Genomic DNA, 576,716 nt, shown 5'->3' on the forward strand with positions numbered 1-576,716 from the left:
ATCTAAGTGATTTTTTTGAAAGCTCAGATTTCATCATGTATTAGCTTCTAATATATGCATACTTCTACTACACTGAGAAAGGCTTTTCCTGCTTTAGTCCCTGCTTGCCCCTCAGCCTCATCCCATGCCACTCCCCTCCCCTTGTTCTCAGCAGAGCACCCTTCACTGTACCTTTCCTCACATTTCTCCTTTATTTAAAGAGTTGCATGCCTCAAACTTACATCATTAATTTCACAATGCACATTGTCTTTCAATAACTATTCTTAATCATTAGTTATTTTGGACTAATGTTTGTAATAATCCCTAAACTTAACTTAAAATGTTAGAATTTATCACCATCGCTTTAATCCAATGTCTTATTCATTCCTAACTTCAGCTTTTTAGAACGTATCTTCATGCCTTCTTCTAAATGAAGCATATACTATATTTTCCAGGTATCTACACATATAAACATGTCTTCCTACTGCCTTATACGTTAGTCCAGTGTTTAAATTTTTGGCCACAACATTTATTTTCCCTTTTCCCTTCCTGGTATTTCGTACTACAAAGAGGTCTGAGACCACAATGGGTTTTTTGTTTTTGTTTTTGTTTTTTGTAGATAACATTTTTTTTCCCATTTCTCGGGGTTCTTTTAAAAAATTATTCAATGTCATCATATGTAATTAAAAAATGTTTTTGTAATATATGTCTAGGTTGTATGTCCTATCTTGCACTTATCATATGCTAGGACTACACTAAGCAGTTAAAATATGAATCAGGGGCGCCTGGGTGGCTCAGTTGGTTAAGCGACTGCCTTCAGCTCAGGTCATGATCCTGGAGTCCCGGGATCGAGTCCCACATCGGGCTCCCTGCTCGGCGGGGAGTCTGCTTCTCCCTCTGACCCTCCCCTCTCTCATGCTCTCTGTCATTCTCTCTCTCTCTCTCTCAAAAGTAAATGAAATTAAAAAAAAAACTTAAAATATGAATCAATGACTCCTCTTAATTACCCTAAGAGGTATAGAGGATGATGGTAGTATCCATATTGTGCAAACAAGGAAACAGGAAAGAGGAGTCACCTGACCAAGTTTCCACAGCTAAAGACAGGCAATACTGCAAATATAGTCAGTGTGCCTTCATATTTAAAGCTCACAAAGGGACACACCTGGGTGGCTCAGTCAGTTGGGCATCTCCCTTCAGCTCATGTCATGATCCCAGGGTCCTGGGTTCGAGTCCTGCATCGGACTCCTTGCTCAGCAGGAAGCCTGCTTCTCCCTCTCCCTCTGCCTGCCGCTCCCCCTGCTTGTGCTCTGTCAAATAAAGAAATAAAATCTTAAAAAAATATATAGCTCACAAAGGCTACACTTGTGTTTTAGTAGGTCACCTTAAAATATTTTGGGAGTAAGCTAAGATACAAACACATTATCAATTAAATAAATAGATTTAAAAATGGGAAACATTTTTAGAAACTAGAAAATAGCTACATTGAGAATCTACAGCCATCAACAAAGGGAAAAGGCAACCTACCAAATGGGAGGAAATACTTGCAAATCATACATCTGATAAGGGGTAACATCTAAAATATATGAAGAATTCATACAATTCAATAGCGAAAACAAACACAGTCCAATTAAAACATAGGCAAAGGATCTGAATAGGCATTTTTCCAAAGAAGACAAACAGATGGCCAATGGACACATGAAAAAGTGCTCAACATCACCAATCATTAGGGAAATCCAAATCAACCATCACTTAAGGGCTACTCTCAAAAAGACAAGAAATGTAACAAGTACTGGTGAGGTTGCAGAGAAAAGGAAACGTGTGCATTGTTGGTGGCAATGTAAATTGGCGCAGCCCTAAAGGATAACAGTATGGAGGTTCCTCAAAAGATTACAATAGAACTATCATATGAGCCAGCAATTCTATTTCTGGGTATTCACCTGAAGAAAACAAAAACACTTAACAAAAAGATATATGCATCCCCCAGGTTCACTGCAGCGTTATTTACAATAGCCAAGATGCAGAAACAACCTAAGTGTTCATCAGCAGATGAATGGATAAAGATGTGTGTGTGCATACACACACACCCCCACACACAGAGGAATATTATTCAGTTGTAAAAAAGAAGGAAATCTTGCCATTTGCGACAACATGAATAGACCTTGAGGGCATAAGTGAAATAAGTCAGAAAAAGACAAATACCATATGATCTCACTTATATGTGGAATCCAAACAAACAAAAAACTAAGCTCAAAGATATAAAGAACAGATTGGTGGCTGAGGGAAGATGGATGTAAGGGGACAAAAGGTACAAAATTCCAGTTATAAAATAAATAAGTCTTGGGGGTGTGATGCACAATATGGTAACTGTAGTTAATAATAATGCATTAAATGTTTGAAAGTTGCTAGGAGAGTCAATCTTAAAAGTTCTCATCAGAAGAAAAAATTATAACTATGTATGGTGACAGATGTTAACTAGACTTATTGTAGCAGTCACTTCACTATATACAAATACCGAATCATTATGTTGTACACCTGACACCAATATTATCTTATATGTCAACTATATCTCAATTTAAAAAATGGATTTGTCTCACATACCTGGAAAGTCCATGTGATGGATCCAAAGCTGTAACTGGATCCAGGTGTCTGAATCTGCCTCTTGGGTTTGCTTTTTTCTCTATAGGTTCCATTCTCAGGCAGCGTCCCCCACCCTTAGAGTGGCAATGATAATCCATGGAAACTCCAGGCTTCCTTGACCCTTAGTGCTCACCATCTCAGCAAACTGGAGCAGCCTTCCAGGTACTGCACGGGGAGGTGAGAAAAGCCCTAGGAAATGCTCTCATTGGTCAATGTGGGGTCACGTGCTACCCCTGAACCAATCATTATAGACTCTTATTGGCTGAGCCAGGGTCTAAGACCCAGCCTTAGATTTTAGTCCCACTGAACCACAAAGACGTGAAATGGATATGGGATGGGTTTCAAGAAATAAAAACAATATCGGGATGTTAAAACCACAGATGTACCTAATTAACACCCCACACATAACTAGCTTATTCCCCTAACATTTCTGAAAATAATAATAATAAAATAAAAGTAAAAAAGAAAATACGAATGTCATTAATTAATCCAATAACCTATATGGTCATATATATTTTCTGCTAAGATTTATTTACCCTTTTTCTATTGTACAAGCAGAAGAGAGGAATATATCCAATTCTTAAAAACTTAACCTGATGGTAATTGAAACCTCAGCTTCCCCCCCCCTCTTTAAATAGAGTGGCTTAAACTACTTCTTTTTGAACTGTATTTGCACACAAATCACCTGGGTTATCCTCTTAAAGTGCAGATTTTAATCCAATAGGTCTGTGTTTTGCAGCCTGAGATTCTGCATCTCTAACAAGCTCTCAAGTGTTACTGATGCTGGTTTATAGCCTCAGGGGAGTAACAAGACTTTAAACAAGTAAACGAGGCTCTGGATAAAATTGTAGCACTATTTAAATTGATTACACTAGTATAATATCTGAAAGAATTAATGAAAATTTCAAAGGTTCTTAATTTATAGCCCAAGAATACTTTAGGGAACAGAAGAATGTAGCTGTTAAGGCACATTGATAACCACATTAAGAAGTAAGGGAAGAGTTACATTCTTGTGTGGTGTAGGAAGAAATATTTCCTGAAATGAAGCACATATTGATTATTGAGTTAGTACCACTTTTGCTTCTTATTTGTGTTAATTCATTGTGCACTTAGATTTCGTTGATTTCCAACAATCAATTGTTTTAATCAAAGATACGCCTTGCTTGCAAACTATGGATCTCAGAATCCATGAACCCCTTCCCTGGGTAATCTTGGAAGCTTGCATGAAGGATCTCATCAGCATATGTGTTCAATTCAATTGTCTAAAATGGGATTGGAGCTAATTTTTATTTATTTCCATCTTTATTTTTTAGTGACAAAGGCAAGGCACGGACCCTGAACACAGACAACCTGAATTCAAATCTTACCTACACTGCTTAGTAGCTGTGATGCTTAGAACAAACCACTACATAGCCACAATTTCCTTAGCTGTAAATTGGGAATAATATTAGTATCTACCTCGAATGTATTTAGTGAAGAGCAATGAGCTAATATATGTAAAAGTGCTTAGGACAGTATGGCACTTTATCAGCACTACATGTGTTAATTATTATTTGCCTCCTTGCAATTAAAAAATAGTTTCAAAATGTTTGATACTAGCTGGTAATTGATCATTGAATGGTATAGGCTCAATTTAAGCACACATAGTTACATTGACTGAATCAAGAGGATTAGCTCTTATCTTTTGGCAATTATAAATTATAGCTGAGGTTACTGCTTAAACACTAGACACTAACTAGTATTCACAGCAGGGGAGAATAGTTAGCAAAATCTCCAATTAGGGTTTTGTTTATACTTCCACTGGGAGGGATGATTTGTTAGTTTGAAAGAGACTGTTTGTGTTGATTACAGGTGTCAGCACATCCAAGTTTTGGCTGTGCTTGAATACCTGCTGTGAGAGGCAAGACACAAGAAAATCAAGCCTAATTGTTTTAATTCAAACATATTTTCACTTACAACTGTGTTGATTGCCCTAACCCAGGCTGAGTAACTAATGTGAAACAAAACTTTAAAATCAATGTTTTTTAATGATATGAACAATTTGACCCTAAATCAATGAATTTCCTTGTTGCTTATTAAAAAAAAACACTGATGTTTAGTAATTAAACACCAACAGATGTATTGCATTCATCTCATATAAATAGGGTATGAGTTTAATTTTATCTTTGGAAGGGATTAGCATGTACATGTGCTTATCAGCATGATCAGAATATTTTTGAAGTCAAAGAATTCAGGAATAAATAAATCAGACTCAGGTGGAAGTACATTAAAAATATTGCTAAAAATGGACTAAGATAGAAAAGGATGCCATCTTGGTTCCCCCCACATGTAGTTTTTATTTTGGATGAGAATGTGGGGATGGCTTCAAGGGGAGATGGATGACTACCCTCATGAAAAAGGAAACTAGACTGTGATACTTTCAGATGTCCTGATTTCTATGAAATCCCCAAAAAGTGATTATAGAGGAATGAATATCCTTAAAGTGATTTTACAAATATACACACGACTTTGTTCCTTTTATAATCTCATAATATGCTTAAGATATTTGATATATTAGGGGCTTTTTTATAACTGGCTCCTTAGGATTGATTTAACTCCAAATAACAAAAGCAGCCAAGTATTTTCAATCTTAACCAGAGTAATACAAGCTATTAGTTATTGCTACTATGTTACTGAATAACTAGAAACAGAAAACATGAGATAAGCAGGAAAAAAAAAACTGAATAAAAGTAACATGAATGCCAAGCTAATATTTTTCTTTTTTTAACTTTCAAAAAAAAAAATGTCTGTTTTATCAACTTTAACTTTTAGGACTCTCAGCTCAGGCTATAATAAAACAAACAACCTAGGATTGTCTTCTCTGTTGAAGTTAATTTGAATCAGAACAGAGTATTTACCTTTTCTTGGAGTTTGTGTGATTCAAGGTTAGTCTATTTTGGAAAGACTGAGTGAGGCAAACCTAATCCTGTTCTGAAGCTCATTAATTGGAAGCAGGACCACATTGCAATCGCCTTTTCTAAACTGAAGGGACAAATTCAGAATTTAAATGAGGTGAAAACTCTAAAACAAGGTTCTCCTGGTGTCTTCTTTTGTTTATACAGTTACACTCTAAATATAAAGCTGACACCATTCGTGTTAAACTTCAGTAGTTAACTGATAAGCTAGAGCAGAGAGTACATTAGCACCCTGGGTAGTCTTGTCAGTCACTCTAAGAGACCTCATAAATAATGTATGAGGATTTCCACTTTAATCGCAAAAACCTTTTTAAATTAGTGGATGAATGGATAGATGGATAGTCAAATAGATAAATACATGAATTAATTATTTCATTTAATTGTGCCTCAGTATTACCAACAGATCTTGAAGATTTTAGATACTATTTAAGTTTCTCCAAATGAATGAATATACAGACATTTTGCTACAAAGATCTAGAATGTGTAACATTCTTTATAATTGCACAATTGATCACAATGGCACAATCTTGCACCATTTCAGCCATCTGCACAACGAAAACCAAACTGCAGATTAAAGTAAATTGGAAAATGGAATGAAATTCTTGCACTAGTATTTTGATCCTTGCCTAGATTTTTAAGCTCTCACTTAACCACCAAATATTTTTCATCAGCTATCGCTAACCAGTGAATTTCTCAAACTAACCATGAGTTAGTTACAAAATGATTTTTCAGCATGTTTCAGCAATACAAAAGAATAATTCCAGTGCAAAACATTGTCCATCATCTATATTCAATTTACATTTTGTTGGAGAAAAACACCAATAACTTATATACAGAAGCACCTCAAGAACAGCTGGGAAGCACAGGAGGACGACCCCATTCTTCTAAGGAGGCAGCATGGTCTGGTAAAAGGAGCAGGGGCCTTGACTCACGACATGTGAAATCTAATCTCTGCTCTGAGGCTAGCCAGTTGGAGGTACACAAGCATGCCACTGGGCCCCTGCTGTTTCATGTGCAAAGTGAGGGTGATAGATGATCTCTTTTGTCCTTTCTATCTTGACTCAATGGGAACATAGTGCTTCAATAATTTAGGCATGAACAGAGAAGTCAGAATCATAAACTTCAGATTGGGAAGGCCACCCCTTTACATTTGTTCTCAAAATTCCCAAACACTAGTCTGCACAAACTATCTTCAATCCCACCCTCTTCTACTATCTTCTGTCCCTTTCAGCTAGAGCATAATATTGAGTCTACAAATTGCATGCGATATTAAGCAAGATAGTGGTACATGCTTACATGTGCTTTGGGGAATGAGGGCCAAAGAGTTTTGCTCGATTTTCAAAGGATTCCATGACCTGAAAAAGATTAAGAATCCTTCCTCCAGTGTCTGTCTATCCCTGGTCCATCTATATGGTCTAGTGTCTATCCCTGGTCCATCTATATGGTCTAGCCATTGTATAATCCCATCTCCTTCTACAGTTTCAAATGTTCTCTTTGAAGATTTTCAAGTCAACATTAAGATTTAAATCCCCATAAAACAACTAAAGTTTTGGAGTCAGAAAGAATTGGATTCAAATTCCAGTCCTGTAATTTATCAGATATGAAACTTAGAAACTTCATTTAGGCCACATGGTCCTCATTTTCAATATACAGACTACTCTTTGAAATATTGAGTATCCATGCAAGTATTTTTGAACACCTACTGTGTGTCAGTGATAGGATTGAGAGGCTTGTTTTTTGTCTTTTTTTTAATTTCTTTTATATAAGATGGTTAAGTAAAGATTCTTTGATCAGGTGATATTTGAGCAGCGACCTAGAGATAGAGAAGGGGTGAAATCTGGAAATGTAAGGGAGAAGAGCATTCCAGGTCAAAGAAACAGCCAAGTGTAAATGCCCCGAGGGTTAAGCCTGCTCAGTGAGTTCCAGAAATAGCAAGAAATGTATCCCCAGTTAGAACAAGGGATGGAAAAGTTAGATGGGGTTAGAGAGATTATTAGGCATTTTGTGAAAGAATTTTTTTTTTATTCTGAGGGTTATTAGCAGAGGAACAGCATGGTCTGACATATGTTTTAAAGGAACAACTCTGTTATATGGATTATAGCTGCAACGGGGCAAAAGTGAAAGAAGACTATTTGAGGAACAATGTATTAATCCAAGTGAGCCACAATGTTGCTTTTTACCGGAATAGTTGCAGTAAAGGTGGTGAGAAATGGATGAATTCTGGATATATTTTGAAGGTAGAGCTTATTTTTTTTTAAGATTTTATTTATTTGAGAGAGAGATAGTGAGAGAGAGCATGAGAGGGGAGAGGGTCAGAGGGAGAAGCAGACTCCCCACTGAGCGGGGAGCTGATGTGGGACTCAATCCTGGGACTCCAGGATTATGACCCAAGCCGAAGGCAGCCGCTTAACCAACTGAGCCACCCAGGCGCCCGAAGGTAGAGCTTACTGCATTTACTTATGGATTGAATAGGCAGTGTGAGAGAGGAAAATAAGTATAGAATAGCTTCTGTTTTGTTTTGTTTTGTTTTGTTTTGTTTTGTTTTGTTTTGCCTCAGTAACTGAATGGATGGAGTTACCATTTTCTGAGATATGCAAGAGTAGAAGGAAATGTGGGTGAGGAAAGTAAAATCAAGATTTGCCTTTGACTATGTTAAGTTCAAGGTATCCACTAGACATGCAAAGTTCTCGGAAAGTCCAGCCCACTCCTTTTATGTTGGTGTCTTCAACATAAAGGCTGTGCTTCAAGGCAAGATCGGATGCAAGATCACTTAGGGAATGAGTATAGTCAGAAGAGAAAAGAGGGTCAAAGACTGAGCCTTGGCTCACTCCCACCTTTCAAGGTCAGTGATGTGAGTTAAAACCAATCAAGGAGACTGAAAATCTACCTCAGTGGAATATTATGAGAATTTACTTGAGCTGGTAGGTATATAAAATTATTGGGCATTTTTTTAACAATTGTATATCGTAAACCATCAATAAATAGCATATTTTTTTTATTCATAGTAAACCTCTCTAGCTTTGGACTTAGACTAAAATTCTTAGTATCAAATACATACATATATACATACAATTCTTAGTAGCAATTGCCCAATGATCTTTTGTATTTAATCATTCCATAGTACCTCAAAATCAATATGTGTACACTGGGTTTAATCACCTTTCCTATAAACCAGATGGTCCAATTGTGTGCTTTACCTTGGTCTTGAGGATCAGTGTTCTCCAGACTAGGTAGAGTAAAAGATTTTTCATGTTTACTCTGTGACTTTGCTTAAGTGCAGAGCATCATGAACTTGCTTTCTGAAACATGATTCTATTAACACAAATCTAAACCTCTTAATGATGGCATTCAAGGCCCTTGGTGATTTGCACCTTTTCCAGATCACCCCTATTCCTACTTGCTTTTTAGAATAGCCTGCTCCAGTCAACATTAGGAAGTCCCTGGGAGCTGTTTTCAAATATGCAACCTTGAGAGAGTAACGTATTATTGAGATTACCTGGGCCATGTACATGACTAAACTCAGTTAGGGCCTCCAAATAAACTTTCAAGATTCTAGCAGGTGGGTGTGGAGATCTACTCATCTTGCAGCTACTGGAGATCAGCCTCATGTATTAGTTCCCCTGCTTATTAAACCTGCTGCCCACCAACCTTCAGTGGTCTGCCTTGTTCTATAGTCTTTCCTTGCCCTTCAAGTACAATGGCCAGTTTCAGATTTCACCCAGGAAGCCCCCAAGGTTGTGAGCCAACATTGCACTACAAAAGCCTTTCCCCACCCTCCTGCTGGAACAGCATGCCCCCACCTATCTTGGGTTTGGTGCTGCCTGATTCAAATCGATGTTTGATCAAATAAACTTAAAAATCTCAATGTCCTTCAGTTTATCTTTTAAAACTTCCACCACTAATATCTTTCCCAAAGTGCTTTTGTAAAAAATTACCTCAGTATTTGTTGAACTGTCTTCACTCCACACCAACAACCTTATTTTACAAAATGAAGAGCTAATGCCCAACAAGTTTAAATTATCTACTCATGGGCTACATAGTGACCATGGTAGAAATATAAGACTTATGCTTAGTTTGGGCGCCTGGGTGGCTCAGATGGTTAAGCGTCTGCCTTCAGCTCAGGTCATGATCCCAGACTCCTGGGATCGGGTCCCGCATCGGGCTCCCTGCTCCTTGGGAGCCTCCTTCTCCCTCTGCCTCTCTCTCTCTCTCTGTCATGAATAAATAAATAAAATCTTAAAAAAAAAAGACTTATGCTTAGTTTAATTTTTCTACCCATTACAGCACACATTAAATATAGATATTAAATAATCATATGTTGATTATTTAATGGAGCAGTGTTTGACTTTATAATATCCGAAATTGATAATTCTGTGAGTTCTTGAAAAAGGAGAGTGTATAGTCAAATTATGTCAACAAATATAAATACTTACCCAGTTCCACCCTAAGAAATGTAGTAGCTTCTACTTTGTAAATTACTTGCAAAATGCCTTTTCATCATGATTTCACCTTCTAATTTTATTTCTTTAAAAAAAAACTTTATTGAGGTACAACTAACTCAGAACAAACTGCACCTACTTAAAATATGCCATTTGGTGAGTTTTTACATATATTTATTCACATGAAATCATCACCAAAGTTCAGATCATGAATATATCTAGGACCCTGAGACTCCCCTCAAATCTCCTTTATAATCCTTTTCTCTGTCCCTTTCCTCAATCCTGCAGTGCTCAACTCAGCCCGGCCGAGCGACCACACATGAGACTACTTTCTGTCATGATAGAAGTTTGCATCTTAAGAGTTTTAAGTGTATCTTAATAGCAAGTTAAAATTGATCCATACAACATGTACTAGGTTTTGTCTGGCTTCTTTTACTTAACATAATTATTTTGAGATTAATTTACATCATTGCATTTCTCCATAGTTCATTCTTTTGTATTACTGTAAGTAAATATTCCATTGTGTTGGGTACACCACAGTTTGTTTATCCATTCATCTGTTGATGGACATTAAAGCTGGTATGAACACTCATGTAGAAGTTTTTGTATGGATATATGCTTGAGTAAGTATCCAGGAGGGGAATGGCAGTTATTTATAAGCATATGCTTAACTGTTTAAGAAATTACTAAACTTTCTTCCAAAGGCTTTGTACGATTTTCCTTTTCCATCAGCAGTGTATGGGAGTTCTAGTTCTTCCACATCCTTGCCTGGAAGGAATTGGTTTGGTTAGTCTTTTTAATTCTAACATTTCTTATCGGTGGCTCACCTTTGAATTTTAAAACACTTACGTACCAGGCAATAGCAGTAGGAATACAAAGTTTAATAACATATGCCCTTTCTTTCACAGATGCAGCAGTTGATGAGAAAATATATACTCAAACACATAATTTTAGTAGAGTGTGGTAAATTGTTTAATATAGGTGTGTAGAAATTCTCTCTCTCTCTCTCTCTTTTTTTTTTAAGATTTTACTTACCTATCTGAGAGAGTGGAAGAGAGCAGGGGGAGGGGCAAGGGAAGAGGGTGAGGAAGAAGCAGACTCCTCCCTGAGCAGAGAGCCAATGCAGGACTCAATCCCACGACCCTGAGATCATGACCTGAGCTGACACCAAGAGTCAGACACTCAACCAACTGAGCCACCCAGGCGCCCCTAGAAATTCTTTTAACAATATAGGGAAATGAAGTCAAAGAAAGATTAGAGATGATTTTTATAGATTTGCCATTTGAAAGACCTTCACATTACCCAACTAGAAAGGCAGGAAAGAAAAGCATAAAAGATCATGACATTTATAGACATAGGGAGATACGTGTGGATAGTGCGTGAGTGGTGGGAACGTAATTGGCAAAAAAGGGTAGGGAGCAGATTTTAAAAGAATGTTTCTGCCATGCTAAGGGGGTCAAATATTTTCAGGCTAGGGACAGGCATCTTCAGATCTGTGCTTTTGAAAACAAAACAAACAAACGAACAACAAAGCTCCGAAGAATGGTCTAGAGAAGAGACTGTGAGTAGAAGGACACTTAGGAGGCTAATCAAAGAAAATGGTGAGGATCTAAATTTATGTTTTAGTTTCCAAATAAACAAAACTTTGACATGATATATTTTTGAGAAATATAATAAAAATCTCCCTCTTCCTCTCTCTCTCTGTGTTTCTCTCCCCCTTCCTGTTCATGAAGACACTGATTTCCCAAAGGAACAAACTCTTTATTATACACTTATGATAGAATCCCCTGAGAAGGAAAGTTTTTGAGTCTTTAGCATCCATTTATTCTCTTAGAGATTTCAACTGCTATTTAGTCTTTTAATAAGAGAAAACCCACAAAACTCAAAACTCTTAACACAAGCCTTTAGAGGATTTACAGAGGGTTTTCATTAGATTACATATGTCTTACCAGCCAGCACCACATTCTCTTCGGTAACTCCATTAAGTAGGAATAATTATTCTTGCAGTATATTTGAGAGTTCCATAGAGCAAAAGCCACAGCATATGGTTTTGACTCCGATCACTCTCCTTAATAAAAAAAAAGTTTAAGTAAAAGTGGTATATGGTATAAATTTATAAGTAATATTAGTGCCTGGGGTATATGAAAATTCTGTCATTTATGGCTAAAAATTGCAAAAAGGGCCTTTCCACAAATTTTACTTTTCCATAAGAATGAGCAGTAATTTTACAGTATAATAAAATGGCTACGTGTATGTATTTCCAAATCCATCTTAATATGTCCCTTATTCTAGAGCAAGCTGAAATGTATTTCAGCTCTTCACTTACATGCATTCTGAAGTGTGTCATGAACATAATTCTAAAAATGCTTCCCATACATTGACTAGGCTAGGTTGCCCTACAGCAATGATTGCTAACTTATTTGGGTATAGAAAAGAATAATTACTTGTGTCTTTTTATATACAAAAGCTGAACAAATCTTCAGGGAACAATTGAGTTTCTACCATGTACAAGACAAGTTGTTAACCAGAGCCCGGTCCTAACCTCTTAATCCTTACATTATTTTTGGCTCATCTTTATTGCATTCTCTAGCATTAAGTTTCTTTAATACCTCTCTGCTTCAGTGTTTCTCAAACTTGGCCCTATTGACAACTACCAAAGATGTCTCCAGACGTTACCAAATGTCCCTGTGGGGACAAACCAACCCTTCAAACACGAAGATAGAGTTGTGCTTTTCACTTTAAATATTGGTGTTTCAAAAAATAGTTAGGGAATAAAAGGCCCAGCATAAGGAATGCAAAATAAAAAAAAAAGATGTTTAACTAAATTTAAATACAATACTATTTCTAAATGATAACCAAAATCTAAGTAAAGAGTAAAATAAAAATTCCATCATGTTGATACTTCGTAACATTTCATTGTTCCTTAATATCTTAGTATCAAATGTTATAGAGTCTAAACAATTAGATGACTGAGTATTCCATTTTTCATATGGCAATGCAGTTGTAGAAGGTTCTGATGTAGTAGGTTCTCTTTTGAAATATAATCTTTCACATTATTGTTTAAAAAATATGCAGCATTTATTTAATGTATCTTCTAAAATTCTAGAGTAGCTCAATAATGGTAAAGCAAAGCATTAAATGAATATGAGCTGTTATATTATGCAAAGTGGCTATGATCAACATTAAAATTATTATATTAAATATAATCAAATTAGGACAAACTGTGAATAATCGCATATAATAAAGATTTGTCAAATCTGATAGAATAACCAACTCAACTTTTTTCAACTGGATTCAACATCCAGTTTTATACTGGTGAAAAAAACATAGCTTTGGGGTTTTACATAACATGTTTCAAAATACTCATAAGGTTTTCATACATCAGATAAGTGTTTCTGAAAACTGACTATAAGTTATTTAGATGAATACAAATTATGCAACTTTTTAGTAGCAAAAGTGAGAAACCCATAGAAAAGGAACATTAAGGAAATATAAAAACATTCTGCAATTCAAAGTAGAGGTTACTTTTTCCCATCCTTTTAAATTACAGCATAGATCCACTTTTGTTACATAGATGAAATAGAATATTTTTAATTTCATCTTAAACTGTCTAGAGTGGTTATATTCTTCAACCAGTCTCTGAAGTGAAATCTATTTTGAAATTGGGCATTGTTTGAATTAATTCTTCCATTATGTGCTAATACAAAATCCAAGTTAGTAGGCAATTCGATTTTACAAAGGGACTGATTGATAAACATTCCCTCTAGCCTTCCTATGAAAATCAATCTCCAGTTATTAATGACTCAGAAGCAATCTCTGTTTACCTAAATGGGCTAAGATTATAATCAAAATCCAACAGCCAAGAAGAAAATTAGGTACCATAATTTACTCCCTTTGGCCTGAAAGAGGTTCCTCCTGGCACAGTGCAATAAGAGAAATCCACCACTGTGGATTCAAGAACTCTTCAGGAAGCGTGTGCAAATCAGTCTTCATAGAAAATGTACATGCATGATTCTTATACCCCTGCTATCTTATGTGGCCATGGAGGGCTGGGATGATGAAAGGGAGAAACTGACAGTTTGTTCTCTGGTCTGTTTTGCTTTGGCAATTTTGTAATTCTATGGCTATCGTTTCCTCTAAAATAAGGAGATAGTGATGTCCAAGGCAGTTTTATATACTGTATTCGCAAACCGTATTCACAAACTGAATAGACTTTTGTTGTTTGAAAAGGCACTAACACTACATCTTATTAATCATTACTCTGTGTTCCTTTCTTTGCTGGTCCCTTGAAAGAAGGTTCTGATATTTCATACTCATAGTCTATTGCATATTTTGTAAGAGTGAGCATGTTAGCCCCGGTTAAAACAATAACTTCTACCTACTGATACCCAACACTTGCAAGCATTCTTTTCTTTGATGTCAATGTCTGCCAAGAGTCCTGTTAATTAGCAAAAAAGAATACATTCTTGATTAAAAGGGCAGCTTAGCGTAATGAAACAAACAGAAGCTTTTCTGTTGGAAAACCCATGGTTCAGACCCTGGCTCCCCTAGCTGGCAGGTGGTCAATATATTGACTCTTTTGAGTCTTTATTATTTGTAAATGAGAACACTATCTTATGCTTCAGTTGTTGGGATAGGTGGAATCAGCCCCAATTATTATATTATTATTACAGCAATTATTAGTAGTACATACTATTATAAGTAATTATTTGTTATTAAATATGTGTTTATGGAAATAAAAAATTATAATGATCAAAAAAGATTTCGTAAAGGAGATGCAGCTTGTAGATATAACGGATTGGGAAGTAGAGGGAAAACAGCAGCCAGAGGCAAGGCAATGTTCACGGCACACATGAAAGATAGATAAAAAAATCAGGATTTTGTCGGCATTCCTTTACACACATGAACCCCTGTCCTCTTGCGGGTTGTCTTGCATTGTCTACCCTACAGCAATAAGAGAGCAATGAAGAATCTGCCTCAAATACTGTTCCCTTATCATCTGTTCTCTACAGAGCAGATAGAAGGAGCTTTTTAAAACATAAATTGTATTATCCTCTTCTTAAACTCTTTCAATGGTATTCCAACACAGCAAAAGAAAAGCCAACCTCCTTGCCCCAACCTATGAGGTGTGGTATGTGATTTGGCCCCACTTCCCTCTCTGATCTCTTCTCCTCCCACTTCGGCCCCATGACACTGGACTCTCTAGCCATGGGCACCTTCATTTCAGTTCCTCAGACACACATATAAATATTCCTAAATAATATTTTATTATTTTCAAGGTGCTTATTTATGATCCATTCTACAAACTAAATATTCTGCTTCATGAGAACGGGCTCAGGTCCACCTTCTTTACTGCTACATTCTCAGGACCTAGCATAATGCTTCGTCAGTGCTAGCCTAAGTGCTCAATAAATATTCGTTGTAAGAAGAAATGAACAAACAAAAGCCATGAGTGCCTAAGGAACTTTTTTTTAAACTGAATTCCTTGGTGGTGAGGAAGGGTACAAAGTATGTTGCTGATTCACTTTAGGTGTCTAGGAGGATTTTTAAAACACAGCAAGGTATTTTACATTTCTATTATTTGTTTCTAGCTTGTTTGGTCCTCCAAATATAAAGAGGGAACATTAACAACAATCTTTCTGAGCCAGTTATTTGTATTTTCTAGTTCTTGGAGCTTAACCAACACTTTTAGATATCCACACCCAGGACATTTGGATCTATTTACAATGTACAGTATTTTTTAAATGATTGGTCAAATACTGAAGGGATAGATACAAAGATCGATCAAACAGTTAAAATAAACAACAACCCCAAAAAATCCATAAATGGAGGACATTTTACTGGTGGAAAGCAACACCATAACTCATATTACTTAAAGAGAAATGTGTCTTATTAAAAAACCTATAACTCACTTCCTTTGTAACATTAACTGCAAAGAGCTTTATTTCAGCACATGTGTACAACACCCTCTAATTCACAAATCCTGTTCAGTTTAATAGAAAAGACTGTTTTGAACTGCATGGTTATGAATGGGTGTTCTTTCTTCAGATATCTCTTGTTTGATTATCTTAAGTTGGGGTTACTGTAACAACTGAAAACGTGACATGATAGAATCTTTGTTCTTACAGCACAGGACTGTTTAATTTAACTGTATAGCTTTGACACATCATTTCACTGCTTTGAAGCAAGGAGTAAGTGGAGCCCTTAAAAAAAAAATAGAAGTTAACTTGTAGTAATAAAGTGAGGAAGAAATTTTTTGAATTATTCTTTCCTTTCGGCCTGTCTATCCTCACGTCATCACATTCTCAGGAAGAAGAATTGGCTGAAAGCTGGCTCCAACTAAATCCTTTCTGGTACTGTTTCACTGAAGGACTGGAAAGTGACAATCCCAATCAAGCAGCTGGTTTTTTCTTCCCTTGCCAGACTCTGGGGCAATCATATTAAACTGAGAAAAACCACAACTCAATCGTTGGTCTTCCACTTAATTTTTCATACAAATTTAAGGTCAGACTGTGGCCTAGCAACTAGTGAGGTACTTAGAACACAGAAGTTACACACTATGTAGCTACTCTGAATATCATAGGCATACTACCCGACAATGAAGAAAGTATTTTCAAGATGCTAGCAGAGATGGAATTAGTGCAATGCTGTACTTTGAGGACTATATCAATGCTTATAAGAAGTTAGTTTGTATTTCTTACGGATTGTAAAGTGTTGCTAGTAAGCAGAGTTGAAGAGTTTGAATAAATTTTTGTAAAAGCATATATTCCTTTTAAAAACATCAATAATTGCAATCAAATAAACTAGTATAAATAATTATAGGCAAATTATAGATATTCTTCCATAAATAAGAAGATAACAGAGGGAGAACTACGTGTATTCTTGAATCCGAAGTGTCCATTAAAAGCAAACTATCATGTTGTTCTTATTTTTTTTAATTGCTGGAGCACATGATTATTATTTTTAAGTAATTGAATAAAAGTGGTCATTATGTTATACAACATTTTTTGGTTTTTGCAGGAAACATCCAGTACTTTCTTATATTTTCAATAGAAACTTGAATACTTTGATTTTTCTTAAACCTGATAACTCTCATTCCAGTTACTCATCTGGAGGGAAATGCAAATATTAAACTGCATTTGTTATGAGTCAGCTCTTAACTCGCTCTAAAGTCTTTTGGTTAACATCTTCTATGAATTGACCATGTGATGCCTGATAGTGTCCTGAACTCTATGTTTTTCTGATGACTAGATTGACCCTTCAGTAACATTTGCTCATCATCAGTATTCTATGAATGAGGTGACGTTTCATTGGAAGGAACAGATTGAAAACTTGTGTCTCCCATTTTGTCACATCTGGGTGAAACTTCCAATGCAATGTTTTTACTTTCTTTTAATCTCACAAAGACATGTTAAAATTGAAGGACTGACCCTATGTTCAAAGTTATTGTCAGAAATAGTGAAGTCATAGGCTCCTGTTTTTAATAATCCCTCACAAAACACAGAGCATCATTAATCATAAATGACTGCAGATTTCCTAGATCCTGACATGGCTATGGGGCCTGAGCATTTTTAAGTGTCTTATAAATTCGAGCAGACAACAGCCTCATGACATTGCATAAAAATTTGTCCGTGATGTAAAGATGAAACAACAGTGAAAAGTATTAAAGTACTCAGAAACTGAAGATAGTTTTATTGCATTTCAATAAATTATAAGTCTAATTTTCAATTACTTTCAGTTTTTATGTTTCATTAACATATCAATCAATCAACAACTATTGATTGAGTGACTACAATGTGTTCAGCACCATTAAACACTGTAGGGAATACAGAGACTTATGAGAAATTTATTCATTCGTGAAACCATACTCAGCATCTGAGTGCAAGGCTCTATCCTGAGTGCTTTGGAAATACTCCGTGCTTTGTGAAGATGAGGAAGATATCATTCCTTTCTTCGAGAAACCTACAACCAGTTAGGGAGGGGTTTTTTTTTACACATAAATTTTTACATATAAGGAAGAATACTGATTAAATGAAACATCCTGAAGTTTAGACAAAGAAACCCTCCCTTGACTCTTATTTTCAGGGAATATTTCCCACTTGAGAAGGGAACCAACTTTGGTTTTCAGGTTGGGATTCAGATAAGAAGAGAAAAATAGATGAACGAAATAGAAAAATAGATGAAGAGAAAAATGGTCTGAATGTTTGTGTGTCCCCCCCAACAAAATTCAAATGAAATCCTAGCATTCGAGGTGATAGAATTAGGAGGTGAGACCTGTGGAAACTGGTTAGGTCATGAGGACTGCACACTCAGGAATAAGATTAGTGCTCTTATCAAAGGTACCCTGGAGAGCTTGCTGGCCCCTTCCACCATACGAAGACAAGGTGAGAAGGTATCAGCAATGACCAGAAGGAGGGTCTTCACCAGAACACAACCATGCTGGTGATTTGATCTTGGATTTTCCTGCCTCCAGAACTCTGAGAAATAAATTTCTGTTTTTTATAAGCTACCCAGTCGGTATTTTCGCAGCCCGAACAGATTAAAACAATGAGCCTATGTGTTAGAGAAATAATACAGGCAAGGGTCATACATGTAAAAAATGTGTTTTAGGACAAAGTGAATAGATTGGATTTACTAATGGGAGTTATATGAAAGAAGTAAGGCTGACAAAAATATCCCAGCAATTTTACTTGTACAGTGCCTCTTCAACTCAGTTCGACAACATACGTTAAACACTATGCATAAGACAGAAAACTGGATTCCATAAAGAGAGGAAAATGGAAGAGATAGAGCATACCTTCTCATGGAACGTTTTTTTAATAAAGATTTTATTTATTTATTTGGGAGAGAGAGATCACGAGTAGGAGGGAAAGGTAGAGGGAGAGGCAGACTCCCCACTAAGCAGGGAGCCCAATGCGGGGCTCGATCCCAGGACCCTGGGATCATGACCTGAGCCAAAGGTAGACGCTTAACCAACTGAGCCACTCAGGCACCCCTCTCATGGAACTTTTAATCAAGCATTTGGGAGATACACAAAGAACTCTAACAAATGTTGGAAAGAAATATTAAAACAGTGCTCTAAGTATGTAAGGCAGAAACAAGTCATATGGGACCTGAGAGGTACCAGAACTCTTAATAAAGATGGCATGTGAGCAAAGTCTTGGAGAGCATGTAGAGTACTGATGAGCAGAATTAGATCCTGACGTCATTCCATGAGAAAAGAGCAACCTGGGCATAAGGAGTAGGGAAAAATGACAGGTGCACCATGAAAGAGTACATAATCACTTTAATTTGAAAGTATGTAGGTGAAGGAGAGGAGCTAAAAATAGAGTTATATACAGTCTGCTGGCAAATGTTTAATGACCAGCTCCCTAAAAAAATGCATGCATGTAAATATTAATACATATATTGAGAGGTTTTATTTATTGATTTGTTTATTTAAGAGAGAGAGTGCAAGAAGGGGGAGGGGCACTGGAGAGGGGGAGAAAGAATCTCAAGCAGACTCGGTGCTGAGCACGGAGCACCAACAGAGCTTGATCTCACCTCCCCGAGATCATGAAATGAGCCGAAATCAAGAGTCAGGTGCTTAACCAACTGAGCCACCCATGTGCCCCATACATATATATTAATATACCTGAATTTCTAATAAATTTTACTGATGCAAAGGATATGTAACTCACAATTTTATAAATAATAATAAAATATAAGAGTGCTTTCATCATTTTTTGCTGCACTCTTGTATCCAAAGGCAAACTATAGATGCAGGTGACAATCCAGTGTAACTCTATTTAGAATACTGGTTAATATTTTTGCTTACATTACTTAGTAAGATGAAAGTAAAACAATAAAGATGTATGCTAACTTCCATTCATTCATCAATGACATGAGCAACTTTTTTGTTGAATCAGATAATAGCTTTTGAATACTGAAATAATATTTTCTCAGTTTGTTATGATATTCACAACTTGAGGGCTACAGACATGACACATGTTTAAGTTTGAAGTGCATTATTATCATTTTTTTTCTGTGGCTTCCTTAAGTCATAGACCAGTCTTAGACCAAGGGTCATTAGAGTACAGTCCATGGGCCAAATCTGGTCTACCGTGTGTTTTTGTAAATAACATTTTATAGGCATACAACCCTTTCCATATGTTTCCCTGTTATCTTTAGCTCCTTTTCTGCTACAATGGCAACCCCTGGTCCACAAATGTTTCCTTAAAGGGCCAGAGAGTAAATATTGGGAGCCAACTATCTCTGTGAAAACTAGTCTCTGTATCAAGTATACATCAATAAATAAATAGTCTAGATGATAAAACAAACAAATAAACAAACAAAAAACTACTCTACTCTCCACTGCAGTGCAAAAGCACTCAGGCAATCATAAAGGAGAGAGCCTGGCTGAATTCCAATACAAAAACAGACAGCTGGTCCATAGGCTATAGTATACTGACCCTGGCTCCAAATATGCAATGAAATAATACATTTTAATAACTGATTTGCAATGTTTTCCAATTTCCATGGCGTAAATATTCCCACAATGATGATTTCAATCTTCCAAGGTCACATTCTAAATGTGATTAATAAGAGACACAAAGTAGCATACCATTATCGAGTGTTTCCACCATCAGATACAATATATGTAAATAACCTCAAACGCATAATTGTAAAATACTTTAAATGATTAAAAAGTGATGAGTCTTGAGTATTTATTGCCTTTTTTTCATTGCCTTTGTTTTTAATACAATTTTTAGTTATAGGTTTAATATAATGTAATTTTTTATAATGGCTGTGTTTGACAATTTGCTCACAAAATTTCTGAAAATTTAACATTCATTCTTGGGAGCTGGTAAAACTATCTCTATTGGCTAGAAAATAGGTAGGATACTTTATGGAGGGTCTTGAATGTCAAACTCAAGAGACAGAAATGTAATTCATCAGGAAAGATAGTCTAAGAAGAGCTTTAAAATTGTGACTCACATGATTATGCCCCTGCCTTAATGAAGTTTATCTGGAAGCTGTGTGAAAGATAAATTAAACTGGTGACAAACTGAAGAGTAAGAAACAAGTTGGGAAGTTCTTAGAGTGGTTTCAAGGATATAATGAGAACGTAACCTGTAGTGGAGAGAGTAGGAATAAAAAGTAGCAGATTAAGGTGTAAAAGGACAAGGAAATAGAACTTTTACACCTTAAGTATTGCTTGGATCTGGAGGAGAAGGCAGTTAAAGATGTTAAAGATGACTTCAATTCCAAGATGTTTTATCATGTAAAAATTCTTTTTATAAAAATTATATAAATTCCTTTTATATAAAGGAAAAACAGATTACTTTCTAGTATGTTTGATGATCAAAAATTTTGATTAATGGTGCCCCATCATGAAGTAACTAACTGAGATAAATTTGAGCAAATTACTTAATCTTTCTAGGTTATAGTTTTCTCAAATTGTAAATAAAGATTGTAGTAGTATAATATGAACAATAGGCTATGAATTTTAAATGTGACTATTCAAATTAAACACCTAGAACAGTGCTTGGCAGAAAATAAGTCATCAATAAAATGTTATAAATAGTACCTTTATTAATAGAAATAAATTTAAATTCAAATGGAATATTCAAGAACTATGCCTTCTCCCGCTTACATCGACAGAGAGATCATTTGAACAGAAAATCAACAAGGAAAAAGTGACTCCAAAAGACACACTGGACCAGATGGATTTAACAGACATATTCAGAACATTCCATCCTAAAACAGCAGAATACACATTCTTTTCAAGTGCACAAGGAACATTCTCCAGAATAGATCATGTATCAGGCCACAAAGCAAGTCTCAACAAATTCAGAGAAATCGAAGTCATACCATGCATCTTTTCTGGCCACAATGCTATGAAACTAGAAATCAACCACAAGAAAAAATCTGGAAAGAGCACAAATACATGGAGGTTGATTAACATGCTACTAGGGGCGCCTGGGTGGCTCAGTCATTAAGTGTCTGCCTTCAACTCAGGTCATGATCCCAGGGTCTTGGGATGGAGCCCAGCATCAGGCTCCCCACTTCATGGGAAGCCTGCTTCTCCCTCTCTCGCTCCCCCTGCTTGTGTTGCCTCTCTCGCTGTATCTCTCTCTGTCAAATAAATAAATAAAATCTTAAAAAATATATAACATGCTACTAAACATGAATGGGTCAGCCAAGAAGTCAAAGAAGAAATAAAAATTTCATGGAAACAAATGAAAATGGGAACACAATGGTCCAAAATCTTTGGGATGCAGTAAAAGTTCTAAGTGGAAAGTTTATAGCAATACAGGCATACCTCAAGAAGCAAGAAAAATCTCAAATTAACAGCCTAACTTTACACCAAGAGGACCTAGAAAAAAGATGAACAAACAAAACCCAAACCCAGCAAAAGAAAGAAAATAATAAAGGGTACCACAGAAATAAATAATATAGAAACAAACAAACAAAAAAACAATAGAACAGATCAAAGAAACCAGGAGCTGGTTTATTGAAAAGACCAACAGAATTGATAAACCTCTAGCCAGACTCATAAAAGAGAGAGAGACAGACAGAAAGAGAGAGAGAGAGAGGATCCAAATAAAATCAGTAATGAAAGAGAATAAATAACAAATACCACCACAGAAATATAAACAATTGTAACAAAATATTATGAAAACCTTTATGCCAACAAATTAGACAACATGGAAGAAAGAGATAAATTCCTGGAAACATGTAACTTACAAAAACTAAAACAGAAAGAAATAGAAAATTTGTACAGGCCAATTACCAGCAAAGAAATTGAATCAATAATCAAAAAACTCCCCCAAAACAAAAGTCCAGGACCAGTTGGCTTCACAGACAAATTCTACAATGCATTTAAAGAAGAGTTAATACCCATTCTTCTCAAACTATTCAAAAAAATACAAGGGACAGGAAAACTTCCAAATTCATTCTATGTGGCCGGTGTCACCCCGATACCAAAACCAGATAAAGACACCACAAAAAAAGATAACCACAGGCCAATATCTCTCATGAATATGGATGCAAAAATCCTCAACACAATATTAGCAAACTGAATCCAACAATACATTAAAAAAAATCATACACTGAGATCAAGTGGGATTTATTCCTCAGATACAGAGATGGTTCAATATTCACAAGACAATAATGTGATAAGTCACATCAGTAAGAGAAAGGATAAAAACCATGATCACTTCAATAGAAGCAAAAAAACATTTGATAAAGTACGACATTTATTCATGAAAAAAAATCTGCAAAGTAGGTCTAAAGGGAATATACTTTAACATAATAGAACCTAATACAAAAAACACACAGCCAACATCATACTCAACAGTGAAAAACTGAGAGCCTTTCCCCTAAGGTCAGGAACAAGACAAGGATGTCTACTCTATTGAATTATTGAACATAGCACTGGAGGTCCTAGCCACCACAATTAGACAACATAAAGAAATAAAGGCATCCAAATTGGTAAGAAGTAACATTCTCACTATTTGCAAATGACATGATACTATATATAGAAAACATGAAAGACTCCACTAAAAAAAAAAAAAACTACTAGAGTTGATAAATGAATTCAGTAAAGTCACAGGATACAAAACCAATGTACAGAAATCTGTTGCATTCCTATACACTAATAATGAAATAGCAGAAAGTGAAATTAAGAAAACAATCCCATTGACAATTGCATGAAAAACAATAAAATATCTAGGAATAAACTTAATGAAAGAAGTGTGAAAGCCCTGTACTCTGAAAAGTATAAAACACTGATGAAAGAAATTCAAGATGAAGCAAAACAAATGGGAGACATTCCATGCTTATGCTTTGGAAGAACAAGTATTGTTAAAATATCTATAATACCCAAAGTAATCTACACATTTAGTGCAATCCCTTTCAAAATACCAACAGCATTTTCCACAGAACTAGAAGAAACAATCCTAAAATGTGTATGGAACCACAAAAGACCTTGAATGACCAAAGCAGTCTTGAAATAGAAAAACAAAATTGAAGGTATCACAATTCCAGACTTAAAGTTACATTACAAAGGGGTAGTAATTAAAACAGTATGGTACTGGCATGAAAATAGACACATAGATCAATAGAATAGAATAGAAAAGCCAGAAATAAACCCACAATTGTGGGTCAATGGTCAGTCTTCAACAAAGAAGAAAAGAATATACAATGGGAAAAGAGTGTCGGGAAAACTGGACAGCCACATGGAAAAGAATGAAACTGGCCCACTTTCTTTCACCATACACAAAAATAAACTCAAAATGGATTAAAGACTTAAAGATGAGAACTTGAAACCATAAAAATCCTTGAAGAGATCACAGGCAGTAATTTCTCTGACATCAACCATAGCAACATTTTTTCTAGATATGTCTCCTGAGGCAAGGGAAACAAAAGCAAATATAAACTACTGGGACTACATCAAAATAAAAATTTTTCTGCACAGCGAAGGAAACAATCAACAAAACTCAAAGGTGACCAACAGAATTGGAGAAGATATTTGCAAATGACATATCTGATAAAGAGTATCCAAAATATTTAAAGAACCAATACAGCTCAATTCCAAAGAAACAAAAAATCCAAATAAAAATGGGTGAAGACATGAACCAACTTTTCTCAAAAGAAGACATACAGATGGCCAACAGACACATGAAAGATGCTCAACATCGCTCATCATCAGAGAAATGCAAATCAAAACTATAATGACAGATCATCTCACACCTATCAGAATGGCTAAAGTCAAAAACACAAGAAACGAAAGTGTTGGCAAAGAGGTAGTGAAAAAGGAAACTTCTTGCATTGTTGGTGGGAATGCAAACTGATGCAGCCATTGTGGAAAACAGTATGGAGTTTCCTCAAAAAGTTAAAAATAGAAGTAGCCTAGATCCAGGAATTCCACTGCTGGGTATTTACAAAAAAAAAAAAAAAAAAAACACGAATTCAAAGGGATACACCTTTGAATGCACCCCTATGTTTATTGCAGCATTATTTACAATAGCCAAACTATAGCAGCAGCCCACAGGTCAATCCATAGATGAATGGATAAAGAAGAGGTGGTATATAGGCAATGGAATATTATTCAGCCATGAAAAAAGAATGAAGTCTTGCCATTTGCAACAACATGGACAGACAGAGAGCATAATGCTAAGCGAAATAAGTGAGTCAAGAAAGACACATACCATATGATCTCACTCATATGTGGATTTAAGAAACAAAACAAATGAGCAAAGGAAAAAAAGAGAGAGAGAGAGAAAGAGAGACAAACCAAGAAACAGACTCTTAACTATAGAAAACAAACTGATGGTTACCAGAGGGGAGGGCGTAAGGAGGATGGGTGAAGTAAGTGAAGGGGATTAAAGAGTACACTTATCGTGATGAGTACTGAGCGATGTATGGAATTGCTGAGTCACTATATTGTACACCTGAAACTAATATAACACTGTATATTAACTATACTAGAATTAAAATTTAGAATTAATTTTAAAAATACCAAAAAAAGGGGGGGAGGAAGAGCAAGATGGCGGAGGAGTAGGAGATCTAAATTTCGTCTGGTCTCAGGAATTCAGCTGGATAGGGATCAAACCATTCTGAACACCTACGAACTCAACAGGAGATTGAAGAAAAGAATAGCAGCAACTCTCTGAACAGAAAAGCGACCACTTTCTGGAAGGTAGGAAGTGCGGAGAAGTGAATCTGAGGCCATATTCCGGAAGAAGATGGCGGGGGAGGGGGCCTCTGTCGGGCACTTCTGGCAAGTGATAGAGCCATGGAGCACAAAATCAGAACTTTTAGAAGCCAGTTCCGCTGAGGGATGTCGCTCCAGTGGCTAAGCGGGGGGTGGAACCCTCGCTGGGACAGTGTGTTCTCAGGACCCTTGTGGTCACAGAAAGACTGGGGGTGCCTGTGTACAGCAGAGCTCCCAGGTATCAGAGCAGGGAAGCCTGCTGCAGAGACAGAGCAAGGAGTGGTCTCTCAGATCGGGGTTGCCATAAACTATGATCCGCAGCACAGTTGGGCCACTGCTCTTCCAGCCAGGACCCAACAAGCGGCAGATCCAGGGAGACTCCCCTTCCTCCCCCGGGGAGGAGCGGCGCGGGAGCGCACCGCAGGAATCTGCTGGGTTTGGAGGCTCCACATGGGGTTGTGTGCCAGAGATAGAAATGCTGGGTCACAGGCCAGGTGAGCATGGAGTGCAGCCAGAGACCAGGGAGATGGGAGTGATTGACTGCTTTTCTCTGGGGGGGGGGGTGCACTGAGGAGTGGGGCGCTGAGGTCTCGGCTCCTCCGGGGCGGAGATTGGGAAGCTGCCATTTTCACTCTTGTCCTCCAAACCTGTATGGAAAGCTTGCAGGGACCAAAAGCTCCCGAAAACCAACCTGAGCAGATTGCTTAGCCCCGACCCAGCAAGGGCGGGGCGATTCTGCTTCTGGCAAATACATTTGAGAATCACTGCCACAGGCCCCTCCCCCAGAAGATCTGCAAGAACAGCCAGCTAAGACAAAGTTTACTGATCAATGAGAATGGCAGAATGCCAGCACTAGAGGAATACTGCACATAGAATTCATGGCTTTTTTCCCATGAATCTTTAGTCTTTCAAAGTTATTTTTTTTTAATTTTCTCTGTTTTCTTTTTCTATTTTGTTTTAATTTTTCTTTTTCCCTTTTTCAACCAACATCTTATCAATCCCCTTTTTAAAAATCTTTTTTATTTTTCGTTTTTAGAGTCATATTCTATCACTTCATTGTAGTTAACCTTATTTTTTTTTGTATATATATGTAAGTTGTACTCTCTTTAAAATTTTGGGATACAGTTGTTTCTAACAGACCAAAATATACCTTAAATCTCTAGTGTATGGCTTTGTTCTAGTCTCCTGCCTGATCACATTCTCTCCCTTTTTTTTTTTTAATTTCTCTTCTTTCTTTTTTCAACCAACTCTTATCAATTCCTCATAAAATTTTTTATAATTTTCATCTTTACAGGTATATTCCATCCTTTCATCGTATTTACCCTTATTTTTGTACATATATAAGTTTTTCTTTCTTTAAAATTTTGAGAGGCAGTTTCTTCTAACAGACCAAAATATGCCCAAAATTTAGTGTTTGGCACTGATCTATTCACCAACCTGATCATATTTGATCATATTCTTTTTTTTTTCTTTCCTTCCCTTTCTTTTTCTCCAGTTTTGGGTCTCTTCTGATTTGTTTCGTGTATATTCTTCTGGGGTTGTTGTTACCCTGTTAGCATTTTGTTCTCTCATTCATCTATTCTCCTCTGGACAAAATGACAAGATGGAAAAATTCATCTCAAAAAAAAAAAAAAAGAACAAGAGGCAGTATCAACTGCCAGGGACCTAATCAATACGGACATTAGTAAGATGTCAGAACTAGAGTTCAGAATGATGATTATAAAGATACTAGCTGGGCTTGAAAAAAGCATGGAAGATACTAGAGAAACCCTTTCTGAAAAAATAAAAGAACTAAAATCTAACCAAGTCAAAATAAAAAAGGCTATTAATGAAGTGTAAGCAAAAATGCAGGTTCTAACTGCTAGGATAAATGAGGCAGAAGAAAGAATTAGTGATATAGAAGACCAAATGATGGAGAATAAAGAAGCTGAGAAAAAGAGAGGTAAACAAGTGCTGGATCATGAGGGCAGAATTCGAGAGATAAGTGAAACCATAAGACAAAACAGTATTAGAATAATTGGGATCCCAGAAGAAGAAAGAGAGGGGCAGAAAGTATATTGGAGCAAATTATAGCAGAGAACTTCCCTAATTTGGGGAAGGAAACAGGCATCAAAATCCAGGAGACACAGAGAAACCCCTCAAAATCAATAAAAATAGGTCAACACCTTAACATCTAATAGTAAAACTTATGAGTCTCAGAGACAAAGAGAAAATCCTGAAAGCAAGTCGGGACAAGAGGTCTGTAACCTACAATGGTAGAAACATTAGATTGGCAACAGACCTATCCACAGAGACCTGGCAGGCCAGAAAGGACTGGCATGATATATTCAGAGCACTAAACGAGAAAAATATGCAGCCAAGAATACTATATCCAGCTAGGCTGTCATTGAAAATAGAAGGAGAGAGAAAAAGCTTCCAGGACAAACAAAAACTAAAAGAATTTGCAAACACAAAACCAGCCCTACAAAAAATATTGAAAGGGATCCTCTAAGCAAAGAGAGAGCCTAAAAGTAACATAGACCAGAAAGGAACAGAGACAATATACAGTAACAGTCACCTTACAGGCAATACAATGGCACTAAATTCATATCTTTCAATAGTTACCCTGAATGTAAATGGGCTAAATGCCCCAATCAAAAGACACAGGGTATCAGATTGGATTAAAAAAAAAAAAAAGACCCATCAATATGCTGCCTGCAAGAGAGTCATTTTAGACCCAAAGACACCTCCAGATTGAAAGTGAAGGGGTGAAAAACCCTTTACTATGCTAATGGACATCAAAAGAAAGCTGGGACGGCAATCCCTATACCAGACAAATTAGATTTTAAACGAAAGACTATAATAAGAGATGAGGAAGTACACTATATCCTACTTAAAGGGTCTATCAAACAAGAAGTTCTAACAATTGTAAATACCTATGCCCCTAACATGGGAGCAGCCAATTATATAAGCCAAGCAATAACAAAATCAAAGAAACACATCAACAACAATACAATAATAGTAGGGGACTTTAACACCCCCCTCACTGAAATGGACAGATCATCTAAGCAAAAGATCAACAAGGAAACAAAGGCTTTAAATGACACACTGGACCAAATGGACTTCACAGACATATTCAGAACATTCCATCCCAAAGCAACGGAATACACATTCTTCTCTAGTGCCCATGGAACATTCTCCAGAATACATCACATCCTAGGTCACAAATCAGGTCTCAACTGATACCAAAAGATTGAGATCATTCCCTGCATATTTTTGGACCACAGTGCTTTGAAACTAGAACTCAAACACAAGAGGAAAGTCAGAAAGAATGCAAATACATGGAGGCTGAAGAGCAAGCATCCTACTAAAGAATGAATGTGTCAACCAGGAAATTAAAGAGGAATTAGAAAAATTCATGGAAACAAATAAAAACAGTACTGTTCAAAATCTTTGGGATGCAGCAAAGGCGGTCCTAAGAGGAAAGTATATAGCAAAGCAAGCCTTTCTCAAGAAACAAGAAAGGTCTCAAATTCACAACCTAAAGCTACACCTAAAAGAGCTGGAGAAAGAACAGCAAATAAATCCTAAACCCAGCAAGAGAAGAGAAAGAATAAAGATCAGAGCAGAAATCAATGAAATAGAAACCAAAAGAACAGTAGAACAGATCAACAAAACTAGGAGTTGGTTTTTTGAAAGAATTAATAAGATTGATAAATCTCTGGCCAGACTTACCAAAAAGAAAAGAGAAAGGACCCAAAGAAACAAAATCATGAATGAAAGAGGAGAGATCACAAACATCAAAGAAACACAAACAATTATAAGAGCATATTATGAGCAACTATATGCCAGCAAATTAGACAATCTGGAAGAAATGGATGCATTCTTAGAGACGTATAAACAACCAAAACTGAACCAGGAAGAAATATAATACCTGAACAGACCCATAACCAGTGAGGAAATTGAAGCAGTAATCAAAAATCTCCCAACAAACAAGATCCCAGGGCCAGATGGCTTCCCAGGGGAATTCTACCAAACATTTAAAGAAGAATTAATACCTATTCTTCTGAAACTGTTCCAAAAAATAGAAATGGAAGGAAGACTTCGAAACTCATTATATGAGGCCAGCATTACCTTGATCCCAAAACCAAAGACCCCATCAAAAAGAATTACAGACGGATATCCCTGATGAACATGGATACAAAAATTCTCACCAAAATACCAGTCAATAAGATCCAACAGTACATTAAAAGGATTATTCACCACGACCAAGTGGGTTTTATTCCTGGGCTGTAAGATTGGTTCAACATCCGCAAATCAATCAATGTGATACAATACATTAATAAAAGAAAGACCAAGAACCATATGATTCTCTCAATAGATGCAGAAAAAGCATTTGACAAAGTACAGCATCCTTTCTTGATTAAAACTCTTCACAGGGCACATACCTCAATATCCTAAAAGCCATCTATGAAAAACCCACAGCAAATATCATTCTCAATGGGGAAAAACTGAGATCTTTCCCCCTAAGGTCAGGAATGCAGCAGGGATGTCCACTATCACCACTGCTATTCAACATAGTACTAGAAGTCCTAGCCACAGCAATCAGAAAACAAAAAGAAATAAAAGGCATCCAAATTGGCAAAGAAAAAGTCAAACTCTCACTCTTTGCAGATGATATGATAATTAATGTGGAATATCCAAAAGACTCCACCCCAAAACTGCTAGAACTCATACAGGAATTCAGTAAAGTGGCAGGATATAAAATCAATGCACAGAAATCTGTTGCATTTCTATACACCAACAACAAGACAGAAGAAAGAGAAATTAAGGAGTTGATCCCATTTATAATTGTACCCAAAACCATAAGATACCTAGGTATAAATCTAACCAAAGAGGCAAAGAATCTGTACTCGGTAAACTATAGAATACTCATGAAAGAAATTGAGGAAGACAGAAAGAAATGGAAAAATGTTCCATGCTCATGGATTGGAAGAACACATATTGTGAAGTGGTCAATGCTACCTAGAGCAATCTACACATTTAATGCAACCCCTATCAAAATACCATCCACTTTTTTCAAAGAAATGGAACAAATAATCCTAAAATTTATATGGAACCAGAAAAGACCCTGAATAGCCAGAGGAATGTTGAAAAAGAAATTCAAGCTGGTGGCATCACCATCCCAGACTTCAAGCTCTATTACAAAGCTGTAATCATCAAGACAGTACGGTACTGGCACAAAAACAGGCACATAGATCAATGGAACAGAATCGAGAGCCCAGAAATGGACCCTCAACTCTATGGTCAACTAATCTTTCACAAAGCAGGAAAGAATGTCTAATGGAAAAAAGATAGTCTGTTCAACAAATGGTACTGGGAAAATTGGACAGCCACATGTAGAAGAATGAAACTGGACTATTTTCTTACACCACACACAAAAATAGACTCAAAATGGATGAAAGACCTAAATGTGAGACAGGAGTCCATCAAAATCCTAGAGGAGAACACAGGCAGCAACCTCTTCGACCTCAGCCACAGCAACTTCTTCCTAGAAACATTGCCAAAGGGAAGGGATGCAAGGGCAAATATGAACTATTGGAACTTCATCAAGATAAAAAGCTTTTGCACAGCAAAGGAAACAGTCAACAAAATCAAAAGATAACTGACAGAATGGGAGAAGATATTTGCAAATGACATATCAGATAAAGGGCTAGTATCCAAAATCCATCAAGAACTTATCAAACTCAACACCCAAAGAACAAATAATCCAATCAAGGAATGGGCAGAAGACATGAACAGACATTTTTCCAAAGAAGACATCCAAATAGCCAACAGACACATGAAAAAGTGCTCAACATCGCTCAGCATCAGGGAAATCCAAATCAAAACCTCAATGAGATACCACCTCACACCAGTCAGAATGGCTAAAATTAACAAGTCAGGAAATGATAGATGTTGGTTGGGATGCGGAGAAAGGGGAACCCTGCTACACTGTCGGTGGGAATGCAAGGTGGTGCAGCCACTCTGGAAAACAGTGTGGAGGTTGCTCAAAAATTTGAAAATAGAGCTACCTTATGACCCAGCAATTGCACTACTGGGTATTTACCCCAAATATACAAATGTAGTGAAGTACCCGAAGGGGTACTTGCACCCAAATGTTTATAGCAGCAATGTCCACAATAGCCAAACTATGGAAAAAGCCAAGATGTCCATCAACAGATGAATTGATAAAGAAGATGTGGTATATATATACAATGGAATATTATGCAGCCATCAAAAGAAAAACCCGAAATCTTGCCATTTTCAATGGCGTGGATGGAACTAGAGGGTATTATGCTAAGCGAAATAAGTCAATCAGAGAAAGACAAGTATCATATGATCTCACTCATATGAGGAATTCTTAATCTCAGGAAACAAACTGAGGGTTGCTGGAGTGGTAGGGGGTGGGAGGGATGGGGTGGCTGGGTGATAGACATTGGGGATGCTATGTGCTATGGTGAGCGCTGTGAATTGTGTAAGACTGATGAATCACAGACCTGTACCTCTGAAACAAATAATACATTATATGTTAAAAAAAAAAAAAGAAGATAGTAGGAAGGGAAAAATAAAGGAGGGGGAAATCGGATGGGGAGACAAACCATGAGAGACTATGGACTCTGAGAAACAAATTGAGGGTGTTGGAGGGGACAGGTGTTGGGGATGGGTTAGCCCAGTGATTGGTATTAAGGAGGGCACGTACTGCATGGAGCACCTGGTGTTATACCCAAACAGTGAATCATGGAACACTACATCAAAAACTAATGATGTAATATATGGTGAGTTACATAACACAGTAAAATAAAATTAAAAAAAAAAAAAAAACGAAAAAAGAAAAGAAAAAAATCAAGGGAATAGAATTCCAAAGGGAATACCACGTGTGAACATCCTGAGTGGGAATGTAAATAATAAAAATTACAGCTTTGAATTAAAAAAAAAAAGAATAGGACATGAATAGCACTTGTGAGACTGAGTGGTTTAAGAAATAAATGTTGAATGGCATGACCGTCTTGCACATGCAATTCAACATATCAACAGTGCAATAGAACGAGAAAAGATATTAAAGATTAAAGGATTTGGGGGCTGGGTAGAGAGTTCGTAAGAGATATATAAAGGCTGCTGAGAAAAATGTTTGAAAGGGAAGTCAAAGTAGAAATACAAGTTTGTTCCTTAACAAGGTTAATAAGTTTTAGTAGCAAAATCGAAGTGATGGAAAAGGTGAAGGAAAAACACTTCAAAAACATAAAGAATAGAGAGGCAGGGAGGAAAGCTACATATTATCTTATGTGACTTCAGAGTGAGTCAAACCACGCACATGACTGGCTCCTCAATCTTCATCTCTCACCTCCCGTTTCCCTCCTCAGAGAATTCCTTGTTACCCAGTCAATTGGGGGTCTCTCTGTTACTTCCTATCTCAGTATCCAACATATTTCCGAATAGCACATATCACAACTTTTACCTCTTTATTTGAGTACTTTTTTTAAGGCTATCATTTCTAGGTGGCTGAACCTCCATGAGGGAAGAGGCACTATCTTTCTCACTGACCATGATATCTTGGGTGTCTTGGACTGACCAAGCACAAAGAGGAGGAAACATGTGTCACAAGAACACAGGAGACCTTTGTAATAACGTACTGTGTAGTTTCAGTTCTATGCAGTAAGAATATGAAAACGGACTATTTATTAGACTTGGAAGCTAAAATCTTTTAAATCTTACAGGTCACCATTTCCTATTGATAACTATTAATGTATAACTTGTGACTGGCACTATAATAGGAATGGAGATTAATAATAATCATAAAAGAATTATACATTGTTAATAACTTACAGTATGTTGGGTCAAATAATAGTCTTATAGGAAAATAGTACAAACTGAAAATAGTAAAGACAGATAAAAATCACATGGGCAAATGAATTCATTTACTCAACAGTTGTTGAAGTGAACTTAAGTGCCAGACCTTAAGAGCTGTGGGTCATCATTTCTATTCAGTGAATAAATTGAAAGGTGAGGAACGGCAAGTTCCCAGATGGCTTTAGTTTGGTTTGGCTCTGAAACACTAATACTGTACTCTTAAAGGGAAAATGATATTTCAGCATTTTGTTCCATTGGGGGGGGAAAAAAAACCCTGAAGAATTGTAAATCTTTGAAGAGGAAGTTCATTTTCACCAAACTTTTAGCCTCAGTTCCAGAAGGCAAAAAAAAAAAAAAAAAAATCCATTTATGTTTGGATAAACACTATGACTATTTCAATTCCCAATAAATGACAAATTTTAAGTTTTTTTTAAGTTTTGCCCCTTAAAAAATTATTTACCTGAAATAGCTGTTTCATAAGCAAGTTACTGACATACAGCAGCCAAAGCACACATATATTGGCTTTCTCTCTGTTTTGAGCTGCCAGTTCAATTACATAAATTGCCTAAGTTTTCTAAAGTGTACACTGGAATATACTTCCTAAAATATTCTGAAGCATATATAGATTTTTATTAAAGTTTATCAATAAATGTCTTGCTTTTTAATGTATCAAGATGACAGAAGTCTCCATGAAGAAGTACACAGGTACATAAAATAATTTCATATAATTATATATGTGAACTATAATGAACTTAATTAGATACATAGAAATCTACTTTTGTTTTGTTTTGCTTTGTTTTTTAGAGAGGAAGGGAGGAGAGGCAGAGGGAGAGAGAGAAAATCTTAAGCAGGCTCCATGCCCAGTCCAGAACCCAACATGGGGCTTGATCTCACAACCTTGAGATGATGACCTGAGCCGAAATCAAGAGTCAGATGCTTAACCAACTGGACCACCTAGGCACCCCAGAAATCTACTTTTGAATAAAGGATAAATAATAACTTTTCCACTGCAGCATACATGTTAGTTTACTTTTGCATATATTTTGAAATTTTAATTAGTTTTAATTAATTTATATCTTGTTTATTTTTTTGTTTTAACGAAGCCATTCTAACATCAAATATTAAGAAATACCTTCTTTTATTTATTAAATGTCTACAAATAAGGGTCACATTTGAATGATTAATTATTTCATACATCAGTCAAAAACTTTTCATCTTTAATCTTATGAAAACCGTTCTAATATTTTCCACTGGACTTTCATAGAAAAATGCAACAGATGATCAATACATACGCCTTAAAAGAGCACTCAAAGTCAAAGAACTTTCAGTATTTAAAGCCAGGGATCTCATTAATGCTATCTGTGATGAGGATTGATATTTTTAAGATGATAGTCATTCATCCCTCTTCCAGCATCTATAAATTTCCATTCACTAAGATGATTAACAAGTATCAAAGAGCTTCCCTATGGAGCAGGCCAGAGTTGGTATCTGCTTTCTGTCTAAAACAATGAGGTTGATGCCAAAAAAGGACAGAATTATTGAGGCAAGGTTTTGGCTACTCATACTTCAACATTTATTTGCTTTCTGTGTTTAAATGTATGCTACAGTAGAAGCCAACCATTTTCTAACTTTTATAGCACAGTCAAATCAGGTCAGAGAAAAGCTAGAACAAAAATTTCCATATACTGCATGCTCATTATATAACCAGAACTGTGCTCAACTTTTTCTTCACAGTAAACCAGTGAAATAAGCACAATTATGCAAAGACTGGAGAATTTAAGTAACTTAGAGAATCCTACATGTCTAGAGGGACAAGGAGTCAGGATGGTAAGTTTGGAAGCTATCCTAACCTTATCTTTGCCCTCCTGCCCGCTACGCCCCCTGCACATACACACACAGAAATCATCTGCTAATAGTTTATCCAAATAAATCCATCCCTCTTAAACATAAATATTTTATTGAATTTTTTAAAAAAATTCATACATTGAAATAAAAAATAGTTACAAAACTGCCCTAAATATGAGAAAAAATATGAAACCAAGCAGAAAGTTCAATATATGACTAAAGAAATGGTTCAGAAATGGAAGAACCATATTGCTTCCATACATTGAAAGACCTTGTGTGCCAAGGAAACCTTATCAGAGCAATGAGACATCTCTTTGTAAAGTTATTGGACTTCTAAATTTAAAAGCCAGGCAAAAATGATCATGTCACATACATGAGAAAAAAGATAAAGCTGGCATTAGACTTCCACACAACATTCCCTCAAACTCTCCCTCAGGTATAAAGACTAAAAGCAAATGGTTTTGAGCCTGACATTCCAAAAAGAGTGGTTCATCTGGGAGCTATATCTTTTGAGGACCTACCCTTGCGAGTCACATAATATCACTTTTGCCATATTCTACTGATTGAAGCAGTCAAAAGACCCATCAAGATTTAAAGGCAGGAAACAGATTCCACTTCTCTGGCCAGGAGTGTCAAAGTCACTGTCATGGACTAAACCGTGTTCCACCAAAATTCACTAATCACCAGGACCTCAGAATATTTGGAGAAAGGGCCTTTAAAGAGATAATTAGGAATAAATGAGGTCATTAGGAGAGGCCCTAAAACAATATAAATGGTCTCCTTATTAAAAAGGGGAAATTAGGACAAAGACCATGTGAAGGCAGAGAAAGCCATCTTCAAGCCAAGGAGAGAAGCCTTCCAAGAAATCAACCCTGCGGCGCCTGGGTGGCCCAGGCAGTTTAGCAGCTGACTGGATTTTGGTTCTGGTCACGATCCCAGAGTTGTGGGATCCAGCCCCACCTCACAGGCCAACACCTCCATCTAGTACTTCCGGCCTCCAGAATTGTGAGCCAATACATTTCTGTTGTTTAATCCTCCCAGCCTGTGGTACTTTGTCTGGCAGTCATAGCAAACTAATTCAGTCACTTTGTAATGAAGAGTATGTGGGATAGAAGATCATGTACTCATTTGGAAAATATAATTTTCCAGAACCAAAATTTAGAAACAAACAACCACCAAAAAAAAAAAAAAAATTAAACATTTCTGAGTACACAAATACCAAGATTTCTTTTTTTTAAGACATTGGGGAGGGTATATGCTATGGTGAGCACTGTGAATTGTGTAAGACTGTTGAATCACAGACCTGTACCTCTGAAACATATAATACATTATATGTTAAAAAAAAAAAAGAAGACGAAGAAAAAGATAGCAGGAGGGGAAGAATGAAGGGGGGAATCAGAGGGGGAGATGAACCATGAGAGACGATGGACTCTGAGAAACAAACTGCGGGTTCTAGAGGGGAGGGGGTGGGGGGATGGGTTAGCCTGGTGATGGGTATTAAAGAGGGCACGTTCTGCATGGAGCACTGGGTGTTATATGCAAACAATGAATCATGGAACACTACGTCAAAAACTAATGATGTACTGTATGGTGATTAACATAACATAATAATTTTAAAAAATATTTTATTTATGTATTTATTTATTTATTTGACAGAGAGAGAGAGCACAAGCAGGGGGAGCAGCAGAGGGAGAGCGAGAAGCAGACTCCTCGATGAGCAAGGAGCCCGATGTGGGACTCGATCCCAGGACCCTGGGATCATGACTTGAGCCAAAGGCAGGCAGACGCTTAACCGACTGAGCCACCCAGGCGCCCCTATTGTGTTATGTTTTGTATAAGGGGATAAATAAAATATATATGTATTTTAATTTCCTTGTCTTTGAAGAAAGACACCGGAAGCATACACAAGAATCTAAGAAAGTGGCTAATCAGAGTAGGGGACAAGGGCAGAGATGGAAGAAAAAAATCTAAATGTAAGGCTTTTGCATTTTTCTGATTTTTGAACCAAATGAATTATTTATTAATTTCTAAGTTATTTTATTATTTAATATTAAATTTACTTAATATTATTTAAATTATTTAATAAATTTATTAAACTAAATTCTATGAAGATTGAGAGAGAACACCATAAGAATTTTCTACTCTAATTGCTAGGAAATTTAAGAATTTTATGGGGCGCCTGTGTGGTTCAGTTGGTTAAGCTTCTGCCTTAGGCTCAGGTCATAATCTCAGGGTCCTGGGATGGAGTCCTGTATCAGGCTCCCTGCTCAGTGCGGAGCCTGCTTCTCCCTCTCCTACTTGCTCATGCTCTCTCTCTCTCTCTCTCTGTCTCTCTCTCAAATAAATAAATAAAATCTTAAAAAAAGAATTTTGTAAGAAAAATGTGTTTTGTATACAAATAAGTATGGAAAAGACTAGCTTAAACAAATGTAGGGCTTCTTTACATCTAGGTTTTTTGGAGAATTTTGTATGATAGTTATCATTGTTAGTAGCCAATAGGTAATTAATATTTGACGGTATTTGCCAACTGTATTCAAATTTACTTACTTTTTTCCTTTCTTTCTAAAAATATCTATTAATATCTTAAGGAACAAAGCTTGAGAAATTCTATTCTATATATTAAAATGTTATGTTTTAATAAAATGTCCAACCTGGCAGCAACCTTGGAATGATACATTTTTGTGGTTATTTACTTAAATTGAAGGTTAAATATTGTGGTATTCCTTCAACATGTCCTTGGTGGAACGTTATAATCTGTCCAATAAAAATAATGGGTCACTTTTAAAGCCCCTGGTCTAGGAATAAGTTGCTTTCTACATTATGTTCGGATTTTTCCCCTGTTATTACTTCCTAGAAATAAGGCATCATGCTAAACCTCCTACAGAAGTTCTGTTCTTTTTAAAGAATAGGTAAGGAGGAATCACAGAGGTAGAGAGGAGGTGGGGTCCACTTTTGGTTAAAGTGATCAGGAAGATTATCAGAGGGAATGAGAATCAGCCCTTGAACTGGTATAAATGAGTGAAGGTGTTGAAAATGTCATTCCCAGCAAAACTCTGAGAAGTCTGAGAAACACAATTCTGATTTAGCTAAGGTGACACCGTACACAGTCACAGAAAGGGCCTCTTTCTGGGATCTCTATTAAAAATTCTGCTTGTCTAGGGCACCTGGTGGCTCAGTCAGTTAAACATCTGCCTTCGGCTCACATCATGATCCTGAGGTCCTGGGATCCAGCCCCCTGGTCGGGCTCCCTGCTCAGTGGGGAGTCTGCTTCTCCCTCTGCCCTTCCCCTCCCCAGCACTCTCTCTCTCTCTCTCTCAAATAAATACATTAAATCTTTAAAAAAGAAAAAAAAGAATTCTGCTTGTCATTTTTTTCCTTCCCTGAGCCGGTGCCACACTGTCTCATTTACTCCAGCTTCATACTAAGTTCCAACGTTGGCTATGGCAAGACCTCATTTCCTAGTTTTCCTTAGAAGTCTCCTAGCTGATCTTGGGCATTTACTCTACCACAAAAATGTTATCAAACGCCGTGAAATGTTGTTCAATTATTCAGCTGAGTAACTTTTAGCCAAAGATTTTTCTGGGACTTATATACTATTGTTTAAGTGCTGCCTTTAGTCACAATCAATACCTGATATAGGATGGCATTGTGGAAAGAGTCATAGGTCATCCCCTCCCCTTCATTTTCTACCAAGGTGGAATTGGGTGAAGTGTTCTTTTAAACTCTCTGAACCACTGGTTTTCAATGTATAAAATATTCGTTAATAGTACTTATCCTATAAGGTTGCTTTGAGGATTAAAGGTATAAATGGAAGTTTGGGGGGGGTGGTATATGTCCAATATGTTAAAAGCACTGTGGAAAGATAATACAAAGACATACGGGAGGCAGTTTCTCAATTCAGAAGCATATAATTTAGTAAAGAACCAAAGCATAAACAAGAGCAAACTTAAAGTCTAATATAGGAACTGAAGGAGAACAGAAATAGAAATGATTTCAGAAGACATGATAATTTCTCATACAGGATTATTCCCATACAGAATGAGTATTATAATCTCAAATTAGTATTTATAATTAAGGTAGTTATACGTAAATCCTTATTCATTTAGAAGTAAATGTCCTTGGTATTCATTTAGATGTAAATGTCCTTGGCATCTAAATCCATGGAAAATTGACTTTTCAATCTCAGGCAGTAACTGACCACCAAAGAAAAATATACAATGCTGCTTGCAGAAAGGCCTAATTAATTGTCAAGCCCAATCAAACCCATCATTTAGTCAATTTTCAGGATTGTTGCTCTGAGTATAATTTTATAGTCATGTCCAAATTTTAAGTGAAGTAAATTATTATTGAGTACACTGACAATTTTCTCAAGAATGATTTGGATTTGATGCTTGCACTGATTGCATTAATGACTCCCATGGCACAGCCAGACTATCTCCAAAGTCAGAAGAAATTATTATTCTTGAATCCCAGTCTTTTCAAAATAGCTAGTTGTAGCTGCAAAGGTTCCACCATTTTTGTTTTCTTGAAAGATTAGCAATCAGAGACTGACGAACCCGAATAAAGCATGGATTGGAGGCTCTACCTTGTACCTTATCTAATGAGAGAGCCTGCTGTGTTGTCCTCGGTTCGCCAGCAAGGAGGGAGGTGTCAAATATTTGTCTGTGGCCTAATTCTGGGCTCGACAGTCACTAAAGTCCTTCTTGGATTCCCTAGTAGGCTTAGTTAGAGAGGGCCTATCATGGATCCTTAAGTCTCTAGGAAAACATTAAAAAGTAGCTTCTAATTAGCCTCATGGGATGGTAAAAGATTAACCAGAGGGGGTGTATTTTGACAGAAAAGTGTTAAATTAAACTTAGAAACTTCCTGCAATAACCTGTGTAAGATTCTTCTAAATAGACTATGGAGTTTAAAATTAACAGATTATTTTAGATATTACAGCTCACCGAAAGTTTTACTAATTATATGTTTTAAATACACACAGAGTAATAGCACCATCTACTTTTGTGTGTGTGTGTGTGTGTGTGTGTGTGTGTGTGTCTGTTCAGGACTCTATTTAGTAAACATAATTTGATTACCATGAAATTTTAAACCTGGCATGACATCATAGCTCTAAATAAACTAACAGTCACTCATCATTTTGTTTAACAAAGATTTAGCTCTGTGCCAAGCACAGGAAGTATAAAAATGGATAAGGTATTATTGTGCCCCTTACAAATATCAGTCAAGTAGAGAAAAATATAAGTAGAATTTAAAAAATGTGTAGGATCACTCAAGTGGCAAAGCAAAGCAGACATTGCCACAGGGCGTGGCCTCCGGCAAGAGAACACTGAGGTGGTGAGAGCCCCACAGTCCAGGTGGAGGTGATGAAGTCCTAAAGGCACTAATGGTAAGCCAGGTGATACCTCCTGAAAGTAATGATGCTAGGGCTCATACTTAGCACTCACTCTGCCAGATCACATTCTAAGGACTTTACACATAACCCATTTAATGTTTAGAGCAACCCCCAGACATTCATTCAATGATTACCCCCATTTTACGGATGAAGAAACTAAGGCACTGAGCTGTCACATGACTCCCCCAAGGTCACACCAATAATAAAGAGAGCTGGAATTCAAACTCAGACAAGGACTCCAGAGTCTGCTTTTATAACTAGGAAACCATGGGGAATAAAGAGTAATATGGGTACCATATTTCTTTCTTAGATGACTGCATGGATGTCATGCTAGTATTAAAAATAAACACCAGAGGAGAATGAGCATTTGTTGGGGGGGGGGCATGGGCAATTTTTACTTGTGTTTATGTTGAATTTGAGGGTCTTGTAGATCTAAATGGAGCAAACTGCTGTTAGAAATAGGGATCTGGAACTGGGTTGAAAATTAGAGATGGGTGGGGAGCGCCTGGGTGGTTCAGTTGGTTAAGGACCTGCCTTCAGCTCAGGTCATGATCCCAGGATCCTGGGATTGAGCCCCGCATCAGGCTTCAGGCTCAGTGCGGTGTCTGCTTCCCCCTCTCCCTCTGACCCTCCCCCCTGCTCTTGCTCTGGCTTGCTCGCTCTCTCTCTCAAATGAATAAATGAAAAATCTTTGAAAAAAAAAAAAAGAAAATCAGAGATAGGTATGGGGGGTGCGGTGCAGAGCATTGTACTGAAGTCATAAAATCACCTATGAGTGAGTCAGTTCCGAGGATACCCCAGAATACGGCTGTGGAGTAAATCAATATTGAATATGCAGGCAAGAGAAGGTGAGCCAGGAAAGAATTCTGAATCAAACGAACCAGAGAAGAGAGAAAAGAGATTTTAAATGTCTGGGGGAGGAGGGATTTCCAGGAAGTGTAAATATCAAGCACAGGTCAAGTAAAATAAGGAATGAAAAGTAATGATTCAATATGGTATTTAAGAAGTTGCAAGAGCAGGGTGCCTGGGTGGCTCAGTTGGTTAAGCATCTGCCTTTGGCTCAGGCCCTGATCCCAGGGTCCTGGGATTGAGTCCCGCATCAGGCTCCTTGCTCTGTGGCAATTCTGCCTCTCCTCTGTCTCTGTCTCTCATGAATAAATAAACTTGCACTGGAAAACCCTCGTATACCTGAATGAATCAATTACATTAAGTATTTATACACAGATTGAGAAATAAATTGAAGTTTGATTGTGTGTGTACGACTGAACATATTACGAAATAGGTTACAACTCTTTCATTATTATTCTTGTATCTAGTAGGTAAAGCATCTGTTAACTAACGGAAAGATTAACTTTCAAAGAGAATGTCTATTTCCAAGGAGTGTGCAAAAAGATAAATCATCCCAGTATCAGTTATCATTAGTTTCTTGACATTTTGGCATAGTGATTATCCTCCACAAAGAGCTAAGGAAAAGCTGCCAAAGAATAATGCTCAGAAGGATGGGAATTCTCTTTCTTCTTGCCAATGTAAATATGCCGATGTGTAAATGTTGCAATCCTTCATAATGTGTTCTCTGAATACTTTTAAGTTCTCTTTAAAAAGGGGAAGGCATGACTTGAATTTAGGGAAACTGTGGTATTTTATTCTAACCTTTGCTTTCTAGGAAAGGAAATCAGGGGATTAAATCCAAAATTTTAAACATTTAGGTTTTTGACAAAGTGATATTGCCTTACAAGTATAATGCAGCCTGGGACTATATATGACTATGCTAATTAGTCCAGAGAACTTAGCAGATATTTTTGTTCTGTACATTTATCTGTATATATATTCTACTTCACTTAAAAACTTCCTTTTTAAAACAGGAATGAGCAGAAACTATAATTGCTATGACCAAAGTCTGTATTTTAAGTTTCATGATTGTAATAAATCATGAATTAAAATTGGAACGTTTTTCATTCCTTAAATGTAAGAGAAATTTTTGAAGTTAAAAAAAAAACCCATGGACAAACAAACTAGCAGTATTTTATATAGGAAAAGAAAATGGAGGGGCCCCTGGGTGGCTCAGATGGTTGAGCATCTGTCTGCCTTCAGCTCAGGTCATGATCCCAGGGTCCTGGGATTGAGTCCTGCATTGGGCTCCTTGCTTAGCGGGGAGCCTGTTTCTCCCTCTGCCTGCCACTCCCCCTGCTTGTACTCTCCCTCTCTCTCTCTCTCTCTCTCTCTGGCAAATAAATTTTGAAAAATCTTAAAAAAAAAAAAATTTAGATTTACCATCATTTAAAAAAAAAGAAAATGGAACTTTTTTTGCTGAGAATATATTCTGTGCTGCTCATTAAAATCTCTTAGATTGACAGTTAGCATAGAGTTATAGACACAAATCACTTTGGAGGATTAGATTTAGCAGTTAGTAAAATTGTCAGAAATGACTGGGGAGGGATCTCAAAAATAAGAAATTCCAAATTAAGATCAGTTATAAAAATGACCAAGTAGGTAATATTTTCGAAGGTCACAGCTCAGGCTTATCACAAATAAGAATCTATAATGGAATTTGGGAGTTAGAATCTCTCAGTGATTCCCATAATTTTAAAATGTCAAATTGGAAATTTTTACTAGAAAATAAGCTCCTCTAGAGAAGGGACTATGAAATATAATACTTTTTTATTACTATTTTTTTATTACTACTTTCACCTATTTCCATATAGCAAGCACTCAATAAATGTCTGTTGAATAAGTAAATGATTAGTGAACTCTCCTTGGCACAAACTGTTGCCCTAGAAATGTTTTGTTTCTTCCTTTAGAAATTCTAATAAGCTTGTTTCTCTAAGGCATTGGTATTCCTGATATGCTCACTTAAATAATGTTGAGGATGGCAATTTATTGGAGAAATGCAGGCCTACTTCATGCTGACATCTTACCCAACTGAGTTTAGGGGAGATTTTCCAGGATGTCTCTTTTTGTCAACATGTTTTCAAAATAAAAGGAATGGGGACAGATTAAAAGAAATGAAAAATATCAATGTGTAGAAGGTACATATCTGTGATATATGTAAACAACCAAACAAGCCCCGTGAGAATTAGAGACCTTGGTACTAACCTAACAAGCGTGTTCCTTAAAATAAGGTCCTAGACTTATCCAGATATTTCTCGAGTCCTCGGAGTTATTTTCGTTATTTTTGTTGTTTGTTTGTTTGTTTCTCTCATGATTTTCTTTTGTTTTTTTTTCAAACCCCTACTTCCCCATTTTGAGTGACCTAAGATACCATAATTCCTATCCACTTCTTCTCCCCCCTTTCCCCACCCCTGGAAAATAGCTGGTATCTTCCACTGGGAACTTGTAGTTAGTATCACCTTTTTATTAGAAAAAAAAATGTTTAATTACCAAATATACTGTAAATATATCTCCATGTGAAGCAAACCATATCAAATGAATTATCAGCTAAGAATTCTTCTCTGAGGTAATTTGAAACCAAATTCAGATCTGGCTGAAGTGCAGAGATCTAGTTTTCTTCAACCTAAAAATGTGTAGTAGTTGAATTCCACAGAAGGATTTGGCAATGCAGTAATATGTTTCTAACCAGGGCCTAATTTCTTGCTATTACCAGCGGTTTATGGTCAAAGCATTCTAGTCAGCACATTGTAAAAGACATTTGGGAGAGCGGCTCACTTAGTGCCAAACTGGAATTGAAATTTCATTCCTGGTAGCCTATCTGCACACATCTCTAAAGGCATCCTAGTTCTGGTACTGGGATAAACACAACGGGGGAATGAGAGTAGAAGAGCAATCTGATTCGTGGTTTGTTTTCAAACAGGTTTTCTCCTCTGCTTGAAGTGAACTAACCAACATACAATCAGAATGAGGGCTGCCCAGAGAAGAAAGTGAAATTTAAGATCTCTTACAGCACAGGAAACTCAAAAATGTAATATTCACAAACCATTTTTAAAGCCTATAATTTGTGCTAGAATGATTCAGAGTGATGGGCCTTTCTTTCATGCAGCTGAGCCTGGATATTACCCCAGGATTCAACCTTTTCTTTCAGTTTCTCAAGGCCTCCAACAGCTAGCCGACTGTACTGTGGCTTGAGGTATCTGTTCATTCATTTCTTTTGAAAGCACTTATGAAGTGGGAGCCTATTAGGAGCCCGGCACTGTGCTAGACTCTAGGGGTGGGCTGTACTGGACTCTAGGAGATTCCTGACACCCAGCCACTTATTACCAATTTAGGAGGGAATTAACAGTAAGCCCTTCAAGTGTAGTAAGTGCTGTGATACAAGAAAATCAGGGTGTGACGAGACATGAGGAAGAAAAGGATATAAAACCTAACCCATGACATCAGAGGTTTCCTGGACAGAATAGGCCTGAGTCTTAAAGAATCAGGCAGAATCTCACACAGTAAATATTCTATAACTAGCACCTACTATTTTTATTATTACTATTACTGTTATTCACACATACAAAAGATAATCATTCATTTCTAATTCCAACCAATAGTTCATTACACCAGCGTGATGAGTATTTTAGTGGGTACACATTTTTTTTTTAGAAATTAGCGAATGGAAAGTGCAGAGCAACAGGTCAGCTAAACTCTACTGTGAATATTGGTGGTCTTCCAAAGCTGCTAGTATTACAGTAAAGCACTCTCTTTCTCTATGTGATCTATACCTACTATCCTAAAAAGTCTAGTTGAATTTTTCAACTAGAATTGCAGAGATGTCTTTGGCTGGTTCATTCTAGACTTACCTTATCCCTAGCATGTGGACCTCATACTTCCTAAACTGGGATCCCCTTATTTAAAAATGTGTCAATCATGGAAAAGAAAGGAAGCTAGAATCGTAACTCAGAGTATTGGACCAGTGGTTAGCAAACTATGACCCATGGGCAAAATTCAACCCATTGTCTGATTTTGTAAATAGTTTTATTGGAACAGACACACCCAGTAGTTTAATGGCTGCTTTCATACTACAGAGGCAGAGTTGAATATTTGGGACAAACACCTTATGGCCCTCAAAGCCATCTGACTCTTCTTTTTTTTTTTAAGACTTATTTATTTATTTCAGAGAGAGAGAAAGAGAGAGCACACATAAGTGGGGGGAGGGGTGAAGGGAGGCAGACTCTGGGCTGATTGTGGAGCCTGACTCAGGGCTCGATCTCCCCACCTGGAGATCATGACCTGAGCCAAAACCAAGAGTTGGAGGCTCAACCGACTGAGCCACCCAGGCGCTCCTACTACATGACTCTTTAAAAACAATGTTATCTGAACTCTGTATTAGACTATTAAAGTAATTCATAGCAGGTTACACACTTCAATCACTTGTTTCCCACACCCAAGAAAGGAAACCAACCCTAAGGCTTTCGTCTCTAAGTATCCACGTGTAAGGGGCCCCTGTGAAATAATTATTCCTTTGAGTCATTTCATATTTGTACTGTATTGAGTTGTTTAAATATTATAATTCTTTTCCTGTTCTGATTAGTTTGCTTATCAATTTATTATTCATAAAGTGTCCAGAAAGTATAGGCCTCTTCTTGTTCTTAAAGTTTGTAACCTCTCTTTTGTCCTATTAAATTCAATTTTACCTTAAATATGACCTTCACTGATACATGTGGGCAAAGTACTAGGTGGAATACTTATAACGAATTCTAGCTAATATGAATCCGGACCAATTAAGTGTATATGAAAAAAAGAGTTAACAGATTTGTTATTTACAGTCCTGGTTTAGAGTTTTCATAGTATTTACAGATCTAAACTGATGAATAACTGCTTAAGTACCTTCACTGTACATCATTCTAGTGGGAGGTAGTACAGAATGTTTATAGGATTTAAAGATTCTTTCGATGGTGGGACACCATTGACGTGACACTGGGACAGATGGAAGGCTGAACTCTGCTACTTACACACCCTAAGTGTTTGTGGGTCACATGGGTTGCCCTTGGGGACAAGGGGATGCAATTTGGAGCTGTAAGGAGGCAGCTTACATAAGGCAAGTAGGTGGGCTTAGGCTTCCCAGGCTCCCGGGGGATTGGCTAATTTGAATAATTGCACCCACTCCACCAAAAGGCGCTGGTCCCAGTTGTCCAGTACTTGGCTCTAGGGTGATTAGGGCTGGTGCACTGAGGTGCTGTGTATGCAAGCCCGAAAAGGAATGTGGTTGATACGTGGGCTTAATCAGCTGATTAAGAAGGTAACTAACCAGCCTCTAATAGGGGCTTTGAAACTGGGGTCAGGACAACAATTTAAGAACAACTGTACTACACCCTGGAGTCAGACTGCTTAGATTCAAATCTGGCTACAATACTTGCTAATGATTTGACATTAAGCAGGTTATTCAAACACTTTGGGCCTCAGTTTGCAGACCTTTAAAATAGAGAGAGGGCGCCTTGGTGACTCAGTTGGTTAAGCGACTGCCTTTGGCTCAGGTCATGATCCTGGAGTCCTGGGATCGAGTCCTGCATCGGGCTCCCTGCTCGGCAGGGAGTCTGCTTCTCCCTCTGACCTTCTTCCCTCTCCTGCTCTCTATCTCTCGTTTTTTCTCTCTCAAATAAATAAATAAAATCTTTAAAAAAATCATTTAAAATAGAAAAAGAATGCCTACTTTTCAGGGCCTGTTGCATGATGAAACGAGAGATCCATATCAGGTGTTTGGCACAGCACCTGGCCCACAGGGAGTCCTCAGTGTGTGTTATGCATTATTATTGGGCCACCTCTACATTTGATACACAGTATTATAGTCTTTTACACCAGAAAATACTATTACACAAAACGAGCTTCAGTACAGGTTTTTTTTTTTATCATTATTTTTACTTCTGGCTCTTTAAATATAGGAAACCAAATATACTTAGGCTGTCTGTGATGTCTAAACTCATTTTTCTTATAACAGCTTGTTCTGTTAAAACTCTTCTAATGATCATATGCTGTTCATCATTGAATTGGTTATACAGTGAATCCAAATGAGTAGGCTATAATTTTGAAAATCACAGCTCAAATAAAATGACTTTTTATTGATTTTTTAAAAAGAAAACAGCATCATATAACTTTAATTTTCTGCAATAGTCATAGTAAACTTGAGTTTAACAATGGCCTGCAGCATCTTTTTAAACTTAAACTTAACTTCTATTGATTTGTTCACTTGCTCTTTTACTGTAGAAAATAAAAACTCTAACTGTAAGTGAATTTCATCTGAAGATTCTGAAGACAAGACTTTTAGCTGAACATATGCAGATATTATCAATTCTTTCTATATCTTCTAACTGTATGATGTTAAATGACCAGACCTACTTTAGCCATATTAAAAAATAATTTATAACAGAACATTAAATATTTTTTGGAGAAAGCAAACCTAGAGTTATAAGTGCAATAGGAAATTTGAAAAATTTATGGAATTATATGGAATCTTTTCTAAATGGAAGAGTAACATCTTTGATTCTAGTATTCTAACTGCATTGCTCCCAAACGCAGCCACTTTTTTTTTTTTTTTTTTAGTTTTTTCAATAAAGAAACAGAGTAGTCCAGCATGAGATTATGCAGTAGGGCCCAACATGTATAACTTGGTTTAGAAATCTTCATTTGCTCCAGTGGGCTGAGTCTGAGCTCATGGGTTTTATGTAATGCATCCAAACAAGTTTTAAATGAAAATGACCTGTTTTTACATATTTACCATTGTGGCATCCAATCAAGTATGTTGGTAACATGAATCCACAACGTTTGTGATGATGTAGACTGTTTCCTGAACATAACTTTTTATGTAGCAATATTTATAAAACATTTTGTCAACTTTATTTAATTTTTTATTAAATATTATTCCTTTGTGAGCATAAATGACAACAATTATTAAAGAATTAAGGGATTTTTCTATGTTGATCTATAATTTTTAATCTAAGATGATTAATTTGTAATTTAATATCCATATTAGAATATTAAAAATATGCAGTATGAACTCCATACATAAAACATGTAAATAAGCCATACAATGCAAAAGCAAAGAGCATAGGAATCATCCAAAACTGAACACAGCAATAGATATTACTGTTTATAAATCTATAGCACTCAAAGTCAGCATACAGTTAGAGACTTGAAGTACTCTATTATTCAGAGAGGTGTGAACTGTCATTGATTCTATAGGATCAGGGAACCATAAATCTGTCCTTAGTAATGATTTACCTAAAAAGCTGGGGTCTAGATAACCATCCCATTTCCTTATCTCTTTTAGACTGGCTCCTGGTTTTTTTGTAGAAATGTATCTGATTAAGTGCTTGCTTAGGAAAATTTGTGAAATTTTAAAAAGATTTCTCTTACTATTTCATCAGAGAATAAGCACTTGTAGGAAGGAGATTTGCAGAAGAAAATTTTATTTTAAGCATTCTGCTGGCAGAAAGAAAAACTAGATTCAGCCCCACCCTGAATATTTGGACAAACATTCTTAGAGACTGGCCAAAATTAACATTGTGTTCCTGGATTGCTGAATTTGTTTCGTGACCCATCAATTGGCTCTGCATTGCGATTGGCTGCTAATCCAGTTCATTACTCATTCTCAGAAAAGAATGAACTTTTGATTTTGACATGACCTTTATTTTAATTTGGAAAATATGAAAAAGGGAGTGTGATGAAATTAGACTTCTTTGCAACAGTTACTTTCATTACGCAAAACATATTTTTAGTTCATTGGATAAATGACATTGCACTGAAGCAATAATTGCAATAAATACAAAGAATATTATTTCCCATAAGCAACAAGTGATCATCAGAGAAAGTCATCTTGTGTTTACCATGAGAGGCAAATAGTTTTCATCCTCAAGCTGCCATTTCTATTTTCCCAGGTCAATTTTTGTATTGTTGCAATTTTGTTCATTGTTTATCATTTCACAACAGTACCCTATCACCTTTGCATTGTTCTGGGCAAGCTATGCCTTAACATGCTAAAATAAAAGGCCTAAATTAGAAAATGGGATTTTTTAGTTTTTAGATATATCTTCAATTTTTTACCGCCTTGATTCTTTTGTCTCTGCTCTGATACATTTCAGTCTATGTTGACATAACTCCAAAAGAACATTTGAAAAAAATTTAGTGTAACAACAACAAAAAAATGGTGGTTTGCATGGTTATCCAAAAGTTTAGTTGAGCAAACTTTCTTTTTATTTTTTTTATTATGTTCAGTTAGCCAGTATATAGTACATCGTTAGTTTTTTTTAACATTTTGAACATGTTTTTTAATTTCATTTTTTATTATGTTCAATTAGCCAACAAATAGCAAACTTTCTTTTTAATTGATTGAATTTCCAAACGAATGTATCTACAGACCACATGATCTGTTTCCAACATTTATCATTTTTGTAAAACTGTGATGAAAAAATTATATCACTATCAAGTGAAAACACAATGCTAAAGTTTCAACAAAAGCTTCTGTTTTCATATAACTTATAACACTATCACAGGAGACAGTCTCTAGTGGCTTGATTACTTTTTTCACAGAAAAGCAGAGTCATTGTTAAGACAGAATAACATGTTTTTTTCCTGGTTAAACCAACATCAAGTTATATAAGCTATGTTTATTAGTCTGACTGTGAAAATGGAGACAAAGAGAAATCAACTTCTCATTCTTTGATGCAGATTAGCTTTGCATAATGTATCAGGTAAGGTGCTTTCAGCTCCAGGTAGGTCAAAACTGACAGAGGCCTAAAGCCTTGCTACTGAAAGTATAGACCCTAGACCTACCCGGTATCAACCTCATCAGGGAGGATATAGACTTACCAAATTATAATCTTAAATTTAACAAGATTCCCAAGGGATTCAGATGCACATTACAGTTGGAAAATCACTAGCCTAATCCAGAGAATATTTCATTTCACAGAAATGGAAGGTAGTTTCCAGCGATGCAGGCAGTATCTCTGTGTTTTTCTTAGCTTTACACTCATGTTCCAGAAAAGGCTTCCACAGCTCTGGACGTCATGTCTTCACATAACTTTGTTCAGAGACAGGAAGGGCAGTTTCTCTTTTGGTGTCTTTTTTTTGGCTAAGGAGGGAAATCTTTCACAAAAGCCTCTAACAAACCTCTTTCCGTGTCATTGGCCCCTGTCTGGTGATTCCATTAGGAGAGAGGATGAAATTGTCAAGATTGCCTAAGACTGACCAGGATTCACTCTGAGGCTAAAAGAGGGTGGGCTTTCCTGGCCACACAGTCACACAGGGGCTCTGCTAATGAGAAAGGGGCGGGAAGAGCTGGGTACCAGACGGGCATCAACAGTGACTGCTGAAACTATTCCCGTTTTCTGGTTCTTTACCCAGACGTGTCTTCAAAGACATGTCATGAAACTTTCAAATGATACCACAGGAATCCATTTCTGTGATAATGACTGTAATTTGAATGTCAAATAAAAGTCTTCTTAAGACTAGAATAATGCATTGTCTCTTTTTATGACCTTTTTGTAAACAAAATATGGTACACAGTGTGAATGTGTAGAAAATAGGGTTTTTTTTTTCCACTGTTATGCACTGTTATTTGTAGATTGAACAAATAAGAGTAAATAGTCTCTCAAATTTAGCTTGAAGACAGGACACAATGAGAGAGATAAGAGAATGTTTGTGTTAAGTTCCATTCTCAGTGTCTTAAAACACATGAAACAGTTTGACATAGCTCAGTTTTTAAAGCACTTGAGTTATAGGGAAATGAGTTAACAGAATTAATTTAGTCAAGGGGGCGCCTGGGTGGCTCAGTCGTTAAGCGTCTGCCTTCGGCTCAGGTCATGGTCCCAGGGTCCTGGGATTGAGCCCCGCATCAGGCTCCCTGCTCAGCTGGAAGCCTGCTTCTCCCTCTCCCACTCCCCCTGCTTGTGTTCTCTCTCTCGCTGTGTCTCTCTCTGTCAAATAAATAAAATCTTTAAAAAAAAAAAAAAAAGAATTAATTTAGTCAACAAATACTGAGCACTTACCGTGTAACCAGGCATTATTTTAATTGTGGATGCACAGAGACTAACGGAAGAGACAAGATCAGGGAACGTGTAACTAAATGAAAAGACAGAATAAATAAACCAAAAAAAATCAGAAAATAATTACCAAGAGAAAAGAAAAGAAGAGGTGATATAAATTAAAATAACAGTGCTGAAATAAGGAATAGACTTAATCAAATACAAAAGTTAAGGGAAGTCTTTACAAAATGACTAAGCTAAACGTGAAGCCAAGGGGCTTGCAAGCCACACCACCTGTATTTGTGCCCTTGAGCTAAGAATGTTTTTTAACATTAAAAATTGTTTTTAAAGGAAAAAGAACTGCATATGAAAATTATATGAAATTCAAAGTTTAGTGTCCATAGATAAAATTTTATTGGAACACAATCACGCTCATTCATTTAGAGCTTTCAATCTCCAATGGCTGAGTTGAATAGTTGTGATAGAGACTGCATGACCCAAAAGACTAAATACATTTACCACCTGGTCTTTCACAGAACTTTGTCCATCCTTGACCTAGAGATAAGCAGAATTCAGCCTTAGGAAGAATCAGGGGAAAATCTTTCCAAGCGGAGGGAGAAACATGCACAGAAGTTCTAAAATTAAACAAAGCCAAGAGGCAGAATCATAGTGACAAATGGGAACATGGAATAAAGTCAAGTAGGAGAGATAGGGGCCAGTTCATATAAGATCTTCTTGTCAACTAAGTGTGTCTACCATGAAATGCAAAGGGCAACCATGATGGATTTCAAGCAAGGAATTAATCAATTGCTTACATTTCTGAAAAGATCACCCGGGCTTCCACATGGAAACTTTAGTAGAAGAGAGAAATCCAAATGGAAAGCTACTTACTGTCACAAGCCAGGCAAGAAGGCACCATGGTTTGGTTAATGAACTGCTTGTTACAAACCCTCGACCAGAGAAGTTCAGAAGTTAAGGGTAAGCATGTAGACACTTTCTATAGCATTTGTTATTCCCAAGACATTCAAGCATTTGATCTGGAGATTTGCCTCCTTGAATAAACAGGCCGGCTCAGGTTCTGTGGAGCTCACATTGTGAGTTGCTGGTGTTAGGAGTTAGAAATCAGGCCTATGTTACACACTGTGTGATATGTTAGGGCAGGTAGTCAACTGTTACCCAAATGGGAATAAAAAATGGAGAAAGTGTATGCAGTTATTTATTGATATCATATGCTCTGAACTTTACAAAACTGTGACAGGTTGCATCTGAGATTAAGCATTTCTTGCATTAAGAAAAAAAGAAACAGAGAGAGAAAAAGGGAAAGAGGGAGGGTAGGAGGTAAGGGAGGAAGGCAAACTTCAAGTATGCCCTCTTTGGAACTCCAGCCAACTTCTCTGCCGTGTGCCTGATTTTAGTTACGCTTCAAACAGCTTTCGATGGCCTTTTGTTCAGTGAAATAAATGGATTATTTTTATTATACCCCACAGGAAAAAAACAAAACCAAAAAAATGAAGCTTAATAAATCATTTGCAAAGTGCTGTGTCAATTGCATCTCTCGCTCATTTTCCCGTCGTGTACTTGTGAGAATTTCACTCTGAGTATGCACTTGTTTCATGCACAGAATGCTGGAATTCTTGCCCCATTCCTGTTGGAAGGAGACTAGTTAAAAACTACTTGATTGGACGGTATGTTAACTAGCTGGGAATCTAAATAAGACCTTGAGGGGAAAAAAGCCAGTTGAAATGATCAGAGCCGTTCTTGCTGTGGAGTTGCTCGTAACAGCTTGTCTATCAGCCAAACTTGCCACTGTACAATAGATAAGGGCCAACTCCCGATGGCCCCTTTTAGGAATACTTAAGAAAACTGAATTGATACTAACAGTACATTCAGCACATCATACAGCTGTTTGTTTTTATTTTTGTTAGTACACTGGGCACACAGTCCAAGTTAATGGCCAATCATTTGAAGTTTAGAACTTTCAGCAGAATGTAAAAGAGGTTAATTGATTTATAGTAAGACAGATAAAGGGGCTTTTGTGCAGCTGAGAATTGGCTAAAGCAAGTTTGTCTAAGCATGATTCTAACCAAGAAAGACATTAAACATGAAATGTCAGGATAAGATTCTGAATGTGAGTTGAGAAAAATTTTTCATATTTCAACATAATAAAAAGGACTGGATTAAGAGTCAGGAATCTAGAATTCCACACTATAAATAATCATGTGACCTGGACAAGGTCATTTTGAATACTTTTAGCCTTAGTTTCTTCAATAGGATAGGAAAAGGGGGTAATTTTGTTTAATCTGCTTAATTTATAATTATCTAATGTAGCTAAATGAGATAATGATTGAGAACATACTTTGAAAACTGCCCATATAATTTCTTTTTTTAAATGAATTCTTTAAGCGAGCCCTAGAGTCAATATAGTTACTAATCTATAGCAAGCAAAAAAAAAAAAAAAAAAAGTCAAACTATTCTGGGCATAAATAAGGTACAAAAGTCACTGAAATATTTCCATGGGTGTCTGAGGAAGGTAAGAGAAGTCAGCGGTATATAAATCATCTCCTACCTACACCATCACTGTTTCTTCTCATGTTGACTTCAGAATTGGAAAGGTTGTCTCATCTCTGAGTGAAGCTTAGCTCCCAGACATAAGACAGATGAAGCAGGTTATCAGCAACGAGATTGGGGAGGCCAGCTTATAACTTTTCAGTTTACAATAGGATCATTTCAAAATTCCACTATACATCTGGACACATGAATTCTGTAGAACTTTTTTTCATATAACTTCTATTTTCAAACATATCTATGGAAGGGGGAAGTGGAGATAAAAATATCATTTTGTAATGGATTGTGGCCCCTTGTACCTCACCAGGAGCAAAAGACAGAACAGATGCTGAAACCAGACCGGTATAAAAAAGCAGGGGTTTTAGCCAGAAGCTAAAACACTCTCTTACAAATAGTAATCACAAATCTTTTCTAGGGTGACTGGGGTTATAAAGAAAATGGAAACCCGTCCTCTTAAAAGACCCTAAGAAATAAAGTGTTATCTTTCCAGCTGAGGTTAGAGTTGTTTGTGACCTTAGAGCCGGCAGCAATGGAAAAATCATGTCGAGCTTTAATATGTTCCTCACATGGTAGTCTTTCCAAAGGAATAAATGCATATGTGATTCTGATGACCTCATGTGAGATAGAGAGGTGTAACATAGAGTGGGAGCCCAGCAAGCCTTCACTGGAAATCTTTTTCATGCAGACTGCTGAAGATACTGCCCACACCATATAAATTTTATCGAGTTTTTCAAACTTATAGCTGCCTGCTTCTCACTAAAGCTAAAGCCAGCATGGCTATAGGATTTTTGCTGTTTTGACCTCCAATAACAACAAAAACAAGGCATGAATGTTGATTGACTTTAAGGGGAAGGGAACAGGAAGGGTTTCTTTAGTGAGATGATCTTCAAGGGGTAACAAATAGTGAAGAAGCAGCACATACATACTTAAGCTGTATCTATAAGTAAAATGTTCCTCTGGGACAAAACAAGTAGATGATTAAGTATTTGAAAAACATAAAGCAGACACTTCTAACAGGGTCATTAAATGAAAAGAAAATTAGGCAGACTGGAATAATAATAAGCCGAGATAGGCTTGTCTAGCCCAGATACAAACAGTAGCGAAAGTCTGGAAGCATTTATCCTTCCTTTGATTAATTTTTACCTACCAGCACATTTTTTAAAGGACCCTCTAAAGCCATTTCTTGAAGCAAAAGGTAGACTCCGGAAACACAAATTCTAACTTCAGAAAAATTAGCTTTCCCAAAAAGTTTAACCATTTAAAACAATTAACAATAGTTTTAAAAGATGATACAAGTATTTTATATATATTTGATATAAATGCATATATGAAATATATATATATTATATATATATCCAGAATGTTATGTACATATACACACACACACATATATACACATACACACGTACGAATTTTGCAAAAAAAATTTTAAAGCCATCATACACACTTCTTCATGAGCAGTTGATTAATAGATACAGTCATTGAAACGGACTCAAATAGCTGTTCACAGACACATGTCAAATGTTTGAATTTTCCCAACTTGGTCCTTGTGTTGGTAATGCTCAATGTGATGGTCAAATATAGTTCCCTTGACTATTGTAATAAAAGCAATAGTGTAAGAAAAAGAATATGGTCAAATATAGTTCCCTTGACTATTGTAATAAAAGCAATAGTGTAAGAAAAAGAATATCCAACCCTATATGTATCCTTTTGAAGAATATACCTCTGTTACTTTAAAAACGCAGTTGAGCCATCTTAATGCTTGTGGAAAATGGTGACTAGCATAATTTCAAGAGCTGTTTTTCAAGGGATAACTCCAAGAGAGAAGCTTTCAAATATGTACACTGTGCTTATGGACTTAATTCATGCTTGTTCCCCCTGTTAACTTGAGTTAGTCCATAGGAAAACCTATAAAACATATACCTTCTTACTATTTGAAACATTATTTGTTTTAAATTATAAAGGAATAATGAATTTACTTTTACTCTGCACTGCTATTGTGTTTGTTTGTTTGTTCATTTTACCAGTTTTAACCAGTGAAAAGAAACACCAAGAGTGTAACTGGAAGATTCTTCTTATTCTCTGCTTTGCACTCTAGCCTTTAGATCTCTGTTTACTTGATGTCTGGGAGCTTCAGTTTCTTCCCTCTCCATTTATGATTTTAAACTCATATTCTCCTGCCTCCTTTGGGAACTTGTACCATTAATCATGCAGTTTCTCACTTTTATCATCAGAATCTTTCCTTTGACTCGTTTCCTCCCATGTGCTCTCATAAATATGCTTATGTTTCCATTGCTGACAACATACAAACCACACACACACACACACACACACACACACACACACAAACTTTTCCTTGATCTTATTGCCTCATAACCTACCATCCTGTCTCTATTTCAACAATCTCAAATTCTTTCAGTTCTTCAAAAACTCTATTGTCCCCAAAACATTTTGGTATTATGTGATAATGCTAAGCATGTTCATGTCCAATGACCCAGAATTCTACTCCTAGGTAAATGCCCCAGGAAATTTTCACACTTGGGCAACAGGTGATACACAAGAATTTATAGAGCTGTATTGTTGGTGAAGCAAAATTCTGAAAACAACAAGAAAAAACTCCTCATAGATGGACACATAAATTTTGATATCTTTTACACTGGACAATTATACTGCAATGAAAATGAATTTACCTCAGCTACAAGAATAAGCATGGATGGCTCTCAAAACATCGTGTTGAATGAAAAAAAGAAAATCATAAAATAATATATGTAATAAGATTCCGTTTATATAAAATTCAGAAACTAACAAAATTTAATGATGTATGAATTAATTAGACATATACGCATTTGTTAATAATTTAAAGCAAAACAAGTAACATACACTAAATTCATGACAGTAACTATATATTGACTGTGTAATATATATATTCCTACTTCTACATATTGAAAAAGAGGGAAGGATCCACCAGAATAGGAACACAAAGTGCTTTAATAGAATTAGTACTGTTCTGTTTCTTACATGAGGTGTTAAATACGTGAAAGTAAAATCTAAATCAAGTTTAGATTATTTAAATAGTTTAGATAGTTTAAATCATATCATGAAAGTCATATCATAAAGTATGATTTATCTTATAATTTAAAAACTCTTATCATCTCTTTTTTTCTATCCTTTTACATATTTCTCAGCCAGTAATATTCTGTCCCTTTTTTTATGCCCACGCCCCAACCCCCAGAGTTTGCTGGTTACCTCCCACTCATATTCCCTTTCTCACCTTAGTTGTGTCTTTCCCAGGGAGGTCTTCCTTGATCTAAAGTAGGTCAGCTCCTTTGTTATATTAGCCCCTGGCATCTTTTGCTTACATTTTCTTAACGCTCAGCTTACTCGTTAAACCCCTGTTTTCTCCACCAGGCACTAAACTTCACTGGGGAACATTACTATGTAAGCACAGAACCTGATGCAAAATATTAATCAATAAGTATTTCTTGAATTGAATTATGCTCTTTTTGGTGAAACTTGTAAGAGCAGTTTATCCTCACCATGAAAGCTTCCTCAGGTCGAATTTACTATTCATTATTCTAAACTATGACTTACGTGCCCACAAATCTGCTGTATTTGCTTTCAGAGAGGTCACCAGTGACCTTGTAAGGGTCTTTAGTTAGTGTAAATCCTTAAACAATTTGACCTTTCTGGATATTTGATACTCCTAAAGAGAACATTCTATAATTTGCTTAACCATTACTGAATGTTTTGTATGTGTCATAAAATGTGAAAATGCCTCCCTTAGATCAACACACGTCTCTCACATACTTCCTCTACTTCTCCTACTTGTCTCCTTTTCTTCCTTGAGTTCCATGTGCTCTCTTGTTTTCACGAAGGATTGCTCCTCGTCCTTGACTCTTCCTATTGGATACATTATGACTGTCCCTTAGCTAAACTGATCATCATCTTTTTTTTTTTAAAGATTTTATGTATTTATTTGAGAGAGGGAAAGAGAGCATGAGAGAGCAACACGAGCAGGGGGGAGGGGCAGAAGGAGGGGGAGAAGCAGGCTCCCCGCTGAGCAGGGAGCCCAACGTGCGGCTTGAGATCATGACCTGAGTGGAAGGCAAATGTTTAACAGACAGCCACCCAGGTATCCTCTGATCATCATCTTTTAAATTATTACAATATCCTTCTTACTGCTCCCTGCCTCTAGTTACACCTGCACGGGTACATTTTCCACACTCATCTTTCTTAAAGAAAAAGAAAGAGGGGTGCCTGGGTGGCTCAGTTAGTTAAGTGTCAGCCTTCGGCTCAGGTTGTGATCCCGGGGTCCTGGGATCCAGTCCCACATCGGGCTCCCTGCTCGGCTTGTAGCCTGCTTCTCCCTCTGCCCCTCTCCCCCGCTTATGCGTGCTCTCTCTCTCTCTCTCTCTCTCTCTCTGACAAATAAATGGATAAAATCTTTAAGAAAAAAGAAAGAAATCCACTGTTATTCCCTTCTTTGAAATTTGTAATTTCCTCTGATGAATCACAGGATACAGCTTAAAATCATGAGTCCAAACCATAAGGCTTCTCACAACATCTGACAAGTGCCTCTCAGCCTCCTGTTCAGGTATGATCCATTGTGCCGTCTGCTTCAATCACTCCAAATGAGGTGACTTTTCTTTAAACACATCCTATACTTATACTTACACACGGGGCTCTACTCACATTACACCTTATAGTAAAGCTTTCTTTTACTCTGCTGCCTTATTCAGAAAATTCTAACATCAAAGATTCTAAATTGGGGGAAAGAGGATGTCAGAAAATCATATGAAAATCGGATTAAAAAAGATATTGAACGCTTTGTTGGATAAATTTATACCTGTATACACAATTTTATGTGGAATTTCATGGAATCGGTTCTGTCTTATTCATTTTTAATGAATGAAAATGAGTTAAAGGAGTTGAATGGGAAAATACTGTGTGAATATGAGGTACTCTTCCTCCTTCCTCTGAGACAGGAAAATCTTGCTCTCCACTTTATTGCCTATATATAGAACCCAGATGAAATGATTTTCAATGAATTTTGAACAAATAGGCAATGTTATCAGGTTGGTCACACTTTAAAAACAGTTGCTATAATAGTCTCTATCTAGGCCCACATTATATCAGACAGTTGGGGATTCCATGAAATGATATGCACATTCCCTAATGTCAAATTAGAGCATCCTAGGAGTAGTAAGGGTCAGAAGCTAATTACCTGAGCAAAACAGTCATGTCAGAGATTATGGAAAGTTAGCAGGTTAAGACCACACAGTTCTTATAAGTCATCATCTCTAAACAATCTCTAGTTTCCTGTTCAATAATGAAACCTACCACAAACATGTCTTATGCGTGTTAGGCATTATATTAGACACTAACATACACCTAATTGTAAAAATGGTCTCTGATGTTGAGGTTTCATTATCTGGAGAATTATGGCATCTGTATGTCTAGTTCCCCATGAGATACTTAAGTGAATGATTTATTCCTAACATCCAGACATACATGCTAATGCTGAGTTTCAAGGAGACAGGCCGGCGCTACATACTGTCTGAGCTTGAACATCAGTAGCATCAACTCTGATTACCTAGATGAGTTTGGAAAAGCAAAAAAGGACATCACAGAAATGCTAGCCACATAATAAAACCTAATGGTAAACAACAAATACATTTTATTTTTTCAGTAAAAGCATGGCATGAAATAATCAACCTGAGTCATATATACGAGCTACTCATTATGATTTTGCTGCATGGAAGGTAATGAGGTCTGAAAAAACCAATTAACTGGGCAAAAGGAAACATTGGCTGGTTTCAAGTGAAGGTAACTCTGTTAAGTCTGAGCCATCAGGCAGTTCTGCGGTATTTTATAGCAGCATTTTAAAAGACATATCCTCACCCCTAAAATGCTGAGCATATTTTGAAAGAAATGGACTCACCACTGAGCAATCGAACCACAGAACTTTTTACTACATCTAAGAGGAAATGCGTATTCACTGAACCTGAAGTTTGAAATATACAGTTTGTATGCTAGACTTCACATTTTTAATTGATATTTTGCATAACAAAACAAAGCAATCAGATGTGCCTAAACATTTTAAAAGTGAGGTTAGAAAAGGATTAAAAAGATTTTATTTATTTATTTATTTGAGAGAGAGAATGAGATAGAGAGAGCATGAGAGGGAAGAGGGTCAGAGGGAGAAGCAGACTCCCTGCTGAGCAGGGAGCCCAATGCAGGACTCGATCCTGGGACTCCAGGATCATGACCTGAGCTGAAGGCAGTCACTTAAAAAAAAAAAGAAAGAAAGAAGGAAAAGGAATAAAAAACTACAAAACAGTAGCTAAGAAACATGGGCATTCTTGGTAAGCGGTTTTTAGATGGCCATTGGCTTTGTATTAAATGCAACTCAAAATTTCTGAAAGTCTCATTTTGTTTATCATTTCCTAAAAGTTACAAGCAATACAAAGCCTCTTATAGCATATTGAATATGCTCAGAAGAGGAAAAAATCCATGTTTCTCATCATTATTTTCAGTCCCATCTACCGCCATAAAAGAAACACTGCACGAGTGTGTAGCCATAAAATCCAAAAAACTAACCTCTCAGATTATTTTTTTTCAAAATCATAGAAAATATCTTTTAGATAGTATTATATCTAAGCTCTAAAAAAACACCTTAAATATAATCTAGTTTTGGTTGTATTACATACATCAGCAATAAATAAGTAGATTAAAGGAAGAAAAAGTAAAACAAGCTTAATATTTTAAATGATTAGGAGGCCTTCAAATTTACAAAATATGTGCAGTTATATTCACTCATTTAACTATTACAATCTTGTGAATTATGGAACTTTAATCTCAATTTTAACAATGAGAGAAGTAGGCTAACCTTGAAGCAATTGAACAAGTAGTTCAAGACCAGAGATCTTCTAAGTGTCAGAGTTTGGGTCTTCCTGTGTAAAGTCTCAGACTCTTAACCCATCTAGCAGAGTGTCTGAGAATCTCATCAAGAATGGGAAAAATATCAATCTTTAGGGGAAAAAAAAAGTCAAAATGAACAACCTGTGAGGTGAGAACAAATCACCTAGAGTAATTTGCAAGAACCAAGAACATGATATACTATGTTATCCTGTAAGCCTTATGTAGGCATGATATTGCCCTCATTCAATCTCAGTAAATACAAATCATTAAAGGAAGAATAGATCTTTCTAGTTCACATTTTCTTTAAAATGTAAATTAAGAACAGGGAAGCAAAAAACTAAACTTAGCAAGATTTTGCCATTCTCTTGACTAACATTAAACTGAAGATAACTCTGAATTTGGCCAACAAGTAGTTGTCTTACCTGAGACACCTGGTGTAAATCAGTAGTTAATGCACATGCCAGAGGAGAGATCCAGGAGACTCCTCAACTTACCATGTTACCTACAGCTGCTGCAGCTCCTCCCGAGTCCAGAGTCCGAGTCCCTTACTGCGGAGCCCTGACTTCCCCCTACAGGCGAGAGGTTAGCATACCTCAAAATCTTTTGAAAGAAACCAGCAGTTCACCCATCAATGATGTTTGAGCAGATATCCTGTCTCCTTCTTTTCCTTCAGCCATCTTCAGATCATCAAAACAAGCAAACCTAATTGTGGACATTCAGCCCTAATTCTGATAGTTCATTAGGGTCATACTTGAGCGAGTTTTCTGATCATCTTGGAGAGAACAAATATTTTTAAAAGATGCATAGACACTAGGTTTGCTGATCAAAAAAAATATTATTATTAGGTAGAAAATCAGGAACTTGGTGTGTTTTTTTGTTTGGGAGGCAGATCATTCCACCTGTACACAAGGAATGCTACAAAACACCAAAGATTAATACGATTAAATATGGGATTATTAACCATGATTTCTTAAAACACATTGTAGACTTATACAGAGTCAGTTTAGAGGCTAAACCATGAATTTACCACAGAGAGAAAAAAGTTTTAAAGACATTTAGCAAAACAGAATTCAGCATTTTACAGAGTGATTGTCACACAGTGGATGTCAGATAGTATTTGTTATATGACCTGGGGAAAACTATTTTCCTGTAGTTTAAACAATTAGAAGAACAATGCTGAGGAATTATTTGAATTTTATCCATCACACATTTATTGGTGCCAGCTAGGTATAAATCAATCCACATAGATTATACCTGGTGAAAATTCAAAGTTAGAATAAAAATGGTGAATTTTCCAAGGAAATTGCATTCTGATGGTTTCATTTTTCTATTATGGGATGGATTTCAGTCACAACTGCAAGAAAATCGTAGCAGGTAGCACGAATAAATCTCTAATAGTCTGAGACTTAGAGGAAGAGGTTGCTAGAGAAATTAAGGTATCTGTATTTTAAAAACATATGTATATTATTCATTATATATTATATAAAATATTATGATGTAGTATGTATGATTATTTAAAATTATCATATTTAATTTTTGAAAGTTATTTTTGCAAAATCTTTTTGCTGTTAGATGGACAATGGGATTTTAAGCAAAATTATAACAGAGCAGTTATTTAAAAAAATACACAGTTTAGATTAAATAGCATGTTAGAAAAATACAAGTCAACAAATGTGTATTATTGATTTCTTGTGATAATTTTTACAGAAAATGACCATTTTATATTTCTGATTACAACTATTATTCTCCGTGAGCCCTTGCTGAAATGTTTTTACATGTGAGACGTGTTAAAACTGTATTAAAGAAGTTAGTCAATTATAGATAATCCATGTGCTAAATGAGGTTTCTATCAACAGACTGAAGTGGTAGCTACTTGAAATAGGGCTGCAGATTGAATCTATTCATGAAAATGTGTTCCCTGTTGACTGGTGCTTAGGGAACTTGATGATTTAGTTTTAATTTAGAAACGATAGTTAGTGTCCCAAACTCCACTTGAAATTTCTTTTACTAGTCTTTCTCACAAGGGAGCCAAACTGTTACTTCCTCATAACTGCCCTGCAATTTTCAGGGATTACTCTAAGTGTGAATTGTCAAGTATTCCCTCCAGCTGCCTCCTGTCAGGCTATAATCCCATACTAAGCCTTGTCAGAGGTCACTGAGCTCTTGACTGATGCACTTCATTAGGGAAGGAAAGCAGAATGTCTCCAGGACACAAATGGCAGGAGACATACAGCAGAACTGGGCATTACTTAGAAATAAAGTTATACTAAACTTTAAATCCATGAAATTTTAAAAGTCCTTTTCACTAAATTTCCAGTAATTCAGAACAAAAGTTACTATGTCAAAGGTTTAAAATCATTTGGCATTAGTTTTTATTATCTGATAAATTTTGGAATTGAAACTTTCAAGCTATTAATAATGATGCATCAACTGTTGTTAAGAAAAAGACTTATACCAGTGAACCTGTTCCTTTTTCACAATGGCCACTTTAAATCAATTTAGGTGATATTTAAATTTTCCCTCTTTCCTGATATTTAATATAGCGTTATATTTATTTAAGCTTTTGAAATCCTTTATATTAAAATCTACTTTTAGTGAAGGCGGAAATCTGCAAATGTAGGAAGAGGTAAAATTTTAAATTTCAAAAAATGTATCTTGTGGAATCCTTTGATACATGAACATCTGGTTGTCTATTTATAAGACATAATTAGGTAAAACGTTTGCCCACCATTTTGTAATAGACTGATTTAAGAATCACTCTTTAAGCAAACCACTAAATATTGTTCTCTATTTGGTCTTGATGCTAAAGTTTCTTTATTATTGTTATGGCTTAGCCTTATAGGAACAATCTTGAAAAACTATTCTTTAGTTAGAAAGATAGTAATGTTTGCCAAGAAACATGCTAAGAAATACTTTCTTGTTATTTCCATTGTCAAATTTAAATAATCTTAACAGAAGGTAAGGAAAAATATGCATCTATGAAAACATTTTATGTAGAATAAGCTAAAAAAATCCTTTATTCCTACATAGGATCAATTATTTTTTTAAAGTATTAAAACTTTTAATCATACCTGTCAAAACTACAAAATTAAGATCTCTTGTTGAGAAATATAAAATGAAATAACCAGTATCTGGCTGCTATGACAAATAGGTTATTACTTTGAGAAAGGTTTCTTTCCTTTATTAAATGATTTACTTTGTCATTTAAAAAGAAAAAAATAAAAATGCATCAAAACATGTTGCAAAATTTTAAGAAGCTATATATTTAAAAGTTAACATTATGCTTGCCCACTTGAAATGCTTCGAGTTTGCATTTTTTTTTCCTGAAAGAATGAACTAATTGATTCCATATCTGTCATAAGGAGTTACCTGTGTAGGGAATTAAAGTAATGCCTGTTCCCTTCCCCCTTTTATTCAGAATGAATATGCAAAAATGAATCATTTAAAGTAGCACTACTGTTGGTATGTTTTTATCACTTTTATTTTCTATCTTCTTTGCTTTTTATTCATTTACCCCCCCAAAAATGCTATCTTATTCTCCTTCCATTTCCTCTGAAATGAACATCATGATTAAATTTACTATGGTAAAATAGGTAAAAAATTGTGGCATAGTCTCACTAATATGCATTACATTCTGGTCAAAGAAATCCGGAAGTGCACAATTATTTCTCAATCAAAGTTTTAAAAAGTAATTTATCAAATCAGAGCTTAATTTTATCTGATTTGATAAAAGTAATTTATCAAATCAGAACTTACTTGAAGTTCTTTCTGGTTTAGAGAAGGTCATAAGCTGATATCATGAAGTTCTCCAAGAGGCATTCTCTTTTCAGCATTTTAGACACCCAGTTAGGTATCCTTACGCAGAGAGAATTATTTCATGACATTTTTTTCTTTCTCACCATAGTTTCCAGTCAGCTGCTGGACCTCCATGCCAGTGGAACTGAATAAAGTTTTTTCTAAAATGCCAAGGCTTCAGAGTAGGGATCAGGAGTAAGCTCTTCTCAACAGAGGGCTCGTGAGTCTGGAATTTAATTAAAGTTCTTCTAGTGGTGTGAAACAGTCTCAGTTTTTCTTCTTTAATCTACTTCCAGAAATTAATTTAAAATTTAAAATTTCTTTCAAGGAAATTCTTCAATAGCACTTTTGAAAATTAATTACATTTATACTAAAGGTACGAAACTGTTGGAAATATAGAGTTTGAAAAATGCAATGCATTATTAAAATACTAAAAAAAAAAAAAGACCATGTTGCAACATCTCTGTATAGAGATACCAGAGTGTAACTTTCCAGTGCATTCTTAGTTGCAGCCCAAGAAATTTCTGAATTTATAGCAAGGTGGATCGGGAAATCTCACTGAGATTAATTCTCATTGAAATAAAGCAGAGAGAGGGCTTCTTAGACAACCCAAATATAAAATAACAATTTCGTATTATTAGATTTAAATAGAAAGATTGTAGTCCTGGAGGTATTTTCTATCTTCTTAGTAGATTAATATACTTTCATAGTGGAAGAAACTGAAGGATCAGGAAAACATGTATGGTGAAAAATGAGGAAACTGGAGATATTTCACCAGGATCAAGGAAGACCTGAAGGCCAGGAAGGCTGGCACAAAAGCTTTCTTCTGTATTTGAACGATCATTAGGTAGAAAATGTTGTATGTCCTTTCTGTCTTGCACAATATGTGGAACTAGTATTAATGGGTAGAAGTCAGAAAAATAGGCCTTTTGATTCAATTTGAAAGATTAGAATTATCTAATATAGAGAAAGGTAGTCTCAAAGTAGTGACGTGGTCTCTATAATGGTTCAAGAACCTGGGTGGCAGCCAATTAAGAAATTACAAAGAGATTTCTGCAACGGGAGAGGGCTGGGATTGTACAGCCCCTAGGATCTTGTTCAACCCTAAAATTCTTTGCTTCTTACGTTTAGATACACAGTGAAATAATACAAGCAAACTAGCAACTGTGAGTTAAAAAAAAAAAAAAAAAACTTTGCGAACTGGTTCTGTGCCTATTATTTTCTAGAAGCTTGAATTGAAACTCTGAACTATATACACAAATAAATAAAAAAAGTTTCTTAAGAAATTTTAAAATAAGCATGTATATTGTGACTTGTAAAAATATCACTTGCTGATCCATTTTTTTCTTTTCTTTTTTTTAATCCAGACTGGGACTGGAAAAATTAAAAACGAGGTTGGAATATTTTCATGTATCAGGAAGCAGGAGGAGCTTCATAAATGACTGAGGACATGTCAAAAGAATACAGAAGCCAGCTTGCATGGGGTTACCATTTGGCCAGATCAGTGAAAATATGAGCATCAAAATGGTTGATAAAAACAGATTATACCACATTAAAAAATATAAGAAACTGTGAAACCATATTGTCATAAATAAAAAGATGAGTTAATTGAAAGTTTGTTGAGGAATAGTATGTACAAAATAATTTAAGTATAAAAGGCAAAAGATTAACTTTGCAGTGGAGAAGTCTACCTTAATCAAGTGATCAAAATGAGTATCATCACCATGGAACTAGTTGAAATCATATACTATATAACAGGATGTAATAATAAGAACGTGGCGATATCAGTGATGTATAACCTGACTCTAATCACTGGGAAATATTAGATAAACCCAATTTGAGAGTCACTTCAATGAAATAAATGACTTGTAATCTTCCAAAGTGTCATGAGTTGAGGAACTGTCCCATATTGAAAAAGACTGAAGTGAAATGGCAACCAAAATAACACATGATTCTGAACTGGATTCTTGTGCTAATGAACATTGTTGAGACAACCAGTGAAATTTGAATGGGGTCTGAGGATTAAATGGTAATAATGTGTCAGTGTCAATTTCCTAATTGTGATGCTCCCTATTGTGGTTATACAGCATAGCACTGGTAATGGATACATAGTAAAATATTTGAGGATGTTGGAGCATCATCTTGACTCTATGCACTTAAATAGTTCAGAAAAAAAAATTCTACATGCTGTGTACTTTCAATTCTTTTGTAGGTTTGTGATCATTCAGATTATACACCTAATATTTAATCAACATATTAATATAATTTATCTTTGGGCTTAAAATATGTAAGGGCTGCTATTGATTAAGGTTATCTAATAGCATAGATTTATTTGTTATTAGTGAACTTAACATGTTTGGAAGTTTTTCAGTCAAAGAGCAGTGACTATCTTTCATCATCATAATTATTTTAAAAGAAACTTATGTATTAATAAGAGATTTTTGGATAAAGAAGGGAACAGGAGGGCCTTAGATCATTCCTGTAGTATAATACAAACATTACAACTAACTAGATAGTTAGTCTCAAGCATACCAATTAGCTTCTGTGCATAACTTTTTCCATATTTTAAATGGAGCCAATAATGCCAATCTAGCCCAGGTTCTTTTATGGATTAAGTAAGTCATTCATCCAATCAAGACCCCTAGTGTAATGCCTAACACATAGTTGATATTCACCCATCCTTTCCATCCATTCATCAAATATTTATTGAGTAGTGTTTGGGATCCTGCATAAATTATGCACTAGGACTACACAGATAAATAAGACACATCTGTATCCTCAAGAATTTCATAATCTAGTGGGTAAAATGCACACACAAATTATGATACATAGAGATAAATGAAATGAGAGGTATGTAACAGAATATCATGGAAGAATAGAGATACTGAACAAATCCATTTCCCTTTGGAAGAGAGATCAGAATAAATAAAACCATTGCTCAATTCCAATTCTAATATTAAATATCAATTTTTTATTAGACAATAGTAGGAAAATATGTTTGAGAGAAGACTACATATGAGAATGTTGTTGTATCATAATATAGAGTCTTCATTTAACAACATAATTTGGGGGTCAGTATATCTGAATAAGGCTCTCTCGACCTATAGTGTTTAAAGTAAAACAACTACATTTACTATTCATTGAAGACTTACTATGTACCAGACAATGCCATCAGCCTTTTACATGTATAACTTATTTAATCCTCACAATGATCCATTGAGGCAGGTCCCATCATTTGTGTACACTTTATAGGTCTTAAATTTTTCTATCTACACATATTCACATACTAATGTTATCTACTGTTATTCCTTTACATACTATCCATATGCTGAACTGACTTCCTTATTTGTATCTCCAGTTCACATCTTTCAATCTGAATTTAACACTCATAAATCTTTCTGCCTAGGATGTATAATGGGCTTTTCAAACTTAGCAAAATGAATAAGCTTCTATCTTTATTCAACAAAATATGCTCCACAGCCTTCCCCTATTAGTAAATATTGACCACCCTTCTGCTTAATCAGGCCAAAAATTGTTGAGTTATCCATGACTATCTACTCTCATTGCCCTCACCCTGCAATCCACTCACAAAACCTACTAACTCTATTTTCAAAAATATATTTCTGGACTGACCTCTTACTATATCATCCTTGCTACCATATGGTCAAAGCCTCTTCTTAAGCTCTTGGCTAAGTTTTTGCAATATCCTCCTGATTGGTCTCATGCTTCTGACCTCACCCCATTTCAATCTATTCTTAATACAGCAACCAGAGTGATCCTATGAAAACATGAGGTCACAATTCTGCTCAAAACATTTTCATTGTTTCCCAACCCAATCAAATAAAACCAAGGTCCCAGAAATGACACAGCGGGCCCTACGGGGCCTGTAACTTCTCCTCCTTCCTCTCCTCTTATGTTGCTAGGAATTTTTGCACTTGCTATTTTCTTCTTAGAAAGCTCTTTCACCTGTATTTGTGGAATCTTCTTCCTCTCCTTTTAAGGAGGTTTTCTCAAAAGCTATATCCTCAGTGAGGTCTTTCCTGGTGTCCTTGTTAAAAATTCATACCGATTTACCCCTACACTCCTTATCTGTCTTCCTTATTTCCTTCTCATTTTTCCTCAGAAAATTTTACTAACACTCTATATGTTTTGGTTATTGTTGTCTATTGTCTGCCTTCTCCCACTAGAATGTAAGCTCTATGGCAAGAAGAACTTCTGTCTGTTGTTCGTTACTCTTTCCTGAGCACCTAAGACGGTGCAGGCACATATTAGGGACTTAATAAATACTTCTCAAATGCTCTAGTAAACTTGAACAAACTTGCCTCCTAAAGCAAGGCACGGTACCAGGGCTGAAACCCAGCAGTCTGATTCCAGACTGTGCTCTTCCTCCTTGTACTGTAATTCAGAGATTACCTTTAGCTCATCTCCGCCTCAATCCTGAATACCCATTCTTTCCACCACTCGCAACTCTGACAACTTGTGCAACTTGAACTGATAAATGCAGATTATTGTTGCTGTAGAAGGCTCGGTTTAAGAGAGGATATATTCCTGGAGGAATTTAGAAGATATAAAATAGGGAGATCCTTGACTATATAAGCTCAAGCCCTGACAAAACTTCATATGGTTCTAGAGTCAGAACCTGATGTTCTGATATTAAATCCAGTAAATGGTTTCCAAGCACTAGAAAGTTTTATGTTTTAGATTATCTGTAACACACACACACACACACACACACACACACACACACACACACACACACACCTCACCACTCCTCTCCCCCCCCAAAATTGGCACTGATATTCCATAATATTCTACTCCCTAAAATAGACACACCTGTATAGGTTAGTATGAAAGCCAAGTTGAAAGCATGTTTTATGCATTGGCTTATTTCTTGGCCAAAGATTTGTTTTCTGTCATGAAGACCAGGCTTTGGAGCTGTTTTTAATGCAACATAATAGAATACATACAGAGAGATCTCAGCCAACTTAAAAAGTGTATATTGAACACCTCCTCTGTCCAAGGTGCAATGAGGCTAGAAAGAAGGATAAAACATAGCTCTTTCGAGAAGTGGTTTACAGTTTAGATAAGGAGAGAAAATTAATACACATGTAAAAGAATTATCAAAAAACTAAGGGACAAATTCTATCCTGACTGGACAGAATTAAGATAAAAAGATGAAACTATGCAACAAAGTCGTTAAGGAAGGCTCTGTGAAAGAATGAAAAGGAACACTTAGTAAGCACCTGCTATGTGCCAGGTGCTTTGCATAGATTGCCTCACTTAATCATCATAGTAACCATATGGGGTCTGAATTATTATGTTATTTTTATAGGTGAGGAAATTGCATTGAGGTCAGTCCAGCAAGAATTTATTGCAACCTTATTGCAATCATTTTGTATCTTCAGCCAGGAGCACAATGCCAAGCTTGGCTGAAGATACAAAATGATTGCTTTCTACCCTTTATGAAATTTCGATCTTGGTTGAGGAGGTTGGTAACAAGATAGGTGAACAGAGTTTCAATTAAATGTTGAACCATACTAATAGGACTAAGCTTACATTCTGTAGGAAGAAGCTTCTACCCAAAAACATGGGTTCCCAAGGAGGTTTTTCTGGAAGTGGTAATGCCCGTGCGGAATCCTGAGTAATGACAATGGTGAAACTGATTTTCTGGACAGAGGGGATTGCAAGCACAAAGTCCCAGAGTTTTGATTCTGTACGGCATGTGTGTTAGTCAAAGTTCTGCTGTTACAACAAGAAACCCAGAAATGTATATTGATCCAAACCTAATAGAAGGTAAGTTTTCTCATCCTTGTACTATCAAAGCAAGTGCTCCTAATGTCAAAGAGATTCCTCATAAAGTGATGATTCGGGGGCCCGGGATCCTTCCATATTAAACCACCACCATCAATGGGTGGCAAGGTCTTCAAGGTTTCAAGCAAGTTGAAAGAAAGAGAAGAGAGCCTAAGGGCAGTTTTCATGCACCAGTCCTGGAAGTAATTGACGCCACTTCCATTTACCTATAACACTGTGGCATGGCCACTCCTATCTGAAAGGGTGGCTGGGAAGTATATTCCATCTTTTTACACAGAAAGGAAAGAAATCGTTTTCCTGAATACATGGTGTGTCTGCCATCATGTATGAATTCGGTTATTGCTGCAGAATAAGTTTCAATGAGAGAGAAAGAAACAGTCCCATCACAGAGAACCTTTTATTTCAAGACAAAGGACTTACTCATTTTCTGGGAATAAATATGTAGGTAGGTGATAGTTAAAACCAGCCTGCTAGAGAAATGCCCTGGCAACAGGGACTTATTTGGCCGGTGGGGGTGGGGGAGGTGGGATGGGACACTCAACACTTTTTTCCATTTCAGAAACTCAGATGTCCAAAAAAATATATAATGCATTAAGAGGTTTATTTGGGTAAATGGCCCGTAGTGGATTTTCCCCCCACGGGGAAGGAACGAGCGGGTAGACCTTTCTCTTTGGACAGAAGCTAGAAGGCAGGAAACTTTGTGCGGTGTCACCGTGAGCACCTCCAGCTGTATTAGTGCCATTGGAATAATAAATTTGATATGGTGGTGAAAAAAAAAAAAAAAGAAAGTGTGAAGAAAATGTAGAGGATAGCATCCTTGGAATTACAAAGATTTAAGAAACAATCACAGGAAAAGTACTTAGGAGGATTGACCAGGAATAGATGAGCACGGCAGTATCAGGAAACTATAGCATCAAGGTAGAACTCAAGGTTATAAACAAAATCAGAATGGAAATAAGTTATCAGTAGATTCAAATGCAGGATGAAGGTTTTCATAATTTAATGAACATATAAACTGTTTGAATGGAAAAGTAAGAGGTATTAGGCCAGAAAAGAAATTAGAAATGGAAGAGAGCATATCATCTTGGGGTATATATATTTCAAAACACTAATGATGTTATGGGTCTCATCTGATGTGAAGTTTTGATCCTAAATTGTGTTCTGGACCCAATTCCACTGAGTGGAACCAGATTGGGGTGATGTGATTGCCTGCACTATCAAGCAATGTTATGGACACCAGTTGAGTGTCCTAAAATTCAACTCAATTCTGACATTATCTACCGAGATAACATGAGATTCCACAGGTTAGCGGTTCAATCCCACAAGACTGCTACCTGCCCCCAACTTCAGATGCCTGCTATAAATTAGAGGTTCCCAAGATCCCCTCCTCAGGTTCCATTAATTTGCTCTAGCAGCTCACAGAACTCAGAGAAACTTTTTTCTTACTAGATTACCAGTGTATTATAAAAAGTTATAACTCAGAAACAGCCAGATGGAAGAGATGCATAGGGCAAGGTACAGTGAAAGGGCACAGAGCTTTCATGCCCAATCCAGGCATACCACTCTTCTGGCATTTCCATGGGCTCACCAAGAGGAAGCTCTCTGAATACTGTCCTTTTGGGGTTTTGTAGAAGCTTCATTACTTAGTTGTGATTGATTAAATTAAACTGATTGGCCACTGGCAATTGATTTCAACCTCTAGTCCCTTTCCCCTCCATGGAGGTGCGAGATGGGATGGAGGGATGGTGTCAAAAGTTCCAACCCCTTAATCATAAGTTTGGTTCCTCTGGCAACCAGTCCCCATCCTTGGGGCACCTGAGGGCTTTCAAAAGTCACCGCATTAACACAACAAAAGACACCCTTACCGCTCTTATCACAGGAAATTCCAAGAATTTTAGGAGTTTCAGGAACTGGGTTGAAAACCTAACATATATTTCTTATTAATAAATCACAATGCCACAGATAATATCAAATTCATTCTGATTTTTAGTACTCCTATCCTGACCCATCTCCATGGCATTCTGTTGTTTTTTATTGATATACCCAACTTTCTCTTTGTGGTACAACTTACTCCATGCATACAGCAATTGATTCTTCTTATTCTTTTTTTAGGTTTTTTTTTGTTGTTGTTAAGATTTTATTTATTTATTTGACAGAGAGAGACACAGCGAGAGAGGGAACACAAGCAGGGGGAGTGGGAGAGGGAGAAGCAGGCTTCCCGCTGAGCAGGGAGCCCGATACGGGGCTTGATCCCAGGATCCTGGGATCATGACCTGAGCCGAAGGTGGACGGTTTAATGACTGAGCCACCCAGGCGCCCCTGATTCTTCTTATTAAAAGAATGCAATATGACTCCTCTCTTTGGAATATTTTTCTTCTGAACATCTTGGGAAATAACAGTTTGTTCCATTTAAAGGATGACAAACATCAAGATGGGGTTTCTGTGGGAGGAGGTGACAGGCCATTAACTGTGCAGTCAGAACCATATGATAGTTGTCTTCATCCATCAATGAGTCTTACTCACTGAATTGACTTCATTGAAATCATCGCATGATTTCTTTCACATGCAGAACTCTTTATGTTATGTTAAAAAAAAGAGAGAGAGAGAGACAACAGACCCAAAAGGAAGTCAGGTGGACTAACTCCACATTACCTAAATTAACTGTAGTTTCAACTTCTCCCAGGAAGGTAATCTTAAACCAGAAAATCTGGTCAGTACTAGTGAGGTAATCTACCTGATAGGCCCCCACCCTCCTCTGAAGAAAGATGAGGTAATCCATTTTTTCCCTGTCCCTGCTCACTTCTATGAAAGTTCCCCCCTTTTCTTGAAGATTTTATTTATATATTTTAGAGAGACAGAGAGTGAGAGCACCATGCATGCACGTGCACATGCGTGTCCATGTGTGTGCGTGCAAGCAGGGGGAGGGGCAGAGAGAGAAAGAGAGAGAATCTCAAGCAGACTCTGCCGTGAACACAGAGCCTGACATAAGGCTTGATCCCAGGACCCCGAGGTCATGACCTGGGCTGAAATCAAGAGGCGGAACCCTAACCGACTGAGCCATCCAGGCACCCAAAATTCTTCCATTTTTGTTCAACGCTTCCGAGCTCCTTTTTATCTGTTAGATGGGATACTATTCAATTTATGAATCACTAAATAAAGCCAATAAGATCTTTAAAGTTTATTCAGTTGAATTTTGTTTTTTAGCATATTGATGTCACAGTCTTCAATTTACATGTGAGAATTGAACCACCTTGCTGAGGACCATAGCTAATAAATGACAAACTGGATTTCAATCCATAACCATTTCAATAAAAATTCCAGTTCATTCCACTGTTCCCTGGTATGTTGGTCTATAGGATGAAGTAAATAAGAAGGAAATTATATTTCACAAGCAATTATTAATCAGTCTCTTGTAAAGTGATATTTTTTCAATAAAAAGGTCTTCCATAATTTTTTCTATAATGAAAATTCGTATCATAGTATTTTTAATATGGGCTAGTTTTGTTTAATTGGTTCAGTACAGTATGCTTCTCAAGTGCTGTCTGCTTGATGAAGATATGACATAGTTTTCACTTTTACTACCTCAGTAAGTTTAGCATTTAGTAACTGAACTTAATATGTGGAAAAACATTTTAAACTTTATGTACTATTAAAAAAATATGCTGGAACATACTTCAAAATACTCCCCATAAGTTAGTAGCATATGATCCTACTGACTATACATTTTGTAAATTCTATAATTTTATAAAATGTGCAAAATATAATGATGAATCTCTGACTTCAATATTTCTCAAATATACCATATCTCTTTCTAAGTGAAGTGTTTCCTCTATAAATATAAACTGCTCCATTTTTTCATGTTTTCCTCATTTTCAGAGATTTTCCTGCAATTTCACTTCAAGGACTGATGCAAGTGCAGCTGTGGTTTTTAAGAGGTGTTTACACCACTTCTTGTACAGAGTTCATCCATCATTTTCTACACATATATTTCAAGAATTAAAATATAGAATGTCAGTGGCAAATGCATTTGACACCAGACAGGACTCCAGAAATGCAACACACATAAGGACAAATCTAAAGATAAACATGAGGAATATCTCCACATGCCATTTTGCTCAAATGAGTATAAAGATGTTTAAGATTTTAGTTTGCATGTTTAATATTGAATATAAGCTCTATGTTGAAAAGACAATATTAAAAAGGACTGAAAAACAAAAACAAAAGATGTACTTCTCTTTTCATAAATCACAGTTTCCAATGAGTTGACATTCCTACATCCCATCCTTTCATTCAAGAGGATCTTTTCAGAGAATAGAACATCTCCTGCCCCAAGTTTTTCAAAAAACTTGGTTGAGTGCCTTTGCTACCCACAGAATAATACTAAAACTGCATTACTACAGCATCTCTTCATGACTGGGCATGAATTTCTATTTCAGACTTGTCTCTTATCCTTTCCCCATGGTGGAACCACCTTCATATTTAATATGCACCAAATATTGTGTGCATGATCAAATTATGCACATATAAATTATGTATGTATAAGCAAAGCATAAACCCTGGCACCAACAGCAAAAACATTTTTATTAAAATCTATCAGAGATGCTTATCATCCCCTTCAATGCTTATCTACCTATTGGCCATGCTTCAAACCCCAGCTTAAACACAACCTCTATCTGAAGCCATCCTATTTAGGTGCGGGCCTACCTACCCACTCCTCTCCTACTGTAATCACACTCATCAAATCTCTAACGTAATGCATTATGTGTTGCATTGGAAGTTTGTGGCTTTGATGTCTCTCATTGGACTATGAGTCCTATGTAAATGGAGATTACGTCTTATTCTTCTGATCCCTAGAGATCAACACAGTACTAACTCTTAATTCCATATCTGAATTTTTTTCTTGGTGGAATCTAAAAATCTTCTAGATTTTAGAAAAAGAATAGGGTCTTTACAATGTGTAATCTATTAAGACCACAATCAGGTACTGGGGAACTGCACCCCTGTAATCACCTGTAATCACCATAATAATATTTCTGCAGTAAAACATAATGTGGCAATCATTAGTGCTATTTACCAACAATATTTCTAATTCTCTTCCCTACCAGAGGTAGAGTAGCAGTATACTTTCTGTGGTTGGGAGGAGCCATGTGGCTAGTTCACTTTGTGAGTGGAAGTGGTATGTGTTATTTCTAAGGCCAAGTATTAATTATTAATGGGAGATCCTCTCCAGCTCTCCTATCCTCCTGACAGGATAGCTAGCAGTATTTGGGATGGCAGGTGCTCTCTCAGTCCAGGCTCTTGAGTGACTAGAGTCAAACCATAGTGGACATGTTGTTTTAAGCCACTATATCTGGAGGTTGTTTATGCTGCAGCATACCCTAATTCTTCCTGACAGATACCCACATAAGTATTCACACTTAGTGGACAAAAAAAATGAGTAGAGATATATTCTTTCAGGTCATGTTTTGTAATCAAATGATTTATTTGGTTATATTGGGTTTGTGCACCAAATAAGTCACAAACACTTTCAATTTTCAAGGTTCATAATTTTAGAATTATGAAAAAGGATCTGTAAGCCAGGATCTATCAAATTGATAGCAGGCAGTATAGCAGAAAACATTAAAAGGAAGGGAAAAAAATAAAAACACAAGGGTATAAACTTTTTGATATTTTATATGATTCTCTTATAAAAATTATACATGAAAATGCTAAGAAAAATAAAATAGGGTAGGTCCGCTAATACTAATTTTTCGTTTTATATCTATGCTTATCTTCACTAGAAAATAATATAAAGAAAAAACATTAGATTCATATGTAACAAAGGAATGTCATTCACATGAGGAAAACTTCCCACATTTTTCTGACTTTTGTATATATAAGTAAGATGAAAATAGAAATCATTCTTCTCTTTATATAATTTTATTAGATAAGTTTCTTAAGTACGTCCTATGCATAGGTACAAGTTTATCTAAGTATAGTTGACACACAATGTTACATTAGTTTCAGGGGTACAACATAGTGGTTAGACATATCTATACAAGTGTATAGTGTAGCTCCCATCTGTCACCATACTATGCTGTTCTAATACCATTGACTATGTTCCCTATGCTATACCTTTTGTCCCTGTGACTTATTCATTCCATAGCTAAGAACCTGTATCTCCTACTCCCAATAGGAAGTACTATTTTTAAAACTTTACATGTATTAACATATGGAAGCATAAAAATTAGTTTGTGGAGTATTATTATTAGGCCAATTTTATAATACTAGGCAAGGAAATGGAAGCAAAAAGGAAACCAACTTGTCTAAGATCACAAAATTGGTAAGTAGATCATATCCAGGCGGTCTGACCTCAGAACCTCTGCTCTTAACAACTGCGCTATGGAAACGATACAACTCTCAACTGAAGGAAACAACAAATACCCACAAATATTTATTTTGCTCCATTTATCCCTGGTCTTGTTTTTTCACTACTTTAATCATATGTAATCACGGAAATTCTATTCAAGTTCTTTGATCCTGAGTGGTTGAATGCAAAATCTTTAATAGGATTAGTATCAGAGGAAAATTACTTTATGCTACAATATTATATTAGTATTGTCTTAAAAATACCATTTCTATGTTACTGATCTGCGTCTTGTTTGCCAGCCATTAAATACAAAGCATATATTTTCAGAAAACATATCATAGATGCCCATCTTTCTATTTCAAAGTGTCTGTCAAGATCCAGTAATTACCACTGAACGCATAATAATAAAAGTACTGGCTACCATTTATTGAACATATAATATTTGCCAGATGTCATAGTAGTCATTTTGTATTCATTACATCACTTAGTCCGTACAACAATCTTTCAAGTTTTACATTCCTAACTTTATTTTACAGACGAGGAAACTGATACTCAGCATAGAGTTAGTAATTTACTCAGAGGTACAACAGGAATTCCAAATGAGATCAGCCTACCTTCAAAGCCTGTGCTCTGTACTCTGTAAGACATCAGATATGTGCATGGCCACTTCACAAATAAATAAACTAAAAATAATTCCACATGGATTTGGAGGGGTTTGGCTTTTATTTATTTATTTATCTTTGTATACCAAGACAAATGCCATAACAACTGATGTAAAAAGAAAATGCATTCCATTTTAGTATGTACTTCAAAAACGAACAAATTAATGAATATTCTTCTCATGGAAAGATCTCACAAGTTCAGTCCATTTATGTGCTATGGTGACACATAAACCCTGAAACTGTAGTTTGGTCTCTTTAGAAGTTTATTTTATATAATTTAAATGTACAATGGGCTATCTCAAAGAGGTATAATCATTTCTTCAGTTAAAACCAGGAACTTTTCATTTCAAAGTGTAGCTCATATCGATATTCCTTGTACAAAGAAATACAATCTCCTTAACTCTTTTTAGGGAGGGTATATTTCAATATGTGTTCTCTGTAATCGATCAGCATCAGCCAGCCCCAGGGCACGTGGCACTTTAAAGAGCCTTGATGAACTTCAGTTAAAAGGTGCATATATTTTTTAACCATACATTTCACAATTCAGATGCAAAGACAGTTTGTAGGGAATATGCTTACACCTATACCGAGAAATCTATTTCTAATAAATTATGGTAGTTATTTATTACCAGATACTGCCTAGTTTTCCTTAAAAATAACTCCTCTTAAGCAATCAACTTCAGAAACACTCATGTCTAGGAGAACACCAGAAGCAGCATAAATCCGCTAAAAGAGCAATAAAATACCTTTCCAAGGAAACCAAATCCAGATTCCATACCATAATTCAGGCAGCACGGCCCATCATAAACAAAAATTCATTATGCCTGCTGTGTGGAAAAATGTTAAGCAAGAAGAAATAAACAGAGAATGTTTTAACAAATCATATTAGCCAAATGAAAAAAAAAAAAAAAAAGAGAGAGAGAGAGAGAGGCTAAAGCCACAGTTCTGAATGAGTCTGCCAAAGAAGCTTAAACCTGAGCCAAAATTTGGAAGAAATCTAAACATAGCCAGACCAAGTCTGAGTCTTCCTAAGATATTATATTCTGGTTTTTTCCTTTCAACTATTTCCTTTAGGTTTAAGGGAAAGCCTTGACCAGATCTAGAGATGTGATATTAAATGCACACAGACTGCATCCAAACCTAAATTGAGGATGCAATCGAGTAAAATTTACAGACATGAAACAGAACATCATTCCCATAAAGGAATTATAAAATACATCGGGAGAGGATGAAATGTTTCTGGTTTTAGATTTGCTTTTTTTAAAAAAATCTAAAAATGGTTGTTTGTAATCCAGTCTTCCATTAATGTGCAAAGCCATAAATACACGCAGTATGTATATTCCTCAGAAGAGCAGCATCATATTGCACTTTGTTATGACCATGTAATAAATGTCCCAGTCTGTGTAGCCAGATACAATCAGAATCCTTTCTGTCTGACATAACACACACAAGGGCAACTAGCTGCCTGAGAAAAATCCAAGGAAAAATGAAAATGCTTATCCTTAAATAAAATCTGTCATTTATAAAACAAGGCAACTGTTTGGTTCTTTTCCATCCCAGTACTTTAGACAAGTACTCTCTGCCTCATGAAATCGGGCAGATAAAAATTGACTTCACCTACGGATAAGAAGTTCATGTGCTGATTGATGTCCCACAACTATGATTTGGGGAGAAAGAGAAGGAATAAAGATGATGTGAGGAGAGAGGAAAAGGGAAAAATAAAAGGAAAATACCTTACAGAAGCCAGTAAAACCTGACGCCTCACCTCTCTGGGGGACATTGTAAAGTTAGACACATCTTTTCTTCTTGGGGAATGTTTCTTATATGTGTTCAGGAGTAATCTGGGCTTCAGTGTCAGGCTAAATGTGTCTTTGTGAATTATCCTGAGATCTTAGCCATCCTTTTTAACATTGTTTACTGTTGCAGAAAATGAAAGGTCTGTTAAGATCCAATCAACCAAATTAGGAAGGCATTTTTAGGATACAATGCCTTTGGAAGCTGTAGTTTACTTATATAAAGTCGGAAGCCTTGAACCAAGTATTATCACTGTACCTGCCACAGCAGTTGAAACGGAATGTAGTATATTCGCAATTGAGACATTTAAAATTTGGAACAAAATAGATTAATCATTTGAAAATGATAATTGGTTAGATGATTATATAAAATCAGTGTCACATTCTTTTTTTTTTTTTAAGAATTCACAGCTTTATTTCCAATAAGCAGAAAGACCAGTGTCACATTCTTAAGTGTAGATTTCTTTCTTCAAGAATCCTTTAGATACTGAATTCTCTTTTCATGGATAAATTTCTGAATTAGATGTCTGCTTTGAAACAATCTGTGTTTCTTCCTATACTTCATATCTACATATAGTCGAGTGATCTTCAAGAAAGGAAGAGATCAGAGGAAATGAAAGAAAAACGTGTAGCATATCTTGCCTTGCACACACCCTTATCATTATCTTAAGGCCACTTCCTCTCCTGCTGTCCCTTCTTTTTCTCACTTTTGCCTTTTATATTTCTGCACTTCCCTCATGTTATCTAAATCATCATTTTCCACTCTCCTTTCCTAAAGGAGAAGGAAGAGGGTGATGGTAGATGGAGAGGACAGAAGGGAGAAATTCCATGAGCACCACAAGGCAGGGAGAAAAGGATCTGAGGGTCAGAGTGAGGAAGCACAGGAATGACTCACAGGTGTCATCCAGGCAGAGAAAAACTGTGTATCTCTGTGTGTTCATTATGGCCTTAATCCTCAATTGGGAAGGGGTGTTATCTGGTCAATTTTTAAAGAAGATAATTTTTAAAAAATCTCCCAAGTCCTATGTTTAATGAATGCAGAGTTTCTTTCTTTTCTTCGGTGCCCAGAAGAAAAACTAAAAAGTTGAAATAAAGGTTTGAGTTTCCCCTCGCTCTTTTGCCCTTTTAATAAATGAGTGTTTGTGTGTGTTTATGTATGTAAATCGTGAAGAAGAAACAATGAGTCTACAGTGAACAACTAGACTGAAAAAATTAGACTCACTAAACCTAATATATGGTTAATCCATAAATATTATAAGACACGGCTTGTGAACATTTTTTTATAATTAAATCCAGCCCTATTCCAACACACAAGTTTTGAAGATTATTAAAAAAAAAGATCATTAAAAAAAATGGTTAGTAACCTTGTTTGTTGCCTGATTATCGAAGACATTTATTTGCCTACACTTTTAAAAAATTAGTTTCTGTTTTGAGAAATGCTGAGAGAAATACATTCATTACTATGACACTATAACTAATTAAGATTTTCTTTTCGGGTCTTAAAATAAAATCCCAGAAAACAAATAGACCATTATTTATTTTCATGACATCTACTATTTCACATCCTTTAAATGCTATCAGAATAAAAATTATAGCAATGAATCTGTTTCAGACTCATGGTTAAGTATTCTAGTTTAAATAGATATTCTTTCTTCTACATGCTTTTCAATAAAAGCTTTCCTTATACCATATTCAGGGCTGACAACTTCTAGTTAATTTACTGAAACTGAAATGCCCATATTTATATTATCAATAAATCATTTATGTTTCCCCGGGCACTGAAACAAATATTTTGCTGTTTGATTATATATATTTAGGATTCACAACTTTTCAGGTTAGCCAGATTACACTAGAGATTTAAGTGATGTTCCTTGTAATTATATACAACATGGAACTACTGATAAAAGGAAAGACTTATTTAGAATGAAGAATTAAAAAGAAAAATGGAGACTGCTTCTTGAATATGCTATTTTACTAAATAATCTATGGTATTTTTAACTTTAAGTTATCCTGTTTGGGGAAAAATGTTTAGTTTTTATGCTTTGCAAATCATATCTTGTTGTCACCTTGAACTGTAATGTAAAATCAGATTATTGAAAAAATAATAATTACAGCGAACAAATGTTTTGTGTAACAAAAATTTAAAAGTATCTGGCTCTTTATTCACTTTAAGTTATACAGGCATATTGCACAATCTCTCCTAAGAATAAAAACCTGGCTTGATCAAATGAATTACATAATTATTCCAATCATTCCAATTTGATATCTTACTCTGCTTAAGAAAGCAAAAGCATTATAATTTTTAAAATTCACTAGCAGTGGCAAAAGTTGTATTTACATTTTAGTTAAACAGCCACATTTGAAAAATTAAGATTTCAGCTTTGCATTATCTACATAATTGGTAGCATGACTATTGTTCTAATTTTTAATAGTTATTATTTGTGGTAACATAAAATAGGCTCATTTACAAAATTAGAGCATATGCATAAACAAAAGTATATTTTTTAAGTTTTATTTATTTGAGAGAGAGTGAGAGAGAGTGGGGAGGGGGCACGGGGAGGGTCAGAGAGATCCCCAAGCAAAGAGATATTTTAAATTACCAGATGATACATGGAGAATGAGATGCAAAGGTGTAGATGTAGTTGTACAGCTATCCCAGTGTTCCTGGATCCCCTGCCAGAGGCACAAACGTAAACATGCTACCCCACAATTGCGTTCATCTACATACACATTTCTTTCCTCTTTTCTTCATTTTTCTTTTTGTTCTATTCTTTCTTCTGCTTGCAAAGGTCCTTTTGTGATATAGAGAGACAAAGGCATAAAGACATTTTTAAATGGTTTTTATTTGCCCAAGTACGATAGTACTTGGATGGATTTAGTAAATTGTAGAAGTGGCAGAGGGGAAACATATAAACAGATAAAGAGGATTTGTATCGTTTTTTATATCTATACCCATAGGTATACTGTGTACACATTTATATACATAGACATGCACAGAGCACATGTTACCAATTAAGAGTTACATAAACTTAAATCTAAGTAAAAGCTTCAAAGCATGTTGGCCTATGAAAACGTACATTGCCTTTAATTCAATGAAAAAAATAAAAAAATTCTCACTATAAATAAGCCCAAGAATTCCTCTACATCCAATTTTTTTCCTACAGATCTATATAATCAGGGAGAGGAATAGGAAAAATGAACTATTCCCAGTTTTTGCTACGTATGATCTTATATAAGACCTAACAGTTACATAGTGACTATTTTTCTTTGAAATCAGGTATCATATTTCCTGCTGCCATTTGTTTAGAGTCTTTTTCTATTTGGGCTAGTGTTAACTCAAAATTTTAATTCTGAAAATTGGAATGCCAGCATTCACCCAGTCATAGAATATACACATAAGCACCTATGAAATAAAAAGTACTCTGAAATACTAAAGTTACTGTTTAGAATTACTCTCTGAAGAATGTATAATCCAGCAGAGGAAACATTTGCATGTTCAGCTAACTATACACATGAACTAATGGAGGACTGATCAAAGTACAGCGGAAGTATTGGGGAGAGAGTGATGATTTCCAACTGGGCAGTTGAAAGCTGGACACTTCACAGATATCTTTCTTAAGAAATAGTAGCAGCAGATTTCAAAGAAAATGTCATAACCTGAAATTTACAAAAATGTCAGGGAACCATGGCATGTCATAACAAACAAGACACAGAGTGATGCTGTCTAGTCATATAAACCAGTTTGATGTTTTGACTGACTTAATCAGTCAGGTCAGGAGAAAAGAAAAAGGAAGGGTGTACTCTGATTGATGTGACCGGTACAGAAAAAACAATCACACTTGTTTGTGTCTGGAAAGAACCAGTGTACATACGCGTACATGCCGCGCAAGCAAAAAAAGACACGTAGGTGATCAAAGTGAATGTGCTAAATGGATTTTATGATCAGGCGGTCCTCTTTACCCTGCAATGACTGGAGAAAAAAAGGAAAGCAAATGGAGAAATAGAATTATTAGTGCTAAGGAAATACAGGGAGGAATTATATGGAGTCAGCGGTAGAGAGCTAGCAGGTCAGAAGCTGAAAGGAAAGTAAGATTTGACAAAATGGAAGAAAGGAAGGAAAGAAGGAAGAAGAGAGAGGGAAAAGCATGTGTATGGATCACTTTCCAACAAACATGAAGATGAAACATCTGTAGGTCCTGTTTATGGGAAGGGTGAGAGGACAGTTGAGTTTAGGCATCTGGACAACATGACTCACACTACAATGTTTTCTTTGAATGTGTGTATCCAGGAAAATTTGAGTTTATTCACGTCTGGGTAAGAAGCCTCTGGGGACCCAGGTTCTATTTTAACCATCTTAAAATTCTTGTTGCAATTGTCCACTGAAGAAGTGCACATGGATCTTGAATAAAAATGAAACAAAGATATTTATTAAAGTAATTTGAAGGAAGCTCTTTTACCCTAAGTTTGTTTTCCTTTGGCTTATGATGATAAACAATGAAAAATAACTGTCATTTTAATGAGCTGGTGAATAGTATTTATCAAGCCAATTTCAGGCCCCAGGGAACTTCTTTATTATTGCTACTTGCTCAGCATGGTATCCTCAAGCATTCTACCTATGTCCATAACTGAACCTCAGAAACTTTTGGTGTTTTAGTTTATTATTTTGATGTAAAAATACATTTGACATAATAGTCACTAAATTATAACACATGTTATTGTCTCCAAGGACTGCTTTTTATTTTATGAGCTATTCTACTACATAATCAGGTAAAATATCAAGCTTTACAACTTTTGAAGCATTCTTCAAAGAACAATATTTATGTCATTTTGGCTGGTATTTAGAAGACACACTAACCACAAGGAGTACAGGTCTTCTTGCTTGGAGTCAGATTCAGGTTGGCACACAGAGCTCCCATCTCAAGAGTAGAGATGTGGAATAGTAACCACTTTTTCACAATTTAGTTCTCTTTAAAATATGCAAAACCCATTTCCCTTAAAAAGTAGAAATGGAGGGGCGCCTGGGTGGCTCAGTCGTTAAGCTTCTGCCTTCAGCTCAGGTCATGATCCCAGGGTCCTGGGATTGAGCCCCACATCGGGCTCCCTGCTCAGTCAGGAGCCTGCTTCTCCCTCTCCCACTCCCCCTGCTTGTGTTCCCTCTCTAGCCGTCTCTCTCTCTCTCTCTGTCAGATAGATAAATAAATCTTTAAATAAAAAAAGTAGAAATGGAATTATTGTGAAAAGATACATAGAGTTTAAATATACATAGTTAAACAGATATATCACATATATACAACATATATATATGTATCATATATGTAGTTCAACCACTTTATGGAAGAATTTCAAATAATACAAACAGAAGAAATGAGGGAAATAGAAAATTAACATTAGAACACCACAATGATAATTACTGCAGGCAAGATCCACTAGAGAATACTATAATGAGTAGGTAAAACTAAGGAAAAATGGGATATTTGCATAGCCTCAAAGTATTTCCCCCGAAGACCCACTAATTTTGTGGCAGTTTTGACGTATTCCATAAATTATTTGATACTCTCTCCTCTAGGAAGTGGAGCTGAATTCCCCTTCAAAATAAAGTATGGAATGGGAAGAAATAGTAACTTTACAGTGGAGAAAATAGGTAGCATCTTACGTGAGTGGTCAAGGCTAACATCACCAGTGGTGAACCATGTTGATATGATGTAACCCCTGACATGATACAATGAGAATAGAATTGCAGGTATTATTTCCCGAAATCCATAACTCCACCCTCATCATAAGAAAAAAAACAAAAAACAAACAAAAAAAACAAAAAAACAGATGAACTCAAATTGAGGATTATTCCACAAAGTACTTGACTAGTACTCCTCACAAATTCCAAGAATGTAAAAACCACAGGAAGACAAAGAAATTGTCACAGATAAGAGAAAACTAAGGAGAGAGAGACAAACCATGAGAGACTCTTGACTCTGAGAAACTGAGGGTTGCTGAAAGGGAGGTGGGTGGGGGGATGGGGCAACTGGGTGATGGGCAATAAGGGGAGCACGTGATGTGACGAGCACTGGGTGTTATATGCAACTGATGAATCATTGAACATTACATCAAAAACTAATGATGTACCATATGTTGGCTAATTGAATTTAAATTAAAAAAATGGAGTGTTTATACTATGAAAACAAAAAAGAGAGAAGACTAAGGCGACATGAGGAAGTGCAATACAGCATCCTGGATGGGAAACCAGAGCAGAAAAAGTGGGCATCGGTGGGGAATCTGATGAAATCTGAATAGTTTAGTTAACAATATTGTACCAATGTTAATATACTCATTTGGTAAATGTACTCTGGTTATGACAGATGTTAAGGTTAGAGGAAGGTATGTCAAGGGTATGAGAGAATCCCATGTACTGTCTTTGCAACTCTTCTACCAATCTAACATTATTTCCAAATAATAAGTAAACAAAATGTCAAAATTCTTACCAGAATTGGAAGTACCTTAGTGATCTGGTCCCAGGTTGTGTCTGATCTCATGTCTCATGACATTCTTCACACAATGGGGACGATCAGGGCCTGACAGTTACCTGCTGTGTGGCAGTGCCCTGCCTCCCAATATCCCCTTGACCTCTCCTGTGACTCCAAATAATCCTCTCCATGAAGTTTTTTTTTTTTTTTTTTTAAGATTTTGTTTTTTAAGTCATCTCTATACCCAACGTGGAGCTCGAACTTACAACCCTGAGATCAAGAGTTGCATGCTCCACTGACTGAGCCAGTCAGGTGCCCCTCCACGAGGATTTTTTTCAACATCTCGGTTATAACTATTTTCCACCCCAGCAACTTTCTATCTCCCTTTTCCTCTTTGCTTTTTAATGTAGCACTCATCATTTCTAACCTCCTTATTCCTTTACAATAGAATCTCCATGAGGGCAGAGAATTTTGTCCATTTCATTCACTGTATACCAAGCACCTAGAACACTGCTTAGTACCAATGAACACATATTTGTTGGATGAATGAATTCCATAAATATTGTATTTCTACTATGTTCCAGATACTGTAAACAAAATGGACATTATTCCCATGTTCATGGAAAGTTACAGTGTAGTGAGGAGGTAGATACTTATAGGAACAGCTTTAGCAACGTTGGACAATTGCTCTAACCAGGAAAGTAGAAGATGCTAGGGAGACTCTGAGCAGAATCATGTAAGGCAGTGTCAGCAAAGGGTCAGCAAAAACCTCCTGACAGGTGACTTTTAAGTCTGAACTCAGAGGGTGGGAAGATCATTAGACACAGAGGGGAGAAAGAAAACATTTTTTTCCAGGCTAAGGTAGTGTATGGGAAAACCTAAAGATCAAAAAGAGTTTATGTGCATCCAAGGATTGCACAAGAATCAGCCATGGGCTGGAACATCAAGTGAGAAAGGCTAGAGATGTTAGCAGATACCAGATCCCAGAAGGCCTTGTCAACCACATTACGGGATTGTGGCTTTAATCGGAGGCTCTTGAAGACACTGATGAGTTTCAAGCAGAGAAGTGATCGACCACTCTATTGCGGTACAGAGAGGAACTGTGGGTCTTGATAAGACTAGACCACAGAGATGCAGTGATCCACATAGACATGAATAGATTAAATGTTTATTCCAATGTGGAGAAATTTCCTTTTTTATATTGCTTACTTTGAATAGTTAAGAACAGCTTTTTCTTCAAACTACACTTAGTCATTAACTCAGGAAAGATATGTTCATTAAGGCCATTAGAACATCTTTCTCTTTTATTCTCCTTCTCGCCCATGTTCTTAACTCGTGCACATACAACCTCACACATATACACATTCACACACACATCCACACATGTGTCACACTGAGATCTACCTATAAATTGGTGCTGTTATAGTAAAGGGATTGGGGTCTTTATATGAGAGAATTCTACCGACACACATGTATTTACCTAATAATGAAACTTTAGTTTCTTTGTAGGCACATGAGTTTTTTAAAAAGCTAAAGTTTGTCTATCTCTACCAACTAAAAAGTCTGACTTAAACACTTTTAAAGTGGCATGATTTTCTCATTCACTCAAGATCAATTTAATGCACTTGACATTACATAAAACTTTCTTTTAAACTTGTGTTATGATCATAGTTAAACTGTAAGACCCTTGAGGCCAGAATCTATGTCTAAGAAAGTATTCCTGTATATCCTCCATGAGACTTAGCATACTGCTTGACAGAAAGTATATGTTCAGATTTGATGACTAGCTATATTGCCCATGCATGACATTTAATTTAAATTAATTCAACAATTTTTATTGAGCACTTCCTATGCACCATGGTGTATTCATGGCATTCATGGTGTAATATATTGTTGCCCATTAGAAACTCACAGAAAAGCAAAGGAGTACACATTTTTATACGCTGTTTGTAAATCCTCTCACTATATTTAATTCACGTAATGATACTGATTATTTCATTAGAAATTAGTATCTAGATGCCAGTACACAGTAGGTAATTTTTGGTGGCACATAGATTGGAAGCTAATACCATTAATATCACAAATGAAAACATTCCTTTCTCTCTCTCTTTCTTTCTCTTTTTTCCTTTTCTTTCTTTCTACACTCCTGCTTTCCTGAAGTTCTTCTTCATCATCTCCCTGGCCTCCAGGGCTCCCCGGCCACGAAAGCTCTGTAATGAGGTGTCTGAGCAAGCGATAATCCCCGGAGGTTCTCAGTGTTCTCTCCTTTTCCCCTCCACAATGAAAACTTGAGACCAGTATTTTGGAAAAGCATTTCTGGGAGGCTGCCAGCCCCAGCCCTGGACCTTAGTGAGACTTGATTTTCATTCCATTCCTGTGACCTCCCTTCTCCTTAAAAAAAATAAAATAAAATAGTGGTAAGTTTTTCAGAGGTGGGATCATTGGTGGCAAAAACAATAGAAAAAAAAGAATTAAAGTTATTTAACAGGAGCCAAAAGAGAAAGCAAGAGAATCCAAAGTGTTTAACGCTCGCTAGTCTCTTCTGTTGAGGGCCATGTTATGTATGCTTATGATTAATTGCACATTTGCACTTTTATATTACTCTGCAGTGAAAGAGCAAGAAAATGAACCCTTGATACTTTGCTTTCATTTTTGCCATATCAGTTTCCTATCACATTAACTATACATTTCTTTTTATTTTCATCTCTCATTCTTTATGGCATTGAAGGACAGAAATATCAGCATACAATAGCTTGATTCACACTGAAACGACCTGGAGAATGCCCCAGAACCAAGTGGGCCTACCTGTGGCCATGCCACAAAGAGGAATTCAAGATATCCAATAGATTCCATGATACAATCACCACTTCACCACGCGAGCACAGTTGAGTGCACGTTACTTATTTTGTATCCTGAATAATAAGACCTCATAGTTAAGTTGCTGAATGAGGGATGACTTAACACATCTTGTGAGAAGTTTCTGTAGTCAGTGCCACTTAGCCAGTCTCCTGTGAGTCCTAAGAGTATCTTAAATGCTTATATTCAAAGTTCAAAAAAGTGATTAAAGACATGGAGGTAGTAAGTTTCTCTGAAACTTGTACCCAAACAGCCATGGAAATCAACATGGCTGGCACTTCAAAACATATGTTAAAAGTGAAAGGTTAGTTAAAGGTCAAGGGGGCGTGTGTGACAATTTACCTTATGTCCTCTCAAAATGGTTCACAATCAAATGTACCTTGTTTTCAAGGTTACCTAATTTTCTCCCTCTATCAATGAAATCAAAAGTAATAATCCAGAGGAGATCTCTTCCTCCTCAAGGCAGGAAGCTTCCACACCATGCCACTCATGTATTCCTTGCAATTGATTAAGATCGTCTTAGATGTGGGGAAGCTGTTTCTGATCCCCTTATCACAGTGTAAAGTAAAACATGCTTGACTGGTTAATAAAAATGGAAGATGAAGTTACAAAGAGGAAAAGTTCACTTGAAAATCCAAAGACTAAAGTCCTTTGGTCACACCCAAGAAAGCAGACAAGCACATTTTAGAAATCGGGGGTTAACGTCTCTCTGGCAAAATTTTTCTAATTTACCATTAGTTATGAATATAACTGAGAAAAGGGGCACTCCATATTAGCTGTCTGAATTCAAATACATAAAACAAAACCAAAAAAAGTAAATGTTTTCCAGGTTTAAGTTCCACCATCTAGGTATGCAGTTGCCAAAGGCATCTGTAAAAGCAATTTTTTCATATGTACAGGGAACATTAAATGAGTTCACTGTACTTCATACGTTATTAATATGTATGATTTTAACTTCCCCTTTCATAAATCACCATTCATTCTCTATATTTTTTCCATTTATAATATAATCCATTTTGGACATTGCACAAGGAGTCATTTCTCTAAGGTTTTGTTAAAACAATTAGAGAGAATCATAGAACATTAGATTTTCAATGGATCTTAGGGGTCAGCTAGATTATCCCCTCGTTTTATAGCTGAGGAATCCAAGACACAGAAATTAAGGTCAGAGTCATGTCAGAACTGGTTTCCCAACGATGTTCTTTCCATGGGAGACTATATAGACCATAACTATTACATGTGTTGGTTTGTGGAGTCAGGTTGCCAGAGTTTGAATCCTGCCTCTACCACTGACTAGCTGTGTTTCTTTGGATAAATTACTTAATCCCTTTAAACCTCAGTTTCTTCATCTATAAACTGGGTATAATAATGATAACTGCCTTATGGGAGTGATTTTTGAAAGTTGGTGATGAAGTGCTTAGCAGAATAATAATTTGCTATATCAGCCTTTGTGATATATCAACTGTTATTAATAATCTCTCGTGCATTTAGGCTGTAGGAGCTGAAATCATCATTTTCCCCAAGGGAAGTTTGCTTGAAAGGGGGATTGTTTGAAATCAAGCAACAGCCATGACAAATTTTTAGTTTCTATTTTCCAAAGCCTCTTAGCTGAATGTCTGAGATCATTAAAAGTCCATTTTTATTAATATCCGTCTATATTACCCAGGCATTCAATAGGACATTGAATAAAAGAAATCGTGAGATCTTTAATGATATAGTACATATATGAAAAAATAATGGAAGAAATTAAAAACCAATTACAGAAAGTAAAGAACATTAAACATATAATATTTCATTATTATGGCTTTCAGAAACTTACTGTCTGAAGATGGAACTATTTGTATTTTCAACAGGAAGAATATCTTTTATTGATACTTGTTTTTAAGTAAGGAGACTCACCAACTTATATCCAGCACTTGCTATAACACTTTGGATATATTTTCTTAAAGCACACTCCTCTCTGTGGTTAAAATGTTCACAAGAGGCCCCTTTGGTTTTTCAAGCCTCATGTAAATGGAGCCATTTCAGGACGTTGCTAAGCACTTAGAAAGAGTTTGCAATGTGGTTCATTTTAGTGCTGGGAAATTCTTCTTGGTGTTACCCTGACCTCAAGTGGTCTATTTCCTAATGCTTTTAGCAGAAAAAAAAAAATCGTATTACATCAAACCTATTTTACTATTTATACAGTTTGTAAATTAGATAGAGAGTATCATCAAGTTTAAATTGCTGGAGATTTTCCTTAAAATCTGAAACAGAATAGTTAGGAAGAACATTTTGCCCTTTGAGATTCATCTATTGTTGTTCTACTTCTGCTCACCTCTCCACACAGCCAAAAACTATATGTTCTTATTGCCCTAGACCTTACCTTTGGTGCTTCTGCTTACTTTTGTAGTTTCGCATAATTTTTTTAAATTTTATTTTATTATGTTATGTTAATCACCATACATTACATCATTAGCTTTTGATGTAGTGTTCCATGATTCATTGTTTGCGTTTAACACCCAGGGCTCCATTCAGTATGTGTCCTCTTTAATAGCCATCACCAGGCTAACCCATCCCCCAACCCCTCCCCTCTACAACCCTCAGTTTGTTTCACATAATTTTTACCTTTATTTTCCCACTACCTCAAGGTCCTGGGCAAAGTATATACCTTTCCTCAGCCTCAGTTTCTTCCACAAGAAAAAGGTATTAAGAATACCTACATTATGTTCTGAGATCGATCCAAACTGGGGCATTAAAATAGCATAGTCCTGCTTAAGAATGCAGACAGGCAGGACAGATAGAGATCATTTCTTTTCTTTCTTTCTTTCTTTCTTTCTTTTTCTTTCTTTCTTTCTTTCTTTCTTTCTTTCTTTCTTTCTTTCTTTCTTTCTTTCTTTCTTTTTTTTTTTAAGAAAGAGAGAGAGATGGGAGAGAGGCACAGGGAGAGGGAGAGAGAATCCCAAATAGGCTCCACACCCAGCATGGAGTCCCACGAGGGGCTTGACAGCGGGGCCCCCTGTGGGGCTTGATCCCATGACCCTGAGATCATGACCTGAGCTGAAAGCAAATGGCTGCCTAACCCACGGAGCCGCCCAGGTGTCCAGAGAGTGACCATTTGAAAGCCCATCTCAGAGCTACGTACCATACCTTTTGAGTAAGCCACTTGAATTTTCATCATCCATAAAACAGATATAGATAGTGAGATCGACTCCAAAGAGTTATTGAAGCACTTAAAGGAAATAACGCAAACAGCAAATTCAGCGTTGTGCAAAGCACACTGAGTGCTCAAAAGTATTAGTTGCTGTACTATCATCACATAAAGCAACTGGCATAGTACTTGGCATATGCAATTAACATATGGAAAATGGAAATTATTATTAAGTATTAGTGTTATGGTATTAAGTATTAGTGTTATGGTATTTAACAATAATAGGAACAAACTCATACTTCTGGGTTAATAGGTGATGTGCCACCTTTCAGATGCAACACGATATATATTAACCCTCTGGTAACACTCAACCTCATTCAGGTGATGGAGGTAAGTGTGATGTGGAAGGTAGGGCCCTCAAACTGCAGCTCCCAGGTGGCCGAGTACTCTGATCCCACACCGGCTTTGCCCTGACTATTGCCTATGGGGATGGAGGAGCTTTAGCCGTATCACATGTGCTTTTCGTTAGTGAGAAGTGTATCTTACCTTTGAAGTTCTTGTTTTAAAATCCAATAATACTAAATATTCAGCAATCTGAATTATATATAACTGCTCTAGGATTTTCCATAGCTCCTTATGGTATGGGCTTACCAAATTCTGTGTCAAATACAAACTTTATTTTATATATCCTAAATCCTGAAGACATTTATTTTGGAAACTTTTTGGAGCTCTAGCTCAAAACAGATGAATGTGACCTACTAAAGCTGGGTCTATTAGATAAATTATATAATCACATCTCTGAGTCAGGCATTCCAAAGAGCCTGTTTTTAACAATAAAATCTGGTCGATATACTCATTTACCCTAAGGATTGCGTCAAAATCTACATTAGTATTTCCAAATTAGGTGATAACTAACGAAAAGCCTCTGTGATTAGTTAGACTAGCAAAATCCCCTGTATTATATATCACCTCCTGAAGATTCACTATTGACATGTTAAAAGTTCCGAAAATTCCCAGAGGACAGAAATCTATTCAAAATTGTGCTACCCCGCTGAAAAACAAGCTTAACCATATGTCTGCCTTTGAAGAACACCTACTATCGACATGGGGAATTAGTATTCCTTGAAACACTGTGGAGAACAAATATCAATGTAGATGACTAATTTGAAAATAATGATTTTTTTCCCCTTCGATGAGGTAAATGAGCAACATTTGGCATCTCAGCTGTCACTTCCAGCTTCTGAAAAGGAGAGGAGCCCACCAGCTTGCTGCTGTCTAGATGGCAGCCCACCATTGCACTATGCATACTTTTGTCTCTATGGTTGGGAGACCTGAGGCTGGCCAGGAATTACTTGAAGGTAATTTATATAATTTCACAAAATTCTAAACCAAGAACTCCAAAGCTAAAGACAAAAAAGCAATTTCAACTAGATATATCAAAATTAGGTGTGAAATATATCTTTTTTTTTAATTATTTATTTATTTGACAGAGAGAGAGCACAAGTAGGCAGAGCGGCAGGCAGAGGGAGAGGGAGAAGCAGGCTTCTCACTGAGCAGAGAGCCCGATGTGGGGCTTGATCCCAGGACCCTGGAATCATGACCTGAGCTAAAGGCAGACGCTTAATGACTGAGCCACCCAGGCGCCCCAAATATATCTTAATAGTACATACAGCTAATAGCAACTGCAATGACAAAGGGCTAGAATTAAATGTGTTGAATCCATTTATTTAAAAACACTTAATAAACATTTGTTGAGCACCAAGCATTGGATGTTTAGAAGCTGGGAACATGCTGCTGGAAAAGATACAATTTCTGTCCTTAAGGGTGGTGGCAGAGATGGATGTATTACATGAATAATAGACAGGAAGTGAGTACTGTGATGGGGTACACATCGGAGGCTATGGGAGCAGATCAGAGGAGCAATGAACCCAATCTTAGGTGATGGGGTTACAGACAAGGCTTCCCCAAGACATAGGGTTGCCAGATAAAATAGAGGATGCACAGTTACATTTGAATTTTTGATAAACAATGAATAATTCCTTAGTATAAGTATGATCATGCAATACTTTAAGTAGGTGTCCTGTATTTTTATTTGCTAAATCTGGCATCTCTACTAAGACATGATGTTTAAGTTACAATCTGAAGGAAAAGAGCCAGGTAAAGAAACAAAAAAGACCATCAGCAGCAAATGGACCCACATGCAGAAAGGTGCAGATTTAAGCATAGACAGTGCCGTGGAAAAGCACAAACAGATCATTATGGCAGAATTTGAGATTTGGATGGAGTGGGGAGTTGTAAACATATTTTGGAATGTCTGCTTTCTTTAGCGGTGATGGGGAGCCATGAGATGGTTTTATGTTTAGTGTTATCAGACTTGTGCTTAAGAAATAACAATCTGGAATAGAGCCAGACTGGATGCAAGAAATCCATTAAGAGAGTATTGTTAGTAAATTTTCTGAAAAGTGATGGTGCTTGAATTAATATGATGGCCATAAGGATGAAGAGACATTATGATTTCAAAACACATGTAGAAATTATGTAATGGTTGAGGGTTCATATCCAGAAGTCCAGTTGGCCTGCTGCTTGTGAGCTGTGGGTGGTAATATATCATGGGGGTTAAGAATAAAGATGTTTCAGTCTATTTTTATAAGTAGAGTTGTCTCTGAACTAAGGTTCTCACTATGAATATGGTCCTAATAGTAGAACAGGATTACTGTAGTGTTACATTAAATAATACATGTGAAGTGCTTAGCACAGGATTATGAGAGAGAAGAGAATAAAGAATGAACCTCAGGCTTCTTGTGGGGAAGTTAGAATAATAGAAGATGAAAATCAGAAGTATCCCAGAAAAAGACACACAAATGTAGTCAACTGACATTTGACAAAGGAGCAAAGGTGATTCAAGGGAAAAAGGATAGTCTTTTCAACAAATGGTGCTGGGACAAGTAGACATCAATGTGCAAAAAGTGAATGCAGACATAGACCTTACACTTTTTCTAAAAATTAACCAAAGACCCAAAGGTAAACAACAAAACTCTTAAATTCCTTGGAGATAATACAGGAGAAAATCTAAGTGGTCTTAGGTTTGGCAATGATGTTTTATATACACCAAAAGCATGATTCAAGAAAGAAAAAACTGACAAATTAGATTTCATTGAACTTAAAATTTTCTGTCTGTGAAAGACACTGTCAAGAGAATGAAAAGACAAGCCATAGAATAGGAGAAAAAAATCTTTAAAAAACACTTGTATGATAAAGGATTTATATCTAAAATATACAAAGAACTCCTAAAATTTGAAAACTAAAAAAAAAAAAAAAAATTAAAAATGGGGAAAAGATCTGAACAGACATCTCACCAAAGAAGATGTACAGGTGGCAAATAAGCATATGAAAAGATGCTCAACATCAAATGTCATTAGTGAATCGCAAATGAAAACAATGAGATACCACTACATACTATGAGAATGGCCAAAATCCAGAACATTGGCAATACAAATGCTGTGAGAATGTGGAGCAATGGGAACTCTTGCTCATTGCTGGTGGGAATGGGAAGTAACACAGTCATTTTGGAAGACAGTTTGGCAATTTCTTACAAAACTAAAATACTCTTACCATACAATCCAGCAATCATGGTCCTTGGTATTTACTCAAAGGATTTGAATACTTATGTCCAAATAAAAATCTTCACATGAATGCTTACAGCAGCTTTATTCATAATTCCCAAAACTTAGAAGCAATCAAGGTGTTCTTTACTAGGTGAATGGATAAACAGTGTGTCATCCATTCAATATTATTTAACAAAAAGAAATGAGCCGTCAAGACAAAAAAAAAAAACCTGGAGGAAACTCAGATGCACATTGTTAAATGAAAGAAACCAATCTGAGAAGGCTACATACTGTATAATTATTTATATGACATTCTAGAAAAGGCAAAACTACAGAGACATTAAAAAGGTCAGTGATGGTCAGTGGTTAAGATGGAGGGAGGGATGAATAGGTAGAGGGATTTTAAGGCAACTGAACTACACTGTACTCTACTGTAATGGTAGATGTATTTGTGAAAACTCACAGAATGTACAACACAAATCACTTCACTTATGTTAAGTGAAACTTAACATAAACTATGGACTTTAGTTAATAATAATAATATATCAAAATTGACATCAATTGTGACCCATGTACCACATTAATGCAAGGTGATGTGAATAATAGGAAGGAATACATAGGAACACTGTACTTTCCTCTCAATTTTTCTGTGAACCTAAAAGTGCTTTAAAAAATAAATTATATTCAGATGCCTGGGTGGCTCAGTCAGTTAAGCATCTTACTTTGGCTCAGGTCATGATCTCAGAGTCCTGGCATCGAGCCCAGTGTCTGGCTCCACTCAGTGGGGAGTCAGCTTCTCTCCCTCTCTCTCTGCCCCTCCCCCCGTGCTCTCTCTCTCTCTCTCTCTCTCTCTCTCAAATAAATGAATAAATAAATAAATAAATCTTTAAGAAATAAATTATAGGGGCGCCTGGATAGCTCAGTCAGTTAAGCATCTGCCTTCGGCTCAGGTCATGATCCCAGGGTCCTGGGATCAAGTCCCGCATTGGGCTCCTTGGTCAGCGAGGAGTCTGCTTCTCCCTCTGCCTCTGTCCCTGGCTTGTGCTCTCTCTCTCACTCACTCTCTCTCTCTCAAAATAAATAAAATTTAAAAAAAATAAAAAGTTAAAAATAAATTATATTAATTACATATATGCTTACATATATTAATTATATTATGCATATTTATCTATTACATATATATATATATATATATATATATATATAAAAGCAGAACTGGGTTAAGATTTTATGTTCAATTTGAGCTTCCCTCTGTCTCTTGAGCCTGGAGCATGCCAGTAGGTGATCAGACACATAGCTCTGCTTTGTCTCACATTTAATGTGATCAAAGCTATGGTTATTGCAGTAAAAACATCTGCCGAGAATATTGACAGTGAGAAGAGGCCCAAGCCGAGCACGCAGAATCACATTTAGGCATAGAGGACGAGCAGGCTAGGAGCAAAAAGGAAGTGGGGCGAGGATGACTGGGGGAGTGTGGTGCCCTCGAAACCGACATGGAAGGCTCCCCTGAGCAGGAAGGAGTAGTCAGAACCAGAAGTGCCAAATGAAGCCAAGAATCTGTGTTAGTTTCTGTGAGTTGCCGGAACAAAGCGCCACACGCTGGTAGGTTCATAACAGCTGGAACGTACTGAGTCTGAAATCAAAGTGTTGATGGGCATGGCGTGTCTGGAGGCTCTGAGGGAGAATCTGCTGCACACCTCTCTCCTAGTTGTGGTGGTTGTGGGCAGTTCTTGGTGTTTCTGAGCTTGTAGTCACACCACTCCAAACTTTGCCCTTATTATCACATGGCATCCTCTCCCTATCTGTCTATATCCAAATTTCTCCCTCAAGAATAGCAGTCCTTGTTTTAAGATCGATCCTAACTCAGGATGAACTTATCTTAACTTGATTAAGTCTGTAAAGACCTTATTTCCAAAGAAGACCACATTCATCGGCACTGAGGGTTGGGAATTTTAGGAGGACACAATTCAACCAAAACCAGAATTGATCAAAAGAATTGAAAAGCAACCATTGGACTTAGGTTGGTGATCTTGAAAAAAGTAATTTTCATGGATTGGTAGAACTCCAAACCCTATTGCAGAGATGTGAGTATTCAGTGAGGGGCAAATGAAAAAGTAAAGATACTGAGTGCAGATATACCTTCATAGAACGTTTTAGGGCAAATTTGGAAGCAGTGAAGAGGCATGAAGATGTTTTGCTAACTTTTATTATTACTAATTTTTAACAAATGAGATTGGTTGGAAATGGCTGAAAGGAGAAGTTTAAATAGACAGGAGATGGCAGAAAATCCATGACAAGATTGGAAGGGATATAATACAGAATGAGGATTAGAATTAGAAAGGGTATATCTCTTCCCCTAAAATAAATCAGAAGAAAACAACACTTATTGATACAGATATAGTTGTAGCTCTGGTGGAAAGAAATTGACAGTTCCCTTAGGATGGCGTTTTTCCCCGTTTTGGTGCAGTGAGGTGGGAGAGCATTGATTTAAAGATTTGAAGAGTAGACAAGCTTCGAAATGTGTCTGATGGAAAATCGGAAGCAGGAATGACTGTACTCAGCCATGCAAATCTCCCTTGAGGCCCGAAGACACACATTTTTAGTAGAGATAATATACATTCTTTTAATGGAGCTAATCGGCACACATTCCTTTTTAGCACGTTCATTAACCCAGGTGGAGGCAGGTGTGGTAAAAGGAAAACAGTAGTCCTTTGAAGGTATTGGCCAAAGAGTAGTTGAAAGGATGGGCTGTGAGGTGTACAAGGGATAAGAAAGGAAGTAGATATGGAAGAGTGTCAGAGAAAACAGGCTAAGATCGAGCGACGGAGGAGTTGATGAGGTTAATTAATAGGCACATTGAAGAAACTAAGTTAAATTGTTTGACTGGTGTAGGGGCCTGCCAGGGAATGAGAAGCTGGGCTTCCAGATGTCCATGATGGCTCAATTCTGGGTAAGCTTAAGCTCTGAGCTGTCACTAGGGACGTAGATGCCCGAAGGAAGGGGGAGGTAAGAGTTACTGCAGTTAATGCTGCAAGACACTGAACAAGTTATAATCTACTTATTAAAGTTTTAAAAGTACTGAGAGTATTTTCTACATTAGCCAGAAATAAAATATAGTTGGACCATGTTAAGAATATATTTGTTTTAAAAATACGCCGCATCCTGCCGCTAAGCAAAGTTGTGAACTGGTGAATTTTATGTATGGTATCCTCTCCTCTTCTTTGTTGGTGGTTCTTCTTAATAGACCAACACATGCCCTCCCTCCCGAGGACCTCTTTGCTTTCCTCAACAGTACCCCCCAACCCCCCAAGAGTCTGTAGTTTTCTGATTGGAATCTATCCATTTCTATACCTTGGATTTTCAAGTCTGTTCCCTTAAAAATGTTAAATAGGTGAATAAGTAATTCCTGTTAGTAAACTGAGAGAGGGCAAAGCAGAGAGCACAACTAGATCAAACAGCGGAACCAGTCCTTGTCCTTCCATAACTAGCTGTGTGACATTAGGGAATCTTCATCTCTCTCTGCTTCAGTTTTCTAATCTGAGAAAGGAAATAAAGAACCTACTCATCTGTACATAGTAAGCCCTGTTTAAGTGTTTGATAAATAAAATGAGTGTTAATGAACTTATGTTCTGCCCTCACATACACCTCTTGGGACTCCTGGATATAATACTCTCACTACGAAAGAGAACTCTAGGAGAGGGCATTTCACACCAGTGAGCATGATTGATGATCCTCTCTTCCCCCAAATCACATTGGTGTAGACATCTTTGACACCTGTGCAGTGCCATCTACTGGTAAATAATAACAATAATGAAAAAATTATAACAATAATATTAATAATGTGAATTTAATTTCTCTCCATAATAAATTTTCTAAAGTTTCTGAATTTTTTAAAAATGCATTGAGATCTCAGATCTTTTTGCTAGTCTGATATCTCTCCCCATTACCTATATTTTGTTTGTTTTTCCAAAGGTAGATTTCACCAAATAAAACATAAAATGAGCAAAATACATACACAAAATTTTTAGAAGGAATGACTTTCAAAATACCATTTTCTGGGTGAAACAATAATTTTTAATCTGTATCTAAGTGTCTAAATTGCTGAATGGTTTACAAACTCGGTCAGAAAGACAAATGAAACAGCCAGACCAAAGTTGTTGCAGATCCACGGTGGATGAGCAGCCTTTCTGTGGCTTATCAACTGGGTTTACTCAAGATTATGTCAATCACTTTAATAGCATTGGCTGAATGTGCACTGCAGGGAAAGCAAGGAAGTCCCTTTTCACTATTGCTTTTATCCCAGCGATTGGTAGCAGCTCTTTCCCTGAATATCACCTAAGGCTTAGACTTGAAGAATGGGTTTGAGCTAGATATGGGCTCTGGGAAAGAGGAAAATAGATAAAAGAAGCAAAAGAGAAAGGTAAGGAGTGGGGGAAAGAAACTATAGAAAAGAAATCATGAATTAGGAAATGAATAGATTAGTGAGTTGAGAGAGATGCAAAGCACAGTCTTTTCCTTAGATATTATAAATTGTCCTCAAATGAAGTTTTCCTTCATTTTATTTAGGTTCTAATGCTTATCTCTAGTTTTTGTTTATACATTGCCATCAAATTGGTTTTATGGATCTCTCTTTTTTTTTAAAGATTTTATTTATTTGAGAGAGTGAGAATGAGAGAGAGAGAGAGCACATGAGGGGGGAGGGTCAGAGGGAGAAGCAGACTCCCCCTGAGCAGGGAGCCCGATGCGGGACGCCATCCCGGGACTCCAGGATCACGACCTGAGCTGAAGGCAGTTGCTGAACCAACTGAGCCACCCAGGCGCCCGGTTTTATGGATCTCTTTAATGATTTCTGATCAATACGACCTATTGATAACTGGTAATTGACGTATGATGGCTGAGGTTAAATCCATATGATTTAAGTGTCCATAAAATTCTCTGCGTGCAAAGGCTTAAATTAGAGATGATTTCTTATCCCACAGTTTGGCTTTTTTTCAGGTGATCAGATTCCCCCGTCTTTGCAACATAGCTATGAGGGCATTAAAAAAAAAAAAAAAAAAAGTTTCTGTTGGAGGACTAGGATAAAGGCAATCTGCCCCAAAGGGGTTTGTTTGTTAATTGCTTTGGTCTACTTTACAAGGTCAAATCCATTCTCCTAATGACGAATCTCATCTGTTCTGGCAGAGAAAGAAATGTTTTCTTTCACTTCTACGTGTGGCAAGAGCTCATTCATCTCAGTAAGTTCTGAAGAGAAATCTAGCTACATCAGAGAGAGGAGTATTCAAAGGGCAACTGATGGCCAGGAAGATATATGGAATTCACTTTCCTGAGACAGACATTCAAATGGTAACAAGTGATAGAAAACAGCTCTATATTTCAGCATGATGTGTGTTCACTCCTGATGGTTAAACCCCCTGTGAGCCATCTGCATTTAATGGGTTAGAACTACTTTGTAGCTGCAGCTTTTCCTTCCACTGCTCTCTTATTTATTTGAGAGGAGACCGAACTCCACTCTTTAAAAGTTAAGCATGTAAGAAACCCTGCCAAGAGAATCAGAAAGAAAAGGCAAATTTATAGCCTAGTGTTGTTTTAAGCATTTAGTAGTATAAATAAGAAGTGTAGATAAATGTGTACAAGGAGACGCATAAGTGACCCTCTGTTTATCTCAGTTACATTATTTGCCTAAATTCCAGAGCAGAATTAACCCAATTAGTTTATATAATGGCTAATGCTGTCCTTCAGCTGAGCTATTAGGGATGTGCATGACTGATGCTAGGTGGGGGATGGTGTTATTTTACTTTATAAGTCAAGCCATGGGGACTGTGATTTGTATCCAGTATGCAGATAAAAATCAAAATCCAGTGTGGAAATTACTGTACCTCAAAGCAATGTACACTGTTGGTGTTTTTAGTGCAATTAAATCAAACTTCTGGTTAAAATGCCGATGATAATGGCTTTCTATAAGTACTGCTGTCTTACTCGAGACTTGTCACATTTTACTCACATCTCATTATTTTTCTCTGACTTACAAAAGTCAGCAGCCATAAGCACTCAATAAATATTTGCTGAATTGAATTGAACTCTGAGAACTGAGAGGTGAGGTGGCACTGATCATCAGTGACACATCTGGGACCAGAATCTTGATTTTCTTCTGCTAAATTGTTAGTGATCTCAGCCAAAGCCAGTCGAAATACAACACAATTTGAAATCTAAGAAAGTTGTGCATAGTTACAAAAAAGTTAATCTGAGTCACATAACTACAAAAGTCTGGCAAATTCTCTCTTGCCACGTATTTTCACTCGTAATACTTAAACTAATTTAAGAGTTCACCTTCTGACTAACATCTAGCTATATAGCTCTCTTCCTAGGTCATTAAAATTTTCTTCTAAGGCATTTCTCAGAATAATTTTTTCCTGCCTTTTTTCCCCTTTGAACCAGAAAACGTATCTACAAGGGGAGCCGTCTTAGGGCTTTAAAAACATCGATCAATTTCACAGCTGGGAAAAGAGGGATCAAGATAAGAGAGCAATTCCTCCATTAAACCTCTGTTTATAGAATTTAGGCAAGAGTTTTGTATAAAATGAGACAAACTTTGACCATACTGAGGCAGACAAAGAGTTAAATTAAAGACACAAAAGCAACACCCAGCTGCTGCTGCTTTTCCTTTTCCCTTTCATGGAGTGGGGAGTATTTTTCCTGCTGTGACCTCAGAATCTTCTGTCTTTTTCTTGGTCAGAGATCAAGGGGTATACCAGGGTGAAACCTTCCTCTTACTGAACTTTTCTATCAACTTCTTGCAAACGTGTATTTTGAAGGTGTACTTAAAGTTATTTTTCCCATTTTTTCTGTTATATATTTATAGAGAAAGCTTATTAAAATTTGTATGCTATATTTTCATGAGAGGCAAATTTCAGCAAATGTCATCCATCCAACTAAACTGAATATCCCCTGAACACGAGGGCCATGGCTTGCATTTATTCACAACCTCCATTTAGTAATATCAAGAGTTCGGCACCCATTCATTGTATTACTTGAGAATAGAGACTTGTAAAGCCTTATTGAATAAAACAAATTATTTCTCTGGTGAATCTGAGAACTTTGGTTCAATTAACGAAATAATACTAATAAAATAAGGAAAATAAATATTTAAAATTTGAGAAGAAATTGTGGTATGATGTGAACAAAAAAATTGCAAATATTTTAACTAGTGTGAAGATAGCTTTTTAAAACTGATTTGGGTTTTCTTTCAGAGAAAAAGAAGTAAAATGATATATTATTGTAAATTCCTATTCACTTTTTTAAGATTTCATTTTTTTATTTTTTAAAAAAGATTTTATTGATTTATTTGAGAGAGAGAGAGAGCACAGAGGGAGAGGGAGAGGGAGAAGCAGACTCCCCGCTGAGCAGAGAGCCCAATGCAGGGCTGGATCCCAGGACTCTGGGGTCATGATCTGAGCCAAAGACAGATGCTTAACTGACTGAGCGACCCAGACACCCCTAAGATTTTATTTTTTCAGTAATTCCTACACCCAATGGGGGACTCAAACTCACAACCCGAGATCAAGAGTTCCATGCTCTACTGACCGAGCCAGCCAGGCGCCCCGCCCCATTCATCTTTCAGTGTCTGACTGAAAACACCTCTTCTCTGCAGCTTTCCATGACTTATAAAGTGTTGAATTAATTGCTCACTTACTTGTTTTCCAATAGTATTTTGCAGAAGCCATGTCCCTATCGTATTACAGCTCTGTATGGTACCCGTTCACCTCCCCCACCAGCATGTTAGTTTCTCTAAGGTCTTGGCACAAAGGGAGTTCTCAATAATTTTGTTTGTTAATTGAATAAAACTGAATTTAAAGATTAAAAAAATGAGGGAAGAAAAAAATAATATTGACTCAATAGGAGGAAAGATTGGAGTCTGTAAAAAAAAGTATATCATTTAAGTACCTCACAGTCTACAATAAATTATTTTTAAATGCATATTTTAATTCTTTTTTCTTCATAGCTTTAAGGAAAGTCTGTAGGATAAGAAGGCAGAAGGAGAGGCTTTGGATTTAGAAATTTCTTATATTCTCTCACTATAAATTACCTCAGCCGTGAAATGCAGATGATAATAAGGTCCACTGTCACAAAATTGTGAAAGTCAAAGGAGAAAATAAATGTGGAAGCGCCTTGTTAACTTAAAGCTTTATATAAGTTTTTCACTTATCAATGAGAAAACTAAGGCTCAGAGGAATTGAATGACCGGCCTAAAGCTTTAAAGTTAAAAAGTGGTAGAACTAGGAATCCTAAGGCCATACTTCTTCCGTAATACTACCCAAACACTTCTCTATTTCTTCAGAAGCCCAGTTCCAACCTGTCTGGGTGGCTCAGTTGGTTAAGCGACTGACTCTTGATTTCAGCTCAGGGTATGATCTCAGGGTCCTGGGATCTAGCCCCACCTTGGGCTTTGCACTCAGTGGGGAGTCAGATAAAGACTCTCTCCCTCTGCTCGCTCCCCCTGCTCATGTGCTGTCTTCTCTGTCTCTCTCTCTCTCTAAAAAAATAAATCTTAAAAAAAAAAAAGCCTCATTCCTATCTAGTGCATCCTGGCTTCTCAGCGATCCTCATTAAAATTCTTCATCCATTCATTCAACAATGAATTCTATAGGGCTGCCTGCCTTAAAAAGCCCCATTCTCTGGGGTACCTGGGTGGCTCAGTCGTTAAGCGAATGCCTTCAGCTCAGGCCATGATCCCAGAGTCCTGGGATAGGTCCCGCATCGGCCCCGCATCGGCCCCGCATCGGCCCCGCATCGGGCTCCCTGCTCGGTGGGAAGCCTGCTTCTCCCTCTCCCACTCCCCCTGCTTGTGTTCCTTCTCTCTCTGTGTCTCTCTCTGTCAAATAAATAAATAAAATCTTAAAAATAAATGAATAAATAAATAAAAAGCCCCATTCCCTTTCAGTCCTACCCTCTGCTAATAAGAGATAATATGGTAAATTATTATGTACTCGATTCTACTCCTTCCATAATCTATGACCATCCTCTGGGGTGAAAAAATTATTGGATATGGGGAAGTGATGCACATAAAGAGGGTTTTTTAGTCCCTTTTGCTCCTTGGACCCCTCTGGCAGTTTAGTGGTCTTGTGAACCCCTTCTTAGATAAGGTATTTTAGTAAATAAAATGTATAGGCTTAAGAAGGAAACCAATTAAATCGAAACACAGGTGTCCAAATATTTACAGAATTAATTTGTAATATTTGTGCATCTTTACTGATAAATTAAATAACAAGGCCCGGCAACAGAGCTAAAAGTTACCTTAAAGAAAACTGTCATCAAGTGATAAACTCGAATTATAATTATTTCAATATATCTATATTAACTCTAATGTAATATGCAAATATCTGTTCTTTTTATTGGTGACAAAATCACAGTGCTGCCAATGCTACTGAGATTTGCTGTCCATAGTCATAAATAAAAGAAAATGCCAAGTTTCTTTTAGGGGTTAGTGAAACTAAGGGTCTAACTACTTTCCCATCTCAGTATATGTGGACCCTCTCTGCCTTCTAAACAGAGATACATCCTCCTCTGCCTGCCCTCCCACCTAAGTTATGAATCTGCTGTAGTGATTTGGGGAGATTTTAAGCATTTGATTCTTTTTATGTCCGCCAATTGGACGGCATAAATAGCCTGTAGGGGGCTCCTTTTGCCTTCTACTTAAAACTTGTGTTTAAAAAAGAAAAAAAGAAAAAACTTATCATGCTTTGACAATGCTGGTGATTATTCTGAATTATTCTCTTAAGTCTTTAGAGTATATGTTAAGGTAAATAAGTAAGAGAAAATATTACAGGGGTACATCATGTGAAGATGCATGAAAAACTTCAGTAAGTACTGCCTCTAAAGTCAGACATGCTATAAAATAATGTCATGTACATGAAATACTCATGTGAAGTCATTTATTTGCTCCTGGAACTTAAAGAATGCATAGTGGTATACAATTCTAAGGCTAGGAAGGAAAGAAAAGGCTTCTGTCAATTCTCTCCTATTTTATGCAGTAAAACTGAAGAATTGGCTAGCCCTCGTCTTGAAGACTTGTGATTAAATAGTGATTTACTGTGAATAGTGATTCACAATTTTTGCAATATATTTCTAGGATAAACAATGGCAATATGTTCATTTACAAAGGAGAGTTATTTAAAACAAACAAAAAGTCCTGTTTGAGCATTTTCTATACCCTGGAAAACCAATATCACATTTAATCTGTTTTTGAGGATTCCTGCCATAAATGAGGACTCTACTGCTAGGCATTTCACTTCTGATTTTGTTTTCATTTGGATCATTAGTGACATTGCTGCCTGGCTTGTATAAAATATATTTATATATATATAATGAGACTTAGACACTAAGAACAAAAATACTATTTAATATAGTGTTTCATTAAATATAGTCCCTTACAAAAAGCCATATTTTCTTCAATGCAAAATATGAATAGCTATAAGGAAATAATGTCTGCTGAAACTTTAGATGCCTAATTTTTTAAAGTAGAGATGGCTGAAAGTTAGCATTTATGTTTTAAATAATAAGCATACATCTTTACATTTCAATAAGAGAAAAAAGAAGTGAGCCCAACTAGGATTTTAAAAATAAGATCATTTCTAGATTTCTCCTAAAATATTTGACAGCAAATAAAAAATGACTAAATTAATAATTAAAAATTATATCTAATAATTACTCATCATTTATAATTCTCTTTGAATTAAATATTGAAAAACAAAGGCCAGGGTTACTGGTAAGTTTAGAAAATCATTTAAATGTTTCAAAGAGCTTAGGCAAACACTGTAGTCGATCCTTCCACTTCTTTTTTAGCTAAGACATCATTTAGCTGCTGATAGACTAAAACTACAGCATTATATAGAAAACAGCCTTATATAAAATATAGGGAAGTGATAAAAGAATTGCAGATGGAGGTCAAAAAAGCAGCTAGTATTTGAGACAAAAAAGCAAAGATACTGAAAGGAAACAGTAACGTATCATCTTTGTAAGAACTCTGTTAAGTGCATCAGTATGTCCCTTCCTTGGAGGTGAAAAAAAAAATCAACAGCCTATTGAAACAATGAAGCTAATACACTACAGTAATTTATATACTCAATTTCATGAATTTCCTCAAGATTATATAGGTTAAGTAACTCTGTTATTCTTTGGAGATACGTTATCAAGACTGAGGGCAAAGATTAGAGTGGCTTTCTTTTTCTGATTTCATGAGAAGTTATTTAAGAAGAAAATATCACTATTTAATATTCTCAAGGAAATTATATCTTTTCAAAAATCCACAAATCATTTTCTGAAATTTCCTTTTATGTTTATGAATGAAACTGCAAACCTTACCTAATTCTCCAGTACATTTATTTCCTATCATGAGGACCAAATCTTAACCAAATTGCTCAGGAGAAAAGAGTACAAGAATCATCCCTTAAACCATCTGTGCAAGAAAAACATGTGGAAGGAGCAAATAGGGGATGAGAATGGCCTGGAAACAATTGTCCAAGTGACTCAACCACTTCAGGGCCCCAAACTCCTAGGAATCAATACCGTTAATAACTTGAGCCCAAATAAAAGGAAATTAAAACACTCCTTAGTTTTTCATCTCTTAAGTGTACAAGTTCACCCTTTTAATTTTTATTTTAAAGATTTTATTTATTTATTATTTATCTGAGAGAGAAAGAAAGAGCAGGGGGAGGAGCAGAGGGAGAGGGATAATCAGACTCCATACTGAGAGCAGAGCCCAACTCAGGGGCGGGGGGCTCCATCCCACAACCCTGAGACCATGACCTGAGCTGAAATCAAGAGTGGGACGCTTAACCGACTGAGCCACCCCAGGCGCAGCTAAGTTCAACATTTTTGTGAGGGATCTGAATTCTGGTATATGAAACTGAGTTTAACATAAGTTTAGAAATTGCAAGAGAAAATTCAGGAAGTGAATTCTACACACTCTTCGTATTAGCTTTATCTTTCCTATTGCACCAAAAGTTCATGTTATTATATCTTAATAATTTAAATATGTAATAACATCCATCCAGTGAAAAAGAAAGGTCAGAATGTTCACACACACACAAAAAACTGCATTCAATTCTTATGGCCATCATAAAATGCGAAGCATGGCTGTGGATGTAAACTTTATGGATGCATCTGTCCATGAAGACTGTGAACCCATCGAGGACAAAACCATGGTTCTATTATTTCTTTTATTATCCCCAAAAGTGCTTCACACATTGTAGGTGTTAAGAAAAAATATGTGCCGATTGAATTAATTTATAAAAAACATTGCAGATGTAGGACCTCAATTAAAAAGATGTTAAAATTAAAAAAAATGAGTTACAGTCTCCAACTAATTATTAGAAAATAATGAGAAATAAAGGAAAAAAAGAATATAATGAGAAAAAATGTTATAGTAGGAAAACTAAGGGATGATGTGAAATGCACACTTGATTCAAAAATGAGTTTTGTCCCTCATTTTAAAAATATAATGTATTAGCCAAAGGACATTAAAATTTCAATTAAGAAAGCAGGAGAAAATGAACATGAACACTACTAACTTGAGAACTTTTAAAAGGAAAGTCTTATATTTTCTTTCTAAGTTTTAGTTTGCAACTTCTTATGGACCAGACACAGGAATATATTAAAAGAAGTCATTCTCTTTTAAAACATGAAGGATATTTAACAGCTGCCTAAACAATCCTTTAACGAGAGCTCCTGCATGTATGCATAATTCTCAGGGCCAAAGTTGAACAAGTTTGTCCTGGGAAGAAAACTAAAAGGAGAGAACTCAAAAGTAATAAAGAACAGAGTTATTATGAAGTCAAGGGATGATTGTTTAGGACATCACTCATCTCCATCATCTGCTTGATTTTAAGGTTTTATTACAAGAGATGTCTAACTGCTGTAAATATTTTTCCTATGAGGAAGAGACACTGATTTAAGTATTTTTTCTGAAATTTAATTTTTAAAATTCATTTATTCCTGTCCTTTAGCCTATAGGGCTTCTAAGCATATCCCTAAAAGCTGTAGGAACCACAAGGAAGATTCTAAGGGAGTACAAAGAGCAGACCTTGCTCTGATCCAAACCATGGGAGCCATCTTCATTTCAATTAATTTACTTTGCCTTTATGAATTAAGAGTCTTTTAAGGAGGTTGACATTTCACTCATCTGAAAAAGCTTGGAATGTGACAGGGGAAAGGGAGGAGAAGTAAATCAAAGGGGTTAGCAATTTTCCAGATGCAATGTATTTTTCTTTTCTTTTCCACCAGAAATTTTAGAGAGCCTTCTGACATTTTAATTCCCTATGCAAAACCACAGTAGCAAAAAAATGCTTACGGCTTATATATCAAAAAACAAACACGCACACATGTGCACTTGCATAAGCCCACGAAATAAATATAAAGTCAGATTTGCTACTCTTTTAACTGAAAATGTTTCATAATATAATAAAGCATAATGTGACATGTCAAAAAAGTTTTCTTTTAGTGTATTTATTAGATGTTTGTGTGTACAGTTGAATTGACACAATTTTAGCTTAAAAGCAGTAGGTTTTGTAACTTACTCTTTTTCTAGTGTGTGACACTAAGTCGGTGTGGTGAGTTGGTGTTGGCTTTTTCACTGAGTTGGTGCTGACTTTTTCATTTAAAAGGTAGCATTTATAGAAACTATTCTCATGACTATATTTTAAATCACACCGGAATATTTCAGTTATCACCTTTATCCACATGGTTTTGGGAAACTATGCCCAAATATTTCATGCAAATGCTGGCCATTTTAGAAGAGTTCTATTTCATGGGGTGGAAATTCATGAAAACAGCCAGGGGTAAAAAAAATCTTTGAGGCCTGAAGATAAATTCTCAGCAACAGGAGATATGACCGTTGTGTCTTGGAGCCAGAGAGGGAGAAATAACAGTCAACTCCCCGAAACACCCTGCTTCAATATTTACCTGACAGCTTTGGTATCTTGACATTTTCCCCAGTGCATTTCCTCCTTTATCAGATATTATTTTACAAGGGATTTCTTGTTATACAAAATTGACATAAATCAATCTATAACAGAGGAATTTGTTTAATACATTTATTCTTTTAAGAAGTTGCATGATCATATTTCATCGACTCGTACAATAGAAAAAAATTTACTACTAAAACAGAGTTTGTGGAGACTGATGGATGGTAAATCTATTTAGTCTTTTCAGAGGTTCATTCTTAGATTTTAATGTTAAATAATAACAACTATTCATTTAAGCTGGTCTCACTGTATACCTTGACCTTTAGCAATTCCACACACAGCAGCTTATTGTGGTATCCTTTAAATATGAGAAATAGAATGTTTTACTTTGCCATTAAAAGAAAAATAAAAGAGTACTGTATGTTACATGGCCCATGAAATATTGGCAGTGTGCTCCTTGGCTTTCATTCGAAGAACTGCGATACTGGAAGACCTCCTTTCAAATTCTGGCTTTGTTTCAAATGCATGTCCATTGGTAGCCCCAGTAAGAAGAGAGTCAGTGAAAAAATTGTTGAGGGGCACGTGGCTGAACTGGTTCTGGTGGTTTGAAAACCCTGTGTAACTGGAATCTGTCCGAGGCGAGTGAGAATAAGGTGTCATGCAGGAGGAAGTGTCACGTGGTAACATGCATGAAGTAACCACAGAACCACCACTCGCATTTCCTGCCCACAAATTGTTCTGAATCTGGAATATATAAAACAACAAATATTACATTTACGCATTCTCACTTTTGTTCCCTTACATTTGTTAAACAGTGTTGACTCAATTTTGTCAACTATTCATTGTTTGCTCCCATTGGGTGGTCTGTGATGACATTCTGAGTACAGTAAGTGATTACTAAAAGATAATTATTTGAAAGATTCTTCCAATCTGTTATACTGTAATAGATCACCACAACCCACATACTTGACCACATAAAATACTCTCAAAACATGTCAATCTCTTGAGTATTCTTTTTACAGTTGTGATTTTTAAAATGAAATCTAGATTTAGTCATGATTCATGACAAATTCATGTGTTTAGAAATGCAGTTTAAAATATGGTTTTATAAGTCAATCAGAGAAAGACATGTATCATATGACCTCACTGATACGAGGAATTCTTAATCTCAGGAAACAAACTGAGTGTTGCTGGAGTGGTGGGGGGTGGGAGGGATGGGGTGGCTGGGTGGTAGACATTGGGTAGGGTATGTGCTATGGTGAGCGCTGTGAATTGTGCAAGACTGTTGAGTCACAGATCTGTACTTCTGAAACAAATAATGCAACATATGTTAAGAAAAAAGAAAAAGAACAAGATAGCAGGAGAGGAAGAATGAAGGGGAGTAAGTCGGAGGGGGAGACAAACCATGAGAGACAATGGACTCTGAAAAACAAACTGAGGGTTCTAGAGGGAAGGAGGGTGAGGGGATGGGTTAGCCTGGTGATGGGTATTAAAGAGGGCACGTTCTACGTGGAGCACTGGGTGTTATGCACAAACAATGAATCATGGAACACTACATCAAGAACTAATGATGTAATGTATGGTGATTAACATAACAATAAAAAATTAAAAATAATAAAAATAAAAAATACAGTTTTAAGTTTAAATATAGTTTCCATCTTTCTAAACTCAATGACACAATTGCATTTGTTAAAGTTCTATAGTTGAACTCAGTGTGGCAGCTTTTGTTGGAAACCATTCCTGATATTTACTTGGTAGATATTTTTAATCAAGCTCATTATTGGAAATGTTTAGCCTTTCATTGCCTTTTCTTTCCTAGAGACTTAAATACATAGCTCTGTGAATATGAGCAATATATACATGTTTTAAACATTTTTTCTAGGCCTTATATATGATATAGTGAGGTTGCAACAGAATTATGACATGTAAAATAATTTAAAATTCTAAAACATGACCATTACCAAATAATGAAAGCACAACTGAGAAAAATATGCTAGTACTAGCAAATATATCATATGAGTACAATTAAAGTACTGTAGAACATCTTATATAAGACAAAACTAGATTGTCACTTGTGCCCAGAAAATTCACATTTCTTAGTATTAAGAAACAACAAACACAAATTTCTCTAAATTTACTAGCATGTAAAGGAGACACTAGGTAGAATTTGTATAATATGAGTTTTAAATAGGCAGTATCTTAGACCAGCTCTTTAAACAAGGACAAGAAAAAAAAAAAAAACAGTGATCATATGCATTACTGAGAAACGAAGAGAAAAATCATGCAAACAGCAGGAGCTGGGGGAAATGAGAGAGAGTTTGAGCCTTAGAAAACAAAATTTAAAAATTCCAACATTATTACACTATTGCAATATTATTACAAAAATTTCAACTACCACAGAGCAGTAATACCTATGTTTATCACATCTGGCTTCCTTTTTAAAAATCATCATAATTAGAATCATATCATCAATTGTTTTTAACACATAAGTAATGTTTGCTTATATTTATTTTTACATAAAGATTTCAGTCTACTGTGTATGACTTCTGGTGTAGTCTCACAATACCCACGCTTAAAGCCTCTTTTTTAAGTGACTTATTTTCAATTAATAGCATAAAATGTTAATGAATCTTCTACATTGCACTGTTAGATGTTACTCTGTCACTCAAGAAAAGATTGCTTAATCAGTTTCAAACATAAGAGAAAATTTGAACAACTAATTTCATCTGTTATTTGGGGGCTTCAAAGATTGGCATGATGCTCACTTCAGTGTTATTTCAGAAATATTTATATAAATACATTTATAAGCTGCTTTAAATATATTAAACCTGTGAGACATATCTATAGATATATATAATGATTTGCACATTCTATTAATCTTTAAGTCATCATTGGCTATGTTGTTTCAGTTTTTGCTTATTCTACTAAATGTATCCCACTTTACCCAAAATATAATGATTGATGCCACTGATTGCTGAGTTATGTATCTCAAACCAACAAGAGGGACTGTTAATGTCATTACTCTGTCAACCCACTCTTCTAACTTGATCTGGGTGATTTTCCTCTGACATTCAATCAAACATTGTGCTACACTGCAAAACCCACAGTCACATGTCTGACAAAAGGGCTTTCAGGAAATGAAAGTGAACTTGCTTGCTTATATTTGAAAGAATAAATGAAAGGCAAAATAGCGGTAGAGAAAGATTTACATTTTAAGTTTGTTAAAGGATTCCTCAATTTATACAAAGTATTGCTGAAATTTGTTATTAAAACCATCTACTCATATTCCAAATGCATAGAAATATATTTAATAATGAGGTAAAAAAAAAAGAAAATGAGGATGGTAAAGGCAAGGAGAGTAATCTATGAATGTAAATTAAGAAAGTTTTTTTTCTCCCTAAAATAATTCACATTAATCTACCTATAAGTTGAAAATAAATTCTCCAGTTTCCCTGGCATGGACAAATATTTTTATTTTGATCAAAACTTCTTATCTGGACATGAGCAAACAAGTTAAATGTGTTACTTTTGGTGAAAGAATTTCTAGCATATAGAAAGAAATGTTTTCTGAACAGAACAGACTGGCAAAGCAAGTTACTACAGCAATATTTTAGTTGGATTTGAGAAGATACCCATATAGTCCCATGGGTAGTGATAACGTTGCACATTTTTACTGGTATGTCCTATTTCCTGATCTCTATCTCCTCCAACCCATATCTTTCTTTCATTTAAGAATTTCTGGCATGTTTTCATCTGACTTTAGGGTTTTAGTTGGTTTTGATGTCGAAAGTTAGATATAAATCATAAAAAAGACAATATCCCCAGTGAATTGAGGTTTTGCTTCCTCTGAAGCATTCCCTCGGGATGATTAAACCTCTGATGACAACAATCAAAATCATGCTCATGATAGCTAATGGTTGTCAATTAATTACCACGTGCATGGTATTAGATATACTGTGGGGACTTCTAGTCATTTCTATACACTAAAAGATGCTTCTTTGTTTTTAGTATCCCCATTTTGTAAAAGGTAGAACTATGGAACAGAGAGTTTAAGAACCTTCCCAGGATGTGTGACTCCAATGGTAGAGGTCAAATCTGAACCCAGGAAATCTTAAGAAATGCAACAATGATATAAAAAAGTCTTACAAGCTGAAATTGTTTATTTGCTTATTCATAATCTTAACTTTGTGGGTGTTCATAGGCTTTATTCTCTGAAAGCAAAATCCCTGATGTTTGCTCATAACTTTTTCTTGTATCCTTCAGCCTAACACAATACATGATAAGCCCTTAATACAACTTTATTAAATGACTGAAAAATCTCGAAGAATATGAAATTTGAACTGATCCATCTTGCAGGTGTAACCAAAATTTTATGGACAATTTATGCTAATATATCTAAATTTTGTTTCATAATTTGAGCTCTATAATCACTACTCTGTATAATCTTGACAATTATGAAAATTTCATCCCCAGACACTGTTGACTTTATCTCCCTAGGTAATTTTATTTTCCTATCAAGTACTTATTCTTCATCACAGATACATCTTCTTGGAGATTCTGACTCATTAAGCATGGGGTGCAGCTTATGGGATCTGAATTAAAATAATGGCAATGACAATATTACAGGAATTCTGAGAATCACCCGGGATTAGGTGACACTATTGAAGTCCAACTTCCTTCCAAATGCAAAAACCCCTTGTACACTTTCACTTATATTTAGTTCTTGTGATAAGAAGCTTACCTCTTTAAAAATTTTTCATTCCCTTTGGAGAACTCTGTAAAAAAGTGAGCTTTTATCTTCCTCTATCACTTCTATTTCTGTTCTTTAAAATGACACAGAATAGGTAGCATCCTTCTTACATGTGAAAATCTTCAAATATCTTAGGCAGTTATTACACAAGTCTCTTTTTCTTAAGCATTCCTCAAAGGCAGTATTTGATCAAACTAAGCTGTTAGAGCTTGTGGTTGAATAAATCTACTGCTGTCAATGTAGGTTCAGTCTATGGCCCCTCCATCCCTCCACCAATTCTATTCTTATACAAGTGGTCATTTTAAAACTATGTGCTTGAACTTAACATGTCATATTGTCTGAAACTGTATATATATATTTGTTAACAGAGAAGCCACACAAAAACTTGCTGATTCATTAAAAGAAATATTATATTTGCTGTTAGATTTTGGAATGAAAGAATACATTTTTTTTTCCCTAAATAGGATCACTACTTTTCTTTTTTGGACTATTTCAGAGATACCTACAATGGTGGAGTTCAGCACCAAACAAATTTTAGGGTTTTTCTGTGGCCCTCTAACTGTATAATATTAAAGAGTTTTACAACCAGGAACACCATCATTAAATAATACCCATGTCCTTCTTTCCTCTGTGCCAAAAAAAAAAAAAAAAGACTGCCTTTACAATTTTTTCTTCTTTATTGTGTTTAAAAGAAGTAGAAAATCTAAAAACATTCCATATTTTAATGTGCTTTGCAACGTTTTAAAAAGTTCTAGGGGTACGTTCAAAGCATTGTCCAGGGAACTTAGCCAACTGCATCCCATTAGCACAAATGGAGGTTCAGCTGACTTACTACACTCTACTTTGAACATTTGCCCCTTAATGTCTTTCTAATCAAATGAAAAGTTAACAGTTAATTATTCCATGACTTTGAATTTAGGAGGAAAGTTGTTTTTTTTTTTTTGGTCTGATTCTTTCCAAAAAGAAATAAAATTCATTTAACACTCATTTTTCTTCCAAGGAATTAAAAGTAATACATAGGATAGAAAGTGTCAATATATATGTGTATTTTACACACACACAACACACACACACACACACACACACCCCACACACAAATACACGAAGAGCTCTTCACTGTGGATATATATTCATGAGTTGAAGTAATATGGTAAATAATGAATGAGAAATTATGAATCTCATTTACCTTCACCTTAGACACTTGATATATTCTTTTATAATCAAAACTACCAAGAAATTTTTAGTATACTAAACCTAGTGTATATTTCTAATGCATTTGCTGATTTTATTATAGTAAGCAACTTTTGGTACTTTAAAAAAAAAACTTTTAAAAGAAATGCAAGTTTGTTAGTCTTTGCATTACCTATAAAGTACCATGATGTATAAAAAACATCAAATAGTTTCATGACAGCATTACATATTCTATTTCCTAATGTTAGTGCTATTTAGAAGACGCTACCTTATGGAATTTAATCTGGATCTAAGAGACACAATAATGTGATATCAATGAGTAACAATCATTCCTTAATTTTAAAGCAACTCTAAAACTAAATATTTTTCTACTAAAACAAGTTTATTTAACCTCACTCCTCTTCTATATATAGATTGCTCTTACCTGCCACCAATGTACATATATACACACACACACAAACAGCCCACACACACATCATGCTACACTCAGACTACCTTCACACCATATGCCTACACAAGTCCCTGTGGGAGTTAAAGGTTGCTTTAAAAAGTCACAGATCAGGGATTCACAAAGAGGTATCTGTAATAATGTTTTAGCAATAGCGTCTTTGCATTAAAACCCCAAAGTTGATTTTTGTTTTTCCTCTTTGACAGAATGTTTACATTTATTGATCACTTTGTATACAATTCAATACTTACTATATAAATTTATTACCACATTATCACGTCTATAATTTACCAGATTTTTCATATGGTCTCTTTAAAAAAATGCAAACATGACTTTCTGCAAAAACAATTTAATTTTTTTAAGAGGTCATTATATTCTTTACTAGCATAACCCTTCCTTTAAAATTTAGTGTGATAAAATGTTAATAAGAATCATACACTTAGTAACTTGCAGATATTTTTAGCTGTTGACTAATATTAGGGTCACATTAACTTTTCTAGTAACTACATCAAGAAGTGTTTTTCTAAATTGTGAATTTGTTACCAGTGAGTAAGTCTCACTTGCTACCAGAGAATAAGTGACTAAATCTCAAACACTGATACTTTGTCCATCTGGGAAAAAAAAAATCCCAATTAAATTAATTACGTAGTGAAAAGATTAATCTGAGCATGTTTAGGTACTACCTAAGAGAGAAATGAGGGTACATTTTCATCAGTGCCTACTTATTAGCTGTAATTTTCACATAAAAAATTCAGATAACATATTATTAAGATTTTTTGGAATCGATTTACATTTCAAAAATTTCAAAAGTATACCTTTTCAACATATAGTATCATTAACCTAAAGTGATTAGGAATTATTTATCAGGAAAAGGTCATATGTTAAATATTGCTTGCTACTTTGATTTTTTAAATAAAATTCCATCTTAGAAATGTATACAGAGATTTGGAACAAGGAAGAGTGAATTTTCCATTAAAAAATCACTTTAAGATAGAACAATCATATGAGACTAAAAATTTGAGAAGGAAACTGCTTTACAGAAAAATAAGTGTATATATCTTTTTAGTGCAAAAATTAAAAGCACTAACCCTCCTAAGAAATGTTAATGTCTAGAAATTTTCAGAATGACATCACATAAATGTGTTTAAATTTTGCATTATTTAAATACTATTTGAAATATGTGCTCCAAATCAAAAGTATAAGAAACATTAAGGACATTTTTTTTTTCTCTTCTTTTAGTGTTGGATGTGTTCTTAACCTGTATGGTAATTATGATCATTATGAAGACTTACAGTAAATCTTACTCTATATACCTTAAAATGACACTTTTCAAATCAACTCACTTAAGGACAGAATAAAATAATAGCACTTAGGATTTGCTATTTTACTTATTATTCAGCAACGCTGATCAACATAGGGTATTTTCCAATTAATTGTCACATTATTTTTCATACTTTAATACATGCATGATAATCATTGTTGACAGTGCTTGATTCATTTTTAATGACACAATTCCCCAATTAAAACAAAATCCACAATTATAAGCGACAAAGATTAAAATATAAATTAAGTTTTCCTTGTAAATTAATAACTTAAAATATAAATCCAATATGCAAATATTTTAATCTACAAGAATATTTTTAAATTTAAAGATTACATGAGGCTTAATAAATATGGCAAGTGAAAACTCTGAATTAAAATATGTCATAAGTTCACACTAACAATAACAGTGTGTGCTGCAGGTTTCAACCCACAGGTCTGTTGTCACAGACTTCTCAGGCTTAATTTCCCCCTGGTTCTTCTCCATCCCCCGTAAAGGAGTTTTTATTTGTATAAGCAACGACAGCACTCTTCAATAATTTATTCTTACATTTTTCTTATTACTTATTTTGGTAATCTACTCAATTTATTAATTCATTCTTTCCTTTTAAAATATAAAATACTCATGACCAATTCAGTTAAATTCAATGCTTTAACAGCAATCACCCATTAAAAGCAAAAAAAAAAAAAGGAAAATCAGCTAAGTTATTATTACTGTGTAAAGTCATTAAGTCACATTAAACTTGAATATCACATTTTTCAAAAAATATGTCTAAATTCATAATCTAAGATATGAATGCACTTTGCTTCTTTTGCAGGGTATTTTTTTTATCTCTGTAAAGTGTTTGTATTTTCAACAAAATAAAAATTATTCCCTCTTTGTGTCTAGCTGCATCATCACTTAACTGATGCTGACAATACCTGCCTCATGCTACATGTAACTTATTTTTAATATGTACTTATATATGAAATATTCTTCATACAAGTTGTATATATTTTTATACATTTAATTAAATTAGCAATTTTATATCGATATGACTTGTTGACCCAGTGATGTTAATATTTTTGTCCCTCCTTCCTCCTAAGAGAAGTTTCACTGTATCACTATGTGACCATTTCATTGGTTGTTTCATAGATATGAGAATATTTATTATACAATGCATCAAGTATAGCTACATTACTAACATTTTAAGAAGATTTTTGGTTATTTATTTGCTGTTTTATATGCTTTAAATTGCTAAACCACAGTGGTTGAAGGAGATAAGTTCCATATTCTTTATTTAGCTTAATTAAAGGTAAACTTTAAGATTAGTACAGAAACTGATGCTACTCTTAAGAACGGCAGAGTGAACAATATTTTCACAATCACTATTTTATAGAAATGTTAACATTTCCTTTAAAAAACTGTATAATTATGTTTGAAACAGAATTTGTTAAACTAGAAATGTTGTACAGCTTTCATCTGTGTTTTAAATCACTCCAATGACGACAAATTATTTATAACTTGAATCCAACCTTTGGTATGTTCAAACTCCAAGTGGCATATATTTATTAAGTCATCAATTAAACAACAGAAAGCAAGACACTGCATGGGTCCCCTTGTATATTACGTAAACACAGATTTAGTTATGATTCTCACTATACACTAAGTAAAACCCCATGGAAAATTTTGGTGGGAAACAACTTCAAACCTTTTAAAATTTTTTGATGAAAATATTTTCTTCATGAGAAAATAATTTTGGTGGATTAAGAATATACCCAAATGTTCCTTAAATTACCATATTTGGTTGTCCTAATTTAAAGAGGAAAGTACATTTAACTAAATTTGATCTTTCCCTAGACCCTTAAATAGTGAATTTACTTAAAAATTGGATTAGTTTAAATGCTACAATAACAGAACATTCACACCACCTAGCTACGTCTGTACTGTAGAATCAATAATGACTAATGGCTATTACAGAATTGTTACTATTTATTGAGCACTCATTATATACGTGTTTACATTATATATATATAATATAATATAATATATATATTATATATAATAGTATGTATTATTATATACTTTCTGCAAGTACCTTGCAGAAACTATTGTTTCTGATTTTCATCAACATCATATTAATTTTTATACCCATTTTATAAATGAGGAGAAACATGCCTAGAGGTTAATTCATTTGCCAAAGGTCTAAAATCTATTAAGTAGCAGAGTCAGGATCTGAACCCACAACTCCCTGGTTGTGAAGCCCATAGTCAACATTAACACCTAGCCCTCCTCAAGTCCAATGACTTAGCTCCACAGACTGTTTGGAAATCAATTTAATCCTCTCAATAACAGAAAAGTATTAAGAAGGTGATCATTAACATCAGCCACACCACCAACTCTAGCACCAATAATACCACCATTTTACAAAGAAAGAATCTGAAGATCAAGGAAGTCAGGAGACTTACCCCAAGTTACCCAGCAAGTAAATGATAAAGTCGATGCACATGCGATCTGAGCCAAACCTAAGGGCATGAAACTAGAGTTTCTTGTAAGAACGGAGGCTGGCTATAATCCTCCAGAAAATGTTTATACCTTGAAAAATATTTTATTCAACAGAACAATTATTTAAAGAAATGATTTGGTGTTCACAAATTAGAAATAAATTAGAATCTACTCTTGATAGATGCTTGCTTTTTCAACTCAAAGACAAAATTACATAGTTCTTTTTGGTCTGCTGGGTGTAGGTTGCATCACGACGTGTCTGCAGAATTTGGTACGAATCTCACCTAGTTTGTAATCTGCCCAAACAGCAAGAGATTTTTGTCTGGATCATTTACAGAACCCCTGTGCCTCACACAGTACCAACATGTATTTGTTGACTAAAATGCAAATAACTCTGGAAGAAAAAAAATTTAACTCAAAAATGTTCTGCAAAATCTTCATAAACTATTCTTTTCAACAGAGGAAGAAATTGAGACTCAGAGAGGGAAAGTGAATTGTTGAGGACCCCAGAGATGGTTAATAACAGAGATCTAGGAATCATCTGTTTTAACTGAAAATTGATTAATTTGGGGTTCATAACATATTCCAGAATGTTGAAGCGAAGCGACTTTCTTTCACATCTATTCAGTGTATACGTAATTTGCTTAATACAATACAAAGTTACGATCTGAATCATCCTTTTTAAAACATAAATATATTGTAAATGGGGTGGCAGATACTGTATACACCCCACCACTATGTCAGTGCTAAAGTCATGTGCTGATTGAAGGAGAATTGATGGAAGGTTTCCTGGAGGAAACAGATCAGGTGAAGAGGAGGGAATTCAAGAGAGGAGGAAGAGCTTCGGCACAACACAAGGAATAGATGCAGCACATGAGTGTTGTTTAAAATGTCAGGTCGTGGAGAACATCGGGTGCTCAGGTATTTTCATTTAGCAAAATCATAGTGTTGCCAAATGACAACTGATATCATGAGCCAAAATAAAGGGTTTTTAGAAGACAGATACCATTTCTCAGTACATCCAAATATACTACCTTACAGTACTACTGACGTCACTCCTCTCACTGTTTGCTATCAAATATGAGCAAGCTTAAAAAAAAGAATACCTGAAAACAGTCTCAGAAGTGTCTACATTTTGTAAATGCTTTATATCATTATTTTATACCTTTAAAGAAATGAAAGCATCTTTGCTTTCCAAAGTGATTTGGTGTTTTAAGGTCAAAACTGAAATATTTCCTTGCTCAGTGATGCTGCGTTAAAGAGCCCTGAACTCCTGTACTCAGAAAACCTGGACTTAAATTCAATGAGTTAATGGCTGTAAGAAAGAAGCCTGGCTTAAAATAAGCCCTCAACTGGCAGGTATTAATTTTACCAGTAGGGCTGTTGTTACTAGTTTGTAATGAGAGCACTGGAAACAAAGTATTTAGAACACTTTAGAAAATATTAATTACTATTCATAAATAAACCTATTATATAGAGGCTATATAGAGATACTTTTATAGTTGGTAAGATTATTATCCACATTGAGCAGGCCTGAGGAGATCATTTTCTCAACCATTTCTGTTTTCATGTATTTCTGTGTATGTTTTTGCTTTCCCACCGAATTGTTAATTCTTTGTTTCTGTCCTGTTTCTAGTTTTCTAGTTTCTAACTTTTTGGTAATTAATATTTTTTTCTGTAATTAGTAACAGTAACCAAGCTCAGTGTCTGACTGCACTGAGTTGTTGGATTCTGGTTTGGTTCCTATTTTCTGATTATAATTTCTATTTTCAAGACACATGCTTTAAAAAAAAAGTTTCCTTTAGGCTGAAGCTTGAGAGACATGATCTTGGCATAATTATTTCTCCAAAATAAAAAAAAAAGTCAACCACATATTTTTAAGTTAAAACGGAGTTTTCCTGACCTTATCCAATACCCACAGTGGAGAGTGAGAGGTATTTTGATTTCAGTATTTTTGGCAACCAAGAGTCTAATGACTTACCCATATAAAAAATTACAATGGATTTTACAGTATTGATTTTTATTATTGTTGATGAATTATACTGTCAAAATAACTTCAAAAACAATAACTTCAACATGTGATGCCTGTGTTGCCGTACTTAAATTAAGAATTGGAATAACCAATGTACATAAATTATGGAGAAACCACAGGGAGAATTAGTGCAAAATTCCCATGATTTGTGAGGGGAAATTTTTAAATTAATCCTTTGTTGAGTGAAAAAGACTATAAACATATAATTTGATTGTACCATCTTCCTTCCTGCTTGAGCTACTTAGTAGGTTACCTCAGTGTGCTGACAGTCTCTAAAGCTATGAGGCACAATAACACAATGGCAAGATAACCCTAGGAAAAAAGCATGACTAAGAGTATATTAAGTTACATTAAGCCCTTATAAAGAGCTTAGTTTGTGCCAGGCACTATTCTAAATGTTTTATGTTGCACTGAAGAAGAAAGGGTAGTTAGAGAGAAGGCAACCCCTAGCAAGGCACAAGGAAGTGGGACACACACACACACACACACACACACACACACACACACACAGAGAAATGGGGTTTCCAAGGAAAGAAATGAAGACTGAAATAAGAAGGTCCCAAAAAAGTATGTTGTAGTCAAGTGTGGTGGAGCACTTGACTAGCAAGACTATATATAAAGTCCATTTGAAAAGAGTTCATTAATTTGTAACTTTACTATTTCTAAATTCATCACAGTGAAGTCGTTCAAAATATAGAGAGTACATGCCAATATATGCCATCTCTGTCGTTTTCATTGTTATTTCCCTGGCTCTGAGTATAGTTTCTGCTCCCCTAAACTAAATTGCAGACTTGAATAATGCAACTTAAGCCTTACGCTCCTTTGGTATTCATTTATTAATTATTCAATCTTTTCAACATTCAGTTCTTGGGAGAGACAGTCTATTGGACAGGTTAAGATCTTGCATGTGGGAGCCAGACTGCCTGTGATGAGATCCTGGCTTCGTCACAAGTGAAGTAAGTATCTCCCCTCTGTGTCTCAGTTTCCTCATATGGAAGATGAGGATAATTCATTAATAGCACCTATTGCATAAGATCGTGGTAAGGATGAAACGAGTTACTCCATGTAACCTGCTCAGAATATAGTAAGGCCTGATATAGTAAGGGCTATGGCTGGGCTAACAACCACGAAACCCCTGCAGTACCTGCCCTCGTGGAGCCAGGAGCCTAGAGCCTACCAGGGAGACTTCCTCACAGCACTGTGTTCAGAAGTCATCTAGGACACTCAACACTATTTGGTCAATCAAAGCTCATTGGCCCTATGATGATAAGTAACAGAATATATATATATATATGCTTTTAAACTGGAGAAAAAAATATCTCCTCTAAGATAAATTTTGAAGAGTAAGAAAAACAAGGTTCTTCTGATGGCAGGTATGGACACTTATTCAAAAGGCACTGTCGTCCTGTAGTAGACTGCAATGGTGAGGCCTGGCGCAAGCAGCCCTGCCCAGGCTCTCCTATAAGAAAGCACTCCTGTGGTCACAGGCCAACTCCTTAACTCCCACGGGTCTCGTTTCCTAATGTTTAAAAGGACTGAACTAGGTGATCTCTAAGGCTTTTACTCACATATGACATTACATTAATAAATTCGGTGAATTTGTCTGGAAGGGTGAAGGTCTCAAAATAGGTTGTTAAGAATCATAAAAAGCATCAGAATGCAAGGATGCACAAAACTAAAGGGCTGAATTCATGCTCACAAGGTATGTACTCAGAGTTGAAGAAAATGAATACCCTCAAGTTTGGGCTTGCAAAGATTTGGTTACTGGACTATCAAGGTATTCCCCAGCATATATGTTACATATTTGTTTTCAAAATGGTCTGTAACAGTGCATATCCTTAAACAACTAAGGAATGAAATAACAAATGTCTTGTTCCTTATAATACAAGTGTTCCTCATCATGTATCAAATATAGTTCCGGATACTCTAACTCAGTAATAGGAAAAATTAATGTCCAATTAAAAAGATAAAATGTATTTTATTAACATGCATTACAAAGTGTGGGGGGAAAAAGGCCTCTAAATTGAAAGGAAATATAGAGAAGAAAAGGAAATTCTAAATGCTCTCTAAAATGAGATGAGAGCTCCCATTATAAAGGGGTGGATGTGTTTTTTAATGTGATAAATTTTTTAAATGATCTCCAGTACTAGTCCTATGTATGTTTTAAGTAACCAAGGGCTAAATGTTTCCTTGAAACAATGAGCAACTTCAAAGCTGGAAAGACAACATAGGAAAAGAGATTTTTAAGTGGAACTGAAGGTTTCATAGACCACACCAGACACTAGGTTAGGGGATGGTTCATCAAACATTAGCCACAGAGACAGCACGCCAAGCAATGCTTTATTTATTTTTGAAACGTTAACAAAGGAAATGAGTCTGAATAGTTAAAATGTAGACTGATTAAAAGGCTTATACTATGAATGATGCTACTTCAGTTGTTGCAATGTGTAACAAGGAAGAGACCCTAAAATATTTTGAACAAACAGCTCTAAAAGAAAATAATAACAAAATAAATATTTTAGTAAAATAAGCATCTAACAAACATGCAAAAAGTCTTCTGGAGGTTAAAATTTTCATTCTCGACTACCGTATTAGATATAATAAAGCCAATAATAATATATCCTTTTTAAGAATATACACACCACATCTATTTTTCTCGATCAGTATTCTGTGAAGTTTACCATACCTGTGGATAGCTGTCAGTCCTTGGCAAAACTGATATATCATAGGTGGCAGCAAAATGGCTTTTAGCTTGTTGTATTTGGCCATAACGTTCTCTTTTTCTCCACTTGGCCCTTCGATTTTGAAACCAAACCTAATTTTTTTAAAAAGTAGAATTTTAGCTGAGGAACATTTGAAAATGCAATGGCGATGTTAAAAGACACAGATCAGAAAGAACAAACCAGGTCAACAAAATCACTAAGAAAGAAATTTATGTCACAAAAGTATCCACAAATTTTACTTTCTATTTCACCCTGCTAAGTGGTATGTCCATAGGCAATATAAATTAATAGAAAGGGAGGAAATACTTAAAAAGATTATTTAATTTGTCTCAGCCTCTTTTTTTTTCATTTTGGAAAATAAAAAGGAGTTAGATTATATGATTTTGAAGACTCCTTATGTCTCCAAATTGTCATAGATAATCCTCCTCTCAGAGAATGCTGCAAATCTGGAAGACATTCATGACTTTTTAGTTTGGGGTTATGCACATAACATTAGCCCAGCCAAACTATAACCAAATTAATATCTGGGTCTGTCAAAACAATTATCTTTAGAACATGTCACAAAGTGAAGACTGTGCTGGGTTGTACCCATACTTAGATAATCTTAGAAAAATTTAAACACAAAGATTACATCCAAAACACATGGCACTGGCAGAAATATCACGATTATTTAGAAACAGAAAATATTAAGATTACATATTATATTGAGCACGATAAAGACTATGGGTAAAATGGAACCATCTGAAATTGAACTCTGGTTTTAAACTATACAAATGCGCTTATTATATAAATCACACCACTTATAATTCTTATCTTCCCTTATAGAAAATGTTCAGAAATCTCCAAATCATTTCTCCAATATAAGAGACTTATAGGTAATATAAATAATAATATGAATGGGAAGATAGAACCAAGTTCAAGAAAGCCTATGAGTTACTACAGCCTCTACAAAATCACAAAGCTCTCCTCCAAATTTCTCTATTTCTATATTAATAATATTTGTCATAACAACCATCTTCCTCAGAGGGTTAAATAATCACTAATTCACACTTAGAGCTCTCCGGAATCTTCACTTTAGCATTTTAATGAGTTAAAGGGAGACACAAAAAGTTATATTCGGTATGTGTCATTTGATATTTTTGAGTAGACATTTCACAAGCAGCTGTCAGGAAGCTCTTCAGTCTTTACAGAACTATGTTCAGAATACAAAATGCTTACAAAAGAAGCTGGAAATCACATATCAAATGCAGATTGTTAAAACTGTTAAAATTTACTTGAAATTTTACTCTTTTTCATAATTAGCTGTAATCTTCTTTATCTTTACCATCACATTGATGGATACATATTAAGCCTCAGTTCAATGTGCAAGCATGTACTGCAAATTTAAGGTGGCACTTTAAAGAGTTTCCAGCAATTAAAATAAGGCAATGAGAGCTACCTATTCAGTATGGTTTCTTAGAACACTGTTGGTAAAGGTGTATCATGCACAATGCCCAGGGCCCAAAATAACATCAACAACAGAACAAAACATTTTTTCTTCCTGTCTTCACAGGCACTAGGAGCATAGTAAGGAAATTTAGTAATGAGGTTTTTTTTTTTTTTCATTGGGAAAAAAAAGGTCTTTACAATCTCCTTAAAATAATTATGAATTACCACTCTGATATGAAAAGCCGGAAAGAGAAAATGTGAGCAAATTAGGTTTGGGTTGGCTCTCTGTGCATGTTTTTAGACAAAAATTAATCAGGAGTTGATGAAATGTGAAGGGGAAAACAACCATTGTGCACAGCTGATCACTCTATATGTAAACATATTTTTCAATGGTTACAAGTATAATTAATTCTAATATATGAACACAAGGCAAAAAAATAAAACAGCACAATCATGTGGGACTGATATTAACACTTGACAATTCTAAAATTCTTCATTAGCATCAACTTTCTGTACATTTACTTCCTGAACTAAAATAAATAACTATTCACCTCCACAAGCTGAAGAAAAATCCTGCTGCTTGGTACTCCCGCACGACCAAATGTTGCCTTTAATGATGAAACGGCCTTACAATGGCTTAATCTTCAGAAGAAATATTATTACTCTCAGGACAAAATTCTTCACTATCTTATTTATTTCTCTATTCTTATACTGTATGGGAATTGCAAACTTCAATATTATCCCAAAGCGTGGTAAAATGCACAAAGAAACATGCTATTCCCTGAAATTGTTACTTGAGAACTAATAAAAAGTAGTTTAAGAATACCAACTCTAGTAAAAATAAAATATGCCTAAGAGATAGAATTTTACCTAATATAATTTTTTTCAAATGATTCTAAAAGTTTAGTATATTGTGCAATCCAATTTGATAATTTGAATACAACTTATAAATATAATTGAGTATATATTTTAAAATTACTTCAAGATCATTCTTTTTATTGCCTCTGCAAAAAAGATATAAGCTATCTACATTTAAAAGTTAAAATGAGATGGCAAGGCAACTATTAAAGCTGGGAAAATTATAGGGGAGCTATACGATCTTTCTTTATGCATAGTAAAAATAAGTTATGGTATTTATAACAATTGCGAATTTGTCAAATTGTTTCATTTTTTTCTTTGTTTATTATAACCCCAACCTCAATAAAATTACAGACCTATGGGCCATTACACATATAACTTACCAATACCTGGTATATAACCTAAAAAGAACCTTAACGTCTGATAAAATAGGACAAAACAAAACAAAATAAATGCATTAGTAAATAGATAGCTATGATTCTGTGTTTTTGCCCTTTAAAAATTAGAGATATTTATGACATTCTGTTGTTTTAAATAATCGTTAATTTGTATGCCTATGTAATAAGTCAAGTGTTCTTTTATGTTTTTGTGTGAGTGATTAAATTCTTTGCAAGGAAAAAGAAATTTTAGTAGACCTACATGCATATCATACATTGTTCTATATCTTTAGCTGGAGAATCAGTTTCTTCTTTTGTGGCAAAATGCAACCATTGAATTATTCTAACAGTATCTGCCCCTCCCAACACACACCCAAGGGCTTCATTTGGCTCCTACCTGCACCCTGGCCTCCGTGAGCTCTGTCCTCAGAGCAAGTTGCTCTCTGACGTATACGTCCGGGTAATGGGTTTTCTGAAAGACCTTCTCCAACTCTTCCAACTGCAGGCTGGTGAAGGTGGTTCGGTGCCTCCGCTTCTTACTGCTGGATACGTTGCTGTCACATTTATCCCCAAGTTCATCCAGTTCTCCCTTTTCTGGCATCCCTTTCACGGGAGACATCCGGAGACTATTACAGTTGTCCATAGCTCTATTTAGTTCTGTGTGAAGAGGCTGTCCTTCTACTTTAGTGATCCCATAGTTCACTGTATCCAGAGAGGGGAAAACAACAGTTCTCAGGATTGTGAAACATTTCAACGAAGAAATGAAGTTGAAGTAATTTACAGCCTCAGGAAAGCAGTCTGTTAATGATTTACTGTGCCAGTATGAATTCAAGCATCACATTGTGTACTACTATTAATCCACTTTGGGCAGGTTTAGGGCCATTTAAAAATGTGTTACATGGAACTCATATAATTTGCCAGATTTTACAGTTCTATTTTACAGGGCTAATGTAATGCTTATGCACATAATTTATAGTCAAATAAGGTGATCAAATTAAAAGATGCTCTAGATTTTTAAAAAATTGAGCATAATGTTTGAAAAGTGAACCAAATTTAATGTAAGTGATATATGTATTTATTCACAGCAGACAAAATCGAGCTACTTACATGACTCAAGAAAGACATTTCAATTTTAAAAACTGAAAAATTTCAATTTTAAAAATAATACCTGTAAACCCATATCCAAACTCTTCCCTAAAGTAATCTTCCTGCTCCACTCAAAACGTATGGACTACAGATTTAGATATGGTTTTGTTTCTACTATATTTTGAACATTTTGACTGTATATTCATGTCTGCTTTTTAAATTTTTTTTCAAAAAGCGACCTACTAAATTAATGACTTTCGTATCAGTTTCTGGAAGTGGTTCTTATAGAACAGAATAAGATTTAAGACTTCTTTAGTGTAATAACTCACTTGCAGTTCTTTCTAAATAGGTCGTATTTACGTTTAACTCATGAAATACGTTTTAAGACAGAAAGTTTTATTTTTCCCTAAAGCAGAGACATTAAAACATCTATTAAAAGATTACAAAAGATGCCATCTTCCATTCTGTTTAGGGGTGTTTAACTTTCAGTGATTTCCTCCAGATTTGATTGCATGCTTGCAATATGATATAAAACAAAAATCTATCCTGTGGCCACACACACACACACACACACACACACACACACGCACGCACGCGCGCGCGCCCGCGCGCGCAATGGATGCACATAATGAAACTGGAAAGAGTTTTTGAAAAAGTGAACCCAGCCAGAACAGTAATTTCCAATGAACTGCCATACTTTATTCGTTTGTATCTTTTTGAAAATTCTCTCATAACGTATTTTAGCAACTGTTCTAATCATTATACCAATGTTTTGAACTTTAAGACCTAAAATAACTTAAATGTTGAATATCCTTTATGCAAAAGATGGGATGTAAAACTAGATATAACGAAGAGCCATGACTGATTAACAATAAGGTTTTGTGTTCGGCAGAGTTAAATGGGGAACTTCGGTAATTAGGGAGGGGGGAGGGGAAGCAGCCGTGAGGGTAAGGGCATCTCAGGAGAAAGACAGGAGCTTTCCTAAATTTAGCGAACTGCTGCCTACATTCATCTTACTTAATACTTTCCTATTAAAATTCATCCTAAAAGTGTGATTAAAAAAGTTAAGGTATCAAAAATCACCTATTTCTCTTCTTATTTTGGATTCCCGACAATTTAAAATAGGATGTAGTCCTATCCAGCAGTTAACACAGGACATCAGAGAATCGTTTTTTTTTAAATCCTGTCCATTCGAATAACTTTACGTATACATATAAGAATTCCAAAAATAAAGATACTGCAGTCTGAAATACAAACAGAAGGCCAAAAATTTAACATATTAAAAAAATTAATTGCGTCTGTCTTTCTAAATAAATGACTGAAACGATTTAACTGATTTTCTCTGTCGTTCCCACCTACTATTTTGGTTCAACCTTGCAAGTCACAAGGAATCTGCAACGTTGAATAAGTAAAATACACGAGATTTTTTTTTAAACTTACTGTGTACAAAGTATTTAGAAAATGAGCTCCTATGAGCCAATACCTTGCCAGATTTTGACCCTCCATTAAAACAGGGGGCGGGAGGCTTGTTGTAAATATTTCACACTTAATTCGTTTGTTATTTTAAAGCAACCCGCTCCTTACAGCTTAACTGTGGAATATATACAATGATAAGGAAAAGTCCTCTTGCAATTGTAAACTTGCTTTAGCTGTCGCGATCTAAAAAAAATACGTTTGTATTGGGTTACAAGATAGAAAAGATAGATGGTTTGTTTTGATAACATTTTGACTTGGAGATACTTGGCCGTTCAAAGTTGAAGATTTTACCCAGAAGCATTCCGAGAGAGGGTTCTTAGGTGACTTTTAATGTAGAGTCAGAAAAAGACACAATACAGAGTTCGGGAGTGAGTGCTTATATTGGGGATTCTTTACTCGAAGCTATTGAAAGTGATTTGGTGTTAGGAAAAATTTATGTGTGCTCTATTGCAAACCCAAAGAATCCGCATCACAACTTCACACAAGCTAATCTAGCAATTTTCCAGCTTCACAAAGAAAAATACCGCTACGTCTTGGAAAACTTGTTTTGAAACGGTTTTTCACCTAAAGGAACTCAAAGTTTTCTGATTCGTGACGACAGTGACGTCCTCTAACGAGCTATGATCGATTTCAGCTCCTTCTGCGGGGGCAGCGCGTCGGGCTCACAGAGGAAGCGCGCTGTCTTGACTCAATTACACTCTATTTACCGTCCTATCAGTTTACGCCTGGGTCCTAGATACAGGGAGTCCGGGACCCATAAGGGACAGCACTCGACAGCTAAAAGAGAGCCGCGCGGAGGCAATCCGGTGCCTAATCCTTCCCCTGCCCCTCAAAGTCGGCTGCAGCCAACACCGCTCCTTAAAACGCTCACTCTTCCATTGCCTTCCTCCGCCCTCCGGGCTCTCTCGCTCCCCCTTTCCTTCCTTCCATCCTCCCTGCCTGCCTGTCCGGACACGTCCCCGCACTTAGGGTTTGCGGAAGGGTGGCGGAGGCTCGGGCAGGCGACTCACCGCTGCTCTCCTGACAGGGCGAGGTTCTCTCCAGGCGCACGTGATGCTCGGCGCGGGGCAGGGGCCCGAAGGCCTGCACGCATTTGCCCGCCGACGCTTTGCTGTAAAAGGACTCATTGTCCAGCGTCTCCATAACGTGCTCCAATGCGCCTCCTGCGCCCATGTAGAAGTCACTGTTTTTACTCGGCGGGCTCTTGAGGGCAAACTTCTCGCTCAGAAACTCCATAATCCTGGAAGGCTGTCGCGGAGCTCCTGGGGCGCGGAGGCTGGAGAGCGCTGGGGGAGGGAGCAAGTGGGCGGGAGAAGGGAGGGCCGAGGAGGGAAGGGGAAGCTGCCCGGCTCCGAGCCCTTTAATACGTCCCGGCTGGAAAGGGGGCACCCGAAGTTGCTTTTATATCTTGAAACTCAGCTGGGCTCTTCGGGCAACCTCCCAGTTCTAATGAATATGAAAATAGGCAGGCGACTAACTCCACCCCGGGTCCCCCTCCGCCCCCACCCCACCCCACCCCCACCTTCCCCCACTTACCCGCGCAGGGCGCGTCCAGGCCTAGGTTAGACAGCTCCATTTCAGACAAATGCCAGGAGGGACGAGGCCCCGACACCCAGAAACATTGTCGCCGCGACAGTGGATTGGCATTTCGGAAGAGCTTGGTGAGATCGCAAAGCAGTTAACCCTCCACTCCCTGCTCTCTGCGCCCTTCCGGGCCGCCCGCCCGACACCCGGTCCCCACCCCGCCCCCACGCCGGCCACTCACTACCCGAAAGATTTAGAGGCGTCTTAAGAACTTGAAAGGAAGTATTTCTCTTAAAGGGCTTTTATTTCATCCGTAAATCGTTTATGTGGAAGATCCACATTAACGCGAATCCCAAGAAGCCAGATACATTGGCAGCTCTTTACTGGGTCGGCCGCGGTGGATGGGCGGCTTCGGCTTCTAACCCGGAGGAGCTCGGCGTCCCGGCGCTCTCGGCGCTTACGAGCCCATGGCCTTTCCTTTCTTTCTGGAAGGCCGCGGCGTGTGGACGTGTTTGCGATGGGTGGGAGAGGGAAGCTGAGCAAGAGGCATTGAAAGCATTATGCCAATACCAATCTATTTCCTCACTCTCCTCCCAACGCTCCTTTTGGTCCCCGATTTTATCATTCGATCCAGATTATTTTAGGAAAACCTGTTAGGAAAAGTGCCTCCTTCAAAGGGACCTTAGTATAGGCCAGAGGGACGCTCGTTACACAAAAGGCTTATGAAAGAAGAAGGCCTTCCGCGTGGTTTTTAAAACAATTATTTTTAAAGAGTGGCGGTGGAGTTACTGTGAACAGCGCGTGCCGGGAGCGAGGGGCGCGCGCGGAGCTGGGCGCACTAGCGAGGCGGCGTTTCGGGAGCCGGCGCGGCCTGGGCCTGGGTTTGGGCCCGGGGAAAGGCGGGAGACTGGGGGGTGTGCTAGGGTGGGCGGGGAGCTAGCCGCTCCCTGAGGGCAGGACAGCACTGAGGGGTTGACATCCCCTATGAGTGGCTTTGGGATTGACTCTGGCTTCCGAGAAGCCCGCAGCGTCTAAGGGAAATATGTTCAGTGCCTTGGGCACGAAGAGGCAGCCATTTGCAACAGGCTCTTGAGCTGGCAAACTTGGTGAAAAGCTCCCCCAAGTTGGGGACTACGGACGGCACCTTCCCAGGGAGGACTCCGTTCGAGGGTCCTGACAGCCTTTCCGGCACAGGCCTTCGCAGCGCCCGTCGCGCTTCCCTAAGCCAGCCTGGCAACGACGCCACGGCCTTGGGCACGAGAGCGGTGACGCCAGGCCCAACTCTGGCAGGCATCCTGATGGGCTTGGGAATTTCCAGCGTCTTGCGGCCTTGGCTGGCCCAAGACTCCCTGGTAGACCTTCTTCGAGGCCAGGCCAGGCCCACAGCCTCGGAGGAACCACCGTGGAGGTCTGCGCACCTCTGCGGGGCTCCTTAGTTAGCACTGCCCTAGAAGCGCGCCGGCCCGGAACGCCCAGATCCCGGCGAACTGAGCCCGAGCGGGCGGCCGCCCGTGCGCCCGGGACCTTTCTCCCGAGAGAGGGCGGGGGGGCACAAGCTCATTTCACGTGGCGCCGCGCTCAGCGTGGCCTTGAGTGCGCAGTCGGGTTCCTGAAAGTTGACACTGTTTCTGGAATTACGTAGCTCTTGCTGTCTTCTTACTCCTATCTCCCGAGACCCGCAGCCTGCACCAGCAGCGAACTGTTAAATCTCAAGGAGTCAAAAGGAAAACTTTCCCGGGACTGCGCTCCAGGAGATAGCCGGACTGTATCGAGACGCGGGAACAACGCTGGCATAGGTTGGAGGGAAAAAAACAAAAAACAGAACAAAACGAAAAACAAGGAAACGCTGGCGGGAGGGTACCCTAGGCGTCCGGACCACGCTTAAGGCAGAGTAGCAGCCATGTGCTTCCTGGGCACTTTATAGCTAGTTCCTTCGCTGCCCCTGCGGAAGAGTTGGGTGTCCAGTTAGCCACTCATTTCTGCGTGGGGTGATTTTTTTTTATTCTCCCCTAGCCCCTCTGTACCTAACCTTCAGACATATTATGCAAGTCTGACCTTCTGTAATAAACATGGAGAAGATAAAAGAAATGGTCATTTAATAGGTTTTTTAAATTTTCACAGCAGCAAGAATAACGCCTTGCTGACTTGAGGAAATACACAAACAACTCCTAGCTATAAACTTAGTTACGTCGTAGAGCTCTGTCAGCTTGTTTATAAATATGCGTCTTAAGAACCCTAAATTTCCTGAAAAACATTCGATGTATTTTAAATGAAAGACATATGATGCAAGCTCTGGGGTACTTGTATATCAATAAAGATCCAGCTCATAGAGGAAAAACTACAGGGGAGCCAAGGAAGATAGCTGCTTAGTAAACTGTTCCTATCTCACACCTCAAACCCGTTTTTGATGGTAGTGGTTGGAGGGATGGGTGCAAGGTGTCACCCACCACACTTAATATCCCTGGAGCCTCCTGCAAACGCAAATCTATTACATGGAATCCTGTGTGTTTGGGGACATGTAACCACTTGTGCCCATAACAGAAGGAACAGCTAATGGCAAACTCCCATAACGAATGCTTAATCTGCAGTTTTTGGCAAGAAGTTGGGTCTCTGGTTGCCAAAAGCTGCATTAAATAGATTTTGAGAAGTTGAGATGGAGTTTATGGTAATGACACAGTTTTAGCCATTGGAGCATTAATAATACACTTAAAATAATACTAATTAAAATAATAATTAAATGCTTTCTGTGGAAGTCTCAAGAAGAGAGACAAAATCAGATTGGAGGCTATCTCTCCTTCTGTGAGATCTACCTGGGCTTTTTCTGCCTGATGCTTTGAGGATAACCTTCTTGGAAATTGACCGTAGCACTCTGATAAATACTTTCTACCCAAACCCGGCATAACTCTTCCCTTCTCAGTAGGCTTTTAAAACCACCCCTAATCTTCATTCCTTATCCTTACCCTCTCCAATTCCAACCAGTCAGCTAGGTGAGGGCCCCAGGGGTTAGTGTTCCAAGGAGCCATCAGCTGGCAAAGAAGACCCAGTTTATTAAGTCAGGTTCTAATTGGGATTTTATCTCAGCGGGCGCAGTCCATCACCCCCAGGCTACCATTCCTTTCTTTGCTCCACCTTTCTATTTTGTCTTTGAAGGTATTGTTGATTTCTTACTACACTCTGAGCCTGAGTTCTAAACTCAGGATTCTTCTCCCCATCTTTCACGTAGGGGGGTAGGGAAGGGACTGAGATGGGGAACCATCAGCTTCTTTTAAAGCCTAACAAAATTTAGGACATCTTAGGATCCCACCACCTTCAGGTCTCTGGGTGCTGTGAAGACACTGATGTTTCTTCACATTGCTTTGATGGGGGTGGGATAAGGCTTGTTGGGGGGGGCATCAGTAAGTAATGTACCCTAGTCCAGAAAGCAAAAGGATGAGGGTTAACAGACCTACTGTAGATTCAAGTCTCAACCTCTTTGAAAACAGGGGTTTCTCCTCATTCCTCTGGCACCGGCTATTTTGTGAAGTGACGCCAATGCTCCAATTTGAAGTTACATCTAATGTTCCTGCAATCAGTTTGTGGTTGTTGTTGTTGTTGTTGTTGTTGTTGTTGTTAGGTGCCAATTCCCCAAACACAGCAATTTGGAGTGGGCTTTTTTTTTAATTTTCTTTATTTAGCTCCCAATAGAGCCTAGAATTAAAGTAATTGAGTACACTGAAACTAGCTGAGAAGCCCACTGAAATGACTATTTGACTCCTCCAGACAGGGACACACACATGTAAATTCAGATAAGTTCAGATAAGAGATTGGTTGTCAGCTTGACTTATTTTATATTAAAAATAAATTCTCACGGTCTAAAAGCTGCATTTAATGTTCCCCTCCCCCATGAGAATATATTCCGGGAAATGAAAAATATTTTGAGTACATACATCAAAGCAGCCGTTGAAACGATGTGTAGACTGCTCTAGTTCCTTTCCTTCTCAGCTTATTGAAAGAAACATCACACTTATCGAGCAATAGTGGGAATGTCAAGATAGCATGGCAAGAACTTTAGTCTTAGCACTTTCTTTTTGTGGTGAGAGTTTGAGACATATTACTAAGTACAGCGAGGAAAAATGCATGCTGAATCAGATGAACTCTGCCAAATGTAGAAAAGCAAGGGTCTGGAGAGGGGAGGGAAAGCTGGGTGGAGGGAAAACTCTCAAGAAAAAGTACTCAAATAATTGAATGTCATGTATGATGGCAAGAAGCCAGGTGGCCTCGTGTTTGTGTGTGCTCTGCTGCTGTTTCCCTCCCTGGGCTTCATCTTCAGCCTCCCCACAGCTCTAAAGACATAACAGATACAGAAATACATTTTGCATCGAAGCAGTTCAAGAGGTGTCCCTCAAAATACAAATATATACACATGCGAAGAACTATTTAAGCTTTTCTTTTAAATACATGTCCCAATCCATCATCATCTGCTCCAGAAAACACACCTACAGACTAATTTATAACTGTCATGTTTTTGAAGCTTCTGTATTTCAATTAAAAAAAAAAACAATTACTTGAATTTTAGTCAATCCTGTCAGTCTGTCAACTGTCCTATTATAAAGCTCTCAACTATAATAGATTAAATTTACCTGCAATTTCAATAGTAATATTAAGTATTTTGGTATTTCAGAAACTCACATGATTTTTCAAAGAGCTATGCTTGTTTTTGAACTTCAACTTGTTTCAATTATAGTTTTTCACATAGTTGTCCTTTTTTCTTAAATAGAGAAATGGATTTGACTTCTGTTCTCCTAAAGGATCTAAATTAAATCTAAAAATCTGGGTATTTTCCCACATGAGGAAATATTTTGACTTATCTAACATATGTGATGGTTTACATTTACTAGGACATTGTTTACATTTGCTATAGAAATGCATTTTACAAATATAAAAACATCATAATTCAACCGCGATAATCTAGGCACCTTTGTTCCTCGCTATGGCTGTCATCATTGCTCCAGGAAATTCTGAATACGGTAAAATAAAGGATCATTAAAGTAAGATCTCTTCTATGACACATATACCTTTAAATAGTTTATAGTTATGCTAAACTGTAGTCAATTCATAAACTCAGATTTTACTAGCAATTAATCATTTACCTCTAACACATCTTCCACTATTATATTTGAGATAGTTGTTTAAAGTTCTATCCATTGCATTTTAGATACTTTTTTTTCCCTGATTATGTAGATAAGTCTTAAAGTCAGAGCCGCTTCTCTTCAAGATGTTGTGTATACACATCCACGCATTAAGTATTCACGTTTCAGGTAAAGACTTCAAGAACATCTCAATACAGACAGAGGCAAAATAACATGATGAATGCTTCTCCTTTGGACTGGAATTACACAATGTAAGTGTAAAAGTCCATGGTCATTAAGCAAACCCCACCAGGGTACGATTAATAGACGTAATCAAGGAAAGCAGCAGACTCTCCGTGGGCTAGACTCCCACCTACTGTGCCTCTCCTGCGCCCACGAATACCCTTTACCTCGGGACAGGGTTAGAGGACATGGTTTGCACAAAGCCAAAGCGGTGCGCTTAGAAAGCACCTCATTGTAAGCTGCCGAAAATCATTCGCAATCTAGTTCAACCTCTTTGCCGTGGTGCTTTATTAAATTCGACAGAAAGACGAAAAACACTGACATGTTCATTACACCCTGGATTATTTAGAGAGAGGGGGAGAGAGCGCCAACTCCTTTATTCGAAAAAAATCATTAAAGAACTATAGAGAAAGGTAATGACAAATACTCACTCACTTCTCCCTTCCAACCTGTCCTGCCCGCCCCCAGCAACGTGGATTCCCAATGTGAATTTTGATAAGTGAGTTTTAATTTGCAAAGTGTCCTAAGCAGATTTTGGGAACAAAATGCTCTCTGTGGCTCGCAGCAGGAAAGCCGAGCTCGCGGGCCGTCCCCGCCTTGGGATGCAGGCACCGCTAGGGGCCTGGAGCGACGCCCCTTCGGCGCAGACCCGCAACCCAGCTCCGGTGCCCTCGCCCAGTGGCTGCGGCAGCCCGACCTCACGCCGAAGCTTTCCGGTGGGGAACTTGTGCCTAGGCTGTGAGCGGAGCAAACTCCCGGAGGCAAATCCAGGCGTCCCCGTGCACCGGTGGGCCGCCACCTGGTGCGCACCTCGGCGTAGGATCACCGTCTGGGCTGCTGGCCGGGGCGGGGGCAGCCGCAAGGGACCGCCCTGGCAGGCCTCTGAGGGTGAAGGCTGAGTCTCCAAACGCCGCCTGATTTGACCTCAAGGCTGGACGCGAAGTCACCTACGACCGGGGAGGACGCTGTGGTTAAGAGTGCAAGAACTTTAGTCTTAGCACTTTCTCTATGTGGGAGTCTCTATTCTGAGCATAGAGAATGAAGTTTCGCTTCTCCTGTAAACTTAAAAGAGCCTCTTCGACTACTGAAAGAAGTTAGTGGTTAACCGATTTGCTGCTAATATTTCACCAGTGGTGCTTTCCCTCCTTTAAAGTCTAACTCTTGGAAAAACAACATATTTTAAGCTTTCCATCCAAATATTGATATTGGCAAATAGATCATCCAGCCGTCCCCTGGTAAGGACAGTGCCCTTTTTGTTTTACAAGCTGGAGATCAGAATTAATCCATATCACAAATTGCTGCAGATTTAGGGGATAAAGCAGAAGACCTGTAACTAACTCTTTTGACAGTGTGTGTGCGTGTGAGTGTGTAAAGTAACGCACACATCACTCCTGTCTACCTGTCTTCCACAGCGAACGAGCCACTCTCCTGGTTGGGGAAAGCCAGGGCTCAGCCTGACTGCAAGAGGTTCCTAGTGAATACGTCAAGTAACAGGCCAGTCTAGTCTCTTTTAAGATCTTGTTTTACAGTAAACATTTCTTAACCTTCACTGGATTTTTGATACCCTTTTTGTTAAACAAAGCTGAATCACTACCTCTAGAGCAGGGTGTCGCCCAATGCATGGGAAGGCGGCTGCTAAAAAAAGGAATCCCAGGAGCTCAGCGGATTACGTCATTTTTCAGTTCCCAACATCACATGGACCTTACAAAGTCAGTGCAATTAAACATATTCTTACCTTCACAGTTTGCTGTCTGAAATCACAAAACTTAATGAACGCACAATTTATTAATAAAGTTCAAGTATAACAAGCAATTAAAATGTACTGCTATTCTTTCAAATACTTAAAGGAGCTTTTTTTTCAAGTTTCCAAAAAGAGAAAAAGTGGCTTTAAACAGTTCATTTAAATTAGATTTTTTGTAAGATTTCAACCACTTGTGCAATATATATACACATAATATACACATGTTATATATATATGTATATATATATATAATAAGCTCAGTTCTTAAGGAGGATTTTAATTTTAAAAGGAACTGATTTGGGAGTAATCTCTTTAATGTAGTTACTTTCAGGGAATCCATATATTTCCAATAAAGTTCATTTCTGATTAACATTAATGAAATTATTTCTTATATGCTGTCATTGATTTACATGGGCTACTTTTGGGGAGAGGGGTTTACAGTCACTATTTTGCTACATTAAGAATTGCTCAATACTTGAATTAAACAAAATCTAAGTAATTGATTATTCTGTTTTAAGAATGTCCTTTAATTCTGCATTCTCTCTAATGATAATACAACCTTGACTACTGTCTTAGAGTTTAAAAAATAATATGTCTTGACAAAATGAATAAAATAAACTTTATCAATGTACTTTTATTTTTCATGAAATAAAATAGATCTATGAGCAATGTCTCATTTGAGCTACATAAGCTTCTTTGGGTATCTCTCACTGCTGGATCAAAGTTGAGGCAAACGGTATAGGATGGCAGCTCTTCTCATGCAACTTTTTAGTTCCAGCAGTGACCACTAGAATCCTATTAATCATTTTTAAAAATTTCCTTCAAATATTATTTATTAAAGGTGGACCTTATTTCTATTCAGTATTTTCTCCAAAAGCTCAAATACAGAGGTTGCACTTACAAAGTTTTATATAGTAGGTATTCTTAGGAGGGATAAAGATTTAGAATACAAGAAAAATTGGGAAGCAAATATTTTTGGAGAAGGTGGAATGATGGAATTAAACCAATGGAGACAAATATAAAGTTTCAAATTAAGGTTAAAAAAATAAATATAGAAGAGGGAAAGCAAAAATTATAAGGGTCCATACAATAAAGATCTGAGGATGTTTTGAGTCCACAGCATGATTTAGTTGCTAAGGTAGTTTAAATAAACTTCACTTACATTACATTAGCAGAAGTGAAGCATCACACATCAAGAAAGATTAATCCTCACTATACACCGTGTTATGCAGAAATCTAGAGAACTGAGAAGTGCTCTGGAAACTACTTTTACTAAGAGAAATTGATAATATTGAGCTTTTCTAGTGGTGAGTCAAAGAGGATTTGGAAAAGCTGTCATGCAAAGAACGGTTAAAGGAGTTAGTGATTTTTAGCTAAGAGAAGATATGCAAAAGACTGATTACATTTATTCAGTGTGGTCCCAGCGGTAGAACTAGATGGATTGACTTCAGTTAGAAAACAGGTTTTTTAATGTAAAAAGCAAGCGTTTCAACAATGAAAGTTCTCTGTGACTAAAGTGAGCTGATTCTCAAAGCGGCATGCTCTGGGCAAGAGACTTGACAGAGGTAAGTCTGTGTTGTACAAGTCTCTTGCAAATCAAAGCTTCCAGATGGCATCCTTCACGCTTACCGTAACATTACCTTTCTGAAGTTTCCCTCACCAAAAATTTACTTTACTATTAATTTCCAAATTAGGATTAATTTTCTCTAAGGAAAAAATAATTTTTTCCATATTTTCCTTTAATTATGAGCTGAAATTAAAGACTATATTTGGAAAGCAGATGTTTTATGTCAGATTACCACAGTATCATTCTGGCCTGCCTATATATATATATTTTTAATTTTACTTATTAATTTGAGAGAGAGAGAAAGAAAAATAGCAACAGAAAGCAGGAGCTGGGAGAGAGGGAGAAGCAGGCTCCCCGCTGAGCAGGGAGCACACTCTGGGATCATGACTTGAGCAGAAGGCAGACGCTTAACAGACTGAGCCACCCAGGCCCCCCTGGCCTGCCTATATTTTTATTATTTAGATAACTTTTTCAATTACCTATGGATGGCACCTTTGGCTAGCTGGCTACACAGTGTCTATGATAATGTATGTATGCATATTTATTTTGTGTAGGAAAATACAGACTAGATTCAGACTCACATGGCTTGGGTCCACCTCTACCACCTGCTGGTTGTGTGATGCTGAGAAGATATGTAACCATTTATGATCCAGTATCATCTTCAGTAAAAGGGGCTAGAACCAGTACCTATCTCAACAGTTGGGAGTAAATATAAAAAGAATTAATGTATCTAGAACATTTAGGGACAGTGCCTGGCCATATTATAAGCACTATGTGTTTACTGTCTTGACTTTTAAAATTCAGAATGGGAAAGCACTTAATAAAGATTATGGACATAGTGAAAATAAACAAGTGGTGTTATGGAATGAAAAGTGACTTTAAAAAAAGAAAATTCAACTATATAAATTGGGAAAATGAAATATATAATTATGATTAATTAAGAAAGAGAAGGAGAGAGGATCACACATGAGAAACAAATCTCCACAAGGATTCTGTCCTGACATGTGTGTACTAGTTTGAGGTAAGTGTGCTTGCTGCAAACTATAATTACATCAGGTTGTAAACATAGGTATTACCTCTAACAAATTTTCCAAGATTTTTGTGACTCGGGAGACTGGGTACCTATTCCCAGCTCTATTACTAACCATCAATCTGTGTAACTTCAAACAAATACAGTTACCTATTAAAGTCTTAGCTTCTCTTGTTAAAATATTCCCATTGTAAGCCATGTATTGAAAAAAGACTATATAATTCTTATTAAGTAAACTACCTGGTTTCTAGAAGGCTGCTATGGACTGAATGTTTGTGTTCCCTCAAAATTCATATGTTGAAACCTTAATCCCCATTGTGATAGTATTTAGAAGTGAGGCTTTTGGGAGGTGGTTAGGGTTATATTTTTGGTCATGAGACTGGAGCCCTCATGATGAGATTAATGCTCCTAAAAAGGGATGAAGAGATGGGAGGTCTCACTCCCTGCCATGAGAGAATATGGCAAGAAGATGGCCACCTGTAAACCAGGAAGAGGCGCCTTGACCATGTTGGCACCTGGCCTCAGAATTGAAGATTCCAGAACTGTGAGAAATAAATGTTTGTTGTGTAAGCCACCCACTCTATGGTATTCTGTTATAGCAACCCAAGCCAACTAGGACAGAGGCCTTAACAATTCTTTGATTCTAATATATTCAGAGTAAATAGTAGAAATTCTAGCTTTTTCTAGCCATTATTAGACTTAGAAGACTCAGCATTGTGTTCCTGAAGACTTCATGGAACACTTTCCCTGGAGTAGAGCAGCTTGCTCAGGATATCACTCTCTGTATCCATATTCCTGTGAGGGGAGAATTTACAGAGAGCGCAGCCCATGTCTATACTTGGAAGCAGCCTCACTTAGATTTAAGTATATCAGCATATGTAAAACCAACTCCCAACAGGCTTTGGAGGGAGTAACTTGGTTGTTATCATGTCATATTTGAATCAAATTAAATTTTCCCCTGATCATGTCTATTTTTATTTTGAGATTATCCCAGTAATTATTGGTAATAATAACATTGCCCTCCTATTTTTGAAAATCTTCACATAGCAGTTTTCCACCTAAAATTTATAGGCAGGACAGATCTCACAGCACTTTATCCAATCCTACTTCCCAATGACATTTCCCACTAATTCCCTGTTTCTCTCACCAGGCTCTCTCTGTTCTGTCCAATAATCCAGTCTCTGGATTCTTCTTTCCATTCCCTGGACATGTCACTGTTAGCTGTCTCCAGGTATTTATTCAGGTTGTATCCTTTGCCTAAAATGCTTTCCTCAATATCAAATAATCTTTTGAGGTCAATTAAATAGAATGTGAAAACACCCTTTCCCTGTCCATTCTCACTTTAAACTAATACTTCCCATTACCCAAAACATTTTTTGTCCCTTTGGGTTGCTAAAATAGAAGTTCCTTTTACTGTTGTTTATTGGATCTAGGCTAACACTCATCTTTTAAAGTTAGTTTATATTTATGAAGATTAAAAAAACCAAGTTTCTTGTTAATCAAAAAATGAATAAAGATTAAGAAAGAAAGAAAATCAAGGGATGGTTATGCTTTTCTTTGTCTCCGTAGAGAGACAATGAGCCAATATTTTCCTATGAAGGGGAGGGGATGAGAAGTGGAGAAATGTGAGAGAATGGAGCATGTGCACCAGTCTAGCCAATTACCTGGAATCCCCTTTGGGACCTGATATTGGAAACATTTTATGGGTCCATTTTGGAGTATAGAGCACTGCCTACAGAGGTCTGGTGCTGACATTTTAACCTATTTTCTAGAAATACATGTTTCATTTGTCCATGTGAAAAAATAAACTATGTGCTATTAGAAATGTATGCCTTTTACATTTCCAAAGTATTCTGTATACTTTCAAGGGACAATGTTCAATACATACATGGTTTTTTTCAATATGTATGTATTTGAAAAGTTGAATTCTACTGCCATGTTGAGGCAAATTTAGAGAAGCCAGTTTTAAAGATCTTTTTAAAATATTTTCCATCACTTCATAAAATACTTGCTAAATAAGGTATGCAAAATCGATCCAATTTTTGGCTTAATTTTGGAAGATGGGTCTGGAAAGATTTTCTTTGCCAAGTCATCATTTATTGAGTACTTATAATACCCAATGTACTGAGCCAGGGGCTTCTCATATACTTTGTCACCTGACCTCATAGCACCCTAGGAGTTATAAGCCTAATTTAATGGTAAGCAAGGAGACTCATAGACCTTGCTACTTGTCTAAGATGACATATCAAAGTGAGGATTAGAACATAGGACAGATTTGGCTCAGGTCATGATCCCAGGGTCCTGGGATCCAGTCCCACATGGGGCTCTCTGCTCAGCGGTGAATCTGCCCCTCCCTCTCCCTTTACCCCTCCCCAGGCTTATGCTCTCTCTGGTTCATTCTCTATCTCAAATAAATTAATAAAATCTTAAAAAAAAGAACATAGGACAGATTACAAAAAATATGTTCTCTTCACTTTCTTCTGTATGCCTCATTCCAAAACATGTACTGAGCAGAACAAAATTGCTGTGCTGATTTCTTACTTACTTCTATGTATTATATTGAGTTATTCTAAGCATTGGAATCATTTCAAAGTTAGTAGAAAGTCCATGGCTAGACAAAATCTGAATTCAGAGAGAGATGAGAAACAGATCTACCCTTACTATGTCTATGGTACATATCAGTTAGAAATCATCTTATTTTTATACCATTTTATTTTTTCCCAAACATGTAATTTTAGGGGCTAGGAGAGCTGAAGTTTTTTTTTCTCTGTAAGATAATGCCCATATAATCCCCTTTGATAAAAGAAATATATTGGAGACATTGGGTTAAATAAAATACATTAATTTTATCAATTTCTTTTTACATTTGTAACGTGGCTGTCAGCAAATTTAAAATTATGTATGTGGCTAACATTGTATTTGTACTGTACAATGCTGATCTAGAACAATTCTATGAGGATCATAAAACGAGTTTGAAGTTTTTATTACAGCTTTTGCTAGAGAAAATTATTTTTAGGAAATTCCGATGACATTTAAAAAAAAAGTTTTACACTTACTCACCTGGTTACCCCTGGTAGACACATTCAGGCTTCCATAAAGAAAGCATAGACTTGAAGTCATTTCTCACCTTTGCTTTTGCACTGGAAAAGTGGCTATAACACCACCTAAAATGTAAGGATGCTATGGAGATAACACTCAGTCAAGGTAAAAATAAACCTTGAAATAAAAAGGAAAACTTTACCAGTTGTAATATAATTGAATTAGTTCACTTTTCTCAAAATCTCCCTAGAAAGGATTTCCTGTAGCACCTTGGCCAGCTACTGTCTGAAGTCAAAGACGACAGACAAGCACCAGAGAAGCCCTTACTCTAAGCTCCCCTTGTAGAGCAGACCTTCCCAGTCGAGGCACTCTTTTCCTGCTGCTCCATGCATTCTTCTCTACTGAGCTCTAGAGTCCCCATGATCCCTCTGCAGGTGGCCCTTCCAGATCTACTAGAGAGGGCTTTTGCTCTAAAGTGCTGGTAGAGATATGTCATAAATGAAAAGCCACATGAAATGTTTCACTTCAATTTTGACTTGGGTAAAATTCTGGCTCCTAGGAATAGTAGATGAATGACATAATATTTGGAGGGGAAGGAAAAATGGTGGTCAGGTGGTACCACATAAAGCACATGTTGATTATATGCTTTTTAGAAGTTAGAAACACTCTATGTGCTGTTTTCAAATGTATCATATTCATTTATGCAAATGTTAGTGGTTTTTCATGTTTTATGTATTAGATTAACACTCAATTTATAATACAGTAAGATGCCAAATATAATATTGTTCCCATTAAAAGACCCTACTTATGTCACAGCTCAAATCATGCCCTTTGAAAATTAACAGCTTATACATATGTAAAGCCTGAGATAACACAGACTGCAAAGTGAGTGCTAATTCTGTTTCTTGCCACCAGTAACACAAAAGACTTTGACTTGACTTTATAAGATGGTCTCTTATTAAAAATAAATAAAAACAAAATGAACTATATATAATATATATGTTAATTTTAATGGAATTAAAATTCAATTTTACTATCTTAAAGTCTAGAACCACAAGTGAGGTTATTTTTCCTTTTACTTCATGATATTCACTATGTTTAGCAGAATCAAAGTTTACCTCTCTTACAAACTAGAATTTTTGTGCCTGTTTTCTGGAGTCTTTTTTCTTTTTCTTTTTATCTTTTCTTTAATCTACTATGTCACCAATTATTTTCTGCATCAATAACACCCTACCTAAGTTATCTCAGAGAATAGCCTCCAGATCAGTTCTATCCAATAGAAATACAATGTTCAATATATATGTAATTTCAAATTTTTCTAGTACTTACATCTTTTTTTAATTTTATTTTGTTATGTTAGTCACCATACATTACATCATTAGTTTTTGATGTAGTGTTCCATGATTCATTGTTTGCATATAACACCCAGTGCTCCATTCAATACGTGCCCTCTAAATAAAAAAAAAATCAATAATATATTTTATTTAAGCCAAAATACTGTTATTTTAACACAATCAATATAAAATTATTGGGCAATTTTGCATTCTCTTTTCATACAAAATGCTTGAAATCTACTGTGCATTTTATACTTACATCATCTCTCAATTCAGACTAACTGTATTAAAAGTACCAGGTAGCTACATGTGGCTAGTGGCTATGTTCTAGACACCATAGGTCTAGAATACAGTTCTTTAGCTTCCGGAAAGAGGTTTTCTCTGAATCTCACAACCATCAATGAGAAAAACAGCTGCATCTAGATAAGCAAAGATATCATGGTAGATAATGGATTTCATTCTGTATGGAAAAAGACAGAATTACCTCTCCTTTTAGTGATGAGTTAGAAATTAGCCCTGACAACCATTCTTCCAAAGAGTGAGTAGGGGTCATCTTCCCCTAAGTTAAAGAATATTCACTGGATAACTCACTTTCTCCCAGTAGAGTCCTGAAAACCATAAATTCAGACGGTGAATTATTTTCTGAGCCTTAAAGATTGTAGAGGCTGCATTTGGTAGAAAATATGATAATAAAGGAAATAATAAGGGGAGACCTTACCAACTTATTTTTCTTTTCAAAAGAATAAGCAAAAATGTTTCTCTTTTCTAAGAAACTTTTATTATAGTTACTTCAATTATAGCCTACTACCAGTAAAATATTGTCAAAATATACCCTACCTTTTATTAGTCTGAACTTTGGCTCAATGTTACCTAGATTTTGAGAAAAATAAGAGAATATGAGTAAATTACAAGCAACCAGGAGAAAATCATGGCAATGGCCAATTCAATAACAGCATAATCAAAACATGGAACATCCAAAGCTTCTTATGCTGATGTGAGGATTTAAAATTAGACAGAGATCTCTTAAAACACTGCTATTTAATTTATTGTTCATTTGCAATTTTAATGTAAAAACCTTTTAATCCCTGTCTGTGCCTTCCAACTTATTCTTTCTGGCTAAAGTGCATTATCACTTGTTTTCTCCAAAAAAGAAAAACTCAAAGCTAATTTCCAGGAATCTTGGTGTATTCTCCCTTTTGCCTTTAAGGCAGAGCATTGTCTTTAACAGTGCTTTGGCTTTTTTATACTATTCTGACTTCTTTTGTTTTTTAATGTGGTGGTTGTACCTTTAATTAATTTATGAGCACAGTAAGAAATTAGGCTTTGGAATGTTTCTCAAAATACCCAATGAGCTCTCTTATAATGCAGTATGTGCACAGAGATGTTGTTGGTAGACTGGACCTTGGGAAGATGATACCCCCAGAAGCCAATATAGTTAACTCTCATAGCAAGACATTCTGGAATCTCCAAACACTGCCCAACACTTCCACCAGCCTTTTTGTGATCAGGATTCACTTTGCCATTCTCACTGGAAATGCCTGGTGGTTGTGATAGCACTGGGGTGAGAGAGGGACAGGTGGAAAGGTGAGAATTGATTTGGGAAGGGTTCAGGAAAGACAAAATGTCATTTGGGGTTGTGCATTTGAATAGTAACATTGGCTAGGTCCATCACTATTAATCCAAAATTCAGTCAACTCAGTGACAACATAGGCTCATATTTTTGCCTTCCCAAATCTTAAAGACAAATATTTGCCTTAATGTCTCCTCTCAAGGCAGCAGGAGAAAGAATATCTCTTGGTTTGATTTCTTCCAGGTTTTATTCAACTTTAAAATTAAAAAAATGTAAATTATTTTTAAAATTTATTCAATTTTATAATTTACCTCTTCCATTTTCATAAATGCAAATAAAGTAATGTTAAAATGATGTTTGAACTCTGATTTTGTAAATGAACATTTTAAGGCCAGACACAATAAACAACACTACAAAGAACTTTTAGTTGAACACTCTAATTAGGAAACTATTTTATTGACATATTCATCAATCATCACCTACAAATTTAAGAAGCATCAGCACCCATCATCCTCCTCAGAATTAATTATGAAACAATTACACAAATCACAGAATAAGGAAACTATAGACTAAATTATTTTTAGGCACTAAAACAGTTTAATCATAAACATCTCGCTTCTCATACTAACCTTTCCATTTCATTGATTTGAGCATATGAACCATAAAACCCCATCAGTTTCAGCTCTGATATGGTTTTCTCTTGCAGGTTCACAATAAGTTGAGATAAAATATTTTCCATCATTACATTATGTTGGTCTGCGGATGCTCTTACTAAAAGGGTGACATAACAGCATGTTCATAAAGCAACTACACATGGAGCTTACGTTCCAAAGCTCAATTTCCAGGCCACAACATATGAATCTCTGTTTTCTTTGACTGACAGCTCAAGGTTCATTAACATTTCTATCTCAATCAAGTTAAAAGAGATTTATAGGTTTGAAATGCAATAGACCTCTAAAAGTCGATAGGGGGCACGAACTAAATAAATGCATCTTTAAATTTTCTTAGTCATTTTTAGATGAAATTCTTCAATAGAGAGTAGAAAACAAAGGGAAAAAAATAACTAAAGTTCAGTGGATCCTATTACACAGCAACACATTGGGAAGTCACTGGTGAAGAAAGCTCCAGACTCAGGAAAGTAAAAGATCTTAAGGAACAGGAGAGGTACAGTATTTTGCACATTGTATTTATTAAGACATCACAGAATATTAACCACAAAATAGTAAACATTTAATAAAACTGGTCTGTAACTTTAGAAAATAGATTAATATTACAAAGTTTTAAGATGGAGTTTTGAAAAGATTTTTTAAATAAATTTTGAGGCACCTTAACTAAAATTAAAATGATAGAATATATAACAGTATAAATATTTAAACTGATATTTCATTTTAGTTTAAACAAAGTATATTTTCTTAACTCTATTTAAGATGACTTAAAGTAAAAAAAAATGAAGGCCATTTTCATTGTCTACTCTAAATATTTTATATATCAATTTATCTTTGAAATATCCAAATAAAATTTTTCAATGTATTAATTATTCATTAATACTATGAACAGTGTCAATAAATTATAGTTATATTCTCTTACAATATGTGTATGGTATTAAAACTTATTACTGGTAACAAAAACCATCTTTAATACATATGTCATAAAATCTTTAAACAAAAGAAGAAACTGGACATGCAAATTCCATTCATATATTTTAAGAATTAATTCTGGAGGCCATTCCTCATAAACAAAGGAACAATAGCAAAATTGTATTTTATAGATGGGAAATCAGATAACTCCATCAGCAAACAAAATTGTGGAATATGTATAATAATACAAATTAAATACAGTACTCTAAAACCTTGTATTCAATTGGTAACATGACCAGATATCCATAGAACTCTTGAGAAAACCATGTGCCATATATTTTGAATGCTGAAGCTTGAAGAATTAGTTTGAAGTGTTCACCTTCTTTTTGCCACTTCCCCATCCACCACTGAGTTGTACAGGATAGTCACGGAATGATATACGTTCTTTCTTAGAAGGTTCCGTATTTGTTATCATTGGTGCAAATATTCCCTTAATTGAAAAACCTAGACAGTGATATTAAATGGACACGTTCACTTAACTTGATCCAAGTAGAATTATATTTTAAAGTAAGAAATATATTTGTCAACAACACGCATTTTAGAACTATATGATCTTTGAATTTTTTTAAAAAGGCATATTGAGTTTTCTTTTTGTTTGCAAAATAATCAAAGTTTGGTATAAAGTACATTTTGTTCAAATAAAATGATTGAAAAAATTAAATAGATAAATTTTCTTCTATCTACAAATCAAAACTGGTATCTCAAGACTGAGATTATATATCTTCCTAGTTTTTAGATATCTAAATTCGTTTATATTTTCGTAGTTTAAATTTTTATCACTATGTTTTCATAAATGAGTATGTTATGATTAGTTTTAGAAATAGTTCTTGACTTAAGGACTTCTTCAGAAAAAAGAATTCTTGGTAAAACAGAAAACATATTAGATATAGAATCTAAAGATATTCATGGGTTCTAGTCTGGCTGCATAAAACCCAGCTTTGTGACTCCAGGCGGGTTACCACTTTTCTAAGACTTAGTTTTATAAATGAGGGAAACAATCTGTGCATTGCAGGGTACTGCCTTTCTGATTATATTGCAATGGTGGTAAGACCTATGAGAGTGCTTTGTAAACAGGTGCTATAAAATGGAAGAAATTATTATGGTCAACAATTTAGAACTTATCCAGAAAAAAAGTATCAAAAATTGTTAGAGGTTAAAAATAAATAGTAGTGGAAAGAATGGGATGGTGGATTAGGAATGTTTTACTCAGCAAGATCCCAAGATGCCATATCAAAAATACTATTAAAGAATTATGATCATCTGCTTTAAATCTCCTGAGCATTAAGCAAGCACAGGGCTGGATCTGTGGGGAAAGGGTTTGAAAAGCAGCAGAGTGAGGAATTCCAGAGCTCCCATAGTACTGACTTGAGGCAAAGGTTCAAACCACATGACTCTCCATTGTGATGCTATTGTGCTTTAAATAAGTTTAGGAGGGGAAATATCTAATTTTTTTTAAAAAAATTAATGCTTTCCCAACTAAAACTTAAAATATTTAAAAAGTATGTCTAAATAGGAAGGTTAGGAAACACTAGATCATTTGTGGAAATTTGCCTTAATTTCAAATTTGGTGCAGCATGATGGCAAATATTGATTATAAACCCATTTTATATAAAAGCTCTTTTAAAACAATACTGCTTTTTGGATTTTTATACTAAAACTGTGATTAGGAAAACAAATTCAAAGTAGATAATGAACTTCTATAAAGGTAGCATATTTTACTTTTAGTGTACAAAAAGAAGTGGTGGAAGGCAGGGGAAAAAAGCTATTGATTTAAGAGGGGGTATGCTAGACAGAGAGAGTAATAGCTGTGGATACAAACTCAAGTCTGTAATGGAGTTAGACACAGAACATAGCTCAGGAGTTTAGAGACCTTCACAGCTGGCACTCAAAGGCAGTCAAAGACAAAGGACGAAAACTATGCCAGGTAAGGTTGGCTTCCAAGTTGTGGCCAGAGTTAGCCTGCATGGAGCTACTCCCTGTAAATCAGTCAGTAGTCCTTCACAAAACTGCATGAACTTTTTCAAGCAACAGGAATATTACTAATGCAGAAAAGCAAGAATTTCCATTTTTTTAAAAGAATTTCCTAATGATAAAATAGTGGCCTAAAAAATGTAAGAAAGTATCCTAAAAACTTATCATCTTCTTACGTGCTAGTTACATATGGAAAATATATTTTTTTCCCAAATAACAGAATGGAAAGTCTTCTCGGTCTATTTTGGAAAACAACAACAGTAACAGCAAACCCTCACCTTGCCCCAGCAGTAAAAATTCTTTAATTAATAAACTCTTTCCTGGGATAGCAAGTATGTATTTAGGAGAACACATAATTTGGGGAGAAAGCTGGGGTTGAAGGCGTGCGGGAGCAGGGAGTTCTGAGAACTGAAGAGCTACTGGGACACATTTAGAATTCAGATATATTTATTTAAGACAAAAAACAGAGATTAGTAAAAAAAAAAAAGTAAGCAGGTTTCCACAAATGGCTGACACAAATGTTTTCTTCCAACAGGAAAGCTAAATCAAGTTCCTTGCAAGCATTAATCAAGGTAATATGTACAAGTAAGTATGTATTTTAAAATATAATCCAATAATATAGTTCATTATTGGTTAATATTTTCTATGAAAGTATCTTAATAGTATAAAGATGTATTATTTAATGCCTTTACTCTTAATATAAGCTTTTTATCAAAGATGACAAATAATATGTAAGGAGGGAGACACTTTCTGTACAAAGTATTGGCATATTTATAATTTCATACACTTCTAAAATAATTATTTCAAAATGAAATAAATTGAATTGCATTAAAACATGGCTTTTCTTTAGACCAAATCCTCATTCTTAACAGTGTTTCTGCATTCTAAAGGATTTTTCTATTGACTACAAACTGTATGGTACAATTCTTCTCCCTTTTATTGTTCGGATGTCTTTGTTATTTTGAAGCTGTTGATGAATCTTCAAGTCTTTTTGTACTTACCCACAATGGAACCCTATATTTAAAGGGCAGTCTAAATTTTTCATTATGTAGTGTACTCCCTTCAGCAAATAACTTATCACACACATATTTAAAACACCTTTATAGTAATTTTGTAGTATATTTTCAGTGGAATGAAAATGCTGTAGGAAATTAGTCTTTAAAATTACATAAATACGTATACATATAGTTTTTAAAAATACACTTTTGATGTGATTAAAAGCTTGCATTTTATTGTTTGCTACTTGAAAATATATAATTTGGGCAGTAGTCAATATAGCTTATTCTCTCATTGCATTTAGTGAGAGTCTTTGTGTTGTCATATAAATTCTTGAACCACCAGATACATGGAATATAAATCAAGGAGTAAAACAACACATCTATAAAGGAACCACATACTGGCATTTATTGTAAAACTATTACTTTGTCCTGTAACTACTCGAGAAATGGAAAAAAGAAAAGAAGCAATTTAATAGTCGATGTATAATCATTCTAAAATTACTTCCCCCATGAAAATACAATAGTGAGGGCATCTTGCCTCAAAAAATTGACATTAGAGCAGGCCTACTGATGGGCTCCTGGAATAAAAAAAAATTATGACTAAAGGACCTTTAACAGTTTTTGTCACTTTCCTGCAACATTATTGTTATAGATTTAATGTTTCTTTAACAACAGTCTGCTGCATATTTTAAGGTGATCATACAAATTAACCACTCTGTTTCTTACATATATGCTTAAAGTATGTCTTGGTAAGTATGCTCTATCTTCCAATAAGTCACTTCTTTGCCACATAATCTGTGTTCTGCTAAAGATTTGTTCTGGTCCTTTAAAAAAATTTTTTGGTTAAATCCTTGGTTCTTTAACAAATGTCAAGGTCTATATATGCTGTGTTTTGATAAGTAATTTAATATGTAAAATGCTTTGAATGACTCTCCTGGTATGTATAAAAAAAACTTCGTTAAACCGGTCAAAATAGAAATTTCATGATATATAGGAATACGTCACTGGATTTTCATCAATACACCCAACACTATGTGTCTGGATATAGAAATCCTTTCAAAGTCCTTCCCATATTGTATTGCTTAACAGCAGATACAGCACAAGTAAAGCATGGAGAAAAAAAATTCAACATTTTAATGAAAGTGACCAGAACAAATTTTTAGCAGCAAAGCGTTTACATCAATTTAAGTGCTGTGAATGAGTTACACTGGGTAAGTTTGAGGTTGAGGTAGTCATTACAGTGTTCAAATAACAGTTGCTTTTTAAGGTCATTGCTATGTCCAACCTTGAATTATAGTGATCATTTACAGTGAACTTCAGTTAGATAAAGTCTAACACTGAGAATGAAAACAAAACAAATAACAGGTTGTCTTTATTATATTCAGATTTCCTCAATAAATCATTTGCTTGTTTCCCAAATTGTTTTCAAGCTTGTTCAGTGACTAAAATTTTTTTCTATAACTTATAAAAATATTAATAAAATTTGTTTCTCAATATTTCAATTGGACAATGACATTTACAGTTATTTGTCTTACCCAATAGTTAAGAGACATATGACTAAGAAAATCAGTTAGGTTTTGTACATTTGATAGAAAACATCCACAGTATTTGTTATTGTTGGTAAAAATCACAATGCCTATTATTTCTAAACCAGACACATATAATTTGCCTTGGCTATGTATATTTATTTGAAAACAATTTCTAATGAGCATAAAAGCTAATACATATCAAATAGAGTGAGGAATCTTATTTTGATAGATATTATAAAGATTTTTACTTTTGTATTTTGCCTATTTATCTTTTATAATAGCTACCCTTCATATTTGATCAGAATTTTTAAGGCCTCCTTATTGTACACAGTATTTGCCAGGTTTTACTATTTGTAACACCATGTTGTGTTGATTTCTTCTTGAGGATACCTTGTAGCTGTCTCTACACACACAAAGATGGTTAGAATGTGGTGCTAAAAATATTGTATTTCGATAAATTCTGTGGTTCTTATACTAATATTGTTCAATATTATTTTTATTTTTTTTTCCTAGAGGAATGTTTCTGAGTGATTTACTTTTGTTGTAAAATACAAATAGGTTTTGTGATTTTTTTTTCAGAACTAGGTTTGCTTTCTGTCACGTGGCCCTTAAATTAACTAAAACTCTTCTTTCCATTGTTAACTATTCTATATAACTTTGATAAATGCAATTTTCTGGCCTCCCACTACACTAGTCGATACTTACTGAGTGTTTAAATTTCGAAATTGACTAGGAAATAAAAATTGTAACTCATTGAGGAGTTAACAATCTAAAAACTACCCAGCTATCCATTTTCTGCTGTACACTGTTGCTTCTAAAAATCAGATCATATGTCCCTTTACTCTTGTCAATTCAGGTAAGGTCTATTTCCAACTCCTTTAGTAATTTTTTTTATTGTTTTCTTTAGGACTTTATTCAATTTTATTATATTTACAACCAAGTGTCCATAATTTTTTGTAATTAAAGACCAGTGGTATAAAAGATGCTAATAACTGAGAGTATTTTCTACCCTTAATTGATATGTCTATTCTTTTGAAATAATCCAGTTCTTATATAACACTCTATTTTAATTTCTAATAATCTTGTCTTACCCCTCACTTTCCATGTTAATTAATTTAGCTAAAGCAAACTTTTAGCAAAAATATGCATTTTAAGTAAATCTTCAAATGTTTATCATTAAGCAGTTATCCTTTGGAATTTAAACATTTAAAACCCAAAATAGATTTTCGAGATCACTTGAGGTCTTAGAAAGCTTTAATTTAAAATTTTCCTTTTAGAGGTGTCTGAGTGGCTCAGAGAGTTAAGCATCCGGCTCTTGATTTTGGCTCAGGTCGTGATCTCAGGGTCATGAGATCGAGGCCCACACAGGGCTTAGCACTCAGCAGGGAGCCCGCTTGGATTCTCTCCCTCTACCTCTTCCCTTCCACCCTGTTCCCCCCACAGAGCTCTCTCTCTTTCTCTCTCTCTCTCAAATAAATTAAATCTTAAAGTTGTCCTTTTATTTACACAGTCATTCAACATGTATTTATTTAGTGCCTATTTTATGGCAGGCATGGTTCTATTCTGCCTTACAGTGGATCTTCCCTGTCAATTTTCTTCCATGTGTCAAATAATATTAGTAATGATCACACTGTAGTTGCTTTCCATTTTACTCTATTCTAATAATTCCATCTTTACAGTCCTCATATGGAACTTGTATAGAACAAATACTTATTCCCACATTCCCAGATAGTGAAGACTTGTGGATAGATTTCCCAAAAACTTTTCATGGAAACTTTTATTATCCCTTTTCATGCTTATTATTTCTTAGCAGGGAGACATTTGGCAACAATAAACATGACTAGCCTGAGGATTTATTATATTATTGCACTTCAGTTTCATTCATTTGACAAATGCATTTCACATTTGACCATACCCATTTATTTACTCACCACATTAGCTAGTGTAAGAAATTGGTTTGAAAGCAACAACAATAACAACCTCACCCCCAAAATTCAGAGTATAGCAGTTTATTTTAAAAAAGGAAATGAACATGAAGGGAAGGCATAAGAACTAGAATACTACAGTCAGAAGCATGATGCTTTAATCTAATATCAGAAGAGCATACGTGGATCCTGTCCTCAAAAATATTAAAAATGTGTGATTTTTTGTTTTTTTTTTTTTACAAAGAATAAATGTAGTTGACATATGTACAATTAGTTTCCTCACACAAACACAGTTGAAATTTCTCATTCTCTGGATAATATCAGCTTCTGGTGAAACTATGTTTTAGATCTGTAAACACTGCTCTGTGAGTACTAATAACTGTTACATATAACTATGTCTGGAACCATTGTTGACTGTTTCATTAAATTGTCTTAGATCTTGGAAATAGGCAGTATCAAGTTGTTAACGGACATTAAATCAACAGCTATTTATTATGTGCCTACTTTGTACTAGACTTTTAATACATATGTATTAGATGATTCCACCAACCATGTAAACATGCTCTTGGTATAATTAATTTTGATTATCTAGTTCTGGTTGTGGGAATATTTTAGGGGTTAAAGTGTTAATGTTAATGTGTTTGTTTGATTAATTGTCAAAGTTCAGGAACAGAATAAAAGACTGATCTAATTTGTATTTGTAAAGCTTCTGCCAAAAAATTTGAGACCAAGAAAAGTCAGAGTTAATGGTTTAAGCAATAATAAAAAGAGCCTTAAAGTTTACAACTTTATATTGTTAGAGACCAACTCTTGCTGAACAAATTTTTTAAAAAATTCTATGTGATGTAGCTCTAGCTTTTTTATTGACATGTTACTTTATTTTTTAAAAAAAGATTTTATTTATTTATTTGACAGAGAGAGAGACACAGCGAGAGAGGGAACACAAGCAGGGGGAGCAGCAAAGGGAGAAGCAGGCCTCCTGCGGAGCAGGGAGCCCGATGCGGGGCTCAATCCCAGGACCCTGAGATCATGACCTGAGCTGAAGGCAGACGCTTAATGACTGAGCCACCCAGGCGCCCCGTTGACATGTTACTTTAAATCAAATACTTCAGATAAAAAAAAAAGATGATAAGCAAAGCCAGATTTTGTATATAGAACAAAAAAAGTTTAACTTGGTCGTAATTGTTTATAAAGTCTTATATTTACCTTCTTTTTACCTGGACAAAAATATAACATCTATAGTGGGATACTAGTTTGAATCATTTAAATGGGAAATACAATGGTCAATTTTTAGTTCTTGTACAATGAATTTTTACAACAATCAGCATAGACAGTGGTATTATGGAATTATTTTATTAGGAGATTTTGTAGATAGAACACCATCACTTATGCCATTTAGTATGGCAGTTAATTAAAAGTGCACATATTTAAAAGCTCTTCATTATGCATTTAGCATCAAAAAAATTTTCTGCTTGAGCACAATTATATTACTTTTTACTCTCAAAACTATTATGAGTATTACATGTTAGTGATCATATTTTCTCATCGCCCCACGTGCTCTTCAAATCTCTGTCATTGTCAATTCACTCATAACTTGCCTGAAAATGTGACGTTGCAGGGATTTAAGAGTTCACTACGTCCCAGCCCCTTGCTTGGCACTTTATTTCCACCAACTCTTTTCAATCCTCATTATAACTCCACAAGATACACATCACCCTCATTTTAAAAATGGGGAAACTGAGGTAATGCTTTTAAACTATTTGGCCAAAAGTAAGTGATAGTAACACAGTTGAAACTCAGCTTCAAATGACTAAGATTTATTGTAAAGAAGACAGTATCATGTATAACAGAAGTAAAGTATGCCTCTGATGTAACAGTACCATAAAGAAAATCATTAGGTTAGCCAATGTGAGATGCATATCTGTTTTTGCATGGCTTGGACTGGAAAGAACTGCCCATTACCTGGAAATAAGGCCTATGAAACTAAAAAATGAATAAAAGGTATCAATGAAAAACAATACAATGTTCAATTTCTGTAAGTGAGGAAATACCAGAGAAAGATATTTCTATACATCTATCCATATCTATGCACACCTATATTTTTATATGATTTCATAAACCCTAACATGATTTTTTAAATTTAAGAATTACCAAAAGTTTTTTTTCAGACTTTCTTATCCTTTATTTATGTCACTGTCTCTCTGTTTACTCCTCAAGGTCTTTGCAGATGAGTTGTTATTGGAATTTTTGAAGGTGTTCAAAGAATACTCCCATATTTGAGTTGATTTTGGCTGTATTATACGAACACATGCGTTAATAAAGTAATATTAATGAGAGTGTCTCCTTTGAACTTTGCAAAATTTGATACAGAATACTGGAGACTACATGTTTTTCCAAGATAGTATATGAAGAAAATAGAGTGATGTAACTACCTAGATTTTTTTTTAAAGGCCAGGTATAAGTAAAACCAATATGCTAATTAGTGGGCAATTGAACCAAAACTCAATTTATTCTTTTTATGTATTCTTTCAGTTTGTGCTGAAAAACATGCAAATAGGTACATGATTAAATGTAACTTTTACTCACCTTTGACCACTCTATGAGATAAAAAATAAATTACATGTAAAACATTTCTAGACATCCAGTGAGAAAACCCACTGATTTGTAAATTTAAGTTACACAGTGTAAGGGATCAGTAGCAAGGAGCAGAGCTGTCAAAGAGGTTAAAATGCTAATTACAGAAGATGTGGTATATACATACAATGGAATATTAGTCATAAAAAAGAATGAAATCTTGCCATTTGCTATGGAGCTAGAGAGTATTACGCTAAGTGAAATAAGTCAGTAGGAGAAAGACAAATACCATATGATGTTATTCATATGTGGAATTTAAGCTCTACTTTTTAACACATTTGCTATATTAAGTATAATTATAAGGTAGAGAGGCTGACCTGCATTTTTAAAAAGTTTAGAATTTTGATATTTAGTTGAATCTGAACTGAATTGAATTTGAAATGATCCCTATAACATATAATCATACCTAATATATATTAAGTGTTCAATAAATACTCATTGAATAAGACCGCCACAAATAACTTCCAAGGTACAATTCATTCAATGTGAATATAAAATATTACTAATATTAACCGCATCTTCAAAAAGAGAACCCTTAAAAAAAGAGAGACTGCCTCTCTTTCTTTCTAGTTTTGGCCCATAAATATACTAGAGTTCTCTTCAAAACATACTTCAGAAGGGACTATAGCTCTGGTTCTCTGATATTCTGCCTGAGAATAATCAGATTTAAAAGCAAGACCACCTTGGGCACCTGGGTGGCTCAGTTGGTTAAGCGACTGCCTTCGGCTCAGGCCATGATCCTGGAGTCCCGGGATGGAGTCCCACATCAGGCTCCCTGCTCAGCAGGGAGTCTGCTTCTCCCTCTGACCCTCTTCCCTCTCGTGCTCTCTATCTCTCATTCTCTCTCTCTCAAATAAATAAATAAAATCTTAAAAAAAAGTCGTTCCTTCAAAGCAAGACCACCTTTCACAAAGCCTTATTAATTGAAAAGCTGAAATTTGTCTTATAGAGTACAGCTGCCTAACATGTTATTCCTTTGTTTTTCCCATCATAACAATTTACATTTGTACAAAACATCATAGATTTTACTAATTACTTTCAGGATAACCTATTCATTAAATTACCTTGTAGCTGTATGTTTATACATAGTTTCCTCTTTAGTGTCTTCAATATTAAATTTACAAACAACTTCTTTCTACAAAGTAAACATCTAGCTAAGGGATTAAGATAAAGATCATTTCCAACTACACCGTATGAATTGTTGACTGGGTTCTTATTAGGAAATTTTGTTTGTTTGTCTCTTCTCACATTAAAAAAAAAAAAAAATGTATGGGCGCCTGGGTGGCTCAGTTGGTTGAGCGACTGCCTTCGGCTCAGGTCATGATCCTGGAGTCCCAAGATCGAGTCCCGCATCGGGCTCCCTGCTCAGCAGGGAGTCTGCTTCTCCCTCTGACCCTCTTCCCTCTCATGTGCTCTCTCTCTCTCTCATTCTCTCTCTTTCTCGAATAAATAAATAAAATCTTTAAAAAAAGAAAAAAAAATGTATTAGGACATCAAGATACCCACCACTAAGTATTTATAGTAGAATATCCTTAAGCCAAATTTTTACAATAGGCATGTTGAGTTTCAGAATCACCTCTAGCTTTTTAATATTCAACTTGATTTTATGAAATAGCTGTCATTTCTAGTAGACGATGGAAGTTTTCTGATCTTTACTTGGAAAACATTCAAAGGAAAGGTTTATTTTTTCCCCATCTCAGTTGACTATACTTAGCTAGAGTAATTAGAGACAATTTGAAACACTTGAAATCAGAAGTATTATGGTATGGAGAAAATTTTCAGTTACAAACATGATTTTCATACTATAAAATATCAGAAATAATAGCTTCCGTTGCTTTTTAATTGGGAAATTGTCACATACAAAGTTTTATCATTCTGTTTGCAGAATTATGGAATTCTAAAGCTATCAGGACTCTTGGGTCTCCTTTATGTTTGTTTTTTCTTTTTCCATCTTTTTTTCACGTGAGGGCAAAAATACATATATATTTATCTAATTTTCCATGACATTTTCTTTTTTTTAAAGATTTTATTTATTTATTTGAGAGAGAGAATGAGAGAGAGAGAGAGCATGAGAGGGGGGAGGGTCAGAGGGAGAAGCAGACTCCCTGCTGAGCAGGGAGCCCGATGTGGGACTCGATCCCGGGACTCCAGGATCATGACCTGAGCCGAAGGCAGTCGCTTAACTAACTGAGCCACCCAGGCACCCTTTCCATGACATTTTCTAAATGGACAAACCAAACCTGAAATATCTCACCCAAGCTCACAAAAACACAAGTGTGAGAACTGGGGTTCAGATTCAGAGCTGGCCTACTCCGAATTCGTTTCCTTTATTCCAGGCTGCCTGTTACCTACTAGATTTACAAAGGATTTGTAAAGGACTTAACTAAGCTCATAAACTGGTGAGGAGCCATGCCAGGATTAGAAATCTGTTTCCCAGACTCTTAACACATACTCTTACCAATGTCTCTCACTGTGTTTAAAAGTGCAACTGGCATATTAATCATTTCTTATCTCTGGACTTCATAATTCCAGTTTAGTGAGGGCTGTACTACACTTTATTAAGTCATTCCTGGGGTGCCTGGATGGCTCCATTAGTTAAGTGTCAGACTCTTGGTTTCTACTCAGGTCGTGATCTCATGGGTGATGAGATTGAGCCCCACTTCAGGCTCTGCACTCAGCAGGGAGTCTGCTTGAAGATTCTCTCCCTCTGTCCCTCCCCCCATGGTCTCTCTCTCTCTCTCTCTCAAATAAATAAATCTTTAAAAAAAATAAAGTCATTTCTTAGTTAATTAATTTCCCTAGGTAATGACATAGTTTCTAAAACTTAGAAGAAAGAGAAAAAGAATGATGGAATGACATTCTCTTAACAATTTGAGGTCTTCTTATGCTTTTCCTCAATTCTTCTCAATTGTGAAAATTTTTTCACAGTTTTTCTCACCCAAGCATATTTCCTAGCCTAAGATGCCATAAGTAAAATAATACTAGGCCTTTGGTCCAAGCTGTGACTCTTAAAGAACAGTGAGTCCAACTTACCTTTGTAAAGATGTTATATATATATATATAAAATTCAAAAATTATATATTTATACATATATTTATACATATGTATATATAAATATATAATTATATATACATCATATAATTCATAAAATATATATAGTTCATACATATATATGTTGTTATATTCAGAAAGTAGTAATTTAGTGCATGCATATATGTCAGTTATCAATGTATAAGCAATGAATACCCTTCATTGTTTTGTGATAAAATAATTTCTTTAAGCATTTCTCCTTTAAAGTGAGAAAAATGTTAAGCTTTCTCAATAGTGGGTGCTGAAGGGACACTGCTGGAAGAAGGGGTTTTGTGATTTTTGGCATAGGAGTGGATGGAGGTGGCATTGTGGGTTCAGGACCTCTGATGCAGCCTGCCTGAGCCACAGTCCCAGAACATGATTTCTCTGCAATCCCACAGCTTCAGCCCAGCGATAACCTGTGTGCTATCCCCTCCACAGGGAAACCAAAGCGAAATCACCTTCTGCCTTATCAGTATCCATTCTCACAGCATGCCTATACTACCGATTGCTCATTACCTGCTCCCCCTCCTGCACTCCAGAGAACTGCCTATTGTTTGCCCAGTAACTCCAGACCAGCTTTGGTCTGGCCAAACCAGGGAGCTCATCTGATATCTGGTGGCGGAACTATCCCTTCTCCAATGAAATCTGACCCCCTTCCAAGTTTGTTCTTCCTTGAGTGCTCTCCCTCAGTCCTAGGGTACCATATAGAGTTTCTTCATATTTCATAGCTGATATGGATAATACTTTAGTATATATAATAATACTTAAACTTTCCCTGTTTAACCTACTGTACGATAGCTATCTTCTGATTGGACCCAGACTGTTACAACATATATTTGTATAAATTATAAACTCCATGAAAGCCAGAGATATACTGGTGTTGCTCAGCACTGTCTCACTTGTGTGAGGCAGAGCCTTCAAGAACACCCCATATTTTTGATTGAACAAATGACAGGATTTGCTTCAAGTAGGTTGGATCCATGGGAATCTGAATCTCTTGATTGGTTGTTTGAAAGACTTACCTGGAAGAAAACTCTTACTGTTTGGATAGATTGTACATACCAGGATTCTGGACAGATCAGGTACTCTTAGGAGCTTTAGCAGATACTGTTGAAGGTCTACCAAACAGTTCATCTTTTACCCTCCTTCTTTGTCAGAACAGCCTGCCTCCCACTATGGAGCAGTAAAATGTCAAATACTCTTTCTAGCTCTTATCTGACATTTCCTGCTTCATTTCAGCCAGCTAGTCAGTCAGTCAGTCAGTCATCCATTCATTCATTCATTACATATACATTACAGGGCCTGCATGCCAGGGAGCTGTTCTAGGTACCTATGATTCTACATTAAATTCCCTGCCCTCCTGGAACATACATGCTAGCAGGGGAGAAGGAGAATAAACAATAAACATAAAAAAAATCAGTATGACACTGTTGTGGCCAACAAAATCTGAAAGGAAGTCTGATTAGTATGACTGAGAGAGATTTTCCTCCCTACTAGAGACTAAGCCTTTCAAAATTCAACTTTGCTTTCGAACTTACCTGAAACTAGGCTTCATCTTTAATTCAATCTTATTTTGCATTACTTCAGTATGTGCAAGCTCTGGTCCAGACATACAGCTCAATGTTAAACAAACATATATTCATATTTTATCCTTTGCTTTTGTTAAGATGGCTTCTTCCACTTCTTTCCTTACTTACATCCCAAATGTCATTCCAGGTACAAATCAAATATTTTGTCTCTGAGAAGCCTTTTCCACGCACTTTACCTACATTAGCTGCTTCACTTGTAAAATAAATGTGTTTTTCCATATTCATAAAATTCAGTACCATATTAAAAGGGCTTGTATTTCAAGAGAATTTAGATATACTTAAAGAAGAAATTGACTTTGGGCTGATTATGCACTATTACAGGGGGAATGTGGATTCTCAATCCCTAGCTAACTCTGAAAATGGAGTATGTCCTAGAACATGCAGAAATTATTAGGACGAGGCAATTGGGAACCTAAACTAGGTATATAGTGAGCAGTGATCATTCAGTAAATGCATAAGAACTACATTAATTATGTTCTATTGTTACATTTAAGCTATTATAAGTTAGTGCATGGAAGCAAGATAGCACTGGGTTTGGAACAAGAAAAGATGGGTTCAAGTTGTGGCTTTTCCTTGCTAAATTTTTCGGGTAAAGGCAAAGTAAATAGACTCCAAGTCTTATTTATATTAGCTGTCAAAGAAAAATAATTAGTATAAATAAGAAAAGATAATTAAAATAAATGTGTAAGGCTATAAATTGTTATAGCAATAAAATTATTATTAATGCATCCTTTATTTTCAGTATTAAATGGAAAAATTAATTGAGAAAACCAAAATCATTTAAGGAAATCAAATATTTTGTCTAAATATTGTCTAAATGAGGAATTTATTTGCATACTCATTTTGCAAGCGGCATTTTAAGCATAAGAATGTGACGTCTTTCATCTTTTAGATTAGAAGGCCATGTAGCAGAAGACTGTCTTGGCCTTTTATAAGAAAGCAGAACAACCTAAAAGGAAAGGGAAGAGAACTTCGGAAATTCTCTAAGACAATTTTGCTTGAGATGACTGGCATGATGCTGAATACCACTGTTCTGGTACTATTTGACACACAGAGAAGAAAGACAATTCTACTTTGAAGTCATTTAAAATTATGCAACAGCAACATAAAACAAAAATAATATAAACCAGTACTTACTATATTCTAGGCAATGTATCACATGCTTTACCTATATTTTTACTCATTTCTTCCTCACCAAAACTCTATGAGATAGACATTATTATTCCCATTTTCCAGAGAGCTAACTTGTTCTTAGAGTTAAGGTCACACAACTTAATGTGTGATAGCGGAACTGGGATTTTAAACCTGATTTTATCTGAGTCTACAGAATACATGATACAAATATTATAGCAATAGAGAAAGAGAAATACCTAGAAAAGTTCAAAGGCTGAAAGAGTTTTATAGCTGCAGCCCATAAACTACTCTTTAGATTTGGCTTGCAAAGCTAAAAGAAATACTTTAGTTTTAATAAGGTGACAAGTTTTTTAAGAGAGAGAAAAAGCTGGAGGAAAAAGAGCTTTCAAAATACCAAAGCTGTATGTGGTTGGCCCAGGGCCATGGAGTCCTAGGACCCAAGGATGTTGATGGTTAAAGTGTTCTGTGCATACCAGGCTACCCCAAGATTTTTAGTTAAGTAACTATTTAAGAGTAGGTTTCTTAAAAGCTGAGCCAGTTAGCCCATGTGCCTAGACACTAGCGACTCTAATATCTTACTTCAAATGATTCTTTACAGCTATGTGGAGGTGGCAATTATAAAGACTATTTATTACGTACCTGTTTTGTACCAGACATTGTCTTAAATGCTCTACATTTTATCCTAACAACAACTCCTCAAGGTAGTTATAGTACTTGTCTTAGCATTCCCATTTTAAGGATGAGGAAATTGTCATGGGTCAAATTCAGGCAAACTGATGCTAGAGCTCACATTTTACCATTATATTATACAGATGTTGTAGTAAACTAGTAACTACAATAATTCAGTAAGTGGTATTTTATTCATAATCATTCTGTTATTGGATAAAAACTCTTTCTAAAATGGTTTGTCTTAAATTGTCACTTAGTGAACAGATTTAGTGATTAGTAGTGTTTGTTATAATGTCATTTACTGACAACCAGTTGGAATCAGTGAGGATAGCCATATTACAATTCCTTAGAGAATGTGTTGTTGAATCACTATATTGTATGTTTGAAACTAATATAAAACTGTATGGCAACTATACTGGAATTAAAATTTAAAAAGAAAATAAGACTATTTAAAAAATTAACTCTAGATAATGAACTTGTATTCTCTAAAATCTATGATTTGATGTCATGTAAGTGAAAGATAAAGTGAAAGGTAAAGTACATTTTAGGAGAGTTGTTGATTTATTGAGATATTTATGTTTTAATAGTCAGATGATACATTATAAATAGAAAGTTTGATATTCTGTAATGTGACAAGGCAATTTGTTTGTTTTGTACACTGCTCCAAAGTGATATATTATGAGTTCATAATATGCAATGCTTAAAATGAATAGCATTATTATTATGTGTAACACAGCTTGATTACTTCTGAATGTAATATATATTTTGAAAGTTGATGTAATTAACAAATTATGTTAATAATGCAAAAGTTTTATACTAGATCTTAATTTTACTTAGTGAATAAACCTAAATTATAAAGTGTTTCTTTCTTAACTATATTGACTAGAGCAAATTTTGTGATCAGATTCTATTATCAAGTAAAGAAAATTCAAACATTCTAAGAACTTTGAAGTCTGGAAATATTTTTAAATTAGATATATTAAAATCATTATTTCAAGACCAGATTAAAATTTTTCAAAGTGAACTTGCATTTATTAATGGATTTAAATGACTAGACTCTAATAATGCCACATGCCTGGATAAAAAGTGAATCATTTTTAAATTTTCATTTATCTGTAGAGCACCAATTTGGATAATTTGAATTTTTCACATTGAATCAAGTATTGACTTTGTGGGGCACCTGGGTGGCTCAATTGGTTAAGTGGCTGACTTTGGCTTGGGTCATGATCCCAGGGTCCTGGGATCAAGCTCCATGTCAGGCTTCCTGCTCAGCGGGGAAACTGCTTCTCCCTCTCCCTCTCCCTGCCAGTTCCCTGCTTGTGCTTTGTGTCTCTCTCTCTCTCTGTGAAATAAATAAATAAAATCTTATAAAAAAGTGTTGACTTTGTAGGTATAAAACTATAATATAAATGAGTAATAAAACGTTTTCAAAAAAACAATACTTATAATAAAGTATGAGTTAATATGTGGACTTTTGAGGTTCACTATACTTTGGGGAAATTAACAAAATATATCAAATAAAACATCTTTTATACTAATATACCAAAAACATTTTAGAAGATATTTCAAAACCTTTAGGGTATATGAAGAGTTTGAAAAAATTAGACTCTATTACCACAAGATACAAATATTTTTAAATGTTTATTTTTTTCAGTTAACCGCAATACAATTCTTGTTGAAATCATATTAAAGATAATAGATGTGTGTGACAAGTTTGCCAGTGTAAAAAGTCATTATTAACAAATATAAGTTGTCATCTACTCAGCAGAAATAGTTCTTAAAGCAGGGTTTTGACGGTACAGTATTACTATCTAAAATCTGCTATTTTAAAAAGTTTCCTTTAAAAGTTAAGGTTACCTACAACATTAATTAAATCAATGACAAAAGGCCAAATTACATTAGTTTGATATATAAATCCAACTTTTTAAAATTAGCCAAAAAATTTCCTTTATAATTAAATGATCATATATTCAATATAATTCATGGCTGGTGAGGGAGTAGAACACTGAGACACAGAATATAATTAAAATAAAAATTGATGCTGCTAGTTTTATAAATAATTTAATTTGCTTTATATCAAAAGAAGGCATTGAAAGAAAGAAACAATTCAAATACACACTCTCAGGCAGTTCTGGTTGCTGGCATCCTACCCCTTATCTATAAAAGAATGCTTGCTGGCATTATGTTCCATCAATTCGTTTGTGATTTCTAAATTAATTCTGAAGGAAACCACAACTTACTTGAAGATCCCGCTGAGTGTCTGTGTGCCTGATTTTTTTTTTCTCTCTTTACAGACAGAGCACTTCCACTGGTCACGGAAAAAAGGTCTAAATCCGTGTCTTCTCTGCTTACAAGTCTTGCCTGGGAGCAATGGGACAAAATGTATACAATCAGGAAACAAAATATGGCATTTTCTGAATGCAGCTCACATTACCCCAAATAAACAAACAGGCTCTGTCAAACAACCTTCTTCAGAATGATACCACAATCCTTCACTGCTGCCCGGGCAGAACAAATGCACTATGTCAAAGCATCTTTTTGCAAATAAGAGCCGATTTTAAAATTGAGGTTTGCTATTTGAGTCTATACAACAAAAGAAAACATTTTAGTACAGTAATTTTGATGAAAATCAATCTTAAAGGCAACTGATGAAACTTTAAACAGCTTAACATCACTTATTTACCAAGTATATTATTTAATTCTTAATCGAATGTTAGAAATGTCATATTGGATTATTTTCTGCAGTATTTATATTTTACCAGTTATAAGTATTAGTCTTAACAGTATTCCTCAAAGTGCCTTTCATCCCATATTTGTATACTACAAAGTCATAAAAGATCTCTACCTTCTCATTAAAACCATTTTTAACATAAAAACAGTATACATTAAGTCAAATTTAAGGGTGATGTAAATATATAGAAATTTCAAGATATATTATTTTAAGAACATAGGATTAAATAATTTATCACAGCTAAAATTACCATCTGAACTTTTATTACTACCTGGGACTGAACTTAACAGTTGAAAGAATCACTTCTTGCTTATAAAATATTATTTTACATAATGTTAATATCATCAAGTACCGATTTATCAGGATTCAACCCTGAAGTAAAGGAAAATGCCATGATGGAAAATAAAGCAGCCTCAAAAGAACTGGGATTTAACCCAAACCACAGGATGCTTGAAATCCTGTGAGAAAGCACTGTCCTAATGTTCTATGTAAGAAAAATTTAAGTAGAGCAAAATAAAGCCATAAAACTATCACTGTGCTTAAAAAGCTATCCCCACATGATGGGCTACAAAATCTCATGAAAACAGAATCTAAAGATCATTCTCTTTCAAATTGAGATCTTTGCCCTTCTCCTTTACATTCCCCTTCCCAAATTCTTCCCACTGTCACAAGCATGAACTTCTCATTGTAAGTAAGCAAGTCTGCTATTGCTGAATTCAGAATAGAAACCATTCTATGTCAGTCACTTTTTGATGTCCCTGGCTAAGTGATACAACTGGTATTGTCAAAAGACCTCAGTAAAAAAAACCGTTTAAAAATGAAATAACAAATGGCTTTCAATTTATACTTGTGATTGGTATGAAAAATGTTATACATTCTTTCTGAACTTTATTTCAATTAGTGTACAAAAGCACATATTTATTATTTCCATTAGAATAGCTCCCTCAATACTAAAACTTAAAATGATCCAGTCAAGAATAAGGGGGAAATACCAAAGCGATACGACAGTTTTGGTGAGATCAGTTACAAAACAAGGAAAAACATGGTAAAAACATAGGGACCCTCCTGCTAGCTAAAGAGGCTTTAACTACAAGTCTCAAGATTTTAAAATCATATTTGATTTGCTTCAATTTGAGGATATAATTTCACTACATCTATTTAAAAGTAGAAATCCCAGCCTCTTCCAAATATGATGATACCTACATGTCAAGAAAATATTTGTGAAGTATGCCTTCCAAAAATCTCGTTACCATCTAACCATTGACACCCAAAAGACTGTTTCTTCCAAAGTAGAAAGTAATTAATATCAGTTACTAAGTAGGCCAGACTATAAGAGGGAATCAAATTTAGAAGTGAAACTTAACATGAATAAACAATTTCACAATGGTGCCACCTGGCCGCTTAAATGCAAATCTAGACATTTTATAAGGGGGTTAGTTAAAGGTCAGTTAGGGCATCTGACACAGCCACATATGCATTAGTATTCCAATTCTATTGCTGAAAACATTGGCTTTCAAAATGAACATTATTCTTCCTTTAACTGTTAAGATGAATTTTCTTTATGATTTTTCTTTGTTTTTTATATATCATGCAAAATGGATATACTTAAAAATTGAATATGACCAACCATGCTTTTAACACTTATTCTACAAAAAAAAAATATATGTTTAGGGGCGCCTGGGTGGCTCAGTGGGTTAAGCATCTGCCTTTGGCTCAGGTCATGATCCCAGAGTCCTGGGATCCAGCCCCATGGCAAGCTCTCTGCTCAGCGGGGAGCCTACTTCTCCATCTCCCTCTGCCTGCCCCTCCACCTGCTTGTGCTCTCTCTCTGTGTCAAATACATAAATAAAATCTTTAAAAAAATGTATGTTTAATTCTAAAACATTGTGATATTAAACATTTTGTATGGTTATACCATAATGAACAGTTTTGACTCAATGTTAGGCAGGAATATTCTTACGTACAATTTAATACCAAATATTTATTAAATAGTAATTTTGCAAAATTCTCATATATCTTTGTTTTCTGAACTGGTCACATTTGTGGCTCCCACCTGTAAGGTTTATAATACTTCCCCCCCATATTTTCTTTTTTTATTATGTTCAATTAGCCAATACATAGTACATCATTAGTTTTTGATATAGTGTTTAATGATTCCCCCATATTTTCATAGTGAAATGAGGTGCATGAATTTTTGAACATGAATTCTAAGCATCTGGATCCTGATTCACCTCCAACCCATGCAAATTAATTAAAAATACAGAATCTCTGTCATTTAATAAAAAACAGGGAATTCCTCTTCTGCTTTTTTCATAAATAAGATTTTATTAAACACTTATTTATAAAATTTTACAAGTTAAGATATCCTAAGCAGCACACATAAAAATAAATACCTATTTCCTTATTATTTAGATTTTTTAAAAAAGAGAAATAAAATTTATAAATCAAAGTTAATTTATAAGCTATCTTATAAAAGTATTCAAAAAATGTGAAAATATTATTTTCAAAATTAATGTGAATGGTATCTCTTTTCTGCAACTTGCTTATTTTCACTGTGCATTGTATTTGTGAGATCTAGATTTAATTCACTCATTTTACCCCTCCATTCATAATATATTATCATCACTGCACAAACCCCTTTTCTCATATAAGGCAGAGGCCTCATTATGTAACATATGTGAGCACGGAAGGTACTTTAAATGTTTTATAGAGCTATAATTTACATGCAATGAAATGCATAGACCTTAAACATGAAATTCAATCACTTTCAAAATTTTTATTTTGAAGTTACTTAAAATTTCTAAGGAAGTTGCAAAAATTGGTACTGAGAGTTCCCTGTATAACTTCCAGCCCGCTTGCCCAATAATTGAAGTGTGATTCATAAAACCAGTAAATTTACATTGGTGCAAAACCATTACCAAACCGCAGCCCTGATTAAGACTTCACCAGTTTTCACATGCACTATTTTTTTGGTTTGTTTATACTTTTATGACATTTTATCATACATATAAATTCATGTAATATCACCACAACCAGGATATAGAACTATTCCATTTTCCCAAATAAACTCCCCTGCTCTCCTTTTAGTCATATCCCTCTTCCTAACCTAATCACTGACAACCACTCATGTTCTCCATCACTATAATTATATTTTATGAATGTTATGTAAATGAAATCATACAGTATGTAACCTTTTCAGATTGTCTTTTTTTACTCAGCATAATGTTCTTGAGATCCATCAAAATCTTTATACATATCAGAGGTTTGTTCCAGCTTGTTGCTTTTTATTCCTTTTTATTATAGGTCCATTCATATGTGCCACCATTTGTTTATCCTTTCAATCACTGAAGAAGATCTGACTTGTTTCTAACTTTTGGTTATTACAAATAAAACTACTGTGAACATTTATGTACGGGTTTGTGAATGAACATAAGTTTATTTCTCTAAGAAAAATGCCCAGGAGCAGAATTGTTGAGTCATGTAAGTGTATATTTAACTTTATAAAAGATCGACAACCTTTTTTCAAGTGGCTGTACCTTTCTCAGCAAATGTATGAGAAATTCAGTTGCTCCACATATTTGTCAGCACTTAGTACTGTCAGTATTTTACTTTAATCACTCTAACAGGTGTATAGTGACATTATATATTGGCTTTAACAATTTTCCTAGTGATTAATAATGTTTAACATCTTTTCATGTGCTTATTTCTATCTGGATAGTCTCTTAGGTGAAGTATCTACTCAAGCCTTTTGTTCATTTTCTAATTACACTGTCTAATTTAGTTATTTCTTGCAGATGACTACCGTGATGGTTAATTTTATGTGTTGATTTGACTGGGCCACAGGGTACTGAGATGTTTGGTTAAACATTATTTCTGGGTGTGTCTTTGAGGGTGTTTTTGATGAGATTAGCATGTGAATCGGTAGACTAAGTATACCAGCTTGCCCTCTCAGGTATCATCTAATCCATTGAGGGCCTAAATAGAACAAAAAGATGGAGGAAGGGAGAATTCACTCTCTCTGCTAGACAGATGAAGCTGGAACATAGGTTTTTTCCTGTCTTAAGACTGGAACTTAAACAATCAGCACTTCCAGTTCTCAGGCCTTCAGACTTGGACTGGATCTTACACCATCAGCTGTCTTGGTTATCAGGCAGTTAGACTTAGACTAGAACCTATAGGTTCTCCTGGTTCTCAGGCCTTCAGAGTCAGACTGGAACTACACCACCAGGGTCTCCAGGGTTTCCTGGGTCTCCAGCTTGCAGATCACAGGATTTCTTAGCCTCCATAATCAAATGAGCCAATTCCTTATAATAAATAATACATAATTTCTTATAATAAATAAACAAATCTATCTATAAGCTCTCTTTATATATGTACATACATCTCTCTCTCTCTCTCTCGATTCTACAGATAGATAGACCAGAGGGCCAATGGTGCAAATTTCAGGCCAAGTCTGAAAGTCTTGAAATCAGGTAGTATGACTCTTCTTACTGTTGTTTTTCAAGATTGTACTGGCTATTCTAGATTCTATGTATATATATATATATATATATATATATATATATAAAGAGATTTTATATAAGATCTTATATATTAGATACAGATATATTAGATACAGATAATAGTTATAGATATCCTACTGATTCTGTTTCGCTAGTGACCCCTGACTAATATAACTAGCAAATGGCTCCTTTCTACCTCTTTCCAGTAATTTATCCTCAGAAGCAACAACTGTTCTGATTTCTTTTACCATGGAGAGGTTAGTTTTCTCTGCTTTTGAACTTAATATAAATACAATCATACAGAATTTTCACTAACTCTATTGATTTTGGTATTCACTTCCGTTGCTGTATGTATCAGGAGCTCATTTCATTTCTGAGTAGATAGGCCATTGTAAGACTATACCACAGTTTATCCATTCTGCTGTTGATAAACATTTATGTTGTTTGCATTTTGGGGGGGGTTTTATCAATAGAACTGCTATGTAATTTTCATACAGGTTTTTATGAAGACACGTGTTTTCATTTCCTTTCAGTAAACATCTAGGAGTAGAATTAATGGGTCATTGAGTAGGAGTACCTATAACTTTATGAAGTGCCTATTTTCCTAAATGGTTTTATCATTTTTCACTATACCAGTAATGCATGAGAGTTCTAGTTGTTCCATATCTTTGCCCACATTTGCGCTTTCTGGCTTTTAAATTTTAACAATTCTAGTGTTGTGTAGTAGTGTTTCATTGTTGTTTAATTTAAATCAGTGTGCTTATTAACCATTCAAACATCTTCCTTTGTGAAGTCTCTCAAAGCTTCACCATTTTTAAATAAATTGAGGTATGTCTTTATATTATCAATTGTGGGAATTTTTTCTATATATTCTAGATACAAGACCTTTATTAGATGTGTATATGTGGGGGAGGGATTGTTTGCATGCAGAGGGCTGTGGAGGGCAGAGAGAGGGTGGTGGGACAAAGAAAGAGAAGGAGGGGGAGAGAAAGAGAGAAGGAAAATACAAATTTTTCTCCTAGGATGTGATTTGACTTTTCATTTCTTTTTATTTTCTGAATTATGTCTAAGTACAAAAGCTTCAAATTTGAAGTACGATTTATCTTTTTTGATTTATGCTTTTGGTGTTCTATTTAAAAAAATTTTTGCCTTCTCCAGATTTTTGAAAATATCTTGCTGTTTTCTTTGGGAAATTTTAGAATTTTAGCAGTTATGTTTAGGCTCATAATTCATCTCAAATTCAGTTTTAAGATGTAAAGTAGGAATCAAGATTCACTTTTTTCCCTGTATACAGTTGTCCAGCACTATTTGTTGAGAAAAAAAATTCTTGTCCTCTTTTGTTTTAGTACCTTTAAGGAAAATCAACTAACTTTATAAGTGTGGTATTTTCTGTACTCTCTATTATTTTCCATTAATTTTTTTTTTTTTTTTTTTTTGTCTTTCAGCACATAACATATAGTCTTGGTTACTGATTGGGGCTTTATAGCAAGTCTTGAGATCAGGTTGTATGAGTCCTTTTTTCAAGATTATATTGACTAGTCTAGATCTTTGGCATTTCCTTATGCATTTTAAAATTTGTCCATTTCTTTTTTTTTAAAGATTTTATTTATTTATTTGACAGAGAAGGACACAGCAAGAGAGGGAACACAAGCAGGGGGAGTGGGAGAGGGAGAAGCAGGCTTCCCGTGGAGCAGGGAGCCCGATGAGGGGCTTGATCCCAGGACTCTGGGATCATGACCTGAGCCGAAGGCAGACGCTTAACTGACTGAGCCACCCAGGTGCCCCTAAAATTTGTCCATTTCTACTGAAAAGCTTTCTAAGGGTCTATTGAATTTATAGATCATTGAGAATTGACAACTTACAATTTGAGTCTTTCTACTCATGAGTATGATATATCTCTTTGATTTTTTTAAAGCAATATTTGATAGTTATCATTATAGGAGCCTTGCACATCTTAGTGTTAACATTATCCTTAAATATTTTGTTTTTTACATTGCAGTGAATAGAATATTTTTAATTAAAGTTTGTCGCTAATACATGATAGGGCGTACAAAGACCTACTTTTGAATTCTGACAGATTTCTTTCCAGAATGACTGTACCAGCTTTTACTTTCACCAGCCATAGAGCAGTGTTTCCACATTATTGATAACAGTCTGCATTACCCAATTTTCTAATTTTTTCCATTCTGATGAGGATAGTCATGCAACTTCTTAGTTTTAATTTTTATTTCTCTGGCCATGTAACTGAGCATCTCTTTATATACATTTATGTATTAGTCATAATCCCTATAAACTATGTATTTTTTTTCTATTGTACTTATATTTCTTTTTCATTAGGTTACCTGACTTTATATTATTTATTTGCAGAAGTTCTTTTTATATCCTGATATTAAGCTATTATTAGTTTTAGGCACTGAAAATAATTTGTCCATGTCTGTAATCTGTCTGTTAGCCGTTTCTATAAAATCCTTCATAGGGGGGCACGTGGGTGGCCCAGTCATTAAGTCGTTAACTTCGGCTCAGGTCATGATCCCAGGGTCCCGGGATCGAGCGCTGCATCTGGCTCCCTGCTTAGCGGGAAGCCTGCTTCTCCCTCTCCTACTGCCCCTGCTTGTGCTCCTGCTCTTGCTATCTCTCCCTCCATCAAATAAATAAATAAAATCTTTAAAAAAATAAATAATAAAATCCTTCATAGGAATTAATATTTAATTTAAAATAGTCAAGTCAATCAAAAAATTTTTTGCCATATAATTTGTATTATTTGTATCTTTTGAGTATTTCTTTACTGTTAAGTTGCAAATATATTCTCAATTATTTTATTTGATCAATTTTATGATTTTATGTTTCACATTTGAGTCTTCAAATCTTCTAAATTCCATTTGATTATTATAGTGTGTATGGGTTATATACAGCCCTGTTTTTCAACGCTAGTTTACTGAATTCTATTTGCCAAATGATTTGACCTTTCCCACCTCTGTTATATATCACATTCCAATACAGTCGCAGGTCTATTTCTGAACTAACTATTCATATCTTTTTGGTCTATTTGCACCACAAAGTTTAGTTTTATACTAAGTCTTTATATGTTATGATGTAAATTGGCTCTTCTTTTTCAAATTTGACTTATATAATATTGGGTTCTTATTCATCAGTATACATTTTAGAATGAGATTTTTCAGGTTCCTAAAAAAGCAGCTATCATTTTGGTTGGAATTGGTTTTACTTTATATCCTTATTTGGAGACAGTTGACACATTTTATATGCTAAGTTGTTGCATCTATGAACAATAAACTTACTGAGTATAGTGGATATCACCATATGCCACTCAGATCACTTTTAACGACTGAGTCAGATTCTCCCAGATGCTGAGAAAGTGTGGCTCTTAGCTGAATACCTCTCTGGAAACTGTCCTTAGCTAAAGATGGCTGCCTAGCCCAAACCACACCCTCTCCTGAGGAGATGTAGGAGCATAAGAGCCTGGTCCTTTTGCCTCAAGCTGGGACAACTTAGAAGGGCCTTCACACCACTGGAACTCACTTCCTCTGCTGCAACTCTATTGCATTTCACCTTTTCCCTCTGCTCAATTACGCTCCTTTCACTCCTCAAAGGAGTTGTTTCTGAAAGCCTTCTCCAAATGTCTTGCACTCAAATACAAGAATCTCAGAATATATTTCCTGGAGAACCTGAACGTAGGACTGTCTTCTGCAGAAAAATCCTGCAGTTTTGGGGTTTTGGGGGATAAATTTAATCAACAACATAAATGTCTGGATCTATGGCATGTCTTCTGATATATATTTGAAAATAAGTAAAATGATAACTTATTTTCATTTTTCACATTCCTGTTTGTCACACAAAATACTTTGATCTTATTTGGAAGACAGAGATATTATTAGCTTCTTCAAAACCCAGAAATTGAATGTTTTATTATATCTTATTCTTACTCTTGAAGGTTAGTGAAGAGTATTCTGGATAATATTTATATCTATCTCTATTATTAAGAAGTAATTCCACTCTCTTTTTGTATGCATTGTTTCTGCTATAATGTCAGCTGTCAATATAATTATTATTCCTTTGTAGATAATCTTTCAATTCACTATGTCTCTCTTTTATGGTGTCCAGTCCATTGTTTATTTCAACTGTAATATTTTATAAAGACAGAATTTATAGTAGGCTTATTTGCATATCCATAATGATTCTAATTAAAATTTTATCATTTTTGTTTTGTAATTTTCTATCCTTTTATTATGGGTGATTTCCTTATGTCTCAGAGGAAAAGTGGCAGCAATTGCAGATTTTTTTTTTTAAATTTTACTTTCAGTTATGGCCTGGTCCCAGGTGTGCAATTGTCTGCCTCCAGTTTCCCAACACATTGCTGAGACTCTGGGCATTCAATTAGTCCACTATCCTTTTGACATAAGTCCTTAATCCCTTCTCTTATCTCCACTTAAAAAAAAGGAAATAAACAAACATACAAACAAAAAACTGTATTTCTGTTCTACTACCATTTACTTTGTTTTTGTATTCACCTGTACCTCTTCAATATCAAAAATAGCACTTATCATTGCTATGCATTTGTCATATATTTGAATATAGTGTAATACAGTGGGATATAGAAGGAGATTAATCTCAGAGCATTAATCTCATAGAACCATTTTTTTTTTTTAAAGTAGGCTCCATGTGCAGCACAGAGCCCAATACAGGACTTGAACTCATGACCCTGAGATCAAGACCTGAGCTAAGATCAAGAGTTGATGCTTAACCAACTGAGCTACCCAGCCGCCCCTCTCATAGAACCATTTCACTTAGAAATCTACCCAGTCTTTTTCATTCATTTTTAGAAATATAATCATTCAATGTTAATATCAGTTTCTTTATTCTGGCATTCTTTGGGACTTTTATATTCCCCATTTTTGTTCCAAAGTGGCAACTCAACACTCTGTGTGCAATTGTTAGTAATATGCATGGTGTTCATAGCTTGACGTATCAATTTTCCTACGGCAATCTACATGCCACTCTGCCAGATGAGTCTGTATTAAAATGCAAGGAAATATTTGCTTAATGAGTATTTCAAACAGGTGCATAGATCCTATAAATATTTTCATAAACACATTAATTTTTGCTATTGCCCTAATTTTGCTCTCTTTTCAGGAAAACACATTAATTTTCGCTATTGCCCTAATTTTGCTCCTTTTCAGGAAAAGTCCTTGAATGAATTGTTCATGACAATCATGAATATAACTTGCTCTGGATACCATCATACTAGATGCATTAGAAAGTGCATTATCTTTTTATGCTAAATTCTACTTGGCAAGCTAAATTATAATCAATTTTCTTGGTGAATGTAGAATCTGAGCAAGGAGTATTAATTGGTTGATATAAATGGAAGGTGTCATAAAGTTAGGGTCACCTGAGACATCCATTTTCACCTGCCAAGGAGGCTGTACACTTCTGTCATTGGTTAGGGTATCCTTTCCTCTGGAAATTTCTGGAAACACATTGAAAATTTCTTGTTTTGTGGGCTCCATTTCTCTAGACTCCACATTTGCCATTTTCCTTCTGTTAGCATAGTCTTCCTTCTAATAGCATATAGTACAATTGACTTTAACAATGCACATATAGTAATAGTATCTAGAGTCTGACACTCTGGTCACCATGTTTAGAACTTGGTTGTTCCTAAAGCTTCAATAATTTACACTTTGTTACTTAGAGGTTGAGTTCACAATTACTTGTTAATTTTCAACTGCTTTGATTTTCTAACTTGTGAGAGTATATTTCCCTCAGTATCCTACTCTTTTAAAATATTCAAGTAAATAAGTTCATTATGCAATTCCTGTTCAGAGTCATGTTATTTTAAAAATGGTAGCATGTTAATATTTTTAAATCTACCATATAGAATCAATATTTTAAAGTAATATCAGATTTTAAAGTTAAATTCAAGTCAAGAAAATATGTTGTTATAACGGGTTATTATTTTAATATATAGTATTTTGAGATTACCCTAAATAGAGTTGTGATATTTTCATAATTTACACTAATTATGGTCATATTTTAAAGTGCCATTTACTGAGGACCAGTGTGTGCAACATTTTTCTGTAACTTTAAACACATTTCTTACCACAAGCTGAACTCTTCCACCATTAAGTACATCTGGATCTAACTCAGGCAAGAAGTGATTGCTGCATATTGACAAAAACAAAAATTATATTATTATATAAATGTAGAAGAAGAATATGAAAGAAATGCCCAGTGAAAAGTTTGGGAGGAATTAGTAATCTATAAATTGGAAATAATAGTTTTATTAAATTAGAGGATAGGCAAAGATATATAAAAATTTACATGTTTTCAGTCATTGGAAAATTCACTTTGACATAAAATTTAAATTTCTAAATAACACTTTAATGCCACTCTTCTTTGCCAAACAGAAATACATATAAAAAGCAAAAATTTGAAAGTACCAATGATAGTTAATAAATTGTAGATCATATAAATATTTTATTTACATTTACTTATATATCTTACTTGTCTTATGAGAAAAGCAAAGCTTCCTATTTTTAAAACACCTATAGTGGGTTAAAGCATTATACTGATGCTCACCATTAATTTCTGTTTAAAACTAGAACATTGACATTTGGCTTTTCAAGAATTTCTGTTCTTGAAAATAATTTTTCTTAAAATATCACTACTTATTCCTTAATATATTTTCAAAAGATAAAGTGCATGAACAATGTCTGTTGTATCATATGTTTAAATATAACTTATTTAGGAGTAAGGGATATTATTAAAGGTTTAAGTATATCTAAAATACATCCTGAAACAATTTGCTTATATTTTTCACATTATCTATCCTAACGCTTTTTTTAAATCTCTGAACAAGACCTCTTATATCTGTTTAAGTCAGATGGTAAACTATCGGTTATATCATATTTGTTTATAGTTCTAAGAATGTCATCTTATGAATTACACTAAATTGGTTCATACCAACATAAAAGAAATCGTGCTTGTATTAATTAGAGCACTTAGTAAAATAAAAAAGTTCCCAAATGCTGATTGCTTTATTCCTACTTTCTTTGCTCACAATGAAATAGGACCAAATAATCCAGATTATAAAATGTTGTTTTAATTTCTCTTTCATTCTTCACTTCCTTTTCCATATTTTAAAAGGAATTACATGGGTAGAATTGACCACATATGAAAGTTTCAGTTTATATACATTATAAAAAAGAGATTTCATTTTTTACATATTTTAACCTGCTTCTAAATTAAGTTTTAACCCTCATAATTGTAGGATTTTATTTGTTAGTCATTTAAATAGTTATTACATTATATCATAGGTATTGGAGGTTATATTTTATAGAATGCCTGGAAACAGTTCCAAAGCATCATCTACATTTAGATTCAATATTTCTTTATATATTTAGTAAGTGTTTATAATAGCACTTTTTTGTTATTTTATTATTTTTATTTTTTATTATTTTGTGGATATATGTAGCTAAAATGAAAGTCTTAAAAATTTATGTCAAAAATATTATTATTTCTGGACTTTTATTTCCCTAAAACTTTGGTTCAGTGGTTATGGATGTATATATGCTTTATACCACATTGCAGCAGGCTGAATTTTGTTTCATCGGAATTGATATGTTGAAGTCCTAACTCTCAATACCTCATAATGTGATGTATTTGCAGATAGAGCCTAAAAGAGGTAATTAAAGTAAAATAAGGTCATATGGGTAGGCTCTAATCCAATATAACCAGTGTCCTTATAAGAACAAGAGATTAAAACACAGACAACAGAGACAGAAGGATGATTGTGTGAGGGCACAGTGAAAAGAAGGCCCTCTGCAAACGTGAAGACAGACTTCCAAAAAACCAAACTTGCTCTAATCTTGAACTTGTAGCCTCCAGAACTGTGAGAAAATACATCTCTACAGTTTAAGCCACACAATCTATGGTATTTTGTTATGATGGTAGAAAACTAATACATACATTAATGTAACAAAAATTAAATGATTACCTATTATATTCAAGTTTCCTTGTTTGTTACTAAGGGATATAAACATTTGATATCCTCAAACTTGTGAGCTCACCTCTATATTGTGAGATAGATAGATGACATTAACATCTCACTTTAAAGGAGAAGAAACTGAAGCATAGAGACATCATTGGAAATTAGTTACATGACTGGGAAAGTGGCAGCACAGTGTTGAATTATAATTTTAACCACCAAACATAAATGATAGAAATGACACAAAATAAAATATAACCTCCAATACATATGATATTTATAAACAGTTAATGGATACCATGCATTTTACTTTATAAAGTAGAATCATTTGTATGGTTCACTTGTTGGTTTTAAGCATTACAGAAACAGAGTTCTCAAACATTTTAAGGTGAAAAATATAACGAGTGATTAAATCTATTCTATAGAAGAGGCCTTTTATAAACTGGCAATGGGTGTATTGGCCTTTGGCTATAAAGTCATGTTTGTTTTAGCACAATTAACCTAGGTTTCACTTTTCAAGATGTATTTACAATACAAAAATCTAATTTAAAGGAAATTACCTCACCATTTTATGTTTCTGGAATTAGTTGTTTCATGAATCCCAACCTGTGTGTGAAGCCATTGGTATGTGTATTCTTTACTCCTTTCTAATTTTTCATTTGCCTTGGTATCCTTGTAGGTAAGTTCTTCTTCCTTACCTGGGGAAAAAAAATGGAAGTTTTATTTGTTATTTAAAGAGATTAAAATTTGGCCGAGTAGTTGTTTAGGAAAACAATTTTATCAAAAGAAAGAAAAAAAAGACTAATTCATGGGATCTTAATCATCTGTAAGAAAAACATCACTTACAGATTAAGTAATCTTCCTGCTTGAGTTTCAAACTCACATATTTTGAAAAATAAAATGTTTCGATGCAGCCAACATCTTATAGGACTTGCTTTTTTTCAGTTTTTAAATGAAAAATTCAAAGAATTATTTTTGATAGTAAATTCTAGTATAAAAAGAATATCTGTCCACTATGATGTCTTTTCAGGCTTATTTTAAAGTCTAATTGTTCTTACACTAACCTTATACATACGTAGAATTCATAAATTATATTGAGGGTATTTGAAACAGAGTTTTAATTTTGTATATAAAACTAAGCTTGGTTTGTGTAAGCTAATACAATATTTTAAACTAGGAATATAATTATATAAGATTTAGGGAACCTGTGCTTATGTGCCAGAGTAACTATTTCAAAAAAGGAGGTGAGGAAGCACAATATAAATGAATATGGGAAATATGCAAGGGGAGAAATCATACAAGGTAAGAATACAAGGTAACAAATATAAAGAAAGAGTAAAGAAAAAGAAAAAAGAAAATTAAAAATCCAACCCTTATATTTAAATGTAAAATTTATACATTTGTATTTTTTTAAATCTATAGATGTTACTACTATGACAATGCCATGCATTTCAGAATTACACCAAAGACCTGCTATTTTAGAGCCTTCCTCCATGGACTAGATCTTTTTTGGAGCCATTATTAGTTTTGTAGGATTGGCTGACAGTACACCAGAGAAAGGTACCTCTTGAAAACTCACTCGTGGTAATCAAACTAACGAGAATCCTATAATTTAAAACCTAATATTTTATATGTTGATTTATTAATTCTTTCACTATAGATCTTTGTACACAGAAAAGTCACCATATATTTGCAAGTTGTTTGGAAAACAAATGAAGCATGGTGCTTCAAATGCTTGGTGCATGTGCCATACACAGTCATACATATACATAAAAGGTTAGCATTTGTCTTTCTGAATATGTTGGGAGTGATACATATACCATGTCTCTTTTCATTAAAAGTTGCTGCTGAAATTAGTAAAATGACTCTTTTTCAAAGAGATATTGTAGTCAGTTCTTAGAAAAGCTAAAAATCAGCATGTTTATTTCTCTAGACTCCGTGTTACTTAGCAAAGTTAACTTGCTGTTACTTCTCATGCCACCGTCTGTTTCTAAAATGGCCACATCTTTTGCATCCTGAGCTTAAGCAAACCCCTCCATATTTGCTATACTGGAGGAACAATTACTTCACATGCAAGGGCTGACCATTGAATCCATGAGCAGACACCATTCTGGTAAGTGGCCATATAGGTATACAGAAACTGTAAGAGGGACTAAAACAAAGGGAACATTTGGCATTGCCACATCCAGTTACTGCACAGCATTAAGTCTTTTCTCTAGCAGAGTCCCAGCGTTTTATCCACCTTTCTTGGTTGACCAGACCAGATGTTGGACCCATAATTGCAGTGATAGAAAAAAGTGAGGATTCAGTGACCACTGATAATCAACTGAGCCCATAGCTAAAAACTTATCTACTCTTGATATGTAAAGAATCCTTTTGTAACGATTATACTTTTAGCTAAAAATAAAAATTATCTTTCTGTTTTTTAAAATAATGACAAATACTTGCAAAAATCACTTTTTACAGTACTCATTTTGGAAAGTTTTCCTCAACTCTATAATAACACTCCATAAACCTTAAATGGTTTTACATCAGAGTTCAGCTAAGGTTCTAAACAACAATCCCTGAGAAAAGATGAGAGATTTCACTGTAAAGGTCCAGTTCATATTAACCATTTTAACCCTAAGGCATAGACTGGTAGATTGGTGTGTGCTCAGTGTAATAAACAGAACAAGCATATTGGTGAAGTTGGCTGGAGGTACCTGAAGATACTGTAATTTACATGCTGAAAAAATTGATTCTGTTTTGGCTAAAGCATTTCAGGATTATTCCTGTCATTGAGAAGAGGAAAATTAGATTAACTCTTGTAAACTTGTAGAAGTTCTGTTTTTAGTATCTCACACTGGAAGAATAATGGTGATTTGGATTACTTAATTGATGCTTGTCATTAGGATGTCCAGTAAAATCTTTCAGTTGTAGAAGAGGCACCATTCTACCTGCAGAACTCAAACTGCTTTACTTCCTGTCCTTTACTACTTTTCTGGGTCTTGCTTCATGAATTTCTGGAATCATAACCTAAGAAAAAAAGGTCTTTCCGTTGATTCCTACTGTCCCCTAGTAACGCCTGGCTACATATACTCCTTTTCTTCAAAACACAAATTTAAGTAATTTTATTTAAACAAATTGTTAAACTTTTTTATTATAAAAGGAATACATTCTTATTATAAACAATTTAGAAAAATAGAGAAAAGTAAAAAGTCAAAAAGAAAAAAAAAGGAAAGAAAATCCACAAAAATCCCACTATCCAAAAATAACACCTGGATAATATTTTTTAAGGCATTTCCTTGTACTTCTGTTTTTAATAGATTTTTATTGTTTTTTGTTTACATAAAATTGTATATATTCTATACATCCTACTTTTCTGTTAGTACTATAACAAATGTATTCTATGTAATGGAAATCTCATCCTAAACATAATATTAGTTGTTATATACTATGATATACCAACTTGTTACATGATAGGTTTCTAATTATCTATTTAATTGATCTGTTTTTCAGGTGGAATTAAAGATAACATCTCTAAAACTATAAATATTTTGAGAAACAATATAATCTATATTGTCAAATAGTTGTAAAAGCTTTCACCAATTTACCATAGACTATTGGAGATTACTCATTTCACTGAGTCCTTGGTCAACACTGGGATATTAAATATTTTAAAGTTCTTGATAGTATGACAAAAATGTTGTCTGGACTTAATTTATATTTTTACTGCTAGTGAGATTGAATGTTATTCCACGATTACTTATTAATTATAAACTGAATAGTGTAAAATACTTTCTTGTTTTCCCCAGTTCTGCTGGATCCTAATATTTCTCTTTCTGTTTTTAATTAACCATTCATAATCCTTTATCTATTATCACTGGTGCAAATATTTTCTCTTGCCTATTGTTTTTTTTAATTTTTTATTGTTATGTTAATCACCATACATTACATCATTAGTTTTTGATGCAGTGTTCCATGATTCATTGTTTGTTCATAACACCCAGTGCTCCATGCAGAACGTGCCCTCCTCAATACCCATCACCAGGCTAACCCATCCCCCTACCCTCCTCCCCTCTAGAACCCTCAGTTTGTTTTTCAGAGTCCATTGTCTCTCATGGTTCATCTCCCCCTCTGACTTACTCCCCTTCATTCTTCCTCTCCTGTTATCTTCTTCTTTTTCTTTTTTCTTAAAATATGTTGTGTTATTTGTTTCAGAAGTACAGATCTGTGATTCAACAGTCTTGCACAATTCACAGCGCTCACCGTAGCACATACCCTCCCCAATGTCTATCACCCAGCCACCCCATTCCTCCCACCCCCAACCACTCCAGTAACACTCAGTTTGTTTCCTGAGATTAAGAATTCCTCATACCAGTGAGGTCATATGATACATGTCTTTCTCTGATTGACTTATTTCACTAAGCATAACACCCTCCAGTTCCATCCACGTCATTGCAAATGGCAAGATCTCATTCCTTTTGATGGCTTCTTGCCTATTGTTTGATTTTAGTTTCTATTGTACTTTCAAAAGGAGCAACTTTCTCTCTAGGCATACAAATTTATTGCTAAATATCTTCTAAACTACAAGTCATTTTCCCCTCATAATTTATATTTCTTATCTCCCAGTTCAATAAATATTCTTATATATTCTTATCTCCCAGTTCAATAAACTCATGTAAAATAAGATACAAGTTTTCAGGGACAAATTCTATACTCTTTGAATACCTTCCCTTTCACACTAAAAGATATTGGTTAACAAAATTCTTTTAAGAGAAGTCTACTCCTCATTTCTACTTCTTCACTTTCCATTCCCACCTTAATTTATTGCAATTGAAATTGTCCTTACTGAGAACTGTCTTAATCTAACAAACACATTTATTTCATCTTAATTGACCTCTCTGCTGAATTCAACTACACAGGTCATTTCTTTTGTCTTAAAACTCTCTTTTCTGCAGGACATTGAAACACCAGACTTCAAGTGCTCCCTTTCATGCTTCTTTATAGATTCCTTTAGATGTGTTCCTCATTCTACAAGTATCTAGGACCCCCACCCCACCCCACTCTTTGCCTGGCACTGCACTGACTTCTGATGATAGTTAACCAGATGGATATTGTGTATTACTTCATGGGGCTGGCAGCTAAGTATCTTCAGCTTCTATTTTATTCCTGTTCTCATATACAGCTGAACTTCAGAATCACAACTTGTTTTGACCATCATCATCCTACTGAGTCTGTTTTGCCTCCTGAATTTACAAGTCATCCAGACCAGGTATTCTGCAATCAACCTTGGCTGCTCATGCCTTACAGTACCAACATCTAATCAGAAACTAGATCTAGTCTACCTGCTTGGTATGTCACTAATAACTGGCTCCTCCTTTCTATCCCCACTACCCATTTTACTTCAGGCTCCATTTTGAAAGAAGTGAGCAGCCTTGTATATGGTGACGTAAGTGCAAAGGTACCTTTCTGACCATTCACAGTAGAAGAGGCACCCCTTCTCCCAAGCACAGTGTTTCAACTCTGCTCTGGATCCCAACCTTTTCATAAAATCTAGGATCTCTTATTTATCAGTATTTTCTTTTCTTTGGTATTTCCAGTATCTGTCAAAAATGGCTTTTACCTTCCCCTCTAACTACTCTTCTCTCTCCTTCCCTAATCAGATAAACTTGAAATGGTAGACAAAGACCAGTCTCTGTTGACTTATTACAATTCATGCTTCAGCTCACTGCAAGATGCCTTCTTCTTCGGGGCACCTGGGTGGCTCAGTCGGTTAAGCGGCTGCCTTCGGCTCAGGTCATGATCCCAGAGTCCTGGGATCGAGCCCCACATCGGACTCCTGGCTCAGCAGGAGGCCTGCTTCTCCCTCTCCCTCTGCCTCTCTCCCTGCTCATGCTCTCTCGCTCTCTCTCTGTATCTCTGTGTCTCAAATGAATAAATAAAATCTTAAAAAAAAAAAAGATGCCTTCTTCTTCACTGGAACTGTTCACATCAAGATGACTAAGATTGCTAAATCCTTAGGACTTTTTGAAGTTATTTTCTTACTGACTCCTCTATGATATTATTATACATTCTTGTCTGGTCCTTCCTTCTTAAAAGTCTTATTTCCTTTGGATTTTTTTCATTATACCTCCTTGTTTTTTCTCTGACCTTTTGTCTAAACCCCAGTCTCCTTCAAGGGCTCCTCTTCCCTTGTCATCCCTTCTGATCTCAGGATTCTTTTTTGGGGTTTGAACCTGGCCCCATTTACTCTTAGGCTATACTTTTCCTGTATGAGGATATTCATTCAACTTCTTCAATCACCTTCATTTTTCCTTTTGAAACATGTATTCATCCAAAGCTTTGACACTTAGACATCCCACAGATAATATAAATTGAGTATGTAAAAAAGCTGAACTCATGTATTATCCTACCTTTTCCAAGGTCCCATAATGCTACCATCATTGTCAATATATAAGTCAGAAACCAGAGTCTTGTACTGAACCAGCATTCATCCTCACCCTAAAACTGCATATTTTACCTCCTAAATTCTTTTCAATCTCAAATTTCCTGGATTTCTGTTGCCACTATTTTATGTGAGGCTATCATCATTTCTTCTGAAGAGCCCTCTCACTGTTTTTTTGTTTTTGTTTTTTGGTTTTGTTTCGTTTTGCTTTGCTTTGGTCTTGCTTCCATGTACACACCTCCATACTCCAAATGGCCTAGCTAAAATACAAATCTAATTACACTGCTTTATAGGTTAAACTCCTAGTTCCCCATTGCCTTTGGATAATGTTCAATTTTTTTCTTTTTCTTTTCTTTTTTTTGCATAGCATACAAGCCATGCATATACCTTCAGACACATCTGTTAGGTTCTTGCCTCAGTCACTCAGATATGTTAGAATTACTCAAAATGTTCTCTTTTGCCTATAGGCCTATGCTTTAGATTGCCCACTTTGCCAATGGTGTTTTTTGCTTCATGTCTTCATGACATGACAGTTTAGAAATTACATTCTTTGGGCTAAGTCCTTGATCTTCCAACACTGCATTTCTTACTCAAATTAAGTTGGAGATGCCCTCTAAAGGTTCCTATAGAGACTCCATGATAGCATTTGTTACATCATATTTTAATTTCCTATTCATGTGCCAGTTTTGCCTACTATAAATAAGCTCTTTAAGGGGTACACAGTAGGATGGTGCTCAAAAATATTTGTGAAATAATGGAATAATTGTCATAGTTGATTAATGGTCTGTCAGTGCCCGGACAAATGTAGAGCTGGAGTTTAGATTTTTAGCATGTAGACAAACCTGTGCATTGTGGAGGGTAATACATTCCTGTACATAATTAACTTAATCATTATAATAGAAACTTTAGCTCTGAAAGTCATAACTAGTTTGAGATAAAAATTGACAATGAAGGATGGCAAATTAAAAAAAAAACTACTATATCATATAAGGCTACTTTATAAAATGTCTACAGTGTACACAATCCTAGAGGAAAGCAGTTCAGCTTTAAGAAGTTCACTGAAAGAAATGAAGTCTCTTTTGAAATTAATGGAAATATTATTCTTTTCTTCATGAAAAACAAAATAAGTGTTCATTAAACCCATATGCTTCAAATGAATGTTTTCTAAATTACTAGTATAGCATAAATATCCTACATAGAGGGAGATTAAGATTCAATTATCATTTGGGAAACACACAAAAAAAGCTAATTATTTATATTTTAAATACATATGGCAACTTTCCCATGACTATTTTCCTTTCCTTTAATGGTCTTTCTTAGTAATATAATAAAAACGTATTATTGGTTTCATGGGTAGAAATGAGTTCATCTCTTTACCAAAAGCTTTTGGAGGACATAGTTGTGTGATGAGCAAAATGCTATGTGAAATGGAAATGTTTTTGGTAACTTTGATAAATGGCTGATTCTATGTATCTCATGCTGGAAACACTAAAAATATGTTTCCATTTTAAAGTATAAGTGGTCTGTACATGTTTATTAAAAGAAGTTATTGCATCATACCTCACAAATAAAGCACAAATAAAATTGGAGTTTGGCATAAATGTTACACTAACAGAATTTTAAATTCATTAACATCTGTATAAATACTTGTTGATAGGGTGTTTATGGCTTCTTCCTTAACCAATCCAATCTGTTGCTGGAAAGTTGATGGCATTGGCATGAAACCAGTAACTCTCTAAGATCCATTTGTGTGTGACAAGCAACATTCCTATTCTTTTAAAATATATTCAAGTATGTAATTGATCACTAAGGAAAATGACTTCATGAATAAAGAAGAGGATTGTTGTTGCAAAACTTTAAAAACAGAAATTTTGGGAATAGAGCCAACGCTGTATGTAAGGGTCAAAGGCTAACAGCAGCACTAATCACTCCTTTACATATTTCACTATATTTTATGGTAGGGAGGCTAAAAAAAAAAGTATTAGAATGAAAAATACTTGCTAGTTTCTGACATTTAAATTAATTCTCAAAATTTGTCTGTTTGGGGGTTGGGTGATACATAAAGTATACGAATGATCTTTAGGAAAGTAAAGAAGTTAGTTACTAAATTGTCTTTTAAAATCTATAGATTTTGCAGATACAAATTTCAATATTATAGAATTGCTATATTTAAGTGAATCCCTCTGGAATAACAGAAACATTCTTTCACAAAGTCAATGTAGTTGTGCATATTAACCAATTATAACAAGTCTTCTGTATTCAACTTATATATGATTCTACTTGAAAGGATATGCTTTGCCATTTCTATTGGACAGTTGAATTTAAACTCTTCACTATCTTTATAGTAAAGCACCAAATACTACATAAAGAGTGGTTCTTTAGTTTCTTCTGTGAGAGCCATAAAAGTCAAGAAAATTGCAGGTTGTTAAAGTCATGTAGTCATATGTATAGTCATATTAATGTATAATGTGTCTCCATGTTTGCTGTTAACTAGAACCAGGACTAGGGTAAGTCAAGTGGGTCAAATGAAATATTTTACTTTAGGCACAAAATTTAAGGAGACAACAAAAATCTCAGGAATCAAGGTAAATAATATTTTAATGTAATATTTTAAAAACTAATGCAAAAATCCTAAACAAAATGTAAAAGTTTTAAATGACAGGATCAGTAACAGTGCTATGCCAAGCTGTATTGGAACCTGAGATAAAAAGAAAAATAAGTAATACTGATCCTTCACTGTCATGGCATTGGCAGATTTACCCATTTCTAAGTTACAATAGGTGTTAACAGGATATTACTTTTAGAACTACCCAGGAGTCATTGTCTAAGATTGCATTTTACATTTCCAATGAATCTGGCACACCACTTAATTTTTCACTAGAAGAGGCTCTGGAATTGTGACATATGAAAAATTAATTCTAGGATAAATTAATTCAGTCTATATTGAAGAGTCTACACTTTAGTCATTTATCTGCCTCACATCTATCTTGCATGTAATAAATTTTTTTTCACTTACTAACTGTGTAATGTTGGGCAAATTACCTACCTTCTCTCTGCCTCAGTTTTTTCTCCTAAAATGTATATGATAATATAAAGTAATAGAACATGTATAATGCCTAACATATATTAAGGATTTAATAACTCTAGCCATTTTGCTATTTTTTAAGTTAAATGAACTCTTATGGTTCATTAAGATTATGCATAATGTTAATGCTATCTCAGTTGCCATGGGCCGAGACTTAGCTATCCTGGAGGTGAGACTATCTGTAAGAGTCTCTAAATCCAGGCCAACATCAAGGTTCCACGGGGTCACTGGAAGGATCCCAGGATTAACCACAAAACTAGACAGAACAATTTTCTGGGGGGAGTCCAGGAAGTCCTTGTTCAAAGAATTCCAAATCTATAACAGGTATTTTTTTAAAATGTATTTTATTTCATAATATACGAGGATTTTAGTGTGTCTTTAAAAAATAAAAGTTAATTTCCAAAAGATAACAAGGATACACAGTCCTAATTGATTTCAAGTTATTTCAAATAATTTTTAGCAATTGCTCAGTAATAACCATGAAGGAGTTTCCATTGACATGATTCTCTCCTGTTTCACTCTCTCAATTTAATTACTCTTGGAAAATATTCCCCTATCCAACCTAGACTCCCTTAGGGAGTGTTAATACAGTAGGTCATCCAAACTAGGGCCCACCCAATAGAATAATGGAGAGGCAGATGATGAAAGTAGGTTGGCTTTCAAAATAACGTGGTCATAGTGTATAACAGGTCGTACTGCCACCTGCTTTTTGCTTTGTTTGTTTGTATAGTTGGACTTCAGGTTCTTGACATATATAAAAGCTTCTGCTCTTGGTAAAAAGACATCACTAATTCTACTCATTTATGTATATTTATTAATCATGAGCCAAATATATGGTTGATTTCCTTTACTAGTTTTATTTCAAAAGAAGTCAGTAAGTGGTATTATATTGATACACTAATGATAGAGGCTTGATGGATCCAATTAAACATCTTTTGTATCATTGTAATCATTGTTTTTTTATAGCTACAAAACAGAAATACTTATCATACACATTTCTGCCTCTGATGATTTCTCTACCTGTCAAATAAGAATACAGATATGCTTCTGTTACAGACAGAGCTAACATCACATATTGAATAGATATCAAAATACTGCTTGCACTATAAAAAACTAGTAAATATAAGTAAAAATTTTCTTTCACAATTGTTTTTTACAGAAAGAGAGAGAGAGAGGGTGGGGCGGGTCAGGGAGAGAGAGAGAGAGAGAGAGAGAATCTTAAGCAGGCTCCACAACCAGCATGGAGCCCAACTCCAGGCTCAATCTCACAACCCTCAGATCATGACCTGAGCCGAAATCAAGAGTTGAACTCTTAAGGCAGAATTTTTATCTTTCATTATATTTTGTTTAGAAAGATAGATTTTTATTTTATGTAGCAGAAGTTCATTTGTAAATGAATCAGGGCCTCCATTCATTGATTTCACTTTTAATTGAAAAGTTAGATAAAAGTATTATTAATCTATTTATACTCTAGTGAGGAAAAAAGTCAAGAAAGGCATTACCAGTCTTCCCTACAAAATTAACTTCATTTTTTTTAAAGATTTTATTTATTCATTTGCGAGAGACACAGAGAGAGAACAAGCAGGGGGAGTGGCAGGCAGAGGAAGAGGGAGAAGCAGACTCCCTCCTTAGCAAGGAGCCCGATGCGGGACTCGATCCCAGGACCCTGGGAACATGACTTGAGCCGAAGGCAGCCGCTTAACCGACTGAGCCACCCAGGCCCCCAAAATTAATTTTTAGCTTTAAACTACTTATATAAATATTGATTTGGGGAACATCTTTTTTTTTTGAAGGGGAAATTGGGGGTGGGGTTTGAAGCTGGAAGGGACTTCAATTGGTCAAGTCACTTTGCTTATCAGAGACATAGTTTTGTCATTCATCATTAGAAAGGAAAGCAAAATATGGAACACTTTATGACTCTGCATTTTATCCTTGTGCAGAGTCCATGCTAATTTTCTCTGTATCATTCCAATTTTAGTATATGTGTTGCCAAGTGAGCACAGAAAGCTCTTTTTATCATTTTATTTTGTTGTGATATATACAATGTACACAAAATATTGCATATAGCAGGTGTTTACAATTTTAGGATTCATCAGTAATTATAAGTATGTAAAGATTATATATTATATAAATTATGCATAAATTGTTTAAAATTATTATATAAATACAAATATAAATACATATTCCATTTGACCTCTAATCATTAAAAAAAATAGAACACAGCTTGCACATGAGAAGTCCTGTTCTAAAGTCTCTTCTCTCAGGGATAACCACTATGCTAAATTTTATAACCTTGACTTTCTTGATTTGCTTTATAATTTTTCTGATCTATGTATTAAGCAAGCTTTGCTTGCTACAATTCTGTAGGTATTCTCTTGTGTTCATTTGTTCAAGATTGTTTTGAGATTCATCTTTGTTGCTGTGTATACATGTAGTTTCAGCACTGTACTATATTCCACTGTATGGAGGTATTACAGTTTATCTATTCCATTGTTGTTGGACACATGGGCTGTTTCCAGTTTTGGACTATTAAGAAAAACACTACTCTGACTATCCTTGTACAAGTTTCTATACAGCAAGCATTTAGGAATGTAATTGAAGGATCATATAAATGCATATCTTCAAGTCCACTGCATGTAAAATTGTTTTCCAAATGGTTGTACCAAATTGTACTTCAATCAGCAAAATATGAGTCTTATTAGTTATGTGTTTTCCAACAATTAGTTTTTTTAGGCTTTTTTTTTTTTTTTACTTTGCAGATTTAATTTGCATTTCTCTGCTACAAAATGAGATTAAGCACCTTTTTATATGTTCACAAATTACTTGGATTTCTTCTTTTGTGAAAAATATGTTAGAGCTTCTTGTTTATTTTTTTATTAGGCTATTTGTATTTTAATGACTTTTAGGAATTATTTATATATTTTGGATATGAGACCTTTGTTGGTTATATGTGTGACAAATACCTTCTCCATCTCTTTGTGTTGTTGTTTCACTACTATTATGACAATTTTGGATTTATAGAGATTTTTAATTTTAATGTAAATATATTTATCAAGATGACGAGTATTTTTAAAGAAATAATTCCATATCCAATTTTATATTCTTCTACATTGTCTTCGGTAAATTTTATATTTTTGCTTCTTATATTTAGGTCTTTAATGTGGACATAACTTTTCAGTACAGATAATCATTTAAGTAAGATTTATTGAAAAGTCTATCTATTGCCCACTGATTTAGAATATAATCTGTCTTATAATATCAATTATATGCCTATCAGTTGTCATTTTTCTCTACTATTTTATTTTACCCTACCCTACCCTATCTTAGAATTACTACCATCCCATCCTATCTCATCTCATCCCATCCATATCATACCATCCATACCATACAATACCATGCCACACAATGTATTCACTGTCTTATTTGCATCAACTCTATAATAAGAGTTTATTAATAATGGTGTTTGACAAGTTCTCCCAATTTGTTCACCCTGTTGAGTGTCTCTTGACTATTTGCAGATTTTGACTTTCTATACAAATTAGATTCTTCTTGTCAATACCCATAAATACCTCTTGTGATTTAATTGAGATTGCATAGTATCCACTGTTAATTTTGTTTTTTGTTTTATTTTATTTATTTATTTTTTATTATGTTATGTTAATCACCATATATTACATCATTAGTTTTTGGTGCAGTGTTCCATGATCCATTGTTTGCGTATAACACCCAGTGTTCCATGCAGATACCCATCATCAGGCTAACCCGCCCACCCCCCCCTCCAGAACCCTCAGTTTCTTTCTCAGAATCCACAGTCTCTCGTGGTTTGTGTCCCCCTCCAATTTCCCCCACTTCATTCTTCCCCTCCTGCTATCTTCTTCTCCTTCTCCTTCTTCTTCTCCTCCTCCTCCTCCTCCTCCTTTCTCCTTCTCTTCTTCTTCTTCTTCTTCTTCTTCTTCTTCTTTTTTAGCATATAATGTATTATTTGTTTCAGAGGTACAGGTCTGTGATTCAACAGTCTTACATAATCCACTGTTAATTTTGGAACAATTTAAATCTTTGAAGTTTAGTCTTTCAATTCATAGATTTATTTAGTTTTTCTTTAACATTCTTGATAGAGTTTTACAATTTTCCTGATAAGGTCTTGCACATATTTTGTGAGACACTTTCTTTGGCATATAATTTTAAAAATACTATCACAGCGCTGTGAATTGTGTAAGACTGATGAATCACAGACCTTACCTCTGAAACAAATAATACATTATATGTTTAAAAAAAAGGGAGATAGTAGGAAGGGAAAAATGAAAGGGGAGAAATCAGAGGGGGAGACAAACGATGAGAGACTATGGACTCTGAGAAACAAACTGAGGGTTCTAGAGGGGAGGGGGTTGGGGGGATGGGTTAGCCTGGTGATGGGTATTAAGAAGGGCACGTATTGCATGGAGCACTGGGTGTTATACGCAAACAATGAATCATGGAACACTACATCAAAAATCAATGATGTAATGTATGGTGACTAACATAATAAAATAAAATTAAAAAAATATACTATCACATCTTCTTTATCCATTCATCAGTTGATGGACATTTGGGAGAGGGAAACAAGCCACAGTGACTCTTAATGATAGAGAACAAACTGAGGATGGATGGAGAGAGGTGGGTGGGGGATGGGTATTAAAGAGGGCACTTGTGATGAACACTGGGGGTTGTATGTAAGTGATGAATCACTGAATTCTACCCCAGAAACCAATACTGCACTGTATGTTAACTAACAAAATAAAAAAAAAAAATACTGTCACAGGTTGAAATTTTTTTCCTTCCTGGTTGCTTGCCTATAATGCTAGGTTTAAGATTAGAGTTAAGGTTAGTTTCGGTATCATATTTTTCTAAGACTTGATCATTTTCTCCAAATTTTCAAATGTACTGCCATAGGGTTGTTCACAATATTTCCTTACTATAGTTTTAGTCTGTATCATTTGTCATCCTGCCTCATTTTCATTCCTAATACTGATTATTTGTGCTTTCTCTTTTATTTTCATAATCAGACTTGCCAGGAATTCATCAAATTTCTTTCAAAAAATTTAGCTTTATTGATGAATTGTTTTACTTTAAAAAATTTCATTGGCTATTGCTTTTATATTATGATATATAGATTTTTTATTATTTAGTTATTTTTTTAAATATTTATGATTTTTTGACCATGAATTTTTCAGATGTTTCCTAATTTCCAAGAGAATAAAGATTATCTAGTTATATTGATTTATCATTCATTTATAGTATTAGTTCATTATTAGTACTATCATCATTAGTATTATTGGTATCAATCATTTATAATTTATTAGCATTATATTCAAAAAAACATAGTGCACATGATTTCAATCCTTAAGTAATTTTTTAAAATATTTTATTTATTTATTTGACAGAGAGAGACACAGCTAGAGAGGGAACACAAGCAGGGGGAGTGGGAGAGGGAGAAGGAGAGGCAGGCTTCCTGCTGAGCAGGGAGCCCGATGTGGGGCTCAATCCCAAGACCCTGGGATCATGACCTGAGCCAAAGGCAGACACTTAATGACTGAGCCACCCAGGTGTCCCTCAATCCTCAAGTAATTTTTGAGACCTGATTTAAGGCCAGTATAAGTCAAAAGTTTTGTAAATGTCTTGTGTGTGCTTCTTCCAGTTGTTGTTTTGTATATGTGCTTTAAGCAATGTTATTAAATTGGTTTATCAAACCACGTCCTTACTGATTTTTTGAGTGCTTGTTCTATAAATTAATAAGAAAGATATAATATAGTTTGGAATTTTTGACTTCTCTTTGGTACTTCCTTAATCTTTGCTTTATATCATTTAAAAAATAACAACATTCATTTTTTTAGAGCAGTTTTAGGTTTTTAAAACAAAATTTGAAGGTATAGACATTTCTCTATATACTCCCTTCCCTTACATATTCAAAACCTCTCCCATTATCGACATACTTCTACTCCCCACCACAGTGGTACCTTTGTTATAATCTATGAACCTACACTGAGACATCATAATCATTCAAAGTCCATAGTTTATATTAGGGTTCACTCTTGATGTTATACTTTCTGTGAGTTTGGACAAATATATAATGACAATGTATCCATCACTATGGTATCATGCAGAGTAGTTTTCACTGCTCTAGAAATCTTCTGTGCTCTGCCTCTTGACCCCTTCTCCCCAATCCTGGCCCCTGGCAACTCTGATCTTTTTACTATCCCCATAGTTTTACCTTTTCCAGAATGTCACATAGTTGGAATCATATATATAATAGACTTTTCAGGTTGGCTTCTTTCACTTAGTAAAATGCATTTAATGTTCCTCCATGTCTTTTCATGGCTTAGTAGCTCATCTATTTTCATTGTTGAATAATATTCCATTGTCTGATGTGCTACAGTTTATTCATTTATCTACTGAAGGATGTCTTTGTTGCTTTTAAATTTTGGCAATTATGAATAAAGCTGCTAAAAATATGTGTGTGCAGATTTCTGTGTGGACATAAGTTTTCAATTCACTTGAATAAATACCAAAGAGTGAGATTGCTGGATCATTCAGTAAAAATATTTCTAGTTTTTTTTTTTTATTAAAGATATTCATTCATTTGAGAGAGAGAGAGCAAATGAGAGCACAAGCAGTGGGGAGAGGCAGAGAGAGAGAGAGGGAGAAGCAGACTCCCCACTGAGCAGGGAGCCTGATGAGGGACTCAATCCCAGGACCCTGAGAACATGACCTGAGCTGAAGGCAGACACAACTGACTGAGCCACCCAGGTGCCCTATTATTTCTAGTTTTATAAGAAAGTTCCAAACTGTCTTCCAAAGTGGCTGAACATTTTGCACTCCTATCAGCAATGAAAGAGTTCCCTTGCTCCATGTCCTTGTCAGAATTTGGTGTTGTCATCATTCCAGATTTTGGCCATTCTAATAGGTGTAAAGTGATATCTTGTTGTAATTTGCATTTCCTTGAGGACATAGGATGTGGTATATCTTTTCATATGCTTATTTGCCATCTGTGGTGAAGTGTCCTTCAGGTCATTTGCCCATTTTTTAAACTGTGTTATTCATTTTCTTTTTGTTGAGATTTAGGAGTTCTTTGTATATTTTTGATAGTGACCATTAATTAGATAAATGTTTTGCAAATATTTTCTCCAAGTCTATGGCTTGTCTTCTCATTCTCTTGACATTGTCTTCAGCAGAACACAAATTTTTAATTTTATTGAAGTCCAACTTATCAATTATGTCTCATGTATTGTGCCACTAGTGTTGTATCTAAAAAGTCATAGCTATGCCCAAGGTCACCTAAATCTAGATTTTCTTCTGTGTTATATTCTAGGAGTCTTAGAGTTTTGCATTTTACATTTAGGTCTGTGATCTATTTTGAGTTAAATTTTGTAAGTGGTATAATGTCTGTGTCTAGATTCATTTTTTTTTAATATGAGGATATCCACTTTGTTCTTCCACCATTTGTTGAAAAGACAATCTTTACTCTGTTGTATTATCTTTGCTCCTTCATCAAAGATCAGTTGACCATATTTGTGTGGGTCTATTTCTGGGTTGTCTATATTCTTTTCCATTACTTACTTGTTTATTCTTTTTTTTTTTCTTTCCAATTCGGATGCTTTTTATTTCTTTTTCTCACCTAAATATCCCAGGTAGAATCTCCAGTACAATGTTGATAGGAGTGAGACATACTTATCTTGTTCCTGATTTGGGGAAGGAAGCTGTCATCTTTTACCATATATTAAGTATGATGTTAGCTGTATGTTTACAGGTGCCTTTTATCAGAGTCTCTCTCTTTTTTTTTTTTTTTTAAGTAGATTCCACACCCAGCGTGGAGCCCAGTGCAGGGATTGAATTCATTACCCTGAGATCCAAACCTGAGCTGAGATTGAGAGTTGGATGCTTAGCTGACTGAGCCACCAGGATCTATTCTAGAATCTATCAGATTCTATTCTAATTTGTTGAGTGTTTTTTTTTATGAAAAGTGTTAGATTTTGTCAAATGGTTTTACTGTGTCTACTGAGATGATCATGTATTTCTTTTGTCCTTTATTTTATTAATATGGTGTATTCCATTGACTGATTACATATGTGGAACCAAATTTGTGTTACTGGGATAAATCACACTAGGTCATAACATGTGATTTTTTTTTTTATCACTTATTACTGGATTCAGTCTGCCAGTGTTTTTTTGAGGTATTTTCATCTGTGTTGATAATAGATACTGGTCTCTGGTTTTCATGTGATGTCTTTACCTGGTTTGGGTGTCAGGGTAATAGAATAAGTTAGTAAGAGTTCTCTCTTCTTCTGTTTTTTATAAGACTTTATGAAGTATTGGTGTTGATTCTTTTTTTAAATTTTTTATTGTTATGTTAATCACCATACATTACATCATTAGTTTTTGATGCAGTGTTCCATGATTCATTGTTTGTGTATAACACCCAGTGCTCCATGCAGAATGTGCCCTCTTTAATACCCATCACCAGGCTAACCCATTCCCCCCCACCCCCTCCCCTCTAGAACCCTCAGTTTGTTCTTCAGAGTCCATCGTCTCTCATGGTTCGTCTCCCCCTCTGACTTACTCCCCTTCATTCTTCCCCTCCTGGTATCTTCTTCTTCTTTTTTTTTCTTAACATATATTGCATTATTTGTTTCAGAAGTACAGATCTGTGATTCAACAGTCTTGCACAATTCACAGCGCTCACCAAAGCACATACCCTCCCCAGTGTCTATCACCCAGCCACCCCATCCCTCCCGCCCCCCACCACTCCAGCAACCCTCAGTTTGTTTCCTGAGATTAAGAATTCTTTTGCCAATACCACACTGTAGGTTTACAGCAAATCTTGAAGTCAAATATTGTCAGTCCTCTAAATTTGTTCTTTTCCTTCAATATTGTGTTGGCTATCCTGAGCATTTTGCCTCTTTATATAAATTTTAGAATCAGTTTGTTAATATCCACAAAATGACTTGCTAGGATTTCATTTAACCTATAAATCAAGTTAAGAAGCACTGAAATCTTGCTAATATTGAGTTTTTTTTATCCAGGAACATTGCATATTTATCAATTATATTGAGTTCTTTGATTTATTTCATCAAAGTTTTGTAGCTTTTCTCATACAGAATTTATACATATTTTATTAGATTTATACCTAAGCATTTAAATTGGGGGTGGCAATGTAAATGGTTTTGTGTTTTTAACTTCAAACTTCACTTATTCATTACTAGTATATAAGAAAGTGATTGGCTCTTATATATTAACCCTACATCTGAAGCTTTGCTATAATTGCTTATTAGTTTCAGAAGTTTTCTTGTCGCTTCTTTCAAATTTTCTATATAGATGATCATGTCATCTGAAAAAAATTCATTTCTTTCTTCCTCTTCTGTATACATTTTATTTTCTTTTCTTGTATATTGCATTAGTTAGGATTTCCAGTACAAGGTTGAAAAGAAGTGGTCAGAGTCAATATCCTTGTCTTGTACCTGATCTTAGTGGGAAAACATTGTATTTCTTACCATTAAGTATGATGTTAACTGTAGGGGTTTTGTAAAAATTCTTTATCAAGTTGAAGAATTTCCCCTCTATTCCTGGTTTATTGAGTTTTTATCATAAATATGTGGGTTTTGTGAAATGTCTTTTTGCTTCTATAGATATATGATTTTTCTTTTTTAGCCTGTTGATGTGATGGGCACACTGATTTTTGAATTTTTTTTTTTTTTTTAGGATTATTTATTTGAAAGAGAGAGAGTATGAGCAGGAGGGAGGGTAGAGGGAGAAGCAGACTCTCCACTGAGCAGAGAGCCCAATGCAGGGCTCGATCCTAAGACCCCAGGATCATGATCTGAGCAAAGGCAGACACTTAACTGACTGAGCCACCCAGTTGCCCCATGATTTTTGAATGTTTAACCAGCTCTACATATATGGGATAAATCCCAATTGGTCATTAGATAAAGTAAATGTGTATAATTTTCTTTATAAATTGTTGGATTTGATTTGCTAGTATTTTATTGAGGATTTTCTGTATCACATTTTTGAAAATCTGTAGTTTTCTTTTCTTGTGTAGTCTTTGTCTGTCTTTAGTATGAGGTTAATTCTGTCCTTACAGATGAATTAGAAAGTATCCCTTCTGCTTCTATCCTTTGAAAGAGATTATAGAGAATTTGTATAATTTCTTTCCTAAATGTTTGATAGAATTCACCAGGAACCCTTCTAGGCCTGGTACTTTCCATTTTGGAAGGTGATTAATTTTTTATTCAATTTTATTTAATAGATATAGGCCTATTCAGCTTGTCTTTTTCTTATGCAAGTTTTAGCAAATTGTGTCCCAAAGAATTGGTCCATTTCATCTAAGTAATCATATTTATGGGCATAGAATTATTCATAGCATACCTTTATTATATTTTTACTGTCCATATAATCAGTAGTGATGTCCCCTCTTTTATTTCTGATATTAGTAATTTGTGTCCTTTTTTTTTTCCTTCTTATTTAGCCTGGCCAGAGGCTTATTAACCTTATTAACCTTATTGATCTTTTCAAAGGACGAGCTTTGGGTTTCATTGATACTCTCTATTGAATTCCCATTTACAATTTTGTTGATTTCTTTTCTAATTCTTTTTTTTTCTTCTGCTTACTTTTTGATTTAATTTACTCTACTCTTCCAAGTTCCTTAAGGTAGAAACTTAGATGATGGATTTTACATCTTTCTTCTTTTCTAATGTATGCACTCTTTGTTACAAATTTCCCTCTAAGCACTGCTTTTGTTGCATCCCACACATTTTATAAGTGGTGTTTTCATTAATTTCCATTAAGTTAAAAATATTTTTTTAATTTCGCTTAGTTTAGTAATGCTTTCATTTCTCCCTAAAGACTGTTTTTTCTTACATTAATGTAAGGATGCCAGCTTTCTTCTGGTTAGTGTTTTTGTGGTCTATTTTTCCCATCATTTTGCTTTCAAACTTATTGTACCTTTAGAATTTAAGTTTGGCTTTTGAATTAAAAAAAATCTAGAAGCAATAGTTATCTGCTAGCTAAGTTATTTAACTATTTACATGTAAGGTAAGTACTGGTATATTTGAGTTTGTATACACACACACACTTAAGTATGTATATATAAGATATGTGTGTGTGTATCTTATTTTCTTATTTTGTGTTTTCTATTTGCCTGAATACACTATGTTTTGTTTTGTTTTTGTTTTTTGAGAGGGAGAATGGTGGGGGAAGTGAAGAGGGAGAGGGAGAGAGAGAATCTTAAGCAGGTTCCACTGACAGAGTGGAACCTGATGTGGGGCTTGATCTTATGACCCTGCGATCATGACCTGAGCCAAAATCAAAATTCAGATGCTTAAACAACTGAGCTATCCAGGCACCCCTGAATATACTATGTTCTTTTTCTTCACTTTCTTGGCTTCATTTTGGATTGAGTGCTTCTTTTATTTTATTGTTCTGTTTGCTTTTTCCCACTAGTGTGGAAATAACATTGTTTGTATATATTCATTTTAGTTTTTATCCTGGAAATCATAATATATATGGTTAACATAATCTAAAATTAACCAATTTTTCCTCCTCCTAGGGAATTTAAGAATCATAGAATATTTTAACTCAACTTAGCTCCATTTTGACTTATAGGTAAATTTTCTCTGATTTGACTTGTGACATTTAATTTCACTTGTGACATTTAATTTCACAAGATGTGATTATTGCTATTCATACTGTCAATTTATGTTTGATTTTACCAACATATTTCCTATTTCTTATTTTTTTCTATCTTCTTGGCACATGGATTTTTCATCTGGGATTTTCTTGAGAAAAGGACTGTCCCTTTAAATAAGTTTCTTCAATAAGTGTCTATTAGTAGCAAACTCAGTTTTTGTTAATATGAAAATGTCTATGGTGAGGTCAGCTGGAAAGATGGCAGAGTAAGAGGACCCTAAGCTCACCACTTCCAATGGATGCAACTAGATAACAACCATAATCAGCATAAATAACCCAGAAAATGACCCAAAGACTGGCAGAACAAACTCCAAAACTAATGGCAGGGAAGAGGCCACATCAAAGAAGGAAAGAAGAATGAAGGCACAGGAGAATGAAACAGACTGTGGATGTCCGCTTTAGGGAGGGAGCTGGTGGCACAGAGAAGAGTAGAAAACAGACTCACACCAGGGAGCCCACAAACAGGGAGGACAAATTTCCATAATACTTGCCATTTGAAAGTGAAAGGGGCTGAATTTTGAGAGTTCTTAAAACCAGTGGGCTTAAAGCCTGGAATTTTAAAAATCACTGGGCTTGGCTCTGGAGAGTGCAGACAGCCTTAGGAAGTGGAGCCCCCACACTTAAAAAGACAGCATGGCAAACAGCCCATGCAGTTACAGTGTAGACCCAGCATTTGAAAAACACCAGGGGCAGATGGGAGGGAGAGTGATCTGCTCATCTCAAACTGTGACCCAGAAAGACAGGAATCATGGGGAGACCTCTCCAGGAACAAAGGAGCTGTCAGGTGCCATTCCCTTCCCCTCCCCTCCACCATAAACAACAGTCACCTGTGGAAAACAGCATGGTGCCAACACTCAATTTTTGTTTGCACCAAGCCCTGTACTTAAGTGGATCCGCCCTTCCCAGTCATTCTCTCTTCAGTCCCAGTGCCGCAGGTCCCATCTTCAGAAGACTGGTGCAAACCTTGTTAACACCACATATCCTGACCCACATGTTGTGCAGGACCTCAGTTCCAGAGGTGGCAGGGGCAGATCTTTCATAGGCAGACCACTACACACCTTGCTGGCCATAAGACACAAAAAGAGCCTCTGCAGACCACTGACTTGAAGGAAAAAGAGGCCAAGACTCAATAGCAGAGCATATGCAACACACAAAGGAGACACTCCCTGCAGCACCAGGCCCTGGAGAAACAGGGAACACTGCATTGCAGGGCACTACAGGACCTCTTCTTCATAAGGGTATTATCAATAAGAGCAAGAGAAGTAGCCGACTTTCCTAACACATAGAAACAGACACAGAAAGTCAGACAAAATGAGAAGACAGGGAAACATCTTCCAAATGAAAGAACAGGACCAAATCACAGCAAGAGACCAAAGCAAAACAGATATAAATAGTATGCCTGATAGAGAATTTAAAGTATGATCATAAAGATACTCACTGTGCTGGAGAGAAAAGTGGAGGACATCGGTGAGACCCTTAACACAGAGATACAAAAAAAAGAACCAATCAGAGATGAAAAGCATGATAAATGAAATTAAAAATACACTTGATGAAATAAATAGCAGGCTAGATGAAAGAGAGGAATGAATTAATGACCTGGAAGACAGAGTAATGGAAAGTAACAAAACTGAGCAAAGGAGAGGAAAGAGAATTATGCAAATTGAGAATAGTTTCGGGGAACTCAGTGACTGCATCAAGTGTAATAACATCCACATTGTTGGGATCTCAGCAGAAGAAGAGCAAGATAAGGGAGCAGAAAATTTATTTGAAGAAATAATAGCTGAAAATTTTCCCTAATCTGGGAAAGGAAATATATCCAGTTCCTGGAGGCAAAGAGATCCCCCAGAAATTCAACCTAAGGAGGTCCACACCAAGACACAGTAATTAAAATGACAAAATGTAGTGATAAAGAACAAATGTTAAAAGCAGCAAGAGAAAAGGAGTCAGTTACATATAAGGGGAAACCCCATGAGGTGCTAAGCAGATTTTTCAGCAGAAACTGCAGGCCAGAAAGGAGTGGCGTGATATATTCAAAGTGCTGAAAGCGAAAAGTCTGCAGCTAAAATACTCTATCCAGCAAGACTATCATTCAGAATAGAAGGAGAGATAAAGATTTTCTTACACATACAAAAACTAAAGGAGTTCATGACCATTAACAAGAAATGTTAAAGGGGACTCTGAATAGAAAGGAAGACCGTGAGAGGATGAAAAAGAAAAAAAACACAAAAGCAGTAAAAATAAATATTTCTTTCAGAATCAGTCATGGGATTCATAAAATAAAAGGATGTAAAATATGATACCATATATCTAAAATATTGGTGAAGGAGAGGAATAAAGAATGGGATTAAACTGAAGCAATCATCAACTTATATAGACTGCTATATGAAAGATGTTATATGCAAACCTAATGGTAACCACAAATTAAAAACCAGTAATAAATATGCAAAGAATAAAGAGGAATCTAAGTATATCCTAAAGAAAGAGAGCAAGAGAAGAAAGGAAACAGAAAATCTATAGAAACAACCACAAAAAAGTAACAAAATGGCAATAAATACATATCTATCAATAATTACTTTGAATGTAAATGGAAAAAATGCTCCATTCAAAAGACATAAGGTGACGGATTGGGAAAAAAATTGACCCATCTGTATACTGCCTATAAGAAACTCATTCAGACTGAAAGACACCTGCAGATTGAAAATGAGGGGATGGAGAAACATTTATCATGCAAATGGATGCCAAAATAAAGCCGGCATAGCAATACTTACATTGGACAAAATAGACTTTAAAATAAAGACCGTAATAAGAGACAAAAGGACTCTATATAATAATAAAGGGGACAATCCAACAAGAGGATATAACAAGGGTAAATATTTATGCACCCACCATGGGAGCACCCAGATACATGAAACAGTTACTAACAAATATAAAAAATAATTGATAGTAATACAATAATACCAAGGGACTTTAACACCCCACTTACATTGATGGACAGATCATCCAAGTAGAAAATCAACAAGGAAATAGTGGCTCTGAATGATACACTGGACCAGATAGATTTGACAGACATATTCAGAACATGCCATCCTAAATCAGTAGAATACACATTCTTTTCAAGTGCACAAGGAACATTCTCCAGAACAGATCACATATTAGGCCAAAAACATGTCTCAACAAAGTCAAAAAATTGAAGTCATACCATGCATCTTTCCTGACCACAATGATATGAAACTAGAAATGAACCACAAGAAAAAATCTGGAAAGAGCACAAATTCATGGAGGTTAAATAACATGCTACTAAAAAATGAATGGGTCAATCAAGAAATCAAAGAAATAAAAAATTACATGAAAACAAATGAAAATTAAAACACAACAGTCCAAAATCTTTGGGATGCAGCAAAAGTGGTTCTAAGTGGGAAGTTTATAGCAATATAGGCCTACCTCAGGACGCAAGAAAAATCTCAAATAAAAAACCTAACCTTACACCTAAAAGAACTAGAAGAAGAAGAACAAACAAAACACAACCCAGCAAAAGGAAGGAAATGATCAAGATTAGAGCAGAAATAAATGATATAGCAACTAAAAAACAAACAAAAAAACAATAGAACAGTCAATGAAACAAGGAGCTGGTTCTTTAAAAAGATCAACAAAATTGATAAGCCTCTAGCCAGACTCATCAGGGAAAAAAAAAAAAAAAGAGAGAGAGAGGACCCAAATAATCAAAATTACCAACGAAAGATAGGAAATAGCAACCAAGACCACAGAAATACAAACCATTGTAACAGAATATTATTAAAACCTATATGACAACAAATTGGACAACCTAGAAGAAATGGATAAATTCCTAGAAAGATATAACTTACCAAAATTAAAGCAGGAAGAAATACAAAATTTGAATAGCCCAATAACTGGCAATGAAATTGAATCAGTAATCAAAAACTTCTCAACAAACAAAAATCCAGGACCAGATGACTTCACAGGCAAATTCTACCAAACATTTAAAGTAGTTAATACCCATTCTTCTCAAACTATCTAAAAAAATAGAAGAGGAAAGAAAACCTCCAAATTCTGTGATGTCTCTATCACCCTGATACCAAAACCAAATAAAGACACAACAACAAAAAGAGTACTACAGGCCATTATCTCTCATGAATATAGATGCAAAAACCCTCAACAAAATATTATCAAACCAAATCCAACAATACACTAAAAAAATTATACATCACAATCAAGTAGTATTTATTCCCAGGATGCAAGGGTTGTTCAATAGTCACAAATCAATCAACGTGATATGTCATATCAATAAGAAAAAGAGTAAAAACCATATGATCACATATTGCTACTTTATCTGTTTATCAGGGACAGGGAACTTTAGTTTTAGATCTTATACGATGAGAATAGACATTAAACTTTGCAGTAAACACACATCTTACTTAGGGTTTTCTAAATCCCACAGTCAGCAATTGCAGGATAAATTAAATATACAAAAAATCATTTGCTGAATATCAGCTACAAGGTGAAATATAGTCTCTTAAAAGAATTCAGTTGTAAATGCTATATTAATAGTGCTTGCTTCGGCAGCACATATACTAAAATTGAAATGATACAGAGATTAGCATGGTCCCTGCACAAGGATGACACTAAATGCTATATTAATAATTCACAAATACTGATTTTAACAATAGTCAAATGTGATTTGACATAAACCACAGCTGTGCCATTTTGCCTTACTAATGGGATGTGCCCCCTCCCCAAATTATGTGGTAAAATAAGATTCTGTAAATCAAGCATTTTTTTATTCTTATCAGTTTTTGGACAGAAGTAAGATATAAAGTCCTAAGCCCTAAATTAATAAAATTTTTGTTATATTATTATTTCAGAGTTCTCATTTCCTCTGAACTGTCTTTATTACCTGTAGTTTTTAGCACTTCTAATTTCTCTGTCCCAACAGAGATTTATAGACCAACAGTTAGTAGACACCCTCTGGGTTAACTCTTAGTCCCTCCTTTCTGGGTCTTCCCCCTTCCCTCCATGCACACATTGTAAAGGGACGCCCAGTGGGCATGTTTACTAAAGGGTCACAGTTGACAGGATCATGGATGGGAAGCATATTTGCCAAAAAGGGTCACATAAGGTAACCCAATCTGTTGGTCTGGGGGAATGGGTAGAGCTGATTGAATTGATTCATTCTGTTGCTCTGATGCCTGGAGCATTAACATTTAAATTCGGAATTGTTGAGAATAAGTATTTTTTACCCTGTGGCCTGGGAAGCAGAGAGCCAGTCAACAGTGAGAGGGAAGAGTAAAGCCAGAGACAAGTGAGAAAGAAATCCTGAGGGTATACCAGGCTCTAACTCTCTTGCTTCCTGAAGTTCAACTGCAGCTCTATTAACCCTCCCCCCTTTTTTAATTATGCTAGTTCAAAAAGGCTACCATAATTGCCGTCCCAAAATTCCTAGATTTGTATTATTAGGGAGACAATGTATATATCTCTGATATTCAGTTATCTGTGATTTCTAGCACCTGAATTTCTGCTCGCCAAAAATTAATATTTAAATGTAGAGACCTGTAGTAGAAGAGTATAAATTTTCATCCCTCAGATTACTGTTGATGTAATGAAGCTCCACTTAGATATGCTGAGTATTTATTTGAAGAGATCAAATCTGTAACCCACCCAATAACATTCTAGAGCCCTGACCATGTGTCAGGCTTTCTTCTAAATATGCTAGATGCATTATCTCAGTTAATCTTCACAACCACTCAGTGAAGTAGGTTACAGTTATAACCAGGGATGAAAAGGGAGGCACAGCAAGAGTTTAGTGACTTGCTCACAGGTAGTAATACTGGGTCAGGCACTCAAACCTGGTGGTCTGACGAAGGCATTTTTGTTTTTTGGATTTTTTTGGACCAGTAAATTTCTCCCATTTATGTATTTAATTATTTTTAACTGAAGAATAGTTGACATATAATATTATATTAGTTTCTGATGCATAACATAGTAATTCAACAATTAAATGCTTTATAATATGCTCACCATAATAAGTGTAGTTACCATCCATCACCATACAAAGTTCTTACAATCTTATTGACTATATTCCCTATGCTGTACTTTACATCCTCATGATTTTTTATTGTATAACTGGAAATTTGTACCTATTAACCCCTTTCACCTATTTTATGTATCCTCCTCTGGCAACCATTAGTTTGTTCTCTGTATTTATGAGTCTGTTTCTGTTTTATTTTGTTTATTTGTTTGCTCATTTGTTTTGTTTTCTAGGTTCATATATAATGAAATCATATAGTATTTGTCTTTCTCTGTCTGACTTATTTCACTTGGCATTATGCCTTTTCAGTCCATCCATGTTGTTACGAATGGCAAGATTTCATTGTTTTTTATGACTGAGTAATATTACATTGTATATGTATATACCATAATTTCTTTATACATTCATCTATCAGTGGACACTTGGGTTGCTTCTATATCTTGGCTATTGTAAATAGTGCTACAGTAAACATCAGGGTACATATATATATAAAAAACTCCATATGATCATTTCAATAGAGGCAGAAAAAAACATTCAACAAAGTACAACATCCACTCATGATAAAAATGCTTTGCAAAGTAGGCCTAGAGGGAACAAATCTCAACACAATAAAAGCCTTACATGAAAAACCCACAGCCAAAACAATACTCAATGGCGAAAAACTGATAGCTTTTCCTCTAAGGTCAGGAACAAGACAAGTTTGTCCTCTCTCACCACTCTCATTCAACATAGTACTGGAAATCCTAGCCATAGCAATTAGACAACATAAAGAAATAAATGGCATCCAAATTGGTAAGGAAGACGGAAAACTCTCACTATACACAGATGACATGATATTACATATAGAAAACCCTAAAGACTCCACCAATAACTATTAGAACTGATATATGAAATCAGTAAAGTCACAGGATACAAAATCAATGTACAGAAATATGTTGCATTCCTATACACTAATAATGAAGTAGCAGAAAGTGAAATTAAGAAAACTATCCCATTTATAATTATACCAAAAACAATAAAATATCTAGGAATAAACTTAACTAAAAAGGTGAAAGATTTGTACTCTGAAAATTTTAAGATACTGATGAAAAAAATTCAAGATGACTCAAAGAAATGGAAAGACATTCCATGCTCATGGATTGGAATAACAAATATTGTTAAAATGTCTACACTACCCAAAACAATCTACACAATTATTGCAATCCTTTCAAAATACCAATAACATTTTTCACAGGACTAGAAAAAACAATCCTAAAATTTGTATGGAACCATAAAGACCTCAAATAGCCAAAGCAACCTTGGAAAATAAAACTGGAGGCATCACAATTTCACACACTTAGTTATATTATAAAGCAGTAGTAATTAAAACAGTATAGTACTGGCACAAAAATTGACACATCAATCAATAGAACAGAGAGCCCAGAAGTAAAGCCATGGTTATATGGTCAATTAATCTTTGACAAAGGAGGAATGAATATACAATGGGAAAAAGACAGTCTCTTCAACAAATGGTGTTGGGAATACTGAACAGCCACATGCAAAAGAATGAAACTGGACCACTTTGACTATACACAAAAATAAACTCAAAATGGATTAAAGGGTTAAATGAGAGACCTGAAACAATAAAAATCTTTGAAGAGAGCACAGGTAGTAATCTCTCTGACATCGGCCATAGCAAGATTTTTTAGATAGGTCTCCTAAGGCAAGGGAAATAAAAGCAAAAATAAACTATTGGGACTACAACAAAATAAAAAGTTTCTGCACAGCAAAGGAAAATACAAAACCAAAAGGCAACCTTCTAAATGGGAGATGATATTTGCAAGTGACATATCTGATAAAGTGATAGTATCCAAAATATATAAAGAACTGATACAACTCAACACTCCAAAACAAAATAATCCAATTAAAAATGGGCAGAAGACATGAACTGACATTTCTTCAAAGAAGACATACAGATGGCCAACAGAAACATGAAAAGATGCTCAACATTACTTATCATCAGGGAAATACACATCAAAACTACAATGCAGTATCACTTCACACTTGTCAGAATGACTAAAATCAAAACCACAAGAGACAAGAAGTGTTGAAGGAGGTGGAGAAAAAGGAAGCTTCTTGCACTGTTGGTGGGAATGCAAATTGGTGCAGCCATCATGGAAAACAATAGGGAGGTACTTCAAAAAATTAAAAATAGAACCACCATATGATCCAGGAATCACACTACTGGGTATTTACCCCCAAAATTTAAAAACACTAAATCAAAGGAACACATGCACCCCTATGTTTATTGCAGCATTATTTACAATAGCCAAACTATGGAAGCATCCCAAGTGTCTGTCAATAGATGAATGGATAAAGAAAATGTTGTATATACATACAATGGAATATTATTCAGCTATAGAAAAGAATGAAATCTTGCCATTTGCAACAACATGGATACAGCTAGAGAGGGATAATACTAAATGAAATAAGCCAGTCAGAGAAAGACAAATACCATATGATCTCACTCATACATGTAATTTAAGAAACAAAACAAATGAGCAAAGGGAAAAAAGAGAGAGAGACAAACCAAGAAACAGACTCTTAACTATAGAGAACAAACTGATGGTTACCAGAGGGGAGGTTGGTGGGGGGATGAGGGAAATAGGGGATGGGGATTAAAGAACATACTTATGATGAAAAAAAATAAAAGAAATGAAAAATAAGTAAAAATATACAATCGTGATTGAAAACAAAAAAAAATTTAAACTTGTACCTCAAAAAAAAAAAAAAAAGAAAATGTCTGTATTTTGTTCTTATTCTGGTGAATTTCAGTTTGACAGTAACTTTCATTCATACAACTTTCAGATCATTGAAGATATCCTACTCTCTTCTACCTTCTCTTGTTGGTTTTAAGACATCAGCTGTCAGTCTAACTACAACTTCATTGATAATATGTGTTCTCTTTTTCTAAGATTTTTTTTGTTTTCTGTTGTATAAAGTTTTACTCTGATGAGTAGCTCTGGGTTATTTTTTAATTTATCCTGCTTATGATTCAATTTCTTGAATCTGTTGATGATGTTTGTCATCCAGTTCAGAAAATTTTTCAGTCATTATCTTACTGGATATGGCCATTTCCTCATTCTATCTTGCCTATCCTCCAGAATTCTATTTAGACATAATTAAACCTTCTCTAACTTTCTCTATATATTTTTATTTCCTATTTTTTTTCATCTATTGGTTTCTCTGCACTAGATTCTAGATAACATTTTCTCACATAAAATTTTCAAGTTCCTTATTTCTTCAGCTTTGTCTGATCTCCAGGTAAACCCATATTATATATCTTAATTTCAATTATTTTATTTTTCATTTCTAAAATTTATATTCAGTTTTCTCAAATCTGCTCTCCCTTGCAGATATTTCCAAGATAGCTTTTATTGCTTAAAGTAAGCATATTTATCTTATAATCAGTGTCTAATATAAATTAATGTAAATCATTTGTACTTTTTTGTGATGTCTATTTTTCTATTGGTTTGACTCATAGTGTCTTATTTTATTATAAATAAAAATATATTTTTCCAGAGATGATATGATTTCAATTCTGTCAGCTATGTAGAGGTACTATCAGATTGCGATCATGTTACAATAAGTTCACATGTAAGATTGTTCTTAAATTATATTCTGAATTTGTTTGTTTCAGAAAAAAATTCATCTATCCCTCTTTATTTTCCCACATGGAAGTTCTATACCATTTGTTAGCCGTCTAATTCTTTCACTTTTTCTGTCCAAATTTACTTCTCTATTCCAGTATCATAAAACTCATATAATGCTTCTTTGTCCAAAAGTGTTTTGTCACTTTAAGTTTTAACAATTTTTTTATCTTTTGTTTTCTATGCATTCACTGTAAGCATCTTTCCTAAAGTCAAGGTATCATTTACAACTAAAGGATTCTCAGTCTATATACAAGAAATACTAACCATAGTTGGCTTTCGATATATTTCACTCAGTTGGAAAAATAGGTTATTAAAATACTGCTTAGGGGAGCCTGGGTGGCTCAGTCGTTAAGCGTCTGCCTTCAGCTCAGGTCATGATCCCAGGGTCCTGGGATCAAGCTCCGCATGGGTTCCCTGATCAGCGGGAAGCCTGCTTCTCCCTCTCCTACTCCCCCTGCTTGTGTTCCCTTTCTCGTTGTGTCTCTCTTTGTCAAATAAATAAATAAAATCTTTTAAAAATAATAAAATAAAATAAAATAAATGATGCAAACTTAATATAGCTTTGTGTGGTGGAGAGAGAATTGAATTACAAATTACAAACCACTTCAAATCTTAGTTTCATCAATTGTAAAGTGGGAATAATACATGTCTTGCCAATCTGTGAGGCAAACTTATGAAATCATTTATGTACTATAAATCAGAAACTTCTATCATTTCTTGTTTCTGGTGGATGCAAACCTTAGAAATGACAATTTTGATTTTTGAGGCAAGGTCTGCATGATTTCAAGACTTTTTTCTCTCTCTCTGTAATAGAAAATTGCATGTTTCCTGGGATAAGGTTTGTTTGTGCTAATTCACACAACACCTCTCTTAAAATCATAGCCACATCCAGGCAAATTTGACACACTGTTACAGTCCTAAAATATTTTAATTTTGTGTTTCTTAAAACTTTAGCTGATAAGCAGTAAGTACACACTCATGGTTACTGACAGCATTCCGCAACGCAAATCAATCAAGAAGATAGGATAAAGTTTACAAATCATTTCTTTCTTAAATTGAGAAATTAAAACTTGTCTACATCAGGAACTCTGAGGGTTTTGAGATTTGATCATACTCTCAGGTAGAAGGCCAGCCTGGCACCATTTTATGAATGTTGGCAGAAGACACAAGACTCCTGGGTCAGGAACAAAGGGCTTTATTATTCAGAGCATAGCAAGCAACATGAGTATCGGCATATTTGTGGTGGTTCCCTTTGCCCCTTAATTTCAACAAGCATGAAATGAAGAAAGTCCAGGTAGATACTAAGCTCATGGTAGGTTTGTGTCACAGCTGAAGCATCCTAAGTTTAGGGAGCTAAATACCTTATAATGCATTACAAATCAGCTGCTTTTTGTACTGATGAGAAAACATTACCTCTGTTATATTGGACATCAAGCAAATCAGCCCTTTGCTTCAGAGGAGATACCATCTTTATCTCGTAAGGCTGTTTGGTCTACAAACATTTTTTTAAAAGATGGTCTGGAAAAAAAGGGTAGTTACTGCCACACTTCCAGAACATTTAGAAATGCCAGAGAATTGTCTCATGACACTACTACTGGTCAATTTTCAATGTGAAGCCTTTCTCCTTTCTCCTTTCCTTCTATTAGAATTCAGACTAAAGTAAACCCATAGAAATAGGTAATCTAACCAAATATAGTATATCTTATTAATGTCTATGATTTTGTGTTCAATTTGTAAATTTTTTTCTTTATAAAATTGTTTTCCTAATTTGAAAAACAAACAAATAACTAAGCCAAACAATTTATATTTAAGTTTTAAAAGGAGAAAACAAAAAAGGAAAAGAAAAAAAATCAACAAGTTCTACTATCTTCAGGTCAAAATATGCTGTTTTATAATTTTTTTGGAGCACAGAAACATAAGTAGCTAAAAATTATTTGAGATTTTCAGTGAACATAGATAATAAGAAGTTTGCTTCAAATAATCATAAATTTACTTATTCTCCAAATGTGTGAAAAAGCTATTATTCAGAAACCATTTCCCATAATAAAAGTACAGCATTACAGAATTCTGTGGGTTTTTTTTTTTTACCAATTCATACATAATTTTTATGGCTAGCATGCTCATTGTGCTTTTCCATAATTTAATATCTGAATAGGTTTAGTAGAAACTTACAAATTCCTCTGAGACCAAATATGGAAAACTTTATTTCAAAATTACTCCTTATTTTCCAAAAGTTATCCACAAGAGAAAAAGAAATTCTGTGTTATTTATTACAGCTGGTATATTAAGAACATTTTAAAATGTCATTCATTTCCATATTCAGAAATATGACATTAAGAAGTACTTTGTGGGAAAATATGGCTTCCTGATAAAGAGTGGAAACACTGTGGGCTTTGGAGTCAGCCAGATGTAGGTTCAAATTCATACTATTCTTACATAAGCTCAAAACCTTAGCTTCAGGGGCACCTGGGTGGCTCAGTTGGTTAAGTGTCTGCCTTTGGCTCAGGTCATGATCCCACGGTCCTGAGATCCAGCCCTGCATCAGGCTCCCTGCTCAGCAGGGGAGTCTGCTTCTCCCTCTCCCTCCCTCCCCACCTGTGCTCTCTCTCTCTCACTCTGTCTCTCAAATAAATAAAATCTTAAAAAAAAAATGGAGTCAGCCAGTTAGCTTCATTCTCAAAAAAAAAAAATGGGGATAATTAAGTTTTTCTTACAAGGATATTGTGAACATAACAACGAGATACATAAATTCCCTAGAAAGTATTCTGGTTGTTCAACAAATAGCATTCCATTCTCCTTTCTCCTGAAGCAGCTCTCTCAAAATATGAAGACTATATCTCTGACTTTAATTCCTTGGGTATAGATATTTACTAGAGCTCCTCATCATATTGTCCAATTACTAACCTAAGGATAGGGAATTAGTCTTTATGTATTTACTTAGCTATTCTCAAAGATAAATTCACAAATGAAAATGGATTTCTTTCATAATAAAGAAAAAACTATCACTTTCTTTCAAATAAGAGAACTAAGATTCAGAAAAGTTAAGTGATTTACCCAGGATGCAACAGCTAGTTAGTGACAAATCAGGAACCTTCTGAGTCTTATACTTTTGCCCTTTTCCTTATATTGTGAATACGAAGGCAATTGGTGAGTTTCGAGTTGTTTGAGACCACAGCTGAGTGTGTTCCACATTCACAGAGGTCAAGAACACTCATTAATATATTCTTTTGAGTTGTAGAGCCAGAAGACGGAAAGAATTTCTTAAGTCTCTACAGAAAAATGCAGGTACTTTAGGTCATGTGAGTCTTGAGTAAATCTCAGGTTTATAACATTAGGTAACAATCCAAAATAGGGGTGCCTGGGTGGCACAGTCGGTTAAGCTTCTGACTCTTGATTTCGACTCAGGTCATGATCTCAGGATCCTGAGATCAGAGCCCCCAGTCAGGCTCTGAGCTGGGCATAGAGCCTGCTTAAGATTCTCTCTCCCTCTCCCTCCGCTCCTCTCCCCACTCTCTCTCTCTCTCCATACCTAAAAACAAACGAACACAAACAAAACAGAGTGTGCTGTCTTTGGCATTTTTTTTTAAGATTTTATTTATTTATTTGAGAGAGAGAGTGCACATGAGCAGGGGGCAGTACCAGAGGGAGAAGCAGACTTCCCACTGAGCAGGGAGCCTGACGCAGGGCTCAATCCCAGACCCTGGGATCATGACCTGAGCTGAAGGCAGCCACTTAACCAACTGAGTCACCCAGGTGTCCCTTGTCTCTGGAATTTAATAGCTAATTGTATAGATAATGCATAACAACAGTACACCAGGTTCAATATTTTTTTCTTCAATCTAATTTTATGTTTAATCCACCAATTACATTTATATCAATTATAGTTAATTTTTATGATTTTATCAGTCATATTTCATCTAGAATTCCTACCCAGTTTTTTCAAAGCTTCCTAATTTTACCAATCTTCTGTTGATTCATTATACTTTCAAATCCATTTTTAGGTGCAGAAATACCAAACACTTTATGTATTTCATCAAATTAAAGATGACTATTTTTATTTATATTCTATATCTGATAAATCTACTACCTGCCTGGTTCAATGGACTAATTTTATAGTTTCTTTTTTCTGTTGATTTTCACTCCACTAACTTGTTTTCCAAGGTGTTTTGTGATTTTGTTATTGTTTTAGTTTATGTTCTTTAGATCTATATTAATAAAATTTTTGGAGGTGTGAGTTTAAACTATCCAACTCAGAAAGATTTCTGACTGCTTCTGCCAGTTTCTAGAGGGTACATCCCCCCTTACCCTGAAGAGATAATTCTTAGGCAATTACTTGCTACATCTATATATTTGTGTTTTCTTTCTTTTTATAATTTTTATAACTTAATATTTTTTATTTTATTTTTAATAAAAAATATTTATACAGGGGCGCCTGGGTGGCTCAGTTGGTTAAGCGACTGCCTTCAGCTCAGCTCATGATCCCAGGGTCCTGGGATCGAGTCCCACATCGGGCTCCCTGCTCAGCAGGAAGCATGCTTCTCCCTCTCCCACTCCTCCTGCTTGTGTTCCCTCTCTCACTGTCTCTCTCTCTATATTAAATAAATAAAATCTTTAAAAAAATATATTTATACATATAATTAAGGTGTGCAACCTGATGATTTTATATACCAATATGAAGTGAAATGATTACTACAGACAACATATCATATCCTCACAGAGTTATCATTGTGTGTGAGTGTGTGATGAAAGCAATTGAAATCTACTCTCAGCAAATTTTCAGTATTCGATACACAGCATTATTAACTAGAGTTATCATGCTGTACATTAGATATCTACACTTATTCATCCTTATATTCATGTTTTCTTGTCATTTCTGACTTCTGAGGAATTCTTTACCTTTGTTGCCAGCTTAAACTTTATCTCAAAATACTTTTTGGAGAATTGATGCTACGCTAACTTCAAGACTCACTATAAAGTACAGTAATCAAGACAGTGTGGTATTGGTAAAAAGAACAGACAAATAGATCAATGGAATAGAATAGACAGCCCCCAAACAGATCCCACACAATGCAGTCAACTGGTCTTTGATAAAGGAACAAAGGCAATACAATGGAGAAAAAGTAAGTCTTTTCAACTATTTGTGGGAGAACAACTGGACATCTACATGAACGAAAGAGAGGGAGGGTTTGGGGGAGAGAGAGACAGAGAATCTTAACACAGACCTTACACCTTCATAAAAATTAACCCAAAATAGATCATAGACCTAAATGCAAAACTCAAAATTAAAAAAAAAATTCTAGGAGATAACACAGTAAAAAGTCTAGGTGATCTTGGGTTTGGGTGATGACCACTCAGATACAAAATAATGCAGAAAATAATTAATTAAAAAGTTCTGCTTTGTGAAAGACACTGTCAAAAGCATGAGAAGACAAGCCACAGACTAGGAGAAGATATTTGCCAAAGACACATCTAATAAAGGACTGTTACCTGAAATATAAAAAGAAGAGGGGAGGGGGGCAAGGGGATGGGTTAGCCTGGTGATGGGTATTAAAAAGGCACGTACTGAATGGAGCACTGGGTGTTATATGCAAACAATGAATCATGGAACACTACTACATCAAAAACTAATGACGTAATGTACGGTGATTAACATAATAAAATAAAATTAAAAAAAGAACTCCTAAAATTCAACAAGAAAACAACCTGATTTTAAAAATGGGTATGAATTTAAAACACTGAGATACCACTATATTCCTATATTAGATACCACTATATTCCTATATTCCTATATTAGAATTGCCAAAATCCAGAACACTGACAACACCAAATGCTGGTGAGAATGTGGAGCAACAAAACTCTTATTCATTGCTTGACAAGAATGTAAAATGGCAGACACTTTGGGAGACAGTTTGGCAAACCTGTCTTTGTCTTACAAAACTAAAGACACTTCTACCATATGATCCAGCAATCACTCTCTTTGGCATTTACTCCAAAAGTTGAAAGCTTATGTCTATACAACAATCTGCACAAAGATGTTTACAGCAGCTTTACTGATAATTGCCAACACTTGGAAGCAACCAAGATGTCCTTTAGTAGGTGAATGGCATGCATTCTGTTTGTTTTCAACTATGTGACATTCTGTAAAAGCCAAAACTATAAAGTAAAAAGATCAGTAGTGGCCTGAAGTTAAGGCAGAGGGATAAACAGGTAGAGGACAGAGAATTTTTAGGGCAGTGAAACTATCCTGTAGGATAACATAATGATGGATACATGTAAAAATGCAGACTTTTTTGTTTCTACATTTTATGCTGTCTTTCTGAGGCTACATAGTATTGGAAAGACATACTTTTTACACTTATCAATAACTTGAAATCATAAACCATATAATTATGTTATATTGCTTTGTAGTATTTTTCTTCATTCTTCAATTACTTCCTACTTCATCTTTACTCATCTTCTATTTTCTCCCCACCTTTACTTCATCTATCTCTATTCTCTTCTATATTTTTCTCAGTGCCCATACTATGGCAAGAACACAGACAGCATCTCTGGCAACAGTGAAAGCAGCTGAGGTACAGCTTATAAAGGCACTTCTTGGAGGGGTCATTCCTTCCACGGAGGAATGTCAGAACCATCAAGAGAGTGCTGATATTCAGTGCATGCCCTCACTACTACTGAATCTAGCCATGTGCTTTTTCTTAGCTTCATTTGTAGGACCCAAGCTAACTATTCTTTGGTATGAGCTACTTCACTAAGTATTCTGTGGCTGAGGGAATGCCTTCGAATTAGTTGTCTGTTTATCTTTTACTGAGATTTTGCCTATTTTAACTTGAACTTTCAATCTCACAAATTTTGTGCCCCTGCTTGCTTGGATTGGTGATTACCCACCTTGTTCTGTCTCTATTACTTAAGGCATCAGCTCCAAATAAGGTTTGCTGTGCCAAGCCTTATTTCTCCATACCTAAAATTTGGGGATCACAACAATTCCTTTGCCTTACTCTCAGGGTTGAATCATATTTTTTCAAATGATGTGTAATTGGTATGATAATAACAATTTTTAAGTTTTATGCCATAGGCACTGATAATCAGAAAGGACACAGGCTTTGAACTGGAGCAGAGTACTAGAGAGTCCCTATTATGCAGGCCATTAATCCTATACTTACTAAATATCATAGGCTTGGGAGAGGATGTCCAGGGAAGAAGCTAAAGCAGTAGCGGGTGGGGTGGCAGTAGTGAAAAGAGGCTCAAGGAAGTAGCTATTTACCAATCAGATGAGAATGTATTTCAGTATTTTAACAACTGTTTCTGTCATACTTGCATATGCCAGTCTTATTTTATGTCAGCTATTAAAATGCTCTCCAAATTTTAGAGCACTATATTATTTCATCATATGTATGATGCTTTGATCTTGATCTTGCTGGAAAATGACAATTGAAGGTATTCACATCATATGTCAGCCGACACCTGGCTGACAGCAACTTTTAAACTTCCATTTATTATGAGATGCATTGTAAGTTCAGAGACTTTAAAATGCAAAAAGAAAAAGGATATGTTGGGATCAATGAAATACTGAATAAACTATTAATATTTTTATTAGCACACTGTATTCTATAATATGAAATGTAATTTTCCATAACAGTCAATATTGGATCATTAAATTATCCTACCCAGGGGCACCTGGGTGGCTCAGTCAGTTAAGCGTCTGCCTTCGGCTCAGGTCACGATCCCAGGGTCCTGGGATTGAGCCCTGCATCAAGTCCCGCATCGGGCTCCCTGCTTGGCAGGAAGCCTGCTTCTCTCTCTCCCACTCCCCCTGCTTGTGTTCCCTCTCTCACTGTGTCTTTCTCTGTCAAATAAATAAATAAAATCTTTAATAAATAAATAAATTAATTAATTAACTAATTATCCTACCCAGAACAAGAATTATGCTACATGATTTTTTTATTACTACTGTAATATAAACTTGTACATTTTATGTGAATTGCTAAATGTTTTTATTGCCTACTATTGCCAGACATTATTCTAAGAGCTGAGGATCTAGCAGTGAACCAACAGTCTTGAACTTCAGCATACAGTATGAAGACATTTTAATTATAGTTATTAAATATATACTTCCACATATGATAAGCACTAAGAACAAGTCAGTCAGTCCGAATTTCAATGGGAAGGGAATTATTCTTTGGTAAAAGCTAATCAGCTTTGTATTTTTATATTGTGCTTTGAAAAGCCTCTTAAGCTTTTCAAATGCATCTCAGTGGCTGCTATGGGAAGTAGCCAAGAGATCAGACCCACTTCCTAAACCAGAGCAGATGTACTCTTAGCTGTTTTACACACTAAACTGAATTTGGAGTAATATTTCATTTGAAGAAAGAGGTTTTCTGCTAAGATATAAAGTTTGAGAACCATTGATCTGGTGGACAAAGCACTAATCTCAGCATGAAAATGTTTAAATTAAATTTCCAACTCTACTGCCCATTTATAATTTGACTTCAAATAACCAAACCACGTCTAAACACATGACTGAGAAACAAATGATTCCGAATCATTCTGATCCTAGCTTTCATTTAAGCTGTGAAGAAAGCTATGCAAATTATTCTATTTGGGCTGCTGTACATGGAACAGTCTTCATCCCATGCTGGGATTGCAAGAATTCTGAAACTATCTTGTGTCCATTATGTGTAGGGATAGCCATGTTTTTCTCTCCTTTGGGAGGCATATAAAAAAATTTCACCATAATAATAACGATTACAATATGTGCTGAGAGTTGTGACATGCCCTTCACACTACATTAATTTTCATTTAATCCTTATAAAACTCTTCAGTGATGCTCCCCATTTGCAAAGTGGAAAAAAAGGAAGTTCAGAGAATTAAGTAGTTTGCCTGTGGTGACAACGGTGACTATAACTTAAAGTCGGTGGCTGTCTTTTCTAATCCTTATTCTCACTACACTATACCATGACACTTCTCTACATCAATTTTCTCTACCCAGATATGGTTAGAGTAGGGAGATAGGGGATGAGAAGCGGTGTGTACTTCTCTGAGTTGGGCAAAGGTATAGATGTAAAACTAGAACAATAAACCTGCTTGAAAAAAAAATAAGCATTTGTTCTAAAAACTGATATATCACATGGACTACTTATTTGAAAAAAATTTTTCCATTTTGCATATTTCACTAGTTGTGAAACACTCCTATTAAAGTACTCAGGTATATATACACAAAATAATCGTTACATATCATGGGTGGATAGACAGCATATGTAACTCAGAATAAGGGGCTGACATGCAGGCAGATCAACCTTCCTGGCTAAGAACCAGGAGTTACGCTTGTTACATAGAACTCTCAAGAGTACCATGCAATCAGAGGTCACAATCGAGGCAACAGAAGCAATGTCACCATATCAGAGAATGGGCCAATTCAGATCTGCTCCTTGACTGTCACTGAGGTCAAGGCTTGCGGCACATAATTGTATTAAACAGGAATATTCCCTGCACACTTTTAGAATTGTCATCTGAACAAACAAGTCCAGGTCATCTGTAGGTTAAATCTGAGTTCTTTTTCCTGATACTTAGAGCTTACTTTCTAGGCTTAATCCCTTACAGTTTTTAAATTTACAACCGTAATTTTCTTTAGATCAAGTAAATGCTTAATAATTTTTTTTTCTTCTGGCCTTAACAACAAAATTTCATTTAAATGTATGCATTTGTCATTTAATTCATTTTATTATTTGCTCTCAAATGCAATTTTCAAATTTTGACTATGATAATAAATTTAAATTTCATATTGTTATGTATAAAGTCCATTACATTTAAATAACAAGGAAAATAGTCTCACATTCAAATCAAATAATCTCAAATTTTGCCAGCTAACTACCATTTATCTATCATTGCATGTACCTTATACAAAAGCAAGTAAATTCAGAATAGTAATTTTGGAAAAAAGATGCAAAATTCACAAATAGTAATTAATATATAACAAAAGGTATATTTGTAAATAAGTAGCTAAAACATGCATTTAAATCAAATATGGAAAATAAAATATATATAGGATAGAGTTGCATTCAGGTTTATATGAGATACAAGGTGTCCAATATTAGTTCATATTTTCCAGCAATTTGGAGTTTATGAATTATTACTACATCTTAAGAAAAATCAAATCACACTTGCAAATTTACTTTATTTTTAATGTTAGCCAATGTTTCTAATTTAATAATGTTTAAAACATCTTTAGTCATGCTACCATTTTAGTTATTGCTTAAAGAAATAAAAATCCTTGAGAGAATATTTTTACTCTAAGCTTTACTTCTTTACATATTTTCCACAAATCATGCTTGAAAAATCATACATTCTAGGGCTCTCTTTTGTTCACATAAATTCCAAGAAATAAGAAAATCAAGGGCTTGATGATTCGTTTTATTTTACATTAATTTTTCACTCTTGAAAATTCTTATATTTAATATTCAAATTATACATACACACACACAACATGCACACACTTACACACAATTCCATGACATGGTTCCAAATAAAACAGACAATAAACCAAATTATAAAACTGAAAGATTAAAACTGGCAATAGTTCAACATCCAACTGAATAAGTGAAACTCAGTTTTTTCATGGCTGTATAATTAGTATATTAACAATAGAAAAGTGTGCTCCTTAAGGATAATATGACACATCACATTCTAAAACAAGATCTGACATAATACTCTCCTCACTGCTTAATCAACCCTATGGCATTTAATTGCTTAATTTATAATGATTCTTTAGAATGTGCAAGATCAAAACTGAAAATTTATATTGTCTGATAAATTGTATGATCCCTGTGAGAAGTGTAAATCTCAGCTTAAGTAGCTCCAACTAAGTGTTAGTTTCAGAGGCTTTTCTCAATATTTACTTTTTAAAAATCATATTTTTAAGTTTAGTTCTAATATATTTTTAATTCATAAGTTTATTAACTGTACAAGGGGAAAAAGTATCAAATGTATGTTAAACATTAAAACTGTTATTTTAAGGAAACACTTTTTGACCTCATTAAAATAATTAATTTTCATAACATTATATTTCACATCCAACTTATGGAAAAGCAAAAAAAAATTATCAAAACAAACTATAGTCAATTACATTTTCAGATCAGCAAAATGCACTTGTAAGAGTCTTCCTTCCCCTAATCCAATTGCCAAAGGCATTTTAGCAGCTCAGATAGGTGAGTAGAAACATTCCTACCATACTTTCTGAAATGTACTTAGTTTTTGTTGTTGTTATTCTTTTATGATTTTCTCCTTTCTGTAGCTTTAAATCCTAATAAAAATGGAAGATTGCATTCATACACACACACACACACACACACACACACACACACACACACACACACACTCTCTCTCTCTCTCCACACATACACACCTAATTGAAGTTAATTTTTAACACCACCTTTCTCAAACTATTCTGGTGAGGTATTGAAATAATATTATTTGCATTTTATTTACTTAATTACTTAAATTTTATAATCTGAATACTTTAAAGGAATAGAAAGTGAAATTATACTATAATCTTTTAGAGACGGCTCATGATTTTCCATTCTAATGGGCAATAAAATCAATGGTTTTGGTAGTTTAAACACGATGAACAAATAGAAGGTAATACATTTCATTTTGATTCTTTCATATTTAAGATACATAATTCCACTTTAAAAGCAAGAATTTTAGTCAAACTGTCTTCTACTCCTTTAATTCTATGGCATTTGACTTGTTTCTAAAATTATCTGAGTTTCGCACTCTAAGACCTGGGTCACAACCTTATTTAGGGACAGGAAATAGTTATCAGGTCACTGAGTGGTCAAATGAAAAAGGATTTGAAATGCTTCAGCACTTAGGACCCTATTCATTGAAATGATTGACTCCTATGTTGTTTAAAGGTTGAAGTTTCTTTACTGGAATTAGTCAGCTTATGCCTATATGATTACAGCAATTTTAAGACAAAATCTGCAAGAGTATAAACAGAAAGATTATAAGAGTGTAAGAGTGCACATGAACAGCCTTCTACATCTGCAAAAAAGGAATAGTCTTTAGGATATGCACAGATATTTTACTTAATGACTAATCTGAGTCCAAGGCTAATATAATTCCCTTGGCAGTAGGGTACTATAAAACTGGGGGTAAAAGCAAAAGGAACATAAAAGTTATTCCTCTATGTTATTTTTCTTCTAAAGCACACTTAAAACTTGCCACCAAGTTTGCAGCACATTTTACTATCACACAGGATAAAATCGTGTAATTACTCCTATGTAATAATGATTAACCCAAGACCATGATAGATTTTCTGTTTTTATATTCACCTCATATTATTTCAAAATGAATACAATCTATCTCTGATGATGGAAATAGACAAAATAGGAGGAGGTTGGTGCAAAATGAGTAAATATTGGATTTGAGTCATTTAGCACTAGATCAGTTTCCCTAGAGTCGATGATCATTACTGGAAATCAAAATTATCATTTTGCACAGTTTCCAAGGCCTTTTAGTATTAGGGATTTTAGGCAAAGAGAAGCTTGTGGCTGGAAAAAACATGTATTTTAAAAATGGGTGAAAAGTAGTAGAAGAGAATGAAGCCAAAGTATTGTTTGAAAAACTCACTTTCTAATGTTCAGAAGCCTACAAATAGGACATTATGAAAATTGCACCAAATAAAGGTATTCCATATTTACATAACTTTTATATATGATCACTACAACTAAAGAAGTTGATGTTTTCTTCCACAAATGTTAAAGGAAGCAATCCTATCACTGACAGACAGAAAGTTGGAAAATTAGGCACAGATTTTATTTTTAAGTTTGATTTTATAATAAGAAACTGGGCTATTAAAACTATGTAACCAAAGCTGGAGTGCGTGCACTGGAAGGCCCCTGCAGTCTTTTACAACTTTTCAGAGGCCTCGGTTGTGAACTGGGTTTGCACTCTGCCAGCAGAGCGGCTCTGACCCATGGAGAGCACTCCTTCAGATCAACACTGCCTCAGGCCTTTCTGCTTTCTCCAAGAAGTCTTACATTTCAGGCATCAAGTTGAATTTCTTCTGGAGATGATTAACCCAAACCCATGACAGATTTTTTCCAAGATATCCAACCCCTTATGTTTATTTTATCCTGGCTCTTTTTTGGATGTACTGGACACAAGTAACTTACTCATTTTACATGTTGAAGGGCTGGTGGAGGGCCATTAATTCCCTTAAAAAATGAGAAAATACTTCAGTGCACTGGGCTCTATTGTGACAACTAACATTAAATACATGACTTAAATTTTAAGAAAGGTGTTTCTCCTCTACTATAGAATTCTTAAAAGCATTTCATCACATCCCAAGATAGGGATCTTAGGCTTTTTGGGAAATGCATTCTCGTGGTGTATTAAAAAACATAATGTTAGAAGGATCAGTTACTGTTTCCATAAGCCCGTTTGTAGGGGGTTTCAACTAACCTAAATCTTGGCACACACAATTTTAGTTAATAGTCAAATAAAAATATAGAAAAGGGTTTATTCTCCTTCTTATATACCAACCCTTGTCATTGTTTCTATTTCTACACTTTCTTATTATTATGGGTGAGGTGAGTTGTAGGAAAATAATTCAGGTGTTTTTACATACTTCTCACAGGAAAATATTTTAAACTCAGAGGTGATTGGATGGCATTTCTAGAGATGACTATTAGTATTTTTTAAACAGGAACATTTTTTCTTCTTTGAAGAAACCATGCAAAAGAGTTAGATTTTTATAGACTGTTTTGGGAGAACACATGCAAATCTCTTAAGACCTAAGGTTCCAAATGCAATGGCATTTATGACCATTCAAGTTAAAATTAAAATATTTTAAACATTAAAATGTTCAAATGTATAAATTATTAATACATACACAGAGCAATATGAAAGCTTACTCAATAGCATATTTAAACATTTACTCTCCTAAAATTAATAGAAATATCAAAGAAAAAAACACATAAAGTTAAATTTAAGGGATCTAGTATCTGTTTAGACAATTTAAAGAAAAATGTATAAATTCCAATTTAACATTGCATGACAAAAATAAGAACTGATTTTATCAGATGGAAGTTTGTATATATGTACAAATATATGAGAATGGAAACGAGTACAAATATATGAGAATGGAAACAAGTACAACATGAAATTAAACTTCAAGGTATACACCAGCACAAACACAAATAATTCCATTTAAACATAAGCATGTCATTCATAAGTGGCAATTCTGAGAGATCTGCAACTTTGAGCTTGATAAAAATTTTGAGTTTAGCATTTGGGTGGTGATAAAATGTTGGCTCCATGGTAAATACATTTTAATTTCTTAAAATTAAGTCTAAGTATTACTTATGATAGTAATTCATCTAATTAGTTTGTATATAGTACTTGATATGATCTTTTCTCTTTAAATAGGAAAATCTCATACACAACCTAAGGGCAGTGATGCAAAGAATTACAGCATATACCTTAGAAAACTTCAAGGGATAATTTTATTTCTATATAATATTGATAACACCTCAAATTTGTTAAAATTATAAATCTTACAATCACAACAATTACAGAAAATCAATTCACTGTTTCAGCTCAGGAATTCTATGTGTTAGTTTCTTCTATTCTTCTTGAATAAAATTGAAAAATAAATTTTATCTTTATAAAACATATATAAATATCTGACTCAAAATATTTTAGTAGGGGATAAAAACTAAGTTAATTTTTTATAATTAGATTTATTACTGGAATGTTTAAAGATATCAGTTTCTTCTTTAATTCATGCTTCAGTGGGCTACCTAAGTTCAAGACCTTATACAGAGTGAAGAAAAGAAATGACAAGAGATAGCATACACATTGGGGGTGGGAGGTTAATGCCAGAAGTGTGACTGATTGATTGATTGACATCACTTAAAAATATGGATTAAAGCTGCCTATCAAATTTGTCCAGCTAAAATTTAGAGTAAAACGAATCCTTGAACAGAATCTGTATCTTGTCTATTCACTCAAGTATATGCATTTACTTTCACCTGGAAAATTCCTTTCCATGTAAAAAATGATCAGTTAAGCAGAATAATACATTTCCCCTATACACATATACCATATTTTAACATATAATGTTTCAAAATATATCCAGTTACTATAATCAAATTCTAAATTGTACAAATTTCTTTTTTTAAAATATTTTATTTATTTGAGAGAGAGAGAATGAGAGATAGCACGAGAGGGAAGAGGGTCAGAGGGAGAAGTAGACTTCCTGCTAGCAGGGAGCCCGAAGTGGGACTCGATCCCGGGACTCCAGGATCATGACCTGAGCCGAAGGCAGTTGCTTAACCAACCGAGCCACCCAGGCGCCCTAAATTGTACAAATTTCATTGTAAATGGCTACTGTTCCTGATAAATAGCAGCAGTTAAAATGTACTGAGCTTATTATGCATTAGGTACTGTTCCCAGCATTTTACATGTACTGATCAATTTGCTCAACTCTCAGAGCCCTGCATTATTTTACATCATTATGCAATTTCATAAGTGAGGAAAGAGACACAGAAAGGTTAAGTGTATGGCAAAGTTATACCTCTAACAAGGGGTGGAGTTGGGGGTTGAACCTAGTCTGGCTCCACTCTCTTAACCATTAGGTTGAGTATCATTTTATAATTAAAATAATGATTTTTAAAAATCTTGCAGAAGGTAGTGAAGCTTTGGGGAAAACTCATGGGGAACCCACAATTCTATTAAAGTACTATAGAATCTCCATGGAAAATAGAATTATTTAGTTTTCTAGAAACTTAAAAATATATCTTGACTTTAATATATTACTCATCTCTATCCTTCCAGAAAATGTTTAAAAAACGATGAAGCTTTAAAATGAAGGGATACTGTTTATAATGATGAAATTATTCAAGATCCAAAACCTCACAGCTGGTGAAGCTTAAGTAGGAAATGATTAAATGAATTCCAAAGTTTGCTAAATAGACCCAAAGGGTGGCTGAGACAGTGAGACCTAACGCTTGAATGTGAACACTGAATGAGTTGTAAGTTTAAGTTGGGAACAGGCCAATATCTGACTTTGAGTAATAGCGATTGGCAAGAAGAGTGTTTCTGAGAATCCAAAGATATTTTTTTTTTAAGTCAGAACTGTTTATTAATTCAACAAATACTGAGTGCCTAGTATAGATGAATCTAATACTCCTGCTACGTTTTGGGGATGGGAGGAAACAGAAATATGACTAAGATGGGATCCATGACTTTGGAAAGATTTATAGTCAGGGGAGGAAATAGATAAAAACATAGTTATACGACAGTATTAAAGAAACATAGGCAAAGGCCTACGGGAGGTGGCATTAGGAATGATATACAGATGAAATGACATCGGAGTCGTGAAGGATAAGAAGTCTGAAGCTGCAAAGGTGAGAAAAAACTTTCAAGATATATAATATAGATATAGTACAGAAACAGTTCAATAAGATTATAGAATATTTTAGGGAATGGGGAGATGATACAAGGTAGTGCTGGGAAGGTAGTCTGGGAACTGTATATGAGGGTATTGTATACTAAGGATTTTGGAATTCGTTCTAGAGGAAACAGAAAGGCACTACAAGATTTTACACAGAGGTGCACTATAGCAGAATTATAGTTTAGAAAGACAATGCAGTACACACACAATGTCAGCATTTACAATACTGAAGGATGGTGGATATTGGAAAGCAGGCTATCACAATATTTCAAGGCAAGAGACATTGAAGGCAGTGGCTGGTGTGCGGTGGGGTTTACATTCAACAAATAAGAAGGAAAACAGAATTAAGAATGATTCTGATTTTTCTAGGTTGAGTGAGTGAATAGCTAATGATACCATGAACAGAGATGGAACAAAAAGAATCAAACAGGTGTAGAGAGTGGAATGAATACAATACTAATACTTCATGTTAGACTTGCTGGGTTTGAAGTGCCTAGAAAATCAAAAGGGGAAAGGATGGAGATAGACATTTAGTTGTCATTGTCTCTAAACGTTATAAGGTATATGAGAGGATCAGGTGGTATATCTTGATCGTTTCATCACGCCACTGGAATAGGTCTGATTTTGTACCTTGATGAAGTTTGCTTTTGCATATTTATGTAAGTGTAATATTTGATAAAGTAAACATTGGCTATAGAAGTAAATAAATATGTGGCTTGAATATACAGTAAGGTCAGAGACAAAATTCCACGAGATTGTGATATTTAAGGAACGGGAATAGGCATAGAAGACAACTAAAAAGGAGTGGCCAAATAAACAGGAGATCTGAGAGAGTGGGGATGAAGATAAAAGGGTAGAAGAGAATTCCAGGGAGAGAAATTCCTGAAGAAAGGGAAAGTAAAATGAGGGCAGAAAAGAGGTTCCTGAAGTTAGCAATTAAGAAGTAAACATTGATTACTGTATGGAATGTAGTTTGAAGGGAATGATGGAGATGTACCATCTGCATAACTTTATAAAAGTATGGTACATGGGATGATACATTTCAGTTTATTAGTTTCTCTCTCACTAGACTGGGCTTCTGAAGCAGGAACTGATTTTTACCTGTGCCTCCAGTCTCAGGTACGCTGAAAGAAAGTAGAAGCTCAAAGATGCTTATTGAAGAAATGAAAAATGCAGAATGATTAGAGGGTGGGGAATAAAGGCCCTGACTAGACCATCTACGGAGGTTGCTAAGTAAAAAAGAGCTATGGGTGGGGTAGTAGCTTGAAAAGGAGGTAGAATCACATTTTCAGTGGCAGACATGCAGCTTGTTCATACGTTGATTTTGAGATGTTAGTGGATATAGTAGACAGAAACCTAAGAAACAAAAGACAGGGGATAACTAAACAGAATATCATGGGATCAGGCAGAATAACATCTAAAGCAAGGATGAAAATTTTAGCGTTGGAAAAGATGTGGGAAACTATTTATCAAGAGAGAGCATGTGAGTTACAGTGAAGTTTGAAATTGCTAATGGAAATAAAAATAATGACCTGTCACATATTGAGCACTGTGCTAAGCAGTGATTTCACTCCTCACAACTACTCTATGGGATAGGTGTTATTCTTCTCATTCAATAGATGAGAAGCAAGTTAAACATACCCATACCTTGTAGCCACTATTTCCTTGCTTTTTCTCCTTACCCCTCCATGTCCACTGTGTTTACTCTGGTCTAAGCTACCATCTCCATGCTGGACTACCGCAGTAACCTTTTAACTGGTCCTATCACATTCACTCTTGTTTCTTTTCTATCTGTTCTCCACAACACATGGTCCCCAACCACTACTTGAAAAACAAATCTGACCATTCCATCTTTTGCTTACATTGACTGTTCTTGGAATACAGAAAGCCAAATCCTCAACGTGGACCATAAGGGACAGACTAAAGTTGCTCCGTGCCCTGCCAACTTCATCTCACTCCTTGTTCTCTGGCCGTACCAGTCTTCATTCAGTTCCCTGAATGGCATAGGCTATTCTTATCTTCAAAGTCTTTCAGTAGGCCCATACCTTGGTCTGGATGACTTGTTATATACAACTTCTCCCTTTGCCTAGTTGCTCCTACTTGAACTTCAAATTCAGTGTCACTTCTTCCCTTATCTGATTGGGTTAGATTCATAAAGAGCACCCCTTACTTTCCCTCCACAGAACTTTATTCAGTTGTGTCATTATATATGTACATGGATATTTATAAATAATCCCTACTCCCATCTCTGCCAGATAGTGAACTCTATTACCCATGGTCTGTATTTATTTCACTCACCACTGTATCTTCATCTCTTTGCACAATGCCAAGCTCATGCTAAATTCAGTAAATATGTATTGGTAGATTAAAGAGGAATTAAGTCTTAGTCCCCACATTCTAAAAGCTAGGTGATTCTAGTATCTTCCAAGTATTTTATTCAATGTATCCAATGACCTATGTGGTATATATTATTTGTTCCAATTAATTAATGAGAAAATTTAGTATAGAAAGGTTAAGTATCTTCACCAAAATTACACAGGTTTGGTCTGGGATCCAAACTCAGTTCTTTCTAATTCCAAGCTAGTGTATGTGTTTCTGCTGGGATGGAGAAAGCAAAAAAAAAAAAAAAAAAAAAAAAAAAAACACAACAAAAAACAAACAAAACAAAACATAAACGTAAGACTCATAAACAAACAAAACTAGGCAAATGATTTGATACAGAGTTATGAAAAACAAAGCATAAATGTTATTGTGACCCATCTATAAATATTTTAAACCAACCAGAAATTACTATCGTTGTTAGACCTACTGGTCTAAGTCAATGTTCATTTAGATTTACCTACATATTCATCCTTCTTTGCTCTTCATTACTTCTAATATCTCCAAGATTTCATCTGGAATCCTTTTCCTACTGCCTGAAGAATACCCTTTAGTATTTATTTTGGACTTGGTGTATTGGTGAAGAATTCTGCTTTGCTTGTTTAAAAATTCTTGTTTTACCTTAATATGTTTTCATTTATTAGCTTTTCATTAAAAACCAGACCCTTTAATGGATGATTTAAAAAATAGCTTACTTGATCACTAAGAAAAAGCATCAAGGTTATATATGACATGTTTTTAAGAATGGAAAATGGTTTTCCCCGGTTCTGCCCCTCTTCATTCCCAATTTACACTCTTAAAGGCAACCCTATGCAACCATCTTTGTCATTTCTTTCACCACTGGCCTGCACGTATTTTGATGTCTTTATTTTTGTATTTTCATATTACCTATTGACTTCACAGTAGGAAAGATAAAGATTAAGCAATTTTACGACATCTCTACCATACACATATATACCTCTTCTTCCCATTTCCCAAACAAACAAACAAAAAACCCATAATTTTTGGTTAGACCATGATTCAGTGTTTATCTTTTTATGACATGTAAATATCATTTACAACTCAGCTATATAGGGTACTGGAAAAGAAGGATTAATAGCTTGTTTTATGGTTTTCCTCTAGATGCAGGTAGGTATGAGGATTTGATCCTCATGTCAAGAAATTGTTAGAATTTAACCTACGCAACATGCAAGATCAATGAGAATTCAGCCGTATCAGACCAAGAACTTTTACCTCATCGTTGAGGTTGTTTATTGAGCAATAAGCAAGTAGTATGAATGAAATGCAACTGAACCAGAGAATTGGGAGCTAGCTATATGCCCCTAAGTTGACTAGGTTACTAGTTGAGAAGACTACATGACTGATTATAAAAGCTGTTGGGATCCCTAGAGCTGATGGCTTCCTTGAACTGAAGTTGTCCCCACACTTACAGCCTCATCGTTCATGCCCATGTGTTTCCTAAGTGAAGAAGGACTAGGACACTACCTGCTCTGCCCAGGTGTCACAATGTCCTCTCTCTACTAAGCATGCTTTGTGACTTCCTCTCCTTTGTCCTTCCTTAAAGCTAAGTAAATTTAGTGATTGTATGAAGCCTATTGTGTTTCACGATTTAAGTGTTCATTTGAACTCAAAACAAACAGCTGCTCATAGAAAAAAGTGGCACAGCGGTTTCAGATAACATTTCATTTCTTGCACAATTTTTTTCTTTGCTTTCTCACATTTAGGTTATCTCACTTTTTACATATAATTAGTTTTCTATGTATGTACTATCGTTTCCAAATTCTCTATTAGAATGCTACATCTACTACACTTTCATACATTAGTATTCTACACGCATATCAATAGTTCACTCCAAAACTCTCTTCCTGAAGTGTATATCTCCTTTCAAATATGTCTGAGCACATAAGACAATCAGAAAAAAATTTTTTTTTTCTGAGAGAGATGGTTCATGATGTTTTCTTTCATCTTGGAGTATTTATTCTCTAAACCTGTGTAAGCTGTCATCCTGGAATCTCTCCTCCCCATCACTGTAAATATTCCTTTGTCTCTTCCTTTTTTTTTTTTTAAAGATTTTATTTATGTATTTGACAGAGAGAGACACAGTGAGAGAGGGAACACAGCAGGGGGAGTGGGAGAGGGAGAAGCAGGCTATCTGTGGAGCAGGGAGCCCAATGTGGGGCTCAATCCCAGGACCCTGGGATCATGACCTGAGCTGAAGGCAGACGCTTAACAACTGAGCCACCCAGGCGCCCCTCCTTTGTCTCTTTCTTTGCTAGATTTCATGAATTCCTTTCTCATGGTTGACCTCTTCATTTTTGTGGAGTAGTTCCTCCAGTACTTACTGAGCAAGTTTGCAAGGGAGATAAATTAAGACTTGGCATGTTTTATATTTTTAAATTTTATTAATAGTTTGTATGTTTACAGAATTCTAGGTTGGAAATAACTTTTTTCTAAGAATGTTGAACATACTGTTCCATTATCTGGATTCTGAGATTAACTTTGGGAATCCAATGCCTTTTAGATAGCTGATTCATTGCACGTGACCTGTTTTTCTTACTGGAGGACTTTTAGGCTCTTACCTTTGTCCCCAGTTTTATGACATTTTTCAAAGACATGTTCAAAAAGATGGGTTTATTTTCATTCATTTTCCTAACATTCAATGGGCTCTCTTGATCTAGAAACTCTCTTGATCCCCTTCAGTTTGGGGAATTTTTTGGAATGATTTCTCTGATCATTTTTTTCAATTTATTTGTTGTTAAATGTTCTCTTTTTTTGGATCTCCTATTATTTATCAAGGGTTGGACCTCCTGGAATAAGCCCCTTCTCTACATTTTCTCTCATGTTTCACATCACTTTGTATTTTTGCTCCAGTTTCTGGGAAATTTCTTTAACACTATCTTCTAATCTTCTGCCAAGTTTTCATTCCTGATATCATGTTTTTATTTTCAAAAAGATATTTTTAGTTCTCTAACCTCTCTTTCTTATTATAGCATCTCATTCTTATTTCATGCATGCAATCTCTTTTATGTCAATGATAATATTCATGGTATATTTGAAGAATTTTTTCACCTGGTACAGTGTCTGTTCAAGTTATTACATTTGTTAGTTTTTTCTCTATCTTTCATGTTTTAAATTTGCTTCAGATCCCCATTTATGTGCTTATATTTTAGAGTGGGGGTCTGTAAAGTTGATAGGAAACTCTGCACCAAAAAATGAGGCCTCTTCTGAAAGTTTCACCTTAAGATGACTTACCTAAGTCCTTATTGGAAATACCTCATGTCAATATTTAGATGTTTCCTCTTGCACTGATAAGAATCTCCAGAAACACTCTTGTAATCTCTTTCCTGGAAGTTAAAAGCATGGTGCTATGGAATGAATGCTTGTGTCTCCCCAAAAAGTCTATGTTGAAACCCCAATTCCCAATGTGGTGGTATTTGGAGTGGGGTCTTTGGTAGATAATTTGGGTTAGATTTGGTCATGAGGATGGGGCCCTCATGATGGGATTAGTGGCCCTATAAGAAGAGGAAGAAAGAGATCTCCTCTCTCCACATTCATGAACCAAGGGAAAGCCATGTGTGTACATAATAAGAAAGTGGCCATATGTAAGCCAGAAAGAGAGCTCTCAATAGGAACTGTATTAGCTCGTATCTTCATTTTGGACTTCCCAGTCCAGAACTGTGAGAAATAAACTTCTGTTTTTAATCTTCCCAGTGTATGGCATTTTGTTATAGCCATTTGAACTGAATAAAAAACATGATTATCAGAATTTTGAGAGCTGGGCAGGGGAAAAGGTTGGGGCTTTAGCACTTAACAAGTACAACTATACTTATTCTTCTCAGTTTTAGCAAGGTGTCAAGGATGTTCCTGGGACACAGATTCTGTTTTATCCTACCTAGAAAATTTAAGTTCAAGAATTTTGCACAGGTAACCCAGATCTCTTCACACTACTTCATTTGGGCCTTACACCACCAATTCTTGAAACTTTGAGTTTAAAATAGTTCTCATATTTCATTGCTGGTTTAAGCTTTTGTTATCTATTACTCATATATTTATGTTCTGGTCTAAAAAATTATACTGCTGTTGGACCTTCCTTATATTCCTATATTTGTTAGTATGCATCATAAAAAATACATTCACTGAAATTTTAGTGAGGGTTTTCAGATCCATCACCTTTAGCTAGGAGGTCTTATATTGTCATTTAATTCTCAAAATATCATGACCCGTAAAGACTGGTGTTCCCAGTTACAGATGAGTAAACAAAGATATGAATCATATAGCTAGTGAGTATCTACACACAATTCAAACCTGACTTCCCGGTCCAAATCCATTGTTAATCTCTTGTAGCCTTCTTTAGATAGATTATAAATGTTCTTGAGGATGAACTCCCTAAGGTTTTGTAATAATTCTCTGAAACCTTGATAGGATTATGTCTATCTCCAAAATATAGAAATTTTCCTATGTAGCAAGTAGGTGGGCATAGATTTTTTTTTTTTTTTTTTCATGGAGCAAGGGACAACACAGATTTAAAAAAAAAAAAAAAAGAAAGAAAGGTTGCCATGGGCTTTTTCTCCCGGAACCATTACCTTTCCCTACTTTCTCTGGGAAGTTTATTTTGTTTATTTTTTATTTATTTTTCAAAGATTTTATTTATTTATTTGTCAGAGAGAGAGAAAGAGCACGAGCAGAGGGAGCTGCAGGCAGAGGGAGAAGCAGGCTCCCCTCTGAGCAAGGAGCCCGATGTGGGACTCAATCCCAGGACCCTGGGATCATGACCTGACCCAAAGGCAGACGGTTAAAAGACTGAGCCACCCAGGTGTCCCTCTTTGTGAAGTTTAGCTTAGGAATCCAGGTGTTTTCCTCCTTCTTCCTTGTAGCTATACAGAGAAGCAGGAGGTGGGGAACCGGATAGCATGAGTGCTTTGCTTTCATTTTTGAAGATAAAAGTTTTGCTGGGTATAGACTTTCATGGTGGCATTTATTTTCTTTCAGTACTTTGAAGATAGCATTACACTGTGTATTAGTCAGCTTAGGCTGCCATAACAAAATACCACAGACTGGATGCTTAAACAACAGAAATTTATTTTCTTACAGTTCTGGAGGCTAGAAGTCTGAGATCAAAGTGCCAGCAAGTTTAGTCTCTCAGATGCCTTTCCTTGGCTCGCAGATGGCCACCTTCTCACTATGTCCATACTTGGCCTTTTCTCTGTGAGCATATACTCTTGATGTCTTTTCTTCTTTTGATAAATATACCAATCCTATTAGATTAGGGACCCACTCATTGGACCTCATTTAACTTTAATTATCTCCTTAAAAGCCTTATCTCCAAATATAATCCGAGGTTTAGGTCTTCCAACCCTTGAATTTGGGGAGGGACACAACACAATTGTCTTCTGGATTTCATCTTTCTGTTTAGAAGCCAGCTTCATTATTCATCATTATTGCTCCTTTGAAGAATAATAAACATTTTTATCTGGCTCTTTAAAAATATGTTCTCCCCCCCAATCCCTTTTTTAAAGCAATTTTACTATGATGTGCTGCAGTGTGTTTTTTCTTTGTATGTATATATGTTTTTTGGTTCAATCCACAACTTGAAGTTTTTCAGTAAATTCTCAACCATTAACTTTTCAGATATTACTTCTACACCATTCTCTCTCACAACCTTTTCTTGGACTAATTACATGTGTGTGAGACATTTTTGCTATATCTCACATGTCTCTTCTCTTTTCCGTATTTTCTATTCTCTTTCATTTCATGCCTCAATTTAGATATTTCTTTCAGAGCTATTTTCCCATCTAGTAGTTCTCTCCTCAGTTTTGATTAATCTGTAGTTAAATCTAACCAGTGAGTTCTTAATTTCAGTTGTTGTGCTTTTAAGTTATAGACTTTCCTTTTGGATATTTTTATAGGTTTAATATCTATTGAAATTCTCAATTTCTTCTGTATCCCAAAAGTTATTATGTACATTTCTTTAAAAATCCTCATTATCTAGGGGCACCTGGGTGGCTTAGTTGTTAAGCGTCTGCCTTCAACTCAGGTTATGATCCTAGGGTCCTGGGATCGGGCCCCGCATCGGGCTCCCTGCTTGGCGGGAAGCCTGCTTCTTCCTCTCCCATTCCCCCTGCTTGTGTTCTTTCTCTAGCTGTCTCTCTCTGTCAGTTAAATAAATAAATAAAATCTTTATTAAAAAAAATTTCCATTATCTGAAATCTTGTTGGCTCTATTTTTGTCTATTGTTTCTCATGTTATTCAATGATGTTGTCTCCTATCCTTCTATGCGTATTTTTTTAATTAGTGTGCCAAACATTGCATAGGAAGAAATAGAAAGAATATTGCATAGGAAGAGATAATTTGAAGCGTGGGTTGATGTTATCTATTTTTGGAGATGGCTTATGTTTGTTTCTGGCAAGAGGCTAGTAGAAAGTCTATTTGCAATTCACCTATACCAGTGACTTTATCAAAAGCTTTGCTCAGCTTCTCATCTCCTTGTATTTCCTTCTTGGCTTACAATTCTTAACTTCCTTGTTAGTTCTCCAATGGACTTCAATTAGGTTCTTTAAATATAATTTTTCCAGCTTTTAAAGTTGTTCTCTGCAGGAGGATTGGCTTGAATTACATAGTCTTCTATTACTGGAAGTCCTCTTGTATTTTTTGAATGGAAAATAGTAACATCTCAAAGCCTACATACCATGGTTCATTTCAAAGAACTCTAAGAGCTCTGAAATCCCTTTCCATTTTTTATTTTCTTAAAGATTTTATTTATTTATTTATTTTAGATAGAGTGCGAATGCTTGCAAGCAGGATGGGGGAGGGAGTGAAAGCAGACTCCCCACTCAGCCCAAGCAGGACCTGGGGCTCTATCTCATGACCTTGGGATCATGACCTGAGCAGAAACCAGTAGTCCAAGGCTTAACCAACTGAGCCACCCAGGCATTTCTTCCATTTTCTAATTATATACCCACCATATATACATATATATATACACACACAAAACATATATAAAGTGTATATGTATATGTAAATGATATATACATAAGATGTGTATGTACACACACACACACACACACACATACACACATACACACTATAGAATAAAGAATAAATATTCTCTTTTAGCTGAATTTGGGGGGAAGCAGAAAATACAAACCATTTATAACTAATGGATGAAGAAGAGTTTAATCAGCTTCTCTCTGACCCTGGATTATCATTTCCTGAATCCACCTTATCCATAGATAATTTTTTAAAAAACTACAGTTTGTTTCATGCTTTACTGGACTGAATTCCTAATCAGATTTTTTTTGTAGAAAATTAAAATAATTCTGAGCCTTATATTTAAAATAGCATGATAGTGTCTAGAATACATTTAGGGAGTTTTAATTATAAGTATGTCACATAAACATATTTTCTTTTTTATTCAAATATTTATTGACTACCAAATATATACTTGGCTCTATTCTAAGTGCTGAGGATATAACTGTGTAAGGTCTGCCTGACATGGTTCTCCCTTCATGGAACTTACATTCTATTAGTGGAAAAAACAACATATAAGTAACAGGTTGTTTTGGGTTTTTTTAAAGATTTTATTTATTTATTTGAGGTGGGGGGAGAGGGAGAAACGGACTTCCCACTGAACAGAGAGCCCCATGTGGGGCTTGATCCCAGGACCCTGAGATCATGACCTGAACCGAAGGCAGATGCTTAACCAACTAAGCGACTCAAGTACCCATATGTAACAGCTTACATTAATAAAAACGGCAATAGCAGATAAATGCCATGAATGGAGCAGGTGCTGTGTGAGAGAGTAACTGGGTAGAGAGGAAAAGGCTACTTAGGCAGTGTTGTAAGAGAAAGCCCTCTCATGGGAGTGGAAACACAAACTAAACAATGAGAGAGTCATTTGTGCAAAGTGTGGAGGGCAGAGAGCAATGAAATACAAAAGCCTCAAACTAAAAAAATTCTTATCATATTTGAGGAACTGAAAAGGGGTCTGACATTTATAGTCAGGTGGGCCATGATATGGAGGATAGCTTTTGTTCCAAGAGCAGTAAGAGGTCATGGAAAGATTTTAAATACTTAGTTATATAAAAACCTACCATATTAAATTTTAAAAAGGAGGTTAAAATATAGCTCTTGATCTACAATTATCTCTAAGTTGGGCCTCCTACTTACTTCTCAATTTTATATTTTGCTATTGACTTTCCCCAAATCCTCTTCTATTAGTCATCTTAAGAAATTAAAGAAAAAAAGTTCATATAAAAATTAGACAAGATTTTGCTAGTTGATCTTTAATTCTTTGTAAGTGCAGGCAGATTTTCACTTTTCTAGTAAGAATAAAGTTTTATTTCTGACCTCAAGATGTTGTTGTGAGGATTTCATTACTTGTCATAGATAAAGCACATAGAATAATGCCTCGTATAAGCGGTAAGTGACAAGCAGGAGTAAAGAGGCTATTATATCATATTACATTATATTATATGATAGACAAAATTTTATTCAGGATACCATGGGAATACAATGAGTGGTGTTCTAAGCTGGAATCAAAAAAGTTTTCTTAAAAGATTAATGTTTGAGATGACAAGAATCAGTCAAGTGAAGAGATTTCCTGCAATGCATTGGACAGTGAATCTAGTTCATCAAAGGAAGCAGCATATTAAAGGATATTATATAAGCATCTTGCAGCTCCATCTATATTTGAAGCTATTTAAAGGTCCTTTGTGTTTTTATTCACCAAAAAAGTTTATAAAGTATCAAATATGCATTAGGTGTTATCCTAAGGGCCATCAATACCAACGAGCTTAAAATTTAGTAGGAAAATAGTAATTCAAAGAATAGTTATTGTTGCAAACCGAGATAATGATGGACAGATCAGATTTTATGAATATTCATTCCCTTGTCTACTTTGACTAATATTGAGTCTCGTTCAGTAGAAATAAGATTGCAAGCATCTCTTCTTTAGAATATGACTTTCAGGTATTCTTTGGTTGCTTGCATTTATTCCACCAGTTCTTAATATTTAATCACGTTGGCACTATTAGCAAGTACTCTATACAGGGATGGAAATACAAGACCTACTTTAAAACAATTTACATTATGTGACTCTGTGCCCTAAGCTGGTATTAAAAGGAAGAAAGCTGGAGAAGAAAATGCTTGTAATCATACAATAAAAAATACCACAAAGGAAGATGGTTAGAAAGATGATTAGAAATGCTCTGAAGTAAAAATTATAGAAGTTAAAGGTCTTCTAATGTCTTCAATGCTCAAAAATTTAATACAAAAATATTTGAACATCTATGATGTAAAAGGACATATGGTATGTGTAAATCTTCAGTTTTATAAAAGGAGAAATAGAAAGCATGCTAGTGATGACAGCACCAGACTGGGAATTAAAAAAACCCAACATTAAAATCAAGTAAAATGTCCCAGGGAATGGAGAAGCTAAGACAAAACTTGCCTCTCTGAGAAGGTTGTTGGGCCAGATCCAACTTTTTTCCTGACTTGTCTAGCTTCCTTCCTTGGCTAAAGCCAAAAGTCTGAATTTGGCATTGGTTTAGAAGTAGCAAATTTTAAAATTTCAGCAGATTATGGCAAGAAAGTCATTTAATTTGTATATAAATAATAAGAAGAGTAAATGAAGCAAAAATATAGGTTTACTTTTAGGCTGTGTGGAGATGTTCTCATCCATCTGAAAATTAAAACAGGTGATTGTTTTGCATGATCACCCTTAGAGTCTAATAGATTTGGTCCTTAACAATGTTAGGTTATCATAATAACATTAAAATAATATTAGGTAAGATAGGAGCTAATTATAAGACACAAATCAGATATTTATCACCATGTTGGTACTAAACTGTCTCTTAATATATATTAATGCAAGCTATGAGAAACTAATAGAGAACAAAATTGATTATTAGTTTCCCAGAGTTTTACCTAATTTAATAATTAATCTTTATTTTTTTCCTAAATATTTTGATTCTAAGTTTGTATATACATTTTAGGGTTATCTAAGAACCTTCGCCCTTCAGTGTCTGCATCTTGTTTGATTTTCGCTAGCATTGTTTTGATAAAGAAATTATCTCCATTCCCCTTCAGCCACTTACTCTCTGTATGACCTTGGGCAAATCACTTCTCAAACTCTCAAAACCAGTTTCCTCATATAGACAGTTATAATACATTCTTCAGAGTTTTTGAAAAGATTGAATCAGAGAATTTAAGTAAAACTCTTAGCACAGTACCTAGCAAGAAATATAATAAATACTACCAATTGCAAACAAGAGAAAAAAAAAATAAAGCTATACTTTTAAAATGACTGTTGCCAATGATTACAAGTTTTGAGGACTTAACTATGTATTTATACTGTGGATTTCAAGCATTTCACAAGTAGGAATTCATGTAATCCCCAACAAGGAGGTACTATTAGTATCCAATTTTACATGTGAAAAACAATTCTAAACAGAGAAGTTAAATAATGCCCTCAAGGTCACAAAGCCAATAAATGGTGGAACCAAGATTCAGACTGTGTTAGACTAACTCAGGAATCTAGACTTACATCCATTGAGCTAGGCTTCTTTTTATACCAGTAATAGCTATAGAAGAGTGATGTCAGGTTCTAAATTGAGCATTTTAACATAAAAAAGGAAACTTGCTGGGAGATCTTTAAGGTAATAATCAGGAAAGTGTTTCAAATTCTAAGGCAAGATCAGATATTGAAATCTAAGTAGGGATTATGGGTGATACAGGGTAAACCAAACAGTTACCTAACATTAAATAAATTATAAATAAACAAACAAATAAATCAAGTAAATCAATGCTGAACCTGTAAAATTCTCAGGCTCTTAGTCATGTCTCATAGGAATAACTGACTGATACCTAACACACAGCACATGTATGAGGTTACCTGGGGAGCAGTTTCCCCAGTCTTCATTAGGCTAAAGCTCTAAATTTGGCAGCTAGACAAAAATTGCCATTATCTTGTGAATGTTGTAAAATAGATATTCAAGATTGTTTGTACAGTTTTGAGTTTAAATAAGACCAACGCATAAAAATTTTATCAGTAAGCCTTATGCCTTCTTCATAAATAATCATAAACTATATAATTTAAGTGAGTAAACAGAAAAATATGGACCAAAATTGTAGTATTAATTAATATCACCTAAAATTATTAACCAAGATAGAATTGGAATTAAGATGGAAATGATTAATGAAATCTGTTGAATTAAACTTAAAAAATAGATATTCATAGAGCTAGAACAAACAATCTTAAAATGTGTATGGCACCACAAAAGACCCCGAATAGCCAAAACAATCTTGAAAAAGAAAAGCAAAGCTGGAGGCATCACAATTCTGGATTTAGAGCTATATTACAAAGCTATAGTCATCAAGACAGTGTGGTACTGGCATGAAAACAGAACAGACACACAGACTAATGGAACAGAAAAGGAAACCCAGAAATGGACCCACAACTATACAGTCAATTAATCTTCGACAAAGCAGGACAGAATTATCCAGTGGAAAAAAAGACAGCCTCTTCAACAAATGGTGTTGGGAAAACTGGACAGCGACATGTAGAAGAATGAAATCGGATCACCTTCTCACACCATATACAAAAATAAATTCACAATGGGTGAAAGACCTTAATGCAAGATGGGAAACTATCAAAATCCTAGAGGAGAACACAGGCAGCAACCTCCTTGACATTGGCCATAGCAACCTCTTACTAGACAAGTCTCTAGAGGCAAGGGAAAGAAAAGCAAAAATAAACTATTGGGACTTCATCAAAATAAAAAGCTTCTGCACAGTGAAGGAACAACCAAAAAAACTAAAAGGCAACTTACAGAATGGGAGAAGATATTTGCAAATGACATATCTGATGAAGGGTTAGTGTCCAAAATCAAAATCTAATTGGGCACCTGGGTGGCCTAGTCATTTAAGTGTCTGCCTTCAGCTCCAGTCATAATCCTGGGGTCCTGGGATCTAGCACCAAGTGGAGCCCCTCATTGGGCTCCTGGCTCAGCAAGGAGGCTGCTTCTCCCTCTCCATCTGCCCCTCCCCCCATCAGGCTCGTGCATGCACTCTCACTCTCTCACTCTCAAGTAAAATCTTAAAAAAAAAAAAGTCTATAAAGAACCTTATCAAACTCAACACCTAAAAAACAAATAATCCAGTTAAGAAATGGGCAGAAGACATGAATAGACATTTTTCCAAAGAAGACAAACAGATGGCCAAAAGACACATGAAAAGATGCTCAACATCACTCATCATCAGGGAAATACAAATCAAAACCATGAGATACCACCTCACACCTGTGAGAATGGCTAAAATTAACAGCACAGGAAACAACAGATGTTGGTGAGGATGGGAGAAAGGGGAACCCTTTTACACTGTTGTTGGGATTACAAACTGGTGCAGCCACTGTTGAAAACAGTATGGAAGTTCCTCAAAAAGTTAAAAATAGAACTACCCTACATATGACCCAGCAACTGCACTTCTAGTTATTTATTCAAAGAATATAAAAATATTGATTCGAAGGGACACATGCACCCCAATGTCTATAGCAGCATTATCAACAATAGCCAAATTGTGGAAAGAGCCCAAATGTCAATGGATAATGAAGATGTGGTATATACACAACGGATTATTACTCAGTCATCACAAAGAATGAATTCTTGCCATTTGCAAATATGTGGATGGAGCTAGAGTATATTATGCTAAGCAAAACAAGTCAGTCAGAGAAAGACAAATAGCATATGATTTCAGTCATATGTGGAATTTAAGAAACAAAACAGATAAATATAGGGGAAGTGGGGGGAAAGAGGGGGAAGCAAACCATAAGAGACTCTTAACTATAGAGAACAAACTGAGGGTTGCTGGAGGGGAAGTGGGTGGGATGATGGGCTAAATGGGTGATGAGTATTAAGGAGGGCCACTTGTGATGAGCACTGGGTATTACATGTAAGTGATAAATCACTAAATTCTAGTGATTACACTGTATTATTACACTGTATGTTAACTAACTAGAATTAAAATAAAAAGTTGGAACAAAACAAAAGAAGGATATTTTGTAAAACATGGTCTGTTAAAAGGGAATGATTCTTCACCTTACATCATTTAATATAATTTGATAGTTCATTAAATATTCCTTAAATTTAAGTGCTTTTTTTTTTTTTTTTTTTTTGCCTAATAGAGGATATGCACCACCCTCGCTCTTCTTCTGGTGACATTCAGAAAAAAGCAGCAATAATAATCAAAGAATTTTAGTACAATTTACAAGAGAAATCATGGAAACTCCCGTAGATAATATTGCAAAGTAGAGAAGAAAGTATTTTTAAGTTCAGCTTTTAAAAAAACAGATGTTATTATAAAATAAATGGGAACAGAGAGAAATAGTCAAATAATACTATCATCTAATTTCAACAAAAGGAAATAATACAATTGTGCTGGCATGCCATTGAGCTGAGATACTGTTCCACATAGAATCACTCAATCTAAACCTACAATGAAGTTTAATTCTGATCTCCCTCACTTTCGTGGGGCGGGGGGGGGGGGTGTAAGATGCCCAACTATTAATTTTATTTGGATTTTTTAAGGGAAAAGTCCTTCCAATATTCTAAAATGAGATTGTGGTGATAGTTGTGTATCTGCAAATATATTGAAATTGATTGAGTTGTACTCTTAAATCTGGTACATTTTATATAATTGATATTATATCTCCAAAGACCTGATTTTAAAATGTGCCCTCTACTGGGAAACTGGGGTGAATCAGACTACTAATGTGGAAGCTGACTGGTCTTTCTGGCCAGTTACAAAATAGTGGGAGTCTAGGAGGCTTGTGAGGCCAGAGCAGCAGTAAGGATACCATGGGATTCAGCCTGGCCAGCAATGATCAAATTACCTTTGCCTCACTTTTTCCTCTTAAAAAAAAAGAAGGCAGAAATAAACATACTGGTTGAAGAAAAAAGGTTCTTCCATGTACAACTGTTTTTGCCAAGCCCATTCCTTAAAAACAAAACAAAACAAAAAAACCAACAACCCTGAAAATAACTATCAGTCACTAGAATATCTGGTATATACATAATGCCCATTAAGTGAAATGAATGAAATGCCAAATGTACTTGAGGTTGCAAAAAAAAAAAAAAAGTAAACTAAACACATTTCATATGGGGGAAAGTAAACAAAAACATATAACTTCATATCATGAAGCACGGGTAGAAATGTTCCATGTTCTACAGGCCACTTTCTTTCTATTGCTATTTGAACTATTCCTAGTATATTTTATATTAGTACACAAATCCGTAAATATACCATACATTCATATATACTATTCTAGATGATAACACGTCTTCACATTTCACAGAACAAGAGATAATGCAGAACATGCTGGGATAGATTCTTCCCTTCTGATTCTGAGATGCATGCTAATTTAAAGGGCAAAAAATGCCCCAGTTATCTTTCTTACCAGGCACTGCCTTTCTAAAGTAAAAATACTTCTATTTAACAGGTAATATCTGTGCAATTGTTATTGATTTTAGTAGGTCTTCTACTCTTTCTTTTATAGTGAAATGGTGAAATTAAGATTGTAATAAGATAACTGACTGTTCAAAACCCAAGCCTTATATTGAAAACATATTTTAATTGTATTAAAATACTAATTGATAAGTATTTTTTTGAAATACTGGTTTTTGACACCTTCAATGCCCACCAAATTTTTAAAATGTTTTTCCAAGGAAAAATTTTAATATTAAAAAAACTGAATGGTAGAACAAACCTCCATATCCTATCATCTACTGATCAGACAATTTCAGTATTTTGCTACACCTGTTCTGCCTATCTTCTTCTGTATATATTTATTGCTACATACTTTGAAGAAAATTCTAGACCCATGTCCTCCCACTGCTACGTATTTAATAGGCATCTCTAGAAAAGTATAAAATTGGTGTTAATCAAATTTTCTTTGGTTTGAGACATTACTGAATAGAAATGTTAAAGTAACTATTCGCAATCATGCTATAATAATGCATAAATTTTAAGATTTAAAATGTACAGAAAAGTATTAAAAATTCTAAGTGGCCCACTTCCATTCAAATATATTTTCCTATTAGAAATTATAATCCAAAAGTATAGATAAAATTATGAACATTTTAACATTAAAGAGAAAGCAATGGCAAACTTATTATGTCATGTTTATTTCTCTGATATATTTAAATATTTGTTTGATAATGTGTCTATAATTCTTCCAAATGTTGAAATCAGAAATATAATCTGCCCTTTAGATGTGTAAAACCTTTTCCCCAAAAGTGAGTAAGGCAAGCTTCAAATATAGCAAAATATTTAAAATTCCAGAGTTTAATTTATAATATATAATGCAATTTGTGTATATTGGCAGTAAATATATTAGAATATCATTTCCACATGGGTTCACTTCCACTGATACAGGGTATTATTATCAGTGTAAAATTTAAATAAAATTACTTATACTGATGAAACAGCTTTTTAAGAGTTTCACATAAAATATAAGAAATTTAAAGTTATATAAGCACTGATGCGAATACTAAACTAGTGTGCTAATGAATCAATACACTGAATTAGTATTTTAGCTCCAAGAACTGCATTTTGACTTTTATTTAATTATAATTTATATATAATTTTTTACATGTGTACTTCCAGACTATTGAAAATTTAAAAATTTTATTTTAAATACACTTCTACATCTTCATCTTTTTTTCCTACAAATCCCTTTATTTATTTTTTTAAGCTTTTTGTTTTAATCCCAGTTAGTTAAAATACACTGTTATATTAGTTTCAGGTGTATGATATAGTGATTCAACAATTCCATACTCCATTTTTATCTTTTTTACCTTTCTACATATCTATGATTAAACCATACCTTCAAAGTAACCATCTCTTCTGGGCTGTGCCATTTTTGGTGATTTTGTAACAGAAACTTTATTTTCATTGTTTTTGAATAATGCTAGGCAAACCATGGGATCTAGACAAAAAGCAAGGTAAGACAAAAGTTCAGCTCTGGCTTATTCCTTCTCTGGAGCGGCTATATTTTTTTTATGATAGTAAACATAGTAACAAACCATTCATATATTCTTGGTTATCTGATTAAGTACATAGTCAATACTTAATACAAAGCACAGAAATACTAGTAATGTGAAAAAAATTATAAGAAAATTTTCTAGTTATGCCATCATCTTTTTATTTGAGGAATTGCTTCACTATTTATAATTATAGCTTCTTTCTGAAATTCCTGATATTTCTGAGGGAATAAAGTAAAATTTCATAAATGCAAATTAGGTAAAAGGCATTATTACAGGAAAAACCGTATACCCTATTTTTCTCTCTTCTGCATATGAGGAGCTGGGATATAGGAGATGTAAGCAAGACAACTGATAGGATGAGAAATAGAAAAAAGATAATTTCATTAATTTTATAGATAAATTAATGGTTTATCTTTTGCCTTAATATATTATATTTACATAACAAAGAAGTTGTAAAAATTCTATGTACATTTTATAGCCAAGAACATTTTAAACCTATTAATTTTATGAAATAAAGAGGATGATTGTAAACACAGAGCCCTATAATTTATTGGTAATGAAGGATTGGTACAGTTGCAGTTTTTGCTTGTTGAAGAACTGTAAGAAAAGAAAACAGTGATGTAAATAACAGGGGGCAGAAGAAAGAGTAGAAAATTATGCATTTAAAGTAGGTTAACATAAAACCACAGGTTAAGGCAACATATATTTTCTTAATATCTTACATCATCTTGCAAAAGGAGACTTTAAGAATCTTTGCTTAATTAATGTCTAATGCAATATGTAATTGAATATGCTAAATGGAAAAGCAGGATTTAAATAGTATAAAGCCCAAATTACATATTTTAAAATTAAAAGCTAAGGTGGTATATTTTTTATAATGTTAATTAGAGTTATTTTTCAAGCATGTAGAAACTGAAGATTTCCATTAGTCTAGCAATAATTTGTCATTATTAAGCATGATTTACATGGTTCTCAAGATTAGGGAAAATATTAGTCAATATTTGGGCATACATCATAATCATATGTGACCTAAGGTATTATAAGAGTTGGGTACTTCTATATGAATTCAACATGAATTATCAATAAGAATAACAAATTTTTTAAAACCCTGTGTATATACATTTAATAGAATACATATTATATATCATCTAAGCCATTTACAAAAAAACATACTGACATGTCAAAGGAACATTAGTCAGTCAGGGAAGACAGATTACCATGGGCTTCTTATTCTGTATGATACCTTATAACCAACTGATCTTTCTACACAGTCTCCTGCTCTGCTTGCTTTTCTATTTGATCTATGTATTTCCTGAGCAAAGACATTACAATTTGACAGACCTGGGTGAGACCCAAGCCCCAACTTTTACTAGCTGTCTGACTGTACAAATTACTATTACCCTCTGCCTTTCCCCTCTCTGTCCAAGAGCAGTAATATTGACTCTGAAATACTACAGTGAGAAATAATGAAATAATGTATGTAAAGCATCAAGACTCATGTTTACATAAGTGGAGGTGCTCAACAAACGGCAGTTAGTAAATACATAATCACAACAGAAATAACAATAATATATCCTACTTGGAAATTCTATTTTTGGAAAATATCTTAAATCCTGCATAGAATAAGGTGGGGTATATAGGATATTAATTGATGGATCCACAATTGGCTTCATCTTATTCATTTTATTGATATAGGACATGGATCTTAATAGCTGTGGATCTTTTATAAATTCCTTGGTATTCCCTTGGGCAAACAGTCTCTTCATGACTTGATTGTAATATGTAATATGTCAATATGTAAAACAGAGATAACAATAGCACTTTTCTCATATTATTATCAAGATTAAATAATACATATAAAGTATTTAGGAGAGTTACCTAGCTCAATTTACTCAAAAAGATAATTTTATTCATCAGGAGCACATAAAGAGTACTACATTTTCAATACCCTTCATTCTAAAACATCGTGATTGCAACCTTAAATTTATTTAAACCTTACAAGTTTGCAAGTTGCAAAGGGATAATGATAAGAAACCAGAAACACAGTAATTCTAGATGGGGAAAAAAAATCACTTGATTTTGATAGTCCCTGGAAATATCACTGTGAAGTAAGATACTACTCTTACCTCAAAAAATACAAAGTCAAGTAGGAAGGTCAAGGGACAAGTTTATTGTAAAGAGTACAGCTAGTGGTAGCTTTTTCTTGCCTTATAAAATCAGTTTTGTACATTTAAATCTACTCCTTTGAGATCATCAATGGCAGACCTATGTTGCTGTTTTTAAAATCTTTTATCTCCCAGTATGACTTGCCCAATGTCTGGGAATTAGGTTTTAAATACATTTTTATAAAACATTTATAGAAACCCATAAAGAAGCTGAGTTTCTATTATGCATGTGGCTCTGTACTTCATTATCTCATTTAAGTAACATAACTTTATTTAGGCATTAGAATATCCTTAAAATTATTTCATCCTCTGTATAATCCCTTTTCAGTTCCTATAGTCCTAATCTTAGCTCACTGGTTGATCTTGTTAACTTCATGTATAAAAATCTTCTTCTCATCCATTTTTGTCTGTACAAGTACATACAAGTACAGGAGTGCTGTAAAATGTTTTAAGTTAAGGCTGAATGACTAGCTGTACTTCAGCATTTTATTTATTTATTTATTTATTTTTAGGAGGGGTAGGGCCAGAGGGAGAGGGGGAGAGGAAATCTTTTTTTTTTTTAATTTGCCTTCCAGATTTCTATTTATACATATCCAATCTGTTCTTTTTTTATGTTAATCACCATACATTACATCATTAGTTTTTGATGTAGTGTTCCATGATTCATTGTTTGCGTATAACACCCAGTGCTCCATGCAGAATGTGCCCTCTTTAATACCCATCACCAGGCTAACCCATCCCCCTCACCCCCTCCCCTCTAGAACACTCAGTTTGTTTTTCAGAGTCCATAGTCTCTCATGATGCGTCTCCCCCTCCAATTTAACCCCCTTCATTTTTCTCTTCCTACTATTTTTGTTAACATTTGTTTCAGAGGTATTTGTTTCAGAGGTACAGATCTGTGATTCAACAGTCTGGCACAATTCAGTGCTCACCATAGCACATACCCTCCCCAATGTCTATCACCCAGCCACCCCCTCCCTCCCACCCACCCCCCACTCCAGCAACCCTCAGTTTGTTTCCTGAGATTAAGAATTCCTCATATCAGTGAGGTCATGTGATACATGTCTTTCTCTGATTGACTTATTTCGCTCAGCATAATACCCTCCAGCAGGGAGAGGGAATCTTAAGCAGGTTCCATGCCCAGTGCGGAGCCCAACACGGGGCTCAATCTCACAAACCTGTGATCATGACCTGAGCTGAAATAAGGAGTTAAGACACTTAACCAAATGAGCCACTTAGGCACCCCTCTATTCCATTTTTATAAGGCGTATTATTTACTAATTTAAATTTATCTTCCCAAATAGAAACATATATTTAAATGACTGTAATATACACTCCCAGTCATACATACACATAGTCAAATGTATTTAGTTACTTTTATCTAATTTACTGCTGACTCAGTTAATAGTTATTTATTGAACATCTACCGTATGCCAGGCATGGTATCAGGTTCTGGGAATTCAGTGGAGAATAAGGAGGGTCTTGACCCTCCAGAATGTTACTATTTAAATGGACTTCATTATTGTTTTGTTGAGAGCACACAACAAAATAATGTTTGATCAAAATTCTTATAAATTCTTTTTGGAAATCACTGAAGTAAACAAAATAAATCATCAACAAACTTCATTTTGCCACAGTTTTGTCTATACTGTTCCTTTTAGATCCTTAACATTCATTCCTTAGTTACCTTATCATTATGCAAACTGATCTCTTTGCTATATAGCCCATGATGTGCTCAATTCATATTAAAGTTAGCCTACCTTATTTTCTACTTGGCTTCATTCTTGACTATAACTAAATGTTAACATCACAGTCTCAAGCTATTTTCATCACTGAAATAAAATCAGCAAGTATTTGTTGAATGCTTAACATGTACTTGACAATATGCTAGGTATTACAAACAGCTGCAAGATCATTCTTATCCCTAGCTGTGGTCCTACTTTTATAATTAACCTTGTTTGCTTCATCCTATTTTTTCTTCACTGTATGAAATTTGAAATGTGACATGCATAAATATGATAAATGTTGGAAAACCACATTATGTTTTTGTCCTTATATTCTTGGCCCTTAAACTTCTTATCATTTGCTTTCCACCCAAACCCCTATACTCAGAATTCATCCTCTCTAAGGAGTGCTCCAAATGAACCCAAACACTTACTTTTTTCCTCCATCCTACTCCTCCCAATCTTGCTACCGATTATGCTCACCACTTTTAGGTTATTGACTCACATTTTCAATAAACCAGCAACTTTCATCTTGCACATGATGCTCTCCACTGCAGTTATAAACCTTAAACTTGCCTAGGTATCTGCTAAGTTCCAACACAGATCACAAGGTTTTAAATTACCTCTGTGCATGAGGTAACAGTAAAAACAAAAAGACAAACAAATTAAAACCCCATAAAAACAAGACCAGTCATTACCTGTTTGTGCTTATGTCCATCATATTTATTAAGCAATAACTTACTAGGAATAACAATTATCAGAACACAAACTCAAACTGAGTAAATACAACTCCTCACAATTTTAGATTTCATCCTATGGCTTCAAATCAGTTCCTCTTTCCACTTCGCCTCCTCCTCCTGCTTTTTCTGTTTAAAGCAGATGGCCTCATTTATCCCAATAGAAGTCATCAATACTGAGTCTCCCTGGATGGTTGTCTACACTGCATGTCTCCTTGGCCCCTTTCTTCTTTACTAATCAGCAAACTCAATGGTATTCTTCCTCTATCTGCAACTTTCTTTAAATAATTGACCCCCTGCCTTTTGTCCTATTTTCACTCTCATCTTAAATCAAATATTGTGATGCAGATTCATATCCCTTGGCTAATAAATATATGTATAAGACACAAACAGGAAGTATTATTAGTTTGCAACTAAGCAAATTGTGCTAAAGTTTTTCATGGTAGAAATTTGAATTAAAGCTTCCATAATCAGTGCATTTATGCCCCACCCCCATGAGGATTACTGCTTTGTTAGAGTGGAGGATGTAACTGATTCCATTTAATTAAAAGTTTCTATTCTCTGATGCTCCACTTACCATCCACCCTCCCTACCCTCACAGAGATGGCCAGTCTCCAGCAGTTTTATGGACAATGTTGCCCTCTGGTGGCAGGTTCAAGTTGGCAGGTTATCCATATAAGATAGATAAATCTATCTCCATGTATATTTGAAAATTACTAGTAAATGTTTAAGTGTTTAACAGAATTTAGGTATATAAAATATCATTTTAATTTATTAGTAAGTAAAAGTTTAAAATTATGGCCATTATTTTAGGCAAATTTAAATAAGTAGCATATCACAGATTGTTTGAATTGCAAACTGGAAAGGTACTAGAAAGTTCTTTTTCTGTAAGAAGAAAACCAGAGGTACAGAGCCTTAAATGATTCATTCACAGATACAAAGTGACATAAGTGCATAAGTGCTACATTATTAACCTAGTATAAGATTAAAGTATCATAATTGGAGGGGATCCCAGGGCTTTTCTTTTACATGACTTCATCCTCAACCTTACCTTGAATATTTCTATTCTGAATATATGTTGTGAGGGGCAGTAGAGAAAAAGAATAAGGAGAATTTAAAGGTCATCATTAAGTTTTACATTTCAGAATTCAAATTATAAAGAAAAAAATTGCTTCTATTTCATCAATCTAATATTTTGATCAAACAAAAGCTTAACAGAGATATAAAACCTCCCACAGTAGTAAGAATGCAATTTGGTTTACAATCGTGTAATTAAAGTAATGATTCCCATAAAAAATTATACAACTGCCATTTGGATTTTTACCTAACAGATCACGCTTAATGACCACTGTCAAAATGTTAAATTAAAGATGTCTGGTTGTCCTTTTACATTTGTTATCCTACCATGCCACCTTGTGACAGATAAAAATGGCTTAATTTTTGCCTGATGATGATTATGTCTAATTTTTGTTCATTAATACAATGGTTTTTCTGTATGAGCATAGATTCCTTATTAAAACTTGTGTTCAAACCTGTTATTTACTGTGCTGATTTATTAAAAATGAACCCAACAACAAAAATCCCTTAGTTACAAGAATTAGCAAGAAAGACCTATATATTTCCAGAGACATAGTCTAACAAAATAAACTTTGCTTTAGCTTCACTATCAGAAGTTTCTGCAAACACTGTAAATATCTTTGAAGAAGTAGATCTTGAACATAAATAAGTAATAATTATTTGTGGAACTTTGACTGAATCAGTACTTAAGCTGCTTCTGATTATTTGAACTTCCCCCAGGAGTTCCATAAACTTTCATTGTTCTCAAAACAGCTATTTAAAGAATTTTTGTTGATATTATTGAAGATGAATAAAAATATACATCGAAGCAATAAAAAAGTTTATCAAACTACCTTAACTTACTGTACTGGATTCTACTTCCCCAGGATTGAAAGAAAGTCTCACTATTGTTAAGAGTTTGGAGTTACTATTACCCTGGGAACTACCAGATGGTAGTCAGTTCATCGAGTTCTGATGAACTTAATAGGAGTTTTCATCATAGGAGTGTGGGAAGCACAATGCAAGTTGAATGGAACACATACTTACATTTTCTTTAAAAATGCTTAAAATTTCAATCTTTGAATCCTGGCAAACTTTTAGTACGCAACAAAAAAATACTACAGTTATCTCAAAAAGATAACACTAATATAAACACAAAAAAAGGAAAGTTGAAATTTGTGAATATAAAAATAAATCATCAGAAATTTATCAATAAAGTGTTATGCCAAGAAATATCAGCAATTTCTTGGAAACCAATGGTATTTTGGTTATTTTCATTTTTGTTTAAAATAATATATATATATTTTTTAGAATTCCATGGTATTAATGATTAAAAATAATAAGTGGGAAAATTAATAAAGAAAAAATGAGTCTTGTGAATGGTTCTTTGTATACTTACATAAGCTAGAATTATAAGATAAATATAGATTCTCTGCTTTTCTCAGGACTAATGGTACTTTTATGAAAACATTTCACTGACTTTAAAATCACTGTAAAAGAAGCTGATGAAAAAGAAAAACTCAAAACAGCTTTCAAAAAGAGGTCACAATTGGGGAGGGTATGTGCTATGGTGCTGTGAATTGTGTAAGACTGATGAATCGCAGACCTGTACCTCTGAAAAAATAATACATTATATGTTAAAAAAAAAAGATAGTAGAAAGGAAAAATGAAGGGGGGAAATGGGAGGGGGAGACGAACTATGACGGACTATGGACTCTGAGAAACGAACAGGGTTCTAGATGGGAGGGGGGTGGGGGGATGGGTTAGTCTGGTGATGGGTATTAAAGGGGGCATGTACTGAATGGAGCACTGGGTGTTATACGCAAATAATGAGTCATGGAACACTACATCAAAAACTAATGATGTAATGTATGGTGATTAACATAACATAATAAAAAAAAGAAAAAAACTAATGATGTAATGTATGGTGACCAACATAATAAATAAAATAAAATAAAAAAATAAATTAAATTAAAAATAGGTCACATTACTTATATTAAGCCTATGAGTCCATGAGTAAATATTTATAAATCTATAAGTAAGTGCTAAGTTATACACAATATGCAAATAATTTTAAGTAGTTTTAATTATGAATTTAAAATCATAATGACCTGCTATTTCTTGCCCTGACACTATAAACTACTCCACTATTAAGTAATGATACTAAAATGATTAGAGGTATCCAAAGAAAGAAATGATTTGGAGAATCAAATGGGATAGAAGAAAGGATGCCTCTAAACATTTCCCAAGTTCCCCATAATCCTGAAGATATACATTGTATTTCTTTTCCAAAGTGTCAAGTTGTGAGGCCCTCATAGCTAATATTCATGAAACTAACAAATTTATAGAAATAATTTATCGAATAATCAAGCAATTTAAAAACACAAAGGAATAAGCACATGAAGCAGATACTCTTTAGAATCAACACTTGTCAAAGTGAACCAACTTAGAAATAAATTACAGCATAATTCTCAGTACACAATAGATAGAATAATCAATAACAAAGTAAATAAGAAACAGGGAAAGTGAAAATAGCATTTAAGTGTATAACAAATCATTTAATGTAATAACATAATTTTCACTAAGTTTCCTTGAGTTTTCAGAATTATTACCTTAGACATACTCATATCTGTGCATTTCATTTCTGTTCTTATTAAATATTATTAAATATGATTTGGTAAATAATATTTTAAAAGAATTTATCTTCAATATCAGACACACAATTATTATTCAAAGAGCAATCATCACCCACCTAATTTTTTCCTTAATTTCTTTGATTTCATCTTCTGTGCTCTCTTCAACATTTGCTGAGCAGTAGCAATATCCTTAAAGCCCCTAAAAAGATTAAATTTAATAAAGGCAAAACAAATATCCAGACCATATTAATATATGCATATGCATATAAACATACATATCTGAACAATATTATACTAAAACAAATTTAGATTCCCATTTAAGAATTTATAATTTAGCAGATATACAGTTTCTTAAAAACTAGTAATTCCTAACGTCTTGAAAAATATCTACCCTGATCATTTAAAAGTCTCTCAATTTCTTCATATTTTAGTGTAAAATAGACCACATACCATTCTTTTGAAATTTTTTCTTCTTTTTCAGTTTTTAGCAAACTCTTTCTGCTGGTCTTTGATTCAGGTGTCCAAGATAAAGTCCTATTTTCTGATCTGGCAATAGAAAAAAACTACACTAACTGAATCAACACAAGTATATCAGCACTTTTTAAAACTACAAGCTGTTTATGTTGTCTCAAACTTGGAAATAAAATCCATTTAAGTTACAGAAAAACTTTATCTTGAAAAGTAATAAAAGTCTGCCATTAATTTAAAATGTTTACATTTCAATTACTTGAAGCATATTTCAATCCTTTTGCTGAAAGAAATGCAACACTAGAATTTTTATTCTAATCCTTATCTCTACCTATATAGTAGTATTTAAAATTTCACTTGTTTACAGCAATTAATGACATTATCTCACTGACACTTTTGTTGTTGCTTTAATGAAGCTACCTCATACATTTTTTTTATTGAAAACCCCATAAAATGATTACACTTTTAACATTAAATGCCTTTCCATCTTCCAAACAAGTAAACTTGTACCTAATTTTCATCACTTTACTACTTTTGTAATAATTATAATACTCTCCTCATGGGTCAATCCTCTAAAAGAGTAAGTTAGCTTACCTGCTATTAAACTGTGGGTGTTCTGATGAAAACAAACCTTCTTTCTCATTACATAGCCATGCTTGAGCTGGATGATTTGGTAAATTCAGTGAAGTATCATCATATTTTAAGGTTCCAGAAAACTTATCAGGAAAATAATGTATATTAAGTATAAAATAAATTGAAAAATTCTAGTATTTATATCATATTACTTTACATGAGTATTACTGAGTAGTGTCCCAAGGGAAACACATATAAAAATTGAAAATTATAATAAAATTAAATTTATATAATACACATTTTTTATTGTAGTGATGAGGGATATGCTTTTTGGTATTGTTTGCATATACAGAATGATTAATTGCAAAGATCTTAAAAAATATCAGAAAACAAAAACTTCAAAGATTATCAAATAAATAACAGATATTGCAGTCTATTGACCTCTGACTGAGAATCTTCAGCTGTTGCCCTCTTAATGCATATTTTTGTATTTTTAAAGTGCTGTCAACTAGTGATTTTAGTCCACTGCCAAATATGCAGCTGAAGTATATCATTTTTTTTTTTTTTGCTACTGTGAAATAAAGTGTTGAAAGAAATCCAAAATAAAGAAAAAAATTAGGGGCAAATGAAAGAAAAGCTATATGAAAAATTACATCTGGGGATGAGGAGGAAGTCAGAGGCTTCTAAAAGTAATTGTGTTTTTCAAGTCAATAAATTGCATTATTAATCACTGCAGCACAGCATAACCTTAAAAAATGAGCAAAGATGGAGCACTAAGAGATTTCCATGACATGTTACCTTTGGCCAGTGCAGCTGGTTTGGGAGAAGCAGTGTTTGTGAAGGGAAGCGGGTGGAATCTAAAGTTAGCCATTCTTTCTCTAAGGCAGCCTGCACAAATAATAAACATTAATGTACATAATTTAGTTTGCATAATTTTTACAAAGAGTCTTTCAAATTGTCTTTTATACGACAAATGTTAAGAGAGTATATCGGAATTTTTATTTACAGGAAAATGTGCTACTTGCTACTGTGAGATGTTATACATCTGTTTAATGCAAACATTGTAAAAAAAATTAAAGACTTTTCATCCCTAAGTGGGATAAAGTGAGAATTTGAGTACTTAAGTGTTCCAAAAAATAAGAGGTGCAGATTGTTCAGTGTATTTAACTGTTTGATAACAATGATTCTGAGCCAACTCCAGATGTAACTGAGGGAAATAATCTTTTATCTCTTTATAATGCAAATTTTAATATTTTCTACTAAACCTCACTATTGAAAATTTATGGTATTTTAACACATTAGTATCAGTTTTTCCATAAACACTGTCTATAAGACAGCTTTTACTTAATTTCTTTCAAAAATTTCACAAATTTTCTGAATAGATGGCAAAAGGAATTTTGTGGCAACATAAAAATCATGGATCTGAATATTATAGTCTCTACTTCAAGTGTATGAATGATAAAATGTAAATTTAAACTTTGAATTGATACTATTATAAGTCCCTTCACTCTTTATCTTAAAACATCTTTACTCCATTTATGTAATTACCAAGTTTATTTTATCTTTTGACAATGGAACTATACTAAGTATGCTATTGTTACATCATTTAGGATATAATTATCTAAATTTTATTGCCTGGATTAACTAATATGGTTTAGAATAAACTTCCGTGGTTCTATAACGTTTTTTGAATCTTTACGAAAAAGATCAGAATGCCCATGAACTTGTTTTTTAAAAGGCTGTAAAAAAATCAGACACTTGTTATTTTTATTTTTTTGAAGATTTATTTTTTAAATTTTATTTATTTATTTATTTATTTATTTAGATTTTATTTGAGAGAGAGATAGCATGAGCAGGGGGAGGGGCAGAGAGAGAGGGGAAGCAGACTCCCCACTGAGCAGCGAGCCCTATGCGGGCTTTGATCCCAAAACCCTGGGTTCATGACCTGAGCTAAAGGCAAATGCTTAGCAGACTGAGTCACCCACGTGCCCCTTTTTAAATATTTATTTATTTTAGAGAGAGGGAGAGCACAAAGGGAGAGGCAGAGGGAGAAGGAGAGGGAGAGAGAATCTCAAGCTGACTCCACACTGAGCAGGAGCCTTACATGGGGCTCAGTCTCATGACCCTGAGATCATGACCTGAGCCGAAACCAAGAGTTGTATGACTAACTGACTGCACCTCCCAGGTGCTCCCATAATCAAACATTTATGATTTAAAAACTAGAATGATTATATTCTGAGAAGAACTAAATGGAATTTTTCATTTATACAATTTCAGTGTTTCTTGACTATATCTTGAAAGACCATTGGGAAGGAAAGACTAAGACATCCTGACCATAGGCTAGCAGTGCAATGATAGACTTCTACTTACAGCTCTTAGTCTTAGAATACCTATTTAAATTCATGTTATTTGAATACATATGTAAATAGGGCACCTCTACTCAGTTGACAGGTACATTGTCCCATTTTTTCCAGGCAGACATTATTAACATACATATCACAGCTATATATATGTTATATATGTTTTAAGAACACCTATCTGGTTTAAAAAGGGCTATTTTATGCAAACAGGATTCAAGGTTCAGATTTTTTAATTCTTTCTTTTGTATGGCAAATAGAGAAAAATCCAGTTCTATCCCAGGAAAGATTAAGGCCCATGGCAGAGCAGCTATCATCAAATTCGTATTGTTACGTTGGTGAAAACTACTAAAGTGAAGAGAGAATGTGAAGATGTGGAGACAATATGATAAAAGGCAATGTGCCAGAGGATTCTGGGAAGATGGTGGAGGAGGAAGAAACGGGACCCTGTCTCCCAACTTAGAAAATGATTGCACTTGCAGAATCCAGCTGGAGTCTATTGAAGGCTTATAACTTCCAGGGGAAAACTCAGATGGTAAATAGTGGTTAATTTTAGTCAATTTCAGCTTTTTAACACAGCTGCCAGCTCTAACCCAGGCCCTGAGTTAGGCAGCTATTCATGTGTTCCAGGAGTAGCTTGCATATAGCTTGTAGAGCCAGAGTGGACAATAAGGACCCTGTCCTCCAAACATGGTGATCTGTGCATGATCACTGATTACTTCTGATCACAGAGGTGCAAAGAGGTGGGTGTCCTTGTACTTCCCATCTTTTTGCAAGCCCCTGCCCTACCAGCTAAGTGATCTCCAGGGGATTTAATGGGCTGGTGTCCTTCCCCACCCCTTCACTTTTCTCTTTTTCATCTTTTGGGAGCCAGATATCAAAGACTAGGATGCTCATTTTTTAAAAAAATCTAGAATATTCAAAAGCACTGCATATATGTGGTAAATTAGAAAGTCAACATACATATCTAGGGAAAGACACAGCTCAGAAAAGACCTGAGAAGACCTTAAGTTTATAACTCAGGCTGATCTTCAGCACAAAGACAGCCTACAATAATACAAAAACAAACATAATAAAAGCAAAAACAAAACCCCAGCAAACCCTGGGGAAGAGAATCTAATTTCTAGAATTACCATAATTATTATATCAATGTCCAACTGTAAATTTAAAAATGTCACAAACCATTCAAAGAAACAGAAAAATTTATGGCCCATTCAAAGGAAAAATAAATAAATCAACCAAAACTATCCCTAAAAAAAGACCTCATGGCAGATTTACTAGGCAAAGATTTTTAAATAATTGTTTTGAAGATATTCAAAGAAATAAAAGGAGAAAAAATGATGTATAAACAAAATGGAAATATCAATTAAGAGAGAGAAAATCTAAAGAGAAATCAAGAAGAAATTTTGGAGCTGAAAAGTACAGTGGCTGAAAAGAAATATTCCTTAGTGGGATTCACTAGAGACATATTTCTCTGAGTAGGCAAATAAAAGAATCAGTGAACTTGAAGATAGGACAATGGACATTATCAAGTTTGAGGAATAGAAAAAAAAAGATTGAAGAAAAATGAATAGAACCTAAGGGACCTGTGAGATACCATCGAGCAGACCAACATGTGTATCATGGAAGTCATAGAAGGAATAGAGAAAGAAAGAAGCAGAGTGCATATTTGAAGAAATAATGGCCAAAATTTTCCCAAATTCAATGACAGACCTGAATATAAACATCCAAAAATCTCAAAGAACTTGAAATACAATGAACTCAGAGACCGACACTGAGACACATAATGAAACTTTCAGAAGCCAAAGACAGAGAGAATCTTGCAAGAAGCCAATGAGAAGTAACTTGTCACATATAAGGAATCCCCAATAAGACAGCTAGCAGATTTCTTTTCAGAAACTTTGAAGTCCTGAAGGCAGTGAGCTGATATATTCAAAGTGCTAAAAGTTAAAAAAAAAAAAACTGTCAACCAAAATTCCTTTATTGTCAAAACTGTCCTTCAAAGTCAAGAGAGAATTAAGATAGTCCCAGATAAACACATGCTGAGAGAGTTTATTACCTTTAGATCTGCCCTGAAATAAATGCTAAACAGAGTCCTGCAGGTTGAAGTGAAGAGACAAGCAGTAACTGGAAGTCATATGAAAAAAACAAAGATCTCAGTAAAGATAAATACATGAGAAATTATAAAAGCCAATATTTTTGTAACAACAGTTTGTAACCCTACTTTTTGTTTTCTATATGATTTAAGGAGACTAATACATAAAAAAAAACAATTATTAGTTTAAAAGCTAGTATTATTGTAACTTTGGTTTATAACTCCACATTTAGTTTCCTACATAATTTAAGACACTAGTGCATTTAAAGGAATTATTGGTTTATGTCTATAAAGAAGTAATTTTTGTGATATCAACAACTGAAAGGAGTGGCAATGGAACTGTAAAGGAGCAAGTTTTGGGATGTTATTGAAGTTAAGAGGGTATAAATTCAAACTGCAGTGTTACAACTTTAGAATATTAAGGGGGATTGAGGAGTTATTGTTTAATAGCTATATAGTTTCAGTTTTACAGGATGAAGAGAGTTCTGGATATGGATTAAATGATGGTGATGGTAAAACAACTTTATGAATTATTTAATACCATTGAATGTACACTTAAAAATTAAGATAGTAAATTTTATGTGTATCTTACTAAAATAAAAAATTGGAAGAAAAATTCATGTATTTATTTATTTATTTATTTATTAAAGGTCATGTGCCACTTGAGGACTAAGTGTGGAAAGGACCAGTATCGCCAGGCAAGGAGCCTTATTTATACAGTTGTGTATACACACACACACACACACACACACACACACACACACACACACACACACACAAACTTCTTTTCTTTTAAACACCTGCCAACCATCTCCTATTTTATATTCTCCGGGACTCCAGCTGTTTTCTTTCTACAGCAGGACAAAGATTCACAGTGATTTCTTTGCAATATCACATAGATGTTGATGAAGTCTCTTTCTTAAGCTATATAAAGTCTGGAGAAAAATTCAGTCTTTAAATTATCTAAAAGTAGAGAAAACTTTGAAAATAGTTTTTCTTGGTTTTTTAATGCAAGGTCACAAACTTTTATAAGATTCCAGAACAATTCTTTAACCACTATCTCAGAAATTTCTAGAAGCATAAAGAGAAGGCTTAGTATAAAATGCTAAAGATACTTTTAGTAATTATATAATCACAACCAAAAACTGTTACAAAGACTACTGATTTATGTGAGTTCAAGCTTATTAATATCTAGTATATTTGGCAGTACTTCGAATGTTGAAAAAACATCTCAAAATGTCAAGAGGAATTGGCCAAGAATATATACTACTGTTTTAAAAATGTATATTAATATATCATGCTTACCACTGGGCATTTATACAAATTTCAGTTATTGCTTAAGAAAACCTTCTGTTCAGATATTCTTTAACTTACAACTGAGGATCTGGAAAGCTTTCTGATTATTAGAAGACTACTAGCAAATTTACTTACATATTAAAAATGAACTTGAACTTAGATCTGTAACTTTGTGTTCACAATCGAATGTTTGATCAGATATACATGTATTTGGCTTTTGACCAGAGAAGAAATCATTATTCTACAATTCAACTTTGAGAATCTAGAATATAAAGCTATCAGGAAGAAGAGCTACAAATAACATTCATGTTTATTTGTGTGTGGATATACAAAATTTTTCAGGCCATCTACCGTAATCCTATCATTTGATGCATGAAATTAGGATCAGACTTGCCCTAAGTCACAAGTCAGTGAAAACTGAACAAGTCCTAGAAATGCCAAAAGCCATGACTTGATGTCTTTCCTCCTCCCTTCGCTATCCCCTCCCCTGTCCCAACACTTTCCTCCTCTTCTGCCCAACTTGCCTCTTACTATCCCCAGAATAATTCTTTCTAATACTTCCTGATAATTTTTGGAGCATCTTTGAATCCTTACAGTTTGAAAACTTGGCCAATTATGAATCTCAAATCTCACTTTCTAAACCCTCTCCTCTGGGGTGCCTGGGTAGCTCAGACGGTTAAGCACCTGACTTCAGCTTAGGTCAAGATCTCAGAGCCCTGGGGTGGAGCCCCACGTGGGGCTCTGTGCTCAGCGGGGAGTCTAGACATTAACCCTTCCTCTCCCTCTGCCCCCCTCCCCTGGCTTGTGCTCTCTCTCTCAAGTAAATAATAAAATCTTTTTAAAAAAATAAATAAATTTGAGCCTCCACGCTCAATGCAAAAGCATGGTGGATCATATTGTTGGAGATTGCTGTTATATGCCATCATACCTCTTTTCATCAAACAAAATGTCACTTTAGTCTTTTTCTTTGCCTATAATTTAGATTGCATTTGTTTATTTTCCCATAATGTACTGTAATATGTAATATTCTGTAAAGTTAATTTGAGACAGGGATCAAACATGAACTCCAGAACTGAAAGTTGCCCAGCTTGATATATTTGTCTCCTTCTCAAAAATTATTCCTGAAAACTTATTGAATTTTATTTTGGTCTGAGACAAAAAACAAATCCAAATTTGACTGTTGTGGTTTTCTATATTTATGTTATATTAACTTTCTCATCTTCTCTAGGTTTAGGGAATCATAAGAGGACTTGTAATGTTTAAATTGAAAGATATCTTTATTGGTTTTTTATATATTGGCTTCTACACAGTATTAAATAACAGAAAAATAAACCTTGTTAAATGAAGTCAATAAAAGTATCAACTAAAATTACTTTATAATTTAAAAGGTGCAAAATAAAAGTGCACCTGTAGATCACTATGCCACATTAGACTTAACATATTTATTATTTGGATATTTATTTGTTATTACAGATATTTTATGGCAAGGTGGCAAAAATCTCCCCTAAAGGAGATTGAGACCTAAATTTATTAAAACTTCTGCTAAAATAATTATTTTAAAAAGGTTATTCACCTTGCACTGTGAACTCAAAGCCCAAGAAAATGTCTTATTCATCACTGTTTTCTGAGGTTCATTATGAGTAATATATAATAGGTGCTTAATGCCAGGAGACAATTCTCCATGGGTCTCCATTTCTGCATGTCTTGTGACAGCTTTCTTTCCAGACTACCTTTTCAAGGATCTTTATATAGCTAACGCCCTGGGAAGATAGAGATAGTGTTTTCCCCTGTGTTGGAAGGCACTATGCTACCCAGGACTCCCATGGTATGAGCCACACTAATTCAACTGATTGGGTTTGGACATGGTTCACAGTGGAAGAAAGAGGTAAAGTTGTCTTGTGAGTAGGATTTTTTAGGCTAATTCAGTGTATTGTTGTTGCTTCTATATCTGAATTGTAGAGTAGAAATTGATGTATTACATGTTTTACTTTTCTACCCCACAAGTGCCAGAGGGGCTTATCCCAACAGGGGCAGAGTTGCAGGTAGAGAAGTGTTAGTGTGATAAACTCTTGTAATGTGACACCTGTTGGATGACCAATGGATCAGGATTTAGTTTGAGTACCTCTATCCTCTGACGTTTTAAAATGTGAACTCAAAATCATGTATTAAATTTTCTTCCAGGTGTTTTCCAGTTCCATGTAGAATATGTGTAGGAGAGATACCTAGAATCAAAGGACAATAGGAACATCTGGAGTGCTATCAAGCTAAGAAGAAACTTCATCAGTCACTTGATGCTTTGGAGAAAGGGATTAGAACTGAGGGACAAACAAGGTGAGGGTAATCTGGTAAACATGCCACTTTTAGTTGAGAAACCATATTAGCTCAACCTGTAAGCCCTAATAAAGAAAGAAATACAGCAGCCCTAATAAAGCTTGAAAATAAGCCTCAAAAGAATCTCTGCCCATATGCTACCTGTCTGCAGGATTAAAATTCAATCCTCTTTAGAGAAAGAAAACATCTTACAGGGTCTTTACACTTTTTTCCAAATATGTCTGATACTTAATCAAACATTAAATGCTAAAAAAGAGAATTAACTGACTCAAAATGCAAGAGATATACAGTCAATAGAAATAAACCTACAAGTGATCCAGGTGTTGCAATTAACTGAGAAAGCTTTGAAAATATCATAACTTGGTATGTTCAAGAAGATATAGGAAGTGATAGAAAATTTCAACATAACTGGGATTTACAATAAATAATCAAGTAAAAATTCTAGAACTAAAAAATAGAATCACTAAAATTAAGAATTCAAAATATAGGCTAAACATGATTAGGTAACTCAAGAGAGATGATTAGTAAACTACAAGCTAGGTCAGTAGGAAAAATCCATATTAAAACATAGAAGCAAAAAAAAAAAAAAGAGAACAATTCAAAAGAGAGTCTAAGAGATACATGTGAAATGGTGAGAAATTCTAACATACATTTTTAGAACCACTTTACCTCAAAGAAGAGAAATAATAAAAAAGATTAAATGTTTGAAATAACTGGCTAAGAAATTTCCAAAACTGATGAAAGACATAAACCACAGATTCAAGAAGCCATATGGCCTCCTTACTATAGCAGAGTAAATACAAATAAAATCACACCTTTGCTGAAAAACAAACACAGAAAATGAACCTTAAAAGTAGGCTGGGGAATGGGGGTGGGATGATAATATTTTTAGAGAAGAAAAAATAAGACTTATTAGTGACTTTTCAACAGAGTCCCTGAAAGTCAGAAGCTAACGAAATAGCATCTTTAAACACCAAAACTTTACCTAGAATTCTATACCTAGAGAAGATATCCTTCAAAACTTAAAGTAAGAGAAATGTTCAAGCAATAAAAAAGATTCACCTGAAGTTAAATAATTACTAAAGAAAATCTGTCAGGGAAAGGAAAATGAATCCAGATGGAAGCATGTTAATGTAGGGAGAAATGAAGTACATGGAAAAACAATCACAAACTAACAAGGTAATGAAGGGTGAAAAAAGGAAAAACAAACAAACAAAAAACTTGATTCATGCAAGAAAAGGCAATAAAAAACTAAAAGGGAATATAGAACACATAGGCCAAACAAAAAACAAATACAAAGATGGTATTTATAAACCTAATTATACTCTTATTAAAATAAATTAAAATTGTCTGAATATGTTAATGAAAAATGTCAGAGTAGAATACAAAAATAAGCAAAACCCAATTATATACTCTTATTAGAGTCACACTTTAAATATAAAACAGAGAAATGCTGAATGGCAATGTTTAGAAAAATATATACTACTATAAAATTATTAGCCAAAAGAAAGCTGTAGGTATGAGAATACTGGAGGAAGTAGCCACTAAGGCATTTAGGTAAAGAGGGAAACTCTTTTTATTAAAGAAGGGAATTTTATTATGATGAAAGGGTCAACGATACAATGTTTTAATTATACTAAATATGTATGCCCTAAGAATGTAGCTTCAAAGTACTTATGAGGCAAAATTTGACAGAACTAAAAGCTAAGAGACTCTAGTATTTTTTCTGTCAATAACTGATAGAATTCCTCCCCCCAAAATCACTAATTTAAAACAACAATTAATAAACCTGAAGTAACTGAGATTTTAGTAACAATATATTTAACATTCCTTTCAACTGCACATGGAACATTTCTCCAAATAGATTATATGCTGAGACACACTTCTAGGAAACAAATAAAATCAATCTTACATCAAACTCTTCCAGAAAACAGAAACAAGGGAAACACTTCCCAATCAAATGTATAAGGCCAACATAACCTTGACACCAAAATCTAGATTAGGAGTTTTATAAAAAAGAAAATTTACAGACCCAACTTCTTCTTGAATATAAATGCTAATCCCAAAATATTAATAAATCAAATTCAGAGATATGTAAAAAAGATAATACATTATAGCGAAGTTGGTTTATTTGAATACGAGATTTAATGTTTGAAAATCAATGTTATATGCATAAAAAGTATTTGATAAACTCCAACTCATATATAAAATCATCATCATCATCATATTAATCATCTCTTAGAATGGTAAAAATATGTTAAGGAAGGTAACTTCCTTAATCAAATATAGAGTTTCTACAAGAAACCTACGTTAAACACCTCATTTAGTGGTGGAATATTGAAAGCTTTCTCTCAGAGACCAGAAGCTAGGAAATGATGTCTGCTAATATCACCACTCCTCAACACTTTACTGGAAATAGGAAGGCAAGAAAAATAAATAAAAGGCGTAAGAACTGGAAAAAAAAAGAAATAAAATTGTAATTATTCTCAGATGACATGATTGTATATACAGAATACAAAAGACCTGAGAGATAAACTACTAAAATTAATAAGTGATTTCAACAAAGTGGCTGAATATAAAGTCAACATACAAACATAAATACAATATCAGAAAACATAAAATATCTAGAAATAAATCTAACCAAAAATGTACAAGACCACTATGAAGAGAACTACAGAGCATTGTGGACAGAAATTTTAAATGGCTTACATAAGTGGTAGGACAGTCTATGTTCATGGATTTAAAAAGGTAATAGTCTACAAATAGCAGTTCTTCAAAGTTGATATATATTCACTTGACCCAAAGGAACATGACCCCTTCCTCACACTATACACAAAAATTAATTCTTGATGCATCCAGACTTAAATGCTGAAAGTTAATAAGGTTTCTAGAATATCCTAATGATCTAAGAGTAAGCAAAGATTTCTTATATGCCACAACAGTTAAAATTTTTGTTTTTAATTTGAAATTAGAAACGTTCTGTTCATTAAAATTAACCATAAAAACATTGAAAAGGTAAGCCCCAGAGATTAGACAGGATATTTGCAAGGGAAAACCAAGTAGTTTTCAGAATATTAAAGAAGTTCTACAAATCAATAAGAAAAAAAGATGTACAACCCATTGGAAAAATATGCAAACACTTGATCATGTCACAAAGTGACTAAATGGTCAGTAAGCATACTACAAGGTATTCAACATGGGCGCCTGGGTGGCTCAGTTGGTTAAGCAACTGCCTTCAGCTCAGGTCATGATCCATGCACATCAAAAGACATGCACAAGAATGTTCATAGCATTTGGTCATAATAGGCAATACCAGAAATAACTCGACAACAAATATCTTCCAATAGTAGTATAGACTTTTAAAAAGTGGTATATTCAAATAATAGATAAAAAGTGGTATTTGCAAAAGAGTGGTATATTTAAACTATACTCAACAACATAGATAAATCTCACAGACATATTATTACATGAAAGAAGAGTACATACTATATGATTCCACTTATAGGAAGTTCAAAAATAGGGAAAACTAATCTATGATGATGGAGGTGTGAATACTAGAGAGGCATGAGGAAATCTGGGGGTGTTCATAAGTTCTATATCTTCATCTGAGTGGTGTTTATGTGGATGTAATGGTCTAGAGAAGAGGAAGCACAGGGAGTAAAACCAGAATGTGAAAGGCAAGTGCTTTATACAATAAAATGGTGCTCAAATTTGGTTGGAGCATATGGAAGCCACAGGAAAGAAGTGGCATAGATGTCTGGATAGTGCACTACCTTACTATGGAATACTTAAATAACAATTTAAAGAGGATGTTTGCATTTTCCTAGGTAACAAAGAACTACAAAATGTTGTTAAGCAGGGCATAAATAAGCTCAGAGTTATATTTAATGAAGGATAACTGATCAACAAAACATTGTGTAAATCTGGTCAAAGAGCACACAGAAACTCTTATAAATATTCTATGACCATGTTTACATACTGTACATGCTGTAGAGTACATAAAAAAGATATTAAGAAATTAGAAGCATACTTTTTCAAGTGTTGTTTAAAAAAAAATCTGTAACATAGTGTTAAGAGGATAAAAATCTTAGAAACTGATTTAGTTCCAAAGTAGTATGGTAAAAAAAATTTTAAAACCAATATTTATATTTTGTAGTTGGCACTTACTTCATCAAATGTAAAATCCTCTAAGTTTATTTCTTCATATTCTTCTTCAGATTCTTCATTCTTAATAGCCTCTAAAGCTGTTGTCAGTTTCTTTCTCAAAAGAAAGCCCTTCCAAACTGCCTAAACAAAAATTTAAAGCATGTTATACAAGGTTATAGATCAAACTACAAACCAGATTCTCTGTGTTATCCCATTAGGAAGATAAAACATCTAAGACCTTAGTTTAATGGCTCAATAATTTGTTTTTTGAACTTTATGTGACACTTAAAACTGTAAGATAAATTAAACAACTGCATGTGTCTAAAGTTCTGAATCTCAGGAGACTTTCCTCGTAGTAAGCAGAAAAGAATCTCTAAAACTCCCTCAGCTGCACATGTAGGTCAACCAATCAATTATCTGGTAATTCCACCAGGACCCATTCTAAACTAAGAAGAAATAGATACAAGGGAAAACCAATTTTTCTGATTTTCAAATAATTATGTATAAAATAAACTAACGCACATTTAGGCAAATTTCAACATATACAAATGGCCATATTGGAGAGGTACTATCCTGGCCCATAACTATTAACTAATTTCATTTTTAAATAAACTAAGCACATAATAATAGAATTAAACCCATTCAGATTTCTCAATAATGTTGGAGTAGAGAAACCTTTTCTAACTATAACTCCAAGAACACATAGCTTTTAAAGAATAAGTACTAGGGAGTGAGCTCCAGGATACATTAAGTGCAAAAAAAAAAACAAGATAGAAATAAGTGTGTATTACATGCTACCATTTATCTATGAAAGACTGTATATAATATAATAAACATAAATTATATAAATATATATTTAAATATATATGTATATGTTTGCTAATATTTAAAAAGTAAAAGTGTAACTTGTAAAATTAATTTTAAAAATTATTAAGGATAGAGGCAGAAAATGGAAGATTCAGCTATAGAAGCCAGACTTCTCTGAATATACCTTTCTTAGATTTGACTTTGGAACTGTGCACATGCTTAAGATAATCATAAAATAAACAAATATGAAATAAAAGGAATTCTTGAAGTAGAAAAATATGTTTCATGCCATAAGCATACACACACAGAATTTATCTGAAGTGACTTTAAAATAGATTTATTTGACTATCTTCCTAGTGAAATATACTCAAAAGACAAATTTCATTACAAAAGATACCTTCAATATGTTTTCATATTCATATCGTTAGTAATAATATTGGTATTGTTATTACAGAAAAATATATATTGAAAAGTGGAATATATAAGACAGTAGCCAGATCATATATAACAACAGAAGTCACTCACAACCTCTGCAGCAACCAACCTAGAAAGCTAAACCACAACCTCGGCAACAATTAGCCAAGAATGGTCAAGACTTGGTCAATCAATGACTGTCAGCCTCCTTATTTTTGTCCCTACTTCTAACTCAGGACCAACCAGAGATAGGCAAATATGCTTCCCAACTAATACCAAAAACCTCCAATTAGACTATATCTGGAGACCTCTCTCCCTTCCTCTCTCTCTTTTACCACTCTAAAGATTTCCTACTCTCCTCCCTGCCTTTGAGCTTATGCCAAAGGCAAGTGATAATGGCTGACTCCCTCGCTATAGCACTCTCTGAATAAATAGCTTAGTTTGTTTGTTTTATTTTCTCATTTGTATAGTCCTTGTTTATTTTCACTATGTATGTGCATGTAAACACAGGCACAGACACACAGAGACACACACATACACACAGAAGGGGAAGTGAAAAGGAGAAAAAAAAAAGAACAATTATCTTAATGTCATTCATTGGAACCAGAACTTTCCATAGAAGAAAAGAGATGTAAATATAAAATCAAATAAGTAAAAATCCTATAGTCCTAAATTTAATTTTAAAATATCAGTATGAACCCAAGGGTAGATTTTTTCTTAAAAATATGTATTTGTAAACTCGTCACTACAGTGAAAAAATTTTAAAAACAATGACCATACCAATAGCAACAACACTTCTAAAATCCTAATGCATTCCTAAAACCCAGACTGGTCTCTAAATATTCCCACTAAAGGAATCAAAGATCTTCAGAGCAATGACCTGAGTTTAGGCCTGGGGCAAAATGTATACAAAATGAACCTGAAACATCATGGCACATTAAAAAGCAAGGGAAATTTTAAAAACCAATGAATTGTGTCACTAAAGCTTAACTTGAAGCTAACTTGGCCAAACAAGTGACAATTTGAGCATCAATAAGAATGAAACTGCAATGGAATTAAATACATCATATATTTTAAAAATTAATGTGTACATTATGATAGAACACATTATGGTGACCTCTGAAGGATGCTAGGAAAGCTCATTAATCTTAAAATTGGTAAAATGGCATCAAGCATTTCACCTACCTTTCCAGAATGAACTGTACCTCAAGGTAACTAAGTAGTTGAACTAAGTTTCTCTTTACTGACATATTTTTGATAATAAATGAAGAAATTATATGTAGAGTATCAATATTTTACAACTGTTAATACACGAATTGATGTAGGCAATGATTATCAGTGGTCACTAGTATTCTGAAAAGAGAGGCGACTAGACATTATGTACCTCCTCACTGTAATATATACCACCACTTATGAAGTATTCTTGATAAAAAACTAAACCCAAATCATATGAAATTTTAGAACCTACTGCCAGCTTACAGAAAACAAGGGAGCAAGAAATATGTAAGTGATACCATGGGGATGCATCTGGCAAAATTCAGAAAGTAGAAAACTGTAGGACAGAAGACCTAGTTTCCTTAATAAATAAATTGTGAGGGAAAAAGAGAGGGGTTACTATATATTTACAAGACTTCACATTTATTTATTTTTTATTTTTTTTAAGATTTTTATTTATTTATTTAACAGAGATAGGAAGAGAGGCAGGCAGAGGGAGAAGAAGAAGAGTGGCAGGCAGAGGGAGAAGGAGAAGCAGGCTCTCTGCCGAGCAGGGATCCGGGGCTCAATCCCAGAACCCTGGGATCATGACCTGAGCCGAAGGCAGACACTTAATGACTGAGCCACCCAGGTGCCCCAAGACCTAACATTTAAACTGAAGGCAAAGTAATGACCTTATTTATATTTTGATCAAGAAAAATCTGTAAACAAACATTTATAAAACAGAGAAATCTGAATATTGATATTTGGTGATATTGAAGAATAATTTTCAATTTTTAGGTGAGTCATGTGTTACACTTAAAACAATAGGTCTTATAGAAATTCATACTGAAATATCTATAAAAGAAATGATATATGGGATTTATTTCAAATAATCTGGTGATGAGTAGGGAGAGGTGGGTTGGTTATGAAGAGTTGATTATAGAAGATATCAAGGTGAGTGCAGACCTAGGGAAAAGAGGGTCTAAAGGGAACTCTTTAATCCAGGCCTTCAACAAGGATTGGCTTGCTGTGGTTCACAATGGATCCAGCTCCACTCATCAGGGATCGGACTTCTACAAATCTCTAGAATGCAATATAAAATGTGGTGTCTTTCTGGTGTGACACATATAGATATTTCCCTCCTGAATCTGCAATAGGGTCAAGAATTCAAGTTTCAGCCATCTCTATTCAGTTTATGAGAAATAATGGTAATATATAATATGTTCAGATACTTCTTCTAGCTTATTTGTTTCTGTCAAGGTTTCAACTTTTCCCCAGTAATCCATCTACAATTAATTCATCTTTCTCACACATTCAAATTAATTCCCTGGCCAGGCAATCTGGCATCTTTTTTTCCTCCAACTACTATCAACTCCCACATCCAGAACAAACCAATATATTTGCTCCCTGTTGAAATCCTTCACACATTTCCAGCCATGTTTGTCCTATATTTTCCAGTTGTTATGGTAGTCCAGTTTCTTATAACTTATTATTCCAGTAATATGAAATTCTAGGTTCTTTTATTTCTACTATCCTTTATATATAATTTTATATCAAGAAATATTTATTGAATGAATGAATAAAGGGAAACACTAAATTTTTGGTTACTATCTTTCAATTCAGGCACAGTACCATGAATTTCCACAGACCTTATTTTATGTACTTATTTAGTTTATATTATGTACATTCCACTATATTTTAAATATAAGAGAATTCTATTCTCTTACATATTTACAATGAACCCTATCTATGTCTCAAGGTGTATCCTATATCCTTTATATTAGTTGGGGCAAGCTAAGTACAATAACAAAAATATCCAAAAATGTATAATATCTCAAAAAACAATAGCTTATTTCTTAATCACCTAACAAACACTGAGAGGCTGACAAAGACAAGGGGGCAGCACTTCAACATAAAGTGATTCAGGTATCCAGACTTCACCGACTCTATAACCCGAACAGACAGCTTCCAATGATGCCTCAGAAACTGTCTTCATTTCAACCAACCAGAAAGGATAAAGAGTATGAAGGAATGTCTCTGGCACATTTAATGAGCCAGATGTGCAAGTGGTGCATGTATCTTTCATTCATATTGTATTGAGTGGGACTCAGAAGAGGGGCCATGTTAAAGTGCAAGGGAAGGTGGGATATCTAGTCAGGTGGTATGCTTGGAAGAAGAGGAGAATGTGAGGTTTGGCGAGCAGAGAACAGTCTCTATGACATCCACGATAAAATTTCCATTTTGCTCCTTCTAAAGGCTCTTTCGATTATATCATGCTCTGCTCTCCAGGATGTTCAGGCAGTCTAGAATTCATATTTTAATATGAATGGTTTAAGAAACTAGATGATTGTACTCAGGAGACAAGGAAATGAAACTGAGATGACTTCAATAATTTTAAGTACCATATTGTACAACAAAAGGGACTCATTCTAAGTCGCAGAGAAAGGCTGGATTATGCTTACTTTCGTTACAGATACACAGAAGCTCAACAAAAGAACATTCAGCAGAGATATTAATCACTGAACTAGACTGTTTCACAAAGTAGTGAACTTCTCTATTGAACAGAATGAAGCAAAAGTTTAATATTCATATACCATCAGCGCTGAAAAAAGTATAACAACTGATAACAGTAGGGAGTTTGGTCTGCATGATATATTCATTCTTCATGTGGCAGAATAATGTTTTGAGATAGTAACTGAGGTTCCTTCTTTTCTTCAGAGTTTGCTTGAATCCATTGTCCTACCCAGACTCCCACCACCATTCAGGCATCAGTAACACCTTTGCCTATGCGTTGCCTTTAGGAGTACAGTTCAGACAAATTAAGTCAACTGAAATACTCAATCTAATTCTAATATTCATTAGAACCACAACAAAGATAATTTTTAAAACTATGGTTTTATCTATTTTTTTTAAGATTTTATTTATTTGCCAGAGGGAGACACAGTGAGAGAGGGAACACAAGCAGGGGGAGTGGGAGAGGGAGAAGCAGGCTTCCAGCCAAGCAGGGAGCCCAATGTGGGGCTTGATCCCAGGACCCTGGGATCACAGCCTGAGCTGAAGGCAGACGCTTAACGACTGAGCCACCCAGGCGCCCCAGAAAACTATGGTTTTAATAGTGAAAGCCAGCAACTTAATTTTAAGGCTATTCTTCTAGTTGCATATGTCAATGCCTTGGAGGCATCCATGACTCCTCACTCTCTCTCATACAGCACATCCCCATGAACTAGTATCATCAGTTCTACCTTCAAAGGATGTATGCCTCAAAATAAACCAACATATATTCTGGAATGTGATTTTCTTACCACTTCTACTGCAACACTCTGATCCTTGCTACCATTATCCCTTGTCTGAATTACTGTAATAGCTCCTAACTGATTTTTCTGCTTCTACTCCTGCCTTCCTACAGTATAATCACAACATAAAGTAAACTTGATCATGTGAGTCCACTGCTCAGATTCCTGCAATATCTTCCCATGTCATTCAGAGTAAAAGCCAAAGTCTTTACCATGACTTATGATTTGTAAGCGTCACCCTTCTCCCCTCTATCACTGTCCAGTCATACTGGCTTCTTGCTGCTCTTTAAACACTGCAGTTTGCTCCTAAATCAGATATTCCACAGTCTGGAATGTTCTTCCCCAACATCCAATGGCTTAATCTCTCACTGTAATGTCTCCTTTTCTGGTCTTCCATCTCCATCATATCTGAAATGGAAAACTTTCCCTTGATACTTCTACCCTTTTCCCACTTTATTTTTCCTTTTAAGACTTATCACTGTCTAACATACTTATTTACTAACTGCTCATTCCAATAGAATATAAGCTAGGAATATTTTTGTATCAAGAAATATTTATTGAATGAATGAATAAAGGGAAACACTAAATTTTTGGTTACTATCAGGCACAGTACCATGAATTTCCACAGACCTTATTTTATGTACTTATTTAGTTTATATTATATTTATGTATTTATTTAGTTCTGCCTCTTCCATCAGTATGTAAATTCTGTGAGGGCAGAGAACTTGTATGGTTTGTTTAGAGTTATGGTTCCTGAGCCCAGAATAGTGCTTGACAAATAGTAGGTTCTAAAAAGTATTTGACAAATAAATAAATAAAAGGATGAATGTGATGTTGGAACTTCATTTCAAAATCTGATCTTGGTGAGGGTGAATTAAGTCTATTCACTACTTGCTTTCTGAATTTTTAATTTGAATTAAAATTTAAAAAAATTTTAATTTTTTAATTTGAACGTGTATTTGAAGGCCTTTAACAATTATTTTAGTAGATTTTTAAACACATTTCTAAAAAGAGCTTTAAATTAGGCCAACTAAGAGTTGTTATAGCTAACCAATGTTAGCAGATGTGGCAAATGACATATCTGGGCAGAAGCTTTAAATATGATTGTGTGATCTCATGATTGATCATGAGAATAGTATTTCTAAATTATAGACTACACCTTCAGCCTAGATACTAAGCACAGGCACAGCCAATCTACAGCCTACATATCACCTGAGTAAGAAATAAGCCCAGTAGTTTAAATCACTAAGATTTGGCAGCTATCTGTTATACAGAATAACCCAGTGAAAGATGAGAAATACATCTCTCAGGACTATTTCACCAAAAAATTAAAACTAACCTGAATAAGAATAGCAGCCTTCTCCCTCTGTTCTTGGATATTCACAGTGTTTTCTCTTTTTTCTTTCTTTAAAATAGTTTTATTCTTGATGCAGTAATTTGGCTGGGATATCAGGGGTCCTATTGCAGTAGTATGTAGGCTTGAGGGGAAATGAATATGTCTGCGCACGATGTAACCACGCCAGTATGCCTGGATTACCTTAGCTGCCATACTATTAAGAAGAGAAAAGAAAACATGTTTAGTATCCATAAAAACACAGTTGAGGGTGAGAGGTCCTCATAAACTATTTTTGTAAACATGAAATACGTAAGGTATTATTTAAAAATAAGAACTTTCTGGCTTAACTATAGGCACATAAGTAAAAATGGGATGGAAAACCTTCAAATCTGAAGGAGAGAAATGGGCCAGTAACTTAGAGAAAAGAAGCATTCTTATCTGAAGATGAAGGGATGACAGACGAATCTGAATAAACAGGACTTGCTAAATTTACCCTAGTTTACTGTGCTTAGTTCATACTCTTTGCCCAAACCGTATTTTCCACGACCTTCTACTTTTCATCAAACCTAATATAAAAGTGCTCAGGTTTAACTATTTCTACAGGTCTTAATTTCTTTATGAAGACTCCCATGTCATGTAAAACTTATACTAAATACATTTCTTTTTCTGTTTTATTTTATTTTTTATTATTATGTTCAATTAGCCAGCATATAGTACATTTCTATGCTTTTCTCTTATTAATCTACCTTTTGTTACAGGGATTCCAGCTGAGAACTTAGAAGGATAGAAGTAAAAGCTATTTTTCCTCCCTTACAGAGCAAAAGCAATTGATTAAATAAATTAATGACTTATAAATTAGGAAGTGTTAAAGACACTTTCAATTTTAAAAAAATTTTTGCATTAGGGAAGACATATAAGTTTCAGCATATCAAACTTTTTAACATAACTTTCAGAAAAGAAATCACCATTCATACTGACAAATTCTAAAAGAATAGACTAGGTAAAACAAGATTAGCTACTGTGACACTCTGCATTCTGCCTTAATTCAGCACCTGTTATTACAGGAGAAGCTGAATTTAACTATTTTTAATTTTGTTGGCTTGACACTGAGGCCAAAAGTAAAAAAAGAAAATAAAAGTTGACAAGCCTAAGTAAAAAGTAATCTTTGCTGGTTCAATAAAAAATTAAAGCCATTAGCTTTTTACTTTTTTTTAAAGATTTATTTATTTTATTTTAGAAAGAGAAAGAGGGAATGCGAGCAGGGAGAGGGTCAGAGGGAGAGTGATAAAGGGAGAATCTTCCAGTAGACTCACCACTAATCAGGGAGCCAGCCCTAGCTCCCAGGACCCCGAGATCGAGATCAGGACCTGAGCCAAAGTCAGGAGTCAGATGCTCAACTGACTGAGCTACCCAGGTGCCAGCCATTAGCTTTTTAAAAGTATTTCATAGTTAGCAAACCATAAAACAGACTCTTAACTATAGAGAACAAACTGAGGGTTGCTAGAGGGGAGGTGGGCAGGGGGATGGGTTAAATGGGTGATGGGGATATAGGAGGGTACTGTTGTGATGAGAACCAGGTAATGTATGGAAGTGTTGAATCACTATATTATACACCTGAAACTAATATTACACTGTATGTTAACTAACTGGAATTTAAATAAAAGTTGAAAGAAAAAAAATAAAAGTATTTGATAGTTGGAAGGGTTTTATGTGATTAATCTTGAAGAATATTGCCATACTTTATCGGTTGTTATACCAAAGAAAATTATAGCATATACATTCAAATCCTTGCATAGATGCTTATTGAATGAATCAATAAGCAAATAAATGGCACATGAAAAGTATGTTTTAAAAAAGTGAAATTACCTGATTATTCAGCATTTTCTTCATATTATTTTTAGAATAGCAAAGTGTTTTATTTCTTCTTAAAAATTCATTTTAATTGTTTAAAGATTTGAAGTCAATGGGGCGCCTAGGTGGCTCAGTCAGTTAAGTGTCTGTCTTCAGCTCAGGTCATAATCCCGGGGTCCTGGGATCGAGCCCATGTCAGGATCCCTGCTCAGGGGGGAGTCTGCTTCTCTCTCTCCCTTCTCCCCACCCCCACTCATGCTCTCTCTCGCTCTCTCTCTCAAATAAATAAATAAAATCTTTAAAAAAAAAAGAAGGCAGGAAACATAATTTTACACGTACTCATTTTTTAATAAAATACTAGTCAATTAAATCAGAGTCTGCCAAAATTCAATAAAATTAATCTGTACTATAATAATTTGTACACACATCATAAAAACATAATTAAGGGAATTACTATGAAATACAATAGTGATTTAAATCCTTTACCAAATTATCATTTGGTAACATTACCTAAGACTATCCATAAAAAATAAAAGATATCCAACTGTAAAAGAAAAATGTTCTATAAATCTTACATTTTCTTACGATGTTCAGTATTTTGGCAATTCCACAGCAGAGAGCTTGTCATTACTGTTTCCATGAATGGGATTCTTTTGATGGGGACACTGTTTGATTTGCTATCTTCTCCCTTCTGGTCTACTATTTCTTCCTGATTTCCTCCTTCCATATCTTCACATAAGGAGTTGGTTAATGTGGAATGACTACAGCCAGAGTTCATCCATTTCTCAGAGGTATCTGGTGAGTCCAGTTTATATTTGTATGCACAAGAGTGGAGAACTCTATTTTGCAGTATGCTATCACTATTTGTAGGGGCCAAATGATTTTGCTGGGCTTCAGATTCTTCACTCTGGGTGATACTTACATTCCCACGTTCATGTGAATATCGGTATTCATTACTAAGTATCATTAATTTCTTAAAATAATGGCAGAGATTTTCTGCAGCATCCAAGGTGACAAAATTTCTAAACAAACAATGAAGACATTTAATAAGAATTATATCAGCAAATATTAAAATTTGTATAGGTTTTGGAAATTTCCCTTGTGTGGTTGACATGAAAATTAAGCTTCACTACAACATTCATTAAAACCTTATTTCTGGTTGTTTATATAAAAATTTATCTCATTTCTAACAAAATTTGAAAATATTTGTTTAGCTAATTTAGATCTGTCAATCCAGACAAAATGTCTGGAAGTTTTAGAGCGATTTTTATTCTAGGTATTTTTGGTACAACTGAATGAGAAAAATCCATGCTTTTACTACCATAAACATGAGAAATCATGGCCGCCTAAATTTGGAGAAGTTATTTATGAAACAAAGTTAAAAGTACTTTCTACATTGACTCTTGCCATGCAAAATATTTGTATTGGACTTTTAAACAAAGAACTTATATTATGGGAAAGTTTTTATTCCCATTTTTCTCTGGAAAAATAATCCATCGCAAAGAGAATTCAAATACTTGAAGGCATAATTGGTTGTGGTCCTTTTGAACAACTGCTGAATTTCTATCTTATTAAGGTTATGGCTTATGTAATTAATCAGACTTTCTGTTTGCCAGATTTGGGGATTTCAATAGCAAATGTAAAGGACTTTGCACCTGTATGAGCCTTTTTCTTGGCTACATTTTATTTATCTTTCATTTTTTGTTTTATTTTTAAGAATTTACTTACTTCAAATGTATATTTTCTGACTGTATTTAATATATAGCCACAAGTTGCCTTATTTTTTTTTTCTGAAACATGCAGGATATAAATAAATATAAAACTTTTAACCATACCATACAAAATGAAAGTTATATTTCCTAAACTGTAGAGATAAACAGTCTTGTGTTCACAAAAGTAATATTAGACATTAGCATAGGCTCCTCCCATGTGTTTTTGATATTTTGTATTTCATTCATTTTGGTGGTTAATAATGCAGAAAAGGCTCAATTCGATATTGGAATAATAAGTGTGTATAACTGGTGTTGAATTCACCGCCATTTATTATTAATATAAAAGATAGTCTATTTTCCATGATCAACGCCAAAATGAAACACGCTGCAATGACAAGAGATTATACAAAGTTATTGAGAAATCTACGTTTCAACATGAGGGATATCAGGGTCACCTTTACACAAAAAAAAATTCTACATTATCACACACATACAAAGAGATATAAGTTTAGTTTTCCACAAAGATTTGTAAATAATCTTAGTATTGTTAAAAGCAAACAATTATCTATAAAACTGGAATTATTTTTAAAGCTGTAAGATTTGTTTTTAAACTGAATAGACTACATTAAAAAACATTTAAATAGAAAACGAATCTTATATAGATGAGCATGTATGAATATGCAAAGAGCAATATTAAGGATTATAATTTAATGATTAAGCTTAGGTATTTGGAAGCACATATTATAGTCATAATTCAGTTATAATGAAGAGTCACCATAAATGAAATATGAGATTGTTTTCCTTTTTCATTTGTGTTTTCTGGAGCAATACAAATTAGAAAATACTATCCATAAAAAAGTTATAGAAAGATCAATTATAATTCATTCATGTAACACACTCTTAACTTGGGATGGGGAATAAGAAGTTCTCTTTCTTTTATATCTGATTAGGTCTCTCCTCTTAGCTTCTGTTCCTCTGAATATGTGCATGTGTTGACTGCTTTTCTCTACTGTGCTCTCCTAATATTTAATATATAAATATGATACATGTATAATATATCTTAATATATAATAAATGCTATACTTATTATAAAACTTGCCTTGCTCCATTGTAACTGTTTATCTAATATTCTCTTATGTTAATCTGTGAATTAAGGATAACGTGTAATACTTAGCTTATTTGTGTGTCTTGCCTACAATAATTGTCAAATTTTTGACTGATTAATTGAATGACTGAATGGATGTTTGATTCTTGTCTTGAAGCTATCCTCCTGATTTCACTTATTTTATCTAATACTTTAACTTTTAAATTATGTTTTTAAGGGAGAATATCCCTAAAACACACAGCCCTAATCCAAAAAAAAGTATTATTGTATTAATCAAAGTATTTTTAAATTATATACATAGATTGAATTATTTCTTTAAGTTATGACAAGGGGAAGTGAACAGTCTTACCCTTTTCCAGTAATATAGCTTTCAATTAGTGAGTTGAATTCTTGAATCTGAGACTGACAAAGTACCACAAAACGTCCTAATTCTGGTTCATAGTATTCTTCAGTGTGCCTTTCTGAATAAGAGTTTAGTATTTCGCCATTGAGGATTCTTAGAGCTGGTAACACTTTAAGTAGAGAATGCCTATTGAAAGCAGGAAAAAATTTAATAACCTTGAAAAGGAGAGTTTATATCTAAAATAACCATATACCTATTACTTAAACAATATAAGCACAGAGTATATCCCAGAAAATGCTATTGACTTTGTACAGAAAATTATACTGTTAAATTTCCTAAAAAATTTTATGGTATCATGTCATGTACAGAGTTAGGTTTTAGAAACTTGACAAAAAATTTAACCATTTTCCTCTATAACACAAATGGGAAATTTAAGCAGCTGGAAACGTGGGCTGGGAGTAAATAAAAGGCTACACTACATAAAGAATAATATCAGATACACTCTTTTAAAAAGATAATATAATCTTACTGAAATTTGATGTTTATTTCAGAAGTAGGGAAAATTCTGATTGTTTTTCTTGGTAAAACATACTTCAGAATAGGGCTAACACAAGACCAGTAAGAGATCACCCTGTTTATCATGATCTGAAAAATATAAACTTATATTTCTTCCTGAATCTTGCTAAAGATTATAATAATAAAAATCTTGGAGGTATGAGCAAAAGTCTGTATCAATTTAAAAGCCTAATTCTGTGACAAACCAAGTCAGATAGCAAGAGCTGTCCACCAAACCTAGCCATTTATAAGTACTTGCCAAACCTTTCACAGGGGTACTGTGTGCCTCTTTTCCAAGGCCACTAATGATCACAGGGGTAAAATGGACTTCTTAAATGAATAAAACCTCTTAGTTAAAAACTAACATTTCCTATGAGGAAAAGTAGAAACTGATGAAAGATATCAAAGAAGTAAATAAATGGAAAGGTGTCCAATGAAGATATCTTCAGAGATTATAAGTTCAATATTGTCAAGAAATCAATTCTTCTCAACTTCACCTACAGACTCAATGCAATCCCACTAAAAATACCAGTAAGGTAATTTTGTGTATATCAACAGACTGATCCTAAAGTTTATTAAAAGAGACAAAAAAAAAAAAAAAACAACAACCCAGAACATCCAATTCTATATTGAAAAAAAGAACAAAGTTGGAAGACTAACACTTTTGACTTCAAGACTTACAATGAAGCCACAGTAATCAAGACAGTATGGTACTGACAAAAGAATAGACAAATAGATCAGTGGAATAGAAAAGAGAGCCCAGAAGTAGATCCCCATAAATAGAATCAACTAATCTTTGACAAAGAAGCAAAGGCAATACAATGGAGCACAGATAAATGATGCTGGGGCAATTAGATATCTACATGCAAAAAAGAAAAAAGAATCTAGACTTTGTACTCTTCACAAAATCTAACTCAAAATGGGTCACAGACCTAAATGTAAAATGCAAAACTATAAAACTCCCAGAAGATAACACAGGAGAAAATCTAGATGATACTGGATATAATGATGACTTTTTAGATATAATACCTAAGACACAATTCATGAAAGAAATAATTGATAAGCTGGATTTCACTAAACTTAAAAACTTCTGCTCCGTGAAAGACAATGTCAAGAGAATGTGAAGACAAGCAACATACTGGGAAAAAATATCTGATAAAGGGTTGTTATCCAAAACTATAAAAAGAAATTTTAAAACTCAACAATGAGAGGGGAGCCTGGGTGGCTCAGTTGGTTAAGCATCTGCCTTTAGCTCAGGTCATGATCTCAGGGACCTGGGATCAAGCCCCACATTGGGCTCTCTGCTCACCAGGTGTCTGCTTCTCCCTCTCCCTCTGTGTATTCTCTCTCTCTCTCTCAAATAAATAAATAAAATTTTTTAAAAACCCAATAAGAAAATAAACATACCAATTAAAAAATGGGCCAAAAACTTTGACACCTCACCAAAGAAGATATACAGATGGCAAATAAGCATATGAAAGATGTTCAACATCATTTGTCATTAGAGAATTGTAAATTAAAATAACAAGATAATAAATAAAATAATAAGATACTATTATCTACCTATTAGAACATCCAATCCAAAATGCTGACACCACCAAATGCTGGTGAAGATGTGAAGAAACAGAAACTCTCATTCACAGCTGGTGGAAATGCAGAACCAGTGTAGTTACTTTGGAAGACAGTTTGGTGGTTTCTTACAAAAGTAAACATATTTTTACTATAATACAGCAATGTGCTCCTTGGATTTACCCAAATTAATTAAAAACTATGTCTGCACCCAAATCTCCACACAGACATTTATTGCTTTATTTGCAATTGCCAAAACCCAGAAACAAACAAGATGTCCTTCAGTAGGTAAAAGGATAAATAAACTGTGTTACATCCATACAAAGGAATATTATTTAGCACTAAAAAGAAATGAACTATGAAGCCATGAATAGACATGGAGGAATCTTAAACGCATATTACTAAGTGAAATAAGACAATCTGATAGAGCCACATGTACAATTCCAACTATGTGAAATTCTTGAAAGAAGCAAAACCATGGAGACAGTAAAAAGACCAGTGGTTGCCAGGGATTAAGGTGGAGGGTGGGATGAACAGGCAAAGCAAAGAGCATTTTTAGGGCAGTAAAACTATTCTATATAATACTACTACACAGTGGATACATGTCATTATACATTTGTCAAAACCCATAGAATATACGACACCAAGAGTAAACTCTAATGGAAAGTATGGACTTCAGGTGATCATGATGTGTTGATGTAGGTTCATCAATTATAATAAGTATAACAATTTGGTGCAGGATGTTGATAGTGGGGGAGGTTGTCCATGTGTGGGGACAGGGTGTATGTGGGTATTCTCTATATTTTTTGCTTAATTTTGCTAACTTGACCTTCTCTAAAAAATAAAGTTTTTTAGGGGCGCCGGGGTGGCTCAGTCAGTTAAGTGTCTGCCTTCAGCTTGGGTTGTGATTCCAGGGTCCTGGGATCAAGCCCCACATCGGGCTCCCTGCTCAGCGGGGATCCTGCTTCTCCCTCTTCTGTTACCTGCTACTCCCCCCACTTGTGCTCTCTCTCTCTCTCTCTCTGTGTCAAATAAATAAATGAAACCTTTAAAAAAAGTTTTTTTAATTAAAAAGCAAAACAAAACAAACTTACAGTTCCTAAAAACTAAACGAAGGATGGCAAGATAAGATTACTAAAATGCTAAAATTTAAGAAGGAAAACCCCAGTCAGTTATTCCCTCTACCTAGATGGTATAGTCAGGGTGGACATATCCATTTATATAAACACAGTTGTAAAATATAATTTTATATATTTATATAAATAATGTATATATAATTTACATTTCATATATTTAAGTATAATTTATACATAAATGAAGGAAGTGGTCCATTAAGGCACAAATTCCAAAGGTCAGCTAAAGTCATAACACATTGCTCTGTATAGTTATGATCTTGATAGTGTTTAATAAAAGATAATCACAAGGAAGGTATAAATACATCTCCTTAAAGCAAAAAAAGAGAAGAAAAACACCAGTTTTTCATTTACTGGGGACACATGATTAATTTCCCACCCTCACCTCCCTTTACTCTCTGAGAAATAATACCTTTTTTTCTTACAGATATTTAAGTATGGAAAGAGGGAACACAAATAAATTTTGTTCTTTAAGATAATTATCAGATGTTTTACAATGTTAAAGAGTTTAAGCTAGTTAAGAAAACTTGGGTCCATCACTTCTCAGCCTCTTGACTAAGATCAAGTGAAACTTTGGGTCTATATATTTTGAACCTTTTTAAGGGTTTTTTAGGCTTGAAGCTATTTGAAGCTATTTCTCCTATCATAAACTACCACATTTACCACAAAGGGTTAAATAAGTGGCATATATTATATATATTTGATTCATTTTAAGATGTGGTTCAAAAGGGGGCGCCTGGGTGGCTCAGTCGTTAAGCGTCTGCCTTCGGCTCAGGTCACGGTCTCAGGGTCCTGAGATCGAGCCCCACATCGGGCTCCCTGCTCAGCGGGAAGCCTGCTTCTCCCTCTCCCACTCCCCCTGCTTGTGTTCCCTCTCTCGCTGTGTCTCTCTCTGTCAAATAAATAAATAAAATATTAAAAAAAAAGATGTGGTTCAAAAGCAGAATGCTAATTAAGATAATAGCTATTCATCACAGAGGTAATGAAGTAATCAGAGGTAATCACACAGGTATAATATTAAATATAACATAAAATCTTTGACTGAAGCTCTCACCAATGCAAGGAAAGGTTAATCTCTGAAATTGAAGCTGATAATAATTAAAATATAATGGAGAGATTAACTATCCATACTCTATTCTATCAAATTATTTATTACATTACTAATGAAGCTACATTGCATTCTAAATCTCTCTCAAAGTATCCAGGCAAGTTTTCTAAGACATGACTATAATGTCAAACTTATTTATAGCTATAAAATGCCAGGTATGAAGTAAAGATGCTTTTTGAAATGTGATAATAAAGGGTATTAAAAATTAAAACTGTATAGGTGTTCATAACAGCTTAAAAAATGCTCTAATCCTATTAATGATCTTATTTCCTTAGATCATATCTCCTAAAATACAGAAACATAACCTTCAAAACATAAGCCTTCAATAACTTGATGGAACTAGTCCTAGACAAAAACCAACAGTTCTAATTCTTTGTGTACCAAACAAATTTCTGTCTGTACCTTGGTCTCCAGAGTGGACCCAGCCAGCAGAAGGAATGAGGTATGCTAATAGCAGGCTTTGGTCTTTGAATAGGTATATCTTACAAGGAAAATTAGATAAGGCAGATTTTCTTATTGTAAATTGGATTTCTTAAGAGTTAGGTAAAGCTAATTTGTTTATTTCTATTGTACAGTCATTTCTGGTTAAACAAATAACAGTAAGCTGTTGGACCTATAAAACTTTTTAACAGGATCCTGGACCTACAGTGATAGTGCAGATAAAGTAACACTAAGACCCTCTTGAACAGCCATCTTTTGGGTCTCATTTTGTCTAATTAAGGAGGTGTCAACAAAAGGAAGAAAATACTCATGCTGTTATCATGAGAGCCACAGGGTCTCAAACATCTATTTTTTATCTTAGTCACTCTATATATCCACTGGAATGGGAATTCAAGGCTAGATCCCACTGTGTGTCTTCAACCCCGCAGGGCAGTGTCTCTGAAAAGGCTGTCCTTGAACTACTGTCTTAGTAGTATATGGGACACTTTTTTAGATTCAGTTACACCCAAAGACCTCTGTTGGTGGGTTCTGGGGAATTTGCATTTTTAAAATATAGGCTTTCTTATGTACCTTAAAGAATTAAGAACCACTGCATTGGGAGGAAAATGACTACAATGAGTTGTGCTAAAATCAGAGATGCTCAGGGCCTGGGTGGCTCAGGTGGTTAAGGTTAAGCATCTGACTTGGTTTGGCTCAGGTGAGGTCATGGTCTGAGTTTGAGCCACACATCAGGCTCTGCACTAAGCAGGAGTCTGCTTCCCCTCTCCCTTTCCCACTGCCCCCCCCAATCCTTCCCTTCATGTGCATGCATGCGCATGTTTTCTCTCTCTCTCTCAAATAAATAAATAAATCTTAAAAGAAAAATAAAATCAGAGATCCTCCAGGTTAAACTTAAAAAAAAACAACTCTGAAGTTCTAATCATTCATAATTGTCTGAAATTTTCAAGAAAAATATGGCTTACTTGAAAACTTGTAGCATGTCCTATATGTCAAAGAATTTGCTAAAATAAGAGATATTGTGGTCCTGGACAGCTATATTCCAATGATCTGTTTACTGATTAACATTGCCATTGGTTTTGCATAAATGATATGAACGTTTCTTAGAAACGTATTCTTGTAACACTGAAGTTACAGAGTACATATCACATATACAGAGAAACATGCTTTCTATTCAGAAATAATTGGTGACAAAATGAAGAGCTATTTTAACTAAATAACCTCATATAATCTTAGAAGTAAAAATATAAGAATTTGCTTTATCAGATTAATGGAAAGATCAATATTTTACTACCAGCAAGCATATTGTATTTAATACAACTGTTTATGCTCTGGACAACTAAAATAATGAAAAATAAGTGAATCCAAAGGCAATACAGGACATTAGTTTGTTTCTAGATATTGCAAATGGCATTCTGTGGAAGCTGTTTGGATGTTAACTAACCAGATCAGCAAGGGGAAAAATGATAATTTTGTCATCAAATACTATATTTTGGATATGGTTATTGATATAGATATTATGTACAATATTATAGCTACAGGAAATAATTATGGAGAATGTGGATCAACAGGGCTTGAATTTTCACATTGAAAATATTTGATATTATAATTCATCACCTTTATATATAAAAAAATGTTCCCAAACAGTTTGAGTCAGAATATTTGAAACTTCTGTGGATATAAAAATTTAGCTTGTTTGGATATTCAAGACTATGACAGTATCTTGAAATTTGTGATTTATATGATAAATATCAACATTAGATTTAGTGTTTTATGTTAAGCATTGTGTCTTTTTTTTTTTAAGGAATAGTTCTCAGATCTGTATAAACTAGTAGTGCAATGGGTTGGCCTTAAGTTTAAATGCAGCCTTATAAGAGTCTATGATGAATATATTAGAAAGTGCTGTAACAAGTTGATTCATATTGGAAATGAAGTATAAGAATACTGTGAGATCTCAACATTAGTTTTTCCAGCTGGGCTCCTCCTAGCCAAGGGCTGAATCAATATTTCATTTAGTGAAAACTTCCTGGTGAATATTCTGTCACTTAAGAGACTCTATTCATCACTAATGAATAAAACACATTCCCAAAGGAGATTCCAAACTGAGTCTGTAGATTAAGTTTTAAAAAAGAGATTTTTTTAGTACATCAGTTTTGTCCATGTTATCACTGGCCAGACATGAAAGTAAGAAGCCAATTGGGAAAATCTATAACTAATCCTTTTGTTGGTATCAAGGGGTTATGTAAAGTTCATTGGAACACACTGCTTAAAGTTTTACTTGATCCTTTCATTAACAAATCCATATTTTATAGATTACTAGATTTTAAACCCTTTAGATAACTGAATCTCTTCTTGAAATTATGAAAGCTGTATTAGGCCAACTGATCTAAGTGAAATTTGATAAGCAAAATTTTCAAGTTGGTATGAGTCTAGTCCAATAAAGTTCATTTAAACATAAAAATTATAATAGCTAAATAATTGTACATGTCTATAATATAAGTACTACCTTTTTTTGAATATTATTTCTAATTAAATATTTTCTTTAAAACTGTAAAGTATCTATACTTAGTAAGTATAGTATATATTAGTATTGCACTAAGTATATATACTTAGGAGTATAGTAGTAGTAAAATGTGAATATTTATCTTTATATATTTAAATAGATTTATTATCAATATATTTCACTATAAGCCTATTTGATTCAACAAAGTAAGTATTTATTCTTCATGCAAAAAACATAAATAAATTCAAAGATTATTCAGGATATAGGTTTGTTTCTAGTTATTGCAAATGGCAACATGGCAGCTGTTTAAATGGAAACTGGTATCAGATCGGCAAGAGAATTCATGTCCTATTTGCCCAATGCCTAATAGAAAAACCATGGCCACCAAAGAGCTTTCTCTGAATAATGGGCACAACCACCTATTTTTGTTTGTCATCATAAATTTGGTCTATATAGCTACCAAGGAAAATAAAGATATCTACCTAAAACAACCCATCAGGGATTTTCATTATAAATAATATCACCTGCCAAGCAAAGCCTTTTGGACATAGTTACACCTACTTTTTGTATGGGAAGTTTCACTCTAAGGTTTGCTTTCTAAAAATGAGCACCCAAAGGGGCACCTGGGTAGTTTAGTTGGCTAAGCATCTGACTCGGTCAGCATCTGACTTGGCTAAGCAGTCAGCTCGGTCATGATCTCGGGGTCCTGGGATCGAGTCCCAAGTTAGGCTCGGTGCTCAGTGTGGAGTCTGCTTGACCCTCTCCCCTCTGCTCCTTCCTCAGCTCAAGAGTTCTCTCTCTCTCTCTCCCTCTTGCTCTCACTCTCTCTCTCAAATAAATAAAATCTTTAAAAAAATAAAATAACAAAAATAAATGAAAATGAGGAGGCCCAAACCTGGGGATTAGGGTTTTAAACCCCAATGTAAGAAAAGCACAGCCCCAGAACGTGAGCTAGTACATCTAGGTGGGGGATCTTCACTACTTCAATTCCAAATGAGAGAGTCCTTTTCCCAAGAGGTCTAGAAACATATTTAGGGGGTCCTTTCACATATATACACATATTCCTTAAATAGCTGCAATGTCTGATCTCCTTATAAGTTGATATCAACTAATAGTTGGTATTTCCTATAACAATTTGTCCTAAGATCAGTTTTTCAGGAAACATGAGGAACCTGACAAACATCATGGTTCCCTAAAAGTCTAAGAACTCCAGCTGTAGAACTGACACTGATAATTACTGCAAATCAATAATAAGATCAATTGTCAATTTATAGATAATAACACTTTCAATCACTAAAGTAAAATTTTAAAAATTCAATAGAAAAATTAGAGGGCCTGAAACATGCATTTTTTTCAAGCTTTTACACATTATAATGTAAAATTCTGTAATGTATTCCTTCAACAAATAATTTTGGTCATCTATGACATATATATACATATATATCATATATATACATATCCTATACACACACACACACACACACACACACACACACACACACATATATAGTCTATATAGTTACCTAGAAAAATAAAAATATCTATGTAAAAATGATCCATTAGATATTTTCATTATAAATAGTATCACCTGCCAAGCAGAGCCTTTTAGACATAATTACTCTTCTTTGTGTGTGGGAATTTTCACTCTAAGATCACTCTTCTAGTTCTAAACTGGAAGGATCTGTACAGTAGTCTGGGACCACTTCCACTACTTAATTTTAGCCCTTTTTTAATGCCTGGACTCTCTAATAACATTTAATTTGGCCACTTTACCTAATCCCTTATCACTTTGCTGTTGAAAAAAAAATCTTTCCCAAATACAATTTTCCTTTTCATACAACTATTCAAAATTTCTCTATAGCTCCTTAAAAATAATGGCTAACATTTGCCAACTGTGCTATATGCTAGGCACTACTATAAAATGCTTTTATGCAGCAACATATTTAGTCCTCACAAAGACTATTGGTGTACTCTGGTGCTCATGTTCTTCTCTACATTTTCCGGCCTCTTTTGCAGTTAGTTTGGCCTTATGACTGGTTACAGCCAGTAGAATATGAGAGAAGTGATCAATGCCACTTTTGAGAGCAGAGTGGTTAAATGTCAGTTGTTCTTTCCCTGTGGCCTCTTCCCCTCCCTTGCCAGAATCTACTACCTAAAAAAGTCAGATTACATTGAAGTTACATGACACAGAGCCACAAAATGGAAGTATCCTGAATTTCTGAGTCTGCTTAGATTAGACAGGCCGAACTCACATCAGACACAATATAGACAAAAAATAAGTTTCTGTTGTATGAAACCACATAGATTTCTGGGTTTGTTGTTGTGTAGTACAACCTATATTACCTTAATGGATAAATCCGAAGGGAGCCACTGTTATTATATCCATTCTATAGATGAAGACGCTGAGACATAGCTAGATTAAGTAATTTGTGTAAGGCAAACAGCTAGAAAGTGATGGAACTAGACATGCACATGAGCAGTTTACTCACAAGGCCTATACATATATCTGATATGATATAGGCTCTCTCCATGACCATTGGATAAAGGAGACTTTTTTATTCTAGCATACAAGGCCCTTTACAATCTGGCAGCAATATATCATATGCAACAGTAAAGCAAAGTATTTAAATTCCAGGCTTTAGAACTCAAATCCCTTCCCTGACACTTACATCACAACTGGGCAAATCACAAGGAATCCAAGCCTCAGTTAGTACCTCTGTAAAATCAGAGTGATAATTACAGAACCCAACTCAGAGTTGCTGTAGAGTAATATGTGTAGATAGTAGGTCATTCTCTGACCCACCATAAATGTATGCACTTGATTTCCTATTTCTTTCCAAAGGTATTTCCCACTCTTACTTACTTTACACCTGAATAGACCAGAGCCTAAACTTGCCTTTCACATTCCCTCCTTTTCATCAATATTTCCTCCATCAGAAGTGCTTTTTTTTCCCTTTTAACTTGATTCTAAATCTTATCAAACTTTTGAGATTTAACCCAAAGTTTGCCTCCTCAGTAAAGGTATTTTTTTCCTGGTCACACTAAAGTAAGGTGGGATTTCTAAAGCATATCGGTTGCCTACAATAGTCATCTGACACTAGTATTAGGTACTGAGATCTAAGAGTTAAAGAGCACAAACTGAAGCTGGATTGCATGGGTTTGAATTCTGGCTCTTCCACTAGTTAGCTGCGTAACCTTGGGCACGTTATTTAGCCTTTATATGATTCTGTTTCCCCACCTGTAAAATGGGGATACTAGCTAACTATTTTATCAGGCATATTGTAAATATTAAATGAGAACAATGCTGGGCACAAAGTAAACACTATGACTGTGTTTGCCATCACTATTATTTTTCATGGCTATCATTCTTTACATACATTTTTATCCCTATCAAGATTATAAACGCGGTTTGAAATCAAGGAGTGCATTGAATTTCCTTTATAGTGTCCAAATTTTGGGACATTGGCTAGATATAGTAGGCATACAATAAATATTTGGTGATTTAATAAGAGCCCATAGTGTGCTTAGCCTTGACATGGAAAATAGTAGATTTCGGAATGTTTACCATGTTCCAGGAACTGTGCCCAACAAAATATGTGTATTATCCCATTCAATTATCATAACTACCCCCATAAGATAGGTACTATTATTATCTTCATTTTACCATTGAGGATTCAGAGACATAGGAAAGTTGTTACCTGCCCAGGATCACACAGTATGGGGCAGGAAAAGGATGTCCTTGTTTAAAAACACAGTGATTTCCAAACTTTAGTGTGCATCAAATCATTCAAAGGGCTTATTGAAACACAGATTACTAAACATCATCCCCTAGTGTCTGATTAAATGAGTATGGACAGTGTCCAAGATTTTGCATTTCTCACAAGTGTCCAAGTGATGATGAAGTTGCTTGTCTAGGGATACACCTTTGAAAACCACTTCACTGGGTGATAGTCTTTCCTCAATACTACACAGCTTAAATTGCACCTGGAAACAGATGTTCCTAAGGTAGAAATTGACAAGTTCTATTCTAAAACATGTAAAAACATACCAGGTTTCCCTAAAAAATAGTGTAACTTTAGAAATTTATGTGGAAATTGAGCTTTAAAGAAAATAGAAAAACATTTTCTGGCAAAGATAATAACTCTTCTGTGAGACACTCGCTATCAATAAGTAGCAAATTACACAGGTGTTTGACTTGGTAAAAAAATGCTATTTTCTTAATGAAAAACCAATAAACAAATTCAGAAACTCAATACTTGTGGAAAGAGACTATCAAAGGTTTGCAGTGGCGTCAGAGAAGCGAGGGAAATAGACTACTTTCTATACTCTCTTATCTTGTTCTACAAGTGGATTAAGTCAGATACAAGAATTTTTAAACATGACCAGATCATTGGTTCTACTGTAAGATATATTCCTTTGGAAATCGTCAGAACAAGGATCTTCCTGGCTATGGCCACACATCACAGAAAAACCAAATCAGGGCAAAGAATCAATTGCTTCTTCCCTAGGATCAGATGTCACAACAACTTTCTTTTCAATTACGTATCCTTCCTTGTCTATATTTTATTCATAAATGTTATATTTTCACTACCTGATCAGATTGATAAGATTTACAGATTTGATCCAAACTCTGAGGATCCTGAAACAGGTTTTCCTACTGAATTTCAGTATATATTTGCCTTTACCTGTACTTAGCGTGTTGTCAAACTTATCTTGCTAAATTAGGCTATAAACCCTGTCTATTCTTGGCTTGTTCTGTCTTGATGTAGCCATGAGTTAATATGATACAAATGTCAAATGTATAATAAATCATGTTAAATTGTCTTACAAATGGATGCTGCTGGACATAAAAAGAGACAAGAGTTTAGATCAGAATCATCAGTACTAGAAAAGTGGACATATGCAAAGTCTTTCAGAATTCTGGGATTTAATTCACCTGGACCTGGGTAAATGGGCAATGATCCAAGGATGTATAAGAGAAAATGACTTAAGGCCAAGGGCAAGAACCAGGGGGAAGCAAAAGGTAGAGAAATTACAGGAACCCATATAGGGCTGGGAATAATTCTTATCAGCCAAAGTTGAAAGGATATACATAAGAGGCACCAGAGTCAGTTCCATAGCAAAAAAGCTAAACTGGCACTAGTCTATAAAGATTTCTTTGAGACTTCCCTAACAGAACTTAAAAGCAAGCTTTAAAAGCATCTCACTAATTTCAAGTAACTTAGCTGCTGTACGTCAGAAACAAAACAGGTGTTGCCTAAAGAAAAAGAACAAAATTAAGAAAACAACAGTATAAAATTTAAGATGTCCAGAATACAATCACAATTGACCAAACATGCAAGAAGCAGGGCAGTATGACCCAGAATTGGGGGAAAAAATCAACAAATATAGACCCCCAAATGATATAGATGATGAAACTAGCAGAGAAGGATTTTGGAACACCTATTATAAATATTTTTCATATGTTAAAGTTGATTCAGGAAACCATGAGCATGATTAGGAGAGAAATCGCAAATATTAAAAAAAAATAAATGAAACTTCTAGAGATGAAAAACACAGTATCTGAACTCTGAATTGATCAATTCTGGATGGGATTAACATCAAAATAGATATGTAAGAAGAAAATATGAGAAAACTTGAAGATACAGCAATAACTGTTAAGAGTGAATTACAGGCAGAAAAAAAGTATAATGTATATAAGAACAGAGCAATAACAACTTCTAGAATATATCAAGTGATCTGATATTGGTGAAATTGACATCCTAGTAGCACAAGATAGGAAGGAGGCAGAAAACATATGTGAAAAAATAATGGGCAAAAAAATTCTAAATTTTATGGAAACTACAAATTCATCAGATTCAAGAGGTTCAACAGACATTAAAGAGTAAATCTATATAAAACCACAGCAAAACACATTATAATCAAATTGCTGAAAACCACTGATAAAGAGAATATATCAGAAGTCTCCAAAAAGAATGTTGGCAGATTCTCATCAGAAACAATAAAAGCCATCAAAGAGTGGAGAGACATTTTTAAAGTCTAAGGGTGGCAACTGACTGCAAAGGGGCATGAGAATATTTGGTTAAGGTGGTAAAAATGTTTAATATCTTAATTGTGGTAGTTTTATACCATATTCATACTCATAAATAAAACTGATAAAGTTTACTGTATGAAAATTATCTCAAAAAAGCTCGTCATGAAAAAAGATGCTGGTCAATTTGGGGGGAAATGGTGTTAGCATAGTATGAGAATTTCAGATTAGAAACACTTTTTTAAAGAAGAAAATTCATTCCAAAAAAATTACAAAATATTTTTCTTCCATTACATCTAGGTACTGCAATATTTCAAAGAGAAGCATGGATTCACACACGTTTATAAGTCATACTTTAATAGACACCAACAAACTCCAAGTTACCATTATACTAAAATTGTCCCATAATCAATGGTATGGATCAAAATAATCATTTTAAATTTGCATTAGTTCATACATGTGCAAAAAATTATTTTGGGTTGAAGATATTTTTAAAGCTAATATTATAAAAATTTCTTGTTTTGAATAACTTTTAAATTATTTTATTAACTTTTCCCAAGCAATTAATATGCACAGAACAATTTTCATCAAATTGTGTTTTCTGCAACTATAATAAAGTATATAATAGAGTGCAACAATATTTCTTACCTCCAGTTTATTTCTTGAAGAAGTGGGTTTCCAGTGAGAGACAATTCATGGAGAGAATAGCATGCATCAAACCATCTAATGGCACTTGTAAGATCTAGAGAAAATAAACAATAAAAATCATTATAGAAGATAATAACAGAGAAAAAAAATAATCATAAATCAAGGACAATTTATTTATTGGTTAGGTAGTAAAGCGAAAAAAATGATTTATTTTGCAGAATACAGTATGCTTTTAGAAAGAGACTATGTTAAGAACACAGACTGCTGTTAGAACATATATTTCTCCCATTTAGCAGCTTTGTGAACTTATGCAAACCATACAATTGCTTTGTGATTCAGTCTCATACCTATTTTATTGGGTGAGGGTTAAATGAGGTAATGTGTGTAAAGGGCTTAGAACTGTTTGTGCCAGATTGTTAGCACAAAATCTGAAGAAGTGAAATCTAAAGTCATAATATGTGGTAAAATTGAACACATACATAAACAGAGTTACATGGACCTATTTTACTTTCAAAAGTAAGAATAGTAGGTCAATCTAGCGTACATTTCAGAGTAATTTATATTGAATTATTCTCCCACAGAAAAATATCATAAAACTAGACAATATATAGGAAGCACCTGTTTTTTAAACCTGACTCTGCGAGATGGGAAACATACCTGGTGAGCCTACAATCACAGTGGTTTTCTGTTTGAAAGCAGTTTACCACTTCAGAGCAGTAAAGGCCAAATAAAGAAGCTCTTTTGCTGAGTGAGGAGACAAAGATTAGAACAAGCGGGAATTTATGATGAAAAATAATGAGAAGGAGCTGTGCATTTATATGTTGTGAGGAGGGAATTGGGGGAAGAAGTCTATGTGAAAATTTACCACAGATTTACCACAGGTCCACGGACAAGTGTGAGGTGTTGCACACACACAGAAAGATTGAAAATCCTAGCAGGGATCACCAACTGTAAGGCTGAAAGCTGAATGATGACACTAAGTTCATGTAGCAGCAAAAGATATTGGAGTCTTAACCCAGACAAAATGAGACCTAACTGAGTATCTCACAGAGTGAGCTACAATCCAGAAAGACTATGCAGTAGGAGGAACACAATGCCCTGGGGTAGGGGCATGCACTAAGAGTTGAAAACTAAAATGGCTTGTCCTAAGAGAGAATGAAATTAAAGAAGACAGAAAAAAAAAAAGTACCCATAAATGCTTCAACTGCTTGCCAGAACTGAACGTAACTGCCTTTAAAAGGAAGACAATTTCCAGACTCACTAAACTGTATTATATACAATGTTCAATATATAATTAAAAATTATTAGACCTATCAGGGTGCCTGGGTGGCTTAGTTGGTTAAGCATCTGCCTTTGGCTCAGGTCATGTCCTCAGGGTCCTGGGATGGAGCCCCACATCGGGCTCCCTGTTCAGTCAGGCTCCCTCTACAGGTGGGCTCCCTGTTCAGCTTCTCCCATTCCCTGTGCCCCTCCACCCTGCTTGTGCGCTCTCTCTCTCTCTCTCTAATAAATAAAATGTTTTAAAAAATTACTAGACATATCAAACAAAACAGATTTTCCTTCAGACAAAACACACTTTAAAACAAAGACTGTAATAAGAGAAAAGAAGAGTGTTACATAATGATAAAAGGGGTCAATCCAACATGAGGATATAATGTTGTAAATATTTATGTACCCAATGCAGGAGCACCTAAATATTTAAAGCAAATATTAACAGCCTTAAAGGGAGAAATAGACAGCAACACAATAATCATAGGGGACTTTAATATTCCACTTACATCAATGACTAGATTACCCTATTGATAACTGATGTATCCTATACATCAGTATATAGAATAGAAAGAAAATCAAGAGGGAAACATCAGTCTTAAACATGTTAGACCAGATGGACTTAAGAAATCATATCAAGCATCTTTTCCAACACAATGATATGAAACTGGAAATCACTTACAAGAAGAAAATGAAAATTCACAAATATGTGGAGATTAAACAATATACTATCAAACAAGCAATGTTTCCAAGAAGAAATCAAGAGAAATTAAAAAATACCTTGAGACAAATGAAAATGGAAATGGAACATACCAAAATTTATGGGATGCAGCAAAAGCAGTTCTAAGAGGGAAGTTCACAGTGATAAATGCCTACCTCAAGAAATAAGAAACATCTCAAATAAACAATCTAACTTTAAACCTCAAGGAACCAGAAAAAGAAGAACAAATGAAGTCCAGAGTTATTAGAAGGAAGAAAATAACAAAGATTGGAGCAAAAACAAATGAAATAAAGACCAAAAAGACATAAAAAAAAGACAATAGAAAAGATCAATAAAGCTAAGAGCTGATTCTTTGAAAAGACAACAAAAATGGCAAACCTCAGCCAGACTCAGCAAGAAAAGAAGAAGGAGAAGGACGAGGAGGAGGAGAAGGACGCAAATAAACAGAATCAAAAATCAAAGAAATGTTACAACTTTTACCACAGAAACACAAAGGATTGTAAAAGACTACTAGGAGAAATCATATGCCAAAAAATTGGGACAACCTAGCAGAAAAGGATACATTCCTAGAACCATACAATCTACCAAGATTGAACCATGATGAAATAGAAAACCTGAACAGATCAATTACTGTAAGATGACTGACTCATCTTAATAAAAAACCTCCCAAGGAACAAAAGTCCAAGGTCAGACAGCTTCACTGGTGAATTCAATAAAACATCCACAGAAGGATTAATACTAATCCTTCTCAATCTCTTCCAAAAAATAAAAGAGCGGGAACTCTTCCAAACCCATAGTATGAAGCCAGCATTACCCTGATACCAAAACTAGACAAGAACCCCACAAGAAAATTATAAGCCAATATTCCTGATAAATGTAGATATGAAAAATCCTCAGCAAAATATTAGCAAACTAAATTCAATAATGTATTAAAAACACATCACAAAAAAAAAAAAAAAGAAAATCAACTGGCAAAAAAAAAAAAAAAAAAAAAAAAAAACACATCACCATGATCCAGTGGGATTTATCAACACCCACAAATCAGTCAATGTAATATACCACATTAACAAAATGCAGAATAAAAATCATATGACTAACTCAAACAATGCAGAGAAAGCACGTGACAAAATTCAGCATCCACTTATGATAAAAATGCTCAATGAAGTGGGTATAGAGGGAATGTACCTGAACATAGTAAAGGCCATATATAACAACCCCACAGCTCACCAGCTAACATCATCCTTAATGGTGAAAACGTGAAATTTTCCTCTAAGATCAGGAATAAGATAAGGATGCCCACTCTCACAACTTTATTTGACATAATCGTGGAAGTCCTATCTAGAGCAATTATGCAAGAAAACAAAATAAAAGGCATCCAAATTGGAAAGGAAGAAGTAAAACTGTAGCTATTTGGAGATGACATGATATACAGAAAATCCTAAAGACTCAATCAAAAAACTGTTAGAACTAATAAATTCACTAAAGTTGTAGGATACACAATCAATACACAAAAATTTGTTGGGTTTCTTTACACTAATGAGCCATCAGAAAAAAAATTAAGAAAACAATCTTATTTATAATTGCATCAAAAAAATAAGATATCTAGGAATAAATTTAACCAAGGAGGTGAAAGACCTATATACTGAAAACTACAAGATATTAATGAAAAGAATTGAGGAAGACAAATAAATGGAAAGATATGCCATGTGCTAGATTGGAAGAATTAATATTGCTAAAATGTCCATACCACTCAAAGCAATATATTCAATGCAATCCCTATCAAAATCCCAATGGCATTCTTCACAGAAATAGAACAAATAATCCTAAAATTTATACAGAACCACAAAAGACTGAATACTCAAAGCTCTCTTGAGAAAGAACAAAGTTGGAGGCATCATGCCCCTTGATTTCAAACTATATTACAAAGCCACAGTAACTAAAACAGTATGGTATCAGCATAAAAACAGATATAGAGATCAATGGAACAGAGACCCCAGAAATAAACCTACACATATACATTTAATGAATTTATTGACAAAGGAGCCAAGAATATACAATGGGAAAGAACAGTCTCTTCACAAAGTGATGTTGGGAAAACTGCACAGTCACATATAAAACGTGAAACTTGTCCACTGTCTTACAACATACACAAAAATTAACTCAAAATGGATTGAAGACTTGAACATAAGACCTGAAACCATAAAACTCATAGAAAAAAAACAGGTGATAAACTCCTTGACATGGGTCTTGGATGATTTTTTTATCTAACACCAAAAGAAAAGGCAACAAAAACAAAATAAACAAGTGGAACCATATCAAACTAAAAGCTTTGCACAGCAAAGGAAACTATGAACAAAATGAAAAGGCAACCTACTGAATGGGATAAAACATTTGCAAATCACATGTCTGATAAGGATAAGGGTCTAATATCCAAAACTTATAAAGAAGTCATATAACTCAATAGCAAAAATCCAAAATGATTAAAAAATGGGCAGAAGATCTGAATAGACATTTTTCCAAAGAAGACATACAGATGGCCAATAGGCACATGAAAAGATGTTCAAAATCAGTCATCAGAGAAATGCAAATTAAAATCACAACGGGGTATCGTTCCACATCTGTTAAGATAGCTATTATCTCAGGGGTGCCTGGGTGGCTCAGTTGTTAAGTGTCTGCCTTCAACTCAGGTCATGATCTCAGGGTCCTGGGATCGAGCCCCGCATCAGGCTCCCTGCTCAGCCAGGGGTCTGCTTCTCCCTCTCCCACTCCCCCTGCTTGTGTTCCCTCTCTTGCTGTGTCTCTCTCTGTCAAATAAATAAAATCTTTTTTAAAAAAATAGCTATTATCAAAAAGACAAGAAATAACAAGTGTTGGCAAGGATATGGAGAGAAGGGAACCCTCTCACACTGTTGGTGGGAATGTAAATTGGTGCAGCCACTATGGAAACAGTATGGAGTTTCCTTAAAAAATTAAAAATAGAACCACCTTATGATCTAGCAATTTCACTTCAGGTTATTTATTTAAAGAAAAAAACTCCACTGACTTAAAAAGATACATATACCCCCATGTTCATTCATTACAGCATTATTTACAATAGCAAAGATATGGACACAACCTAAATGCCCACTGATGTGTGAATGGATAAAACAACTGTGTTTTTAGATGTACAATGGAGTATTATTCAGCCATAAAAAAGAATGAAACCTTGCCATTTGTGACAATATGGATGGATCTCAAAGGCATTATGCTAAGTGGAATAAGTCAGAAAAAGACAAATGCCATATGATCTCTCTCATATATCGAGTCTAAAACAAAAGAAAAAACAAGCTCAGAACTTGGATAAACTGTTTTTTTATTTGTTTAAATAAATTGAAAAAAAAATCCTTTGCAAGATATATGTTTATCATGTAAATACCTGTTTAACTCCAGAAGCAAAGAGTAACATTTTAGCACCAAGCAAAACTACTTAGAAAGATGAATCTATAGGATCAAAATTTGGAAGAAAATTTCTAGTTCTAATTAACACTGTATGTACTGTTATTTAGGAATTAGCACACATTCTTGCAACCAGAGAACCTTTGAACTAAAAGGCCTCTGTCTCCTTTGCTATGGTACTTGAACTATCTATCTGTACTCTCTGGAACCATGCTATGTAGATAAACTGTACAAATCTGTTTGAAAGACTTATGGTTTTAGTCATTTCAAAGTTTTCCCAATGATCTGCTAACAGAGCTGAAGTTGTCCTTGGTAATATGGCTGGTTTTGTTTTCAAATACATTAAGTTGTTCATTTTCAAAAATACCACTTCCATCACCTGAGTGGACTGTTGCCTTATGGAAGCTAATTTTGTCCAGAGAGAAAACCAAAGGCCTTGAGGAAAAAAGCCTTTGGGACCCAGCAGCCTGATCTGTGAAGAATATCAGGAAGCCAAGGCGACTGCAGTGAAATGATAGGAAGGGAATGGGGGTATAGTAGAAGCCAAGGTTTGAGAGGACTCTGCTATTCATCTGCATGTATATGCAATGAATACCTCTAGGGAGCACCAACCAGCTAGTAACTTTGGCTGCTGCTGGGGAAGCAAGGCTAAGGAGACTTTTCCCTGAATTCCTTTTTGAAACTTTAGAATCTTGATCCATGTGTTGCTTTTCTAAAATTTTTAATTAAATAAAGCATCTCATAAAATAATTACTAAACATATAAAGAAATAGGAAAGTATGATCTATCATTAGATCAGTTAATAGAAAAACATTTAATAGAAACTCATCCCAAAGTAAGTCAAAGGTAAATCAAATATTTTGAGACACCAAAGTAATTCAATGATGAAAAAAGCTTGTTCAACAAATGTTGCTGGAACAAGGGATATCCATATTGAAAACTAAACTCATCCTCTACTTCATACCATTCATAAAATAATTTGACATGGATCATAGACAGACTTCAAGGTAAGAACTAAAAGTACAAAATTTTTATAAGAAAGCAAGAAAATGTATAAAATCATCTTCTCAAAGGGGAGGTAGAAAAATATTACAAAGGACACAGAACAATACTAAAATTAATAAATTAAATTTCATCAAAATTGAAAACTTCTGCTCATCTGAGAATACCATTAATAAAAATTCATGGTTATAGAGAGACCAGGAGAAAATATTACAAAACATATATCTAACAAAGAATTACGTCCGAATATACAAAGAACTTATACATATCAATAAGAAAAGGGCAAATAACCAATAAAAATAGTAAGACATTTGAATACACACAAAATAATATGTAAAAATCATCAATAAATAAGAATGTAAAAAGGCTTAATGTCGTTATTCATCAGCGAAATGTAAACTAAAACCATAATGAGATAACACAAATGAAATATTAAACATCCTCTAGAATGCAGCAGTTGAAACTCCAGTACATTGCTGGTGTAAAATGTTTTCACTATTTTTTTCAGTTTCTTATAAACATATACCTACTCTATTATCCAGCAATTGCACTCTTACACATTTATCCCAGAGAAATAAAAACATATGTCCACAGAAAGATTTATATAAGAATTTCCCCAGGAAATTCCATAAGAATCATAGCAGCCCCAAATAGGAAATAATTAAAATATTTATCAGCAGGAAAATGGACAAAGTGTGATATATTCATACAATGGACTACACCTCAGCCAAAAGAAAAAAAAAAGAAAGAAGAAAGAAAAAGAAAGAAAGAAAGAAAGAAAGAAAGAAAGAAAGAAAGAAAGAAAGAAAGAAAGAAAGAGACAACTGATACAGTGGAATGTCACATGAATGCTAAGAAAGTCAGAGGCAAGAGAACATACTGTTTGATCAAATTAATATAAAAATACAGAAGAGTCAAGTAAACCTATGGTGACAAATTTAGAACTATGGTTGTCTCCATGACGGGACTGACTGAGAACTGGGGTGGGTAAATTTAGGGAGGGACTGGCCAAGTGAATCAGTTAATCATTCTTTAATTTAATAAACTTTTAATGGGTGTTTATAAATGTTAGGAGTCAACAAGTTAGACAAATTAATTTACTCATCTTCATTAGGCTATTTATTTCATAGGTAAAAGATACATGGATTTCAAATAAAAATATAATTGTGATATATGCCCAGGTCTACCAGAAAGATATGGAAATAATATGATTTTTTAAGATTTTATTTATTTATTTAACAGAGAGAGAGAGAGAGAGCACAAGCAGAGGGAGCAGCAGAGGGACAGGGAGAAGAAGGCAGGACCCTGGGATCATGACCTGAGCCAAAGGCAGATGCTTAACCAACTGAGCCACCCAGGAGTCCCAATAATATGATTTTTAAAGTGGAAGGAAATTTAATTGGATGATTTCACCATGCCTTTGAAGGAATTCAGAAGTTGCCACCCCAATATACCATTCCAGCATGTTGAATATTTTGAGTTAAAGGCATTTAAAAAACAGATTCAAGAAGGACATTGTGACCTTCCTTTTTTTTCTTACAGGCAAGAGATGAAATGCCTATATGAAAGATATCCTCCCTGTATTAGAAGGAAAGAGATATTCTCATCAAAAGGATAGGAAGTAGAGGGCAAGAGAAATACATACAAACAAACTTGAAAAAAAAAATGACAAGTTGTATTCTTTACTTCTAAATCTGCCTTGTTTCAATTTAATTCTTGGCCTAGCCTAAGATCTTAAGAGGATACAGGAAAAATTTTTCCTCCTCTACACCTTATTCTATAGATATGTTATTTGTAAATACCATTAACACATCTATCCAAAACAACTCCCTTACCACATTTGGAAAAGAGATTCAAAAGCTCATTATATACTTTTTAAAAATTATATATTTTTCTAAACTTACCAGAAAGACAATTGTTGCTGACATCTAGTTTTTCCAAAGAAACAAAATGAAAAAGCGGTATGATTTTTGTCAAGCTGAAAACAAATTCATAAAAGTTTTAATTAGGGATATCCTTATTATTGATGTAACTATATAGTAACATATTTAAATAACACAATTATGTAATGATATGTAACTATATAATTATATATACAGTTGTATTTGTATAATAAAATACAATTATAACATAAACAGTACTAATTAAAATGTATAAATTATAAAATTCCAAGTATTTATTCTATAATGGAAGATTTATATTAATTTCTAAAGAGAAATTACCATGGACTGTCAATTTCAATGACAAATATCATGCAGTTTAATGTGTAGTGGCTTGGTTGTTATTGTTTTTGTTTTGTTTTTGTATAGGGCCAAATATACAGAGAATTTATATTATCTATATAATTTTTCTGGCTAAAATACATAACTTAAGCCACTAAGAGGTAAAAATATAAAAAAAATTTTTCACTTTTTGACAGCATAACAGCTTAGTTACTAATTTTGTTTTAATTCAAAAAAAATTTTGGGGGTTTCGGAGCAAGATGGCAGATGAGTAGGAGACCTAAATTTCATCTGGTCCCAGGAATTCAGCTGGATAGGGATCAAACCATTCTGAACACCTACGAACTCAACAGAAAATCGAAGAAAAGAATAGCAGCAACTCTCTGAACAGAAGAGTGACCACTTTCTGGAAGGTAGGACATGTGAAGTGAATCCGAGGCGATATTCGGGAAGATAGACGGCGGGGGAGGGGGCCTCCATCAGTTGCTACCCGCAAGCGATAGAGCAGCGGAGCACAAAATCGGAACTTTTAGAAGTCGGCTCTGCTGAGGGACGTTGCTCCAGTGGCTAAGCGGGGGGTGGAACCCTCGCTGGGGCAGTGTGGTCTCAGGACCCTCGGGGTCACAGGAAGACCTGGAGTGCCTGAGTGTGGCAGAGCTCCCAGGTATCGGAGCAGGGAAGCCGGCTGCAGAGACAGAGCCGAGGCGCAGGCTCTCAGCTCAGGGTTGCCATAAACCATGATCTGCAGCAGTCGGGCCACTGCCTTTCAAGCAGGGACCCAAAAAGCAGCAGATCCAGGGAGACTCCCCTTCCTCCTCTGTGAGGAGCTACATGGGAGCGCACTGCAGGGATCTGCTGGGTTTGGAGACTCCACACGGAGTCGGGTGCCAGAGACAGAAATGCTCAGTCACAGGCCGAGTGAGCACGGAGTTGTGCCGGGAACCGGGGAGATGGGAGTGACTGTTTTTCTCTGGGGGCGCACTGAGGAGTGGGGTCCCATGTTCTCAGCTCTTCTGGGGCAGAGATTGGGAGGCCGCCATTTTCACTCTCATCCTCCAAAGCTGTATGGAAAGCTTGCAGGGAACAAAAGCTCCCAAGAGCAAACCCCAGCAGATTACTTACTTAGCCTGGATGGGCAAGGGCGGGGCAATTCCGCCTCCCGCAAAGACATTTGGGAACCACAGCAACGGGCCCCGTCCCCAGAAGATCAGCAAGAACAGCCAGCCAAGACCAAGTTTACCGATCAATGAGAACAGCAGAACTCCAGAGCTAGGGCAATACTGCACATTGAATTCATGGCTTTCTTCCCCCAGATTCTTTAGTGTTTCAAAGTAAATTTTTTTAATTTTCTTTTTTTTTCTTTTTCTATTATTTTTGAATATTTCTTTTTCCCTTTCTCAACCAATATCTTATCAATCCCTTTTTTAAAAATCATTTTTATTTTTCATTTTTAGAATCATATTCTATCCCCTCATAAGTAGTTAAACTTATTTTTGGTGTATATATATATATATATATAAGTTGTTCTTTCTTTAAAATTTTGGCATACAGTTGTTTCTAACAGACCAAAATATACCCTAAATCTCTAGTGTATGGCTTTGTTCTAGTCTCCTGCCTAATCACATTCTCTCCCTTTTTTTTCTTTTTAATTTCTCTTCTTTCTTTTTTCAACCAACTTCTTATCAATTCCTTTTATAAAATCTTTCTAATTTTCATCTTTAAAGTCATATTCCAACCCTTCATCATATTTACCCTTATTTTTGTACATATATAAGTTTTTCTTTCTTTAAAATTTTGGGAGGCAATTTCTTCTAACAGACCAAAATACACCCAAAATCTAGTGTGTGGCAGTGATCTATTCACCAGCCTGATCATATTTGATCAGATTCCTTTTTTTTTCTTTTTCTCTTACTTTTTCTTTTTTCTCTCTTTCCCTTTCTTTCCCCTTGGTTTCAGGTCTCTTCTGATTTGTTTAGTGTATATTTTTCTGGGGTCATTGTTACCCTGTTAGCATTTTGTTCTCTCATTCATCTATTCTCCTCGGGACAAAATGACAAGATGGAAAAAATCACCTCAAAAAAAAAAAGAACAAGAGGCAGAACCAACTGCCAGGGACCTAATCAATACAGACATTAGTAAGATGTCAGAACTAGAGTTCAGAATGATGATTTTAAAGATACTAGCTGGGCTTGAAAAAAGCATGGAAGATAAAGAGAAACCCTTTTTGGAGAAATAAAAGAACTAAAATCTAACCAAGTCAAAATCAAAAAGGCCATTAATGAGGTGCAATCAAAAATGGAGGCTCTAGCTGTTAGGATAAATGAGGCAGAAGAGAATTAGTGATATAGAAGACCAAATGATGGAAAATAAAGAGGCTGAGAAAAAGAGAGATAAACAACTACTGGATCATGAGGGCAGAATTCGAGAGATAAGTGATACCATAATATGAAACAACATTAGAATAATTGGGATCCCAGAAGAAGAAGAAAGAGAGAGAGGGGCAGAAAGTATACTGGAGCAAATTATAGCAGAGAACTTCCCTAATTTGGGGAAGGAAACAGGCATCAAAATCCAGGAGACACAGAGAAACCCCTCAAAATCAATAAAAACATGTCAACACCCTGACATCTATTAGTAAAACTTACGAGTCTCAGAGACAAAGAGAAAATCCTGAAAGCAGCTCGGGACAAGAGGTCTGTAATCTACAATGGTAGAAACATTAGACTGGCAACAGACCTATCCACAGAGACCTGGCAGGCCAGAAAGGACTGGCATGATATATTCAGAGCATATATGAGAAAAATATGCAGCCAAGAATACTATATCCAGCTAGGCTGTCATTGAAAATAGAAGGAGAGATAAAAAGCTTCCAGGACAAACAAAAACTAAAGGAATTTGCAAACACGAAACCAGCCCTACAAGAAATATTGAAAAGGGTCCTCTAAGCAAAGAGAGAGCCTAAAAGCAACATCAACCAGAAAGGAACAGAGACAATATACAGTAACAGTCACCTTATAGGCAATACAATGGCACTAAATTCATATCTTTCAATAATTACCCTGAATGTAAATGGGCTAAATGCCACAATCAAAAGACACAGGGTATCAGATTGGATAAAAAAACAAGACCCATCAATATGCTGTCTGCAAGAGACTCATTTTAGACTCAAAGACACCTCCAGATTGAAAGTGACGGGGTGGAAAACCATTTACATGCTCATGGATACCAAAAGAAAACTGGGTGGCAATCCTTATATCAGACAAACTAGATTTTAAACCAAAGACTATAATAAGAGATGAGGAACAACACTATATCCTACTTGAAGGGACTATCCAACAAGAAGATCTAACAATTGTAAATATCTATGCCCTTCACAGGGGAGCAGCCAATTATATAAGCCAATTAATAACAAAATCAAAGAAACACATTGACAGCAATACAATAATAGTAGGGGACTTTAACACCCCCCTCACTGAAACGGACAGATCATCTAAGCAAAAGATCAACAAGGAAATAAAGACTTTAAATGACACACTGGACGAAATGGACTTCACAGATTTTTCAGAACATTCCAACCCAAAGCAACAGAATACACATTCTTCTCTAGTGCCCATGGAACATTCTCCAGAATAGATCACATCCTAGGTCACAAATCAGGTCTCAACCCATGCCTAAAGATTGGGATCATTCCCTGCATATTTTCAGACCACAGTGCTTTGACACTAGAAATCAATCACAAAAGGAAAGTTGGAAAGAACTCAAATACATGGAGGCTAAAGAGCATCCTACTAAAGAATGAATGGGTCAACCAGGAAATTAAAGAAGAATTAAAAAAATTCATGGAAACAAATGAAAATGAAAACACAGCTGTTCTAAATCTTTGGGATGCAGCAAAGGTGTTCCTAAGAGAGAAGTATCTGGCAATACAAGCCTTTCTTAAGAAACAAGAAAGGTCTCAAATACACAACCTAACCCTACACCTAAAGGAGCTGGAGAAAGAACAGCAAATCAAGCCTAAACCAAGCAGGAAAAGAGAAATAATAAAGATCAGAACAGAAATCAATGAAATAGAAACCAAAAGAACAGTAGAACATAGAACAGATCAATGAAACTAGGAGCTGGTTCTTTGAAAGAATTAACAAGATTGATAAACCCCTGGAGAGACTTATCAAAAAGAAAAGATAAATGACCCAAATAAATAAAATCATGAGCGAAAGAGGAGAGATCACAACCAACACCAAAGAAATACAAACAATTATAAGAACATATTACGAGCAACTATATGCCAGCAAATTAGATAATCTGGAAGAAATGAATGCATTCCTAAAGATGTATAAACTACCAAAACTGAACCAGGAAGAAATAGAAAACCTGAACAGACCTATAACCACTAAGGAAATTGAAGCAGTAGTCAAAAATCTCCCAACAAACAAGAGCCCAGGGCCAGATGGCTACCCAGGGGAATTCTACCAAACATTTATTTATTTTTTTTTAAAGATTTTTATTTATTTATTGAGAGAGAGAGAGAATGGTAGAGAGAGAGCATGAGAGGGAAGAAGGTCAGAGGGAGAAGCAGACTCCCCGCTGAGCAGGGGGCCCGATGCGGGACTCAATCCTGGGACTCCAGGATCGTGACCTGAGCCGAAGGCAGTCGCTTAACCAACAGAGCCACCCAGGCGCCCTCTACCAAACATTTAAAGAAGAATTAATACCTATTCTCCTGAAACTGTTCCAAAAAATAGAAATGGAAGGAAAACTTCCAAACTCATTTTATGAGGCCAGGATTACCTTTATCCCCAAATCAGACAAAGACCCCATCAAAAAGGAGAATCATAGACAAATATCCCTAATGAACATGGTTGCAAAAATTCTCACCAAAATACTAACCAATAGGATCCAACAGTATATTAAAAGGATTATTCACCATGACCAAGTGGCATTTATTCCTGGGCTGCAAGGTTGGTTCAACAGCCTCAATTCAATCAATGTGATACAATACATTAATAAAAGAAAGAACAAGAACCATATGATCCTCTCAATAGATGCAGAAAAAGCATTTGACAAAGTACAGCATCCTTTCTTGATCAAAACTCTTCAGAGTATGGGCATAGAGGGTACATACCTGAATATCATAAAAGCCATGTATGAAAAACCCAAAGCGAATATCATTCTCAATAGGGAAAAACTGAGAGCTTTCCCCCCAAGGTCAGGAACATGGCAGGGATGTCCACTATCACCACTGCTATTCAACATAGTACTAGAAGTCCTAGCCATAGCAATCAGACAACAAAAAGAAATAAAAGGCATCTGAATTGGCAAAGAGGAAGTCAAACTCTCACTCTTTGCAAATGATATGATACTGTATGTGGAAAACCCAAAAGACTCCATCCCAAAACGGCTAGAACTCATACAGGAATTCAGTAAAGTGGAAGGATATAAAATCAATGCACAGAAATCAGTGGCATTCCTATACACCAACAACAAGACAGAAGAAAGAGAAATTAAGGAGTCAATCCCATTTACAATTGCATCCAAAACCATAAGATACCTAGGAATAAATCTAACCAAAGAAGCAAAGAATCTGTACTCAGAAAACTATAAAATACTCATGAAAGAAATTGAAGAAGACACAAAGAAATGGAAAAATGTTCCATGCTCATGGATTGGAAGAACAAACATTGTGAAGATGTCAATGCTACCTAGAGCAATCTACACATTCAATGCAATCCCTATCAAAATACCGTCAACTTTTTTCAAAGAAATGGAACAAATAATCCTAAAATTTATATGGAACCAGAAAAGACCCCAAATAGCCAGAGGAATGTAGAAAAAGAAAAGCAAAGCTGGTGGCATCACAATTCCGGACTTAAGCTCTATTACAAAGCTGTAATCATCAAGACAGTATGGTACTGGCACAAAAACAGACACATAGATCAATGGAACAGAATAGAGAGCCCAGACATGGACCCTCAACTCTATGGTCAATTAATCTTTGACAAAGCAGGAAGGACTGTCCAATGGAAAAAAGACAGTCTCTTCAACAATTGGTGTTGGGAAAATTGGACAGCCACATGCAGAAGAATGAAACTGGACCATTTCCTTACACCACACACAAAAATAGACTCAAAATTGTTGAAAGACCGCAATGTGAGACAGGAGTCCATCAAAATCCTAAAGGAGAACACAGGCAGCAACCTCTTCGATCTCAGCCACAGCAACTTCTTCCTAGAAACGTTGCCAAGGCAAGGGAAGCAAGGGCAAAAATGAACTATTGGGACTTCATCAAGATCAAAAGCTTTTGCACAGCAAAAGAAACAGTCAACAAAACCAAAAGACAACCGACAGAATGGGAGAAGATATTTGCAAATGACATATCACATAAAGGGCTAGTATCCAAAATCTATAAAGAACTTATCAAACTCAACACCCAAAGAACAAATGATCCAATCAAGAAATGGTCAAAGACATGAACAGACATTTTTCCAAAGAAGACATCCAAATGGCCAACAGACACATGAAAAATACTCAACATCGCTTGGCATCAGGGAAATCCAAATCAAAACCTCAATGAGAAACCACATAACACCAGTCAGAATGGCTAAAATTAACAAGTCAGGAAATGACAGATGTTGGCCAGGATGTGTAGAAAGGGGAACCCTCCCACACTGTTGGTGGGAATGCAAGGTGGTGCAGCCACTCTGGAAAACAGTATGGAGGTTGCTCAAAAAGTTGAAAATAGAGCTACCTTATGACCCAGCAATTGCACTACTGGGTATTTACCACAAAGATACAAATGTAGTGATCCGAAGGGCATGTGCACCCCAATGTTTATAGCAGCAATGTCCACAATAGCCAAACTATGGAAAGAGCCAAGATGTCCATCAATAGATGAATCGATAAAGAAGATGTGTATACACACACACACACACACACACACACACACACACACACACACACACAATATGGAATATTATGCAGTCATCAAAAAAATAACACGAAATCTTGCCATTTGCAACAATGTGGATGGAACTAGAGGGTATTATGCTAAGCGAAATAAGTCAATCAGAGAAAGACATGTATCACATGACCTCACTGATATGAGGAATTCTTAATCTCAGGAAACAAACTGAGGGTTGCTGGAGTGGTGGTGGGTGGGAGGGATGGGGTGGCTGGGTGACAGACATTGGGGAGGGTATGTGCTATGGTAAGCACTGTGAATTGTGCAAGACTGTTGAATCACAGACCTGTACCTCTGAAACAAATAATACATTATATGTTAAAAAAAAAAAAAGAAGAAGATAGCAGGAGGGGAAGAATGAAGGGGGGGAAATCGGAGGGGGAGACGAACCATGAGAGACTATGGACTCTGAGAAACAAACTGATGGTTCTAGAGGGGAGGGGGGTGGGAGGATGGGTTAGCCTGGTGACGGGTATTAAAGAGGGCACATTCTGCATGGAGTACTGGGTGTTATACGCAAACAATGAATCATGGAACACTACATCAAAAACTAATGATGTAATGTATGGTGATTAACATAACATAATAAAATTAAAATTTTTTTTTTGTTTACCTGATTGAAAGTATTATAAATATTGCAACTATCCAAAGTTACACTAAGGTTATTTCTAAGTTAGAAGTATGCTTCTAAGGGACATAATAATAGAAAATATTTTATATAGATAGAATAAACCTAAGTTTGGCATAAATATGCTAACATCTAAAAATAATACTTATTATTAATACATGTATATTTAAATTCTAGTAATAATGAATTTTCCTCCTACTGTTAAAAGTTTCTATCATTTTCTAAGATATCATTGTCATTAAGAACCCAAATTCAAGTAAGGGAAATAAGTGATATTCAAAATATTCACATCATTGGAAACAAAAGCCATGAAGGAAAAATTAATTTAGTTTGATTTGCATGTCCAATTAAGGGAAGTCTACACTTTTTCTGTAATATAATATCACATTACCATAGCTATTTAGAAATAAAAATTAAGCGAGGTCTTCTCAATTTTTAAACAACAGAAAAATTACTTTGCCTCAAATATAATCTCATTACAAATACAAGTCTCCTGAATCCCCCTATAAATGTTGTAACTCCATACAGTTCAAAATATGCCTCATCTACAGAATATTTCTAGTACCAAAGGAAAAAAAAGTATGCATTAATACCACTTCTTTTGCTTTCTTGTTTTTTATACTGTCCTTCCAGTTGTCCTGGCAGACATTTTTACATCTTTATTTCTACCATCTCCCTGTCATGAAAAAAAAAATCTATTATTCTAAGGCCAGAAGCTTATAGAATAATACTGTGACTGGAAGCCTCATGAGGTCTGGCACAAAACTAACCCTTGTACTAACCTTGACTCCTTTCTTTTACTGTCCTGTTCTGCATTAGCAGAGAGACAGAAGAAACCACCAATGAAAAACAGACCAAATAATGAGGCTGGAAAAAGTTCTGACTGTAGCTAAACCTAAATACAATATTACTATTTATATTAAACCTACACAACACCATTTCTTAAATACAATTTCTAGGAGGAAAAAAACCCAAGGTAATAAAAGAAGAAGTGATAAAATATTGGCCATTACGTTTATATATATATATAGTTCATTATTTGTATATAAACTACTAAATAGTAAAATTTATCAAAAAGTCACATGTACCTGAAAAAAAAAGAAGGGGGGGAGGGAAGAAGGAAGGGAGGGAAGAAGGAAGGAAGGAAGGAAGGAAAGAAGGAAGGAAGGAAGGAGGGAGGGAAAGGAGGGAGAAAGGAAGGGAGGGAAGAAAGAAAATTTAAAACTTTGTTGATACATAATTAGTGGATTTAAGTCCTAGTTTTATGATTTTCCTACTCAGGCATGTTTTGGATCATTATTATTACAAATAAGAAATTTAAGTTCTTCAATATAATTCTAATATATTTATCAACAAGAAAATTCTTCCTTGTTTTGTAGCTTTAATTAATTTCTAATACTAAATCTTTGTCCTTCTACTAAAAGGGTTTTGAAAGATAAACAGATCATGAGTTTTCCCCTTTTTTTCAGACTATTTCATGTTTTTAACCAGTAAGTAATATATGGCAAAGTACAGGAAACATATAGGTTGAAGACAACCAATAAAATAACCAATGAAGTCATAAAATTAAAAATAAAATTCTCTTTTCAAAAATCAATGCAAGTAAAGAAATATTTAGTTTGACAAAATATTTTTATATTAAAATTTTATCTTTTCAGATAGCCATGCTTTTAGAATCATATTCTTTTTCTTTTTAAAAAAAATTTGATCAAGAAAACTGGCTATTCATTTACCTTTATGACTATTCATTAGGATGGTAGAAACCTAATAGTAGAATTCTTTTTTTAAACCTGTAGAACTTTTCCTTTTACTGACAATCTGTGTATATTTTTTCCAAGAAAATTCAAACCAGAAAGACAAAGGACATTAGTGAAAACCTAATACCATTTGACCTTGTCACATTAGCCCTGGGCATAAAAAAGATATAAATTTCAAAGACGACAAAAAGCAAAAGATTTGTACAATGAGTAGCCAATGGGTAATGTTTTCCACTTTCTGCTACTACTTAGAGTCTCACTGGAAGTAGAAAGACATGAAGCCGAGAGTCTTCTAGTTAGGACTCCGCTGAGTCAAACTTAAAACAGTCATATGTCCTAATGAAAATTTAAAACACAAGTCAAGATGAAACATGTATTTCAAACAATATGTACTAAGTATCATTCTTTATTGTATTTCATTTGTTGGGGGGAAAAAGCATATGGACACATAATTTCTTTCTTGTGGTGAAAATATTTATCAGAAATTAAAAGAAAAAATATATACAATTTAAAAGAAATACCAAACACAAATCCAAATATCACATTTATAAAACTCATCTGAGGTTTGCAAAATGTATTGACTTATATTTTCCTTTTGGATAAACATCAGAATCCCATCAAATACGTAAGGTAGGTATTACTACCCCTTTTATATGTAAAAAAAAAACAAAAACCCAGGCTCCAGTAGTAAGAAGAGAGTTGCTCAAGGTCAACTGACAGGTAAGTTGTAGATTCAGAATTCAAACCCAGATTTGCTGATCCTGAGTTTTACCAAGCCTGATATAGTTCTGAAAAAGTCAATGCACATGTAAAAGTTTAATGTAAGATGGGTAATTCCTACAGTTACTGGTATTAGCTTATTGTGAAAAATCCTAAGGTTGAAGATCATTTTTACACTATGATTTCAAGAAATGATTTTACTACTCTCTATGTCCATTTCTATCTATCAATCGCATTTCCCTGATGTCCATGGGCCTTTTCCCTTTGTCCTTTCAGAAACGATAGAAAGTTAAATGTGCAAAGAACTGTGAGATCACAAAGAATATATTCAAATGTAAGTGACAGTATTATTAAAAAATTCAAAACAGCATATATTATATAATAAATTGACTTCTTTTTTATATAGTTAAATTCAAAAGATCGTTATTTCATTCTTGAGTTTTTTTATAATTTTTTAACAATTTATTTATTCAGTTGAGAGGGAGAGAGAGCGAGCACAAGAGAGCAGGCGTGGGAATGGGCAGAGGGAGAGAGGCTCAAGCAGACTCATGCTTGAGCATGGAGTTCCGTGCAGGCCTCGATATCAAGACCCTGAGATCATGACCTGCACTGAAACCAAGAGTTGGATGCTTAACCAATTGCACCATCCAGGCAATTAAGAGAGTTTTTATGCTAAGGACATATATTACTCAGTTCTATGCTCCCCAAAATAGTAAACACCACATCAATATCCAAATGTTATAAAGTTAAGCAAACAAACTTATAAATAAGGGTTATTTGGATTAAGTACCCCAATTATTATTATTAATTCTAACAAATGTCTAATGATCTAGTTTATATAATTCATAGTCATATCAGATTGATATGGGAAATAAGTCATATGAGACTGATAGGGCAAAAGTCTATCAGCTAGTATTAATTTTAACTTTTAAAAGTAGATTTCTTTGATAGTTTAAATTGTCCAAAGAAATTAAAGGCATCATTTCTCAAAAAAATATGGTATTGATTTGAATATTTTCTAATTTCTTCTAATATTATTTTTCTCATGAACGTGGCTTGAGATCCACTTCTATAAAATGTATGAGGTATGTCAATTATTGAGTGATTTACTGCATATGTCCAAAGCATAGCTGAATATTTCTATTGAAATTGTGTTCCTTACCTGGAAAATATTGTGAAAAGATCCAATGAGTTTGTGGATGGCCCAAATTATTTAAACAGTGTTATCTGATAGAGCTGGCTCTATAATAAATGCCTTTTTAAAACCAAATAAACTGCTATGTATTAGATCCTATTAAAATATTTTAAGGGAATTTTTGAATACAGATTCAGTTTTTGCTTTGTCAAATAGTGGAATAGTTTAATAGGTGGAAGTTAAATCATTTGGGATCTACATGCTTAGAGGATGAGCACTATTGTGGAAAGAATAAGAAAATTTTATGGTTCTTTTAGGAAAAAAAATATGTATGTATTAAAATTGGGTTGTACTTGTTCACTTGTTCTGCAAGAGTTGTATAACTCAAAAAAGCAATTTCTTGTTAAAGGTGGTTTCTTTCCTCTACTCTATGTGCCTTTGATGAACAAATTAATCATATTAGAGTGAATAGGTCTCAATGAAATATTAAGCAGAGGGAGACATACACATACTGTGCTTCTGTTTTGGTTTTAGACAGTTATTCTCTGCAAAGATCCAGATGTTTGGTGGTTTCAAATGGATCTTCTGTGTCAGGTACCCATCTCGATTTAATGTGAAGGTATTTTTTTAAGTGTTACTTTATATCCTTAGGGAAATCAAATTTAAATCAATCTTAACAGTTACAAAAAGACATGCAAGTTGAGAGCAGATTAAAAATCGTTCTTCCAGGACTTAATAAGTACCACTTGAGAGAATGAGACATCCTTCTGAATTAAATTAACTACCTCCTGCATTTTCCAAGGACTATATTCTTTACAAATATAAACAAACTTGCTCTGGGAGATTTCTACAAGTATGTCTTTGAGAAGAAACAAAATGAGTAGGATAAGTGACAATTAAAATTCTACTTAAATTCAAGGGTATGTCAATACACTACTTTTTCAAATCCTATAAAGTTATATTTCTAATTTATGTACTAATTTATTGTGATGCACTTTCACTGAATTGCTGGTAAAAACTAACAACCTTTCTACTTGTTATGAAGATTCAAGCATTTACTTTAAGCAATCATTCAATGTATTTAGTGCCTATGCAGTTTGTTTTTACCTGTTTTGAGATATAGTCAGGTTTTGTAGTAAAGGCAACCAATATGAAGAAAATGCTTCCACAGTTGAAATACTGTTATCATCCAGGTGCAATTCTCTTAGTAGAACATGATTCTCCAAGGATGGAAGCTATATTTAAATTTGGGTCATTAGGTTATATTAAGTAAAATATTTTTGTCATTCAATAAAATTTAAAAATATAAAATCTATTAGAAGTAACAAAAGGTATTCTTTAAACTACATATCATAAATCAAAGTATAGGGCGCCTGGGTGGCTCAGTTGGTTAAGCAACTGCCTTCGGCTCAGGTCATGATCCTGGAGTCCCAGGATAGAGTCCCGCATCGGGCTCCCTGCTCAGCAGGGAGTCTGCTTCTCCCTCTGACCCTCCCCCATCTCATGCTCTCTCTCTCTCTCTCATTCTCTCTCTCAAATAAATAAAATCTTTAAAAAAAAAAGTATAATGTTAGGAGAATTTTAGTATGAATAAAATTTCTAAGAATTAACTTTACAATTAGAATTGTTTTTTTAATAAAATTTAATTCATGGTAAATTTTAATTAGAATTTCATTACAGATACATTTGGCTCCACTTATATACTGAAATATAACTGAAAAGTTATGATTTATTTTAGTATTCTGAAAAACATGTTAAATTAGATTTCTTTACAAAATATTCTATGTTGCACATTTTTTTATTTTATTTTTTTATTTTATTTTTTTATTTTTTTTATTTTTTTTTTATTTTTTTTTAAAGATTTTATTTATTTATTTGAGAGAGAGAGAATGAGAGATAGAGAGCACGAGAGGGAAGAGGGTCAGAGGGAGAAGCAGACTCCCCGCTGAGCAGGGAGCCCGATGCGGGACCCGATCCCGGGACTCCAGGATCATGACCTGAGCCGAAGGCAGTCGCTTAACCAACTGAGCCACCCAGGCGCCCTGTTGCACATTTTTTTAATAGAGAGAAGTATGTAACAGTTTTAAGTAAACTGGAAATCACATACAGATGATAAGCAAAAAAAAAAGGAAAATTAAAGTTGCTTTTAAAACATGCAATTGATTTTTTTATCAAAAGAAAAATGTATTAATCAAGAAGCCAATAATTCAAAGATATTACCTCACTTAGATAATTTCCCTGTAACTTCAGTACTTGGAGCAATCCACAGTTTTCAATACCTTCAACTTTAGTAAGATGATTATGTGAGCAATCCAGGTATATAATGGTAGGAGTATCACAAAGACCTTTTGTACTAATTAATTGATTGTGGTCCACAATTAGTTGCTGAAGATTTCTCAAAGATTCTAAACCACCTAGAAGAAAAATTTTCCAAGATCACTTGTATCATATATTCTTCCAGAATCTAAGTGAGATTTCTAATAATTGCACCTTTATATTTCCCAATATTTCTAATTACAAGTGAAGATTTAGCCCGTATTCCTGTGAAAAATGTGTAAGTGTAAAATGTATTATTTTTTAAACTTGTACCTACAAGATATATTTTTGAATGACATTGATATGTGTATATATGTGTGTGTATACACACACAATTGAAAACTGAACAAAATACTAAAAAGTATACATTGGGCACTGAATGCTTTATTTTCAAATGACAACAGAACAAGGGAGAGATAGAAGGACTTGCTTTCTTAAAAAATAGTTCTCAACCCAGTTTCAGGGTCTTTGAAGTTTGATTACTTCCTTAAGATTTAATATATAACATTGGAATGCTACTTTCCTATCATTGAGATAGCTATCTTAGATTCCCAAGTCAAGTAGGTGCAACCATATTAACAACAATGAAATAGTAGCATATTCTTCAGGTATTTCAAGATTGTCACAAGTATCCTCCTTGTTGCCCAGATAAGGTTAAAACCAATATGATACTATATAAAAAATACCAGAGGAATCTTAGACTACAGCTCAGCACTTATAAGAACGAAACTGAGAAGGTTGTTCAAGTAAGCCATCAGGAATTAGCACTGGAAAGAAATGCTGAGGAAGTCTGTAAACATTTCATAGAAAATATTAAAAATCTAGAAAATGTTATTTAGATTGAATATTGGACTAGATACGATCTCTCTAAGTACCACCGTGTTATATGAAATAGGCAATTCTAGAAACTGGAAATATGGTTTAAGGTCTAAAGTAGGTACTGGTTAGTAGAATGTCTTTAGTGAGTATTGTACGTATGGGAGTCATTGAGCCTAAACCTTGGAGAATCAAGCTTCATTGTGATTTTCTTGTCAAGCCCCAAAATATTTTATTCAATTAAATGTTGGAATAAACATGAGTTTTTCAACCAAAAAAAAGTTATTGATGATAAACTGGAAGATAATCTTGAAAGAAACATAATTATGTATAAAAATAATATCTGGAATTTATGTAATAAATTTATCCAGGAGAAATTTAAAGCATTAACTCAAGGTTTGCTCTTTTGATTATACATTGTAATTTCCAGAAGGAAAGGGCAGTCTGCTTATATCAAAATGGAGAAATAAAAGGAAGAATCAAGTAATATTACCAAGATTTCACAAGAAAACTTAATGTTGTATCATATTTTAAAAATTTAGATAATGTAACAGAATTGAGCGTATTGTACAAATATTTCATAGAGATACATTAGAAGAAAAATTATATTTCAAAATTGCAATGTTTCTAATAGTTTGAGTCAAAACAACTTAATTATGGATGATTATTTTGTATGTATGTAATTTATGGATGATTAGTTATGGATTATTATTTTGTATAAATGTAATGTATGGATGATTAGTTATGGTTATTATTTTGCATAAAAAGGAATACATTTTTATGTTACAGAGTTAATTTTCTTATAATGATAAATTATACATTATCTAAGAAAAGCAGGAAAATGCATAGAAAGACCCATAGAAGAGAGAGACTTAAATTTAAGTTTAGGCAGTAATTTTACATTTTTTAAGTTCTTATCTAGGATTAATGTACTGGTATTTTCCTGTAATATAAAACGGCAAGTAGAACTTAGAAAAAATTGTCATCTGATATTATTCAAGGAGTGAATTGTTCTGCCTTATAAGATAGTCGACTAAGTTTAAGTAACAGAGCCAACTATCTTATATATATTATATATTATCAACTCCAAGGTATTAGAAATAGTATATTACATATAAAAATAAATATATACGAGCTAAAATGTATTTTGAAGTCTGCTGAAGTAAAAAATACTTTGGAATTTAGTATGCTTTGTGATCATATCCAATGAACATCAATTAACCCACTGAAGCAGTTTAAAGGCATTCAAGGAGGAAGGAAATACTAATAAAAATTTGTAGTTGTGTAAAATAAAATGTCCTTTATCAAATATTTAAATATCTTAAGCAACCTACTTCCACAAGCTTAATATTTTTAAAAGCCATGCACTTTACTCTTAAGTTTTTCAGAGCTATCCAGAAATAGAATCTTCTATTAACTCATTTAAAGTTGGGAATGCATTCATGAAACTTCTCAAAGGTTACCCAAGAAGACAACCAAGAATGAAACATCAGGTCACACACTGAGGAAAGCTAAAGGATTTGGCATAAGAAGCTGAAAGGAAGTAGGAGATAAAGCAGCAGAACAATTGGGAGAGAACAAGAGGAAAAGGCAAACAGAATTCTGTGATGATGACAGTTGGTTAGTAAAAATAAAAATAAAATAATATACATTTTGCAATTATCAAAGGTACTTTTATTTACACTGAGTTATAGATAGCCAACAATGTGCCAAGGAATAAGAGGAGGCCACTGCCTTGGCAGTCATCAAGTCAGCTGAAGATTTTTGTTAGAGACAACAATAGAGTAATCAGGATGGAAGCAACAGTGCAGTAAAAGTGGGGACAAGGAGTGTAGACTATGTTTTAAATATTTGATTATGGAGAGAATGTCTTCTAAAGTCCTTAAAATGGCCCACAAAACCCAATCTTTGAACTCATCCTCTACTACTGTTCCCTTCTCTTGGTTCATTCTAGCATGTTAACCTCATTGCTGTTCCTCAAACATGCCACACATACTTCCACCCTAGGGTTTTCTGTATATGTAAAAACCAGTATCAGTGTGTGACATGTTAGGCTAGGAGTACTTAAATAAAGTCTATCAGCTAATTTCAAATATTAAGACACCATGATTTTCAGCCAATATACAGAGAAGGTATAATTAGTTTACTCAACAATCTGAGACTTCAATTTGGTGGAATTACCATGATTTCAAGCCTCAGATATTGAGGAATATTTGACAGAGCATTTCTACTTGTAGGAATCCATTACACAGTAATACACACACAACTATAAAGTAAAATGTAGAGAGACTCCTTTCTGTATTATTTAAAACAAAGAAATGGAGGGCGCCTGGGTGGCTCAGTAGGTTAAGCGACTGCCTTCAGCTCAGGTCGAGATCCTGGAGTCCCTGGATCAAGTCCCACATCGGGCTCCCTGCTCGGCAGGGAGTCTGCTTCTCCCTCTGACCCTCCCCCCCTCATGTGCTCTCTCTCTCTCTCAATCTCTCTCTCTCAAATAAAAATAAATAAAATCTTTAAAAAAATGAAACAAAGAAATGGAGGTAAGTTAAATGTCTATCATTAAGGGAATAAATAAATTATGGAGTATCTTATAAAATGAGTACACATAATCTTCAGTATGAAGTAATCTGCCATAGAAGGAGGTCCACAATCTATCACTGTGTGTAAAACCTAATTTGTATACATAGGCTAGCTATTGAGTGAGTCTGAATCTAAATCTACACATCTATAATTGTATTGCCTAGAATAAGATCTTGATTGATCCATAGACAACTGTGAACAGTGGTTACTCTTACAAAATAAGAGAGAAGGGGTAAATAATGTTTTATTGCTTACATTATATAATTCTCTATTTAAAAAAATTTAAATGAGAACTTCTTGCATAATATATATTTAAAAACAATCTACTTGGGGAAAAAAAAATCAGAGCAAGTACTGAATAGAAGTGTTATTTAATCCTGACTACTACCACTACCAACAATGATTGCTGCCCTGAAGAAAAACTTGGGAAAACCTGATACTGCTATTCATCAAAAGGGTTTGTTATATAGCCAAAGTAGGGGAACTCTGTACAGAGATAATAGGGCATACCTCTTAGATTTTAAGATGAAAGTTTTAAAGGAAATTCAGTGAAATAGTAAATGGAGACTGGGTAAGATCTCTAAAACATCTGCCTATATATAACAGTGAGGGAAGATGTGCATTAAAATATATATACACATATACATACATAACCTAAAAATTAGCTTAATGACAAAAAAAGGAAATCATTTAAAGAATATGTGGAACTGAGGTATGCCAACAAACAAGTGCATGAGCTTGGAAGTAGATCATTCAGCCTCATTGAGCCTTGAGATGGTAGTAGTCCTGGTTGACAGCTTGACTGCAACCCCTTGACAGATCCTGAGACATAAGCACCCAGTTAAGCCACTCCCAGGTTCTTGATCCACAGAAAATATGAAAAAGTGTTTGTGGTTTTAAATTGCTGTTTTAGGGTACTTTGTTTCATAACAATATATAACTAATACAGTAAGGATTCTATTCAGAAGAAAATACGAGAAAGAAGAAAATATGTTGAAAATGCTTTGGGCTATAGAAGGATATTTAAAGAAATGTAATGTAACAAGAATTCAAAGATATTAAAACAACAAATGTAGGTAAACAAATGAACCAAAGTAACACCATGACAGAACTAATAAATTACTTAGAAACAACATTGTACAGAATAGAGAGCTAAAGCTTGAAATGCCCACAAAAAAAGAGATCATCACACTGAGAATAATATATGAAGAAAGCCAAAAAAAACCGACATAGAACTATAATAGACATGAAAGACAAACTCAACCAAAATATGGATCATCTATGATTGAAAAACAGAACCAAAACAAAAAAGTTTTCAAATACATAAAAACCAAAATTTTCCAGAAACAAAGGAATAACTTAATAGTAGTTTGAAAGGGACATTATATTCCAAAACAAATTTATGTGGATTTATTGACTATAAGATGTTTCTTGGTTAAGTTACTGATCAAGGACAAGGAGTGTTATTCAGGTATCTTCACAGAACTCAGTCATGAGGACAGCCTCTAACTTGCAATAGCAACACACAATATCACTTATGCAGGGAAGCAATGTCACAAAGTACCAAGTGAAAGTGTTAACCTAAAAATAGAATGCACAGCTTTCTTCTCATTCAAGAATGAAAGCAACTGACAGATATTCTCAAACGTGAAAGAATTCAGGGATTATAGGATCTATCTTTCTCTGAAAAATAAGATTTAAAAAGAGCTAATGAACTAGGTAATCCAGACAAGCAGAGGATGAAAGAACAGTTGTAAAAAGAACTGGTACTGACCCATTGTCATACAGATCTAATGCCACTAAAGGATATATACACACAGTCATAAATCCTGATGTGAATAATAAGAATTTTGAGGGGAAAAGAAGATAGGAAAAAGTGTAAATATTCTAATTTATTTTATTTTCTTAAAGAGGAGTTAATATTGTCTAAAATACATGAATCAAAAGCACATGTTTTAATAATTTACTAAATAACAAAGAGGATATTATAACTGGCAAAACTGGAAGGTGAAGATGGAAGTGTAAATGAGATAATTTTATCATCTTTAGCATGAGGAAGCCAGTCTAAAATTTTGAAGTCAAAACAGTTTCATATACACTCTTGCTCTATTGTTTAACAATGCTTTTGAGTTTTTAAGTATGTCCCATCTTAGTAAACTATAGAAAAATTGACTGAAAAGGAATGTTCCCAACCAGTAATTCACATAGGGATCATTTTTGTTGTTGTTCATCATAAGATTATTTTATATACATTAATATATTTCAACAATCGCTTACTTTATAAATCATGGTACTTTTTAAAAATTCAAATTGATGTTTGGCTTCAGTAGTGGTTAAAAGTATGTCTGCAACATTTCAAAAGCAGCACTAAAATATTAACTGTTTCTTTAATATTAATAAAAATTACATGCCTAGAGCTTACCTCTTTATATATACTGTAATAATGACAGGTATTATTAAACTTTTTCTACTGTTTAAACTTTACTTAATTAATTACCTAAATTTTTAAAAATTAAACATTATCCTAAGTACACTTATTTATATAGGAAAAGTAAGCATGATTGGCTGAAGAGTTACCAGATTCATTTCAAGTGATTTCTTATTTTGATTACTTTGTTCTTTCATATAATTGCCTCCTATATATAGAAGGACATTTTGTTTACCATTTTATATTTGTTATTCCTCAAAGATTTTTGGATTTCTATTAGGTGTGAGCTGTTTATTACAGTTTTATTTTAATATTGGTATAATGATAAAATTTTTTGTAATTTTTTGAAAGAAGCATAGAGTATCCTTATATAAACACATATAAATCATTTATATTCTCCACATTTCTACTAAAAATATCAAAATCTATTTTTTCAAAACTAGTTTTACTTGTAACATAAAATTCATCAGAGATTCATTCTACTAGTTTCAGCCCTGTGTTGTGTCCACATGCAAATAGAAAAGTAATATAGACAGAATCTCTGCTCAAATATCTCTTACTTGGTCAATTCAACTACAATTTCTTAAAAATTATAACATGTGAAAATGTTAACAATTTATCACGAAGTGAATAGAGTAAATTACAAAACAATATTACAGTAGTGTTTTTTTAATGGCAGAAAACAATCTGAAAAGACAGCAATTATGCAAGAAATTAAGAAAATAATCCCATTTATAATTGCATCAAAAAATAAAATACCTAAGAATAAATTTAATCAAGGAGGTGAAAGATCTGTATATTGAAAACTACAAAACACTAATGAAAGGAATTGATGAAGACAAATAAATGGAAAGATATTCCATATTCATGGATTAAAAAATTATCATTAGAATGTTCATATCCAGAGCAAACCACAGATCCAATGTAATCCCTATCAAAATCCCAATGGCATTTTTCACATAAATAGGACAAATAATTGTAACATTTATATGGAACCACAAAAGGCCTTGAATAGTCAATGCAATTTCAAGAAAAAACAAAATTGGAGGTATTGCACTCCCTGATTTCAAACTATACACCAAAGCTATAGTAATCAAAACAATATGCTATTGGCATAAAAACAGACATAGATCAGGGAAACAGAATAAAGACCCCAGAAATAAACCAATTAGTTAACAGTCAATTGGTTTACAACAAAGGGGCCAAGAATATAAAATAGGGAAAGAACAGTCTCTTCAATAATTGGTATTGGGAAATTAGACAGCCACATGCAAAAAAATGAAGCTTGACCACTGTCTTACAACATACACAAAAATTAACTCAAAATGAAGACTTGAACATAAGACCTGAAACCATAAAGCTCATAAAAGGAAACATAGGTCATAAATTCCTTGACATGGGTCTTGGATTTTAATCTAACACCAAATGGAAAAGCAACAAAAGCAAAATAAACAAGTGGAACCATATCAAACTAAAAGCTTTGCACAGCAAAGGAAACTATGAACAAAATGAAAAGACAACCTACTGAATGGGATAAAATATTTGCAAATCACATGTCTGATAAGGGTCTAATATCCAAAATTTATAAAGAACTCCAACTCAATAGCAAAAATCCAATCTGATTAAAAAATGGGCAGAAGATCTGAATAGACATTTTTCCAATGAAGACATACAGATGGCCAACAGGCACATGAAAAGATGTTCAACATCATTAGTCATCAGAGAAATGCAAATCAAAATCACTATGAGATATCACTTCACATCTGTTAAAATAGATATTATCAAAAAGACAAGAAATAACAAGCGTTGGCAAGGATATGGAGAGAAGGGAACCCTCTCACACTGTTCGTGGGAATGTAGATTGGTACAGCCATTATGGAAAATAGATGGAGGTTCTTCAAAAATTAAAAATAGAACTACCTTATGACCTACCATTTCCACTTCAGGATATTTATTTAAAGAAAAAAAACCCCACTGACTTGAAAAGATATATGCACCCCCATGTTCATTCATTACAGCATTATTTGCAATAGCGAAGATATGGAGACAACCTAAATGCCCACTGATGGGTGAAATGGATAAAACAATTGTGGTAGTTAGATGTACAATGGAATATTATTCAGCCATATAAAGAATGAAACCTTGCCATTTGTGACAACATGGATGGATCCCAAGGGCATTATGCTAGGTGGAATAAGTCAGAAAAAGACAAATGTCATATGATTTCTCTCTCTCTGTGGAATCTAAAAAAACTAAGCAAACAAACCAAAACACAACTCATATATGCAGAGAGCAGAAGGGTGGTTATCAGAGAGAAAGGGGATGGGAGGGCAAATTGGGTAAGGGCGGGGTCAATTGTATAATGACAGATGATAACTAGATGTACCGTGGTGATCACTCATAGTGTTTTTTATACAAAAATCAAATTATGTTGTACCCCTGAAAGAAATATGTTATATATCAATTTTATCTCAAAAAAGAGAAATACTTCCAAACACACACACACACACACACACACACACACACACACACACACACACACAGACAAAAACAAAGGGAAGGTTTTAAAAAGTGGGTGAATCCTAACAATGTTGATATTATAAAATAATACTATCTTAAGCCATTCCAAATACACGCACACACACAATAAAATGCATGACAATAATAGCATATTAATCTGCGAGCAAGTAAATGAACTTTAAATTTTCTAAGACCCTAGAACCCCTTTGAAAAATACCAAATAAATTTAGATTTGGTAAATCAAGAAGGCATGTTGTATCTCCAGTAAACAAAAAGAATAGTAAAATAATATGTAACTGGTAATAGGAAAAATGAAATAATTTAAAACCTCAACTAAACCAAAACGGGGCAATAAAAGAGAAAAAACAGAACAGGCAAAACAAATAGAATTGAATAGTAAGATAGATTTAAACTCAAATATATTAATAATTACACTTAATTATTAATTAAATTTAATTACTTATTAGAGACCAAAGGCTAGAATCAAAGTTAAAATTTGTCAGGCAGTCTAGATAAAACAATAACAAAAGCAACACATTTTCACATTACATAAAAGAGATATACCAAAAATAGGACATGTAGAAATATTGTAAGTAAAAGGATAGAAAAAGATATGTTATGTACACACTAAACTAGTGATTCTCAAAGTGTGGTCCAGAGAGCAACCTCCTACAGATGCTTTTAAAGGTTCCATGGAGTCAAAACTATTTCATAATAATTCTAAGACGTTATTCGCCTTTTTCACTCTCATTTGCTCAAGAGTTCATAGTGGAGTTTTCCAGAGGCTACATGAGGTGTGATATTGTAGCAAATTGAATGCAGAAGGAAATACAGAAATCCAGCTGTCTTGAGTTAAGCTAGACATTAAAGAGATTTGCAAATATGTGTAACAATAACCCTTTTCTCACCATATCTTTTTGGTAAAAACTACATTTAGTATTTATAAAACTATTACTAATGGAAAAGCTTTATTATCTTAAGCTCTGAATTAATAAAAACAAAATTTTTCTCATTTTTTTCTACACAGTAAATACTGATAGATATAACGTGCATAAATGAAAGCTGTTTGAGGCAGGTACTCAATAATTTTTACAAGCATAAAAGGATCTTGAGTCCAAAAAAAATCTAGTTTGGGTAATATCAGACACAGAAGACTAAGGCAGAAAGCTTTACTACAGATAAAGAGGGACATTTAAAAGTGATAAAATAGGTCAATTCAAAAGAAATATATAACAATTATAAATTTATATAAAACAAATAGCATGGCCTCAAAAATATTTAAAGCAAAAAAAATAGGCTCTAAGAATAAAGATCTACAACCCACAATCATCATGGGAGTCATGTATATAGTTTTTCTCTATGACTATGCTAATTACATGGTCAGTAGCACATGTTAATTACAGGCATTATGGCATTATAAAAAACGAATAGGCTCTGAGGCAGATGGTCCATGAATTTCAGGTCTATTCCAAAAATAGCTGTATGAATATCTACAAGTTACCTAACTTCTCTGAGTCTTTGTTCCTTTATTTGTGGAGTGAGGGTGATTTTGCATTATTGGGAGGATTAAAAAACAATATTTTAAAGTAGCTTGTACAACACTTTCACATATTGGGTACTAAAAATAATAGCTATTATTCCTTCCTAACAATTATCCTCAATGAAAAGTAGTTAAAAAACTCTAACTGTTGTGACCAAATAAGACTTCAAAGACAAATGTTTGAGCTAAACTTTGAAGAAGAAATAGGATATCAGTACATACTTAAAAAAAAAAGTCTATATACAATTGATTAAACAGTAATTTGATCAAGTCAATGCACTTGGCTCAAAAAGGGGATCTAGATGGGAAGGAAGTTAGAATAAGTTGCCACCCTTCCTCTTTTAATCTTACAAGTTCTTTGCTATCAAATGAAGGATAATAACTGAGCAAAATAGACTTAGAGTAAGCCTTACCTTAGAATACCATTACGTTCTCAACATCTCAAAGAAAATGATTCTTTCCCAGTCAACATTTCTATTTTGTCCACTCCCCATCCCAAACAAAACAAAACAGTAGCCACAAAAATATTCAAGAGCTTCTTGCAAATTATGTAAATAAACAAAAATAAAGTATCACTTAAATACTCTTGAGTCCACTGCTTCAATATATTCTTTATTAACTCTTTAAAAGTTTCCTATGTCCCACAAAATAGAACTGAAGCCAAGTGTGTTTATCCCTCAAAGGGCCCTTGCCCATGGCAAAATTAGCATTTGGCTATACTCGCTACAAATATCTATTTCAAAGAATTCCTCCCACAGAAATGAGCCAATGGTCTAATAAAACATTCCTGCCACAGTGGGGGAAAAACCTCTCCTGTAAGGAACAGCAAAACTAAAGATTTTAAATTAGGCTGGAGATTTTCACTAAATAAGTGTTTGGTAAAGGTCTACCTCCTTTAGCTGCTCAATGATTGCTATGTTTGACAGTTACATGCAAATATGCCGAGTTGCACTTAAGATTTTTAGTTTCAATGCAAAAGTTCTTCAGGATCATACATGTTGTGTGGAAACAGGAGTACTGAAACAGGAATTAGAAAACTTGGATTCTAGCCCCACCTCTGGTAGGAGTTTGATGAAAATTATGTGGGTCTGTTTTTTCATCTGTAAACTCTTAAAAAGCTGAAATTGGCAGATCTGTAAAATCCCTTTCAGCTTTATACTAGGCATTGTTGCATTTCAAAACTGAAGAGTAAGCTAGCACCATCTAGTGGAAAACAAGAAATTCCCTAAGTATAGGGTAATGAAAAGCATTTCTACAAGCAAAATAGCCAGAGCTTTATTTTATTTCACTCCATTATTTCTTTCTAATGTTCCAAAGACAACATTAGGTAGCAAGTATTAAGCCAGGCACACTTCCCCTATGAGTCAAGACAGTAATCAAGCCTATGTGAAAATGTTGCATTATTTCAATATCTTTCATACTTATTAGTGTCACTTTTCCAGAAAGCAATATTATCTGAAAATAAAATATCAGGGAAAAAAAGTCTCTTAATACTTCTGTTTACAATGGTATTTTCTAGGTATGTATCACCTGAAATTTATAAATTAACAAATTAATTGCTGACAATAAAGAAAGATTTTTTTCCAGATTAAAGTTTTCCTCACATAGCAGAGATAGAAGCTTCATGAATGAGAAGACAAAAATAATTATTTGCTCTTACACATTAACATCATACTTATTTTCATTTTTACTCAATATTCAATAAATGAAATATAGCAATTTATTCCCATTCTCTTTTCTCTATGTAAATATCACTAGATAATCTTGGTAAAAGTCAGGATACTCATTTGTTTTGCTTATTGCTGCATCCTCAGCAATATTCTAGTACTGTGTTCTAGTGCCTGGAAAAGTGCTTACACATAGTAGGTGCTCAATAAATTTGCTCATTAACAAATTTATTAATCAATAAACCTTAAAATCATTACTTTTTTCAGCATAAAGTTTTAATATACTCTAATAAAATAGTAATAATCTTAAATGTTAAATTCATATCTGTAGGGGAGGCGTGGAATGAGGCAATTAAAAAATCAAATACTAGGGCTAGACTGCTGAGCTTCAAATCCTGGCTCTATCATTTACTAATTTATCTTAAATAATTTATTTAACCTCTCCGTGCCTCAATTATTACCTGAGGGGGGGGGAGAGAGCATTTAATAGTAACTAACTCATAGCATTTATAGGAAAAGCAAATGAGTTAAATGTATAAAGTACATAAATATATAGTGGTTTAAAAAAGTTATCTCTTACTATATTTATTATATTAAGTTGTATTTTTTCTGTAAATAAAATTTATAAAATAATTTCATCATATGGCATGAATTTTTTCAGATTAATTTACTTTCAGGATGTTTCTCTTAAAAAGTCAATAAAATCCAACATAAAAATGGAAGAAAAAAGAAAACTAGATTATAAATTATAAATCACCTATTTTTCATTTGCTTTGGCTATTTGTTAAAAAATGAAGTCAAAAATACTACCTCGAAATATGAAAAACTTCTCACAGATATTCAACATCCATTCAAGGAATGTTTTTCCATATTACTTCTGGATAACAAAATGTTTTGCCAATTTTACCTGAAACTTACTTATGGGAAATTTCAGGTAAAAGAAAGCATGAAATATCATAATGATATCATAACCTTAAAATTTAAACTGCAAATCACCCAAATTAAACTGAGTTATAAAAGATAGTACAGGAAAAAAGAACTTCCAGAGGAAAAAAAAATAAAACATTTTAGATTATAAAAAGTATGATAAAATCTGTTGTCTGATTAAAATAAATCCATATTTAAAATTATCAACTAAAGTGAAGCTTAATAAGTTAAAATTAAGCAATTATTTTGACATTCAAAATATGCAAGAAAAACTCCCCATCAAATCAAAATATTCTATAATCAAAAATGTGCTACCCAAATAGAACCAATTATAGAAAATAATATTAAAATGTTATATGGTAGTCTTTAAATTAGCCACAGCACACAATATGTTTAAATGTTAAATTAAACATACTTAATTTTTATTAAATTAAAAATACATAATTAACTTTACATAACTTTCAATTTATAGAATTACATTTTATTTAAGTTGTTACTTTTAAAAAGTATACTTTACATTGTGTTTCTATTTCTGTAATTAAACAGTTTCATTAGAATGGAAAACATTTAGCATAAATAATTTCAAATGAATTGCCTTAAACAGACTGACACAGTTCCTATTCAGATTCACTTAAATGCAATGAAATTCAAATAAAAATGTGCATTAATGTTTTCTAATAAAAAGTAATTAAAGCTAATCCTACATATTAGCTACTGCAATAACTACAGCTTAGTAAGAATTAGGAACAAATTAAACTTGAAACTACAAATGTAGAATACATGGTATTGCTTCCAATTTTATTTCACCTCCTTAAGAAATATTATAGCATGGAATAGTAACCTATTAACTTATAAACACAAATCTATCTTTGTGCCCCTTCATAAGAGTTCTTAGCATCAATACATCATTGAGAGACAAAATCTATGCTTTTCCCTTAGCTCAACCAGAATCTCTTTAAGCAGTTCCTGAAGATGAAAAACAGACTCCAAACGGTCTTCAGAAAATCTCCTTTTTCATGTATACTCTTCTCACACTCAATAAATACAGTGTTTTCATTGTAACCAACAGACAGCAAAGATGTCTTTTACCTTATTTGCTCTGTACTACATAAAGATACCTCAAGTACATCAATTAATACTATGGCAGTTTCCACATAAATCTTGCAGATATCCTATCCCAGGAAATCCACTGGTTACAAGAAATCCCATACAGCCCTGCTGGCAATGAAAATGAAGTGAATGGGAGTTGAAGCATTTCTTCTCACAATCAGCCTTTTTCTTTTTTTTAAGCTTGCTTCAGTGCGTGCCAATATAGCAACATACATTATCAATGCACTTGCCTTCATTCCAACAACAACAAAATTATTTCTGTCTTTTAAACTGAAATTTTAAAATAAAAAATTGTATCAAAAGTATCAGTATTTCCATACAGGAGAAAATATGAGTAGTCCCAAAGCAAGCAGCACAGACACACAGGCAAATAAACACATTAAAGAATATTATACATTTTATTTTCAAAAGTGTGCCTTGAAATGTCTGTAAAAGCTTGCTTTGTGAAAACAACTATAATTTTCCCACATTAAAAAAAAAATCAGAGATGACGGTGACTGCCTTTATCCAACTTTCCCCCATAACTCCTCTAGAAATTCATAACGAACAACAATAAATAAAAATGCCCCAATCTATCTTTCCAGTGTAAATGGGAGAGGAAGAAATTACAAGCTGAATTTTTCTAAGTGGGGTAGTAAGTATCCATGACCAACACAATCCAGGCTAAATCCACACTGGTACAGAGGGGATCCCATGGAAACTGGATGGATAAATAAGAAATGGAGATGCTCCAGTGGTGGAAGAACCCAGGTAATATCAACAAGGCCTGCTTCCAGAAAGGGAGCATCATCCCAAGTGGGATGACAGTGCTAACACCAAGGATATAAGTTGAATTACAAATGCAAATGGCCATGCTCTATATGAAACAAAAACATTTAAAATTGGATCAAAAAATAAAACCTAAATCTATGCTGTGTATAAGTACACACCTAAAACAAAGTGTTTCTAAAGTTTTGTGGGTTTTTTTTTTTTTTTTTAATGCCCAAGCAGGCAAATACAAACAAACAAAAAAATGTTGTCAGGAAAGGTAGAATTTAATCTCAGAACATTAAAGAGACAAAGAAGGACACATAAATTTCAAGATAACACAGTTAAGAATATCTACAAAACAGCATGGAGCAACACTCAAAAAATGGAAACCAAAGGATATATAAAATATATAAAAATATATATACAAAAAGAAATAGGCTGATTAATAATAAACATATTTATACTAGCTCAACTCAGTCTATGAAGATCTAAAACAAATGATCACCAAGGTATATCATAAAGATAAAAATATAAACTCTATATTCCAATTAAAAACACAATGACCTCTTTTCACGTGCACATGAAACATTCCTGAAAATTGACCATATATTAGAAAATCACAATAAGTTCCAAAAAGCAGAAATGGCACAAAGTTAATTCTTGCACTATAATGCAATAAAACTAAAAAGAGTAACAGCAACAACACAAAATGGTCTTACCGTATAGAAATTTTAAATCTTAGCTAAAAGGCAAAATATGTCATAAAATTGTAGAACTGATGAAAACACAGAAGTTACGGACCAAGCAGTGCTCACAGAAAAATTTATAGACTTAAGTATCTATGTTAACAAGAGTGAAAAAGAATAAAAATTTTTAAAAAATTAAATATTTAACTCAGAAATAGAAGGAACAAAATAACAGAAGAAAAGTGGGAGAAACTGGCATTAATTGTGTATTAGTGGTAGGAGTGCAAAATGGTATAACCCATACAATGTGCCTGGCACTATTTTCCTAAATTACAGATGCCCTTTGCACCAGCAATATACATGGCAGAAAATTAATCTAAAGATATAACTTGTGGGCGCCTGGGTGGCTCAGATGGTTAAGCGTCTGTCTGCCTTCGGCTCAGGTCATGATCCCAGGGTCCTGGGATCAAGTCCCACATCGGGCTCCCTGCTCCTTGGGAGCCTGTTTCTCTCTCTCTCTCTCTCCCTCTGTCTCTCATGAATAAATAAATAAAATCTTTAAAAAAAAAGATATAACTTGTAAAGTATAAAATGATATAAGTATCAGATTACTTATTATGGCAAATATGGAAGACTGGAAACCATCCAATGTTGATCAACCAGGAACCAGTGGAAAAAAACCTGACTGATCCACAAAATCAAAGACTATGAAGCCATGGAAAAAGAATGCTCTGAACTCCATAACATGTTGTTAAGTGAAGAAAAGCAAGATGAAGGACAGTACTTAAAATATTCTATATTTTAATCCTAGAACTAGGATTAGTATATATACATATATTTCTAAGATATATGTGTGTATATATGTATATTTATAGGTACAAACATACACATAAGTGATACATATATTATTAAATACATATATAGTGTTATATGTGCATATATACAAAAACATCTATACATAAAAGTATATCGGAGAACAAAGTGACAGGGATGAAAGATCGATCTCTTTGAGTATGCCTTTTTAAATGTGGTTTGGCTTTGAAACATATATTTGTTTTATATATCAAAAATAAAATTAAATCAAATGGGAAAAGTGAACTTACTTCCACTACCCCATCTACTCCCTTCCCACTCCCTGAAATTTCAGTCCAGACCACATTTCCTAATAATTTTAGGATGAGGAGTAGAAAAGATAATACCTTTTAGGTGTCTAAAAATTTAAGCTATTAGTATTGTACCAGAGTTCAATTTTTATCTAGTTCCTGACTTTTTAGCAATCCTTGATTATTCATTAACCATTATTTAAGCCCCTATCAAGTCCCTTGAGAATCTCACAAATTTAAATAAAAAATAACAGAGAATTTTAAGCCAGGTAGTAAGAAATATAATGAGATTTTTACTTTAGAATTATCACACTGCTAACAGAATAGTAGTAAGTTGAAGTTGAGTTTCAGTAGGAAGAAGAGGGAAGTTGGGTACTAAAAAGTGAAAGCATGAATGGAACACTTTCACAAAACTTGACAGCAAAGGGTAAGAGAGATGAGGCAATGGTAGAAGTAAATGGCAAAAGGAACTGTTTCACATATGACAGGTGATAAAGTATCAGAGGAGACTGACAATTAGATTTATAGAAAACAGAAGGACTGGCCTTAAGAAAAGACATTTTCATTGCTGAATCATATGGATTATAAAGTATGAGGGTGGAAACATATAGATAAATAGGGATACAGATATACAGATGGAGAGATGGAAAAGATTAGGGAGATTCAAACCGATGAATTCTTTCTTTCATGTGGTAGTTGCCCTATCTAAAAAAGGAAAGGTTAGTACAAGCGGTGTAGAAAGCAAAGAAAGGAGTGATGACAGGGATTTTTAGGAAACAGATATGACAGTTGCTAAGTGCAGAAAGCACAGAATCCATAAAAATATGATGGCACAGAACCAGGGTATTATATTCTCCAGTAGAGCTCAGATGACCACTGATTAGAAAAAAAGGCATAGGTTAGTGAATATACTAATTTAAGGAGGCACTGATAACTAGCCATTTGCCAGTGGTGGGAGCATATTTCCTTCATATATACTAAAAATAATCTTATTTCTTCCATGCATTCGGATAAAAGATTAAATAAGTATGGCATAAATAAAATAAGCAAATTAATAATGGTGGCCTATTCTTGAAAAGGAATAAATGAAACAAAATGTAATCATGAGAAATAAATGTCAATAAATTCAAATTCCCTTGTTCTTACCAATTCGAGTGATTTTATTATGTGAGACTTCAAGATTTTGGATATTAGTGCAGCCATCCAAACCATGAAAAGAAGTCAGTTGATTTTTACTAAGAAGAACAACACAGAGATTTTCCAAATTTTCAAAATTGATAGTCTCAATATGGTTTTCCTAAGACAAAGAACAAATGTCATTAGTTTTAGTTCAATGACTTATTAATGGAACATTTAAAGCTTACAAAAAGAGGAAGGATGAGAGATGATCTCCAAGTAAATAACCGAATCTCTGACTTTTAAGACAAATATGCAGAATGTTATACTATCTAGATGAAAATATTAAGTAACTTAATAAATAATTAACTGATTTTATATTTATTAATCTTAGAAAATACAGAAGATCATGTAACAAAATATTTCAAACAATCTAAATGAACAAAAATGAACACTAGGTCATAGTTGCTTTAAAACTGTTACAGAAACCAAACACTGAAAAGGTTGAAATCTCCCTACTTCCCCTTCCTCAGTCCCTTTTGCTCCCTTCCTCTCCAAAGAACACCAATATTGTGAATTAGGTATGTATCTCATGTACAGGTTTATACTTTTACTACACATACATATCTCTGCAATATATAATATTGGTTTCAGTGTCAAGATCATGCCTAGGATGGAATAGCAATTTTATTTTTTAAGACCTCAGAGAAATAAATGAGCTTTTAAGAATCTTAAGTGTGTAGTCCCACGGCATCCCTCTCAAAAATATTTATAAGCATAGCCATTGTCTAATGGAGGGAACTTAATAAGAAGCATAAGAAATCCACAAAGTTTTCAAAGGAAATCATGTTGGTGGAAACACTGACTCTGTGTGAACTGAAAAGAATATAAGTCAAATGAAAAGAAGCTTCTAGCCTACCCCCCCCACCGCACTCCATCTTATATGGGAAAAGAAACAGGCTCAGGAAAATTCTCAGCTGCAAATAGTACGTCTTATGGAAAAAGAAGTATGCCTTGAAAATGTCAAAACTCCAGTGGGCAGAACCAAGGGTCATAGAAAACCATTTTCATTGAGCTGAACCGAGTCCTTATTAAGGAAATGATGATATGTGCTCAGCTATGGAATAGGGACGCTATGGGCTTCTTATTTTCTTTCACTGTGAATGGGAATAGCTATTGCAATTAATCAAGCCTATCTCACCACTGTATGTGAGTGTGTGTGTAGGGGGGGAACAGGAGGAGAGAAAATACTTTTCATTTTATCTCACAGATCTCTGAGTTGAAAGAACTCTATCTGAGCAAATCATTTCCACTTGGATCTGATTTAGATGAGAAAATTTTGTGTTTCAAGTCTAAGTCTGATGCCACAAGATGATGAGACTTGGGGGTCTCTGGAATATGAGTGTATTTTGAATGTGGGAAGGATGTGACTCCTTAGGAGCCAGAGGGTAGATTGTGGTAGACTGTTACTTTGATAGGCCCCAGTAAACCTCACAACTCAATATTCACAAATCCACCCAGCTCCCTCCTACACAAATTTAGGTTTGGCCAATAGAACATTAGCTAGCATGATGCCGGCAGATGCTTGATAAACACTTGCATATTGGAGCTTGTCTTTTTGGAATGCTCACTCCTGGGATTAGGTCACTCTGTAGAGAAGCCCCAAAATGGAACAGGCAGAGACACAGACACAGAGAGGGAGAGAAAGAGAGAGATGGAAAGAAAGAGAGATTGAAATTCTAACCTCCCAAGGCACCAGACAAATAAAGCATTTTGGACATTCCAGCCCCCACTTCAAATTATGTAAGAGACCCAAGCAACAAAACACGAAGCAGAATACCCAGACAAGCTTGGCCTCAATTCATGGCTGGCCCACAGAACCATGAGCAAATAAAATGGTGGTTGTTTTAATTTACTAAGTAATGTCATTTGTCATACAGCAAAAAGTTACAAAGACAATAACTACATCATCTGCAAATAGAGATAAGTGATTTCCAGGCCATACTTCCTAATCCTCTTTCCTCAATGGTTCTCACAAATTTTGTTTGATCCTTGACATCTTTAGAACCTAAGTTACAGGTTAATGTAGTTACTATTTCTTCAAAATTGTCATTGCTGAAATATAAACATAAATCCATTTTCTATTTTATTATAGTATAAACAATGAGGAGAACAGAGGACATACCTGGGCATCAATGTGCTTCAGTTTTTTGCAGTTACTCAGGCTGTGCAAAGAAATCAACCCACAGCGTCGAAGAGACAAAAACTGAAGATTTGGACACTCTGCTAGTGTGGAGAGACTACAACCTGGCAAATCTTGAAATGTAACTGTTGTGACCTAGAGGATTCAAGAAAATTGGAGTAAATAACATTATCTAACAATAATGAATATAAAGTATATCAGCCTTGCAAAATTCTTTTTAAAAATTCATCAAAAAAACTAATGATATATATTGAAAATTGCATTTGTTAACAATTCACTTTCAATTAAGCTATCTGGGCTTCCTTTGTTCCTCACACAGAAAGGCAAAATAATGCTATCATCCATGACCAATTCAAGTTCAAAAGTAATACGCATAGAAGCAATAATATAATCATCTATTAGCTCACTCGCTGATTTTTCACCAAATTCACTTTCTGTGTGAATTATTTTGGCACTGTTTTCAAGATTGTACTACATAAATACTTAAGATCTGTGTTTGACAGTATCCTAAGAATACCTGGATAGTAACAGGAGCCACAATAGGTCAGGGGATAGATTCTGTGTCCAACCTGCCATGATTTAATTAAAATGGCTCAACTACCTTCCAGAAACAAAGAAAGTTTGAGAAATTATACAACAACCTGTAATAAATAGGACCATGCAATAATAATTAAACCATGTAATAAAAATAGCTTTCTATTACAAGTCCGCTGGTGTGACTCATTCCTTACTGGTATGAATCATTCCTTACTGTTGAATAATGTAATATACCCAGAGCATGTAGAATCTGTAATGTAACATAGCATGAATGGTATTTTTTTCTGTATTTTCAAACACTTTGAAGACCATATTATGAAATTTCTTATTACTGAAATATCACTGTGGACTCAATACTTCACAAAGCTTTTTTCTTAAAGAATTTTTCTATCGTTTTGGTTTTAGTCTTTTTAACTAAAGAAAATTCAGTATCAAAGAATGTACTCAACTCTATAGTATATTACTAATGACTACACTTACAGTTACACAAGAATATGTCAGATAACAGGAATATTTTTGTATTACTGAAAAGAACTCTACTTATTAAACTCAAGAGTTCTAACATAAAGAAAATGGCAGAGAAATAAATATAGTATGTTGGTTCTTCACTATAATTAAGTCCATGCACTGAAATAACTATATATGTTAAGGGGAGCCTGGGTGGCTCAGTCGTTAAGCGTCTGCCTTTGGCTCAGGTCATGATCCCAGGGTCCTGGGATTGAGCCCCGCATTGGGCTCCCTGCTCAGCAGGAGGCCTGCTTCTCCTTCTCACACCCCCTCTGCTTGTGGTCCTTCTCTCGCTGTGTCTCTCTCAGTCAAATAAATAAATAAATAAATCTTAAAAAAAAAAAACTACATATGTTAAATCATTTTATAGTAAGAATACTTTCATATTGTCATATCAAAAATCCTAAGGCCAGATTTCCCATGTACTGAAAAACAATTTTAATATTATTAGCTTTATAGGAAGAGTCTAGTATATATCATATTGAAACAAATTTAAAAAATGTCCTATTGAAATTGAAAGCATTATTGCTTCAAAAAAAGCTAGAAAAAGTATGAGAGTCTTAAGTACAGTAACTCCTCTTCATTCGGATCATTTCCTGTGCACTAAATTAAACTAAAAGTTTTAAATTTACATATTTATGTAAGTGAATGGGAAGACCATATGTTCCTGGAGATATAAAGAAGGGATTAAGTCCACTCCTTGGCTTTGGGTAGAAAAAGTAATAAACAATATTTTGCAAACTCCAGGTGAATAAGTTTCTCATTTCATAATTATTTCAGGAATTTCTCAGTTATTCATAGTCTAAAATAACTTTTGAAACAAATGTATATTTTACGGTTTTTCAGAAAGAAAACTATTCATCCATTTGTGTCAAGAAAACCACTGTGTATTACCCATTCCATTTGTCCACAAAGAGAATCTATAAATTCTGTAACTGGGAAGCCAGTTGTACACTAACAAGTGAAGACACTATTTAGAACTAAGCACTTACAAACCAAAAACTCCACAACTGCAGCTTTATAGTAACAAATGCTCCTCTACCTTCTAATTTATATTATCCTGCCTGATGTAATCATATGTTGCTTAAAATCACCTACGTAAATGGTTAGGTTCTAGTTTTTATGATGTGGTAATTTCTCTAGTTTAGTTAAATTACAGTATAGGACTGACAAACGCTGCAGTGTCCTTATTAATGGTATCTACTTTTGAATATAAGGCATTTCATAATATTTCCTCCTCCCTTTTATGGAAGATTTTTAAAATTTTCTTATGGTACAGTAATTTATTATCTATCTTACCCTAGGTTTGTCCAAACATATGAGATCAAAATTAATTTTTATATTAATCATTTATGGATACATGCATGACAGTAACCATATAAATAAAGCTGCTTTATGCTCCAAATATTAAGGTCAATATAGAATTAGTACTCACAATGTGTTCATCACTGCATGGGCAGCCTCAAAAAGAGCAACTGGAGCATAGTGGATGTTCACTAAATGTTTCAGAAATAAATGAATGATAAACTGCCCCGTGGCAAAACTAAAATGTAGCATTCATAGTTTCTTTCCTTAATAAAGGGTAATATAAAGATATTTCAAAAACTAATATTTTCAGGCTCTTGTAACTTGAAAATGAACTGTTCTACCTATAGAACTTATGACTCGTTTATTATAATTTAATAAAAGAGAACAAATCAATTTATTACTTAATTATCTATATTTCCCTAACTCCTTGACAGATCACGGTACATAAAATGACCTAAAATAGCTATGTAATTTTAGAGATTTCACTTTCAATTATTCTTGAGTTCAATACAAGGAGTGCCAGTCATTTCTGGTAAACCGTAATTACAAAAATGGTGAAAGCAGTGACTCTTGGTTTTGCTTTTTGCAGAACATCTGTTCAGTGATAAAATCTTAAATCTCTTCAATCCGAAGAAATAATACTTTAAAAATCAGCTGCAAAGAGACTGAATCTGAGGTATGATTACTAGATTAAATGAAGCAGACTCTAACTTCTAGTAGCTCATGTACCATTACAATACAAGTTTATTACAATTTGCCTTGTATAAGGGACGTGAGACATTATTATCTAAAAGTTAATCAACAGCTAAAATGTTATCCTTCATGCCATGTTATAAAGCCATATTAAAAAATCCTTAAGTTCAGTACCCTTTTTTATGATTATTTAAAGCAAGTTATCATTAGTAATAAGATAGCAAAAATAAAAGAAAAATTAATTAGAACACTAAAACTAGAAAAAATACATATATTAGTTGTCAATAATCTTTGCTTGAGATCCAAGTTTGACAATAGACTAGACTATATTCTTCATATGTTATTTTAAAATTCAACAATCCTATCCAATAGATATTGCTCTTCTCAGTTTACAGAAGACAAAACTGAAGCTCAAAAAGGTCAAGCACCTTGCCCAAGGTGACACAACCAGTAAATTGCAGAAATAAAATCAGGACCCTGATCTTACTTGATACAGGGCTTATTAGTACTTTATTGAATTATACTCAAATAATTTTACATTAATTTCCTTTTTAATTAACAGAGTCTAAATTGTGAAGCTAGCAGTAATATAGAGATAAGATTAACATTCAGTTGGACTTACTTATTCATTCATTTGTCCATCCTCCCACTCATCCACCCACAGTCAAGTAATGAAAACCCCTATTGCCTGACAAATTGTAAAGAAATATAGTCAAGAGGCAGACTGGATTTCATGTGCTGAAGGCTGAAAGTGAGAGATTAATGTAAGCAAAATGAATTCATCACTGGGTGAAATTCTAGAGGAGTAAACTTTCCTCTTCTAAAGGTCTTCTCTAGAAGGATCTTCCAAAGATGGCAGTGGATGATCAAGATAAGGATAAAGATGTGAAGCTAAGAGATTAGAAAATCAAAGTAAGAGAGTCATGGGTCAGTAGCAGGAGTGAATAAAGACACCAATATAAACCATCTCCCAGGGTCATTACAAGATGGCATTTTATAACACTTCTGCATTTATAGACACACTCATAAATATTTTTCAACTTTATACTGTATACTTGATGCTTCAAAGAAAAATTAAATGTTTGAAGTAGTTGTTTGAGCAGTAGTCAGAGGATTACAGTGTCTTTTACAACATTTCTTTTTTTTTAAAGATTGTATTTATTTATTAATGAGAGACAGAGAGAGAGAGAGGCAGAGGGAGAAGCAGGCTCCCAAGGAGCAGGGACCCTGATGCGGGACTCGATCCCAGGACCCTGGGATCATGACCTGAGCTGAAGGCAGACGCTTAACCATCTGAGCCACCCAGGCGCCCTTTTACATTTCTAATCATATTAATCCATGGGCCAGCACCAACAGCATCAACCAGGAGCACTGCAAAAGTGCAGAACATTGGGGCACCTGGGTAGCTCAGTCAGTTAAGCGTCTGCCTTTGGCTCAGGTCATGATCTCAGGGTCCTGGGATGGGGCCCCACATCGAGCCCCACACTGAGCCTAGCATCGAGCTCTGCATGGGTATCCGTGCTCAGCAGGGAGTCTGCTTCTCCCTCTCCCCCTGTTCATTCTCTTTCTCTCTCATATAAATAAAATCTTTTTTTTAAAAACGCAGGACATTGAGACTGGTCACCAGACCCAATGAATCAGAATTAGCATTTTAACAAATTCCCAGGTGATCTGTATACCCATTACAGTTTGCGAGGACTTGCTCTAAGAAGCAAAAGGAGTAATCCTTACTTTATGTATAACGACAAGAGTTTCACAAAAGGAACAGAGTGGATAGGAGAAGAAACACCAAGGAGACAGGTTCACACATCTTAACTCCCTCAATGCTCTTACTGAACAGAGCAGAGACCCACAATGAAAGAGAAGAGCACTGCTGTTTTACTAACTTCAGTTTACTTTAGAAACAAGTACATGATGAGCATGAAGCTGTCACTCATGCCTAGCTCAAACAGATACGTATAGGAAAATTACCCAAAATAAAAGTTAGTAGCTAATGTTACCAATTCAGAAAGCCTGCACAACATCTTAGGGAAAGTAGAAAAAGAATGATTCCAGAGATAATCGAGCCAAGGAAAATAATTAATAGAAGAGCTAATGAGAGATTCTATATGTAGCTCTACAGATCTGATGGATATGAAAATACATTGCCTAGGAAATAAAGGAACTCCAAAGTAGTTCTTGTTCATTATACTGCTTTTTCACATCCCAGAGATCTCTTTAAAGCCCACTATCTTATTATCCTTTTAAAGAACACCCTGGGGCGCTGGAGTGGCTCAGTCGTTAAGTGTCTGCCTTTGGCTCCAGTCATGATCCCAGAGTCCTGGGATAGAGCCCCCACATCCCGCATTGAGCCCTACATCCCGCATCAAGCCCCGCATCCCACATCGAGCCCCGCATTGGGCTCTCTGCTCATTGGGAAGCCTGCTTCTCCCTCTCCCACTCCCCCTGCTTGTGTTCCCTCCCTCGCTGTGTCTCTCTCTGTCAAATAAAAAAAAAAAAATCTTAAAAAAAAAAGAATACCCTGGAATCTTATTTAAGCAATTATCAAAATCTGTAGTAATGTATTTATTGGTATATTTATTTGTTTAAAGCCTTTTTGTATACCAGTCAGTTCTATAATGTCAATGACTGGGGTTTCTTTTTGTCCCTTTAGTCCAACAATAAATATTGATCAATCATATTGGACAGATAAATATTTGCTGAGTGAATAAATAAAAAATTGATATATATTAACATGAATGTTTCTTTTCCTAGGCATCTGTCTATATCAAAAAACTAAATACATTTTATTGAATACATTTCAGTTTCAGGCCCTAGCCAGATACATGTATTTTAATCGTAAGTCCTTTCTAGTGTTGTACTACTTGAAATATTCTTTCCTGTTTTTCTACCCATTTGTTAGTTTCTGTCTTTTAGTTTCTGTCTTTTTTTAAATATTTTATTTATTTATTTGAGAAAGTGTGTACATGAGTGTGGATGAGCAGGGGAAGGGGCAGAGGGAGAGAGACAAGCAGACTCCCTGCTGAGCAGGGACCCTAGTGCGGGGCTTATCCCAATACCCTGGGATCATGGCCTGAGCCTAAGGCAGAGCCTTAACCAGCTGAACCACCCAGGCACCCGTTAGTTTTTGTCTTAATTTTGGTTGAAAATATGCGCTTTATAAACATAAAAGTTCATTGGAGTTGATGATTATTTAAATTTCAGGCATATATGCACCGTATTTATATATGCACATGACTAAATATGTTTCCAAATAGCACATGACTAAATATGTTTCCAAATAGAAATTCTAGAGTCTTCTATTATAAGCCTTTCTTTCACAGCCCTTGTCAGGTAGAGAAATCCACTTCATTCCAAAAGGAGCCAGTAGGTGGTGCTGTGCCCAAGACTATAGCAAACTAACAATGTCAATTTAGGAATTTCCTACTAAATTCCACACTAAATTCCCAGATGCCTCCACTCTTAGAAGCTTAATAATGGCTACAGGACCCTTGAACATGCCTTCAAGATATAAATCAAAGCTTTTTGTAGTGCAACACTGAGGGAGATACCTTGAAGAATTTCAATCAAGGAGATCTTTTAAATACATCCCCTCTCAAATGGGGCAATATTTCATTAGCAATGTCACCAATTAAGAGACAAAATTCTTGGATACAAAATATGTCTTCTACATTTTAGAGAATCGGTTGTAATTAAATATGAAAAAGTATTATAAAGTTATAAAATACCTGCTGTAAAGTATTCCAAGGGCCACATCGAAGAATTTCTAGTGTATTCAAAGGGGGCATCATGTTGGCTGGGCATCTTACAGGTCTCTTCATCTTAGCAATTTTCTTTTGTTGATTTTGCTTGAAAATTTCAAACCAAGGTTTAAATGATTTTATCCAAGCTAGCCTCTTTTCTTCAACAGAAGATAGAAGTGTTGGCTTTGGTAAAGAATAGGTCACAATACTTTCACATTCAGTTCTATTTTCATGACATTCTTCTGAGGTTTCTGTAGGTTGAGACTTAAGTGAGTTTCCTTCTTTAAAAACTAAGGAGTTTTTTGCCTTATAGCTACCCAAATCTTCACAAAGAGCATTTCTACCAAGAATATAATCTTGCTCATTTATTTTGCCTTCTATATTTATCATGGAATCACTGCTGTTAAAAATCACATCACTATTCAGAGTATTGCCTTTTGGGATCTCCTCAGTTTTTTCTTTGGATTTTAAATCAATTTCTTTTTCTTGTAGTATTATATTTTCCCCTATAACTTCAGAATTTTCTAATTTTAGTGGTTGTTGCTTCACTGAAATCACTGAAATATTATTCTCTTCATATAATATTCCATTCTGTTCTGATAGCTCTTCTTTTTCTACTTTTTGTATCTTATTCTGTTGATTACCTCTGATTATTTTCTGTTCTTCATTGTTTTCTACCTTGCTAATTTCTTGATTATGTCCTACTATTATTATTTGGGTGTCTGGTCTCATATTCTCCTTTTTGGCAGTTTTCACATTTTCCCCTTTTTGTATTTGAGGCTTTAATTCTTGCAGCTGAAACTGTTCTTTCACATTTTCTTTTAAATCTGGGTTTTCCAATTCAGTTTTTTTGTCTATATTTTCACATTTTCTTTCTTCCTTGACAGTTTTTTCAAAACATTGTTTTTTTGGCAGGTTTTCATTTTCTACTTCAAATTCTGCCAAAATTGCCTGGTTTGTAATAGGATCTTCCCATTGCTCTTGTATTGATTCTTTTAGTACAAGCTCTCTACCTACACTTTCAGTCTTACTTGATTTTTCAGGTAGCCAGAGGGGAACATCTTCCCATTTCTTTGACTTTTCATCCCCTACCTTTTTGGCTATATCATCCTTATTCTTTGATGTATCTTCAACAGTTAAATGTTTGATATATTCACCTTTCTTTAATGCTCTACTTATTAGCTGTTCACTTGCATCTTCTCTTAATCTTAATTTTTCCTTGTTTAGTAGTTGCTCTTTTTCTTTTCTCATGATGTTCTTTTTTTCTTCATATTCTTTTTCTCTCCTCCTCCTTGCCTCCTGCTTCTGCTTTTTTATCCCTTCTTCTATCCTTTGTTCTTCCTCCCATCTTTTTTGTTTTTTTTCTTCCATCTGTCGTATTTTTGCTTCCTTTTCTTTCCACTCTAGCGCTTTCCTTTTCTTACTTTCTATTTGTTCTTTTATGATGGGGCCATATTTCTGGTAGGCCACAAATGCTTTGTATTTAGCCTGAATTGTTACAGCTGCATTATGCTGCAGTTTTAATAAACGCATTTTTTCTTTTTCTTGTAGATCTTTAAATCGTGTTCTTTCTTCTTCCATTTGTAAATGCAAGTTTTTAATAAACTCCTAAAGTAAAGTAAGATAAATAGTATTCAGCATAAACTAAAGATGTCATTAAAATATCATCTAAAATATAGGCTGAAAACAAATAGTAAAATTGAAATCATAATGAAGCTGTTACAAAATTCACTTAGAGGAACTAAAGCCATTTATTTTAAAGGGTAATATTTTTTTTTAAATGTTTGGGAGTTTTGATCATGTTAGCCAGTTGATATTCTAATATTATAGCTATACTAAGCCACCCAGATATGAATTGAGAAATTCCTTGAGGATAGAAAGCATATGAAATCAGAATGACACAGAGAAAAAGCGAGAGAAACCACAAGCCAAAATTTGTGTAGAAGAGGACTTCAAACTGTCTGAGATGGGAGGGCTGATATAGGAGACTCCCAGAGCTGCACAGAAACTGCAGAAGCAGGGGGTTATTGGGTGAGATTTATGATACCAGGAAGGCAAGGTAGAACATACGTATAAGCAATATGAAGAACTAGCCTAGTCACACCTTTTATCCTTTCTTAACTATTAAGACACCTAATAAGCACATATTGCATTAAGTGAGATCATTTGGAGTTAGGCAAGAAAAATGTCAGTCACTAGAGTCCTAAAACAAAAGTAAACAGATCAACAAAATTCAGCAAATATTTGAGGAAAACTAACACAAAGGATGTGAGACGATCAAAATAGTTCAATAAGCAGAAGAAGTAGTTTCTGAGATAAGAGAGCTATTAAACTAAATAAAAATTTACAAAAAATGTTTAGGAAAAATATGTTTAAATAACTTTGTATAAAAATGAAAATGCAAGTACTCAAAAAAAAATGACTCACTCAAACAAAAAATCAAAATAGAATGGCTTAAATAGTTGTTGACTAAATAAAATCTTCCAAATTAAACACTTTCCTGAAACAACATACAAAATAACAAAGACATGAAGTCTATGACAGAGACTTTCAAGTGTAAAGGGGATCAACACAGAAACTCCAATATGACTAGTAGGAGTTACAGCTAGAGACCTGAGAAAAATTGAAGGGAAGAAAATTATAGAAAAATGTTTTCAGGGGCACCTGGGTGGCTCAGTAGGTTCAGCGTCTGACTCTTGATTTCGGCTCAGGTCAGGATCTCAGGATCCTGGGATTGAGCCCTATGTTGGGCTCTGCACTCAGCGGGGAGTCTGCTTCAGGATTCTCTCTCTCTCTCTCTCCCTCTGCCCTCCCCACACCCCGGCACTCTCTCTCTCTCTAAAATAAATAAATAAATCTTAAAAAAAAAAAAGAAAAGAAAAATATTTTCTAAACCAAAAAATCGTAAGATAAAGAGTAGAGTTAACTTTTCATGCATACACAGACACACACACTGATACACTCACATGGATGCTAGCAATATTTCAGAACCCTAAGGAATTAAGCTCCATGAAGGCAGTATTCTCTATTCTATCCACTGCTGTACCTTGAACACTCAGGAAGTGCCTGAGTGGATATGTGTGGATAAATGTAAAAAAGTAAAAAATCCTAAGGCTTCAAAAGAATGTAAGGAATGAGTATCAAATTTACAATAATAACAGGCAAAAATATATAAATATGCAATGGAGTTATATCTTTAAATTGTTAAAACCAAATGGTAATAAATCTGGATTCTGTACCCCAGGAAACCAATCGTTCCGTTGTTAAAGCAAAATAAAAATATTTTCAAGTGTGCAAAGACTGAGAAAATTTGCTATCCAATAATGTTTTCAACAAGTATTTAGGCATACAAGAAATGAAAATTGGGGCCAGAAATCAGGGGATGACTCAGGATTCAAAGAACACTAAAGATCAAAGAAACCATTAACACTTAAATTGTTTTGTTCTGCTATGTTCTTCCATCATTTCACTTAAGAAGTCAGCTGTTAGTTTACTGTTGCTCCTTTTTAGGTAATGTGCCTTTCTGCTCCAGCAGCTTTTACAACTTCTCCCCCCTTGTCTTGAATTTCAATAGTTATACTATTACATTCCCAGGTGTGATTTTCATAACCATCTTCAATCATAATGAAATATTTATAATAGTATGTTTCCTCAAACCTTAAAAAATTGTAGAATTATAATTTTATATAGACATGTTCACTCACTAAACCAGTTTATTTTAATTTTTAGGACCTTATATTTCAAGGAGAATTTCTGATGATTAATGAGGTATTTAAAGCTTTAGTAAATTAAATCCTACACCAGGTAGGCAATATTATTTTAAAATGTCCATTTCAAGTATAATAATTTATTTCAAATGAAGAATGATTATTGTGATGATTAAAAACAAGAAATAGATACCTCATGCTGTTTAAATTTCTCTTTCCACATTTTCTCTTCTTTATGGAGTTCATCATTCATCTTGTCCTGTTCTTGCTGAACATACGGTAATATTGAGATATTGTGTTCAATTATCAAAAAAACATTATGTTCATTATATTCGAATCTCAAAACCTATATTTGTAAATAATAGTTACAGATAACAACTCAACCATTGATACTCTGTGATTAGTACTGGGAAAACAACTTTAATCTCAACCTAAAGTATCACATAAATGATATCTAGGGTTCCCATTTTGAGCACATAAAGATGTTTGCAACCTGGGCAAGTTCTTTTATTTATTTGAGTATGTTTATTCACATAATAAAATGCATTGGCTAGATATGCTATTGGGCAATGCAAAAATTACAAATAATAATGTATGCGAGATGAGTTTTACATTACAATTTTTTCTCTCCATACCATCCCATTAAACCACATAATCCATCGGTTCAGTGGATAATGATTTTCTTGATTAGCATCTATTTTGTTAAGCTCTGCAGAATAAACAAAATCAGTAAAATATAATCCCTTTCCTCTAAAATTTTACCTTTAATATGGGAACACTATAGTAAGTTCACCTATTACCTCAAATTTAGCAGAATAAATTTATCACAAGAGAAAACTATAAAGGATCACAGTAGAAATAGGTGTTCTAACTAGAAGATCACGAAAAGTCTCATACAGAAGATTGTATTTGAAGGCATTTATTAAATGTTTTTCAACTAGGAAAATGTAGCTCTGTTTTTAGGATAATTAAAAGGTTACATTAGAGTTAAAGACAAAAAACCAAGGAGTCACTAAAGAGATCAATAAGGTCGGTACTAGAGAAGCCCATGTAAGAAGCCAGGAGGGCCTTCTGTATAGGGTGATGGGAGCAAGAACAGATACAAAGACAACATAAACATGAAATTGCTACAAAATGCCAAGTGCCTGGAAATAAAGGAAGTGAGAATATTTCTTTGGACATAATCTTATAAAATGAGAATTAAGCACAGAAATAATGTTTAAAGAATCCTTCTGGCAGCACTATGGTGAATGGGTTTGTGGAATACAAGACCAAAAGTAGAGATCAATTAGAGAGTTTAGTGAATATGCCAAGCTAGACATTAGGACATCCTGAACTACAGAGTAACAGCAGATAGGTGGATGGATGAGAAGATGGATAATGTAACTATTAGAGAGAGGAGGATAATAAAGAGAAGGAAGAGCCAAAGATGGTCCTTACCTTTCTAGCTTAGACTATGATGATAGTGTAGCTCACCAAAATGACGAATACCAGAGGAGAGGCACAGCTCAGAAAGACAATGCCTTCGGTTTTAGACACATTAAGTTCTGAGTGTAAAGTATCTGTAGGAGAGTTACATAGTTCATTTTTCTTTTTTGTTATAAATATAGATTTGTTTCTGAACAGCTATATAATGGATTTGTTTCTGTCAGCTATGAATGACATTATCTTTTTTTTTTTAAGATTTTATTTATTTATTTGACAGAGAGAGACACAGCGAGAGAGGGAACACAAGCAGGGGGAGTGTGAGAGGGACAAGCAGGCTTCCCGCTGAGCAGGGAACCCGATGCCGGGCTTGATCCCAGGACCTGGAATCATGACCTGAGCCGAAGGCAGACGCTTAACGACTGAGCCATGAATGACATTATCAAGAGAGAAAGTATATGAAAAAAAAAGGACAAAGGAAGAAATCCTTGGTAGTACCATATTCAAGAAGAGAAAGAGAGACAGAGACAGAGAAGGCTAACATGGATATAAAGAGGAACTGCCAAACAGGGAAGAAGAAAATCAAGGCGTTGTGATCCCACAGAAGTCAAAGAAGAGAGAAATGGTGAACAATCGAATTTTTACTGGCATAAAATGCTACAGAGGCCAATATAACAACTGAAAAAGAAACTGTGAATATGGAAACTTAGAAGTCATTGGTTATTTTTGTCAAGAGCAGTTTCATTTAGTGGGGTGGTGGTGATATATACCTCGTAGGTTTAGGATTCAATGAGAGACAAGGACATAAATATAGCAAAACTAACTACTCTTTAAGATGCCTTACTATGATAAGTAGAGCTAAAGTGAGACATTATTAACAAAGGTGATCTTATGATTTTTCTTTTTTTTTGTTTCTAGAATGGAAGAAAACTGAACATGCTTTAAATAATAAGGAAGGAGGAAGTTGATAGGGGCATTTCAGCATACAAGGTAAAACAAACAAAAACGTAGGGGTAAACTGAAAAATAATATAGAGCAGAGCAGGGAAAGCTAATTTTTAGTAGAAGAAACCTTTTCTAATGAGTGTGGAGCAAAGACAAGAAAAAAGGTAGGGTGAATACAGAGATTGGGTGCAAACTAGATATAGGATTAGGAAGAGGGAGTTCGTAATTGATGCAAAAATGTAATGTGATCACTTGCCAATAATGAGGAGGGAGAAGTTGGGTAAAACTCTTAAGGAAAGAAATTTACAATAGCTTCCTATTTCACTCCCCAACAGCTAACAAACGACACAGAAAAGAACTACTGAAAGTAAGTAAATTACATATTTATAATACATCACTATAAAATTATGGCATGGTCCCACTGGAAAAGTTTTAAGCCCCAAGACATAAAAATGTATACATTTAGGAATTCATTAAAATATTTTTAAACTATAATTTTATGATAAAGCACAAATTACTTTCAGAAACTAAGTTAGAATCCTTTGAAGGTGGGGCCTGGATGTCAGATCTCTTTTGTGTCATTGAAGTACATAGCCGAATGCTTTGCCATTGAGGTAGTCGATAAATTTTTTGTTTTAAAACCATTAAAAATGGCAATTTGGGTGAACAGAATTTAAAAGTCAGATGTTCTCGGGGCGCCTGGGTGGCTGTCATTAAGCGTCTGCCTTCAACTCCGGTCATGATCCCAGGGTCCTGGGATCAAGCCCCGCACCAGGCTCCCTGCTCTGCGGAAAGCCTGCTTCTTCCTCTCCCACTCCCCCTGCTTGTGTTCCCTCTCTCACAGTGTCTCTCTCTGTCAAGTAAAGAAATAAAATCTTTAAAAGTCAGATGTTTTCTAAATCTCTAAACACCACTAACAATCAATAGCCATGATGCATTTCAGCATAAGACAACAAACACTACTCCAAAAATCTAAATTATATTAAAGCCTATCCTGGAATAAAGCTTCTGACTTTTGGAAATGACCAATTAATCTGGTCTATGGAAAGGAAAATATAACGAAAGGAAAGCTAAGGATCCACACTACTAGAAAAAGCCACAGCCAAACTGGGTCTACAGTATAATTGCTTTTAATTAATTTATTTCATATACAATCAGGAAATGCAATGTACTCAACATGGAAGGGTAGAATACACTGAACTGCCTAAGTGACCACATGTCAATGTTCTCTATATGCAACTCTCAAAACTAGTAAGTGTGGGTAATATGTAGGTCAATTTTAGTAATGTAAGACAGAGAAGTCCATCCTGCTTGTTATCTACACATTCTAATGATCCTGATGGCCAGAAAGTAGGGTACCAAAAATCCACCAGTTTCTCAATATGCCACTACCATGACCTAAAGGAATGGACCTCCTGGGGTAGGGTTAGGAGGAAACAGAAACAAAAACAACACAAAAAATTTCTAGTCTCAGGAATTAGCTTAATCATGGGAGCAAGACACAGACCATTACCTACATGGGTGAACTGCTATAACCAAATATGTTTTATGTAATTGCTATACATTAGACCACATAGCAAGGATATTTCATGATCAAGAAAATTCTGTTGCCTTCTTGTATGACTAGAAGGGTATGAAAAAGCAACGTTTATGTTGTGAATATCGACCTATGTTGTAAATATCAACCTAGGAAAATCTTTGTAACTTCATTGACCCTAGGGGCCCACAAGATCCAAAGCAGCATCTGAAATTTCAGTGAATTTTAATAAATTTTTAAGTAAATTAAATTAATGTATATAGTCAAATAAATTTATATAAATTTTTAAATCCAATAAATTTAATGAAAACTAATCAAGAAAGCCATAGTAAATATTGTTACCACAGACAATTGGCTCAATTATTAGGAGTACTTACATCCCATAGAACAGAGCTCAGTCCACACCATAAGCTAAAACATCAGTACTATTCAGAAGTAGTTACTGATTCAAAAAATGTATAAAAAGAGCCCAGATATCCATTGACTGATGAATGGATAAAGAAGATGTGATATATATATATCTACACACACATATATATAATGAAATATTACTCAACCTTCAAAAAGAATGAAATCTTGCCATTTGCAACAACATGGATGGAACTAGAGAGTATTATACTAAGAGAAATAAGTCAGTCAGAGAAAGACAAATACTATATGATTTCACTCATATATGGAATTTAAGAAACAAAACAGATGAACATAAGGGAAAGGAAGGAAAAATAAAATAAAATGAAAACAGAGAGGGAGGAAAACCATAAGAGACTCTTAACTATAGGAAACACACTGAGGGTTCCTGGAGGGAAGGTGGTGGGATGAGGTAATTGGGTGATGGGAATTAAGGAGGGCACTTGAAGTAATGAGCACTAGGTGTTATATGCAACTGATGAAGCACTAAATTCTATCTCCGAAACTAATAATACAGTGTATGTTAATTAAATTGGATTTAAATTTAAAAATTTATAAAATAAAGAAAAAATGTATGAAAAACAAAAATTAAAAAAAACACTTACCTTCTGAATATTCTCTAATTTATTCTTTTCAACTTCAAATTGTTTCATCCAGCAATGTCTCTTTTCTTCTTCTTCTTGAAATTGCTTTTCTTCTTTATCCCTTTGAGCTTTGAGGGTTTCTTTCTTCTGGTCTTCCAGTTCTTTCTGTTTGTCTTGCCAAGCCTCAAAAGACTGCCTACATCTCTCTTCCACTTCACAGTATCCAAAATTTATATCAGCATCATCTGTATTCATGAAAAGAAATATTATTATTCTTAAAAGCAAGCCTCTCAAAACTGACCTAATGTAGAGTATGAAAGTAATTTTGAAATGAAGAAATAAGGTCAATGTATTACCAAAGTAAAAGTGATAATATGCCAAAAAAATACAGTCTTGAATATACATAAAAATCCTATTGCAGTCATATACAAGGAAGTTCCACTTCAGTCAATAAAGAAATCACATAACTTACCTTAACTATACCACAAAACTTAATTAATATAAAAGTGTGTACGTGTGTGTGTGTGTGTGTGTGTGTGTGTGTGTGTGTGTGTGTGCTGTTAAAGGAACATAGTTAAAGGATACTTAAAAATTCAAGGCTGGGGGCGCCTGGGTGGTTCAGTCAGTTAGCTTTTTTATTTTTTAATTTTTTATTATTTTAGATCAATCTATTATTAACATATAATGTGTTATTTGTTTCAGGGGTACAGGTCTGTGATTCATCAGCCTTACACAATACAGAGCGCTCACCACAACACATACCCTCCCCAGTGCCCATCACCCAGCCACCCCATCCTTCCCACCCTGCTCCACTCCAGCAATCCTCAGTTTGTTTCCTGAGATTGAGAGTCTCTTATGGTTTGTCTCCCTCTCTGGTTTCTTCTTCTTTCATTTTTTCCTTTCTTCCCCTATGATCCTCTGCCTTGTTTCTCAAATTCCACATATCAGTGAGATCATATGATAATTGTCTTTGATTGACTTATTTCGCTTAGCATAATACCCTCTAGTTCCATCCACATTGTTGCAAATGGTAAGATTTCATTTTTTGATGGCTGAGTAATATTCCATTGTGTGTGTGTGTATGTGTGTGTATACACACCACATCTTTTTTTTTTAAGATTTTATTTATTTGACAGAGAGAGACACAGCAAGAGAGGGAACACAAGCAGGGGGAGCGGGAGAGGGAGAAGCAGACTCCCTGCAGAGCAGGGAGACGATGCAGGGCTCGATCCCAGGACCCTGGGATCATGACCTGAGCCGAAGGCAGACGCTTAACGACTGAGCCACCCAGGCGCCCCAACACCACATCTTCTTTATCCATTCATCTGTCGGTGGACATCTGGGCTCTTTCCATAGTTTGGCTATTGTGGACATTGCTACTATAAACATTGGGTGCACATGCCCCTTTGGATCACTACATTTGCTGGGTCGTAGGGTAGCTCAATTTTCAACTTTTTGAGGAACCTCCATACTGTTTTCCAGAGTGGCTGCACCGACTTGCATTCCCACTAACAGTGTAGGAGGGTTCCCCTCTCTCCTCATCCTCACCAACATTTGTCGTTTCCTGACTTGTTAATTTTAGCCATTCTGACTGGTGTGAGGTGGTATCTCACTGAGGTTTTGATTTGTATTTCCCCGATGCCCAGTGATGTTGAGCACTCTTTCATGTTTTTATTGGCCACCTGGATATCTTCTTTGCAGAAATGTTTGTTCATTTCTTCTGCCCATTTCTTGTTTGGATTATTTGTTCTTTGGGTGTTGAGTTTGATAAGTTCTTTGTAGATTTTGGATACTAACCCTTTATCTGATATGTCATTTGCAAATATCTTCTCCCATTCTGTCAGTTGTCTTTTGGTTTTGTAGACTGTTTCCTTTGCTGTGCAAAAGCTTTTTATCTTGATGAAGTCCCAATAGTTCATTTTTGCCCTTGCTTCCCTTGCCTTTGGAGATATGTCTAGTAAGAAGTTGCTACAGCTGAGGTCGAAGACGTTGCTGCCTGTGTTCTCCTCAAGGATTTTGGTGGATTCCTGTCTCACATTTAGTTCTTTCATCCATTTTGAGTCTATTTTTGTGGATGGTGTAAGGAAATGGTCCAGTTTCATTCTTGTGCATGTGGCTGTCCAATTTTCCCAACACCATTTGTTGAAGAGACTGTCTTTTTTCCACTGGATATTCTTTCCTGCTTTGTTGAAGATGAGTTGACCATAGAGTTGAGGGTCCATTTCTAAGTTCTCTATTCTGTTCCATTGATCTATGTGTCTGTTTTTGTGCCAGTACCATACTGTCTTGATGATTACAGCTTTGTAATAGAGCTTGAAGTCCGGAATTGTGATGCCACCAGCTTTGCTTTTCTTTTTCAACATTCCTCTGGCTACTCGGGGTCTTTTCTGGTTCCATACAAATTTTAGGATTATTTATTCCATTTCTTTGAAAAAAGTTGATGGTATTTTGATAGGGATTGCATTGAATGTATAGATTGCTCTAGGTAGCATAGACATTTTCACAATATTTGTTCTTCCAATCCATGAGTTAAGCTTCTGACTCTTGATTTTGGCTCGTCATGGCCTCAGGGTCCTAGGATCAAGCCCTGTGTCAGGCTCCCCACTCAGAAGGGTGTGTGCTTCTCTCCCTCTCCCTCTCCCCCTGCTCATTCTCTCTCTCTCTAAAATAAATAAATCTAGGGCACCTGGGGTGGCTCAGATGGTTAAGCGTCTGCCTTCAGCTCAGGTCATGATCCCAGGGTCCTGGGATCAAGTCCCGCATCAGGCTCCCTGCTCCTTGGGAGCCTGCTTCTCCCTCTGCCTCTCTCTCTCTCTCTGTCTCTCATGAATAAATAAATAAAAAGTTAAAAAAAAATAAATCTAAAAAAAAAAATCCAAGGCTGGGTATATCTATTTCAGTCAGATATATATGGAAAAATTTAAATGTATTTAAATCAAGTTAATTTAGGAGGCATAAAAAACTATGAAAATATGAATTTAAGTAAGTACAGTAAGGGCATAATAATTTTCAAATATCATGATTGTATTTTTCTAAATGTCAAAAGAAAACTCTCTAAATTTTTTTCAGAGAACTATGGTCAATCACATAAAAATTATCAAAAATATTCTTGAGCAGTTTAGTGCACCTGGAAAAACATGTTCATCCACAGGCAAATCATGAGGACCAGGCTTTAGAATAGAATCAGGACTGCCACAATGGGTTTTAATCCTCAGAAATTCTTCTTTTTCTATTTCAGATAACATCTAAAAGGTTAAAAGAGTACCAATAATTAAAGAAAGAGTAAAGTAATAATTTTAATAATATACCAAGCTTTATATACACATACCTAGAACTTCATTAACTTTCAGTCTCTCTCAAATACAACCCTACAGCACACTAAAAATCTTATTCCCATCCAAGCAGACTGTATTTTACCCTCCTTGTTTTTCAGAATTCTAATCACTTTCTTATATTTACCCACAATATTCAAATAAACTGCTTGAAAATCTGTGGAATGAATAAGTCATGGGAATAAAAGGTACAGCATTAGGAAGAGTGTCAATGATATTGTAATAGCTTTGTATGGTGACAGATGTTAGCTACCCTGGGGTGAGCATAGCCTAATGTGTAGAGACGTTTTATTACTATGCAGTATACCTGAAGCTAATGTAACATTGTATGTCAACTATACTCAAGTGAAAGCAAAGAATATTGCTTGAAAATTATTTCAAAGTGTTTCTACTAATGTTTGCTTTCTTCCTAATACATTTCTATATTTCTTAACTATAGTGATGCTCACATCTACAAACAGCTAATACATTTAGCATGTTTAGAAAAATGGAACTATTCTCCACTTTAACCTGAATTATGCAAAAATCGTATGTTGATGAATACTTTTCCATAATTGGATTTCTACCATATTCTAGTTGGAAAGATATAGGATATCTATTTCAATGAAGTAGCAGTATGATAATTCAAAATTAATATTTCAAGTTTGTTACCAAAAAAGAGAGTAAGACATACATATAAGCAATTTTCAAATTATGTTAAACATCTTAGGGAGCAGAGTAGAGTTAGGTAAAATTAGAGATAGCTAGGTAAAATAAGAAGTAAAATGAGTCCAAGATGCTGAACCTGTAGAAGAAATTTCTCAAATATATTTCTGGAGGTTTTAACCAAAATTGCTAGCCTCTCCCTTACTCTTATTTCTTTAGGAATTTTTATATTTTATCTTTTTTTTAAACTAACATAAGATGTTCTACATTTAAAATTTCCATGGGATATTTATTGATTTTTTTTTAAGATTTTATTTATTTTTTGCTAGAGAGAGAGCACAAGCAGGGAGAGGAGCAGAGGGAGAGGGAGAAGCAGGCTTCCCACTGAGCAGGGAGCCCGACATGGGACTCAATCCAGGGCCCTGGGATCATAACCTGAGCCGAAGGCAGACACTTAATGGACTGAACCACCCAGGCATCCCTCCAAGGGATATTGAAAGTCTCTGCTGGAACACAGTACGTTCCTAAGCAGGGTAATAAACATTGTATTTATTGTTTTCCTTGGAGTTTTTAGGGAAAAACTATCAAACAGTATAGTTTTACTGTTTCATCTACATGCATTTTAAAGTCCCAATTACTGATGATTCACATCACTATTTCTAATATTTTTAAAATTGAAATTTGAATTTTTGTATATTACATGCCAGAGGAAAAAATAAAGCCAAAAATGATTTGATTAAAAATAATTAAATTTTTAAGTTTTAATAGGTGGACTTTACTTTTTTTTAAATATTTATTTGAGAGAGAGAGTGCACAAGCTGTGGGGATGGGCAGAAGGAGAGGGAGAAAGAATCTTTTGCTGACATGGAGGTGGATCCCACAACTCCGAGATCATGACCTAGGCCAAATCCAAGAGTCACCAAGAGTTAACGGATTGTGCCACCCAGGTGCCCTTATCACTGAACTTTAAATCAGGGAACTATCATCCTTCATAAGAGGGAAAGGTAAATTTCTAATTGTAATATTGAGTACTTTCAATCAAATATTGATCATATACCTTTATTAACTGTCCCGGATTTTCTTTATGTTCAGTTGATAATTCTATCCTTAAATGCATGTGATTATTAGGAACCACTCCATAACTATAGTCTAGAGAAAGAAAAAATATTATAGCTTTAAATATTAGAGCAGGGCAAAGCATGTTAAAATCTCAAACCCTTTCATTATCCTTTAATCTCAAATTCTATCATAGTATATTCTTGATCAGTGACTCAAAACAATAGGAAAATAATGAAAAATAAAGAACAGAGGAAATCTATAATCTTTGTTCTAAAAATAAAAGTAACAAATTTATAAAGCACTCTCTTGATCACCTTTCATATCCTATAATAAACTAAATAAACTAAAGTTTATTTTCCACACACACAGTATAATGCTGTTTGATACTGCAGTGACACCTTGATTAGAAATCAATAAAGGTTCAATTCTACTGCCACAAACTAGCAATATAACCTTGCACAAGATACTAAACACACTTTAATAAAAGTATTAGTTTAAAAGATTATAATTACTAATGTGAATGAAGTGAGCTTTCATTTCTGATTTTATGAATTTTTATTGAATTTTATTGTCCTTTTATCATCTGTGCAGATGTAATTAATTTTTTCCTTTTTCAGCTAATGTGTTCTATCTTGTTAATCTTCATTAACAGTAAACTATTATTCTCAGATGACTGTTTTGCTGGTTAACTAACTACTCACACTTATTTTGTCAGACATTACAGATTTTCTTCTTCGACACCTATTCACAGTCTCAGGAGCCTGCTTTCCCATGTGAGGGGCTGACAAAGCAAAAATAACATTCTCCAGATTCCTTTGAAGCTAGGTTTCTGAGGGTGATTAAGGTTCAGCCAATTGATATATTTGCATAAGTCTTTATTTCCATAAAAATATTATGTGTGAAAAGAGACAGGGAGCAATACTTTCATTTTTCTGGCCCAAATTATGATAGAGGGAGCTTTGGGTTGGAGATAGGAGTGTGTAGTAGAAGATTAATGTCTCCAAATATCTTAATTATATCAGACAGCAGCTCTTTCTGCAACACAGTTTAACAATGTATGTGTGTGTGTATATTTTTTACAATTTGGATGTTCGGACTAGAGTGTATTTCTTCAGTTTTATTAACAATCCTGTTATTCATTGGAATAGCTAGTCTTCAAAGATGTCTCTTCCACACTTCCTGGTATGCATTCACTGTTTAGTTCCTTCCCACAGGGAACCTGGGCTGACCCCATATGAAACTAGATCATAAGAAGCCTTACAAGGTTCCACATTAGTCTACTGGGATTTTATTCATGGAACTCCTCAGAATCCAGGTGCCATGCAAGCCATAGGGAGATACCACACGTAGGTGCCTCCAGCTGACCATCCAGGTGCCCCAGTTGAACTCCCACCCAACAATTAGCATCAAACAACAAGCATTTCAGTGAACCATATTTGGAATTCCAATCCACTAAAAACTTCAGATGACTGTGTCCCTGTTCAACATCTAACTGTGAATGCATACACAGCAAGCAAGAATTGCCTTGCTAAGCTCAGTCAACCCACAGAACCATTAGAGATAATAACTGTTTTTATTTTAAACCACTCAGTTTGTTTTGCAGCACTAAATAACCAAAATGTCTAACCTCTACCCATAAAACAAAGACACAAACACCCCCAAAACCTTTCTGCTTAAAGCAGCTCAAGTAGCTTCTGTCTACAACTGAGAGCCCTAATTAATATATCTACATTCATAAGTGAAATCAGCCCCTGGTTTCTTGTGTGTGTGTGTGTGTGTGTGTGTGTGTGTGTGTGTATGTGTATGTGTGTGTGTTATGCTTTATATTTGAAATATGCAGCTTTTTATAAATGAAATATTATATAATCTGCAGATTTGTTTATCCTTGATGGATTGTAAGAATTCAACTGTAAAATCATACTCATTTCTTTTTTTCCTTTTTTTTAATCATACTAATTTCTAATGACATTCGAGAAGGAAACTTTTTCCACTTTCTTGCCAGATTATTGATTTAATCATGTTTTCCACTTTTTTCAAGCAATTTTGATCATTTGAATTTTCTTGGAAAAATATTTTATTCATTGAGACTATCATACTTATTTGATCAGAACTATACATGAGATCTCATAATTTTCTAAACCACTGCTATAATTACATTATATAAACTTTCATGTAACTAATTTTCTATAATTGTGTTTCCTTTTATTTTTTCTTAATTAGCCTATATAATTGCCAATATATTTATAAAATATTTTCATTGTATAAACTTTAGTAAATATACATAAGCAAATCATTAATATTCCCTATAACTCAACTACGGATAATCACTGCCAAAATTTGAAGCATCTACATAAAGTAAGTCTTTACATATCCATTCACACATGTGCTCAAGGACAAAAATCTTGGAGTCAATTTCCTCTCCTCCTGTTATTCCAATCCATCAACAAATACTTTTGGTTCTTTTTAACTTAAAAATAGCTTCTAGATTATGATGATTTTTTATCATTTCTACTCCAATCACTCTCATCTCTAACCATACTATTTTTTTTAAAGACTTTATTTGTCAGAGAGAGAGAGAGAGAGCACAAGCAGGGGGAGCAGCAGGCAAAGGGAGAAGCAGGTTCCCTGCTGAGCAAGGAGCCCAATGTGGGACTCGATCCCAGGACCCTGGGATCAAGACCTGAGCCAAAAGCAGATACTTAACTGACTGAGCCACCAAGGAACCCCTCTAACCATCCTATTGCAATAGTCTTGTAGTTGACTCTTGCTACCTCAGGTTATCTTTTCTACACAATCACCAGAATGATTGCCTCAAAAATGTGTCAGATATTGTCACTCCTTACTCAAAAACCTTCACACACACAGAGTAGAATCCAAAGCCCAGACCATGATTTATAAGAGCCCTATATGATCTGACCCCCATATGATCTGTGCCTTTGCCTTTACAGGGGCTTCTTTCTGGAACACTGGCTCTCTAGATACCCATGTGGCTCCCCTTCTCATTCACTGAGATATCCATGTGGCTTTCCTTCTCAGTCATTGCTCAGATATCACCTCCTCAGAGAGGCCTTCCATTACTTATTCTATCTAAAAAAGCAACCTTCAATCTCTATCCCCTATCTTAAATTGTTTCCTCCATGGAAATTATCATTATTAAAATATTACATATTTATTTGTTTCAAGTCTGTCTCCTCACACTGGAGCATTAGAATAGGAAAGCAAGACCTTTGCCTATTTTGTTCTCTGTTATGTTCTCAGTGGCTGAAACAGATCCTTTCACACAGTAATATTTGTTGAATGAATATCTATGAATATCCACATTGTAATTTATACTAATATTTGCATAAATAAAACTGAATTTTATAATAACTTTAAATACTATATAATAAACATTTTTATACCATTAAATATTATCTAAACCATCTCTTTTAGTGGGTGTTGTTGGTTACACTGAGACCTATTGAACATTTAGGCTGTTGCCATTTTTCATTATAAACCAAGCCATGATTAGTTCTAATTAAATCTTTGATCATTCTATTATTCTTGGAATAATTCCAAGAAGTAAATTTGCTCAGTTGAAGCAAATAAAAATTGTTAGATTTCCGATGTAAATTATGTTTTTCTCCAAAAAAATGTATAAACTGATACTTCTAAAATATTCCTGTGACTAATTTTCTTTTTTTTAATGCAAAGATGACCCTTGAACAACATAGGGGTTATGAGTGACAACCCCCCAGGCAGTCAAAAATCCGCATATAACTTTTGATCTCCCAAAACACACTTACTAATAGCCTACTACAGACCAGAACATTTACCAATGACATAAACAGTCTATTAAGGCATATTTTATATATTATATGTATTATATACTGTATTCGTACAATAAAGACAAATGAAAACATTATTAAGAACATCATAAGGAAGAGAAAATCCATTTACAGTACTGTACTGTAAAAAATCTGCACATAAATGACCCATGTAGTTCAAATCTGTGTTGTTCAAGAATCAACTGTAATAGAGTGTCTGGTTTTAATTAGGACTGGTAAAACAAACTGTTGGTGGCTAGTATCTATTGGACATATACAGAAAGTAGTAAGGAAAAAAATTAATGGACTAAATCCAGCATATTATAGATATTATAGAAGAGAGAAAGGCATATACATGTATATAACAACAGCTAAGAACTTCAAGCAGTATATTTTTCTAAATTATAAATTATTCATGCCTACAGAAAACTTATCTGTCAAACAGATAAAAACTGTACTTCAAAAAAAAAAAACTACTTACTTAAAACATCAGTATCTTCCAAGTCCTGAAGAAGGAGCTCTTCAACAGTTTTGCTCTTATTCTTTATGATGTTAATATAATGAAGAACTGACTCAGGTAACTCATTCAAATCCTAAAATTTTTTTACAAAATGAAAGAAACTGTTAAATTGTTTATTAAAACTATGTATCAAAAATTTGATGAAAGTTTTCATACACTAAAACTTTGAGTAAAATGTGTAAATCAGTTCAAACAAGTATATTTGATTAAAATTTGCTTTTCATTTTCAGGTGATTATGAAGTACATCCATGATTCTGTTGCCTTTCATATTCAAATGAAGAATTTCACAAATTTGCCTCACTTGAATTAGCTATGGATAGACATAATAGACATAATAATATAAAAATTATAACTTTCCAAAAGTAATATAGAGGTTATTGCAATCCTAATTAAAAATCAAAGTAGAATTATCCTTTGAGACTTAACAAACCAGGTTTTTTTTGGGAAAAAGCTTAGTGGAGAATATTTTGAAAAAGCAAAATAAAGAATTTGACCTGTTTGATATTTAATAATAAAAAACCACAATAGGGCAAAAATTAACAGAATAATGGAAAAGAATAGAGAGCCTTGGATAGATTTTATGTATAACAACTAAACATATACAAATGATAAGACAAATCAATTAAGAAGAGGTAGATTATTCATCAAGTGACATTAATATTAACTAAATATGTGAAGGAAAATTTCTATTTAGATCTACATTATATAACACACTTGAAAATAAATTCCCATTAGTTTAAGGATTTTAATGTAAAAGAATGAATCTGTGAATAAATTTTCTAAGCATATAAACATTGGGGGAAATATACAAGTGAAAAGATAATATATTTGATTTCAAAAAAATAACTATTTCTATAGGTCTAAAGATTTCACATAAATTTTGCTTTTCATGTATATCTAATAACATTAAAAAGCTCATGATTTAAGTTTAAAAAGCAGGATAAAAATAAATAATTCTATGTCTAATACCAATTTTACAAAAAATGCACATATATACATGTGAAATTATAAGTGACTTCTATCTTCAATGTACTTTTTATATTTAAATATCTAACAATAAACATAGTTTAAAAGTGATTGTAAAGTTAAAAAATGAGATAACAATGTAAAGCAAATTGAGAAAAGCAATATTTCTCCTACAAAGTTTACTCCAGTTAAAAGGCTCTTAAAAGCCCAGCATTTAACACTTACCGTATCACTATCATCACTCTGGATGTCTGATTTTGAATCACTATCAACATCATCTTTTTCTAATGAAGAAATGCTGATTTTATCCAATTCATCTTCTATTTCTTCTTTGAGTTTTGTATCATCATCATCATTTTCCATCATCCTTCATAATAAACACAGAACCATTTAAAAAAATTGAAGAGGATAAAATGAGTACAAACTATGGGTTGTTTAATGTGTTATACCAATCCAACATGTTCCGTATAAATATTTTCATCAAGGATACTTTCATCATATCTTATTATGGTTGCACTATATATTAAAGAACACTGTTTTCTCTCTTCATTAATTCATTATTTCTCTGTTTAACTACAAAATGATCAACTCTAATAATACTCTCTTAATTCTCTAAGGGAAAAATCACATGGAATGGACTGTCTTAGCTTCCTGAACCAAGAAACGTCACAGTAAAATTCATCCTCATGGGAATAACTGAGGGTGAAATACCTCTGAACAGCTTGAATATGCAGAGGTTAGAATACTCATAAGAAAAAAAAACAATACTCATTAGAGAACAACCTAAGTCTATATATGGGACAACATATGATTAGTTTCTACTCATTTACTCATAGTTGTTAATTTTACTATAGATAGCCACATGTTTTTAACAACAATATGTTGTAATAATGGATAATATGTGGCTTATAAGACCAATATTTATATTATTTAAGCCTTTAATGCTTGTGATGGATATGGATCAAGCAGTATATTACAGTATATCTTCATGTAATCATCATCATCATCCACCACCATTAGCTTCCAAGTATTGAGTATTTGTGACAAGCCAGGCACTAGAAGACACTTTGTGTGATTGATAATCATCAGAGCAAATTAACAGGTATAAGGTCATTATAGTCATTGTATTGATAAGAAAACCAAGGTTTGAAGAGTTTACTTAACTTCACACCGTCATTATGCTAATAAGTAATGGGGACAGGGCCCTAATTGAGAGACCCCGAATCCAAAACCAGTGCTTTTCCCACTATGAAATGGTCTCCAAACTTAGTCAAGCTCTTCATCTGCCCAGTAATCCTTCTGAATATCCCCTAGCCCAATAGTCTTCAAACTGCAGATGATAACCCATTAGTGGATCAAGACATTAATTCAGTGGCTCTTCATCATAAAGTTTTGATGATGTAATAGGATAGGAAAAATTAGGGTATATCAGAAAATAAACTATAGGTATACTATATATGTTAAAGATAAAAATTGTTTTAAAAACTTTTGTTTCAGTTTTAAGTGGGTATATATGTATCCATGTGTGCATGAGCTGCAGTGTAATGTGTAATTTGTTTGTTTTACTGTGGGTCTTGGTTTAAGGAAAAAAGTTTGAAGAATACTGTACTCATCAACTATGATTTTATTTCAGTGCAATTTCTTTCACATATAAATGATTTAATTGGGATGATCTCCATGTATTGCCTATACTCTTGGGCATTTATCCCAGAAAAATGAAATTTTATGTTCACACTAAAACTTACATGAATATTCACAAGTTTTATTCATGATAGCCTCAACCTGGAGACAACCAAAATGTCCCTCAGTAGGTGAATGGTTAAACCAATTCTACTACATCCATACCATGTAATACTACTCAGCAATAAAAGGGATGGATATTGATACATGTCACAATACCGACAAATCTCCATGAATCTCTAGGGAACTATGTTGAGCAAAAAGCCCAAACCAAAAGGTAACATATCACAAAATTCCATTTATATAACATTTTTGAAATGACAAAATTTTATAAGTGGAGAACAGATTAGTGATTCCCAGGAGTCAGGGGTGGATGGCGGTTATGGTAATAAAAGGGCAACATGAAAGATTCTTGTAGCATTGGAGCTGTTCAGTATCTTGATTGGAATAGTAGGTAAGTGAGCACATTCAGATGATAAAACTTGTATCTGATACACACAAATGATTACAAGTAAAACAGAGGAAATCTGAGTAAGATTAGCAGACTGCACCAATAAAAATGTTACCATTGGGAGATACTGGACAGTGTACAAGGGCTATTTCCACATTATTTCTTAAAACTACATGTTAATCTATAATTATCTCAATAAAAAATTTAATTAAAAAATCCTAAATACTAAGGAAAGTTAAATATGATGGATTCATAGAATGGAATACTATACAAGTCCTTTTAAAAATGGGTATATTTACTGTGCTCCTGTGGAAAGGTAGCAACGAAGAAATAATTGAGAAAAGGCACGTGGTAGAAAAATATGCAGAGTAACTATACACACATACTTTTTTTTAAACACAGAAACTTTGGGGGACAAATTGGGGAACTTTTAATTTTCATTTCATACCTTTATGTTGAGTGATCTTTAAAATCATGAGTATGTACTACTTTTGTAGTTTAGACAATTTTACCCATCATCTTCCTCCTCCAAAGGAAAACAAAACCATAAACAGAACCAGTATAAAATGGTATCCTGTTATCAAACTTACTTAAAGTGCAATTCAAAAGATTTGCGAGGTAGGAAAATTAGATTTTTTTAAAATGTAGCTATAAAGCAGAATGCACAGGTACACTAAACTTTATGTAGAAAGAAAGGCAGGAGAAAAGGGTAAAGGTAAGAATCATTTCCATTATGTGTCCCTCTCTGCTCATCAACTGGCCCTTTAGATCAGCCCTGTCCAACTATATATCCAAGCACATATGTGATTTTAAATTTTCTAGTAGCAATTTTTAAAAAAGGAGAGAGTAACAGGTGAAATTAGTTTTAATAATATATTTTATTTAACCCATTATAACCAAAATATTATTTCAACATTTAGTCAATAAAAAATCATTTATTATTAAGATCAATGTAAAAAGTTTATATTTTTGTTTTTTATACTAATTCTTCAAAATGTAATGTGTATTTTACACCTACAGTACCTTTCAATTTGGACCAGCTGCATTTCAAGCCTTCAGCAGCCACCTAGTGGTTTGGTTACAGGATAGGACAGTGCAGCCCTAGATGTATCCCACCGTAAGAGGACTACAGTAAACTTCTTCAAGTTGATAATAAATCACTTGGAGTTGGCTAAAGCTGCCAAAAGTGGGAAATCTTAAGGAACTCTCCTTTCAACCGTAGTTTTTCAATTATAAATAAAGGGAAGGAAATCTACTTTAAAAGATAACTATAAATCATAAAAAAAAAAAAAAGAGGAAAGAAAGGAAGAGGGAAATGGAGGGAGGGATGAAAGGAACTATCATTTAGGGAGGAGAAAAGGTAATTATCGAAAGCTCCCTAGATCCTAAGGGAGGATCTCTAAGTTTTGGGTGAGCTACAAAATCTCCAAAATCGAAAGGAGCCTAGGGCTCCGCAGACTCCAGCAGCCACCCCCTCAGCCCGCCGGCCCCCCGACCGTTTGCCCTGGCCTTGGCAGAGAGGGGCCTGGCTCCGTCTGTGCTCCCATAGCTCTGTCTCGCCTCCCGCGCCACCAACCCCAGCCATGAGGGGCCCCAGCTCACCCACCAGCGGCTAAATCCCTAGGCTTGGTTGGAAGACAGCGCCCAAAGACTCCAAACAAAGCGTAACCACGACAACAGCCAATCCCAAGGAAGATGGACGGGTCTTTTCTTACCGGTGCCCCAGTAGGACAAACTATCTCCACTCGAAATTGGCCTGAACGCTGCATCTCAGGAGCTGAATGAGGAACGTTTTTTCCAGGTAGATTTTAATATTTAAATACTTTGGGAAAATATGTAATAAAGAAACGACATTTTGCTACAGTTACCCAAGTAAAGGTAGCTTGACCTTTAAAATGTTTCTGATCTATCAATATTTATTACTTGAAACTAGTGAATGTTCAGTTGCCCACGTAAAAACTATTCATTCCACCAAATCTTAATCTTGAGTGATTTATGGGGCCTGAAGTATGGAAGAGAAGCCAATAAATCGTTTGCTTTCCGTGACAGCAATTTATTTTTAAAAAGACAAATAAATCAATTATCACTCAATGCCTATCAAAAACCCTCCAAGTGTATGGGGTGAAAATTTTTAAAAATTATTTTCTGAAATATGTTTTACTTAAAATATTGACAGTGACACCCACTGTTTTAACATAAAATTTGAAGCGTAAGTATATACATTATGCTATTTAATTTTAACTTAAAAATTCATCTAAGTTGGGGCGCCTGGGTGGCTCAGCGTCTGCCTTCAGCTGAGGTCACGATCCCAGGGTCTTGGGATCAAGCCCTACCTCAGGCTCCCTGCTTATGGGGGAGCCTGCTCCTCCCTCTCCCTCTGCATGCTGCTCCCCCTGCTTGTGCGCGCTCTCTCTCTCTCAAATAAATAAATAAAATCTTTTAAAAAAAATTTCATCTAATTTCCTTTACCGTGGAGCAAATACATAGTGTACAAACTGTGAAATTTATTTTAGTTAATAACAGATATTTCTGTTTAATTTTTTTTAAGCTTGCAAAGAATTAAATTCCAAGAGGAAGTGGCTAAGCATAATTGTAAAAGACATCTGACATACAATAAACTAAAAGCAAACATTTCCTTTAAGCATTTGAAAGAAAATAGACTATTTCCTGGTAACAATTAACATTGCATCAACATAGGAATTAATAATATAGAATGAGAAATAAGTAGATTTTTGAAATTAAAAAAACACATGTTAGTGCCTCACTCAAAGACAATGATTTTCAAAAATCAACTACTTCTGGTTTCAAATCTAATTAAAATTTAGGATATTTTCATTATCAAAGTCCATGCTCAAGTGCCATTTTTTCTTTTTTTTTCAGTTTAGTTTTGTTGCAAATTTATAGACTATTCAAATTCTTCATTTAAAATGCTCAGGTTAGGGGCGCCTCGGTGGCTCAGTCTATTGAGAGTCCCACTCTTGGTTTCGGCTCAGGTCATGGTCTCAGGGTGGTGAGATGCAGCCCCCCACCCCCAAGTCTGCTTGAGATTCTCTCCCTCACCCTCTGCCCCTCCCCCTCAAATAATTAAATAAATCTTTAACAAAATAAAAAAATAAAATAAAATGCTCAGCAAAAAAATAAGTAAATAAAAAATAAATAAGTAAAATACTCAGGCTATTGTATTATGTTGAAATCCACAATAAAAATCTTAAAATTAATTTTATTTGTAATTATGAAACTATTCAGGCTTTTCCTACAGAATATCAAATCCATTAGCAATCAATTAATTTCCAGAACTAATGTTTTTTTAGAGATTTTATTCATCTATTTGAGAGAGATTGAGACCATGAGTGGGGAGGAAGTTCAGAGGGACAGGAAGAAGCAGACTCCCCGCTAAGCAGGGAGCCCAATGTGGGACTTGATCCCAGGACCCTGGGATCATGACCGGAATTGAGAGCAGATGTTTAACTGACTGAGCCACCCAGGCACTGTCTAGAACTAATTTTAAATTAGCTAAATTAGTAATCAGCTTTTATGAAGATGATGTCTAAATTGCTTTTTTTCTTAAATCTTACCTTGTCAAACGAATTGATAGCAAAAAAGAAAAATATTGAAAGTTCTGAAGATAAGTTATGATGCATGTTACTACATCTCTTATATTCTTGTTATTTTTTACTTTGGAGGAAAACTGACAATTCTATCAATTAGTCATACCTTAGCTATCACTAATTAATATTACTAAATAATGAACAAAATACAATAATTGTCTCATATAGTTAGAGATTATGTCAATTTAACTTGAAACTTTTCTTTAAGTCTGCAGCATTTAGCATAAATTTATTTAATTGAAATCTTCCTAGATATTATAACCTAAAATTGAGTATGTCAGTTTGTCCATAACCTTTTAACCTGAGTAGGGTTTTTTTTCTTTTTAATAAGTATTTCTCTTTTCATTAAATTTTTTAAAGATTTTCTTTATATATTTATGACAGACAGAGAGAGAGAGAGAGAGGCAGAGGCAGAGGGAGAAGCAGGCTCCCAGAAGAGCAGGGAGCCCTATGCAAGAACTCCATCCCAGGACCCCAGGATCATGACCTGAGCTGAAGGCAGATGCTTAACCGACTGAACCACCCAGGCGCCCCTCTTTTCATTAAATTTTGACCTTATTTTGAAAATTATCTGCAGGTCTGATTGGTTTATAGCCTATTGACCTAACACAATATAATTCCCTTAGAGAGCACATAATATTTATTGAGGACATGAAAGGATGAAAGATAACTGTTTGTTCCTCTGACATCTGACAAGAATAAGATTTCTTTGAAAATGTTAGTTGAGTGGTGAGATGACTTTAATTTAAAAACATTGTGCAACAGTTGTCTTATTTTTTATATAGCAGTGATAAAATTTAAATATCCCAGAATATCACTGTGAAGCTCAAATAGCTGCCTAGCAGATGTTTGTTTATTTTTTCTTGAGGATGACTATTGCATAATAATTTTAATATGTGACCTACAGTGTTGGATTCTTAGACCTCTGCTTTTCTTTTTCCATTTAAAGACTGTCCCAAACTCTCAAGGTCCTTCTCTAACCCTTTTTGTGCTCCCTGCAGCTCACATGACGGCCGACTTGAGTCCATCACTTTCCTACAGTTCCCATCCCATTTCCCAACCTCATGTGCTCCTCCCTTGTATATGATTACTATACTATCACAAGATTAATAGGTAACATTTAGCCAGCTACTGGACTAAGTGCCTTCCAAACATAATCTCATTCAATTTTCACAGTATCCCTTTCAGGTGTGTGTTCTTCTAATCTACATCTACAGGTGATGACATTGGAGGCTTGGGAAGAGTAGCAAGAGAGTGGTTTGTATCTAAGGATTTGAATCTCAGCCCTGCCACGTGTTAACTAGGTGAACTCAAGAACATTATTTTACCTTCCTGAATCTCTTTTGTCATTGGTAATACTGGGGATAATAGCACATGAGTACCTAATTTGCAAAACTCTGATGGTCAAGGCAACCAATATAAATGACATATTATAGAATATGGCATAATCTTAAAAGCCCAAGTAGTTAAGCTCTACAGACCTGAGTTCAAGTTTTATTTTGGTTTCTTTCTTACATCCCATTGCTGACAATTCTACTTCCTACTGTATCTCTCATATCCTGGTACTGTTCTCCATCCCCATAACTATCTTGTAGTTTAGACAACATCATTTGTTATGAACTAATACATTAGCTTTTTAAAGTAGCTCCCTGTCATAGGTTTCTTTTCTAATTTGACTTCCACGCTGATGACAGAAATATGATTCTCCATTACCTGCAGAAGAATAAAAGCGAATTCTTAGCAAAACATACCTGATCTTTCACAACCTTTACTGAGTCTACTTCTCTAGCCTTATTTTTCATCTCTTGCCACTCTGACCCTTGCCCCCATGCCATTCACTAGAAAGCTTGTGAGCGCAGTGTTCCATCTGTCGTGAAATCTTCGTATGTCTACCCCATTTTTATCTGACTGGGACCTTCTTATCAACCCTCAAGGATTATCTCCAAATTTGTCTTTTCTCTGAAACTTCCCAGTTCCCTTTATTCCCTGTCCCCACACCCCCAACACATAATTCAGAGTGGACCATAGGTTTTAATACTTGACTCCTTGACACATTATTTATTCATTTTTGTGCTCCCATCTCCTGGCAGTTAGAAGGAATTTACAAACGATAACAAAAAGTAATTATGCTATTATTATCTAGTGAAAAACGACACCTGTGAATAGGTAAATTATTGTAAATTGTCCTTTCTTATATCATTTATACTATTAAAATTACCTAATCAGGAAATGAACAAAAGAAATGCCACCAGGACCTTATTTGATTGTTAAAAACAAATTCTTTGTCTATAGCAAAAACAACAACAACAATCCAAGACAAAACTTGTTCTTCCACACTACAAATATTTACATAGAAACTGCACTAACTTATTGTGTATCTTTGTGTTAGCACCTCTTTCTTTTCATTGATGTTGTTTCCAGTATGTGGTGCTTGTGACTGGAAGGATCAGCACATGACCATCTCCTCTTCTCATTCTGTGCAAATATGGCTGTGGACTTCCTTGACTTGTTGCTTAGACACCTGTTTGTTGTGTTCCAACTCTTTAATCTGAACTGCTTGCTATGGTCTGAACGTTTGTATTACCTCAAATTATTTCACATGTTGGAATCCTTATACTCAATGTGATGGTATTAGAAGATGGGACCTTTCAGGGATGATGAGGTCGTTGGGGGATCCCTCGTGCATGGGATTAGTGCTCTTATAAATGAGATCCCACAGAGCTCCTTAGCCCCTTTCACCGCAGGAAGATACAAGAGGAAGTTTGAAGCCTGGAAGAGGGCTCTCCCCCACGGATGCTGGCACCCTGATTTAAGACTTCTAGCCTCCAGAACTATGAGACATAAATTTCTGCTGTTGTTTTTTTTTCTTAAGATTTTATTTATTTATTTGACAGAGAGAGACAGAGCACGAGCAGGGGGAGCAGCAGGCGGAGGGAGAAGCGGAATCCCCGCTGAGCAGGAAGCCTGATGTGGGGCTTGATCCCAGGACCCTGGGATCATGACCAGACACTTAACTGACTGAGCCACCCAGATTCTCCATTTCTGTTGTTTATAAGCATCCCAGCAGCTCAAATGGACTAAAACACTGCTGTTTTGAAGTTACCACGAACAGCTTTCTTACCAAGTTGGCTGATTTTGAGAGTATTGAATTCTTACCCTTTTTGACCTCTATGTCATGCAACACTATTTTAGAAAATTATTTCTCTACTGATTTCCATGAGATCATGCTTTGATTACATCCTCATTTTGTAAAAGTCTGCATTAAAAAATTCAAATTCCTAATTATGTCATTCTTCACTATCAAACATCTGCTCACTTTTATCTGCAGTCAGTCTCCTCTTTCATTCTTTTCCATGACAGTAGCTCCTCGTGGATAATTCCCAAATCTGCATAACTTATGCTATCTATTTACCTGCACTCCATTTCCAGTGCTTAACCACGAAGATATCGTCTACCAACTCAAACTCATTTATTAAACATGAAATATATGAAGGACACCTGGGTAGCTCAGTCGGTTACCTTCAGCTCAAGTCATGATCCCAGGGTCATGTGATCAAGTCCCACGTCAGGCTCCTTGCTCAGCGGGGAGCCTGTTTCTCCCTCTGCCTGCTGCTCGTCCAGCTTGTGTGCTCTCTCTCTATCTCCCTCACAAATAAATAAATAAAATATTTTTAAAAATAAAAAAATAAACATGAAGTATATGTTTTTTTATTTTTCCCAATTTTTCTAATGTCCATGATTATCATTATTTTTTTTTAATTTTTCCATCCTACAGGAATCCTTCTGATTATAATTCTTTCTTTTCCATAATAAGACATATTGAAACTGTATCCAAGCACGCTTTTTCTCCCTCTAATTATCTCTTACAATGCCCTTTCCTAACTGTTGGGTATTTTATTTGGCTCTTCTCACCCTAAGTCACTTCTTTCCTTCCTCTTGGGCACATAGCTGATTCCACCTCGGGCTGAGACCTGCCACGTGACTCAGTATGTGCCGATGGAATATGAGCAGAAGAGAAGTGGGCAATTTTCACCTCACTGGCTTAAAAGACGCTTGCCCGAGTTTACTCATCCTCCTTTCCTTTCTGCTGACTATACAGGATGACACCGTGAGGAAATTTGGGAGCCAGATATGGAATAGGCTGAAGCAAGCCCCACGTTCCTAAGATGATCTCCTAGAAGAGAACCAATTCCCCACCTAGGACTGAAAGAGAAATAAGCCTCAGCTTATTTTTGTTTCTGGATCCTTTGATAAAGCATGTTAGCCCTTATTCTAATGTGCTAATTATTACCAACTCAACAGTCAAGTCTATGCCTCTCAATAGTCCTCACCAGAGTTCCTGCAGCGTTCTTGTACATTACTTTCTCATTCTTGTTCACAGAGGCCCAGGACCTTGGCTCTGACAACTTGTTTAGGCTATAGGAGAGGATCACAACTTTCCCATCAGCTGAAGTAAATGGAATTGAAGCCAAAATTATATATCTACAGCATCTTAGGGAGAAACTGAAATAAAAATCAGGCAGTCTTTCTAACTGATTGTTCCAACCAAACAGGCCAGACACTGGAGGAATCTAAGAATAAGAATGGAGGACAGAAACTGGAGAAACCAAACGGCAGTAGGGGACTTCAAAGCAGAGGGTGAAAGACAAAGCCTGGAGAGACTCCTTCAGCTGGGAAGGAGAACCCTGGCATTTCAGGGAGGAATGTGGCCTTGGGTCAGAGTAGGGAGGGGCAGTGCATAGACTCTAACCTAGACATCTCTTATTTCTCCACTTTCCAGGGCATCCTTTGGTTTAACAAGCAGATCTTCCCAAGTAGAGACAAATAGCTTCAAATTAATCTTATTAAATCTGATTTCATCATGCCAGTTATGCACTGCAAGATTAAAACACTATAAGCTACAATACTTTGTAAAATACGGTACTAGCTAGAACTGAAACAATGAAGGAAAGAGAAAACCCAGAAACATGCCCAAGAAAATTTAAAACCTTCATTTTTAATAAAGCACCAAACACCAATGATCTAAGTGTTGATTTTTCATAAAAGTTTTAGGAAACTAAATTAAATAATGTTTAACACAACCTTAAGTTAAGGTTTGTTCCCTTCCATTATATACCGAACTAAATTACTCACTAATTAAATAATCTGATTCATCTACTCATTTATTAATTCAACGAGTATCTATTGATTAGCTACTGTGTGCTACACTCTGGGATTATAATGATACACAAGACCTACTCTCTCCACTAATAGACCTCAGAGTCTACATGGGAAGAAAAGACAAGTAAAGAGAAAATAGAAGGGCAACAAATTGAGGTTAGGCAAAGGCTTCCAAGGTGAGAACTCAACGAGGAGGAGTCGACATTATCCTGGGAAACAAGAGGGACAGGCAGAGGTGAAGGAAAGCTTTCCAGCAAGGAGAACAAGGTGTGTTAAGACTGGAAACAAAGTAAAATATTTTACTTTCTGAAAACTGCAAGAAGTTTAGTAAGGTGGCTATTGGCATGTTATTCAAATGCCTTCTTGGTCTCAACTGCCTAGTGCAGATGGAAAAGACAGGCCCAATTTCAAGATATCTTCAACATGTCCTTATATTCGGGAGGGTGGAGGGGAATGCTATATTGACAACTGGTATCAGAAGAAAAATGTGCAAATAAATGACATGAGTAGGCAGAATTATTTAAAGTTGTTACTGTGGTGACTATTTATAGTAAAAGTTGTGGTTATCTTTTCAGAAACACCAATATCCAGGGAGAAAAAGAATGTTAAGAAAAAACAAAATGTTAATTTTTAAATACTTCCTTAATCTCATTAATGGAGCCTTCTTGGTAAGATTCTTTATAATTATCTCGTAAAGAAAATGTAATGCGTTTTTATTAGCGAATATAAGCACTGACTGTCTTTTCTGTAGGTTCTTGGACTTTTACTCATGGGATTTGGTGCATGGCTCTTATTAGATAGAAATATTTTTTTCACAGCTTTGGGTATGTATCTGTTTTTCTTTTGCTCTCTTGAGTGAAGCCAGGCATTCCATTCTAAATAACTGCATACATAATATATTCAGCAGGTGGCAGTATTTCTCCAAAATTCATTAAGTATTGTCCAAGAATGGAAGATTGTGCTTTGTTCTAATACACTCCGGATGAAAAGATAGTGGAGACCAATGTAGTGCTCAAGTTAAATCATTTCTTTTAAAACTCAATTACTCTCACCATTACATGTTACAAATAAAATATATTATCCAAATATAAATGAAATAGTTGAATGCGTTTAACTAAATTTAAAAACCCTTCGTTTTACCATTTTGTGGTATGCTGTGGTCACTATGGACTGAAGTTTAATAGACTAAGTGTTATTTTTGTATACATATCCTTGGTGGTTGGGAAGGAAGCCATATTTCAAGTGCTCAATAGCCGTAAGTGGCTATTGGGTATTGGCTATCTTACTAGGCAGTGCAGATTTAGATTCTTTCCACTACTCAATAGACTCTATTAGACAGCACTGTTACCATTAAATATATGACAAAAAGCATGCATACTGTAGAACAAACATTTCTTAGTGGACTTCAAGTAAGAAAAAACATGTTTGTAGGAAAACAAAAGCTAAATAAAAAGATTTAATAGGTAATAAAGTGCTACAAAGTATTGAATAATTTAGTTAAACTTCAGCTACACCTAAGTGCCTGGTATCTTTATTCTCTTCTGTTTATATACTTTGCTTATGGCAAAGTATTTGTGATGTCTGAGTGCATTAGTGGTTTGCTGAGAGTACACGGGTGTGTGGCGATCTTATGACAGCCTTTCCTCTTTCCTTTCCTTCCGTAGAAGAATGGCAGTGGTAGCTTCCACTTCTTTAGTGTTGGTTATGTGCCAGGCATTGGGCTAAGCACTTCCCATACAGGATCTACTTTAATAATGTAGTAGTTAAGGTAGAGCAAAAGTCTTTTCTTTTTTCTTCCCCTCCATTGTGGAATTGAAAGATAATTCTCACTAACCTTAACGTACTTGCCTGTGCAAAAATATATATCCTAAACAGATAGTCAGAAACTTATCCTTTAAGTTCTGTTTCTTTTTAAAAAAATTATGTATTTAAACATTTAGTGAAATTTAAGACATGGAACTGAAAATAACCAGTTTGTGGCAAGAAACTGGTTGGTTCCTCCCCTCTCTTTCATGTGCAACTTCCAACGAACTTACCTCTTCTTAAAAATGATTCTGCCTTCCTCTCCATTTGTAATAACACCAGGCCACCCAGGAGCCCCATCTTCCTTCCCTCTGCCCCAGTAATAACCTCCAACAGCCTTGTGTTCTGATCTCCTTTTTCAGCCATCTTCCAAATGCCACTGAAATAATTTAAGATGAAAATCTACCCCTAGAACACGAAAAGCTTTTTTCTGGTTCCCCACTGCAATTATTTATTCATAGGACAAATATTTATAGAGTCTGTTCTACATGTTAGTCACAGTCCCGTGAGCTGAGGAAACTGTACTGTACAAGAAAGATATATTTTGTCCTCGCGGAGCTTAACTCCAACGAGGAAGACTGGATAAGAGCCTACAAAGTGTGCATAATTTGGGCCTTGCAAACCGGCCCAGTTTCACCTGCTTCAAACCCTAAGTGCCAGCAAAGCTGAATATCCAACACATACTCTGCTGTCTGTGTCGCAGAATGCCTCTGTCATTCCAACCGAGATCTTTTCAGTCCTCATTAAAGCCCAAGCACAGTGTTGCCTTCGCCAGCAATCTTGCCTACCTACACTCTCCAGCCTCCTCCCCCTATGGGCTTAGGGGCTCCTGTACCCAGGGGTGTGCTGGTAAACGTTTAACAACTGGCTCTGGGATACAAAGTCTTGATTTACGGTATTTACTGATTTCTGTGGTTTAAAGACGTAATGCCACAATGGCTGATTTCACAGTGCCAACATGAATTGGGTTGGCTTACGAATTTTGTGAAAATGTAACAGTTGGCGTTTATGAGCCAGAACAAGCTGGTTTCCAGGACACCACTGCCTGCACTGTTCTCCCATAAAACCTACAGCATATTTAATTTATTTCTTCTCCTTTTTTTTTTTTTTTGACAAATATTTGTGAGGCATTTAGTGTTCTACAGTCTGTGTCATAACACTAAGCATTGAACAGTTAGTCTGTTGACTATATAAATATATATAGTCTCTACTAGAGAGCTCAGTCTAGATGAAGAGGGAATAAAATATAGTTTTAATGGGGTCATATTACCAATAAACTCAGACTTTCATATAAGAGAAACTTAACCCACACATGTTAGATACCCCTAAAATTTGTGTGAATAAATTCGTAAATGTTTGGATGTTCATTAAACATAGAAGAGTTCACCCCAAGGGGAAAAAAAAAATTCTCCTTTCATAAAAGACAATGAAGATAAGGTAAAAGAAAGAGATCTTTTGAAATTGAAGAAATTTTCTATCATGTCATTAATGGAAGAAAAGTTGTTGCCAAGACGAAGTAAGAGGGTGCCAGAATGAAGTTTAAAAAAGACAGAGAATCCTACTGGTTTGGCAGCCACTGCTTAGGGAAATCTTAGGTTACTGAATATATTATTAAACAGAATACAACATCACCTAATAATAATTTATTTTGTGGTTTCCACAGATGAAAATAATCACTTGATAGTAGATATTTTTCAAATTTTGATTGGAACTGGATCTGCTATTGTTCTTCTTTGTCTCTTGGGTTATTTGGGAATTCACAGTGAAATCAGATGGCTCCTACTTCTGGTATGTATTTCATCTTAATAGTCTGAACTAATTTGTATCTTTGATTTTGAGTGTCTGTGTCACACAAATGAGCAATAAGGATTACGTCATAACATTGTAGTATAGTGTGCCCTAGGGAATAAGGTACATGAAGCACTCCCTCTCAAGAAACTTCTAGGTAGCATGTTCTTGGTGAGTTTTCCATGGATTAAATCTGGATCTCTGCATATACACACTTAGATATTATTTTTCAGCAGAGTCAACAGGAATCCATCTCCTAGGGTAAACTACAATTAACCAAAATTAAGAATCTGAGGACAAAAATCCAAATAAACTATTAAAGTCAACAAGCAATGTGGCTTAGCAAGGAAAAGAAAACATATCCTATTCTCAACACATTTTCTCCCTGTGGGAATGCCATGTAGGAAGCTAACTTATAACTGAGATCACAATTTATTATTTAACAAAGAGAAGTAGAGCTGCTGAGAGGGCCAGACCCTGGCATCTGACTAGCACACTATGTCTCCCTAGCCATGTAACGTGAAAAGATAAATTATATTTAGGATTATAGACATGAACATGAGCCATTTACCATACATGTGGCAGGTCTGGATCACAATCCACAGACTCGGATGAAAGACAGCTTTTTAACATTTTCTTTAAATCAAATCAGTTTTAATTCACAGGCACTCTCTTGTCCAACAAATATGAAATTCAACTGCAGACATTGTGTCTCTTACCAGGAAGAATGCGGAAGGACTTAGCTTTTATGTAACACTGAAAGTCTGGGTGGTCACTCTGGGCACTGGTTATCAGTCTGCGCTGGTCACCATGAAAACGCACTTTCCCAGCTCACATGATCCCTTCCGGTCTACTCATTCTGCTGTTTGAATGGCCTAGGGTGGCAAAGGCAAAGCTGCTCTTATGCGGTATATCATCCAGGATATCATACAGTATATCAGTGAAACCTTTTGGGAAGGACTGATAGATAGCCACGACCTCAGCTCCTTCTCCGCAGTAACCTTCCCCTGAAACATTCACCCTCCCATTGACACAGCAATTAAAGGACTGACGCCTGACACAGGGATCAGTTGCTATCCAATAATTGGTACCTCTTATTATTTGAATATTTCTCCTGGCAGAGGCTTTTTGGGCAAAGCTAGAAACCATACTTCCTTTTCCCTCTGGGGTCTTACCACTCACCAGGGGAATGCCGGGAAGCCCAAGGCGTGATTCTGTTGCTCTGGGAATGCCCAGGGCTCCACAGTCAGGCTCAGACTCTTTCTAGTCTAAAACGAGATCTCACTCTCTCTTCTCAAGTCCCACCTTTCTCTTCTTGCAGGACATTGAGCATAATTTTCTCATTGGGTTTCTAATTTTGGATCTGGAAACCAGGACAGAAATGGCTTACAGGAACATTGTGATTTTCTCCTTACCATACATTTCCATTTAGGCAAAGAAGGCACAGAGCCTGATACTAGTATAAGATGGGGGGTCGGTAAGGAAAGGGGAAACTAGAGGGAGAAAACCAGACATCTTCTAAGTTTCTGCCTTATGGGATTCAAGTATTAATGGGCTGTGACCGAGAAGCCTGACAAACCCCTTCATAAGGAATGTGCATAATACTAGGTCCTGAAACCGAGACACCACACTCTTGTCTGGATGCTCCAAGGAAGGGAACTGCTAATTTTTGCCATCAGGCCACTTTCCCTATTCTCCTCTGAATTTACCAATACTTTTCTGATGGATACATTTTTTCCTTTAACGATATTAATTCATGCAGTCAAGTTATGGGCAAATTTTATAGGCCTAAGCACTATTCTTTAGCTTAAAGGTGATTTTGCATACCCCAACTCCAGTTGAATAGATATTAGTTTCACAGTCTAACTCTTCGGGGCAGTTTTGTGTGTGTGGGGGGAGTTATTATGTTTTTTTTTAAGATTTTCTTTTTTTGACAGAGAAAGAGAAGGAGAGAGAGAGCATGAACATGAGGGCAGGCAGAGGGAGAGGGAGAAGCAGGCTCCCCACTGATCAGGGAGCCTTTTGACTAAGCTAGTATTTAACTCTGTTAAGTGTCTGCCAGCTCAATCCCATCACCCAGGACTCTGAGATCATGACCTGAGCTGAAGGCAGACACTTAACTGACGGAGCCACCCATGTGCCCCCTCGGAACAGTTTTACTTCCCTTTTTTAAAAGTTTTTGGGCAGTATCTCACAGTACTCTGTAAGTGCTGGTAACACATAAATACACTGAATTTTTCTTATTATGATAGACATCTACGTTAAAAGGGAATCTTCAAAGGTAAAAATCATGACTCAACATTTGTGTCAATGACCATGTGTCAGAAACTTTATTTAAATAATTAATCAGGGGTGCCTGGGTGGCTCAGTCGGTTAAGCATCTGCCTTCTGCTCAGGTCATGATCCCAGAGTCCTGGGATTGAGTCCCTGCTCAGCGGGGAGCCTGCTTTTCCCTCTCCCTCTGCCTGCCGCTCTGCCTACTTGTGCTCTCTCTCTCTCTCTCCCCCCGTCAAATAAATAAATAAATAAATCTTTGAATAAATAAATAAATAAATAAATACTCAGTAAGGGAACTGTAAGAAGTAACAACTGGTTGGAGGAGAATTAGATTTGTGGAGATTTATATTCTCTATAGACTGTATTCATTTGCCTTTCCATTAATAGGAATCATTTTGCATTGCTATGGACAGGAAACTTTTGTATTATTATCAGAATTCTGTACAGGGTTGAATACTAGTTTAGTCAAAGGTAATATTGCATACCCTCATAAGGTCAGAAACCTGGGAAAGTCCATTAGACCACAACACGCTTGCCATTAAAAAGAAACCCAATAATATTTTTTTATTGTTTTACACAATTTTTCCTGCCTCTACCAATCTCTTACTAGTGAAGGTTAAGTGAGATAACGTATATAGAAGTATTAGAAATCTAAACTTCTAGGGCGCCTGGGTGGCTCATTTGGTTAAGCGACTGCCTTCGGCTCAGGTCATGATCCTGGAGTCCTGGGATCGCGTTCCACATCTGTCTCCCTGCTCAGCAGGGAGTCTGCTTCTCCCTCTGACCTTCTTCCCTCTCATGCTCTCTATCTCTCATTCTCTCTCTCTCAAATAAATAAATAAAATCTTTAAAATAAAAAAAAGAAATCTAAACTTCTAAACAGTTCTAAAGACCATATTTTTGTCTCTGAAATGTTTGTCTCTGAAAATAGGAAATATAATTTATATCAATCAAACAAATTTTAACTGTTTTAAAGTACTAATGTTTAAAATATGTGAAATTAAGAATACTAACAGTAAGTCATTCTTATATTTTAGTAAAATATTCAGACTGCTAATTTTTAAAAATCATTATGAATTCTAAATAATGTGTATTATTGTGTGCTCCTGTGATGAAGAAAATTGCAGTGGCTGTAAGTTTAAAAAATATAGTTACGTAAGTGTGAAAATGATTTCACTTGGCTTTGGATAGAAGTATTTTCAATTTTCAAAGCAAGAGTTTAAATGTACCTACAGACTTAATTTTACTATAGCAGATGCTTTTGTATTTTCTGGGGGTTTGTTATTGTTGTTACTTTGCACCTGATGGGTTTGTGTAGTAGGTCACAGTTCAGTGAGTTTTCTAGTGTTAGTGGACTGGTGTGTTAAGTGGAGGTTCCAGATAAGTGAGTTACTCTCTATGACAGTTTTGGATCTGAATGAAGGAAAATCATCAACAACTTTGTAGACTAAGTGTTCTATAGCGTGCTCACTGAACACGATCACTTCTTTCTTAACTCTTATCCAAATGCTCAGTGAATTTTTTTCTTTGCCTTTTTGTTTGAATAACTTCACTCATGTATATGAGGGCAGGGAACCATCAATACCTCTGTGTATTTTAAGACTGTGTATTTCCTATGATATGCATTTTCCCATCACTGAAGTATCTAAGATACATATTAGAAACATATCACCATCTCTGTTTTTCTTTTGTTTCAGTACACAGCACTGTTAATGTGGGCCTTTGGTGTTCAGGTTGTATTTTCAATATTCATCTTCATAAGAAAAAAGGAGGTATGGAAAGATCATCCTTTTATTTGAAATCTAAAGAAAATTGAATATCTAAAATTATTGAGACCTATGAGCCTATATTAAGAGCAAAAGATAAATGGCTTTGGAGGGGGGCAGGAAGATTCATTGGAAGTACTATAGAAGTCTATAAGGAAAGGGCCAGGTGTCAGATCAGAAAGGTGGGCTAGGGAAATTTGTCTTCAACTCAGCAGAAGATTGAGAAAAATGTAAATGTAAATAACAAAGAACATGGGGGAAGAGGAGATGATACTAAGAGTAGGGAATCCAAAATTGGCCCCCCAGTCAACTGTGACTACCATGACTGACCCAATTCTATTTTTCTATATAGACTGACTATATTCTATTTTTTGGAAAGAAATACCTTTAGACTTGTACAAATTTGAAATTTGTGATTTTATTTAAATGAGATGAACTGAGGGTGCCTGGTGCCTGGGTGGCTCAGTGGTTAAGCATCCAACTCTTGGCTTCAGCTCAGGTCATGATCATGGGTTGTTAGATCAAGCCTCACATTAGGCTTCCCACTGAGTGGGAGTCTATTTAAAGATTCTCTCCTGGGCCCCTGAATGGCTCAGTTGGTTAAGCTACTGCCTTCGGCTCAGGTCATGGTCCTGGAGTGCCGGGATCGAGTCCTGCATTGGGCTCCCTGCTCAGCGGGGAATCTTCTTCTCCCTTTGACACTCCCCCTCTCATGCTCTCTCTCTCTCAAATAAATAAATAAAATCTTTTTAAAAAAATAAAGATTCTCTCCCTCTGCCCCTCCCTGCCCACCCCCTCAAATAAATAAAAATAATCTGTAAAATAACAAAAAATTAAGAAGTAAATGAGATGAACTGAATAATTCATGTATTTTGCACAGGTATGACTGTGAGTGATATAATTAATCACAGGATTTATATTTATCAAATTCAGTTAAAAAATACATAATAAATTATCTGAAAAAAACTTTTGGAAACAAAACTTAACTATTGAGATCAATGATTACTTTCAATTTTTAAAGAAATTAATTGTTTCAGTGCAGTTGCGTTCTATCTTTGTGTCATGGGAGATTGTCCTGCAAGAAAAAAGCATGAACTTGAAATCGTACAGATCTGCAGATGACTAGCGCTCAACAAGCTACTTCAGAGCCCTGAGCCTGTGTCTTCATCTGTACAGTATGGTTCATTCCTACCTCCCTTAGAGAGTGACCATGAACTGACAACTTGAAAAGTTTCTGTAATGGAGTAGCTACTTAAGAGCTCTCTTCCTTTCCTTAATTAAATTCCAAAGGAGCCCCTGATTTATTCCTGTGCTTCCTAGCCTTCAAATTCTCTCTAGATGTAGAATCCTAAGCAACAACCAAACCCCAATAAAATCTTTCCTACATAACACCACTGACCTCCTACTTCATTTGCTCTCCTGTGCTGCGCATGTATCCTGGATATCTAACCACCCAGGACTTCTTGTTAATGACCTGACATTTAGTGTTAAAATTTCTTCTTGTGTGTGTGTGTGTGCAGCATGTGAGTTCTGTAAAGCTGTTTTTGTGGCAAAGCACTACATCCTAGCTGACTTTGGGGTCTGGTGATACAACTTGAATATAACACTTCAGGATCCTTAGCACATAAATTTAGTTTATCAGTGTTGTCCATACTTACTTAAGTGTTATTCACATACTCATCTCTACTTAAGAATCAGAATGACCATTTGAGAATAATTACCATGTGCCAGAAACTATGATAACCACTTTATAGACAATATAGTTTTGTCACAACAACCCCCAGAGTTGCATTGTTAGTCCTACTTTCTAGAACAGGAAACTCAGGCTTTGAGAGGAGAAATACTTGTTAAAATATATCATGGCCAAATGATAGAGCCTGGACTCAAACACTTATTAACTGAATCTAGAGCTAACAGCTTTGTTTACATAGATTTTTCTTCTACATTCGTATTAGATTAAGCTCTTAGGAGCCTTTAATCTTTCATGCCACTTACAGCACCCAACAGCATTGGAGGTTCTCTAGGGCTTCAATGGATGTTTGTCAAAATAAATATGTGTGAGGGAATTTTATTTATATAGTAACCACAGAGATTATAGACGGTACTCTTATGTACTAAGATGTGATTTATATGCACTCTGGATCTCCCAAATGATGCTTTAGAGGATAAATAAGGACATAAGTCTGCCCCTTCCCCACAACAATATAAAATGGAAAAACATTTTCTATTCTAAATAAAAATTAACTTAGAGAATAAGCTCAATAAATCACTTAGAGATCTAAGTAACACTTTACGTTATTCTAATCCTAAATGCATTAAAGCATAGGTATATAAGTAACTGTGTAAGAGTTTAACTTGTACACATGGTTTAATTGCTGTAGAATTCCCACCAGGAATTTCCTTTTCATTATTCAAAGGCAGCATATTATAATGACAAATCAATAGACTAGAATTCAAATGAACTATATTTAGAAGTCTCAGCTCCTCATCATGATTCATGTAAACAAAGCAAATAACTAAATTCTCTGAGTATTTATCTCCTTGTTTATAAAATGGGAATACTATCCATTCTTTCTACCTTTTACCTTAGCTATGAAAGTCATATAAACTTTTAAATATTTAAGTAAGTTACTATTAAAATTTACCTCTGCAATGTCTAGATTTTGAAATAGTAGTTTCCCCCCAAATTTTCAAATCTGATTGTTTTTTGCTATAGTATTTTGAAAGGATGATTTTTTTCAATTAAAAATCATAATTCTTGTATAAGTATACAGTAGGAACAGGTCAATGATTTTATTCAACATGTTGATTAATGTGGGAACTGGTAAGAAATGAAAACCAGTTCAAAGGAGAGTACAAAGAAAAGACAGTTATAAAGGCCATTTCTTTTTTTTTTTTTTAAGATTTTATTTACTTTTGTCAGAGAGAGAGAGACAGAGAGAGAGAGAGCATAGCAGGGGGAGTGGCAGACAGAGGGAGACGCAGGCTCCCAGCTAAGCAAGGAGCCCGATGCAGGCAGGACTCCATCCCAGGACTCTGGGATCATGACTTGAGCCGAAGGCAGCCGCTTAACCAACTGAGCCACTCAGGCGCCCCTAAAGGCCATTTCTTAATATATACAAAACATGGTTCATAGGGGAGATACCAGTTGCACCCCACTAGGAAAAATTCATTTGTAACTTCTCTGACAAAGAATCAATTGTCTAACTATAGCTTCCTACAACTTATTCTAAAGTTGTAAAGTAAGTTAAAAACTGAGAAAGGTACAGACCCCCATAGAATAAGAAGACCCTGAAGTTATGCTAAAACAAGCCTAATTACCATTGAAATACTCAGTAATCTTTTTTGGTCCATTTCAAGGTTTTTTACAATTTTTTTCTGAGGGTACAAGAAGAAAAGCAGAATCCTTAGACATTCAGGAGAATAACACAAAACTTTCTCCCTAATCATAAAATAAGTCTCATATATTCCTCCTATAGATTACAATACAAAAAACCAAATGCCTCAGCACTCACTGAGATTGCTAAAAATAGTTATAAAGAAGAAAAAGAAAACACTTAGGAATAAGCAGAAAAGAACAAACTGACTAGAACACTCTTTTATTAGGAACCATAAGGAAAGTTTCTCACGGATTTTGACCTTTCTTCTTTCCAAGTTTTTATTTAAATTCCAGTTAGTTTAGGGGCGCCTGGGTGGCTCAGTCGTTAAACATCTGCCTTCGGCTCGGGTCATGATCCCAGGGTCCCAGGATCGAGCCCCGCATTGGACTTCCTACTCAGCCAGAAGCCGGCTTCTCCCTCTCCCACTCCCGCTGCTTGTGTTCCCTCTCTAGCTGTCTCTCTCTCTGTGTCAAATAAATAAAATCTTTAAAAATAAATAAATAAATGGATAGATAGATAAATAAATTCCAGTTAGTTTATATACAGTATAATATTAGTTTCAGGTATAGACTTTAGTATTATATATACAATGGAATATTGCTCAGCCACAAAAAAGAATGAAATCTTGCCATTTGCAATGATGTGGATGGCGCAAGAGAGTATCATGCTAAGTGAAATAAGTCAGAGAAGAACAAATACCATAAGATTTCAGATTTTGACTTTTGATGCAATTTTTAACAGGTTTACCAAGTATGGCATGATAAAATTGACTTAATCATCACTGAGTATGGATCTAAAGACATGCCTGAAGATATACCCAAATGGATTGTTCTGAATGCTTTACAGAAAACAGTAAGAAAAAATTAACATAAAACTAAAATATTAAATGTCAAATATGATCACCATAGGGTCGGGGAGGACAGGGAAGGGCAGGAGATAGGGGCAGAGGATTGAGGGGTTCTTGTATTTCTCCCCACCAAAACTGGGTTAATAGCACTATTCCCACTTATATATCTTGAGTTTTATCCTCCTTTTGTAACTTATATCTCCTATTCTTGGTTGATTGATGTGCATTTTAACCAGGTGTCACCTGTAGAAGTGTTGGTGGTCTTCTGCCCTACTGCTCCTATGGGACCACAGTCCTTGCTAGCAGCAGAGAAGCGTGGTGGTTACCATGTGAGCCAGAATGTCAGGTTTGCCACATAGCTTTTTGACCCTGGACAAGGAACCCTATTAATTTCAAGTTCCATATTAGTAAAATGGACAGAATAATCCTTGCCTCTGATTGGCAGGGATCAATGAAGTCGTATATAGAATGTATAGGAAGCCTTGGATCTGGAACATAGTAAGCAACTAATACTTGTTAGCTAACAATATTAGGCTTATTATTTTACAGTTCAAATATAGCTAGGCAGGGTACAGGAATGGATATTGTCTCCCAGATAGTTTACAGGAATAGATCAGCAGCTGGAAGATCGTAAATGCTTGATAAAGAAAATAGCAAGCAATGACATAGCACCAGACCTTTTTGTAAATGCTTTGCATGTATTAACTCATTTAATCCTTCCAACCCAATAAAGTAAGAACTATTATCCTCATTTTATAGATAGTACCTTACCCAGGGACACACAGCTAATTAAGTGGCAGAGCCAAGATTCAATTCCAGAAAATGTAGCACTAGATGTTGTACTCTTAACTACTATACTAGGTGCCCCAATTAAAAATAGTTATTATTTTTGGTGTATATATTAACAGCAAGGCATTTTAGGAGAATTGAAATATAATTATAAATGCTTTTACTCATCTTTTTATTTCTCTGATATATATGTGTGACATGTACATGTACTTGACTGATGGCAGAGAATCAAACCCTCCTATGGACATAAACTGATAAACAGGAAAACAGTTCTATGTATAACATCACTATTATTAATGAGAATCAAGCTTATAGTTCCTGTCATGAGTGTAGTTGAGATAGTACATATAGGTTCGATCAAACTCATTTTCAGTACCCAAACTCTAAAGCATTATTTTAGTCATTCATTTCCAAGATTGTTGGTACATATTGTGTCATAGGCAGGACTGATGTGATAACTTTCAATAACAAGATTAGAAAATAATGAAATAGTCACTCTAACTTTGTCTCATATTCTTGGTGACAAATATATAAGCTGATTCTTTCACATCCTTTCAATTCAACTTTATAGGATTGTAAATGAGATATTTCTTAAATGTTGTATCATTTCTATGGCTATTTGCCTTATCATCTCTTTTGGTTATCTGTGGCCATTTTTCACACAATACAAAATTGGAAGTTAAAATCTTACATTAATCCTAAGAGAATAAAAAGAACCCAGAATTTCTTTATGTATATTAAATACATATGGCAGCATTTTGGGGATAAATATAAAGAGAACTGCTGTAGTGAGGAGGAAGATATGGCTACGCTTATTCTCTCTTCTGTGTTCTGGTCCAAATATAGTTTGTAGCTTCAGTAAATCAGATATACCTTCCATCCTGGGTTCCTTTATGCTAAGTTCAGATCTAACAATTTCATCCAAACATAGCCCACTTATATTTAAAGGTATTTAGCTCTGGTTAACATCAACAATAGTAGCAAAAAAGTAATGGATTAAACCAACAAAACTGTGCTTATATTTGTAATTCACTACATTCCAGTGGAGAATAATGAATTTTTTTCACAAAAACCACTTTATTGTGCATGGGAATCATAATTAACTGCATTTGAATATTTTATAGTAAAATTCATAGAATTTTTTTTCTAGTTGCAGTGTTGTGGCCAATACAATTACACAGATTGGATAAAGAATACAAATAAAGAAAATTCAGAACAGGTGCCATGTTCTTGTACAAATTCTACATTAAGGAAGTGGTTTTGTGATGAGCCCCTGAATGCAACTTACCTGGAGGTAAAGATAAGGCTCTCCAAGTGTTTACGGTGCCTTTTTTGTTTTTTCAAGTCAATTTAGAATTCTGAGCAAAATTTTATATAAAAACAATGTTATTTACAGTGATTAGTTTCTTAAGTTACTTTATGAAACTGAACTCATAATTAAATGAATAGCTATTATTTCAGGTATATAGTAAATAAATTAAATAAACTTTCTGGAATTATGTCATGTAAGTGCTCCTAGAACTTGGGATACCATCAACCTTTCTCTCTAGCCCTCCTTCCCGAATCCCTGCAGAGAGAGGAGGCACTTTTGGTAAATCTCTGGTGTATGGGATTGGTAAGGGAGCTGCAGTACCAGAAGTAAAGGGGTATGAGGATTGGCAAAAACTGAAGGGCGGGGAGCCCAGCAATGACAAAAGCAGTGTTCAGGTAAATGTAGCAGAATCAAGAGTAGGGGTTCATCGGCTGCTTACAGGTATGGAATACTGATAAAGGAGATTTTCATCCCGAGAACTTCTAATATTATGTACAGTTTATAGGCTGATGTTATTCTAATTATAAGATGCATTTTTCAATTACATCATTCATTCATAGATAAATAGAGCCTTATGATTTTTTAGAAATTTCTCCTATTTGGGAAATAATCATTTTAGGTTGAAGTATATATACTTCATATATATATATATATATATATATATATATATATACACACTTCACTTATATACCTTGCTGAATTACAGTAATCTGCAGAAAATTAGATCACTCTCTAAATTTAATAAATTTTTTATTTTAGGGCACCTAGCTGGTTCAGTCAGTGGAGTTTGCAACTCTTGATCTCAAGGTTGTATGTTCGAGCCCCATATTGGGTGTAGAGATTACTTAAAGATAAAATCTTTAAAAAAATTTTCTGAGTTCAATTACGTGACAACGTCTTAGCAACCTTAAAAGTAGTAACTGAGATGTCCTGCTATCATATGAAGTTGTCTGGACTAAAAAAAGTCTATTCTCCAGTTACACATTGACTTACTTTTTAGACTTTGGTAAATTACTATCTCTATGTTTCTGCCTCTTTGTAATAGAATTATATATAAGACCACTTCCATCTCCAACTCAATCTAAATAACTTTTTTTCCTTAGACCTGTGAAAATAAAATCAACACATGGTATAGTACTAATGCTTTAACATTAATTGGAATTAACTTTGGACTTTTAACTTCAGAGGTAAGCTTTTGTTCATATGTTTAAAGGCAAAAAATATTAAGCAGAAACCATACATTACAAACAGCAGAACAACCAACTGGAGTCCTAATCAGACAAATTAATACAATAGGAGTCAGGATCTTGAGATTATCAGCATCCAGGAGAGATAAAGATCCTAACTGGAGGTGATATCCCTAAATCAGCCAAGTGGGATGACCAGTTAATAAATGGTCATCCTGGAAGGTAGTGATTTCATTGCTTTGTGAGATAGATAAAAAAAACTTCATATCTCAGCAGCAAGAGCCCATGTTGGGCAGTCTTCATGTTGGCAAATTTTGGAAGTCTAGACCGATGTTTGACATTAGTAAATCTGTTCACTAATATACTCATTCATTCATTCATTCATTCATTCAGTAAATTTGGAGGGGGGAGGACATCTACTGTGTCAGGTACTGTGCTAGCTGTTAGAGATACAATGGGAAGTAAAACAGACACATTCCGTGACCTACAGGGTGACAGCTGTAGAATTGAGATTCAGAAGCAGAACTTCATGCTCCAGTCTCAGTGAAGACTGATCAAAGCAGGGGAAGGCTATGGATTTGAAGAAACTATGAGAGTGAATACACTATTACAGTATCGACTGTAACTGTGAGAGTGAATACACTATTACAGTATCGACTGTAACTGTGAGAGTGAATACACTATTACAGTATCGACTGTAACTGTGAGAGTGAATACACTATTACAGTATCGACTGTAACTGTGAGAGTGAATACACTATTACAGTATCGACTGTAACTGTGAGAGTGAATACACTATTACAGTATCGACTGTAACTGTGAGAGTGAATACACTATTACAGTATCGACTGTAACTGTGAGAGTGAATACACTATTACAGTATCGACTGTAACTGTGAGAGTGAATACACTATTACAGTATCGACTGTAACTGTGAGAGTGAATACACTATTACAGTATCGACTGTAACTGTGAGAGTGAATACACTATTACAGTATCGACTGTAACTGTGAGAGTGAATACACTATTACAGTATAGACTGTAACATTGCAAAATGAATATATAATGCATGTTTTGGTCAGAACAAGATATAGCATTTAATTTTATGTTGAATCACAAAGGCATTGACGTAAGGTTCCAAAAATTCTCTTCAACTGGTAACAGTTTTAGTCTCAGAATGGTGATTAAAACATTCTTATAAGCATGAATACCGTTCTTTTGAAATGTGTATCCTCCATTGTGTTCATGCTGAGGTATTTAAGACAAGACTGAATGGGAGACGGTACCTGTGGTCCATTTGATCATCTGCCCGTTGCACACCACCTTTAATGATTCTATCACAAAAAGAAGCAGTTTTGTAGGACTGATGACACAGAGAGATGATAAACAAAAACCAGATCAGCAGTTCAAGACATCTAGCCCAATGATAGCCCATGTAATTAAAATTGAACCGTCTATTAGTTAGTCCCTCCATAAATGAGCTTGTTGACAGCTGGGTTGCTCTAGAAGACTCACTTTGCACACTTCTTATTTGCAAATCATTCTTATTGATTACATTTTGATCTCTTATCATTCCCTTTTCTTCCAGGTTTTGCAAATCTTCTTAACTGTTTCTTTCTTCAGACATGTCAATAACAGAATATATGCAGGGGTGTGATCTTTGGATTTTAATTTGCCCAGAAGAAACCGGCTAATTCTCAAAATAATCACATCATGTTCTTTTACTCCCCCCCACCAAAAAAAGCTTTGAATTACATTAGTTAAATTTAGGACTTATTCAAGTCATTGGTTATATGTATCATAGAATTATTGAGTATTATAATAAATCACTCCATGAAATTCTTATTAATTTTGTTTTTCAAAATATCAAATTCTGCAGTTCAGAACTTTACCTTGAGTTATTTTCTGAATTCAGAGGATATCATCATATATACTGAATTCAAAATGTGATGAAGTATCGCCATGTTTTGAGTTTCTTTTGTAGAAAAAATACCTACATGATGTTCAGAAAACACTAATTAAGTAGGCAATTATAAGATGTACCTTACATTTGCAAATTTTAAGAAAACAACACTGATTTGTGGGAGATTTAAAAGAAAGATTGAAAATCATGACACTGACCTCTGTACTGAATTAATCATTTATTTCTGTCTTCTGATTAATGCTTAAAAGTGGATAATAAACTTAAAATTTTAGAGATTTGGGTATCCTTCAGTGGCAGTAATAAAATATTAAAATCACAATGAATTTTGAACTGTAATGAAAATGTCTTAAATGATCACTGAATTCCCATACTCAATTTGCTTCTCATTTTCTTCTCTCTTTTTCCTTAAATTTTGTTCAGTGCATACATATACAATTCTCTGAAGGAGATAAAATAACCTACCTGTTCTATTTTCCTAAAAAATGATTTTCTGAGAACAGAAAAAAAAATCCTTTGACAAATAAAAAGTGCTATATAAATGTGAGGCAATCATATCATTGTTCCTTATAGCAAAAAGACTGCCTTGACCTTGAGGAAAGGAAGAAAGGATAAATTAACTGAAGATCCTGTATTGCTCTCACTGCTATAGAAGGCTCACTGTAATTTACTAATTCAATCATATATCTTTTCATCCATCTGTTCAGTACACTGCAGATTTCAGAGACCTATGAACTTTTTAAAAGTTGGTGCAAAAGAAAATAGAATAACCATTTTCTCTAAAGCAGCCTGTAAATACACATACCTTCATTTCTTTAAGAACGATTATTTGGGGAATATTTTATACTTCATTTTTTAAATTTTTTAATTTTTTTCATTTTAATTCCAATATAATTAACATACATTGTTATATTAGTTTCAGGTGTACAATATAGTGATTCAATACTTCTGTACATTACTCAGTGCTCGCCAGGATAAGCATAGTCACTATCTGTCACTGAGCCCTCTTTGCAACTCCAAAGCCTCACTCAGCACTTGACTAGGTGGCCACCAAATGCCAATGAAATTTAAAAAGTCAGATTATTCAGTATGCTATCAGATAAAACTCATTTGCCCTCTTAGATTGTCTCACTCTGACTGTATTCAATGGTTTTGATTTCATTTGGCCATCATAAGTATAATCTGTCCAAACTTGTTTGGTAAACAGTAGCTGCTAGTTCAGTTAGTCACTGCCACCCACATCTCATTTCTCCAGGAACCTTCATAAGAGATGTTGGCAGAGCAAAAACTTCTCTAAAGGATTTCATTGAAACACATTTAATAGAATATTGCAACAGAAATACTGTCAGGCAGCCCTAAGTGTTTGTTTAACGTTTCCAACATCTGTGTAATATTTTTATACCTTTGTTTCCTTTTTCTGATCTTAGAGGAGTAGTTCTTCAGCATATGAGTCCCTGGCAAAAGGAAAACACAAAAATCTAATCTTTTCTTGGTCATGATATAAGGCTGAAAAAAAATAAAAATAAAAATAAATTTTTAAAAACTTATTTTACACCACCTGTTATTTATCATTGTTTAGCCTCTGTTAATTATTTATCTTCTGTATCCCTTTTTATTTTTGAAGTCACCCATTAGATGAAAGAGAATAATGGCATAATTCCAGTAAAGCTATAAATATTTATTGAGTAATAATGAATTTTAACCCTATACAAACGATAAAACCTGGGAGAGCAGAAGCTATTCCTTGACAAATTAAAATATAGAGATTAAGCATTTGCTAGTATTCAGCATATTTGGAACAGTAAAAGGAAGTATTTTTGTATGAGAGCCTTGTAATATGACAACAAAATGTATAATCATTTTTTTAAATATTAAAACTTATTACCCATTGTATTCAAGTACAGTAGACATTCTCCTGAATGTCTGAAAAGACTTATGGAATGAAATATACAGAATTGCTGAATTCCGTTCGTTAACAGTTGTAACCGTTCATTACAATAACAACAGCTATTTTATATCAGGGAAAGAGTATGAGAGATACTGGACAACAGCATGTCTGTAAGAATCTCTACAGTATTTTAAGAAAATCCAAAATTTGTTTAATATGTTTGTAAATAGCATTTAAATTATCCTATGTGGTAGAATTGGAAAGAAGATATTGCATGAAAAAAATCAGTCATTTTATGATTAATTTTCTAAGGTCTAGACACATAAAAATGCGGGCAAATCAGATTTAACAACTGATATTCCAATGTAAGTTGTTTACTATTTTATTCAGTTATTTTACTTCACTCAGGAGGAAATGATTTTTTTTTCATTTTGTAGTGTAATTGCTATAACTGTTAAGATTACAAAAAGTAGGAAATATCAGAAATATGTAAACAACAAAATCGGATTTAACCACAAAATCAAGAGTTTTCATATTGTATAAAGTATACCACTATCTAGTGTTTCTAAATACTAGTAAATGAAAAATGTAGCATGACACAGACTGCAAATTTAAACCAATTGACATTATAAGAATTTCTTCTGTATTAAAAAATACAACATGTTTTGAAAGGTCTAGAATGATTCTACAACAAAGTTTGGCACATTACCAACAACTTCAGAGTGAATTATGAACAAAACAGTCACAGCATTGGGAAGGTTATTTTTTAAGTCTGTATGATGTGGAGATTCTGATTTTTAGTGTTTATTTGTATGTCTATTGGTGTTTGGCTTTTTCAGATGTAGAACTTTTCTTTTAAATCCAGTCTGCTTGGATTACTGTGAGATGCCTGAAACTGCATTTAATTAGTAAGTCTTACTAAACACAAGAAACAGATAACCTTGAATCCCATCATACCAATTTATTATACATTTATATTATAAATTTACCGTATCATATATTCATCCATATTCATTAAAAATATTACCAGCATCATTTTTCCATCTTTTGGTTTTAGTCTATTTCAAAGCCAATTCTTTTTCTATAATATCTCTGATATTTCGTTCAGTCTACCAGATGTAGATTTGCCATCAGAAAAATTCAGGCTTTCAGAAACATTACCTATCTTTGTTTTGTCTAAATTAAATCCATGAGCCCCAGTATCACAACCATTGCTGGGTGGTCCCTCCCTTTCCCCAGGCCGCTACAGGGAGATTCATGTGTTGCCCAAAGGATGAAAAAGAACATCCAGGTCTCATTAAGCCCTGTACTACTACCACCACTCCATAAACATTTAAGATGGGGATAGGCTAATGTTTCCCCAATTCACTTGAGCCACCCTCTTTTGCAAGACTTGCAAGAATGTCTTGCATTATACTTTTAAATGTGAGGTTTTACAGATATTTGTTCTCTGCCTGAGGCCTTAGTCTACATGTAGGCCAGCTTTGTGATTTAGTGTCTCCATCATTTCACAAGCATACATCAAATAAATGAATTTATTTAAAAATTACGATGCCTCTCTCACTTGGGATCTCAGACTTAGAATAAAAGGCAATATTTTTTACTTATAAAGAACATTTTTCTGGAGACCTGTGCAGAAAAGGGTTAGCATTAACAAGCCCGAGACCGCCTGTCCTTAGAAAATCCTGCTTACAAGGTTGCCCTCGCCTTGCACCTGGGGACTCGGCTGATAAAGTTTCGTACACTGATATAAAGCTTTCTTTAAATGATAAGAGTGGCTCATTGTTTGTGCAAATAATGCCGTTTATGCTGAACACCTGCTTTCCTTCTGGGATTCTAGAATGTAGATACATGTTAGGCAGAATGTGCCTATGTGACCAGTCCCCAGTTTAAACCTTGGATGCTGAGCATTTGATGAGCTTCCCTGGTAAAAAACAAAACAAAACAAAAAACAACAACAACAACAAAAAGCAAAAAACTTCATATGTGTTGTCACAACCCAATACTGGAGAAATTAGGTGTGCCCTTTGTGACTCCTCAGATAGGAGACTCTGGAAATTTGGTGCCTGATTTCCTCCGTACTTACGTCCCATGCTCCTTTTCCCTTTGATAATTTTGCTTTGTATCCTTCCCACCGTAACAAAGCATCGCTGTGGGTAAAATTACACTGAGTCCTGTGAGGCCATTTATTGAAACACTGAACCTAGATTGGTCTTGGTGAACCTCAGCCCACTCCCTGGAAAGGAGAATTCTATTTTAGCAAAGGGCTTGAAGCCATCTGAGATTCCGGAAGGATGCTGTCAATACACAGAAATGTATTACCTTCATCCAAAATACTTGCTCTGTATGTTTATTCTGGCAGCTGAGGTCATTACTATCATACAACTATTTTAATTGCCAGTCTTATTTTATACCACTCTCAAATAAGTCACTAAATCAGCCTGAGCATACTGTATTTTTCAAATAAGTTCTTCTGCTCCTCTCCATGTCTTTGTTCATTCTGTTCTTATTACCTTGGGTGCCTCCTCCAACTCTAATTGGTAGAAATGTAATGTCTTTAAGGACCACAGAGAGATAGAAGTGGAGTGGTTAATGCACGGTTTTGGAATTAGATGGTCTAGGCTCAAATCATGACAGGTACTAGCTAAAACCTTGAGCAAGTTATTTCTCCTTTCTGTAGCTCAGTTTCCTTATTGGAATGCATATAATGAAAAAATAAACCTACAAAAAAGTGGTACTCATGTGTTAGGATTAAATAATTCAACATTTGTAGAGTCTTTAAAACTATGTAACACATTGTAAATGAACATTATTTTTGTATTTATAACGTAAATGATACTGGCTTCATAATTACTCTGAAGAAAATATTCTACTGGCATCCTAATTGCTCTGAGGAATGTACATGGTATGCCACTGGCCGAGATCCATGGAGCTGGGGTGACAGGGTTGACTTTGAGAGAAAAGAGTGTTTTCATGTGTCATTGATAAGTCACTGGACTGACTTCCTCATCTCCCGCCGCAACAGGTAGAATGAAATAAATTGTTCTGTGCCTGATTTCAGGAATGCCTCAGGCGGCCACTGTTTTAAAAGCTCCAGAATAATGTTACATGAAAATCTAACACTACCAATAACTTCACAATTAATTGTGAAAAAACAGTAGTAGAATTAAGCAGTTTGCTTTTCAAGTCTGAAAGATACCGAAAATAAACTGAGTTTTAGTGTCTACTTTTGGGCCTATCAGTGTTGTAACTTTGAGTTATAAATTTTTTCTCCTGAATGCAACCAACTAGGGTGGTTGGGCCTCCTGGCCCTCTGACCTCAGAAGACTTAAGGTGTGACTAGAAAAATATCTTGGCATCTGCCCCACATTTCTTGCCACTCTGCCCATGTGTCCCATAAAATCAGTACTTCTACTTTTCTATTCCTCCAGTCTCTTGATCCCTCCTTGTCCCCACTAATCACAGACACCTCCTGTCTTCACTGCCTTTTTCAATCTATTTAGATTCATGATTCTTTGGTAACTTCTTTACAACCAGTCTTCTCTCTCCCTTAATCTCAGTACCCAAGTCTATGCTGGCTTCGGTGTAATCGAAGTTTGCAGGAGGAAGTATTATAATAGCACCGAACACTATCAAATCATGAGCTCTGACATCAGATCAGCACTCAGTACTTTCTGGCAGTGCTAGTGATTTTCTGGTAAAGTCTCTCTCTCATGGGGAATAAGATCATGTGCGGGGTATTATGGATTGGAGAAGTGAGCAAGTACTCTTTCAGTAACTATAAAATAAATGATCATAAATAATGAACATGTAAATACATGTTCCTTGTTTACAACTTGAGCACAATTCCATCTTAATTCCTAGACCAGTATGTTATGGCAGAAAAAAACACGGAGTTAGGAATTAAATCACCTGAAACTAAGCTCTGGATCTACTCCTCATAGACTGGAGTCACATAATCACTTGAGCCTCACTAGCTCCTTTCCCGCCCCACTTACCTCCCCTGACTTTGACAGCAAGCAAAATACCTTGAAAGCACTCTGTCCCTGTTACAGAATGAGGTGCAGAAGGGAATTCATGTTTAGCTGCCTTCATGTGACACTGTCATTCTCATGTTTGTTTCTCTTCCTCCAACCATGAACCGTGAACATCAGTCGCTCCAACTCAGAAGCTGTTGAAATAGAGCCCTCTTCACAAGTCTTTCATCAAATTATCTCTCAAAGTTTCCAAGCATTCCCTAAAGGTCTTCTGGAACTCTAGCTATGCCTTGTTGAAGAAAAGATTAGGGGAACATTTTTTTTCATTAAATACTAATGTATTGAACTTCTGTTTCAGGTACACTATTTTCTGAGTATTTGTAAAGACCCTGAAGTTTCATTATGGTGTCATGTTATTATTCCATTTCAACCTAATTGGTCTAAAACTAAGTGGGGGTACTGTAATTCAATTGTGTCCCTAGCCACCTAAAGTTAGTAAAGACCCCACAAGTTAAAGGGCATGGTCCCTCCAAAGATTGATCTTACCTCAAATGCCAGCCACACTTAAAGGATCATCAGGGGCCTCCCACACTTCTGACTGAATGACTACACATTTGGAAGTTCCCATGACCCCCTCAGGTTTAGTAATTTGCTATAATGACTCACAGAACTCACAAAAGTACTGTACTTACAATTAGGGTTTATTATGAAAGACACAAGTCATGGAGAGGCACAAAGGGTAAGGTCTCGGAAGGAACAGACAGCTGTATCCTCGCCTTGTGGAATCCCGGTGCAATCACCCCTTGAACACAACACTATATTCACAAAATAGACACTCCACAGAACTTCTGGTGCCTAGAATTTTTATTGCAGTTTCAGAACATAGGCATGATTGATTAAATCATCAGCCACCTGGCTGAACTCAAACTGCCTCCTCCCTCCCATTCCTGGAGGTCAAGGACTTTGGCTGATACCCAGTGGCTCAACGCTCCAGCCCTTCAATCACAGGATTGGTCTTTCTTGAGTAGCTTACCCTATCCTAAATCTTCTTGTTAGCATAAATTAACTAGAGGCCCTCTGTGAGGCACCTCATTAGTATAACTATCAGGATCCACGACGAATAACAAAGAATTCCTATCACAGAGGAAATCCCAAGGATTTAATTTTCCTTTTAGGAACCAGAGACAAAAACCAATCAAACTCGTTTTCTAACAACAGTTATGCTGTTTTTATTACTAATAGATATATCAATAAACGGATGGAATATGTGGATGTATGAATTTAATATAGACAGCACATAATATTTACTACTATTTATTGGCTGGCAATCTGTATACATCAAAGTGCCTTGGTTCACAGCTCTATCCCTCACGAGTTCTGTCACCTCTTTGTAGATTGAAAGAAGGCCAACCTCAAAGCAGGTTAGCAAATGCTTTATTCGTCTTCATACTGAACACTAGAGCCCAGAAGACAGTCTTTCAGATTGCTGTGAAGAACTGCTTGGAAGCTTGTTAGCAACAGGGGATTATATATACAAAAAGGGAAAGGGGGTATACATGCTTGTAAGCAGTTGTCCAAATATTTGTGTGTTACAAGGTGTAATGTGTTTGGCTGTAAAAATTAAGATTTACTGATGTCCACATAGACAGGAGAAAGACCTTTAGGCTATATTTATACATTATGTTTCTATTATTTCTGATTGTTCAAAAATACTGCCTGCATGCCTCTGCTTAACTGGTTTTCCAGTTCTTCTTGTTTTCTCGGTATTTCCTTGAGGTCACTTGAGATGGTCACAGAAGACTGACATCAGCCACCCACTGCAATTTTAATATACATCCTGAGGCAATTACTTAAATTCAGTATCTCAATTTTCTCTTTTGTAAGTGGTAAAAATAAAATTTCTACCTCATTGCTAAGGATATGGTATCTATTCTAGCCCCCTGCTCATTTTTATGCTCTGCATGTCACAGACTTTGTCTTGTTCATTGTTATGTCCTCTCTAGTGCCTTGCACACGGGAGGTCACAAATGCATGTTCTAAGGATGTCCATGGATTCTGAACCCAAGGATACAACAACCATTTTGTGCTTCAGTTACTTCAGTTATCTCCATTTGGCTCGAAGGAGAGGAAATACTTGGGAATTACAGGACATTTCATCGGAATTCTGTCCCAAAAGCAAAAAAAATGGAAAATCCCATTCAAACTGACTTAGACAAAATCAAGAATGTAACTGCCCCGGCAATCGAGCCGTCCCTGGATGGTCCTGTCTTCGGGTGTGCCTTGGTTAAAGGTCGAAATGTCACTCAATCCATGTCTCGGTTCATCTTTTCCTGCGGTAGCTCTACCCCCAGCTTCCACGGATGGCTTTTGCTAGCTTTAAGCTTATCCTAGTGGTCCTAGTGGTCCCAAGATGGCTGCCGAGAGACCTCAGGTCTTCATACTGCCACTCCAGGAGACGGTTGAAAGAGCTTTTCTTTTTTAGAAACTTCAAAGAATGTGTAAGTACTGGCTCAGACTGGATCATCTGCCCATCCCGGAATTAATTACTTAGTTCAGTGGAGAATGGGATATATTTTTAGTTTAAGCCAATCAGACACTACGCTTAGAACTGGGCACCCAAGTTAACCTTATCCAAACCAAATTCAGTAGAACTGCAAAGTGTGAATGCCCCTATGAGAAAAGTCATGTTTGTCGTTTTGAGTAAGGGACAGGTGGGGCTAGGTAGGGAGAGATAGATAGGGGGCTCTCTGATCAGACCCACAGAAATCCCAAAAATGTGGAGGTGTGGGAAAACCAGAGGTAAGGGAACAGACCGGACCACCCCGCCCTAGGACCACCCTGCCCTAAGACTACCCTGCCCTAGGCATGGGGGAGGGGGGGTGTCTTTTTTTACGATAATCACCTGTGACCAACAAAGAATAACCAGACCGTAAAAAGGAAGTAAGTCATTGAAGGTGTTATCACTAGTCCTTGCTCAATGGCGATATCGATAGAGATGTTAAAAGGTTAGCTTTCTATAAAAGACCAACCCTAAAGGCCCTCATTGGCAACCCTGTGGGGACTCCTGTCACTCTTGAGAGCTTTTTCTGTATCTTCACCTAATAAACTTCTATCACTTTACTTACTCTCTGTTGTCCACAAGATTAATTTTTTGACTCTGAGACAAGAACCTATTTCTCCCGCTTCATTATGCTGTGGAAACTGATGTATACTGTGAAGGCAATCTACAAATTTCCATTTCAACCACTCTCTTGCAAATGCTAAATTCATCCTTTTATCAGGGAGACTTTAATACTTCCCCCGTGTTTTTTTCTCCTTCCTTCCTTCCTTCCTTCCTTCCTTTCTTCCTTCCTTCCCTCCTTCCTTCCTTCTCACTTTCGTTATTCATTTTTCATTTTTCTCGACTCTAGATTATTGACTAACTTTGCTATTTCTTCCTGTGTCTTTCACCCTTATTCCCTCCTTCCCTTTAGTTATATCTTGCTTCAGTTGCATTTCAGAAATTTTGGCCATGAATCAGGGTACAGAATGAATAACCAACAGATAATTATTGATCATAGAGTTGATCCTTCTTGCCCAGGAGTAATTCATTGTAAGATGAGTTGCTTTCCTGGAGAATTCTTCAATTGGATATATCTCTATTTCAAGGAACACAGTTGAAACCAGTAGCAAAAAGTTTTATCATGGCCACCATTTTTTTTAATTGAACTGCCAATATGCAAGGAAGAGAGTATTCTCGACCTTAAATGCCCAATGTCTCATAGCACAGTTTGCAACATCTTGCCAAAGATGAATCAGTCTGTCTTTAGTAGCCTGACACTAGGATTCACTGTTCTCCTTTGGCATATGACATTTACAAAAGCATTTAATTTTAATATGCAGTTGTTTTTCTGTGTAAACACTTTCTGACCTGACCTATATCCTTTCTTCTCTTTAGCTTCTTCAGCTGGGAAGGAAATGCTACCATGGCAACATGTCAGCTTTTTATGGTTGAAATTGTCTACTCAAAAGCATTTAAAATTTTCAAACCAAATTACAGTGAAGTTCAGTGGCAGTACAGGTATATTCAGCATCTTGTCTCATGGAATTATTTGTAGAAACTCATGAATTTCTTTTCAATTTAATTGTAGCCTCACATGGAAACTTTTAAATATCACTAGAAGTTCTATCTCTTCTTTGAACATCTTTTGCAAGGAAACAAACCCTCTCCGAAACAGTTTTATGAATCTTGTCCAAATGAAGTGACATTTGATATACCATTCTTCAAACTTAAATTTTCTAGCTAAAAAGTATCAGTTTCTTTGACCTCTTGACTTACATTTTATGTTTATCAATGACCTTAGGAATTGTCTTCCTTCCTTGTTCATCTTTTTTTTTTTTCCACAAAGAGATGTAATTTTGTTGAAGCGGGGGGAGAGAGAGAGAATCCCAAGCAGGCTCCACACCCAGCCCAGAGCCCGATGTGGCAATCCATCTCACGACCTTAAGATCATGACCTGAGCTGAAATCAAGAGTCGGATGCTTAACCGACTGAGACACCCAGGTGCCCCAAGAAATGCAGTTTTATGATTTCGTATCATCTGAGTTAAAGTATACTCTGAAATATGTTCAGATGTGCTTGGCTTGCCTGCTCATAAGCTAAATGCTTTATCCATAACATATCCCGTGCACTTCTATTTCTATCCTCCGTGTCTTTTAGGCGTTTTTAAAACTAATTTTTAAAATACATTATTGTTTCTTGCTGCCTTCTGAAATAACTATTCAATCTGACATTCCAGCTCACTAATTCCTTCTTGCGTGGCATCTACTCTATTATTTTTCACACAGAATGTGTTTCTCATTTTGATTACTAGTTCTGCTCTTTTCTATGCACACATTTCATTTAGACAACCAGTATCTTCCTTTTTACCACTGAAGTTGGATGCAATGACCTGGACCAGAGATTGTCCAAGGCAATAAATCAGGAAGCATAAGAGATTATCTGTATAGAATATCAAGAATGAGGAATAAACAACAGTTGTTCTTTGTATTTTACTCTGGGTGCCATCCACTTTAATCTCATTAAAGTCACCAGGGCAGACACAGACTAGGGCCTGGCTTTTGGCCCTTTCCCATACTCATTACCAAACAGAGTAACTGATGTCTTCTTGAATAATATGACTTCACAGGCAAAAAAATAAAACAGAAACCAAAAAAAGTACAATTAGTACAATGAAAAGGAAAACAAACAAACAAAAAAAACAAAACAAAAGCTGAACAATTTTTGCCATCTGAGGAAGTATTATCAGAACATATAAATCAAGAATTTAAAATAAGTTTGATAAATATCCTTAAGGAGACAAAAAATATAAGGGCAACTTGAAACTAGAAGAAAATATCCCCCCTAAATTCCAAGTTAAGATATATTACATTAAGTGTGAAAAATACTGTCTTTGAAATAAACAGAATCAATTGAAGGAAAAGCAAGATATATGCTGCTGAAGAATGAAGCAGAGAATTGGAAAGTTCAGATTCAGGAACTCCCTGAGGAAGGAGCAGGGAAGAATACTACATAAGAGAAAAGCTGAGAGATATGGAAGGTAAGACTAAACGTGCCAACATCAGAAAGTGGGCAGCCCCAGAGAAACAAAAGAAGAAACTAAACAGTAAAATATCTAAAATTTGAAGTGTTTATTGGGTGCCAAGCAGAAATGTAGCAATTGAAAGGGTTGAGATAAACCTTCAAAATTTGCAGAAGACATGATCATCTACTTAAAACACACACACACACACACACACACACACACACACACACACACACACACACAACAGGACCAATGGCAATACTTTTAGAATAAGATAGTTGAGGTAATTTTCTAGATGCAAAATTGCCACTATTTGATTCACCAATAATAATGAATTAGAAAATCTAATAAAAATGAAATATCCTTTACAATACCAAAGATAACTATAAAGCATAATTCAAATAAAATAATTCAGAAAGCACAAAAATTCGACAAAGAAAATGTAAAATTGTTTTTAAAAAGGGGACATGGGAGATGATTTGAGAATTAGAAAGAATTACATAGTCTTGGCCAGAATATTATTATATCAATTCTTCACAATTGAATTCAACCATTTAATTACAATTTCAATAAAAATTTCAGTTGAATTATTTGAAGACTAAAATTAGTTTGCTCCAAAATTTATATGGAAGAATAAAGGTTAATCAATGCCTAAGTCAACCACAAGAAAGAAAAGATTGAGGGTATATATTTCCAGATCTTAAATCATAACAAAGCCAAATAGAGCAGATAGGTGTAGCATAATCAGAAAAAAAAAAAATAACACTCTATAGAACAGAGTGCTCAGAAGCAGATCTGTGTATATATGGATATTAAATAAGTGATCAATTTAACACCATATATCCAAGTCAAATATAAGAATATTTAGTGGAGATCCTGGGAAAAACAACTTGTTAGATGGTGAAAAATAAAAGGATCCCTAACTAACTCTAATACAAAGGTGAAAGTCAGATGGACTAAAATAAAATCTTAGTTATGAAAAATAAATCCATAAAGTTAATAAAACAAAATATAAAATATCTTCATGACATAGGAGTTAAGGAAGACTTCTTAAACACAAATCATCTGCAAAAAATTTGAATACAATAAATATTAAGTTTTTCTGATTAACAGAGGACTCTATAGACAAAGTTAACAGATAACAGGTGGAAGAAGATATTTGTAGTGTTTAAAACTAACAGGGGTTTAATAGCTATAAAGAAACTCTGACACACACACAGAGACATGCACACCAGGAATGTACATTTAAACAGCAACAAGAGACCATTTCTTAACACCATACGCAAATATAGACTCAAAATGGATGAAAGACCTAAATGTGGGACAGAAATCCATCAAAATCCTAGAGGAGAACACAGGAAGCAACCTCTTTGACCTTGGCTGCAGCAAATTCTTGCTAGACACGTCTCCAAAGGCAAGGTAAACAAAGGCAAAAATGAACTATCGGGACTTCATCAAGCTAAAAAGCTTTTGCACAGCAAAGGAAACAGTTGACAAAACCAAAAGACAATCAACAGAATGGGAGAAGATATTTACAAATGACATATCAGATAAAGGGCTAGTATCCAAAATCTATAAAGAACTAATCAAACTCAACACCCAAAGAACAAATAATCCAAACAAGAAATGGGCAGAAGAAATGAACAAACATTTCTGCAAAGAAGATATCCAGGTGGCCAATAAAAACATGAAAGAGTGCTCAACATCACTGGGCATCGGGGAAATACAAATCAAAACCTCAATGAGATACCACCTCACACCAGTCAGAATGGCTAAAATTAACAAGTCAGGAAACGACAAATGTTGGTGAGGATGAGGAGAGAGGGGAACCCTCCTACACTGTTGGTGGGAATGCAAGTCGGTGCAGCCACTCTGGAAAACAGTATGGAGGTTCCTCAAAAAGTTGAAAATAGAGCTACCCTATGACCCAGCAATTGCACTATTGGGTATTTACCCCAAAGATACAAATGTAGTGATCTGGAGGGGCACATGCACCCCAATGTTTATAGCAGCAATGTCCACAATAGCCAAACTATGGAAAAAGCCCAGATGTCCACGACAGATGAATAAATAAAGAAGATGTGGTATATATATATACATATATATATATATATGTATATATATATATAATGGAATATTATACAGCCATCAGAAAAAAAACCACAACGAAATCTTGCCATTTGCAATGATGTGGATGGAACTAGAGGGTATTATGCTAAGCAAAATAAGTCAATCAGAGAAAGACAAGTATCATATGATCTCACTCATATGTGGAATTTAAGAAACAAAACAGAGGATCATAGGGGAAGAGAGGAAAAAATGAAAGAAGAAGAAACCAGAGAGGGAGACAAACCATAAGAGACTCTCAATCTCAGGAAACAAACTGAAGGTTACTGGAAGGGAGAGGGTGGAGGGATGGGGTAACTGGGTGATGGGCATTAAGGAGGGCATGTGATGTGATGAGCACTGGGTGTTATATAAGACTGATGAATCACAGACCTGTACCTCTGAAACCAATCATACATTATGTGTTAATTAATTGAATTTAAATTTAAAAATATTTAAATAATAAATAAACAGCAACAAGATATTTAAACAGCGACAAGATACGACATTAGCATATTGGCCTAGTGAAAAGTTAAGCCTGGATAAGGGCCAAGTTGGTAGCAATATAAAGATATAGTATTGTTACTCGAGTACAAACTAGTGTAGACTTTCTGGAGAATAGTCTGGCAGTATGTAATCAAATGATGTATACATATACCTTATGACTTTGCAGTTCTATAAATATTCCAGGGAAATTCACATGTCACTAAGCTATTTCTAGAGCTGAGAAGTCATATGGGGTGTGTGTGTGTGTGTGTGTGTGTGTGTGTGTGTGTGTGTGTGTGTGTGTAATTCACATGCTTGCAAAGGGAGACATTAGCAAGATGTTCCTACTCAGCATGGATTGGGTCTCTGGAGAGTAGGAGACAAGCTAAGTGTCCATCATTTGAGAGCCTATAGGCAAATATGGTGGATGCACACCTTAGAGTACCATGCAGCAGTTAAAAATAACTCATTAAATAAATAATTCACAACCCTATCAGACCCAATACCTCTTTTTATAACAAACGTTTGTAATACTTCAGGAATGAAGGAAGGAAGGGAAGGAGGAAGGGAATCCATCTACGCTATGTGAAAATTATATATTATGCCGGGGGCTCCTGGGTGGCTCAGTCGTTGGGCGTCTGCCTTCGGCTCGGGTCATGATCCCAGAGTCCTGGGATTGAGCCCTGCATCTGGCTCCCTGCTCGGTGGGGAGCCTGCTTCTCCCTCTCCCATTCCCCCTGCTTGTGTTCCCTCTCTCACTGTGTCTCTCTCTGTCAAATAAATAAAATCTTTAAAAAAAATTAGATATTATGCCTTAATTTCAAAATAAAGAAGAAATAACAGGAAAGTAATTATGATAAAATAATATGTATTTCAATATGAAAATGCTTATGCATAACAAGATAAAAAAGTAGATGCTTGCAATTACTGTGAATGAGATAGAGACAAATACATACTGATAGGCTTGCTGCATTGGTAACTCAAACACCATGGACAGCACTGACATGAGAGAGAATTTTACAAAATGGTGACCAAATCTTAGTAAATTCTAATCAACACAATTATAGACTTCCTTTGATTTGTGTGGTAGTAGCATTCCTGAAAAAAACAGTCAGTTTATATTAAAACTGCATAAAATACTTCAAGCTTATATAAAAACTCCATTATTTTCTAGCTCAGATAATTATAAACATGGGACATTCAAAAGTAGTATAGGACCCAGTTTCTATGGGTTGTCCTCACATTATATGGCAGCTGTCAATCCTGAACCCTATCCACTAGAAGCCACTATGATCCTCTCAATTATTAGGACAGTATTACCACAGGTTTTCCAAGTAGTTTCTAGGAGGTAGGACACCACCATTGAGAATCATGGGTGGAACTTATGCTCACAAATAAAACTTTTTTTCAGGAACAAACAATTACAAACTACTTGGATAGAAATAGAAATAAGACTGGGGGAAGAGAATGGAATGAATAAATGAATGAATATACACACATATACATCTATATACAGTCCTTCATAAAAAATTAGTTCATAGCAAGGACAATATGCTTACAGTAAAGGGTATAAAACCAGCAATATTTCCATTTATTCAACCTGAAAGAAAAGGAAAAATAGAATGCTAAAATAAATATTATATATATATATATATATATATATATATATAGTCACTGTTACAGATTGAATTGTGTCCCCTCCCAAATTCATAAATTGAAGCCCTAATCCCTAAAGTGACTGCATTTGGAGAGAAGGCCTTTAAAGAAATAATTAAGGTAAAATGAGGTCTTAAGAGTGGAGCCCTAATCCCCAATTTCTTAGTCCATTTGAGCTGCTATAACAAAAGACCCTAATCTGGATGGCTTATAAACAACAGGAATTTATTTCTCACAGTTCTGGAGGTTGGAAAGTCCAAGATCAAGAAATTAAAGTAAAAATCAACTGTACAATTTTTTTGTAACATCCAAGTCCTAAAGAAACATAACAGCCTTTTCAAAAACTTTGGAAAGGTTAACCTTATTTTGTTTTATTCTGTCAAATATTAGAACTTCAGGGTTTGGATTAATGTCAGAAACTCTGTTAATCAAAAGTCTCATGCTTTTTAAAAGCACCACAATTTTTTTTTTTTTTTTTTGAAACCAGAGAGGGAGAAAAAGGGATTGAATTTTCCTTAACAGGGAAAAAAAACCCCACAAATTATCTACTATATTTGTCCCTGTCCATGTTCTTTTGCATCTTTTTATCTGTATCTTATTTTTTGGTATGTTTCTCTGGACATATTGCTCTCAGTAGAGGAAAGAGAGTAAGATGTCATACACAACACATTCTTTGTGGATTCTTATCAATATTGAAAAGACACTGAGAATTATTTCCTATTTCCTCTTCCTTAAGCCCATAATAAGTTCTTGCTATCCCTGCCTCTGGATCTTCCCAGGCTGAACTCCCAAACTGAGCTTTATCTATCCTTTATTCCCCATTTGGAGCAAAACTTCAGTATATAGCATTAAAAGGTATTTGAAAGAATAAACTCCAAAATACTTTTTCTCCATCATAATTTATTACTCCATGCACAAACCCACAGTTTTCAGAATAAATGAAAGGTGGGCAAACAGGTACAGATTATCAGCAATTTTAGAACCAGCAGATTCCAAATGGATTAGGCTTTGCCAAATTGCAGTAGAGACCATCATTAAAGCCTCTAATTCTTTTCCTCACTTCTATATAATTTTAGCTGGTTTGTTTGGAAGAAATGAAGAAATTGCACATGTAAGGACTCTCTGTTTCACACTTAAAACAGCAATGAGTAATATCAATGGACATAACTGAACACTGAACTAAAGTTCCAGTTTTATGCACACTGTGCATACATTCATTTATTAGAATTATTATTTTAAAAGCTTAAACTGTGACAAAGATATGGTAGTGCTAAAATTTAGTATACAAATATTTTATATATGAACTTTCAGCTTTCTATACATTTTAAAATCTGTTCCTAAGATCTTAGGGGTTTATTTCATGTTTTCAAAGGTGTTTTTAACAATGTTTCCTAATTTGCAAATTTTGTTAATAACAGTGTAGTATTAGTGAGATAATATTTATTCTTAAGGAAAAAACAAATATCTAGATTGAATAATGAGTGTATATGTGTAAATGAGGTGCAAAAAATTTAGGATATTTTTACCACTCTATTTCTTGAATATTCTTCAACTACAATTCTATAAATTATCTTGTTTAACTTTCACAAAGTTTTCTGGTAGGTACCCTGTCCACAGATGTGGAAACTGAGGCAGAGAGCCATGAAATAACTTGCACAACCACTTGTGATTAGGAAGAGAAAAGATCTGGCATTTGAACAAGCAGTCTTGGCTATTGTGGTAAACTCCTTGCTTCCTCCCTGCCCTGAAGGTGGTATCCAGCCAGACACTGGTCATGGGACGAGTAAGTAGCCAACTAAAAGTTGAGAAACACTGTAGCAAACTGTCAAGTGTACAAAAGCTTATGTTCTTATGAATAAGATAAATGAAAGGTTATAAAAGGTTGTATCTAAATTCATTTGTTTCTAATGCCATAAAAATACTGTACTAGTGAATGCTAATGCTGTTTATCTGGGACAGGCAGAGAGGACACACTTTTGCTGGAAAGAGTATATTTGCATTTATGTAAGTTTGCAAGTTTGTTCAAAAAAATGAGGTTCTGATTATTACTTTTTTAAAAGATTTGTATATTTATTTGAGGGAGGGAGAACATGAACATGAGGGAGGGGCAGAGGGAGAGGGAGAGAATCTCAAGTGGACTCCCTGCTAAGAGCAGAACCCAACACAGGCCTTGATCTCATGACCCCAGCCGAAATCAAGACTTGGATGCTTAACCAACTGAGCCACCCAGGCGCCCCTGATTATGACATTTTTAAAGACCAGATTAGAGGCTGTTCTTGGCTCTTGACATGGCTAGGGCAACATGTCAAGCAAACAAAAGCAATTATATTTAGGACTCAGACTTAAGGCAGGATCATATTTAATCAGAATTCACCATAATTGTTGCTTAGCACATTCGTTGAGAGACAAAATGATTACTCTGAGTCCAGTAAGTTGGAACAGAGAGAAGCCCAAAGGGGCTGCATCACCAGGGACTGCCAAGAAGTTCAGGCGTGGAGGTGAAGCTCGGAGTCCAGTGGACTCTCAGTTTTATTATTATAGAATGTAAAGCATGTGGGAGCAAAGAAGAAAACAACTCAAGAAAGCAATCACGTGAGGGGAAGCAAGGAACTGTTGTATGTGACTATCAGCATGGGTCGTAGTGAGGCATTATCTAAGGGGCTGCAGGAGATGGGAGAGCCGACCTCTGTAGGCCTAACCATCTTATCCACCATCATTGCTGTTTTCAGCATGTACTGTTTTCAGTACTGAATGATGGGGGAATGGTTGGCCTTTGCCACAAGCGTAGAGCTTTTGCCATATACGTGTGTTCCTGTTCTTATTGTTTCTTTTACTGCTTTCCTACACATAATCACAAGCATGAGATAGAATAAGCAATCCTTTATAAATTGGTATTCCATTAACATATTCCTTTGAACTACTTCTTGATAGTATATTAGATATTTGAGTTAGATCTTTGATTTAAGAAAATAGATATTTGAATTAGTATTCAAATAAGAATTTGAGTATCTTAAATTTTTATTAAGGATAAAACCTTAAATATTTTGCTAATTCTTATCAAAAGCTTGTTTGTAAGAAAAAGATGCAAGCGAGGCACCTGTGTGGCTCAGTCAGTTGAGCATCAGCCTCCAGCCCAGGTCATGATCCCAGGGTCCTGGAATCAAGTCCTGCATCAGGCTCCCTGGGAGCCTGCTTTTCCCTCTGCCTCTGCCTGCAGCTCCCCCTGCTTGTTCTTTCTCTCTGTCAAATAAATATATAAATCTTTAAAAAAAAGAAAAAGATACAATCACCTGTGTCTCTAAATATTCCAAATATATGTCATATTAAGCCAGATCACCACAGACATATACCTTTATCAATTTGGAACCTCACAGTAATATTTATTAAATATTAATAAATTAATATTAATAAAAACTAATATTATTAAATAGGGTTCTGACAAGTTCATATATAGGCACTGAGAAACATTCAGTAAGCAGTTGCATATGTATATTTCATATATATATGTATTTGTATATTTTATAATGTCTTTTAGTATCTTAAAGATCTGAAGATCCCAAAGAAATTTCTCTGAAGTCTCAGAGCCAGGAAAGATATATATAGTTGTTGATATAGATTAGATATAGATATAGATAGATACAGATATGTATCTTTATGTGTATACATATATAATACTCATATGGTAATATACAGTGTCATTCTTAATTCTAAATTCTAACTTCTTATGAATCTTACCAACTTCTACTGGTCCTTCTAACTTCTCCCTCTTCACTAAATCCATGTAGGCTATGCATCTAGGAAAAAGAGACTCCAAAATAAAGAGGTAGAACAAGAAAAATGCTTATTTCTCTCTTACCTAATTTGTCTCGAGCTGAACTGCGGCGTGTTTCTGATCCATTCACAGACCTGGGTTCCCTTCTCCTGTCCTCTTCCACAGGGTTGGATTAAGTCACCACAGCTTCCACATTCCAGCCTGTAGGAGGAGAGGAAGACCAGAAGTAGAAAGCACAAAAGTCCATTTTAAGTAAGACTTACAGAGGAGGAGGAGGTTGTAAAAATTCCCTTCCACTCATATACCATTCATTGGCTCCAGCTTAGTCATATGGCCACACTTGGCTGCCAGGGAATTTGAGAAATACAGTCTTCGGCTGAGTAGCCACGTGCCCAGCTAAAACTATTTCTGTGGAAAAAGAGAATTAACTTTTGAGGGCCAATTAGCAGTCTGCCACAATTTCAGCAACACTTGAACCTGTTCAAGTTTCTCCTACCTTAAAAAACCACAACAAAGAAAAATTAAACAGAAACATTTAAAACACTTGCCCTGTCTCTACTTCTACTTCTAGCTATGGCCTCCCTTCACTGTTCTTCCCATTTGTAGCCAAACTCCTTAAGTGTCATTTCCTGTCAGTCTCTATTTTCATACCTCTTTCTCATTCCTAACGCTGTCTGACATTGCCCCTCTCCCCCTACTTTATAAAACCAAAATGTCCCCTCCCATAGTTTATAATGATATATTTAGGTGTGATTACTTTAACCATTCTTTGAAATATAATTATGGGGACAGAGTTCTATGCGGTGAATTATAGCAATGGTATTCTTATTGGGGAGACAGAAAATAAAATATTTGAGTAATGTTTTATTTCACTATTTCAATGAAGACTAAGAGGGCAGGGCATGGTAATTCCATGAGGCCATGATTACATGAGGCAAGGTTAGAACATAGAAGTTTTGATGGTGGATTTAATTTGTCATTTTGACTGGGCCACGGGATGCTAGATATCTGGTTAAACATTATTTTCTGGATGTATCCCCAAGAGTGTTTCTAGAAGAGATTAGCATTTGAATTGGTGAACTAAATAAAGCAGATGTCCCCCATAACCTCCCCCATGTGGATGGGCATCCTGAAATCTCTTGAAGGTCTAAATAGAACAAAGAGGTGGAGGAAGGTTGAATTTGCTCTCTACCTGACTGTTGAACTGAGACGTGATGTTCTGCCCCCAGTGCTCCTGGTTCTCAGGTCTTTAGATTCAGATTGGAATCTATATCACCAACCGTCCTGGGTCCCCAGCATGCAAAGCACAGATTGCGGCACATCTCAGCTGATAGATAGATGATAGATAGATAGATAGATAGATAGATAGATAGATAGATAGATAGATAGATCTCCTTTGACTTGGCTTCTCTGGAGAACTCTGATTAGTATATAAGGCAACAACTAGGTCTGCTGCCCCTCCATTTTATGTCTAATGCCTAGTACCATGTCTGTACACACAGAGGAGGTACAGAATAAATATCTGTTGAAAATATTAGAGAATTATAACTGACAGTGTATTTAGCTTATTGGTTTGACTTTTTGGAAGCTCAGAGTTAAAATGTACTGCCCACCTCCTGCAATTGTACAAGACCTTATGATATTGAATGTGAATGCACACAGAGTTCCTTCTAGGTGGCTTAGTGGCAAGCAAGGGTATGGTATGAGGCTTGGGTGAAAATATAGACTCAATTCTTAAATAATAGCCTTGGGACAGTCACTTAAGCTAATAGCTTCACCTTTTTCACCTATAAAATGGGTATAATACCATGTACTTCATACTGCTTTTGCAGTATGAGATCATATCCAGAAACCTAATATCACAAGTGCTCAGTATTTGTTGGTTTTCCTATCAATTGAACGATTTCATAAGTGTAAAGTTCACGTATTATGTATTATGTTACAAGAGTAAACATAAGATAATAAAAGTGAAGGTATTTTCCCTTTTGAGATTTGTTCTTTTCACCATAGTTCTCTTCACAATATTGTTCTCTTTACAGTAGAATATTAAATACTCCACTGAAACTTACATGGAAGGATTACAAGGCACAGAAGCCTACTTGTCTACGTGAGATGCACCTGACATTGGTCCTTATGTTGTTACATTTGCATTTTTTCTTTCTGATTAAAGACAAAGAGCCAGAGTTTCTTAATGGAGTAAAACTAAGTTGAACATGCACACTATAGGATCTTCCCTCTCATAGTTTTATTATTGTTTCAAATTCAAAAAAATATTACACTTGAAAACATCTTATGGTTTTGCATTTGGCATGATTATATAATATATATGACATTATATATGTTATTCCTTTTTTGTGATCTCATAATTCTATTCCATTTAAGCTGTTCTATGAACTCCAGAAAAAGAATCTCCTCTGAAAATGTATTTCTCTAGCTTTCTTTAAATGAGCATGGTTATTGTTAATGGAATCCCCAATCTTTTTCGTAACTGTGATGGTAATAGAGGAAGGTGTTTGTGATTCTAGAACTATCCCTTTTCATATCAAGCAGCAGAATACAGCTGAGCCTTCTTTACTAAGTATAAATGATGGGGACAAATAAATAAAATGCTCACATTTGTTCTACATGCACATAATTTTTTTACGTGCACATAATTTAAATTCAACTTTACAGTAACCTCTGGAAAACATACCCCTTTACGTTGCCCTAGTCTCTCTTTCCAGTTTTCCCTGCTTATTTTCTTTGCTCCTTACTTCTCTTAACGGTCTGCATTATCATTGCAATAACACTTGAAAACTCCAGTTGTCTGGATCAATATTTCTGTCTGTTTCATTTTGTTTAAATCCTTCCACACACTGTTGCAGGGCCAGTGGAGTCACATAAGCACTGTCACATGCTTTTCTGTTGCTAAGGGCAACACTACAGATGGCAAAAAACTGGCTATTGTACGTCACATGTTACACACACAAACACATGATGGTTTGAAACAGCTTAAACCATTCAAGGGCAGTTTGCCTCTAAATGTTAGGATTTTATATGCTATGCAATTATGCGACCTTCCAAATACGGAGCTGAATCCAGTTAAATAAAATGATTTCCTCCCTTGTTATTATGGAATCAATTAATTGCCTTTGTGATTAGGCCAAACCTCATTTCAAAGACAATAAGAAATATATAAAAAACATAAAATTCAAGGTCATGTATAAAAAAGGGTATGGTCAAGTTTATATTACATTTGAATTTCTAATTTCTGTATCTCTGCACAGTCCATGATGCATCCTGTCTTCCTTCTGATTTTACTTTGACTAAATGTGTTTCAGTCTTGGGGACCTCACATATCTTAAAAATACTTACTAATTAAGATCCAGAAATAGATATATAAAAATATAAATATAGACAAAAGATACCATTTCATATAAAGTATATAAACATATACAATGCTATAAAATATTAATAAATTATAAACCTGGGTGCTTTTTTCCCCAGGGACGGGGAACGTTATGTCATGGATCAGTGATTCTCGGCGCTTGGCTTTGTCTGGGTTTTGTTCTTTCAGAACAGCTGTCAATCGTTGCAGTGAACGAAACTGAACAAATTATCTTTGAAAAATCTGAACGTGATTTTCATGCAATGAAAGTTGAGTCTCAAGTCTCTGTGGACAAAGAATTGAAAAGCTGAAGCAATTATTCAGCTAATTAAAGGGAGAGCGATGGAGCACATGAGCTAATCTCCTCACAGAGGGGTTAGTCCGTTTTTCACATGGCTGGTGCCGATAGGAACTCATAATGCTATGAAAATGCGAATCAACTGAACCCTTTAAATATTTGGGGTCACAAAAAGTGACTTTGTTTTTTGGTGCCATATATCTCTATCTCTATTACCTCTGGTTTCTCCATTTCTTGGTAAAGTCAAAAGAAGATGAATTTAAGTTAGAAATCAGGATTTGAATTCTACCCTCCCACTGACAGTGATATATTAGACTTCACTTAACATCTGAGTCTCAATTTCCTTGGACGTAAATTAAAAAATACCAATAATACAGATTACATTTACATGCAAATATATTATTTATTTATTTATTTATTTATTTATTTATTTTAAGATTTTATTTATCTGACAGGGAGAGACGCAGTGAGAGAGGGAACACAAGCACGGGGAGTGGGAGAGGGAGAAGCAGGCTTCCAGGTGAGCAGGGAGCCCGATGTGGGGCTCGATCCCAGGACCCTGGGACCATGACCTGAGCGGAAGGCAGACTCTTAACAGCTGAGCCACCCTAAATATATTTTTTAAATAATGCATTTTCACATACACCTGTGTTATGGTTATGTACTGGCTTAGTGTTCTAAGACTTTAACAGAGGTAGGACTCACTCAGAGAAAAATGGGATCAGATCAAAATGAAAAAAAACAAAAACAAACAGAAAATCAGAAATTAACAGCAATGTAATCTAGGTTTTGAAATAAAAGTATTGTTTAATGGCATAATTTGAAATATTATCTAACAGATAAATTTGCACATTTATTTGCTGCTACATATAGTCTAAGGGTTTATCTCAAAATATAGCAAAGGATATCCATAAATAAGGATAGAATAAATTTTTCAATCATCTATTTATGGAAAATAACATTATCATTCAGACTCTCTTAGAAAACGTGCTTTTATTTTCCCTTGCCTACCCAGATATCATTTGTCATGAGTCCTTTACTAAAATTAAGAAAATTAACTATTTAAGGATATTCATTTTACTAATCGGTATGTCTGGTTTTAGCTAATTGAATCACTAGTAATGGGAACAAAATATATATTTAAATATTCAATTCAGTTATGCAGATAAGGATAGTATTTCTGAGAGATATAATATTCTCAGGAGATCACCTAGCCCTGTCACATGCAAATATTTTCAATCACATGTTACAAATAAGACATTCTGAACAAGATTGTAAAGTGACTTGGTTTGAGATAAAACCATTAATGGAAGAAATAGGATTGTAATTTATATTTTTATAATTTGCATAATATTTCAGTGAAACACTGATTTTTTCATAGGATTGTTTTCCCTTAAAAATAACTTAGATGATTTTAACTTGCTTCTTTGTTTGGCTCCTTTGTTATTTTAACTAACTTACCTTTAATGTCACTGAAAATCACTGTGTTTTCCTTAAGAAATAATCTTGTCTTTTCTCAAAGAAAAAGAAACACAGATTTCAGTTAGGAGTGTAGTTTTAGATACCTGGCCTGTGTGCAGCTACCTAAATTGAGTGTAAGCTGTGGAGGTTCAAAGACTTTACCACACTCTCTTCTTCAGTAATTACCCTTCAGAGATTCTTGCTTCTGCCAGGACTCTGTCTCTTTTGGCTCCCCTGTTTTATCTCCAACCAACTTAAACATGAATCTTAGCCCCTTCAATAGTTTGCACAATCAGTCCACTCAGACTGCGTATTTTATAGGCTTTAGTGCACTCAACTAGAGATTTGGTGGAGCAGGCAGTCTTCCATCCCTCCCTCAACCTGCCCCCAAAACACATACATACTCTACCTTCCCAAAGGCTAGCTTGGCCATTCTCCCTTACTCCTAAAGTTCTCTCTTAAAGTGCTTAATTCTTCTTCAATTCTGAAGAGCAAATCAGTTCTCTTTGGTTCTCAAACTCAAATTTGCATTCTGACACCTCTCAAGGAACTCAGCAACTAGGGCCAGGAATTCATATGGCTACACTGTTTCAAAAGAAAGGTTCATAAGGAAAAATGCAGAGGACCACAGGGGAAGTGAGGGAAAACTGAATGGGAAGAAACCAGAGAGGGAGACAAACCATGAGAGACTCTGGAGTCCAGGAAACAAACTGAGGGTTACAGAAGGAAGGGGGGGTGGGAGGATGGGGTAACTGGGTGATGGGCATGAAGGAGGAGGGCACATGTGGTGATGAGCACTGCGTTATATGCAACTAATGAGTCATTGAACACTACATCAAAACTAATGATGTATTATATGTTGGCTAACTGAACATAATAAAAAAAAAAAAACAAGAGAGAAAAAAAAGATGTGGTACATATATACAATGGAATATTACTCAGCCATCAGAAAGGATAAATACCCACCATTTGCTTCGACATGGTTGGAACTGGAGGGAATTATGCTAAGTGAAAGGCAATTATCATATGGTTTCACTCATATATGGAACATAAGGAATAGAGCGGAGGACCACAGAGGAAGGGAGGGAAAACTGAATGGGAAGAGATCAGAGAGGGAGAAAAACCTGGACTCTGAGAAACAAACTGAGGGTTACAGAAGGGAGGGGGGTGGGGGGATAGGGAAACCGGGTGATGGGTATTAAGGAGGTCACATGTTGGGATGAGCACTGGGTATTATATGCAACTGATCAATTGTTGAACACTACAACAACAACTTATGATGTACTATACGCTGGCTAACTGAACATAAAAAAAAAAAGAAAGACACTGTAAAGATATATTACAAAGAAATTATTTCTCATGAGGTAGATGTGGATGGCAGGAATAAAGGGCAAGCTCCAACCTGAGACACAGTAGAACCTGGGATAAATACTCATGCAGAGATACCGAATAGTTTGGCAGTGGCTAACTGATGCTGGGTTTAGGTTCCACTTGGGATCTGAGGAAATGAGGCATTTCTGTTCTAAAAGAAGATAATGCCCTGAGCTGCTGCCTATGCTTAATTATGGCCTTGAGAGGGAACCAGATCTGACCTGTGTCCCAACTGGGTTAGGTTGCAACTAAATAATTCCAACTTAACAATATTTTTGTTTCAAAATTTGATTTTGGATTTTCCTTGTCCTTATTACCTACTCTTCAATGCCTCTTTACTTGACTGAGCTGCTCCTTAAAAGAATCATTTGATGGGACAATAAAAAACAGCTAATAATACTTACCATTATGTAAAAGAAAACGCCAATTTTTGAATTAATTCAATCTCTTAATTTGAATTGCATTCAAGCAAATTAATTTTTCTGCATTAACAGATTTCTGGAAAGAAATGATCTTGCTTTCTCTCAAAGAAAAAGTAACACAGATTTCAGTTAGGAATGTTAGTTTTAGATACCTGGCAACTGGTTAAACTGAGAACATCATCAAAACTAATAATTTGATTACTAATCAATCCCCAGTTGACCAGTACAGATGTTTTTACCCACTGTCTTCTGTTTTCCCTCAGTACCAAATTTTGCTTTGACTACCTGTCCTTCAATTTCTTTGGAAAAGGTCAGTGTTCTGACTATTCAACCACACATTTATCTCAACAGCTATATATTTAATGTCTGCCGTTTTGCAAAACTGCTCTCTGCTATGGGGATTATAGAGTAGAACATGATCTTTGACTTGGAAAAGAGGAAATATACTTAGGGAAATACAAACCCCAGGGACAATTTGGAGAATAACAAGTAAGTACTGTTGTCATAGATAAATCAGGTTTTCCATTTTTCCAGGCCACAAAATGTTATTGAGTTTCTTGTTTTTGCAAGACATTCTGCTTGATACTTGGCATCCAATGCTGAAAAATACAGACATGATCCCTGCTTTTGTGAAACAAATAACTGCAAGAATGGGGCAGTTTTAACAAATGGCATAATTATTTACATAAGCTCAGCAAGAATGATCATATAGAGCCTTTGGAAGTTTCCAGTTTGCTGGAACTTTTTTTTTTTTTAAGATTTTATTTATTTATTTGAGGGAGAGAGAGAGAACACAAGCAGGGGGAGCAGCAGAGGGAGCGGGAGAAGCAGGCTCCCCGCTGAGCAGGGAGCCAGATGTGGGGCTCAATCCCAGGATCCTGGGATCATGTCCTGAGCCAAAGGCAGATGCTTAACCATCTGAGCCACCCAGGTGCTCCCAGTTTGCTGGAAGTTTTTATAAGGAATCTCTAGGTTGTACTTGTAGTAACCTCTCCAGGCCAGAAGCCAAGCCAAGTACTTGCCATTAGACATGACTGCAATACCTATAGATTTGGACAGATTCCTCTTCACAAGGTCCCCAATATATCCTTGAGGTTCCTGCACCTGCCAGGAAGTGACATTCTTTACTCACCTGGTGAGGTTGCTGGGAACTCTGTAAGCAAGGTATCAGGCAAACATTTTCAAGGGGCTTTATGTCTCCAGGTTTCATAAGTCAACCTTAGTTCCTTAAAGCTGTTTGGTCATTTCTGAGTCTATGCATGACATTCCAGTCAAAGCCTTGGTAAAATAACCAATGCTTCCAATGGTGCCCTGTTACAAGAAGAACAAATTCTTAATTTTTATTTATTTATTTATTTATTTATTTATTTATTTATTTATTTATTTAACAGAGAGAGAGAGAGAGAGAGAGAGAGAGACCTTATACCTGAATGTAACATACCAAATAATTATGCCATTTGTTAAAACTGGACTTGTTTTCAAACAAATTAGTCTTATTTGGCTATCTCTGGAAATGACGGCTATTATAGAGAAAATATGTTTCAATAACACTCCATTGTGGATGCTAAGTTTTAGCTCTGATTGTCTTTGAATGTTGTTTGCCTAAGCCAGATAACTTGAGGTAAACTTCAGAGAAATTGCCACAATAACTCACGTATAGACAGTCTCTTTGCCTTTCATTCTGTGGGGATAACAGGACCCCATGGGCATATGATTACTTGAACAACTGGGAAATGAGATAGATTCCCCAACAATTGTATAACTCAGCTATCATCTTGACCAATTCTATGTGGCTGGGATGACAAAATAGCTCTTTAAAAGCCAGAGCGTACCCCATGGAGAGAGTGGATGGTCCTGCTTTCTTGAGGATGACCTTATCTCCTGAGACGTCTTCTCCATTTGCCAGTGATTCCTTGTAATTAGGATATTGTTATGGCTGGACCTCAAACAAAAAGGGCTTCTTGATGGTTTCATCCCTCATAGTCTTTTATCCTAGAAGCCACCTCTACTGACAATACAATTGCAAACAAAGGCTTTAACCAAGCATACAACAGCTCTCCTGGTAAAAATAGCCTCAGAGCTCACTATGGGGCTTCGAGGACTTATGTTAGGACTGCAATATAAACTAAGCAAAACAGTTTGCTTGCTCAGCAGGACTCTAAATGATACTTCCCAGGCACTAAATTCACTCAGCCAAGAAATAAATTCAGAGAAGGACTTCTCGAGAACCACTATTGACTGTCTACCATTGCTACACCATTCCTCATGTGTTGTTTTAACAATACAGTTAACTCCTGCAAGGTGTCCCAATTAATAGGGGACATTTGTGATCAATTAAATAAGATCAAGATATCCACTGATCTCTTTGACAAAATTGGTAATTGGGGATCTTATCTAAGGGATGTGATCATAATTTTGGGCCTAATACTTGTTTTATGTTCATCCTTTTGCATGTGCTGATACATGTACCGTTTGCTGCCCATTGGGACCCCCTGGAGCCATACCACAAGCCCCTGGACCGACCCCTGGATAGATTCTAACTGCCACACAGCCCATGGCTCCATTTCAGCAGGAAGCAGCCAGAGCGGTCATCGTCCCATTCCCTAATGGCAGTTAGGGTTACTATTCCAGGGGGAGAAATGAGTAAGGGGTAGGTAGGGAGAGATAGGTAGGGATTATGTGATCCAGCTCACAGAAATCCCCAAAATGTGGAGGTGTGGGGAAACCAGAGATAAGGGGACAAATCGGACCACCCTGCCCTAGGCATGTGGAGTGGGTCATGTGGGGTGGGTGTCTTTATGATAATCACCTGTGACCAACAAAGAATAACCAGACCCTAAAATGGAAGTAAGCCATTGAAGATGTTATCACTAGAGATGTTAAAAGGATCTAAGTTCCCTGGTTAGCTTTCTATAAAAGACCAACCCTAAAGGTCCTCCTTGGCAACCATGTCAGGACCCCTCTCACTATTCAGAGTTTATTTCTTTATCTTCACTTAATAAACTTCTATCGTTTTACTCGAAAGAAAGAAAGAAAGAAAGAAAGAAAGAAAGAAAGAAAGAAAGAAAGAAAGAAAGAAAGAAAGAAAGAAAGAAAGAAGGAGGGGCGCCTGGGTGGCTCAGTTGGTTAAGCTACTGCCTTCAGCTAGGGTCATGATTCTGGAGTCCCGGGATCGCATCCCACATCGGGCTCCCTGCTCAACAGGGAGTCTGCTTCTCCCTCTGACCCTCTTCCCTCTCGTGCTCTCTCTCATTCTCTCTCTCTCAAATAAATTAATAAAATCTTTAAAAAAAAAGAAAGAAAGAAATCAAGAAATCAAGAAATTAAGAAAGAAGGGGTCAGGGATTAAAATTATCATAAGCAGTGTAGAGGGATTTGCTGTAAACTGAGGTAATCAGTAAATACATGATCAGCTGTAAATACATGATCATGCTGTAAACCTCAGTAATAAAGAAACCTAACCTAGTCTAGAAAGTTGAGAAGTGTACCCTAAGGAAGTTACATTTAAATTGACAACTGCAGGAGGAATAGGGTATGGGTGCAAAGAAGAGAGTAACACAGAGGAAGAAAGATATAGGAAAGTGCTGATGAGAACGAAAGAAGTTGGAGGGTATTTGAGGATGACAGTGACCAAGGCTGTGGGCAGGGGAAGTAGTGAAAGATGATGATGAAAAGCAGCCAGATCCTGCAGGATGTTGTAAGCTATGCAAACAATTTTGGAATCTATCCTAAGTGCAATAAAAATCTACTGATAGAGTTTTAAGGAAGGGTAAGAACTGTGATCAAATTTGCCTTTTAAAAATGTCACTCTGACTACTAAGAGACAATGAATAATATGTAGTGGAGGGACTACTCATAGTCTAGGTAGTACAGGATTAAGATGTGGTCTGGAACAGTGGCAATATTGGTTCAGATAAGTAAGAGAATTTAAGCTGCATTTATGAAATAAAATTAAGAGTACAGTTGACTCTTGGGGCACCTGGGTGGCTCAGTACATTAAGTTTCTGACTCTTGATTTCAACTCAGGGCATGATCTCAGGGTCCTGAGATCTAGCCCCACCTTGGGCTCAGCGCTGGGTGGAGCCTGCTTAAGATTCTCCCTCTCCTTCTCCTTCTCCCTCTGCCCCTCCCACCAATCGCTGCAACAACCCCTCCCCCGGAAAAAAAAAAAAAAAAAAGAGTAGCTGACTCTTAAACAATGCACCAACCTCCCTGCTGTGGAAGATCTTCATATAACTTTTGACTTCCCAAAAACGTAACTACTAATTGCCTACTATTAGTCTGGAAGCCTTACTGGTAACATAAACAGTTGATTATTACATATTTTGTATGTTATATGTATTATACATTGTATTCTTATAATAAATTAAGCTAGAAAAAAGAAAAAGTTACAAAAATCATAAAAAAGAGAAAAATACATTGACGGTGCTGTATTGTTTAAAAATCTGCATATAAGTGGACCCCCAAAATTCAATCCACGTTGTTCAATGGTCAACTGTACTTGGTTATGGATCAACTACGGGAGGTAAAGAAGAAGAAAGTGTCAGCAAAGTCTTCCAGATTTCTGGCCAGGAGCATATAAGTAGAATAATGAGAGTAATTAGAAACTCTACCAGGAAAGATTCACGTGAGCTGGGGGTAACTGGATAAGATTTGTGCAGGGTGTGAGTCAGGAGTGATAGGTTTCAGATAGATAAGAGAGGGAGGAGCCATTAGGGAAGGATATCTTTGGATACCCTTGGTAAGGATGGACATATCTTTGGTGTTGAGGATGGTGATACTTATTGATAGGCTTAGGTAGACAGAGAAATTAGAATCCTTGAATGTCAGTCTTGATTCTATAAGGGGAAAGAAGAGCCATTTACAATTTGGACAAGAAAATGGTGTATTAATTATATTTCTCTTGAAATAAAGCAGGGGTTATTTGGGATTGAGAGAAGCTGGAGACAGAAACACTATTTATAAAACTATGCCAAAATAAATAAGCAAAAGACAAAGCCTCCAGTAAGAAAACAAGCTGAAGACATGAGTTGGTAATTCCCAGAATGGAATAAAAATGGCCAATAAAGAAATTTTTCTTATAAAAAAATGAACTTTATCAGTTACAAATAAGGCTGAGAATTAAGATACCATTTAAGCTATAAAACTGATCTTTTTAAAATGATAATGCTGATTTTTGTTTGAAAGGTGGCAAAACACTCATACACTGCTAGAAGTAGGTTAGAAAGAAATTTGGAAAGATTATTTTTTTAAAAGTTTTGGTAATTGATATTATTTAACTCACTCCACCTCTTGACATTTACCTGGAGGAAATAATTGGAGATTCACAAAAATGTATATACATAGATACCCATATCAGTGCTATTTATAAAAAGAAGAAATTAGTAATGAAATAAATATGCAAATGTGGGGATTAAATGTATAAAGTTTGGTGTATTTTTGAAAAAGTTACATACACAATTAAAAATCATGTTTTTGAAGAAACATGAGAAGCAACCAGAAGTATGTACAACAAAATGTGGCTAGTTGTTTTAACTAGCTCATAGCAGCACCAAATATTACACTTTGGGGGCACCTGGGTGGCATAGTCAGTTAAGCATGGGACTCTTGGTTCTGGCTCACATCATGATCTCAGTGTCATGAGATGGAGCCCCACGTCAGGCTCCTCACTCAGTGTGGAGTATGCTTGAGACTCTCTCTCCCTCTCCTTTTCCCTCTGCTCCTCCTCCCTGCACTCTCTTTCTAAAAATAAATAAATAAATCTTTTTTTTAATTATGCTTTAATTTTTTAAAATTTTTTATTTTGTGATTTTTTTTAATAATTAGAGAAAGAGCAACAATAAATTCTACTTTTAAAAGCAATTACAATAGCTCAGTATAAGATCATTGAACTAGGCTGGTGAGAATGAGAAAAAAGAAAAAAGATATGAGAAGTTTTTGAGAGAAAAACTAGATTAAGAAAAGAATGGATTGGATTTCACATGTGGATGATGAGAAAATAGTACAGCTATGATTGAAATAGGAAAGTTGCATGACTTTTTGAAAAATTCAGCATTGGGAATGTTTAAAGAAAATATTCGATACTCTGTAGGAGAAATAAGACTATTGCTAAGGAAAAAGGTTAGGTGGGTAAATTCGCAGAAGAAAAGAACCGAAAGAAGACAGGACTGGATCCAAGGTTTTACTGGTCCAATGCTTGCTTTTAGCATTTCAATAATAAAGATAATAGGATTTGTATTTAAAGTCAGTAACTAGAAGAATAATGTTTTTTGACAGCTGCATATACACTCACTGGATGAGATTATAAATTAACTTGCTTAAAGCTATTTACTTTAGTTATGTCTGGGCACTGTGGTTTTAGTAAGGAGACATGCCAGATGTAATTTACATTATGTAGGTATTAAGGAAAATCTTGTGATGCTGCTGGCTTATGTTTCAGGGGGGAAAAAAGGAATTTTTTTAAAGTTACTTATTCAGTTGGTTTTATTTTGGATTAATTAACTTTAGAAACTAATATTTTATGACTGTACTTTACATGAAAGACATGAAAAATATTAATTGGAGAAAATTTGCTAGTTACTGGTTCAATATGGAAAGCACCATAAAATCTATCTCTAGAACTTGGTTTCATAAAGTTCATTATTCTTTATTTAAAATATTTCAAATCAGATATAAGTAATATGTCTAAACAGTATTGAGGATTTTAAAGGAAAATTGTTTAAAATTTTCCTTTATCTAATATAGATGCTATATTGTTTATTAACAGAATAATCATAAAATAAAGATCTGTTCTTTCTTTATTAGAAGAACTACCATCCAATTCAGCAATCCTACTTCCAGGTATTTATCCAAAGAAAACAAAAACACTAATTCGAAAAGACATATGCACTCTTATGTTCATCACATCATTATTTACAGTAGCTAAGACACGGAAGCAGCCTAAATGCCAGTACATACATGAACAGATAAAGAAGGATAAATATTGGAATATTACCGAGCCATAGAATAGAATGAAATCTTGCTGTTTGTGACAACATGGATGAACCTAGAGGGTATCATGCCAAGTGAAATAGGTCAAACAGAGAAAGACAAATACTACATGATTTCATTTATATGTGGAATCTAAAACCCAAAACAAACAAACAAAATAAAACAGAAAGCGGACTCAAATAGAGAGAAGAAATGGATGGTTGCCAGAGGGGAGGTAGGTGGGAGATGGACAAAATAGGTGAAGGTTATTAAGAGGTACATCTTCCAGTTATAAAATTAGTAAGATACAGGATGTAATGCACAGCATAGGGAATATAGTCAATAATATTCTAACAACTTGGTATGGTGACAGATGGTAACTAGACTTATTATAGTGACCATTTCATAATGTATGTAAATATTAAATCACTATTGTATGAATACAATGTTGTATGTCAATTATTCTTCAATAAAAAGAAAAGGTCAAACTACATATTTAGGGTAAAATATCAGAAATAGGTTTGAAAAAAGAAAGAATGTAAGGGCAGGAACAGACTACATTTTGCCTGTCCTTGTGGAAGATTAATAATGAATTGCTGAATAAATAACTATTGAGTGAATAATGCATGTCTTATCATCTTCACCATCTCAAAGAGGTACATAACAAAGCTATGAAATATTCATATTGTTTGAATTTTTATAATACATGAGGCATGATAGTAAAATATTATATTTCTACCTCAAACTAGATTTTTTCCCTAAACATTTATTTTGAAAATTATCAAGCTTAAAGAAAATAAGTTTACAGTAAATAAAAATGTACCAACCACCTAGATTCTAAGATTAACTTTTTGCTCTACTTGCTGGATAACATAATTATCTATCCATCCCACTATCCATTTATCAATCCATCTTATTTTTTGATGCTTTTCCAAATAACTTGCAGATATCAGTACATTTCCTCAAATGTTTAAGTATGCATAATACTAAATAAAGTTTAAGATTTTACAGAATTATTTTTTCTTTTGAGCTAAATTCTACATACAATAAAATGCAAAAACCTTAAATGTACCATTCAGGAAGTTCAGGTGCATACACTTGTGCAACTCCAAATTCCTATCAAGATACAGATTATTGAAACCCCAGAAATTTCCTTCATACCCACCCCTTCTCTGTCCATTCTTGCTTCTACCATCCCAGAAACAACCACTTCTTTTTTTTTCATACATTAGTTTTTCCTGTTCTAGAACTTCATATAGATCATACAGTAGGTACTTTTTCATCTAAAATGTCTTTCACTGAGTACTCTGTGTTTGAGATTTCTCCATGCTGTTGCATTCCTTCTTATTGTCGAATAGTATTCCACTGTATGAGTAAGCCACAATTGATTTATCTATTCTCCTCTTGGTGGGCATCCGTGCTGTTTCTAGTTTTGAGCTATTATGAATAAGTTGCTATGAAGATTCTTGCATATGTTTGTGTGTATGTGTGTGTGAACATATGCTTTCACTCCTCATGAGCAATTTCTGTGCTACAGGGTAAGTATATGTTTAATTTTGTAACTATTGTCAAACCATTTTTCAAAGTGATTGTACCACTTTCCACTTCCACCAATAATATATGAGCCCTCAGTTGGGTCTACATTCTCATCCATATTTGATGCTGTCAGTCTATTTTTAGCATTAGGCATTCTGATACATGTAAGATTTTTTTTAAATGATACTTGTATTTCTAGGTTCTTCATTTATAGATCACAGAAACAATGTTTCATTCTGGTTAGAAAGAATTCCCAAACACATAATTCCCTGAAACTGATTCTTTTTCTTTTTCCTTATGCCCTCACCTGCAAGATACCACAGCAAGTCTTAGAGATTTCTTGCTCTAAGAATCACACAGGAGCATAAGATAAGGAGTTCTAGGTTAGGCTGCCCTTTCTCAGTCTCAAGACTCTGTTGGAAGTCCAAAAGGGAGCCCAGATTTGTGTGCTCCACTTAAGACCTCCGCCTTGCTGGCCTCAACATCATCACTGTCCAGCAAAAGAGTGGGAGCCCAGAATTCTGCATGTTCCTGGCAAAAGCCTCCTTCTTCCCTTTGCTGAATTCTATTCACAGCCTTGCTATCACTATCTTCATGGAGATGATCAGAAGTCATTTTATTATGCCTTAAACATGGGATTACTTCTGTCAAAGGAGTTGAGGACCTCCAGACCATTCCTCTTCTTCTGAGTTCAAGTCTTCTTGTTGTTCTATTGGCCATGGGGCAACTATAAGACATTATACATATTTTATTTGTTTGGGTTCTACCACTAGAATATGAGCTCCATGATTGCAGAGATTTTTTTTCAGTTTTTGTTCACTGCCATATCCCCAGTACTTAGAATACCTGGCACATATTATATGCTTAATAATTTTTTGTTGAAGGAATAAATTTCCTTTGACAAGGAAGTTTCATATCTTGAAATGGGAAAAACCGAATCCTACATATAATGATAGAAGCAAACTTACAAGTTATTTTTTTTCCAAAGATTTTATCCATTTATTTATTTATTTGAGAGGGAGAGAGAAAGAGAGAGAAACAGCATGAGAGGGAAGAGGATCAGAGGGAGAGGTAGACTCCCCGCTGAGCCGGGAGCCAGATGCAGGACTTGATCCCAGGATTCCGGGATCATGACCTGAGCTGAAGGCAGTCGCCCAAACAACTGAGCCACCCAGACACCCAAACTTACAAGTTATTAAAGGACCTACTGTAGTTCACACAAGTTACTCACTAGTAGTATTAAACCTCTGGCCAATCTCTTGACTAATCGAATCTTAGTCTCAAAGTTGGAATATTGTTAGACATCCACTTTCCCACCTCATGCAGAGGTGAATTCCCTAATGTATTTCATATGCCAGCTTTTGATTGACATTTTCAGGGATAAAGAGACAGTTAACAGGTTGTTAAAATAATATTCTTCTTGTCTTGAATTCTGGGCCCTTCTTTTCAGTGTCCTGTACTATTAACTTACTTAATCATCATAATGAACTTAGCAAGTAGGCATTATTAATATCAGCCAGGTAAGAACATTTCATAGAAGAGGAATAGAAGTTAGTTAGGTTAAGTAAGTTGGAATTTGAAGCTGAGGAACTTAGCTTCAGAGTCTTTAATTATTACACTATTCTGCTTGTCAGACACCCAAGTAAGAAGAATTTCAAAGGGATTATATCCAAAAACCAGTTATATGAATCTTGAACCCCCTAATTCACTTGGATAAATAAACACAAAAGTACTGAGGAACTAGATCTTGACTAGAATCTGCCCCAGGGGAGTTGGGTGGGGTGCTCCTTCTTTCTCTCAAGTCAAGACAGAGAGGGTTCAGTGAATTTCTCAGAAAACTTACTTGTCCCCTAAAGCTAGGAAAGTATAGTGAATTTGTTCCAGATGTCAGGTGTGAATCTAAATGGCAGAGATGGGCCAGGCTGCTGCTCCAGAGGCAAGAAAAAAGGATTTTGCCACCTAGTTAGCATCAACTTTCCCTCACGCTACTTACTGGAGCAAAAACGCTGGAGTGTTTCTTGAGGACCACATGGACCACATGTGAAAGAGAGCCAGCCCTGAGATAATCTTAGGCCTTGGCCAGTAAGACAGTTTCAGAGGAGCAAAAGAACATTGGTGTTGGGTAGCAAATATCACTATATTCTTAGGGGTTGCAAGAGTAAGCAAGAAGTCACAAGAGAGTAGAGAAGCATTAAGTGGAATGAGGAAGCTGCATATGAGCAATAGCCTCTGAAGAATGCCCAAACCCAGCTAAAAGAGACACTGTCAGCTTTAAATACCTGGTATGCACATAAAGAATGAAGCCAGGATACAACAAGACCTGGTTTTCTCCCCTCACCTTCTGCCTACCCCTATTTCAACTCTGAAGAATCACAGCTGTAATAAAAGAGAGTTAGAAGCCTAAGGCAAAAGGAGATTGGCTATATCCTTGAATGAAATCAAGAGCTTTGACTTGTACATAAGACCAGATGTTCTAAATACTGAACTGATTCTCTTTTGTGATTTAAAGAAGCCAAGGAAATTTTAATTACCTAAGAATAAGGTGTAAAATCGTGAGACTGCCCACATTTTTTACCTAGAGGCAAGAAAGAACTCCCCCACAGAAGAAAAAACAAATCTGCTTTTTGATTACATTTCATGACACCCACTTGTTCAATATACCGGTTATAAGGAAGGACCTCAAAAAAAAAACAGGGATTCCTGAGGTCATGATCCAGTCCTTCATCCTGCTCATGTGGTGGAGTTCTACACAGCACCAAGGTTTCAGAGCAGACTGGTAATTTTTTACCTTCCTACTATAGAAATACAAGCTTCCTATTTTCTTCTCTTCTATGATTTGAGGACAGGATTGCACTCAGGCATATGTGGACTGACACCATATTTTAAAGTAACTGTTAGATTATGAATTCTTGGTGGTTAGGATTTTTTTTTTAAGTAAAGCAATTGTTGGCCTATGCTTTTAGAATTTTTTTCCTCTACCAATATTTGTTATCTTTGGAAGATAGAGATAAAATTTAATGCTAATGATTAGGCATTAGATAATGAACATGATTTGCTTCAAAATGTGTTTTAAATCAGACAATTTTGTCAACTAAACCTCACCAGATGACTGTTCTGATTTATTAAACTTACCTCCCTATGTATGAAGTAAGAGTTGAAAAAATACAAAATACATCTGATATCTCCAAACTGGTCTCAGACAGAAGTAAACCTATGAAATAGGTAGATAAATGGATGAATGGATGGATGGATGGATGGATGGATGGATGGATGGATGGATGGATTGACAAACAGAGAGGAATAGAAATATTCCCGATGGCATAGCCTTGATGAAGGAGGACCTTTTAGAGTAGATTTGATCTAATAAATAAGAACTGCTAGGAGATGGGAGAGAAACCTTAAAATGTATAACCTCCCATCACAAATTAGGGCTGCTCTAATTATTCCTCCATCTATCTAGGATGGATAATGTCTTAATCTCTGTCTTATTCCTCTAACTGCCAGGGCGAGTTGCAATATCCTGTTTAAAAATCACAGAAATAATTTCAGAAACCATTCAATGACTTTCCCCAAATCATCAATAATCTGGGTGTACGAATATTTATTTGGAAGAACACAGAGTGAGGTGACTAGTTTCCAAAGATAGCACAAAACAACTCCAAAGTAGCCAACAGTAAATGAAGGAAGGGATGGTCCAGGACTCGTGAACCCTATAATTTAAAAAGCTTGCAACTTCCCCTTCCTTCTCTTAGAGCGTTGATCCCCACACCAAAGAAGTTTAGGTAGATCTGCTGAAAGAGAGAGGCCACATGGAGAAACAATGAAGAGCCAGACATCCAGGAACAGCCACCATTTCACTGTAACTATGTGAAGAGTCTAAGTAAGATCAGTAGGGAAAGTTTACATCTGGGCTTCAATCAACCCACAGATTCTGAGATATAACAAAATGATTGTTACATTAAGCCACTACATATTGGGCTGGCTTGTTATACAGCAATAGTTAACTGAAAAAATAAGAATCCCCTAAATCTTGTCTCCTCTTGAACATGGTGAATTTCAGTTTATTTTTTCAAGCAAACAAACAAATCTCTAAGGCTTTGAAATTACTTTTTAAATTGGTTCTTGACTTTTTACCCCACACATGACATGTCATCTATCTAGAAAACATATCACATGAAAAATCCCATCCCTGATACACCATGACAAAATGGACTACAATATTCCCTTTTCCTGAGAGGCAAATAACTAAATTAACTAACTAAATATCCACTCCAGTTACAAATGTTGCTCTCAAAGCAAGGCCTTGTAGAAAGCTCAGACAGTGACAAGAGATAACCAAAATAGACTTAACCCATTTGTTTTGAGACTTTGTGCCAGAATTAAAAGGATGATATTGTGTGGTTACATTTTTGTGCAGATTTGAATCTTACAAATATGAGCTAGTGTGATGTAAAATACTAAGTCTCACTTTATAATACAAAGCCCAGAAATAAAAAGGAATCTTAAGAATCACATGATTTTAGAGGTTACTAGCTATTATTTACAAACTGAGTTTACATTTTTTAAAGATTTATTTATTTTAGAGAGAAAGAGAGAGAGGGAGAGAGAACATGTGCATGTGCACATGCACACGCCTGTGCTAGCACACAAACTGGTGATGGGGGGGGCAGAAGGAGAGGGAGCAAGAGAATCCCAAGTAGACTCCCCACTGAGCGGGGTCTTGATCCAGGGACCCTTGAGACCATGACCTGAGCCAAAATCACCAGTGATTTTGAACCCACTGAGTCACCCAAGTGCCCCAACAAATTGAGTTTACATTATAGTCACACGAGAGAGTTACATTAGCTGGCAAACAGAAAAACGGACTATAACCTGGAATTATCTGGGTTTTCAATTATGCAGGCTGTGAGGAGTAAGATGTTTTATATAAAATGTCACTGCCTCAGGTATTTCAGTCTATGCTACCTAAGGTGGGAGTGGAGATGAGTGAAGAGGAGAAGCAGCTTTCAACACACTTTTTGAAGACTTAAGAACTCTTTGTCTATGGAAGCAAAGAACCAACATTTAAAGGGCTCTCTTAGGATTCAGGAGATCTGAGTGGACTTTAAACCTAAATCTGCCACTTACCAAACGAGTGATGTCGGATACCTTACTTAGCTTCTCCTTAAGTAGTTCAAGGATGGGATTCATTCATTCTGTTCCATCTATTTATTCACTAGTGAACTTTTTTGAGTGTCTACAATAAGCCAGACATGGTACAATGAAAATATAAACATGAATACATTGTGATTGTTGGTATAATAGGCCTGATAACACTTTATAGAGAACAGAAATGTATGTAACAATCTCCAGAGTATGTTTTAGCTCTAAAATTTTGTAATTTGATGTTCCAACACAAAGTGAAGTTCAAAATGAAAAAGATAAGCTACATACTAATTTTATTTCTGTTATAACCCTGGAGCTATTAAGAGAGTAACAGACTTTCGAAAAAGACTTCTTGCTTTGATGGCATAATAGCCTTTGTATAGTTTTGTAATATTCATTGAAATGTTCCATAAACTACAATATAATCACTGTGCAAAGATATATTTATCTTGCAATACTCTGTTGACTTGCAGAAAGTCCTTCATTTAAGTGTTAAAAACCTGAATGAATTGAAACACTTTAATAATATCCAAATTCCTTGTACTTTACCTTTGCAAGCCAGAAAATCAGTTCTCATTCTTTTTTATGGAATCTAAACGAAACAATGTCTTGGGGATTTAGGAGAAGTGGAGGAGCCTTGGAGAGAATTTGTCATATTTTCAGGATTTCACAGTGGGGTCTTCAGATTACCTGCTTCAAAAATCTCTAGGGGTTTATTAATAAAAACAAATTCAGAGACTTGCCCTAGTCCTAGTGAAAGAGAATTTTTAAGGCTGGTCTTGGGAATCCTCATTTTAACAAGCTCCCCATTTGGTTCATACATACCCCAGTTTGTGGGTCACATGTTCTAATCTTGCCACCTTATTTTGCAGGTAGGAAAACTGAGGCACTGAGAAATCCAGTGGCTTATTATTATTAAGCAGTTTAATAAAGTTCTTCCTAAAAAACCAAAGAAACAGAGTAAGAGTGGTGTTTTTGAATAGCTTCTACAGTGGAAAGGAAGAAAAAGAAAAAGGTGTGAGGAAGATAGAAAACATCTTTCATAGTCTGCTTTTTCCATGTTTGGATCTGTGATGAGTATATTCATTCCTTTCCATCCTACTCAGAAAATTCCTTCAGCTGTTCACTATTCAACAGGAATTTTAAATGCTGTTGACCTAAAAGTCTGCTTCAAATCATTTGACAAGTAAGACAAGTAAAGTCACAATAACTCTATTCTCTCAGAATCATGTCAAGCTGAATACACATTCAAAACAGAGTAGAAGGGAGAAAAACTCTCCCATACAAACAACTGAATATATTTAACATCACCTGTGTCTCACAGATAGTCTGGGTGACAAAGATTGCACTTATTAAAACATGAGTGGTTTTAGTTCATAATTACCCATCTTGCGATAGGTATTTTATTGTTTAGAAGCAATTATATAATTGAGTAAAGCACCTTGGTCTTTTAAACTATGAAATCATCATCTACAACAAATAAACTCACTAGGTCCTGCCTCAGTCTGTATTATCCTTATGTTTAACTAATAAGAAAGAAATATGCACTTCACATTTTAGATAGATACATAACTGGTGTTTAATGATTGTTTAAACCCTAAGCCATGCTTTGTTCAAGGAGATTTTGTATAAATAAAATATATTTTTAATATAGCTAATATATTTAATTCCCTACTATTAATATGCAAAGAACCAAGAGTATTTTGTAGCTACATATGCATATGTTTTATTATCTCAAATCTCTTCCCTTATAGGAAAATCGAACTATAAAAGTCTTGTCCTTTGGAAAACAACCTCCAGAGAATGTGGTGACAGATTTTTATGACACTCTCTTTAAGAATGAAGAAAACAGAGACTTATTTTTAAATTAGCTTTGGGGCAACTGTGACTTGGACAAAGACCGTTGGTGTTAGTAAAATGGTCCTGTCTGGATTAAGGTTTCATGCAACATTGCTGGTAGAAATTAATTTTTATTTGATGTTGAATTCTTGATGAAGTTTTAACTTGTCAAGAGTTGTAAGCTTATAAATGTGTGTATATGGTGAAATTTTATTCAGTTAAGCCTCATAATGCTCTAGGTATTTTACTGTTCTGAAAAGGAGATCTCTTGAACATGTTGTTTCCTGTACCCACAGGCTAATCCTCAAAGTGTACATTCATAACTGAACATTAGTCTACAATTTTAAAATAAATCCTGTGGCATTTACAAGTTAAACATGTATTATTTCCTGTACAACACAGCTTTTTTGTTGACATTTTTTTTTAGTATAAAATGGAATTAAGGGCTTTTTATGTGCTTTTTCTTAAAGATGTGAAGAAATCTGACATTAAACAAGATTACCAATGGAAATAAACTAGAAGTGCACTGTTGATGCATATGTACTTTTAAAGAACAAATGTAATGATCTAGTATACTCAATACTACGTGTTCCTGTAAATATCTTATATTTAAAGACAAACTTACTTAGAGGTCTTTTATTCATCTGCCTTGAAATAAAAGCATGTCACTGCAACTTAATAATAAGGCAATAGGTAATCTTTTTATGCTACCCATTTATTTAACCATAAGATTTCACCAAAGGCTATTCAGGATATTGAACCATAAACAACCTTAATGAAATATGGGAGAATATTTGACATAAACATTGCAAAAAAAATAATGTTATAATTCTTATGGGAACGAATATTATGTTATGCTGGAAACCACTTTCCTACTTAGTACTGTAAAACCAAACTTGTTGATGAAGTCCTAAGGAAGTGTTATTACTACTTATATTTATTGAAAGACTGCTACATTTCACACACTGTGCTAACACTTAAAATATTTTTGTTTGTCTTATTTAACCTCGCAGCAGCTCTGCAAGTTAGCTATGTCACAGATGAAAAAAAATGGTGCTAAAAGGGGTAAAAATAAGTAACTACTGAAAAGAGCATGAGGAAAATCTAAAGCTTTAAATCTGAGCCTGGGGGCGCCTGGGTGGCTCAGTCGTTAAGCCTCTGCCTTCAGCTCAGGTCATGATCCCAGGGTCCTGGGATCGAGCCCCACATGGAGCCCCACAGGGAGCCCCACATGGAGCCCCACATCAGGCTTCCTGCTTGGCAGGAAGCCTGCTTCTCCTTCTCCCACTCCTCCTGCTTGTGTTCCCTCTCTCACTGTCTCTCTCTCTCTCTCTATCAAATAAATAAATAAAATCTTTAAAAAAAATAAATAAATCTGAGCCTCTTTCCAAATTTCATAGAAAGAAAATAGAACTTTAAAATAGAGGCATTAACTTTTAAAGAAGTCATTTTGAAATGTAAACATCTGTTCTATATAAGTATCTCTCCAAGAAAAGGCCCTTATTATTACACCCATGAGAATTATGTTGACTGAAAGTAAATCATAGTTAAGTCACAGCATAGGAGTGAGATAGCATAATATCACAGTGACTAGACCTCTGTGTTAGAATATACATTTTGGAGTCTGATAGGCTAAATTAAAATCCCAGCCTTGCTGTTTACTAACTGTGTTGACCTTGAGCACATTACTAGTATCTCCATACCTTAGTTATAATATCTGTGAAATGGGCATATAAAGAATACCAATCCTCATATGGAGGATTGAGTTCATGTATATCAAGTTCAGTGCCTATGGATAGTAAATGGGGTGTGCATGTGAGCTACTGTTCTATCATACAGAATATTTGTGGTTCATGATCATGACGTTATAGAGACAGATAGCAACTGTCAGTCAGATTCGGAGAAGAGACAAAGGAAATCTGGAGTTAGAAAAAGGAAAATATGTACCTTTAGTTAATTAGTGGGATTAAAAAGTGAACAATGACAAAAATAATAGAGCAGATTATGGCATTCATATTTAACCTAGAATAAATTAATTTGTTCAACAAGTATTTACAGAATGAATTTTGCATGCCAGGCATTGTGTTAGACATGAGAAACTTTAGAGTAAGGGAAAGAGGTACTATTCCAGAAAAAGAAGAAAATTTTGACATATGCGACAACATGAATGAATCTAGAGAACATTATGCTACGTGAAATAAACCAGTCACAGAAGGACAAATCCTGTGTGATTCCATTTGTGTGAGGTGTCTAGAATAGTCAAACTCATTTTTTTTTAAAAAATAATATAATGTTTGCTAGGAGCCAGGAGAAGGGCAAAGCGGCGAGTTGTTCAAAGTTTACAAACTTATGTAATCTGAGTAAGTTCTAGAGATATGCTGTACAACATGGTTGTGCATAGTTAAAGTACTGTGTTGGTACTTAAATTTTCTAAGAGGGTAGATATCATGTTAAGTGTTTTTCCTGCGATCTAAACAGATTTTTTTTAATGTAAAAAGAGGCACTATCCCTGCTCTTTTAAGGCTTACAAGCTAGATTTGTATTGATAACAAATTAAGCTCAAATCAAATAACCTTTCTTAGTGGAGTTATGAAACCGAGATTCATTGGAGTCTCCAGAATCTATCCAGCATAAAGAGTTAATGTCTATTGAAATAACTTATTCCTGTAGTATTATATACAGCCTATGAATAAGCCTGAATCTCAGTGATTGTAGCACAAATTTATGTGAATATAAATCCCTCATTAGATTTAAGAGGGTAAAGAAGAGTAAACTTATGTGCAAAGTGTAGATTTAGGCAAGTAGCAGTTGACAGTAAGATAAAAAATGTTATAAGGACATAATCAAATGCCTAAAATGTTCTTTCTTTTCATCTTTACTTTAAAATGATATCTAATTTCCCATAACTTTTCTTAGAGTAAAATTGGAGGGGCGCCTGGGTGGCTCAGTCGTTAAGCATCTGCCTTCATGGGCACCTGGGTTGCTCAGTTGTTAAGCGACTGCCTTCGGCTCAGGTCATGATCCTGGAGTCCCAGAATCAAGTCCCGCATCAGGCTCCTTGCTCAGCAGGGAGTCTGCTTCTCCCTCTGACCTTCTTCCCTCTCGTGCTCTCTATCTCTCATTCTTTCTCTCAAATAAATAAAATCTTTAAAAAAAAAAAGCATCTGCCTTCAGATCAGGTCATGATCTCAGGGTCCTGGGATTGAGTCCCACACCAGGCTTCCTGCTCAGCGGGAAGACTGCTTCTTCCTCTCCCACTCCTCCTGCTTGTGTTCCCTCTCTCGCTGTCAAACAAATAAATAAAATCTTTAAAAAGAAATTGGATATATAATCACAAGCATTTCATTTGTATAGAAAAAATCAAGCTCCATTAAGGAGATTTTTAAAGTTTTAACAATTAGCAATTAGCAACTGAGAAGAGAAAGTCAGCAGAAACTGACCCTAAATAATAGAAACAACAAGGTGAAAGTTGGAACCATCCAATTAGACTAGAAAGACAATAAAATAATTAATTTCATTGTTGGTTGTTGGGTTTTAGATTATAAGAATCTGTTAGAGATTGTCAGTGTTCATCAAATATCCAGGTGTCCCCCTATATTTCAGAGACCTCATATGTCTGACTGGTTAAAGGTGGTGACTTACCACCAATTTACTGCAAGGGGAGGTGAAGATATGTGTCACTCTGCTTTAAGGCAGCTGAGAGTGTATAGGTCTCTTCATTTTGTTTTTTTATTCCTGTCTGTAGCTGGAAACAATTTGAAGAAGGTGGAGTTGCAAGATGGAAACAATCTGGATTGTTCAGTCATTAGCTAGAACAAAGTTCTTGTAGAAGAGTCACCTGATCCACACTGGATATGATGTGAATGAGGAATAAACTTTTTGTGGGAGGCCTCTAAAATTTGGGGGTGGTCTGTTGAAGAAACTGGCACTAATTATTTTGGTTAATATATAGGATTGTTATCATTTATTTTAGTCCAAAACTCAGGATTCCCCTGGGAAGAGCTTTTATTCCTTTCTGATTATAACTTCCTTCCTTGCCTTTATGTTACTACTGCTGTATGATTTCTTTATATCATTTTTGTTCATCAGTAGGTATACTCTGACCATTTGTGCAAGATGGTTGCTTCATAGTGGATTCCTCCCCCTACAAAATTCTGTGCTCTTCCTAATAAGCTCCAGGAAATGGAGCGCTGATGACATCATTTGGGGTTTTATTTTATTCATTATCTCTAGAGTTCCACACCCTCTCATTTAGAATTCTTTATTTATATATGTACTCTGACAGATAGTATTCCCCACTTATCTCAGTTCCTTCTTCCCCCAAACATCAAAAAAGAAAACCAAGAAAGTAATCATGTGTCAATGCAGTCTAAAATTATATCTAGTCCAGCACACTTAGTGCCATGATCACTGAAACTTTGTTTATAATTGACCCCAGAAGTTATACAAAGACTTTCCATCTTGACCTAATTATGACCACAGGAAAGGCTCAGACCATCTGGAGTAAGGATATAGAATCTATGTTTACATCCAACTTCCACTGGACATAAACTAGATAAAAGGAATAGAAAACAGTCCTTCAAAATGGGGGGAATATAGAATTTCTGGGATGGTGCAATAAAAACAATAAAAATCCATTTCTCCATAAGAGCTATGAGAAAACTATTAATAATTATTAAAAATCACTCCTTCAGAACTTCAGAAATTAACCAAAGGCTTGCAGTAATCAGAGGAGAAATGACAAAATCTTGATTAAAAACAGTGAGCTTTAAAGCATTTTAATTTGCCCTCTCCCAACTCCACGGTCGCCTTGAAAACCAGCAGTTTCCCAACTATGATAGCTGTTAAAACCAACAGCTTGACAACCTGGAAGTTGGCAGACCAGGTTTGGGGCACCTCAAAACTCCTCATCCCCTGAGAACACTTGCAAGTTGACCTGTCTGGTAGCTTCCTGAAAAACAAAAACAAAAACAAAAAACCCTATTAATAAGACAAGGGGAAGAAATCTTAAGATTTATATTGTCCCATCACAAATGAGGGCTACTCTAGTTGGTCTTCCATCTAAGTAAGATGATGTTTTAAAATCTACCTTATTCCTCTAACTCTCCCTAGGATGGAAAAGGTCATGTCATGTGTAAGCACTCCTTCTGCATCACCTCTGTCACGTAAGTCAATTCACTGAGGAAGAATACCTGTACTAAGGAGAGATATCAGCTGAGATAGTAATTAGTGACGTCTTCTCGTTTTCTTGGTCATGCCTGGTCATGTTGTTGGCAATAGTACTATCCTTCCAGATTGTGGGAAATCCTGAGGGTGGGCCTACCCATTATCCTTAACCAATTCACCCTGACATTCTCAAATACTTAATTTACAGAGTTGCCAAAATTGGCTCTAATAAACCATGTTATTTGGATCTAAAATGTGAATTTCAGACTTATTTTCTAAAAAGGTACCCATTCAGCCATCTTGCTGTGTCTTATACAGGTTATGTTTAATGACTAGACATTAAGCCTCACCCATGGACAGTGCATTATAGCTTTAATCTGTCTGGGGGCATCTAGTCTCTGACTTGCCCAGAGAGAGTACGGGCCACAATCTAACCAGAACCTAAAAATCATATCCAGATCTGAACCAATCCTGATTCCTAAAACACTCACTGGTTAGATTTATGTAGTATTGTGATTAACTCAGACCAGTGATCCTCAATTACGGCTACACAGTAGAATGACCTGATAAGCAAAAAGTACTAATTGGAGGCCATAGAAGTGAACATCTAGCATCAGAGTTGTAAGAAATCTTCCTGCTTATTCTAATGTGCTGGCAGCATTGAGGAGTGGCTTAGACTAATCAGAGCACAGAACTGGAACTGAGATTAATCTTACAAACCACAGGGCTAATATTTTGGAAAGAAAGTTATGGACAATTTGAGGTAACCACAATATTCAATACAGTAATATTGCTGTAAAAAAAAAAAAAAAATCCTTGCTTTAGGGGCACCTGGGTGGCTCAGTCAGTTAAGCTGCATACTCTTAATTTCATCTAGGTCATGATCTCAGGGTCCTGGGATGGAGCCCCACATCTGGCTCTGCGCTCAACTGGGAGTCTGCTTGAGGATTCTCTCTCCCTCCTCCCCCCAACCCTGCTCTTGCAGGTGCATACACTCTCTCTAAATAAATAAATAAATCTTAAAAAAATTCCTTGCTTTAATAGTATATATTTACCCAGAGAAATGTTTGAAAACATAATCCAAATAAAATGCTTCTTTCCATTTCTTTCTCATCAGTAATTCCCATTATATCTTGTTCAGTTGCCTTGTTCTTAAATTTTCATATTATAATCTTACATTCTCTGAGTAGCCTTACACACAGAAATTAATATAGTATATGTGTGTTCTAGGACATCTGATTTGTGGATGAAATAAACATTTGTGGGTTATTTAGAAAAGTCACACTGTTTTCCTTTCTGGAAAATATCTTCTCACAAGTAAAGTTTTGGAAAAATTATGTTTATAATTTGGGTATTACCTATATGTAGGATTATGGGCACTGAATTAAATAATGGAACAATGCCTATTTCTACTATAGGCAAATATCATCTTTATCTTAAATTTTTATAAAAACACCTCAGTTCAAACCCGACAAAAATTGCTTTACTATATGACTAAACAGACAGTGTGAAGCAAACATTTGTTAAAATAATATTGTATAAATTCCATGTAAATGGAATGGATAATTGCAAAGTTTTCACTTTATTGTCCTCACTTAATTTAGGTAACAAGTAATTAGAGTAATTTATGTGGAAATTTTTTTTCACTTTTAATAGGGGCAAATTATGAAATGCATATTTTAAGAGTACAGTTTATAATAGAAAAAAATTACTTTTGGCCATAACCCAGTGTCAAATTGAGGAAACAATAAACTAAAGCATATTGAATAGAAATAACTTTGAATATCTAAATTTCATTCTCCATTTTACCATAAAGAATTATGAAATTAACATTTTTAATGATTTGTCAGCAGTATTTTCTGACTATAAAATGCAAGCAATTTCATAGTTGGCAATGTAAAAAAGATTTCTCTATTTTGAAAAAGTCTTGTTTTAAAGAATTAATTTAAAGGATGTCTGGGTGGCTCAGTTGCTTGTCTTCCTTCAGCTCAGGTCATGATCTCAGGGTCCTGGGCTCAAGCCCCATGTCAGGCTCTCTGCTCAAGGGGGAGTCTGCTTCTCCCTCTCCCTCTGTGCACTCTCTCTCTCTCTCTATCTTAAATAAATAAATAAAATCTTTAAAGAAAGTTAATTTAATTTCTCAGAATTGTTAAAATTAATTGAAATTTAAATTTTATCACAAAGGTGAGATGTAGAAACATTTTCACTGTGTGTGTGTGTGTGTGTGTGTGTGTGTGTGTGTGTGTGTGTGTGGTGATTTTAAAATTTATTTATATATTATCCCTCTCTCCTTCTCTCACTTTTTCATCAAATTATCCACTTTTGGGAATCAAAATGTCTTTCTATTTGATTTTATGCTCACAAGTTTCATCTGGCAATTATTTAAGTCATTAAAAATCCTTGCAACACATTATTTAAGTTTCTGAAACCATTATTTTCAATATGCATATCATGTGTCATAGGTAGAGTCGGAAAAACTTAACATTCATTGATTGTATTATAGAATTTTGAAGAAATCCACACATTTCATGTGAAAAGCAATTCATTTATCTTCTGCTTTTTATCCAAATTATCCTGTTCTAAATAGGTTAATTTCTAAATCATAGTCTCTTGACATATCTCAAGGCTTTAAAACCTCTTTCCACAAAATGTATTCTTTTAAAAACATATATATTTCTATTTCTAGAATTGCTCTATTATCCGAATTGTAAGCGGGACAGAAAAAAAGTTGATTTGCACAGATCATTTTCACTTCCATCAAAGAATCATAAAGGTGTTACATTTGGATCCTACAGCCCTAGAGGTTAGGGACTCTAATTTAATTTTTTTGTTCTCAATATCCATTATGGCTTATAGTTCTCTCCAAAATGCTTAAGGGATGAAGAAAAGCGGGAGAGGGCACTAATGGAGGGGTGGAGAAAGGGAAGAAAGAAAAAAGAGAGAGAAGAAAAGAAGGAAGGCAGGAAAGATGGAAGGAAGGAAGGAAGGAAAGAAGGGAGGAGGAAAGGAAGGAAGGAGGGAGGGAAAGAACTTGATTACTTCTCCACATGTGTCTGTGGAGGCCTCAGGCCTGAAATGTCATTCTTATTCATCCATAACTACTGGTATCCTATTTATTGCTCGAGATCATGTTTAAATTTGACTAATTCGATGATTCTTCTGCTCATTCAGAAGTAGACATCTTGTGTAAGCTTACCTCTGTGTAGACTTCATGGCCAGGAAGCCTCTCTCAGCTATCAGCACCTTCAAGTTTACATCTATGAAGCTTACATTCCTAGAAAAAGAGAGCATCTCTCTCTCTCTCTCAGCACCTATATCAAACCCTAAAAAGAACACCAGTTGGCTAGGGGAATTAAATAATTTTGTTTTGTTGTTGGCCTAGATCACATGCTCACTTCTGTAATGGGAGAGGTAGGGCTCCTTAATGGGCCACTTTACCACAATCTTGTGGTATAAGAAATGAACATTTTTCTCAAAGGAATTTATGCTAACCAGAGACAAAAAAAATCAGATATCCACTATATATACTGCATTCCTTAAAAACAATTCAATAGAGGGCATATAGAAGGGAATGAATAAATATGAGCTAAATAGGTAAAGAAAGAAATATATTTCTATTACATAAATGTTTGCTTTGCAATATTAAGATATACTAAGCTGGGAAAAGGAGGCATGTCTTGGAAGAAAGAAAACCATACCATAAAATGTTTGAACATTTCAATTCATTTAGAAATCTTAATTTTGTTTCACATAAGCACCTTATAATAGGATACGGATATTAAACTCATTTTACTTAACTATGGCTTTCTTAATCTTTTCAAATTTTGATTGAACTTCTTGAACTTGTACAAATTTTCCTGGAAGCATGATTTGTATTTTAAAAGAAATGTGTACCAGATTTGGTGGGTTGGGTTATAACTTAATTAAAATCAAAAGAAAAGACATTTATAAAATTAAAAAAAGTATCAGTACAACATGACAAGCACAACATTGCTCCATTTTAAATCTACATTAACTTCATTGCACTAATATTTTTTACTTCATGTGGTCAGTCACTCTGAATGTAAAATACAATATAACATATGGTATAAACCTGGAAAATCACTGCATGGATAAAATCATTTCATTTGGTTTTATGTTTGATCATTTGCTCATTTGTAATTTTTGATTATATAAAGTACTCTATTAGCACTGACATCCTTAGCAATGGACTTTTAAACTTATTAAAGAATGGTTTAATTTTCAAAGTGAAAACTACAACTATATTTGTCAATCTTTTGAGGTTGTATCAGGAAGGATATTATGTATTCACTGTTTCCGATGCCTCTGGCTACTGCCAACATCTGTGCATAGACCCAACACATTTGGCTGCTGAAAAAATACAACACTGGTTTAAGGTGCCAAGAGTGGGCCATTTAACTATGCTTGGAAAGCTTGGCTACAAATAATTGTGGCAAAAAACACTAGGCAGTATTATTAACAAATCCATTCTTTTCAAGGGTCCTGAACTTGGTAACACAGTCGTAGCAATTTTTTTGTCCCATCCCCTGCCCCTGGGTAATCATCAATTACCTAATTAGTTTCCACCAAACATCATTTACAGGCTTTAATTTCTAATGGACAAAACATATCCCTACCAGAATGACATCTATGTATGTGCAGAAACGTTTCTGGAGAATTATGTTGGGTATGTGGGAAGACCTGCACATTTTCCAATATTCACTTAAGGGCTGGTAACAAAGCTGGATTTCATAATGCCAATCTTTTACAATTGTATTGCCCAGGTAAATAACATCTCTATGTTGCTAACCTCCTCTTTTAATCCTATCTACAAATATTTGTGTATAAACTCATATTCAGTGTCCAGTTTTAGGCAGTAATATTGTTGGGAATGGGATTGTAAAATTAGTCTAGCATCTGGATTTAGAATACAAGGTGAGGAACACAGAATTTGCAGAGATTCCTTTTGAAATTAGGTGGTGGGTGATGAGAATTACAGGTGCAAATGCAGATTTTAGAAATCATGATATTAACACAGGAAAAGAAACAAAATCACAGAATCCAGATGCTGTTTAGTACTATTACATTGATCAGTGAAAATGACTTTTTTAACAACACAGTCTTCTGTTTTCATCTCCAGCCACACATTCACGGATCACAAAACATTGCTTCCAATTCCAAAATGAAGGTGACTACTTTTAAGGGTAAAAAGATGTGCTGATGTTTGCTGTACCTTAATTATCATCATATATGTCTTCCAGTCAATTAAAAGTACGTTGAAGTCATAATTGCTACCAATTTCATAGTTTCCAAACTAAACCAGCGTAGAATAAATTTTCTCTTAAGGTTTTTTCTAGACCTAACTCCTCTGTTAACTCCTCTGGCTGATATTATCATCCAGCTTTAGATTTTGTATGTAACTTGTATTCTAAACTAACTTTATTATTTGTATTAAAATGAGTCTGTAATTTAGGAATATTAAGATTTTTTGCCAAAATTTTAAAATATGGGATACTAAGGAATTTTTCCCTTAAACTTATCTCCACCTGCCCCCACCTTCCCACCCACAGACAAATCACTACAATAACTAGAGAAACCAGTCTGGCCTAAAAATACACATTCTAATTTAATCATATTATTTTGCTGGTATGATATGATGAACATAAAACCACTTCTCAGTGGCAGATGAATTACTTTAAGAGTAAGAAATGGTTGAAATATTCTCAGGCAACAAGTATGGGATCATTTCTCAAGAGGTCAAGATACATAAACTTGGACCAATGGACCAATGTATTGTCTGTAAGATAACGAAAACGGGATGCCACTGAAAAAAGTCTATACACAAAGAGCACTAGGATCGACTTTTATTGTAATATCACTGGGTTTTTTTATATTTTTTATATTTCTCTTTCCACTGGAAATAATAAGAATCTAGGCAATTCAGGTATCAATCTCACTTTCTTATGAATAAAAAGATTTGAGGTAACACATTTTCTTTGCCGGGACTGAGTACTCCACCACTTGGAAACTGTAAGTATTTCATGGAGTACTTAGTAACTACTTCACTTGGAAACAAAGATACATAGTTTCCTGACTTGGAGTTGTGAAGGAAAATTAGATAAATGTTGATAGTTTTGAAAAGTGGTTCCAGATGAAGATACAATAAAAGAGAGTTAGCTGTCTACACCGTATTTCAAGGTTGTAATCTTGAAAAATAAGTTAGTTACACTGAGATCACATTCTCTAAGATATACCTCCTGCTTAAAACAGCAACCTTAATGTACAAATGTAGTTTTTTCTATGAGTCTAACATAAACTCATGAATTATTTAAGTCAGGAGATTCTGGCAAACTAGCTCTTCTTGAGAGGTAAATGTAAATGTAGATGCTTATAATACATTTCCATTGGCACAAACAATTTATGAGATGGTCAAATTAAGCTTATTTTAATTAATTGGTATTTATTGATCAGCTAGTATATAACAATGTTGTGAGAGATAATAGAAATACAAATGAATGTTGTGTATTATATTCTCAAGTTGCCTCAGCCAGGTAGAGACAGAGAGAAATCAATAAACATTTAAATGTGTTATGATGAATGTGAGAGAAATACTTTTAAATGCAATTCCAGGGGTGCATGTAGAAATGAGTGGACTCTGTGGCCTCAGAGAAGGCTTCATAAAATGTAGACATAAGAAAGTTTTAAAGGATAAGCAGAGTTTATTGGGGGGGAAAGTTGCAGTTATATTCTAGGCAAGGAAAACTTCAGAAGCATGAAAAAGCATGTTTCGGTTTGTTTGTTTGTTTGTTTGTTTGTTTTTGTAAGAAGCTATAAGGGTTTCCATTTGTTGAACCAAAAATGAGCACAGTCCTTGGAAAGGTGAGATGGCTGATTTTAGAAAAGCAGGATGTGGTGGAGGAATATGAGAGGTAAATGCTAAGGCTTGAGTTAGGAAAGGACTTGTAGTCACTGGTAGGAGGAGAGGCATTGGAGGGTTTTAAGTACAGATAGACTTAGATGTCTATTCCAGAAATGCCATATTGATATCAGAATGGAAGATGTGGTTTACAAAAGCATATTTTTATGTAATTTTAAGGCAAAGAAGTTATCACAAAATCAAAATCATAAAATGCTCAGAATATGGCACCGATGGAGCTAAACTTTAGTGAACACTGGCCCTTCAGTTCCACAGGGGAGAAATTTTCATTCTATTTCTTCTATGGAAGTTTTGCTTATATTTGGGAAATTAGTATATTATACTCTAATTTTGCTTTTATCTCTTCCTCTCTTAATAGTTGCTGATTTTTTTTCTCTTTTTAAGCAAAGACTAAGTCTTATATTTACCCTGTTAAACAATATGTTGAGTCATGAAATTCAGTAACTGTTGAATAAATAAATGAATGAATCAATCAGTCAAAGATCTAGTCAACTGCCAGTATGTAGAAGTTGTATCCAACACCTAACTTCGTTCTTCTAAAAGCATGCTCAGAATTTTACCAAGTGGTGATTCTTCATTCAGTGTCAAAACTCTCTGCTGCTTTGCCACCTAGTCTCCATCCCCACCTTGTATACACAGGTAGTCAAAGAAACCACGTTTGCAAATAAAAATATTTTTATGAAAATAAATGAGATTAGATATAAAGTTATTTACAACACTGGCATTCCAATTATGCTTTTCTTTTTGGTAGAAGAGAAAAAAGTAGAGCTTCAGTTAACATAGGATGAATTTTGCATAATTTAGCTTATATCCTTAAGCATATACCTACCCAAGATGTATATCCTTAAAGGGAAGAAACCAAAGTGCCAGCACCAATGAAAGGGGAGTGGGGATAAAACAGGTATACAGAGGTCTGTTTTTCATCAAAGGGGAGAAGCTATTCAGTCTTTTCTTTCCATACACTTACATAAGGTGTTTACTCTCTAAAAGTGGTCCAAAGGCCAGCCTTTGATCTGTGTCTGTTGGAAAATCAAACTAATAATTTATCTAATGTAGCATCACAAGAGATATTTCTTTTGGAATAGTAAATAGTAAAATAATTAGACTATAACTTTGAACTTCTATATTTGATCAATAATAATGAAAAGAAGCTCATTGATAATTTTTCTATTATCTCTTGCTCTTTCTACATGCATTGGTGAAAGTGTTTTAGTCTTTCTAGAAAAAGTTTATAATTGGAAATGAAAAAATAATTCAAAAAATAAACAAAATCCAAACCCAATATAAATAACTTCCGTTTTAATAGAAATTGACGTTTATGGGGCAAATAAACCCTAGTACTTCCTATTTGTTTATGTAGTCTTTGATTATTTACATCACACATTTTTATTAAGTGCCCGCTGTGACTCCTGCATTGCTCTATGTGCTTGAGATATATCATCTGCAAATACAAAGAATCTTACCTTCGTGGGCTTAAAGAAAAGTACAATAAACATAACAAAGAAATAATTACAGTTAACTAGAACACAATAAATGCTATGAAAAAAAGAATAATTAGAACAGGGTAGGGAGGGGCGTCTGGGTGGCTCAGTCGTTAAGCGTCTGCCTTCGGCTCAGGTCATGATCCCAGGGTCCTGGGATCGAGCCCCGCATCGGGCTCCCCGCTCAGCGGGAAGCCTGCTTCTCCCTCTCCCACTCCCCCTGCTTGTGTTCCCTCTCTCTCTGTGTCTCTCTGTCAAGTAAATAAAAATCTTAAAAAAAAAAAAAATAAAAGAACAGGGTAGGGAGAATTGAGAGTGCCAGGGCTGAGTGGTGGAATGAAACTTAAAAGAGGATGATCCAAGATACTTGAACAAAGTTGGAAATGAGGACATTGGCTTGCAGATATTTGGAGTGAAAGTGTTCCAAGTAGAGGGAGCAACCCCTGCAAAGTCCATGCTAAGGGTGGAACGTGCCTAAGGCGTTTGAGAACAGGAAGGAAGCCAATGCGGCAGATCCTGAGTGAGCAAAGGGGATGAACAGGGGAATTGCCTATAAGCTCATGCCAGGTGTTCAGGGAGAGCAGGTCATGGAAGACATAAAATTCCATTTTATTGGAATTTGACTCTACTCTGAATGAAATGGGGATCCACTGCAGATTTTTAAGATGGTTGTGACAGGTTAGGACTTACATTTCAAAGTACTACTTTGGCTGCTATTAGAAATCAAGTGTAGAGGGACAGGGCAAGATTAGGCTATTGGAGCAGTATAGGTGAGTGATAGATGGCGGTTCACACCCAGGAAGACGGAAGGATAGAAGATAGAAGTAGCCAGTTCCTGGAAACATTTTGAAGGTTTATTACTATTTTAACTTGATTTAATTGGTTTAATTTGTTCTTGTATAAACTTGGCAAGTGATCCGTCTTAAAATGGTCAGGTAATGCCAAAATAGTCCCTCAAAATGTTGCCTTTACTGTTTCTTTCAAGTGTATTTGTTTTATCCCACTTGTGGATGGTGAGTTCCTTGAGTAGGTGATATAAATTTGAAGTGTCACTCTGCCTTAACTGTACAAAGTACTCAGTTAATATTCTCGGATTAGGTTTTTTAAATGAAGATTTGAGAAACCTTCTGAAAATTTCCAGTTTTGTCTAGTTGTCTTGCTTATTAAGTCTTCTGTGATTACAAAAAATTATGTAAGATCTAAGGATATGTTTTATGGCAATAGATACTCATTATTTTAATAACATATTGTGATTACAAAGGTTAATTCACTTAATCTTTTCACCAATTATAATATTCTTTGTATCCTTGACACAAATATGCAATCAAGAAAGAGACACCACCAGTGAAAGAGAAGCATGAAAAAAAAAGAAGGAAAGAGTAAAATATTAGTTTAAGTCCAAATTTTCCCCATGAAAGAGATGTATATTTATGTTAATGAGATATTCCTGGTAACAGTTAATACAATATGCTTGGATATAGCTCTTTTCATAAAGATATGAAAATTAGTGCAATAAATGTAATTATCTTTGGTATTCACTGGTTTTAAAGTTATGTTATTTAGTACAAAATGAACAGAAATGTCCAATAACCTCTATAACATAAGCTACATAACAAGACAAATAATATAGTATCGCTTTCAAATCTGACAATGAATTGAAAATATGTATCCTGCTTTTACAGGGCAATACACATTTTAACCTGGATATAGGAGAATACACATCGTCCTAAAGGAAAAAAAATATATTCAACACAAAGTATAATTTGGATTTATAAGATGAAAATTAATTTAATTGTGTTAACCTAATTTTTCTTTTTTGTTATTTTGATCTAAAGCCCATAATATTAGTGAAGGTAACTAATCCAAGAATTTGAAGGATGTAAGGAATTATGTAGAAAGTACATTTGACATAACATGTCTAATTAATAGAAAAGCAAAGAAATCTTGCTTGCATTATTGTGACAACAACACCTTGCCTATATAAGCTCGGCCTACATACACTTTTACATTCATTTTAATTTTCAATGTGATTGAAATCAGAGTTTTATTCGTTAAAAAAATAAGTACAACATTAGTAACTATAAATGAGAGATTGGAGATATTTAGGGCATGGGACAAAATGATTAATGACAAGTTTTTGTAGAACTTCATGTAGCACAAGTAGTTCAGTTTAAAAATACTTTTGAAGCATCTGCTCTTTCAAAATGTGAGTTCATTGGATAATTTTGTAATTTTTTTCTTCTAAAAAAGTCACCTTTAGTAGCCTTCACAGAATGGATAAAACATTATGCAAATCACAAAGCTATTTTAGCAACATTCTTGTGTAGTAGGGTGTGTGTGTGTGTGTATGTCTGTATAAGTTTGTGTATGTGTGTGTGTGAAGATTTGAAAGCAAAAAAACAAATCTGAGTTTTGTAGATAAAGATGATTTCAATATTAAGCTTTATATGATCCTTTGTCTATAATAATACTTTAATCTGAGAATAGGCCAATTTAGTCGCAGGAGGTGCACATTTTTCAGGTGACCTTTCCTTATAACTTCTTATCTTCACTGAGAATGAAAATCATGCATAAGAGAAAGCCTCAGAAATTTGGATCTGTACTTCTACTCTAATTGCATAGAACATCTTTCATGCCTGCAGATATTTTTACATCTAAGACAGCCTGCAGTTCTGCTTGGCAACATGAAACTTGTTTCACAAATTTTTCAGCAGCTGGTATGATAATGAGCCAGTTTTTATGTAAATTAGCGATCTTCCTAATCAATTTTTAACTACAAAATTAAAATTTTAAAAATTTTCGAGTAAATTTTTTAATGGTAAAACGCTTCACCAAATCTATTTATTTAGCTTGCTTTTCATTCAGTGTCTAATTCTAATAAATGTTTCTATGAAAGAAAAAAAAATTTTTTCTGCCAGAACTCTAGTTTTTAAAGGTGTGATATATTAAAGGTACATTTTACTTCTTCTTTCAACTTAATAATATTATGAAATAATACATTTTTATTAATTAAAAATGGTGAGGTTAGCATATTCTTGCACTACCACTGTATTTATTTATTTATTTATTTATTTTTGTGAGTGAAGCGATAGAAGTTAATTAAGTGAAGATACAGAAAAAGCTCTCAAGAGTGATAGGGTTGCCAATGAGGGCCTTTAGTGTTGGTCTTTTATAGGAAGCTAACCAGGGAACTTAAATCCTTTTAGCATCTCTAGTGATAACACCTTTAATGGCTTACTTCCTTTTTAGGGCCTGGTTATTCTTTGTTGGTCACATGTTATTATCATTTCCCATGTGATTATCATAAAGACACTCACCCCACATGACCCACGCCACACGCCTAGGGCAGGGTGGTCCGATTTGTCCCCTTATCTCTGGTTTCCCCACACCTCCACATTTTGGGGATTTCTGTGAGCTGGATCACATAATCCCTACCTATCTCTCCCTACCTACCCCTTACTCATTTCTCCCCCTGGAATAGTAACCCTAACTGTCATTAGGGAATGGGACGATGACCGCTCTGGCTGCTTCCTGCTGAAATGGAGCCATGGGCTGTGTGGCAGTTAGAATCTATCTAGGGGTCGGTCCCAGGGCTTGTGGTATGGCTCCAGGGGGTCCCAATGGGCAGCAAACGGTACATGTATCAGCACATGCAAAAGGATGAACATAAAACAAGTATTAGGCCCAAAATTATGATCACATCCCTTAGATAAGATCCCCAATTACCAATTTTGTCAAAGAGATCAGTGGATATCTTGATCTTATTTAATTGATCACAAATGTCCCCTATTAATTGGGACACCTTGCAGGAGTTAACTGTATTGTTAAAACAACACATGAGGAATGGTGTAGCAATGGTAGACAGTCAATAGTGGTTCTCGAGAAGTCCTTCTCTGAATTTATTTCTTGGCTGAGTGAATTTAGTGCCTGGGAAGTATCATTTAGAGTCCTGCTGAGCAAGCAAACTGTTTTGCTTAGTTTATATTGCAGTCCTAACATAAGTCCTCGAAGCCCCATAGTGAGCTCTGAGGCTATTTTTACCAGGAGAGCTGTTGTATGCTTGGTTAAAGCCTTTGTTTGCAATTGTATTGTCAGTAGAGGTGGCTTCTAAGATAAAAGACTATGAGGGATGAAACCATCAAGAAGCCCTTTTTGTTTGAGGTCCAGCCATAACAATATCCTAATTACAAGGAATCACTGGCAAATGGAGAAGACTTATCTCAGAGAGAGAGAGTAAAGCAAGGAGAGTGGCAGGTAGAGGGAGCAGGGAGCTGAGCAGGGAGCCCAATGCGGGACTTGATCTCAGAACCCTGGGATCGTGACCGTAGCCGAAGGCAGAAGCTCCACTGACTGAGCCACCCAGACATCACAAAATCTCTCTTTAAAAGCCAGAGCGTACCTGATGGAGATAATGGATGGCCCCGCTTTCTTTAAGATTAGATTGCACTACCACTTTAAAAGCAGTATATTTATATCATCATTTCTTTAGAACAAGTACTACAAAATAAAATTGTTACTTTTGATGCTGCAGCTAATTATTCTTTTTAATTGCATGAGCCAACACTTTTAAAACCACAAACTAAGCAACTATTAAATGTATCCAGTTATTGACAAAATACAAGTTATTATTATCCCATGAAATGACCATTCTTTTTTTTCTTTTACTTTTTTAAGATTTTATTTATTTATTAGACAGAGAGAGACACAGCGAGAGAGGGAACGCAAGCAGGTGGAGTGGGAGAGGGAGAAACAGGCTTCCCGCAGAACAGGGAGTTGGATGCGGGGCTCCATCCCAGGACCCTGGGATCATGACTTGAGCCGAAGACAGATGCTCAATGACTGAGCCACGCAGGGGCCCTGAAATGACCATTCTTTTGAGAATAAAGAGTAGTACTAGTCATGGGCTTATTGTTCTCTGACCGTATTTTTGTGTACATGGACCTACTTTCCCAATTTAATACCCTGGAGTATAGTAGTGTCCTCAGAGATGATGGGGAAAATGTATTCAACTTTTGCCACGGGACAGGGAATAAACTTTATTGTTATATATATATTTATTCTAAACAGTATACATCTTTCTATAAAACACAATTGGTTGTACCTTTGAATTCAGTTATTTCTAAAGTAATTAGAGACAACTTTTGACTAAAATTTCAAAAATAATGATTTATCTAGGATTCGGGACACTTGGGTGGGTCAGTCGGTTAAGTGTCTGCCTTGGGCTCAGGTCATGATCCAAGGGTCCTGGTAAAGAGCCCTGCATCGGGCTCCCTGCTCTGCGGGAAGCCTGTTTCTTCCTCTGCTGCTCTCCCTGCTTGTGCACAATCTCTCTCTCTCTTTCTCTCTCTCTCTTGCTCTCTCTCTGACAAATAAATAAATGAAACCTTTAAAAAATTTTTTAAAAATTTTCTAAGATTCAATATCATAAGCACTTCAAATATGTACTGAGCATATCGTGAAACAATAATATTCTAAATTATCAATTTTTATCATTTTATCATTTTTATCAATTTAAATAATTAAATGAATTCCTAATATTCAAAGATGAGGTTTTAAAAAAGAGCAAGGGGGGCACCTGGGTGGCTCAGTCGTTAAGCTTCTGCCTTCGGCTCAGGTCATGATCCCAGAGTCCTGGGATCGAATCCCACATCGGGCTCCCTGCTCCACAGGAAGCCTACTTCTTCCTCTCCCACTCCCCCTGCTGTGTTCCCTCTCTCGCTGTGTCTCTCTCTGTCAAATAAATAAAATCTTCTAAAAAAATAAAAATAAAATAAAAAAGAGCATGGGTTTGACTGATGTTTTTGGTAGGTATTATTTTTTAAAATCTGCACTTTGACTTTGTAAATTTGGGTATGGAATAATATATAGCTTGCTGCAGATCAAAATGTGTTAGAGTTGAAAACCAAAACAAATAAGTATTTTCTTAATGACACTATCATTTGTTTTTCCAGTTGTTCTCAGATTGAAGATCCAAATTTTGTCCAAATGTTTCTTTCTCAGCCTCTGAAATCTAGAATTTAGAAGAATGCCTAGAACAAGCTAGATTCTTATTATATTTAGCAATTAAATGAATGAAAATGGTATCTTCCTTGTCATTGTTATTAATAATGCAGTCTTTAGTTTTCATTGATTTTCAGTTTTGTATGTGTCATTTTGGTGTATAGAAATATGTATTTTTATTTTTTTCAGCCTTATTGATATCAGTTTCCCTGATGAACATAGAAGCACAAAGCCTCAACAAAATACTAACAAACTGAATCCAATAGCACATTAAAAGGATCATTATACCATAATCAACAGTGATTTATCCTTGGGATGCAAGAAAGTTTCAACAAGTGCAAATCAATAAAGGTGATAAACTACATTAAGAAAATGAAGGATGAAAATCATATCATCATATCATCATCTCAATGGATGCAGAAAAAGCACCTGACAAAATTCAACATTCATTCATGACAAAAACTCTCAACAAATTAAGTATAGAAGGAATGTATCCCAACATAATAAAGGCTATATATAACAGACAAATAGCTAACATCATATTCAATGGTAAAAAGCTGGAAACTTTTCCTCTAAGATCAGGAACAAGACAAAGATCCTCTCTCTTATCACTTCCATTCAATATAGTACTGGAAATCCGGGTCCAACCAATTAGACAAGAAAAAGAAATAAAAGGCATCCAAATAAGAAAGGAAGAAGTTAAGTTGTCTCTAATTTTAAATGAAATGATCTTATATAAAGAAAACCTGACGATGCCTCCAAAAAAAAAACTATTAGAATTAATAAATGAATTCAGTAGTTGTGAGATATAAAATTAACACACAAAAATCAGTTGTGTTTATATACACTAATAACAAACAATCCAAAAAAGAAATTAAGAAAACAATCCCATTTACAATAGCATCAAAAAAAAAAAAAACTTAGGAGTAAATTTAACAAAAGAAGTGGACAATCTGTACACTGAAAACTATAAGACATTGATAAAAGAAATTAAAGAAGAATAAATAAATGAAAAGATATTCTGTGATCATGGATTGGAATTGGAATTAATATAGTTAAAATGTCAATACCACACGATGCATTTTTTTAAGACAAATTATTGTTACCTCCTTCTTGGCACTTAAGAAAACTGATACAGAGTCCTAGTTTAAAAGCCACCCGCCTCCGTGTGTCAACTAATAGAAAGCCAACCTCAAAGTAGGTTAATAAATGCTTCATTTGTTGTCTTACTAAGGAGTATAGCCCAGAGACAGTCTGAGATTGCTCTGAAGAACTGTTCTGAAGCTTGTTAGCTGTAAGGGATTTTATACCTAAAAGAGGAAAAGAAGCGTATGTGCTTGCAAGCAGTTCTCCAAATATTTGGGTGTCACAATGTACAATTTGTTCAGTTGTAAAAATTAAGGTTTACTGATTTCCACATAGACATGTGATAGACCTAAGGGTCATCTTAATGCGTTATGTTTCTCTCATATCTGATTGTTCAAAAGCATTGCTTGCATGCCTCCACTGAACTGCTTTTCCGGTTCTTCCTGTTTTCGATATCTCCTTGAGGTCACTTGAGATGGTCACAGAAGGCTGACATCAGTCACCTACGCAGTTTTAGTACACACCTGCAAACATTTTTTAGAGAAAAAGAGGTCAATGCTCAGTAAGCCTGTAGGTCTTCACCCAGGCAAAAGGATGTATACTTTCTACAGCAAGACTTAACAGAAATGCAATGACTAACAAACTGCCTTCCTCATTATGCTGACTCAAGGCCTGCGTGAGGCTGCACCTACAAATGGAAGGTCTTTAAAACATGCCAGTGGGCAAGATTGGAATCGTCAAGGACTGCGAAGTTGTGTTACCAGTGGGGACAGCTGGATAGGGAAATATATGGGTGTGAAACCAAAGAGAGAAATCTAGCTACAGAAAATACCTTAGATTACTTTATTGCTTGGGTCGGATTAGATGACTGTTCATAACATTCAGGCTTTTCCTTAACCTTATGGGAAAAATATACTTCCCTGTCCCATTTTATGGGGGTTGGCCAAGTGATCTGCTTTGGCTGATAGAAGTGGGAAGTTTTGATAGTATGCCAGTTCTAATTCTGGCTTTAAGAGGCATCAAGTTTCTATTCGACCTTTTCTGCACTCCTGCCTTTTTGCCATAAGAAGAACATGCCTTGGAAGCTAATGGTCTAAGGTGGGTGAGAGACATGTGGAGCAGCCCTGATGGAAGTTTAGAACCAATAGAGCCAAGTCAGTCTAGATAAGGTAATTCCCAACCACCCCATAGATATGTGATGAGGATAATAATGTAGTTTTAAGCCACTGAGTTTGGGAATGATTTGTTTTTGCAGCATTACTGCTGCAAAAATAAGTGACTTATTCAGTACTCCTCACTTATTCTTGAGTTAGCACTATCTTTCAATTGAATTGGCCCAGTCCCTCTCATTTACTCCTGTCATGCTATTATTTTGAATTATAACTATTATCCTTCCCTTCATAATCAGAAATTGACAGATCTATGAAGATAGGTGGGGAGAGACCGTCAAATGGTGGTCCCCAGCATTATCAGATGCAGAGAGAATCTAAAGATGAGGGGAAAAAAGCAGAATTTAATTTAATAAAAGAATCTACCTGGCTGGGTGGGAAATATAATTTTCAGGTATTACTCACAAGAGAAGTATGTGCAAATAACTAAGATATTACAATATGACAATTAGATTTAAGGTAAGGGTGTGTGGAAATAATAGAAGAGAAAAGATTCCTGTTAGAGTTTTTATTAGACTATAGATTCTCTTCTGACTCACTTATGTTTTACACATATCCCCAAATCCTTATAGGCATAACATTAGATGAACATATTATTAAATATGATTGCACACTGCTGTTTCTTGAAAGATATGCTATTATATCTCCCTCTACTTTTAAGTTCTGCAAATTAGTGTGGCTTGAGTCCAAAAGAGCACCAATATTTACACATTATTTAATTTCAAAAGCCCTGAAATCAATTTTTTAATCCCTGGATATTGTTATTTTCAAAGGAAATATGATCTTCTTGGCTTTATTTCCTACAACAAACAAAACTATTCTAAGAAATTATTTGACAGAATTTATAAGTGCAATTGGACTATAGTATACCAGCTTAGAATTAAAATTGCCCTCTGTTTATTACAGAGTAGTTTACAGGGTTTTTTTTTTAATGTAAAAACCTGGAATACTTAAGCTCTGTTACATTTAGAACTTTTTATTATAAAATACTTGGTATTGTAACAGAACTACTGTGTTTCCTGGATGGTAAGTCTTCAAAAAAACATTCTGCTTTCAGCTTCTTAGACTTAACTTGATTGTCTTTTAAATTCTCTATTGTGGTGAAGCTCAATATCAGTTTCCCGATTATGCAAGTTGTGGCCAATAGGAAGCCCTTACTCTCCTTCAGGAAATTGTATCTAATTAACCAGAGAATCCTTTGGAATTGTTCTTTTCAATATTTCTCAGAGATGTTCTTCCCTTTCCTGACATTTTGCTATTTCAAACCTTTAGCACTTCTTAAACCACTGCAAAGACCATTGTGATGCTTGCATATGCTTAGGATTCAGCAAATATTTACTGTAGAGAATGAATGAATGAATGAATGATCATTCTTTCCCCGAAAAACTCTTACGATTTTCCATTTTTTTTTCTGTCTTTAAGCTGCAAATCTTTAGCACGGCTCTCAAGCAGATCACCAGGACATGACTTAATTACCTTTGCAATCTCATCTCTTAATTGTGTATAAGACCCATATTTCATTTCCCTCTCATGAGTAAACTTCATTCTCACAACTATGTGCTTTTGCTAATATTGTTCTCATAATCTGAAGTATTTTCCCCTAAGTTTCCTATCTGGAAAAGTCCCATTTTTCTTGCAAATTTCATTTCAACTCTTTTGCATAATCAAGAACACAGCCTTGGAAGTCAGATTCCTTTGGAAAGTATTATTCAGTTTCCTGTAAAACTAAACATATATCTGCTTTATGGCACAGAAAGTTTATTCCTAGGAATTTGCCCAAGAGAAATGAGAATATATATCAATGAAAAGAAATGTGAAAGAATATTTATTGCAATGTAGTCATAATAGTCCTGGAAGTAGCCCAGGTATCCATCAATAGGAGTATCGATAAACATTATATATTTATATTCATACAAAAGAATACTACTCAGTAATAAAAAGGAATAAACTCCTCCCACAACATGGACGAATTTTAAAAGTATTGTTCTGAATGAAGGAAGACTTAATAAAATACACTACTATATGATTTCATTTATATGAAGCTTTCGAGAAGTAAAAACTGAGCTAACTGCAATAGTCGAAATGTCATATGAGTAAAAAATAAATGCTCGTAAGCAACTGCCGTTCTTGGGTAGTTAGTTGTACAGCAAGGTTGACTAATACAAGCATAGCTAGGAAACATATTTTTAAAGTTTAATATGATATTATGCCAATTCTAGGTTTGACATTTGGTTGAAATAAAGAATAGGCTCTGAAAAAAATGTTTTTTCCAAAATGACTAAAAACGAAGAAGAAAACCTAAATAGGCGGATTTTTTAGAAGCTCTTGGAAAAAACATGAATTACTTCTGAAAGATTACGAGGCCCAGATGGTTTTACAAGCTAATTCATTTCAGTCTTTTAAAAAAGAGATACTTCCAAGAAGATATATACACACTATTCAACAGTTTAGTAAAACAAAATCTTCCTAATTCGTTTTGTAAAGCCAACACAGCCACAGTAACACTGAAGACGTCACACACACACACACACACACACACACACACACACACACACCTCATTTATGGCTAGAAGTGTTAGGTGGTAGATGGGCTGTTGTCAATTCGACACCATCATTACCTCCCTCTAAGGTAGGCACTACATTTCTAAGAATCCCCTTCTTTGAAGACTCAGGGTTTGCCAATGAAAGGGACACACATGTAACCTGGAAAACAGAAGTGAAGCGCAAGTCACCATCTCACAAGGTCACGGGGCCAGATGCAGTAGCTTCTTGGAATTCCTTGTGATCTTGGAAATCTCCATTCTCTACATAGCTTCAGGCTGAATTGTTAGTGACGGTTTCTCTGATTTTGCGGCTGTAGTGATCTAGACCTTTACTGCCCTGTCCCCAATTCCTTCCACATTTTTAAACTTCTATTTCCTATATTAAATTCTTATTCCCATATATTTATAACAGCTCAGCTCTGGCTGACCAAAACAAGACTAATAAAAATGTTCTTACCAGGGTGGTTCTAAGGGAACAGAACCTTAAGGAAGGGAGTCTGGAATTGATTCTGGAATTTGCTTATGTTTAAAGGCTTTGTGAAACCCCTGCAATTGGTAAAAGAGTTTCTGATGTCACTCTAATATTAGGAAAGAGACTAAAGAACAGTGACAAAACTGAGTCTGAGAACTATGAGTAGTAGGAACTCAAGCTATAAGGGTTACAAATTTAAGATATTTGATTTGATCTAGATTTCAATTGTTTTTGCTCCTTACTTAGTTGCCCATGAATGATGTAGCCCCTTTCTCACTACAAACTTTCCCCTTTTATCTCTCTATCTCTTATAGTGAGTCATTTTGCCTGCATTCCTCATGCAACAGAGATTGTCATAATCATTTCATTATTTTACAAAGTTGCCATTGGAAGGCTCAGACAATTCTTTCTAGAAGATTGTTATAATGCAACTTTACTTACTTACTCTTTCTGCAACTTGGGAAAGAGGTATTGTGGGAGAAATTCTGGGTTAGCCAATGACCTCTCTGTGGTGGTGGGGAGGTGAGTGGCCCATATGTCAGACCCTGGCTGGCTCACCAATTTTTGATTTGAAACCTCAGGAGCTCCCCAGGTGAAATCTGAAACTAGGTCCCATACAGAGGGCAAGGAGAAACCCAAGAAAGAGGCAGACCATTCCACATTGGTAGGTGGCGGGTTTAATAAGCAAGGAAACTTACATATGAAGTTGTTTAAGGCTGCTACAAGATGAGTAAATCTCTGCATCTGCTCACCAGAATCTTAAAAGTTTCTATAGAGGTCTTAGTGGGGTTCAGTCATGATTATGGTCCAGATGGTCTCAACAACAAATTACTCTCTCAAGGTTGCATTCTTGAAATGTCTCCAGCTATGGGAGCAGTAGGAAGAATACACATTCCAAGGATAGGGCTGGAGGCGAGGAATCTCTGATTGTCCAGGTCCAGCTCCTGGGTCAATCAGCAGTCACATCCTCTCGATGACCTCGTCCAACACCCAGTTTCTAGAATCCAATGTAACTATACTGCCTGTAGAAGGTTACCATGCTTTGTACGGGTTCTTCTATTAGCCCATATTTTTGGCTACTTAGAATGTTTTTCCGTTTATGCTCCTTTTCTGTTAATGGTGTCTTCTTTCACTGGGAGAAGTTTCTTCTACTCAACGTGATCATTATGGAACTATGAATCTCATTTCCAGAGCTATGTTACTTGGTTCAGATATAAAAACATAACCCAGAATAACCAAACAAAAACAAATAAAACACACATTTTTAAAAAATCTAGTTGGCATAGTATTATATAATCATATGGACATTAAAGTTTATGCTACATACTGGAAGATTTAAAATCCATAATTAATGAGCTTTATCTAATAAATAAAACATAACCACTCTTTTGAATTCAACATAAATGATTTTTTATTTTTATTTATTTATTTATTTAAAGATTTTGTTTATTTATTTGACAGAGAGAGAGACACAGTGAGAGAGGGAACACAAGCAGGGGGAGTGGGAGAGGGAGAAGCAGGCTTCCCACAGAGCAGGGAGCCCGATGCGGGGCTTGATCCCAGGACCCTGGGATCATGACCTGAGCCGAAGGCAGACACCCAAAGACCAAGCCACCCAGGCGCCCCGACATAAATGATTTTTTTAAAAAAGGAACAAATACTGGACCACAAAAGATCTCAAAAATTCCAAAAGAACTGATATTACAGAGATCAACTTATCTCACTACAATGTTAACATAAATGATCAGCAGTAAAAATAAAATTTAAAAAATGTGCTTTTAATTATGCAAATAAGAATTGAAATTATTTAAAAGGGTCACTTAATTAATTTGTAGTTTGCAATTAATACTGTACTTAGGGAGTAAATTATAATGTTGAAGCAATTTAATAGCAGTTGTTCAAATCCGAAAGCTAGAAAAGACAACTAAAAGAAATATATAAATAACATGAGAAAAGAAATTCACAAGAAAGCAAAAAAAAATACATTACCAACAATATCAAAAGGTGATTCTTTGAAAAAACTGATAGACAAATGTTTAGCAAGACTGATAGGAAAAGAAAGAGATAAGGTCAAAATAAGCAGCATTATGGAAAAGTGAATGTATCTACCAGTATAATCTAGGATTTAAAATAAAATAGTACTAACAAATTTATTGCAACACACTAAAAAATTAGATGAACAATTTTTTTAAAAAATTAAAATCCTTTTTTTAGAAAAGGAATTACCAAGGGACCCTGGGTGGCTCAGTCATTAGGCGTCTGCCTTTGGCTCAGGTCATGGTCCCAGGGTTTTGGGATCGAACCCTGCATCGGGCTCAGTCCTAGGCAAGAAGCCTGCTTCTCCCTTTCCCACTCCCCCTGCTTGTGTTCCCTCTCTCGCTATCTCTTTCTCTGTCAAATAAATAAATAAAATCTTTAAAAATATAATAAAAATTTAAAAAAAGGAATTACCAAAATTTACTCAATTAAGAAATAGTTAAATAGACCAATAGAAAAATTCAATTAATAATAAAGTATCTCTACGTAACACCTCCCTTCCTACTTTCCTCAGTTTCCTAGGCAAGTAATGAACAATTTCTATCTTATGTAAGAGTATTTGAGAGACTAGGAGTGTTAACTTTGGATCTCATTTTACAATGCTCAAATAACCTTGATTTAAAAAACAATTGTAAGGGAAACATAAACAAAAAACAAAAAATTTCATTTTTGTATATAGATGAAAAACTAAATAAAATATGAAAAAGTTGGACTCATCAATTTAAATAAAAAGTAATAGTACATCATAGTCAAGTGGGATTTATTCCAGGAATAAAAGCATGTGTGAACACCAGAAAAATGTTGAATATAAATATCATAAAAGAAATTAAAGTTTAAAAACCATAAGATTGCCTTTAGAGCATAAGGTAAGAATTTGCTATATCTGGGTCTCTCTGTTCCTCAGACATGCCCTGTAAACTCCTGTTAGGGTCTTTTCACTGACTTTTCTGCCTGGAACATCTGCAAGGCTAACTTCTACAAGTCCTTCCAGTCATTGTTCCAATAAAATCTCAGAGGCTTATCCTGACAACTCAATTTAAAATTGAACTGTACCCTCCTTCCCCTGAATCTTCTAACCCCCTTAGCCTACTTTATCTTTTCTTATTTTATAGCACTTAGCTCTTTTAAACATATTATATGATTTACTTATTATGTTTACTGTAAATTTTATGCCTTCCCTTGCCCCACTCCACTAGATTATAAATTCTACGAGGGTAGGGATATTTGTTTATTTTGCTTACTGATATATTTCAAGCACTTAGGACTGTGCCTGCTATACAATAAGTACCCAATAAATATTTGTTGAATGAAATAGTTCATGATTTAAAAACTCAGTAAATTAGTAATGAAATTTCTTTAAATCAGAAATAGTCTATGCCAAAAACACATTTTAAAATGAAGAACGGAGGGCGCCTGGGTGGCTCAGTTGGTTGAGCAACTGCCTTGTGCTCGGGTCATGATCCTGGAGTCCCAGGATTGAGTCCTGCATCGGGCGGGCTTCCTGCTCAGTGGGGAGTCTGCTTCTCCTGCTGATCCTCCCCCCCTCATGCTCTCTCTCTCTCTCATTCTCTCTCTCTCAAATAAATAAAATCTTTAAAAAAATAAAATGAAGAAAGGTTTTCAGTTATCACACATTGTTCAGCTGTACCAGTGGAAGGAATATTGAATATTTTCATACTGCTGAAAAAATAGCTGTGCCTTAGTCCCCCAAGTTCCTCCTTTCTGCTATTTTAGTCACCCTGGCTCCCTTCCTGGGATGCTTGTTCTCTCTATGCTCAATTTCTTTGGTCAGTACAATTATAGTTATTAGTTACAGAAAATTAAATATTTTTGATGTCACCATTATTTAAATCACACATGAAAGAAAACATAGAATGAAATCACCTGAGGAGAGTATGGAGAGAAAAAAAAAAAAAAAAAGATATAAGGACCAAGGACAGAGCCCCAAAGCCATTAACATTTAGAAAGAGAAGAATAAAAGAAGATGAATAAAGAGTTAACCAGATGTCAGAAAAAACCTGTAAGCATTTATTTTCATAAAAATCAAAAGAAAAAGAATCTTGAATTTGTCCTGTTTTCCTCAAATGATGGTTGAAATTCTGGAAACAACACTGTGAGTTTTAAACCATACCAATTGATTTGATCGCTTTGAAATTTGTCAATTCAGTTAACCCATCCTCTACCTATAGAGAGATCAAATAATATAGTTACTTGTCTTGCTTCTACCTCTCAGCCCTTGATTAGTCAAGAAGACATAGGATGAATAGGATATTCACTAGGTATTTTGGGGTTCTCCAGACTTTGGTGTCATAAAAATTTCAAAACTGTATATCAAATAAACTTTAGTATGGAGAATACTATAATAAAATTTTTATCAGAAAAAAAGATTTTCCACAATATACTACATATAACAAATAGGATAATTAATATAATATCATGGTGTGAATTGATTTAAATATTTTCCTTTAGTACTGTGATTTTTAAATCTTTTTCTGGCGTATCTTTGCATTGTTTTTCTGAACTCTGGTGCTATACCTTTGGGAGTTTTTGCATAATGTTATCATTTTGAGGGATTTGGTTCTTAAAAGTAGGTATCAAACTCAGAAAGTGATTTAGATAGGGGCAGGTATTTACATTATCTAACAGATGCCTTCTGACTATAAACATGGACAACCACAGTCTCATCTTTTTCTTCTGCAATGTGTGGCTAATAATTATACCTCTTGCATAGAGTTAGTGTAAGAATTAGGAAAAATAAGGCATTTAAATTACTCTGCACATTGCCAAGGCACATTCCTAACTTTGAATCAATACTTGCTAATATTAACTACAGTGTGGCCAAAAAGACTAGCCTCCCTTTACTTGTGGATTGAAATCTAAGTCTTACTCTTTCCCTTCTGCCACACCAACACCATGTGATCATTTTCCCCCGTGTGACAAAGAAAGCACCCAACAACTGTTAGCTAAAAGATATTAGCAATTGGACATTAGATCACTGAAGAGTCTTTATTGTTAAAATTAAAAATAGATACTTTTTACCTCTAGGTTTCTAGGTTCTCCTTTTGGGATCTTTTCACCACCCCCCACCCCTCTCCACTTCTTTTCTTTTTTTTTTTCAAAGATTTTATTTATTTATTTGAGAGAGAGAGAGATAGCGAGAGAGAGAGCACGAGCAGGGGGGAGAAGGAGAAGCAGGCTCCCCACTGAGCAGGGAGCCCAACATGGGGCTTGATCGCAGGACCCTGAGATCATGACCTGAGCGGAAGGCAGACGCCCAACCGACTGAGCCACCCAGGCGCCCAACCGACTGAGCCACCCAGGCGCCCCTCCACTTTTTATTTTCAAAGGTGACTAGCCCTTGTGTTAATTCTATATTTTCCTCCAGTTAAAATTTATACATTCACTAAAGGTTTACAAGATAGCATTAAAAAACATGAACTCTGGAGCGAGCCAGATCTGGGTTAAAATCTCCATTTTGTCATTGAACTATCTATGTGCTTTCTCTTGTTTCTTCTTCTCATTGGCTTCAAGATGTGAATTAGTATTAGTCATTCTTGAGGGTATCACTCCACAAATATTTTGTGACTTGTAGCTTTGTATATGTATTTGAGGTAGGTGTCAAATGTCAGTGAACAAGTGTGAGGAGGGAATACTTGTAGGCAAGTAGGCCTTCTTTGTACTGCTATAAACCATTCTTGTAAGCATACAGAAAACTTTGTTTCTCAAAGATAAGCCTAGTCCTGGTTATGGAAGACATAGCATTACTTATTTTCTTAAATTCTTCTCAGTTGTTATTGGTATTATTTCTACTGTATATCAATTTCAGTACATAAAATGATATATATCAACATAAATATTTGCCTGTCACCAATATATGAAGTAAAAAACAAATTATACACGATGTTGTGTAAGAGGTTTTTTGTAACTGTTTCTTATTTTTTTCCCGTGGGACATCTGTCAGAGTATTTATTTACTCATGGCAGGGAAGGGGCATCCAGGGAATCAAATCTAATTTAATTAAAAAAATATTTTAAAGGTGAGATTGGAAGAGACTGAGAAAAACTCTCTTGGCTGCGTTAAAAGCTAAGGATTAGTTGCAATGTTCTGACCTGAAATTTAGGTCTTGTGATTTCTTTCCAGGACATTTTTCACTGCATGAAAAACCTGTCTGCAATGGCCTTGTTATTTAATTCAATCTTAATTGGATACAACCCGTCAAAATCTGAGGGATTGTTGGAAGGCCTAAAAGCGCACAAAGGTATTTTTTAATGGTAACATTAATCGTCTGGAAGTGAAAAATGTCCTTCATCAAGTCACTGAACCTTTCTGCTATAATTTGTTTTAGGCTTATTTTGCATTTCTTTCAAATTTTTAAAGGACTTAAAGTTGCAAGGACATAAAATTGAATCTGTAGAGCATATGCCCTGTTTAGGGGAAGATTCAGCCATTTTCAAAGGAAGGCTTAGCTTTATGTTCAGTGAGGTAGATGTTAGGGATTCTCCACGTGGCTTAATTATGTGTATGTCTTGACTGCCTTCACGTTGCACTGAGACCCCTTGGGGAAGACTCCGATACTAAGGGACCAACATAGGGTGAGGACCAGCTCCCTAAAGCAGCCTTTCCTAACCTGGCCAGAATCCCTGAGCGCTATCAGGCCAACGTTTGGTGGAGAAGCAAATGCCAGATGGCTTTTCTTTTGCAAGAGATGTAAATTGCCGGCTTGAGAGACAGCTAGGGAAAAGGGTTCTTTGGGTCACCCACCCACTTCTTGTCCCGTCACGGACTCTCGGAGAATATTAGAGGGTGCGAGGCAGGACCATTTCTATTGTTATCCTCGCTGAGACAAAGGCGCGGGCGGGCAACTGGCGCTTGTCCTCTGCGTTGGGTGGGTTAAAGGAGGCTGGCATGTCAGGGGTAGCCCTTTGGTTTTGCTTCGGAGCGGACTTGCCCGGTCCGTGCCGCCCCGGCGGGCCCATCCTGGAGCGGAGGGAGGACGCGGCTGGGCAGCCGCAGCGGCCTCTGCGTCAAGGAGCGGTGGGGCGGGGAGGTGCGGCGCCCAGCCTGGCGACCTGGCTCCCTTCCCCCGCGGCGCCCGCAGCCTCCCCCTCTCCCCCGCAGCCGGTCGGCGGCCGCAGCGCGGGCGGGCCGGGCACGTGGGCGCCTCCGTCACACCCTCACTCACACCCTCACACACACCCGCGCGCACGCACCCGCGCGCCTGCATCTCGTGCTCTTTCCCTGGCCGACACACAGGCGCTCAGGAGTCTTTCGTAGTCAGCCCGCAGGGCAGCGACCCCCTCAGCCCAGCCCCAGGGCCCGCCCCTGGCAAGCCGCTGCTTCTCTCTCGACAGCTCCTCCGCGGCCTCCGTCGCAGCCACCTGGGCCCGACGCTTTGGCCGCTGCTGCTGCTGTCGGGACCTGGAAGACCCAAGAGGTGCCCGGTGGAGACAGGCGAACGGTAATGACACGCTCCTACTGCTAAGGGCACGGTTTTAGGTAGGGCGGGGCGCACCGTTAGCCACCCTGGAGCCGGGGGACGGGGACGCGAGCGGACTTGATGGATGGATCCCGGGAAGGACTCAGGCTGGGTCCTGGGATGAGGGGAGGGGGGGGGGCAGCTGCAAAGCTTTTGAGGGTGAACTTGGGCTGAGCGGGCGACGCTCCAGGGTGGGTTCTGCACCTGTGCACAATGGGGGGTGGGGGGTGACGAGTGGGGGGGGAAGCACATGTGGCGAAACGTGCCGCCATCCTTCCTTCTCGTCGTGGAACTCGCCTACAGCATCCCCGAGAGACTAGTCGTTTCCAAGTCAAGTCAGGGCTGGATGGACGGGTGGGGTCCGACTGGGGCAAGTCCGAGAGGAAAGTTGGTAGGGTCCGGACGAAGCGAGGCGCTTCCGAGGTTCTAGGTGAGTTGGAAGCCGATCCCCGCGCGGGTGGGCGGTAGGGCGGGGAGAGGAGCCAGTCTCATTCCTCATTCGCTTCTCGTCGCTTTTGCCACTGCTGAGGGCGGCTACCGGAGGCTCTGTGTTTTCACGTGACCCTCGTTCCCTTTTGCCCGAGGAATCCTGCGATAAAACGTCCGTAAGTGGGCCTTTCCGCGCACAAGGCACGTGGCTACTGGAGAAAGCACAACCTGTGTGTTTCTGCGCATCCAGGAATTTGAGAGTGTGCCGGTGAGATGGTGATGCTGGGGATTTTAAGGAGAGGATGGGAGGAATTGGAAAGCCAGAACGTTTCTACACCATTTACTTGGCTTGTCTGTGAGTGGCCTGGGCAGAGGACGATTTTGAATATAGGGAGAGGTTTTCAAATCATAACACGCAGGCAAACCAGCCTTATAAACATGAGCGAATCGAAACGCCCGGCCGAGACATCCCGGGTACAGGTGTGACCCACCCAGTCGCAGAGGCCGCGGGAGCGGGAATTCTTTTCCGTTAAGACAAGGAGCGGCGTTGGCCGCGCTTTGGAGAGGGAAGCCCCCAGGCTCGCGCTTAGTGTCTCGCTCTCTTCCCTCTTTCCATCTTCTTCCTTCCAAGGGAAAGGCTGGAGTAAGACGGGGCGGGGTCCGCACTCAGGCGCGGTGACGTCAGCAGTGTTTGGGTGCTTATGCAAATGAGGCTGCGTCCGTTTCTCCCAGTCTGGCCGGGCCCTTCCAGGTCTTAAAGGTAGACGCAGCCTTACTTAGTCTGCACCATTTGTATGGTTCACTACCCAGAAACACGGGAGGACTGAAGGGTTTGTTTTATGTACTGCGTTTAAGCGCCTCATCACCCAGTTTTTAAAGCTGTTTTATACCTGTCATTGGTTGGTTGCTTTCCCAGGATACCGGGCACTATGTGTTTGCTTTAGGAAGTAGTCTCTGACGAAGCAACCTGATAGAGCTTCTTACCCCACCCAGCCTCATTTCCGCAAGAACGGTGCTGAGATACCGACCTACTTGCGTCTTTGGCGCCTAGGTTTGACTTGCGTAGTAGGTACTTAACAAGTAGTTGATGATGGACTGAATTGCCCGCGAAGAGTTTTTATCTCATTAAATTCGGAGTATTCGATCATCAGAATTATATATTTTATTTTTGTGTGCGTACCCTCTATCCACATGATCAATGATCCATGTTGATTTATTGGAGTAAAATATATTACAGAATTCATTGATCATTTTCCTCCAAGCGAAACATTTAATGTGTTCTTTTTTTCAGGAAGACAGGAATTAACACTATTTTGAAAGGAAGATAAAATTTTCCTGTTTGTTGACAGGTTTTCTTTTTTCTGATTGCATTGCGGTATTCTTGATTCAAGAATTACTTTATACTCCCAATATATGTTAACTCAAGATATAATATTTTAAAGGCTTAAGAAAGATATTTATACATGTTTCTAGAAAACGAGTGTTCTGTCATCCAAATGATAACGTAAATAAGAAACACTGCCTTGGTCTGTTCAGGCTGCTGTAGCAAAATAACATAAATTGGGTGCTTTATAATCAACAGAAACTTATTTCTCATAGTTCTGGAGGCTGAGAAATTCAAGGCATCAGCAGATTTGGTGTCTGGTGAGAGCTTGCTTCCTGCTTCTTAGGTGGTGCCTTTCACTGGATCCTCACATGTTGGAAGGGGCTAGTTAGCTTTCTGGGGTTACTTTTATTACCCAAAAGGCCCCATCTCCTAATACCATCATCTTGGGGTTAGAATGTCAACATATGAATTTGGAGTGGAGGACACAAACATTCAAGCCACAGCAAATAGTAGAAGAATTTAATTGGCTAAGAGCCATTTGAGATACCAATAATCAAATGAAATGCCTTACTTGTCAATTATTAAGTTAGTAAGTAAAGTAAGTTAGAATAATTACTAAAACCTAAACTCTATGTTTATAATCATTAACTTACTCAATGATCAGAGTTCAAATTTTGCTGAGGCCATGTTAGAAAATATGCTGCCCTGTCATAAAATAAAACTTGTGTATGAATAGGTAAGAAAGTTGCATTCTGTTGAACTCTGGGGTTATTACCCAGGTAGTAAAAAAATCATTGACTTGGATTGATAGACCTGAAAGAGACCTTGCTTATTATCAAAAGCTCTGAAAACTTTTACTTCTCAATTTACTTCTCAACTTCTTTTGGGTAGTGTGTGACTATTATTACATACATAGGCATGATCGGATATATTAATATATTCTATGCAGAGTACTATTTTTTAAGATTTTATTTATTAGAGAGAGAGAATGAGTGGAGGGTGGGAAGAGGGAAGAGCAGGCTCCCTGCTAAGCAGGGACTGGATCCCAGAACCCTGAGATCATGACCTGAGCCAAAGGCAGATGCTTAACCTACTGAGCCACCCAGGCGCCCCTATGCAGAGTAATATTAAGATAGTTTCTGAACAAAATTCCATGGGCATAGTCTGATGCATGAAAACATTTAAAGTTACATGGCAGGAGGAATCTTTATGTTTATTTCCAATTTCCCTTATAATTTAAAATAAGTCCTAACTACTGTTCTGAATATATTTAGTAAATTTTGTATGGATGTATCTAATTAAATATTTACTTTGACCAATAATGATTTTCTCGTATTTCTCTGTGAATAACAAGCCCCAGACACTGGGCTACAGGATAGTTTTAAATGCTCAGTATCACTTGATATAGAAGACTGTTTTCAGTCTTGAAGGTCACTTTATTTCCTTTTGATTAATACACTAAGGTATCCTTTCACATAAGATTCATTGATTGTTATCTTTGAATGAAATGCTTACCACTGGGAGCTTTTTCACCTATCAGATTGGCAAAGATCAAAAAATTACTCACTGTATTGAAGAGGGCAGAGGGAAACAGGCACCTCTCATATATGGCTTGTAGTTCAAGTTGAGACAACTTTTATAAAGGGCCACTTGGCAGTATGTACCAAAATTATAGAAGCACATAACCTTTGATCAAGTAGGTCCACTCCTAGGAATTTATTCTACAGATATGCAAATGCCAGATATACAGAGTCACTTGCTTGAACATTGAGGCAGATTATCAGAAATGACCTAAATATATACTCGTACCATGGTCTATCATACAATTAAGACAAAACAGAACGAATAAACAAAAACCAAACAATTGTATTGAAAGCAAGAGCTTTTGAAGGCTTTTTAAATGAAAAACCAAGATGCAGAGTTATGCATATGGTGACTGTTGTGTAAGAAGAAACAGGTTGGGTGGGTGGGGCGAAAACACATATCAGCTTGGATATATATACACCAATACCTGTGGAGGACTTTGGTGACTTACAGGGAAGTAGGGGTGGGACTGATATGCTGAGGGACAAAGTGGGAAGATACTTTTCACTCTATGCCCTTTAATACTATATTACTATACTAGTTATTCAAAGTATACATTAAAATATATTCTAAAGTGAAGGCAATAGCAAATACCCATGGGAGAACAGTATCTAGGCATCAGATGCTATAGAATGAGTAAGGTATAAAAGTCAATGGGTATTTTGGCTCCATGATTTTCATAGTTTCTGAATTTACAAGAGAGTTTTTGCTTTCAACATTCTTAGTGATAAAATTATATTAGAGCAGCAGATGGGATTTAGTGGATTCACTAAATTTATCCAGTATTATCAGCATAAAAATACAAAAAAATACTTAGTGAGTTGACTGGGGCTTTAAAGAAATTTTATTTTGAGATGGCTATAGATTCACATGTAGTTGTTAAGAAATAATACAGAGAGCTTGTGTGTGCTTGTCACGCAGTTTCCTGAAAATGTAACATCTTGCAAAACTGTATTACAGCTTCATAATTAGAGTATTGACATTGATAAAGTCAAGTAACAGAACAGTTCCATCACTGTAAGGATTCTTGTGTTGCCCTTTATAATCACAACCACATCACTCTGCTCTTCGTATTTATTTTGCATTTCAAGAATGTTATTGAAATGGAATCATATAGTACACAACATTTTGTAATTGGCTTTTTCCACTCAGCGTAATTGTCTATAAATTCATCTAAGCTGTAGTGTATATCAGTAGTTTATTTTTATTTTTGAGTAGTACTCCATGGTATGGATTTACCAAAGTTTGTTTAACTATTCACCCATTGAATGACATCTGGGTCGTTTCCAGTTTAGGGTTATTATGAATAAAGCTGCTATGTATACTCATTTACAGGTTTTATGGAACATAAATTCTCATTTCTCCAGGATAAATGCCCAGGAGTGTAATTGCTGGATTATATGGTAGCTGCATTTAGTTTTCCAGAGCACTGTGCCATTTTGCATTCTCACCAGCAATGTATGAATGATCAGTTTCTTTGTATCCTTGCCAGAATTTTGTTGTCATTATATTTTAGCCATTTTGAGAGGTATGCAGTGACATCTCATTGTAGTTTTAATTAGCATTTCCTTAATGGCTAATAATGTTGAACCTCATTTCATGTGCTCATTTGCCATCCAGATATCATATTCAGTGAAATATCCCTGTATATTTTTTACCCATTTTAAAATTATTTTTAATTGTTGAGTTTTATGAATTTTTATAGGTCCTAAATACCTGCCCTTCCCCAGATACATGGTCTGCAAATATTTTTCTTCCAGTCTTTAGCTTATTCTTTCATCCTCTAAATAGGTTCTTTCATAAAGCAAAAGTTTTTAATGTTGAAGTTCAGTTTACTAAATTTTGCTTTTGATGTCATATCTAAGAATTCTTTGCTTTGCTCTAGATCTCAAAGATTTTCTCCAATGACTTATTTTTGAAAGTTTTATACTTTTTGTTTTACCTGTAAGTCCATGATGCAGTTTGAGTTAAGCGTTGTATAGGTGTGAAATTTAGGTTGAGGTTGTATCTTTGCCTAGAGATATCCATATTCCAGAACCATTGTTGAAAGGGCTGTCATTCTTTCTCCATTGAAATTGTGTTTGCACCTTTGTCAAAAATCAGTTGGGTGTATTTTTGTGGTTCTATTTATGAGTACTCTCTTCTGTTTCATTGATCTATGTGTCTATCCTTCTGCTAAGATAACATAATCTTTATTACTGTAGGTATAAAATAAATCTTCAAATCAGGTAGAATGATTCCTTGATTCCTCTCACTTCATTCTTCCTTTCTAAATTGTTGAAGGTATTTTAGTTTTCTGCCTTTTTATATGAATTTTAAAATAATTTTATCTATAAATTTTTTCTGGGATTTTATAGGAATTGCATTAAACTTGTATATCAATTTAGGGAGAATTTACATATTTACTATGTTAGTCTCCCAAACCATGAACATGGTAGTTATGTCTGCTTATGTATTTAGATCTTTTTTTATTGTTTTCATCAGCACTTCGTAGTTTTCAGCATAAAAGTACTGTCCATGTTTTGTAGATTTCTTGGGATTTTCAACGTAGACAACCAGAATGTCTGCAAATATGGAAAATTTTCTTTCTTTCCAATCCAAATGCCTTAGATTTCCTTTTCTTTCCTTATTGCACTAGCTAGAACTTTCAGTACTCTGCCCACTCTTAAAAGTATGAGAGTGGGCATTCTTGTTTCTGATCTTAAAGCAAAAGCATTCAGTCTTTCATTGGTAAGTATACCAACTGTATGTTTTTTGCAGGTGATTTTTATCAAATTGAGAAAGTTTCCTTTTATTTCTAGTTGGGGTTTTTTTGACAATTTTTTAATTACAAGTGGATATTGAATTTTGTCAAATGCCTTTTCTGTATCAATCAATATAGTCATATGATTTTTTTCTTTAGCCTGTTATGGTATATTACATTATTGATTTTGAATACTGAACCAGCCCTGTATACCTAGAATCAAGCCCATTTGGTCATGATATATAATTCTTATTATATATTGCTAAGTTCTGTTTTCTAATACTGTGTTGAGGAATTTTGTGTCCATATTCATAAGAGATATAGATTTATAGTTTTTTGTATTGTTTTTCTTCCTGGTATTGTCTTCAGAGTAACAGAATAATACTAGCTTAATAAAATGAATGTGCAGTGTTCCATTATCTTGTATTGTCTAGAAGAGATTGTGTAGAGTTGGTGTTAATTCTTCTTTAAATGTTTAATAAGATTCCCTAATGAAACCAGCTAGGTCTAGAGATTGCTTTTGTGAGAATTTTAAATAATGTGCATTTAAGTTCTTTAACAGATACAGAGTTATTACATGATCTGTTTGATATTGGGTAAGTTGTGGTAGTTTGTGTTTTTTGAGGAATTTGTCCATTTCATCTAAGTTGTTTATTTATGTGTGTAGTGTTTTGCTATTATTCTCTTATGATCATTTTGATGTCTGTAAGTTTTGTTGTGATAATCCCTGTTGCATTTCTGATATACAAATGCCTTAAATATAAGACTGACCACATGGAACTTTACAAAAGAATAACTAAATGTGTCTCTCAAGGTTAATATTTACTTTATGGTTAAAAGAAAATCACTGCATGGATTTAAAAATCTAAACCACACGATTTTTACACAGGTCTAAGCCCCATTGTGAACAGTTCCTTGGACAATAGTTTAAATTTCAGTAGAGTTAAATATGTATACTTTCAGTTAAATTCAATGAATATTCAATTTGTCCCCCCCTTGGCAAATGTTTCAGTTATCTCTTGCTACATAACAAATACTCCCTGCCCCTGTTTTTTTTTTTTTTTCAGTAGGTTCAAAACAATGGTTTATTGAGCCCCTTTACCCTCTGTTGCCTTTCTGGTATTGTAATAATTTAAAACAATAATGAATTATTATTTCTTATTATTCTGTGTGTTGGCTGGGCTCAGCTGGATACCTCATCTGTTCCATTTGGTATGTGTTAGCAGTTGGACTGGGACTAGAATGTCAGTGCCTTTGTTCCTGGGCCTAGGGCTTCAGTCACTGAGGCACTCCCTCTCTTTCCATGTGGGATTTTTAGCAGGGCAGATGGACTTTTATATATAGTGCCTGAATTCCAAAAGAGTGAAAGCAGAAAATGCCAGGCTTCCTCAGGCCTAGCCTTGGAACTTGCAGTGTCACTTCTGCCTTCTACTAGTCAAAGCAAGTTCACACACTCCCAGAATTCAAACTCAAGCTCAAGTAGGGCCCAGAATTAAGAGAAGAGGAAATAGACTCCACTTCCTAATGGGAGGAGGAGCACACATGTACAGCATTGGGAGGAATCGTAAACCTTCTTTTTGCACACAATCTACTCTAGGAAATAATTAAGAAAGGTCATACTTGATAGTTTATGATGATAATGAATAAAACATGTTGATTGCCTCCAAATTCATTTTTCCTGACATGATAATACAAATATATAATTAAACGTAATATAATATTATATGCCTATAGTAAGCTAGTAATAGCTCCTAAAATATGTCTGCCTACTAATTCTTGGTACTTGTGAATGTTACCTTATTTGGAAAAAGAGTCTTGACAGACAAAATCCGCTGATGAAGAGATTATTCCGATATGTCCAGATGGGCCCTATATGCCATCACAATGTCCTTATATGAAAGAGTCAAAGGGAGATCAGACACCCACAGAAGAGGTGGAGTCAGGGTGAGCGTGGAGGTAGAGATGGGAGGGATGTGGCTCTAAGTGAAGGGATGCTGGCAGCCTCCAGAAGCTAGAAAAGGCAAAGAACAGACTGTCCCCAGGGTCCTCTTGAGGGAGAGACCTGCCCACACCTTGATTTTGGTTTATTAAAAATAATTTTGATCTCTGGGTTCCACAGCCTTGAAAGAATTCATTTATGCTACTTGAAGCCACTAAATTTGAAGTAATTTGTTACAGAATTCTTAGGAAAAGAATACAGTGTCTAAATCTGAGGTGTTCTCTCTTTTTTTTTTAAAGATTTTTATTTATATTTATTTATTTGAGAGAGCGAGAATGAGAGAGAGAGAGAGCACATGAGAGGGGGGAGGGTCGGAGGGAGAAACAGACTCCCTGTTGAGCAGGGAGCCCGATGTGGGACTTGATTCCGGGACTCCAGGATCATGACCTGAGCCGAAGGCAGTCGCTTAACCGACTGAGCCACCCAGGCTTCCTAAATCTGAGGTGTTCTCAATGTATTAACAAGATTTTAAGTATTTGAAAGAATTTTTGTCTGTTTTAAAATGTTTAAAAACTTAGTGAAATGCTTTGTTAAGATTTAAAATCTGTCCTTGATTAGTAGAAGTCAACAAAAAATACATTTCAATTTATGGAAATTACTTTGTAATTATAATTTTCAAATAATTGCAACCTCACAAGAAGGTACAAAGGGAGGTCCTGTGCACCCTTCACCTAGCATCTCTCATTTTACGATCTTGTATAGATGTACAGTACAATATCAAAACCAGCATATTGATATTGGTGTAATCCATAGTTTTTCAGATTATGAATTTTCTCTGCCTATGTGTGTGTATATGTGTATAGTTTTTTGTAGTTTTATCAAATGTGTAGCTTCATGTAATCCTTAACCATAATGAAGATACTACTAAACTGTACCATCTCAAAGACTCCCTTGTCATTTATAGCACACCCACCTGCCCGTCCATACCTTCACTCCTAGCAACCACTGTTGGTTCATCTCTATCATTTTGTTATTTCACAAATGTTATATAAATGAAATTATGCAATATGTATCCTTTTGAAATTGACTTTTTCCCCCATGCAGCATCATTTCCTTGAGGTTCATCCAAGTTATTGCATGTATCAATAATTCTTTCCTTTATTCTTGCTGATATGGCATGATATGGATATACTACAACTTGCTTTACCATTCACCCACTGAAGAACATTCAGTTTGGGGCCATATAAGTAAAGTTGATATGAACATTTATGTACAAGTTCCTGCTTGAAAATAAGTCTTTATTTCTTTGGGCTATATGTCTAAGAGTGCAAATTGGTGGTCAGTGTGGTAACTCTATTATTAGTGCTAAAAGGAAATTCCAGCTATTTTTTTTTTTATTTTTTAGAGTGGCTGTACTGTTTTATATTTCTATCAGCAATATATGATTGATCTAGTTTCTTTGCAGCCTCAGCAACTTTTGGTGTCTTTACTTTTTAAAATTTGCTTTTGATTTTAGCCATCTTCATAGGTATGTTATAGTCCACCTTTTTGGGCAAAATACATAAAAATGTAGGTTGTGACTATGTATTGTCCTTTGTAAAACGATGTTTCTCTCCTTTTGTTTGGCTCTGTGATTTTTGTTACTTTTTCACTTAATGAACACATTTTATGTAAAGGGGGTATAATTTGGAAAAGAAATGTTTAGGTTGAACTCTATATTGTTGAAATTTTTTGTATTATTTGTCAAGATCATTATTTCAGTACATTATAGAATCCCTTATATTTTTCCTCTTGCAATTATTCCATAACTATAAACTTCTCAAGATGTGTCATTTTTTTCTTGGGTGTTGCAATATAGTTTAACATTTTGTTTTTATTCAGATAGCCTTTACTTTTTACCCTATATATTAGAATTAGAAAAATATATTTCATTTGAATCCACAATAAAGTTCAGATTCACTATTCATAGTTAGTTGATATTTAAAGAAAATTTTATTCAGTAAAATTTGTAATTGTCCAAGTCAGGGAGGTAATTTGCTGTTCTTGTTCTTTAATATAGAATATTAAACTTTTGGCAAGTGCCAGTAATTAGCCAGTGCAGGCGTGTCTCTAAGATGCAAGTGCCTGCCTGTTATTTTACATCTTTGCATATTTTCACTGGAAATGTTAATTGGAATTTAATACAGTTTCAAAAGAGGTTGTAACAATAGTTTAAGAGCTAAACAGTCTTGAAAGATAAAGAATTGCATAATATTTTGAGTTAATTATATAATGAAAATATTAGCAAGACAAAGACAAAAGCAGTGAGTGCTGTGAATTGTGTAAGAATGATGAATCACAGACCTGTACCCATGAAACAAATAATACATTATATGTTAATAAAAAAATTTAAAAAATTTAAAAATTTAAAAAAAGAATCTCCGTAGCTATATATCAATGAAACAAATTGAATTTTTTTAGTAAATTGAATTTTTAATTAAACATATTCTCTGAAGAAAACTCCAGGCCCAGATGGCTTTATTAGTGAGTGCTGCCAAACATTTAAGGAAGAATTAAAACTAACTCTACATATATTTTCTCAGAAAATAAATGAGAGACCATTTTAAAATTCTATTTATGAGTCCACCAAAACCAGAGAAGTGAAATACAAGAAAAAATCCTTATCAAAATATTAGCAAATTGATTCTAGTAATATATTAAAAAGGTAATACGTCTTGACCAGTGACGTTTATCACACAATGAAAGACTGGTCTAAAATACAAAATCAATTGATGCTGTATGGTATATCAGTAGATTAAGGAGTTACATGATTATCTTAATAAAAGTAGGAAATTATGTGTCAAAATTCAACAGTTAATCAGGATTAAGAAAAAAAAAAGACCCTCGCTGAACTAGGAATTAGAAGAAACTTCCCTAAACTGACAAAAGGCATCTATGAAAAAAATCCATAACTAACATTGTCCTTAGTAAAATATTGAATACTTTCCCATTAGCACTGGGGCATAGATGAAGATGTCTGTTCTTAACACTTCTGTTCAAAATTTTAGTGGATGTCCAAGCCAGTATGGTAAGTCAAGAAAAAGAAATTAAAGGTAAACAATTAGAGGAAGCTTAAACTATATTTACATTTGACATACTGTCTGTATATAAATCTTAAGGGATCCTAAAACAACATCAGCTCGAATTAGCATTGTTGCAGAATAGGAAGCTTGTATTAAAAATCAACTTTTTTCCAGAGACAATTTAAAGAAGATGTCAAGTTCATAGAATGGAAAGCTCAAATTTTTAAGACGTCAGTGCTCTCCAAAAGGGTTTATAGAATTGATGTAAACCCAGTCAAAATTCTAGCAGGCCTGGGTTTCTTGGGGTAGAAATTAACAAGCTAGGGGCACCTGGGTGGCTCAGTAGTTAAGCATCTGCTTTCAGTTCAAGTCATAACCCAGGGTCCGGGGATGAATGGAGCCCCACCTCGGGCTCCCCACTCAGCGGGGAGTCTGCTTCTCCATCTGCCTCTCTGTCCCTGCTCATGCTTGCATGTGCCCTCTCTCTCGCTCTTTTTCTCTCTCAAATAAATAAATAAATAAATAAAAATATAGAAGATTAATAAGCTGACTTCAAAATTATGTGGAAAGGCAAGGAAAAAAATAAATAAAAACCATTAAAAATGGTTAGGGTTGAAAAGCACTGAGTTAGAAATGTATTATGTTGATTTAAAAATGTTTTGGATCTAGTTTTAAGTGCTTTAAGTTTTTTTCTGAAAACTTGCATGTAAAGATAATTAAAGCAATGCAAAAATGGGAGAATGAGAAAAATGTAAATATAAGTCCAAATTAAGTAATGTAACGTTCCCAACATTTTTCATATATGTTAAGTCCTTACACAGTCGATGAGTGGAAAGACACCAATTGTTTTAAATTTATAATAGTTGTATTATTTAGGGTTCTTTGTTTGCAAGCTGTAGAGACTGATGCTGGCTAGGAGGCAAAAATAAAATAAAATGAAGAAGAAATATTGGCAAGGCTCAGGGGCTCAAAGGAACAATGGGGTGCTTGGCAATGGGATGGAAAAGGGCAAGAATGAAAACAGTTCTTAAAACTAGGAACCAGAACCCACGACTACAATAGTAGTTACTGCCTGGGCACAGTGCCTTTGGAATTGAGATGCCAACCTTTTGATCTCTTTGTTCCTGTCCTCAAGATTCAGAATCCAGGGAGGGGAATTCTAACTGGACAAGTGTAGAAGATTATTTTCAAAGGTGGTGGCAGTATTTTTCTTTTCTCTCTACTTGTACCTTCTGCAATTTGACTTTTTGCTAATTCCATTAAAGGTGGAGTTTATCCACTCAAATCAATCTGAACTTAGTTGAGTGACTTGTTTTGGCCAATGAAACCTTAGCAAATGCTACACAGAGGCTTTACTAGCATTTGCATGTTGGGCTTACTTCTTTTGGCTAGAGTTGGAACTCTGAGCTTATAATGTCAACAAGTTGGAGCTAGCATTTTGGAGAGACTACATATGGGAGAATCAAAGTGCTCTGTCTAATAGACTGCCTCCTGCCAGAATGTGAGCGAGACCATCTTAGCTCATCCTTACCCACTTGATAGATGACTGTAGTGGAGAAGTGACCTGAGTCAAGACCAGCAAAGCAACTGATCATCTAAGCCTAGTTCAAAGTGCAAACCCACAGAATCATAAGCAAATAAAACCTTTGTTTGTTAAGCCACTAAGTTTTGAAGTAACTTATACAGCAGTAGAAAACTGGTATTAGGAAAAAAAAGTGATGTTAAAACAATTTAACATATAACATTGACTCTAGACCTATATTATCCTAAATCATTTGCAATAAACCAGTTGTAACAGAATACAACTATAAGAGGGATAATAATCATAATAACAAAAGAATACATATATTGAGTTCTGTCAATGTGCTGGCATTTATCCAAACATTTTATTATTAGATAACAAAGTAACTTAGCCAAAGTCATAAAACTGTAAGTGATAGAGCTAGGATTTGAACTCAATCTGTTTCTAGAATCTAGATATAAGTGTTTGGCATCAATACATGTCTCTTATCAGCAAGAAATATTAATTTCTACAAGATCTCATAATAGTAAGCAAGAAGGATTATATGAAAATGTGAAGAGGTGGGGTCATTATCCTTTTTTTGACTAGGAGTTTTATATTTAGACAGTATCCTAAATTGCTTCCTGATATGAAAGATGAGGACATTCTCATACTTTTATTTCTGTCTTCTCCCATTTCAGTTCCCCTGATTTTGTTAGTTATTTTATTTTTTTGAATTTTAATTCATATTTTTCCCTTAAACATAATTCATATAGATTTTAAAGCTTATTTCCTGCTTAAGTTAATGTTCACTTCTATCCTTTAGCATGGCTTCTATGTTACTGAAGTTTTTACTTTGTTTTCTCACTTGGTTGGCCAAATTTCATTATCATGTAACCTGTTCCTCTCCCTCCCTAATAGGGATCATCGGATCTCTTCCAGACCAGAATATTTGCCTGTGGCTTTTATAATTGGAATACAAAATAATTGAATATAAAAATTGGAGATTGAGTACTTTTTCCTCATAGTTCTTTTAGAGGTTATTAAACATCCTGAGAAGTCCTTTTATTTCCCCTTTCTACTTTTGCTTGAAATCCCTAGGAATCTTTATACCAGTATTTTTCAGTATTGACCCCTCTGTATTATTGTTATTTGAAAATATGAACCAGGCAAAACTTCCGTTAATTTATCTTTCAGAATTTTTTGTTATATTCTATTTTCTTGCTTTCTTTCAGAAACTGCATAAAGCCAAAAGTAAAGATACGAATTTAATTTCTGAATGGATTTGTAAAAACCAATTTTAAGTTTGTTGGATCACCTTTATCTGACTTCTGTTTCCGTTAGCTTTTTCTCTGAATTACTTTAAGATATTTGACTCTTTTCATTCTTTTTGCAAAGTTTCCTGGAGTCTGTTCTCCATGTGTATGGATGTACTTGTAGCAGCTTTTATTTGTTTCTAAGGTGCCTTTCCTTCCTATAGTGAATTTTCCCATTTCTTTTCTGTATTCCATATTCATCCACCTAACTTTTCTTCTTCCCAATCATCTTTTATATCTTTTCTTTGGGTTTTTTTTTTTTAAAGAGAGACTTTTTTTAATCTTTATTTTATTGTGTCTCTGAGTTTTCTTTTTTTTTAATGTTTTATTTATTTATTCATGAGAGTCAGAGAGAGAGAGAGGCAGAGGGAGAAGCAGGCTCCCCACCTAGCATAGAGTCTGATGTGGGACTCAATCCCAGGACCCCTGGGATCATGACCTGAGCCTAAGGCAGATGCTTAACCATCTGAGCCACCCAGGCGCCCTGTGTCTCTGAGTTTTCTTAAATAAGTAATCTACTTGAAACTTTAGAGCTATTTTCTACATTTGTCTTTTGCTTGTGTTTCTTCCCCTCTCAACAACTACCACTCCGTCTCCCTGGTTCTATATAAAACCCTATCATTCTTAGTAATTATCCTTAAATGTGTAGAGTTCTTTCTTGTCATACTATTTGATAAAGAAATTAGTGCCATGGAAATGGAGCCTAGATCAAGTGATCTGAGGAACTCCCCATCTTCAATTCAGATTTATTTTCTGGAACAGTGGTTGTCAAATTTTTTTTCAATACAGTCGGTAAATATTTTAGGCTTTGCAGTCTGTACAAAGTGACTGCTGTTGCAGCACAAAATTAGCTATAGGAAATATGTAAATGTGTGGGCATGGCTATGTTCCAATAGAATTTTATTTATAAAATCACACAATGGGTTGTTTTTAACCCAAAGGCGATATTTTGTTGACCCTTGATCAGATATTCAAGATATCAGGGATAGACAGGAGGCCGTTACGAGGTAATGATGCAGACTGCTAATGCCACTCCTAGGTGCAGATGAAGTGCAGTAGATGACAGCTTGCTTCTGTCGCAGGAATGGTTGGTGCTAACTTGGCTGTGCAGTTATTTGAAACTGATTATCCTATTGCCTGTGACCTGCAGAGTACTGATACTTTATGACCTTCCCACCTCACTTGCTTCCTGGGCATTCCTGCTTCATTTCTTCTTTTCCCAGATGTAGTGATGATCAAAATACTTTTGGCAACAGTCAACCTCGCTTTTTATTCTCTTTTTAATCCATGTTTATAGTCTACTTTTATGAGCTAAGTTCTTCGATAAGCTTTTGGCATCATGAAAAAATGTCATCTCTCAGAAAAGTTGGGTCTTGAAGATGTGAAAGTAATTTGGCTTCCAAATTGTTGTCTCATATGCTAAGTTTTTGCAAATCCATTCAGAAACTCAATTTATATCTTTACTTTTGGCTTTCTGCAGCCCTCGGAAAGGAAGGTCTCGGACTCAGTGAGTATAGGGCCTTAGGATAAAAAAATCAAAAACCCCAAAACAACCAAACATGTAATAGTGTAGAATGCTTGTAGATATCATACAATATTATTCTGTCCTCCTCTTTGGAGTTCATTCATATGACGGACAAGTTTAAACCTTGAGAATGTGAGATGAGTCAGATAAAGTTATTTTCCAGGCAGAGGTTATGGCCTAGTGAAGAAAAGAGCTCTAAATAAATGCAACAAAATATTTATGTCACATTCTTTGATATGTTTAATTTTATAAAGGTTGCCTAGGATTATTGTATTATATAATCTATATAGATAGATAATGTTTCATATATTAGTTGTATTTCAGGCATTTATATCATTGTGTTTAAATTTTGTTTACATGTGACACTTTCATTTCATGGAAAATATGAACTTTGGGTAGTTTGATAGAAACTTTTATTTTTATTTAGGATTTATTTATTTGAGAGAAAGAGAAAGCACAAGTGTGGGGTAGGGGAGGGGCAGAGGGAGTCTTAAGCAGACTCTATGCCTAGAGCACAGAGCCCTGCGTGGGGCTCAATCTCATGACCCTGAGATCATGACCTGAGTCAAAACCAAGAGTTGGACATTTCACTGACTGCACCATCCAGGCGTCCCAGCCTGATGGAAACTTTTAAATGTAAACTTTGCCAAAGGATATCATATGTACATTTGTATGATTATTCATTAAATATGTAATAAAGCATTCAGCAGCGTCCAAAGTTGTTAGTTTTCCTTTTGTTTTTTTTTTTTTTTTTGCAAAGTCTAGATATTTATAGAAGAAATACTACAATTTCTGAGGTAATTTGGGGGAGGCTCATGGGTAACCCTGTCTTTTAATTTTCTTCTTTCTGAAATGATGGGTGTTTTTACTATAATAGTATTTCTAAACTTTGATACATTCCCTACCTTTCTATTTGTATGGAAAAAGCAAAAAAGAATAGCTTAGTAACCTTAGTTTATTGAGGAAACTAAGGTTAAGAATGATATAACTACTAGAAGTTATATAACTAATAAATAAAAGAACGAGGACACACCTCCAGGTTTGTCAGATTAAAGCCAATGCTCTTATCAATGTATCAGTTAAATTACGGTGCCAACAACTTACCTTTAGATAATTCAACAAGTGTAGATCTACGTAATTCATGTCTCGCAAATCACAGTTTCCCATATGTCAGGTTGTTTTCTTACAGTAAAAATCATTTGGAAAATTACCTGATTTCAGTTTTCCAATGATTGTATTTATTCATTTACTCAACTCGTATTTACGGAGCTCTCAGAGAAAAGAAAGCAAATTAAACGGACATAACCCCTAACCTCTTGAAACTTTTTCCACATCAAAAATTTGGTGATCTCTTTACAGTAGTCACTATGAGAAGTTGTTCAGTTATTCTAGAGATGTGCCCATTGTTTAAATATCTTGCAATGCTACTTTTTCAGAATTTCCTCTTCACAGCCTAACTCTCAATCCTCACCAAATCCAAAATAAGGGTTTGCTATTAGGGTATATATTTTAATTTGGAAACAACTAAACACCTCCGAACCTAAAGGCAACAAATAAGTTACATGGTCAAGTTTAATGAATTCCTTTTTTTCTTTTTCATTGAGTTACCCAGCACCATGTCTTATTCATTAAGATTATGAATTAAAGTATGATGGGCTATTTCTCTGACTTTGAATGTAGTTCTATCAAAGAATTCCATTTTTCTTCCAGCAATAAATGATAAAATTCTTGGGATAGTATTTCTAAAGCTCCCAACCCAGCTTTGAAGAGATATATTCATATATTCAATCACTTTTTATAATAGACAATGCCACTGGTTTGTAGACATACCCTTACTTGGTCTGTATTTGAGCAAAGAAAAGGATATGAGATATAACATAAAAAGAAATAAAGAAAAGGAAAAATGCCAAAGTGGTGGCAGTGTGTTTTTTGGGGTCATGTGAGAGAATGTTTACACAAATAATAATTGTTACCACCTCCTGCATCTCTGTTTATGTTGTTCCATATGTTTTGTGTGGCCTCGCTCCATCCCTGCCCAACTGTAATGCCGCTTTTATCCAAAATTCCTGATCTCTCCTACTGTAATGATATTGGGTCATATAAATTATATAATGTAGTATAATTATTTGGGAGGTGTCTTTCTCTCTTATTAGATACAAGCTCCTTTAAGGCAGATATCATGTGATTCATTACTGTTTATATCTCTGAATTTTATCCATATTACAATTAATATCAAGTGAGTGAATGATGAATGTGTGGACAGAAGAGATTTTGTGTAAGACAAATTTACAGGATGGCATGCGATTGTGTATGTAATTCTGTAAGGAATAAAATAAGGGATGTGCTTTAGTCAGAAAGGTAAAACGGAAGAACTAAGAAAAAGGAGTCAGAAAATTTTAATTACTAACAAATAGCATATATTATGCATTGGCGTATACCTAAGATCAAATTTGATTTATGCAAGAAGAAGTTAGTTAAAAGAAATGTCTAAAGCACATGTGTACTTTACACTTTTTATACTTCTGGTCATATCAAGCTCTGAAGTGAAGGGACAAGGACAATCAGATGTCTTATACTCTGTAGAAAGAGTTTTTATCATAAAAATTAATAATAAAGAGACTTCATTATTTTAAGTACTTTTCCTCATTAAATATTATTGCTTTTCTACTTAAAATTTTACAGGTACCCATAGGATATTGGACATACAGATCCAGGATTCATTAAGACTCTGTCACCTTGAGCCAAGGATTTATTTGATACCCTCCTCCATCTTTTATTCATACCAATTAACATATTTCAAAAAAGAATTAACACATTTACCATAAGGGAATTAAAAAAAAAATAGTACTACCCACACTTTCCAATGCCGAAGAATAGCAAGGTGGTAAAAAGAGAATTAGACGATGAAGTTATTGAGTCTGTCAAAGACCTTCTTTCCAATGAAGACTCAGCTGATGATGCTTTTAAGAAGAGCGAACTAATTGTTGATGTTCAGGAAGAGAAAGATATAGATGTTGAAGAGGAATCTGAAGTTGAAGATGAAAGACCAGCTTGGAACAGTAAGCTACAATACATCCTGGCCCAAGTTGGATTTTCTGTAGGTTTAGGAAATGTGTGGCGATTCCCATACCTATGTCAGAAGAATGGAGGTGGTAAGTTTTGGGGGTTTTTTGTTCTTGTTTTTGTTGTTAAGTGATACATTGCTGAGTAAATCGCAATTGACTGTCTCAAATAGCTCGTGTTGCTGCTGCAGCCTCATTATTTCAGAAACCATGAATTCCATTGTAAAGCCAGGGAGACTTCTTTGTTGGAAGTGAGCTCAACTCTGTTTTCAGATTAGGTTTCCATAGGAGCAGATGGCTTGTTATGAATACTCAAAGATTGCTCACAGATTCTTTCTGTAGATGCTATTAAAATTCGCTAAATTACTGACCTTTCTAACAAACGTTAGAGGCAGTCAGTTATTCTCTTTGGAGAAAAACCTAAAGTGTCTGATATAAGACAGGACTGGTGAAAGAAGTCAGAAAGAATGTTCTCTCCACAATCTATTAACTCTGAATTTTAAATTATTTCACTTTTCAAAACAAAAATAACATACAATTTAGAATAATTATGGTGTTGAAATGCTGACCAGAACTTTGTAGATCCCAGGAGAAGGGATTTAAACAGACAATTAATGTAATGCCAAACATTCTTCATCCTTAGATATCATATATATTTGGTTTCTGATGCTACAGTATTTGGGGACAATGTTTAGTCTCAAAGAAAACTTCAAAGAAATTAGCATCCTTAATTTAATTTTATTTGTTTTAAAGATTTTATTTATTTATTTGAGGGAGAAAGAGAAAGCACGAGAGAGCAAGGGGTAGGGCTGAGGGAGAGGGAGAAGAAGACTTCCCATAGAGCCGGGAGCCCAATTCCATGCAGAGGCTCCATCCCAGGACCTTGGGATCATGACCTGAGCCAAAGGCAGATGCTTAACTGATCAAGCCACCCAGGCACCCCCATCCTTAATTTAATTTTATTTCTATTTATTTATTTATTTTTAAAAGTTTAGTTCACTTTTTTTTTTAAGATTTTATTTTATTTATTTGACAGAGAGAGACATAGTGAGAGCGGGAACACAAGCCAGGGGAGCGGGAGAGGGAGAAGCAGGCTTCCCGCAGAGCAGGGAGCCCGATGCGGGGCTCAATCCAAGGACCCTGGGATCATGACCTAAGCTGAAGGCAGACGCTTAACCGACTGAGCCACTCAGGCGCAACCCCCATCCTTAATTTTAAACAAAAATATTTCCCATCAACATAACATTCTAGTTTTTTTGCATTTTCGCATATAATCAGTAAAGGTTGTTTAGCAAAAATTATCCTAAATATCAGTAAAAAAGCATGTACAAAGAATGGGTTGTTCTTGTAAGACACAAGTTCTATAGTACACCAAAGTCAAGTAATGTTAACTAACATTTGGGTTGAAACTTTGTTATCTCTATACATGGAAACTATTAAAATAAATATAGTTAAAGACTAAGTACTATATTAACTGCATTTCAGCACACAAAGGGTAGAAAGATATTTCGATATTTGATTTCAGTTTGTGATAGTTTTGTTGACTGGACAAAAATATGGTTTTATATTTGATGTACAAATCAAATGAAATAATATAATCATATGTGAAATTTCTTTTTAGAGTATAAGATAAAAAGCTAAGGTGTTCCGATGACAAAATATGTTAAAGATCTTGCTTAGTTAATTCAGCTAGGCACAAAACAACAGGTTTGGAGAAAGTTGCCTGGTTGACAAATCTGCCTGAGAGGTAAGAATCAATATAGGACGTCTGTGATAATACTACAGCACTCCACCGACACTGTAAGCTCCTTAGCTAGTCATTAACACTACATATGAATTATTTATCGAATCAGCTATAAGCAGCTATGCACTACCCTGCTTTTTGTTTCTCATGAGCCATCCCATTTGTGAAGTCTAGCAGAAGATGAATTCTGATTTTTAAGCCTTTCACCTTATGAGCCTTACTGGCCACACTATTAAGGAAGAAGGCTGTCTTGGCTGAAGTCAGGTTGCCTTCCATTTGAACCCATTTTTTTTGTTGTTGTTGTTGTTGTTGGCAGCAAACTCAAAGGATTTCATATTTAGAAATTAGTTATTAGCAAAAATTGCTCCTCCTCATTTTCATATGGAAAAAGAGTCAAAATGCTCTTCCTACTATTGTTTCCTCTCTTCTAATCACAAATACTACACAGTGATGTTATAAAATGCCAGTGGACTCTATTGTTTCAAAATGGCTGTCAGGATACAAAAGGCTGTACCCAACGCACAGTATAGCATTGAACCTTCCTGGTATTTGAGTAGTGTTTTCTGGCTGTTTAGTCAAACAGCTTCTGACCACCTGAATCCCACTCATTTGTCACTTGAGGCACTTCATGAATAATAGAACTAAAAAGTGATAGACCCAACATAAGTTGATTTGTCTGAAGATATTAAACTTAAAGTACAATGGTTAAGCTTAATCAGTAGTGTATAATAGAAGCTACCAGCTCAGGTTTTGAAGTCAATTTGGCCTTGAAGCCTGGCTCTTTCCCACACTAGCTATGTGACCTTTTACAAGTTAAGTTACTTCTTCTGGTTTAGTTTCCACACCTATAAAAAGTGATGATAATGGTACTTACCCCATTGTATTCTTGTAAGGAATAAATGAATAACTACATGTAACATGCTTAGAAATGTGCCTGGCAAATAGTAAATGCTCAGTTATATCTTAGTTCTGTTGTTTTTATTTATTTAGTTTATTTATTTAGTTATGACTATTTTTAATATGGGGGCTAACAGTAATTTGAGTTAAAGAAAAAGCTAAGTATCTAATGGCATGCCATGCACACATAACTGAGGAAAGATTCCCAGTGAGTCCAGTTTTAATTCACTCTCTCTGTCTGTAGTCATTAACACATACATAAACTTATCCATATTCTAAATTAAAAAAAAGTGTTAAAATGCACTTTCAGTCCTTTGGGAGACATTTTCAGGTCATTAGTGCCTGAACGTTCCTAATAATTTTAGAATTAGATATTTTATAATTCTGTTTTATGAGCTCATGTATCCATGCTTTCTTTATATTACATACCCATCTATAGAATCAACTCAAGTCCAAAAGGCTGCAAATCGGTCATAAGAAAGCAGAGATTAGGGGCGCCTGGGTGGCTCAGTTGTTTAAGCGTCTGCCTTCAGCTCAGGTCATGATCTCAGGGTCCTGGGATCGAGTCCCACGTCGGGCTCCCGGCTCAGCGGGGAGCTTGCTTCTCCCTCTGCGCCTTCCCCTGCCTGTTCTCTCTCTCTCTCAAATAAATAAATTAAAAAAAAAAAAAGAAAGTAGAGATTTTCTATGGGCCACCATATTAGGGAAATTATTGTATATGGTCATTATTTCACAGATACATAGAGATACTGAGATAAGTAATTTAAAAAAATAATGTTTACTTCTTCAACAGACTACCAAAAAAATTTGGACAACTTCCAAAATCTATTCAATACCATTAAACACTTTTTTAAAATGGGAAAATACAATAATGGCCTCTAATTTGAAAAGGGCATTGACACCATCAATTGCATGACTGACTTGACAAGTCTCTGGTTGGACAAAGCTCCAGATAAGAAATTTGAATGTAGGAAGTCCATTCTAGAGGTTACTTAATGAATAATTTGCATATGTATTCTTATGTAAAAATGAATACATTTCACATTTAACTTTATCAGTTAATAGAGCCTAATATTAACATTGTCAAACTATTTTAAAATAACTAGTTATATGTCTTAATTTGAGATTTGGCTATAATTTTCTTAAGTATGAAAACCTTACTACATGGATAATATATATTTGCACATATATTTTACAATAGGTGTTAAATATCTTAGTTTCTCACTCAACCTCACTGCCCCTTCACAGAATTTTGGAAAATAAAAAATTCCTTTTGGGGCACTTGAGTGGCTCAGTTGGTTAAGCTTCTGACTCTTGATTTTGGCTCAGGTCATGATCTCAGGGTCGTGAAATCGAGCCACATGACAGGCTCTGCAGTAGGCATGGATTATTATTTTTTTTTTGTAAAGATTTTATTTATTTGAGAGAAAGAGACAGAGATAGCGAGAGAGAGAGCAGGAGTGGGGAGGAGAGGGAGAAGCAGGCTTCCTGCTGAGCAGAGAGCCTGATGTGGGGCTCGATTCTAAGACCCTGGGATTATGACCTGAGCCAAAGGCAGATACTTAACCAACTGAGCCATCATGTGCCCCGTAGGCATGGATTCTGCTTAAGATTCTCTCTCCTTCTCCCTCTGCCCCTCCCCACCCCTCAGCCTGTGCACACATGCTCTCTCTCTCTCTCAAATAATAATAATAATAATAATAATTCCTGAAACATACTTTTTAAATGAAGTATATTTGGGGAAAAAATGACATTTGTCTGAGGTAGTTCTTTTTTTTCTATTTTTTTTTTCTTTTTCAATCTAGGCAGCCATTTCTTCTCTCCTGTTGTTATTTAGGGAAAAAGTAATCTTTAGTACTATAAAATTTCATTCATTCTAATTTATCTGATTTGGAATGCATGTATAGGTGAGTTTGAATAAGATTTAATAAATTCACTAGCAGTGTGTGAATAAGAATTCCAGGATTTTGTGAAACCTACTTGAGGAAATAATTTTAAAGAATCAATTTTTTATGGAAAATGAAATTGTTTTACCCTTTCAATAAAATGAAACTAAAATTTATATTCTCACTTTTATCATAATTATTTTTTATCATAAACTCTTTGTAGCAGTCAAATTCAGGTTTCAAATACAAAAAGTTTAAAATGATGAAATTGCGTTTTCTTTAAAGTCTCATAATTATACTATATAGAAGTTCAAATATTGTCTTTTATGAGATAATTTAAAATTAATGTATTCTCTACTGTGACTGTTGAAAATATATTTTATTTGTTCTTGTCTCTATAGGTGCATATCTTTTGCCATATTTAATACTGCTACTGGTAATAGGTATTCCCCTTTTTTTCCTGGAACTCTCTGTGGGTCAAAGAATTCGGCGAGGAAGCATTGGTGTATGGAATTACATAAGCCCTAAACTGGGTGGCATTGGATTTGCAAGTTGTGTGGTAAGTTTCCTGGTATGGTATATGCCATATAATTTTTACCGCGTTTGTAACTGTATAGTTTGCATTTAAATGAAACTGTTGAGTGTGTATTTCTATTCAACTCTGTAATCATGTTTTTAAAAAACACCATTGGAGTTTGCACTAATGCACTAACCAAGCTGTAAATATTAATACAGTTCATCTTGATAATGTATGTTCTTAAGATCTAAGAGAGACATCTATTTAGAAAAGATAATGTGTTTCAAATAAAAATGAATGAAGATTTTTAATATGTTAAATGGGGTTTTATGCATTTCATCTCGCTTCAAAGGAAGTGGCATGGAAGGTGTAATGTAATCGTGCTATTTTGTTTTGCAGGTGTGCTTTTTTGTGGCTCTCTACTACAATGTCATCATTGGCTGGAGTTTGTTTTATTTTTCTCAGTCTTTTCAGCAACCTCTTCCTTGGGATCAATGTCCTTTGGTGAAAAATGCTTCACACACTTGTAAGACCTGTATCATGTAGTGATTTTGTATATAAAGATCATAAAGTTGCTAAGGGTGTGAGATTTTGAGAATTTTTTTTCTTTTCTTAAAATAATGTGGAAAAATCTTTCAAAATTATCATTACAAACTTTCCTCACTTTTAGGATTGGCATACTTAGAACGAAGACCGTTGGCACCATCTAATTTTACTAGCTCTTCCCAAGTTATTTTATCATGCTGCATGACATTGGGGTAAAATATTATAACTCTTCAGTTGTTAGCTTTGACAATTTTTTATTTTGTACAACTTTCTTGATGCCTTACACTTTGATTAAAATAAATAAAATATAACTTTCAGTTATAAAATAAGTAAGTCATGGAGATGCAAAGTACAGCATAATGAAGATAGTCAATAATACTGTAATAATTGTATGGTGACAGATGGTAACTACACTTATTGTGGTGAGCATCGTGTCATGTACAGAACTGTAGAATCACTATATTGTACACCTGAAATGAATATAACATTCTATGTCAACTATACCTCAGTAACCCAATTTTTTTTAAAAAAGGCCATACAGGTAATCATACATAAAAAAATAGGACAAAAAGAATTTGGATCGAAATAATTTTTTTATGTCTTTAGTTCCCTTGTTTCATAGTTTTCCCATCATTTATTTTTAAATCCCAGAAAATAAATAAGGGACAATTCCCTATAGTAGTGGGGTCCAATAAATCTAGAATGCAACTCACATATGTAGTCTAAAATTTACTAGCAGTCACATTGAAAAAAGTAAGAAATAGGTGAAATATTTTTCCAAAATATTAACATTTCAACAAATAATATAAAAATTGTTAATGTAATAATTTAAAATATTTTTCTTGCACTGAGTCTTTAAAATCTTCTTTGCATTTTGTATTTACAGCACATACCACTTTAGACTAGCTTCATTTCAAAAAGTCACATATGACCAGCAGCTAGTGTATTTGACAGCTCCGTCACAGGAAGTCAGTCAGATAATTCTGGGCGTGGAAGGGGCTATAAACCTTTTGTGTTTTAATTACCTTGCTAAAAAAAGCTTACATATTCCTATTTCAGAAATGTGTAATAAAAAATATTAACAAGAATACATGTCCGTGGATTTTTCACAATTTTGCACAATTGAGTTTTCACTGTGAATTTAAATGCTTCTCTAGAATAATAGTACTTTTCTCTGAAATGTTAAGAACTGATTTGTAGGCTTATTGGGGAAACAAAATGCCATGACTCTTCCTAGTCTGAAATGATTGTAATATCTTTCTTTCTACAGTTGTAGAGCCAGAATGTGAAAAAAGTTCCGCCACCACCTATTACTGGTACAGAGAAGCCCTGAATATTTCCAGTTCCATTTCTGAAAGTGGGGGCTTAAACTGGAAGATGACCGTCTGCTTGCTGGCTGCCTGGGTTGTGGTTTGCTTGGCTATGATAAAAGGCATTCAATCTTCTGGAAAAGTTAGTATGCTAGAGCCCTTCCTGCTTCTGCTAATCACCACTCCTGCATATGATGCCCACCTCAGGCTCCGCTATAAACGTCTGTGGGCAAACTACAAGTACCACGTCATTCTAGGTAGTTAAATAAAGATTGGTGAAAAGTGGTGCTTTAAAAAATGCGTTTAAACTAAAGAAAGAACCTACAGACATATTTTATAGTGAAATCTAAAGTCACTTTTAATCTTTCCTTATTTCATCAAAGAGATTTTTTGAAATTTTGTGTCAGGACCTAGAAGACCTTTATTTTTGCTCTTCATTCTGTTGATCCTCATGTTTTAGTTCACTGAAGATGAAGGTGAGACAGAAATAACAGGAGAGTGAGTCCTACAAATCAGGAGATGCGTGCCTCAGGCTGAGGGTACAGCCCTGCTGGGTCCTGAAGCTGCAGAGCTGGATCTGTGGTACCTGGCAAGGGTCTGGGGGCAGAGCTCAGCTGGGGGGAGGGGGGCGGGGCTGGCAGGGAGGCACTCTAATGTGAGGCTTTGCAGGTCAGAGAGAGGAATTCACATTTTATTGCAACTGTATTAAAAATCCCTGGAGTTCTTTAAGCAGGAATAAGATAACCTGAGTGGTAGCCTGAAAACTAGAATATCACCAGTAGAGCAGGACTACTTCTGGATGTTTGACTTTAGCACCTAGATGGATGGTTGCGCTATTTGCTGAGACAGAGATAGGTGGGGACATCTCTGGGCGACAGTCAGAAGTTCTTTTCTGGATCTGAAAATTTTAGAGACCTGTTAGGCTTCCACGTGCAAATGTCAAGGAAGCAGTAAATATCCGGTTAGGACAATTGCTTTTCTACGCTAATACATTTGCATAACTTTAAGCATAAACATTTGTGAAGCAGAAAGTTAAACCTTGACATTGTTAATTATTCAGAGTCTTAGGAGCCTTCACAGGGGCCCACTCTCAACTCCAGAAGCTTTACAGAATTATAATGGAATTTTGATTAATAAAAAAAAAGGACTCTTTTTTGCTGTTGCTGTTACCTAAAACAATAAAAGTACGAATTTGTTAGGGAGATAGTAGCCATTATTTCTCTTAAATATTGCTTGTTTTGTGAACTATAAGAAATAAACACTATTCAAATTACATCATACCAGTGGACTGTTTTAAAGGAGTGTAAGTAAGGGAGATTCCCTATTTCTCGTTATATCTCAAATAGGATCTTAAGTAAGTCACATTCCATTAAGACTAATAAGCCATTCTAATATGATGCCTATACAACGTATTAATAGTACTATTAATCATGCTATAAAAACAGAGACTGTCAAAGTATAGAATAAAACATGATCTTAACTACAGAAAGGAATATAGTTGTTAGGGTGTCTCACCTACATTTTTTTTTTTTCTTTGTAGATCATGTACTTTAGTTCTCTTTTCCCGTATGTGGTACTTATATGCTTCCTAATCAGAGCACTCCTTTTAAATGGTTCAGTTGATGGCATCCGCCACATGTTTACCCCTAAGGTATGTACTGCATTTCTATTTAAGGCTTATGATCATAAAAGCATTAGGTATATTGTTCATATGTTCCCACAGCTAGATTTAAAGGATAATTGTTCTAACATACATATGCTAGCCTTTTAAATTATAGCTGTTGTGTTAATCAGCCTAGAAAAACCAGGGCTTTTAAATATCCATAATTATATCCATCTATTTCCAATTTTAAATGTCCCATTTTAGTTCTAGAGTGAGACAATCACTATGTGAACCTTAAAAATTCCTTTTATAGTAAATTAACTTCTAATTTTTACACTGATAAATTTTAGGACTTTTCCATCTTTTTAAAAGATTTTATTTATTTATCTGAGAGAGAGAACGTGAGCAGGGGGAGGAGCAGAGGGAGAGGGACAAGCCGACTCGTGCTGAGCATGGAGCCTGCCATGAGGTTCAGTCCCACAACCCTGAGATCATGACCTGAGCCAAAATCAAGAGTCAGACACCTAACTGACTGAGCCACCCAGGGGCCCCAGGACTTTTCCATCTTTCCTCTATTTCCTTCTCTATGTCAGTGGTTCTTAATCTTTTGTAATTGACCCCTTTGAAAAAACCGGTAAGATCTTCTAACCAGAGAAACATAATGAACGTATTAATTTGTTTAATGTCTCAGAAGGTTGACAGATCACCTAAAATCCGTGAACCCAGGCTGAGAAGGCTTCTGTACTCTAAATCCTGTCTCAGAGAAAATCCATGTTCTTGTTTCGAGGTTTTGTGCCTCCTAGAATAATATTTATAGTGGTGAGTTTGGGAAGTTTTGTAACCTTTATAAATGCATATGCATTTCAGGAAAGTTCTCATTAGGCTCCACAAAAGACTCAGAACTGATGTTCTCTCATTCATCTTAGAGTTGAACTCAATGCTGGGCACCTTGAACCTGCTTAATCAATCCTTGTAGACTTGGGATAGTGATTTGGCAGGAAACAAAAACAAGTTTTGAAGGGTTTATACATTTTAGTTATTCACTGAAATGAAGTTAACACCTCATTATTAGTTTGCCAACACTATTACAGGCAGACATGGAGTTATAAAGGTAAAGTTTCAAAATTAGTTCAGAAAGTGGAAGTTATCTGAAGGGTGAATTTGCAGCCAGAATCATGTTGTGGGATTTGGGCAGAAATTAGCTTTCCTGGAATTCTTTGTCACTCCAGCTGCCTTGATAGGATGTAAAAGAGGCTGTGTTCTTTGGGTATCAAGTTTCAGCTTAGTATTCATTCTCTAGTAGCAAAAATGCGGCCATTGGTATCTGATTTTCTTGACTAATTCAAAAGTCCTGGTTAGCATTTAGAGTTGTTGGAACCCCTCAGTGAATAACTAGTTAAGATATTTGGCTTCAAATGGGCCATATTTACTAAGCAAAAATATTTACATTGTAATTTCTAAAAGAAAAGATTTCTAGTTTAAAACAACCAACTTTGGTGTGAACTTCTGGAATATCACCTTATATAAGTTGGCAATTGCTTGTGACATAATTCTAAATATTTGAATTAAATAGCTATCTTAGAATTCAGCTACTTTGATATGACACTTTCACATGGCCCTGTATTTAAAACTATGGCATTACTGACATTTTCATCCGGGACTAGGCATCACTATTAAAATATAGTTAATTCTTTCTTCAGCCCACTTTTCATTGACTATAGATAAAATTCTGTTTTAGGTCACTGCACGTATGATAGTTAATATAATAACGATAAGTTGTCAGTTACTTTTTAGTTTACATTGTTTATCCAAGGGAGAAAGTAAAGCACACAAACTATTCCCAAAACAGTGAATGGAGATTTAGCTCCTGAACTGGAAGAAAGCGGAATGTCTTTAGTAAATGGGTGTTGCCTGCCATCTAGTGGGTAAAGTAGAGATAGATAGTTGAGTGTATTTGAGATCAATATTAATGATAGAGTGGTAATGTAGCAATGATCAACAAACAATATGAGTATTTCAGTTAAATCTTAATAAATTATAAATATAATCGTGATTATGTTTCATGAGAATATTATATTCTATCTCAATTATAATCACTAAAATTAAACAATAAATTGAACTAAAATTGAACAACACATCCTAATAACTAATAACTGAAATAATTAAATCCTAGTAACTAAAATTGAACAATAAATCCTAATATTTGAGAAAATGCACATTTTGGAATCACTTTGGTTTATATTTCAGCTCTACCTCAGAACTGCCGTGTAACCCTGGGCAGGTTACTTAACCTTTTTAAGATTCAGACAATAGTAGCAACAAATTTCATGGATTGTTCTGAAGATCAATTGAGGTAGTCCATACAAAGTGCTTATCAGTACTCCTACCAATGCAGTCCATATATGTCAACAATTATGGAGCACTTAGAGTGTGGTAGGGCATGTGATAGAGTGGTATATGCCTTGTTACTCCCATCTTCAGTTGAAGAAGCTGAAACTCAGGGAGGGCAGCCACTTACTCTAGATTGCACTGCTTTTAGATTATTAAATGGCAGAATCGAAATCTAAAACTGTGGACCTCATCTTCTTATGCACATTTGACATTGCCCCCAGTGAAGGCAGCCTCATTGCAATAGTAAAAAGAGATAAAATACCAATTTAAACACTTTTTTTACTCAAATCAAACCTGTTCATTGACATCTATGTCACATATGGCTAATATTAATTGTCCCATTTAAAAGGTTTGATTATAGACAGTGATAATTGTCCAAGAAGTAAAGCAGAGTTACTTGAAATATATGTTCAGCACAGGTTCAGACCTTCAGAACTTTGGCTCTGAAAGGGTCTTAGAGATGATGTAGCTGCATTGCTTCAATTTTCAAAGAAAAGGCTTTCAGAAAACTATTGAAAGAAATGCATCATACATACGTGAATATGCAAAGTACAAATAGTCAACGCTCCCAAACTTATAATCTGCTTATTATCTGCCTTGACTACTGGACTGCCCCCAGAAAACACAAAACTTAGCATATTAGTTAAATAATTAAATTTTATTGGTAATTAATTTATTTTGCTTTGGAAGGAAAACCAAGACTTAAAATAGGAAATGATTGAAGATAGTTAATTTCAAACAGTCCTTTTGATTTGTCTTAAAGATTACTTAAAAATTCCTACACAAGTAGAAAATCTCCATGTACACGTTTGTCTCTAGTTTTCCATTTTTATATTTCTGGTCTCACTACTAAGTGAAAACTCTGTTACTTCTACTAAGAACAGATTACTCCCCCAGTTGAAATAACCTTTGGGTGCATAAATATCATTATGATATATTTAAATAAGAGAACTGATTCCATGTAGATTATTCCGAAGTACTATGTTACAGCTGACTTCTATTATGTTTAATTTTAAACAGCTTGAAATGATGCTGGAACCCAAGGTCTGGAGAGAAGCTGCTACTCAGGTGTTCTTTGCCTTAGGTCTGGGATTTGGTGGTGTCATCGCCTTTTCAAGCTACAACAAAAGAGACAACAACTGCCACTTTGATGCTATCCTGGTGTCCTTCATTAATTTTTTTACATCTGTCCTGGCAACACTGGTGGTGTTTGCGGTTCTGGGCTTTAAAGCAAATGTCATAAGTGAGAAATGCATAGCAGAGTATGGATATTAATTTCCTTTAGCTTTTGATGGCATAATTGTATAAAACATATACCCCCCACACACACACCCATAAAGGTGCATTCGTTGTGTTGTTCTATTTTTCAGAAATTCGAAGGTGATCATAAAACTTTTGAAAATGGGCGACATTAGTCGGGATATTATTCCTCACCATATCAACCTTTCAGCTGTTACTGCCGAAGATTATCATTTAGTTTATGACATCATTCAAAAAGTGAAAGAAGAAGAATTTTCTGCTCTTCATCTTAATTCCTGTCAAACCGAGGATGAGCTAAATAAAGTGAGTAGGCTATGTTTAAGCAACACAGTAATTATCACTCAGGTAAAAAGACACATATCCAGAAGACTTCTTTTAGGAAAATGAGCTTTAAAATGACAGTGGAAGATTATGCTGTTTCAAAATTCACATTTTTATTTCAGAGAACATACTTTTTTTTTAAAGTTTTTATTTTTATTTTTTTATTATGTTAGTCACCATACATTACCTCATTAGTTTTTGAGGCAGTGTTCCATGATCCATTGTTTGCATATAACACCCAGTGCTCCATGCTGTACGTGCCCTCTTTAATACCCATCCCCAGGCTAACCCATCCCCCCACCCGCTCCCCTCTAGAACCCTCAGTTTGTTTCTCAGAGTCCATAGTCTCTCATGGTTCATCTCCCCCTCTGATCTCCCCCCCTTCATTTTTCCCTTCCCGCTATCTTTTTTTTTTTTAGCATATAATGTATTATTTGTTTCAGAGGTACAGGTCTGTGATTCAACAGTCTTACACAATTCACAGTGCTCACCATAGCACATACCCTCCCCAATGTCTACCACCCAGCCACCCCATCCCTCCCACCCCCCCACCACTCCAGCAACCCTCAGTTTGTTTCCTGAGATTAAGAATTCCTCATATCAGTGAGGTCATAGGATACATGTCTTTCTCTGATTGACTTATTTTGCTCTGCATAATACCCTCCAGTTCCATCCATGTCATTGCAAATGGCAAGATTTCATTTCCTTTTGATGGCTGCATAATATTCCATTGTATATATGTATATATATACCACCTATTCTTTATCCATTCTTCTGTCGATGGACATCTTGGCTCTTTCCATAGTTTGGCTATTTCCATAGTTTGGCTATTGTGGACATTGCTGCTATAAACATCGGGGTGCATGTACCCCTTCAGATCCCTACATTTGTATCTTTGGGGTAAATACCCAGTGGTGCAATTGCTGGATCGTATGGTAGCTCTATTTTCAACTTTTTGAGGAACCTCCATACTCTTTTCCAGAGTGGCTGCACCAGCTTGCATTCCCACCAGCAGTGTAGGAGGGTTCCCCTTTCTCCACATCCCCGCCAACATCTGTTGTTTCCTGACTTGTTAATTTTAGCCATTCTGACTGGTGTGAGATGGTATCTCATTGAGGTTTTTGATTTGGATTTCCCTGATGCCGAGCGATGTTGAGCACTTTTTCATGTGTCTGTTGGCCATTTGTATGTCTTCTTTGGAATAATGACTGTTCCTATCTTCTGCCCATTTCTTGATTGGATCATTTGTTCTTTGAGTGTTGAGTTTGATAAGTTCTTTATAGATTTTGGATACTAGCCCTTTTTCTGATATGTCATTTGCAAATATCTTCTCCCATTCTGTCGGTTGTCAACTTCTTCCTAGAAGCATCGCCAAAGGCAAGGGAAGCAAGGGCAAAAATGAACTATTGGGACTTCATCAAGCTAAAAAGCTTTTGCACAGCAAAAAAAAAAACAACAGTCAACAAAACCTAAGGTTTTTATTTTAATAACAGTTAGTTAATGTGTGGAATTTAAGGAACAAAACAAACAAGCAAAGGGGAAAAAATAAGAGAAATCAAAAGAACATATTTTCTTAAATTACAAAGATTTGCTTTACTTTAAAAAGCAATCTCACTGATTAAGCCACAAAAATTTAAAATATGAATATAAATCAATTTTCATCAAAGAAAATGAAATTAGTCTGATACTTTTCCTGAAATGATCTTTAACACAAAATTGAAGTTATGACTATCATTAATGTATTGCATGGTTGTTTGGACACATAATTGATATTTAGCCATTTTAATATTTTTGTTTAACAAGTTCATGACTAACTCCTTTAGCCACTGTCATTTATTTTAATAAACATGAAACAGGTGAATATTAATACGTATCATTGTATTGGTTGTTGCCCTTTCCCCTGTATTGCCAAAAAGGAAAATATAATGGAGAAATGAACCATTGATCCCTTGCGGTAAGACAGCTAACACTATACATGAGACTAAACATAAAGAATCATGTGCAAGAAATTATGGATGGAGCCATCATTTATATAAAAATCTTGAGTTTTGTAAAGAAAGATTTAATTATTAAATCACCCTTTAAAGTTTTTGTTTTTGTTTTTTCCTTTTTTAATTCTGGTCTGTTGTTTTTATGAGATAACACAATCAACTTTTGTTTAGAGGCACAGTTTCTTAGGAGACAGCATGGTATCAGCCTATCTATTTCCAGTAACTCCCAAGCATTATGCAGAGTTTTCCCTCCCCTTAATATTGCTCAGTACTAATGTTGCTATTTTATATAATTTACAGGCTGTTCAGGGGACTGGTTTAGCTTTCATTGCCTTTACAGAAGCAATGACACATTTCCCTGCATCCCCCTTCTGGTCAGTGATGTTCTTCCTCATGCTGGTAAATCTAGGGCTTGGTAGCATGTTTGGAACCATTGAAGGGATCATCACACCTGTTGTGGATACTTTCAAAGTGAGGAAAGAAATTCTTACTGGTGAGTTTTTAGGTATTTGACTTTTCATTGAACTGATACAGGCCATTTTACTCTTGGTGAGAGGTCAGAGATGGAAATGGAAAGTGTTTTATTAATGCCCATTTATTAATATGTATGTATTATTTGTTATTTTATTTATATGTTATATACAATGCAAATGATAGATTCTAGATTCAATGTAGATTATATTAATTATTCATTGGTGATTACTTATTATATTACTTTTTATTAATAGTAATGATCACTATTATGAATTTATTCATGAATTTATCATGAATAGAATGAAGTCATAGAATGTTCGTGTATAATTTTGTAAATAAGAAAATTATTTTTAAAAGTTCAGATCCAATATTCCTTTTCCAAAAAGTGCATCGTTGAAATTGATAAACCTAAATTCAGTTCTCATATAAAATAGCCCTTGTAGCCTACTAGTAGTTAATATCTCCAAGTAAGAAAGAAAATAAAATAATTTATCAATATTGACGGTTATTATTAAGTCCAACATGCAAGCAATTATTAAAGTACCAGTTTTGGGGGTGCCTGGGTGGCTCAGTCGGTTGGGCGACTGCCTTTGGCTCAAGTCATGATCCCAGGGTCCTGGGATTGAGCCCCACGTTAGGCTCCCTGCTCTGCAGTGAGTCTGCTTCTCCCTCTCCCTCTCCCCCTGCCTGCCGCTTCCCCTGCTTGTGCTCTCTCTTTGTGTCAAATAAATAAAATCTTAAAAAAAGAGTACCAGTTTTGTACTGCACCATCCTTGCACTTGAAGGATATAAAGGATATAAGAGAAATTATAAAAGAGAGATATAGGAGAGCCTTGTCTCCAAAAATAATAGAACTGATAACTAACACCAAGTCTGGTACATGAGACTTACACCATGTAATATACTGATAGATGGTATAGTAGTGATTTAACATGTTACAAGAATTAAGAAGCTGCGAGGGTCATCTCAATATATGATGGAACTATCAGTGACAGGGATGGCAGTTAAATTGGAAAGGGGAAGGGTCTTGTAGGGGTCAGAGGATAGCTTTAGTAATAGCTTTAATTTAACATATATAAACAGAGATAAAGAGAAGAGTTAAGGAAGCCAGCCAGACCAGAGTGCAGGAACAGTGTCAGTAAGTGATGCAAAAACAAATTAGAAAATGTATACCTATACCTATATATACATATATATATATATATATATATATATATATATATAATAGTGAATGCTGGGCAGTAATATAAAAGCTCATCAAAGTTCTGTTTTTGACTCTGAAAGATTTAGTAATAACTGCTGTGTAAATAACTTTCAAATATGTATCTTTATGAATTAGTGCTCTGCTAAGTTTGGTATGTACGTGTAAAACAATTTTAGCAGTTTATTAAATGCTTATGTCTTAACTCAGCTATAAATGAGAAACTTCCTTATCTTCTCCCAAATGAGGCAGTCTCTACTTCTGAAGTTTCTATTTAATTCAAGGCTACCCGTATCCTGCCTGATGGGCACACTAAATAACATCTTTGCCACTTTCCTCATTTTTGCCCCATATGTAAACCCCCCTGTAGTAAGAGGGCTTGCAAAATTAAGGGAAAAGCAGCAGTGTAGAGGAAAAACATACACGAGGTAGTATTTTGTGAACCCCACTGGAGAACCTGTTTGGTCAGAGCAAAGGGGAATGTCCTCTCTTTTCCCATTACCTGTCTTTTGGGATCATACCTATACTTAAAGTCATATTTCACCTCGATGAAACGTTGTGCTTTTGTCTTCTCTGATAGTACAGTAGGACTAAGATAAGTAAATTACTTACAGTCTTTACTCTCAAATCTCCAGCAAAGCTCTTACTATCTGTACCAACTAGAATATGCTTTCTTCATATTCACCATGTACTACGGTGTAAGTAGGTGAGAGTGAAAGTGACACAGGCTGTGGTTCAAGCCCTGCTACTTCCATCCTGAGACTTTGAGTACAGTATACTGGGACAAGCATTTAAATATTTCAGTAGGGACGCCTAGGTGGCTCAGTCGTTAGGCGTCTGCCTTTGGCTCAGGCTCTGATCCCAGGGTCCTGGGATCAAGCCCCGCATCGGGCTCCCTGCTCAGCAGGAAGCCTGCTTCTCCCTCTCCCACACCCCCTGCTGTGTCCCCTCTCTCACTGTGTACTCTCTCTGTCAAATAAATAAATAAAATTGTTAAAAAAGAAAATTTCAGTATGTGATAGACTCCAAGTAAATGTTACTTTTCCTTCTCTACATTATATGTTTATATATAATATCCATTTATCTATGATGTAACTCATACGACTAGCATTGTGCTTGAGAGATGGAGGTGATGACTTCACTTAACCCATACTTAGGGAGATTGTCGGGGAACCCCCATGTGATTGAACCCAAGGATGTCTGTTTTCTCCCCTCCCAAACTGCCAGTACCTGCTTTACTACTTTTTCTCGCCTCTGCTCAAAGGTGGTTGAGAAATAGAACGCAGTAATCTTTTATTTTTGACAGCTTCTCTACTAAAGTGTGTGAGAGAATAGAGTTTAACATAAATATGGGAATATTATATGGATCCCAGAAATCTCTCTAAGCTTTTATATTAATTGTAGCTTATCAAAAGTTACTGTCTTACAGTGGATTCATATTAAATCTGGGGCTAAATCCAGGCAACTCCCAATGTATTATATTCCATAGTATCAGGAAAGGTGTTGCCTATTTTTATCATTGAAAAGTTATAAAAGTGAAGACAACATTGATTGAATATAATACCTCATAATTAAATGTAAAAGACTGGACTGAATAAAAGCTTAATTTTTTCATCTATTTCTTTCGTACAGTTATCTGTTGTTTTCTGGCATTTTGTATTGGCCTGATATTTGTGCAACGCTCTGGAAATTACTTCGTTACAATGTTTGATGATTATTCTGCTACACTCCCTCTGCTAATTGTAGTCATTTTGGAGAATATTGCTGTATCCTTTGTTTATGGCATAGATAAGTAAGTATATTTGCTTTTATGCATTCATTTTTCATCTCTATATTGGAAAGACCAATTGTCAATATCTTTTTCATTTAGAAGAGGAGGGAAATGACTAGAGGGAAAAATTCTTTGCAACAAAATCAAATCTTTTGCAGGCTCTTCTTGGTTCAATCCATTTATTAAGGCCTATTCTTCTGTTAGGTGATTAGATAGAATTGTGCGGATGGTAATATAATCTAGGATTCTGGAGCTTTGATTTTATTCTAGTTTGAAATAGTATCTTCCAGGATCTAGTGAGTAATGGCTATGCTCCAAGAACCTTGTTAAGTTGTTTTAAGTTATTATAGTTGTCCACATTTCACATTTCTCAGGCTTATGAGACACCATGTGACTTGCTCATCACCTGGACAGAGGCACACCTGGGATTCATAGCTGTTTCTGCTTAACTTTAAAGCCTGTCTTCCTAATTACTTTGCTAATCTGTTTTATGGGAGGAGTTTTATTTTATTATGATACGTACGTCCTATGTAGCAGGTCAGTTTTGGGAAGTGATCTATCCTGCTTGGAGGCATATGTGGCATTTGCTATGCACAAACTTCATATTCATGTGGAGTCATTACTTGAATAACTAGATGCCTAAACCTCTAAATTATATACCTGCTTGATGTGAAAAGTATATATACTTGGCATGAAATGAGGCATTAGAGTACTCTCAGGAGAAAAAGGTTACTGGAGGTTTTGTACAATATATTTTTTAAAGTTGTTGTCTTTAGTTAACATATATGGACCAAGGCAATAAGATCAGCAAGCTTATTAGAGGTCTACGTAAAGGAGGAACGAGTGTGTTACGTGAAGACCAGAGTCCTCTTAAACAACATAGAGAATGTTACTGGTATTGAATGAGCTTCGTGACAAAGCTTGGAGAATGTTTTTATTCGTGTCAAAAGCTCCAGGCAAGAAAGGGGAGGGAGACTTACTTTTAATAATCATGTACTATACAGTAATAGAAGTAATAGCTGTCTGACATGCATTAAATCTGAATCCTCATAAAAATACCCTGTGGTAACTAATATCATCCATATTATAGATGGAAAATTGGCCTTACTTGTGCAGGAGAACAAGAATGTTAGTTACGAGCCAAGACTGTAATTTAGAAGGTAATTTCAAAATTAGGTATCCCTATACTCTACCAAGATACCCCTAACTTGCACTGTGTTGGAATTTGATATTATCATTGGACTGATCTGTGGATCAATAAGATCATAATTTAGATTTCCATTTAAACAGTTTGTCATTTACAATAGGCATAGTACAAAATATCTCTTCTTGGTAGTTAGTGTCCCTGATTAATAATAGTTAACAACCGCAAGAATAGTGATACTACTACTAATAGTAGTTCTTAAACTGATATCTATTAAAGTCCTACTATATGTGCACCTATTAAATTCCTACTGTATGCGAGGTAGTGTGTTCTGCATACATTACCTATGAGCCTAACAATAACCTAAGATAGAAATCTCTTTTCTGAAAATGCCAAAAAAATGCTCTTCCATCTTTTGGTGTATATCTTAGTGTCTAAAGATGCAGGAAAATTCACTTGAATGTGGCCAAATCTTAGGAAAAATATTTTTTAGAAAAGAGGAAACAACAGAATAAATCCCTGCAGACAACAAAAGAACATAAGCAAAATAGATGAAAAACTAACCATATTTCAAAAATGAGTTGAAACATATTTTTCTAAAAGAAAAAGAATAGCATACATCAGTTGTTTAAAAATCAGGAAATATGATAATTAAAGAAAAGGAAGATTTGAAAACAGGTGCTAGAACTCAGGAAATAACTGTGAATATTAATATTCAGAAATGATGATCAAATTACAAAGAACACAGAAACAATAAGCACAATGACTAGTTCCACAAGAATTAGAAGTTAGAAAAGAGGAATACTTTTTTTATTTTTTTTTAAAGATTTTATTTATTTATTTGACAGAGAGAGAGACACAGCGAGAGAGGGAACACAAGCAGGGGGAGTGGGAGAGGGAGAAGCAGGCTTCCCGCGGAGCAGGGAGTCCAATGCGGGACTCGATCCCAGGACCCTGGGATCGTGACCTGAGCTGAAGGCAGACGCTTAACGACTGAGCCACCCAGGTGCCCAGGAATACTTTTTTTTTTAATCAAGAAGAAATACAAGGGGCACCTGGGTGGTTCAGTCGGTTAAGCATCTGCCTTCGGCTCAGGTCATGATCCCAGGGTCCTGGGATCGAGTCCCACTTTGGGCTCCCTGCTCAGGGCGGGGGCTCTGCTTCTCCTTTTCCCTTCTGCTTGCATGTGCTCTCTCTATCTCTCTCGCTATCTTTCCAACTTTGAAATAAACAAATGAAATCTTTAAAAAAAAGAAGAAGAAATAGCAAAGGAGCTAAGAAAAGGAGTAGGAACAGGAGTTAAACAAAGATGACTCCACATGTGTACAGTGAAGTCCTCAAAAAGCAGTGGCTGGAACAATATTAAATGCTGTAATTGAAGAAACTTGCCTAAAATAAGGGACAACCTGAATGTTGAAAGGGCACATGGTACACTTGGAAAAATAGACATAAGGCAACACCAGGACATAGTCTAGGCTCTTACTTCAAGACAAAAAAGTTAAAAAAAAAACAAAAAGGGCCATCCAGGCAAAAACAGTAACAAACAAAACAATCAAAATTACTTATGAGAGAAAAATCTGAAAGTCAACACATTTTTTTGTAACAATATTATGTAGTTAGAAATATTTACAATTCTCAAGGAAAGAAAACATAAGCCACAGATGTTTAAACCAGCAACAATCACATTCAAGTATAGTGACCACAGACAGACAATTATGAGCATACAAGAAATTAGGGTATATAGTTACTATGATCTCTCTTTGAAGTCTGTACTAGAGAACTGTCTTTACACAACCAAAAAATCTACTGGAACACTGGTGGGTGGGCGATGATTATCTCTATTTAAATAATAAGAGATATATAGACCACTATGTAATGATTATGCCTTGACAGCGTTGACATCATATACCTAAAAGGGTGAACTTTATTTCATGTAAATAATACCACGGTAAACTTCTTAAAACAACAACATAAGCCTAATGGTTACTAAGTCTAAGTACTAATTTACAGGAAATAGGAGGATCAGATGCACTTGTGAAGCAACACTGTGTGGATGTAATCAGCAAAATCCAGACTCTGAGATTACTATGGTATAGAGTGTCCAGCTGATTGAAAAAAAAAAAAGTGGAAGAAACAAAAAAGAGATGTAGGAGGAACGTAAGAGGTGAAAAAGGGGTTTGAGAAACACATCAGCCAGTTGCAATGTGTGGACCTTCTTTCAATTCCAACAAATAGACTATGAAGAGAAGTGAAAGTTTAGATTATATAAACACTGGTTAGATACTGGATGATATTAATTAATTATTGCTAAATAAAAAAAGAGACAAGGAATTTTGAATGTATTGCAAACATTGTGTTTATAGAGTAGAAAATCATCAGTGGGAAACTTTTCAGTAATTGGTTTGCGTGCTTTCACTAGACAAAAATCACAATACTTAACTGTTTACATTTACTTTATGAATGTTCTTAACTTATAAGTCATCTCCCAATATGATTTTTTGATTCAGTATAAAATGTCATAGGGTATCATAGCTAAACCCTTGTCAAACTGTCAATATAATGCACATTTTTAAGGTATAGAAATATTAACTCAAGGCATAATTAAATGCTTTCTTTTTATTTAGATTTATGGAAGACCTGAAAGATATGCTGGGGTTTGCTCCCAACAGATATTACTACTATATGTGGAAATATATTTCTCCTCTAATGCTATTATCACTGCTAATAGCTAGTGTTGTGAATATGGGATTAAGTCCTCCTGGCTATAATGCATGGATTGAAGATAAGGTAAAATACAAAATAAGGAAGTTAGATGAAAAATACATGTGAAATATTATTTTAGGGGTTTTTGTCTTTCGCTTTCTTCACAATATATTTCGCTGTTTAATGAATGGTTTTGTTTTTATGCAAGGATCTTGAGGTTTATATTTTGTTTGGCCCCAAACATGTATGATTTTGTTACAGATTGTAGATTTTTTTAATACATGAGAAATATGGACTTGGTCCTCACTAAAGTAGCTGTGTGTATGTCACCATAGATGAACCAATAATTATGGGGCCTTTGACTCTAGAAAACATATTGTCCAAACCACCAGGAATATTTTTCCTGTATAAATTTATTAAATCATATCCCAGATACTGTATAACAAGAAAATATGCATTAGCCATGAAGATATAATTGAAATAAATATTGAAGGAAAGTTTTATTGTAACTGTTTTGTATTAGCAATGATGATTTCAATTTCTGTTTTCAAGGTGCATTAGCCACATCATAATAAAGATACATATTAACTGTTATAAAATCAGAATGCTTATTTTTCAGAGATACCTCTGACCTTGAACTATTCTACGTTCAATAACGCTGTATAACAACAACTAATTTCATGACTGGGGCATTAACAAGTCTGTTAACCCTTACTAAAACCCTTGGGGCCAGATGTGTTTCAAGATTTAGATTTTCAGATTTTAGAAGGACAGTGTGGCACATGTAATTTAATGACTGAGAGCAATGCTGATTTATTATTTCTCAGGGTTCTGCAGGTGAACGGGCTCATTCTCTAGGCTTTTACCTGAACGAACTCATACAGTTGATTGAACTTGGAAGGCTGGTCTCTCTCTATGTAATCTTTCATTCTTGGCTTCTTGCCGGCATAATGGACTCAGGGCGGCAGCATCCTAAGAAACAGAGGCAGAACTTGCAAGGCCTGTAAAGCCTTGCCTTTAAAGTTGATTGATGTCACTTCCACAACATTCTGTGGTCAATACATGTCACAAGACTCTGCTTACAGACCTGAGACAAATATTTTTTTTCATGTACTTACAGAGCAAGATTATCGATAATGACTTTTTTTTTTTTTTTTTTTTTTTTGGCTTTCACAGGCATCTGAAGAATTTCTGAGCTACCCAACGTGGGGACTGGTTGTCTGTATCTTACTGATGGTCCTGGCAATACTCCCTGTCCCAGCTGTCTTTATCATTCGTCACTGCAACCTAATAGACAATAGTTCTGGTAATTTAGCATCTGTGACCTATAAGAGAGGAAGGGTCCTGAAAGAGCCTGTAAACTTAGAGGGCGATGATGCAAGCCTCATTCATGGAAAGATATCCAGTGAGATGTCATCTCCAAATTTTGGTAAAAATATTTATCGAAAACAGAGTGGATCACCAACTCTGGATACTGCTCCCAATGGACGATACGGAATAGGGTACTTGATGGCAGATATGCCAGATATGCCAGAATCTGACTTGTAGCTGGAAGGAAAATATCAGTGGGTTCTATTTGGTTCATTTTTATCAATGAACATTGGCTCTACTAAGAGAAGCATTAGGCTTCACTTATCAGAGGGTGATCTCAGGTGTTCCTTGGCTGTGATCTTTAATCCTAAGTATATGTAAATGCAACTAGAGCATTCCTTCGGATTCTTTGGTTTACATTTGCGCAGAAAGAGTTACAGACAGAGCTTATAGTTACTGAGGTCCAGGTTTGTCAGAATTTTTAAAAATACTTTTGGGTGTTTTTTCAAGCATTTCTATCTCAAAGGAAAAAAAAACAGGTGTTACCTCAGTTTCTAATAATTTCTGGTTTAATAGTATTGGCAATTCAAAAATGGTATACTTCAAAATTTATAAGTTTGCCTTCCGGGTAACTCCCCGTATTACAATGAGCAGTTGTGTAAGTTGGTGCCTCTAAGCACACTTCCATGAATATGTTGTGTAGATAGGCTGTACTTATTTTGGTAGCATTGATACCTTCTTAGGCAATTCACTGAAGAAAACTGCAAAATATTTTCTTATGTAATAGCTGTATAGAGCAATAGTATCAAAGAATAATGCTGGATGACAGTTTCGATTCGGAGGTGACTGGGGATCATGTGCGTGGTGGTTGTATATTTTGTGTAAAATATATGTGTGAAAATGATCTAAGAATGAGTCACTCAGCACTCTCAAGAATTATGCAGATTCTGCATTTTCCTATGCCGTGTGCCTAAAAACCTACTTGATATTTATTGTGGTTTCAAGATTACTCATAGTATATTTATATATACTTGCAATGTATATAGATGTATATTAGTACTCTTAAGTACTGATTTGAAAACTTGAAGCAAGATGGCATTTTATTTCATATCTTTCTGTTTTGCTTCTGTTTTATGCAAATATAAATCCTTTTTTTAAGTGATTGTTAAGATTGTATGGCATTACATTTTAAGCTACAAATAAATGAAGTTAAAAATGATGTCTGTTTTCCACACTGATTTTTCTTATATCACCTGAATTGGATTACCTTGCATTTCAGTCAGCACTTAGGCATTTCTCGTAATAATTAATCATTACATTCCAAGAGGGATTAATAGATTGATTAATAGAGTCACCACCACTTCAGAGACAAAGGAAAAGTGAGTACTAGGGTTAAATGGTATTCTAACATAGTCTCACAATTCTTGAAAAAGTAGTCTCCTAGGAGATCATGTGTACAGTTGACTGCTTACGGCGTCAGTATAGTCTCTGAAATGTAAATTATGATTTTTTTTATGAAACTGTTGTATCTATGAAAGTGGATGAAGCAGAACTCCACTGAGTGCCATCTCACTAAAAGGCTTTTATTTATAACCACCCTACTGCTATATTAGTCACATTTAAAATATCACAATAAATACAGCAGCAAAATGGGGGAGGTAGTACACACACCATATCCATTAATGAATGTTTGGCCAAATATGTTTGGTCTGCTAGAGATATATGTTAACAGACTGCATCACAGCATTTAAAATATAATTCCACTGGTGACTAAAACTTTTGGTTTTGTTTTTACATACTTGTTCATATTGTATTTTGTATCACTTTGAAATTAAAAAAATATTCATTGATAGGAAATGTATGTACATTTTACAGAACTCAAAAATTATGACAATTCAGTGTAGAGTGAATTTCCCTCCCAACATTTCTCCTAGCCGCCCAATTCCAACCTTGAAGGCAACCACCGTTAGCAGTTTCTTACGTGTCCTTTTGGCGATGTGTACATGCATCACACAAATAACAGCATTCTGTGTTCTGTCTTCTGGATCTTACTTCTGTGAATAATTTATCCTGGACATTGTCTCATGTGAAAGCACACAGATCTGCCTCATTATTTCAGATGTTGAAGGAATAAATTTTACTTTTGTGTTGAAGCAGTATTTTTTATAAGCTTCGCCAATTTTAAAAGGTTTGTAGCAAATACTTATTTACCTGCTGGCCTTTACCTTATCACGACTATAGACTGTCAAACAACACTATCTCTCTTCGCTCCCTCCCGCCATGGGCTCTTAAATCTACAGATGGGATACTTGCCTTCCACTGGAGAATAGATCTCCTCCATTTTGTTTACACAGTCATGTGAAGAATGCAGGAATCCTGTACGCTGGAAGAGAAGCCAAATTGTTTGTAATGCCCTCATGTGGCAGATGAGACAACTAGACAGTGAAAAGAACAGGTCTTCTCTCCTTTCTGCTTCTTTTATTCAGTCAGTTCTTTGGCTGTTCATTCATTCACTCGTTTGCTCCCCTTTCTTTGAGCATCTCTCCACCAAGAATCTACCCTATTCTTAGTACTAAGCCAAGGCACTATTGTAATTAGTGTGACCTATTCATTTTTACCCTATTTTTCTCCTCTTTGTCAGAGAGACCCCTCTCCCACCCTTTCCCAGGCAGTGTAGGATTTAATCAATAAACAGTAGTGCATGTGAGCTATACCTGTTTTTGTATTACTTTCCATGACTTTTGTAAACTGGCCTAAAATGTACCTGGATATAACAGAGTCAGGTGTTGGCTACCTTCAAATGGAAAGGAGGCTGGGGAGTGTGACAGTAGGGCTAACAGAGTGTTCACAGTGGGTAAAAAGTAAGGGGAGAAGAAGTATTCACTATTAGGTGTTAGAATCATAAGGAGTGAGTCTAGTAGTTTGAAGCAACAAAGTCAGGATATAATTTTACGAAAGTATTTTTGCATTTCCATGTGTTTATGTGTATGTGCATTTTTTTTTTAAAGATCTTATTTATTTGAGAGAATGAGAGAGAGAGCACATGAGAGGGGGGAGGGTCAGAGGGAGAAGCAGACTCCCTGCTGAGCAGGGAGCCTGATGCGGGACTTGATCCTGGAACTCCAGGGTCATGACCTCAGCCAAAGGCAGTCGCTTAACCAACTGAGCCACCCAGACACCCCCAATATGTGCATTTTTTAAAGGAAGAAGTTACCTTCATTATTGAATCTTTAGATGGGCAAGTGATGCAGAATGTTTAAGATTAAGATGTAGTGCTTCTTAACTATAATTATGCATTAGAGTTACTTGTGTCCTTTTTAGAGACGTATTTCCAACCTATTAAATGTGAATTCTTTTGGGATTGGATGCAGGACATGACTTTTTTTTTTTTAAACTTATTTTAATGTGCATTCTTGGTTAGGAACCGTGGGTATGAAGGAGATGAAAAGAAGGACAAGTAAATATGAACTCTAATTGTCTTCAATCAAGCAGAATGGAAACGAAGACACTATAATTGTGATAACTGGGGAGAAAAATAATTTAGGTGGATAGAAGTTGGAAATCATAATTTAAAAAAATGCTTTGAAAAGTAAAATATCTTTCTCCTTTTGAGACTTTATTCTGGTCACTGCTTCCTGAACCCCCCCCCCAGAAGACCCATATCTATGTCGATTGAATATGAATAAAATAATACCAATTATATGGATTTTCCCATAAATTTTAGTTGTAAATTTTTTGAGCTTTAAAGTTTTGACAAAAAAACATATAAAACTCTAGAAAACTATTGGAAATATTAAAGATAACACTTTCCATAAGCTAGTCATTACTGAGTATAGCATATATTACTTTCATAACTAGCCCTGACGTGTTTCATATGTTGTTTTGCCTCAAATGACTGACTTCAAAATTGGCTGATTGTCTACTTATTTGGACATATGTTCCCATCTAAAACATTGGCTACAGAATGCCTATCATGTGGAGGTAAAAAGGAGAGAAAAAGACTGGGATGTTCTCTTGTCCTAAATTCAATGACCTTTGGGTTCTGCTGTTGCTGTAACACACCTGTCATTCTTAGAGCCACCTTCAGGTACACACACAGACCACTACCACGACCACCAATAACAACGAAAACAAAAACACCTGATTTGTATGAATAGCAAAAACCATGCGCTGTTGGTACCCAGGCAGTGCTGCCTGTGGGGACATGTAAGTATAAAGAACCATGCCCTGGAGATTAATGGTGGTAGCCCAGCTGCAATCCTTTCCCCCCCATTTGCCTTTTCAGAATATATTCATATGTTGCATAGTAAGGAAGATAAAGATTTTAGAAGAGAGTGGCATTTATGTTTCTGAGAATGCAATTTTCTTGAGAAAAAGCCATTAAAAGAGTTGCCAGTATATGTCATTTTACTGTTCTTTAAAGGGATGCTTATGAAAAGCAAAAAAGCAGAACACAATACTCTAGTGTACACCAATTTGAAAAGATTGAGTAAAGCTTAACATTTTCAAGCATGGTAGCAATGTGGTGTTCACCTGATCTGCTCATCACTAGCATTCACCCACATTACTGACCAAGTCAACAGAATTCATGCATGCAGATGCCTGGCCTATATTCATTTTCCCTAGAGGGGTATCTCTCTCGTCAGGATTATGCCTCCCCCCACCCTTCATCTTAAAGCTTTGCTTTAATTGAATAAATATTAAAAGGATCAATCTGAGAACATTTGGGATCAGTTAAGTCAATATCTGGCAGAATTGAACAAAAGAGATACCCTCTCTGAGCAAGAGGGGATCTGGATGGCCCAATCTCTCTGCTTGACCAATCAAACCTGAGTTTATTCTTAAGTAGTTTTTAAATAATATTTTAGGTAGAATCAACCATTCAATTCAGCCTTTTATAAATAATCATGTGAGATTGAATCATGTCAATCCTTTTTTCTGGGTTACTGTATGAAGTGATGCAATATCAGTGCAGACAACCAAACATTTAACCAACCAGCCATTCCAAATAAGAACATCTACTCCCCATTACTTTAGCCAAGTGAGGTCACCGATCAACGGATTCTGAGACTTCGATTCAACAGAATAAATCTAGTTATTTACATAATGCACACTTTATCATGATATGGAATTTATTATCTATTTTATCTTTACTTTTTAACTTGTAGCTGTAACTTGCATCTATTAAAAATAGCATTTCCTCATCCAAAACTCTTTCACTTTTAATTTTTTCCCACCTCTTCATAAAACATTGATATTCTAACAAATCCCAGTCCAAACAAAGAGATTAAGCTGCCTTCCTCTTGAATTTTACATATGAATTACAATAGCAAAACAGCACACACTTTTTGCCATCACTTTATGGTTAACTTACTTTCTGTATTGCTTTAGAAAATACAGTCGTCCATTTCCTAAACTTGAATTTTTCAAAGTTTTTAAGTTTTTGCATTTCTAACTTTTCCAAACAAGGCTTTTAAAACTGGTTCTCTATTTTTAGGCAGAGTAAGCAAAACATCTCTAGAATGGGAGTGACAGAAGCATCACTTTTTTTTTTTGGTATTCTTAACACAAAAGTAAACTTTGTAATGCATATAGTGCTAACAAGCATTAGTTCAACGATTTTGCTACTATTAAATGAAAAAGTATCCGGAATTTCACAAGTAGTTTGTCTCATGGGAATTCAATAGCTGTATACGATTGAGGCACAAGTGTTTATTATAATCAAATAATTTCAGGGACTTTCAAGGGCATCAAGGAAGTTCTTGTCATAGGAAGAAGATATTTTTGGCATTAAACAGTCCTACTTCTGAATAAAAATAATGCTGATAATTATTTGACAACAGTCGGAAGAGAATTCCGAATCTCTGTCTTTACACCACTGTTCCGGTCATCAGAGAGGAAAGTAATTTATCTGTGAACGAGTCTTTGTCTTTTAATAGAAAAAAAAGGATTGCCTATGCGATATCATTAAAGAGAGACGAATCAGTCAGCTCTGGTCTTTCCAGAGAAAAGAGGGAAATGCTTCCAGCAGAAGAGCTTCCTGGTGTGCACTAGATGGATGAACAGACTGTGGGACTTCGCTTTCCCTTCCCAAGCTGGGATACCCTCCACTGATCAGCCAGGCATGGCAGCCTTGTCTGTGCTTATTGATTAGCTCTCAAGGCTGACTTGGAGCCTTGTGCTGTCCAGGTTTCTGATTTGTCCAGCTGGTTTCACACAAAAAAAAAACACTAGGCGCTGTCACATTAGAATGGAGCCCTAACCATAGCCCCATCTTAAAAATCACATGGGAACTCACTGAAAGCGGGGTTATTGCTTAGCATAACCCATGAAAATTCTGGAAAAGTAGCTCCCACCCATAACTCATGTTTTATGGAGCACAATATATTTTAGGTAATGTAGATTTGAAGGTCTGGAGACTCAGCTACGGAAAATTATAGTTCAAGCTTTTGAAACGGTGAAGTGTAAACATTCCAGGTAAGAGCTCTAATATAGAGGCCTGGGCAGTTAGTATAGAAAACTTACCTATCGCATCCCTAGTCTTTATTAACACCATTTAAGCTGGGTATTTACAGATATTCATGGACTTATGAAGGGGTTACATCCTGATAAATGCATTGCAAGTGGAAAATATGACAAAAAATGCATTTAATACATCTAACCTACTGAACGTCATACCTAAGCCTAACTTAAAACACTTACAGTCGCCTACAGTTGGGCAAAATCTTCTAACACAGTCTATTTTATAATAAGCTATTGAATAGCTCGTGTAGTTTATTGAAGCCTGTGCTGAAGGTGAAAAACAGCATGGTTGTAGGGGCACAGAGTGGTCGTGTGTCAGCTGTTTACCCTCGTGATCACGTGGCTGAATGGGAGCTGTGGTTCATGGCCACGGCCTAGCGTCGCAAGAGACAGTATTATCCCACGTATCACTAGCTTGGAAAAAGCTCACAAGCAGAAGTATGGTTTCTACTGAATGCATATGGCTTTTGCATCATCATAAAGTCGAACCATCATAAGTTGAGCCCTCATAGGTCAAACCATCATTAAACCGGGGACGATCTGTCTAGTTTTAACTGAGGCTTGAAGCCGACCAGGTTTTCCTCAGGTCTTTCCTCCCACTTTGTCCACTTTGAGCCTGTAGTGTTCCCCTGCTCTTTTCTGTTCTCTTTTCCTTAACTTTTATCCATCAGTCAAGGAATAAATAATTAGAAAAGTTTTAGGTTTTAGCTCCACTCCCAGGGGCTACTGTTTGCTAGCAAATACAGTCTTTTTTTTTTTTTTTTTTTTTTTTTCCGAGTAGGCTCCATGCCCAGTGTGGAGCACAACGTAGGGCTGAACTCATGACCCTGAGATCAAGACCTGAGCTGAGACCAAGAGTCAGGTGCTTAGCTGACTGAGTCACCCAGGTGCTCCTACGAGCAAGTACAGTCTTCAATTAGTTCCACTTTTAATCCACAGAAGCCCTCGTGCCTGGGGAGGCAAGAGATAGGGCTTCTACTCAACTCCACCCCCTTCTTCAATCAACTAAAGCAGGTTCACTTTTTTTCTGTTTTTAGGTTGGGTAACATTTCATTAAAAAAATGAATTCCAAGTTTACAAGAGACTATATGCAAATTATATATATATAACACACACACACACACACACACACACACACAATAAGAACACTTTGATCCTAGAGTTAGATTTATTTTTTTTTATTATATGCTCTACCACTTATTACTATATAACTCTGGACAACTTATCAAGCCAGTCTGCACCCCAGTTCCCTTATCTGTAAAGTGGGATTGATAATAATATCTACCACATATGGCTATTAGGAAAATTAAAGAAGATAATGAGATGCAATGTTTAGCACAGTTGCTGGCCCAGATGAAGCAATCCTTAGATTCAGGCATTCTTCAAAGGCTGAAGATGATCCTTATAAACTTGAGGCTTTTGAGAATCCCTTAAAAATCAAGCCATATAATAAGTTTTTCCCTATTTTTCTTATGTGTAATACTAGCCTTGAGATGCCAAAGCAAATTAAGCCTCTTAGAAATGGCCAAGGAATTACATACTTCTATTCCATTCCAAATACATTTTCCAAGCCTATGCCGTGTGTAAATTACCACCAAATTAGAGATACAGAGTAAGTTATAAGATCCAACCAATGAATGCAGGGCCAGAGATTGAAGATGTGGCAGAAAAGTCGAGAGTCAGAGATCCAGGGAAGAAATGGGAGCTAAGAATCAAAGGAAAAAATGAGGTCTGAGGGATCAAAACTTTGAATGGGAATACCAAAATCCTGTTCATATGGAAGTAGCAATGTTTTTTTTTTTGTATTGGCTTAAAACCAGATCAAAGCCAACCCTCCCTGCCTTCTACCAGGATAAATATAGCTGGATGACATGCCTTTGGCGATGTTTCTAGGAAGAATTTGCTGCGGCTGAGGTCGAAGAGATTGCTGCCTGTGTTCTTCTTTAGGATTTTGATGGACTCCTGTCTCACATTGAGGTCTTTCAACCATTTTGAGTCTATTTTTGTGTGTGGTGTAAGGAAATGGTCCAGTTTCATCTTCTGCGGGTATTATGCTGAGCGAAATAAGTCAATCAGAGAAAGAAATGTATCATATGACCTCACTGCTATGAGGAATTCTTAATCTCAGGAACAAACAGGGTTGCTGGAGTGGTGGGGGGTGGGAAGCATGGGGTGGCTGGGTGATAGACATTGGGGAGGGTATGTGCTATGGTGAGTGCTGTGAATTGTGTAAGACTGTTGAATCACAGACCTGTACCTCTGAAATAAATAATACATTATATGTTAAAAAAAAAAGAAGATAGCAGGAAGGGAAAAATGAAAGGGGGGAAATTGGAGGGGGAGACGAACCATGAGAGACTATGGGCTCTAAGAAACAAACTGAGGGTTCTGGAGGGGGGGGGGTGGGGGGATGGGTTAGCCCGGTGATGGGTATTAAAGAGGGCACGTACTGCGTGGAGCACTGGGTGTTATGCACAAACAATGAATCATGGAACACTACATCAAAAACTAATGATGTAATGTATGGTGATTAACATAATAAAATAAAAAAAATATAGCTGGATGACAGGTACATCTATGAAAAGCAAGGTAAATGGTGACAAACTCAGATACTTCAAGTTAAACAAATTTGATAATCTAGAGAGCAGGAGGGAATGTTAGGGACTGGACTACATGTCTAAATTCATTCAAAATGATTGTTTTAAAAAAAAACACTAAGATTCACATGTGTTAATGGAATAACACAGGTCCTGGGGCCAGATTCTGCAAACAGGCTGCTAATCTGCAACCACATCCATGCACAGTATCTCATCTGTGTCCATCTAAAGTCTTGAGAATCATCTGACCAGGGAATATTTCTTCAGACACTATTATTATCTTGGCAGGCAAATGAGAAGACACTAGACTTATGAGACCTCCTGAGTGCTTGGATAATTGCCTTTACTTAACTAGTTAGCTATAGAGAAAATTCAGAGAAGGGAAAGTACTATGTAAAAATGCCTTGCAAAATATAACAATGGCCTTTTCTCATAAGTCAAGTGCCTATCCCTTGGTGAATTCTGTAGTGCTCTGTTGTGCTCCTGGAATGAAGTCAGTATAAAGGCAGAACTAAGAGGGAGAGTATATTCATTTTCCAGAGCTGCCAAAACAAAGTACCACAGGCTGGGTGGCTTAAAACAACAGAAATATATTCTCTCACAGTTCTGAAGGTTCTAGAGGAGAGTCTGCCCCATGCCTTTTAGTTGGGATGGTGTTGGGCAATGCTTGGTGTCCCTGACAAAGTTCTCCATCACAAGATTTTCTCTCTTCATGTGAGAGAGATGCTATATCTTCTCTTCTTGTAAGGACACCAGTCCTATTGGATTAAGGCCCAACCTGATTCAGTAAGACCTCATCTTAACTTGATTTGATCTTTGAAAACCCTATTTCCAAATGAGGTCACATTGATAGGTACCAGGGGTTAGTACTTCAATGTATCTTTTTGGGAGACACAATTCAACCCACAACAGAGAAGGTTGAACGGTGTTCATTTATGTTCAGCTTGCCTGGTGAAATAGAAATCTAACAACAGCTATGAGTAAAACTAAAATATAAGTTTCACTATTTTCCTTTATATTTCTGGAGAAAAATGCAGGTAACGAGAACATTTAAGTGTCTAATTCTGTTCTGATCACTCTCTTAAAAGCCCTTCTAAGGCTCTGTATTTTCCTTAGGATAAATGACAAACTGCAAACTGTAGGCCTGAGTTTTCATAATAAATTTCTGCCTTACCCCTGGCTCATCTTTTTCCCAGCACGTTCTACACTGTGGTCATGTACAATAGCTATATTTATGCTTCTTTGAATGTCCTAAATTCCTTTGAACCCATTTCTTTGCGCATATCGTTCTATGCATCCAGATTGCTCTCCATTCCTCCCCACTCCTCCCTTTGTCTTTGGCTAGAATCTATATATCTTTCAGTTCTCAGTGTAAAAAGCGTTTTCCTTTGGGGATTTGTTTGCTGTGTTTATCTGCTCGGCTTACCCTTAGAACGGCACTCATGACATTATATTCAGATTCTCTGTTTCCCACATTAGCTTATAAATTCCCAGAAGATAGTTGTTTGTTTTACTCAGAATTATATTTCCTGGAGTTACATAGTGCTTGGCACAGAATCGACATGTACTTCCCCCTCACCACCTTTTTAAAGGAAAGAGGAATAGGAGAGGAGGAGAAATTGAAAGAGAAAGAAGCATTAGAGGAGAATAAACACGTATCTGAATGCCCACACTCTTATTAAATAGGATCAACTAGTTGACCCATCCAATTTTTCAAACTCTTTAAAATAATCTAAACAGAGATGAGCTGACGATTTCTGGGTTCTTTTCAGGGATCATTGACAAATGTATCAGATCTTTATATAAAGTATCTCGATCACAGAGAACCAGTAGAGTTTTGGAATTCAACACATGGAAGCAAGTTGCCAGGGTTTTAGATGCCAGCCCTGCTAGTCAGTCCCCAAGTGACCTTGGATAGATCACATCTCCTTGCCTCCTTTTCCTCACCTGTAAATTAGGGTGATATAGCACCTAACTCACAAGGTTGATGTGAAGATGCAGTGAGTTAATATATTTAGAATGCTTTCTACCTAGAACAATACACATCAAACAGTACATGTTATATAGTGATAATTATTATTTTCAACATGTTCTTATTTTATCCAGTTTTTCCATCTGGATTAACTAGCCATCTTAACCAGCCAGGATTTAAACATTAAAATGAGTATTTTCAGCCACCCTCAAAATTATATGGTCAAATATTAAATTTCAGTTTTCCGTTAAATATACTACTATAATTCTGTTACAAATTCAAAGGATACTATGTGAGAAGGAAATTTGTAGAAATTCTATATTGATTAGGGGAAAAGAAAATTATACAAACAAAGTTTTTGAAATGTGTTGTGGTCAGGAAATTAACAAAACACTAAATGAATAGAACGGAGTATAACGAACTGAATCACATTTTTAAAATATTTTTTATTTCTACTTCCAGGGAGGTGTAAAATCACTGACTGTCATTCAAGTATATTCCATAAGAGGGCAGTAGCACATTTCCATATCAATAGGCTTCAAATATTTTCATTCATGTTATGTCCAAGTAAATTGACAGCAATAATTGGTGCTTTGGAAGGTGTATGTTTATGTAAAAACCTTACTTTTTACGGCTTAAAGCTTTATGTTTTACACCTCTATTACCTTGTAAATTTAAAAGAAAAAATATTTTTATTTCTATGTAGAAATAAAGCCTTTATAAAAATATCAAAAAACCGACATAATTGACTCTTAAAAACAAAACACGAATAAACAATCATTAGAAAATCTTGTTTCCCTCAATGAAAGCAAACCATTAAGAAAATGGACATAATGTATTGATATTCCAGTAACAATTCTGGATATTAATGAAATATTTTGAAAACACTTTTTTCAAATTAAAATATAAGTAGTGAAAATATATTAGACAATTTTCATCCTTGTTTAGATATTTATATTTCCTGTGTGTGTGTATGTGTATATTAGTGTGTAGAATGCCATGAATCATCTTTGAAAATAAATAGTACCTCTTTGTAATAGACAGTCTAGCAAAATAAACTTACATTATTTTGTATAATGTGCTGACAATTATGTAGTATTGATATAAATTTATAATGTTTCTTTAAAAATGTATGAATAGTTTAACGGTATCTGTGTAAGATATGATTTGGGGGATACATACATTCTTGAAGAACATAAATCTGGAGTGTGAATGCTAACATTAAGATGAATTGAACTTAATATCAGTAACAATACTACCCAAAATATATTTCAGCAACAGCAACTAACATTTTTTGACAAAGTGCTTGCTACATGCCAAGTAAAGCTCATGGCAGAATTTTACAGTTCTGATCTCATTTGTTCTTCACATCTGTTTGAGTTAGCCATCTTAATACTGTGATCACTTTTTTGTACTTAAGGATTAAAATCTGTTGCCCAAGTTTACAATGCTAGTAAGTGGCAGAATCAGGTCTTAAGGAACCTGAGACTTTAACCAGTTGGCTGGAATAAAGCATCAAAAAGTTGACACATTTTTTTTTAAATAAGAGATTATAAAAACTAGATAGGCAATCTTTTTATATTTTTACTTATGACCAGTGTGTCCCTGTGTGAAAAGGATCCATTGTAAAGGGTGGTTGCATTTGAGCTAAGACCTAAGAATGACACTGAAGTGGTTAAAAGACATGGTGAAGTTTCCACTTTCTTTCTTCCCCCTACCCTCTTTTCTTCCTCCTTCATAGGCATTGAGCTTTTGCCAACACTGCTGGAAGACTGGTAGGTACAATATAGGGGGGAGGAGAAAATAAGCAAATAAATCAAGGGTAATGCGAATAAAGTCCCATGCTTTTAAAAATGGAGTTACCAGCATAAAAAGGGGAGTCTAGCATCATAGGTAGCAGTGTGAAATGGTGATTTTTAAAAATAAATTGTAGAGAAGTAGGTGTAGAAATGTATCCTCACATATATATGTGTGTGCATATGTACATACACATATGTATTTCCCAATTCTCTCCACTGACCAGCCAATGAATAATGATGTCCCATTTGAAAAGAGCACAACTAGCGCCCAGACCTTGGTTTATAAATACTATTCTCCACTAAAATGAACAAGGGGTCTTGAAGAAGTGTCTGACTCCAGGGATTGGCAAAGAAAAAGCAAGATGAGCTCAGGACAACTAGTTGGGCTATGAACAAGGAAGTGCTCCAAGAATGATGTAGATGAGTAGAAGATACTGGCAACCCCTTTGAAGAGGCTTCCAATGACCAGATAGAAGAGAATTTGAGTGTCAAAACAAATAACAATAGTAACAATTGTCAACATTTTGAGTAAAACAGAAATTCAAATTTCCATCTATACAAAAATAATTATATATTAAATTGAAGAAACAGCAAGTTCTTTAAGTAGAATGTTAACTAATATATGTAAAAGCAATGCTGGAATAGGAACATCAGCATTTGGCAACTATCATACAAATAATTCATATAAGAATCATAAATAGATAGAAACATTAATGAGGAATAGAATATTTATAGAATCTCAAAGTATTTTTCTACAAAATACTTTAAAGTTATTATTAATAAATACATTAAGTAATGAACGCTATAGTGGAGAAATCTGACACTATCTTAACCAAATGGTAAAAGTTAGCATCATCAGGAATACAATTAGCCATGGTGTACTTTCTAATACAATGTATTAAGGAGAACACAAATCAATATAAAACATTCTACAAAGTAACTGGGCTGTATTCATTAAACCTGTCAAAGACATGAAATACAAGGAGAGCCTGAGGAACTGTTAGATTTGAAAAGTCTAATGAGCCATGTCCAATAAGTATATCATAAAATTCTGGATTGGATCTTAGTCTTTTACAGCATATTATTAGGACAATCAGTGAAATTCAAATGGGGCTTGTGAATTAGATGGTAATATTTAAGCAATTTTAATCAGTGGTAATTTCCTGATTGTGATGATTTTACTGTGCCTATGAAAGCAAGTGTCCTAATCTGAGGAAAGGGTATATGGGAGCTCTTAATGCTATCTGGCAACTTCTATGTAAATTTGAAATTACTTCCAAAGAAAAAGGAGGAAAAAAAAAAAGCACTAGGGAAGAGATTACCAGGGAGAGAGAACAGCAAATACAAGATGCTAGAGCAGAGGAGGGAGGTAGAGCCAGGAAGGCAGGATGGCTGAGTACCGTGAGGAAAAACGCGTGGTACGTACCAGATAAGGCTTGGGAATTATGCAGAAGCTCTACCTTGCAAGAGTATGCTGGAGAGAGGCATTTGGGTTTTATCATAAAAGAAAGAAGAAGCCCTGAAAGTTGTATCACAGGTAATTGTCATGATCTGATTTATGCTTTAAAACCATACTCTGTGTGCTGAGTGTGAATTGGCTTGTTGATGGTGGAGTGGGGAGAAGAGGTGTAGAAGCAGGAGTAAGGAGGCAGGTCTTCAGGAGATGATGATTGCTTACTCAGTGTGACTGTAAGGTAGATGAAAAGGAGTAGATTTTAGGTATATTTTGGAGCAGGCTGATCTATTGAATGGAGGGATTAAGAATGGCCCTGAGGTTCTCTGTGAAAGAGGGAGCATGTAAATGCTTTGGTATGTCCCTAAAAATACGCATAGCACAGGGTCTTGCCTATATGAAATATTCCTGTGTGTTTTATATCTGTTTACTGATAATTTTAGCATTTGAAAATAATTGGAAGAGTAGACATTATTATAGAATAATGCCTCAATAGTGAATGTCTTATGAAGAAATTATGCAGGCTTTTTACCCTGAAAAATTTTTAAGTGCTAATGTAAGCTATTGATATGATTGCCACTGTTCTTCTATGACATTTTATATCATTTAATAACAATTCCATAATGGTTCAGAACGCCCACTCTTTAGTTGCTACTTGATGGTTCCTAGAATTACAATATGGTAGCTTTAGAAGTAATTTTAGAAGTGACTAATAAAACAATACTATATTTCAGTATTTTCTGACAAATGTTCATCTGACCCTTCTCTAAGGATCCCAGTACTAGGAAATCTGCATGAATTTCAAAGACTAATCAACAAATATTGATGTCTGCTGCCTTCTTTTTTGCTTCTTTTTGCTTCTCCCATCTCTATCACACGGCTTATGAGGAAAAGAAGTGTGGGATAGAATGGTATATCATTTGGAGGTCATTCTAGATTATTGTGATCCAGAAAAGACATGTAAATGGATAACTAGAGACTTTTCAAACCATGAGGATATGGAGGGCAGAAAAGGTACTTTCAGGAAATGGGGGAAATAATGGGAGAACTTGGAAAATCATCACCAGTGACTTCAGCTACCTGCAGTACCTGTATGGGTTATTTTCAGGAGGACTCCAGGAAGCCTCTGGAAGCTCCCACTTGTGATCCCAAAGGCATAGAACACTGAATTTGGTAACGGGAAAAATTCTAAAGCCTGCTGCAAATACTCTTCATCTGCTGCTTGCCCACACACCTATCTGCAGCTGCCCTGGAATACTCCCTTCTCACCTCCATCTCCCAGCTGATGAAGAGGTCTGGGAAGCCTGGCTTTTGGCTTTCTTGCCTTGCAGCCTTTGGGGGAGCTTTGAAGGAGGGGGATGGTGCTGAGAATCAACAAATGATATCTATCACAGGTGCTGAGTGTGAATTGGCTTGTTGATGGTGGAGTGGGGAGAAGAGGTGTAGAAGCAGGAGTAAGGAGTTACTTTTATTTATGATGTTATTCTTTCTTTGAGCCCAATATTCAAATTACTGGCTTGTTTTTTCTCCACACCTGCTATTAAAGTCAGTTGAAAGTGAACATTTTGTCTGCAGTTCTCCAGAATCCCTTATATCAATATAATGAAAAAGCAAAGTGAGGAACTGGGGAATATCTAATCAGGATGACTCAGATTTTAATCATGACTGCCAAGTTAATTTAGTCACTTTTTTGTTACACTTTGGCACACATTTATGGGAAACGAACAATGGAATTTCAGACCTGAAGTCATTAATGAATCTGATAATTTAGTCCTGAAAAGAGCACTTGGTTTAATGACAGTTTAGATAATTAACACGGTAGATAAATTTTATTCAGTTGCCAAATATTTATTGAGCACTTGAATGCATCTGAAACTCTATTAGGTTTTGGGGACACAAAATTTAATAGGCAATGATCTTTATCTATTACACATTCCCAATGCCCTTTATTTAACGTCAGGCTCTCAGCTGGTTGAAGTTCTCTACCTGATATGACCTACATGTTTTTTTCTAAAGGGTCTGAGTCATGAGTGGACTTGCCTCATTTGTCTGTTTTGGTTTCGTTCGGTTTTTGCTTGCTTGCTTGTTTATTTGTTTGTTTTGCAATTACCTTCACTGATTGGAGTGGAAGCAATGAAAAGTAACCCTAGAGAAGGCCAGAGATTCCAGAGAAAGTTTTCTTTCCCCCACTGTGTAACAGCAACCACCGTTAATCCATGTTAATTCGGACCTACCCCCTGACCAATAGACTACCTTCTTTGCCTCTTGCTTGAATGACGTGAGGACTGCAAAATGGCCGGGTTTCAACTTCCATGACTACGGAAGCAGGTGTGTGCTGCAGCAGGTGGATATGGACTCCCAATAACTGATTCCGTGTGTCATTTCTCACTCTTATTCAGTGACACAACCTTGGAAGCTTGGTAATTAATCTATCTTCTCTCTTCTCCAAACCCAAACTTCCATTCTGTGCTCTGTGATGCTGGGTTGCTCCTAATACTGCTTTCCCAGCAATAGCTTCTCAGGTTGGGAGCAGCACAAGTTTCTAGCTTTTTTTTTTTTTTTAACACTTTTCCCCAAACATTCTCATTCTGTCCCCTCAGAAGTACAAGTTCCAGCTGAGTAGAACTCTTCCCTTAGAAATCTGGGCTCCCTCTTCGCAAAGCATGGGCTCTGAGATCCTGAGGTACCAAGCATCAGCCAGGCAGGATCTTCTACTCCAAGGCCTGGGTCCTAGATCTCTTGAGACTTTCCACCAGGCCAGATGGACTACCCCCTTTTTAAGAGGACTGAGAGCTCTACAGAAATTCTTCTCCAAGCTTCTATGTTCTAATTCTTTCAACCTCCTCCCCTTCCCCCAACTTCATAATGGTAGTTGCTTTCTCTATGTACTATCTTTGTGATACCTTTTTAAATTTTTATTTATTTTTAGATTATTTCATTTTTAAAATTTAAATTCAAGTTAGTTAACATATAGTGTAGTATTGGTTTCAGGAGTAGAATTTAGTGATTCATCACTTACATATAACAGTGCTCATCCCAACAATTGCCCTCTTTAATGTCCATCACCCAATTACCCCATCTCCCCACCTCCTCCCCTCCAAAAACCCTCAGTTTGTTCTCTATAGTTAAGAGTCTCTTACAGTTTTCCTCCCTCTGTGTTTTTATCTTATGTTACTTTTCTTTCCCTTCCCCTATGTTCACCTGTTTTGTTTCTTAAATTCCACACATGAGTGAAGCCGTATGATATTTGTCTTTCTCTGACTGACTTGTTTTGCTTAGCATAATATACTCTAGTTCTATCCACGTTGTTGCAAATGGCAAGATTTCATTATTTTTGATCACCAGGTTATATATATATATATATATATATATATATATATATATATATAATATACATATTAAAAAGATGTGATATATATGTCACATCTTCTTTATCCATTCTTCAGTCAATGGACTCTGGGCTCTTTCCACAATTTGGATATTGATAGTGCTTCTATAAACATTGGGGTGCATGTGCCCCTTTGAATGTCTTTTTTTAAAAAAACTCTTTTGAGCCCCCCAAATCTCTTCAACCAATTATCTATATTAAATTCTCTCTATCACAATAACAGGTGTAGTTTCTGTTTTCTTGAGTATACTTTTATTAAAAATACTTGCCATCAACCAATGCATCTAGAAAAATCTTGGAAGTACAGAGTTGAACATGTTTGCTTATTCCACTCCACCATTCTTCACCGTTGAGAGATGGAAGCTCAAGTTACTCTACATATTCTACATCTTTCTGTTGCACATGTTTGTTGTGTGCCCCTGGGAGTCTCAGACAATGGTGCAGACAATAGTGATCAAAAAGAATAAGAAAGATATCTGTGATAGAATAGATAGCTCAACATAATCAAGCTTTATGGAATAGAGAAAGAAAATGATTAAAGAAGGGAAGACATTGGAGAAGCAGATGACTAAAGAAAGGAGATGAAGAGATGGAAATAAAATGGGGATTTAAAAAAGAGACAGTGAATCCTAGATTTTGATTTGGGGGAATAATTCTAAGACTATTATGAAGGCCAATGTAAAACAAACATTAAAATTTTTTTTGCCATGCTACCATATGTTAGAACCATCACTTCATAAAGAAAAACATTTTAATAAAATGGTGGAACAAAATACTATCAAAATCAAAGTCAGTCCTTTCATAGAAAGGACGGTACCTTACCACTCAACATAGACACAGGCAGACATACCACAGACACTCCTCAAAGATCATTCTCCTCTACTATATTCAGGAACAAAAGTAGTTATATGTTTGGCTAACTAGATTAGTTGAAAGCAGATTTCTTTAGTGTTCCTTCTCAATTCTCCCACTTCTAAAGTGACTCCCACTTACTGCAACTTCTTTGCTGATTATGGTTGAAAATTTCTGGATCATTGCCCTCCCTAGAATGATGCTACAATTGTCTGTAAGACGTACTGATATGCAAAAGGTCGAACTTTATTGTGCTGTATCTTTGTGTTCCCCATTAAAGGCTATATATTTGTAAGAATTTACTGAAAAATTGGAGGTAACTAGGAAATGTAAACATTGAAGAAAAAATAGGAAACTGCCCAGTGAATACAGCTTGTTCTATAGTGCAACGTGGAAAAAAGTTAATAGGATCATTGTTTTAGTATCATTTCCTAGGATAAAACACAATGGATTTTTTAATTATATTATTTTTAAGTATATGCAAGGAAGATAAAAGGATAAAATAATCCCTCAGGTATTCCTTTCGCACAAATTTTAAAGGATTGGCTTATCTTGTTTATTCTATTCTACAACTCCCCCCCACCCCCGGAGTATTTTATTTATTTATTTATCTATTTGAGAAAGAGATAGAGCAGGGAGAGGAGGGGCAGAAGGAGAGAATCTTGAGCAGACTCCCTGCTGAGCATGCAGCCCAATGCAGGGCTGATTCCAGGACCCTGAGATCACGACCTGAGCTGAAATCACTAGTCGGATGTTTAACTGACTGAGCCACCCAGGGCCCCTTTTTCAGGAGTATTTTAAAGCCAACTTCAGACATCATATAATTTTAATTTTTAATTTTAATTTGATTTCTAAATGAAACTTTAGGCAGAGGGAGAGACAAATCCACTGAACTTCTTTATTATTTACCCTTGCCCCCGCTACACACACACACACACACACACACACACACACACACACACACACGTACACAGTTTATTAAACACACTCAGGTTCTATTCCCATATGTTTCAGAACTTTAGTCTTAATAAAAATGACTCCTTCTCTTCCTCCTCCTTTTCTAAAACTCTGAGCAGTTCTAGGCTTCCCATAGTGGTTTTTGCTTACAACCAGGTGACGGTTACAAAGTAGAGAGAGATTTTGGCCACTTTTATTACTTCCTCTTGGGCAAAAACAATGGGTCATGATAAAAGGCAATCATAATTCTATCACCTCATTTGAGATAGGGTTAGTGAACAGGTGGTCCCTTTCTGTTCTCTAAAAGCAACATTAAAATAGCAAGGAATCAATACATGTTGCTTGTATTATGGTTAATGTACCTTCTTCAGCAAAAGTTTATGCAGATATTAAGGTCAATTGTCAACAATCAAAAGTCAAGTCTCCGCTAAACCCTGTGAGAATAGGAAAAAATGTATATTCTTTTATGATGAGTGTTAGGAAATCCCGCATGCTATTATAAACTATTTAACCAAGCGATTTTCAGAAGAGTCCCCTGTGGACTGACTCTCAGAGCCTAGTCATGCTCCACTATTTCAAAGCCTGCATACTTCTCTATCTCCTGAGAAACACCCCCTCCCCCAGTTTTTTTTTTTAAGCTACCAGAGTTCCATTTTCTTCACATTAGAAAACTCCATCCATAATTGCAGAATCAAATCTCATTCTAAAATCAGTTTTTGCCCCCCCCTTAGCACAGTCTGATGATGGTTGTTAGAGGGTAATTTGTGTAAAATGTTTACATGATCATAAATCCATACCTGACAAGTAAATTCAGAATCATTATGATCCAGATTCATATTAAAGACATGATATTCTTTACAGGGTAGTTCACCTACCGTGCAGATGCTAACCTGTTATCACTCACACCTATGCCCCCCCTCCCAATTACAGAGAGCTATAGGTCAATGAGAAATAGTGCTTATTGCTGTGCACTTTTGAAGCCTCTATCCCTTGTGGATACCTTCTTCAGCAAAAACTCCTTTAGGAAGAAAAGAGATATTTACCATAGATTAGACAGAAGCAATTGATGTAAATGAATGGGGTAGTATAAGGACTTACTATCCTCCTGTCCATAGCAATCCGCTCCCCAGTGGGTCAAGAATAAGGAAAAGTGAGCACTCAGTTATACACAGACTCACTGCATTATCTTTATTTTCCCATCTTACTGTGGACCAGAGAAGACTTCCTCTTAGATTGACAGAAGTAGGAAAGATTTGCCCTTCGAATTAAAATTACATGTGTGATGATATGATGTTAATTTATGAACATTAAAGTTTTTAATAAATATTAGTTAATGCCTTTATAATAATAGTTTTCAAACTTGACTGTGATTAAAATTACTTTTAGGAAGCTTATTTTTAAATTAAAGCTTTCTGGTCCTCAGAAATTCTGATTCAAGAAGTCTGGGAGGAACTCAGTGATCAGCATAATTTTTAACCAATATCTCTGGGGAATCTGGATGAAAATGATCTTCATTCACTGTGAGAAATATTTTGTCACAGAGTATAAACTCTGTAGTTGGGGTTAATGTAGAGCAGGAAATCATCCATAATACCTGGCTTGCTAAAATGTAACACAGAGGCCACTGAGGGCAGAGAAATTTTCAGAGAAGGGCATAGGCCATTGGAATGCCCCGGGGAATTGCCTTCCTTAAAGCTTTCTCCAGCCCAAACAGCCACCCTATGATCTAAGAGATGTATGCATTGTCCCTTAGGCTATGTTTAGCAGAACTCGTAGAACTTGCAGATAGCATATGGTATCTTTCCTGTAAACAAACCCTCCTAGTTCCAGTAAGACCCCTTGTCACATATCACTGCTTGAGAAACAGTGATAAGGATTTGTGATTATCCTGAAGGACCAATAAAAGCGGGAGCAAAGAAGGGCAAAAGGTCTTCAGTGATTGCTGGACGTTCCAGGCATAAACATACAAAATAAACTTAAGTAATTGAGAGAAGAAACAGTGTAGTGAGTATATATCATGTTCCGCTAACCCAAATGTGCTAATTATTTAACTTTACCTCATGCTCTTAGTTCCAGCATACTGTGAAACACTGGATGGTCCAAAGGATCTTGCTTCCTTAGATCCACCACACAGCCTTTGGCTTATTATCTCCCCCCACAAAGACAGTTTTCCTTGCTTCTGTTCTCCCTCAAACCTTAGGTCTTTCTAAAAATTTTTAAAAGATTTTATTTATTTATTTATTTAGTTAGTTAGTTAGTTAGTTAGTTATTCAGAGAGCAGGGGGAAAGCAGGGGGAACCTAGAGGAAGAGCAGACTCTGAGTTCTGCACGGGCTTAGGGTTCCATCCCTGCCTTCCCCAACCTGAGATCCTGACCTGAGCCAAAACCAAGTCAGAGGGATGCTTAACAAATAGACTGAGCTACCCAGGCTCCCCAAACCTTAGGTCTTTAAACTCCCAATAAACTAAAATTTCTGTGTGAGAGAAAAGTTGAGTAGGCAGGCTGCAAGCAATTTTTGCTTTGCTTCTGAGGCAGAGGAGCCCAAAGTTATGACTCGATAAAGGGGAATTAACAAGAATAAAAATGCACAAACTATCGGATCACTAAATTATCTTGTCACCTGAGTAAATCTACTGGTACTGATATTTTTGATGATTATAACAGTGTTCATACCATTCACAATTCCCATTTGGTACACAATTTTTTTTTCTAATTATGGAAGTAATTCATATACATTATATAGAAATTTGGAAAATACAGAAAAAAATCATAAAAGTATATCACCCATAATTCCAGCAATGAGAAAAATAATCTAGAAAAAAATTTTATTATAAGCTTTTTGTAAACAGCCCTAAAATCTCTACACTAAACACTTTATTTCTTTGTTTCCTAAGCAGATCTTGAAATAACCATAGATGAAGCAATCTCATAGGAAAAGCTAGTAAAAATAAATATGACATAAGGGAGTGTGGAAAATAATAATTGCAGAGATATTTACTTGAGGTTTTCTTCTTGCCTGAAATCACTCCTTTTACCACAGGACACTGGCATGAGTGCCCCGTTGCACTTAGTGGTCAATATGGTTGATCTCTGAGATAATAAATGGCCTAAAGCAAGTTAAATAGTTTATAGAAAAAAAAACAGTGTAATTTATCTAAATTTTCAAGTAGGAACCACACTCAGATACAATACTGGATAGATTTTTTAGGCAGTTGTTACATATTACTTGTTTTTTTGTGGTTGGGGGTGGTGGTGGTGGTTTGTTTTCTCCTTGAGGTGATCCTATACATTTGCATTTTTGGGGCATAGATCCTATATCCTTATATGTAGACTAGTCCCATCCAAGTCTGTTGATGAGTTTTTAAAATTTTCCATTTCTAGGAACTCCACTGAATCAGAATCGCCAGGGATTAACTTTTGAATTCTGCATATTTATTAAATAACATGAGCAACTCCAGTGTGTGGCCAAGTTTGAGAACTACTGAAATAGGGCAAAAGATGTGGGTGTCACTAAGTTATTTTCCTTTAAAAATAGTCTTCCATATATTTGAACTTCCTTCCAGCATCTTTTTCCCCAGATGAAACCCTCTTGATTGTAAGTGACTCAATCAAATGTATGTATTTCTGGTTTTGCAATGGCTTCATTTTGAAGAAAGATTTGATAATATTGTTTAGGATTGCTAAAAATAGGTAGTCATTGATTAGTTAGTTCCTTATCTTTCCAATTTCCTTGCAACTCAGGAAAAGAGAGACAACCCATGCCTTTCTTCTACCAAGGTAATTCAGTGAAAAAAAAATTGCCTGAATTATTCACACTACTTTTATACCATATTGAAAACCGCTCATTTTATTCTAATTTCTGCTATTATGACAGTATATTAGGCTTTCTGGTGGTTTTAGTTAAAATAAGAACAGTTTAATTTAACTATAATAAACAATTGCTGTAGCTTTAAAAATGGAAGAATTAGTGACATTTCCTTTTGAATCTATGCCATAGCCAAATTAAATATAGTATGCATCTTTTTATCTTTCCATTCCCTTATACCGCTGGGTCTTTGGAAGATGTGGAAGGGGCTAGACAAGGGAGTTAATTCAGGATGTGCACATTCAGATGAAGATGGATTAACAAATGGTTAAAGAGGATGTTTTTCTGAGGCAATCCTAAGATTTTGTCCTAAATTTACAGAAGTATAGCATGGCTGAAATGAAATATTGTGTATAAAACTCTCTAAAAAGACAGAAAAGTTTATTAATTTTTAAGGAACACTTTTTACATGCGGTATATTTTATCTGACAAAGTTTTAAATCAAGTTTGCCTTTAGAAGGTGCAGGCCATTTTATAAAAATTTGTAACAACATTCTGATGTTTCTTGCAAAATAATTTATGTACTTTGCTCTCCTGAATCGCTTACTTGTATTGCTGATTTGTGGCTCAATTAACAATCTTTCATCATTAGAGGTGACCCTACCAACAAGTGATAGCTTTTAGTGTACCATATAGAATTGGGCAAAGTATCATTTAACAAATCAGCCTTATCCTTTTTCAACTGAAATTTCTCCCCTGTCATAAAGCATGGACTCCTAATGATGAAGAAACACCTTCAGCTTCAAAATTAGATATTAAATAGACTAACCAGCTTCTCAACTGGCCACCAGTGGAGAAATAAATGCGAGTCATTGGGAATGGCTTCAGTTCATTGTCAACCATGGCCTATATTGCTGATTGCTACTTCTGCAATATTTTTACTTTCAGATGTGATGTTTAAATCAGAATTATGAGTCCTCTTTGCCATGACCCTAAGAGAAAGATATTCTCTGAAAATATATTTTTTGTTCCTTGGTGGTAGTTTTGAGGTTGGTGAGGTATCACTCTGACAGCTGTTGAAATTAGTGGGTATAATTATATATGGTTTTGAAGTTTATTATTTTTGCTGAATATATCACTGCATTTAACACAGTATATATATGAAATATATACATAAGAATAATACACATATATATGTATGTTTATAGTGAAGAAACCCTAAGTACTTTTCCTTCAATTTATTTGTTTAATTTAAAATATTTTATTTCAATTATTGGCTGTTATTTATTCTTAAAACTTATGTGAAGAAAACTTCTGAATGTGTAAGTTTAATACTCATGTCTGCTGATTAAATACGAAGAGACACAAAGGACAAAATGAAAATGAGTTACATTGTTCGCCAGACCCTGAGGAATATACTCCCTAATTTTTTTTCCTGTATGAATTTGATCATTTTCTAATTTCAAACATGCAAAAGAGCCCACTCATATTTCCAGGCTAGAAGAGAAAAAATCAATTTCAAGAATGCTTTTTAAAAAATGCTTCATTAGTGAATTAACAAATAATTATATAATTATGATATCAAATTACATAGAATTAGTGTGATAGATTTCTGACCACATAACTATTTTTTTTCACATAAACTATTTAACAAATTGTTTCCAGATTGTAAAAATACTGTGAGAAAGCAGAACAGATTTATGTAAGAAGTTCTGTGAAGATTTTCTGCTGGGGAGATTATTTTATTCTATTGGTTTATATTTACTTCCATCTAAGAAACAGGTTTGAGGTACTTGGGCAAATCTACTCAGACTAAGTTCAAAAAAAAAAAAATGGAGAATTGAGGCAATGATTTGGAAAAGTGTATCTTGAACTTGAATGTGCACACAAATCACCTGAGGAGTTCGCTAAAATAGAGCTTTTGAGGGCGCCTGGGTGGCTCAGTTGGTTGGGCGACTGCCTTCGGCTCAGGTCATGATCCTGGAGTCCCGGGATCGAGTCCTGCATCGGGCTCCCTGCTCAGCGGGGAGTCTGCTTCTCCCTCGGACCCTCCCCCCCTCTCATCTGCTCTCTCTCTCTTTCATTCTCGCTCTCTCAAATAAATAAATAAAATCTTAAAAAAAAAGGATTCATTTAAAAATAGAGCTTTTGATTCCATAGTTATCTGATGAGGCCTGAGATTCTGCATATCTAACAGGCTCCCAGATAATGCTCTTATTGCTCGAACTACAGTCAGAGTAGCGAGGATTTAAAGCAGTGGATCCTATACCTGACTTCCTGTCGAAGTTGCCTTGGGGAGGTTTTCAACCAAGAGAGGCCAGGGTCACAATCCAGATCTGAATCCAGGTCACCCAAGTGAGCCTTTGACATGTGTGCAGCTAATGAGCTCCACCAGTGATTCTGAGTCTCAGCCAGGGTGAACCACTGACTCAGACAAATGGTTTTCTCTGCTGAGAATGCATATAGGCACAGGTGTGTGTTGGGAGGTGTGTGGACTGGGTTTTGGAATGGAAGTTTTTAAGAAGTCAAGAGAGAGAAGGCGAATTTCATTCTGCGCAGGGGCACCTCCTGCTTTCAGAGCTTCTTTCCTTCCAGAGAAGCACTTGTGAAGCAAAATCAATTTGATACATAGTCACAGCCTCCTTATTCAGAAGGAAATGCAAAGATTCTGAAATCATCTCCTAATTCTCGGCCCTTCTCCAAATCTGCTCTGATCATACTGGCTTCCTGCCTATTTCTTGCTATTTTTCCCCCTCAGCAAACAACCACCAAAATTTTGCACTAGCTGTTTCCTCAGCCCAAAATACTCTTACCCCAAATATCCCATAGCAGATCCTTTCCCTCTTTCAAGTACTTGATCAAATATTGTCTCCTCAATAAGCCTTCCTGACCATCTTATTCAAATGACAACCTTCTACCAGCTCTTCTGATGCCCCTTATTATATTACTTTTCTATAGCACACATCACATTCTATCATATTACTTATTTATTACGTTTACTGATCATTTCTGGGTTCTCGCCCCTCTTTTCCACCATCACTAGAAGATAGTGATGGCAGAGATCACAGATATTGCCAAGGTGCTGGAAAAATTCCTATCCCATGTATGGGTTTCATAATGAATGAATGCATATAAATTCAGGTATCCCTTCAGAGAGGTCTGTAACTGTTCCAGTAAAAGTAGCACTCACTTCAAACTTCTATCCTCACCACTCTTTATTATAGTAGCCTGTCACATTTCTTTATTTTATATTCCTCATTCCCTCCCTCTCTTCGGCAATCTCGCTCCCCCTCAACACATACACATATATAATTTTAATTTGCTTTTGAGTTTATTATTAGAACATCAATTCTTTAAGGATAGTGGCAGTTTTTCAGAGGTATGTACTGCGTGAACATAGCACCCCCTAGCACAGACTAGATGGGTAATAAATATTTGTTGACTCTCTAAAAAATAGAGGTGGGGGGAGTTTAAAGATATTTTAGCTTTTCTGCATTGCTATAATGTAATGAATAATTTCTGTTTTATATTTCTTTGGATAAAAAACATTGTCCAGTGTTGATGACTGATTTAGTGCTCTTTTATCCAAGTGAGCAAGGGCAAACAAATCAGTTGGACATTTATTCCCATCATGTATGCTATGAGCTTTCCTCCAAGCAAGTTTGGAGTATGATTGTGTCCAATTGGTTTGCTTGTCAAAAAACACCAGGTATTGAGATTCCTCCTCTCCTGCCATCCAATTTTTTTTTTTTTTTTTTTTTTTACTCCAAAAGATGTGCACCTGGAGTTCTGCTTCTGAGGAACTAGCACTGCAGAATGTCTAGCTCAGCTCAAGGCAAAGTCACACAGTTAGCTAAAGTAATCACATCGTGGGATGTTGTTTTTGTACTTAAATACACTTGTGGTCTATCAGGAGCTCACTATTTCATAGTTGTTTACTTTTGATCCAACGAGGTCTATATTTTCCATTATATAGCATTTCAGCAACCCTAGAGCTGAAGAGGTTGCCCACACTGACATGGCCTACACGAGGCATTGATGCACAGATTTCCTAAGTAGACTTGAAACTGGTGTCTGTGTTTTCATTCCTGACCTAGGTCCTCTGATTGTGTTGATTTATTTACACAAGTCTGTTGCTCAGGAGATCATGCTCAAAAGATCCAAAGATAGATGTGCACTTGTTGTCTCTGTTGATTCAGCTACGAAAACAAGTAGGTATAGGAAAGAAAAAGAGCCTTCAATTTTAACTTCAAAACCTCATCGTATTATGTTCTAAAATTACAGCAATGATAAAATCAAAATAGTCATTTCAGAGTTGACAAGACAAGAGCTAAATGGCGGTCATTTTGCGTCTCTTGCTAAGTCTCTTGCCTAACATGCAGTACTTACTTTATTGAGTCATTCATCTATTAATTCACTCAAGAATTATTACTGAATCCTGCAATGTATACAGTGTTGTGCAAGGCACTTAGGGAACAAATTTTCAACAATCCTACTTATGCAAAATATGAAAAAAAATACCCAGAAGAAAAAAAAAACATGGAGGTAATGAATTTAAATCCAGTTCAACAAATATTAAGGTACCTATTTGTGCTCAAAATATGAAACTTGCACATACACACAAATTGTTATTAGTTGGTTTGATGCATGCACATGTGTTTAAAAGCTATCAACAGTTTGGATGGAGAAACATCCTAGAATGTTAGGGAAAGACAATGCTGTAAAACCACACTCTATAGCACTATTTCTTTGCAAAAGGAGAATAAATGATAAAAAGAGAGAGAGAGAGAGGGAGAGAGAGAGAGAAGGAGATAGGAAAGAATCAATTTCAAATACAAATGTATTTGGTATCTACTCTTTGCCAGAGTGTATTAGGATTTTGTGCTCATTGTGGTGGTAGCAGTGGGATTACAAAGATAAATTACCATCTGGTTTTGAAGGAGTTCATAATCCTTATGAAAAGAGGACTTAGTTATATCCCACCTCCAGGGTCTCAATGTACTCACTTTTGCACTCTCCTCCCAAAGGCAGATACAGGAATTGCACCCCACCAGAATCATATGGCGAGATATCCAGGAGCCCTTTTTAGGCTGACATGCATTCTGATATATTACAGAGGTATGTACTCAAGGGTAACTGGAGAGAGATCACAGTAAAATCTCCTGGTGCACCTGCTAGAGTTGTGCAGTCAGCGAGTGAGATAGTGGTTTAGAAGAGTAGCTAGCTTCTGCAGTCAGCCTGAATAAAGCAGATCAAGTGTCCTATACCCTGGATCATTTGGATAGCGGGTCAGAATGACCTTAGCCTCTAAATTGTAAATGAACAAATGAGTGAATGCTTCATTCACTCAGCACTTCCCCAGCAGTGAGACTCCATGTCTTTCCCTTCTTTACTGAATCATAATTTGGAAAGCTGTGCTGGGGTTCTGTCTCACACTCTTTTAATCCCTCCATAAGAATACTCTCTTTTTCTTTCAAAATAGACCTTGCTGGTCCATTAAATAATTGTCTAAGTAATTAGTTCCCAGAAAACAGGAAGGGGCCAGTCTTCAAGCACCTTCCCATTACTAAGAAATATTTTCATTATATTCTGAATGGTGATGGTGTTGTTGGGGTGCTTCTCCCAGAGTAAAAGTAATCTTAATATAAGATCTTTTTAAAAAATCATATTAGCTGCTGAGAGCCAAACAGGAGTTGGAGCTTTGTGGAGTAGGTTTCTGGTTGTCACTATTATTTTGCCCTGCTAGCATTCAGGGCTTTCCATCAGAGAGCTAGAAGTCCCGGAATGGTGGGGAGAGTATCAAACAAAACATAATTTCACTGTGTCCTAATGACTTCTAAACATGCACATAGTCAATTTTGCAGATGAAAAACTCACTTATAACCACCTGAGACTAGAACTTCCCTGTATGTTACATATAAACACAAAGGATTTTTTTTTCGTTATTTTAATTTACACTGAATTTTGTAGAACTGGAACTACTGTAAAAATCAAGGGAAAAGGCGCCTGGGTGGCTCAGTCAGTTGGGTGTCTGCCTTCAGCTGGGGTCATGATCCCGAGGTCCTGGGATGGAGCCCCGTCAGTAACCGTGGGACTTTGGACAAGTTGCTAAACTTTTCTTTGTTTCTATTTCTCATCTATAAAATAGAGATGATGATGGGGCGCCTGGGTGACTCGGTGGGTTAAGTGTCTGCCTTCGGCTCAGATCATGATCTCAGAGTCCTGGGATCAAGACCCATGTCAGGTTCCCTGCTCAGCGGGGACACTACATACTTTATAGGGTTAGGGTGAAGATGCACTGAGTTACTTGAGTACATTTCTGCAAATCTCTAAGAACAGTTCCTAGCACTTAGTAAGTGCTGCATAAATCATTATAATGATTATTCTCTAGTGTTGCCCACCTACGTAATCTCCGGACTCAAGAGAAAAGCTCTGGAGTCAGGATGCTGAATGTTTCTTTCCTCTGCTTGGAATGTACTTCTCTAAGACCCTCGTCCCCTTCTCACTCCCCTCTTTTGGGGCCCTGTTAAAATGTCACAGCACCAATAGAGCAGGCTTAGCTGCCCACTCCCAGAATTTTGTGGCCCCTGCATCTCACATTTTTCCGTAGAGCACTCACCATTCATCTGCCATACAGATGATTTATTTGTTTGTATAAATCTTCTCCAATAGAATGAAGACAAGAACTGTATTTTTGTTCACTGCTCTATCCCTAATATTTAGAATAGTTCCTGGAATAGAATGGACATCAACCAATATTTGTAAACTGATTAATAAATACATTAATCCAGTTAATGCTGGAGCTTTTATATTGCCTTGTTTTCAAATTTCAACACAATTTCTTTACCATCAGGTTGCCACAGTCCAAGGGCCTGCTAAATTAATCCACGAAATCCCTCCCTGCCCATCACTGATTCTTGTGTTACGGTTGCTCCTTTCTTTATGGGCTCTTGCTTGGCCTCTTCACTTCGAATGTTGCATTGTTTTTGCTTGACTATAATTGCTTCACCCTGCACTCTACATCTGCCATTTAATAAGCTATGCTTTACTTTTTGACCACCTGGTCTCCTAAAATCTGTCAGGCTTCATGCTTTTCCTTTTATTTTTACCACCAGGTTTATAAGGCTCGGTGGGGGGAAAACTAAATTTCCACATAGAATTCTGCAAGGAACAGTTTCTCCCGCGATAAATCACTATTGGTTTTCTATAGTCTCTTTCAGCATTTCATTTTCAAGGTGAAGGAGAATGACCATAAACTTTGGGTCCAACATGGTGGATCAGAACTCAGGCTCTTAGGTGTTAGATGAGGCCATTGGAGCTTATCTTCTTTGGAGCTTATCTTCATTGGAGCTTATCTTCATTGGAGCTAAAAATGTTTTCTTGGGCTGGTCCTGCTTCTGCCACCTGCACTTGCCATCTCTCCTTACTAGTTAATTCTTGATGATGGTTTGCTTTTCAGTTCAGTCATCATTTATTCAGGAATATCTTCCCTAAATGCCCAACCTTGTTCATTTAACCCCTTACACTCTCACATGAGCCACCATACTTTTCCTTTGCGGCCTGTGTCAGTTTGTGTATTTGTGTGTTTATTTGATTGGTATCCCTTCCTCAGCTATGAAGGCAGGAAGCCAACCTGCATCACTCACCACTGTATCTGAGCACAAATAACAAATAACAAAAACAAGGTAGATACTGAAGAACTACTAGTTTTTTTTTTAAATTTTCCCTTTCTATCACCGAACTTATCACAATGTGTAAATATACTTTGTCTGACTCCTCTTCTAAACTAAAAATTCTGGGAGCATAGACCTGGTTCCATTTCCTAAGGGTTAGTGTAGTTCTACAAACTTTACAGGCACTCAAAACCATTTGTTAAATGACTGGTTAAAGTGAATCTGGATTTTCCTCAGTAAATGTCCTTTACTAACACCAAAATTCTTTCCAAGTACCTCTTCAGTCTATGCAAAAGAAACATTTACTTTTCTCCCTTTTCATTCTGTTGAGATTCCCATAGCTTTGCTTCTAAAGTCCCCTAGAGCCCAGGGGAGAAGATTATCTCACAATGTTGGGCTTAGAGAAGCCTCTCTACATCTTCAATCTTAACATGAAATTCCCAGTTCCTAATTAAACCCTACCCTCAAGCAAGCCTACTTTGAAAGTTGCCGTCTATTATTTTTTAGAAGTTTAGATATTCTTCCCACTGTTTTTCAGGCTTTCTTCTCAGAGAGTCGGAGGACAGGAACTGTACTTTGTTCTTCTTTGTTTTGCCAGGTACATAATAGGCTCAAAATTATTTTGTTGAATAAATAGATGAAGGACCCATACATAACCATGTAAATAGAACCCCAAATAGTCACCAAATAAACAGAGAACCAAATGGAATTAAAAACATTTCACCAACCATCATATACATTAGAGGAACCTAACACTACTTTAGTTATGGTCAGTTCCAGGCAATAGATACATTTGCTACAGGTTAGGAAAATCATAAATTGCATCTAAACATACAGGATTTTTATTTAGTCATATCTATCATTGCATGGAGTAGATATTAAATAGAATTTCTGAATCCCTGGTCAAGGTTAAAGATTCCATTTAATAAGGCTTCTAAATGCATAGAAAAGATAACCTGCTATAAAATTCAACATACAGTGACAGTTAGTTGCACAAGTTACTTACAAGCAGGATGACCCAAATTTATTGTGAATTGTTTCTATAACAGAAAATCATGTTTGAATATTATTAATAGCATGTTTGAGAAGAGACCATATGTACCCACTCTTTTTTTTAAATTTTATTTTATTTAAATGTAATTAATTAACATATAGTGTATTATTAGTTTCAGAGGTAGTGTTCAGTGATTCATCAGTCTTATGTAACACTCAGTGCTCATTACATCATGTGCCCTCCTTAATGCCCATTGCCCAGTTACCCCGTCTGCTCACCCACCTCCCTTCCAGCAGCCCTCAGTTTGTTTCCTATACTTGAGTCTCTTATAGTTTGTCTCCCTCTCTTATTTTATTTTTCCCTCCCTTCCCCTGTGATCCTCTGTTTTGTTTTGTAAATTCCACATATGAGTGAAATCATATGATAATTGGCTTTCTCTGACTGACTCATTTTGCTTAGCATAATACCTTCTAGTTCCATCCATGTCAGAACCACAATGAGATACCACCTCACACCTGTCAGAATGGCTAAAATTAACAAGTCAGGAAAAAACAAATGTTGGTGACAAAGAGGGGGACCCTCTTACATGGCTAGTGGGAATGCAAACTGGTGCAGCCACTGTGGGAAACAGTGTGGAGGTTCCTCAAAAAGTTAAAAATAGAACTATACTATGACCCAGAAATTGCACTACTAGGTATTTACCCCAAAGACACAAACATAGTGATCTGAAGGGACACTTGCACCCCAATGTTTATAGCAGCAATGTCCACAATAGCCAAATTATGGAAAGAGCCCAGATGCTTACTGACAGATGAATGTATAAAGAAGATGTGGTATCATGGAATATTATTCAGCCATCAAAAAATGAAATCTTACCATTTTCAGTAACGTGGATATGTACCAACTCTTAATCATATATTTAGTCACAGATTTTAAAGTTTTCAACTTTTTTGTTGTTAAAAAGCTTTGTTTTCTTTTTTCTCAGAGCAAGCACAAAACATCATACCAATAATCTTTAAGGATTGACTAATCTTTTTTGATTTTTAAAAAAGATTTATTTACTTTAGAGAGAGAGCACATGAGTGGGAGGGGCAGAGGGATAGAGAATCTCAAGTAAACTCCATGCTGAGCAGGGAGCCTGATGCGGAGCTTGACTTGGGGCTTGACCCCAGGACCCTGAGATCATGACCTGAGCTGAAGCCAAGAGTTGGACGTTCAACAGACTGTACCACCCAGGCGCCCCAGTCTTTTTTGATATTTTTAAATCTAAAGCTAGCAACTCAAATGTCTATTTTGACCTAGAAAATGGAATGTAAAGGAAATATGCTTACTATTATTGTCAAAGATGAAGAGTCACAGGGTTCTGAAATATTATAATTTAGGTGAAACTTTGATGAAGCAAAAGACACAGAGAAGGGCATGAGTTATTAAATTCCTCTTCTCCTTGCCTCTCTAGAAGAGGGAATAACAAAAGTTGCAAAATCTTGTTCTTCTGGACTACCTGTTGAGAAACAGGAAAGGAAGGTTGCAATGATTAGCATTGGACAGTCTCTTGGGTGAGTCATTCTGGAATCTATATCTTAGAAAAATGGCTCTCAAGGGTTGGGAATGAAAAGGTGACACTCAGAACTTACCTTTCCTCTCTACCTCACCTCCATCCTGAAATTTTAATGCAGCAGGCTTTATATGACTTCCAGGCAGATGTATTTTGAAAACAAAACAAAACAAAAAAAACCTCCCTTGATTCTGATTGTTTCTCCACACGCCTTATCCTTCTCCCTTTTGGTTTCAAAGATCATATGCTGATAAGACCAGAAAAGGTTGATAAGTAAATACCCAATAATTTATAATATTCATGATTTTAGATTTCAATTCCACTTGTTTGTGTATTATATGCAAATGACTGTAACAGTAATAATACTTTAGGAAGCACTGCTGTAAGCACTTTACACACACTAACTTTACAATAAACCTATGAGATAACATTATTATCCCCACCACATAGGTAAAAAGCTGTGACATAAGGAAGTTAAATGATTTGCTGAAGCATTTGGAGACAGGATTTGAACTCAAACTGTCTGGCCTCAGAACTTAACATCTTTAGCAGCACAGGATACTATATTGATATTGATATTGATATTGCACATGCAATAGTATCTGTTAGTCTAGTTACTAATTACAGTGCAGAGATTTTTTTCTAATTTTCAATAACAATGATAATGTTTCAGTTACTATAGAAGAAAGAAAAAATATTTAGAGAAATACAATTACTTTCATTTTTGTTTTTGAAAGTTTTTACCCCATCATTTTTCTTTGCTATATTGATCTTATCTAAAAATCATACTGAAAAATGAAGCTAAAATCATTTATTACATAGTTTATCTACTTTAGGTAATAGAATCTAGGGCAGGTTCATAAGTGAAATGTAGACAGTAGTTAGTTGGAAATTTTAGGAGCATATAAATGCCAGGATTTTGTGTGTATGTATGTGTGAGAACCAAATCTCTATATAGGTCTTTCAAAATGGAACACTTTTTGCTTTATTGTTTTTATTATTTGATTAGGGTTATTCATTTTTATAAGTTTAAGATAGAAAATTCCATTCTTCAATTCTCTTAGGACTGGGAATGAAGCCTTCTTTAACATCATAGGCTTAAAAAAAGTTACAGTATATCATAACTTCATTCCAAATCTATCTAAACAAGTTCTTATAGAAAAAAGAACAAACAAGAGTCTGTTTTTTTATTTAAGTTATATAAATGAGACCAGGGAAATAAATATGTTATAATAAAGATGAAGTTTAGAAAGCAGCGGATGTCAAATGGTATTCTTTCCTCTATCGAGTGAGAGCATGTCTTTACACTGTCAACTTCAATTTGTACTTTTTGGAAGTGGTGTATTTCAAGCACCATTTATTTCAACTTGTTATAGACCATTTACCTTTGTTTTCATTTGGTGCATATCTTTTAAACTTATATTCTAACAAATTTAGTCCTAATTGTTTTTTTTTCCCAATTTTAACTACACTTAGCTATCTGTTTAACGAAGCACTTGTATCAACTGGACTTCACATCCAAGTGCCCTCTGATGGGCCTTTACTTTGTTATAAACGTGTTCTGAAATGTTCTTTCCCCCTTGTAACTTGTATTTGATTTCATTGTGGCAAAGCTGGTTCTTATTTGGTTTTCATTTATTTGCATTTCATTATTTTTTACCTTTTAAACTTTTTAATCTCATAACATTCTTTCCTGTTTTCTAATTCTTTCCAAATGCCAGTCTTAATCTTAAAAACAAAAACAAAAAAAACCTGTGTTTTTCTTTCTTTTGGTTGTGCTCTCTTTCTTTGTGTCTCTGTGTCTATCATTCTTCAGCTTTTAAAAGCTTTTAGTAACCCTTCTTTGTATAAATTCTTGCCTGCACAGATGGGTACTCAAAAAATTGACTGCTTGATGGAATTACTGCAAAAACTAATCCAAAACAACTTTTACATAATATGTTAAAACATTCAGATACTTATTTAACTGTATTTGGCTAATTTTTGGTAAAATTTATACGGATGCAATTGATAGGGTCACTCTTATTCAGATGTTTTGGCACTAGGTATATAAAATCATTAATGGTGGGGAATTGGAAGATGTTAAAGAGCACACACTTGCAACTAGATGAGTAAGATCTGAGGTATAATGGACAAGATAGTGATTACAGTAACTATACTATATTAAAGACCTCAAAATTGCTAAGAGAACAGATCAATAATTTCATAATGTATATAAATATTAAATCACTATGGTGTACACCTGAAACTAATATAATATTGTATGTCAACTATACTTCAATAAAAAATAACTAATAATGGCAGATTAGCTGGCTTTTATGTATTATTTATTGACTTTATTGTAATAATACTCTGTTTCCCTGTTAAATTTACAGAAAGTTACAGGTTTATATACAAAGGGCTTAAAGGTGTCATTTTGCATTTAGAAGTATTAGAGAAACAAAAAACTATTTCAGTCATAATTTTTTGATACATTTAGTATCTTTTTTTTAAGGCATTGGCCTTAAACAAAGTGGTTATCTCTCAGATAACTGAGAAATTTTTAAAGTAATGTAAAACCTATCTATTAGCATGTGATATATGGACAGTTCTAAGAAAGAAAAGAACAAAGAACAGTCTTGTTTTTTGGATTTTTCACACATTTGGCAAAAACTTATCAAATGAAACAAAACAAAACAAAAAAACACAATATTATCTTTTTTTTTCTAAAAAACTTTGATCTTTCCACTGCTGGTTCATATCCTGTTAACCTAGTCTTTTCTATCAGACTTATGAAAATGGAGGAAAATTATTACCAGTCCTATTGAAAAATCACACTGTATCACAATGTGTTTTATTGGTGGAAGTAATTAATTACATATAAATGTATATAAAAAATGAATGTACCAGTTTCAGGTCAGCTATGATGGCACAGCTTCTAATAACCACAAACACTGGAAAAAAAGATATAAAACTACCTGGGGGTGGAGAGTGAACAAAAGTAGGTGGATTCTGAAAAAGATGTGACACTTGGAAAAAGAGAATGGCACTGGGTGAATTTTTTATTTTTATAGCTTTTAGCTGAAGGGCAGGTCCCAGACTCTACATGTGGCCAGCTAAAACGTTAGTGGAAAACCCTCTGTCTTGCTGTGTTGAAGAAAAGCACAGAGTTTGGGCCAAACTTACTGGAAAGCTAGAGGAGAAATCCTAGGAAGAGGAAAGTCAGAGAGGGGAACCGAAGTTCTGTGTGCAAACTCTGCCAATACGTCTGTTGACCCCCGAGTATGTCTGCAAGGGAGAGACTCCGAGCAGCCCAGAAAAGGCCAAATGAACTGATCTGAAATTTAATCTATCTTCCACTAAAAGGGAAACAAGAATTTGCAATTTTAATGGTCAAGTCCCTCGTTAAAAAAAACAGAACAAAACAAAACATTAAAAACTTTGGAGGAATATAAAAGGCAGAACTTCTACAGTGTATCATTCATAATGTCCAAGACACAATCTGAAAATACTTACCATATAATGAATCACAAAAAACATGGGGAGGGAGACTCTTCACAACTTTTGGCTAAGTAGGCTAAGCTTTGTTAGGATATTAAAAAACAATTACCATAAAAGAATAAGATGACAAATTAGACCTCATCAAATAAAACTTTTGTTTATTAAAAGATATCATTAAAGAAATGTACATATAAGCCACAGATGTGGAAAAAATATTTGCAATATTTGCAAAATTTCTGTCTGACAAGGGAATGGTACCTCGAAAATATGAAGATTTTTTTTAAAGACTTTATTTATTTATTTGACAGAAAGAGAGAGAGCACAAGCAGGGGAGGTGGCAGGCAGAGGGAGAAGCAGACTTCCCGCTGAGCAGGGAGCCTGACTTGGGAGCTCGATCCCAGGACACTGAGATCATAACCTGAGCCAAAGGCAGACACTTAACCGACTGAGCCACCCAGGTGCCTGATGATCTTCAACAGCTCAAAAATAAAAAGATAAACAACAGAACATAAATCAGTAAAAAAAATTTAATAGATGCTTCACAAATAAAAGACATAAGAATGAGGACATTAGGAGAAGGAAGGGAAAAATGAAGGGGGGGAAGTCAGAGGAGGAGGTGAACCATGAGAGACTATGGTCTCCAGGAAAGAGACTGAGGGTTTTGGAGGGGTGGGGGTGGGGGGATGGGTTAGCCCGGTGATGGGTATTAAGGAGGGCACGTTCTTCATGGAGCACTGGGTGTTATACGCAAACAATGAATCACGGAACACTACATCAAAAACTAATGATGTACTGTATGGTGACATAATAAAAAAAAAGAAAAAAGAAGAAAAGAATGAGCAATAAGCACACACAAAAGTGTGCAATATACTTAGTCATCATGAAAAATCAGACTAACACTACAATGAGAAACCTCTACATATGACCCGAATGGCTAGAATGAAAAAGATTGACAACACTACTGACAAGATTGTGGAGAAACTGGAACTCTTAAGTATTGGTGGTGGGAGTTTAAATGTTATAATTATTTTGAAAAATATCTGTGTATTTATTGTAAAACCAAACATGTATTTACCCATGATCCAGAAATTCCAATCCCAGGTATCTATCCAATAGAATTAAAAGCATGTTTACTGCAGCAACAGCAAAACACCTATAAGAATATGTAAACCTGTTATATTTATAATAGCCTAAACTTTCCGGAAACATTTCAGATATCTATCAGTAAGAGAGTAAATAAACAAATTGTGGTATATTTATAAATTGAATGTTACTCAGCAATAAAAAGAATGAACTATTGGGACATGTAATAACATGGATGAATCTCAAAAACATTGAGTGAAAGAGAAATTGTACAGAAGAATAAATACTGCATGATTACGTTCATTTACTTTTTATTTATTTATTTGTTTTAAATTATGTATTTATTTGAGAGAGAAAGCGAGAGAGCATGTGCATGCTAGTGGAGGGAGGGACAGAGGGAGAGGGAGAGAATCCCAAGCAGACTCCGCCCTGAGCAGGGAGCCTGACACAGGGCTGGATCCCACGACCCTGAGATCATGACTTGAGCCGAAACCAAGAGTCAGACGCTTAACTGACTGTGCCACCCAAGTGCCCCTGCATGATTACATTCATAAGAGAGTCTAGGATAGGCAAATTAAAAAAAAAAATTCACAATACTATTTGTTTCTGGAGAGTTGGTGCAGTATTGATTTACTGTGAAGAGACACGAGAGGACTCTCTGGGGTGTGGTAATATTTCATATCTTGATTGAATCATACAAGCATATGCATTTGTGAGAACTCATTGAATGGTACACTAAATGTTTATGCATTTCATTGCTTATAAATTTTACCTCAAAAGAAACAAAGCTTAAAGTCTAAGTAATTACATCCGCCCTGAAGTCTTAAAAGGAAGTGCACTGATGTCTGCTAGTACCTTTGTAGTTCATCAGAAATAACATAGATTGATGGAAAGAGAGATGAATTGATGAGCAGATATGTGATGAAGTAAGTATAATAAAATATTAATTATATCACCTGGCACTAGGTATATGGGTATATGATGCAAAAATCTTGCAACTTTTCTGTAGGTTAAACAGTTTTTATTATAATATGTCAGATAAAAAGAAATGAATGTGCAATGTAAGTTTTATTTTAGTCATTTTGAACACACTTCAGCCTAATGAATGTGTTATTGTGGTTATTCTTGGTAATACAACAGGACAATTGTAAACAATAAACATTTAAGTACTCTTTGAAGATGGCATGAGAGTCTTTGGTCTATTAAGATCAAGAAACCTCAGTAGAAAAACATGCAAAATGCATGTCCACAGTTTGAATGAAAATTCTGAATAATTGTGAACCCTTTAAAAAAATGCTGCATCATGGATGTTGGTCATGGCATAGAAGCTGATATCGTATGGAAAAAACAGACATCAATCTATCTGCATTGAAAAAGGATTCTGAAAAATCAGACTTGATCCAAAGACATTTTAGGAATATGTGATAAAGACTATAAAGAAGTATAAAATAAGAATTCTAATTGCTAAAGTTATTATTTTCTTTCTTTGTGATGTATAATATAATGGTGCATCTAATGTCAGATGAGATTTTAGAGTTAATGAAATACGGCATTTATGAGTTCCTACTATGTTCTAGTTACCATGCTATGAATAAAACACAATCCCTGCCATTGAAAAGTGCAAATTTGGGGAAGGAAATATACCAGGTACATAGATACAATCAATAATATATTTTTGCCTTGTGAGTCCACTCTGTTAGGAATCTAAACTTACCTGGTCTCGCCTGGGACAATTTCCAAGAAGAAGTGGCATATACTTAGTTATGAAGGGTGATTATCAGTTCCCCTGGTTAAAAAGACTGGAAGACAGGAAACCACCGTGTAAACAAAAGAAAGCATAAAAACATAAAAGCATGAAGGAACAGAGTTTTTATTTATTTTTTTAAGAGATTTCATTTATTTGTCAGAGAGAGAGAGAAAGAGAAAGAACACATGCAGGGGGAGTGGCAGGCTCCCTAATAAGCAAGGAGCCTGATGCGGGGTCGGATCTCAGGATCTGAGCCGAAGGCAGACGCTTAACCGACTGAGCCACCCAAGTGTCCCAGGAACAGAGCTTTTAAAAGGTCATGAAATCTTTCATATGTGAGAGCCTAAGAGTTGTGGGAAGTAGTGTACCAAAAAGGGAAGTTAGATGAACTTTTGCAATATGTCCTATGTCAGGGTAAGTATGCTACTATTTATTATAGGCTACATGTTCCCGACTGCGGAGTTGGAGTATCTGCATCATGGTGAAGAACTGATAAAAATAAGACTATTCTCAGGGCACCTGGGTGGCTCAGTCGGTTAAACGTCTGACTCTTTTTAAATCTTTTTTTTTTTTAAGATTTTATTTATTTGACAGAGGGAGCACAAGCAGGGGGAGCAGCAGGCAGTGGGAGAGGGAGAAGCGGGCTCCCCGCCGAGCAGGGAGCCCGATTCGGGGCTCGATCCCAGGACCCTGAGATCGTGACCTGAGCTGAAGGCAGACGCTTAACTACTGTCACCCAGGCATCCCTAAACATCTGACTCTTGATCTCATTTCAGGTCTTGATCTCAGGGTCGTGAGGCACTAGGCATGGAGACTACCAAAATAAATAAATAAATAAATAAAAAGAAAAAGAAAAAAGAGAAAGAGAGACTATTTTCTTATTTAGTTCTTGTAGTCAAATGATATATTATCCCATTGCCCTTTATTTTTAGGTAGAAGAAGTAATTTCCTACAAATAATCAGTCAAGTCCTTGAGAGTTACTCACACTGGTATTCATACATTGAAATTACAATAGTGCTAGAGTTTCTGATATTCTTCTGTATATAAACTACCATTTGATTGTTGTCAGCACTCGGCATTTTCCAGGACACAGGAATGCACACAAGCAGAGAGCTGTCATTCCTACAGGTAGAAGAAAGACTGTATCCGTCTGTCTGTTGGACATATCCTTTTTACTAATATGTTTTCACTCTAGGTGCTAGCATCCCAAGTTTTCCGTAGGAAATAAAACATGTCCAAGATTGGGGCGCCTGGGTGGCTCAGTCATTAAGCGTCTGCCTTCGGCTCAGGTCATGATCCCAGGGTCCTGGGATCAAGCCCCACATCGGGCTCCCTGCTCTGTAGGAAGCCTGCTTCTCCCTCACCCTCTGCCTGCCTCTCTGCCTACTTGTGCTCTCCCTCTCTCTCTCTGTCAAATAAATAAAGAAAATCTTAAAAATAAAAAAAAATGTCCAAGATCAGTTTGTGATGATTTAGTTGCTTTGTCTTAAATTCTAGGTCCAGAATAAGCATGCAGATCAGACCAGGCCATGCAGAACATCACGTTGTGCCAGGCACGTTGATGGGCTCAGGATGGTTTTATAACAACTTGACAGAGACAGGCTTGGACTTCTGTCTAATGCACCTTGCTAGGTTAACTGTGCCTTTCATTGTCTTTGAGGTGTTTTACTGCTCCAAGTTGTAGAAAACTGATAAAAAAGTAACTCATTCATGTCCATAAGAATATAAATGAATTCTGTCAGGTAGAGTGAAATCGACTATTGCCCTGTGGATATTGAACAGTTCTGCATTCTGAAAAATTCATTGTAGCATTCTTGGTTGCCTATATAGTATGTGTTCTTTGAATTGGCTATAACATCTTATTTACTTCATTAACTAATGAGAAAATGAAATCTTTGACATATTTTGTTTTATATGATAGTGAAATTTACATTTCAAAAATAATATCTTTTGACACTATCGATTGCTTGACATCTATTCCATTATTTTTATGAAGACACTATTCTTTGATTCCACCCAATATCTATTCTAATTTGGAATAGCTGTCATCTTGGAATTTTAATTTTTTTCCTTGAATTGGGTTTGTTCATTTTTTTGGGGGGGTGGTAGGTGACCACTGATTTTAATTTATTGTTTTGGTGCATTATGTCATCTGAAAATGAGATTAAGTACATTATTTGTCAGACAAAAAGTATGCATTTTCATGTCCTAAATTGGTAGTTTTACTGAATAGACTATTCTGGTTCAAAACTCATTTTTCCTTTGCTCTGATGTCCTCAACCATCTGGTATTCTACTGAGAAGGATAATGTCAACTTGATTCTCATTCCTTTATAGCCAGTATTTTCTTTTTTCTCTTTTTGATAGCTTATAGGATTCTCTATGTTTTCCTTATATACTGAAGTTTCATTATGATGTGTCTTTTATTCACCCTTCTTGGCACTGTATGGACCCTTAAACTCTTTAGACTTGCAATATTCTTAAGTCTGGGATATTTTCTTCAATTATTTTTGATAGTTTTCCCTATTGTATCCATTCTTTCTTTTTAGAATTTATTATTCCCAAATTGTTGCTTTAAAGTAATATCCTGTTGCTCTTTTATGAGAACAAAATATTCTGGCCTGAGCATCCCTGAGGATGCTTGATTTTTTTAAAAATTTGTTTTGTTCCCTGAATTGTCTATATTGCATAGTGTGAATTGCTATATTATTTTGGTCCTCTGATTTTCTTCATATGTCTAGTGATTTTTAATACTTTCATCATGTTTTAAAAGAACTTAAGAACGTTCTTGGTGACTGGCATGGGTTTCCTTCACGGGTATGTATATAGATTCTATTTTCTTTTTTTTTTTTTTTTTTTTTTTAAAGATTTTATTTATTTATTTCAGAGAGAGAGAGAATGAGAGATAGAAAGCACGAGAGGGAAGAGGGTCAGAGGGAGAAGCAGACTCCCTGCTGAGCAGGGAGCCCGATGTGGGACTCGATCCCGGGACTCCAGGATCATGACCTGAGCCGAAGGCAGTCGCTTAACCAACTGAGCCACCCAGGCGCCCTAGATTCTATTTTCTCTGGAGTTCTTTCCTCCAGAAGATTGGGGCTGCCTGGGAAAAGAGCTGAATATGTATGTACTGATCTACTTGCGGACTTCACTCTAGGTTATGCAATGCAGAGCTGGCCTTCAGTGTGGCACAGACCCAAACCAGACTGGGGAGGCATTACCCTGGGCCATGAATACCCTGTTCTGATTTTTCCCCAGTGGTTTGTCCCATTTCTCCAGAGAATACTTGGTTCTTTTTGACTGAGAGCAAATACTTAGCTACTTGTACCCAGGAAACAAGGTGGTAGAATAGATGGATTAGGAAGGATGAAGAAGTAGAACCACCACTTGCCTTTTACACATGCTCTCAATTATTCACCCTTTTAATTTTTGATTTCTTCTTTTACTTTTCCAATAATTTCAAGCTCAGAGTTCTTTCAGGGTGACAGATTCACTCCTGTTTTTTCTGAAGACTCTTTCTGTACTTTCTTTGTGCCTTCATTCATTCTATTAAATTGTTAATAAGGTTTTTTTGCTTTTATTTCCCAGAATTTAAAAAAAAAAGAAACCTCCTAGTTCTGCTAATAATCTCTTCCTTTCTCTTTACTATGATAGAAGTAACAGAGTTAGTCTCTTTATATACACAGAAGAGGGAGTCACTCTCATGGTGGTTAAGTAACTTGCTCAAGGTTATCATGCAAGATTATCTATGCCTTTTTGATTGCCTATGATATTTTCCTTTTGGGAATTGCCCCCTTAACTAGATGGAGCTGTCAATCTGTTATTTGGGTCTATGCTACACACCATTCTTGTTATCTGACTATCGTGCTTCATTTCAAAGAGGAATACATAAAAAGTTCCAAGCCCATTCAGAGTCATTCACAAGAAATATTTTTCCCTGAGTTGTAGGAATAGTGTAGGCTTGGAGAGACCAGTGGCCATGTTTGATGGCATGAGGAGTGAAACTGTCCAAAAATGAAAACAGTGTAGAAGGAAGAAAAGCTGGAGCATGGGGCAAGACAAAGTTCTGGTGACTTTGGGCCCCTGGATACACTCTGTCTCTTTCTTATAGGAGTCAATGAATTCTCTTTCTCTGTATGATATTATAGGTTGGGTTTTGTCATTTGTGCCATGCCAGTTCTGATTAACACAGCTATGCAGTACGAAATAAGCATTATGACCCAGGTGACTTGACTGAAGAATCTGTATTCTCATTCACCACTGGATACAGCTTCCCCTGCACAGGTAGAGACTAAGAGATAGAGAAGAATTAAGAAAACTGATTTGTTGAATTAGCTTTAAAATTTCAATTAATCAAACAAAAATTTGTTGTATGTGTAAATATATTCAAATGAGACAAAAAAGAAGCCTTCTAACTACTTGATTTATTCATACTTTTATTTTAATGCACCTAAGATATTCATTTCTACATCCCAACCTAATAAAAAGAATCAACCAGGATTCAATGTAGGTTATGCCTTCCATAACTGGGTACAGATGATCTGATGGAAAGCAGCTAAATACTCGTCTGGTAGCAGAGTGTTCCCATAGGGAAACTGTAGAGGAAAATCATTCCGTGATATATTCTTTGATGTGTGTGTGTATATATATATATATATATATATATATATACATTTGCCCTCCATTGATTTAATTTAAAACTAAAATGAAAAAATTTCTAGCAAACTATAATAACTCGGGGAAAAAAAAGGAAAATTGGGTATTTTGCCATGAAATAAATACATACATGCTTGGCAGTTAGTCTGTATATTGAAGGGTAATGAAAAATATATGTAAAATGTCTAACTTTTTGTTCCTTTAGACTTTTCCTCATTTAATGACTCAGAATAGTATAAATAAAAAGAAAAAATTAAATAAATGCCTTAGGTACCAGTAGGAAAAAAGAAAACTATAAAACCTTATGATTAATGAAATAAACCTTCTGTAGGGATCAATTGATTTCTAAACTGCATACATAAATACAGCAAATCGGACGAAGATACCTTCTTAAACTTTTGAAGATATTAACTTTTAGCATGGAAGATGGAGAAATATATCACTAAATTAACCAAGTTACCAAGAGAAAGAAAATTAAGTTTCAAAAATTCTTGTGAACTAAAGGAGCAAACTAACCATCAGTTCTGCACCATCCTGGGAAATTGCTTCTGCTTTACTGACTTAGAATAAGTGTTTGTATAATTATATGTAGCTCAAGTTATTGCAAATTAATTCTCTATGTTCATGCTCAATTTATATGACTGAGTCTTATATCATATTGTGCCATAAAGTTCTCATTTGATTCCTCATCAAGTTTAAAGATGTTCTAGCTTAGAGCAAATGTAAAAATCACGTTGTCAAAAGCTGAGCCCATCTGTCACCACCGGAGGTCATCTGGTTTCATTATTTATTCCGCTGGAATGTGTAGGCAAAAATGTATGTTTTTAGGACTTAAAATGTTCCATATATATTTACGGTTGGGAACATATTTATAGTTTTTCATTGTTTTTACATTAAAACACAACCTTAATTCTAGTAACAAAAGGGTTTCTTCTCTCTGAAATACAGATGTATATTTTTAATATTTCCAGAAAAAGAAGTTAACTCAGAGAGGTATCAAGAGGACATATGATATATGATCCAAGATTTTGTTTTCTTCTTTCATTTTTTCCTTTAAAGAGACTCTGTCTTTAAGTAAAACATCCCCCTCCATCCACTCTATTCATTTTTCTCAAACTTATGTGATGATTCTGTAGGGTCAAAGGTATAGTTTGTAAGCTAGGTTTCAGTAAATGGCTGCATTATTGGATGGCTATAGTTTTGTATATTCATTAATTTATGAATATTTCCCAATGAAAAATATCCGAGGTCATATATAGTCATCAAATGTTGGCATTTCTGTGGTGACTTTCCATGATTCCAGTGACAGCATTTAAACTTACAAGTTCAGAAATTTTTCTGGGATAGCATTTACTAAGCAAGTCTAAGACAGTCATGAAAGGACATTAATCTTACTCCACAAGTGAAGTGTAAAAGAAATATTACTTTGTATACACCATTAAATCAATTTAGATTTATATCAGAGTTATACTTCTCCTCTGCTGGATGGGAATTTCATCCCTGTCATTCTAAGGGTATCCTCTTCAACTTACACTCAGAAATCAGGAGATCTAGACACTGCCTCCAAAATGAGATAATGACTTGTAAACTCCTGTTTACTATTTACTACTAGTATCTTTTTTGTCTAAGTCTGCAGTATTCTTTTGATGTCCAGCAGTGCTGTGTTTTCATGCTAGATGTGGGATATAGAAGTCTTTGCACCCAGGATCCATTTAGTTTTTGTTTTAAAAACTATTGCTTCTTTCAATCTTATTCTATGTGTTTGGATAAAGTTGATTTTATTCTCAAGACCCGTAAATATACATATTACCCTAGCCTGGCCAATCAGCGCAGCACATTCCTTTGGTTTACAGTGATTGGTTCATAGACGAACATGGGACACATTCAAGGTTAATGAAATGCATGAAAAGCCTTAATTGGAGCAAAGGGTCCTGCCTTGAAGAATCTCACTCTTTCCTTTAAAATATGAAGCCCAGAGCCTGTACAATTCGGAGCTATTTAAGCTCAAGAGGGGAGGGCTTGCTGGAGAACAGCACTGATGTTATGGTGAATAGAACTGAAAGAGAATAGGGAACTGAATCCAGGGATATTATTTCAACTACTTATCAAATAATACCTAAACTTTTCCATCATGTAAGTGAATAGACTGTCTTTCTGTTCGAGATTTGGATCTTTCTGTAACAGATATAGCACCCCCCCCCCCCAGATATGTCATACAACTATTCTATAAAGATTAAGTCACCTACCCTGGTCCGGCATGGAGTGGTCCTAAGATAACCATTACCTATGGAACTTAGAATCTTCTCTTCCATTCCATAATCCATTTTCTTAGATCCATTTCTAAGAATCCATGATTCTTAAAGACACTCTTTCTTCCAAACTCTGCACTATCATCTAACATAATCTTTTTAATTGGCTCAGGGCCCAGAGATTTTGAGCTCACTTGTCTCTTAGAATCAGACTGAATACATGAGGGAATGGTGAAGCTTGTTGTGGACCTCATATTTTTAACTATGTCAACACTCCTGTTGGCCAGTCAGCCCCCATATTTTCAGAAACAGCAACAGAAGTTTTTCATTCAAAAGACAAAAAGTATCTATGATACCACTTTAATTCTGAAGCTTTCCACTCCACCAAAAATCCCTAGACTTTTAAACTCTGGCTATCTTCTCTGATGGAAGACAGTAAAGGTGACAGAGAAACAAAACAAGAAAAGGAAGAACAGCAGATACTACTGTTTCAATAAGTTATCTTCATTCATTTTTCTGGGATGCCAACTAACTAACTTACAATAGGAAATTTTTACTGACATATATAATTGAATACTTAGTATTGATGTGTAATTTTATTATATCTGAGGTCAACCTATATATTGATTTAAAAAGGTCAAACTAGGGTTGCCTGCGTGGTTCAGTTGTTTAAAGGTCCAATTCTTGATTTAGGTTCAGGTCATGATCTCTGGGTTGTGAGATCAAGCCCCCTATTGGGCTCCCTGCTTAGCAGGGAGTCTGCCTCTCTCCCTCTCCCTCTGGTACCCCCCCCAACACTCTCTCTCTCTCTCTAAAATAAATAAATAAATCTTTTTAAAAAATAAAAAAAACAAAAAGGTGGGTAACCCCCATGATTTCTTGTGCCAACACTCACTAGCCAAAAGTTTCTACCTTTGGATGAGGATTATTATAGGAAAATTTCCCAAGAAACAGGAATAGTTAATGATCGGTTCCAAAATAACACAGAGAGAATTTTAAATAAGGACCCTCAAAAGATCAGAGAACAATTTATGCCACAAATACCCTTTTGAAGACTTATGGTTCTTGGAGACCAGATAAGGGTCATCTTGGCAAGAAGGAGGTGACAATGGTACAGGGTGACCTTGGAGGAAGTGAGACATCCAATTGTCCTCTCTCTAGCCCCTTCTTTTTCTCTCCATATTACTTTGATAAGGCTGCCATAGCGAAGTACCACAGACTGGGTGACTTAAACATTTATCTTCTTGGGGCACCTGGCTGGCTCAGTCGGAAGAACATCTGAGGTCATGAATTTGAGCACCCATGGGGTGTGGAGATTACTTAAGTAAATAAAACAAAACATTAATTTTCTCATAGATCTGGAGGCTAGAAGTCTATCAAGATGTCTGTGTCTGCCGGGTTGATTTCTTCTGAAGCCTTTCTCCCTAACTTGCAAAAGATGGCTGTCTTCTTTGTCTTCATATGGTCTTTCCTCTTTCGGTGTGCATGTCTATGTCCAAATTTCTTCTTCTTATAAAAACGACAGTCATGCTGGATTAGGACCTGCCCTAAAGACCTCATTTTAATGTAATGACTTCTCTAAAGACTTTATCTCCAAATATGATTAAGTTCTGGGGTACCGGGGGTTAGGATTTCAACATATGAATGTGGGGGCACGTTTATCCTATAACACTCTTTTACTCTGTTCTTTGCCTCATTTGTTATGGTACAAAGTACAAACTCAATCTTGGGCTTTCTCATTATATTCTCTATAGCTAGTTTTAGAAATCAAAAAAGCTGAACAGCAGAAGATCACTGCTTTATTAAGACTTTGCTTTTACTTCTAGCACTTGCTGATTGATTAGACTCAAGACCCTCCCATTCTCCCGCCAATTCCCCACATTTATTATTGACACATTTCCGTTAAAGCTTCATTAATGCTTTGCATCTGGCTAAACTCAAGATCCTTACATGTTTCAAACAGGATTTTCTTTGCTAATATGGAAGTGGGAGAAATTGTGTTTATTTTTTATTTAATCAATATAGCTTCTTGAACCAATAAAGCTACAGTTTATGGAGAAAATGTAAAATCAAATAAGGACTCAACTGTATCTTTCTGAAGTCAATCTATTTGTCGAACAAGTGCTTTATTAATCTTTCCAATTAACTTGTAGCTGCTGATGACATTGCATTTCTAGTGTCAACGAGGGATGATAAATGATCAGACGCCAGGGGAACTGCTGTCAAAATAACACTGATTCTTTGATGGAAAATATCACCTTAATATTATATTGCTGAAACTATTTCTTTTCTTAGAATTCGTTAGCTACACATTAAGAAAGTACAGTGAAGGGGATGCTTACTATCTGTGAATTCGGGGGAAAAGTGTCAGAAAATACAACATGTAGAAAAGAGTATTACTCAAAGGGCCAATCTGAGCAGAAAACAAAATTTTCTGGCCATGAGTCAGTTAACAGCATAGTGTTATAAATTAGGCCATAATTTTCAGAAGAAAGGAAACAATTTTGTATGATGTTTAAAACGCTGTCCGTAATACTTTAATTGTGCCCCTATGCCTCACCTCTACCCTGTTACATTCATGTTCTGGTAAAAGCTGTAATTATTTATTGAAAGGTAATATGCACTTTACAAGCACTTTACATACATTATTTAATAAAACTCCTAGATAAGTAGAATGTGATAGGTATTATTATTATACTAATTTCAAAGATGGAAAAAACTGAGGCTTGAGGAGTTTAATAGCCTGACCAAAGTCACATGCTAGTAGTAAGTGGCACTAACTAAATTTGAAGACAGTCTGCCTGTCTTTAAAGCCTGAGCTCTAAACATTATCTTGTTGCCTATTAAGTTTTGATACCTTAGTACAGCTGTATTTAAAAATAAATTAGCTACTGTGTGAGTGAAGTGTTTCTTAATAGAATGACATGTAATATTTGCCAGAGCTCATTATACTGTTACCTAGCCCAAAATTAACAGTGCCTTACAATGCATTGCACCATAGTGTCAGAAAGAAATGATGGTTTTCCAGTTCATATGCTTTGTATTTTGCTCTGCTTTTTAAATTTTCACCTGAATGAAAAACAATATGGGTTTGTTTGTTTGTCTCTTTGTTTTTTAAGTTGTCTATTGACCAGGTGTTGTGGTGACTGGGACTTCAAAACCATCTTACCATTTTTCCAGCAAGAAGCTTCAAACAAGTTATACACAACTCTGCAGGAGCCAATAAATGTTCTATTGTCATAAGATGTAATGTTTGAGAATCTTACAGTTCACATACTATTCTCAATCTCAAGGTGTTGATTGCTTTTCTAATAATGGAAAAAGGGAAAATTTTCTTTAATTAGAAGACTATAACAGATCTAGTGAAAGAAAGCAGACAAAATTTTATAGAGAGCTCATTGTTTGATAATTATCATATACCAGTTGCTATGTCTTTGAATATGGAAAATAAATTTTGTATTGATCACTGGTGAACTTTTTGTGACTTAAATAGTTGAAGCTCCAAGGCCAACTGCCCTTAAATTCCTGGCCAATAAAAAACTATCATTTTTTGTTTTATTCACTCAAAATCTGCCCTGCTGCTGATTTCAGGACTCAAACAGATAATTTAGTAAGTTCTGCTATCAATATCATATTTATTTTCAACTTGAGCTAATTCAAAGTAGAACTGCATTGAGAATAATTTCAAGCAGTGAAAAGAGGAGCATCTGAAGACTCATACCCTCACTCTACTAGCCATGCCAAGGGGTAAACTGCAAGTAGATGTCATTGCTCCCCAGTCTGTGGAGTGGGTGATTTTTTTGTATCTGAAATAAATTTCCATGGACCCTGCCAAGCCCTTCCAGTCATCAGTCTTCTCCCATGTTCTAAAGTTCAAAGTTTTTTGCTTTTGCTCTGTCACTAACTCACTTGCAATGGATTACCCCTTTTATAACTGGCTCTGTGCTCTGCCACCCTGTTTCATAATCAACAAATTTCATACACCTCAACTCTTGGTAGGACACATCCTTTATCTTTTTAATTTGTCTGAAATTTGGATCTCTATCTGGGTACCCCATAAGGATTTCAAAATTTACCTTATCCTAAATGATCAGTTTTTCACTCCTCAAAATAATTGCTCTTCCCAGGAGCTTGCATTATTGTGGAGATTATAATAAGGGGAAGCTCATTGTTCTAAGCAACACATCACAAATTTTCTAACTCATACAAGATAATTGATTTTTCTTTTATGACAAGTCCCAAACAGGTGTTACTGTATAGACTGTGTCTAGAATCCATGAGGTAATATAGAGACCCATGTTTCCTATGCTGAAAAAGAAATTGCATCAGAAAAGTTAAATTGGCAAGGAAGTCTATTCATGACTATAATAATAGGTGTCAAGACTATTACAATAGAGAAGAGACTCAACTGAAATCCATTGAAAAAAAAAGATCCGAAAGTTTTTAAGTGCAAGGGTGAGCTAGCGGAGAAGTATTGGAGGACATTAGTCAATGCAATTAGGCCATCTATGTTTGCTAATTGGTGCTTATAAAAAGTTAGGCTTCTGGCGCCCCCTAGATGGCTCAGTCGATTAAGGGTCCGACTCTTGATTTCCGCTCAGGTCGTAACGTAAGGGTCAGGAGATGGAGCCCTGCCTTGGGCTCTGTGTTGGGCATGAAGCCTGCCTAAGACTCTCTTTCTCCGGGGCGCCTGGGTGGCTCAGTTGGTTAAGCGACAGTCGGCTCAGGTCATGATCCCGGGGTCCTGGAATGGAGGCCCGCATCAGGCTCTCTGCTCGGCTGGAAGCCTGCTTCTCCCTCTCCCACTCCCCCTGCTTGTGTTCCCTCTCACGCTGCCTCTCTCTCTCTCTGTCAATTAAATAAATAAAATCTTTAAGAAAAAAAGACTTTCTCTCCAACTTCCTCTGCCCCTTCCCCCACCACAAGCACACAACCTCTCTCTCTCAAAAAAAAAAAAAAAAAAAAAAAAAAAAAGTTAGGCTTTTACTCTCCTACAGACTGAGATATAGAGGCCCTTTCTTGATGATTATGTTTAAAAGGGATGGCTCTCAGGTTCTTGACAAACATGTTCTTGGGTTGGAAAGGATATATATCTAAAAGAGGTAAAGGAAGAATTTATAATTACACATATTCTAAAGCAAATATTCTAAGAAAAGGGAGGTCAGGGGCTTATAGTCAGGAAGCAAACTCTCTAAAGTTTTGTCAAGCTGAAGGAAACTTTAAGGGGATTTTGGTCACTTCTTGGGTTTTGTATTAGCCAAGCATATCTTTGAAATTTTCATTGTTTTTATGTATCAAATTGTGCATGAGGGAAGACCACAAAGGATGCCCATGGGAAGTGTCATGGTCTAGTCCTGAAAATGGCATAATTCACTTTAGTTATTATTCCACTGGCTAAATCTCAGACATGTGGCCGCATTCCCCTGCAAACGGGTTGGAGAAAATATGGATAGCAGTGAGCCCAAGAAGAATATGAAACTGGTTTGATAAACAGTAAAGAAGTCTCTGCCATTGCAAGACAAACATCTAATATACAATTATACAAATGAATTACATTATATGTCCTTTCTTTATAGACATTTATCATGTTGCTTTGTTTGAATGTTTTCTTTCCACACTAGAGCGTAAGGCCTTTAAGATCTGTGCTTGTGTCTCTTTTATCTTTGTTTTCTTAGATCCAAAAAATGTCATGCACATAGAAACCATGCTGCCCAGCAAATATTTCTTAAATGAATCATTGTTGCTGAGAGGCGAGATTTTGAGATGACTGTGAAAGTTGCTTCCTTTAATCACACTTCACTCTACCACTTCTATTCCCTAAAATCTTTAAAGTTAGTATTGCTTGTCTAAATTCCAGTTGAAAAAAGAGATGGGATATGTAGTCAACCAATCCCCTTGTTTTAGAATGATTTACACTTACTTATTTAGACATAATTTTAAAAAAATCACTTTATAGCTCAGCCAAAAGTATTTTTAAAGCATGATTGAATTTTTATTTTGAACATTATTAATTCTTTTCTTTCTATCATTTTTCACTAAGCTAATGGCAAAGCATTAAGAAAATATAGTCTTCTGTTTATTTTCTTAAGCAGGAACACCCATACTGATCCAGGATCCTACTCTCTGAGTTTCTCAGTTAAATAGCATTTGCCACATTTTTCTGCAATATGAATCACTAGAAAACATCTTTAGTGAAAGCCAGAATTAAATAGGGCTATCATCAGAATTCACAGGCAAAGGAAAAAGACAAATATAAGACCCCCTGATATGCTCACATGAATAGGATATCCTGGGGGAAAATTTGGTCATTATTTCATGCTTTCCATGTGGCATGATCAGACCTATCTCAGAATCAAATTCCAACTGTATTTCTATGGCAGATTGTATTTACCATTTATGTTGATGTCATTCTAAATGTAATCTAATTCATTATTTAACAAGATATCTATAATGAAGTATTAGTATTTTAATTCTATTGATGAAGACAACTGAAGCATAGAAAAGTTATATGCAAGAGCACCGAACATTTCATTAGAAAATTTAAAATTGAAACTCTCGATATTTTGACAATTACATAGCATACTGAGTCATTATCTTAGCATAAAATTTTCATTCTTATGACTATTCATTTTCAAATATGCACACGTAAAGAATTTGCAAAATCAACTTTGTAGGGCTTGATTCTTTTTGTTTTAATATTGCGTTAATTCCATTGTACATTCCATATGGGCAATTCATTGCCAAGGTAGAAAGTAATAACTCTAGACAAGTAGCTGGACTCTGTGCTCACAATCCATTTCTCTTTCTCCCTTGTCATATAATTTAGAAAATATTTATATCCTAATAACAGCTTTCATTTATATTATGTTTGAAATTTTATTACCCTTGGGACACCTGGGGGCTCAGTCGGTTAAGCGTCTGCTTTCGGCTCAGGTCATGATCCCCGGGTCCCGGGATCAAGCCCCAGGTCAGGCTCCCTGTTCAGCGAGGAGTCTGCTAGTCCTTCTCCCTCTGCCTGCTGCTCCCCCTGCTTGTGCTTGTGCTCTCTCTCTGTCAAATAAATAAATAAAATCTTAAAAAAAAGAAAAAAGAAAGTTATTACTCTTTTCTTATGTATATCCAAATATGTTTTCATAACCCCAGTGTGAAATTAATCAGGCAATTAACATTTCCATTTTACAGATGGGAGAGTGGAAGCACCAAGGGATTCAGAAACTTGATCAAAATAGCATAGTCAGTATGGTAGATTGTGTTTTCTAGGATGATTGTAACAAGGTGTTCCATACCACATGCTCTTCTTAGACGATGACATTGAGAGCTCCAAGTGTCTATGTTCACTCCTTTTAAACCTGGGCAGGCCCTTGGCTATAGTAGAATTGAAGCTATGTGACTTCTGAGGTTAGCTTATAAAAGGTAATACCTTTTCTGTCTAATCCTTGGAACTCACCTACCATGATGTGAGGAAGCTTAAGCCTTGTTAAAAGGCCTCCTGTAGGTGTTAGGGCCAAGAGCCAGCAACGTTCAACAGACCCATGAAAAAAGAAGCATTTGAGATTACTTCATTCTCAGCAACCACCTGACAACAAATGTATGAGAAATTCAAATGAGAGTCCGATTAACCACCACTGCTGGAAGCAACAGTGATCAATGACTGTTGCTGTTTTAAGTCAGTAAATGTTGATGTATATTCTGTAGCAACACTAAGTGGGAAAGCTAGTAAAGGTAGCTGAGATTATAACCAAAATCTTTTGATTACTTGTCTCAACTTCTTGTGATCTTTCCAGTACACTACACTGGATGGTGATTTGGGATCATCTAGCCCAATGGTTGAGAAAGAATTCTTGAGACACTTTTTGGGGCAAAAAGTTATATTTATTATAGTATGGGGACAGAACCCGTGGGCAGAAGGAGCCGCATTGTGATTGTGAAGAGTGACTGATTATGTAGGGTTTTCTATCCTATGGAGGTGAAGGTGACATTAGAACTCCAGGAAACTGAGTATATGGGTTCCTGGAGGTCTGACTATTAATTGTGTTTTTCTTGTAAATCATTGAGACAGTTACAAACTATAGTGGAGTTTCATTACTGTGATCTTTATCAGCTGACCATTTGTTTTTCCCCTGCCTTTGTTCTTATCCCAGCTTACTATATATATCCCACTTTAAGCTGGGGATAGGGGGTAGGGAGTAGGGGGGTGGTGATTGTGGGGTGTCGGCTCCTGTTTTGCCCTCAGCTTGCCTTTTGCCCTCTCATCAGGGAGCATGCCAAGATCTGCATAGGAAAAGTCAGGTAAAAAGTGAAAAATTCAATTCTGTAATTATGTATGTCGATGGATATTAACTAAATTCATTGTGGTGATCATTTTGCAATTTATGTACAGATACTGAATCATTATGTTGTACACCTAAAACTTACATAATAGTGAATGTCAAATATACCCCGATGTTTAAAGAAAAATTCAGATACCCATCAGAAAGTTTTATTACACTTTTCACAGCTTCACAACCAAATGATATATATATCATTGATGTAGTGAAAGATGAAGCTGGAATTTTTTCTCAGTTCTTGTAGTGCCAATTGATGACCATGGGCAAATCATTTCACTTCTGCTTGGCATTAAAATCGAATACTATGGCATACCTCTAACTACCCCCTCAGGCAAGACCTTTACAAGAAAATTAACTGAAAACAACTCTGGTTTGCTTCTGAAATATTCAGTTTTTGTAGCAGCTTCAGAAGGACTATAGTGGCCCAGAGAACAATCCTTCATTTTGTGTCCCCATTGTATGCTAACTAGCAAAAAAAACCTCAAAACAAAACAAAACAAAAAACACAAACAAAACAAAACAAAAACCCCCCAAACTAAAATATACTTAGGGCTATAGAGCTTCAGTAAAATTCTTAGGAGTTTATAAATTTTATCTTTATTCTCATTACTTTAATCTGTTATGAAGTTAACCTAAAGAATCAAATCTTTAATTTAAAAAAACTGCTCTATAATGATATAAATGTTTGCTGTTTTCTAGTAAAAATATCTCAAGTATAATTTACACACTTACTATACTTACTACATTTTAAAATCATTAAGGCTAAATCATGTCTGGGGTACAATTTTAAGATTTTTTTAAATTTATTTATTTGACAGAGACACAGCGAGAGAGGGAACACAAGCAGGGGGAGTGGGAGAGGGAGACGCAGGCTTCCCGCTGAGCAGGGAGCCCGATGCGGGCTCCATCCCTGGACCCTGGGATCATGACCTGAGCCGAAGGCAGACACCTTAACGACTGAGCCACTGACACCCCTGGGATGAAGTTTTAAACAAACAAACAAAAATTAGTAAAAGAAGAAAATACATTCAAGGTTCATTAAGTTTGAGTGGCAATTGAAGGTCTGATTCTATGCACAAGATGCGTTTCAAATAATGTTGGTGGACACTTAGATCTGTTTCAGTGAGAGGCTTCTTTCTCCCACCCAACACAATTGATAACAAACACGATTCTACGTACTGGTTTGCATTTCTTTCACAGAGAGATAGATATTCACGGCGACCTCCATGAATGAATGACACAAATATTCTTTTATTTAGTTTTTAAAAAATTTTTATTTATTTATTTGAGAGAAGGAGTGAACGAAGGAGAGAGAGAGAGAGAGAGCACAGGCACAAGCAGGCATAGGGAGAGGGAGAAGCAGGCTCCCCTCTGAGCAGGGAGCCCCATGTGGGGCTCGATCCCAGGACCGTGAGATCATGACCTGAGCCAAAGGCAGCTGCTTAACCGACTGAGCCACCCTGACACCTCGCAAAACATTCACACAAAAATAAATAAATAGATAAATACATACATACATACATACATACATACATACATACATACATACATAAATCAAGTAGAATCAACTCCTGGTTAAAGTGTTCAGTGGCTTTCTATTTCAATTGGAATAAGCTCCAAGATTTTTAGCCTGGTACACAAATTCCTGCATGATCTGCTCTCCGTCTCCTTCTCGAACCTCCTCTCCTTCATTTCCTCCCTTTGCTCACCGGGCTCTGTTCACGTTGGTTTCCTCGTTCTTAGGCCTGGAACAGCCCGTACCATTCCGTCCACTTTAGGCCACGGCTGCAGTGCTGTTCCCCTACGTGTAGCCCACCCTTCCGCGCTTACTCAGAGAGGCTTTCCTTGACACAGTCTCCGAAATACCATGTCCCTGACCTCTCGGGGTCATTACCCTGTAGGAGAGGGAAAAAACACTTCCTCCACCTTTTTACATTGACTCGCTGGGGCCTGCAAGTTCTAGAGCTCCAATACCTGCCTTGAACCCCTTTTTCACCATTTACTGGGGGTATATCTTGGACAGATTGTTTAACCCACCTGAAGTTCCATTCTTGTATCTCTAGGGTGATGATGATAATAGTTTCTGCCACATAGAGGTCGTCATAATGATTAAATCAGTCAATATATTACTTCTAAAAGTAAAGCTATTAAAAGATTGCCTGGCACTCAATAAATTTTAGTTTTCTCTTCCTTTTAAAGAAATTATTAACAATTTCAAAAGTACAGAGCACTGGATGGACAATTTAGCTAAACTGACGAGAAATTTAGCAACCCATCTGTTAAAAATAACAATAGCTTACACTTAGGTAGTGCCTATGATATTGTTTCTGGTAGTGTTCTGATGGCCTTAAGTGCATTATACCTCCTGTAATTCTCCTACCAATGCTCTGAAGAAGCTGCTGATATTGTCTCCATTTTAACATTCTGGAATCAGACACAGGTCATACGATTAAGATGTGACAGACCCAGAATTTGAACCTTAGTGGATTGAACTCTAGAGTTCTTGTTCTTAATTAGTAGGTCATACTACTCTTTCAAACAAACAAACAAACAAACTCAAAAACCCCTCTCTGCAATAAATATGTAGAGTTCTTGTTCTTAATTAGTAGGTCATACTACTCTTTTCAAACAAATAAACAAACTCAAAAACCCCCCCTCTTCAATAAATATGGATTGTGGAAATATGATATAACTGATGAATTACTTCTCATTAATATTTTTATATATGGGTATTTCTAATTTGTATTCAGTGACAATGTGTTTAGCATTTTTCCTCCCACCTATTACAGGTGTATCATTTAACAAGTATATATAGGTTATTAATTATTTATAAAGAGAAAGATATTAAAATTTAACATTAAATTGTTTTTTCAAGACATAGAAAATATAAAATTATAGAAAACTATTTAGCACTCATTGGAATTTTTAATAATTTCCAGTTTATTTGATATATAATATTTCCATATTAAAATGGTGTCAGATCAGGATAGGGTTAGATGCCATTTAGAATATCCAAATATAAAACAGTGCCTTAAACATCACAGGTACTCTTAATAGTATGAGTGCTTCAGAAAAATTCTCTTTCTTGTATAATCCCTCTTTATGTCTACTCCTTTGGAAGAAGACCATTTCCCTTTATTTGCCAGAGTTTCCATTAAATTACTTTAAGCTTGTGAACCTAACTAAAATTAAAAGTAGATATATCTATCTACCTATCTATCATCTATCTGATTATACGTAGGCTTATATAACTTGCTTATAATGTGGCTGTCTGGATTTTAGAAAGACTATACTAATAAGAAGGAATGAAATTGGATTTTACAATATAATGTGACAGGACTTGGTGGGCTGCATGTGCTTTGAGAGTTTAACCTCAGTCAGAGAGCTATGTTTCAGTTATCCAATTATTAACAAAAAGAAGAGACTAATCTCTCTCTCTCTCTTGCTCTGTGTCTCTGTCTCTCTCTCTCTCCCCAACTCCTCTCCGGTCCAGCCTGAGGTCATAGGACCATACTCTTCATTACACGATGTGGCTGTTGCACCTGTTGATACTTGCTGATTCGCCTAATTCCATAGTGATGTCCACTCTTCCACCAACCTGCAGCATACTCTGTTGTTTCAGTTGTATATTTCTCTGTAACAAACAATCCCAAAATGCAGTGACTTAAAATAACAACGGTTTTACTTGATCCAAGATTCTGGAGTCAGAAATTTGGGTAGGGAAGGATAGGAGAAATTAATGCTACTCCATGATGTTGGAGATCTTAGGTGGGCTGCCTTGAACAGGTGGGGGCTGGTCGCTCTAGCTCAGTTGAGGCCAGATGCTTAGGGATTTAGGTTTAGTGATAAAGCTGGGTTCTTCAGGTCTTTTCTCACAGATAGTGGTCTCAGAGATCCAAGAGGTAATAAATAGTTCAAGAGACAAATCCTGTGCAAGCACTTACCAAGCCTCTGCTTGCATCACATTTATCAATATCCCATTGGTATGCAAACCACATGGCCAACCTCAGAGTCACCATGGATGAGAAACAGGAGTATAAATAACACTAAATGTGGTTTATTGGAAAACACCAATGTAGCAGTTCACTCCACCTACCTGAGCAACCACTGAAAGCTGCATTGAATTGTACTTTTACCTTTTCATTTAGAAAGACCCTCATCTTGAAGATAAAGAACATGTCAATTCACCTCATGTACCAAACGTTTAGTGGTTAACTTGACTCAGGAAGGGCTCAATTAATATTTATTGGATAAACTGAATGTATAAAATCTTTATACATCAGCATTTCTAACGTGAATTGCAAATTCAATCTTGGAAGATGTGTAAAAAGGGTTTCCCAGTCAAAATCTATAATAAATTGGTTATAATATTGTTTCCCATACTCTATTCTCTGTATATATATCTTTTATGATACAACTTTGATCAGGAAGTGTTTTTATCGAGAAGTGGAATCTATTTCTCTATCTCTTGAATCTTTGCTGCACTTGTGACTTACTTTGGCCAATAGAATATGGTGGAAGTGATATTTTGTCATTTTTAAGTGTAGGCCCAGAAGGCTTAGTATGCTTTCATTCTCTCTTCTGCTTTCTTCTCTACCTCTGTTAGGACAACAAGCTCAGGCTTGCTTGCAAGAGGATGGAAGATGTGAAGCAGAGTTAAGTTGCCTCAGCTGAGGATACTAGACTATCTAGCCTCTAGCTGGCATGCTTGCTGATGAGAAGAATGGTGAGCCCAGAGATCAGTAGAGCCCAGTCCAGGTGAGCTGAATTGTTCAAAAATCCATAGATTCAAAGTTTTGGGGTGGTTTGTTGTATATCAATAGATAACTGATACAAATATCCTAAGAATTTATGACAGCCATAAACAATATTAACTATAAGAAAAGAAACTAGAGACTCAAAACAATAGTTAAAAGAACAGCATGCCGGCAGGCCAGGTCTGAGGACCCAGAGAGGGTCCCACAGAATCAGCCAAAAGGGTCCCTGGCTGGGCATAGAATGGAGATCAAACAGAAACCAGCAGGAGGTGAAAGCAGTTTATTGAAGATAGAGAGAGAGCAGATAAAAGACAGAATGTCCGGGAGACGCAGAAAGGAAAGGAGGAAGTCTGGGAGTTTTTGCTGAGGATGGTGGTCTGGTGCACATATCCCCTCAGACATCCAGGAATTGGTGAGGACAAAGACAAGGGCTCAGGTGTTATTGGAGCCAGGGCCTTGGCATTGAGATGTCTAGTGCCAGTGGTATGGAATACACATATGATAGCTTCATCCGGTCATTCTCACCTGGTCCTTCCTCACCTGGTCCTTCCTTAGATGTTATCTATTCTAGAGAAATCATTAACTCTTTATCCCTTACAAGGAGGACATATGTTATTTGCATTCTGAGGCACGTGTTGACTGGGGTCCGGGTGCAGGTCCTACCAAGAATAGAAGCAGGAAAAGGAGCAAAAAATAGATTTTTATGGACTCCTTCAGTTTCCCTGTCTCAAACATAATTCTGCTTAGCCTACTTTCCTCAAATTTTTTGGCTACAGAACATCAACAATCCTTCCTTGTTTTTGTTTTGTTTTAATATATTAAAGGCTACCTTTTTGCTTTAATAGTCTATAGAGCATACTTTGGAAACTTCTGTAGAATTCAAATAAATATTATAACATTGAAAAGACAGTTTACCAGACAATATAAAGTGGTGATGTTTTTAGTGTTTCCACTTGCTTTTAAATGATTAATTAAATTAAATTAAAAATAATTTAATTAAAGTAAAATTAATTTAATTAATAAAAATAATTTAATTTGACTGATCTTGGTCAGCTTTATTACATATATTTTCTTAAACTACTTATTTCTCCCCTTTTCTGTCTTTGTTACAAATGCCTTCAATTCTCAAAGGTTTAACACAAAAAATTTTAAAAGGCCATTTTATGCCAGACATATGTGAGGATTAATCATTCACACTGAGTCATGTACATACCTGGTTAAAGTGTTCAATGATAGATGACTTATGGGTCAATATTAAATTATACATATAAGATATTCTCAAAATGCTTCATATAACTGAAGAGATAAGAAACCAAGCAAATGGAATAGAAAATAATACTTTAGGTATCAGTTGAGTGTTACAGTGCAAACTTTAATTTTCTTGCCATGCAAAAAATGACCACTATGTGCTTCTAATATATAAAAGCTTATGTACCTTTAGTGAATACAGTATTTCCTGAGATGAAATCTTGTCTTATTTTATAATAATGTTTAGGGTAAAAAAAATGTGAATAAAAGCACAGCTTTTAAATTTAGAGAACTTTAAATATTAATATCCGGTTGAATTTTACAATGAGGATTTAAAAATGGGTTTATTCTTGTATGTTCTCTCTTTTTTTTTTAAAGATTTTATTTATTAGAGAGAGAGAATATGAGAGAGGGGAGGTCAGAAGGAGAAGCAGACTCCCAGTGCAGGACTTGATCCTGGGACTCCAGGATCATGACCTGATCCAAGGGCAGTCGCTTAACCAAGTAAGCCACCCAGGTGCCCCTGTAGGTTCTCTTTAAAATTGTCATTTCGGCCATCTATCTGGGAAGCTATCAGGCTTTTCATAGATTTGCAATTTAAGATCTCTTGATTTTGCAAGACTGTAGAGTGGTAAAATTTGATTTTGGATTGAAAGTCAGGTCTAAAATAATTTAACAATAAATAATTAAAATAAATGTAGACAGATAGTTATGAAGAGAATTAAAACCGCTTAGCAGAGGTTTATTACTCTTCACAAAATAATAACATTTGATCATAACCATTAACTCCCATTTATTTAGTTTTTATTAAGAATGCCTATGCCTCCAGGGCGCCTGGGTGGCTCAGTTGGTTAAGCGACTGCCTTCGGCTCAGGTCATGATCCTGGAGTCCCGGGATCGAGTCCCACATCGGGCTCCCTGCTCAGCAGGGAGTCTGCTTCTCCCTCTGACCCTCTTCCCTCTCGTGCTCTCTATCTCTCAGTCTCTCTCAAATAAATAAATAAAATCTTTAAAAAAAAAAAAAAGAATGCCTATGCCTCCAAGTTGTGCCAATATACTGGGATTGTTTTACTGATTAATAGGCAATTCTCTATGACTTTGAAATCTATATTTAATGATTAGTGAGTTGGTAGTCATTCAGTTGAATAATAATAATAGATTCCAAATCTAGAAATTTGTTCCTAAATATAATTAGAGATATGCTTAAGTATTTACACATAAGAATATGTATACATTGTTATTTATAAAAATTAATAAAAGAAATAATAGGAATCACAAAAGTCAGATTTATTGTCATATATTCTTAGAATGGAATGCTATGTATCCCAAAACCCAGTTTTTAAGTAATATTTAATGGCATGTGGAAATTCTGATGGTACACTATTAAGAGAAGAAAGAATACAGTAAAGCAATATGATGCTATAAGCCTAATGTATTTATTGAAATTTAATCACATTCATAAAATTGATGCTGGATGTATAGACACTGAGTGTTTAACAGTGATTACCCCTGGATGATGCATTAGAAGCTCCTTTCAATTTTGTATTTATACGTTTTTATTATTTATTCATGAGAGACAGAGGAGGAGAGAGAGAGAGGGAGAGAGAGAGAGAGAAGCAGGCTCCCAAGGAGCAGGGAGCCCGATGCGGGACTCGATCCCAGGACCCTGGGATCATGACCTGAGCCGAAGGCAGACGCTTAACCATCTGAGCCACCCAGGCGCCCCTATACGTTTTTATTATATATATTTTCTTCAAAAAATAATATCTTTATAATATTCACAAAATGTTATTTTCTAAAGAGTAGTTAGAAGTCAGGTCCAAATATTAAAATGATAAATTGGTGTCTTTAGTATCTAGGCACTTAAAAAATCAATTGCATTATTTTTTCCTCTAGCCACTTGTTAATGTTAACACATTTTCTGTGCAGGTAAACTCTTACAGGGGAAACTTTGTATTTGCCAATATAAATTCTTTGATTAAAAGAGACTGTACTGTACTTCCATATTTTGAATCATTAATGCTTCATTAATTTGTTTAATTATGGGTTAATTTGAAAATATTTTCAAGCACTTACTAAGTGCTTTAATTTTAGGTGTGATGGGTACAGCAATAGCATAGAAGACATAAATCCCTACCTATGTTTATTGAGCTTACATTCACGTAACAGAATAAAAAATATTGACTTCTGGAACATTTCTGTGTGGGTTTATCAATTTAGACTCATCAATGAATTTTTTTCATTTGTGATAAAGTTGCTAAAGTTGTTATCACAAATATGTATGATACTACCTCGCAGAACACAGTGGAGTGTATCAGAGTTCAGTAGTGACACAGATCTAGCATAGAGGATTAAGTGTGGATCTGAACCCAGACTGCCACTGTTTGAAAGGTGTTTGCTAGCACATAAATTGTGGCCAAAATTTGATTCCTTGCTTTTATTTCAGTTTTTTCATTCATAAAATGAAGGCATAAAGGTATTTATCTCATAAAATTGTAGTGAGATAAAATGAGTCAACACATGTAAAGTGCTTAGAAAGATGACTAGCAGGTATTAAATAAAGCTTATTTATTGACTTCTATTCATTTGACTTTAAAGTTCTATCTTAACTGCAGAAATGCTTTTAGTCTGAGCTCCCTTTTCAACATCTGTGTGACTACATTACTGTAAGACCATCATGCCATTAGTTAGAAACATTGCAATAGATTCTTGACTGATGTTCAGACTAATGACATTGTCTCTTCATGGCTTCTGGAAAGAATCACATTTTCTTGAGTGTAATTAGACAGGTATGTTCTACATATATGTGACTATATTAATTATTATGTCTGGAAAGTGCTTAAGTGATTTGTTAAAGTACTTCTGATTTTACATATGTTGAAAAATGTACAATAGGAGACATCATGGATTAGATGCATAATAAATGAATAGAGATTGCATCATAAAATTGATATTGGTGATGGTTTAGTTTTTATTTTCACACTTGTTATACATTATGCACATTATATAATACAATTATATATGTATATATTTAAATTATAATATATGAAGTTAATAGTTTTATGATATATAAGAACATTTATTGATGAGTCAAATTATTAGTGAGTTTAACCTTGTGGCGTTAATTACTAGATATACACCAATAACTAATTTCTTTATCTCCAGTCAGTATCTCCTTCCTCTCTCCCAAGAACCAACACTATATGTCTAAATCTCTGACTTCATAGGCCCATCAGTTACCTCAGATATAACACGTCCGGAACTAAACACACTGCCTTTGTTCAAATCTATTATTTTCAATGTGAACAAATAGCACACAATTCACCTTGTATTACAAGCTACAAGCTTGAAAATCATCTCAAACTCTTCTGTTCTTGCAATTCTTTTCACGCAAATGCTTAAATCATAAATGACATCTTTCTTTTCTTTTTTTTTTAAGATTTTATTTATTTGACAGAAAGAGAGAGAGAGAGACAGTGAGAGCAGGAACACAAGCAGGGGGAGTGGGAGAGGGAGAAGCAGGCTTCCCGCGGAGCAGGGAGCCCGACGCGGGGCTTGATGCCAGGACCCTGGGGTCATGACCTGAGCCGAAGGCAGACCCTTAATGACTGAGCCACCCAGGCACCCCTACATCTTTATTTTCTTCAACTTCTTCTGATACCTAATTTGTCTGCCTTGTGCCCCTCTTTCCTGGACTTTTGTTAACTTGGGACGGATGTTTCTTCTACCTCTAGTTCTTTCCTTTTCAAAATTCCTCAATGACTCCGCATTATCTACAAAATCAAATTGAAATTCCTTGGCATAGCATCCAAGGCCATTTAAGATTAAGGACCCCCTTTCTTATCCTGTTTTATATCTTGATTTTACAAGTTTTCTGCTTATAGTTCAGAAATACTAAGTAGTTTTTGCCCTTTAAACATGCCACACATTTTTTTATCATTGATTCTATAGTTCTTCCTGCTAGGGATGGCTTTCTCCTTATTATTTTAGCAAATTTCCATTCATTTGTCAAAAGCGAGCTCCTGAAGATTTCTGTTCTACTAAGTCGGCAATTTTGTCAGTGTATCTTGTCCATACCCTCCTCCACCCCATAAGATTTATCACTTAATATTGTAAATGGGGGCTTATGAATGTACAGTTCCACACCAGACTTGGGAGTGAGGACCATACTTTTACCTCCATGTATCAGCAGACTATATGGTCCAGACTCTGACACAGGTATGCAATTCCAAGATTAATGAGGGGCTGCCTTTCTAAAGTGTGTTAGGGAAGATGTTAAACTCCCTAAATGATGCCTTATACATTCTGCCAGAATTCCAATGAGACTTATCTTCAAGAAGTTCTTTTGGCACTTTCTGGTAAACTACACACCAGCTTTGCAACCATTATGAAGATTACAATGGCAAACTGAACAAAACAATAAAGGAAGGCATGTCTATTTACACACATATAAATATATCTATTCACACTAAAATTTGCATTGCAACTCTTGCATTCAAAAACAAAGCCCTGCAGAAGATAAATATATTCAGGATTTTGATGGGCTTATGGCTCTCATGGCTGTCTATATAGCTTTCTGATTTGGGTAACATTTGCTAGTGGTAATGCCGAAAGAGCTGTGGTAGCTGATTCTCAGTATTGAATCCCTTAATCTTGCTGCAAAGTCAGGACTTTTAGCAATGCAGCTGAGTCAGCTCAAAAGCCTGTGGTTACCCCAGTTCTCTTGGGAATTGCTGCTTTTATTGAGATAGAGTTGGTGTCCATTCAAGTCAAAACTATTTTGATTTTTGTTATTTCATTAGGAAATCTTAACTGCAAGGAAGTGAGGAAACACTTCAGAAATAAAAGTTAGTGATTTTGAATTTTTAAAATTATAGACAGATTAATTAAATTAAATTAAATTAAATTAAAATTATAGACAGAAAAATAAATAGTTGTAAGGCTGACATAAAAATGTTAGTTATGTTGAGTATAATGAAGATGAAATTGATGGAGGCCAGAGTATGGATTTATTGAGTGAACAATGACACATTAATCATGAAGTATTATAATTAAGTGGAATTGTTAATTAATAACTATTCTAGTTTTGATAGATATCTTTAAATCAAGAATTTTCTCCTATGATTATTTATAGCTCTACTTTTTCATCTCATGTACAGTTTTTTTTTACCAGATCTCTTTATAGTACAGTGAATATGTCATATTTAAAAGACAAAACAACTTTTACTCACATTTTATAATGAGATATATATATATATATCTCATTATAATAATGTATTATAGATGCTGAGAATTAGACTGAGAGCCTCCTGAATCAAGAGTCATTAAAAATTACTTATCCCAGGGCGCCTGGGTGACTCAGTTGGTTAAGAGTCTGCCTTTGGCTCAGGTCATGATCCCAGGGTCCTGGGATTGAGTCCCACATCAGCCTCTCTGCTCAGTGGGGAGTCTGCTTCTCCCTTTCCCTCTGCTGCTCTCTCTCAGATAGATTAATAAAATCTTTAAAAAAATTACTTATCCCAGGGGTGCCTGGATGGTTCAGTCTGTTAAGTGTCTGCCTTTGGCTCAGGTCATGATCCTGGAGTCCCAGGATCCCAAGATCTAGCCCCACATTGGGCTCCCTGCTCAGCAGGGTGTCTGCTTCTCCCTTTGCCCCTCAACCTGCTCGTTCTTTCTCTCTAACTCCCTCTGTCTCTCAAATAAATAAATAAAATCCTTAAAAAAATTACTTATCTCAAAGGTGAGTGTAGAATATTTTCTGTCAAACTATTCCATTGCTTAAATTTCTTCCTTGTAAAGTATTTTATACACTGAGGTATTTAGGGACTTGCTGGGAATTAAATACATTGATTTTCAAGCATTATTCACAAATGCTTTGTTGATTAAATGGAATCCTTGTTAAATGAATAAAAATAACCCATTGACAAATTTCATCTTTGAATAGAATCTTGAATTATTCCTTTTATCTTTTGAAAGATTAGGTATTTGAAAAGTTCTTATTCTGGAAATTAAAAATGATAGGATTAGGGTACTAATTTTGTACTCCATTTGTTTACAAAAACCTTACTCACCTGACCAGCTAATAGACACATTGCCTTTTTCCCTTTGTAAAAGATCATCATCATTATCATTAACAACATCTATAAATGAAGTCTTATGGAGGGCACTGGGTATGAGGTGATAAGATACATTATTTATAATTTATCTAGGGTTACATTTCTCTTTATATTCAGTATAATTGTGGTATCCATTGTGCATAAACTCAGTTATTTGGTAATAGTCCAGTAAGTATACTGTGTAACATATTCCAAGTCTAATTTCATAACTGTCTCTGACAAAGATGATCAAATAATATTCTTTTTACTATTAAAATGTTAAGAAGAACCAACCCATCCATCTCATGCAATTTATAATATTACTGGGACTTAATGGATCTGTTAATTAGTAAAAGTAAAATATAACTGCAGGAAATTCTTCTAACATGAAACTGTTTCTCTTTGATGTGATCTGGTCATTCTTCTGATGTTTCATTTCATTGAATCTTCTTCACTTTGCATCATAATCTGCTTATTGTTATAGAATTTGGTTAATGGATGGTCAAATTAGTAAGAACTTACCCTGTATCAATTTAGCTTTTACTTTTTAAAATCATAAACCTTTAAAACAACAAGTATTCCCCATCATAAACAACAAAGTAAAAAGAAATGGCCATTTAGGATGTAGATTTTCCATATATCTATCCATACTAATACCCTGAGGGATTCTTTACTCTCGTATATTATAAAAACCACACATAAATATTTGACGATGCTTTAAGTCCTATTAGAGACTGGAAAGTAGTTATGCAGTTAATAATCATATATATAAGATTTAACCAATTACATATATAAGGTTTTGATATTAATTTCTAATTCCTTCTTAACAATACATTTGAGTGGAGAAAATAACTTTCCTATCCTAGTTTCCTCCTTTAGAGGTTTAATTTTTACCAGTGCTGCTGTAACAACCAGAAATAATATTTTTTAAAAGATTTTATTTATTTTTGACAGAGAGAGAGAGAGTGTACAAGCAGGGGAAGAAGCAGGCAGAGGCAGAGGGAGAGGCAGGTTCCCCGCTGAGCAGGGACCCCGATGTGGGGCTCGATTCCAGGACCCTGGGATCACGACCTGAGCTGAAGGCAGACGCTCAACAGCCACCCAGGGGCCCCCAGAAATAGCATTTTCGGTTGACTTTCCCTCTGCTTGGTCTTCTCTGTCCATCCCTCTTAGCCAATTGCCTTGGGTGTCAGTGTATTTCTTCTGTATTTCATTAGTAACCCTCTCCTGTGTAATCTACTGCAAGGCATTCATCTCTTCATACAAAGGATATGTAGAGACATCCTATTATCAAATTCTTGTCAGGCTTTTCTTCCCCCTCATTTTTTCTTACCCCCCAATACTTTAGTCACTCTAATTTGTAGTCTGAAGGACAATCCCATTACTGCCACTAATCTGCATTACACAGAATGGTGAATTGTCAAAGCAGATACACACATAATAGATCTCTCACACCAAAACTGACTAATGTTAATTGCTTAGTTTCCTAAGGCCACCTTAATAGATTACTGCAAACTGGGTTGCTTAAAACAACAGAAATTTAGTCTCTCACAGTTCTGGAGTCAAGATGTCTGAAATCACTGTTTACAGGAACATTCTCTCTCAAAAGGCTCTAGGGAAGGATCTATTCCACATCTTTCTCTTAGCTTCTGGTGTTGTCAGCAATGCTTGATGTCCCTAGGCTTGCAGCTAAATAATGCCAATCACTGCTTCCATCATCACATAGCATTCTTCCCCTGGGTCATTATAACATCATCTTATAGACACCTGTCATTGTATTAAGGGCCCATCCTCTTCCAGTATGATCTCATCTTAAGTATTTACTTCTGAAATGATTCTATTTCCAAATACGTTCATGTTCTGTAGTACTGGATCCAGAACATTTGGGTTTTTATGCTTGATGAGTCACGCAGGGTTAGGGAGACCTGTGTGTTACCTTTCATTTTCTATCCAGGTACATCACAATTGATAAATTTCAGATTTATTTTCTTCTCTTCTCTTCTCTTCTCTTGAGAGGGAGAGGGGTGCAGGTAGGGAGAGAGGGAGAGAGAGAATCTTAAATAGATTCCAAGCCCAGCACAGAGCCTAAGATCATGACCTAACCCTAAATCAAGAATCTAACATTAACCTACTGAGCCACCCAGTCACCTCCCCCCTCTCTTTTCAGATTTATTTTCATCAATCTAGACAGACCAAACATAGCCTGCTAAAGTATTCTTAGATGAGAACTCACCCAGGTACCTCCCAGGTATAAAATATCATTAGCATACTTACAAAGGGCTCTCGTTTATGTCAACACTACCTCAAGTGTCCCCTAGGAAGGAAAAAGTGAATTATAGACCCTCCATGTGATAACTAGATTTCAAGATGACTCCAGTGATCCCTGTCTCCAGGTATTCATGTCTTTGTATAGTTCCTTTTTACATTGTGTTAAGATTGGTGTGTTTGACCAACAGAATACAACAGAAGACATTATATGTGACTTCAGAGACTGGTCCATAAAAGACAGTGTAGCTTCTGTCACATGGCAGATGCCATGCCATGTAAACATTCAGACAGCCTTATGAACTCTATATGGTCATCAACCGAGGCCTTTTTCTGACAACCAGCAAAGAACTGAGGCTTTATGTCAACAGCCCTGTGAGTGAGCCATCTTTAAGACAGATTTTTCAGCTCTAATCAAGTCTTGTGGGGATAACAGTTGTTGGAGAGCAAAAACTTTTCTTTACCCTGTAAGATTCCCCTAGGTGGTCTGACATGAAACAGATTACCAAGAGAAAATGAAATTCACTTATGTAGGTATGGGGAATTCACACAGACATGAGCTTCCCAAGACTCGGGCAAAATGAGGCATATATGGTCATCTGGAACTAATGAGAAGAGTGTAGAGGTCTGGGACTTTAAAGAAGGGGAAGCCATTTACAGAAAGATGAAAAAGTAAATGGTAAACAAATGTTTGCTGGGCCACACGGAAAGGATGGGAACCAGGGAGGAATTTTAACAGACTTTGCTGGGTTCTTCCCTATTTACCATACCTAGTTGATGTTATAATGTGGTTATCCATGGTGATAGCCCTTTTCCTGGAGCTGGTTCTCTCTCTAAATCCTTTTAGGCAATAAGAGGGAAAGTCAAAGTTTCTTCCTGAGTCAGCTGGGCCTTGATAGTTTTAAGCTAGAAATAACCTGCATGCTGAAGTGGTGCATCTTGGGGCAGCCTGCCCTTGCCCTCTACACAGTCCTAACCTTGACTGCAGTCTCATAGGAGACCCTGAGTCTGAACCATTCAGTTAAGGCACAGCTCAATCCCTGACCCACAGAAACTGCCATAATAAATGCTGCTTTAAGCTGTTAAATTTAGGGTAACTTTTTAGGCAGCAATACATGTGTTGGGAATCTGTCTTTCTACTTCCAGAATGCATTTCAAAATTCGTAAGAAATTCTCAGGCTTTCATAGTTGTAATTAAAAAATGCCTCCTCTAGCTTCTTACTGCTTTGGGAAGACTTCTTTCTCTGTACTCATGACCTTTCAACTTTTTGTGTCTACTTTCTGAGCACTATGCTGTCTGACTAACTGCCTCTGAATTTAGCCTCAGTAACTTTGTGTTTTATATGTGTTAATGTGACAAATGAATTACTCAAGGCCTTTTTTTGTTTTGTTAAATTTGCTGCTATTGTTGTTTTATGGGGTGAGTGAGGAGATATAGAAGAAATTCCTGAGTGGGGCTGGAAATACTAGTGATTTTCTTCATTTGGAAGAAACAGGCACATCATGCATTTTCTGTATTTGTGTTCCTAAACATGCCCTGAAGTGTTACTTTTTAATAATTTTTTATTCAATATTTATGCCATTTCCATGTCCATATAGTCTAACTAAAACTTAGACTAATATGCTTACTCATTTCTCAGTTTCTGTCAGGAAGTAATGCATGTAAACAATGCTTAATTGGTAATTCTTCAGGGGTGCACTTTTTAGGACTGCTAGCCTGTCGACACACTGGGTCTTTTTAATTTCTATGCTCTAGCTTTAGAGTCATTAGGGACGCTCTCTTCACTTGAGATTAAAATAAATCTTCCGATATAAAGAAAGAAGAGTCTCAACTCAGAAAAAAAAATTAAAGCCAGTGGTATTCATATGAAGAAACTCTTATTTTTACAGAGATGACAACTTATATTAGATACTTATTCCATAGCTCGCATTTTGAGTTTAAAATTCTGCACCAGTTTAACCTGCTCTCATTGGAATTGTTCTTTCCATTATGCAGTTTTCATTATATTTTCCATTAGTGAAGAAAAGCAATGACCCAAAGAATCCACGTGTCTAAGACATATAATTTCAGAAAACAGCAACTACATCATTGATTTTTCCCTCCCAAATGATGTGTGGTTAAAGAGAGAAGAGGATATAGAGATTTGGTATAAAATAAGAACATGTTTCTGCAGTATGAAACAATTTAATCTCAGGTTCCCACTGAATATAGCTTATTTATTTTAAAACAAATTTACTCCAACAACACCTCTTTCTTGGTCTCTCTCTATTTCTCTATCTTTTCCTCTCCATCTCCCTCTCCCTCTGGCAGTAGTTTTGTTTTTTCATGCACATACATTGTTTATTCTTATCAACAGGAGCAAGGTTTCCTCTTCAAGTCCTATATTCCCTCAATTCATATATTCTTTCAATTACCCTAAAACTAGCCATTTTTTTTTCTGTGCTCATCTTTTTTTTGTAAAAAAAGAAACCAATACAGCGCAAGCTTTCTATTTTCCAATCTCTTCCCTTAGAGTTGTAACATAATATCTACTTCTAAGCTTCCTCAGGTAACAGAGCTTACCAAATGTTTTGCCTCTATGGGACATAGAACACTATCTTCCCAGTCTTTGATAACAGTTTCCTGGGACCAAGTGACTACTAAATCAATCAAGATTTTAAGCTTTTGTTCTGTAGCACTGAACTTCTAAGTACCAATTTCTAGACTAGTCAAAATGAGCTAGGTTAAGCTGTGGCAAAGAAACCCCCAAATCTTGGTGGCTACACACACACACACACACACACACACACACACACACACACACACACACACACGCACACAACTTTATTTCTTGCTCAGTGTAAGCCAACAGGGGTCTTTGTTCAGTATGGTCACTCAAGGGCTCAGGCTGAGAGAAGCTTCTTTTCTGTTCATGCTTCATGACAGTCACCATAGCAATAGGAAGGGAATATAGTGAACCAAACACTACTAGAAGTTTTCCTCCAAAGTGGGGCATTTCTTTCTGCTTACATTTCATTTGCAAAAGCAAGTCACATAGGTGGGTATATCTACAATGAGGTCAGAGAAATGCAAATCCACTATGTGGCAGGAAGAAGAAAATCTGAAAGTACTTGGTGAAAAGCATTTTTAAAAAACTTCAAAACAGTGAACACACTCTGTTTTAAGGAGTTTTGACTTTGTTCTAAATTCTAAGTGAAAGCACGTAGAGAATGTTAAGCAGATGTGTGAAATTATCCGATGTATTTTTTCTAATAAAATTATCTTAATATACTAATATGTAACATAAAATCTAATATTCTCTCCTTATTCTAAATATAATATATATACAGTTCTAAAATATAACATATTCTAAGATGTAACA

General features: G+C 35.3%; 4 protein-coding genes and 2 non-coding genes across 26 annotated transcripts; 3 read left to right on the forward strand and 3 right to left on the reverse strand.

Annotated features, from left to right (window-relative positions):
* Window positions 1-109,103: 109,103 nt before the first annotated feature.
* ALX1 (ALX homeobox 1) lies at window positions 109,104-131,023 on the reverse strand. Its single transcript, XM_027595335.1, has 4 exons — window positions 130,798-131,023; window positions 127,623-127,927; window positions 124,526-124,654; window positions 109,104-110,357 (listed from the first exon to the last, which is right to left on the reverse strand). The coding sequence occupies exons 1-4, from the start codon at window positions 131,021-131,023 to the stop codon at window positions 110,037-110,039; spliced, it is 981 nt and encodes a 326-aa protein (XP_027451136.1). The 3' UTR covers window positions 109,104-110,036.
* A 17,379-nt stretch (window positions 131,024-148,402) lies between these two features.
* On the reverse strand, window positions 148,403-363,938 carry LRRIQ1 (leucine rich repeats and IQ motif containing 1). Of its 8 annotated transcripts, XM_027595279.2 has the most exons (29): window positions 363,872-363,906; window positions 362,714-362,791; window positions 360,360-360,501; window positions 359,129-359,240; window positions 354,840-354,931; window positions 352,933-353,050; window positions 349,827-350,050; window positions 345,101-345,175; window positions 341,186-342,808; window positions 334,395-334,547; window positions 332,240-332,390; window positions 314,871-315,064; window positions 313,758-313,885; window positions 301,135-301,208; window positions 292,804-292,897; window positions 278,825-279,004; window positions 276,234-276,680; window positions 273,811-274,021; window positions 266,782-266,901; window positions 255,334-255,423; window positions 254,557-254,678; window positions 253,945-254,040; window positions 253,611-253,693; window positions 245,017-245,118; window positions 179,902-180,034; window positions 177,450-177,510; window positions 176,742-176,910; window positions 166,342-166,462; window positions 148,881-149,024 (listed from the first exon to the last, which is right to left on the reverse strand). In XM_027595279.2, exons 3-29 carry the CDS (start codon window positions 360,498-360,500, stop codon window positions 149,012-149,014), a joined length of 5,127 nt encoding a protein of 1,708 aa, XP_027451080.2. In that variant the 5' UTR covers window position 360,501; window positions 362,714-362,791; window positions 363,872-363,906; the 3' UTR covers window positions 148,881-149,011. The 8 variants fall into 8 exon arrangements, 7 of the variants coding, with proteins under 7 accessions (XP_027451081.2, XP_027451080.2, XP_027451079.2 ...); XM_027595278.2 differs by lacking the exon at window positions 362,714-362,791 and having other exon boundaries at window positions 363,872-363,938; XM_027595280.2 differs by lacking the exons at window positions 176,742-176,910; window positions 362,714-362,791 and having other exon boundaries at window positions 148,403-149,024; window positions 363,872-363,938.
* LOC113923218 lies at window positions 190,744-190,849 on the reverse strand. The gene has a single exon (XR_003520223.1). It is a non-coding gene; the product is annotated as a U6 spliceosomal RNA (small nuclear RNA).
* On the forward strand, window positions 205,132-205,236 carry LOC113923226. Its single transcript, XR_003520230.1, has one exon. It is a non-coding gene; the product is annotated as a U6 spliceosomal RNA (small nuclear RNA).
* Window positions 363,939-363,951: 13 nt separating the features above from the next.
* TSPAN19 (tetraspanin 19) lies at window positions 363,952-397,983 on the forward strand. Of its 8 annotated transcripts, none has more exons than XR_003520103.2 (10): window positions 364,029-364,066; window positions 369,822-371,300; window positions 371,609-371,701; window positions 371,785-371,857; window positions 374,500-374,624; window positions 378,599-378,673; window positions 382,789-382,899; window positions 384,834-384,977; window positions 395,970-396,464; window positions 397,904-397,983. XR_003520103.2 is itself a non-coding variant. In XM_027595275.1 (10 exons), exons 3-10 carry the CDS (start codon window positions 371,636-371,638, stop codon window positions 394,165-394,167), a joined length of 702 nt encoding a protein of 233 aa, XP_027451076.1. In that variant the 5' UTR covers window positions 364,029-364,066; window positions 369,822-371,300; window positions 371,609-371,635; the 3' UTR covers window positions 394,168-394,276. The 8 variants fall into 8 exon arrangements, 7 of the variants coding, with proteins under 7 accessions (XP_027451070.2, XP_027451072.2, XP_027451073.2 ...); XM_027595275.1 differs by lacking the exons at window positions 395,970-396,464; window positions 397,904-397,983 and adding exons at window positions 386,099-386,182; window positions 394,144-394,276; XM_027595274.2 differs by lacking the exons at window positions 395,970-396,464; window positions 397,904-397,983 and adding exons at window positions 386,099-386,182; window positions 387,769-390,096.
* Window positions 397,984-462,051: 64,068 nt separating this feature from the next.
* SLC6A15 (solute carrier family 6 member 15) lies at window positions 462,052-504,408 on the forward strand. Of its 7 annotated transcripts, XR_004820272.1 has the most exons (13): window positions 462,052-462,307; window positions 480,434-480,903; window positions 485,742-485,899; window positions 486,257-486,383; window positions 487,674-487,855; window positions 489,254-489,364; window positions 492,728-492,969; window positions 493,078-493,270; window positions 495,580-495,772; window positions 498,587-498,746; window positions 499,816-499,885; window positions 501,880-502,033; window positions 502,494-502,601. XR_004820272.1 is itself a non-coding variant. In XM_027591696.1 (12 exons), the coding sequence occupies exons 2-12, from the start codon at window positions 480,615-480,617 to the stop codon at window positions 504,118-504,120; spliced, it is 2,190 nt and encodes a 729-aa protein (XP_027447497.1). In that variant the 5' UTR covers window positions 462,052-462,307; window positions 480,434-480,614; the 3' UTR covers window positions 504,121-504,408. The 7 variants fall into 7 exon arrangements, 6 of the variants coding, with proteins under 6 accessions (XP_027447497.1, XP_035584955.1, XP_035584957.1 ...); XM_027591696.1 differs by lacking the exons at window positions 499,816-499,885; window positions 501,880-502,033 and adding an exon at window positions 503,749-504,408 and having other exon boundaries at window positions 502,494-502,656; XM_035729062.1 differs by lacking the exon at window positions 501,880-502,033 and having other exon boundaries at window positions 502,494-502,609.
* The last annotated feature ends 72,308 nt before the right edge of the window (window positions 504,409-576,716 follow it).

Source organism: Zalophus californianus, chromosome 9, assembly GCF_009762305.2.
Source record: "Zalophus californianus isolate mZalCal1 chromosome 9, mZalCal1.pri.v2, whole genome shotgun sequence".
In the NCBI taxonomy this organism is placed as follows: Eukaryota; Metazoa; Chordata; class Mammalia; order Carnivora; family Otariidae; genus Zalophus; species Zalophus californianus.

Coding starts and splice junctions, on each gene's coding strand:
- ALX1 (XM_027595335.1), bottom strand. CDS start 131,023: ATGGAGTTTCTGAGCGAGAAGTTTGCCCTCAAGAGCCCGCCGAGTAAA. Junction 124,655..127,622: donor TCACGGAGGCCAGGGTGCAG/GTAGGAGCCAAA, acceptor TAAAAAAATTAG/GTTTGGTTTCAAAATCGAAG. Junction 110,358..124,525: donor GGACTGACAGCTATCCACAG/GTATGGTAAACT, acceptor TATATATTCCAG/ATTCAGAACAATTTGTGGGC.
- LRRIQ1 (XM_027595278.2), bottom strand. CDS start 360,500: ATGATGGAAAATGATGATGATGATACAAAACTCAAAGAAGAAATAGAA. Junction 353,051..354,839: donor ATCCGGGACAGTTAATAAAG/GTATATGATCAA, acceptor TTAACCTTTTAG/ATGTTATCTGAAATAGAAAA. Junction 245,119..253,610: donor GAAATTAAGGAAAAAATTAG/GTGGGTGATGAT, acceptor CTTTTTGTCTAG/ATCCCATGGTTTGCCTAGCA.
- TSPAN19 (XM_027595269.2), top strand. CDS start 371,636: ATGTTAAGAAAAAACAAAATGTTAATTTTTAAATACTTCCTTAATCTC. Junction 371,702..371,784: donor TCATTAATGGAGCCTTCTTG/GTAAGATTCTTT, acceptor TCTTTTCTGTAG/GTTCTTGGACTTTTACTCAT. Junction 374,625..378,598: donor TCAGATGGCTCCTACTTCTG/GTATGTATTTCA, acceptor CTTTTGTTTCAG/TACACAGCACTGTTAATGTG.
- SLC6A15 (XM_027591696.1), top strand. CDS start 480,615: ATGCCGAAGAATAGCAAGGTGGTAAAAAGAGAATTAGACGATGAAGTT. Junction 486,384..487,673: donor GAAAAATGCTTCACACACTT/GTAAGACCTGTA, acceptor TTCTTTCTACAG/TTGTAGAGCCAGAATGTGAA. Junction 493,271..495,579: donor CCGAGGATGAGCTAAATAAA/GTGAGTAGGCTA, acceptor TATAATTTACAG/GCTGTTCAGGGGACTGGTTT.